General features: G+C 40.1%; 10 protein-coding genes and 2 long non-coding RNA genes across 24 annotated transcripts; 6 read left to right on the top strand and 6 right to left on the bottom strand.

Moving 5' to 3' along the window:
- Positions 1-8,250: 8,250 nt before the first annotated feature.
- On the bottom strand, positions 8,251-9,560 carry LOC109432669 (leucine-rich repeat transmembrane neuronal protein 1-like). The gene is made up of 2 exons (XM_019709039.3): positions 9,413-9,560; positions 8,251-9,336 (listed from the first exon to the last, which is right to left on the bottom strand). Exons 1-2 carry the CDS (start codon positions 9,436-9,438, stop codon positions 8,406-8,408), a joined length of 957 nt encoding a protein of 318 aa, XP_019564584.2. The 5' UTR covers positions 9,439-9,560; the 3' UTR covers positions 8,251-8,405.
- Positions 9,561-18,544: 8,984 nt separating this feature from the next.
- LOC109408767 (GRB10-interacting GYF protein 2) lies at positions 18,545-34,144 on the top strand. 2 transcript variants are annotated; one of them, XM_029874898.2, is made up of 3 exons: positions 18,545-19,312; positions 28,049-29,178; positions 33,621-34,144. In XM_029874898.2, the coding sequence occupies exons 1-2, from the start codon at positions 18,992-18,994 to the stop codon at positions 29,156-29,158; spliced, it is 1,431 nt and encodes a 476-aa protein (XP_029730758.2). In that variant the 5' UTR covers positions 18,545-18,991; the 3' UTR covers positions 29,159-29,178; positions 33,621-34,144. The 2 variants fall into 2 exon arrangements, with proteins under 2 accessions (XP_029730758.2, XP_062711216.1); XM_062855232.1 differs by lacking the exon at positions 33,621-34,144 and having other exon boundaries at positions 28,049-29,298.
- An 11,232-nt stretch (positions 34,145-45,376) lies between these two features.
- LOC109408772 (inner centromere protein) lies at positions 45,377-63,918 on the bottom strand. Its single transcript, XM_029874876.2, has 5 exons — positions 63,505-63,918; positions 62,894-63,349; positions 52,170-53,890; positions 51,802-52,103; positions 45,377-46,262 (listed from the first exon to the last, which is right to left on the bottom strand). The coding sequence occupies exons 1-5, from the start codon at positions 63,583-63,585 to the stop codon at positions 46,069-46,071; spliced, it is 2,754 nt and encodes a 917-aa protein (XP_029730736.2). The 5' UTR covers positions 63,586-63,918; the 3' UTR covers positions 45,377-46,068.
- Positions 63,919-74,278: 10,360 nt separating this feature from the next.
- LOC109408773 (activated Cdc42 kinase Ack) lies at positions 74,279-151,434 on the top strand. Its single transcript, XM_062855231.1, has 7 exons — positions 74,279-75,054; positions 122,741-123,868; positions 123,939-124,112; positions 133,904-134,061; positions 134,121-134,539; positions 134,623-136,217; positions 150,134-151,434. Exons 2-7 carry the CDS (start codon positions 122,763-122,765, stop codon positions 150,225-150,227), a joined length of 3,546 nt encoding a protein of 1,181 aa, XP_062711215.1. The 5' UTR covers positions 74,279-75,054; positions 122,741-122,762; the 3' UTR covers positions 150,228-151,434.
- A 19,619-nt stretch (positions 151,435-171,053) lies between these two features.
- LOC109432710 (uncharacterized) lies at positions 171,054-327,993 on the top strand. 5 transcript variants are annotated; one of them, XM_062855228.1, is made up of 6 exons: positions 171,054-171,316; positions 172,278-172,391; positions 172,459-172,665; positions 247,650-248,153; positions 257,681-258,018; positions 327,034-327,993. In XM_062855228.1, exons 4-6 carry the CDS (start codon positions 247,906-247,908, stop codon positions 327,627-327,629), a joined length of 1,182 nt encoding a protein of 393 aa, XP_062711212.1. In that variant the 5' UTR covers positions 171,054-171,316; positions 172,278-172,391; positions 172,459-172,665; positions 247,650-247,905; the 3' UTR covers positions 327,630-327,993. The 5 variants fall into 5 exon arrangements, with proteins under 5 accessions (XP_062711212.1, XP_062711214.1, XP_029730740.2 ...); XM_062855230.1 differs by lacking the exon at positions 172,278-172,391 and having other exon boundaries at positions 172,483-172,665; XM_029874880.2 differs by lacking the exon at positions 172,278-172,391 and having other exon boundaries at positions 172,453-172,665.
- A 1,260-nt stretch (positions 327,994-329,253) lies between these two features.
- LOC134290897 (uncharacterized protein K02A2.6-like) lies at positions 329,254-329,832 on the bottom strand. The gene has a single exon (XM_062858122.1). It carries the CDS (start codon positions 329,830-329,832, stop codon positions 329,254-329,256), a length of 579 nt encoding a protein of 192 aa, XP_062714106.1.
- A 12,519-nt stretch (positions 329,833-342,351) lies between these two features.
- LOC109408808 (uncharacterized) lies at positions 342,352-343,645 on the bottom strand. The gene is made up of 2 exons (XM_029876280.2): positions 343,477-343,645; positions 342,352-343,418 (listed from the first exon to the last, which is right to left on the bottom strand). Exons 1-2 carry the CDS (start codon positions 343,549-343,551, stop codon positions 342,462-342,464), a joined length of 1,032 nt encoding a protein of 343 aa, XP_029732140.1. The 5' UTR covers positions 343,552-343,645; the 3' UTR covers positions 342,352-342,461.
- A 4,812-nt stretch (positions 343,646-348,457) lies between these two features.
- LOC115267710 (uncharacterized) lies at positions 348,458-356,021 on the bottom strand. The gene is made up of 4 exons (XR_003897944.2): positions 355,965-356,021; positions 355,228-355,397; positions 353,925-355,167; positions 348,458-353,398 (listed from the first exon to the last, which is right to left on the bottom strand). It is a non-coding gene; the product is annotated as an uncharacterized LOC115267710 (long non-coding RNA).
- A 354-nt stretch (positions 356,022-356,375) lies between these two features.
- LOC134291691 (uncharacterized) lies at positions 356,376-357,063 on the top strand. Its single transcript, XR_009999234.1, has 2 exons — positions 356,376-356,545; positions 356,606-357,063. It is a non-coding gene; the product is annotated as an uncharacterized LOC134291691 (long non-coding RNA).
- Positions 357,064-358,164: 1,101 nt separating this feature from the next.
- Positions 358,165-469,741, top strand: LOC109408777 (beclin-1-like protein B). Of its 8 annotated transcripts, none has more exons than XM_029874867.2 (6): positions 358,165-359,186; positions 448,622-450,087; positions 458,452-458,742; positions 459,083-459,394; positions 467,825-467,872; positions 467,956-469,741. In XM_029874867.2, exons 2-6 carry the CDS (start codon positions 448,737-448,739, stop codon positions 467,982-467,984), a joined length of 2,031 nt encoding a protein of 676 aa, XP_029730727.2. In that variant the 5' UTR covers positions 358,165-359,186; positions 448,622-448,736; the 3' UTR covers positions 467,985-469,741. The 8 variants fall into 8 exon arrangements, 4 of the variants coding, with proteins under 4 accessions (XP_029730727.2, XP_029730726.2, XP_029730728.2 ...); XM_029874866.2 differs by having other exon boundaries at positions 467,822-467,872; XR_009998527.1 differs by having other exon boundaries at positions 358,168-359,186; positions 459,083-460,391.
- LOC134290896 (uncharacterized) lies at positions 425,707-426,813 on the bottom strand. Its single transcript, XM_062858120.1, has one exon. The coding sequence runs from the start codon at positions 426,811-426,813 to the stop codon at positions 425,707-425,709; it is 1,107 nt and encodes a 368-aa protein (XP_062714104.1).
- LOC134290895 (uncharacterized) lies at positions 427,023-428,036 on the top strand. Its single transcript, XM_062858119.1, has one exon. It carries the CDS (start codon positions 427,023-427,025, stop codon positions 428,034-428,036), a length of 1,014 nt encoding a protein of 337 aa, XP_062714103.1.
- Positions 469,742-470,560: the final 819 nt, after the last annotated feature.

The raw sequence follows: 470,560 nt of genomic DNA, 5'->3' as shown, positions 1-470,560 counted from the left end.
CTTTGTCTGCGATCTTGGGCGATGTTTTTCACGTTTGCTCAAATGTTTAGGATTCCGTGATCTTCCTCTACTTGGCTGCCACCATTATAATTTTATCTGTCAGCAAATTTCCTTTCCGGTTACTGCATATGACGGGTGCTGGTGAAATGTTGTGTAGCCCACCATTGAAGGTTGCATAAAACCTGCGCATAATATTCCAATCCATGCTTTCCTGAGTTTCAGAAATAACACTTCTCGTGCTGCCGTTTCTTGTCGCGAAGAATTCGGATAACTCTCGAGATCCATTTTAGTCGGGTTGTTATCCGACATCCTGATGACGTGACCCGCCCACTGTAGCCTCCCGATTTTCGCGGCATGGACGATAGTTGGTTCTCTCAGCAGCTGATGCAGCTCGTGGTTCATTCGCCTTCTCCAAGTCCCATCTTCCATCTGCACTCCGCCGTAGATGGTACGCAGCACCTTCCGTTCGAAAACTCCAAGGGCGCGTTGGTCCTCTGCACGTAGATCCCATGGTTCGTGCCCATAGAGGACTACCTGTATAATCAGCGTTTTGTAGACAGTTCGATCGTGGAGCTCTGCGGAGTCCAAAGTAAGCTCGATTTCCTGACACAATGCGCCTCTGAATTTCTCTGCAGGTGGCGTTGTCGGCGGACACCAGTGAGCCCAAGTACACGAATTCTTCATCCGCCTCGATTTCATCACCGTCGATATTCGAATTTCATCACCGGGAATCCGTATTTGTGCATAATCTGCCATAGCTGTTCTCGATCGATTGTATCATACGCCGATTTGAAATCGATGAACAAGTGATGTGTGGGCACGTTGTATTCGCGGCATTTCTGCAACACCTGGCGGATGGCGAACATCTGGTCCGTTGTAGCGCGTTCACCCATAAATCCAGCCTGATATTGCCCCACGAACTCTCTTGCAATCGGTGATAGACGGCGGCATAAAATTTGAGAGAGTATCTTGTAGGCAGCGCTCAGTAGTGTGATCGCGCGGTAGTTCCCGCAATCCAACTTGTCGCCCTTTTTGTAGATGGGACACACGATACCTTCCATCCATTCCTCCGGTAATGCTTCCTCCTCCCAAACCTTGTAAATGACCCAGTGTAGTACTCTCACCTGTGCTTCTCCACCGTGTTTTAGTAACTCGCTTGGTAGTTGATCTGCTCCGGCGGCTTTGTTGTTACTGAAAGGTATCAATGTAACATATTACATTGTTGTCCATTATTTCATGGATAAGCTTCCAACAACTTTTGGCTGGTTCCATTGGTCTCTTCTATTTTCTCGTCTTACTTTTGAAGGTACTGCACCGTTACTTTGATTCGAAAGTCGTATGTCGCTTTTCGGTCGATAAACAGGGGATGCGGAGTGATCTGGTATTCACGGCATTTCTGGTGGATTTGCCGTACGGTGAACATCTTCAACCGGCCGTCTATGGAGCCGGCTTGATAACTTCTTACGAACTCATTTGTCTTACGTGACAGACAACGGAAGATGATCTGGGATAGCACTTTGTAGGTGGCATTCATAATGATGATATCTCGGAAGTTCTCACATTCCAAATGGTTGCCTTTCTTGTGATGGGACGGATTACCTTTTTCTTCCACCCTTCCGGTAGCTGTTCGATTTTCCAGATCCTGTCTATCAACCAGTGCAGACAGGTGGTCAATTTTTCTGGGCCTATCTTAATGAGTTCAGCTGCGATAGCTGGTTTTGAGCTGGCGAACGACATCCTTGACTTCCCTCAGCGGTTCATTTCCGTTCTCTGTTGCATTGGCGTAATCGTTCCCTCCGTTTGTCGTCGTATCCCGTGCCTACGTTCTCCACGACATTCAGGTGCTCATCGAAGTGCTGCTTCCACCTTTCAAATACCTCACTTCCGACCTTCAAGAGACCTCCGTCCTTATCCCTGCATATTTCGGCTTGAGGCACGAAGCCGTTGTGGGATGCGTTGAGCTTCTGGTAGAACATCCGTGTTTCTTGGGAACGGCACAGCAGTTCCATTTCTTCGCACTCCGCTTCTTCCATGCGGCGCTTCTCCCGAAAGAGGCGGGTCTGCTGTTTCCGCTTCTGTTTGTAACATTCCACGTTCTGTCGGGTGTCTTGCTGCAGCATTACCGCCCGCGCTGTGTTCTTCTCCTCCAAAACCGTTCTGCATTCTTCGTCGAACCATTGGTTTCGTCGATTCCTTTCTACGTACCCAATGGTGCTCTCGGCTGCATCGTTGATGGCTGCTTTCACTGTACTCCATCCAGCAGTCCTCTAGAGGGGCCTCATCGAGTTCGCCATCGTCTGGCAACGCGGCTTCGAGATTCTGTGCGTATGCTGATGCGACATCCGGTTGTTTCAGTCGCTCTAGGTTGTACCATTGCGGTCACCGGTACCGGACATTGTTGATGACGGAAAGTTTTGGGCACAGTTTGACCATCACTAGATAGTAGTGGTCGAATTGATGTGCACATTGATTATACTGAAGTTGAAGAATCGGCCCTTGATCCTCAATCTGCTCATTCTTTCATCGATCCGCCACTAACCGATCACGCGGCTCTGCATATGGCCTATCACGATGAAAGCTGTTCCCAGCTCGCATGTGCTACCACAGTTCTGGTAGATAACACTAGTTTACAGCATTTTTGAACTCGGTAAGCTGATGATCTTTTTTGGTGTATAATCATGCCCTGACTTCGAAAACGAGAAGGAAAAAAATTACAATAGAGCGGAAATTTTTTAGACTTTCCATACAAGGTTGATGATATGAAATCGATTTTTGTTCTATTTTTAAGCAAAGTCGCTCACTTCACACATCTCATTCTCCGCAATCAATGCTCCGATTTAGCTGATTTTTTTTACTGTAACTAGCCTACATATGATATGTCAAATAAACGGCGAGAAAAATTTTTTAAATTGTTATTTTTTTCCTGAAAAATAAATGCATTTCTTCATATATTTTTGGAAATTTTGCTAAAATTTAAGGAGATCGTCCCCAAAACTCGCTAATGTCTTAAATTCCATCAGTCTGACGCAAAACCTGCATTCAGATGATCGAATGGAATTATATTCAGCTCCTAATTTATGGAAAAAGATTTCAAATTGGTTGAACAAAACGCAAGATATTTGAATTTTAGGTAATTTCATATTTTAAAAAGTTGTAAAGCTCAATATTGGGCTAAAACTCAAAAATTGTTCTACTTAAAATTTTTTGAAGCACGGTTTCGAAATCAGCACTAAATTTTGCTTCAAAAACTTTGGTCGTTGACAGAAGTTCACGACTTTCGTTTTATTTTGTAAACTAGTGTAATTCTGGAGCTCGATTTGAAAAGGTCGTATGTGCTTTTGTCGATTAAAAACTCGATCAGTTGGATTCGCTTACTATAGCAAAAACCGTTGAAATTGAACAAAGTTGATACATACAGCAGAATCATCACAAGACAAGCTTTCCGTTCCATCATTAAAAGTTTCCAAAATATCTTCCCTATTGCTACAATAACTAAAATAAACTGATCAAATTTTATATCGACAAATGTACATACGACCTATTCAAATCGAGCTCCAGAATTATTATAGAGCTTAGGCACTTCTCAGCAAAAATTGCAGGAAATTTTCACCTACCCCGGGCAGTCGGAATGACAAAGGGGATCAGGCTCTGTGTATCTCATCAGCCGGTTTGCTTATATCCTAATGAGTCTGCTACGGATGTCAGTTGTGATGATTCAGGAATCGCCTAACAATACTACAGGTTCCAAGAATCACCGCTTTCAGGATGCTGTTCAGGTCCTTCTTCAATTCCAGCTCGTCTAGGGACCTTAGGAGAGATTTAGGGACAACTCCTGTTGCCGGAAGGCCAACCGGGACAATACGGACGTCCTTCAGGTGCCACATCTGCTTCCCATCCTCCGCAAGGTCGTGGTTCTTGGTTATCTTGTCGGAGAACGTTGATTGGACATTATGATCTAACGGTACAGCAATGTCGATGAGGGTTACCCGCTTCATCCTTTTGTCGTAAACCACAATGTCGGGCCGGTTGACACGAATGAGGACGTCCGTAATGATCTCGCGATCCCAGTACAGCTTTATGCAACTATTTTCCAGAATTTTAGGGCCTGGATATTAGTGACGCCTCTTCCTCCTACTACGCGTCCTCCTGGACTCTCTCGATGGACGACTTTGGATAGCGCATACGGTGCTTGGTGAACGCCACTCGTACTGCTCATTCTAACGCCTCCAGATCAGTCTTTCAGTCTTGATCCACTTTACCACCCCAAAGCTGTAGGTCAACAGGGGTACAGTAAACGTGTTGATAGCCTTCACCTTGTTGCCGATTGACAGAAAGCTCATCAGAACACAGTTGACACGATGCAAGAACTTGTCCTGCAGTTCTTTATTGATCGCTGTGTGACGAATACCTCTAAGTTGCAGGAAGCCGAGGTATTTGTACGCTTTGCCTTCAACCATATTCCGCATCTCCTCCTGCTCGTTGACGCGGAAACAGCTGGCGTCCACTGCTTGACCCTAGGTACTGTAGCTGACTATCACCAGAAGCTGGACGAGCGGATAAGTGAAATCAACAAGAGCGATAATCTCAACCAGGGCGCAAAATTTTCGAGCAGACGAGTTGAAGTTCACCGTGCGACAATTTTCATTCACTTGCCTGCATATTCATATTCAGCTGCTCGATACTCGTTTGTCAACTGAATGAAAGTCAATGAATATTTGTAAACATCTTACAAAGTGTTAAATTGCTGATAAAATATTAACGTTTCGATTACATCTAACGATGCTTTACACAGATCTTTTCCCATTTGATTGTTGTGAAGTGTTTTTGGAAGCAATCGTAGCCATAAACGCAGGTTATTATGACGATGTTTCTCGACCGGCTTCATATTCAATGACTACGAATTGACTGACTGTGTGAAGAGGGAGAGCGAAAATGAATTTGTTTGTTTTGAATATGCAGTGCAGAATCATTCAAATTCGTGCTGTTTTCAGTCAATGACTATGAACATTTTGCACCCTGATCTCAACACTCTGTGGGAGTGTATCCACGGAGCGATAAGTACGGCAGCGCGGGAGGTGATAGGCACTGCTCAAAGCCGACCTATGAACTGGTGGTTCAACGAGAAGTATCAGAGGGTAACGGATGAGGAGAATGTCGCCAGAAGCCGGATGCTGGTGGCTGGGACCCGGCAGAGCCGGGATCGATACAGGGAAGCGAGGGCAGTCGAAAGACGAATCCACCGCAGAAAAAAAAATACCATGAGGAAAATGTAAATGCTCTGGCGCAAGAAAGTATGGAGCAGAATCATGTGCGGAGGTTTTACGAAACTGTCAATAGCGTGCGGAGAAAAACAGTGCCTTCTCCCGTCATGTGCAACGACCGTGAAGGAAACTTGCTAACAAACAAAACAATGGTGCCTGCCAGGTGGAGAAAGCACTTCGAGGAATTGTTGAACAGTGGAAATGGAAGAGCGACAGACAGAATTCGAATCGACGACGACGGACAAGCTGTGGAACCTCCAACGCTAGACGAGGTTCAGCCATTAGAGGGCTGGAGAAAAATAATGCTGCTGGGAAGGACGAACTCCCGGTCGAGCTTCTCAAGCATGGTAGTGAGCAGCTGTATCACATCTTACTAATCTAATCTATCTAATCTAATACAAACGCAGCCAGTACGAGAAAGCATCCTGGAAAGTAATCGGGTTAGATCATGCCCGATTACTTTTCTTGTCAATATTGAGGCTTGCAGCATATCAAAGATATGACACAAGCGTCAAAGCGGCCAGGCCTACTGCGTTGTATTTGCCGCAAAGATGATTCTTTGAAGTACCTCGAGTTTTGAATGATTGTTCTTTCGTCGAAGTAATTCTTGAATCTACAGGGGAGGAAGGATGCGTGGACATACCGTACCAAACGCTCCAGATTGTATATGGTCAATATGGTTGAAATATATGTAAATGTGTCATATTGGGTGATATATAATGTAAATTGGAAAGGTCTCACCCATTTATTGAGTAGCTTTGTAGTACGACGTTGATCCTACAATTCGTTGATTCAGGAATCCGCTGCGACACTGCTATCACTATAGAAACATTCAAACAGTAACTACAACTCACACAATTTGTCATCGCCAGACCATATGCCGGGTGTGCGTACACTTTCAAACTTAACTTATCTGAACACAAAATTTTCTCTATTCAAAACACGCGAACATTTCATCTAATTCACATTATGAACGACACCAATAGGAAAACAAATTGTGCAGCATCACCGCAGGTGGAAACTGATTTTCATCAACAGAAACTGTTTCAGCTCGAGATCCACGATATACAAGCGCCTCAGAAGATATGCTGTGAAGAAGTTGTGTTTCTCTGCGTTTGGCTGAGCAGCTGTATCACATCTTACACCATATTATATTGAATATATGGCAAGAGGAAGAACTACCTGCTAGTTGGTTGGGTGGTCTCATTTGCCCTATATCCCTTTCGTGACGAACCAACACAATTGTGCTGATGAGCGGTAACAGTTTTGCATATTTTTTCATCTGTTTAGACTTTGTTTTATATGATGTAAATTGTTCCACTAATTCAGCCATTACTTATACTTGTATGTGTGAAATATACTTTTGTTTACGTTGCCTGTAAAATTTACCACAATAAGGTAAACAAAAAGTGTGCAAAAACGGTAAAACATGAAAAAGTTTTATCTGTCGCATATAATTTATTTCCGATTTATCTACGTAGTCAACGCTAGAAATCAAAAGATAAAGAGTAGTTCTTTCAAATGAGTAAAAATAATAATTACTTTTTTGGGAAATCTGGGAGTTCTGGAGAGCCAAAGTTGAGCAATTTGTGTGGAGATTTCACTTTTTTGCGCCCCGTCACGAAAGGGATATACAAAAAAGGGCATCGAATAACACTTCTCAATTCAGCGTACAAAATTTTGTCCGGAATTCTGTTTAACGAGTTGAGGCCGATTGAGAAGTCCTTTGTCAGCGCGTTTTCGTGAGAACCGATCAACAACGGATCAGGTGTTAACCCTACGGCAGATTCTCGATAAATTTCAGGAGTGCAATTTGCAGACCCATCATTTGTGTATTGATTTCAAGGGGGCGTACGATTCAGTGAAGAGAAACGAGTTATGGCAGATTATGATCGAACATGGTTTTCCGGCGAAGCTGATTAGACTGATTTGTGCGACGCTTGACGGTTCGAAATCAAGTGTACGGGTTGCGAATGAAATTTCGTCATCGTTCGTAACCTTAGATGGGCTGAAGTAGGGCGGTGCTCTTTCAAACTTACTGTTCAACATCGCGCAGAAAGGAACGATAAGGAGAGCTGGTGTGCAAAGGAGCGGAATCATTATCAAGAGGTTGCATATTCACCTGGGCTTCGCGGATGATATCGACATCATCGGGATCGACCGTCGGCCCGTGGAAGAGGCGCTCATACCTTTTAAAAGGGAGACTGCGAGGATTGGACTAACGATTAACACTATAAAGATCAAGTACATGATTGCTGGTAGTCAACGTCGGTACGGCCGTGGTAGTGGTGACGAAGTAATGCTAGGTGGTGAAAAGTTTGACGTTGTGGGCGAATTTGTTCATCTTGGTACTCTAGTAGCGTGCGATAGTGATGTTACCCGCGAGGTGAAAAGACGGATTGCAGCTACGAATCGGGCCTATTTCGGTCTGCGAAACCTGCTGAAGTCCCGTAGACTGCAAAGACAAAACTCGCGTTGTACAAGACTCTGATACTTCCGGTCGCTTTATACGGCCATGAATCGTGGACGTTGAGAAAAGCTGATCGGAGAGCCTTTGGCGTCTTCAAACGTAAAGTGCTGCAAACAATACTCGGCGGTAAACTGGAGGACGGCATCTGGCGGCGTCGCATGACCGACGAATTGTACCAAGTATATAAAAAGAGATGAATATAGTGAAGCGAATAAAACGCGGCAGGCTGCGGTGGGTTGGGCACGTAGCTCGTATGCCGGAGGAACGACAAGCTAAATCCATATTCAGCAGAGAACCAGGAAGGAGCCGTCGGCTTCGTGGTAGGCCCCGCACATGGTGATTTTTTGCAGTTGAGGAAGACCTAAGGGCTGTAAACGTTCAGGGTGACTGGAAGCGATTGGCCTAGGACCGAGACCAGTGAAGGCGAATGCTTCATTCGGCGTAGACTCACTGCTACGAGTTGTAGCCCATCAAGTATCAAGTAAGTAAGTACTTTGAATAATAAAACACACATTATTACATTAATAAAAAAAACATCAACAATACATTGTTGCGTTTATTAAACTTATGCTACAATAATTTGACGCCAAAAAATGAACACTTTCACAATTTTAAGACCTAAAACCGTTCTGGTCACGCCCTACTACTATTCAGAAGCCCCATTCACACGCTACTCAAATCAGCTGCATCTCCCTCAAGTACTCCAAATACCCGACGTCCGTTTCGTTCCCATAGCAGCAATTTTCGCGCCACTCGACATCCTCGTCGCACTCGACCTGCCGTTCGCTGAACCCGTACCCCCTGAAGTGGAAGCACGCGTGCAAAAACTCCTCCAACCACTTGCAGTTCCACTTGTTACGCTCGGCCTTGATGGCGCACAGCTTGTCAAACTGATTGCTATTGTAATGGGCCATGTACTTGAGTTGATTCGAGGAAAGGTCGAACGTCGTCAGCTCCGGCATGTGCCAAAAGCTGAGGTCGATCGCGGTCAGCTGGTTGTCGTTCAGCTGGAGACACCGCAGGGAGGGAAGTCTCATCGGGAAGTTCACGTAGATGCGGGCTATGTTGTTACCGGAGAGGTTGAGTTCTTCGAGCTTGTTCAGACCGTCGAATTGGTCCATGACGAGGAATTCCAGTCCGGAGTCCACCAATCCTATGTGTTCTAGGTCACGTAGTTGATTCAGATTTGGAGGGAGTTCCTTCATGGTGATGTTGCGGACCTCCAGCCAAATTAGTCGGTACTTTTTCTGCTCGGGGTCGATGAAAATCTGCTTCGTCTGGCTGTCGGTGATCGTCAGCATGGTCAGCGAAGGCCTCAGATACACCCACGGGACGAACCCTCCGATGATCTCCAACATCTTGGCGTCGGTCATCAGCTGGAACAGCTGCGGAGACACCGTGTAGATATTGCTGTCCTCCAACAGGATGTACTGCTGCCGAGCGAAGTTGGCACTCTCGATCGTAGTTCCGTCATCGATCTCCAGGTTCCGTATGCAGCAATCGAAGTGGTATCGATTCTGGCGACATGGCAGCTCCCAACAGGTTATGTTCTTGGCGAGCGTTGTCCGATGATACGACATAGTCGCGAGCACCACGAGACACAAGCTTCAAGTTTACAAACAGTTTCATTAGAGGGGATAATCTATTCGCGACAATCAAGTCCGCAGTGGGTACTACTCACGAGATCCAGCAGCTATTACGGTCCATCTTCGAGCGACGACGGCAGATTTACGACTGAGCCGAGAGGATCATTGCCTCTAGCCTTGAAAATCTAGACGACGAAGGCGACGACGACCGCGCATAATACCGAAACTGATGGATGACCGACCGCGGACAGTGCAGTGCGCCAGTAGGCTCGTATGCATTAAGTAACACAATTAGATCACAAAGGAGTGCATAAATTCTAGCACTGTGAGGTGTGTAATTCGGCTGATGTAGACTCAGTATGCGCTTCGTTTACACGGTTTGGGAAACGTATTTGGACCACATGCTATCACAAAACCGAAGTAGGCAAAATTGCTGTTGAGCAATTGTGGACAATTTTGTGCGTTTGCCGATCGTTGTGCAGAGGATAGATGTACGTAGGTCAGTCTGGTTCAAAGGACTGGGTGATCAAAACTGATTCACTGTCAAGGGAAAATCAATCAACAGGCGACTTCGTAGTTCGGGTCAATTTAGCGTACCTGAACTTGAACTTACAAAGAATGGCGAGTGACGTCATTCTTGATTTAAGAATACAATATCATCAGTAAATACGTCAAACCTAGTATATTAGCTTAGAAGCAAGCAACAATTTTGAGAAGGAGCACCTACTACGTGGGTACATTAGTTGGGAATCTTCGAACAAAGAGATGTACGTGCGGGCCAATATAAGAGAAGTAAGTGCTGAACACGCAGATATTCAGCAAGATCATGCTGAAGATGTTGGTTGGGTTAAGCATTTTTTTTGTAATCGAAACTACCTTATTTCATGATATCCTCGTATCTGCCATATGATATACCAAAAATGATCATTTGACTAAGAAAGATCCTAGTTATCTTATATTTGTCCAGCGTCCTGTTTATAGGACAGTATTATTGAGGTGAATATTATGAGATTCTCACAATATTTCAGCATTTTGTCCGAAAAGGGGCAGCAAAACGGAGAGTCTATAAAGAGAACGTCCAACACAGCTCTGGTCCTCACAAGTTCCAACCACTTGCTTCCACGGGTCAAGCGATGACAAAGGCCGCCAGCTAAGAGTTGTGTGCTTAGCTGGTAGTGCAGCCTGGGCACTGTTGTCCTTCTGACTTCAGCTAGATTGAGGAGGTACGATTCGAGCGTCTGTTCATCAAGTAGGTGCGGCTCAAACAGCGTCTGTTCTGGCATCCAGCGGGTTACTATGAAATGCTCCTGCACCGGAAGCTTTACCTAAGGTGACAGCCGCACCACGGTAGATAGTAGACCTTAGGCCAACAACCTACTGTTCTCGAAACCCAAAAACCATTACAGAAACCGAAAATTAAAGATTACGAACTGATTCAACGACTATTAGCGCGAAATAACGGACGAGAATTGGAACTTGGATTGTAATAACCCTAGCCCAGCACGGTAAACTGGCATAACTAGCCAATAAGGCATGCCGTATGAAGCCTGAGATCCTAGGACTTAGCAAAGTCCGTTGGCCGAACTTTGGAGAACACAGACTGGATCGGATCAAATTCTGCTATACTCTGGTCTACGAGGCGAACACTATTCTTGTCACCGTGGAGTTGGTTTGGTGCTCACGCCCACGCTGCACTCATTAGGTGGGAATGAGAGATTAATTGTAGCCAGATTCAGAACACGGGTTCGAAACCTTACCATGATCCAATGTTACGCGCCAACCGATGCTGCCGAATTGCAAGACAAAGAGAAATTTTACAGTCAACTGAATGCTGTCGTGGACAAGCTTCCGGAAGGTGATATCAAGATCCTCATGGGCGATTTCAACGCGAAGGTTGGTTCCGACAACTCGGACTATGAGCACGTCATGGGACGCCATGGTCTCGGAGAAATGAGCGCAAACGGAGAGCTGTTTGCAGAGTTTTGTGGCAACAATGACATGGTGATTGGGGGATCGCTGTTTCCTCATCGACCAGTGCACAAATCGACCACACCTGCATCAGCCGAAAATGGAGACGGAGCCTTCTTGATGTGCGAAACAAACGCAGTGCCGACATTACGTCCGATCATCATCTCCTAATCGGCGAGATCCGACTGCGCATTGCTAGGATCCATCGACAGGAGGATAAACTCGGGCGCCGGTTCAACACACGCCGACTAGAAGACGCTACGGTGAAAAGGACCTTCGTCAAGGAGCTGGAGAACCGTGCTACGGATGCTCCGGAAGGTAGAAGCGTAGAAGATCAATTGAGCGCCATCAAGAACGCCTTCATAAATTGGGTGAGCTACGCACAAAAACTAACATAAAGAATGTGTGGGTAAATTCCAGAAGGAATCACTAGAGAAATAATTGAATAAATTTGTGAAGGAATTCCAGATGGAATTTCTGGAACAATAATCCCTAATAAAATCCTCGAATAATTCCTTGTAAAAGAATCCCAGGACAAACTCTGAGAGAATTCCATGTAGGGTTGTCCGTGAGAGATTCCCCGTAGAAATTTCCGCGAGGAATTCCCATAGAAATAGCTAGAGGAGTTGTCAAAGGAATCCTTCGAGTGAATCAGAGAAGTCCCTATTTGGCCTGAATTTCACTTGCATAACTCACCAAAATGGGTCTCCAGTTAGCCTAGTGGTTAAGGCTATGGATCGCCAATCCGGAGACGGCGGGTTCGATTCCCGTTCCGGTCGGGAAAAGTTCCTCGACTCCCTGGGCATAGTGTATCATTGTACTTGCCTCACAATATACAAATTCATGCAATGGCAGGCAAAGAAAGCCCTTCAATTAATAACTGTGGAAGTGCTAAAAGCATACTAAGTTGAAGCGAAGCAGGCCAAGTTCCAGTCAGAACGTCGAGCCATAAAGAAGAAGAAACTCACCAAAATCTTGCAAGTGAAGTCACGTTGTACACTATCACAACGTGGTGGTGAAATTCGAAACCCGGTAGTGCACGTAGTCCTGAACAATTTTGCCTTCCTATCAGACTTGAAGTTCGTGCAATATTTCAAATAAGAAGGTATATATCAAATTCGTACCGGAAGTAACTATGTACACTAGCGCCACGTGGTGGTGACGTTCGTCGTTCGGAAGTGGAAGAACTCGTTGTCCTGAACAAATTTGTCAAAAATCGTACCTTCTTTTCTGGTTTCAATTTCGTGCTATATTTCAAGAAAGTCATAACAAAAGTAAATTTGTACACTACCCAAGTAACCATGGAGCTGTATATGGAACATTAAATTCACTTTATAGTGTATTATATAGCATGCAGTATAAAGTAGTTTTGTCGTATAGGCACCATTAAAGTAGGTTTAAAGTCGAAAGTGGCGCTACTATTGTTGATATAAAGCATGCTTTACTGTAGACTTTGCTAAAGTATATAAAAGGCTTGTGCCATATATAAGCTGTTAATCAACTATAGCTAAGGTTCCCAAACTTTTTGCCACCGCGGCGCCTTATGAAATTTTCAAAATTTTCGCGGCGCACCAACAACTTTTTACAAAGAATTTCAATAATTCTAACACCTTCAGTTCAAAATTTCAAATATAAATCGTGAAAAAGTCTTCAATGTCATGCTTTTTTACAATTAAAAAAAAAGAAAAGTTGCTTAAAGATTCGCAGAACTTAACACTAATTTTAAATTTCTGAAGGATTGCATTGCAAAACTTTTAAATTTTTTAAATAAAGTACGTATATTACCAAAATTAAGGGAACATAGATATGAAAATGAATTGTTCAGAAGTTGTCAGAACGGCTGACAGTGACTGTGAGGGGTCATGTTTTTGTATTCGGAACTCAAAAAACTCAATTCAACTCAACAACTTAAAAAGGTAGTTTCAGAATCATGCATGAAATCGACACATAAATTGTCGCAGATTTTTTTACGATAAGGAGCTAAACCAGTCTATAGGAGAAATTTTCAATCATAGAGACAAACTATGTTATGATAGTGATGTAAGTAAAAATGTCGTCCCGAAACGTTTGAGACAGCACGAAGATTGACAGTAATTATAGATGACAGTATTATGGAAAAAACTTCAAAACAGTTTCTTGAAATATCTACTTTTAATTACAAGCTGTTAATAAAATCAAAAACTAAGCCGAATCATAAAAAGTTCAACAATTTGAGAGTCTTACGAAAATTTTCAGAATTCCGGGAACATAAAAATTTTGTAAAAATCTAAATGATTCATGAGGATATTATAAATTCCGGAAAACATTCGTAGACTTTGGAATATTTACTACTTAATTGGAAATTTAGAAGAGGGAAAACCCCTTTGAATGACTTTCTTTTGAAGTCTTCCACAAAAAAAGCCAAAACATTGGTTTCGAATACAAAAAAGGGTTTGAGATGACACTAGTTTTACAAAACAATACAAAAACAGCTAAAAATATATTCTGCCTTCAATAATAAGAGTTCGTTCTTTGTGTTTTGGCCTAAGAGCCTGCGGCGCACCTGAGAGATGTTCACGGCGCACCAGGGCGCCGCGGCGCACAGTTTGGGAAGCACTACCCACCCAAATCCATCCCATTCAAAAACAAATGATTACGGAACCGATTGATTCTGTTCTTGATGTTTTCATGCGTGCTCAATTCTAACAAAAAAAAAAAAACAATAATAAAGGGTGAGTCGGTAATTATTGTGCCATTTTCAAACTAACGTAACTTTTTTCATACTTCACCAAAATCAACCAAATTTTGCACAGTTTCTCTTTATAGTCTATTGTTTGCATAGAATGAATTTAGCAGTTATCAGTGAGATTTCGGTCGATATAGAATAAATTTAGTTAACAGTTCTCAAAAAGATGAGACCTGCTAAAATCTAAAATTATGATATCGCGCCTTGGAACAATTAATGATTATACATTATCGGATCATCTTAATGTTCTTTAATAGGTTTCAGGAACGGTTGTCAGTGAAACATAAGCTTGGAGCTGGGTGAAAATCAGGCACGATGCGCATAAACAAACCAGAGAGCTTTAATTATTTGTTTCAAGTGGAGCCTTAATGGGCGTTAATTGAAAATGTCTTGAATTTCACTAAAACGCATCCTAAATTTGAACCTATACTAAAAAGTTGAAATACATACATATACTAAACTACTATAAACATTTGGTTTCATTTCGTCAACTGTAGACAATTTGCGAATCAGTTGAAGGTAGGGTGGCACAATAATTAACGACTCACCCTTTAAGGAACAATACAAACCGCGCTCCAATCTTTTATTTTGGGTAAAATGAAATCGGGAGCGTACTTAATAAGGAAACCAATACCCCATATATTTTTTGTTCCCTCAATACCTGGTTTGCTTCATGTCCCAATCTGAAACCGAAAAACCATACAACATAAATTTTCATACAGCAATTTCTGAGCATAATCATCTGAGTGTGACGCAGCAATCCATGAAATCTTGGGTTTGGTTTTGTGTTATTTTGAATGGTTCTGTTTTTTTGAAGTATTTTCTGAGCTATTTTCCGATTTGTTTTCGAACGGATGGTTTTTCTATTTACAACGATGCAAGCTTTAGTAAATGCATATATGAAGTAATAAATGCTTGCATTTTTTGATGTCATAAAGCTTTTAACATGGTAATGCAATGAAGCATCAAACAACGGCCCTATAGAACTATATCGATCTGTCAAAAATCCATAATGCTTCAATGCATTCATAATGTAGATTAATCGCTTCATTACTTAACAGATGTGGAATAAAAGTTATCTTGCATTAGCTAACCTATTATACGACTGAATTAAGGTAATGATATAATGCTTATGGTTACTTGGGTAGCGCCTGGTGGTGGTGAAATTCGAAACTATGCTCTTCATGACCTAGTGTACTCGTAGTCCTGAGCAACTTTGCCGAAGATCGTACCTTCCCGCCTGGTTGAAATCTCGTGCTACATCCCACCAAAGTCGTAACAGAAGTCACTATGTAAACTAGTGTCACGTGGTGGTGAAATACGGACCTATGCTCTTCATGACTGGGAAGTAGTCGTAGTCCCGAGCAACTTTGCCAAAGATCATACCTTCCTGTCTGGCTTTAATCTCGTGCAATAGCCCACCAAAGTCGTACCGGAAGTCACTATGTGCAATTTCGTGATAGATATCACCAAAGTCGTACTGGAATTAAATATTACACTAGCGCCATGTGGTGGTGAAATATGGAACTATGTTCTTCATTACCAGGAAATACACATAATCCTGAACAAATTTGCCCAAGATCGTACCTTCATATCTGGATTCAATCTTATTTTATATCTCACCAAAGTCGTACCGGAAGTCACTATGTACACTAGCGCCACGTGGTGGTGAAATTCGGAACAATGTTCTTCATGAACTAGAAGTACTCGTAACCCTGAACAACTTTACCTTTCTATCTGGCTTCAATCTCGTGCTATTTCCCACCAAAGTCGTACCGGAAGCCACTATGTACACTAGCGCCACGTGGTGGCCAAATTCGGAACTATGGAATCTATCACCAGGAAGTGGTTGTTGTTCTGAACAACTTTGCCGAAGACAGATGTTGCTATCTGGTCGAGGTTCCGAGAGAACACGCTACAAAGCAGCATAGTTCCACGTTTGTTTGCCTGTCGGTACTTTACGTTAGAAAAACCCTGTTCCTGTTAAATAAAAAGAAAATCGGGTTAAGTACGGTTCCTTTGAATTCCACTAAGAATTTGCATCCTTTGACAGATACGTATTTCGACCTCAACTGTAAGGTCGTCTTCAGAGTCAAGTACAAGACACTGAAGACGACCTTACTGTTGTGATGGGTGGAGTTTCAACTTCTTTCAAGCAAACCGAAAGCCAAATGTTGGTGGGAGTAAGCTTTAAGCTAAAACAAGTTTAATAATTAATTTTCTGAAGAAAAGAGGAAGAAGAACTTACATTTTTAGCTGAACCTTAGATGTCGAGATCGTATCACGACTTATCGGCCAATCGCAGTTGATTTCTGTTTTTAAATAAACATTATTTAGGCTGTTTAACTATTCATCAATTTTGAGTACTTACGGGTTGTTTTAGGTGTACTTGTATGTTTAGATGTTTAAGTTCTAACAGGGGCTGGGTTCTAGTTTCCCTATAGTTTAGAGTAAGTAGGTATAACAATCTAATTCATTATTCGTAATTGCATGTGTTTACCTGACGATTGAATAGTTAACTAATTTGAATTCACTTATGGATTACTAGAACAACTTTAGCTTATAGGTATTTTGAACTTAATAATGTATGTTTTAATGCTTAGAATGGAATTAGTTTTAGAAATACGATCAACAATCTTCAATCTTGCAAATCATCGTTCCCTTTCGGTGACGTCTATTCGCATCTCATTGCAAGTCATCAGTGACAGCAGAACACCGATCGCGACCACTATTGACCGGTCAAAATGACTAGGCCACAGTTGAGCTGCAACGGGGGGGCTCGTCGTGACACTTACAGTTGAGGTCGAAATACGTATCTGTCAAAGGATGCGAATTCTTAGTGGAATAGGGTCCTAAAATTAAAGACGAAATCTCGCTTATATTGAATAATACGATCAAGCATGGCATTCTAATCGGAATTGTAGGGTATATGTACCATTCCTTGGCCTAATTTGCAAGCCGTCTTGACAATTTTGACCGTAACTCATGAATTAATAGCACTAGAAATAATATGTTGACCCTATTACATACTCTAGGCAATGCATGTTTCGCCAATTGGAAGTAAACTAACGTAAATATTCAAGAATTTACTTATTTAAGTTGAAAAGATTCGATGCGATGGTATGCAACGTTGGTCTATGGTACACAAATTGGCCTATTAGTGGATACAACGTTGGCCTATTGATTTCCATGCACTAGAACCACTAATTATCTCATTTTTTCAATATTTCTGCTGAAGTATTATCTCTGTTTGACCACCAATCTTACTTTTAAATTGCATTTTGGAGCCAAATTTTCAAAAAACTATAAATAAATCACTTAAACTAAAGTTCTTTCTAAATTTAGTAACGAAAACATCGCAACCCCATTATTGTGTTATATTTTTACAGTCACCGTACACAAAATCTTTCTTCCTGTTCGTTCTTTCTGGTTCTTACGCAAACAATGTTGTTAACGTCACTTTACTGATGGGCCAAGATTTGGGTACATAGTGAAAAAAATGTCCCCAATATTCGGCCCACATTAAAATTGTAAAATAGTTATTATTCGTTGAAAACAAATATACAAGTTCAAAATAGCGTCTTTGACCGTCGCATCAAATGTTCAGTTATTGAAAAGTCAATTCGAAATGTTCCAGAATCATGCCATTTATGATCATGTGTATAGGCTACCCACTAAGCCGAAGAATCATGGCGTCTGCAAAAGCTAAACAAAGTGACATATTTATTCAATTTTAATGTTCCAAAGTGCTAAAATTGTAACGAAATGTTACAGTTGTTTGGCGCATAGCTTTTCCGATATCCAGTTATGCGTATTTGTTTGAGTTTTTGGTTTACGTTGAGATAGGCCGAACGAGGGGACTATGCCAACGAAGCATCCCGATACCCTACTTTACTCGAACTTGAAAAACAAAGGAATAATGAGAAAATTCGAAATAAGTAAAATGGTCAATAGTTCTACTTTGACATTTGAGGTCAACCTTGTGTGACTGAGCTCGACATTTTTCGCACTGGGATTTCAAAAATGTTCCTATCTGACATACACGATGAAAAAAAATCACTCAAAGTATGTGTTATAAGCTAGGGACGAGACAAAAGGCCAACAAAATAAAAATTTTATATTTTCAACTACGGTTTATAAAAACGTCAAAAAATGAGTAAATATGTACTCTTGAACCATATATTGTGGTTTAAAACAAGAATCCCGATAGGACTTTAGGAGCCTATTGTCCCATTTGCTTCATTCATCTAATGCAAGCCGTACGAGACAAATTTCCAGAGAATCAGAGATATCTGAGGTCCTCTATAATATTATGTAGTTAAGGCCTTCAGATCAACACTCGTCGTAAACTCCTCTAGTGTTTGAGTAGCAATTTGGTGATCTTCTTGAAGTCATGGAGCATCGTCAAAGTTGTCATTCTCAGTATCATGTGGGAATTTTCAGAAATATTCGGGGCATTTGTAAAAATGTCCGTTTACTGAAATTCGCTTTAAAAAAAAACAACAACTGAAAGGTATTCCGGAACTCCGGAATAAAAAGTTTTTCGTCTAATGTTTTAACCCTTTATTGCCCACCATAGAATAACAGTACAACCAGCTCTGGTTCCGCTAGTCACCGCCACCTTCGGAATCGGCGCTAATCCGTCTACCTGTCCGCTCTCAACGCGCTGGCCATTTCGGATGGTTCCCATCAGCCTACCATCCAATATATCTGACAGTTGCATACCAGAAGAAGAAAGAAAAACTTGTTATGCAGTCGCGGTGCATAAGTTTGGAATGTCAACATAATGGTGTTGTAGGCTGGTTGCATTAGCGTTTTCGTGTGATTTTGTAACAATCTGCTACGTGTGCCGTAATAGGCATCAGGGTTCTGTGAGTGCGTAGCGCGTTCGCGAAAAAATCGAGTTACAATCGCGAGAGGTTGCGAAAAGGTTCGAGTGTGGTATTCTAGAGTGGTTTGGTGGAGTAAATGTGGTACAACGATGCCGGGAGGAATCGAAATCCTGCCAAGTGCCTCGCAGAATGTTCCTTTGAATCTGAACGCTCATCGCCATCAGCAGCAACAACAGCAGCAGCAGCAACACCACTATCGAGGAGTGAATGGCGTTGGCAATGATGCTGCTACTTGTGATGATGACGATGAAGTGGGTGGTATTGGATCGATCATTCCCGATCGGACGGGGAAGCACAGCTTCTGTCGACTGTGTCTGACCCATGCGGACGCGCTAAACCCGTTGTTCCCTCCGGATGCTGCCCCGGACAGGGCTTTGCTGGCGCAGATATTGGACTGTGTTGAGGTGCAGGTGAGTAAGCGGGAGAAGGGTGCCTTGTCGATTCTATAACATAACATTCCTTTACAATATGTTCTTCTGCATCAGGAAACCATTTCCCGATTTGCGAAACCTTATTTCAAACATCCAGAACCTATCATAATACCTAAGTAAAAAAAAAATTAAATATAAAAAAAAATATGTTCATAAACTTTTTTAATTGTGATTGAATTTATTAATCATACGTAACCCATCTTGTTTAAATTATTTTGATATTTTTTTTCGGGAATTAAGATTTTCGATAATCTAAATTATATATCAAGAAACCTCAATTGAATAATATTTTAGGAAACCCTAATTAATCCATCTGGCAGTGTTAGTGCCTTTCACGTGTCTTGGAAAAAAACTATTCCAACGAAACTCAAGAGACATGTTGTTGATGAATATCGAACTTTTTGAACGTATAAATAAAAAATATATTTCCTAGTAGGTACCGTAATGCGGGGTAACATTGATCTAAATTTTCGAATTTTCTTGATTAATTCCTTTGTTTAGGCAACTGTTACATGTTTTATATTTTTAAAACAAGTACTGAGCATCTGAGTATGATGTGTTAAGCTGCGTGAAAAAGTATTGTGAAACTTTAAAACATGTTTAAATAGGATACATAATCTATTTTTTTTATTTTGCTGGAGTGTAGAATTAGCATAAGTTAAAAATACACAGAAATAAAAATAAAAAATAAAAATGATTTTGCTGATTTACATTAACATTGATCACTTAAGCTAACAAGTATCGTTTGTGTTGAAAATACCCTTGCTTACTAAATTTGGTGGCCCTGATTTCAAATATGTTGTCGAAATTCTTACAAAATGTGTACTTTGAGTTTTTTAGTATTTAAATTCTCTAAACCGCCAATAACGCTTAAAGGTAGGCAATGGCTTAAGGAATTGAAAGCCTACTTTTAATAAATCGTATATTTCGACAATGATTTTTCTTAAGGGCCTAACTGACTTGATCGATTTCTCTTCGTCGACTCTCTCTTTCGCTAATAACTTGATCAAAACAAACAAAATCATTTTTCTTTTTGTTTCTAGAGCAAGATGTAGTCGTCATCTTCGCATTTCAACCAAAAAATCTTTGGAAAACTTAATACACTTTCCGTAATATCACAAAGAGAGGATCGATGAAGAGAAATCGAAAATGTCAGTTAGGCCCTAATGAAGAATCAGTGTCGATTTTATTGAAAAAAGCGCTTTCATACAAGTTTTGTTTTTGAAATGCAGCTCTGGGATAACATATTGATCTCCCAGTCAACCATTGATCGTATAAGATGTTGAATAAGATGTTAAAGTGGAGGCGATATGCGTACACTTTACATGCGCCTAAATGGAGGCATGCACGCATATGACCTCCACATTATCATGTCATGCAACATCCTATACGATTACTGGTTGTCTGGGCTTGTTCAGTGATTTTGAACTTGATATTGTATCTAGTAATTATGCCACAAGCATGAATGTTTGAAAATGTATCTCATAGCGTTACGAAACACAGTTAAGGAAAAATCGAATTATTTATATGATTATTAAACTCAATTTCCATGAACTTGATGTCATTTAGTAGTTCATTGTTTACAGATTACAAGAAACTTTTCGTTAGCACAAACTCCTTTCTGTATGTGTATGTACTTTTGATTATTTATTCATTTGTTTCGTATGGTTCATCACCATGGATGTCGACTTTCTTTTGTTTTTGTTAATGTTCGAGATAACAACTTGAAAATCATCTCCTTCGCTTTAATTTCCTCACTTTAATTTTATTATTGTACAGTCTGACAGGTAACAGAGTATAATTTTTGTGTTATTATCAATTACGAATCTGTTTGTGTAAATCTCTTATACCCTTCTTTCGAGTATTTAATCAACATGCATTATGAAGTTCGGTACTTCAAGTGCCGACCCAAATTCTCGAACATATTCATACTTTTCAATCAAATTTCACCTCTTTTATTGTACAATCTGCTACTATAAGCTGCTGGCTAAAGTATTTTGTTTTACAACATGTTTCAGTATTTTTTTTCTTAGTTTGTGCGGTCCATCACTGTTGATGTCGGCACTGAATTTTGTCTAAACATATCGATTCCACGGTATTAAAAGCAAGTAGGGGTAGGCGGGGCATAATGAGCAGGTGGGGCATAATGAGCACCTTGTATTTTCACTGTAAATCTTCAAATTAACAAAACAAACTGCTTGGTTGTAGCCTTATTATCTAAAATCCAATGAGTTGATGACAAAACATTAGTCAAAAAATCCGTTTACCTTGAAAAATTTAACAAAATGCGTAAAGTGGTCATGTACTGGGAAAATATTATAAGAATCAGGTGACCTAAAATAAGGTTTTTGGTATCGAAATCACATTTTAGTGGGCAGCTATAGATTTTCTTGATATTCCCTAGGCCAATGAAATGTATTTGTAACACTTTTCAACTATTTGTATCATTATTTTGTTGAAAAAATGTGCTTCAAAGAGTTGGTAGTCAGGTGGGGCAACTAGTGAAAAAATAATGAAAATTGTAAACATCTTCAACAAACAAATTTTAATTTTGGTTTTCTCTGTTTTGATGCATATAGTAAGGTTTTGTCTGTAACTTTCAATTTTTTAGCTTTAAAATTTCAGTATCTGTATATTATCACCGTTTAAAAATTCCTCAATAGAAGATCATTTGAACCCCACAGTTCCCTACAAATTAAACCCCGTAATCCCTTCAAATTCTCATCGATTGTTGCCGATATGCTTTATCATTGACAAGAATAGTCAATTAGCATTTGATTGTGTACAAAACTGATATTGATCATCCTGCCCCACCTAGGGTGCTCATTATGCCCCACCCCCAAAACGCAACTCGCGATTTTATACGTTTTTAAAAACATAAAATTCTACAACATTTATAACTTTATTCGGAATTTCAACGATTAGCTTTTGTCAGTTAAGGTTCAAATGAGGATTGAACGTTAAAATTACACATTGGTTGCACTTAATTTACTGGATTTGGTGGCAAAATGCTTAAGCTGCTCATTATGCCCCGCCTACCCCTAATATTGTCTATTGGTTCACCATCACCAGTCTTCCTATTCCAAGCCTAACTTTATAAAACACCGCATGTAACAATTTCATTGATTGGAGAAAATCGCTTCCAAAAATTTTAATTTATGAAAAAAATCGTAATTAGTTTTTTCGTTTAGCTTTTGGTCTAATGATTGTATCATATAAAATTCAATTGAGAAATTAGGCATTGATTTCTTTAGCATTTTCATTTAAGGAAGGGAAAATGATAGATAGGGTATTTTCAGTATTGTATTGTACATACGGTATATGTGGAAACTGCGTAAGATAAATTTTGTTTTCTGTTGCTTATGAAATTAGTAAATTAGTCATCCACTGGTGATACTTATTCACAAAGATAAACCTTTAGAAATTCTAGACGCTGTCCACAAGTTACGGAACACTGTAGAGAGAAGAGGAGTACTCTCGGGGAGTATTCCCGAACCTAATAATCGTATACAAAATAATGTGGAATGTTCACACAAAACTAGCGTTGCAGAGGGTGGGGTCTAATATTGTCATTACGAACTCGTCACCATAATCTAGATCCGGAGGTCTTGGTTGATGTGCATAAAGGTTGAATGATGATCTTTCTGCTTGATGACCATATACAGCATTAAAGAAGGACTTGAAGCTTCGCATTTGGTAATGCTAAGATTTGTGTTGAAACCGGCATCAGCGCTGTGCTGCCAACACTTCAAATGAAGTTTCATCCATAATACACTGCTCCATTTACCGTTATTATAAAATAAAATATACCATCAAAACCTGGAACGCCACTCTGTTTATTTATCTATCCTACACCTCTGGACAAATTTTTAAAATCATCGTTGGACGAAATTTTGACTTACGCCCTTTTAAAGGGCGTAACCTCTAAAAAATCGGGTTTTCTATAGAATAACACCACATTTCAAAACAGAATCATGAATTAAAGGCATCAATAACAAAAAATATCATGAATAATACTGAAATTTGGTAGCATGCATCCAGCATCCATATAAATATCGGTGAAGTGCATTTTGTATCATAATTGGTCATTACGCCAATATACGGTTGGTGTTCTTAGGGCCTGTAGAAAGCAAACATTACATCGGTGTAACGAATTCAATTCAAAGTATATTGTATTGTGATTCCATATGTCTATAGTTGTTCATATTTCTCTCAGTCAAGGCGATAGTATTCGATTCGAATGCATATCAGCACTAACATTTCAAAAGGACGTAATTGATCTTCAAAACACTATCATCTCCCACAGCGCTGTAGATCGACACCAACAACCACTATTGAAAATAATTGCATTCTCTCCGTCCAGTAGTGGTTGTACATTGCGTCGCAGCGATAAAGGTTGGGTTTCTGCAAGCAGTTTCGCCTTTTTGAAATGTTAGCATCAAATCGGTGCTGGGTTCAGCATTTCAGAAGGGCGTAACTGCTTTTGATGCGGCACCTTCTTCTATGGATGTAGATTGTATGTCATCTCTCTAATGTAATCGATAGCATTCTTTTCGTTTAGAAGTGCCACGCCACATCTTTGAAAAAGGTGTTGTTCTGGAAAGCAGTTACGTCATTTTGAGATGCTGAGGCTGACAAGACAAAACGTGAAATGAATAAAAAATCGCAAAAATGTTCAAAATCACTAATAGATCGTCGCCAGTACATCATATCGTGTTCTCGTGTCTTTTACAATAAGTGCGGAAAATAGCTAGGTACGGATTGACCGTGCAGAAGATGCCGAAACGTTTCAATGTAACCGCGCATATCCATTTACATTTTTGCACAACTTTGCGCGATAATTTATCTTGCACTGTATAACAGGTCGCAAAAAGTAAAATTATAATGGACAAAAGATCTTACCTACATATGTCAAAAATGAGAGAATTTTCATGCAGCATATTATGTTTGATTATTTGAAGCCTGTTTCGAGTTTTCGTCTTTTGGTTTTCTATCCTTTTAACTTAAGCCGTTTGGCACACAGACATATTTCTTTTTGTTTAATTCGTGGTTGCCCATATATGCGTGGCCGGCGCCGGTATTGTACCGTTAAATAGAGTCTCTGAAGCGTGCACAGTGAGAATTTTGACCACTCCCATTCAATTATTCAGTTGATTCATTGTGCAACTTTCATTGGTTCGGGTCAATCACGGAGTAGCAACCATAGATATGTGCAGTCAGTCTAAGCTAAGCTAAGCTAATTCGTGGTTGCCCATATATGTATGACTATTGCTTTTGAAGCAGATTTGCTGTATGGAGGGTGTACGTTCTTAATATATCGGTGCTAACATTTTAAAAAGGCGAAACTGCTTGCCGAAACCAAACGTTTATTTCTCCGATGCTACGTACAATCACTACTGGACAGAGAGAATGCAATTCTTTCCGATAGTGGTTATTGGTGTCCTGGGAAAGATGAGATACGATCTACAGCTATGGGAGAAGATATTGTTTAGAAGATCAGTTACGTCCTTTTTTTTTTTTTGGTTTTATTAACGACCTTTTAACCCTAGGGTCATTCAGGTCGGCGAGATTAATTTTGCAATTCAAAAGCTACAATTTTTTGTTCCAATCTTTTGTTTCTTCTATCGAATCGAGTTATCCATCCATCTTTGTCTCCAGGGTCGGGTTCTGGTTCAGTGTCTGTATTCAATTGAACGGTGCTTACGGTCTCCATATCACTATCCGTTTCTTCACTCACGCATTGTTCTTCAGGCTGCTTTGTTGGGATAATTTTATCTGTCTGCTTGCGATCGGGTTTTTTCCTTGGTGGTGATTTTGCTTTGGCTTCGTTGGCTTGGTTGGTGTTATCGGCATCAGCAGTCCGTTTCGATGCCTGCTGAAGTTGTTTCATTTGAGATGATTTCTGCAATGGTGCGCTTGGTTGTGTCATCGGGGATGCGGATGATGTTTTAGTTGAACCTTCTTTGGCAGCTTCCTTCTTGGCATTTGAGCATGTTTTTCCCGGATGTATGTTCTGCATACAGTGGCGACACGATTTTAATTGATTTTTGTAAGAAACTAAAGTTTCTTCGCCGTGCACTGTGACGTAGGATTTAATGTGACTTCGTAGTGTCATCCTCGCTACTCGGACGCCACTAGAAACTCCTTTGTAAGGGAATGATGGTCCCCAAACCAGTCCTTCACGGAATGTACATCTCCGTACTGCCGTAAATATGCAGCAAGCTCGTTGTTGGAAATACTCTCCGAAAGATCATGAATTTTCACTTCAATACTATCGTCGTCTAAGGCAAGGCGCACAGTATACTTAACACCTTTCACTTCTATTTGGTGCTTTTCGTTGTGGTGGTCAACAACGGTTTCTGCAACTTGTTGGCTGACGCACTTCACATACACGCAGTTTTGGGCATGGCTCATCTGAAGCCTTTTAACATCACTTAATTGTAAACCGACAACTTTGTGAAGAAAGGAATGAATTTCTTCAAACGAAGGACGAACCGGGAAGTTAGTGAAATCCACTTTAAAAGTGCTTCCACGCAAGCCGATAACCGCCATGGGCGGCAAACAATGTAGTTATCCCAACAATGAAGAAGGAAGTTCAATACGTCCGAACTGAACCGATGCCTAAGCAGAACTGTTACGTCCTTTTGAAATGTTGGTGCTGATGCATTCAAATACTATCGCCTTGACTGAGAGTAATATGAACATCTATAGACGTATGGAATTACAATACAATATACTTTTAATTGAATTTATTACACCGATGTAATATTTGCTTTCTACAGGCCCTAAGAACACCTACCGTATATTAACGTAATGACCAATTTTGATACAAATTGCAATCCACCGATATTTATATGGATGCATACTACCAAATTTCAGTATTATTCATGATAATTTTTTGTTATTGATGCCTTTAATTCATGATTCTGTTATGAAATGTGGTGTTATTCTATAGAAAACTCGATTTTTTAGAGGTTAGGCATTTGAAAGGGCGTAACTCACGTATGGTCACGTTTTTTTGGAGGTGGCGAAGGAGAATTACCGAAAAACTTTGTAGAGGAACTTTTGGAAAAATCTTGAAAGAATCTTTGGATTTTTTTTTAATATCTGAAGAAATTCCTGGATGAATTCCAGGAGGAATTTCTAGAGGATTCTCAGCAAGATCGCTTAATGAATCCCTGTTAGATTTTTTTAGAGCCATCCATCCCAATAGGAATTCCCGGAGGAATACCAAGAAAGAGTCTGTGAGCTATGGAATCCCAGCAAGTATTTCAGCAGGAATTCTTTCAAATTGAGGTAGTCCTGGCACACATTTATTTTGAGTTGACACACTCGAACTGCAAAAATTGAGCTGTTTCGCTGGTTTAGCTGTTCACTATCTGATAATAATAAAAAGAGCGCATGACAAGGTAGATGAATGAGTTTTTCAGTTTCTTTGTGTAAATAGGAGAATTTCTGTAGGAGGCCCTGTAGGAATTCTTAGGGGAATCCCAGAAAAGCTTCCGGAGAAATACTAGCTTGAATACCTGGAGGAATCCCCTGAGAAATATTTTTTGGAAGAAATTCTGGAGTAATTTCCGAATATCTCTGTGAGAATTTCCGGAGACATTCCTGAGCAAACCCCTGAAGAATTTCACCATGAGGAAATCCATGGTGTAATTTATGAAGTAATTCCTGGTGGAATTACTGGGGGAAAAATAGGGTGGAATTCCTGGAAGTAAGAATCGCCTGAGGAGTCCTAGAAGAAATTCATGAAGAAACCCCACCTGGAATTTTTGGAGAAATTTTTTTGAAGAAATTCCTTGGATCAGCAACACTCAGAAAAACCACAGTAGAAACTCCTAGAGTAAGTTTTGCATTTCAAGTCTGACCAATTGACATCAGTCATACCAATAGACAGCGTTTGATGTAACAAAGGTTACGTTTTTTTTTATTCCTTATTAACCTTCCTAATGCATCATGTTGAAAACAGCTCGCTGACGTAGATCACGGTTTGGGTAAAAAATGAGTGCATTGACTAGGAGGGTTAAAGAGATTTTTAACTCAGGCTAGTCAATCTCGGGACCCAGGCTTTACTTCCATTCCGAAGGAAGAATTCATATTTGTGAGTATGTCGGAAATGATATTCGATCTCAGGCCTTCATCGTAAAAGTAACGTGCTTTAACCATCCACGCAAAGGTTACAAAAGCAACAAAGATCAATAATCTTGCTGTATTTTTTCAACCCTCCGAAGATGTTAGGATTTCTGCACCACAATGGCGTAGTGTACGTTCAGCGTGCCTGTCTGGATCATATTGACCCCAACATCTTACTAGCACATAACATAAGTGGAACTCTGGCTCAAAAAGTTGATGTCTTTCCGAGCTCGTACGCTGGTATACAGGTCATCAAAATGTCAAATGCATTATAACATTATTGCTATACTATTTTTAATAGACTTCAGGGGTCTGCCCTAACGTTCATTTTCTTTCCATGGTCCCATCTTAAGGGCTATGTAGGTGTTTTGTATAACAACAACACTTGTTTGTATGACGTAGTATATAAAGAAGGGTCTAATAATTATGATCTTTAGGGTGATCTTAAAAAAAATTATTATAATGGACCTAATAGACATTAAGATAAATCTATTCTGAGAAGTATTTCTTCATCTTATTTCACCATGTATTTCACTGATAAATATAATCAGAATTCTTTGAAATTTTCTACTCACACAGATAACCCTTCCGGATGACATCAAAGCGCTGATTTGCAACGATTGCGTCCACCAGATCTATGCCTTCGCCAACTTCAAGGAGCTTTGCAAGAGCAACGACCAGCTGCTCAAGAGCCAAACATTCACCCGGGAGGATTCGGATGACAATGAAGGCAGTGCCAGCGTTAGCCGCTCGGGAGTGACCTCCCCGATGGGAACCACCGTCAATTCGGAAGATGCTTCCTCTACTCCGGATGCCAGCTTGTTCGAGAAATTGTACGAACAGGGAGTGGAAGTGGAAGCCATTGGGCAGCCGGGTGGAATGCTACGGTGCCAGGACTTTGCTTCGCTGAATCCGGAAGATCGGGAAGCCGAACGGAAAGCCAAGAATGCTGCCCGAATGCGCCGTTGGAGAATGCGTCAGCGGGAAAAGCAGGAAAAGCAGTTGGTTCCGGAGCCGGAACCGGAACCAGAGCAACCCGAACCAATCGTTAAGGATGAACAGAAGGAGTTCCTCGAGCTGAAACAACAGGAGGAAGCCCTCCGGATGCAGCAGATCCAGGAGATGTTCGCCATCTTGGCCCAACAGCAGCTGCGTCAGGTCGAAGCGGAAATCAGAAGACTTAAAAGTGGCGCCCAACAGTCGCCAATTCCTCAGATTCCTCTGGAATCGCTAATCAAATCGGAACCTCAGCCGGACGAAGGACAACCCAGCCGACAAACCTCACCTACCTCGGATCAGCAAATGGCCTCGCTGCGTAGATCTCGAGCGGAATATATGCGCAAATGGCGCGCCAAGCGATCCCAATCTCAACAGCAGCAGAACCAGCAAAATCAACAAACGTCGGCCCTGCTCGGGTTGGTTGGACGTCCTCCAAGTGTTGTATCGGCAGCAGCTACAGGCGAACCGGAAAAGCTGGCCATTCAGCGGCACAACCGTGCCGAGTACATGCGCCGCTGGCGACGCGAACGCCTCAAGCAGGAACTCAGCCCGGAGGAGTTCGAAGACTGGTGCTCCAAGAGCGAGCAGCGTCGTCGCTTCCGGGAGTGGCAAACGGTGCGGGAGAGTGCTTCCTCCGCTGGAGATGAAACGATGGACTACGCCGAGCTGGAATCGGGGATTCGTAGTTGACCGATGAGTGTTCGATGCTGGTAAGAAAGGTGTAGGGACGGGTGGTTGAAACGGGTGGAGAATTCTGTCACACAGTATGTGGATGGATCAATGCACGTGTTCACTCGTTTGAAGTATGAGCGGTGCCGTATTATCCATGGACTTATCCACCGATGAACAGAATTCATCGCCGTCCGAGAATTTTGACACTAGAGCGGGGCCATTCCCAATCAGAATCGTTAAATTCTGATTGGAACGGCCCCGCTCTAGTGTCAAAATTCTCGGACCGCGATGAATTCGGTTCATCGGTGGATAAGTCCATAGGCTAGATTCTAGCCTGGAGGAAGTGGATGAATGATAAAGTGATGAACTTTTCGTTGAGAAGGAATAGACGAGTGCACCGATGAACTGAATTCATCGCGGTCCGAGAATTTTGACGCTACAGCGGGGTCGTTCCCAATCAGAATTGTTCAATTCTGATTGGAAATCTTTCACTTCTGATTGGAAGCGACCCCGCTCTAGTTTCAAAATTCTCGGACCGCGATGAATTCAGTTCATCGGTGCACTCGTCTATAGATTTCCCATATAAAATCTACTTTTCCTTAACGATAAGTTCATCTTCATTTACCGTGTGCGCACCTAACTTTGCGCAGGTCCAAACTTTGCGCATTCTTGTAAAATAATAAAAAAAATAACTAAATGTCAACATTTTCACCAGTTTAATCATTGCACTAGCATTGTGTAAACATAAACATTATTTGACGAAAATTATATTACCATAAAATCTTTGTTTATGTTGAATAATAAACAAAAAATACACAAAAACGTCAAAATTAGCCTCGCTTTAACACGGCTGCCAAGAAGTAACTCTACTAAAAATCAACATTTTCCTCGATAAAACTGTGCAACGATGATTAATTTTGCAGTTAATTGACAAAAAAGGTGATATTCTAGTAATATCAATCACAGTTCGTAATATTTTTTTCAATTTAACTAGTAAATAGTGGTGCGCAATGTTTGGAACCAATATTTGCACTGTGTTCCTAATTTTTGCGCACTTTCAGTAAATGCATGATGAACGTGAATACATGACTTATGAACCATTTAAATATTTATTATGTAACAATTGTATTGACAATTTCAGGCCTGCCTCCACCATGTAGCAAATTTTGTATGGAAATTAGTAGAAAATTGTATGAACCGTAGCACTACGGCAGGCACTCTTGGTCTGTCTACAATGTTACGTGATTTGCGAACAGTCCTTCATTTGACTTTTCCGGCGGTCAATGTTAGGGACGATTCAAATATGACGTCCACCATTTTTTTGAATTTTAGAGCCCCCTCCTCCCCCGGGTTACCCCGTCACGCTTCATAGTACCTATACCTAATACATGGCATATTTCACTTTTTCAGACAACTCCAACCCCACCCCCCTCCCACCAAAGATGAACGTCATATTTAAATGATCCCTTATTGTTCCTATCCGTAACGATCACTCCATTTATCAGGAAGCTTTTACCTTTTATCTCTACCCACTGGAAAACCCCTCATGAATTTTGGATTGTTCACAGGGTAGGTGCCTAGTACGAACCGCAGACGAATTCAAGAACTGCCGGAGGCCTCCGTCGCCCCTGCTCGTAGGACAAAGTATTTCGACAAAGATCAGTTAAGAGCACACTACCTGAATAACTTTAGTTCAATGGGGAAACATTAAATAATAGTATTTTTGATGACTTTTTCAAGCAATCCATAGCATGCGCAAAGTTAGGCACACCATGCGCAAAGTTAGGAACAATCGAAGATTTTGTGCGCAAAGTTAGGAACAAGGCAATGAAATAGTTTTTCTATTTTAAGTATTTTTTGGTTCATATTATGATTTTTTAAATATTGCAGACTCAAAGAAGGATCATTAGTCTATCGTATGAGCATGTTGTTCATGATATTATTTGTTTATTTGTATTGTTTATAACGATTAGAAATTTGATTTTTCTTAACTGCGCAAAGTTTGGTGCAGGTATTTTGGGTGAACCATTTCCTCTGGCCTATAGACGAGTGCACCAAAGAACATTGAGTTCACTGAGCCTGAACATTTTTGACAGCACAGCGGGGTTTGAGCGGGGTCGACTCTCAACAACTTCTACTCAGAGATGCATCACCAAAAAGCGCTGATATTTTTTTTCTTTGATTCCTTACATGAATTTTCATTTAAAGTGATGCATATGCATATAGGTAATGCACTAGCCCATATTTTTTCAACTTCATCGCGAAAACTAGATGCAATAAATTAAACAAATTTTCAGCTGGGTAGAAGTTGTTGAGAGTCGACCCCGCTGTGGTGTCAAAATTCGCTGCCCGAGTGAACTTTCAGCGGGCGGTGCACTCGTCTATGGACTTATCCACCGATGAACCGAATCAACTCGGTCACCAGACGACCCCGCTCTAGTGTCTAAATGCGCGGACCGAGTGAATTTGATTCATCGGTGGATAAGTCCATAGGCTGGAGGAACATGATCAATGTGGATGAACTTTTCTTTGAGAAAAAGTGGAGTTCCATTGTAAAACCTACTTGTTCTTGACAGTTGGTTCATCCACATTAATTTATGGTGAACTACTTCTGGCCTATGATCGAGTGGTACGATGAATGAAGTAAACAGAAAGCTTGCGGTGTACTCAGAGCCTCTATAAACAGAAAAGTTTATTTGACGCTTGATGCATCCTTGGTGAACCACTTTCCCTGGCTTATAAACGAGTGCACCGTGAGTGCCTAGTTCACTTGTCCTTATCGATATTGATGCGAGATACACGTTTATGAAATACTCTACATTTGTAAATTTAAATCTATTTTTTTGCTTGGTTCTCTCAACAAATATGTTCCACTTTCAATTTAATTTATCAAGAAAACAGAGAAAGTAAAAAAAAGTGCATTGTACCATTAATAAGTTGAGAGTGTACACATTTTTTCAGAAAAGTTAACTCAAAATTCATCGCTGCACTCGTCTATGGAGATGAGTTCATTATCGGTAAACATGGTGCCGCTCAAACGTCAAATAAGTGAATGATCATTGGTAATTGCAACTCAATCGATTTATCATTAAACATGGGAAATTTCAAGGGATATGAGTTATTGCATTGGGTAAAAATTACACTCAACGACGAACAACACTGGCGATGCACTAATATGAATATGCTGAAATAGACTTCCGTTCAGCCAATCAAACTAGAACGAATCTAGAAGAACAAGATCACTGAGAGTAAATGATCATGAACTATCGATTTAACAAAATTAACATAGACGAGTGTTCCGATGAACTGAATTCATCGCGGTCCGAGAATCTTGACACTAGAGCGGGGCCGCTTCCAATCAGAAGTGAACGATTTCCAATCAGAATTAAACAATTCTGATTCGGAATGGCCCCGCTTTAGGACCGCGATGAATTCAGTTCATCGGTGCACTCGTCTATTGCCCGCAACGGTAAGTTCATCCATATGGACTTATTCACCGATGAACCGAATTCATCGCGGTCCAAGAATTTTGACACTAGAGCGGGGCCATTCCATGGGCCATTCCCTATCAGAATCGTTAAATTCTGATTGGAAATCGTTCACTTCGGATTGGAAACGGCCCTGCTCTAGTGTCAAAATTCTCGGACCACGATGAATTCGGTTCATCGCTGGATAAGATCATACCCCATGGTTCATCTATTCATTCATTTATTGATTTTTATCTCAATAGACGAGTGCACTGATGAACTGAATTCATCGCGGTCCGAGAATTTTGACACTAGAGCGGGGCCATTCCCAATCAGAATTGTTCAATTCTGATTGGAAATCGTTCACTTCTGATTGGAAGCGGTCCCGCTCTAGTGTCAACATTCAACACTAGAGCGGGGTCGTTTCCAATCAGAAGTGAAAGATTTCCAATCAGAATTGAACAATTCTGATTGGGAACGACCCCACTGTAGTGTCAAAATTCTCGGACCGCGATGAATTCAGTTCATCGATGCACTCGTCTATAGTCTACCTGTCTATAGACGAGTGCACCGATGAACGGAACTCATCGCGGTCCGAGAATTTTGTCACTAGAGCGAGGCCATTCCCAATCAGAATTGTTCAGCTCTGATTGGAAATCGTTCACTTCTGATTGGAAGCGGCCCCGCTCTAGTGTCAAAATTCTCGGACCGCGATAAATTCAGTTCATCGGTGCACTCGTTTATAGGTTAGAGAAGCTGGATGAATGTAGATGAACTTACAGTTCAGAAAAAAGGATATCCCATGTTTCATTCATTTTAGATGAATTAGACATTCAGATTCGGTAGCCATTCAATTAATAGTTGTTAGTTCCTTACACTTTAAGCAACATTCAAGCTGCTTCAGGTGCTAACACTGAACTTGATTCATGAACAATTCGCACACATCTCACCATATGTTCCCGTTTTGCATGATACATCGATTAAGTTGCAATTATTCGTCAATACTGTTACAGATTGGTAGGTCTACAGTAGATGTCCCGTATGTATCAACGCCCCTCACAATTCTTCGAAAAGTAAAGTTTGATAAAGTGAACGAAACGTTCAGCAATCTAAATGGTGGAAGGAACTCTCTCTCTCTCCCCTCTGATTATATTTTACTGGCCAAGACGCGCACAGAAAAGCACACATTACACAGTATTTCGTTTTAGTATTATGTATTCTCTACGAGTTCTCGCAAAGCTGATCTTGAACATACAAAATGTATACCTATATACTTATCATATACAGGACTTTTTTTACCATACACTGTGACTGTAGTAAGCATAATGTACGTTAAATATACGTAAAAGAAACTTGAGATTAGGTTTGGTTCGATGACATTATTCACACGCCATTTTTCCATTACACAAGAAACACTCTCTACTAAGGCAGTATTTGCAATGATTTATAAGGATAGTGACAAGGATTTACATGATATACTCAGTTCAGGAGCGGATGAATGGATATGCAAAATCTTAGATTGTAGGAAACAACCAGTATGATAGGGTCTGGGACCATTTGGGCAGGAGCACCTATTTTGGGCACTTGCTGCTATAACTCAATCAATTTTCAACCGATTGACTTGATTTTTGAGACACGGTCAGCTAGGCACAGTATCTAGCCATGTACAAAAATTCAAGTCAATCGATTTGAAATTGACTGAGTTGTAGCAGCAAGTGCCCAAAATAGGTGCTCCTGCCCAAATGGTCCCAGACCCTACGTAGCGTAGTTCTAATACTCCAGTGACTCACTAGCATGAAGCGATGTCGACCGCAATACAACTACCTATTGATCACATATTCATTCACTACCTACCTACCCGTTTTGGTAGCTATTATAGTAGGACACATACTACATACTAGGATTAAGATAGAAGAAAAAAAAAACTACTACAGCAAACAGAAGAACAGATACCTACTGCTTACCTCGTGGAAACACTAACAATAAAAATGCAACAATAAAGAGCAATAAATAAAACTGGGGAAAAGTTTTCTTGGTCCGAAAGTTATTCGGGAGCAGTTGTTTTTCTTCTTTATTGATCTTGTTTCTCGCCGGTTTGAGAAGTTTCAGAACATCCTCTACTATTTGTCATACTCTAGGATCACTAATATGATACCCATTATTCGTGTATCCTTTCATCATTTTGCTTCCCAAAACGACCGATATTTTTAAGACTGAAACTACTAACGACAGATTGATTCAAGCTTCAATCTTGTTATACCTTCAGTCCTCCTCAAGCTGCAACGATTGCAGTCCCATCTTCTTTCGGAAGCAAAGCAATTCAGTTTAGCCCTTTACAAATGTATCGTCAACATCCTTCCTTATCTTCTGCATGTAGAGCAGATCTTGGCAGGTTTCGGACAAGGCTACGTATTACGTCGGGCAGCCCAGAAAATTGGTTCACCTGAAGGTGCCATTGTTTGCCATAGATTGTTTGCTATGATGACAAATATTTGGCCAAACAAGCCCAACAAATGACCAAAACAACATGAATCATGCTAACTGATAAACATTTTAGTCCGTCTAATGGACTTTTGTGTTGAAGACGTTGAAATCCGGAGTTCGCTTGATGATCTTCGTCTCAGTCAGCGTCAACGTGTGTTTTCAGTAGTCCGATCTTCCCATTTGGCCTCCGTCCAGTCAGCCTGGTTTGGATTAGGTACTCACTCACCATACGGCTCAGAATAGACGTGTCGATTCTTTTATCGGGTCGCGTGTTTATATACCGTAACATAGGTACAGCAAAGCAAAGGTTCATCTGCATTTGTTGTAATTTGTGGTACAGCATTCGCTCGATAACGGACTGCTGTTTAACTGGACTGCTTTATAACTGGGCGTTCAATAACTGGGCCAAAGTCCAGTTAAAAAAGAGTTCAAGCCTAAATTTACCAAACACCGTATCGTATCTTACAAAATCTACGAGCGGAGAAAATCAAAGGGGAAGTTCGCTGTTTCCAACTCATACATTGAGCATTTCCGAAACGTGAAAAATCCGGGTAATTTTCCACAAAATACCACACGACTTTTCGGGCGCGTATGAAGTTGATCACTAATATTAACTTCTCTTCCCGATCAGCCTAGATAGCTGTGTAGTGTCGGTAGCGGTTGGTTCAACTGGCTAAGAATAGCACTGCGAACCGCCTGTTCCAGTGTTAGGAGTCCACTAATCAGGTGACCCCTAATTCAAGGTGTTATGCGGCTTTATGCTTACTGTGCCTAGGAATGAATGGTTAGGGGAGGGGGGAGGAGTCTTATAAAAACCTAATCGCAAACGGAGCCTGTGGAATACCAGGGCACCCTCCACAGTATTTTGCCCTTACTGCGCTAACCGGAGTAATAGCGCGGTGGACCTTGTGTTTCTCCGAGACAATCAGCTGCCCTTCTTCAATCTCATACTTGAGGCTCAATAACAGCGGGATTATTAAGATGTTATTATTTACTTTAAATTTTCAACTATATGATTTCGCTTTATGCGTTTGACACAGTGTATTCTGTGCAACCTCGTCTTTGGCGCATTCAAACCGATACCGATCTGGCTTTATTGTTGCTGTTCTTCTTTCTGCTGTGATCTGTGCTCTTAACAAGTTTAATCTTGCCTAGTTTGGGTAGTAGCTACGGTTAGGATCAATCTTCAGCACAAAAGAACAGCAACGACCAATCTTTGCAGACTTATGCAAAATGGTACAGTCCAAGTGGCCTTGGTACAAGAACCTTACTTTCGTAAGGGGAATTTCTATCTAGAAAACCTTGTGAATCCGGTGTTTGCTACTTCCAGAAAGGTGAAATGGCAAACTCACGTGTCATGCCTCGAGCCGTGTGCTTGTCAACAACGCAATAGTTACCACACTTATCTCTTAACTAACCACCAGCGATGTATGTGCTATCACAATTGATGTATCTGTTGGAAATCTCAACAGGAAATACGTCTATTGTTCGGTTTATTTACCGCATGATAAACCATCCCCTACGGATGCTTTCAAACAAGTCATCGCATACTGTACTTCAAAAGGCCTTCCGCTAATTGTTGGCAGTGATGCTAATGCTCACCATATCATCTGGGGCAGCTCAGACATTAACTTGAGAGGTTCCAGTTTGAAGGAGTACTTAAGTAGTACAGATCTTGCATTACTTAACATAGGCAACCGCCCAACCTTCATGGCAGGCTTGACAGAAACTCCCTCGCGAGAAAATGAGGAAGCGATTTCGACGATTTTCTGAGGAGTGAAAATAAAACTCAGAAATCACAACGCAAATCCTCAACAGCAGCGAGCGCGAGCTTGCCGCGCGGCGAGGAGTTCGTCCAACACTCATAATTGCTTGTTGTGTGTCTCACGTCCACTCACACTCAAAAAGCTCTCGCGAGTTCCACTCCCATACAAAGAAAGACTCTCGAGGTGAAAATCGCACTCAAAAACCCGAAATAATCATCGGCTTTTTTTTAGTTCCACTCTTCCTCGCTTAGTTTTTATTGCCTCTCTGTTTGGGGTTCGTTCGCTCCCTCGCGACGAGGCAAAAACAAAACACCGCTCTCGAGCATGTTGCAAAACTCTTTTGATTTCGGGGAGGATTATCAAGCCTGCTTCATGGTATCTGCTAGAGAGGAAGTGTTAGACATAACCCTTTGCTCAAGTAGAATTAGTTACGAGCTGACCAATTGGCATGTGTCAGATGAAGAATCTTAATCTGATCATCGCTACTTCTTCTTTGAACATTTAAATGTTACTTCGCAAACAAACTGGGATCTCTTTACCGATTTGGTTGCAGCCAAATTTCATGGATACTCACACTCACCATCCATTGACACTCCAAGTGATTTAGATGATGCCGTTGATACTACAACGATCTTCATCATGGAAGCTTTTGAAGAAGCATGCCCTCTACGGTCTGTGAGAATCACAAGAGGAATCCCTTGGATGAACTCTGATCTGGCGAAACTCAGGAAACAATGTAGAAAGAGTTGGAACAGACGACGTTCGGCTGGTTCGGAGGCTTTCAGGTCGGCTCGCAAGGCCTACAGGAAAGCTTTCCGGTCTGCTGAACGATCCGGCTGGAAAACCCTTTGTACAAATGTTTCCAGTTTGAGTGAAGTCAGTCGAAATCTAAGGATTTCCGAGTGAACGAACTTCGTTTGCCAAATGGCGATCTGACTTCCTCTGATGAGGAAGTTCTGGAATGCTTATTCAGCACACACTTCCCTGGATGTGTGGATATTACATCTTCGGATGAACCTGATGTCTTTTCTTGTGGTTACGATTCCCTGGCTTCGGCTCGAAGTATTGTAACTATAGAATCGATTGAGTGGGCACTTAATAGCTTTGCTCCTTTCAAATCTCCAGAGGCAGATGGCATTTATTCTATTTTGCTTCAGAAGGGATTTGATCATTTCAAACGTTTTGAAAAAATACTTGTTTGCAGTTTTGCTTCAGGGTATATTCCCAAATCCTGGCGGGATATTACTGTGAAGTTTATTCCGAAACTGGGTCGAGCGTCGTATGAAGAAGCAAAGAGCTTCAGACCTATCAGTTTGACCTCTTTTCTTCTGAAATGCGTAGAACACTTTGTGGATCATCACATCCGTGATGTTCATCTGGCCAACGTGCCTCTTCATGTGAACCAACATGCTTACCAATCTGGTAAGTCCACTGTGACTCTTTTACACAAGGTTGTTTACGATATCGTGAAAGCATTCGCTCAAAAGCAATCTTGTTTGGGTGTTTTCTTAGATATCGAGGGTGCCTTTGACAATGTGCCTTTCGATGCCATATTGGAAGCCGCACGGAGTCATGGTATATCTCCAATGATTTCCAATTGGATTCACCAAATGCTCAAAAACCGACATCTCTTCTCGACATTGCGTCTTGCAGGGATTAGGAAATTGAGTGTTTGTGGATGCCCCCAAGGGGGAGTCTTGTAACCGCTTTTGTGGAATCTCGTAGCAGATACGCTATTGAGGGAACTTAATAAAAGCGATTTTCCTACTTATGGTTCTGCCGACGACTATTTAGCATTGTGAGTTGATATGTGTATCACCACCCTTTCGACCTGATGCAAAGCGCCCTTCAGGTAGTTGAGGGTTGGTGTCACCAATATGGCCTTTCGGTTAATCCGAGTAAAACATCTATTGTGCTTTTTACGGAAAGGCGAAACCGTAATGGCGTTCGACCTTTGCGTCTCTTTGATTCTGAAATCGATGTGACTGAACAGGTAAAGTACGTTGGAGTCATTCTTGATTCCAAGCTTTCCTGGACACCTCATATTGAGTTCAGAATCAAGTAAGCTTGTATGGCCTTCGGGCAATGCCGGCGAACCTTTGATACTGTTGTAGCTTAGTTGCGCACCCCTGGCGCATTCGTAAACGAAAGGTTGCCGATCAACAGAGCCGAATGGCTCGAAAGCAAATCGTGAATAAAATAGACTTCAGTCTACTCAGAACTACCAAACCTACATATCGCTTTTCTTTCCTACCACAATAATCATACCGTTTGCTAATATTCCACTTCGACATTAACATTGGCTGGACTTGTTCCGCTTAGCCCACATCAATACATAAAAGTGTCGACGAGGAAAATCTTGTCAATTTGCGTGCAAATTAAATAACAGTCGGTTTAAACAATTATTTTTCAGGAAACAGCGGCTAGAGTTACCTTTGCGATAAACAAGTTTCCCGGCGGCGGGTAAGAATATTTGGCTACCTCTTTCACAGACTCGCAATCAGGAAACCCGCAAGTAAAAACAACAGGATTATTCATTGTTCGCACCGTAAAACGCAAAACAATAAGAGAAAACGACTAAATTAGTTTTCAGTGCCACTAACCGAGTGGGTCAAACGGGAAGCCGTTGGTTGCAGAAGGCGCATAGAAAATCGCTTTACAATTGATCGTGTCTCTACAGAGCTATAGCTCTGTAGGCCATTTTGAATGTGATCTTTGCTCTATTGTGTGACCTTATTAATATTTTTTCTTTCATTTCATTAGATGCGCAAACGGGTCGAAGTAGTACGCCCTGATATAAGGAAATTCTCATACAGCGGTGTTCGACGGACTCGGATTTGCCGACAGACAGTGAAGAAAGGTTTCCCCTTAGCCCACTTTCTTTGCCGGAACGGCGTCAAAGCTACTTTTGGATAAGTGTCCGAATAGTGGGGTAAGTCTGTTCTTGGTTTTAGTACAGTATACGGAAACAGTGACATAGTGAATTTGCTTTTATTAAATTTTGTTTTGCTCGTGTATATGTTCCATTTATATTTCTCACTTTAAACCTTTGATAGAGCATTTGCAGAAATTTATAGATATTTCAATTAAAATAACATATGAGACTGGTCTAGTGATTAAGATTCAGTGATTCCTTTTTAGTGCTACATAATTTGAGCCCTATTGTTTTGTGCGGAGCATTGTTTTACTTGTTTTGTAAGATATTTTTGCGTGTATATGGTAGGAAAAGAACATCTACGATTATATCAAAAACAATGGTGGTTTCGGCTGAAATTCAATCGTTAGACATAGTTTGCAAGCGTAAGATCTGTAACATTTTGACGAAAGTTTTTATTTTAGGCTTGAACATGCATCCGGGGTTAGCGGTGTTTAAAAGTTTCAAGAAAATTACAATTTTATACTATATTATTGTGGATATTTCTGAAAGAAGTCGTGGGAAAAGGTCTTTAAGAAAGGAAAAAGTGACGTTGAATAGTCTAAAAACAGTAATCACATCTAGAGAGATGGAGCGGTCAAACACCGTAAATGCACATTTCAAAGCGAAAAGACAAGATGAATTCATCGAGTTTACATTAAAAAATGGAAGTTCAGGGGTAGCATATTTGCAGCAGAAACAAACTGTACGCTATATAAACTATGAGAAAATTTTCAGTTATAAAGAGCAAGTAAAAATGATGTATAAGGGGCAATGGCTCGCTTGCTCAAATTTCTGGTGTTGTTATTGTGAAGTCAAGGGACACTTGAAGATAAAAATGTATATGCTGGCAAATATTTTGACGATAATTTTATTTGATTCATATAAGGGTGACCAGTTGAATGACATGCAAGTGGTGTGGCTGTTTGATCCAACAAGGTTTAGGCATCGTGATATCCAAAAGTCTTTGTTTGCTACAGAATGTACGTCATTTGCTAATTCCAAATATTGCTATTATTACTACGTATCACAATCGGCTATTGTCGGCAAGGAAAAAGTTGTGTGTGAACAATCAGTAGCAGTACTAAACAAAAAACAAGTATTGTCAATATCTAACATATATTTGTACAAATCGGACAAGCAACTGTTTGTTGTAAAAAATAGTCAAATTTTAACACAATGTGAAATAATGGTTTTGGCTAAAGTAAAAGACAATAGAGTTTTGATGAAACTTTTAGCTCTCATGTGGGAAGCAAGATATGTGTCTTTTGTTTGGATTTTATTTAAAGGTTTTTATTTGAATTGGACAACAACATCGTTAGTTTACTCAAAAAGGTATGAAATGATCAAGATATTCATGGTGGGTTTGTCTGGTGCTGTTTCTTCGCAGCCAAGCATATCTTTTGCGAATACTACCCATGTACTCAAAGGAGCATTTAACGTGAGACAGAAATTATTTGTGAAATCGCTAAACATTAATTTTAATGAATCCAAACTTTTCCAGAAAGAAACTTCAAAAATCATTAATGTGATTAAATTGAGCGCTATGCATAAGATATATGGGACACGAATTGTGGTTTACTTGATCAAATTTGAGAATTTGTTCTCTAGTCAGGATAGATGCGTCAGTGCATTAAAAACAGACAATTGTCTGGGAATAAAAATCAGTGATTTTGCTGAAAGACCAGCTAACACAGAGTTTAAAAATAAGTTATATGGACAGATTTTAGTTGAAGACATTGAACACTTTATTATTAGGATCGTTTTAGATATATTTACTATATTGAATTTGAAACCTAATTCTACTGCCGAATGGAGGGTCAGTTATGTGAGAAATTTCACATATTTTGTCCAAGGACAAATCATAAATTGCACATCACAGGATATATTGTCGAAGGCCAATCAGAGTAATTACTGCATAGTATCGTGTTTTGTTCCACAACCAAAATGTATAGAAGCAATTTTCCTAAGCAAACAAATTTATGATGAGAGAGTGTGCTCGCAAACTATGGGCCGGTTTGATAAACGGTTTAATGTTACTGAAATGATATGGTTCTCTTATTCTGTTTTACAGATATTCTCAGAAGTCGTGAGTTCTGTATTGTATATCAGAATCCGGGAAGACACGATTCCAAGGCGAAGGCCGAAAGGTGCGATCACGATGACGAAGCAACACAGCAATGAAGGAAGTTCGAAATGACGTACACCGCCATTGGAGGATGGCTACAAATGAGAGGCTAGCCAAAGAAAGTGCAAAGCGGACTCCGAAGGAAAACACAAGGCGGAATCGTGCGTGGAAGTTTATGCGATCATTCGACTTCAAATGTGAACCTACTGGTTCTTGTTCATACAAAGCAATCCCTAGCAGTATTTTATATCACTTTCGTACTACGTAATTTACTCAAATGTAATTTCGAATTTTATGTTATGTTGTTGAGCTCCAATTTCATTCGAAATGAGATGTTGATAGTATTATTTGTTAAGTGTACGTTTGTACCAGTATCCTTGTAAAAGGGGAAGGATTGTTGTAGCTTAGTTGCGCACCCCTGGCGCATTCGTAAACGAAAGGTTGCCGATCAACAGAGCCGAATGGCTCGAAAGCAAATCGTGAATAAAATAGACTTCAGTCTACTCAGAACTACCAAACCTACATATCGCTTTTCTTTCCTACCACAATAATCATACCGTTTGCTAATATTCCACTTCGACATTAACATTGGCTGGACTTGTTCCGCTTAGCCCACATCAATACATAAAAGATACAACTTGGGGTCTTAAACCTAAGTACCTATATCAAATGGTTTTACACAACTGTTGTTCAGCCAATATTGGCCTATGGATGTCTTGTGTGGTGGCAAAAGGGCGAAATGAGAACGATCCAATCAAAGTTAGGCCATCTCCAAAGGGTGTGCTTAATGGCGATGTCTGGAGCGTTCTCTTCAACTCCCACGGCAGCGCTCGAAGTTCTCTTTGACGTTGATCCACTACACATTCATCTCAAACAAGAAGCACTTACTGTCTACGGGTAATCGTTCTACTATAGGAAACTCCTGTGAACCGCACATCAACACACACCTCGAGCTCGACAGGACATTTTCCACGAAATTTCCTTCCCGGGAAGAGTGGACTTGGACTGGAAAGAAGTATTTCAGACGGCATCGTATGTTACACTGATGTCTCCCTTCTCGAAGGTCGAGCAGGTGCTGGTGTTTATTCTCGTGAGCTAAGGCTGTATCAGTCTTACTCACTTGGTAGACACTGCACCGTTTTTCAGGCCGAAATCTTTGCTCTTATGTGCGGAGTGCAATCAGCACTTCAGCAGCACGTAATGGGCAAAGTAGCCAGGCTGCTATTAAAGCACTTGCTTCGGCCAACTCTAGATCGAAGATAGTTATCGCTTGTCGAACTCAAATCGAGGAGCTGAATTCAGCAAACGCTGTTCACCTTGTATGGGTGCCTGGCCATTCTTCCATCGCTAGAAATGAATTGGCTGATGAGTTAGCTCGCACTGGAGCATCACATGACTTCATTGGCCCTGAGCCTGCTATTCCGATATCGAAGTGTTGGGTAAAGGCTTTACCGTAAAGCTTCAGATTGACACCTGGACTGCCACTCAGCACAGACAATACTGAAATAGTTTGGAGTCATGTCGTCAAACCAAATTGTATTGTACTGAGACTGAGCCATCTCCAAGGGTGGCGAAGTATCTTACAAATCTGTCAAAGCAGAATTGCAGCATTCTGGTCAAAGCATTGACTGGCCACTGCCGACTCAACTATCACATGGCGAATATTCAGCAAGCTGATTAATTTGTATGTGATAGCTGTGAATCCGATTATGGAACTTTGTATCATTTGATATGTAACTGTCCAGTTTTTGCGCAACTGCGTTTCCGAATATTCGGTAAACACTTATTAAGTGAAACTGAATCTTCAGGATATTCTGTTGTTCTTAACCCGCTGTGGTAAAAGGCTCTCTTTCGCTTTATGCGTTATTACAGTGCCCTTTTCAGGGCGCTGTTTGAACCCATTGTGGTACGCTTATGCGTTAGTACCCTCTTCCAGGGTATTTTTTCCTATTTCCCTACCTGTCCTTATCCACATCCTTATCATTATTTCCGTCCTTTTCCCTCAGGTAGATGATGAAATAGGCTATTATTTTGGCGATGGCACAAATGTCCCAAATGAAGGATAACGTGCCTCTGGAGCCGGCCTTCTGATACCGGATACCAAAATTAAATTTTACCTTTATAATAGGAACAGTGTGCCTAATGTTGATGCAAGCGATTTATTATCGATCAAAACAGAGAGAAACGATAGTTTTCATATTTTTTCCAAGCAATTCTGGATGGAAAACTAGGGACTAACGTTTTGAACTCTGCATTAGGCGGTACGATTATTTGTAATTATTAATCTTCACTTTTGCCGCGTTTACCATATTGAGTTAATCTTGAAGGATGTGTTCTTTCATGAAAACAAAATCTTATTTGTTTAAATTATTTACAAAAAAAAAATCAAATTTTATTATTTCTAATACTTGATACGTTTCAATTTGCTTAAAATAGTGATTATCATGATATTAATTATTATTCGATGTTTAGTAAGAAACATATTTAACAAAAGAGCGTCGCAATAAGTAAAAGCATCATTGTTCTTCTATAACTTCGGATCAATTGGGATAAAATCTTTGCACGACACAAGTCAGTTCGTGTCCGTTTCTGACATGCTCGGTAGCATCAGCCTATAACTACGGGGTTAGTAATCGATCATAGATGCGCATAGCGCTAGGTGCTCCTAACCCATTTCGAACACCTAGCCGAAACATTTCAAGTTTTCAACTTACTTTCGAAAGAGTTGTTTTCGATTCATTGGGGGAACAATTGCGCGTAAACATCATGCTCAATAGATTATATTCAACAACGTTCATCGGTTGTGGCTGGACTCGATTGGGAACCCCTGGATTCCAATTCCGATAGCGCCCACAAAAATAACACAAAAAACATAAAATCGTTCGAACACTTACCCACTTATGCTGAGCACTTGATTGAGAGCAAATCCTCTGATCCTCATAAAACACTTAACGACGATGACGGCGACAAATTACAATTCGAGGGATGGTTGTTGTTGTTGCTGTTGGTTAGGTAGGTTATGCGTTAGTACCCTCTTCCAGGGTATTTTTTCCTATTTCCCTACCTGTCCTTATCCACATCCTTATCATTATTTCCGTCCTTTTCCCTCAGGTAGATGATGAAATAGGCTATTATTTTGGCGATGGCACAAATGTCCCAAATGAAGGATAACGTGCCTCTGGAGCCGGCCTTCTGATACCGGATACCAAAATTAAATTTTACCTTTATAATAGGAACAGTGTGCCTAATGTTGATGCAAGCGATTTATTATCGATCAAAACAGAGAGAAACGATAGTTTTCATATTTTTTCCAAGCAATTCTGGATGGAAAACTAGGGACTAACGTTTTGAACTCTGCATTAGGCGGTACGATTATTTGTAATTATTAATCTTCACTTTTGCCGCGTTTACCATATTGAGTTAATCTTGAAGGATGTGTTCTTTCATGAAAACAAAATCTTATTTGTTTAAATTATTTACAAAAAAAAAATCAAATTTTATTATTTCTAATACTTGATACGTTTCAATTTGCTTAAAATAGTGATTATCATGATATTAATTATTATTCGATGTTTAGTAAGAAACATATTTAACAAAAGAGCGTCGCAATAAGTAAAAGCATCATTGTTCTTCTATAACTTCGGATCAATTGGGATAAAATCTTTGCACGACACAAGTCAGTTCGTGTCCGTTTCTGACATGCTCGGTAGCATCAGCCTATAACTACGGGGTTAGTAATCGATCATAGATGCGCATAGCGCTAGGTGCTCCTAACCCATTTCGAACACCTAGCCGAAACATTTCAAGTTTTCAACTTACTTTCGAAAGAGTTGTTTTCGATTCATTGGGGGAACAATTGCGCGTAAACATCATGCTCAATAGATTATATTCAACAACGTTCATCGGTTGTGGCTGGACTCGATTGGGAACCCCTGGATTCCAATTCCGATAGCGCCCACAAAAATAACACAAAAAACATAAAATCGTTCGAACACTTACCCACTTATGCTGAGCACTTGATTGAGAGCAAATCCTCTGATCCTCATAAAACACTTAACGACGATGACGGCGACAAATTACAATTCGAGGGATGGTTGTTGTTGTTGCTGTTGGTTAGGTAGGTTAGTAGCTAGATCTTAAACTAGAATGCGCGAATACCGCAAACACCCTCAATACTTGGGCATCTGGGAGTACCGCGGTGGTGTCCGCCAGACGGCACTCGAATTCCGTTTCAGCTTTCGGGCGTCGATCGAGGGGAAGATCTCCCGTAGGTCCGCCGTCATCGGTGCCACCGAGAAGAACTGATCGATCACCTTCAGTTTGATTTCGCGCTGCGTCCGGATCGTCGGGTTGCGTTCTTCTTCTGTTAGGTGGGGGGAAAGAATAGTGAACAAAAAACATTTAAAACATGTAAATGTGAAGGTAACAAATAACAGAGGTTCAAGATATATTTTTCATAATAAATAGACTTCGGTATGATTTTGTAAGAGAAGGATGAACTAAACTAGTACCTACTCGATTCTGGAAGTAACTTCCGAGAATCTTGTACAGGTACCCTGGTATCCCAACAGGGAATTCCACTCATCTTACACTAGAGCGCCATCTAGGTTGTCTTTGTAACCGACAGAATAGCGTCTACGAACGACATCCCTTTCCGGAAGCTGAACTGGTTGCTCGAGAGGCCATTTACTCCCTCGGCGTGCCCCAACAGGCTGTTGAGGATGATGTTTTCGAGCACCTTCCCCGCCGTGCCGATCAAGCATATTCGTCTATATGCCGACGGGTCTCCGGGTGGTTTCCCTGCCATTGGCAATAATGCCAAGCTGTGCCGCTTCCAAACCTCTGGGAAAACTGTCTCGCATAGCAGATCTGAACATCCCAAGTGCCTCTGCAAAAGACCAGGTTCTAAACTTCGTCCGATCGATCTTACCTATGCTATGGGACTTTGCTATCCCGGAAGTTCCTCATCGGTGACGCTTTCCTCATCGCCAGCCTCAGACCCCAGCGGTCCTACGAAAGGAGGCCAATGACTGAGATCATGACACGGAAAAAGCGCCTCGATGATCCCCTCCATCATCTCTTGGGACTACTCTGTTAGCCATTACACCTCTGGTCTTGGCCATCAAGATCCTGTAAGCATCACCACACGGATTCGCATTAGTATTCTGACAGAGACCTGCCAGGCCTGTGTGCTTGCCTCCCTATCTCAGTCTTCAATGCGACTTTGGCAACACCACCCAACACTTATTTCGCTTATGCTCGCAGTATCCGGCTCCTAGTCCGTAGCCAGGCGTAGCGCACGTTCGCGATAACTTAATCCCACCAATATGCCGGTGACCTATCATTCCTTGTGTGGATTTGCCTAGGCATGGTGTAATCGCATGCATGCATAGAGCCGATCTTATGATACCTGATGTTAAGGGGGAACGCCTCCTTAAATACCTTATCGCTGAAGTATGTTCCGCCTACAAGGGCTTGGCCTTGGCGTGGCTGTCGTTCTCCATCCTACGTCACGCCCGATGCTCGCCAAGTCACGCTTCATCCAATCCGCCCATCGTGCTCTCTGCGCTCCACGCCTTCTTGTGCCAAACGAATCAGTTGCAAACATTAGCTTTGCAGGGTTGTTGTCCGGCATTCTTGCAACATGCCCTGCCCACCGTATCCTTCCAGCTTTGATCACCTTATGGATGCTGGGTTCGCCGTAAAGTGCAGTGAGCTCGTGATTTATCCTTCTCCGCCACACATCGTTCTCCTGCACACCGCCGAAGATCGTCCTTAGCACGCGTCGCTCGAAAACTCCGAGTGCTTGCAGGTCCTCCTTGACCATTGTCCATGTCTCGTGTCCGTAGAAGACCATCGATCTTATTAATGTTTTGTACATAGTGTATTTGGTGCGTGGGTGAATCTTTTTAGACCACAGCTTCTTCCGGAGCCCGTACTAGGCCCGACTCCCGCTGATGATGCGCCTTCGAATTTCACGACTCACGTTGTTGTCAGCTGTCAATAAAGATTCGAGGTGGATGAATTCCTCCACCACCTCGAAAGTATCCCCGTCTGTCGTAACATTGCTACCCAGACGGATCCGGTCGTGTTAGGTTCCACCTACCAGCATGTACTTTGTTTTAGAGGCATTGAACACCAGTCTGACCTTTTGCTGCTTTGTGTTTCAGGCGGATGTACAGTTCTGCCTCCGTTCCAAATGTTCTGGCGATAATGACCATGTCGTCCGCAAAACATATAAGTTGACCGGATATTGTGAAAATCGTTTCCCGGCTATTGAGCCAGGCTCGTCGCATCACACCTTCCAGAGCGATGATGAAGAGTAGACATGAGAATCCATCACCTTGTCGCAGTTCCCGACGAGATTCGAATGAACAGAATAGTTCACCCGGAACCCTTACGCAGTTTTGCATACTGTCCATCGTTGCTTTAAGCAGTCTAGTCAGCTTCCCAGGAAAGCCGTTTTTGTCCATGATTGTCCAATCTCCATAGCTCTGCGCGGTCGATACTGTTGTACGTCGCTCTGAATTCGATGAACAGGTTATGCGTTGGGACCTGGTATTCACGGCATTTCTGGAGGATTTGCCGTACGGCAAAGATCTGGTCAGTTGTCGACCGGCCGTCAATGAAGCCCGCTCGATAACTTCACACGAACTCATTCGTTTTAGGTGACAGACGACGGAAGATGATCTGGGATAGCACTTTGTAGGCAGCATTCAAAATAGTGATCGCCCTGAAGTTCTCACATTCCAAATGGTCGCCTTTCTTGTGAATAGGGCAGATTACCCCTTCCTTCCGCTCCTCCGGTAGCTGTTCGGTTTCCCAGATCCTGACTATCAGCCGTTGCAGACAGGTGGCCAACTTTTCTGGCCCCTTCTTGATGAGTGCAGCTGCGATACCATCCTTACCAGCTACTTCGTTGGTTTTGAGCTGGTGAATGGCATCCTTAACTTCCATCAGCGAGGGAGTTGGTTCATTTCCGTCCTCCGCTGCCCTGGCGTCGCCGTTTTCTCCGTTGCCGTGGTCTCCCGTGCCTACGTTCTCCACGCCATTCAGGTGCTCATTGAAATGCTGCTTCCACCTTACGATCACCTCACGTCCGTCCGTCAAGAGGCCTCCGTCCTTATCCCTGCACATTTCGGCTCGCGGCACGAAACCGTTGCGGGATGCGTTGAGCTTCTGGTAGAACTTCCGTGTTTCTTGGAAACGGCACAGCAGTTCCATTTCTTCGCACTCCGCTTCTTCCAGGTGGCGCTTTTTCTCCCAAAAATAGCTGGTATGCTGTTTCCGCTTCGGTTTGTAACGTTCCACATTCTGTCGAGTTCCTTGCTGCAGCATTGCCGACCGTGCTGCTTTCTTCTCCTCCAAAACCGTACTGCACTCTTCGTCGAACCATGTGTTCCGTTGATTCCGTTCCACGTACCCGATGGTGCTCTCGGCTGCCGTCATTGAGGATCTGACCCCACTGGTTTGTGAAACGGCTCTTCATTCCACGGCTCAGACGTTGAAGTTATCCGCTACTACCACAGGCCTTCGCCCTGTCAGCACGGTCGTCATACAGTTCAGCATCTGCGTAAACTGCTCGATCGAGCACCGCGGAGGCGCGTCACAGCTGCAGACCCCGTTTACTTTGGCAACCACGAACCCTTCGTCCATATCGCCACCGTTTTTGCGGACCCATCCGCGACCTGATGGGTACTCGGTAGGGGTCCGCTATGATGGCGTTGCCCGGCCCCTACTTCGCAACTGTCTGACACAGCAGGTGCTGGGATGCGCCACAGTGGTTCAGGTTTAGCTGCGTTACCTTCACTGTGTCTTTCCAGTTGTAGCGCTTCTGAAGGCCGTACTCTTTAGGCCCCCCGGATGTTCCAGACAAATCAAACAAATCAAAATTCGTGCAGCCTTGTGCCTTATGGCCTTCACCTCCACAGCTTGTTCATGTCAGGGCCGATACAGTCCCATGACTTGTGTCCTGGTTCCAAACATTTAAAGCAAGCCTCCGGTGGCTCGTGTAGTCAGTTGGCATAGGGAATCTTCCCTATTTTAACGGACTTGCAAGGATGGGAACACTCGCTTTCAAAGAGTTACACTCACTTGCTATTTTCTCAGCTCAGAAGCGTGCAATCAAGAAACGATGTATAGACGACTTTTGCCTTGTGATTTGGTCTAAAAGTTTTCCGAATAGAATAAGAATCGCACACGCATACCAAAGTCGTGAGGGAGCTGCGAAAGCAACACTCCACAAGGTGAATGTAAATTACAGTCACATCGTGGAGAGTCACTTTCACAGCTCTGTCAAGACTTTGGTATGCGTGTGCAACCGCTACTCTATTCGGCAAGCTTTCACACCAAATCACAAGGCAAAAGTCGTTCATACATCATTTCTTGATTGCACGTTTCAGAGCTGAGAAAATAGCAAGTGTGTAAATCCTTGCAAGTGAGTATTCCCATCCTTGCGGACTTGTTAGTGTTCGCCTCACCTCAATGCCTTCGCCAAGGACCTCTTACGCCAGACTTCTGTAGACGGCGCTCTTGCATTCCTGGTCACGTTTGAGCTCGAGGATCATTTCATTGGCGTCGCTCCCCATCGCCTTCAAGACTTTCCGAATACTTGGACTGTTCAATCTTGACGACGAACGCGATGCCCTTCTCACGCTTGGCACCTGCCCTCCTACGTTTCCTAGGCCTGATATCTCTAGGCTTCTGCATCTCTTGCAGTTTCTTCTCTTTCTTTTCCTGCTCTACTTTGATTCAGGGAGCGTCTTCCCCTTGACCCTCTCCGCCCTAACTTGTGGTTTCTGAAGACCAATCAGTGGTCGCAATCACCCATTCCATTATATTCGGGACGGGCCGGCCGTTTCAAACCCACTCTTCTCGTCTTTCCGGAACGCCTGCCTGGAGTCCGTCTTGTCTTGCGGGTTCCGCCTGGTATCTCCTCACCTGACGGCTGCCTCACACGCTTCTGCGAATGCCTGTCAAAAGTAATCGCTTCCGCTGCACTTTTAGGGCTACCCGAGAAAGTAAAGCTTTACATCTGGATAGACTTTGGAATTTTCAACTTCACGGGTTCTGCCCGTAGTTCATTTGTTTCGAGTTCTCGAAGCTTGACCGCCATCATTGACTTTCGAAGTCCCAGCAGGGCCAACTTGAGGTCCTTGCTGATGTTGGACTTAGAGGAGGCAAAGTCAATGATGGAGTAACCTCCATCCATCGCAGAAAGCCCATCTCTATTTTTGTTGATGGCTTTCCTCAACCACGCTCCATCCATGACAACACCCAACTAGTCAACCGGGTAGGAAATGAGGTTGGCAAAACTGACACTACGTGTGCAGCTACCTCATGCCGTCTCCGATCTTATCATAGGAGACCTCGTGCACCTTCTTCTTCTTCTTCTTCTTCTTCTTGTCGTAACGTCCTCACTGGGACAAAGCCTGCTTCTCAGCTTAGTGTTCAATGAGCACTTCCACAGTTTTTAACTGAGAGCTTCCTCTGCCAATGACCATTTTGCATGTGTATATCGTGTGGCAGGCACGAAGATACTCTATGCCCAAGGAAGTCAAGGAAATTTCCTTTACGAAAAGATCCTGGACCGACCGGGAATCGAACCCGTCACCCTCAGCATGGTCATGCTGAATACCCGTGCGTTTACCGCCTCGGCTATATGGGCCCTCGTGCACCTACTTCTTGCGAAGGGGTTAACTTCTCCACTACCGCCAATTCCACTGTTTCTAGTTTTTTGATTATTGTTATTGGTCATTGAATCCCACGAGCTTCACAAGAACAATGAGCATTTCGTTTATGCCTTATATCCCACTACTACTTCTCACATAGACCGAACTTATGTCAACTGACCCAAATCCAGGATAAAATTTAAAAACAGTAGAACTCAAAAGGATACTTACTGGAACACCACACCGGCAGCGGCGGGCGTTTGGATTTCTTGCTTGCACTAGTGCTTTCGTCGTCGGTCGAATCGTCCGTCAGGATCATATCGAACGTGAAGAGATTCTTCTCCTGCGCTGCCACCGTAGTGCCGTTCGGTTTCAGCTTCTTCAACTGCAACTGTTGCTGTTGAAGGATTTGCGCCTGCTGGAGTTTCTGCTGCTGTTGCATCTTCTGCTGGTACATCTGCTTGTGCAGTTTGATTTCGTAGTTCTCCTTGGCCTGGTTGATTTTGAACAGCTCGGCCTGCTCCCGTTCGGACCTGCGGGATTTAGAGAGTGGAAGTCGTAACAAAAATGATGTAACTCAAGAACTTTTCAGAACTCACCTTTGCTGCTGTTCCAACTTGGCCAGTTCCTCTCGCTTCTGCTCCGCCAGCATCCTCTGGTTGAGCTCCTCCAGATGTCGCCGCTTCTCGAACTCCTCCATCTTCTTGGCCTTCTTGACCAAATCCGCTCGCAGTTTGTCCTCCTTCTCCTGCACCAGTTTCCGGTGCTTCTCCTCCTTTTCCTTCATCAACCGTTCGGCATTTTCGCGTTTTTCCTTCTCGATCTGCTCTCGTTGCTGTTGAGCTAGCCGTTGCTTCTCCTCACGTTTCTTCTTCTTCTCGTCCAGGGCCAGAGATGTGGTGGACGATGCCGAGGACAGGGTTCCCCGTTCGATGCTGGGTTCACGCGAGAGGCTTTGCGATTTAGGGAGATTCGCCGAGGCGAGGGTTGGTTTCTTCTGGAGGTGAGCAAGTTTGGAAGCCGACGAGGAGATGCCCTTGGAGAGTGGAAGTGTACTTTGGGCGGTTGGGGTGGTCTGGGTGGAGGGTGCTTTCGCCGAAGCTGGGTACCTCTGGGAGGCCAGAGGCGTGGTGGATGTTTTCGACGGGAATCGAGGCGGTTGTGATGGAGTCGTGTTTTTGCCGGCAGCAGCAGTACGGGAATGGAATGGAGAACCAACAGCGGCCTTTTCAAATGCTTCGATTCGAGTTTTGATCGGGGACTGTAGGGAGAATAGTTCGTTGTGTTTCTTGGAGGATTTGGATGAAGTAGTTTGGGGCTTTTTGGCTACGGCTGGTTTCTTGGCCTTCGGTGGGGGCTTTTCCGGACTTTCCTCGACGTGGGAATTGTCTTCGGTCATTATGCTAGCATTGATAAGGGCCCGATGCTGTTCCTCGGTGGACTTCGGTTTGTCCATAACGAAAGTGCTATTGCCAGGTCCCGGAAGCTGGAACGTGCCATTTGCGGCATTTTCCGGTGATTTTACGACATTAAATGTTCCGTTAGCCGGAGAGGGAACGACAAATGTTCCGTTCGACGTCGGGACGGAGAACGTTCCATTCGATGCCGGAACGGAGAACGTCCCATTCGAATCCATGGCGAAAGTTTGATTCTTCTCCCCATCGGCAATCATTGGCATCCGACCCAAGGCCACAGCCACCGGACGCATGACGGCGTCTCCATCCAGAGCGTCTTCATAGACAGACTTCTCCGACTGGGTGGGACTATTTGCTGCCATCGTTTTCTGACTACCCTCACTGGACAGCTTTTCCGTTTTGATGTGAACCTTCTTCGGTTCCGGTGCGGAGCTTGTTTTCTTCTTCCGATTGCGACTGGAGCTTTTGGTGGAAGTGGTCGAAAGTGTCGAATCTGCCGACGAAATCGCCGAACTGGACGAAGTTTCATCAGCGTCTTTCTCCTTCTTAATGTTAATCGGAAGTACATTCGAGGAGCTCTTGACCTTGGACTTATCCGCCTTCTTCGCACGAGTCGATTTCGTCTTGGGGGCTGGCGGCGGAGGCATCATCGGAGGTGGCATCTTGCCGGCATCCTCATCATCCGATAGGACTTCCACTTTCGGAATCGGTTTCGGTATGAGAATGATGGACATTTCCGCCGAAGCCGGAGGTTCTTCACTTTCCTTTTCCTTCTCGTTGGTGCTACCGAAACCTTCATCGTTGGATTTTCGCTTCTCCGCGTCTTTGTCCTTTTCCTTCTCCTTCTCGTGTATCACGTTAATCGCGTTGGCATCGTTCTCGCCATCCGTTTCCATGGGCTCCACCTGGAACATGGATAAGGGAAATGTATTTAATGTGTTTTAAATTTGTAATTTCGTTTCATTTTCATATTTGTCTGCCATCCAGTTTCCAGTATTTTGGGACAAATTTGTCAGAACTAGATACGATACCTCATTTCTCAAAGATTACTTAATAATATTATCAGTTTAATCAATAGTTTTATTATAAAATTAGAGATCCGATTAATCAGGATTTTTGCCAGTAATGACCTCCAGATTTAATTTGCGATTTGAACGTGAAGAGTAACTTCATACGTTTATGTGAGTCCTGTTGCTGTTAAGTAGTTATGTTCATAATTCTAGATTGAGTTTAAATAAGGGCGAAAGTAACATGAGAGAGTTCTCTTCATCGACTCTCTCTTCTGCAAATTAAAGTGACAAGATGCAAATTCAATCGAACTTTTTTACACTTAGACGCTAGATTGTATCGCAACCTAGTGATTTATGACCAAAAAGCTCAACCATACTTGCATCTTGTCACTTTACTTTGAAGAAGAGAGAGTCGATGAAGAGGACTCTCTCATGTTACTTTCGCCCTTATTTAAACTCAATCTAGAATTGGAGTTATTGCTGGTTAGGGGCCGTTCATAAACCACGTAGAGGGGGGGGTCTGGCCAAAGCCTACGCTCCAAACAAATTAAAAAAAAAGTGTGTATGGACAAAAGTCTACGAGGGCGAGGGGGGGGGGTTCTGAGTTGGTCTACGTGGTTTATGAACAGCCCCTTAGCGTATTCGTATGTTTATTGTTCTTGTTTTTATTCTGCTATTCTGCTATTCTGCTATTATCAACGCATCCCCTGGCTTTCGCCCATCTGCGTTGTCTTTTCACTAGGCAATACGTCTACCAATTGATGTTTATGGGCTTGCCGGACCAAGTCATGTAGCTAAGCCAAACACCCCACCTACAACTGTTGGGTAGGCACCATTGTCCCGCCCACTGGTCTTTTACAGCTAGTTGTAGGTGCATGTGTGCGTGTAAGTATTGGTGTATGTGTGTTAGTGTTAGTGTATTGTAGGCGCCAACTCGTTCTAATCCACTCTGATTGCTAACACCCATTTGAACCACTACCCTTAAATCTGGCAATCTATGAAATAGAATGAGTTAAGCGCCTGTACATAACAGTCAGTTAATCAAACAAGGAATATTAGTATTAAAGCGAAGATACAATGAAGCAATGCCCCGAACCTCGAGAGCACAAACCCCAAGAACCAAATGACAGGCTGCGCGAACAGTCGATCGACTAGCCACCACCAGTGAATAACCAATCGAGCAAACCCTCCAGCACAAACCACCACCAGCTCTCCCGACCTGCGCCCAACAAATTCGAGGCACAGCCCAGCCATAGCTTCACCTTAAAACCAAAATGTAGATTGCAGAGCACAATACTTCCCAAGTAACCACGCAACTCGGGTCGCAAATCACGCACACCACGTCACAAATAAGACAAACACTACCCCGCCCGTACAATCGAAACCGATCTAGGGTAGAGAAGGGTCTCTTTCCACTCCAACCCGGACTCAACTGCACCCACAGGGTAGTGCACCCCACACACACTGCACTCATGCATCCATTACGACCCGAGCCGCACGGTCACCTGGGTTGCTTCTATCTGCATGACCTCCCCCAACCCGTAACGCAGAGTTTAAATCCATCTCTTGCATTACAAAGCAGTCCCTCTTCCCAAAGTTTGTGCGTGGTATAAATGAGATTATAAAGCTGAAGAAATCGCCACCAACACAACCGCCAACAATGAGCACTCAATGGTGTCGGCAGAATCAATGACGACCCCCTCAATGCTGAAGCCGTACGCACTGCACGTACGAAGTACATACAGACCTACCTGCACCGCCTAAACAAACCACCTAGGCCAAACACAAGCGAAAAGCGGCGCCACCACTGTTGAACCACGACTAGAGGGTCTTATTTCCCGGACCGAAAAAAATCCCGGGATTCGGGATTTTTATTTTTCAAATCCCGGGATTTCCCGGGATCCCGGGAAAAAATCAAATTTTTCCAAAAACCAAAAAAAGTATGGCAAAAAATTCTAAAACAATTTTTTGATAACAAAAACGTTCACTTCACCAATGTTCTTTGAAAAATGTTGTAAAATATCCTACAAAAATACTTTTCATAAATTTATAACTGAATACTTTCTGCTTACCATTGCTATTTTGATCCAAAAGTTTGGAAAAAATTAAAACTTTCTTATATACCTCCTTTTAAAATTTCTAGATTGGTTTATGATCAGACTTTTGAGGACCCTTTTCTTAAGGAATTCCATCGAAAATAACTTCACGACATCGCCAAAAAATATTCAAGAGTTTACAAAATAAAGTTGATTGAGATTTTCAGCCCTCGGCTCGCAAAATAAAGTCCTGTAGATGATCCGTTAGATATCCTTCACCAATTTTCTGCCTCCAAAAAGTCCCACCAAAATATATTTGGTCAACTTTTCGTCATAATCCTGTAGAAAATGCGTCAAGTAATTCTTCATATCATACAAACACCAATACATTATCCTTAATTGATTTCTCTAGAAACATCTTGAAAAATGTTTGTTGTACTTCAGGACTCTTGTATCATCTAGCATCAGATTTTCTGAAGAAATCCGGCCAATAATACCTTGTAGTGGAATTTTCCACATCTTTTTCTGCATCGCAAATTTATTATTTCCCACGAGAAATAATGAATTATGCTTAGCTTAACGACAACGTGCCGACTTTTGGTTACCTGGCCGGCCGATGTCATCTAGCACCCCATGCGCGGTTCAAATTGACCACGCAGCATTAATTCGTGTGAACATGCTTTATTCTTTCCTCAGGTAATGTGTAACTTTTCTAACTAATAAAAATCATTCATTCAATGTCCAACAAGCAAAGTGTATACATCGTGTCCTGATGACAGACCCGTGCGCCTTCTCCATTAATGTTCGCGAAGTACAGTACAACCTGTGCTATGGAAGTACTATTTGAATATATTCCGCATCCAAACATTTCTCAGCAAATGCTGCTAATAAAAATTTTACAAGAAATATGGCCATACATTCTAGGAATATTACCAGACCTAAACCTAAAAATAGACTAAATAAATCCTCAGAATCCACCTTTTGATATTCTACCGAAAACTGCTTAGAAAAATATGGCCTTTGGACCTGAAATAAAATGTGTTAAATCGAATGCAAAAATGGAAATATTGATGAAAAGATTTAGAGTGAGCAGTCACCAGATTCTTTTTTTTTTTGCACGGTTTTTTTTTTGCTATAACTCAGTCGATTTTGAACCAATTGACTTGATTTTTCGTACAATGATAGTACTAATGATGCCTACATGTGTGCATAATCTTACGGTAATCAATTTAAAATTGACTGACATATAGCAGAAATCGTATTCGTGCAAAAAAGAATCTGATGTCTTGCCATTTTCAAATTTTCGGGAAATCCCGGGAATTTCAGAAAAATATCCCGGGATTCGGGATTTTTTAGATCCCGGGATTTCCCGGGATTATTGTCCCGGGATATCCCGGGCAAGACCCTCTAACCACGACTATACCAGGTATAATCGCAATTAAGCAATCGTAGATCCATTCCCCGCTCCTACTCAGCCCTAACGATCCATAGCAATGCTTGTCAATATATGCACCCCACACACGCAACCCCCACAACCCAACAGTATGGTCACTTGAGTATCCCTGGGATTTTGATTACATGATGGTCAGGGATCACAGCCATCAAAACGTTCCACACTTTACCAGGGCTTGCGACCTGTAACCATGATGATTTCCGCTATGGGAAACCATGATGGCTAGCGGTGTTATGTTTATTGTTCTTGTTTTTATTAAAATGATAAATTTTCATCCACACAAACCGGCCCAAGCTTTGTTGTATTCATGTAAGTGTTGATTTTTCATATATATTTTTACGAAACTTCAGTTTCAGTTACATGTGTTGTGCACATGTTGCACATACGGATGTAACGCCTCTGAACTGAGACGTACAGTAGTTATCCCCACAGCTTTTGGCAATTTCACGCTATTTGATAAGGATGCTCAATTTTCATACTGGTAGTGTCCTGTTGTATCCAATGAAACTGTTCGAGCCCAGCGGTGTGGGTCGAAAAGCAGCGGACTGTATGAACAACTTGTTTTGTGGGGGGAAACACAGCGGAACACTTCGCGACGGGAGGATCACTCTCGCGGAAGGGGATTTGGCAAGGGCCAACTTTTCTTGGGTTCTAGGGAACTGAACACGGAACGGCTACGCGTACAATGCTATTTATTTCTCTCTTCACTTCTACATAATTTGTATTATTAATGATTTCACTACTGCGACTGCTGTGCGTCCGATCGGTAGGTCGGTAGAAAACTTTCTGATGCAACCGTTGTGGCTGCTGTTGGTTGGAGTCGCATGAAAAAAAAGGGAAGCGACATACGTTCGCTGGTGTCGATCACGCTGGCAGACGCGTGGCGCTCGCTGATTGGTTGTAGGGTTTTTGATGGGGTTTGCTTGCAGTGTTTCTTGCTTCCGTCAAGAGACGGAACAGAAACTTTGGGATCTTTGGCATCTTCCTAATCAAAGGACCGAACTATTTCGTTAATACAGGGTACGGGGCCTTTCAGACAACTTTCTGTTATAACTGAGTGAATTTTATACCAATTGACCCTTTCTTTTGTACACAGTGAAATTAATACAGTATCAAGCCCTGTGCTGAAGTTCAAGTCTATTGGGATAACATTAACTGTGATACATACAGTGATAGACATTCGTATAGCCGAGGCCAAACAATTTTCAAAAAAGTGTCAGGAAACTCATACAAAAGATTTTATGATAAAACTTTTTAATCGTAGTGATAGTATATCTAGTACCTACTGTTTTGAAAAAATGTGATACATCACACTTACATATACACTGAAACAAAACCGAGGGTAAAAATCCTTCAAATGTCATTTTTTGCCTAGGCATTCGTTTAGCCGAATTGAACAATTTTTAGGATTCCATAATAAAAAAAAACTAACAAATTTCGAAAAATATCCAACAAAACCATTTTGTATGTTGACCTGCATTATAGATCAGCTTGTGAATCATGAATTTGATAGTTTTCGGAAGTGTTGCCATAATAATTTAACATGCATTTTTTTTTATCTGTATTAACAAGATTTTTTGCCCTAGGCTAGTTCATCTCGGGACCCACGCTTTACTTCCCTTCCGAAGAAAGAACTCACATTTTGTGAGTTTGTCGGGAGTGGGATTTGATCCCAGGTCTTCGGCGTGATAGTCAAGTGTTCTAACCATCACACCAGGTCCGCTCCACACATGCATCTTATATAAATATGTCATTATATTGTAAATGTTTCCAAATTTAGATTTGATGTAGTTATTTTTATCGCAAGTGTTTAAAGTGTTTGAAAGTTTCATGACGAGTACAGGTTGAAAATTTACGAAAAACAATGTTTCTAACCGAAAAAAAAATAACGCAAACCATCAAAAAATCATGTATTTAAGTATTGTTTTAATGAAATATGATGGTTTCTCTTGCATAAACCACAGCGTTTACTACTATTGCGTCTTCTAATAGCTCCCAATATCTTCTAGACTGTATTCTGGCTGAAATAACATACATTGGACGGCTCACATTTTGAGAAATGGCACCAAAAGTATTCAAATTTCTACCATGAACTACTTGCTTAATAATTTAGACGTTCTTTTCAAATAAATCATGTTAAGACTGAATGTGGTTCAAAACTCAGACTCATTTATAATACATTTCTTCAGATTGAATGAAATAAGCCAATTATTTGACCATATATTGCATTTTTGTATGCTCATAACTGCCCCCATTCGCATAACAGTCCCATCTTTGCTGGGTTTCCTATTCATATGGGACTGTTATGCGAGTGGGGGCAGATAAGCTTTTAAATAAACAGGGTACAAAAATTCTGACACTTCTTGCAGTTCTTTCACTTATCAGTCTTCTAACTCATTTGGTAATGCTAGTATCAAACAGGTATACTCCACAGCCATTAGGGCACGTCTTTATTTCAACGCAGAACTATTTTTTTTTAGCTTTTATCAATCCCATTTTAAGGTTTAACCAACCAAAAACCAGTATACTTAATTTGTTCATGACACTTTATGCAATAATTTCAATTCAATTTCAATTTAATTTATTTTTCCAGACTTCAACGGTACTACATCTAATATTTACATTTACATTTCAGAGATTTGGTTTAACTTTCAACTGAGAACAATTCAAATTCATCATAGGAGACATCAATACATACAACATAAAAGTACTAGCTATGTAAAGCTTTTTTAGGGAAAAGAGTAAAAAAAACCCTAGAATTCAGAATGTCTTAAAGCTAATATCACAGATGTTGAGGGATGAGTGCTCCGATGAGCGGATTTGCTGACATATCACAGGAAGTCCTGAAGGATCTGGTGGCCTGCTTGATGCTTGTTTCGATGGTGTCGACACCAGCCAGCTTGTGGAGATCGTCGGTCGGGTACCTGGGGTTCAGGTTGTGAACCATCTTACGCAGCTTGTTCTGTTTTACTTGCAGCCTTTTGCGGTGAGATTTGGCGCAGTTGCCCCAAACTGCCGATGCATAGGTGAACATTGGCTGGATGATGCACTTGACCACCAGTAGCTTGTTTTTAACGTGCAGCTTCGACCGTCGATTCAGCAGGGAGTACAGCGCTTTGGTAGACCGATCAACCTTTCCGGCGACGTAGTTCACGTGTTTGTCAAACTTCAGCTTCTTGTCAAACAGCACTCCAAGATACTTGACTTCATCGTCCCATGTAGTTGGCTGACCATTGACCGTGATCGACCTGCGGGGAAGGTGTCGAGCGGCACGCCTCCTCGTGAAGAAATTCGACTGAGTTTTCCCTGCATTCAGTTTGATTCGCCACTTCCGCTGGAATTCCCCGAGGTTGTTCATTGCCGCTTGGAGGTGAGTAACGACGATTTGCGGATCTTTGTCCGACACCAGGAAAGCCGTGTCATCCGCAAAGAATGCGTACAATACTCCGTCTATCATCAGTACGTCGGAAGTGAGGACGTTGTAGAGAATCGGACTCAGGACTGATCCTTGGGGCACGCCAAAGGGGATGTTTTGGATGCTGGAATTTTCACCATTCACGGCAACCGTAAAAGTCCGATTTGAAAGGAACGATTGTACAATCTTGACCAGGTAGAGTTGAAGATTCGAGCGGAAGAGCTTGTATACGATGGCGTCTTGCCAGACGGAGTCGTAGGCTTTTTCCACGTCGAGAAGAACCATGCCAGTCGATTTGCCCGTTCGAAATCCGTGTTTCACCTTTTGCGTGATGCGAGCAAGTTGGTGCACCGTTGAGTGTCCCGCTTTGAAGCCGAACTGCTCCGCTGGAACGACTTCTTCCGTCTCCAGGTGACGGTTTAAACGTGCGAGGATTACCCTTTCCAGGACTTTACTTAGGCTGCTTAGGAGACTTATCGGTCGGTAGTTACCTGGATTGGTGATATCCTTGTTCGCCTTCGGGATGGCAATCACGTTGGCGTATTTCCATCCGGTCGGAAAGTAAGCTAGGGCCAGGCATGCGTTGAATATTTTGGTCAAAACGACCAACCCTTTTCTTGGTAGGTGCTTGAGGCAGGTGTTCCGGATTCCATCCTGTCCGGGAGATTTGCGATTTTTCAGCGTGCGGATGATTGATTTGACCTCTTTCGGTTTTACCAGGGCAGTAATAGGAACGGGAGGGCTTGCAGCACGAATTTGGCCGATCGCAGTGTCCACCGCCGCCGAAGTTTCCGGATCGCCTGGCTCTTCGTTGTTATGAGCCGCAGCAAATGATGCTGCGAATGCTTCGGCTTTCTGTGATGAACTCACTACGAGATTACCGTTGACGTTCAGCGGGGGGCTATACTTGACCGTGTTTCGGAGGCTGCGCGTTAGCTTCCAAAATTTGTTGCTGCCATTGTCCAGATTCTTCACCATCGAACCAAAGTTCCTGTATCGGTGCTCTGCGCTTTTAGTGCTGATAACGTTGTTCAGGTGGTGTACAACCGCACCAATCAGCGGGTCCCGTCTACGAATATACTGCCTGCGCCGAACATTCCTCAAACGAATTAGCAGCTTCAGTTCGGCGGGGATTTCCTTCTTTTTGGGAAGGATCCTACGCGTAGGGACAGCAACCTCCTCAGCCGCCTTGACGATCGTGGTGATTATGCCGATTGCATTGTCGATTTTCTCTGGCTGGTCCAGATCGTTGATCCAATCTGCCGTGAGGTCGACTTCCAGATCGACTTTTCGAGCGAATGTGTTCCAGTTTGCTTTGTCGAAGCAGCGAATGGTCTTTCCCGCCGGGGCTACTGGAAACTCAGCGTCGATTATGAAGGTTACTGGCAGATGGTCTGACGAAAGTTCGGCATGTGTTATCGGCCTCGACATCTGCACCAGGTTGTTGGAGATCACCAGGTCCAGGGTAGAAGGCCTCCCTCGCCCAGTAGGGATGCGGGTGGGAGTCTCCGGAGCGTGGATATAGAAATCCGTGGACTCATACTCCTGGTGCAGGATTCGTCCTTGAATGACATTGAGCAACGAATAAAGCCGCATTCGGCTACTCAGCGCTTTTCCGCGTTACCAGGGGAAAGTGATGACATTGAAAATATAAAACATCCGATTGGAAAAATATTTTACTACATTAATTCTATCTGGTTTTGCATAGTCTTTTGGCATAATCTGGCATAATAGTCGTTTGGCAAAATGACCGTTTGAATAAGTGAAATGGCCATCATCATCGTCATTTTCATGTATGATAGAGCGAGCGAAAACCCGAGGAGCCAAAGCCGTAGCCCGCCAGCGCTATTCGGCTCTCGAGAATGAAGCGAAACGCTCATGTAGACGAGACAAAAGAGCGTGGGCTCTTTGGTGGATAAAAACCTCTCATAACGAAAAGAACAAACCTGCCGAAAATACTCTTTGTAACCCTATAATTGCATGTAACAGCTCACCTGTTGTTCATTCCTCAGTTCCTCCGAAATCCGTTCCTTCTTGATGGTGATGCTTGGCTGTCTCAACTTCCCCATCAAGCTTGGTTCCTTCAAATTCTGCGTAGCCTTGACTCGGGCAGCCCTGGCTGGACGCCTTTCGTTTTCCTCCTGATGAGATTTGGAAGAATGCTCCTCTACTACCGATTGGACGGACGGTACCAAAGACGCCGGCGCAACAGCGGCCATTTCATCTGCCAGGGATCGTACCTTTTCCCGTCCCTTTGCCACCTGGGTGCTGTTCTTCCTGTGGCTTGCCCTCGAAGTATGCAACGAACTGCTGGTCGAATTGGCCGTTTCATCCGCGGGTTCTCCTCCTTCGTCCATGGATTCCAACCGTTTTGGACGCTTCTTGCTTTGGATCGGCGTCCCATTGCTGATGGATTGCGTGACATGCTCATCTAATTTTTTCGTGCTTTTCTGCAATGAAACCACACAAAAATCCAATCAAACAAGATGCAACAAGCGCAGCGGGACCAAACTTCCGACCAGATGTCCTTGCGGTAAAATTCCAATTGGAATTCACCGAAATGCAAGGGGCAGAGCCCTAACACACCTTTTCACACTTCACTCACCTGGAATTCTTCTTCCAAACGCGATTCTGCCGCAAAAGTTTGCAGAATTATTTCGTTGAATTTGTGCAATAAATCATCCATTCTGTGATCAACGTCGTTGCAGTTCCGCGATAAAACACAAAGATCCACCAAGCTCACACAATCCCCACAGATCGCAGAAAAAGCGTTAAACCATAACAGCGCAGCAAGCAACAACAATGACGCGGTAAACAACACTTTTCCAGGGGCAAATGGCACTACTTTTAACGTTTCTCACTTCCGCCGCATTCACTTCACCTTTTAAACACAAATTAAAACGTTTCTCACTGAATTTAAAGCGACGAAACCGGATTTTTTCGCGAAACTTTCAACTCAAACGATGGTAGCCGGAGCAAATTTTTCCAACGGTGAAAGAAAGCGCCGAGGCGAAAACTGCGGGCGAAGTTGCTGCACCATCGAACAGGGGAGTGGGCAGTCGCGCGCTGGTCCACTGAACTGAATTTCGCCCGGACGGTTTGATTTTTTTGCAGCCCGGTGGAAAAAGTATGCAAAACTCGCGCGGATCATTTCATGATGTCCAATCTCACCTACTCACCGAAACTAATCACAGACAAACACAGACACTCTTGTCGTTTTCGTTTTTGCGGCGGTCCTACCACAAACGAAGATATATAAGGCGCCGTCCACAAATGGAGCACGTTCGGTGTAGTACTAGATTTGTAGTAATGAGCTGAATTTTTGTATGGTGAGAAGGTCAATTCTCCGTTTCTGCAATGAAATGGTGCAAAAAGCGTGGGTATTATGATTCCTTGCCTAAATTGATGCTATTTGAGCAAAACTTTGGATAACTATGTTGTTTATGTTGCAAGAAATGGAGAAAACAACAACACTGTTGCCTAAAATTTTGCTCAATCTACATCAAATTAGGCAAGGAATCATAATACCCACGCTTTTTGCATCATTTCATTGCAGAAACGGAGAATTGACCTTCTCACCATACAAAAATTCAGCTCATTACTACAAATCTAGTACTTCACCTATCTGTCCTATTACGTAACGCTCTAGGGGGAGGGAGGGAGTACGGCCGAGCATTACGGCTCATACAAAAATTTTAGAGGTTTCATACAAAAAAGCGTTACGGAGGGGGGAAGGGGGTGGGGTCGAAAAATGTCGATTTTAGCGTTACGTAATAAATGGATGCTGCCTAAATTATATAAATCTGGAGCTCGATTTGAATAGGTTGTATGTGCTTTTGTCGATTAAAAATTCGATCGGTTGGATTCGCTTATTATAGCGAAAACCGTTGAAATTGAGCAAAGTTGATACATACAGCAGAATCCTCACAAAACAGGCTTTCTGTTCCATCATTAAAAGTTTGCAAAATATCTGCCATATTGCTACAATGACTAAAATAAACTGATCGAATTTTATATCGACAAAAGCACATACGACCTATTCAAATCGAGTTCCAGAAATATATAATATTCGTATATAATATTGATTTTATGAATTCCTAGACTCTAGTGCAGTTTTGTTTTAAGGGCTGTTTGCAGTTCAGAAGGAATTTCTCGGCCTATCTTGATGCATGGGAAATTCCTTGCCTGAATCGCCCAAGAAACTGTTTTTCTTCCATAGCAGTACGCAGTTGCGAAGAAATGTCAATTCAAATGGCAGTCACCGTAGAAAGTTTCTGCCAGGAATCGCTCAAGAAGTTTCTTGAGCGATTCCTTTTGAACTCGAAACTGCGCTTTAGCGATAGATACAATTTGCCTCGCAATTTGCACACTCACTAATATTAGTAGGCGTATGCATCTAAATACTTGACATTCTACCAAATCAAGTGAGACAAGCTCACAGACGACCTATACCGAATCTAGCTTTTTTGACGTAGGACTACGTCTCTGTTTTCTATACCCGGTGTCATTTCAAAATTTATGAACCCAAGAGCGTTACGTTTGAGTGAAAGATTTTAAACGCTCACTGTATCTTTCCCACTGAACGAAATGATAAACAAATCACGTTATTCGAGAGATGAAACTCCCGCGTTCAATTTGTAATATTCGGTGAACCTAAAAATCATTGATAAATAGTTGAAAAGTTGTTTTAAAGTCAGACATTGAAATCGCTGAAATCTATAAATATGGGTAGCGGACAAATTTTCTCGTTCAGTCTACCAACGCTCTCTGATTGGTGCACATCGTGCGGTGGAGCTACGACGCAGGAAGGAATGCGATCATGCGAGAGGTGATTGTCAGTTCCATTTCGACCACCGTCGAGGAGAGAGCAGTTCGCAGTTCGTTGATTTCGTTGGAACAACCAACAAAGGTGAATGTCACCTCCAGCTGAGCAGCGGCACATCAACCCAGCGACGACGCTCGACTATCGATAGCACCAGAAATCGCATCCAGGGCAACAAGCAGCGGGCCAGTTTTCGACGGCATCCAGCATTCAGCGCGGAGAATACCGCGCGTGGCATGGTGAATTCATTTCATTTCCTTCCTAAAATCGTCCATTATTCAAACGGTTCTTTTCAGGACCATCGAAAATGATTCCTAGAGAGTTAATTAGATAAATTTCCTCCAATGAAAGTGAAAGCAAATAGTGATAAATTGAATGCTTGGTGGTTGTTCAGCTACGGTGAAGCCGGTCATAAATCTCAGCTACGGCAGCAAGCGGCGGGCCTATTCGCGACGGCGTCTAGCATTCAGCGCAGATAAATCCCACAAGCATTGCGTGGCGGAGTGAAATAATGCAAATTATTTGCCCATCATACGTCCCGGTCCTTTTCAGGATTTTCGAAACTATTTCCATAAGAGTTATGATTCGGATAATTTTCCTCCATCGATCGAGAAAAGTGTGGTGCAACCAAAAAGTGAAAGATTGAATGCTTCATGGCTCAGCAACAGTTACGAAGCCGGTCACTAATGATTCCACCTGGAATTTAGCAACGCATTTTCCTATTAAGACCATTTTGAGTGAAACATTGTTTAATTCTAACATTTTTCGAATTAATATTTTGGTAACTTCATCCGTTCAAAGAAAATTTACTCATTTCTGGGTTGATTAATCGTTTGGTGCGTCTGAGTGCGTGCAGGCGGGGCATGCAAACGAAATAAACTGGAAGCCAGCCAAATGGGAGGAGCTTCATCGGCTAATCTAGGGGTATAAAAGCTTTGTCCTCTGTTTTCTTTCGTCAGTTTCGTTGGATCAATCAAGGAGGATGGAGGTTAATGTCACTTCCACAGCTGGCAGCTGCACATCAACTGCGTCGAATCTCGGCTGTTAGTACCAGGAATCTCATCCACTGAGCACAGCAGCAAGCGGCAGACCAGTTTTCGGAGGCACCTAGCATTGAGCGCGGAGAAAACCAACACGCATTGCGTGGCATGGTGAATTCATCAAAATTGTCCATTATTCCAACGGTCCTTTTCAGGACCACAGAAAGTCTTTCCAAAAGAGTTAAGAATAATTATACCTCCATCGATCGAGAACAGTGTTGTAACCGAAAAGTGGAAGACAGCTCCGTTTGTCAGCAAGAGTGAAATCGACTACTAATTTTATCCACGGCAGTAAGCAGCAGGTCAGTTTTCGGTGGCCCAGCATTAAGCGCGGAGAAAACCAACACGCATTGCTTGGCATGGTGAATTCATAACCAAACGATCCTTATCAGGACCACCGAAAATGATAACTCATGAGCGGATAATTTTCATCAATCGATCGAGAAACCAAATAGTAAAGATGTAGTGGAACCAAATAGTACAGATTGAATACTCGTGCCTAAGCAACAGTGAAGCCGGTTACTAAATCTTATCCACGGTAGCAAGCGATGGGGCAATTTTCGACGGTATCCGGCATTCAGAGCGGAGAAATCCAACACACATTGCGTGAAATGGTGAAATAATGTAGTTTTCTTTCTTAAATCGTCCAGATTCCTTAAACAGGATTCATTCCATCGGTCAGGAAAACCGTGATGCAACCAAAAAGTGAAAGAATGAATGCTTGGTGCTCTTTTCGATGAAAATTTACTCGTTTCTGGGTTGATTAATCGTTTGAAGCGTCTGGGTGCATGTAGGCGGGGCATGCAAACGAAATAAACTGGAAGCCAGCCAAATGGGAGGAGCTTCATCTGCTAATCTACAGGTATAAAAGCTGTGCCCTCTGTTTTCTTACGTCATTTTCGTTGGATCAATCAAGGAGGGTGGAGGTGGATGAAAATTTTCTCATTTCTTGGTTGATTAATCGTTTGAAGCGTCTGGAGCATGCGGGGCGGGTCATGCAAACGGAATAAACTGCAATGCAGCCAAATGGGAGGAGCTTCATCTGCTAATCTAGGGGTATAAAAGCAGTGTTCTCTGTTTTCTTTCGTCATTTTCGTTGGATCAGTCAAGGAGGTTGGAGGTGGATGTCACCTCCAGCAAGGCAGCAGCACAACAATCCAGCGACTACTCTCGGCTATCGTGCTGATGAAGGCGCCTGGAATCGCATCCGTGGCAGCGGAGCAGTGGGCAAATTTTCGACGGCGTCCAGTATTCTCCGCACTCATCAGGGAAAACCAACACGCATTGCGTGGCATGGTGAATGCATCAAAATCGTCCATTATTCAAACCGGTCCTTTTCAGGACCATCGAAAATGATTCCTCAAGAGTTAATTGGATAATTCCCACATCGATCGAGATGTAGTGCAACCAAAAAGCAAAAGACAGAGCATCGTTGCCAGCAATAGTGAAACTGGTCATTATTCTAATCCACGGCAGCAAGCGGCGGTCCAGTTTTCGGTGGCGTTTATCATTCAGCACGGAGAAAACCAACACGCATTGCGTGACATGGTGAATTCATGCCATTCGTTTCTAAAGTCGTCAATTAATCAAACGGGCTTGTTCAGGACCACTGTAAATTATTTCTTAAGAGTTTGTGAATCAGCTAATTTAATTCCATTGAACGAGAAAAGTGTGGTGCAATTAAAAAGTGAAAGATTGAATACTTGGTGGCCCAGCAATAATGATGTAGCCGGTCACTAATGGCCTAATGGTTCCACCCAGAATTTAACAACGCATTATTCTATCCGGACTAAAATTAGGTTTAAACATTTTTGGAATTAAACTGATCGAAATTATCCAATATTTTGGTTACTCTATCCGTTCAATGGCAATTTTATCATTTCTCGGTTGATTAGTTGATGGATGCATCTGGAGCATTCGGGGCGGGTCATGCAAATGAAATAACCTGGAAAGCCAGCCAAATGGGAGGAGCCTAATCTGCTAATCAAGGGGAATAAAAGCAGTGACCTCTGTTTTCTTCCGTCATTTTCATTGGTTCAGTCACACAAATGGAGTGGATGTCACCTCCGCAGCTGCGCACCTATCCTGCGACGACTCTCGGCTATTTAGCTGATAGAACCAGGAATCTCATTCACGGCAGTAAGCGGTGACCGTTTTCAATGGCTTCCAGCATTCAGTGTGGATAATTTCCAACTATCTTGCCGAAATCTTCTGTTATTTAAAAGTTTTTTTGAGGATCAGTGAAAAGTATTCAAATTATTGCCAAATCTAGAATATTTCACGAAATTCCAATCAAAATTATCTAAAATTTCGTTAACAGCAATTGAGTTGTGTCAAATAGACATGGCTACGGTGGCGCTATCTGTTCATTTCATAGCGGCAATTTTAGTTATTTTAATGATTGTTGCGATCGCAATATGATGTTTGGGAAGCTATGGCTTAACGCCTTTCTATATTATAATCATTTTATCCTTTCGACGAAAATTCTTTCAAACAACGGTTGAACATTTATCTTCAAAATGAAATAATGCTCAACCCTCAAGTGATGGCCGCGCGAGTCACGGAAGGTTAAACTAATTAATATCTTATGAATGCGTTCAGTGAAATGGATCACATAACAACTTTAATCAACACATCACTCCGCCGATTTGAATTTTGCCAGCATACATTGTATAGGCCTTCACGCAAAAACGCCTTCGCTCAAAAATGTGTTCGGCCTGCACATTTTTAGTAAACATCCATGCCGCACATGACTGTGTTGGAGACACACATTTTTTTAAAATTGCTCGTACGCTCACATGAGCATGTATTTTGCAATAATTTCGACATGGCAACCTCACTGGGTTTATAAACCACCTTCAAATACCGAAAAATATTGATATTTTGCAAAAATGTGAGCGTATGAGCAATTTAAAAAAATGTGTGTTTCCAACACAGTCCCTGTGCGGCATGGGCGTTACTCAAAAATGAGAGCTTTTGTTTTAGAGAGTTTTTTTTTTGATAGGTCCGTTATGCATTTATTTACGAAGGTCGGACAACAATGAACCGAAAAATCAGCTGATTTAAGACTTCAAATCGTCCCCTTAATGCTAGAACTAGGTAACTGGTTTTGCGAAATCGCAAGAAATTTGTTTATATCTGAAATACCACAATAAACACAAGTTTGTCAATTGAAAATCCGAAAACACATATTAATTCAACATTTTAGACCAACAAAGAGTTTGTTTTATACCAGGATGAGTTTTACCAGCCATTTTTATCCGCACTTTCCAAAACGAGTTACCTAGCTCTAGCATTAAGGGCGCGAAATGAAAGGGCACATTTAAATATATAAAAGTCGGAACCTCATTCCCGCCTTTGTCCTACGTCAACATTGCGGTTATGTCTCAGACATTACCCACCCCTAGTTTTTCGGACAGATTTCGTGTAAGGAATAGTTATTTTCCCAGGTGATATGCGCTGACAGTTCGTTCCAGACCGGGTTGTGCGATGCAGTAATGAATAGTGTACGTCCCTGGGAGGGAGAAACCGACACGAAAAATGTGTGTGTCAAAGCAAGCCGAGATTTCGCTGTCAAGAGCTGTCAAAGTGAGCCCAAATTCAAAACAACGCGTTGCAACGGAAAGTGAAAAAAGAGCGTAACTGGAATTGATATTTTTTTCGCAATGAAAAATGCCAGTTCAAATCAGTTTTCTTCACATAAAAACATAAGAGAAACACAACAATTTGCATGCTGAGCAATTAAATGCAGTTTTTACGCTTCTTTCGAAGTGTTCAAAAAAAATTAAAAATGAATTTTAGTGAAACATTCACATCAAGTTCAGCCTCTATTCAAGGTTTGTCCGGAAAAGCGAAAGTTACACACCAAACGAAAACTAACGATATGCATGAAACCTGCCTTGATTGACAAACTGCAATTTTCTTGAAGTTTGATGAAGTTTTGTTTTGTATTGCGTGTGTAATATCTAGAACACCCAGGTGTACCTGTCTTATGTTTTTTTGGCCTCCGGTCGCAATCGGGTGGATCCAGTAGGGGACCTGGTAGGTCGTGATTGGGATGAGGAGTCGTTCAGCTCCTAGGGATATTAGGAACACGTCAGGGAGGAGACTGGGAATTTGGGTGGGCAGTCTGGTAGAGTTGGGAAGACCTGTATGTGTGGGACTGGGCGAGTATCTAAGAGTGTCTTGGAGAATGGTTTTACCCGTGTTGTCCTTCCAATTTCTACGAGCCACCTTATGAACCTGGAGTTCCTGTTTCATCTATAACTTGTCGAGTCAAGTACAAGACACTGAAGACGACCTTACAGTTGAGGTCGAAATACGTATCTGTCAAAGGATGCAAATTCTTAGTGGAATTGAAAGGAACAGTACTTAACGCGATTTTCTTTTTATTTACCTTCTTTTTTCCCATATGGATAGGCTTGCAGTAGGTTGCGTGAGATAAAATTTGGAGAACTCAATGTCGCAACATCAAGCATTGTTTTCGTTTCGTAAAATGGCTCATACTCGAGACACTTCTCGCGTTACATTTGAAAAAGGGCCTATCCCTAAAATGTAAACATTTCGATTTTTAAACCTTTCCATAGCACCCCCCAACAGTAACATACTGTGCAAACATCACCCGCCTAACCGTTAATCTTATCAGAATAAACCCCACCTTCAAAACGGCCGATCATTGTTTTTTTTTCCAATCATTCATAAGCCCGTGCTCCAAATGGGCCAGTAACGGTAAAATTTTGTTTTCATTTGTTGGTCCTCTCCGAGGGGGTCGACAGTAATCAATTTGCTTCAGTTACCATGCGATAAGCCGTAATTTTATTTGATTTTCTGAAATATTCACAATTGGCTTCTTTAGCGGTGTTGAGATAATTCCATATTCAGAATCTGCATGCAAAACTGAGCCGAAATCCAAATTTTCATGAATTTTGGTGCCCGGGAACCTATTTAAAAATGAGTTTGAAGTTTGTATGGGAGCGATTTGTCGAATCACCCCTCGTCGCATTTTGTACTGGGCGGAGCTGTCAAGCAGTTGGCCAGCTGTCAAAAGGTGATTTCGAAAAATCTCTTCGAAAGCAATTTTAGGTACCAAAATGAAGTTCTAAAGATCTGAAAAAAATCATGGTGGTTCAGAAAAAGGTGATCTTTCGTATAAAATCAAAAAATCAATACATTTTTCTTAATTTAAAAACCCAATTGTTTTCATTATTTTGAACATCGGTTCGATTTTTTCGGATTTTTCTCATTTTCTGCCATTTTCCAAGTTAAAATCGATTTTATGCTATTTATTTTCAACAAAATGGTAAAAATTGAAAATATCTGAAAAAATCGAATAAAATGAAAAAAAATCGTTCGAAAATCGGCGAAAATTGGCGCTGAAAACGGCTAACATCTCTCAAAATGTTACGACGTCGCGACGCCACTTCGAAAATTATGACAGCTCTTCCAGGTAAACAATCAGCTGCGTCGACCGAGGCGTCGACCATCAGCTGGTCGCTCAGCGGCAGGAATTGCTGGAATTAGCGAATGCAACAACGGATCACTTCAGAAATATGGGAAATGCATGTTATTGAGAAGATTTATTAGCTACATAATGGCATACTGAGGATTAAAATAATGCGTAGACTATGTAAACAACAGCCACATCCGTGATCAGCTGTTGTTTATAAACAAGCTCCATCCGGAAGAACAGGGAGAACAAAACAAAATCGAGAAAATTTGACATTTTTGTTCAGGGATGTGCGTCGATTTTGTTCGATTTTATGTGGATAAGCCAACATTATAATCGATTTTATCGGATATTTCGGATATGGTTGATTTTGATCGATTTTCTGTTAATTTCTTCAGTTTTGTTGAAATTATGAAAAAAAATGTGATTCCTTGTAGGTTTTGGCAAAAAATCTACGATATCGGGAAGAGTCGTCCCCCTCGGTCCTCTCGTTTAAAGGGCCGACAACCAAAAATTTTCCGAACGGCTCTCGGCCTGAGCGCCGAGAGAGAGAATTCCCTCTGTCAAAAAAATAGAGTTAATAAACTATAGAGGAAGAATGTCGCTGGCGTCGCTGCCGAAACATCTCTTGCTGGCGGAGATAGGCCGGGCTATAAGTGTCAAAGCGAAAAAGTATGCAGTTTGACAGATAGATACCCGACATGTTTGCGAGCGAGAACAAAGGGAACAGCAGCGACATTCGTCCTCTATAGTTTATTAACTCTATTGTCAAAAACGGCCAAGCCTTGACACGATGTCAACAACGGACTCACTCGGGGGACCAATCCACGCTAAGAAAATTTTAGAAAGACTCACAATAAGGCCTACACTGAGTGGAATTTTTCAAATTAGCTTAACATGTTAATCTATAATTTTTCATACTTTTTTGATAATTTTTGATTCAATCTTGATTATTGATGCACAGATACATTCAATCTTGTGTTATTAGAACGGAAAGCACGTTGAAAAATTCTCAAACTGTTAAATACGAATAGGAAATGTGATGGAAAATGTTTGCATCGATTTTTCTCAATGTTTACGTTCTAGGGATAGGCCCTTTTCAAATGTAACGCGAGACTTAAGTCCAAGGGGTCATTCAAAAATGACGTCCATAGTTTAGGGGGGAGGGGGGTCTGAGAAAGTGTGACACTCCATGTATGGGCCTTTTCATTTGACGTCTTAAATCAGCTGATTGTTCGGGCGTTTGACAGTTCTTCTATGAAGATGACACGTTATTGTTAGCAGCTGTTGTTCAAGCTTTGTAAACAAATGCATGCACAGATCTGTCACATGAAAAGGCCTATAAGGTATACGAAAAAGCGTGACAGAGGGGGGAGGGGGGGTCTAAAATTCCCGAAAAATGATGGACGTCATATTTGAATCGCCCCCAATCCAAATCTTGCACGAGAAATTATTTTGCCACGACCAACTTTTTTCCACTGGACCGCGTTTGGGCGAAATCAAACTGTCATCATCAATCATCATAATCACAGCTGTTTCGTTTTTTGCTCGCGGGAAACACACGCACACAGCCATAACGCCGAGCACCGTCCATCCATCTCTGTCCCACCCACGCAATTTAATCGACGATTCCATTCATTCCTTCGCACAATGTGATTGATCGCCGTACCCGATGTCAATTATTCACAGGTCCGGGTGAACGCGATGTCAATTATTCACAGGTCCGGGTGAACGTATATGTTTGCCTGTATTTGTCGATAAAAATATGTAAACAAACCGATCAGCTGATCGCGACGTCACGTTCGCTAGAAAATTTGTTTGCAGCTTCTGGAACGTGACGTCACCTTCGGCAACTTCGTGCGATTTCGGCTTGCCGAAGTTGACATGACACGACTACTACTTCAAAATTATCATATCACAAACACCACTTTGCCCGATGGGCCTAACCTGGTGAAATTTAGAACATTGCGCCGTACCGCTCGAGTTCGCGGTGTATGTGTGGGTTTGTACCCGTTTCATTCAAAAACAAAACTGTTTTTCGCGTGTTTGTCTGACGGCACAAAACAACGGAAAAAGACGATCGAGTGTCTAGTCGGACAGTCAGTCGGTTGTATTCGTGATTCTACTCCGTACGGGTCAGACGTGTGTTTATTTCGTTCTCTCCGCGCCGTGAGTTTTGACTGCTGTGTGAAAAAGTGTTTTGGTTGAGTCTGGTACTAGCTACAGCTCTGAAGTTTTTTGACTGCGAAAAGATGACAATCACCGCAAAACGCGAATAGCGGGTTCCAAACAGCGACGTGATTGATATTGAGTGCAGTGCGTGGGTGGATTTAGCGAAAAATAATTTTATCGCTTCCTCCGGAAACGAATAGTGAAGCCATTTTTTGAGTCCCAGTGGCACGTCTCGTTTCTACATTGCATTGCATCCGGGAGTGGTGGAAAAGCCCTTGAGAAGTCGATTCTTGTGTGTTCTTCGTGTGCTACAAGCTATAGCTAGTGAATGAAATTAGCTTCGCTATATGAAAGTTGATGTGCAGTGAATTATAATAACCAACTCAAGGCGCTCTCCTGTGGAAGAAATTGAGTGAGCAAGGGAAGAAGCAAATTGCTCCTAAAAATGCTAATAATATGGAAGTGAAGTAGAAACCAAAAGGGGAAGCTGCAAAAGTCCGGTTTTCATTCGATTCTTTGCCGTTCCGCAGTAGGCTGCTGAGGGCGGCGGCGCTATCGATCATAATAAATCGCAGCAAGCCACCGCAGAGCGTATCATCAAGGTGCTACCTATACCAGAGCCTACTATACTGTACCAGCGAACCCAAAAGGATCCCTTCCAGGAGGAATAAAAAGGTAACATCTGCGCCTACTTTGCCACACATCATCATCGTTTCCTCCGTTCATCACATCGTCATCTTAATTTTGCATTCGCGTCTTTTGATATGTTTTTCCCTTGTTTTGCGATACTTCGGATGCGTTGGGACACAAAATTGATCACAACTTTTTGCACCTGTCCCCATAAAGTTGTTTTCCTTGTGCGTCTCTCTTTGATTCAATATTTGCATGTGGCTTCTTCCTTGATATTATTCGATCTTCTCACTGTTGCTCGATGTATGGGTGGGAGTTCTGGTTTGTTGGGTTTTGTCAATTCAAATTTCAATTCGTTGGTGCTTTATTTGCTTATCCTACTTAGGTGATATTGAAAGCAGTTCATAATCCATAACTTTAGCACGAAGTTGGTCTGCCTCGGATCGACAATGGTAAACAAAATCGTTCAAGCCTAACTAGGTCAAAGATGTTTACAAACGATTGAATTCTGATCGTGAAAGCCTCTTCCTGATGAACTCTGACTCTTCTAGAGTATGGATTCACGTTTTATTAAGAAGGGTTATTTATTTCAGAAATTGTAATATGAACACTATTTAACAAAAAAAAATCAGTTATTGATAATTTCTATTTCCAGCGTGTTACAATTCAGTGTGCGTTACCTTATTCAAATTTTTAATATTGTTCAAATTGTTGAATGATTCTTCCACTTAGTTAACTCTGGAACAGAACGAACGTCATACGTTGCATGTTGATGTGCTTCTGAGTTAGATATTCTCAACGGTGTGACGCTGATGTAGATATAATTTATACTGAGGTTTATGTGATAGATATTTAGGAATTGCTGCTGGGATTGTTCCAGATAAGTCTCTCTAAAATTTCCTCTAGGATCTCGCAGTTTTTTTTTACAATTTTTCTTGGAATTTCTTCAAGAATTTCTACTAAAACACCTTCAGGAATTCGTGGGGGTATTTCTTCAGAAATTTATGGTCGTGTTCCGCGAGAAATTCCTCCGGGAATTTCACCAGCCATTATATGTCGGGGATTTTGAAAAGAACCCTTTTAAATATTTCGACACTGATTTTTCATTTGGGTCTAACTGACATTTTCGAGTTCTCTTCATCGATCCTCTCTTTGTGTTATCACAGAATGTGTATTGAGATTTCCAAAGATTTTTTGGTTGAAATGCGAAAAAGACAACTACATGTTGCTATAGAAACAAAAAGAGTAATGATTTTGTTTGTTTTGATCAAGTTGTTAGCGAAAGAGAGAGTCGACGAAGAGAATTTGATCAAGTCAGTTAGGCCCTTATGAAAAATCATTGTCGATTTCTCTAAGAATTTTGCCAGGCATTCTTCCTGTGGTACTTCTAGAAGTTATTCTTGGGATTCCTTCAAAAACTCTTGCTGAGATTCCTCCAGAAATTCTTGCTGGTATTCCAGCAGGAATTTCTACAGCAACTCCTCTATCTATCCAGGATTTTTTGTTGGAATTTCTCCAATAATTCCTCCAAGACCCATGGCTTGATTCCTTTAGAAATTCTATCGGGACTTCATCCATGGATTTCTACTGGCATCCCTCTAAGGATTTCTTTAAAAAAAATATGGATGCTTTCAGTAATATCTCCACAAATTAGTCAAAACAATGTATCCAGAAATCCCTCAGAGGATTTCTTCACGACTCCTATATAGATTTCCCTGTTAGGCTTCTTCTATGGATTTCCTTGGTGTTCCTCTTGACAATCAATTTTCTCTTATTATTTTTATACGAATATCTTTTGGTATTACCTCAGCAATTTCTTTTGTTATTTCTCCCGGAATTCCTAGCATAGCATAGCATAGCATAGCATAGCATGAATACTTGCACAAATCTTGGATGGAGTTGCAAAGTTGAATATTTCCATTGACATTGCTGATGTCGCTACTATCTACAATGTCATAGATTCACTCAGCTCCACACACCTGGCCAAGTCCTTGCAAGCATTTATAAATCCCTTCATCAACTTAGAAAGAGCCCAGAACTGAAGCATCTTCCAATAGATGAAAGGATGTTGAAAATAGCGAATTTTCAACTTATATGCAGTTATAAAGTAAATATACTGAAGTAGAATTATTTATAAATAAATAATATTGGAAAGATCTCACCAATTGTTGTGGGGTTTTTGTGTGGTTCAATGCCGAACATCTAATTGTCTTGATTAATGTTCTTCTCTGTAAAGAACAACACAATACTCAGCAAAGAACAACACAATACTCTTTGTTATTTCTCCCGGAATTCCTGCAGAGATATTATTCTAGTTTTTTTGCTGATTATTCTCACGGAAATTATGCTAGAATTCTTAACTCATTTCAACTGGGCTTCCTCCATGAATTACTCCAGATATTCCCTCAGATTTATGCTGCTGGATGTCCGGGAGACGCAAATGAAAGTCAACAATTTTATCTCGAGAGTGCTGAAATTCGTATAATTTAATGAGTTTGTTCCTATATATCATTTTGGTACCCAAACGTTTACCAAACGTATCCTTTGAACTTAAGCCTTCCACTAATAACACCCCACTTTCCATAACACCTAGGCCTGCAAGGACGTAGAGGTCTTTATATATCTTTCTTAGGTGTCCAACTAACCTTTCTTTCCCATTCCTCAGCTTTCGCAAGGACGTGGCCAGCAGGACAGCTTTCACTCTTTGGAGGATTGCGTCAATCTTGTCTTAGAGCGAAGACTACTTTATCAAGAAGATATGGAACTATGTTACTTTCCCATACTAACGGCAAGCTTCACCGACTGCACCGCCGTCTGTTGAGCTAAGGTGGTACCTTTGTATAAAAGTGTAAGTGTGTATTGGTGCGAGTCTGGAGATTTACACACACTATCATGAATAGTGCCACCTTCACCCGTGGTGGCGCTGCTAACAGCGACTCTTGATTTTCAGCAGTGCTGCAAGTCTTCTTGATAAGGTGGTCTTCGCTTAGAGTCAGAAGTCAGTGGTTAGCTTCAAATCTCTGTGTTTTGGTAACGGGTAGGAAGGAGTCAATTCTCATAACAGCGTTCTCAGACTGTATCACCTACGAATTTATGCGAATTGATTAATGCTGATTGTGCTATTTATTGATAGAATGTAGTCACAAACTCTAATAGGTAATGATTAGTCTATTCTAATTTATACTAAGGCAGTATCACTGGTGTACGCATCTGCTGTCTATCGATGACTGTAATCCACCCACTTCTGTTAGTCTCTTCCACTTCCCGGTTGCATTATCACAGCAGATGAACATGACTACCACACTAATCAAAATGCTACCAGGGTCTGGCATAATCGAACTCTCACTGTACATAATGTTTAATAGCCATCACGTTGTAATAAGCATATCTTTACAAAAGCATAACTAACTCATGCTGAAAGAAAACGTAAAAGAATTCCTGGACGAAACCTCCTAGAAATATTCGGGAGAGTCTTTGGAATAATACCTCGAGATATCCCTGTAGAAACTCACATAGAGAAATTATAAGATTAAATCCTGGAAACATTTTTTAAGAAATCGTTCGAGGAATTCCCGGGGCTCGCAGAAATCCTTGGAGGAAGTTATACGTGTATCTTGAGAGAAATTTATGTAGAAATCACAACAGGAATTGCTTGAGAAATCGCAAGAGGAATTCCTAGGAAAACTCCTGGTAGAAATTTATGGAGGAATTTTCGGAGGAAACCTTGACAAATCCTTAGAGGAACCAAAGGGGGAGTTTTTGGAATGTTCGTTCTTGGGGTCGTATCTTCGACGAAATGGCAGAAACCATTTTTGGATATCTTGAAAGAAATGCTGGAAAGAATCTAGCAGGAATTTTTGAAGTAATTCCTATAAGTATTTCTGGAATAATCACAGGTGGAATTTCAATAGAAATCCTAGCAGGATTTGCTTGTGAATTCCTGGTCATTATTCTTGGTGAAATTCCAGTAGAAATTCCTAGAGCAATCTCTGATGAAATGCCTCAAAGAATCCCAAGATAAATTTCGGGAGCTATCATTGGAATATACCTGCAGCAATTCCTTGAGGAATACCCTGGGAGTTAAAGGAATCCATGGAACTATTCCTGTAGATAGTAATCTTTAGAAAAATCTCAAAGGAATCTCAGGAAGAACCTCACAAAGACTCCAAAGAGATACCCCAAAGAGGTATCCCTGAACAAATCCCAAGAAGTTCCTGGAGTCTCGTGAGAAATTATTGATCATAAACTAGAATTGCTTGAGGAATTCCAGCTGGCATTGAGCAATCCTAAAGAGAATCTCTGGAGGCATCTCTTCAAAGAATACATTGTATTGGGATGAAAGGTTGGATGGGTTCAAAGTTAGAATATCCGACATATTTACATCACTTACTTTGCGTCGAGGACTCTATACTGAAGAAGTCTATAAACCATTGACGAAATATCTGTCAGGTATCTGGTATCATGAAGGAACTCCTAGAAGGTTTTCAGAAGGAACTCCCCGGCACCAAATTTTGATTTGTTCATCCAGAAAAACTAATTGCTGGAACGTGATCAGTTTGCCGAAAATTCAGTAATAATAGCTGAAGTGTCAGCAAAATGAGAAATTGCTGAACATCAGCAAAAGAGTTGTCAAACGCTTAGCATTTCCCCCCAGACACTTTCTTTGACACATTTTGCGCGCTCCTGACCGAGGCACTGCACAAGCCGGAGGTTGAGAGAATCACATGAAAAAGTTTTGATTTTCGTCATAATTTCGACTAAAATGGATTGCACTTCATCGAATTTACTTACATCTGATCAAGTTCAAAAGAACATTTTTGTTTCGGTTGAAGAGAAAAAAACTAAACATTAGGGTCGGATTCGAGCTCGGACAAAATTGCTGAACGATCAGCATAACAAGCAGTCAAAATGCATTACTTAAAATCCAGCAAGAAATATTTTACCGGATGGATTACTGGTTTTACAGCATGGCAAAAACCAGCAAAAGTTTGCTAATTTCCAGCGAAATAAAAATGGTGTGCAGAAAGAACTCCTGTTATATTTCCGAACTGAACTGTAAGAAAGCTTCAACAAAGAACTTTTTAGAGGATTTTTAGAAGGAACTCCTAGAGAATTCCGAGGAGAAAATCCTGGATAAATTCAATGAACTCCTGGAGATTTCCAGAAAGAACCCCTGGCGAATTTCCAGAATTTTTAGAAGATTCTAAAAAGGAACCTGTCTAGAATGTACTTCTGGAGGATTCCCCGAAGGAATAGAAGGGTACTCAGTAGGAAAAGCTGGAAAATTTTTAAAGACAATTCTGAAGAGAATCATGTAGAAGCTCTTGGAGAAATCCAAGAATTATTTTATGTATGAATCCCAGAAGGTACTCCTGCTGCAATCCTAGAAAAAAGTCCTCCAGAAATTCCAGAAGAAACTCTTGCAGGAATCTTAAGAGAGAATCCTTAAAATGTCAGATGTACCTGGGCATTTGTTGACCTTGCAGTGAACTCCTGATGGAATCCTAGAAAATATTTTTGAAGGCATTCCAGGGAGAACTTCTAACTGAATCTCAAAAGGAACTTCTTTTTAAAAGGATCTTCGAAAAAAAAAAACTAGGATGAATTTATTTCGAAATTACAATTCCTTGTGAAACTCCTGCTAAACGAAACCTTGGAATTGAAAAAGGGACATCTGGTTGATTTTAAGGTCAGACTTGTTAGAATCCCAAAATGACCGCCAAAATGGCCGACTTTGGCACCTACTCGCAATTTTGAGCGCACAGATCTTTTCGTAAACAAAACCAGCGCACCTGATCTTCTTATTTGGGGCTCATTACAAGAAAGCAAAGGCAAAATTAAAAAATGCATTGTTATTTGAAGCTTGCTTGTTGAGATTTGTCTTGGTACTATATTGTAATTCTACACTAGGAACTTCAAAGCGTCGCACAGTGTTTTATTTTGCCGATTTCGTGCGCTTTTTTAATAACGTTTCAACCGATGATTTTTGCGATATAGTTTCTTCGGAGAAGTTTCTACATTAGACAAGACGCTTCTTTTGACATAAAGAGTTGAATGATCAATTCACCTATAAGTGAGATGAAAAAAATATTTTTTCGAAAAATGCAGATAGACGTTTGATGTCTTCGGCAAATTTGTGCAAAATGCAATTTTAAACAACTTTGTCAAAGACGCCATAATGCTGAATCTCATACTTTACGAGATATATTGCGTTGTATGTGCATGACCCCTAGAAATCATATATTTCATCATAACTTTTTAACGGGATTTTTTAGATTTTTTGCGTCTTCTACAAAGTTGTTTGGAATGTAAAAATACATGTTTTTGCCAAACATTGAAAAACGTTAGTTTTTAAAATTACGAAGTTATTTACTAAATACTGATTTTTATGTGGTAACTTTGAACTCGTGTTACTTTTTTCGGCGCAAAATGGCGCAGAGAACCGTACTAGGACCCTAAAGGGCCAAAAATGTGTTTAGATTTGCGATATCTCTACTCGTTTCTGAGTTATTGACAAAAAAACGAAAAATCAGCATTTTTGAACATTTTGTTAGATCCCGAAGGAAACCTACCTTATTTTGTTCAATAACTCAAAAACGAGTAGAGATATCGCAATTCTAAGCACTAAAATCATCGGTTTTAGTAGAATAGCGTATTTTTTCGTCGAAAAAATTTTCGTGTTTTTTTAGCCCCATACCTTTTTTGACAACTTTAGGCCCTTTGAGGGACCACTTAGCCTTGAGATACGGACTTCAAATTTTGACACGATCATTTTTTAGCTGAAACGAACATTTTCCATTAACGAACATATAACATTTCCAATTTTTGCAAAATAAGGGACGGCCCACACTGGAGTAACAGGGTTCAATTTATGACCAAAAAGTTTTAACACGTTTTTAGAGTGTATTATGTATGTACTAGCGATAAAATTGTGAATTTAGATATTGAGGAAGCATTTTGGATTATAAATAGCCATATTAATCCACTTAAAGGCTAGAAATGATTTCTTATAATCTCTCCAAGGACAACGTTTGTTTATCACCCCCAAAAATCGCTTAAAGCGTCGAACATTTTTATTTGACAACAGAGAACTGAAAAATAATTATATTGCCATGAAAAATATTGTTTGGAAACAAGGGCTCCGTGGCCGTGCGGTTAGCGGCGTCAGTCGTCTAGGCGTTTCGTAAGCCTCGGAATGCGGGTTCGATTCCCGCTCCAGTCGGGGGAAACTTTTCGTCAAACGGAAAATTCTCCATTGGGCCACTGGGTGTTATGTGTGTTGTCCGTTGTCTCGTGTATGTGTAATGTTCAGTCTGTACAGCCTCTGGCTGAAGACGGTGTAGTGTCTTTTTTTCATAGAAATTCTCCTAGAAGTGTGAGAGAAATTCAATTCTTTTATAAGTGTAGATAACTTGTTTATGTCTTCAGCAAAGTTGTAAGGAGTGTCATAATTGGGAAACTTGCTGAACAATTGTTCTATCTTCACAATTTTTGGGAATATGGGTCGTTATTTTTGAACAGCTTCTTAAACTCAGTTTGAATGTTGTATCTTCTTCTGGATATTTTGGAAATCACATTTTCATTTTGGGGTAACTTTTATAGTGCCCTGGAAAACACATCAAAACTCAAAAATTAATCATGGATTGAAATTTTAGGAGTTTGAACATGATGATAGAAGCCGTGTGGAATATATCAGTTTGAATATTTCTATTAAAACATGGCATTTTAACACAACTTTATACATAAAAGTAGGTTCGTGGAGTACTGAGTGAAAAACTCAATGAGTTTAGCTATAAAGAATAATATTTATCTGAAAATATTTTCTTAACGGTGCATCAACATATGATTACATGCTACAAATAGTGAGCTCTTTATTTGAGTTGTTTTTGATTTTTTTATAACAAGTTTTGAACACACCAGTTCTAGTACATTAGATTACTACTGCATTGCATACATTTAGGCGTTTATCGGTGTATGGAGATTTCTGCCCAAATTTACTAAATTAATTCCATTTGACACATTTTGTTAAGAGATAGAAGACCAGATTTGTATTCTGCTACGATCTATCTACCGAGAATAAGTGGCCATTCATTGGAAAAGTAGTCGAAACGAAGTTGCTTTCGAAATAAAACCTAAATTGTTACTAAAAACTAGTAAAAAGGGTGTAAATTTAAAAATGTTTTATTTTTTCGTCTGGTACTTTCTGGTACCCGTTCTCTTGCGATTCACAAAGGATATGCCTTATATTTCATTGTAATTTTATCCAGATCGCAGAATGCTGCAGAATCTGAAAACTTTTTGAATGCTGAAAATGGTTCAAAATTGACAAAAAACATGATTTTGAAAACTCTTCTGTAAGAGAGCAAAATAAATGAAACCAGGTGAAGTTTTTTGTTTAAATGATACACCCTTATCAGGAGAACTGTGTTACATACTCAGTTATTTTTTCAAACTGTCAATATTTCGATAATTGAAGTTCTTCCGATGAGTTATGATGCAAATGAAAAAAAAAACAGTAGAGAAAATAGCCAAATTTCGGTATTTATTCTTAAAAAAATATGCATCCCAAAAGATTTTATTGATTGCCACATGATGAAGCATTACTTCATTTATCTTTAAAAAATATTAGACTCTGGAAAACCCTGGAAAAAAAATTTCGGCCAGGAATTTGGCCCATTTACGCCTGTGTGCGGCCTAGTGGGCATTCTTGATATTATTATTCTTTGATTATTTCCTATCCGGTCCGACAAATTACAGTGCCTGCTAAAAAGTTTCAAACTATTGTATGTATATAACCATTTTTTTCATCTGCAGATTTCTTGCGAAATCATTATTTACCTGGGACAGTTTAAATATTTAATGAAATAATAATGTCGTTATTATCCAACGGACAAACATTCTACAGTAGTGGAAATGTATATCATTAGTGCAACATAATTGAAAATGGCATTCCAAAACTTCCTGACGGTGCTGTTACAAGGAGCCACCATGTTGAATGCCTGAAAATTTGTTCCAAATTCTCTCAAAAACCAGAGAGATGATCAAAACCTCCCTTGTTGTTTTCAACTCTGATGAAAAGCGAATAAACTATTGAAGGGTGAATGTGTTCATTTCACCATAAATTTTAAATGGCATAAGAAATTAGGTCATAGTGACCAAACATCGAGATCGTAAATTACAAATGAGGGGCCCAGGATCAAAGAGGTGTAAGTGACCATTTTGTCGATTTTGAGCTGAGCATATCATAAAATTCTTCAGATTTCAAGCTTTCAGGACCTTTTGTTAGATTGTTTCTACGATGATTGGAAAAATTACAATAAATCCGAGAAAATTGAATTGATTTTGAAACTCCATACATTTTGTATGGGAAGAAAAATTGGTCAAAAACTTTAAACCTCATTTACTCGAAAGTGGGTTTTTGTCACTTACAACCCTTTGCTTCTAACTTCCTCAAATGAAATGTAAGGCTCTAATATTATTTTCTGCCATTTCCAAAAGCACACAAAAAGACTCACATTTATTTGCACATGGTTCCTCTGATAAATCATGATTTTTCTGTTGACAATAGCTAAGTATTGACAATGTTACAGAGAACATATCAGGCCAAACATGTCTAAAGGTCCAATCGGCAGAAGAGAGGCTCTCTTTGGTTTCTCTCTCTTTCGGTAATATCTCAGCTGTTTATTTGTATTATGATTGTCTCCTTGCATTGAACGATGGTCAAAACAATCGTCTTTTGATTTGTACTGCAAAAATAGTTGAAAAGTGTACCATTACATTGCAATAATTGAAAGAGAAAATAAACAAAGAGAGCCTCTCAAATGCAGATAGGACCTATTGAAATGTTTGGCCTGATATATTCGATACGTAATATTATGTTATAAGAATGTATCTTTAGTAACATCAAAGATGTTTCATAAGCCGCCATTTTTTGCGCTTTTTCGGTGATATAAACGTACAAAAATATGTTTTCCATATTCGATTCAAAACATCAATGTTTGTTTGAAGTATGTATTATATACACTAGTGTGACAAGTTGTGTTACTTGGGTACCTTATCTAGTTCATAGATGTCTAGAGATGAGTGTAACATTTTATTTTTTAGAAAAATATTGGTTTTACCTTAGCTGAAATCGAAGCTGCTAAACAATCGATTGCCACTAGGGCTTTCCATAGATTTTCTGTTTTATTATTTTTGTGAAGTCTTGGTAGGGTACACCGGAAAAGACTCATATAGGAATCCGTGAACAATCTTCTGGATGAATTTCAAAAGAAACTAGTGAAACAATTTCCGATGGAACTCCCAAGGTATACTTGTATCTCCGGAGAACCTTTAGGAGGGGTTACAAAAAGAACTTCTGTGAAAACCCAAAATGAAATTTCGTCTTCTTCTTCTTGGGGCCATCCATGAAGTACGTCACGGTCCTAGGGAAGGGAGGCAGCGGGGTTTGTGATAGTGTGACAAGCAATGTATTTAATGCAGGAAAAATCCGTACCAATGGGGGAGGGGGGTCGAAAACTTTCAATTTTATTTTGACGTACCTAACGGGTGCTCCCTTGGCGTAACATCCTATCTGGGACTAAGCATGCTTCTCAGCTCCAGTATTCACATTTACTTCTTGATCGAGTTCTTGATCGCCCTTTTGGTACTTTTTCGACGGAATCAGAACAGCAAAACTCTTTCGGTGTTTCCGTAATCGATTTCTGTCTACTGTCAGAATAGTGTGGAAAGGGTAAACAGATCATTTTTGCTGAACGAGTCAGGTGTTCAGCTGTTCTATTTTCGTCCAAAAATTACCAAACTCGGTATTCAAAATCAAAACTAAGTGTGAACTAACTATGAACACTTCGACAGTTATTAATTGAGAGCTTCTGTCAATGATCATTTTGTATGTATACTGTGTATCGTGTGGCAGGCACAAATATACTCTTTAGAACTATAGACTCTATGCTCAAGAAAGTCAAAGAAATTTGCATTGCGAAAAAATACCTGTACCGGCCGGTTATCTTGCACCCGCGCGTTTATCGATTCAGTTATTTACACTACCATGCATATTCACAACCCTTCCGTTAACATGAACTTGATTTTGGTAAGCTGAATTAAACCACGATACTGGCGTAAGTGAAAAGTGGACAAATCGCAGTGGATATTGCGAAAAGTTTACTCGTCCTCTCGGTGAGACTCGACTTCATGACTCCTACTCACTAGACAGGTGCGTTACCACTAGGGTAGAAGCTTCAGTTTTGGCCAGTCCGGAGTTTTGGTCATAGTGCGGTATTGAGCCTGTTGCGATCTAAATCGGCGTAAATTTATTTTTTACTAGTAGATCCCAATACAATATGATGATTACAGCTGTGAAAACCACACATTTTGATTAAACACTGGAAGAAAAAAATATATTTCCTTAAAAAATCTGCTCCCATATATCTATTTTGGCCAGGGTGCTTCTAATTTGGCCACTCCCATAAGAAATACACGTAATTGGCCAAAATAGAAACCAAACTTAAGAATATGGCCAAAACTGCGGCAGAGCTTCTATTTTGGCCAGTGCCACTTTTAATACAAAAATCAAGTATTGGCATGATTTCTGCATTTTTCCTTCAAAATATAGATTGAAACCTTTCTTTTGACGCTTTGGTTGTTTTCATAGGATTATTGGTTATTTTTATAAAAATGATTTCCCTTAGACTGGCCAAAACCGGTGCCCGCACCCTACACCACGAGGAGACTCGAAGATTTAGTGATTAACCTGAATTCAAATTCAACTCGAAATTCTGAAGTTTTCTTTTCCACAGACCGCACCATTTCATCGCAGAAACGGAGAATTCATCATCTCACCATACAAACATCCAGCTCACTACTTGCAATCAAGTACTTCACCGATTGCTTCCTATTGACAAATTGAGAGATGAAATTTGTGAAAACATACGCGTTATTGTGGAATTCGAACCCACGACTTCGTATTCACCAGACCGGCGCTTTTACCATTTAAGCCACAGAACATGTTACAATTCTGTGGAATGGAAAGCCAAACTGACTCCGAAGCCACACCGTGAACACTGCTTTTTCACAAACCCATCTCTCTCAAGGTAGAATGCATATTTTCTAACCTTTTGTTCCTAAATCCCTATTATGTAGTTCGCATCTGTACACATATCTTCAATATTATCTATTTATATAGAACTTTTTCAAATACTTCAAACAGTAATTTCCGACCTACATGCCAAATGCGCAACGGATGCCCTCAACGTTAAACAATTCATCGCAGCTGGTATCCAACAACACGTCGTTAAATCAGTGTTATCTAATTATCACCAATCGTTAACGCCACACCTACCCTCGGCGGAGCAGTAATAATTCTTGTCTGTTCGTTGTAAAACACCAGTCCTGTGCGCGTGTTCAGTATATGTAGCTATGTGCCTACATACCGGTGGAAAGCATTTCTCTAACCTGCAGTTGCCTTGTGTCTCGCTCCAGCGATTGATGTTCTCCCCAATCCAACCAACACCCATCAGACATTGAAACAGACGTCATTTGCAAACATTTTTGCCTGTTTATGTTTATACCTCTAGGTATTGGATCTGTTTGGCAGCTCCACTGACTGATCGCAAGTAAGGGGTATACGTTCAACCAATTCCAGACGAAATGATCCAGATTTGCAGCTTGGCGGACAAGCAGATGTAAAAATAAAAGTGAAATTCCCCGTTCGTTGTTGCTGGCGATCATCGATGCATCGAGACGGGAAGCTGTCCATTAGCATGGAATTGCAAAAATTCTCTAGGAGTTCGACTCGGGTGTTTTACTCAGTTAAAAGCGAAACCTCGTTAGTAGCAACTTTGCGTTGAAAAGTGGTCAAGTTGTTCCTTGACTCTTTACTCTTTGTGCCACCAATTGCTGTTTGAGAGCAACACAGATTTAGTTGGAATGTGTAGGTGAAGCCACAAATATGTTGTTTTTCAGTTGTTCATTGCCAACTATTCGCAACATCTTCCAACCTCTCTGTGCATGATTTAGCTCAGATTGTAGTAATTGAAGGCAAATAAATTAATTCAAGTTCCTTCATTGTTTCATAATGAGGTGTCTAGAGGGGGTGGATCACGATACGGTGCGAATGCTTATGCTTCGTTGAGCTTTCTTAGAAACGTTGGAAAATCATAAAGTAGACGGTTTGCGTATTGAATTATCAACCACAAGTCACTCAAATGCGAATGATTCACGTCCGCAGTCGCTATGCCGCTATGCTATTGTTGTGTATAGGTGACGTCAATTCCGAAGCGATTAACATCCCATTCATGGAAACGATTGCGTTTTCTGAAGGTTTTCGATGGCGAATCCCCGACAAACGATTCTTCGACGATAACGATTTATTTGTATGCGCCTTGAACGATACCAAGGCGTAGGATCTACAAATGTTGGACTTTTTAATGTTTCGCCTTTGGGAACAGAAATTTCAACTAAACACCGGTTTCTACAATTGCATTGCAAAATTGTGTCGCCAAATGGCACCTGCAAGTATTCGAAGCAGATAGGTGTCTACAACTAATCACTGCACGTGGCTTAAAATCAGAGTGATGTCAACTTCAATTGTCACGTCTCAGTACCCATACCGCAGAAGCTGTAGAAGCAACCAGTTTTTTTTTACTGCATTCAATGGCTTGGGGCTGTGTAGATAGGCAAAGTAGTGGACGTTAGTTTGACAATAATTGCGCTCATATACTATGAACTTGATTGTTTTTCTAAAATTTGCCGTGTTTCCAAGTGAATCTCTCAATATTGCAGATATCTCTGGCTACGCTGGAGAGACTAAAAAAACTTGGAATAATCATCACAGACAAAATTACTGAACTTGTTTTGCCGTAACATAGCCTCGTCCTTACGTGTTCCATATTTGGAGCTAAAAAGGATAAGTTGTGGCATGTAATCATGTCGTTCTTCTTCTTTATGACTCTACGTCCCCACTGGGACTTGGCCTACCTCGATTCAACTAAGTGTTCCTTGTTATTAATTGAAGGGCTTTCTTTGCCTGCCATTGCATGAATTTGTATATTGTGAGGCAAGTACAATGATACATTATGTCCAGGGAGTCGAGAAAATTTTCCCGACCGGAACGGGAATCGAACCCGCCGTCTCCGGATTGGCGATCCATAGCCTTAACCACTAGTCTCCAGTTAGCCTAGTGTCCCAGTCATACCGTATGTACTCCGAATCATGACGAAAACGAACAAAATCATGAATAAGGCATGAAACTAGTATGTACAATTTCGGTTAGTAGAAAATGAGTCATGATATCATGCCACAAGTACTCTTGAACGTTAAAAATTACCTTGTTCATAAAAATTACCTTGTTCATGAAACTAGTACAGGAGGAGTTGATTTTGTCAGCTTCTGATAGCATTTCGGGCTGAAAAATCGGGACAATCATCTCTTTACTCACAACAAAAAAAGTTCTGAGCTCGTCAAACATAATAGCATCGAGGGTGTCGGAGAGTGGAGGGGGAGAAAGTGGGAATATTTTACTTCCTGGGATGACATCCCTTTCAGCCTGTAGTATTTTAATAGTCTACAGAAGACAGTAGACGTCAGCAGAAGCGGGTCCGAATAGCGCAGCTTAAATCGTAGCTGTCAACGAATAATAATGAAGAAACATATGATCGACAAGTATGTTTAAACTCATACTCCTGGAACTGGCCCCGTTTCCTCTATCTTTTCGCTTTGATTTCCAAAAAGTTCTAAACTGAAAACCCTCTGCTGCGTGTCCATAACACATATTTACGCCATTAACGGAAAAGCATGGTTGTCACATCAGCAAGCATAATTCCTAGAGGTATCCCTGGAAAAATCTTTGGATGAATCTTTGTGGAAGAATGCCTAGAGGAACCTATAAAAATAAATACACATTACAGAGAAATCCTTGATGAAATTTTTGGGAGGAATTCTATGAGAAAACACCCGATGAACTACAGGTCGAAACCGTACAGGAATTCTTGAAGAATACGGAATTTCTGTAAAAACTAGCAGAGTTCGCGGATGAACCTTTTGAGTAATTTTTGAATGAATCCCAATAGCTATTTCCAAAAAAAAAAAAAACCCATGGGATTTCCTTGAAATCCTTGGAGTAATTCCTAGAAGAATCATTGGATGAATTCCTAATGAATTCCTAGAGAAATGCACGAAAGTACTCCTGAAAAAAATATGGGGGAATACATGGAGCAATTCCTGAAGGAATCACAGCAGAAATGCCTTGAAAAGTTCTAGCATGCATTCCAGGAGAGTTCTCAGCATTAGTTTCTAGAAGAATCTACAGGAATATCGAAAAACAAAATGACTTGAAAAATTCCTGAAACAAGACCAAGATATGTTCCTAAGAGAATCCTTAGGGAAATTTCTAGTAAATTTCATGAACAAATCCGCGGAATAATTTTTGGAGAAATCCCTAAAGATTTCTATGAATATAACTCTAGAGGAATTCCTGTAGATTTTTTTTGAGAAAAGTCTGCAGGAGAACCATCAAAATCTTTTGGAGTAATTCCATCAGAAGTTCCCGAAGGAATGCCAACCAAAATTCTTGATGTACCAGAGGATAAATGTGTGGCAAATTATTAGGGAAATATCTGAATGGATTCTTATAGAACTCAGCGGAAGGATTCCTAGAGGAAGTCCCGAGGAATTCCTGGAGGAACATCAGCAGAAATACCTGGACGAATATGAGGGTCGAATCGTAGCAAATGCAAGGAAAAACCCTTAGGAAAGCTATCTCCGGAAGATTTCCTGGAGGACACCAACAGAAATCCTTGAATGAATCCCAGCAGAAATTCCTGGCGGAAGATTATCTGGAGGAATCCTACCACGAACTCCTGTAGGGTTTCCAATAGCATTTCTTAGAAGAATCCCAAGATAAATTTGTGGTGGAAACTCTTAAGAAAAAACCTGGAGAATGCCCTGAATGAAATTGTAGAGAAATCCGTGTATGAATCCTGGCAGCAAATCCTAAAGCAAACTCAGCATAAATTCCAAGAGTAATCCGAGCAAGTATTCATGTAGACATCGCTGGAAAAAAGAAGCAAAATTTGCATTTTTCCATATTGGGAAGAAATTTAGTTTAAGTGATTTCTACACCAGCACAGTATGTTTGGAAAAGTCTTACCTATAATCACATCTACATGCAACGTTTGACGTTTGACTATGTTCTAGAACTAACTAAGAAGAAGAGCCTTCCAGCAATTTGAAACGATATTGGTTTAAAAGGTTGCTTAGGGTTAGGCGTTGAAAGAGCAAGAACGTGTTAGTTTGCAAAAATAACTGACCACTTTCAAAAGTTACGCGAGTTTTGATCGTTACGTGATCTGTCATCAAATGACATCAACTGATTTAATATTGATTATAAAACGGCAATGCTTTTATTTTCCTTAATCAAATCAGGCTCACAAAATTAGGCCAAATAGCTGACAAAATCGGGTCACCACTGTTTTTGTTTTTTTTTAATACCCGGCGAAAAGTGGAAAGTTGAGTCATAATATCATGACGCATGTACTACAGAATCATGACGAAGGTTTTTGAAATCATAAGCCTTATTATTGAAATTTGGGCTTATCCTTCATGTAACCGCTCCTAACAGCTCGTGAATTTTTATTTGTACGGCGAAACTTCAATTCGGCTGATGCTTTAAAGGAAAATATATCGGAAAATTAGAATCGAGTTTAGAAATCCTATTTTGTTGAGCTGAAGATACAACGCATCAAGCTCACAGTGCGCGAGTTGACTGTAGGATTGATTAAAGATTTATTGTGGAGCGTCCTGGTGGAAGATCAAATGGATTCCGAAAACTCTGACTCGTCATGATGTTGCCGATGGATTGTTGGGGATCAGGATTGACGTGCAGCAGTTGCAGCATCTTTTTGACGATCATCAGACAAACCGGTGAGATCTTTCTGATTTTTTGATTTAATTTAAGTTACACACTTGAAAGTGTAATACATTTTTTTTGTCAACACGTGATGAAAACGCCTCTCTAGTTGTACACAGATATAGCGTGTTGTTGCTGAGCGACCACAAAACAGCCGTTGTGTTGTTTTTTTGTTATTTTTTAAACTTTACCATATAGTTAATCAGGTAAATAATTAAACCATGCCGATTTCTCGTACGCTTTTTCGCCAAGGAAAGCACACCATTAAACCCTATCCAATTTCCAACTCCAGATATCTATGAAGTGAGCCAAGTTCTTGGACATATTCTGAGTAGATGTCTAATCAACATTTCCTCCCCATCTCCGCTGATCGTAAGGACCTCAGGTGTCGAGGGTTCGTTAAATGAAAGGTTTGTCAAGTCCCAGGCAACTTTTCTGGCGCATTAAACGTCTCTATCGACAGCCACCCCAGGATGTGTACGGTCGGCTATGCTATGCTATTATCATTCATGTAACCGCTCCTAACATTATTTTTTTATGATTTTCACTCCAGTCACTCAATGTTGAATAGTGGTTGAAATTAGGCGCCGGCATGGTAGATGAAGCAAAACAAATCTTTTCTTGGATTTTTCAATTTTGCAAACACACATCTTCTGGCTGCAAAAGTTGCTCAACTGGGTTCTTCCTTCACTCTACGATTTTGAACATTTAACATTACAAACAAATTGTAATAATTTGTTTAGAGTTATATGATTTTATGACGCTGCTTTATGGTTTTATGACTCAGTGGCATGGTTCCATGACTCAGAGTCATGATGTTTGATATTCGAAAGGCAAGAATAGGTACGTCGTAATGCCTTCGACAACCATGACTGTTTTTTTACAAAATATGTTAGAAATAGTCATGATATTCGTCGTTATCGTCATGATTCGTACACGCCAAAACCACTCAAATCAGCTCCTGCGTCCACAAAATCGTGAAATTCGCAAAAAAATGTACCTGTACGGCAATCTAGCTAGGTTTACTAGTGACCTTGACAAACAAAAAATATAGACATTTCTCATCTAGAAGGGTTTACGAGCTGTTTTTTTGAATGTGTAATTGTTACACATTTTTTGGTGTGGTCTGGTCTGGGATCTGACCGGAATTGATGAAGTCTATCTGAACACTGGAAATCTTGTATGAATGTGTAAGTTACGTCAGGCTCTCATTCCTTGTGTTATTTTAAGAAACTGATTGAGTATTATTTTAAGGCTGCGTCATTTCACTAAGCTTTGTTGAGCTTTGTTCGGTGAAAACGAGAAATGAACCCAGTACCCAACTGCCCAAGTGCCCATCATAGCCCATCACACAGTACCCTAGGCACTAGACAGTACGGCTACAACAGCTACCGGAAGAACGAGTGACTGAACCTCATCAGCTCTTCAGCTCTTAACTGAAGGCTCGACTAATATCTTGCTGTTTCCTGAAGCGAAGTGGAATTATTTTATGGCACCATCTTACGACCATAGTGCTTGCCGAAAAACTGTTGTAGTTTAAAATACAGGAGTGCATTAGTGGCATGTTCATATTGTTCCGGACCTATTTTAGGTTATTTAAATAGGGCACTTGCTGACTTTGTTTAGTGTGCCCAATAGACGCTTTTGATTTTGCTGTGAAGCGTTTCGTAACGTGATTCTCATTACAAAGCGTTACAAGCAAAATCAAATTGTCTGTTGGGCACACTAAACAAAGACAGCAAGTACTTTTTTAGGATACACGTTCCATCCCTAAAAAAACAAGGACTGAGGAGTGACATTTATCTTAGCTACGTCACTCTCACTCTCGTATTTTGCTCTTCATAAAACTAAGCGATTGGTACTAGATTTCTGCACTTAATTGTTTATTCTAGAATCAACTTTAAAATTGATATCCACAGCAATACTCAGTAACGCAGCGCAGTTGGTCTTGTTATTTTGATGCTTGTAATGCATCTCCGGTGTATTACAAGCAATAACAATAGAATAATAGATGTAGTATGAACGATCAATGAATGCTACACAGTGTAGACTAGACTAGAAACATCCTTCAGTTCTTTTTGGTGTTTTTGTTTGATGACTGGACTCATAGATAATTTGACGCTTCATATTCTCTAAACTAAACTATAACTAGATAACTCGATGTTTTGTTGTCAAATGAACAACATGCATGAATAAAAAACAAGCAAAACAACATACAATAAGTCAATTTCTCGATTTTACTTAAGTAGGTTGACGAAGCCAAGAGGAAAAAAATGTTTTAAATGCTTTGAAATCCATGCACACAACATAAACACGTATTTCATGAATAAATTGAAATTGCGAAAAGAAATGCACGTGCTCTGGTTGGAATCGAACCCACGACTCCTAATTCCCAAGACGAGTTCTTCTTTCCTCTCAGCTACGATAACACTTGACCATCAATACGTATCAATAAAGGCTGCCACTGCAACGCATTTGTGAACAACATTATTTTGAAGGTATTCAACATTTTTTAAAGAGCAGGTTTATTTCCAATGAGCATTACAATAAGCAACAGTTTTAGCCAAAAGATACACTTTGTAGTGCTGAGAAAAGTATAAAATCATTCCGTTTCAATTTCCTATGCTAAGGGACGTCTCAATTCAATTTAAATCCTACGAAATCTAAATTTACATTCACAACCAACCGATAAACCTAATCCAAAGAGGCATACCTTTCATCCATCCATTAGATCAGAGAACCCATAAATTTTGTTTACCGAAATGGCATTCCGATGAATGTGCGTCACAATGCATACCGAGTCACGTTTTACATCGTCAGTGGCATTAAACTAAATTTCCGTTTTCGATGCGTTCTCGGTTTCTTGGAAACCAAAGAATTGTTTGCTGTTTGTTTCGAAATTCAAACCGAATTCTTCCGAAACAGGAAACTTCGTTCGGTGCGCGCCGGTTGTCGTCGTACGGCACAGTACCAATGCTGCAGTAGGTAGAAGCTGTAAATTTATGCACCAGCAGAGATGCAACCGCATCAGCTGCACAGTAAACCAGTAGCCTGAGCATAGAATTAAAATTAAATTAAGTAATCGCCAGCCAGCGTGAGCTAAACATAGTCCCCGACTCTGTGTACCTATGGAGGTGAGGTGGTGCTACAAAAGGTACGAACGACCGCCAAGGTAGACTTGGACGCATTAATTCTCATTCGCTGCATGTACCCCTGTACGCAGTCGTCCGAGTTGGGGTTTCACATTTAGTCCTCTAATACCACTGCATCGACCAGCAAGACCAGACAGGGTGCTAGTCCATTGCCGGTGTAAACATCAAACGATTGTGGTGGGGAGATCTGCACGCGACCAAAGCCAAGAGTGAGCGTACGCGTACCATTCGCCACCGTAGTCACTTCTATGTATGACAATAATAGGTGCACGTGACAATTTTATACGAGTTTATCAATATACAGTCTCGAGCTCGACAGCACCACCGTCGTCATTCATCGATGCTTGTTGGACCAGTTTTTGCGTTGTCTCCGTCGTCGCCTTTAAAACAGTCAACCCGAGAAAGGATTGTCGTCGGTTTCATCATCATCTTTCGTTCAACTGGATGACTCTGTGCGTCACCAGTTATGATAAGTGGAGTAAATTATGCTTTATTTTTCACGTTCATAAGTTAATGGGAGTGTCGAGTCGATGCTTGATTCCTCTTGTGTCTTGGTAACAGTATAAAAAGAGGATGTTCAAGTATTTAAAGTTTGGAAATTTGGGCATTATATTTGATAGGGATTTCATCTACCGTCAAGGCGTCATTCACCGTGTGCCTTCGAATATTTTTTCATTATTTCCATATTACGATTGAATGATATGACAATTTCCCTTCAATTTCACCAATACAACACTAATGTATTGATACCATGTCAAAATGCTCATTAGAAACATTTAAAAGTATCATTTTGACACTAAGTGTGTTTACATGAAGCGGGTTTCTGCTCGTTCACTGCATTCATAGTGAAAAAACGAAAACTGCGCTAAGGTGATTTAAGCGATAAACTAAATGTAGTAACGTTTTTATTCCACTAAGAAGCAATTAAATTTACATATTAGGTATGTATTTTGCATAACCGAAGTAAGTTTAACAAGAAAGTACGATTACTCGTACTTTTTGATTGAAACAAAAAGGCACGGTAAATGGATACCCTAAAAATCAATGGTCTCCATTCACCGTGCCCCATATTGTCCCATATATCTAGAAAAAAAATTGAAAATTTGAACTTTCGTTTTTCTTTTTTGCTAGGTTTCTAGCTGCACTCTGAATAGAGTTGAAACCTCTACACTAGACCCGAAGATAGGAAAGAGTACGTAATCTTTCAGAAGCAGTTTGCCAGCCGTACGCGGAAAATGATATCCATTAAGACACTGTTGCAACTGACTCAGAAAGCTACGGTAGAAGATTGGAAAGTTTTCAATTGGTCAGTCAGTCAAGATTTGCCTATGTAGTGTTATGGTCACACGGTTTGTGTTTGTCTTCTTGTTTGATTTTGTGGTATGGTTCAATATGTTTTACTTCTCGTTAAATCAGTTATCGTATGCTTGTTTTTTTCATCGAATCAATCGAACCCTGTATGTTAAAATATAGTCGATCCTGTTTCAAATTGTTTCCTTTGTTTCGCTAATCGTTTTCTACTTCTCTGTGTTCATCTCTTGTGTCCTTAAATTGTCCAAAACCCACAGAAACATGTAACTGGACTTCTGTTGGTGTCATAATACCATCTAAGAGATAAACAAAAATACGCCAAGTTGGTCAGTTGATTGCAATAAAATTTTAAAATAATAGAGATTTCATGTCAACTTTCATCCCGCTACAAATACTATGAAAAATATTCAAATTCGTTCAATTGTCCTATCGGTCCTACCTAGGGGCTGTTCATAAACCACGTAGACCAAATGTTGGTCATCTCAGACCCCCCCCCCCTCCCCCCTCGTAGACTTTCGTCCATACAAAAATTTTGAAATTTGTATGGAGCGTAGACTTTGACCAGACCCCCCCCCCCTCCCCCCAAAAAGTCTACGTGGTTTATGAATGGTCCCCTAGATAAACCATGTCATTTTCTCAAGCGTAGCCTAGAAATGTCAACCTGGTCATACATAAGTAACGTTGTTCAGTTAATAAAAAGCAGTCAGTTTTTGTCCAAAATGTCACGTCGAACGCATTGACGTCAACAATGCGTTTAAGTGTTCGCACGTTAGCTTCGAATCTATCAGCACAATTAAGTGCTGCAAATCTCCTTCCCACTATTGATTCTTCGGTCGATTTTAATTGCTTTATTTAAAGGAAATATGACCAACTAACATTGTAAAAATTCGAAAAAGCGACTATGACATTAATAAATTACTGATCAAAATCAACCGAGAAACGTGGGAAACAGAGCCCAAACAACATTTTGAAGTCAGTTGGCTGTAAAAGGTTCCAAAACCTGTCACAAATCCTATAATAGTTTTATTAGGATTTGTAACGATCATCAAAACCTTCTCAAATCCAACCGACTTGAAACTATTGCTTGGGAATAGACTGTACTGAGCCCCGGCGGTTCCTCCGTGTTTATCGAGCATGTCTGATGCATATGATCAGCTATACTCCATCTGCAGCAGCCGGTAAGTGATGAACCGTTGGAGGCGCATTAAAGTGTTAAAAGGGTGATATGTTTCACTAAAGAACACTACATTACAATAATCAAAATGCAACTCCTTCACTTTAATACCGTCACCCCCTGCGAACTTGGCCAGGGTTAAAATTTTAACTTTCGTTTTTATAATAAAATCTTGCTAGTTATTACTTGAAATGAATATAAACAAAGAAAACTCCCTTGGCTGGGTTGTTTTGATCATTTTTAAACAAAATAGAATAAAATTTCTCACACACGGTGAATGGGTCCCTACTACCACGGTGAATGGTGACCTACCACGGAATCAGGCGACCTTACCACCCTCTACTAAATGTACTATATCACCAAATTTTGTGAAAATTTTTCTACTTCTGTGGAAATAGCTTTGATTTTAACCTATAATGAAGGCAATTAAAAGCGGCACCAACAATGTTTATAAGACTGGTGTCAAATGACAGCCCTTATTTGCCCCGAATCCTCTTAGATCCACGGTGAATGGTACCTTGACGGTAATTCCCGTCTATGTAAGCATTTACTAATAATGGTCGATTTTATCCTTGGTATCAATTACTAGTTCATAAATTAGCTTCCATATCATGTAAAAAATATTGTGAAAGAACTATAATTTCCTTAAAATAATAAGAATGTATATCCCTTAAATTCTGTTTCCGTCAAGTCCGCGTCTATTTCGGGCACAACGCTATTGGGCCAAAGGTATCGTTATTGAGCAGAAAGGAAGTGTGGTCTACAATGTTCTTCTACAAGACGAAAAACTGGCTTTGATCCTGGCTGGACTGTTAGCGATATTTGCTTCTTCGTACAAAGTCCCAGACTCTCATCGAAAACGTTGCTGTACTTGGCTTTCAAACGATCCACCAGGCCCTCAGCTTTTGGATGATGCTTCATTGATACTTGGTTGCACACTGCGTTGAAAGGTACATCCCAAAGTCCGAACAGTTCAATCCATTCAGCTCCAAACAAATTGAGATCCTCTGCCTTGGACACGAAACATCTTCCTTGCTTGGACACTTCATTCAAGGTGATTGAGCACGACAACTCCAGAGTGAGACCCATGTCATCGCCGGAAGCATTCACAACGTTGATTGACGGTTGTTTTCCGGCTGGACTACTGCTTGTAGACTGCTTGTGAAATCACACTGATGTCCGCTGCGCTATCAAGCTGCATTCTGACGGCGTGTCCATTGAGTTCGGCTGTGGTGAACTTCCGGTTGGCCGTAACACTCACCTGATTGATGGAATAGATTCCTTGTGCCTTCGCTGACTGATTCTTAAAACCACGATTCTTCTTCTTCGGCTTTTATTGGAAACAGGTACAGTATCCTTTCTTATGTCCGACTTTCTTGCATGACTTGCACTGATGTTGGATGTAATTGCAATTCTTCGAATAATGCATTTCTCCACAACGCCAGCAAGGAGTGTTCGGAACATCTGACGGTTTCTGCTGCTGTTGTTGACCAGACGTCTTGATTTTCGTAGGATTCCTGATGGCGCAAACACTGGATTTGTTACCTGACTTCTCGATCATTGCAGTATCCTTCTTGAGATTCAGGAGCCGCTGGCAATCCTCAGCCAATAAGTGTAGTGTCATCGGGGTTGCCGGATTGGTACTCTCGATCTTGGACAGCAAGGAAGTCCGAACATCCGCATCTTTGCTTGAATTCAGGCCGCACACGAAAAGTAGACACTTGAACTGGTCGTTGGTGATTTCCGGTAGCTTGAACTCTTCACACTTCTCGTTCACGATTCCAGCGTACGTGAAGAAACCTTCTGATGAATTTTTCTGTAGCTGTAAGCACTGGTACCGCAGGTTGAACAATGATGTGTTTCTACCGAAAATCGACTTCAAGGTGGTGATGGTGTCTTCGAATGAAACTTCTTTCGGTTTCTTCGGTAGTATGTAGTTCACGTATTTCTTGTGAGCTACGGTGCTTAGGTTTCGGAGCAAGAGTCGAATTTTGGCCGGTCCATCCAATTTTCGAGCGTCCTCTTCAAACAGGTCTTTGTACTTTGCAAACCAAGCTTCAAATGTAACTCCCGCTTCTGGATCGTAGTGGAATTCACTGATGCTGCTTGATAGAGACTCGATCAGGAACTCCGTCTGATTCTGCCAACGTGGGTCCTCCGGATGCTGCTGGTTGGACTGCAGATTACCGTCGGCTCCGCCAACTGATGGACCTGCTACGGATCTTGAAGCGGAAAGTTCTTGAAGAATTCTTCCTTGGTTCTCCAGAATCCTTAGAAGGCTTGCTTTGAACTCGGGACTCATTCTGCTACCGATACTTTGCGTGACTTCGTTAAAAATCTCGTCGCCAAAAACTATTGTGTAGTGGAAGTAAAACTCAACTTGATAGTTTGGTGGTTCAAATTAGAATAGGGCACTGCACTGTTTTGATTTTGTATGGGATTTTGACGTTTCATAGCCTTGTTGTTTACAAAATTTCTGAAAGAGTGAAAGAGAAGGAGATAATTTCATGCACTGCCCTATAGAGTTTATTTGTAAGTGTCAACTTAAGGCTAAAAATCATGGCTTGCTTGTACTGCTCCAACAATTCCCGACACACCTTTTACGTGAAATTTTTGATTTGACCGTAGATGTGTATTCAAAAAATCGATCATATTCTTCGCAATCCAAATCAAATCATGTGTTCAAAGCACAATTGAGCAAAAAGCTTTAAAATGGAGATGGATGTAGCTTTAGAACAACATACATACATTTGAATTTTGATCGAGATTTGAATTTATTTGTTTCTTGATGATTGTAAAAATCTCATTATTTCTCAATTTACTGCTAATACCATACAAATGTTTAAAGTTAATCACAACTAATACTACATGCTATTCGCAATAGTGTCACACGATTTATGTGTACCAGAAACGACCATCACCAGCGAGTAACTTGAGACAGCTCGAGTGCGTGCGACACATTTCGTTCGACGAGATTGGATTGGAGCCCGGAAGATCGTCGCCATAAATTGATGCAGCTTAGACCTATACTTGTCACGTAATCAGGGTGGATGACTGGCACCATATCTCTCATATCGTATAGTTGTCTTCTTTTGTAATGATATGAACTGGGACGAGTCCATGAGATACTGTCGTTTTTGCATTTGCAGTCCTTGTACCTACATAGGAAATAGGGCCAATTCGGAAAACATAACCTACAAACCGAATAATGTTCCAGATTCAATTGATTTCGCTCCATTTTTTCGTACAATTCGTAAACATTGGTTTATGCTTTATGGTATAATACAGACATACAAAGTTGCATTGATTTCCATTTCGTAGTTTTTTTTTACGCTCGCCACATTGTCGACACAGGTTTACCGGTGCACCTACCCCCCTCAATTTACCGCCAATAAATCGTCTCTAACAGCTTGATTGCATTCCACCAATTGCATAATACGCGAGTGTTGCAGTTTTTCTGGGTCTTCGGTTGAACCCATCCCAAAATGCCGTTGCACTATTTAGTATCGACTCCTGCTGCTGCTGCTACTGCGCTACTGTGGCATCGAATGGATCAATTTCCTCCAAAGCCCCAAACAATGCCGACCGACGATGATCAAACCGATTTCGCAGAGATAATCTGCGCTCCACACCACGATCGTCCATCGTCGATAGTAATGCAGCGCGGAGTTTAGGATGTTTCTCTACAAATCGTTCGCGATTGTCCGCTGATGATAGATGGTGAAAATAAATCAATCACCGCGTGAAGCGGGAAATGTTAACGTAAACTATGCCACCCCGGTCGGTCGAGGAACGGGAAAATGAGATCATTCCTCGGTGCTCGTGCTGGGCATTGTAGGGTTAGTTGCAGCAGTTTCTGATGCAATGTTTGAAATATCTCACTGGGCGCTAGATATACTAGAAGTTACCGCTTCAATATTTACACACGTGACGATCTGGCGCTCCATATGAAGCAGTTACAACAGAAGTAGCAGCAGAACCACATGGATGCTTCCACATTCTGTTGTTATTGGATAATTGCACGGAAAGTGGAGAAGGCATTGAGTTAGCTGCACAGGTGATGTTCTATACACGGTTCGGTTGCCTTGATAAACAATTGTGTATCAAACAAATTATCCTTACATTACAGTGAGTTTCCTTTGACCTTTTCTTTTGAATCATCCTAAAATTATAACCTTGTGAAATAACTAGCCACACCTTCAACTAGCCAGTTCATCTTCGATATCCTGAAAAACAACGTTTACTGCCCTGCTATTTTGGACAGGCTTCGCATCAATTCTCCGGTAAGGACAACCAGAAGATACATTTATTTCCGGCTGGCCGGGCATCGCACTTAATATGGCCAGAATAATCCTTTAGATTTGTGTTGTCAAGGTTTGTTCGATTTTAATGTGTGCAAGAATGTGTTTGGAATAAGCATTAGCTTTAGATAATAGTCTGTACGATTTTTTAAGTCGAAGACGATAAATTACTAAAGTATCCTATGACGCTCGCCTTGTACTAGGCGCTGTCCATAAACTACGTAGACTAATTTTTGGTTGTCTCAGAACCAAACCCCCCTCGTAGACTATTGTTCATACAAAATTTTCGAACCTAGCTGCAACGATGATGCAAAGTTCCATTTATAATGTACAGCTTACCCGGGTTCACCTGTAGCAGCAACGAATGCATAAGACTATACTACTACTACAACCAGAGGAAACAAAAAACAACCGCTGGCTGTTATTGAAGGGAATCACTGTTGCGTATCGTGGAGCTATACCTACTGATGGAGATGGCGAATTTGTTCCATTATAAAGTTATGACCGGACAAGGACGTTTGGGTAAAGCGTTCGTTGTGCTGTAAGGAGGAAATTCCTTCCAGCGGTTTGCTGTCAATTATGTTAGTGGAAGGGAGAAGGTGACATTTCTTAGATATTTTAAATGGAATGCAGTGACTTTATGGTACAATATGGACAGCCACAAGTGGAGACTGAAGATAATTTCGCTAAAGTTCTAATAACTCAGTTTTCACTAAATATCAAGCATCATGATGATACTACCATTTATTGTTGTAGCAAAGCAGCTGCTGCCTGTAGTATCAAAATTTCCCTTTTACAAAATTTTAGTTTAAAATAGGGTATGTGTACCATCCTTGGCCTAATTTGCAAGCCGCCTTGACAATGTCTAGTCTAGTTTAGTCTACACATACACAGCCATTCATTGAAAGAATCCTGGAAAATGATAGAACCGACTACTTCTACCATTTTTCTTGTCATTATCAATACTTGCAAGGCATCGGAGATGTATTACAAGTATGTATTGAAGCGGCCAGGCCTACTACTGTGCAGCGTTATTGAATACAATTAAACAGAACTATGGAACGGCGACATCTTGTCAGCCGCTCCGTATCGTATGTGTAATAAATGTGAAGCAAAAACGTTGGGAGTGACGTTGCTAAGAAAGTTGATGTCACTCCTTTGGGGCTCCTCTTCTTCCTGGGATGGGACAAAGGTATTTATGGTATTAACCCCTTATGTCCTGGCTCGAAAGCCTAGTTTTAAGCGCCATTGCTCGCTTTCTGAAACGAGAAGAAAATATAACGATCCCTTTCCCGACTGGATTAAATACCCTGTATTATTAACCGACAAACTACTTAGAACCATAACTGCGAGTCTATTATGGAATCGGAAAGGTTTCTACAATTTTATCTGAAATTTAGACAGTGTTTTTTTTTTTTAATATTTGGTAGGAATTCTCATATAGAGACAGCTACACCTAAATGGTATGGTAAGGTATAGGTGCGTTGATCGTTTAGAAAATTCGCCTTTTACTGTACAATATTCTATTTTATGAATGAAAATTCTTCAGTAAGTGTCGTATCAACATGCAGGGTACAATATCAACATCAAAAATATTGTGGTTTCATCAAGCAAGCCGCCATGAGAATGTTCTTCATAATTCATAATTCATTTTGGTGAATGAATTTTCTCACTTATTTATCCATTTTTCTGTCACTGAAAATTTTCACTGAGAAACATAACTGGGCCATAGCGACCGATTAAACTTCCAACTACAGTGACGATTCGTTCGTTGAGAGCTCGTTAGATGGGCTGTCTCGGTGGTTGAATGTTCACTGGTTGGGGCAAAACCCAACTAAAAAGCACTGTCAATATCAAAATAGACGTCAAAACGAGTCGCATCACAGCTCCTGTATACAGAACGTTTGCGCAAGTATGTGAGCGTTCCGTGACGTATTTCTCGTCACTTGCGTGTGTCTAGAGCATTTTGATCAGTTGTCAGTTGCCCCAACGAACGAACACGATTCGCTAATCGGGGCGCAGTCGTGACCCAACCAGCGAATCCGGACTGTATTACAAAACTTGTGTACGCCCGAGCAGAAGGGAATAACAACAGCATAAGGAGCTGTGTTATGTGGGCAAAATAACTGAATAATAAAATCGATGATTTTTAAGTTATTACCATAACATATTGTGTTATAAATTTGTATGTCATAGGCAAAATAACAAATTCCATAACAAATAAAATGTTCCTGGAAAACCATTTCAATAACTTGTTTTGTTAGTTTCAATAACAACTTAGTAACAGTGAATTCGGAAAATATTTCAATAACAAATTTTGATATTAATACGTTATTGATAATAATCCGAGAGCAGAATTTGCTATGATATCAAACTTGTTACTAAATAAGTTATAATACTTATCATATAAAATTATTCGCTTTGTCTCACAAACCCGCCAATAACATGAGGTGCATCACTCTGACGTTAGAAATATTTTCGAATGATCGAAAAATATTATATTCAGCTTTTAATTCATTCTAAGAGATTTGAAGTCGCAAGATAATCGAACTTTAGTAATTTCTATATTATCAAATACGACGAGCTCACGATTTCCACCTGTAATTTATACTGTTATACTTTAATTGTTTTTGGAGCACGTGTGACCTTTGTTTTTTTTTTCTGCATAGAAACTGAACAATTTTTAGAATGCTCAACAGTTTTGCAGAAAATTTTTAAGATATTGGAAATATTGTTCAGATTATTACAATTTTCTGGAAAGGTTGTATTAATTCCTCCGATTTTTCCCTGCATTCAAGAATTATGTCGAATATTCTTCCTGGATTCTACAAGAATTGCTGCCAAAATTTTGCTATAATTTCTCCTGAACTTCCTCTAATAATTCCTACAGGACTTTCACCAGAAATTTTTGCAATATGTTTTTCTGAAATTCCTCTGTTTATTTCTCCAAGGATTCCGTCAAAAACTCCTTTTATGTTTTTCAAATGACTTTGTCATAATTTTTTTCCAAAAATCATAAACTTTTCCATAAATGACTCCAAAAATCTTCCAGAAATTTCTCCGAGAGTTCTTTGACGGAATCTTCCATGGATTTTCAAAGACTCCTCTAGAAATTCCTCCAGAATCCTGCATAGAATCCCTTCAAGGGTTTCTTCAGAATTTCCTGTGATCATTAGTCCTGAAGTTCATCTTAAGATTTCTCTGAAAATTTCTTTGAGCATTTCATCATGAGTTTTTCCGAAGTATTTTACAGGAGTTTTTCAAAAGATTCTGCCAAGAATCCTAATAATTACTCAGAAGAATTAACTTCGGAATTTCTAAGAAAATTGCGCCAGTAGTTATTTCGAAGACTTCGCCAGGGATTTATCGAAAGGTTCCTCCAGAACTTTCAAGTGCTTATCCGAAAATTATTTAAGGAATTCTTAAAAGCAGTCGTTCAGGAATTTCCTTTTTGACTGAATATAAAAATGGAACAACACAAAGGGACTGGTCATAATTGTCGAATTGTTGCTGTGATTTCAAAACTTGTTACTGTTGTGCTATTGCTGATAAGTTGATCAATAGTACAACAATAACTAAACTTGTACTTCAACAAAACATGTTATTTAAATGTAATTAAGTTAATGTATATCAATAGCTTGATTATAACAAAATGAGGTTGTCCAACAAAATTTGTTATGGAAAAGCTATGCCTTGATAATTTAATAATAACAAAACAAGATATGAAAACAGGTTAGTGACCGTTCATAAACCACGTAGACTTTTTGGGGGGAGAGGGGGTCTGACCAAAGTCTACGCTCCATACAAATTTTAAAATTTTTGTATGGACAAAAGTCTTCGAGGGGGGAGGGGTGGTCTGAGATGGCCTACGTGGTTTATGAACAGCCCCTTATGGGATTTCGTAGTTATTAATTCTCCTCTGCTCGGGCGGTGATTAATTGAAAAACTAGCTATCTGCTCCATTTGTTCATCAACTCGAATTGTACATCTGTTACCAAAAATTGAACATTTTACGATGTGTAAGAAAATACTCATGACAGAGAATTGAATGAAAAACGAGAAGCAATCAGCTAACAATGAGTGCGGCGAAATATGAATAAAAAAATGAGAATGTCAATCTTCACTTTGGGTCTTCGATTTTTTTACAAACTGGCTGGAAGGAAATAAGCTTTGTTGGTAAACTAATAATGAATATCAAGGTTGCATCACAAAAAGCGGGAAAATGTCCTTAACACTTTTCCATTACTAAAAATCCCTACCGCTCAGATAACCAATGAGCAGTTGAAATGCGCCTTTACAGCAGGTCATTATATGAAAATTTGCCGTATATACGCCTTTAGTGCTGCTTAAAAGCAGGTTTTGGCTCAATATACGGCTGATTAAATGCATATCCCTCAGACTATCGAAAATAAAAACGATATGTTAAGAATTCCATATTTCTTCTACCGACGCCTTTTCTATCTCTTTTCCATTTCTCTTTTCTTCACTCTGCGCTTCAAAATGATGTAATTTAAATACCTATGCAATTTCGGATGTGCTGTACAGTGTTTTATTTGCTGTACTTGAAATGCTATAGATTATTTCAAAAATTATAGATACACATTGTTTATTGAATAAAATGAACTGTTCTAATAATTTCTACCAATTTCTTTTAGAATGCAGCATATTAAGTTTCAAACTTTTGTATTTCTTTTCAATTGTCATGATGATTTTTTGAAGAACAGTCGAGTTCTCTAGCATTTAATTCCATTCTCCAATTTTTAATCATATTCACTTTCTTAAGAAGTTGTCTATGAATTGCCTTCATCAAAATCTGGGAAACATTGATACAGGCATTTCCACAACATTTTTTCTGAGATCAAATTTCAAGCCTAACTTTACCAAACACCGTATGTAACATATGTAAACAAGAAAGAGATTTTCACATTTCGTTAAAGACTACTTGTATCACACACCTTTAGAAGTGATTTGGAAAACATACCCGGGTTTTTCACATTACTGAAATGCTGAATGTATGAGTTGCTATGGGACCAGCGAACTCCTCCTTCGATTTTCTCCGTTCGTGGATTTTGTTAGATAAGGTGTTTGATAAAGTTAGGCTTGATCTCTTTTTTTATGGTTTCATACGAATCATAAGAAGTACCCCACAAGTTCTTAGCTTTTTTTTAAACATTTTTTTTTTCAGCTCGTTCGATGCTTCAGATAGCAAAGCTTGTCATACCATTGGTGTTGTTGAGAAATTTGAAACAAAAATGTTTGCAATGAGAAGGCCCGTAATGATGGTTCTTCATCAAATGTTCCAGTAAAAATTACTTTTATCAATCGAAAAATATCTTTCTTATCGATACAGTAACCTTCATTGTGCTTGGAAATCAAATATTTTACATGTAACATTTTTTTCCACTATGCTACATGTTTTGACCGTTTTGTGCAACTTCAAATTTTAATCATCTTGTTTACAGGCCCTACTTTTCAACTTTTAAAAGAGACATCAGCAAAGTTTTTATTACACAGCGTAACAAAAACTAACTTTTTGTCTGTCTCAAGAGCAAACTTATGTGTCTCCGAAGGATTTTGGGCCACTGAATCCGAATCCGGGCTCAGATTTGCTCTAACACGTCACAATTTTGAGCTATACCTTAATTTATAGGGCTAAATATTCGATTTTGGGCTTTTTTGACTGCAAGCTATTATGCATGGAAATATTTTTTTTAAGCAACCAAAAGGTTAATTGGTCTATTAACATCTAAATTAACAACTTATGCAAAATATTTCATTTTACCAAATCGAATTTGATTGTTTTAAGCGATTTATGTTAGGTACGGTATTTCCCATACAAGTCACCCTCCAAAAGTTGCATGCAAGTTTTCATACTAACATAAAATACTTAAATCTATCATATTTGATTAGGTAAAACGAAATATTTTGCATGAGTCGTTAATTTAGATGTTAATTGACCAATTAACCTTTTGATTGCTTAAAAATATATTTCCTTGCTTAATGGTTTGCAGTAAAAAAGGCCAAAATCGCATATTTTGCCCTATAAATTGAGGTATATCTCAAAATTGTGACGTGTTAGAGCAAATCTTAGCCCGGATTCGGATTCAGCGGCCCAAAATCCTTCGGGGACACATAAGTTTGCTCTTGAGACAAAAACATGTTGCGCTGTGTATTTGCTTCGTTAGAAAGTTTTCTATAAGAGCTAGAACAAACTTTTTTGGATATTTTTGGATTCAAATGGCAGTCAATCGTTAACGTATTTATAATTTCTGAAACAGTCACATTTTTAATAGCAGTTCAGTTGCTAATTTAGGACAGTTCAGCAGTTGATCTGCTATGATTGAGCAGTCAATAGGTGGAATGTAGATATAATGCTGAAATACGGCCTGTTCAAATGCTTTTTGGTTACCTGGGTATTGTATCAAGTAAAGCACATGATTCATTTGTTGAACACTGGCATTACCTAAACTGTTTACATAACTGCCAGATTTTGTTCCCTTTCAGGGGCGTTCTAGCTACAGGGGTATTCCAGATGGTCTCATGGGATTTCAAGGGCGATCCATGTGTGATTCAGTCCAGTGTGTTTCAGCGATGTTCCAGGGTGTTCTAGGAAGTTTAATGGGCATTCCAGGGATGATTCAAAAGTTTCAGGAGCGTTTCGAAAACCAGGGGTGAATTTCCGAGGGAAGTTCCAGGAGTTTTTAAGGGATTGCAGGTGTATTCCAGAAGATTACAGGAGCGTTCCAGAGGTTTTCAAGGGGTATCAGGGGCGTTCCGCATGGGCTGCAGGAGGTTTCAGGATCGTTCCAGATGTGTTTCAGGATATTTCAAGAGCGTTCCAGGGATTTCAGGAGTATTGAAGGGATATTCTAGGGGCGTTTCAGGGGTGTTCCAAGTGTTTTCAAGGGGTTTCAGGGGCGTTACAGGGTTGCTGGCGTTACAGAGGTTTTCATTAAATGCAAGTGGCATTTCATGAGGTTTTAGGAGCGTTCAGGGGTTTCAGGTACGATACAGAAGTTTTGAAAGATCGTTCGGAATGATCCGAGGAGATTTGGGAGTACTCAAGAGGTTTCAGGGATGTTCCAAGGGGTTTTCAAGCCTCAGGAGTGTTCTTTGGGGATTCTGGAGAGTTCCTGGGGTATGGCTGGGTGTTACAGAAGTTTTCAAGGCGTTTCAGCGGTTTCCCAGGGCCGTTCAGAGGTATTTAAGGGGTTTAAAAAGTGTTTCGAGGAGTATCAGGGGCGTTCCAGGAAATTTCAGAAGCGTTCTAGGGGATTCTAGGGTGTTTCCTTTCAGATTAACGACCCTTTCGGCCTACTGGCCTATCGGCATTCGGCCTACTGGCCTATCGGCATTCGGCCTTACACTCCCGAATGTGTTTAACATTTAATTTCTCTTAGAAAATAAAATTTAAGGGGATTCGAGTTCTAGTATAAGGAATGATTGATTTCGATGAATCACATCACCGCACATGTGTGCGCACCGAATGCAAATACATACGCTGATAATCGGGCTCTGTTTCAGGTGGCACCGATGTGGATTAGCTAAGGTGCGGCGAAAGGAAATTAGTCGTAACTAGTCTTATGGGAGTGACGTCATGTTCCATATTTGTAAACATGACGTCACTTCCACAAGAACGCCGTAGGAATGAAACAGCCGACTAGTTTCCTATTGCCGCATCTATGGGTAAATCCACATCGAGGTGGCACATAACGCTAAGGAGAAAATTCAAGAATGGCACATCACATCAGTTGAATATTCCGATGCACATTGCTGTTTGTTCACGTACAAACTTTGTTTCTGGAGTTCCAAATGAACATCCTCTTCTGGCTTTGGTATTTCCAAAACATTACCTTTACGGCTAGCAGGGTGGCCACAGACTCGGGAAATTCGGGAAATGCGGGAAAAAGTCGGGAATTGTAATTCATCGGGAAATATGCGGGAATAAGTCGGGAATTTTGTTTATGATCGGGAATTTTTAAAATGATGTGTGACACATCCAGAATTTAAACTCAAACCTAGATTTAGCACTTGACTCACTTCAAATCTAAATTCTGACACAGTTTCAAAAGCCTCACGCAGTTATTTCAACATCCAAATGATGCTGATAAGCATTGGTTTCTGAATTACGAGTTATTTCTTGTTTGATAGAGATGTTTTCAATATCCGGATGGTCGAGTCAACGATTATATCTTAAACTAGCTGTCCCGGCAAACTTTGTCTTGCCGTCTTGTGGTGGTTTGACAACTGTTGAGCTCAAAATAGCACCGCACTCTAGATTGGTTTCATTTCGACCATGTTGATTTTCTTCCCCGCTCATAAAAAAATCAGTAGTTTTTCAATTTCCCTACTTTTTAGCTGATTTCCGTAACTTTTTCTACTTATAAACACAGCCACCATGAATACGAATCAAACCATGCAAGAGTCATCCTGATCGGTTCAGCCGTTCGTGAGTTTTGTTGCCTCAAAGGGACTTCAAACTCATTTTTATATATATAGATTTAGGCACAAACATATTTAAAATCACAAGTTTCTTAAAATGAAGTTTTGAACGACTAAACAAGCCCTAATCTAAAAACGTGAAAATTTGATAGTGAAATTTTGAATGATTTTATAACAAACGCCAACATTTTCTTTAAAAAAAAGTTTGTTACTTGGTGCAAATTTCCTGAATGGAGGAGAACGTGCCTCTGAAGCAGACCTACTGATACATCGCTAATCATAGCTTAATTATAAAGTTAACCAGAAATCATAAAAACCATTAGCAAAAAAACTATTATTTTCACTAGAAGAGTATCAATTCCGTTGGAAATTCTTCCAATGATTTTCCATAGAATTACTCTCAAAGCTATTTGTCGAGAAATCCAGTTCGAGTATACTTAATCGAGGAATCCCCTAGTTTGCGGAGTTTCGACTGTCTATTGCCAGAAAACTGAGGAAATTTATTTTAGCTGAAACCCCCTGGAATTCTGTTGGTAATCAGAGAATTCTTGTCGGTGAGATTTTGTATGTTGACGAACTTTGGAAGGATTTTCTGACTGAGACCAAGGAGAAATTAGTGACATAATTTAGAGATTCTATCCAGCTTGTTTATGTAGTAGTTCCTTGTATTTTTTTTACTTATTCGTTTATTTGGAAGGCTCGGGCGCCATATGGACATAACTGAGCCGAAATCTTTCGTTTTTACATTTTACAATTTATTACTGCCTTAATACTATGTTAGTTTGGGAAGCCGAAGTACTCGCGGCTGTTTCGAGGTTAAGGATTGAAAGGAAAAAAAATAAAAATAAAAATAAAAGATTGGGAAGGAGGGATTTATGGGTTTAAAACTAAATATAGTTCCTTGTAGTAGTTAGGTTTTTGCCGAAATATCTGGCTGAGCTTTGGGACAAATTTCAATTAATGTTTTCATTGAAACTTTTTGAAATAATTCCTTAATTCGCTAGCGAAGGACTATATCTAGAAATTTCAGAATGAGTTCATAGAAAAGCTCTCTGCAATCATCAAAGCCATCATACTAGAGCGGCAGATTAATAATTCAGTCGTCTCGGAAGAATTTCTGGTGGATTTTTTTTTATGGAATTATGAATTGGTGAAGAAATATGGTGATGAACTCTTGGAGTGTTTTTTGTGTAACGATTTGTAGAATTACTGGATAAATTTATAAATAAGTACCTAGAATCCTTGCAATTACTGACTTTGAAACGGAAGAAAAATTGCAAGTTGAAAACCAGAAGACAGGATTATCTAGATTGTTGTTATTGAATCTTTCAATGTATGGCCCCCTGAAGGAATACCTGGTGTAACCAATGGAAAACATTCCTTAGGACAGACATATAAAAACTGTAGACGGAGATGAACCAGCCCCTGGCTGAAAATCTCGATAATAAAGATAATAATAATAATAAAAACTGTAGAGGAGTTTTTAACCTTCATTCCAAATGCGCATCTGAAGAATTGCTTTATGTCCTTCTTGGGGTTGGTGTTTGCTGACGAAACATTTCCCTGAAATTTTGAATGGCTTTTGACACCTCTTATACTGAGATAATGTTGAGCCCATTTCTTATAGGTATATCTGATGATTTTTTTTAGTAATCCTGGGTTAATCCAACGGTTAATTCCTGGGTAATTCCAATATTACTTAAAACCGGCTGTACTAAAATTAGACACATTTATTTTTCTTTAAAGACTCTACGCATCAGTTTGTATCAAAAAATATTCACGAGTAACAAAATGGGTTCTCCAAAAATGGGACTATGTAGTTAGAAATTAAGCCAAAAATCTAAAAAGAGCCTTACAAATTGCGGCAGAAATATCAAAATGTTGTTCTTCGGGGTTTGAGAATTTCTCTACAAATTCAGCTACAAATTATTAATGAATAGAAAACCTTTTATGAAAATCCCCAGATATTTTCAAATTTTTTGAGAAAAAAATCTGCTAAGAAATTGGTTGCTGTCATAGAACAGAATTTACCTGTTCTGTGAATAGATTGTATCTGAGAACAGAACAGATAAAATATCTGAGTTCTGCATTTTTTTTATCTAAATGTATCTTCAAAAGCCAGTTTCTTTAGATATTCTCCAAGAGTTTTGATATAAATCGCCAGCGAGTACTTGTAGCCCTTTATATATATGACATATAAAACTGTGCTGTGTAATCTAATGGATATCGGATAATTTTGAATCTGGTGGTTTTTATATGAACCTGTTAATAAAACGGAATTTAATTTTCTTAATAAAATTTGATAATCAAATTATTGAATATATTTCCTTCCATGGTATGTGAGAAAATATCACAGATATCACAGCGTAACAAAAATTAACTATTGGTCTGTCTCAAGAGCAAACTTATGTGTCTCTGACAGATTTTGGGCCGCTGAATCTGAATCCGGGCTCAGATTTGCTCCAACACGTCACAATTTTGAGCTATACCTCAATTTATAGGGCAAAATATGCGATTTTGGGCTTTTTTGACTGCAAGTTATTAAGCATGGAAATATTTTTTTCAAGCAATCAAAAGGTTAATTGGCCAATTAACATCTAAATTAACGACTCATGCAAAATATTTCGTTTTATCAAATTGAATTTGAAAATTTTAAGCGATATATGTTAGATACGATATTTCCCATACAAGTCACCCTCCAAAAGTTGCATGCAAGTTTTCATACTAACATAAAATGCTTAAATCTGTAAAATTTGATTAGGTAAAACGAAATATTTTGCATGAGTCGTTAATTTAGATGTTAATTGACCAATTAACCTTTTGATTGCTTAAAAAAATATTTCCATGCTTAATGGCTTGCAGTCAAAAAAGCCCGAAATCGCATATTTTGCCCTATAAATTGAGGTATAGCTCAAAATTGTGACGTGTTTGAGCAAATCTGAGCCCGGATTCGGATTCAGCGGCCCAAAATCCTTCGGAGACACATAAGTTTGCTCTTGAGACAAAAAAATGTTGCGCTGTGTATTTATTTCAATGATTTTGCAATAAACTTCTTCCGGGAAATTTGTTAGGAAATTCTTCGAAGTATTTCACCAGAATACACTCCAATAATTCTATAGGAATTATAACAGAATTACGTTAATAATGCCTTCCTTCACATCTTCAGAATTCCTGGGATAGCGAAAAAAAAACTCCTATTAAGATTTCGTTACAAAGCATCCAGAATAAGAAGCAAATTGCAAGCATGTTTTACATGACACTTTCTTTCGATATTAATGTTTCCAAAATATTGTAAAATTGTCACAGTATTACAATTACACTGTAAATATTTCAGTAAGTTTTATAGATCCACTTAAAAGTTTGGATTCTTGGATGTTTTACATGCTCCACAGGTACATAAAGAAAAGTTGGGAAAATTTAAAATCAATGCGGGAAAAAGTCGGGAAAAATGCGGGAATTTCAATTTTGATTTTGTGTGGCCACCCTGCCTTTGCGGCTAGGCTGTTCACTGAACGTAGAGAAGTTTATGTTAATAAAAAGCTCCAAAGCACGTGCTCGTCAAAATAGCACGCCATTTACTCATTTATCTGATCACCTCAACACTGCTTCTGGTCCGAAAACCGGTAACAATTAATTGGGTGTTTGGGGATGGTTATCAGGAAAAAGTACACGCGAAGCGGTGAAAAATTCGAACGGTCGATTAATATTCATGAAAGAAAATATAAACACCAAAAATGCGTTACACTGCTGCAGCACTGGAAATGAAGATGTCGACCAACGATGACGCGCAATGGGGCCTGAAAGTATAGACTAATTAAAAAACGTATGAAGGAATACCGTCGAAGAGCAATCAAAAACCAAGGTGAAAATAGCGACGAAAATCGTTTGAAATGTCATCATTTCAATCGCTCAAATCTAGAGATCACAAATTCCGAAATTAATGGTGGGAATTAAAATCATTACGCTCATCGGAACCGCTTACCGGTCCATATTATTGTTCCAATAATTTCCGACAGTTATGCGCATATGCTAATTATAACGAGGCAATGAACGTCCGCGCAGTCGGAACAGGTCGGAACCAAAAACAGCCAGCGGTATGTAACTGCATTCGTTGGGGTGCTTCTTCTATTTATTAGGTAGCGAATGATCATCAATGCGTGAAGATCGCGAAAGTGAAAGGACCATGCGTGACCTATCGTGCAGCCAGCGGTCTGGTTTGAGCTGAGTTATTGGGCAGTTCAGGAAGCACAAAAAATCATCACGCGATGTTTTTAGAGTCAATTTCCTCATTTGATGCATGGAATTTGATGTTCGGAAGTAATTTTACTCGATTTAATGTCTGCATGTACTAGTCGAATAAACAATTGGATAATCAATGAAATTAGGATTTAATTTTACGGCAATCTTGTCTTCCAATTTGTATGAACTATTTATTTCGACAGGATTCATAGAGATCTTGAACTATACGATACGATACGATGAATGCATGAAACATAATATTTAATTGAATCAACCAACACTTATCACCACACATTAGACGCCCTTGACCTTATCGCGTTTACTTTCTTCCGATCGTTCTTCGTCAGTTCTTTCACATTACGATCTTTCATTCACACTGTGTGGTTTCATATCTTGTACATAGGCATCTCCAGTACGCGATATTTGAATACTCTGCTTTATGGAAGGCGGTTTGATTTTAAGTCGCATTAATAGTTATTTATGTAACGAGTTGCAAAAAGTTGAAAAGAAGTTTTGCAACGAGTTCCATACAAAATTTTATGCAATGATTTTTTTCATAATGCAACCGATTTGAGTTGCATAATGTTCATAATGCAACTCAAATGAGTTGCATTATGAACATTATACAACTTTTTTTCATTATGAAACTCATTTGAGTTGCATAATGAACCAGTTCGGAAAAATTGGCCATTATGATATCAAAATGAGTTATATAAAATATAAATTATGATACTGAATTGCATAAAAAAAAACAGCACTAAGGGGATTCACTGAACAGATTAAATATCTGCGCAATCCATATATGTAATGTTTATCTGATTATTGAAATATTTAATTAATGAAATTGCGAATGAAATAATTAGGGGATTCACTAAACAGCGTAAACTGAATAAACGTTGCAATCACCAAGGCAATCTTTGATTATTTCATTCCCAATTTCATGAAAAATTTCAGTAATCAGTTAATGATGGCTTACGCAGTGATTTAATATGTTTAGTGAACAACCCTAATCAAAGATTGCCTTGATGATCGCAACGTTTAATCAGGATGATATTTAATCAGCCGTTCACGTTGTTCAGTAAATCCCCTACTATCTCATAACCCAGACAACCAGTAATCGTATAAGATGTTGCATAAGATGATAAAGTGGACACCATTTAGGCGCATATAAAATGTACGCATATCGTCCCCACTTTAACATCTTATTCAACATTTTTTACGATCATTGGTTGACTGGGAAACTTTATACTATGATTGAAATTTACTTCTTGATATGCGCCAATTCCCGTCATATCAGGTGGAAAATAGCCAAAACTCAAAAAGATTTTCCAATTATTATTATTTTTATTATTACTTTATTATAGTGATGTTGCGGGCACTGGCAGCACTGCCATGAATGCCCCTCGATCGGACACGTCTACCCGCGGAACCGAGAAGTTCGTCTAATCTGACGTCTACCGTCAGAACTATGATTATCATCTTGTCATTGTACAATTGAGTCTAAATATCAAAAAGTGAAGACACGTTTGTAACACGCTAGAATCTAAAATCATTATTACTTGTTGGAATCGATTATCTCTAGAAATTATTTGGTACCTTAACGTAAGTGGAATAAATGAATTGTAACGTGAACATTGTTGAATAAATATGCTCTTTCCGCAGCTTGAAAAGTCCAAAAAACGGCTTTTACGAGGCGGATCCGGATCATCCTTCTTCGATCCAACAAGTGATTTTCAGCCCTAGGCTGGTTCATCTTTTTATAAAGATTTTCCAAGTTCTCTTTACCTTTGATTCATTAGATGGAAGCAAAAAGATGTAGACTCAATAACCAGCCCCTATAGGGTGCCTGTATCAATTCTGGCACTACCTAAGGAAAACTATTTGTACAAAAAATAACGAGAAGACCAACGATCGTCATCAATATGTTGAAAGATAGCTTTGTTTCCATACTTTACAGGAAAAATATAGAAATGGAGCCAAACTACTTTTAGTATTTATTACAGCGTGTGCCAATGATAGGAACCATGATCTGGTACATGGTTACATTTTTTAACTTCGATTCCTTTTCGCACTATTTGCGTGTAAATTGGTACACTATGGCGAAAAAGGGTGCAAAAAAGCAAAAATTTTAAGGAAAATAATTTATTTCTATCATAATTAGAGCCAGATGTGGAGTTTAAATGAGTGCAACCATCTTTTGTGAACGTGATCTGTTGTTCACAATTTTTTTCTTGATGATTTACATCGTTCAAGGGTGAAAATCAACTATGGCGAATAATTGGTACTATAGCCATAATTAGAACACTTTTCCTAGTACTGGAAATCGAAATATTTCACGTTTCATTTTCAATTAACTTATGACTTCACTTTTTTTTCTCGTTTTGCGTATGACGAAGGCAATCACACCAAAGTAGCTGCTAGCCGAATTGTTCTTCATCACCGTTCAAATGTCACTTCACCAGATTCACTTATATTGCACTGACCTGAAATTCATACCTCATAAAAACTCTTTGACACTTCAAAATTGGATTTCATTACTGCAGAAGGTAGCAAAAGCTGCTCAATTATTGAAATAGATTGCCTTTTTCCGTCGGTAATTTGTAAACAAACAGTTGTCTTTATCCCAGGAAATATGCACGCAAATGTGTGCGTGGATTTTCTGCATACAAAACATTTTTTCCGAAAGTAGCTTCAGAAATAATACCAGAAGATCTCAAAGAAAAGTTTTGAAAATTCAACCTAGTTTGTTGTCTTTATTATTATTAGCTTTATTAGGGAGATTTTCAGCCCGAGGCTGGTTCATCTCCAGTTGTCTTTACAATAATTTCAGTTGATAACTATTCAAAAAAGCGTTGAACAAGTACTGTACTCTCTCAATTTCTCCGACAGTATACCTAACTAAATTTATGTTCGGAAATTCCGCAATAAATGTATAACTTCGCTGTGAATATCGTCATTTTTTTTTTGAAAATTTCATGCCATCACAGTTCTAATTCTTCAAGATTTTTTTTGCGTCTCAAGTTTATTTTCTTATTGTTACTATCTGGTCATAATAAATAATAGACTTATTCAGCTTTTAAACTAAATTTGACTGAATTGTCAAGGACGGTGATAAGAAATGTAACTTGTCTATTGCATTGTACAAGTTACTACATACATTTGCGAAAAAAAAACGGATTACGGTAAAATTTTACTAAAATTTCAACAGCTGAACGTGCGGTGAAAGCTCAGTGTTTTAAAATCTAGCGTACGTGCTATGAATTGCAAGAATATGCATCTATCAAAAGTACTGGAGTGTTCGATACTATTTAACAAATATGTGGTGATCCGTTTTTGTCAGTTTCTTATCCGATTTTGTAGCCGTTTTTTTACTAAGAAAAATAAATCTGTGTTTCACTCAGCATTGTCATCTTATAATGAATATTAATTCAGTTTATTTTAACAAGATATATAAATTACAAACATGGATAGATGTACCCAAATATATGACGTGGAGGTAATCACTTCCGTATCTGAATCCAGTTCCAACACGGAAAACGTGCAAAATTAGCTTCTTTTCTATCCAGTGATGCCTCTAAAGTTTCCTTCAGGAGTAGAAGATTTCTTCATGAATCTGGAAGGCTTCATGAAGGCTGAGATTTATGCTGTAGATTTCTTGCGGAGATAGTTTCAGGAATTGCCGTTGATTTCGCCTTTCTTCTTCCAGGGAGATTTCACCATAAATACCTCTTAAGATTCCTCTCAGAATTCCTAATGGAAACCCTTCAGGATTTCGTGATGGGATTACTCCTTACATTCTTGCTGCGATTTCTCCGCGAATTTCTGCTAGAATTCTTCCACGAATATCCGCTGGTGTTCCTCTCATGAACTTCCTGGGACATCCGCCAGGAAGTCTTCCGGGAATTTCTTAAAGAATCTTTCCGATATTTCCCTAACAAAATTCCAGGCATTTCTCCAATGATTCCACCAGAAGTTTTTCTTGGGATTGCTACCTGAACTAATGCTAGAGATCCTCTAGAAATTTTTGCTGGTATTCCTGCAGATCTTTTGTCAGAAATTTCATAGGAACCTCCAGGGATGTATCCAGAAGTTTCTTCAATAAATTTTCCTAAGTATTTTTCTAGATGTTATCCTAGGGATTCTTTTATTTTTTTTGTTTTCCAGAAATTGCCTTTAGTTATTTCTCCAGAAATTACACGAACAATGCATCCAGATATTCCTTGTCAGAATCACGAAATTCTGGTAGGTGGATTAGCCAATAGAAACGATTGACCCACGATAACCCACGCTAGTGTGCACTAAATATTAATAAAAGCAAGCCAGCAGCGTGGCTCGATCTCTTTTCCCTGCTAGTGTTGTGTACAGGCAAGGTTATTAAGGCGAAACTAGAAGCATTTTCTCATTTTTTCAGTTTTTGCTTTTTTTTAAATAACGGAGCAATATTTGCAAAAACGGTTTTCGTACACATGTAGAGAATGGATCAAAGTATCTTCTGAATTTTTTTGGTGTTGAAAAAGTTTTCCATTTTTTCTAAAACCATTTTTTTGTGAAATTTCGTTCAAAAATGGTTTCTGCAAAAAAGAAAAACCATTTTCCACTACGAAAAAAAAATCAGAAGATACCTTGATCCATCCTCTACATGTGCACGAAACCGATTTTGAAAATATTGCTTCGTTATTTAATAAAAAATCAAAAACCAAAAAGTGAGGAAATGCTTCCAGTTTCGCCTTAATCAATGGACACTTTTGTATCGGAAGTTTGTTCTTTTTTAAAAAGTGATCTTCTGCAAAGAATCCCCTGACTCAGATTATTCCAAGATTCCCTCTTGGTATTCTCACAAAATATCTTTTGGTATTGCTTCAGCAATTTCTCTTGTGATCTCCCGGAATCCCTGATGAGATTTTTCTAGATATTGTTGCTGTGGAATTCATGCTAGAATTTCTCAAGTCATGCATGTTGGGATTCCTTAACTCTTTTCAGGAATTTCTCCGTGGATTTCTCCAGGAATTTCACCTGGAAAAGTGATTTCTTCAAAGATTCCAATGGGAAATGATTCTCCAAGGACTTATTCCAAGGAAATATCCATTAATTCTTGTTGAGATATTTTTCACGGGATTTATCCGAGAACTCCTCTGGAGGTTTCTACAGATATTACTTACGGGATTCTTCCAGGAATTTTTGTAGAGGATTATTTCTCCAGGATTTCTTCCAGAGATTCCTACAACAATTTCACCAAGGATTTTTCGAGTGATTGCTTTTGGGGTTTTAGAGGTTTCTCTGGGAATTCTTAGAAAGGGATTCCTGCAAAGATTTTCCATGGATTTCTTAGGAATAGTGGACTGTTGTGATAAGCGTGCTTTTTCCGATGTCGGCGTAATCGCTCCCTGTATTAAGTGTTTGCCAAGGATACGTGGTAGGGCATGCATTTGGCTTCAAACACGTTAGCAATTGAAGCGAAAACTGTTGCTGTGAATTCTCCTGAAATTCATCCTTGAATTTATCAAGCCATTGCTGATGGGATTCCTCCTGGAACTGCTCCAGATATCTCCCAGTAGTTTTTTCAGGGAGTTCTCCGCGAATTTCTCTAAGAATTTCATCTGGAATTCTAACAGCGATTCCTTTAGAGATTTAAATAGGAATTCTTCTTGGAATGCCTCTAGGGATTGCTTCGGAAATTGCCATAGGATTCAAATATTACTCAAGGTGTTTATCCGGGCGGTTTCTACAAAGATTACTTATGGGATTCCTTCAGGAATTCCTGAAGGGTTTCGTCCTATGATTTCTCGGGTTATTTTTCCAGAAGTTCCTCCAGACATTTTGACCAAGGATTTTTTCCAGTGATTCCTCTTGGAGTTTTTACGGGGTTTCTGTTGAAATTCTTCTACAGAGATTCCTGCAAAGATTTTTTCCGGTATTGTTTGTACTGTTGTGATAAGCATGTTTTCCGTCACTTCTGTAACAGGGCAGGGCAGCGAATGTTTTTGGCTTATAACACGTTGGAATTTGGCGGAATAGCAGTGGCAATGGAGCCTATTTGGGTAGTATGAGTTATACATATCATATTGTACATACTGATTTATTTTAGACCGAAGTCGATATGTGAAATCAATTATCCCCAACAAACGTTCGCCGAAGTAAAAACGTCGGCATTCTAATTAAAGCGTCGCCGACACAGGCAATTCTTATGCGTTGGCGAACCCCAAATTAGAATGCCGACGCCGAACTTCACCGAAGTTTTGACTTCCGAAGTTTCCAATTTTCTCTCGCATGATCAATACTTATCGATCAGATGTTGGTTCATTTTTATTAGTTTCGCTAATTGGTTCCGCTTCTTCTGTCTTCTATACTAGAAGTTCTTCTGTCTTCTACTGTCTTTTGTAGATGATGATGATGATGATGATTTTGTTCTACCATCTATTGTAGCAAGGCAGCTGCCTATAGCTGGAATGGAATAATCTGAAAAGCGATTTGATCAAAATTGTGCTGTTGTTAGTGATCAGTCATTCTCCTGTATGAAGGGCCAAAAAGGGTTGTGCGGACCCGCAAGCAGTAACACTAGCGCGAACCCCGCGCCAGGGAAAAAGAATCTCCTTCCAAAAGAAAGTTCTCACGAACAACTGCAAAATCAAGCCCTCGATTGACAGAATACTCCCAATACATGGCGTCGAAGAGCCCGCCCTCAATCCACGAATTGTTAACAACAAGAAGGAGGCAGTCCCATGCTCCTGTCCAATTCGTTTCAATCGGGTGCCCTGATGGTCCCTCCCTTTCCCAATATATGATATATATGATATGTTGTTTGTATGTGTGATTGTTTATTATATGATAGAGCATTCTTACCTTTTTGTTATCTGAAAACTTAACCCTCTAATACCCAATCCCGCCTTTAGACGGGGTATAGTTTGAGCATTTTTGTAATTTTTGTTTCGTGGAAAATCAACTTTTTTATATTTTTGGCTGATATTTAGGACTGTTCTGTATATCTCAAAATGGTTTTTTGTGTATTTTAAAGCGTATTTACATTTTTTTAAAACCATTGAAAAATTGATGTTTCAATCACCTTTTGGAAGTAATTGTTTATTTTGTATTGAATCGCTACAATGAACATATTTTAAATTTTTCCCAAATCATTCAATCCTTGTTTAATAGTTTAAGGGAATCGAATACACTCTAAAATCATTTTCCTTAAAATTACATTACATTAAAATTACACGGAAAATTAAATTATCTGTGAAAAAAATTTAAAATAATATTTCAACAATAATCATAAAATCTCAAAATGTTTTCATCTCTAAATATCCGTTCCCCAAATTGGCTTCCAGGAAAAATATAAAAGTGTGGGGATGTTCAAAAATAAAAATTAGAAAAATCAAAAACTGAAATTCATGAAATCGAGAGTTAAAAAGAATTGTCTAAAACATGTTTAAATCGATTTTAGATGACGAAAAATGATATTTAGATCAAAATCAAAAATTTGGGTATTAGAGGGTTAAATGTTATGATTACACAGCGCAACATTTTTTTGTCTTAAGAGCAAACTGATGTGTCTCTGGCAGATTTTGGGCCGCTGAATCCGAATCCGGGCTCAGATTTGCTCCAGCACGTCACAATTTTGAGCTATACCCCAATTTATAGGGCAAAATATGCGTTTTTGGGCTATCAAATTTGATTTGGTAAAACGAAATATTTCGCATGAGTCGTTAATTTAGAGGTTAATTGACCAATTTACCTTTTGATTGCTTAAAAAAAAATATTTCCATTCTTAATGGCTTGCAGTCAAAAAAGCCCAAAATCGCATATTTTACCCTATAAATTGGGGTATAGCTAAAAATTGTGACGTGCTGGAGCAAATCTGAGCCCGGATTCGGATTCAGCGGCCCAAGGTCTGTCAGAGACACATAAGTTTGCTCTTGAGACAGACCAAAAGCTAATTTTTGTTACGCTGTGTTATAAATATTTGGTTACTTTTGGTTATGAACGACCCTTTACGATACCACACCAGCCCTTGTCTCTTTTACTTAGGTCTAAACATATAAGAAAAAAGTCAAAATTTTGGTAGTTTCCGAACGGTCTCCTTCCCCTCTTTGGTACCCCTTTGAACGTCTCAGCACCGAACCATCATGTCACACTCTTCCTTTATCGCACTTCATTTCCGTTGTCGACGACCATGAACCCATTTCTTACCATATCACATTCTCTTCTTACAGAGATAACCACCCAAACGCCCGAAAATGTCCGACCCGGACACCCTCTGGCTAGAGGAACTGCTGGTGGACGTTCAGTTGGAGCAGTTCCTCCCCCGGTTACGAGATGACCTGCAGATCACACGGTTGGCACACTTCGATTACGTCCACGTGGATGATCTGGAGAAGATCGGCTTGGGGAAGCCGGGCATCCGGCGATTAATGGAAGCGGTGAAGAAAAAGAAAGCACAACAATGGCGACGGAATATTCTTTCGAAGTTAATCGGGGGTGGGAAACAGCAGCCACAGAAAAAGGTGGCCACGGCGAGGGAGGCGGAGGAACCATCGGCTCTGGCGTTGACTTGCTTGATACACGAGAAGGATGTGACCATGTCGATCAAGTTGGGCGATGGGTCGTTTGGGGTGGTGCGACGAGGCGAGTGGAATGCTCCCGGTGGACAGATTGTTCCGGTGGCAGTGAAGATCTTGAAAGCCGACACCCTGGCGCAACCTGGGGTGATAGAGGATTTCTTCAAGGAAGTTCAAGCGATGCACACGCTGAACCATCCGAACCTGGTGAGGTTGCACGGTGTGGTTCTGTCTCAGCCGATGATGATGGTCACGGAACTGGCCGCCAACGGCTCCCTGTTGGATACACTGCGGAAGCAGTGTAAAAACACATCGCTGACGACCATTTGGAACTGGTCCGTCCAGGTCGCCACCGGAATGGCGTACTTGGAGAGTAAACGGTTCTTGCACAGGGATTTGGCCTGTCGGAATGTTCTACTGGCTTCCGGAAATAAGATAAAAATCGGAGATTTCGGTTTGATGCGAGCGCTGCCCCAGCAAGAGGATTGCTACGTGATGACCGAGCATAAGAAAGTTCCTTTTCCGTGGTGCGCTCCGGAGTCGCTGCGATATCGACAGTTCAGCCATGCGTCCGATACGTGGATGTTCGCGGTGACATTGTGGGAGATGTTCACCTTCGGTGAGGATCCATGGGTGGGGCTGAATGGATCGCAGATTCTGCGGAAGATTGATCGAGAAGGTGAACGGTTGCACCATCCGGATGCGTGCCCTCCGGATGTGTACCAGTTGATGCTGCAGTGTTGGGATAAGACGCCGGCGGAGCGACCTACGTTCGCTGCGATAAAGTAAGTTTTTTTTTTGGTAACCTTATAACTAATTGTTTGAGAATTCATTTAAAAATTCGTTATGTTTTAGGGAATTCCTCTCCGCAACACCTCCACCGATATACCGGGCGGTGATGAACTACAAGGCTGATAGTCGACTAACGGTGGAGCAAGGCGATTGCATATGCGTAATCGATGATCGGCCAGAGTTGCAGTTCGTGAAAGGACAAAATCAGCGCACATTCGAAATTGGGATTTTTCCGCGGTAAGTCCTAGGATTTCTTGTTCTTCTGTATGGCTTTACGTTCCCAATGAAACTTGGCCTTCCTCTCTTCAACTTAGTGTTCTTTGGGCACTTCTACAGTTATAAACTGAAGGGCTTTCTTTGGCTGCCATTGCATGAATTTGTATATTGTGAGGCAAGCACAATGACACACTATGCTCATGGAGACCAGGATTTTTTCCCGACCAAACGGGAATCGAACCCGCCGTCTACGGATAGGCGATAATATAAAATCAATGATCGGATGATGAGTCTGGAAGTTATATTATAGATTGGGCATATGAGATATTCAACCAAATGGTAGGCAATTATTCATCCTCCCAAATTGCAACAATAATTGGATTGGTTGATGAAACTGTTCGCTTTCGTGCCTAATAAGTTCTACAGGGTTCACCCTGGTCACGATCACGGGGTTTGACGGCAATAAAGTGAAAGTGTTGCATTTTGATTTTATAATTTAATGTTTTTTTTTGTGAAACGTATCACTTTTGTAACACTCTATTGTTGTACCTCCAACAACGGGTTCATCGCGAACTGGCTCTAGGCAAATGGAGTATTACTGATTATATGTTTCAGCATATTAATCAGAAATGCTCGATAAACTGAACCACCGGGGATTAGTAGATTCTATACCCAAAGAACAGTTTTTGGACGATTGGATTTGGGAAGGTTTTGCGGATCGTCATAAATCCTAATAAAATCATTACAGGTTTCTAACAGATTTAGGACCTTTTTAAACCCCGTAAATCTGGATTTGTTGATTGATATTTCTTTCCCATACTCAGGGCCGGATTTACAAATGTGGGGGCCCGGGGCCACAGTGTTGTGGGGGGCCTCTATATAGAGGGTATTTTTTTTTCATTGTAGAAAAATCCAGAAAATATGGAAAATTCTTCCAAAAATTAGGGTTGTTATTGAAGAAAATAGGCCGATACAAATATTGAGTGGTGCGCTAAAAATGATACACCGCGCGGCCTTTTTTATGTTTTTAAACACGCATTTGCACGAAATTCCACGCGGCAAATTCTTCTGGAAAGGAACGGCCGCACTTGAGGAAACGCCGCAATGTTATCTTTCATAAGAATTAAGTAAACGGAATGTAAAAAAAACGCGGCTGTTCCTTTCCTCGGGAATTTGCCGCGTGTACTTTTGGGCAAATGCGCTAATATTTATTTCACTTTTTGTTTGACTGGTCGAGGGGGGTGATAAAAATAATAAAGTATTTAATTTGAACAATATTGAAAACTCATCGGATTTGTTAAAGAATTTTTGGCAGGACCCGATATTTTGATAAATATTTTTTCTAACTGCCCCCTCAAAATGCAAAATACTGCCAACTATTTTCGAAGGAAAGGCGGACAATAAGTCAAAATGAAATTTGTATCCGCCTTAATCTAGCTTAATAAGCATAACTAGAAAAAAGGCATCCACTATAAACTAAGCATAACAGAGATCCAGATATGAAAATTTAGTCTAAAGACGATTGTAAAAGAAATGTTATCAAGTAAAAAACGCTTTATCCAAGAGTGTTCATAGTATTAGATTCCATTGATCAAGTCGAAATTCATGAGAAAGTCCTTTAAGAAATTTAAAAATAGATTTTATAGGAGACATTTTCGATAAATTTCGGATAAAAAATTATAGCGCTATCTCTGGGGACGTTATTGCAAAACCTCCAAATAGAATTTCTTGCGGAATCATTGATGAAATCTATAGAGTTGCAGACAGATTACCAGGTTTCTTATTTGGGGAACTTAAGCATAAACATTCCTAACGCGACTTCGGGAGGAGTTTCTGGTAAACGCGCAGAATAATTGTTAAACTTCAAGAGGCAAAAAATCGATAGTGGTATTTTAGCGGAAATTCTACAAAAAGCTGCTGAAGAAATTTCATCGGAAATCCATAATAAGTTCGTGATGGAATTTCTGTTTTACTTTGAATAGGATCTTTCAATAATATCTACTGCAATTTTCATATGGAACCTATGGATTTGTTAAGAATTCACCTTTTTTTTTTTTTTTTTCCTCCCCTGTTGGGGAAATTAAGCCACTGCGTCCAATAGGCTGAACTTTTGTGGCATGTCCCGTTTTGATATTCGCATCTAGCCAGCTAATTACCATGTGTCAAGTAATCAGCTACTGCCACGACGCGTCGTCTCCCAGTCAGGTGCAATGGAATTGATAAACTCCAAGACCTTCCCAGGTTTTGAAGACCAGATCTCACTGGGTTGCAAGCAACCACTATTTAGAAATCTTTGCCTGCGCGTGTATAAAGCACCACAACTGCAAAGCAGATGTTCCGAGGTTTCACGTTCCATATTACAGAAACGACAGATATCACTCTGAATTTGGCCTATATTTTTCAAGTGATACCTGCTCGGGCAGTGTCCAGTTACTAGGCCAGTGTATGTACATAGAGCTCTCTTGTTGAGCTCTAAGAGCTTTTTGGTTTTATAAGCATTTGGTGTTATAAATCGTTTTGACTGATTGCAATTTTTGACATCCATCCAATTGGATATCACCCTCTGCTCAGCCCAGCGTTTCAGATCCATTTCAATTGTACAGTTTGATATACCACAGAATGGTTCTGGGCCAGCAAACTGTAAATTGGAACCACTTTTAGCAAGCTCGTCTGCCAATTAATTCCCTTCAATGCCACAGTGACCTGGAACCCAGTATAAGTTTACTGAATTCCCTTGGCACAGCCTGCGCAGTGAAAGAATGCATTCCCAGACAAGCTTTGAAGTACATTTGTAAGCGCACAATGCTTTTAGTGCAGCTTGACTATCTGAGAAAATACAAATATTTGCATATCTGTATTTTCTCTCAAGGCAGATATTTGTGCATTTCAAAATAGCAAGAATCTCTGCTTGAAACACCGTAGGATAGTGTCCCATCGCCACTGAAATTTTTATTCCAGGGCCGTAGATTCCTGCTCCCGTTTTTATTCCAACTTTTGAGCCATCTGTATAGAATTTGATTGATCCTTGACGAACAGTGGGACCTCCGACTTCCCAATCTGCACGAGTTGTTTCGTGCAACTTGTAAGGAACATCATGGTTCTCCACAGGTTTCATCCAGTCTTTAATCATTTTCATTACTGGCCTATTTTGGAAATATTGTGAAATGCTCAGGTGACCTACAAGATCACCTGGCATAAACTTTTCAACTCGTTCAAGTCTCAGCAATTCCTTTTCTGCTTCTAATTGCACGTACTCGTGCAAGGGTAGCAGATTGAGAATCGCATCTAAAGCTTTTGATGGTGTGCTTCGCATCGCTCCTGTAACAGCAATGGACGCAAGACGTTGAATTTTCGCAAGCTTTGATTGCGTGGTAGCCTCTTTTGTTTTTGGCCACCAGACAAACGAAGCATACGTGACTTTTGGGCGGATTATGGCAGTATAAATCCACATTATCATTTTTGGTTTCAAGCCCCACTTCCTGCCAATAGTTTTGGAGCATAACCAGAACGCACTTGTTGCCTTACCGATCACGGACTCAATTTGAGCATTCCAGTTCAGTTTAGCATCCAGTATCAAACCTAAGTATTTGACTCGATCACTAGGATGAATTTGTATCCCTCCAAGCCGAAAAGCTTTTAGGTTGATCTTCCTTCTCCTAGTGAAAGGGACAATTACGACTTTTGACGGGTTGATGCTAAGGCCCTCCTTAATACACCATGAATGTGTATAGTTTAGGGCCCTTTGCATTCTCTCCGAAACAGTTTCGTCATACTTTCCTCTCACTATTATGACTATATCGTCTGCAAAGCCCACAACTTCGAAATTCACCTTAAATTACACATTCAATTAATCCGACCTAAAATTCTTGCTTGTTCCTTCAAAAAAAATATTTAAACAATTCTGGGGTTCGATTTGAACAAGCGAAATCAAACTCTACAATTCTAAAAACTTTTCTTAATTCTGATAGAAACACTTGCAAATCTTCTAAGAACTATGTAGGAAATTTATAAAAATAACGCCAATAATTTTCGACAGAAATAAACACGAATTTTCAGCAGAAACTTTTCGACTCTCTATTCCATAACATTTAAAATTTCATCCAGAATTCAGGTGAAGATTCCCTCATGTATTTTCGTTAACATAACTTGTGCAATTCACAAGAGTGATCAATTAAAACCTTAAATATCTTAACAACTTTCTGGAAAAGTTTGAAATTTTATCAAAAGGCAGATATCTGCTTCTTTCTATTTTGAAGCACAATATTTCACATACATCTTGAGAGTAGAAGTGCATTTTTTATATTTTTTTTCGATTCCCATTTGAAGTAACATTTTGTGGGGGCCCCTGAAATGTGGGGGCCCGGGGCCATGGCCCCCCTGGCCCCCCCTTAAATCCGGCCCTGCCCATACTGCTCGGTTGTTTTTAACAAACTATTTAAATTTCATTCGAATTATATGCAATAATTAATATGTAACATTTTTTGTATACTAATTGCAACTACATAGTAAATATTTGATTTAATGCGTGATAACATGTTTGCTTTTAAACGTGTAATATGCAACAATTTGTAAATGAATAATGATTATTAATAATGTTTCTCATGATGATTCTTAATAATGTTATCTTCCATTGAAAATTAACGTTGTAAAATCAACCGAGTGTGGGAAAGAGGGTTGCAGCACTTCATTGTGCTTGTAGTTTCAAAGCTAACGCGTGATCAAGACGCATTGTTGACGTTAATGCGTCTCGACTCGACATGTAGACATAAACTGACGACTTCTTTGACTAGCAGGATAACGTGATTTATGAACGACGCAGATATTTTTACGTTTTTAAATGTTGGTATTTTATGAATAGTGAGAAAATATGACATGTTTTCTACAGGTAGGACTGAACATTTAAGGAGAAACTTCAGAGATTACAAACATGACTGCCACAATGGCCGACTTGGTCCCCTACTTACGTTTTCAAGAGCACGAATCTTGAAAATTCGTAAACAATTGCTCGCGATTTGGAAAAGCTGCCTCTTTTTGCAAGTGAGCAAAGCCAGGATAAACAAGTGCGGCTTAATTCGACGCTTCGTTCGCCAGATTTGTGCCTCTAAAGTTTGTATGCAAAATTTCAATGGGATTTCTTGATGTTTCACCCCAAACGATTTGGCGGTATATTCATTGGCTTGGCTAGGTTTTTTTTTCTGGAGGGGGCCTGATTTGAGGTGACTTTTAAGCGGCATGGGCACCCGATATGTTAATATGCAAATCGTCATTGCCGTTTTGAGGAATCAAAATAACTGTTTTAGATTTGTTTCTAGTTTCGTAAACTATATGAGTACCTATGAACAATTTCTCCAGGATTTTTTCCATAGCTTGCTGCAGTGATTCCATCATGAATTCCTCCAGAGATTCCTTCAAAAATTCATCTAGGGATTCCACCAGACGTTTTCTCGGGGATTTGTCTTGGGATATCTTTGGAGGTTCCTCCAGTGATTGTTCAAGTGCTGTTTTCGAGGTTTCTCCAGACTATTTCTTAAGAGATTTCTCCAAGGATTTCTCCATATCAGCAAGAGATTGCTCCAATAATTTGGAAATTATTCGAAGTATTTCTGCAGGAACGTCTTGCAGAAATTCTCTCAGAAAATTTTACTAAAGATTATTCAAAAAATAATCCAGGAATTTCTTAAAAAATGTTGTACCAAAAATCTTTTTGAAGTCCATCCAAGTATTCCTTCACACAGGTTCAACCGGGAATTCTTTCTGTGCTTCTTTCAGGAACAACTTCCAGGATTATTTTAAAAATGCTACCAGGGACTCTTCTTGGAATTCTTTCAGGAATTCATCCTGGAATTCTTTCAGAAATTCCTCCAGAAATTGATCCAATACTTCCTCCAGGAACTGTTAAAAGATTCTCTTAGGAATTCTTCTTGGAATTGCTTCCTAGATTCCTCCTGGGGTTTTTTTTGGGATTCCTTCAGGGTTTCCTCAGGAATTTCTGCGATTTCTTCAGTACTTCCTCCTAAGATTTCTTCAGAAACTTCTCATTCAGAAATTCCATCAGAAATTGATCATTAGATTTCTTCAGGAATTATTTCTGGGATTTCTCCAAGATTTCCTCAAGGGATTACTCCAGAAATTCCACCAGGAATTCTTCCAGGATTCCTCTGGGAATTCTTGCATGGATTCCTATAGAAAATCCTACAGGGATGCGCTCGGGAGTTCTTCTAGGAATTCCTTTAGGGTTTCTTCCAGAGATTCCCACAGGTATTGCTCTAGAGATACCTCAAGGAATTCCTCTAGAGACACCTCCAGGGATTTCTCCTGAAAGTGCTCTAGTGGTTCTTCAAGAAAATCCTCCAGGAATTCCTCCAGAGACTTCTCTAGGGCATTCCTCCAGGGATTTCTTCTGAAATTTATGCAGGGAATTCCTCAGGATTCTCAACGAATTTCTCTAGACATTCCTCCAGGATTTTTTTCAGAAACTCCTCATTCTGAAATTCCATTAGAAATTGATCCTTAGATTTCTTCAGGAATTATTTCTGGGATTTCTCCAAGATTTCCTCAAGGGATTACTCCAGAAATTCCACCAGGAATTCTTCCAGGATTCCTCTGGGAATTCTCGCATGAATTCCTCTAGAAAATCCTACAGGGATTCGTTCGGGAGTTCTTCTAGGAATTCCTCTAGGATTTCTTCCAGAGATTGCTACAGGTATTGCTCTGGAGATACATCAAGGAATTCCTCTAGAGGTTCCTCCAGGGATTCCTCTTTGAAAGTGCTCTAGTGGTTCTTCAAGGAAATCCTCCAGGGACTTTTCTAGGGATTCCTCCAGGGATTCCTCATGAAATTTATGCAAGGATTCCCCCACAAATTTCTCAAGATTCTCAACGAATTTCTCCAGGGGTTCCACCAGGCATTCCTCCAGAAATTCTTTTAGGGATTGTTCTAGAAATTCCCCCAGGAAATCCTCTAGGAATACCTCCAGGCATTCCTGCAGGAGTTCCTTCAGGGATTTCTATAGAAACTCCTCCATGCATTCCTCCAGGATTTCATTCCTTGGCTCCTCCAACAATACCTTTAAGAATTCCACCAGGAATTACCCCAGGAATTCCTTCAGAAATTCCTCCAGGAATTGATCCAGAAATTCCTCCAAGAATTCCTTCAAAAATTACTACGGCAATTTCTCCAGAAATTTCTGCAGGAAATACAGTAAGAATTCCTTCAGAAATTTCCCCAGGAATTTATCCAGGTATTATTCTTGGTGCTCTTCCAGGTATTCCTCCACGATATCATCCAGGCATTTCTCCGGGTTTCCAGGATTTCATTCCTTGGCTCCTCCAACAATACCTTTAAGAATTCCACCAGGAATTACCCCAGGAATTCCTTCAGAAATTCCTCCAGGAATTGATCCAGAAATTCCTCCAAGAATTCCTTCAAAAATTACTACGGCAATTTCTCCGGAAATTTCTTCGGAAATTCCTACAGCAGTTCCTCCAGGAATTTCTCCAGGAAATCCTTCATGGATTCCTTTACAAATTCTTTCAGAATTTTTTTCCAGGGATGCCTCCGGGAATTCTTTCAGGGTTTCCTCCAGGAATTTATCAAAGAGTTTCTCCTCCAGAGATTCCCGGAATTCCTCTAGAGATTCTCCCAGGAATTCATACAGTGATTCCTCCAGGAGTTCTCCCAGGGATAGTTCCACGGAATTTCTCCAAAAATTTCTCTAGGGATTTCTCCAGGAGCTCCTCCAGAGATTCCGCCAGGAATTTGTCCAGAAGTCCGGCCATTCCTCTTGAGGTTACTCCAGAAATTGCTTCAGGGATTCCTTCAGGAATTCCCCAAGGGATTTTCCAGAAAGTTCAATAAGGATTCCTTCAGGAATTTCTCAACAGGTTTCTTCAGAAATTTCTACAGGGATTCCTCCCAGACTTCCTTCAAGGAATCATCCAGGGATTCCTTAAGGATTTCTTCCAAGGTTTGCTCTAGGAATTCATCTAGGAATTTCTCCAGGAAGTCCTCCAAGAGTTTCTTCTGGAATTTCTCCAGAGATTCTTCCTGAGTTTCCTTCAGGTACTCCTGCAAGAATTCCTCCACGGATTCATCTAGGAATTCCTCCTGAGATTTCTCTAGGAATTCACCTAGGAATTGCTCCGAGTATTCTACCAGAGATCCCTTCAAAAATTCCTCTAGAGATTCCACCAGGAATTGATTTAGGATTTTTTCCAAAGATGCCTCCAAGAAAGCTTCCACTTATTCCTTCAGAAATTTCTCCACGGATTCCTTCAAGAATTCCTCTAGCGATTCCTCCAAAAGTTCCTCCAGGATTTCCTCCAGTGATTCCTCTAGAAGCTTCAAAGATTGTTCTAGAAATTCCTCGAGGCGTCAAGAAACTCCTCCAAGGATTCTTCCTGAAGTTTGTCTAGGAATTCCTCAGGGATTCCTCAAGCGACTTCTTCAGAAATTTCTCCAGGGATTGCTTTCCATAATTGCTCTAAGCATTCCTCCAGGGATGCATGCAGGGATTTCTCCATGTATACTTTCAGAAATTCCTCCAGCGATTCCTACAGGGTTTACTCCAAGCATATCTGCAGGGAAATTGATAGTTATTGGAGACTATTCTTAACTTGTCACATTTTACAAGATCTTTTTAATAAATGGACTGTTATTTTGTTTGGAAATATAATATGTACAAAACACAATTTTCACACTTTCTACCGTAACCTTCCGGGTCAGTTTGCAATAGTGTCTTGGATGCCACCCCATCCGTGTACGTCTGGCAAACTGCTTCAGAAGGATTATGTCCTGTCCTATCCAAGGCCTAGTTTAGATGTTTCAGACAGCGCTATTCGGCGACCGGCTATAACCTTTACAAATTTAGCTGCCACCATTCTTTTGTCTGTCAGCAAATTTCCTTCCCGGTCATTGCACATGGTGGGCACTAGCGCAGTCTTGTGCCGCGAACCATTGACAGTTGCATAAAACTTCCGCATATCGTTCCTGTCCATACTATACTCTGCTTCAGCAATCACACTCTTTTCCTGTTGCCGTTTTTTTACTACGGTGGATTCGTTTCTCCTTTGCTCTTGAACCCTGTACCATTCAAACATACTTAATATTCCATTCGTTCTGTGAATTCTGACTTATTTCACAGGAAATTCACGGTTCAGTACTCATCAGTTGTGGGTGAAGTGATCTATTACTGTCTTAGTCCGTTATTTACTCCTCCTGGAGAGACGTTGTTCATGGATCCATACAAATCAATATGTATGAGTTCTAAATTTCTGGAGGTGTTCTTAAGGAAATCTTTGGAAAAAATGACGGATGTATTCTTGAAGCAATCCATAGAGAAATTCCTGAAGATATCTCTTGAAATATTTTCGAAGGGATGTGTTACTGAAGAAATTGGGGACTACGAAGGTTGATGAGCCGGGAAACACTCTTTCTTCCTACGGGGTTTCTTATGGGAGTATGAGTGAAAAAAAAGCAAAAAATCTTCCCTCCTTCACTTTCCCACAGAAAACCGCAAACAAAATCATCACCTTCGTAGTCCCCAATGTGCTGAGGTATTTCCAACATGCCAGAGATCGTCGGCTTCGGAGTCTTCGAAGGTCTTTTTCCTGGTTAAATTTTCCAGAAATATCGCTCCTAGGGTAACTTTCAGGAGTGCTCCGTCACGGTGGCATTTTTATGTGGACAAATAAGTTTTCCACAGTAAATCCTACGTGAAGTTTTGGAAGCTTCCTCTAAAAGTCGACTTGAGTGAGAGTTTAATGTTTGTTTAATCTATTTTCCATATTATTTTTTGTTATTATTATTCCAGTAATGTTGCAATCGATTCTTCGAAGCATCGTGGAGCATCTGGTACAATCAGTCGCCCGCTGCACGACTCTTTCCGGCACACGGCCCATGGAGCTGCCTTTGGAGCTTGCTGGGGTAATCCCAGCACACTGGAAATGAACGGAGATGTTAAGTTGCGAGGTAATCCTATTTAATTTCATACAAAGTTTCTGATAACTGAGATTATTTTTTATTACCAGCAAGTAAAAATAACACCCTGAATACCGACCGTCGCGGCAAGTGCATCTCCGAACAGTTCGCCAAAGAACGCAAAAGCAACGCTCAGAAACAGTTTTCCTACAACAAACTGGTCAACGAAAACCATCAAAAACTAAACCGACAGCAGCAACAGCAACAACAGTTGGTCAAAGACAGCAAAAATCGACCTCTTCGGCCGCCTCAACCACACAACCTGCCTCAGGGATCGTCATCTGCGGAAGGAATTCTGATCGATCTATCGTCGCCGGGTGAAGATGCGGGAAGTGTTGCAAGTCTACCGGTCACCACGACCGGTGCCGTCAGTCGACAGTTCACCAGCATTTTAGATGAACCCATAGATGTTCCGACGGAGGGTGATCAACAGCAGCATCAGCAACAGGAGCTGCCCGAACAGAATCCGGTAAGCAATTTTTTTTCATATTTGTTCCTGAAGTGAAGTTACAAGTTTTGAGTTATCATTTTCTCTCGACTATTTCTCCACAGTCCCTGCAATATCCGGCGGTGGCTCAAGTGCAAGAAGAATTGCAGATCCAACCAGTTCGGTTGCAACCTCCGCCGTATCAGATGCCTCCAAAATATACCAATACGATGTCGTTCAACGACGAGGTCAGTCTCGAACCGGATCCTTTCGATACGAGACCTTTCACCATGGAAAGTCAGGTTGCTTCAAATGCAACGTCCGACTACGAGAGCGGCCCATCAAGTGGTGTGAGTTCTAGGGAGTTGATGGCTTCAATTAAGAGGCAGCAAACATTGGATGTTGCGGAACCAAGCATGCCGACGACTTCCGTAGCCGTTTATGGTAACGTGAATAGAGGAGCCATTTCGAAAATTGACTCAAACTATGGAAAAGTCACTGATTTTAGTGAGCTTTCCAGTTCCTTGATGGCAAGTATGAATTCTTCGGCGCTAAACACTTCCGGCAGTAGTTCTTACGGAAGTGCTCAGGGATTGAACGACTCGATGGACGTCAACCTGAGTGGACTCACGTTGGATACGTCCGATACGAGTGTACTGAATTTGACCCCGAAAAAGCTCGACAAGACATTCCTGGCGGAACTGGAGAAGGACATCTACAAGAACGATACCAACAGCAGCGTGAACCATTCCCAGGCGTATGTTGCCAAATCAAATACCAAGGACGGTTCTGTCAATCAACTTTCTAGTCTTATGAGTTCGCTGTCCAAGTATGAAAGTAGTGCAGCGATCTACGCAAACGGTGGCCAGGTTATGGGTGCAGGCGCCAGCAAAAACTTGAACGCAAACTTGCATCAAATTTATGCGAACAACTCTGCAGTCGCGGCGTCTGAAAGCTTCCAGCGAAAGAACTATGAAAGCACACAAAGCATGCTCTCGCCGAAGAAGCAGAATAACGCGCAATCAACGGACACCAGCAACGTGGTAACTCAAATGTGGATGGAGCGTAACGCGGCCACCTCGCTCAGCAGCAACGAACTGACCTATGGAAACGTCCCCAATCAGACATCCCAAAAATCACACAATTATGTGGCCGTTTCCAACCGGCCACTCTCTCGTATCCAGAACGATACCCGGTTGTACGGGTCCAGTCCCAATGTCAATTCCATCAACCTTATTGCTCAACAGCTACAACAGCAATCTGCCACAGGTCCTCAACCGGCCGTTCCCTTGCAGAACATCTATAACAGTGTCTACAATGGAAACGACGTCTATTCCACCATAGGGAGCGACATATACGACACGGTCGCTGCCACCCCTGCATCGTACTACGAACGAATCCCTTCGCAGTCCCAGCAACCGCAACAACTCTACAACATCGTCAACAACAGTCAATTACAACAACAACAACCTGTGATCTATGACGAGGTATCGAACGACGACCTGCTGAGGCCGATCCGGGCTGCACCGGCGGCGCCACTTTCCGCCCAGCAGATCCAGCGGCGGCTGGATCGGTTGGCTCAACAGGAGCAACAGGTGGCTGCCTTGATGGCCGAGCTCGGTGAGGAAGCGAACGAAGAAGAGGCTAGGGATTCGCTGGCGGCGGTGAACTGGGATCACACGCTGGCGGTGCGGCACTTCAAAATCGAGCGGTTGTGTCGGTAAGTGATTGTTTTATGCTTGGTTTTATGTGTTTATTCATAACGTTGCTGTAATTTAGTCGGGGTTAGATGTATTTCTAAGATTCGCTCAGGAATTTACTAGGAAATACATCTAGAATTTCTTACGGGTATAAATATTTGTTACATTAATAAGACAAAATAATTGTGTAATGTGTAATGGTTACTTTTGGTGTAGTATGGAGAGGGTTCTGTCGACTTGAATGAACGGGCATTCAGGGATGTGCCGAGCTTCTGAACCTGAAAAATATATACTATCGTTTCTTGCAGCAACGCCGTTAAACAAATTAGACAACGTTTCATTTAGATCATGAATACACTTGTGCACACGGTTTAAGCAACTATGGCTTAGTTTCGTGAAAAGCTTATCCAGATTAAAGAATGGTAGGCTTCTTACCCTGACCAGAACCCAATTGAGAATTTGTAGGGTAGATTATAAGAGCAGTGTGGAAATTAAATATGCCGTACGGGTGTTTTCTAAATCTAAACCGTGTAGTTGTTGAACGTGGAATAAAATCCATTAAAAGTTAATTGAAAGTGTCCTGAATAGGCTGTTTGAGCTTATTAAGAACAAAAGCGAAGACTACTTCATCAAGAAGACATGCGATTCTGTTATTTTCCCATACTAACGGCAAGCGTCACCGAACCGAAGTGACGGCGAGCGTCACTTTTGTGTAAAAGTGTAAGAGTGTGTTGGTTTGAGTATGAAAATTTACACACACTATCATTAATAGTGCCACCTTCATCCGGGGTGGCGCTACTAGCAGTGACTCCCGATTTTCAGCAGTGCTGCAAGTCTTCTTGATAACGTGGTCTTCGACAAAAGAGAGATTACTTATTATTGATATGTTGAATGTTTTGATGATGATGATGATGGTCCCGCCACATACCCCTACAAAGGTTTGAGCTAGACGATATATCTTTAAGATAATTATTAATTATAAACAATGTAATCAGATTTGCAAACTTAATACGGTCTGATTATTTTCACAGATATAAACAACTTAATAATTTGTCACACTATACAGCAAAAACATAAATTTTAAAATACTGATGCTCTCAACTACAGATGTTTGCAAGCATTACTAGTGATCATGAAAAATCAGAAAATCAAAAATATTGCGAGGATTGATAACGTTCGCGCGATGTCAAAACAGTCGGCAATATTCTCATTCTCAAGAAATTCCCGACATTCAACTAGACAACTCACTACTACTCTACAGAATCCTTCAACAGTACAAATATTCCATATGATAAATAAATACAAAAAAGTCATTTATACCTGTCACCGCGCGCGAGACTCAAACTTTTGTAGACTACACAAAAAATAGAATAAATTACGTCAATACAATAAAATTCCATCATCATCATCGAGGCGAACATCATAGTTTATTGGTGCCTCAATAAATATTAAAAGGTTATACAAAATTGTTCACACAAAAATATCCGTTTGCAGGAACTTCGTCAAGATACAAATTTAGTCAAGTATTGAAAATTTGACAGGGTAGCTGTTCAAAAGGCAGCTTTGACGTGTGAAATACATAGTCTCTTGAACCGTGATAATGTTGGTGCTAGTTTTATGTGTGTAGGCATCGAATTGAAGACATTAATACCTTTATAAAATAGGGAATTTTGTGAAGCACCGTTTAAAAAATGTGGTGTTCTTACATCATCCGCGTTTCTAGTATTATACCTATGAATGTCACTTCCTCTTTCAATTCGATCACACAAATATCGAGGCAGCAAACCATTAACTATCTTGAAAATGAACACCAAAGTTAAAAACACAATTCTTTGCTTCACTGATAGCCACTGTAGGGCATCCAATAAGAAAGAGGAGGATGTGAATCTATTGCATCTCAAAATCAAACGCATTATTTTATTTTGCAATCGCTGCAATCTCGATATTTGTGTTCCATTGGCTAAAAACAAAATGGAAGAGCAGAAGTCTATGTGGGGAGAGATGATTGATTTATACAAATGTATCTTACTAGCTATAGTTAAATCGTTTTTGAGTCGGCAAAGAATTCCATACTTCTTGGCTATTTTCTTGATGACATTGTCAATATGAGAGTCAAATTTTAATCTATCATCAATAATCACGCCAAGATATTTAATCTCCCGAACGCGTTCAAGTGTCTCATCATCAATTTTAACTGAGACGTTCTCATTTACTCGGATACGCGAAATTACCATGAATTTAGTTTTATCTATGTTCAACTTCAACTGTTTGTATTTTAACCATCTACTCAGAGAACGCAAATCTTGATTCGAATGGGATATGGCTTCGCCTAAACTTTTAGCTGCAATGAATAGCACAGTATCATCTGCAAAAAGGTTTATATCACAATATCAGGGCTGTTACAGGTGGCGCGGGTTTTGCGTTTTTCGCGGTTTTTGCGTTTCGCGCGGATTTGGCGCGTTTTTGCTAATTTCGGCGCGGTTTTTGCGGAAATGATTTTTTAATGCACTTACATGAAATATTGAGACATTGAGCTCAACACAATTAGAAAAAATAAAGAACATTTTCAAATTGGAGTTAGGTATGAATTTTGTGATTGAGTAAAAATAATGTTAGTAGTCGCTAGCTTGGAGTGGTAGATAGTTTAATTTCTGAAAACAGAGAAGTTCCTCTTCTGAATTTCGTAGTTAACCTCTTGAAGTCATTTCTGTCCCGGACATCAATTCGGCTAAATTTTTCTATAATTTTTTTTTAGACGAAACTTATTTAGGAATGTCCGAGGTTCGAAAAACACTGAATTATGGCAAGATTTCTGCAAAAATTCATAGAGTTTCTTGGTGATTCTGAAATCTGTTTTTTTTTATGGAATTTTCAAAAATACGTCACTGGAAACTTTGGATAAAAATTTGATTGAATTCTGTAGTTGAATTAGTAGAATCTCGTAAAGAAAATGATTGATTTTGCAGACAGTGTTACTTGCAGAACTTCTGTCGAATCGATTTTTATTAAAAACTTTGGTAGAATTATCCCAAAAATATGTAAACTTCTATTGTCAGGGTAAAATTTATCTTTGATTTCCAATCGGAGCATTCGTTAAGAGGGGAGTAGCGAGCACAGTTAATAAAGGGTTTCCTGGTAGAATTTTTGGAGGATATTTTTTACTTGAAAACTTGAAGCTTTGGAATCCTATGGAGGACATTCTTGCTGAAATCTTTACTGAATTTCCAATGCTGTGGTGTGGCCAGAAACTCCTATCTTAAGTTTCTAATAAATTATTTATTATTATTACTTCTCTACATACCTTTTGCTCAAAAGCAAGAACATTTGCCTTACATTTTTTATGTAATGTTTCCTATTTAATAAATATCTCCCTTAAATTTTATTCCTATTGGTATTGGTGATTTATTTAATCAATAGATTATATTAGAATCAATTACTCAATTTGTATCTACACAAAAAAAAACCGAAAACTTTCTTGCAGTTCCCTCGAACGATCTTTTGCGACGTACTACAGATTTTATTGCAGGATTTCTACCATAATGTTGGTTATAATTATTTCAAAAGATTCGTCAAGAGTGCTCCTTTTTGGAACTGTTTCAGGAAATTACATTCTCGTAAAAAAGCAGTCTCTCTGATTGACCAGAAATCAAAGAAATAGTTCTTCCAAAACTTTTTAATTCCGATTTAAAAAACTTACCTGTTTGCAACATTTTTAAACTCTTGGTTGATATGGAAGAACATTAGAATTGATCTTCATCTGGAGTGCAACAAAAGCCATACAATCACACAAAGTTGAAAAATTCAGGCTTCTTATGAGTTTGAGTCATCAAAATCATATATTTTTGTATTGGCGCGGATTTGATGACCTCGGCGCGGATTTTAAATGGCTTGGCGCGGATTTTGCGGTTTCCAAATCGACACTTTTGTAACAGCCCTGCAATATCGCAAGACTCGTTTCATGTCATTAATGTACATAATAAATAAAATGGGCCCTAATACACTTCCCTGTGGAACACCAAGATTATTGTTCACGGGACTCGAAACAGAATCGTTAAATGCAGTCCTTTGGGTTCTGTCACACAGATAGCTTTCAAACCATTTATATGCAGAACCCGAAATTCCAAATCGCCTGATTTTTTGTAACAATAAGGGCCGAGAAATTGTTTCAAAGGCGCGTTTCAGATCCAAAAATACAGCAACAATCGTATCTTTTCGCTCTATGCTTTCTTTCCATTTTGCTAATACCAAATTCAATGCGGTTTCACAGGAATGACCTTCCCGATATCCCGATTGCTCTGGTATTAGCAAGTTATTACTATTTAAATACGTTAATAGCTGGCCTTTAACTACAAGTTCTAAAATTTTATCTAATGTGTGCAACATATTGATAGGACGAAACTCTTCGGATTTAATCGTCCCAGCAACTTTTTGAATAGGAATCACTAAAGATTCCTTCCAAACCTGTGGCACGTGCCCAGTTTGCAGTGATTCGTTTATCAGGTCCAGCAGGTTGTGGCCGATGACATCAAAGCAATCTTGTATTACCTTTGCATTTACATTATCTACGCCAGCAGTTTTTCCCATAGAAAAGCAAGTATTCCTAAGTTCTTCAATCGTTATTGGGTGAAAACATTCAAATCTACAATTATTGTTTATCGGCTGTTTTATTTCATCAGGTTCATCAACTAACTCAATGGATTGGTTAATTGCTGAAACACTATTGATGAAATACTCATTAAATTTACATGCTATTATTTGTTCATTATCTTCTAATGTGCCGTTAAAAGTTATAGACCGCGGTTTACAATTACTAGGTTTAAGCAAAGATTTTAAAATTTTCCATAACTCTTTGCTGTTGTTTTGATGCTGATCAATTTTCCTCTGTATATATTCGCAACGCTGTCGTCGCTTGAATTAACTAGAATGAATTCGTGCTTGGATCTATTGTTATGAAACAGGGGAATTTATATGAGATTATTTATCAGATTCAGAGAACACATGTAATATCGAATTATTATTTTTCTCATGTCTACTCTAAAAAATGAATTAAACAGGAGAACAATATGATTCGAATTCATTCTACATATCTGAGTATCCAGAAATATTGTTTGAATCTATAGTTATGAAACATAGTGTAGTTTCCAAGCAAATATCGTTTAGTATCGGTTCCCAACTGTTGAAAGGAAATTTTTTTAAATATGCTAAACCTAACCGAAAATCGTGTGATCAATTTCGACCCGAAGATCAATTTGACCCCGGTTTACGGTACACGCTTTGCCAAGTGTGCAAACTTTTCCGCACGCATCAACCAACATCAAAGCAAACGCTTGACATTATCGATGTTTTGTCAATGTTGCGACCGTTGTTGGTTTGCTGGGTTATGCGTGCGGGTAAATTTGCACACTTGGTAAAGCGTGTACTGAAGGACTGAAGGCTTCCCGAGTAGAAGTAAAAATCAGAACAATATCATTATTTGATATTCCTCAGTGAAGTACTCAAGATCATAATTAGCTATGGGGCTGTCCATTAATTACGTAAGGGTTTATGGGGGGAGGGGGGTTTGTGAAATCTTACGCGCCATACAAAAATTTTTGGGTTGTCATACAAAAAATCTTACAAGGGGGGGAGGGGGTGTCGAAAAATCGTAAAAAATCCCTTACGTAATTAATGGACAGCCCCTATTGGTTTGTTTAACATGAGAGATAAAAGATCAAAAATTAGTATGGGGAAGAACATAATAATATCTCATTTTGATGCTATAAGATCAGACCAAAATCTGGGGAGATCTAGGCTGTAGCACATCTAACCAATATGTATCACAATATGATCTGACAGATGGATTAGAGTAAAAAAAAAAAGAAAAATGGCCGCGACCAGAATCGAACTTATGACCTTGTGGTTTATGAGCAGTGACATTACCACTGCACTACGACTCATATCTGAAAATAGGAGGTAACAAGAGCATCAATTTCTACGTTTTCCAAGATGTTTGCGGTTAATGGTAGTTGCGTTGGTTTGGTCGCGCCATGTTGTAGATGAGTGTGTGAAAGAACTAATTATGATCTTGAATTGTAGTTTTCAGATCTTACACTCAGCGAAAAAAACTAGCGAAATTCATCGAAATACCTTATGAAAATTTGCTATAACTAATTCTTATGTCATCCATAAGAATACCTTATGAAAATTGATCGTGTTTGCTATGACAAATTTCATAAGATAGACTTATGGAAAAAACAAAAAAATCTTAAAATGATGCAGACTGGATTCGATCCATGAACGTCGGGATCACCAAGCCCGTGTTTTATCCGCACGGCTACCGACGCTTGAGAATACCATGTTGCTAAACATGAATAAAAGCCAAGCTGTGAGACGATTTTACGTCATAGAGTGAAAGATGAAATTCATCCGAATCATTATGAATGATTTAAAGGCCGTTTCATAAGTTGGGCCTTATGGAAATCTTAAGGTTATTTGGCTGAGTACAATTTTCAGATGTTATAGATGAATGTGCCAAAGAACTGATTTTGATCTTGAGAAGTAATTTTCAGATCTTTCGATTTCTGGATGTTGCAGATGTTAATGTAAAGAGCTAATTTTGATCTTGAGCAGTATTTTTAAGATTTCTCAATGATAAATGTTCTATTGCAGAATATCAATGCAGTTTACACCCAAAATTTGCAAACTGACGTGATGGTATGGAAAAAAAATGATTTAAGGCTCAATTAGGAATTGCATATTTTCCTAAACTAAGAGAGCACTTTTCTCTAGATGATTCCACATTTTATGCTCTTTCTCTGAATTGTTAACAAAGCTAGTGATCCAAACTTTAAAAACGATATGCGTAGAAACATGTTTAGTTTATTTTGCGCCTAAAACCAGGACGAATTTCCACCAATAGGACGCAATAAGTGAAGTACTAGAATGTAGTAATGAGCTGAATTTTTGTATGGTGAGAAGGTACATTCTCAATCTCTGCAACGAAATGACGCAAAAAGCCTGGCTCCTGCCTGATTCCTTGCCTAACCTAATGGTGTTTGAGCAAAACTTCAACTGTGTTATTGTTTTCTCCATTTCTTACAACAAAGTTTTCCAAAGTTTTATTCCAACAGCACCAAATAAGGCAAGGAATCATAATACCCACGCCCCCTGCATAATTTCGTTGCAGAAACGGAGAATTTACCTTATGGACTTATCCACCGATGAACCGAATTCATCGTGGTCCGAGAATTTTGACACTAGAGCGGGGCCGTTCCAATCAGAATTTAACAATTCTGATTGGGAATGGCCCCGCTCTAGTGTCAAATTCTCTGACCGCGATGAATTCGGTTCATCGGTGGATAAGTCCATAGCCATAAAAAAACAGCTAAAAATCTAGTATGTACTTCACTGAGCACGTTTGTGAACTGTCGCCCAGAAAAGCTTTGGAAACATTTAGAAGATCGTAGTCGTCACGACTGTCGTCTGTTCGTATACCCGAGGCAGAATCGCTATATATAGTTTACTATAGTTACTATAGTTATGTACCCATAACATATCATGAAACACAGGCTAAGCAAAAGCAAAGCAAAACAAAGCAAAGCAAAGATAACCGTACACATCGTAGTTGCTACTCCGTGATTGACCAGAACAATCGAAGTTGCACAGAGAGCCAATGAATGTGAAAGCTTGGGACTAGCTAACCATTCTCAATGTGCACAATTCGAGAGTTCAGCTATTTAAAGTCAATAACGGCGCTGGCCACGTCCTTACGGTCATCAGGAAAGGGAAGGAATGTTAGTTCGACAACCGTTGCTACTAGAAACCGTGGAATCCACAGCATCCCCACAGTTGTCACGGGAAGGAATGGTGGTTAGTAGGGTAGGGTAAGGTGTGGATCTAGGAGCCACCTCTGTTAGGTGATATGATCCACTAGTTATATGGAAATACACGTCGCGGTCTTCATCACGATTATGATTTATTTGATCACGATGACCACTGATCCCGGATTTCGTGCTCGCGTTTCCATCGCCCTACCGTGGAAACCGACTGATCTACGATTATTGTAGCGCGATTCTGAACCCGGATTTTTCACTCGCACTTCCATCGCCCTACCGAGAAAACCGACTCAGTGCAATTCGAAAGAACAGCCTATTCAAAAAAGAATGGAGAGTCTATGTTAAAAAAGTAAGCAGTTACAATGTCGATAATTTCCTGAAAAGTATAACTCGAAAGAGCAGCCTATGCAAAAGAAGGGAAAATTGTTGATGAACATATAAGCAGTTGTAATGCCAACAATTCTTATAACGACTCAAACATTTTTTTAACGAAGAAGGAAACGTAACACTCTGATAATTGCCATCGTACATCGATTGAACGGTTTATTTGAGGGTTGACCAACTGCCAATCCGCGGCGCTCGCATCGTTTTTGTTCGAGTTTGACACTACTGCCACCTAGTCGATGGTTGGCCAAATTCAGTCCTTTTAGAATTAAGCGAACCTGTTTCCGAGACTAAAATTTGAATCGAAAAAGTCGAAGGGTTACGTCTGTTTGTCTGTGGTGACATTGTTTTCCTTTCGGCATTCAAAAACCAAACACTGTTCCTTTTTTCAACAAGCTTTTTTTTTAGAATTTAGGAAATTGGTACAATTATTGGAATTATAACTGCTTTCATTTTCAACATAGATTTTTCCTTCTTTGCTGCATAGGCTATTCTTTCGAATTGCAATTTTCAGGAAATTATCGGCATCACAATTGCTTACTTTTTCAACATAGATTTTCCCTTCTTTTCAACATAAGCTGTTCTTTCGAGTTACAATGTTTAGGTAATTATCGGCACCACAAGCACAGATGTTTAGAAATTTGAAAAAATATATAATAAATATAACAGCAATTTACACCGGTGGTTGTAATAATGCCCATAATTTCCTGAAAAGTGCAATTCGAAAGAACAGCCTATGTAGAAAAGAAGGGAGAATCTATGTTGAAAATGTAAGCAGTTATAATTTCAAAAATTTTACTAATTGCCTTAATTCTAAGAAAAATATTGTTTAAAAAGAAGGAACATTGTTGGGTTTTTGAATGCCAAAAGGAAAACAATGATACTTTTTTCCTTCTTCATTAAAAATATTTAGAAATGTTGGCATTAAAACTGCTTATATGTTCACTTTTTCTATTCCATAGTATTGGAATAATGATATAAGCCCTTCTCATACCGCATGAATGAAGGGCCTTTGAAGCGAATAATTAGGAACAGCCGTTGGGATGGACTCCTCCAACCATTTGCGTAGAAAAACGTGGTCAGTTGAGTCTTTCCGAGTAACTCAAAGTTTTCGACAGAAAAATCTTTTTTAATATAAACCGACCATAGACTGGTCCATTAGCATCTTGTACACTGAACAACATCAGAAGAAAATGCGTTTTCTCTGTAAATTTTGCACGTCACTTTTAAAACTTTATTCATCGTGAAACAAGTGCTGCACAATTTTCACAAATCTGTCAAAAACAAAACATTTTATAGCAACGCAACTGGAATGATGACAGTTTGTGAACTTTCAAGATAGGTTTAAAGATCAACATGCAACTGTGTACAATGGTAATTAAACGTTTGAACCATTGTAGAATATTTTTATGGATATACCGTATAAGAAATAGATGTGTAATAACACTATAATGTTAAAATCCTTGCCTATAACATATCATTATGATCAACATTGTACTGTTTGTGTATCGAATTAAACTTTTTAGCCGAGTATATTAAGCTTTTCTGGGGAATGGTACATTCTGGGGAATGGATTTCTGGGGAATGGAATTCTGGGGATTGGTTTTCTGGGGAATGTTATAGAATCGAAAAAACATATCTTTGTATTTATTTTTAACTAGCTGTCCCCGGCAAACTTTGTGTTGCCTACTGCGTTTTAACATTTCAAGTAAAGTCTCTCCGTTCAAAACGTGTGTAAAATCGATTTTTAAAAATTCTTCATTTCTCATTCGCACACAGTGCCCTAGAGGAAGATTAATCTGTTAATTAGGTTAAGCGATTAAGAATTAAGCGTCAGAAGGATAGGTAGAAATTCACTTTTATTTATAGAGATTACGATATTCATCTTCTGAGTATTTTATGGTTCTACCTCAGAGAAACAGACGTCACACTCTGGTCGCGCTCCATCGACCACATCTTTAACGGTTGATTCAAATATTTGGTAGTTGGTCAATTAGCCACTTGCAGCGTTCACATCGTTTTTGCTCCTGTTTGACGTTTGCTCACTACCGACATCTAGTGGTTGCTCGGTCAAACAGAACACGATTAGCATTGGGCGGTTCCGTTTTCGTGACGATGTATTCAACTGTTATTTGTACTACGTGTTACGTCTGTTTATCTGTGGTTCCACCCACGCGTATACCGTTTCGGGTATATGGCAACGATGCGTGGTGTCAATAGGTTTTAATGGAGAGTCTACCATCTCAATAGCAAACATCTATTTACCTGAACTGAACCTCAATCAACTTCTGTTTTTTGTTTGTTTTGTTGTTCGAAAGGTTTACCCTCTTTGATTGCTTACACATCGAAAAATGAGGCTAAAATATCAATCGCATCCAGGCGAATTTACATAAACTCTTCAAACCATGTGAAACGATGCGAGTCTTATGAGCATCCATCGCAGATACATACATGATTGGTTGTTGCTTTTTTAATGTTCAATCGTTAGAGAAAAAAAATCAAAATCGAAGTATGATTAGACGTTATTAGTGAACCGAATGACATCGATCATAAAAAAATCCAACGGCGAACAATGCTGTGCAATTAATCAAAAGTGATCGTTGTGGTTCATTTTGACCGCTGCCGCTCGTTTCACTGGGGCATATACTGCTGAACACAGATGATCGCATAATCGTAACAGATACAGGTACAAGTGGGTAGTAAACAACCGAAACAAAAACTCTAATTTGTCGTTTTTATTTAGTCGTTTTATGAACTTTGTTCGACAGCGACAAATGATATGTCAAAAATTAATGAATGGGTAGAATTTCAATCGATACCTAAGCCGGTACAGTCACGGGTTCTGTATCGTTGAACCTCTTTTCCGTTTTTGTTCGACTGATTGAGCAAACAAGTTTATGTGATACGGTGTAATAAAGACCCACAAAGCTTAAAAGAAACAATAAATTGTACTGTCTAGGAACTTGAGCCATGAGTTCCCGGTGGAAGTTCACCATTAGAAATAGATTTGAGCAGGTAATGTAATAATAATTGCAGGAGGTCCACTCTTGGGTAAGGGTCTACTATGGGCTAAAATACCATATAGAAATGTAAAAAAAAAACTCGGAAGTACCTTCATGAATGTTTGTGCATCGTTTGCAAAATATTGATAGTTTCCTTTATTCTATTCAGGCTTTTTATAAATTCAAATTCCTTTTTTAATGGTTAATAAAAGCTGCGAAATTGATTAAAATTTCTCGGATTATGCTGGTTGTGTATGGCTTCCCATTACCAAACGAACGAAAGTTCCAATCAGTTAGTTGAAACTGAAAGCCCTCAGGCTTCTCTCCTCCAGTCCTATCGGAAAGTACCAGGCCCTCCGTAATAATGAACTCATCAGAAACTAAATCACCGAATCTAATCGCATGGCAATGCGCTCGCTAGCTATTGTCGAGGAGTTTTACTTTCAAAGTTACCGCTTCAATGATCCAAGTCATCCAGTAGCGTGATCCGGAGTACACGCGAGGGAAACATATCAATCGTCCATGGCGGGCATTATAGTCACACAATTCATTAAGTAGCTGCATAATAATGCAGCAGCGGCAGTATCAGCCTGCGTTGAACCAACCAATCTGAACCGAACGGTGACGGATCATCGCTTTTCAGTTGGTCGCGTGTTGTACTTACTAAGTATAATTAATGGCCGACTCCTCCGGGTTTCCCGTTGAACCAACGATGATTGATACCTTACTTTTGACTATTTCTGGACTTTTCGAACATCATAGTTTACCAAATGGATGTATACTAAAATCTTTTTTACGTACCGTGTAAAAACCGTGCTAATTCGCGAAACCGTGTAAAAAAAACTTAGGGAAATCTGAAAATATTTGAAATGTCCTCACCTTCAGATATCCGAGGATTGTTTTAGAGAGTTAACAAGAACAGAGAGGGGGGGGGGGGTAGTAGTAAGGGTTGAATCTAGAGGCTAGTGGGGAAAAAGACAATGGGGTTATGGGGAGCAGAGTGCATACTGTTCCCAAAGAAGATCGCAGAGGATATTTTGAGGTGAAGGACTGTATAGACGGACGAAGCGAAGGATCAAGGAACCTGTCAACACCCCACAGGTTCATGGAGCAAGGTGGTGTAGAGAGAGATGTTCCAGAACACCCAAGAACTTTCACGAGTAATGGCTTTAATATCTACGAGGTTAATCGATTGATTGTTGTTGCATTACTGATACGGTGCAACATCCTAACATCCTACAGGTGTATGGAGCATTGTTCTGTAAATAAATAATTTTAAAACATGACCTCCAATTTGGATCTCCAACAACTTCCGCGAGTAAAGGCCTGAAGATCTACAAACATAGCCAACGGTTTCTTGCTTCATTACCGATGCGTTGTAACATCCCAGAGGTCCATTGAGCTTTGTACTGAAGAGTTTTAATTTCCAAAGGTCTAGTCTTCCATGAACTACCGCGAGTTAAGGCCTTGATATCTGCAAGCGTACTCAATGGATTGTTCTTACATGACTGTTACGATGCAACATGCTAAAGATCGATGGAGCATGGTTTTGTAGAGAACTACTTTCCAAAGATGATCTAGGTCCTCCATGAACGGCCTTGAGTAAAGGCCTGAAGATCTACATGCGTAATCAATGTTTTTTTGTTGCATTACCGATACGTTGTAACATCCTACTGGTCCATGAAATATTTTTCTGGGAAGAACTTACTTCCATAGATGATCTAGGAAATAGAAATACACTAGAACTCCAATGGCGCTGTAGTCACTTTTCCAATTTAATTAAATCAATAACTTTTATTGCAACAATTGATTGTTTTGAGGTGTCCAGCTTAAAGAGCATCATTTGTTTTGGTAAACAAAATTTATTTTACACTTCTAGTACCGCTACTGACGCTGTAAGGGCGTGGCAAACACGAACAGTCGCGACATTGGACTTCTGTGGCTAGTTATTCTAATATCTAGGACCTCCAAAAACTTCCACGTCCTCCAAGAACTTCCACGAGTAAAGAACTGAACATCTACAAGCGTTATCAATGAATTGTTGCCAAATAACTGATACAGAGTAGCGCCCTACAGGTCCATAGAGCATAGTTCTGTAGAGAAATAATTTCCAAAGATGATCTAGGACCTCCAAGAACTTCCACAAGTAAAGGCCTTGAGATCTACAAACGTAATCAATGGATTGTTGTTACATTTCTAAAACTTCGTAACATCCTACAGGTCCATGAACCATTTTTCTATAAGGAACTAATTTCCATAGATGTTCTAGGTCTTCCAAGAACTTCCACGAGTAAATACCTGAAGATTTACAGGCGTTATCAATGGATTGTTACCACATTGTAGTGTTCTACAGGTCCAGAGAGCATTGCTCTGTAGAGCAATAATTTCCAAAAATGATCTAGGACCTCCAAGAACTTCCACAAGTAAAGGCCTTGAGATCTATAGTATAGTCATTCCATAATTGAACCGTTGTTATTCCGTTAATCTAACAAAAGTACGTGTTGCCTTAGGATAAATTAAAAAAAAAATTATGCAAATCATTAACACAATTTTAGTAGAATTTTAGGGTTGCTCAAGAAACTTGAAGTTTGTTTGGAAATCTTTCTATTTTTATCTAATCCAATAGATTATTTTTATCCAATAGAATAATTTTTGAAAAAAATAAAATAGAATAAAGCACTGTTATTGCTAGTATTGATAAAAAATTATTTCTTTTTTCACATTTTCCATTTGCAGGCTTGGCGTGGCCAACCGAACTAAGTGCGAGGAGGCACTGCTGAAAACGGGCTGGAGTGTGCAGCTGGCCGCATCGATACTGCTGGAGACTTAATCGCTTCCGCCTGCCTGTCTGCCAGTCACACGGTGTTTTATGGCGCGTCGTGCTTTCGATGTATGTAGCTTCTTTTTATAGGTAAGAATCATCTTTAAGTTTTACACAACGAACACTGAAACCGTCGTCGTCGTCGGTGGGAAACCACTGGCGGCGGCCCATCGACCCAATCCGTTGAGTATTACAATCCAGCACTGTTTACTACTTGGCAAATGTATAGATATTTATATTGACATAGTATTCCAAGGATTTGAATAATCTGTTATCACTGTACAAATAATCGTAATCTCCAGATCGTGAAGCAATCTTCCGAATGAATAGTTCTATAGTTTTCGATAAGTTCATTGCACGATATTAATAAAAGATTGATATCGTTAATTGCTCCAGTGAAACCCTGAAACAGGAATCTCCATTAAAATGAACTCAAAACAATTCTCAAGCTCTCTCTCACACCCTTCTCATCAACTTATGCATACTTCAGTAAGAATGCACATAATAACGACTTATTAATTGAAATGCTAACCGACACCCGCCACTTCTTTTGAAGAGGCGCATTCAGGTATTTATAACCCTCAAAACAAACGATCAGGCAGAGCAAACGAACTCACTTTTCTCATCAATCATCATTGTCCGTCTGTGGTGGGAATGAGCTGCTCAAAACGCAGAAGAAAAAAAGATATGAAGTATCAGGCACCCTCAAAAGGGAGATAACGATTTGGAAGAGCTTTTAATCTTTATTGACCGCGATTTAAAACAAAATTAGCTAGGTCTGCTGCATATGGTTTCCAATGCGTTCGTTGTTGGCAATGAAGGAAATTGTTGTTGATTCCAGTTACGGTGGTGCAAACCAAATTAGAACAGTTAGAACCAGGAAAGGTTTTTAATTGAAGACCGCTACACACACAAAGTATGCCTCTACCTAATAGTAGTCCACTTAAAACGTTTAAAAGTCCACTTGTTGTATTGAATGGGAACAAGCTGAGCGGTAGCTTCCCATCATCGTATCGCAAGTATCATTCATTGAATAGAACGATCATCGGATCAGATGTATGCCAAAATGAAGTGATCAAAATCTCCTTGAAACATGATTGATTAGCGGAATGAGAACTAAAGAAAAAAGCCGGTTGACCGGAAATAGTCTATTTACATGTTACGAAGTAAATGCTCCGAAATACATAGCAAAAATACAAGAATATTTTATAACTGATACCAGGTTTGATACGTCTTGGTTGAGCATAAACAGTATCCGAATTCCTTGCTTTGATTTTATTGTATTTTTTTACTTCCATCATATACGGGATGAATGACCCATAAAAAGTTACATCCTCGAAAATAAACTAGCAACTCCTATCATATCACAGAGTGCAAAATAACTTTTTTCAGATGTGAAGAATTCACTATTAAAATAGGGGCGTGCTATTTTGCGTGAATCCACAAAAACTAATTTTATATTCGTATACTTTATATTAGGGGAATTCACTAAATAGCGTAAACCACTGCGTAAATTTTATCCTGCGTAAACTTTGCTAAACCACCAAGGCAAAGTTTAATTATTTCATTCGCAACTTCATGAAACATTTCCATTAGCATTAAGTAAGTCTCTCAAAATTCTAGATGCTAGTCCTAGACCGCTTTTATGAGTATTGCATCCTTGCCGTCCTTCATTAAAGCACAGAGATTTGGGGCTAATCTCTGACTCTTAGACAAGATTGATGCAATCCCCCAACGGTCGTGTGCTGTCCTGGTCACGTCTTTACGACAGCTGAGAGATGGGAAAGGAAGATTAGTTGGAAACCTAAGAAGCGTATAGACACCTCAACCACCTCTCAGGCCTAGGTGGCATGGGAATTTAGGTGTTGCTTGTGGAAGGGTAAAATTTGGCAATAAGAAACTACAGGATTACCTTTTTTTTGGAAAATTTGCAAAACTCTTGAAGAAAGTCTTAGTTGAGTATACGTCTGAATTTTCGTGTTCTTGGTCTTTTTGATAATTTCATACAGGGTGTCTACTACCTGTAAAAAAACCTGGAATTATCAGGAAATTTAATTTACCCTGGAAAACAAACCTAGAATTATCAGGGAATTTTTGAAAGTAAGGAATTTTATTGAAACTAGTTTGAGTTTGATCAATACAAAGTTCTTACAAATTCTATACAAATTTTGGAGAAATATATAGAGTCATTGCTTGCATTTCTGGAATAAGTTTCTTCAGAACTCATGGAGTTAGTTTTAATAGTTCTTCGAAGAGAGTTGGCAGCCAACCTTTCGGAAGAAAATTTCTAATAATTCCTTGATGGCTTTATTTTGAAATTAAGCTGAAACGCTTCAGGACTATTTTGAATACTGGTAGATCTTGGAAAGTTACAGGACTCCCTGAACAATTGAAGAAATCCCGGGAGGAATGTCAAAAAATGAGGAACCTTGGCAGGAAATCTGGCATGAATATCTAAAAGAATCCCGCAATATTTTCAAGATTCACAGAAATCATTGAAAGCGTACAAGTTGGAATTCCTGGAGCAATCCTAGCAGGAACCTCTAAAGGCATCCTTTAAGAAATCTCAGAAGGGATCTTCGAAGGAACTCCAGCAGTAATCCCTAAGGAATGCTTACTAGAACACTTGGAAGAAACCTTTCAAGATTTTCCAAAACAATCCCGGTAAAAATTCCTGAAGGAATGCCGGGAGGATTTACTAAAGGAATTCTGAAAGGTATGTTTGGAAGAATTCTGAAAGGAATCTCAGCTTAAAGCTTGGTAGCAATCCCTGAAATAAACACAGAAGAAATCCCGGAAGGAATTGCTGTGTAAATCCCGAGAGAAATGCCTGAAAAACTCCCGTGATGCCAGCAAGGATCCCGGCTCGTACAAAGAATTCCATTAGGATTCTCTGAATTAATTTCAGCAGAACACTTTGAAAGTAGACTAAGATGAATCTGTGAAGTAATTCCAGCAGAAATTCATGAAGGAATGCTGGCTAAAATTTCCGAAAGAATCCTTTTAGGATTTTCTGAATCAATTCTGGCAGAAATCTCTGAAGTTTTTCCTGAAGGAATACCGTAACGAATACCTGATAAAATCTTTAGAGGGATCATGACAGGAATGCCGTCTGGAAGCTGAGCAGGAATTCCTGTAAGAACCATAGAAGATGTTACTATAATCTACGATTGCCTGATAAAAAAAAATATCGGCAGAAATCTATATTTTTTCATATTTTTTTTTGGGAGGAATCCCTTAAGGAATCACAACAGGAATCCTGGAAGGAATTTTTAAAGGAATTCCAGCACGAATCCCTGAAGGAATGCGGAAAAGATTTACTAAATGAATCCTTTCAGGATTTTCTTAAGCAACCTCTGCAAAAATCCCTGAAGAGAACTCCGGGCTACTGCGGGCCAATCCGTACAGCAATTCCGGAAGCAATATCTGAAGGAATCTTTGGAGGAAATCTGGGAAGATTCACGAAAGGAATTCCTGAAGATATCCCAGAAAGAATTACTGAAGGTATCTCGAAAAAAAAACCTCGTCTCATCTAATCTCATCTCAATTCTTCACCCTACACTCTAGCCTCTACTTTACGGTCTTCTCTGCCCTCTTTTCCAACCCTCTATCCTACGCTCTTTCATAACCTTCAATCCTACCATCTGCCCTACCCTTTACCTTACACAGCTAGTCGCGTTCGGTAATAATTACCGAAATTTCAACTGCTGAGCGTTCGGTAATGGTTTTTTACCGAAATTCTGTAAACATTACCAAATTTCGTTAAAATGTTATCGTTTATCTGTCAGATTTTAACGAAGTTCGGTAAACGTCACCGAATTTTTCCGGTAAAAAACTTAACGGTTGAGATTTCGGTAAAATATTACCGAAGTCGGTGATTTTATCTAAGTGTGTATCCTCTACCATAACCACTGCCTTATCCTTTACTGTACCGTAATCCGGGGTAACATTGATCAGAATTTTCGATCTTTTTTGAATAATTCACTTGTTAAAGCAAACGTTACATGTTTTATATTTTTAAAACAAGTACTGGCCCTCTGAGTATGTGTTAAGCTAATTGAAAAAGTATTGTAAAACTTTAAAACATGTTTAAATAGACTTTTCAATCCAATTTTTTATTTGGTTGATTTGGGGTAACATTGATCATGTCAGTGATCAATGTTCGTTTGTGTTGAAAATACCCTTATTAACTAAATTTGGGGTCGCTAATTTCGAATATGTTGTCCAAATTTTAACAAGTTATGTACTTTTTGAGTTATTTTAGGATTAAAATCCTCCTAATCGCGAATAACGCCTAAAAGTAGGCAAAGGCTTTAGGAATTGATAGCTTACTTTTAAAAAAATCGTATATTTCATTGAAAAAGCGTATTTTTGTAAAAGTTTCGTTTATTAAATCCAACTCTAGGATGTCATATTGAAGTAATACAGTGATTTCGAAACTCATATTGTATCTTGTATTCACGCCAAGCATGAATGTTTGACAATGTATCTGATTGAGTTACAAAACACAGTTATGGAAAAATCGAACTATTCCAATGTTTATGAAATTCAATTTTTATGAATTACATGTCATTTAATAGGTAAATGATGGCAGATAACGATATATCATTCGTGAGTAGAAACTGATTCAATGTAAAATGCTTGTTTGAACATTTCATGAGGTCGGTCAAGTCGATCAATGTTACCCCGCTGATCAATGATACCCCGTTTTACGGTACCCTCTACTCTATACCTTCACCATACTCTCTATATTGTGCTTAATCGTACCGCCGTCTACCCTACCCTCTATTCTAACCTTTTACTCCACCCCCTCTACTCTATCCATCATCCAAACCCTCTACCCGACCGTCTGCTCCACCGTTTACCCTATCCGCTACCCTACCATCTACTCCGACCCTCTATCTCACCCTCCTTTTACTGATCAAGCCCGATCGATTCTGTTGCTACCATCTTGAATATGGTCCGATTTCTTGGATTTCAAAATGGCGTCGGATATTCAATTTTTAGTTCTACTCATGAAGTGCGATCAATAGATACCCATATTGCATGGTATCATAGCTCAAACTACCATTCCGTGGCCGCCATCTAGAATATATGGTTCGCCATCTTGGATTTCTAAATGACGTTAAATATCGATTTTTGACTTTACTCATAAAGTCCAGTTTATTTTTATTTTTTTTTTAAATTAATACTTTATTTAAGGCTCATGCGCCATTAGGCATAACGGAGCCGAGTTCACTTTTGTTGGTTCACTAAATATACATATTTTTACTTAAATTACTACTTTATTTTAAAAAATTTCGGGGAACCGTAAAACTTGCGGTTTAGTCGAGGTTAGGGAGAACAAATCTTTTTTTGGGAGAGGATGGGATATGAGGGTTTATTCGTTGATCTTCAGCAGCGCATTGTGGTGTATGAAATCCAGTTGATAGATACCCATATTGTATGGGGCTTTAGGACATTTCCCCGAATTCCATTACCCCGAATTCCATTACCCCGAATGATCCATTACCCCAAATGACCCATTTCCCCGAATGGCCCAATATGCGAATTATTTATCCACAAGTCTACCTCGGGACCCGCCATGGGTAGTTATCGGTACACCAAGTGTTTCACCACATTTTCAACAAAAATGTTCCTTCTCTGAGCATATGTAGTTCTTTCTGACCTTACTACCAAAGAACTTTCATTCAAGGACATTCTAACTACTATGTGGTCATCTATCTATATATAAAACTGAGTTTGAAGTCCCTTTGAGGCAACAAAAGTCACGAACGGCTGAACTAATCAGCATGACTCTTGCACGGTTCGATTCGTATTCGTGGTGGCTGTGTTTATATGTAATAAAAAGTTACGAAAATCAACTAAAAAGTAGAACAACTGTGAAAGTAATGATTTTTCATGAATCGAGAAGAAATTCAACAGGATCGAAATGAAACCAATCTAGAGTGCTGTGCTAAAATGACCTCCACAGTTATCAAACCACTTCAACCTGGCAAGACAAAGTTTGCCGGGACAGCTAGTCACATATATATCCTTCTTTCAAACATAGGCTATTCTTTTTAATCATTAATTTAAGCAATTTGTTGGCGTCGCAACTGTTATTATTTTTATCAGAGACTAGCTGTCCCGGCAAACTCTGTCTTGCCAATCTTGTGGATGTTTGACAGCTTTTGAGCTAATTCAAGCACCGCACTCTAGATTGGTTTCAATTCGATCGTGCTGATTTCCTTCCCAGATCATAAAAAATCCGCATTTTGTCTACTTCTTACATTTTTGGTTCATTTTCCTAACTTTTTTTACATATAAACACAGCCACCACGAATACGAACCGAACCGTGCAAGAGTCATGCTGATCGGTTCATCCGTTCTTGAGTTTTGTTGCCTCAAAGGAACTTCAAACTCATTTTTATATATATATAGATTTTTCCTTCTTTTAATCATCGGCTGTTCTTTCAAGTTATACTGTTATATGGAAAAGTGACATGATCACATTAGTTTATTTCTTTCGTCCATATGATCCGAAACTAATTATTCAGTAGAGATTTTTTCCTTCTTTTTGTTATTGCCTGTTCTTTTAAACATACTGGTAAGTGGTAAGAGATCTGCTCAAAGGGACTCAGGAGCTTCATATGCTTGGGTATTCTCACCGCAAAAAATAGACAGAATAAAATTTTATCGACCGAACTAGTTCGTTCCGGGATGAACATAATGATTTTCCTTCGTATTGGAAAATACGAAATTTATAATTCAGAAAAACAATATTCGGGGTAATGGGTCATTCGGGGTAATGGAATTCGGGGAAATGGGTCATTCGGGGTAATGGAATTCGGGGTAGTGTCATTCGGGGTAATGGAATTCGGAGTCATTGTATGGTATCATAGCTCAAACTACCATTCCATAGCCGCCATCTTGGATATGGTCCGCCATCTTGGATTTCAAAATACAGCCAGTTGAAAATTCCAAAAACCGCGAAAAAAAGTCACATCATTTCTCGACGAATCAAGCAAAAATAAGATGATGAAATGTTTTTTGTGTGGAGTTTTCATTTACGTGACCGCGTAAAAAAAGACCTGACTGTAGCGTTAAATATCGATTTTGACTTCTACTAATCAAGCCCTAACGATAGACACCCATATTGCATGGTATTATAGCTCAAACTACAACTTCATGGCCGCCATCTTGCCCAGCCAACACATATGATGTTGGATAGGATGCTAAAGTGGAGGCGATATACGCGGTTAAATGGGAACAGGTACGCATATGGCCTCCAGTTTAGCATCCTATTCAACATCATAAGATTTTGTGTTGACTGGGTGGATTTCTAAATGGAGTCGGATATTCATTTTTGAATTCTACTCATGAAGCCCGATCGATACTTAGATATCCATATTGCATAGTATCCGAAGCAGCATTGCCGTTAAATAGCAAACATTCTAGAGTTTTGACCACCATCTTGGAACCTAAGCCGCCATCTTGAATTCCAGTACCCCTACTACCACCTCCACATCCTAAGGAAAGTGTATGTTAAATTTGATTGAAATTTCTTGACGCATTCCATAGTTATGCCGGAACATACACTACATACACACATACATACATAGTCGGACAAAACAATAAGACCACCGGTCCTAATTCATACAAAACAATAAGACCACCGGTCCTATTTCATGCAAAATGACCAAGTTTGACGATATGGTACTCCGTTTTTAGCAAACCGATTTGGATGAAATTCTGACAGCCGACATGTAATTACGGAAATTTTGACATGTATTGAATGGATTGAGTTCTGTTCACTATTTCCAAAGTTACAGATATACGATGCGACAAAACTCTAACACCAGATTTTTATGATCATTATTTGTGGTCAGTTCAATAAAAATGCCCCCAAGTTTGAATGGCATCCTTAATTTTGGTACCTGTTTATCAATCATCAAGTATCAGATACTCTCATATATCCTTGCGTAATGGCAATCTGAAGTGGTCCTATTATTTTGTCGTTTCGTATATCTGTAACAGAACTCAACCATTTAAATACAAATCAAAATTCACGTAAATCCATGGCGACTTTCAAATTTACAGCCAAATCGGTTCACTATATAGCATCACATCGTTTAACTGGGCCATCCCGATTAGAAAAATCTATCAAGTTTATAACACATTGTGTTATGATGTTATACACATTTTACATAAATAGTATTCTAAAATTGTGCATAATTCTGGAGATATTCACATCAAAAGGACTGTCCTATTTATAGGACGCTAAGCGGATATGTGTTAATTTCAAAGCAAAATAAAAGGTTCGTCGCTTGAAAGGTGATTGAAATCGTTCGATACTTGCACGATCACTAGAGTAAAAACTTCATTGGCTTATAGGCGAGCTGCCGTCCGTCGTTGTCATTCAAATCGATGCGATCTTCTTCTTCTTCTTTGTGGATCTACGTTCCCACTGGAATTTGGTCTGCCTTATCTTCAACTTGGTGTTCTTTGAGCACTTCCACCGTTTAATAATTGGGCTTTCTTTACCTGCAATCGCATGAATTAATTTGTATACAGTGAGGCAAGGGAATCGAACTCGACGTCTCCGGATTGGTGATCCACCATTATGGCCAGGAATTTAGTCCATTTACGCCTATGTGCGATATGACAGTGAAAAATTCCTACACAGCTTCATTTTTGGCACATCCTAATGGGCCTTTTGTCCAAACTAGAACACACGAAACATGACACCTTGTTAATTATGAGTGATTGTTCCAAACTTCTGGTTTCTTGCGGTTGACCAACTTCATTCTACTATGAAATTCTAATGAAGAAGGAACTACGACCAGTCAGTCAGCCAGTGGATAGCCTTGAAATTCCATTCAAGTACACTGTCTCGATTCGATGGGCTGCACACCATCATGTGTTTGCTGCTAGATAGAACCTAGTTTGAAAACACGATAACAAGACGCTTCACTGGTTCTAGAGAAGGGGCGTTAGGTCAATGGAACTGAGTTGGAGCTGGAATTGATGAGTAGCAGTTCGGGGTAACCAAACTGATTTGGAGAAGATAAGACTGGTTGATTGTTTTATGTGGCTTCACGGAAGGAGAATAATAAACTATTGTTTTATGAAGTTTTCTGCTTAAGACATGTTTTTTGTAGGTCTCAAATTCATACTCTAGTTTATTTTGTTCGTTTCAAAACATGGCTTCTAAATTTTAAAATTAGATGAACTCGTTCAATTGGTCTTGGCATTATTCACAAAAAAACATGAGTTCTTGAACGGAACACTGACAAACGCATCCGCATATCAATTAACGCGAATACGTATCCTTGTATGCCTTTAAAAGCTTTCAAAGCTTTAACGGTACCCGTCGCAATTACATCATGCTTGAAGATCTTCCATTTACACCTTTTCAACGCAGCAGAGTAGCTGAACTTTTAGGCTCAAATTGCGGCCACTGATGGTGTCTGTACATCAATTTGTGAAGGGGCAGGTACATCCTACTTGAAATGGTGCAAAAAGTCCAGCAGAGCGCGCGAAACCGAAACCGGAGTTAGCAATTAAATTAACAACGATGCAGTCGCGATCGCGAACAAATGTTGCGCCGCGCGCGCTTCTTGGCGAGCTGTGCGGTGGGCCAAGTCCAGGGGCGGTTGAACAGCACAGTTCACCAACAACAACGCCCGCCCATTGCATTGAGGGTGCGGTGGTGCGGGTTTGCGACTGATGATAATACCTTCTTCGGATAGGTGCGCGCTCGCGTTTGATCTTTTTTTTTTCGGGCGGTTCGGTTGTTTTGTTTAGCTTGCCGCGCGCCGGTTTTGACCTAAACTCTGTGTACAAGCACGCATACTTGCCTTGCACTTTCCCACCTCGGCTTCTCTAGGTAAGGCTACATTACTATTACAGGGCTGATAGCGAGTCGCGGATTGTGATATATTACTGAAAATACACTCAGTAATGACAGGTTTTGTAGTCTTATGGTCTAATGGCTACCGCTTCTGATTCGTATGGAGCTGAGCGGTGCAGACTCAACTGTTTTGACTCCGCGCCGGTCCAGCATCTTTTCGTAATGTAAATTTGCTGACATCGTTTGGGCATAGAACATCTTTGAGCCTGCCACATGCCACAAAAATGGTCTATTGACCGGGAAAACTCTCAGGTAATGTTTGTGGAAGTGTTCGAAGGTCTCTAAGCAAAGAATTTGCCTGTGCTTGGACATTTCGTTTTTTTTTTCGTGTCACATTTCTACCGTTAGGATGACTAAAGTAAATCATTTTATTAAGATTCGTTTCCGCTACCAGCCCTGTCAGCCTAGGTATCGTATCTTCATGGTTAAGTATAGTGATGAATGGGTACGATCGCCATTAGTTACAGTCCAGTTCTCTGTTGCAATTGAACTTGAACGCGGCTTTTGCTTGGGTGTGTGCAAGTTTCGATTTGTAAATTGACTTTTGATTGCATTGTCGAAGCTATTTTTTTGTTGTTGATAAGAAATATAATACAAAACTCAATGAACAAATCAATTTATCGGTTAACAATCTCACAACAAAGGATATTTCTTTGAACGTTATATCAAAATAAATGTAGACTCTTTACTTGAAACTAATTCATCAAGAGCATTTTCCGACAGCTAGCTTTTCCGACACGCGGCGGCCTGTCGCTCGTCAGCAGCAGTGTCGATAGCCGTGAAATGTGAAATATCATTACGACGACGCTGCACCGCTTGATGGAGAAAGGCAATGATAAATAAGTTGTGAACGATCCATTCGGCAACGGCGCTGCGCTGTATGCTCGAAGATGTTCCTCTTCGTTGGTCTTTACTCATGCACGCACATATTTATTACGAAGCTCTCTTCAATTTGAAGTTATTTTTGGATGGTTTTTCATTTAGCTTTGCTCGCGCTCTCTGTTATGCACATTTTGACTTTGTTACATCTACTGTTTGTGCGCGCTTTAAAGTTTATTTGTTGCCAACTTTTCAACAAGGCTGGTTTGTTTTGAAGAGTATAACGTACCTCTGCTTCGAAGAGAGTTTGCGCCATCGGCAAATATGACTCTGTTGCGTTTTGGATTTGGAGGCTGTATGGTATACGGTGAATTTAAGGTGCAAAACGGTTTCGTTAGTTTCTTCTTCTTGGCGTATTATTCTTCGAACAGAATAGTGCCTGCTTCTTCTTAAGCCTTCAGGACGCGCGCCGTTGTAAAAAGTACAATACTATCAAAAAACCTCGCTTATCGTACGAAGATACAGCATGTTACCTAATTAAATTGAATTTAGATTTTCAAAAAATAACTTACGAGGTTACCCTGATAGATAATTAGAAAAAAAAATCATTAAAACTCTAAAAAAAAACTAATTTTTCGTAATTTTTTTTTCAATTTCTGATTTTTTTCAGTGGTTTTGTATTTGTTTACGGACCCCTAAACATTCTTTGAAGGTATAACAAATAAATATATATTTAAATAGTATATTTGGTAGGGTGGTAGTATGGATCTCACAAAAAACTCGGCGGAAACTAACCTAGGTACCTCTTCTTCTGAGTATTCTGAGAAAAGTAAAATTATTAAATAAAGAGCACTCTTCAGCTGTAGTTGTATGAATTTGAATTTGGTTGTGCAAGCATAACCTATACCGTAGAATTCGAAAATTTCTTATTCGAAAAAATATTCAGTAAAACGAATCAGCTCTTATCAGATAGGCGATTCAAGCTTTCAACCGTTTCATCGAAAATATGCTGGAAAAATTCTGAAAAAAAAACCCTAATTAATCCACCTAGCGGTGATGGCGCCTTCCTCGTGCTTTCGAAAACACATTTCAACAAAACTCAAGTGACATGTAGATGAATATCGCACTTTCATACGTTAAACAAAAATCCATTACATGGCACCAGAAATCATATCGTTTATGTAGCTGTGATGTTTGCTCCTATAAGTCTTAAGGACATATATGAGCGAATCTTAAGATGACCGTCACAGTGGCTGCCCTGCAAATACCGAAAGCACGGATCTCGTCATCTAAACAACAAACAGAGCTGAAAAAGCATTGAGTAGCCTTGCTCACTCGTGATAAACATTGAGTATCATTTTCGTTTTCGGGCGTTTTGTGGATGACGAGATCGGAACTCTCAAAAATGCGAGTCAAAAATGCACCTGGACGCTCTCCCATTTCACCATAACAAAAAGCCGCTATCTTGAACTTTGAGCCGCAATTTTGGATCTTGATCTATTCTGGTCTTTATTTTTAGACTTAACATTTCTTCCCCATATCAGATATACCCATATTGCATGGTTTTAGAGCCCAGAACTCCATTGAACAGCCACCATCTGGTCACTATTTTTTGGAGTCCACAACTCGTCCCTATATCAAATAAACCCATATGACACGGATTTAGAGCTTAAAACGCCATTAAACAGCCACCATCTTGAATTTGGAGCCATCATCTTGGTGTTTGGGCCAACATTTTGCATATTGCGGTCGCCATTTTTGACTCAGGACATCTTCCCTATACCAAATATACCCATATTAGATACAGTTAGGGTCTAAAACTGCTTTAAACAGCCACCGTCTTGAACTTGGAGCCGCCATTTTGGATTTTAGATCGCCCTCTTGAAAATTGTGGTCGCCATTTTTGGACTCTGAATATCTTCGTTATACCTAATATACCTATTTTTCATAGTTTTAGGGCCTAAAACTCCATTAAACAGCCTCCATCTTGATTTAAAGCCGTCATTTTGAATTTTAGACTGCTATCTTGGATATTCAGGTTGCTATTTTTCGACTCCGGACATTTTCCCCATACAAAATAAAACCCTTCTTGCATGGTTTTAGGGCCTAAAACAACGTTATACAGCCGCCATCTTGAATTTGGAGCCGCCATTTTGTATTTTAGACCGCTATCTTGGATATACAGGTTGCCATTTTTGGACTCCGGACACCTTCCCCATACAAATTATAACCATATTGCATGGTTTTAGAGTTAAAAACTCCACTTTACAACCACCATCTTGAATTTGAAGCTACCATCTTGGATAATCAGGTCACCATTTTTGGACTCCGGACATCATGCCCATAAAAAATATACTCTTATTGCATGGTTCTAGGCCAAAAACTCGACTAAACAACCGCCATCTTGATTTTGGAGCCGCCATCTTGGATTTTAGACCGCTATAACAAATGTACCCATATTGCATGGTTTTAGGGTCTAAAACTCCTTTAAACCAAGGATGTTTTCACTTAGTTCAAAACCCGATCAGTAACCACTCTTTCCCCACTCAATCAAGGGAAAGAGGTCTGGCATCACCTTTCTGTTTGAAAACCGGTACAGCAACTCAAGCTGTGAATGAATACTGAGTGATCTTGAACTGCTGTCGTTTTAACGAGTGGTCATCATCGCATGTATTTGTTATGGACTGATAGAGTCGTGTATGCCAATCGGTAATTCATTATCGTTTTCCGATCCGATTGCGTCCTTCATGTTTTGTGTCTTGATCGAATCAATTTCTATCACAGTCTGATAATTTTCGGAAGCATAGTGTTCAGCCATTTATCGACCGATTTTCAAAATTAATATCACTTAAAATACACTCTGTAGCTCATAATTGATCATGAAAACGCTGATTTTCAAACATTTTGTTCACAAGATATTAGCTTTGGTTTGCTCAAGTTTTGACACGGAACTACGAATATGCTGATTTTTTCTTATACGAGGAACAACATGTATTATTTTTAGCACCCCTTAGTATTGCAAAAAGTTATCTTATCCATTTGATCAGTAACCAACAAATTTTTTCACTCATGTTTGCTGCTAGTCATCTTTGAATGATTTCAGTCAACCAGAGCATCCAGGCTATTCCTCGTCATTTGAAAGAATTGTTTTTACGTGACTAGCTGAGCAAAGCGCACCAAAATTCCGCATGACTAAATAAATATCGTATGTCGGGTCAAAGTCAGGTCGAAAACGGATGGGTCAATGTTGGGTTAAGAGGCCAACATAAAAACAGGTCAACGACACGTTTATTTCGGGTTTGACGTCATCAATGATGAACAAAGCGTTTAACCTACAACGCCACCACTTATGCTTGGTAGCTGGGGCACACTTGAATGATATGTGCCGGTCATCAGACGTCAGAGAGCCTTCTTGACTGATGCTGGGGTTGGTGTAAATTTAATGATCGGATGCCAGTCAATTATACCGATTGTAAATAATGAAAAAGTGTTATAATTTATGATTTGATATTTGGCTTCTAGGGACACTCGGGATTCAGGTGGATTCAAGTGAAAATTCTGGTGTGCATCTGAGTGGACTTATACGAACATATAGTGGCATTTTTGGAACCCCTCCTTTCTTTATTTAATCAAACATCCCCACGACTTTTGAAATATAATTCAAAATACAACTGGTTAGAGTTCCACCAATGCGAAAATAGAGTGCTTCGAATGCAATTGGAAACGTGAAAAATGCCTTCGGTTGCTGCCTAATTGCTACATCAACAAGAACTTTTGGGTCGTATTGATTCGATCAAAATGAACGCACTCAGCAATCTTTTGCGAAAATTATCGCAAAGTGATTGAGCGCCGCAATGTTTACAACCGACTTCGATCAATGCGTGAGAGAATAGACGAGTGCACCGATGAACTGAATTCATCGCGGTCCGAGAATTTTGACACTACAGCGGGGTCGTTCCCAATCAGAATTGTTCAATTCTGATTGGAAATCTTTCACTTCTGATTGGAAGCGACCCCGCTCTAGTGTCAAAATTCTCGGACCGCGATGAATTCAGTTCATCGGTGCACTCGTCTATCATGGCCTTGCTGCCGGACTGTTCGTTCAGTTGGTGCGGCTGAATGAACTTATCCATTAAACGTGCAAATGTGTTCATTTCCCCAGTGGCAGTGTGTGTAGGCTGTACCAACACATCGATTGGAACGGTTGTTTCAAACAGAGAAAAATAATCAGGTTCTCTCACTGATTCTCTCGGAACTCAACAATACTGCTTTAAACAGCCTCCATCTTGAATTTGAAGCCACCATCCTGAATTTTAGAACGCCATCTGGAATGTTCAGGTCGCCATTTTTGGACACCGGACATCCACCCCATACAAAATATACCCTTATTGCATGGTTTAGGGCCTAAAACTCCGTTATACAGCCGCCATCTTGAATTTGGAGCTACCATCTTGAATTTTAGGCCACCATCTTGGATACTCAGATCGCCGAGTGTTTAGTATTGTGTTGTTCTTGGCTGTGCATGCATCACTCCTGTAGAGGTGAGTATGGCAGCATAATCGATCGCGTTCGCTATTGTCTCGAGTGAAAATCAAAACAATAGATGCGCGGGTGTTTAGTGTTCAGTATTGTGTGGTTCTTTGCTGAGTATTGTGTTGTTCTTTACAGAGAAGAACATTAATCAAGACAATTAGATGATTGGCAATGAACCACAAAAACCCCACAACAATTGGTGAGATCTTTCCAATATTATTTATTTATAAATACTTCTATTTCAGTATATTTACTTTATAACTGCATATACACTCCCGTTCAAAAGTTTGGGGTCACCCCCTCAAAAACATGTAATTTTTTTAGGCCCATATCTCCGCTAATTTGCGTCCGATTTCAAAACCCTAGGTTTCATTCAAAAGATAATAAGTCAAAGAAACTTTGAACATGATTTAAAAGAAATTTTTTCAATAAAAATTGTATGTAAACTCAACCCAAAGTTGCCAAATTTTCTAAAAAATGAATATAAACTTACGGCAGTGTCGCTGGAAGTTGGTCGACCAAATTTTAAGATGAGAGCGGTAATATGACCCATTTTCTATTAGCTTTCAACTGCTTTTTACAGAACTTAGCTTAAAAATCTAGAAAAAAAGTTATTAAGTAAATTAATCCTTGATGTCATCGACCAAAAGTTTGGGGTCACCCCTCAATATGATGTATCGGCCAAAAGTTTGGGGTCATTTCCGTAAAACATGGAAAAGTGATTTGGTGATATCTTCGTCATCTATAGTTCAATTTAAATTATTTTTGGCTCATTTCAAAGATAATTAACTAAATTTTCATTTGATGTCTTCAACTTAACGTATTTAACGATTTTTGTATATAAAAATGTTATGTAAAGTTAGCACATTTTACCATGCTTCAAAAAATGAGGCAACTTTACGTTAAGTTTTAGTATGTAAATTTCAACAAATATGTTTGGTTCAATGTCTATGCAGTAAATATCATTCATTTTGTTTCAAATAAGCCAAGAAGAATTAAAATTGAATGAAAGATGACAAAGATATCAACAAATCACTTTTCCATGTTTTACGAAAGTGGCCCCAAACTTTTGGCCGATACAGCATTTTGAGGGGTGACCCCAAACTTTTGGTCGATGACATCAAAGATTAATTTACTTAATAACTTTTTTTCTAGATTTTTTAGCTAAGTTCTGTAAAAAGCAGTTGAAAGCTAATAGAAAATGGGTCACATTACCGCTCTCATCTTAAAATTTGGTCGACCCAACTTCCAGCGACACTGCCGTAAGTTTATATTCATTTTTTAGAAAATTTGGCAACTTTGGGTTAAGTTTACATACAATTTTTTTTTGAAAAAGTTTCTTTTAAATCATGTTCAAAGTTTCTTTGACTTATTATCTTTTGAATAAAACCTAGGGTTTTGAAATCGGACGCAAACTAGCGGAGATATGGGCCTAAAAAAATGACATGTTTTTGAGGGGGTGACCCCAAACTTTTGAACGGGAGTGTAAGTTGAAAAATCGCTATTTTCAACATCCTTTTATCTATTGGAAGATGCTTCAGTTCTGGGCTCTTTCTAAGTTGATGAAGGGATTTATAAATGCTTGCAAGGACTTGGCCAGGTGTGTGGAGCTGAGTGAATCTATGACATTGTAGATAGTAGCGACATCAGCAATGTCAATGGAAATATTCAACTTTGCAACTCCATCCAAGATTTGTGCAAGTATTCATGCTATGCTATGCTATGCTATGCTACCATCTTGGATACTCAGATCGCCATTTATGGTCTCCAGACATCTTCCCCATACAAAATATACCCATATTGAATGTTTTTAGGGCCTAAAACATCATTAAACAGCCGCCATCTTGAATTTTAGGCCACCATCTTGGATACTCAGATTGCCATTCATGGACTCCAGACATCTTCCCCATACAAAATATACCCATGTTACATGGTTTTAGTGCCTAAAACACCATTAAACAGTCGCCATCTTGAATTGGAGGAGCCATCTTGGATTTTAGACCGCCATCTTGAATTTGGAGCTACCATTTTGGATTTTAGACCGCCATCTTGAATTTTGGACGTAGAATTTTCGGTCTCTTGTGTTAATATTCGCACAAAATTTGTCAACCATGCTCAAAGTTACAAAAATCGCCGCAGTTTGATGTGTCGCATGATGGGGCTCGGTCGGGGACTTCAGTTTTATATGTGGCCAGTTCTACCGGTGCTGGTCCGGATAACTCAAATGGCCATAACTCCGGAACGCCTTGACCGATCCGGACCATTTCTAATAGCAAACAATGCGATAAAATTCCGGTTCGATTCGAGCTATAATCCGGCCAATGGGAAGTGCCTTAAAAGTGAGTGACCTTTTTGTACACAGGCATACATACACACATACAGACATCATCTCAATTCGTCGAACTGAGTTGATTGGTATATGGGACTTGACCCTCCGAGCCTTCTATCGAAAATTCGTTTTTTGAGTGAATATATAGCCTTTCAGTACACTTTGGTGTACGAGAAAGGCGAAACCCTCAAGAATATCGAAGGATATCTTCCAAGAATGGCAATCTTCCTAGGGATATAACATGAGTATGTAAAGGAATGTGTTAATGGACCTCGTGAGAATAGAACCAAACCGTTAAGGTAAGCGATCTTCAAAGTGTTGCAGAAAGAAATTATTAACAGAAATCAACATTGATTTTGCAAAATATTTATGAGAGTTCTTAAGACAAATACGGCAAAAATTTACAAAAAAAAATGTACAAACTGTTTGAAAATTTTTAATCTGCCCAACTGACATTTATTGTGAATGTAAACGTCAACCAAGCGTCCTCAATACGGTTTGATGCTGAGTTACTGTGTTGTACATATGGACGGAAGCTTCTATGCAAGCCCTATACCAATGAATCTGGCGAACTTAATCCACATGTATATGCTGTGCGAGCAGCTTCTATGCCACCTAGTCATAGCTCTTTTCTCGGCTCCTATATAACCACTAACTGAATAACATCTTGAGAAGGCGCTTTTTCAGCCTTTTCGCAGTTGTTAAATAATAGTTATACGGCATCCCCAAATTAAACGATTAAATATAATTAGGTTATGGATATCGTGACGCAATACATGTGGAACTGGAATTATCACTTTTCAAATTGAATAATTAAAGTACTTGCCGCTACTTGGAATTGAACGTCCGATCTCCATATCCACTGGTCCCGATGATGTCCTCGCTGCCACACTGCTATATATAAATAGCATATTAAATATAGGGTGTCCCAGAAAGTATGGGCACAACTTTGTATAGCGAAAATACAATCATTTTCCTAACAAACAACAATTTGTATATTTTTGTATTATTATTCAGAGCATTTTGATTGATAACTGTGAAGAGTTTATACATTAAAAATGGTTTCTATATGCAGAATGATTAAAATGGAAAAACATCTCTTAAAACTTCTGCACAAACTCCTTTTTTACGGTTTTGCCAAATATCTAAATTCGAAACATTTTTTTCAAATTCTTTTCACATGATACATTCAAAAACATGTTTCCTCAGATGGTTGATTGAAATTTTTTATAAAAATATGTTTTGACTGTGCGTACGGATAAATCATAATTTTGAGAAAACTGAAAAATTCGCCTTTTCTATTTCTGGATTAGACATGCCCACAGACATTCGAGTTTTAAAACATGTTTTGTCGAGAATAAAAACAATTCAATCTACACTTTATAAAGCTGGAGCATTTATTGAACTTATAGTGAAATTAAAATGTAATTTTCTGCATGTTTTGATACATATTCAGAAGCTTGTTCTCAACTATTAGAAAAACGGGTTTTCAAAAATATCAATTTTGGTGTTTCAATTCATTTTTCAGGTTCAAAAGTATATGTTTTCAATTCGAACTTAGGGTTGTATAATAGATACGCATGTTGAAATACACGTATATATTTTTTTAAATTTTTATCGAGCTTAATTTCATGCGTAGAAAACAATTGATTAAGCGATGTTATTGAAAAATATAGCAATTTGTGCAGAAGCTTTAAAAGGTCTTTCAGGAAATGTTCTACCGTATTCAAACGAAGTGTGAAATGCAAATTTTAATGATTGGCATTTGATGTTGACATATTAAGGCAGGATATGTGTGAAAATAAAGTTTGTTTATGCATCCATTCCCAAATGGCAGAGCGGCAAAGTTGTGCCCATACTTTCTGGGACACCCTATAGCCCGTTTGGTTTTACTCCAGACAAGGCTTCATAATTGTGCCACAAGAAACCTTACCCAACTTCATCTTGCTGCAAAAGCTTGTGAAACGTCAATCGCAATAATGTTTACATTGAACAAGCTGTGTGGTTGTGCCCGCTTAAAATTTGTTTTGACAATAATGTTTATATCCGACAAAGCCGTGTTGGTAAACTAACAGTTTCTTTATTACAGCTTCTAGCCGTAATGAAATCGCATAACGGCCTTTAAAGCGCTGCTGGTTTGGGCATTTGTCAATATAACGAATTGTACTGTATAGTAGCAGCTGTTTTGTTAGTGGGGACTCCTATTCGATGTGTTCAAGTTTTCACATCTTCCGGGAAATCTCCCGGAGTTGGAATACGGTGGAGTAAAGGCAGCCCCAGTGACAAGCAATGAATTTCTGAAAACCGAGTTTGGTAGCTGTATGATGCTTGTTTTGCAGTCGTGTATTAGCTTACGATTTATATTTGACTAGCTTTCCTTTTATTCAGCGTTGACTGCTTTTACTCGATGGTTACACAACAGAAAGCAAATGACTGAAGCTTATAGCGCTGAAAATGTTAGTTGGGATGCCTCCATAAAAACACAGTTTTGAGAACTTTAACAATAATTTTAAGGCCTTCTGTGTATTAACTGTATATTAACTTGCAATACATGTTTACCTGCCATTTTGTACGGAAATCGGATCTAGTTTTGTGTTTTTTCTTAAAGTTTCAGGTAAATTAAGAAAAAGGGATCAAGTCTCCCCAGTCTCCTCTAAGCTCTGTGTAATCAATGCTTTGCGTTTTGCTGCCTCAGCTCTTTTCTTCGACAGCAGACATCAGCGCTTTATAAGAACTCGATTAGGGACAAACGTCTTCAAATCCCGCATCAAAACTGCATGAGAACTTAAAACTCACAAATCTCAAAATGCAATTGCTTAAGCTTCAAACATCAGTGCATTTTATTATTCTGTTCTTGCTCACTTGTAAAAAGCTTAAAATAAGAAGATCAAATGCGCTGGTTTTGTTTACGAAGAGATTTGTGCCCTCGAAATCGTGAGTAGGTGCCAAAGTCGGCCATTGTGGCGGCCATCTTGCGATTCTAACAAGTCTGTCCTTAGATGTCTGTTGTAAGTACCTTACTCAAAGCAAACTGATAGCCAACTTACAGCATATGCCGATAGCACGTGCATTGTGTGACTGCTGAAGATCCTAGTCGTAGTCACTCACCCGGACCATCACGTCACAGCTACAAACCGCGAGCCATTAGTCGTACGTTTTACACAAACTAACTTGACTCGACTCATCTTAGCTCAGCTGACTGGCTGAGCGCGCCATGCCGCCCCGTGAGTCCACATAGGCTCGGCAGCTTGTTTTGGTTTGGCGTCCGTGGCGGCGGACTTACAGCACACACCGAGCTGAGCTGGGGCAGCCGAGCCGAAGCGGATTATCGCCAGCTGCTGGTCTGGCAGTTCGCGTTCAACACTCACACGGTGGAGACGGTGAATCGTTGTTGCTTGTGTTGTTTGTTTGTTACCTACTGTGCCCGTTCGGCCTAAGGCAGGCTAAACAAGTTACACATAGGTCTATTCCGAGTCGACGGCACGTTTCGCGGGTGGAAATCCTCCTCGCTTGGTGGAAAACGTGGGTGAATCGATCGGATGTGGTCAAACGCGCGCTTTCCCTACTGAACTGGCGGTTTTGTGGTGAGAGTAACATTTCAAAAGGTCGTGCGTTGTTTTCGCTATGGTTGTGTAACGGATAAAAGGTCAAAAAACAAAACGTCGGAAGTTCGAAGGGTCGAAGTATCAAAGGCCGAAAATCAATCATTGTAATTCTCGTTTTTGTTCTTGTTTTGAGTTTCCTATTTGTTGCATTCATCTTTTTTCCTCGCTGTTATAGATTTGTTACGTGTTAGTGAATTGAATTGTGGATTGAAAACTATCAAACTTGTTCTGATAACAGCAGTTAAAGTTTTCTCAGTATCACAGCAGACTACCATAAACAAAGGCGAATCAACCAAATTCACCGGATCACACACACGACCTTCTGAATTGTTAGACCTCTCACATGGCCACCACCCACTACCGCTCGACACGCGGAGATCGCCGATAGTTCTCTCTCATCAAACCAATTCGAGACGAAACGGTGGTGATTGGGAGAGCGTGAAAAGCAGTTTTCCTAAAGCTTCAGCTTTTCTCCATCATTTTGCTGCTCGGTTACTTTTACGCCCGCGTGGATGTGTGATTGCACAGCTTTGAGTGTTGTTTTCATTTGCTTTTGCTTGGATTGTTGGCGCGTTTTCTGGTCCGAAACGCATGGGGAATGTGCCTCAAACTCGAGTTGTTTATAGTTGCCCATATCTTTTAAACATGGAGTACCTTTGTACGAGAAAGAGTGCGTTGAATTGAAACAACTGTGTGCCTGCCGCCGCCGGTGATCAGAGGAACAAGTGCGAATAGTGAAAATTTCGTGGTGGTCAACCAGCAGCGTTGTGAAATCACCGTTTTGGGGGCTTATAATTTCCTAGTAGCACCGAGTAGAGCAACCGAAAACAGCAATTCCAATGTGGGCATATGCTAATCGTTTTGAAATTCATGAATAGGGTTTCAGTCGGTTCGAAAAGTAGAAATCGAAAGTGAGGGAAATTTCCCAGAAAATTTTTCGCACGAAGACAAGTTTGCGAAAACGGTCAAATTTCGCATCCAGTTTGCTGCTAGTGAGTTAGTGAGTTGTGCATGTGAATCAACTACACGGTGTGATTTTGTCATTCGTTTTAGTTTCAGTTTGCGTTTTTTTTTGCAAAGCAGAAAATTGATCAGACCGCCGATCAACGAGAGAGTGAGAGAAGAAAAACCGCTGATTGACATCTGAATAGAAGCAGAGAAAACAAGCGAACGAAATTGGTGATTGAGTTAGGTGAACATCTAATTTGCAAAAACAAGGGATTACGACAGCTTGCAGTGAGATTCGAACGAGTACAGTTTCCAAAGGTATGTAACAAAAAAATCGATGCATTATGTTCAACTTATTACTCAGAAAGTTATAACTTTGCGTAAGCGAGATCATAATCTCAAACATTTTTCGACGATATACCATTTACTAGATGTAAACTACTTGCTCTAGTTTTTTTTCTCAGCTCTGATTTTTAGTTTTAACATACCTATTTCCCATATGAATTTCGATTCAATACTTGCAACATTATTGAGATATTTCATATTACGGTCATGTCTCATAAAATACATTGTCATCTAGTTTTTTGGTGATCCTTCAAGTGCTGGAAAAAATCTAAGAAGTAAAAAGATTTTTGAGCAAGGCAATATGATCGCAAGCATTTTTCGCTTTGCTCTAGGAATGAGCTACCTTGGGGCTCCATCGAAGTTATCTCAAGAGTTATAAAAGGAGATGGCGGCGCATGGTATTTAATAAGTTGATGGCCAGTGCACCATCGGGCATAGTATTCTAAGGGCTACCGTTTCTGAAAACATGACGTTATAGAGAAAAGTGGGGTAAGATGCCATTTTTCAAACTTTCATCTTTTTCAATGATAAATAGCCTCATTTGTTAGGCTTTCAAAGTGGTAACAGCAACTAGACTATATTTGCTCGATACTTCAGCAAAAATATTCACTAAACTAATGCATTTTCATCAATTTTTTGCGATTTAAAAAAAATCTCTCGTAAAACGGAAGTGGTGCAAAAAGGCTATCTGCCGTGGGGTAAGATGCCACTTCATGAAAACGTTCAACAATTACGTACATCATTTTTCGGGCATTTCCGACTCCCTTTCGCCCTCTGTCCCGCTTTCTTCGTATACTCTATTTATGGAGGGTCACCCCCCCCTCCCCGCTAAAAGATGGTCGTCATATTTGAATGACCCCTAACATGGATAGCGTAGAGACCAACAACCATGCGCCTCCATGTGTGCCTCAATCTCCTTGGAAACACATGGCTGGTAATAAAATCACCAGAAAACCATAATTTCAAGCACGATTAACCGGAAGTTGCCAATTTTCATTGGAAAATCCAAAGATTTTCCGTAGGTTTGGCGGCTTAGCTTCTAGAAGAATGTTTAATGCAAACATATCGCCATGACACCATTCACCTATACTGCCGTGAAGCGCAAGTCAGTCCAATATGTAAAAAGTAGGCATTGAGAAAATGGACCGTGAAGTTTTTTTGTATTTGTGAATTTTAACTTAATGCTAATTCTTCACAGAACCGTGAAGTTTTCAAATTCAATAGATATGAAAACTTAAAAAAAAAAAAAATGCCGTGACTTGAAAACTTCTGCGATAATTGTGAAACTTTCACAAATTGTTTCAAACGTATACAATCTGACTTGGTCTTGTTATTCGATTCTACTAAACAAATTATATATTTTTATTTACGTAGCTAAATTGAAAAAAAAAATCAGGGTCGCCTAATTTTCCGGAAAACTCAGGTGGAAACAAAAATTTTCCACAGACACCACCTACTTTAAAAAATCATAACTCAAGAACGAAGCATCGTAGACACTGTTTTTTTTGTGAAATCATAAGTAAATTTTCTCAGCTTTTTAAAAAAAAATGCAAAATAAAAATTGTTCACAAAATTTTCCACTGTTGAGGAAAATCGGTTGGAAAACTATCTTCAAAGTCCGAAAAAAATCTCAAAACAAAGGAAAGGAAATTTTATAAGCTATATTCTGTAAAATTTACAAGATGTGGTTTTTCCGTTCCTGAGTTATGACCAATTATGTGGAAATTGTCCAGATGTGCTATATGAGCAGTTTTCTTTGAAAAATCATAACTTAAGAACGAAGCATCGTAAACACAAAGTTTTTTTTTGTGAATTGGTAATCAAATTTTCTCAGCAACCAAAAAAAAAATACAAAATGAAAATTGTTTTCCACAAAATTTTACACTAATGTTACACATGATCAAAAATTCAAGTCAATTGAATTGAAATTGACTGATTTATGGAACGTGCCCAAAATAGGTGCCCCTGCCCAAATGGTCCCAGACCCTATAATTGATCGGACAAACGCAGATTTTTGTACAGAATGACCAAGTTTGACATGCTGTAGCTATGGTTTGCTTTGATGGATTGAGCTCAATTTTTGACATGGAACTACCAATATGCTGGTATCAGGTATTAGAAGGCCGGCTCCAGAGGCACGTTATCCTCCATTTGGGACATTTGTGCCATCGCCAAAATAATAGCCTATTTCATCATCTACCTGAGGGAAAAGGAAGGAAATAAGGATAAGGATGTGGATAAGGACAGGTAGGGAAATAGGAAAAGTACCCTGGAAGAGGGTACTAACGCATAAGCATACTACAATGGGTTCAAACAGCGCCCTGAAAAGGGCACTGTAATAACGAATAAAGCGAAAGAGAGCCTATAGCTCTTTACCACAGCGGGTTAAGAACAACAGAACATCCTGAATATTCAGGTCTCTGAAGTCGGTTTCACTTAATAAGTGTTTACCGAATACTCGGAAACGCAGTTGCGCAAAAACTGGACAGTTACATATCAAATGATACGAAGTTCCATAATCGGATTCACAGCTATCACATGCAAATGAATCAGCTTGCTGAATGTTCGCCATGTGATAGCTGAGTCGGCAGTGGTCAGTCAATGCTTTGACCAGTCAATGCTTTGATACTTCGCCACCCTTGGAGATGGCTCAGTACAATACAATTTGGTTTGACGACATGACTCCAAGCTATTTTAGTATTGTTTGTGCTGAGTGGCAGCCCAGGTGTGAATCTGAAGCTTTACCCAACACTTCGATATCGGAATAGCTGGCTCAGGACCTATGAAGTCATGTGATGCTCCAGTGCGAGCTAATTCATCAGCCAATTCATTTCCAGCGATGGAAGAATGGCCAGGCACCCATACATGGTGAACAGCATTTGCTGAATTCAGCTCCTCGATTTGAGTTCGACAAGCGTTAACTAACTTCGACCTGGAGTTGGCCAAAGCATGTGCTTTAATAATATTCTGGCTATCTGAACAGAAGTATATAACTTTGCCCATTACGTGCTGCTTAAGTGCTGATTGCACTCCGCGCATAAGAGCAAAGATTTCGGCCTGAAAAACGATGCGGTGCATACCAAGTGAGTAGGACAGATACAGCCTTAGCTCACGAGAATAAACACCAGCACCTGCTCGACCTTCGAGAAGGGAGCCTTCAGTGTAACATACGATGCCGTCTGAAATACACTAGACGTTCGATAAGTGCAACATGTTTACGTTTCACTTACCGAATGAAATTCGATAACTGCATCAACTGACAGTCGTCACATAACTGTCAGGTGCTACAGAATGCAACCAATGTACATATGAAAAACATCGCATTGCAACAAAAGTGCATACGAAAAACATCGCATCGCTGTTGACATTTCATTTTGGCGGATAGCGGTGCGATAACTGCAAAATTGTTGCACTTAGCGGACTTGCAGTTAAAAAGCATTTGCACCGAGCGAACGTCTACTGTAGTTCTTTCCAGATATCCAGATGTCCACCCTTCCCGGGAAGGGAATTTCGTGAAAAATGTCCTATATGGGAAATTACAAGCAATTGTATGATCACTTGGAGCAAGGACTATTTTGTCCCAATTCACCAAAAGTGGAAACAACGAGATGTGTATTGATGTGCGGTTCACAGGAGTTTCCTCTATTAGGCCGAGTACCCGTAGACGGTAAGTGCAAGAGAGTACTTCTTGTTTGAGATAAATGTGTAGTGGAGCGAAGTCAAAGAGAACTTCGAGCGCTCCAGACATCGCCATTAAGCACATCCTTTGTAGATGGCCTAACTTTGATTGGACCGTTCTCATTTCGCCCTTTTGCCACAACACAAGACATCCATAGGCCAATATTGGCCGAACAACAGTTGTGTAGATCCATTTGATATACTTGGGTTTAAGACCCCAAGTTGTACCAAAGGTTCGCCGGCATTGCCCGAAGGCCATTCAAGCTTTCTTGATTCTGAACTCAATGTAAGGTGTCCAGGAAAGCTTGGAATCAAGAATGACTCCAGCGTACTTTACCTGTTCAGTCACATCGATTTCAGAATCAAAGAGACGCAAAGGTCGAACGCCATTACGGTTTCGCCTTTCCGTAAAAAGATCAATAGATGTTTTACTCGGATTAACCAAAAGCCCATATTGGCGACACCAACCCTCAATTACCTGAAGGGCGCCTTGTATCAGGTCGAAAAGGGTGGTGGGTGATACACATACCAACTAACAATGCTAGGTAGTCGTCTGCAAAACCATAAGTGGGAAAACCGCTATTATTGAGTTGCCTCAATAGCGTATCTGCTACGAGATTCCACAAAAGCGGTGACAAGACTCCCCTTTGGGGCATCCACAAACACTCAATTTCCTAATCCCTGCTAGACGAAATGTCGAGAAGAGATATCGGTTTTTGAGCATTTGATGAATCCAATTGGAAATCATTGGAGATATACCATGACTCCGTGCGGCTTCCAATATGGCATCGAAAGGCACATTGTCAAAGGCGCCTTCGATATCTAATAAAACACCCAAACAAGATTGCTTTTGAGCGAATGCCTTCTCGATATCGTAAACAACCTTGTGTAAAAGATTCACAGTGGACTTACCAGATTGGTAGGCATGTTGGCTCACATGAAGAGGCACGTTGGCCAGATGAACATCACGGATGTGATGATCCACAATGCGTTCTAAGCATTTCAGAAGAGAAGAGGTCAAACTGATAGGTCTGAAGCTCTTTGCTTCTTCATACGACGCACGACCCACTTTCGGAATAAACTTTACAGTAATATCCCGCCAGGATTTGGGAATATATCCTGTAGCAAAACTGCAAACAAGTAGTTGTTTTAAAACATGTTTGAAATGATCAAATCCTTTCTGAAGCAAAATAGGATAAATCCCATCTGCCCCAGGAGATTTGAAAGGAGCAAAGCTATTAAGTGCCCACTCAATCGATTCTATAGTTACAATACTCCGAGCCGAAGCCAGGGAATCTTAACTACAAGAAAAGACATCAGGTTCATCCGAAGATGTAATATCCACACATCCAGGGAAGTGTGTGCTGAATAAGCATTCCAGAACTTCCTCATTAGAGGAAGTCAGATCGCCATTTGGCAAACGAAGTTCGTTCACTCGGAAATCCTTAGATTTTGCAAGGATTTTGTTCAACCAACTGGCTTCACTCAAACAGGAAACATTTGTACAAAGGTTTTTCCAACCGGATCGTTCAGCAGACCGGAGAGCTTTGTTGTAGGCTTTGCGAGCCGACCTGAAAGCCTCCTAGCCAGCAGAACGTCGTCTGTTCCAACTCTTTCTACCACCAAGGGGTTCCTCTTGTGATCTTCACAGACCAGAGAGCGCATGCTTCTTCAAAAGCTTCCATGATGCAGGTCGTTGTAGTATCAACGGCATCATCTAAATCACTTGGAGGAGTGTCAATGGATGGTGAGTATCCATGAAATTTGGCCGCAACCAAATCAGTAAAAAGATCCCAGTTTGTTGACCGGGGATTCCTGAAACGCAATGTTTGCGAAGTAACATTTAAATGTTCAAAAAAGATCTAGCGATGGTCAGATAAAGCTTCTTCATCTGACACATGCCAATTATTGGTCAGCTCGTGACTAATTCTACTAGAGCAAGAGCAGATACCATGAAGGTTGGGCGGTTGCCTATGTTAAGTAATCCAAGATCTGTACTACTTAAGTATTCCATCAAACTGAACCCTCTCAAATTGATGTCTGAGCTGCCCCAGATTATATGAAGAGCATTAGCATTACTGCCAACAATTAGCAGAAGGCCTTTTGAAGTGCAGTATGCAATGACTTGCTTGAAAGCATCCGTAGGGGATGGTTCATCATGCGGTAAATAAACAGAACAATAGACGTATTTCCTGTTGAGGTTTCCAACAGATACATCAATTGTGACAGCACATACATCTCTGGTGGTTAATTCAGAGACGAGTGTACGATTGCGTTGTTGACAAGCACACTGGCTCGAGGCATGACACGCGAGTTTGCCATTTCATTTTTACTGAAAGTAGCAAACACCGGGTTAACAAGGTTTCATAGATAGAAATTTCCATTACGAAAGTAAGATTTTTGGACTAAGACCACTTGGGCTGTACCATTTTGCATAAGTCTGCAAAGATTGATCGTTGCTGTTCTTTTATGCTGAAGATTGATCTAGAGCTATCCTAACCGTAGTCACTACCCAAACTAGGCAAGATTGAACTCTCTACAATCACAGCACAACAAAGAACAGCAACAATAAAACCAGATCGGTAACGATTGGAGAACGCCAAAAACGAGAATAAACAGAATACATTGTGTAAATCACATAATGTGAAACCATATAGGCGAAAATGTAAACTAATTAATAACATCTTCATAATCTCACCCATATTTAACCTCAAGTTTGAAACTAAAGAAGGGCAGCTGATTGTCTCGGAGAAACACAAGGTCCACTGCGCTAAGTATTGCTCCGGTTAGCGCAGTGAGGGCAAAACACTGTGAAGGGCCCCCTGGTAATGATATGCGCTCCTTCTTCCATGTCCATGTATTGAAGACCAAAATGACTGGAAAGTTCAGGCGACGAATCCAAACTGTTTTTTTTTTCTTTTATGAGGGAAACTTTCAGCCTGATGGCTAGTTTCTACTTCGTACGTACTGTGCAAAAATATAGGACAAGTAATGATCAAGTAATGATTCCACTTCAAAATTACTTGAGAGGTTCGCAGATGGCAAGTAAGGAAAATAGTGTAACGCCAGTAACGCTTCCCATGCAAATCAAATGAAGCTGTCACTTTTCCGTGCGGAAAAATAGTCCGTGCTATTATTCTGTAAGGAAAAGTGACATTTCTCCCCATATGGATCAGTTGTGAAAATTACGTGCGGAAAAAGGATAAATTTTACTTGAGCGCTCTCCTTGGGAACAGGAAACCTAGCTTGAGGTTGGTTCGCCCCCAGGACCCAAACTATTGAAAATTAAAAAAATGGAAATATGTAAAAGCGACACCTGATGAGTAACAAAGTTACTATCGGAACTTCGATCAAGTTGAAATAATTTACATCCCGAACAAAAATGTCGACAAAAACCAGCCTCAGTACATAGGACTGCTAATCGCGTTCGGTAATTTTTACCGAAATCTCAATCGCTGAGCGTTCGGTAATGGATTTATAACGAAATTCTGTAAAAAATACCAAATCTCGGTAAAATTATATCGTTTATCTGTCAAAGTCTAACGAATTTCAATAAAAGTTGCTCCCTTTATCGATTTTTTCCTGTAAAACAAACTTAACGGTTGAGATTTCGGAAAAACATTACCGAAGTCGGTGATATTTTCTAACTGTGAGAGGTTGTTTACCCATTACATAAGAAGAGCATTGCGTGGAGATTTATTTCCAAGTGGTTAATGGCACATTTCCTCATAGATTCTCGAAGCAGATTCCATTGAAACTTTTTTTTTTGTTGACTTCAGAATTTTGTTTTGCTTATTCACAGTATGTGGTGTACTTAACCATTATGATCTCATCTTCAATTTGCTTTGGATGCGTTCTGCAAAATGAATACTAATATGCACTTACGCACCTCATTAATCTAATTAGTATACACGCACAATTGAATAAAAAATGAAAAATGAATAAAAAACAGCAAAACGCATTCATGCCCTGCGAAAAATCTACATATTTCCCATACACAACACCACCGAGATTGATCAGTGCGTTATTATACGATGTTTTACATGCGCATTGGATGGCGTCAGTGGCGGCACTCTTTACCTTACACCCAGCTGTCAGTTTTAATCACTGACTGACTGACTGACTGTGAGCACAAGAGTGTGGAATCTTCCATTCCATCTCGATCGACAACCTCTGATGACTGAATTTGGAGTTGTGTCGTGATCGAGCATCACCACAGCACAGCCGCCATCGTCGCTGATAATAAAACATCTCGCCAAATGTTTATCTATCTCTCATAACTTGCAAGCACTAATGGTTGACTGCGCGATGTGGAACTCCATGACGGGTGGGTCGTACTTGTATGAACGCGCCTTTGCTGCGAAGTTCGCAGAAACGGGAAGCATCAGGTTTTGAAGACAGTAATCAGAGAAATGGAAACTCGAATGACGGTACAAAATTTTCCGCTGGATCAATTCACCTAGAAGGGGAGTTGCGTCGTGTTTTTGTTAAATTTGAAATAACACCAAACACTACATATTATCTTCTACCTTCTATCTTCTATCGTCTCTCTTCTATCTTCTATCTTCTATCTTCTATCTTCTATCTTCTATCTTCTATCTTCTATCTTCTATCTTCTATCTTCTATCTTCTATCTTCTATCTTCTATCTTCTATCTTCTATCTTCTATCTTCTATCTTCTATCTTCTATCTTCTATCTTCTATCTTCTATCTTCTATCTTCTATCTTCTATCTTCTATCTTCTATCTTCTATCTTCTATCTTCTATCTTCTATCTTCTATCTTCTATCTTTTATCTTTTATCTTCTGTCTTCTGTTATCGTTTTATCTTCTTTCGTTCTATTTTCTCTTTACTTTATTCAAGTCGTTATTTTCTATCATTTATCTTTTATGAGAAAAAACCTTCGATCTTCTTTCTAAAAGAGTGTTTTATCAGAGATATCTAGTCTCATTTTTAAAGCAGTTAACGGCAACCTTTCCCTTTAAGAAAAGTCAGAACACATACACAATCTATCACCAAACAGCATTTTCATCATATGAGCGTAGCAAACCCATCGAAACACAGTCCTCACGTCAGCTCTTATACGGACAAACCACTAGACAACTTGTCTATGTCCGACGACGACTCGAAAAAATAACTGACCACTGCACTGACTGTGAGCACTACTGAAGGCGGAGAAATTTTCAAGTTTATGGGCTTGACTTGCTTGCACTTCATTATTGACCGACCGATGATATTGGAATGGAGTGAGCGTCGTGTTGCAAGTGTGCTGTAAAATCCAAACCATGGTGTTCATGTTGACTTGCGTGTACCTACTTGTGTTGTCAGGTTGCAGTTTTCAAATGTGTAATTCTTCGATGGAAATATATTAATCATTGATACATCTATGAATGACATCCAGTTGATGACCGCCAAGATCAGTTAAATCCTATTAAATAGTGATCGCTGTTTAATGGTCCAGCTTATAACATTGTCCGTCCCCTAAAGCCTCTCAACTTAGTAGTAATTATACGCAGACCGCCCCTCGAAAAAATCCCATGGTTTTTCGGAGCCTGCCTGAGGCCGAATAAAAGAAACTTGTTATTAGTCCGCATCAACAGCGTTTCTGTTGTTCATCTCCTAATCTTTAAGCGCGAATAACAGTGGCCACTTGGTTGACCCCAGCAACGGTGTCCTTGCCGTGGAAGTGAAACGACGACGACGACTGCTGCCTGACAAGCAACGACGAATCAATCTTCAATTGGCTTAAAACGATGAGAGGCCACCACGGGTCTCAATCTCGACGCTTTTTTGCATGCCGGTTCAGCCTATTACCCTTGGTGGTTTGATCCACAGCAAATGGGCTTATTCATCAATTTTGAAATGAATTGCAAATAAAATGCAAGTGTTGGTGGTTTGTTGAGCATCTCTTCCGTTAAAGTTTAGATAATCCATTTTCTATTTGCTATCTCTATTTTCTACATTTTTATCTTCCTTATTTCCTTCTTTTTTTTCTATCCTTTTTTGACCCTCTTCTGTTTTCTGACTTATTTCTTACTCCTTTTTAATCTCCTCATTTCTATCTTCTATCTTTTTGCTTCGTTTTTCAATCTTCTTTCTTACATTTTAAATCTTCTTTCTTCTATCTTTTATTATCTTCTATCTTCTATCTTCTATCTTCTATTTTCTATCTTCTATCTTCTATCTTCTATCTTCTATCTTCTATCTTCTATCTTCTATCTTTTATCTTCTACCTTCTATCTTCTATCTTCTATCTTCTATCTTCTATCTTTTATCTTCTACCTTCTATCTTCTATCTTCTATCTTCTATCTTCAATCTTCAATCTTCTAGCTTCTAGCTTCTAGCTTCTAGCTTCTAGCTTCTAGCTTCTAGCTTCTAGCTTCTAGCTTCTAGCTTCTAGCTTCTAGCTTCTAGCTTCTAGCTTCTAGCTTCTAGCTTCTATCTTCTATCTTCTTTCTGCTATCTTCTATCTTCTATTTTTTTCTTTCTCGTATACCAAAGTGTACTGAATTTGATAGAAGGCTCGGAGGGTCAAGTCACATATACAGTTTGACGAATCCACAAGGTCACTCACTTTTTAGGCACTTCCCATTGGACGATTTTGGCGGATTATTTGGCCGAATCGAGCCGAAATTTTGTCCCAGTGTTTGCTATTGAAAATGGTTCGGATCGGTGCAGGCGTTCCGTAGTTATGGTCATTTCAGTGAACCGGACCAGCATCGACGAAAGTGGGCAAATGTGAAACTATGCACAAAACCCTATCGTGCGACATAAGCTGCTAGTACACAGGGTCAAATATTTGTCCGAAAAGAAACCAATGCTCAAACATCTTGTTTGACTCGATCAAATTTTCATTAGTGTCAAACTGATGTTGTTTCTTGAGTTCTTTCCTTGTCAAATATTTGTCCCTGTGTACTACTGGCCATATCAACTCACGTCAAATTGAGTAATCTTGCTCATAGTTGACGAATTCTGTTCATAGTCCAAACATGGTGACCATGAAATTCAAGATGGCGGTCTAAAATCCAAGATGGTGGATAAAAATTCAAGATGGTGGCTGTTTTGTGGAGTTTTGAGTACTAAAACCACAGACAAACAGACGTAACACTTGCGAAATTTCCATCGACCACGCTTTTAACGATCATTTTAAATTTTTATAGTTGTTGCTTTCACAACCAGAGGCGCGCGCATCGTTTTTCTATGCGTTTGACGTTTCACACTAGCGCCTTCTGTTGACGATATTGCACAACACAGTGATTCGTGCAACTTTTCCACCAGGTGATGGTAGTGTGAACTGGGCGATGGATTTCCATGAAAATCGTTCAAGGTGTTACGTCTGTTTGTCTGTGCTAAAACTATGAAATATGAATATATTTGGACAGATGCTCGGAGTTTAAACATGATGACCAGAAAATCCAAGATGGTGGTCTCAAATTCAAAATGGCGAACAAAAGTTCAAGATGGTTGGTGGTTGTTTAATGGAGTCTTGAATTCTAAAACTATACAATTGGGGGCTATTATGTATGGGAAAGACTTTCAGAGTTGACCCGTAAACACCCGGGACGATCTACTTTTGGCAGAAATGCAATATCTTCTTTGTTTTTAAACATTTCACTATGGAATTTTTGTATAGTCAAGGGGAATAGTTGTGCTAAGAAATGCATGGTACCTCCCCCCCTTTGCACCCTCCCCCCCCTTTGCTGGTAGCCGAAAATACGTGGCTTTTTTGTATTTTTTTTATAAATTCCACATGTTTTCACTCAAACTTCATCTCTTTGCTAATCATCAATAGTTTTCCCTGATCCTTGACATGCAATGTATTACTACCCATCATAGTCTGTTGAAGTTTTGATCCCAGAGCTATTCTAAGACCTCCGAAGTACTCCGAAGTTTGCGTCACAAATCCAACATTCTATACCAAATTTTATACACGATGAATCATCATAGAACATAGTCTACGGTACTCAGAAAGCCTCAAAACGCTCCTAGAATATTCATGGTACATAAATTGGGTGATCTAGGTCATCCAAACTACTCTGGAATTCATTTTTTAAGATCTACAACATCTACCATCATTTGTGTTCACTCTGCTCATGAAATTTTGTCATGTTGATGTCAATTAGACCTCGCAATGCTACGAGCAACTCGATATTGTGGTAGTTGGACATTCCGTGAAATACAAATGGCCTCCAAAACACTTTGGGTTACGATATCTACATACTGTATCATGCTTTAATTGTAAAAAAAATATTCGTAAGATGTAGTCTATACTGCTGATGCACCCTCAGTGCACAACTATATTGCTACATTGGTACATTCATGTGATATTCCAGGCTTTCCAAACTATTTTGGAATTAGGACCTTCAAGGTCTACAGGCTCTACTCTTGTTTCTGCTCCCTCTATCGGCATAATTCTTTAACGATTGTGTCTGTTGCACCACATAATATTTCGAGTATCTCTATGTGTTGCTATTTGGGTGTCCACTGGTATTCAAATAGATCCAATATATTTTGTAGTATGGATCGCAATATCTGTAAATCTTATGATATTCTTATTGTAGCGAATGTTCGCCGAATATAATCTTCACTACTCTTAGAGCCTCGGAGGACAATTCTGATAACTTAGCAACATTCACTTGTTGATCTAGTTTAGGTCATCCTAATTATTCTGGAATTAAGACCTTCAAGCTCCACAAGCTGTACTGCATTTCTTTACTTTATCGGTGTAGCTTCTCCAAAAAGTTCTTCAGGAATGCTTCCAAGACTTTCGCCAAGAATGCCTCAAATTTTTTTTCCAGGTATTCCTCCAAGTATTCCTGGAAGAATTCTTTCAGGAATTTTTCAAGAAATTTCTCGAAAATTCCTCCAAGAGTTCCTACCAGAAATTCCTACAAGATTCCCTCAAGTAATCAAGAATCCCACCAGGAATTTCTTCAAGAATTTCTCCGAATTTCTCTCTAAAAATCTGCAAAGAATTCCTCAAAGAATCCCTTTAGGTATTCTTCCAACAATTTCTCAAAGAATTTCTCATAGACCTCGGCAAAGAAATTCTCCAAACATTCCTCCACGAGTTTCTTCAGGAATTCCTCAAAGAATTTCTGCAGTAATCCGTAGGTAATCGTCCAGAAATTCTTCCAAAATAACTCCCGAGATTCATCCGAGATTACTTTCAGGCATTTCTCCAGAAATTCCACCAGGAATTCGTGAAGAAATTTTTCAAGGAATTCCAACAGAAATTACGTCAGGAAATCTTCCAGGAATTCCTCCATGGATTTTCTAGGAAATTTCAAGAATTCCTCCAGAAATTCCTTCATGAATACCTCCAGGAAACCTTTAGTAATTCCACTATAAAATACTCCTGAGATTACTCTAAGAATTTGTACGAGAATTTCTGCAGAGATATCCTCAGAAATTCCTCCAGAAGTTCTCAAGGAATTACGGCAAAATTCGTCCCAAAACTACTCAAGGAACTCCATCAAGAATTACTCCAGGAATTCTGCCAGGAATTTCTTGATAATTTTTCCAGGAATTCCACCAGGAAGTTCTTCAGGAATTCCTCTTATATTATCTTCAGGAATTCCCCCCAAGAATTCCTCCAGGAATTCCACCAATAATTCCTCGAGAAATTTCTCCAAGAATTCATCCAGGAATTGCTCCAAGACATCTTCCTAGAATTCTTCCAAGAATTCTTCCAAGAATTCTTCCAGGAATTCCTCCAAAAAAAAACTCTACAGGACCTTCCCCAAGAATTTCGCAAGGGTCCCTCTATAACTTCTGCCAAGTATCCCTTCTGGAATTTCTCCACAAATACCTCAAAGATTTTTTTTCAAGAAATTCCTTCCAGGTTTCATCTAAAAAATCTACCACCAATTTATTCATGTATATCCAAGATTCTTCAGGAAACCTTCAGAAATTCCTCAAGAAAATACTCCTGGGACAACTTCAGGCAGTCGAGCCGGGGCCCGTGGCGTAGTGGCTACACGTTTGCTTCATAAGCAAATGGTCATGGGTTCAATCCCAGCCCCGGCACTTTTGTCAGTTGCTCTTTCCCCCTGAGAGCAGCTGACACTGACCTTCTTCTGAGCCCATGGCTCAAATGAACCCGGATACTTGGACATCGGCGAACGGCAACCCCAATCGGACTGGAAACAGGAACAACCAACAGCCACACATCAACATCCTCGAGCTCATCATTCTACCATGATAGGGTAGAAAGTGAAAGCAGCGCAACGGCCACCAGTTCGATGTAGTACAATTAGAGATAGAATACATTTGGGCGCTGTACAAAGTGTATGTTCCAATTGGAATCGCTCACGCAGTGCCCTAGTGGACAATAGAGCTGTAAATTAGGTTAAGTGATTGAAGAATAAAAAAACTTCAGGCATTCCTCAGAGGAACTGCTTCGAGACTTTTCCAGAAATTTCTCCAAAAATTCCTCCAGGAACTTTTCCAAGAATTTCTTCAGTTATTCCTAAAAACTTCTGCTAAGAATTTCTCCAAGAATCCGTCCAGGAATACAATATGGATTTCTTAGTAGTTGGGGAAGATATTCGGTGTCTAAAAATGAAGATCAGAAAATCCTAAATGACATGAGTATTGTAGAAAGGATATTTTAAGGCACGAAAAAAGCATCATTACCGCTAGGTGAAACAATTCGGTTTTTTTTTTAATTTTTTTTCTACCATTTATTCTTTATATTGCGCACTTTCTTTCTATACCTTAATCCTTGTTTCTTCTTTGTCTTTCTTTTATCTCCTTTTTGTTCTATTTTCTACTTTAAAGGTTCTTTTGTTTCCTATCTTAAATCAGTTTACTTATATCTTCTATCTTGCAAGTTTTATTTTCCAGCTAGGATTATGAGATTTGTACAAATATCTCACATAGTTGTGTACAAAAAAATCCACTCTATCTTTATGGCAACATCTATATCGTGAAAGTTACAGCAACTTACCCCTTCATCTGGCGTGCCACAAACTCGTCCCCCTGCCAGACAGAGATCACCTGAAGCTTAACGTTTTTCTTGTTACGAAACACTTCGCCTCGCACAAGGTGAGATGATGCGCGTTGTTGCATGATGCCGTATTTTTCTCCTCTCTGACTAGGTGGTACGGTCTGTCGGTGGTACCGCACCAAACATTCATCCGAACATAAACATCCGTGGGTACAGCCCGTTAGAGCTAGAGGTGTCACGTGGCAGCCAGCAGCTTGAAAACGGGAAAGCAACGCATCCCGAAGGTTGGTTAGACGGCATGGTAGACGCTGGCAGATTCCGTAATAAAAATTAATTTCGTTTAATCATAAAAATCGAATGGGAATGGATGCGGAGATGTGCTAGTCGAACTTTCCATTTTATATGACACGGCGGCGGCACCAAGCTGGAAGAGACTGACCACAGCTGCTTTTGACGCGGAAGTTGTTGTCTAGTTTAGCCAATTGAAATGGTTATTATTTTTAAGCTTTAAGGAACGAGCCTTTGCGTATAAGTGTACACACCGTACCATAGTTTTATGATGATGGTAGGCGAAAACGAAAACACACCGAGCTCAAGTTTGAAGAGGCAAGTCCTCTCCTCAGCCAGCTGAGCGCGTTGGAGTTCAATTGCAGGAAATTGAACGAACGCACAAATCAAGCCGGTGGTGGCGGTGTTTTCAGGTAAATTTTGAATGAATTTTGAACAGCTTGATTGTTCAATTATTGCACTCATCACCGGCGAAGGACTTATCCGAGTCCAAGTTTGACGAAAAATTTGCAGAAAGTGGATGGTTGAGCTAGAAGTAAAATGCCTACGCTGCTGAATTGAATAACCATAGCGTTGCGAGTGATGGATTTAGATCTTTCGTAAACCAGATTGAGCTAGAAACACAGTATAATACACTATTAAGAAAAAATAATGAAGCACTACAAATGCATATTAGAAATATAACATATTATAGTGGAACACTACAAATGCGCAATAAAATACGACATTACATTTGGACATATACAACAAACAACATAAATTTTACCCTAGAGAATAACAATTTCCGATTCCAGGATGACGAGGTTTAATAAATATTAAGGGTATTCACTAAACAGATTAAATAACTGCGTAAGCCATGATTATCTGATTATTGAAATGTTTCATGAAATTATGGAACAAATAATCAAAGATTGCCTTGGTGATTGCGATGTTTAATCAGTTTACGCTGTTTAGTGAATCCCCTAAATCAGTGATCCTCAAGCCTATTTTTTCAACTGCCTGTATCCTAATATCAGAATTGATTTGTCAAATATGCAATCTGTTATCCTTGATTATTCCGAGTGTAGAACAATCTCCATAAGAAAGACTGAGAAGAATTTATCGGCAACAGAGAAAACAAGAGATCTCGTGCGGCCCGCGGGCCGCACTTTGGTGACCACGGCCCTAAATGATCGTTGGTCCATCAGTTAATCCTGTATTAGCATTTTCTATGGCTAGTTGCCTTGTGAGTTGCTTTCATTGCTTGTATCAAGGAATTTATTATTCTAAGGGGCATCCTGATACCCATATTTGATAGTTGATTTTTGCCAGAAAGAACGTGAAAGTAGGTCATAGAAATAAGACTGCTGTGCTGAGATCTCATAATGCTCTAAGACACCAGAGTGCTATAAATGTGTATTAAACTACACACTCAGTTTTATTTGCCGACCTCGGCTGTGCGAATTTCGGTTTCTGAATTTCAACCGAGACTCAGCTAATAAGGTGGTACGTTGCCTAGCAACAAGGCGTGCTATACTGATTCTTGGCATTTATAATCTGAGATCTCATTAAAACATTTAGCTGACTACTCGGCTGCGCAAATCTCGGCATTCTAAATTAAGTGTGTAGAGGAGATGATTACAGATTAAAATGGGACATGTGACACAAAAACAAAACTTGTAATAACACTTTAATTAAAAAAATAACTTTTGCGTCTCATAATATTGCAGATAGAAAACTATATACGTAGGAAGATAGGAAGAAAGAATTATAGAATGAAATGATGGTAGAGTGATAGTATATTATTAGAAAAAAAAAACGAAGACAGGAACACAGCAAGATAGTTCGGTAGAATGCACTATGGGGGATTCCCATACAAGCAGGCGGACAAAAATATTTTCGTCATATTTTCGAGGATTTATTAGTATTCTGTAGTTGGGTCGACTAAAATATATTGTTTATGAACATTTTTAAACATCACGACCAAGTTTTGAAAAGGGCGTATTTTCAATATGGTCAAATAACTGATAATATATAAAAAGTTTGAATTTGTTTTATTTTTTAAATTTTTATTTTGTTTTTTTTGTGCTTATAATGATCAACACTATTGTGTAGTTACTTTCAAAAATGAATTCCAAGGGAATTTTCTTAGAATGTTTGAGAATCGTCGTTTAATCTCAAGGGGTGCGCCCGGTCTCGTGCGTAAAAAACGCTGAATCTCCCAAGACCGCAATTTACCGCAGCATTTCGCATACAAAATCATTAGAGTAGACCTAAAGCTTGACCATAAACTGATTTTGAGGCTGGGAATGTTTGGGAAAAAAAGATGCCGATTGAGGGGCCCAGAATAAAAGGGGTGTAAGTGACCATTTTGTCGATTTTGAGCTGAGCATATCATAAAATTCTTCAGATTTCAAGCTTTCAGGAACTTATTCAAGATTGTTTCTACGATGATTGAAAAAATTACAATAAATCAGAGAAAATTGGGTTGATTTTGAAGCTCCACACATTTTGTATGGGATGAAAAATTGGTCAAAAACTTTAAACCTCATTTACTCGAAAGTGGGTTTTTGTCACTTACACCCCTTTGCTTCTAACCCCCTCGATTATCAAAATTTGAATCTCATGCCTTTTTCAACTTCTTCTTCTTTTTGTACCTTTTTTCATACAATGGTTCAATTATTTTACAAAACCACGTGTTTGTTGGAAAGCTTGCTTCATTATCTTACCAATGATGTATTGAAACCAATAGATAATGATGATAATAATTAGAAAATATCGATTTGAAATTATGTGTTGTTTTTTTTGCGAAAATTACATTTTTTAGCTTTACTCAACTTTGATACTCAATATCTTTGTAACTACATCAGCTAGAAACTTGAAATTCTAGATTTCTCTTAGTTTATATGCTTATTATCGATAGAAAATTTCAGAACAAGCATTAGTGGAAGTCACTTTTCTGATTTTTGTCCGCCTGATATCCTATAGTGGAATGCTAGTATGCCGAATGTTAGTATAAACCCATACATCACAAGAAGCGATAACAGATAGGAAAACGGGAATACAGAAAGCAGGAAGATAGGATGATAGAATGCCAGGGAGATAGGATTTTTTTTATCTGTATTAACGAGATTTTTAACCCTAGGCTAGTTCATCTCGGGACCCACGCTTTACTTCCCTTCCGAAGAACCCAAATTTTGTGAGTATGTCGGGAGTGGGATTCGATCCCAGGTCCTCGGGAGATAGAGAGGTTCCCGACTAGAATATTCTAACAAAAATATAACATAATCATCACAAACCATGTTTAACGTCATTGGTGTTTGAAAATATCATAACTCAATTGTATCATATTATGTTATAAATGTTGTTCAATAACTCATTGTGAATATTTTAGTTCTGATTCTTTGACATTCAGAACATCATTTTAAACAATTGTATCAAAATATGATAGAAACTAGTTTTTTTCTTTTCTTTTTATTTGTATTAACGAGATTTTTAGCCCTAGGCTAGTTCATCTCGGGATCTACGCTTTATTTCCTTCCGAAGAGCTTCCGAAGAGTGGGATTCGATCCCAGGTCCTCGGCGTGATAGTCAAGTGTTCTAACCCTCACACCAGGTCCGCTCCACTAGAAACTAGTTTTCTTGAAGCTAATATTTATATCATATTGTGTTATAACTTTGTTCTGATTTTAACAAAATAGGTTATTATTTTGATTAGACCGGTGTACTTTTTGTTACAGTTTTAGTAATTTTAACATCATCCAAGTTTATAACAAAATAAGTTATAGAAAAATTTCATATCATCATAACACAATGTGTTATAAACTTGATATATTTTTCTAGTCGGGTTTCAATATACAAAGACAGAAAGATAAGATGAAAAGAAAAAAAAATAGAAATAGTAAAATAAGACATTAGGTAAATAGATGGATGCATAGCTATGAGAATAGAGAAGCTGAAAGACTGGAAGATAGAAATACAAGAGGATAGAATCTTGTTTTCATTCTTCCAATCTCTCTATCTTCATATCTTCGGGTTTATCTTTCTTTAGAAAACTAGAAGGAAAGAAAAAAATATAGATAAGGGGCATGCACAAATTACGTCACGCTTTTAGGGGTTGGGGGGTTTTGCATAACGTGACGACCCATACAAAAAAAAAATAAGGTCTAATACAAAAATTGTGACAGTTTTCTGAGTCTGTACCGTGAATCGTACTTACACTTTTCACTCCTGAGTGCATTGAGTTCAAATATTGGACGACATTTTTTTTATTTCGGCTGTATCAGATTAAACAAATCGTTTACCTGGAAAATTAAACTATAAATTCTTACATGACTTCAAACAAGTTTCGCTTTAAGTCCTCTAATGGTTCCTGCTTTTCACAGTGAAACAAAGATTCTCTACATTCTCTGTTTGATTCAAACACACAAGCCTTTCCTTAGGCATCTGACAAACCCAGGGGATATGGGCGAATGCATGTAAACGTTAACAAATTCTTTTCTTGAGAACGTAAACCCCTTTATTTACTATTTCATAGGAGTCTCCTTATCCCTTCTTTTCTATCTGGAATTAGGTGTAACCCGTACCGGCCTGAGAAATCCCTGGAGTAATTACTAAGGACTGTTCATTAAAGAAAGTGGACACCTGTTTTTCAATAGAAAATATTTATTTTCGAACAAATTCATAAGTTTATTTTTTATAAGTGACAATCAACATATATGTGACCGAATTCACTTGAGTTTGAACATTTACTTCGCATTTCTGAAGAATGCTTGGACTTTCCTCTTGATACCTCCCAATAGATTCTGCACAACTTTCTCCGTAACCTTTTGGTGTGCCGTAGACCAAATTTTCTTGAAGCAATTAAGGTGAATATATAACGAAGCCACACTTCAAATTTTCAAAAGCACAAATCTGAAGAACCGAGGGTTGATTTGCGCTGAAAAGTTGATCGATTGGTCACCACCAGCGGGTCACCAATCGATCAACCTTTCAGCGCAATCCGTCTTTTGGTTCCTCAGATTTGTGCTCTTAAAAATTCGAGGTGTGGCTTCGTTATATATTCACCTTAACAGAGCTGGCTTCTCTTTCATCTTTCTTGAGTTCTCGCTTAATTATTGTTCAGTATCTTTCGACAGGACGCAGTTCAGGGAAGTTTGGTGGATTTTGCCATTTTCAGACAAAATCGACTTTTTCCTTCTTGAGCATCTCTAGTGTAGAAGAAGCATAATAAGCGGATGCCAGATTCGGCCAAAACAATGGAGGATCCGTATGTTTTCGGTAGACGGGTAGAAGTCGTTTTTTGACGCATTCCTTTCTGATATTTTCACCGTTGATTGTTCCCATTGCGAAATACGATGAACTCTTTAAGCCGGATAAACAATTGGCTTGCCACAACAAAAACTTTTTCCCAATTTTTTCAGTTCTGTGGTTCCCTACATTATCCAGCACTTCTGTCCCCTGCTCAGCGTTGAAAAATTGCGGTCCCGGAAGTGTACTAGTATGCCAATTCTCGAAACGACATGGAACACCATTTGTGCAGAATTAATCTTCTAGTCGCTAAGCTAATCCAACATATCGTTCGAAATTTCTCACTTTTTTCCGTTTTCTTTGAGTGTGTTGCCAAAGTGAACAATGTTTTTACACACTGAGCAAAAGTTCACAATTTTTTGTTTAGTTTTAACTCTAAACTATTGGTAAACAGATGTCCACTTTCTTTAATGAACAGTCCTTAGATGTATTGCAAGAGGAATTCCTAAAAGAATCCTTGAAATATTCCAGCAGACCTCCTCGATGCTGTTTTGAATCATCCCAGTTACTTTGCACGGGACTAAAGGTTTGATCGATACCTTCGTCTTTCTGGATGAAGGATTCGATCTGGCATTTTTGGAAATCGAGTTGGTTGCTTCGCACGTGGAGAAAGGTACTAGGTTCCCACTATGCCTTCGGTGAACTGGGAACACATCGCGCGAGGAAAATGAATCTCTGCAGGTCTCGATCGAGATCCATGGGATGGGCCAGGGTAAGCGGCTTGAGTTCCTGGACTGCCCTGTCAAAGTTTCGAGGTGGATAAAGCGGTAAAGAAGCACGACCACCTGAAGGGAATTCCGCTCACAAGCTTTCGGCAATTACAAGCCTGGTCATTCCGCTGAAGGTGCGGCGAGAGTGACGGTACATCGCCAGTGGCAGTAAAGACTAGACTTGGATGGTGCGTCTACGTTAGCAAGTACGTATTTATTTGTTAGAAGTAAGGCACTGTGACTTCTGCTCAACAAAAACCAGCGCCGCAGTGACTCTTCTGTGACAGGTGTGTTACTTGGTTACGTACATTAGAGTGTAGCAGAACAAATTCCATCAAAAATTCGTTTTAAAGTTTTTTGGATAACAAGTTAGATGATTACACACATGTTTCCTCTAATTTCATTGGCATACGTTGTTCGTAGAAATTGCAGCAGACAAGTATTTCTTTCTGTTCGTGAAAAAAGTGTTATTTTTAATGAAGTTTTTTAGTGTAGTTATGATTTTTTTTCAAGATCAAAAATAGTCGAAAACACAAAATTGATTTGATGCACCTATTAACTGTAGCCGACAACTATTAAACATTAAACCTCTTAATTTTAATGGATTTGGCTGAAAATTTGACCTGTTACTTCTTTTGGATGCCCGTTAAAATATGGAGGTGAACTTGAGAATCAGAGAACATATTTGAAAAAGTGGACAGGCCTAGTGCATTGCACGTACCTTCAATAGGTCTGTTATGCACACCAAACACAGCCAGCGAGTGTCCCATTAACATAAACCTTCCACGAAACTATGTTTCCGTCTCATAATGAGAGAATTAAAATGTTCATATCCCAGGGATATGAAATTCCTAATTTAAGCCCCATTCACCGGAACGCCCTAACATTTTGCATAATTTTGCCCGTCATTGATCCGTTCGTTGTTTGCTGGCTAACACCCCTTTTTATTCAATCAATTTCCTTTTCATTAACCATACCTACCTCCGATAGTGGACATCATTATCTTATAGATAGAAGAGGTATTGTTTCACTTTCCAACCCGGCCAAACGAAGCGCACGATACTTGGATCATAAATTCCAAACAACATTGGAAACACTAGCACCATTCATTCGTGCAATATGCAAGACAACTAGAGACTAGTTGTTACAAGGGTGGCGAGGCAGCGGCAGATGATCAACCATAACAATCACTTTCGTTTGAAATGGAAACCCATCAGATGGGAGTGTGAGCCGATGAATTCCTCCCATCCACAACACATGAGAGGGAAATGTTTGGACTTTTTCGTGTTTTTCATTGAACGAACAGAAGCGAAAAAAACACGTTATGATCGCATGCCCTACAGTTGACTGTGGAGAAAGTATTGTATTCTTCGGCTCATAAAGCGCCAGACAAAAATACGTGGGTCTATTGTTTTCCAAGGCAAACCACCGAAAAACGAGTCGTTGATGAATGAAACGGTTGATTTACTTTAGTTCAACTGCATAATCATGGGAAAGTACATCACCCGTACGAATACCGGCGACGATGCAGTGAAAACAAAGGTATAAAACAAACGACTATTTGCCGATTAATTTAGCGCCCCTGTTATTATGCAATGGTAACGGTAATGGATCTCCTCGGTATACCGTTGTTGTTGCTTCGTTTGGAGTGACTGCACCGTGAAAAGTAAACTTTAATTAATTTTGGTGGTGTATTATGCAAGAAAAAGGGTGCAGTTAGTGCTTTTGCTGGAAAGATAATTTATTAACGTTTACCAAGACTGATAATCATAGTTCAGTTGGGCTTTGCGTGATTTTGGGCCTTCAACTAAACGAAAGGGCTTAAAAGCTTTACTTGATAAGTTTAATTAGATAATAGATAGGTAACAAGATAAAAAAAATGCAAAACTGGTCGGCGTTAAGTCAGAGAGACCATGTGTCCTTTTCTTAATTTCGAGAAAAACAACTTCAAAGTTCACAACTCGGGTTTTCTTCGAAGTTGTTTTCCCATAAATCGTGACTACTTTTCATCAATTCAAGCCTAACTTTGCCAAACAAACACCGTATCTAATAAAATCAACGAACAGAGAAAATTGAAGGGGAGGTTCGTTGTTCCCATAGCAACTCATACATTGATCATTTCAGAAACGTGAAAAATCCGGGTATTTTTAACAAATCATGATACAAGCAGTCCTTAACGAAATTCAGCGCCTCATGTAAAAATCTCTTTTTTGTTAACATATGTTACATACGGTGTTTGGTAAAGTTAGGCTTGAATTATTTGCCAAGCAATAACAAAAAATCTTAATTTTATGCTTAATACCGAGCGACTTTCAAGAAACTGATTACATATGGTCCACTCTGTCTGGAACAATTTCGAAAACAAAAATCCAATTACATTATACACTTAAGTTATGGTTGATACATAACTGTTTACAATAGTTAGAATTTTACAGATTTTTTCAAGGATTTTTCATTGTACAAATTCTATTCAGACAAACGCTGAAAGAATCTGAAGAATAACCTTTTGTACAAATTGTTTTTTTTGTGTGGCGTTCAACCATATTTTCAATAATACTAAACGATTTCCCAATTTCTTCAGGCTGTGCTAAACTTGACTATATTGTGGAGATTTGATAGAAGAACCGAAATGAAAAGGCTAACTTTACTTAGAAATAGAGCATCCTGAACATTTAAAACTAATTTCCGATACACTACAATAATGTCAATGCGCAATGTTAGTAAGATATACTGAAATTTCAGGTCCTGAAGAAGGTCCACTCTCCGGACCGGATCGTCGTCAAAGATTAAAATCATCAGTTCAAATCCCTCCAAAAATTCCTCCAGGTATCCTTCTCTGGATTCCTCCTAGAATCTCTCCAGAAATTTCTCCTGGAATTTGTTTAGGAATACGTCCAGGAATTCCTTCAAAAAATCTCCCTGCAGCAACTAGAGGACTTTCTGCTGGAATTATGTCAGCTATTCTTCCACGAATTCCACAAGGAATTTCTTCATATATTCGACAAATAATTTTACCAGGAATTCCTCCAGGAAATCCATTGAAAATTTCCGTTGGTTTTACAACAGAAGTTTTTACAGGAATTTGTCTAGCTACTCTTCGAGGATTGAATTCAGTTTTTTTTTTCTGCAAAAGTCCTCCACAAATTCTATTAATTAATTCTCCAATAATTCCATCATATATATACATATTCCACAGTAGTTCCACCAGATTTTTTTCCCATAGATTTCCTGGTAAAATATCTGAAAATTTCTCAAAAAATCCCTCCATAAATTCGTCCAGACATTCTTCCATGGATTTCCCCAGGAATTTGTTCAGGAATTCCTCCTGGAATTTCTCAGAGGATTCTTCGTGGAACTGCTCCAGGAGTTCTATCACTAATTCCTGCAGAAGACTGTCCAAGGATTTCTCTAGGAGCTCTTTCCGGAGTTCTCATAAAAGCTTCAAAATTTTCCCAGGAGAAGCTTTTTTTAAAGTATTTTTTCGAGATTTTCCAAAACAAGTCCTCTAATAAATTTTACAGTGAATTTTACCAGGTATTTATCCATGAATTACTCCAGTAAAGCCTCTGCAAATTTCTCCAGGAATTATTTTACTTCCAAACTTAAAAAAAAAATCAAGAATGTTTTCAAGATGTTTTCCCGAAAATGTTTCACGGAATTCTTTCATAAATTCGAAAAGGAATTTCATTCAGAAGTCTACCAGGAAATGCACCATGAATTCCTCGCTCCAAAAACATTTCCAAGTTTCTTTCCACGACTTTATCCAGAAATCTTTCCAGTGAATCATCCAAGAATTACCTCAGATCTTCCTGGAGTTCCTTAAGAAATTCTCCCAGGAGTTACACAAGAAATAACTTCAAAAATGTCTGCAGGGAAGGTCCTTCAGGGATTCTCTCAGAAAATCTGTCAAAAATTCTACAAGCAATTTCTCCAAAAATTTCACAAGGAATTTAATCAGGAATTCCAATACGCATTTTACCAGGATACCTCCAGAAAATGATCCGGGAATTATTCCATGATCTCCTTCAGAGTATCCCTCCAGACATTCCTTCATAAATCCATCCAGAAAAACTTCAAGGAATCTCTACAGAAACCTCTCCTTGAATTTCTCCCGGAACCTCTTTAGGAATTCCTCCAAAGATTCCTCCCAGCATTCCACCTGTAACTATTCAAGACATTGACAAAACATAAGGCATTGGACCATTTGGGCAGGGGGACCTATTTTGGGAACTTGCTGCTATAACTCAGTCAATTTTTAACCAATTGACTTCAATTCTTGTATATGGGTAGATACTGTAGGTACCTCGCCGTGTGCTCAATTGGTTAAAAATTTACTGCGTTATAGGGGAAAGTGCCCAAAATAGGTCCCACTACCCTACTCCAGGAATTTCCCTAGGATTTCCGTTAGGAACTTATTTAGTAATTATTCCAGGAATTAATCCACGTAGTATTCCAGGGATTACGTCATGAATTATCTCAAAAATTCTTCCAAAATTCTGAGCATGAGCATGAGCATAGATGACCGCACAATTTGTAGTTGCTACCCCAGAAACTCTTCCAAAATTCTTCCAAAATTCTGCACAGAAAATCATTTAGATATTATTTTTCAATCCTTTAACACGAATTATTTCAAGGAACTCCTTCATCACTCATTCGTAGCCATTGAATATGAAGCCGATCGAGAAAAATAATTACCTACGTTTATTACGATTCCTTCCAAAAACACTCCACAACAATCAAATGGGAAAAGATCCGTGTAAAGCACCGTTAAATGTTATCGAAACGTTGATATTTTACAGCAATTGAACACTTTTTAAGATGTTTACAAATATTCATTGACTTTTATTCAGTTGACAAACGAGTATCGAGCACAGCTGAATATGAATATGCAGGCAAGTGAATGAAAATTGCCGCACGGTGAACTTCAGCTCATCTGCTCGAAAATTTTGCGCCCTGCTTCCAGGAATTTCTTCAGTTATCGATCCACGAATTCCTCCAATGTTTTGTTCGTTTCCGCGTTTATCATTGATTTGTCTGGTTCAACACCAAAATATTTGGCGGTGCTACGCCATCAAGGAGAGAACAAAATAGTTACTTCAAGAAGTGATTCTGCCGGGTGGATTAGGGTGGGTAGGATATCAAAAGTTGAACCAAAATGCGGCTTTCCGAAGTAGCGCAAATTTTGAGTGATTTTTTCTCCCACATGGAAATAATTTAATACGGCAAAGTCTTATGTACATGAAAGCCACAGGTATGAGCTTTCTGTTAAGTGGTAAAAAGTTTGTATTTGCACCGAATTTCATTGAAAAATTCGATTATTCGTCAACAATCTTAATTTGAACCATCGTAATCATAATAACCAATTTTAATCTTAATTGGAACTACTGGCGGCAGCAGCTCGAGCATCCCCCACAACAGCAAATTTCGTGCTGAACAATAGAAAAACACATGGATCTGCTAATTCCCATAACTATTTTCCATTAGGCAGTGGAATTTCAACTAATACTGTACTAAACTCTTCAGGAATTTGGAAACTAAATTCAGAATTTTTCATCCCCCAAGAGTAAACAAAACAACCACTAGCGCAGTCTGCTGGCCAACACTGGAAGCTCACCCCCGTTTACTAGTTCAAATTTAGATTACAAATGGTTCAACTTAAGATAACATACTCCAAGTAAGAATTACTTAAATTTGATAATTTTATGACAAATAATGCGGAATATTATTCGGTTGGTCGATTCTACGATAAATAAGCTTCCATTTGACGTGTTCACATATTGCGTGTGATACAATGCATGAGCTGTACGAGTGCACCGAAAATATGCTTTCTCTGGGGAGAAATGGGTGAAATCACAGTGATTTTTCAATTGCATGTTTCCATGACAAAAACGCTTTTCCAATGCTTTCAAAGTTCATGTTATCAGGTTATATTACGGAAAGCTGTTTAACATTTTTTTCGGGACAATATTTGCCTAAAAAGTACGTCGTTTTAATGAATTTCGAAATGGTTCAAATTAAGATGACAATTTGACTAGTTCAAAGTTTGATTTCTTACCCTATGCGAAGAGTTAGAACAATCAATGAGTTTCTCTCTCCATTTATGCGGCAGTGGTGTAAAGTGATTTTTTTCTTTCTTTGCAATTTAGCTGGTGCTACGTTTTGATACCAAGCTACTATTTTTTCCGCGAATGAAGGTGGCCCTGCTCCGTGTATTACCTTGCGGTGTACACTTTCGCAATTTGTGTTAGTTTTCTCTGATCCTGTGGACTGAATAATACTGCCATTATGAAAGTGCATGTGCATAGGCATAGGGACCTTCAAATGGCCTGGTCGCTTTAATGCTTGTAATGCATCTCTGATGTACTGCAACCATAAATAATTGCAAGAAAAATGATAGGAGTAGTCGATCCTATCATTTTCCAGAATTCTTTCAATGAATGGCTCTGCATGTGTAGACTAGACTAGTATAGCTTCACGAATTCCTCCAATAATTATTGCCGGAATGCTAGTTATTTCAAGAACCACCCTGGAATTTCTCACGAAAATACATCTGGATATCGCAAGAAGTTTTTCCTTGAAATCCCTCGGAAATTCTCCTAGGAGCCACTCAACGTTTTTTTTCTAGGAATTTCTACATGAATTTTTATAAGGAAGTTTGTCAGAAAATTTTAGTTATTCCTCTCGGATTCCTACATCGATTCTCCTAAGAGTTCCTTCAGAAATTCACCATGACTTACTCACGGAATTTCTACATGTTTTTCTTCCAAGAATTTTTTATGGAATTTTATTAGTTATTACGGCAGAAGCTATTCTATGAATTCCTCGGGAACTTCTCTAAAGGGGATCGTTAAAGGATAAGATGGGGTACAATACCATTTATCAAACTATCGTCATTTTCAATGATAAACAGGCTCATTTGCAAGGCATTCAAAGTGCAACTAAGCAACTAAACAACATTTTCTTGATAGTGGAAAAATTCACGACTTCAATGCATTTTCATCGATTGTTAAAAGTTGTTTTGTGAAACTGAAGTTGTGCAAAAAGGCCATCTGCCATGGGGTTAACTACCCCTTAACATGGACTGATAGCATAGGCAATAACAACTAGGCGCCTCCATGTGGTTCTCCTCAATCTCCTTGGAAACAAATGGAAGTCTATGATGTAGTTCCAAAAAAAATATTCATTGTAAGTCCTCAATATCTGATAATTTTCTCGAGTTCTATTTCAGCACAACTTCTACTCTATCGTTATATTCTGATTCGTATAGATACAATACAGCTCTGAACAAGTGAGAGAGATTATAACCATTCAAAAATAATAGAAAAAGGGCTAAAATGAATCTGTGAATATCAGCAGAAATCCATGAAAGAATGCTGGATAAAATTTCTGAAAGAATCCATTCAGGATTTTCTAAAGCAATTCTGGCAGAAATCTCTGAAGTTATTCCTGAAGGAATCCCGTAAAGAATACCTGATGGAATCCTTAGAGAGATCATGACAGGAATGCTGGCCAGAAGCTAAGCAGGTATTCCTGCAAGAACCATAGAAAATGTCTCTATGATCTAGGATGGCTTGAAAAAAATCTCGGAAGAAATCTATGTTTTTTCATTTTTTATCGGAAGGAATGCCTTAAAGAATCACAGCAGGAATCCTGGAAGGAATCTCTGAAGGAATTCCAGCACAAATCCCTGAAGAAATGTAGAACAGAATAACTAAAAGAATCCTTTCCGGAATTTCCAAAGCTACCCCTGCAAAAATCCATGAAGAGAACTCTGGAGCAATCCGTACAGCAATCTTGGAAGCAATATCTAAAGGAATCCTGGGAATAAACCTGGGAAGATTCTCGAAAGGAATGCCTGAAGAAATCATGGAAAGAATTCCCGGAGGTATCTCAAAAAAAAAAAACCCTGCTCATCTAATCTCATCTCAATTCTTCACCCTACTCTAGCCTATACCTTACTCTCTTACTCTCTTCTTTGCCCTCTATTCCAACCCTCTATCCTACGCTCTATCATAACCTTCAACCCTACCATCTGCCGTACCCTCTACCCTATCCTCTATCCTATCCTCTACCATAACCACTGCCCCATCCTTTACCGAACCCTCTAGTCTATATTGTGCTTAATCGTACCGTCTACCATACTCTCTACCCTAACCTTTTTCCTACCCTCTACTCTACTCTCTATCCTACCCTCTTCTCTACCGTCTCCCCTATCCTCTACTCTATCCTTCACCCAAATCCTCTACCGGACCGTCTGCTCCACCCTACCCGCTACCCTACCATCTACCATGACCCTCTACCCATTTTTCATAAAGCCCCATCGATAGATACCCTACCCATATTGCATGGTATCATAGCTCAAACTACCATTCCGTGGCCGCCATCTTGGATTTCAAAATGTCGTCGGATATTGATTGTTGAGTTCTAAGTACTTATGAAGCCCGATCGATAGATACCCATGTTGCATAGTACCCGAAGCAGCATATATTCTGGAGTTTTGACCGCCATCTTGAAACCTAAGCCGCCATCTTAAATTCCAATACCTCTACTACCACCTCCACATCCTAAGGAATGGTATACCAAGTTTGATTGAAATTTCTTGACGCATTCCAGAGTTATGCCTATGTTTCGGCATACATATGTACGTACATACATGTAAAGATACAAATAGACAAACATATAAACATACAAGCATATAAACATATAATCATACATACATCGACTTTTGTATGTAAATGTAAATTATGTAAATTATTAACCATTGCAGGGAAATATTTTTTTCCCATTGGAAATAAGGCTCATAGATAGTGGCAATATATATTCTTTGCAGCATCGTTTACGCCACCTAGTGAACCAGTAACAAACTCTATTGTCCACCATGAGCAATGTATGGATGTGGAGAACATCTTCTCTGAAGAAAGTATTCTAAAATTTTGCATAGTTCTGGAGATATTCACATCAAAAGGACTGTCCTATTTAAAGGACGCTGGGCGGCAAGCACGAAAAACCGGAAGTTGCCAATTTTAATTGAGAAATCAGAAGAATTGGGATTGCCTTCCTGGCTTCTAAAAGGACCTATAGTGATGATCCAATCACATTCAGGACTTCACTCATTCATGTGTGGGACATTTTACCCCACCTGTGTACTTTGGACCATGTTCCTAAGGACCAATAATTTTATTATTACGCATAGGTGCAGGACCGTATTGGTAGTTGAAAACCCACACACTCACAAGCATTTTCATGCGGGCCCTTCTTTGTTACAAATTCAAAACCTCTCAATTTACAACGAATGTGGGACCTTTAAAATCTTCCATCTATTAAACCGATCCATTCCAATCCATTTCCCACGAAAACTGGCCCATCAAATTGGCCCAATTTCTTTGTATTTCCCCACACCGGGCTTGCCATCCCCAATGCGGAACTGATGGAAGTGCGAAAATTGCACACCAAAGAGCAGATACCCCCATGCAAAATCACTCATTTATCAAATTTAAAATACCATTCATCAATCACTTCACCTCTCGCGGTCTTCCGGTTGCTCCGTGTTCCACACACACACACTCACGGCGGTTGTTATGAGTCCGAGCGAAGCCTCGACGAGATAATTTCCAATCATGCAATGCATAATCGCGCGGTTTTTCTCCCTTTCGTTTGGTGCGTGTGCCACACTTTTTTTTTTGCGCGAACGCGCACACTCTATCCGGTCCGCCGCCATCCACTCAAACCATAAATATATTACCGCATAGCTCAGCGCCGCAGCAACAGCGGTGTGTCCACCAATCTCCTTGGTGCGATCTATGATGATCGGGTGCGTGTTTTCTCAGCAGCAGTCAGTGGGTTCGTTGCATCGAAATGACACACCAACCGAAATGATGTGGATGTTGGACTCTCCCATGTGGTCACACAACAACATTTTCGGTGCAACGAGCTTGGTACGGTATGGTCCCCAAGCGTAGAAGCCGGTTTCCGGGTTTGGACAGTTCGTGGCCATTGGCGATCTGGTAGCGTAAATTGACTTCCTCCCATTCAATGGACGAAGCTTGCAGCGAAATGGAGATTTGAAACTGGTATCTTGGTTGAATCCCAGTAAAGGGCTTTTTTTTAGTATCGTACAAATTGGACCGAAAGGTCTCAAATTTTCATGAAACTTTTTCCACAGGCAGGGCTCATAGATATATGAACAAAAAAAAAAAAAAATCAGGTTCACCTATTTTCCCGGAAAACTCAGGTGGAAATTTTTTGTTTTCCCCTGATACTACTTTGAAAAAAACATAACTCAAGAACGAAGCATCGTAGAAACAAAGTTTTTTATAGGAAATAAAAGCAAATTTTCTCAGAAATTCAAAAAAAAGGAAATTGTAAACTGGACAAAGTTTTCCACAAAATTTTCCACAGTCGAGAAAATACGTAAAGAAAAGCCGGAAAAACTATGCCCGAACTCGTGGAAAATTTTCAAAAAAATATTTTTGAGAAGGGTATTTTTTTTTGGATTTTATTAACGACATTTTACACCGAGGTGCATTCATGTCGAGAGAAGGGTATTTTATAAGCTTTAATCGCTGAAATTGGAATGCGTTTTTTTTTCATTTTTGAGTTATCGCCAATTTTGTTGAAAAATGTCCAAATGTGCCATATAAGCCTTTTTTTGAAAAATTATAACTCAAGAACGATTCTCAGGAATAAAAAAAAAAAGTGGAAAAAGGTTTCCACAAAATTTTCCACCGTTGAAAAAATTCATAAAGAAAAGTCGGAAAAACTATGCCCAAATTCATGGAAAATCTTGAAAAAATATTTCTCAAATATATTAGCCTATGTTATACAGTAATTTTTCACAAAATTGGTCATAACTCAGGAACGAAAAAAAAGTGCATTCCAAAAATTTCAGCGATCAAAGCTTAACCCTCTAATACCCAAATTTTTTATTTTGATCTAAATATCATTTTTAGTCATCTAAAATCGATTTAAACATGTTTTGGAAGATGATTCTTTTCAATTCTCGATTTCGTGAATTTCAGTTTTTGATTTTTCTAATTTTTATTTTTGAACATCCCACACTTTTATATTTTTCCTGGAAGCCAATTTGGGGAAAGGATTTTTTGAGATGAAAACATTTTGAGATTTTATGATTACACTAGTTTACAGCATTTTTGAACTCGGTAAGCTGATGATCATTTTTGGTGTAGAATCATGCCCTGAGTTCAAAAACGCGAGAGAAAAAAAATAACAGTAGAGCGGAAACTTTTTCGACTTTCCATACAAGGTTGATGATTTGAAATCGATTTTTGTTCTATTTTTAAGCAACGTCGCTCACTTCAAACATCTCATTCTCCGTAATCAATGCTCCGATTGAGCTGAAATTTTTACTGTAACTCGCCTACATATGATATGTCAAATAAACGTCGGGAAAGAATTTTTAAGTTGGTTTTATCTTATTGAAAAAAAATACGATTCTCTAAAAATTTTTGGAAATTTTGCTAAAATTTAAGAAGATCGTCCCTAAAACTCGCCAATATCTTGAATTTCATCAATCTGACGCAAAACATGTATTCAGATGATCGAATGGTATTGTATTCAGCTTTGATTTAAGATTTAAAATTGGTTGAACAAAACGCAATATATTTGGATTTTGGTAAATTACATATTTTAAAAAGTTGCAAAACTCGATATTGAGCCAAAACTCGAAAACTGTTCTACTTAAAATTTTTTGAAGGTCTGTTTCGAAATCAGCACTAAATTGTGCTTCAAAAATTTTGGTCGTTGACAGAAGTTAACGACTTTCGTTTTATTTTGTAAACTTGTGTTTATTGTTGAAAAATTATTATATAAATTTTTTTTCACAGAAAATTTTATTTTCCGTGTAATTTTAAGGAAAATAATTTTAGAGTATATTCGATTCCCTTAAACTATTGAACAAGGATAGAATGATTTGAGAAAAATTTAAAATATGTTAATTCTAGCGATTCAATACAAAATAAACAAAAGGTGACTAAAACATCAATTTTTCAATGATTTTTAAAAAATGTAAATACGCTTTAAAGTACACCAAAAACCATTTTGAGATATACAGAACAATCCTGAAATATAAAAAAAAAAAAATTTCCACGAAACAAAAATTACAAAAATGCTCAAACTATACCCCGTCTAAAGGCGGGATTGGGTATTAGAGGGTGTTAAAGAACATTTAGTTAGTTTATTTTATAGTATATAGATTTTCCAAACTCTCTTGTAGTTCAATTACCGCTCTTGAATTTTATTCTTTTTGTGAGAAATTATGACGAGATGAATTCCCTGTAAGGATCTCACTCTCTTTTGCTAATTGTTCACGATCTAACCGGATACTAGATTAATATGGCAGTACAGATCTCGATGTCATTCGAACCACACGCGTCGCGAACACGTGATCGTTGTAGTGTAAATTGATCGTTGCTAATAAAGTTATTCAGTTTAATTTTCGACTCCGCGAGTGTTTTTCTGGAACAGATCCGGAAGAAACCAGAAACCCAGTTTCGTCAGCGCTACCTTTTCCCCTCATCGGCCGCAGTAAGTTCCCCAACATTGTTTGGTGCCGAAACCCGGGAATTTCGGCTGCGGATTATCGACTTTGGAGGTTAGCGTGGGTTTCACCTGCCAGTCATCCCACTATTCGAGTGGAATCGTCGCACTTCGGGGCTTTGGACGCCCATTAGGACTCTTCGTCGGACTTCCAGGCAGTTCCAGAACAACGGACACTTTCCGGACGATATTGGACGCACATCGTTTGGTCACGGTCGAACACGTGGTCGTAGGTCAGCCAAGTGAGCACAGGGAAGTACTACTCCAACGAGCAGGTGAGTGACTAGCCTTTATAAATACACACTCTCACACTGCCTTGAAGCAACACCAAGAACAATGGCGACTTCGGACTACGAGGATCCGGTTGCTCCGGCAACGCCTAACACAAAAGAGTGCAAACGTTTGATTATTCGTCGCAATAGCATTCTCGGCTCTGCGAAGCTCATCGGAGCGTTTAACGAAAAGTATAATCCTGCTACTGATTATGCTCAAATTAAATTTCGTCTTGCAAAGCTTGATACTCTCTGGACCGAATTTAACGAGGTTCAAGCTGAAATTGAATTGGAGTATGGGCTAACTGAAGAGCTTTCGGATGGAAAAGCGACGTTTGAAGATATGTACTATCGGTTGAAGGGATCACTGGACAGCAAACTAATCTTGAATAACACACCTTCCACATCCGCTGGTCATATCCCACCCCCTGTTGCTCCACCTACCCAGGCACTTGGTGTCCGCCTTCCTGAGCTCAAAATTCCTGAGTTCAAGGGAGATTTTGACGAGTGGATGAATTTTCATGATTTGTTCAACACACTCATCCACTCGAACCACCAACTTTCCGAGATTCAAAAGTTTCAGTATTTGAAGGCAGTACTGAAGGGAGATGCGCTACTTCTCGTGCAGTCTCTGGCGGTGACCGCTACCAACTATGATATTGCGTGGGACCTATTAAAGAAAAGGTTCGACAACAAGAACTTTTTGATCAAACAGCATTTCTCCGCTCTACTGTCCATGGCTCCAGTGAGAAAGGAATCGTCGTCGGCACTTTCAGATCTCGCAGATGTCTTCGAGAAGCACATTGGTGTGCTTGACAAATTGGAAGGACCAGATGATCATTGGAATTCCTTTCTGGTCGAGTTTCTCAGTAGCAAGCTTGATTCCGCATCACAAAAGGAATGGGAAAATCAATTACCCGACAACCAGCGACCAACATACAAGGATTTGGTTGCGTTCATCCACAGGCGTTCCCGTGTTCTCCAATCTTTGAGGCTCTCCCAGTCTTCGCACACCACCAGCAAACCAGAACCACGATCCCCTAGAATTCATGTGTCATCTCACTCGGCTCTCACCACTGAGAGCTCCAAAGCTTGCATTGCGTGCCACAAAGGTTCTCACTTTCTCTCGTCGTGTGACGAGTTTCTGAAGCTTTCACCGAAGCAGCGCTTCAATGTGGCCTAAAAGTACGGGTTGTGCCTGAATTGCCTGCGGTCCTCGCATTTAGTCAAGGACTGTCCATCTGGGAACTGTAGAACGTGCAACAAGCGCCATCACACTTTGTTGCATATCAATGCTTCCACCACGTTGGCTGTTCTGGTTGACAGTCAGTCCAATCCACCCCCGCAACCCCAACATGCTTCACAATCGGCCCCGGTCGTCGAGTCGTCTTTGTCGGTTCGAGCGTGCACTGCCGATCAGTCGCGCGTAGTCTCTCGGGAAATGAGACCCGGTTCGTCGCCGTCGGGAGGCCAAACCAAATCGTTCGCTTCTCCGCCGTCGGTTACATCGTCAGGCTCCGCTCATGGGTCTTCGCCGGTGACGAGCTGCTCAGCAGTCACCCCCTCGTCCACATTCGCTAAACGGATGAACTCTACGATCTTCATGCTCACAGCCTACGTGAGGGTTCGTGACATTGATGGAAACTACTCGTTAGCTCGCGCTCTTTTGGATTCAGCATCCGAGCGAAACTTTGTGACCGAAAATCTCGCTCAACGATTGCGTCTCAAGCGAGAAAAATCAGACGTCGATGTGTACGGAATTGGCAACAGCGTACAGCATGTCTCTCAATCGGTTTCGGTCAACCTGTCTTCTCGAGTAGGTTCCTTTAGCGCTAGCATCGACTTCCTAGTGCTTCCCAGCTTGACCCGAATCTTGCCCTCCACAAACGTGGACATTTCGAACTGGATAGTACCTCGAAACCTCCCATTAGCAGATCCCAAATTTAACGTCCCCCACGGTATCGACATGATTATTGGCATTCAATGGTTCTTCACTCTACTGTTAGATGATCAAATCTCTTTGGGTCCCCAGCTCCCTATACTACGCAAAACAGTATTTGGATACGCTGTAGCTGGTGATCATGCGACCACCGAGCCAATCAAAACAGTCGTGTATAATGCAGCGCTCACGATCGACAAGCTGACTGCCGCAGTGCAAAGATTCTGGGAGGTAGAAAGTTTTGAGGAAGGGAAAGCATTGTCGCTGGAGGAACAGTATTGCGAAGACCATTTTCGAAGCACCCACTCAAGAGCCCCTGACGGTCGGTACGTTGTTCGATTGCCGATTCGCGAAGAAATGTTGTCGGAACTCGGAGAGTCGTTACCAGTCGCTCATCGAAGGTTCCAAGCAATGGAGAGGAAATTTCTCACCAACACAAGGCTACATAGTGACTACACTCAGTTCATGGAAGAGTATGAGTCGCTCGGACACATGGAAGTGGTCGAACCCGATCTATCCACTCCACACTTCTTCCTCCCGCACCATGCGATCATTCGACCGGACAGCACGACGACCAAAACTCGTGTCGTTTTTGATGGGTCGTGTCGGTCTGCAAACAACCTCTCGCTCAACGATATTTGCTACGTAGGTCCAACGGTCCAACCACCCCTTCTCGCAACGAGTATGAATTTTCGCATGACCAAGTACGTCATCACCGCCGACGCCGAAAAAATGTACAGGCAGATTTGGGTAGGGTCATGTGGGGTAAAATGCCATTTTTCGAACTTTCATCGTTTCCAATGATAATTAGCCTCATTTGTTAGGCTTTCAAAGTGGTAACAGCAACTAGACAATATTTGCTCGATACTTCAGCAAAAATATTCACTAAAATATTGCATTTTCATCAATTTTTAGCGGTTTCAAAAACTGATTCGTAAAACGGAAGTGGTGCAAAACGACCATCTGCCATGGGGTAAGATGCCACTTCATGAAAACATTCAAAAATTACGTCCATCAGTTTTCAGGCATTTCTGACTCCTTTTCCCCCCTCTGTCACGCTTTTTTCATATACTCAATAAATGGAGTGTTACCCCCCTCCCCGCAAAACAATGATCGTAATATTTGAATGACCCCTAACATGGAAAGCGCAGACATCAACAACCATGCGTCTCCATGCGTGCCTCAATCTCGTTGGAAACACTTGGCTGGTAATAAAATCACCAGAAAACCTTAATTGCAAGCACGAAGAACCGGAAGTTGCCTATTTTCATTGGGAAATCAAAAGATTTTTCGTGGGTTTGATGGCCTAGCTTCTAGAAGAATGTTCGATGCAAACATATCTTGACACCATTCACCAATAGTAATGATCAAGTCCCATTCAGGAATGATTTTATGAGTTGGGCCATTTTACCCCATCTTGGCATTTTGGGCTTTGTTCCCCTACACGACTCCGATCGTGCTCTGCAGCAAATTGTGTGGAGAAAGTATCAGAGCCAAGAGCTGAGAGCCTACCAACTTAACACTGTGACCTACGGTACAGCATGTGCGCCGTTTCTCGCAACTCGCGTTTTGAACCAACTTGCTGATGATGAGAAGGAGAAGTTCCCGTTGGCAGTTAGACTGGTGAAGCGTTCATTCTATGTCGACGATTGCTTGGCTGGAGATGACAACAAGCACCGCATGATGGATAGTTGTGACCAGCTGATAGGATTACTCGCATCTGGCGGCTTCGTTTTAAGAAAATGGAGCTCCAACGATCCCGAAATTCTCTCTCGTATCCCCGAAAATCTCAGGGATAATCATGACGACCTAGAAATTGACAAATCGTGCTCGGTCAAAACACTAGGTCTGCTCTGGCACCCTCAAATTGATTGCTTCGGATGGAAATCGTTTAGGAAGGAAATTGAGACTTTGTCCGCCCTAAAAGTTCCAAGAAGAGTTTTGATTGATAATTTTGTCCACGTCGAGTTGCATTGTTTTGCGGATGCATCCGACAAAGCTTATGGATGCTGTCTTTATGTGAAATCTATTGATAGATTTGGGAAATCGGCTTGCAATCTCCTCATCTCGAAGTCCAGAGTATCCCCCCTAACACGACAATCAACACCTCGTCTCGAATTGTGTGCAGCTGTGATGGCAGCACAGTTGGCTGATAGCGTGAAAAAATCAATCGACCTTTCCTGTTCCACCACATTCTGGTCAGACTCAAGCATAGTGCTTCATTGGATCGCATCATCGTCATCGTCTTGGAAAGTGTACGTCTCCAATCGCATCGCTGAAATTCATCGGCTCACTCGTGGGAGTGAATGGCGCCATGTGCCGTCAGAAGCGAACCCAGCAGATCGCGTCTCGCGTGGAGTACCAGCCTCTCTCGTCGTCAACGATCAGATTTGGTGGCATGGGCCACCGTTCTTAGCAGTTGAGAGGAACCGTTGGCCAGAGAATATCATCGAGCTTTCTCCACTCCACCTTCGTGCCAGAGAGGAAGAAGTTCGGCAAACCGTTTCGTTGGTTACAACCTCGCTGCCCATGGCAATCTCCCTCATCAAAAAACTAGGGGTGGGTAATGTCTGAGACATAACCGCATTGTTGACGTAGGACAAAGGCTGGAATGAGGTTCCGACTTTTATATATTGAAATGGGCCCTTTAATTTGAAGTCTTAAATCAGCTGATTTTTCGTGTCATTGTTGTCCGACCTTCGTAAATAAATGCATAACGAATTTATCACATAACGTCGGTTTCCTGCAATAGGGGCACAACTCAAAATATGTCATTTTTGAGATTTTGATGGCAAATGATGAAAAACTATGTAAAATTTCATCTCACAAAGACCCGTTCCAAAATTCGATGAGAAACGCGAGATTTGGGCATTTTCACCAATTTTCCGCAGTAAGGGCACAACTCAAAATCAGTCAATTTTTTCAATAGTCGTTGAAAAATAGTTGTCAAAAATTCATGAAACAGATAGTCCTTCAGCCCCTTTCAATGATACAACAATCAAAATTTGTTTACATTTGTCAAATGATGAGAGAAATAAGTGAATTTGCAGGAGGTGCTTCATGATTGCCAATTTTTAAACGCTTATTCTGAAAATTCACATTTTTTGAGTTGTGCCCCTATTGGAGGAAACCGACGATAAAAGGCCTACACAATGTATGCTGGCAAAATTCAAATCGGCGGAGTGATGTGGTTATTAAAGTTGTTACCTATGTGATCCATTTCACTGAACGCATTCATAAGATGTTAATTAGTTAAACCTTCCGTAACTCGCGCGGTTGGCCATCACTTGAGGGTTGAGTATTATTTTATTTTGAAGATAAATGTTCAACCGTTGTTTGAAAGAATTTTCGTCGAAAGGAAAGAATGATTATAATATTGAAAGGCGTTAAGCCATAGCTTCCCAAACATCATATTGCGATCGCAACAATCATTAAAATAACTAAAATTGCCGCTATGAAATGAACAGATGGAGCCACCGTAGCCATGTGTATTTGACACAACTCAATTGCTGTTAACGAAATTTTAGATAATTTTGATTGCAGTTTCATGAAATATTCTAGATTCAACAATACGTTGTATAGTTACGCGAACAACAATTAGAGGCCGGCTATACTGTTGCTAAGTTTTCAGTCTGTCGCTTTTAATTATCCGATTCATAACTCTGGAGGAATAATTTTCACTGGTCCTGAAAAGAACCTTTTAAATAACAGGAGATTTCGGCAAGACAATTGAAAATTATCCGCACTGAATGCTGGAAGCCATCGAAAACTGCCATCGCTTACTGCCGTGGATGAGAGATTCTTGGTTCTTCTTCTTCTTCTTCTTCTTCTTGACGTAACGTCCTCACTGGGACAAAGCCTGCTTCTCAGCTTAGTGTTCTATGAGCACTTCCAAAGTAATTAACTGAGAGCTTCCTCTGCCAATGACCATTTTGCATGTGCATATCGTGTGGCAGGCACGAAGATACTCTATGCCCAAGGAAGTCAAGGAAATTTCCTTTACGAAAAGATCCTGAACCGACCGGGAATCGAACCCGTTACCCTCAGCATGGTCATGCTGAATACCCGTGCGTTTACCGCCTCGGCTATATGGGCCTTGTTCCATATAGCCTGAGATTCCTGGTTCCAGATTCTAGAGATTCCTGGTTCTATCAGCTAAATAGCCGAGAGTCATCGCAGGATTGGTGCGCAGCTGCGGAGGTGACATCCATTCCCTTTGATTGATTCAACGAAAATGACGGAAGAAAACAGAGGTCACTGCTTTTATTCCCCTTGATTAGTAGATTAGGCTCCTCCCATTTGGCTGGCTTTCCAGTTTATTTCGTTTGCATGACCCGCCCCGAATGCTCCAGACGCATCAAGCAACTAACCAACCGAGAAATGAGCAAACCACCAGCGGGTAACCAAACGATCTACTTTTAAGCGCAAACCGATATTCGGTTCTTCAGATTTGTGCTCTAGAAAATTCTAGGTGTGGCTTCGTCATATATTCACCTTCGAACATTTTCGAAAAATGTTTAAACTTAATTTTAATTAAACAATGTTTCACGCAAAATAGTTCGGATAGAATAATGCGTTGTTAAATTCCGGGTGGAACCATTAGGCCATTAGTGACCGGTTTCATCATTATTGCTGGGCCACCAAGTATTCAATCTTTCACTTCTCAATTGCACCACACTTTTCTCGTTCGATGGAATGAAATTAGCTGATTCACAGACTCTTAAGGAATAATTAACGGTGGTCCTGAACAAGACCGTTTGATTAATTGACGATTTTAGGAACGAAATGGCATGAATTCACCATGTCACGCAATGCGTGTTGGTTTTCTCCGTGCTGAATGATAAACGCCACCGAAAACTGGACCGCCGTGGATTACAATAATGACCAGTTTCACTATTGCTGGCAACGATGCTCTGTCTTTTGCTTTTTGGTTGCACTACATCTCGATCGATGTTGGAAATTATCCAATTAACTCTTGAGGAATCATTTTCGATGGTCCTGAAAAGGACCGGTTTGAATAATGGACGATTTTGATGCATTCAAAATGCCATGCAATGCGTGTTGGTTTTCGCTGCGGAGTGCGGAGAATGCTGGACGCCGTCGAAAATTGGCCCACCGCCGCTGCCATGGATGCGATTCCAAGTGCTATCATCAGCACGATATCCGAGAGTAGTCGATGGGTTGTTGTGCTGCTGCCTTGCTGGAGGTGACATCCACCTCCAACCTCCTTGACTGATCCAACGAAAATGACGAAAGAAAACAGAGAACACTGCTTTTATACCCCTAGATTGGCAGATGAAGCTCCTCCCATTCGGCTGGCTTTTCAGTTAATTTCGTTTGCATGACCCGCCCCTTATGCTCCAGACGCATCAAACGATTAATCAACCGAGAAATGAGAAAATTTCCATTGAACGGATAATGTAACCAAAATATTAGATGATTTAGATCATTTTAATTTGGAAAATGTTAGAATTGAAACATTTTTCACGCAAAATGGTCCGGATATGATAATGCGTTGCCAAAGTCCGGGTGGAACAATTAGACGTCATAATTGTTGCTGGCTGAGTCACCAAGCATTCAAAATCATTCACTTTTCGGTTGTACTACACTTTTCCCGTTCGTTGGAATGGAATTATCCGATTCACAGCTCTTGAAAAATCATTTTCGATGGTCCTTAAATTAGGAGGAAAATTAAATGAATTCACTATGCCACTATGCGTGTTTGTTTTCTCCGCACTAAATGCTGAACGCCACCGAAAACTGGCCCGCCGCTTGCTGCCGTGCATGCGATTAATGACCGGTTTTGCTTTTGCTGAGAAACGCCGCTCTGTCCTTGCTTTGCACTAGGTTCACCTTTCTCGATCGAGGGTGGAAATTCATCCAATTAACTCTTGAGAAATCTTTTTCGATGGTCCTGAAAAGAACCGTTTGAATAATGTACGATTTTGATGAATTTACAATGCCACGCAATTCGTGTTGGTTTTCTCCGCGCTCAACGCTAGACGCAATCGAAAACTGGCCCGCCGCTTGCTGTTGTGAATGAGATTCCTGGTGCTATCAGTACGATAGCCAAGTGTCGTCGCTGAGTCGATGTGCCGCTGCCCAGCTCGAGGTGTCACCTCGACGGTGGTCGAAATGGAACTGACGATCAGCTCTCGCATGATCGCATTCCTTCCTGCATCGTAGTTGCCCCCACGATGCGCACCAATCAGAGAGCGTTGGTATACTGAACGAGAAAATTTGTCCGCTACCCATATTTATAGATTTCAGCGATTTCAATGTCTAACTTTAAAACAACTTTTCAACTATTTATCAATGATTTTTAGGTTCACCGAATATTACAAATTGAACGCGGGAGTTTCATCTCTCGGATAACGGGATTTGTTTATCATTTCGTTCAGTGGGAAAGGTACTGTGAGCGTTTAAAATCTTTCACTCAAACGTAACGCTCTTGGTTTCATAAATTTTGAAATGACACCGGGTATAGAAAACAGAGACGTAGTCCTACGTCAAAACATTCGACGTTGGCTCCTCTCACCCACACTTTCGCATGGATACGGCGGTTCGTATCAAACTCTCGCTTGACCACTCCAAATCGTGTCGTAGGTCCACTCACCACGAAAGAAGTGGATGACTCGCTAAGATGGCTGATCAGACAAGTTCAGGAAGAATGTTTCTCTGCTGAAATTCGTTTTCTGCAACAGAACCCTGGTCCAGTCAGGAAGAATTTTAGTTTCAAATCCCCTTTGAAAAAGTTGAACCCATTTTTGGATTCTGAGGGCCTGCTGAGAGTCCATGGCCGCTTAGAATTGTTAGAAGCACCTTTCGATACCCGATACCCGATCATACTTCCCGCAAAACACCATCTAACCAACTTGATCGTCACAAAAACCCACATCGACACCTTGCATTCGGGACCACAGCAACTTCTGTCTACACTCCAACAGAGGTTCTGGGTCATCCGAGGAAGAGATGCTGCAAAACGTGTAGTGAACAAGTGCATGGTCTGCTTCCATTGTAGGCCGAAGCCAATCGAACAACTAATGGGCCCTCTACCAGCAGCGAGGGTAACTCCGTCGCGCGCGTTCGTGAAGTCCGGCGTGGACTATTGCGGTCCGTTTTTCGTTCGGCCACCGAATCGTCGCGGAAACTCGGTAAAAATATTCGTCGCGATATTCGTCTGTATGGCCTCCAAGGCAGTCCATATCGAAATGGTCTATAGCCTGTCGTCGGATTCGTTCGTGAGTGCGCTCAAACGATTCCTCTCTCGTCGCGGTCGCGTGTCCGACGTGTATTGTGATAATGCTCGTACTTTCGTTGGAGCAAATCGTCAGCTCCAAGAGCACAAGCAGCAGTTCGATGCTATCCACCGCTCTACCGGATTAGCAGAAAGCTGCACCGAAGCAGGGATCAACTTCCACTTCAACCCAGCGCGTTCTCCCCACTTTGGAGGGTTGTGGGAGGCCGCCGTCAAGATCTTCAAATATCATCTCTATCGCATCATGAAGACTACGCTCCTGACCATCGAAGAGTTCCAAACTCTAATTACTCAAATCGAGGGCATCATGAACTCACGGCCTCTCACACCCTTATTATCCGATCCTGCTGATGTGGTGGCTTTAACACCGGGCCACTTTTTAGTGGGAGAGCCGTTACACTCTCTCCCTGAACCCGATTTGAGTGACATTCCCGTTAATCGCCTCAACTCTTTCCAGCATATGCAACAGAAGGTACAACATTTCTGGCGGGTGTGGTCTCGTGACTACATCGGGCAGCTCCAAAGTCGTCAACGTTGGCCGTTGGTCCAACCCGACATCCAGGTTGGAACAATGGTACTGCTCAAGAAGGAAGCGGCTCCGCCAATGAAGTGGCCCCTTGGTCGGATCGAAGCCGTGTTCCCCGGCAATGACGGCCACGTTCGAGTCGTTCAGGTCCGAACGGCTACTGTATGCTATCGGCGGGCCATCACTGAAGTTTGTCCTCTGCCCATTGAGAGCGGCACCGAGGCGAACGAAGTACCAGACGCTCCATCTTCACCGAGTGCACCACCTGCCACCACCCCCTACGGATGAAGCACCATGCGGCTCCATTAGCATAATTAGTGTATAGTTTGAAAGTGCCTTTCAACGGGGCCCGACATGTTAAAGAACATTTAGTTAGTTTATTTTATAGTATATAGATTTTCCAAACTCTCTTGTAGTTCAACTACCGCTCTTGAATTTTATTCTTTTTGTGAGAAATTATGACGAGATGAGTTCCCTGTAAGGATCTCACTCTCTTTTGCTAATTGTTCACGATCTAACCGGATACTAGATTAATATGGCAGTACAGATCTCGATGTCATTCGAACCACACGCGTCGCGAACACGTGATCGTTGTAGTGTAAATTGATCGTTGCTAATAAAGTTATTCAGTCTAATTTCGACTTCGCGAGTGTTTTCTGGACAGAACGGAAGAAACAAAGAAACCCAGTTTCATAAACGCTACCTTTTCCCCTCATCGGCCGCAGTAAGTTCCCCGACAGAGGGTTAAGAAATAACCTTCTCAAAAAATTTTTTTTTTGAAAATTTTCCGTGATTTTGGGCATAGTTTTCCGGCTTTTCTTTACGAATTTTATCAACGGTGGAGAATTTTCTGGAAAAATTTTTCCACTTCATATTTTTGTGGATTTCTGAGAAAATTTGCTTTCATTTTCATTAAATAACTTTGTTTCTACGATGCTTCGTTTTTGAGTTATGATTTAAAAAAAAAAAGGCTTATATGACACATTTGGACATTTTAAAACAAAATTGACCATAACTCAAAAACTAAAAAATAAGTACATTCCAAAAATTTCAGCGATTACAGCTTATGAAATAAGCTTTTTTTTTGGGAAATTTTCCACGAGTTCGGGCATAGTTTTTCCGGATTTTATTTACGATTTTTCTCAACTGTGGAATATTTTGTGGAATACTTTGTCCAGTTCATTTTTTTTTTTGGATTTCTGAGAAAATTTTCTTTTATTTTCTAAAATAAACTTTGTTTCTACGATGCTTTGTTCTTGAGTTATGATTTTTCGAAGTAGTATCAGGGGAAAACAAAAAAATCCTCCTGAGTGTTCCGGGAAAATAGGCGACCCTGAATATTTTTCATTTTTTTTTGTTCATATATCTATGAGCCCTGCCTGTGGAAAAAGTTTCATGAAAATCTGAGACCCTGCGGCCCAAACCCGTACGGTAATAAAAAAAATCTCGAGAAGTATCCCTAACCTTTTTTTATGGTATTAGCTACACATAATATACTATTCATGGTAAAAAATGGCTATTTTGGCGATCGCAATCAAAAGATACACAATATTTTCTGTGTCCCAATTTTGTAAGGACATTGTGAATAAATGTTAAAGCGTTCGATTTTCTCTTTGTATTTTATGTTTTGCTCTCATTATAATTGCTCTCAGCTCTCATGTTTTTCATAGGGCTGTTAGTTGGTAAACTACCAGCTATAGAGAATAAATTACGGTTCACAATAAGGCACTTTCGGTGAAGTATCAGATTTGAAATAATGAGCTGAATTGTTCCAACAGCATTAAATTAGGCAAATAATCATGATAGACACGTTTTTTGCGTAATTTCATTGCAGAAACGAAAAATTGTTTACTCCATTGCTAGCAACTCAAACAGTTACTCAAAGTTTTGCATCAAATTAGGCAAGGAATCATAATACCCACGCTTTTTAACCATTTCATTGCAGAAATGGAGAATTGACCTTCTCACCATACAAAAATTTAGCTCACTACTTCAATTGCAGTACTTTACCGATTGTGTCCTATTGAGCCTTAATTTATTTTTATTTTCCATAATATCGCTTCATGCTTAATGCTAATGCTGATTTTCCATAATATCGCTTCTATTCATTTGGAGATGAACCAGCCTCGGGCTGAAAATCTTCCTAATAAAGCTAATAATAATAATAATAATAATAATAATAATAATAATAATAATAATAATAATAATAATAATAATATCGCTTCATGTTGCAATTTTTGGGTGGAAACTGTATTCATATTCTGCAAGGGAACATTTATCATTGGGAAATTTGATAAATACTGCTTAAGATAAAAATTATCTTTTCACATTTTCATTTGCAACATCCAGAAATCGAAAGATCTGGAAATTACTCCTCAAGATCAAAATCAGTTCTTTCACACACTCATCTACAACATGGCGCGACCAAACCAACACAACTAACATGAGTCGCAAACACTTTGGAAAACATAAAACTAGATGCTCTTGTTAGCTTCTATTTTTACTTTAACCCATCTGTCAGATCATTTTTTGATATTGGTTTGATGTTCTACAGCCCAGATCTCCCCAAATATTAGTTTGATCTTATAATATTTAAATGAGATATTATTATGCTCTTCCCCATACTAATTTTTGATCTTTTACCTCTTATGTCAAACAAACCAATAGCTAATTATGATCTTGAGTACTTCACAGAGTCATATCTAATAAGGATATTGTTTTCATTTTTTCTTCTACTCGGGTAATTGCGGCTCTGGACCCATTGTGCATTGTGCGCATGCAAATGCACCTCAAAGCTTGTCTGGGAATGAGTCCTTTCACTGCGAAGGTTGTCTTGTGCCAAGGGAAAAGTGTGACACCACGTGCATTAAGTATAGGCTAAAATCGTCTAAAAATCCCGAAAAACAATGTACGTCATAAGTGAATCTTCCCATATCCGTAAAAGTAAGCTCCAATAAATTCAATAATGACTATAGCAAACTGTCTCTCTCTCTCTTCTTGGCGTAACGTCCTCACTGGGACAAAGCCTGCTTCTCAGCTTAGTGTTCTATGAGCACTTCCACAGTTATTAACTGAGAGCTTCCTCTGCCAATGACCATTTTGCATGCGTATATCGTGAGGCAGGCACGAAGGTACTCTATGCCCAAGGAAGTCAAGGAAATTTCTGCTATCTGCAAACTGTGCTATCCGTCAATGGAGAAGGTGAGGAATGTTAGTTAGACAGCCGTTTTACCGGAAACTAAGAAACCCTTTGCGTTTCCAGAATTGTTTATGAAAGAATTTTTATTTGTGGAATACGGATCTATGAGTTACCTTTGGTGATGCATCACAAAAGGAGAATAAAATAAAATTAACGAACCCACATAAGATAACATGCGTCATCATGTTTATGCTTCCGTTAGATGCTATTTTTCCGACTGGTAAATCCGAATGACACCTCATAGTAAAGAACACTCCCAGAATCTTCACACGCGATTATTTTATATTAAGAAACCATAGATTAGTCATCCGTTGTTGGAATACCTTACCTTTCATCAACTGAATCATCATTGGATTGTCACGGTAGCTTCTCCGTCATTTACCGCCGCCTCCGCCAGTGTTCAATTCTCGATTAGTTGTTCCGAAAAAGTATCCAAGCACTTGACTTTGAAACGGCTTCAAACTACATATGTACATAGGTACCTTCCAATGCGCACAACCCCTCTGCCTCACCTTTGCCATGCAGCAAGCAAACCAAGAAGAACCAAACAATCGATCGCTTGGCCTACCTACAGGGAATATTAATTGGTCGATCAATGAAAACAGCGTGTATTTATTACACGCAGCGAGGGGTTTAGGTGCAAAGCAAATGGGCGGACGCCCGCCCTCAGGCCATAACCGATTACGATATTGATGCGCGCGCACCTACATTATGGCCCGGTCGTCGTCGCTTCGGTAGCGAGGTGCATCCCAAATTGCACAATCGTGCAATCATTACTGCTGCATTCGTCGTGGATCGCTCGGTAAGGTGTCGGGCGGGTGGGCATAAATCTGTAACTTTTTTGTACCAGCACACCTCCTACAACGAATGTTTAGGCTTTGTTTGTTCAATGTGGCGTATCTAAACGCTGAACTGCAAGGCTGCAAGGCAAGGTGTTCGCACTTTGTGAGGGTCGTTTACCATCATGGTGATAGCAATCGAATCGCTTCCAACTCCAAGTAAGGTTTGCCGGGGAGATGGTCCGCTGGAGGTGGTGACCGTCAATATTGTGTTTGAAGGTAACTGGACGACCTACGCGGGGCTGAAGGTGTGTTCAGTAACTTGTTAACGGAACTTTTTCGATTTTGGTTGCAACCGAAGCGTTGTTTTACATCTGTAGAGTAGTTGAGAGAGGTCATAGCACACACAATATGTACATATGTTTTTTTTAAACACTGCACTGCATTGAAGGTCAAAAATAAAGAAAGTAACTAAATCTCAGCATTTGAGCCATTTTTCCAGTTGACATATTGTATACTATCAATTCCAATGCTAGCTTCAATATCAACAAACTTTCCATTTTTTAATAAGATCTAACTGAACAGTACATCAAATTCTCGCCATGATGCACCAAGCAGCAATCCAACAACAAATCTCAACGTTTTGTCGATTATGATTGACGAATTAATGGCGACAAGAACAAGACAAATGCAAGAAAAGCGAATCAAATACACCGGCTTCTAAGGCATTTGATGTCAGGGTCTTCACAACCGGTGAGGTCTCTTCTCAGCCACTCTTAATCGATGATGGGTTTGTGGAGGTTATCGCATTTTGCGTTTACTCGATTGTATAGTGCCAGATGATTGGGAACGTGAAGAGTTGCTTCTTCTGAACAGCGAATAGGAGGGTAGTCCATTCAAACGGCAGGGTCAAACAAAATATGTAGTAGCTTTGTAGTCAGTGGGCAGGTGTCACTTTTTGTTCATTGTATGCCTTCAGTTTCGATAGGTTTTTTCTTTATCTTTATCATAATCTCTAACTTCTTCAACAATTCAAATAAGTGTAACTTTTAATTCCGCCTTAATTGCTTATCCTTTCACAGATACGCGTATTTCGACTACCACTTGTAATCTTCCTCAGTGTCAGTTATCCACTTCAACAATGTTTTATTTATTATTTTCTGTATTATTCATCTCGAGATCCACGCTTTACTTCCCTTCCGATGGAAGAACTCACATTTTTGTAAGTTTGTCGGGAGTAAGATTCGATCCCAGGTCCTCGGCGTGATAGTCACGTGCTTTAATCATCATACCAGGTCCGTGTATTACTTTTTGAAAATGCAAATAGAAGTAAAAATTGTTATAATAACTTTGTTCTAGTCACTGTTTTTTTTACTACGTTAGGAGTTCCAATCATTTCAAGATTCATAGCCTTCTCCATGATTAAGCGACAGTTTTTCTTCAATAATCTCGCCGGAGTCAGGATTGTGGAATGTCACGGAAATGTCATGGAAAAAAATGTCATGACATTTTCCAGTTCTACCATTTTCAGTGCAAATTTTTATTTTTGTCCGTGGACCAAAACCTTTAATATTGCTATATGGTAAAATAACGACATCGTCAATTCACTTTTTTACTAGGGGCAAAGAAATGGGCAAATAACGAAATGACATTTTTGTGACATTTTACAACCCTGGCCGGAATATCACCAACCTGAAACACAAAACCTGGCTCCATAAATTTGCCAATATACTAAGAATCTTAAGAAATTAAAATTCTTGATTTCGGAATTTATCCTTGGGATTTTCAAGTGTCACTTTATCTGTCTGTTATCTGTTTATTTTTACCGATCCTCGGTAAAGCTTACCCAGGTAACCACTAAGCATTTGAAAAAGCCGTGTATCAGCCCGTATTATGCATTTAAACTGCTTGCTGCCCTACATAAGCAGTTCGAATGCATAACTGCCTTGAGTTAGCATAAGCTGTGCTGCTCAAAAGCTTTTGGCTGTTAATTGGCATTTCAACTGCTTGAAGTGTTTTCACTTGGGAGCAGTCAGAATGTTTTTCAACTGCTCTTTAAATGCTAGGAGCAAAAAGGTTGGGAGATATGTTACGCATTTGGCAACACATACTGTCTCTCTTTTACAGAGCCTATGCTTCTGTTTACAAGTTTGTGCATCTTATTTGTTTCTTCATTTTCCCTTACTCATCCAAAAGCACCAAAGAAAACATTACTGCAGCTGGTTTGGATTGGGAACTTGTCCACCAAAAAATCACCAATTATTTATCATTTCGTCGGAAAATGTGTGCCGAATAGGTGGATGCTTTGGTGGATCATAGGATTGTTTGAAAGAGGAAAGAAAGAATCATATTCCACAGATATTTAAAAGAAGGGATCATAATACTCTACCACAATTAAATATCTCAATGAAAACAAGTGTTGGATGTTGCATCTGAAGCTGTTATCGAATCATTCTTTATATTGGCGATTAAATCAACGCACGCCACCGGAACAGCTTTAGCATTGTGGATCAAGAGCAACAGAATCAGAAGCAGATATGATTCATCATTCTCTGGATCGTAAGTTCAAATCTACATCACTACAAAAATCAGCAAAAAGTATCATCTAGAACTGGCTGGAACATGGAAGGACGATGAAGCAGAGAAGCAGGCTGAGAGAACGAGAAGCAGACGTCAATCTATTTTTGTTTTTCTTTTTTTTTGCTTGACGAGGCGTTACGCTTCTTTGACATTTCGTCACGACGTTCCTGAAGGGATAGCACTAAGACAGCCCGTTATTTTGCCAAAACCTGCTGTGAAGTAGCACTATAGGCGCATATACGGCTAATTAGCATTAAACGCCTTGTCGTAAAGGCTACTATAATGCCGAAGGAATGCTATTTTAAATGCTTACTGGTTACTTGGGTAGTTTAGACAAAATTCTGGAATATTTTGATAATCTGAACTTTCATACGAATAAGAACTGCTGAAAAGTAATATCAATAAAATAGAAGAAAAATAATTGTGCATGAAAAATGATCGGTGTACAGGGTTAAACCCTGTGTGTCAATGAAGGTGTCCTAACTCAAAAAAGCTAAAAGGAAGCAAAAAAAAAAATCATGGCTCGATAATCCGCGGTGAACATGCTTTTGGAATTCTTGGATAATCGAGTCCGATCTGTACCCCAAAGTTGCCTGGGGTCCAAATGGACTCCAGAGGTAACCATTAGAGGCTTAAACCGATTATAGATGAGATAAGAGTATTAAGTTTTCAATTCGAAGCACTGTTTTGTAGGCATGCATAAATGTTAACACGTTTTGTTTGATGCAGATCTTACTGAAAAGTGTTAAATGAATTTCTCGCCTTGATGCAGTGTCGAGTGCAGCAATATGACAATAAATCCAAACGATTTTACGATGATGATTGACGAATTGATGACGACAAGAACAAGATAACGGCAAGAAAAAAAAAAGAGAATCGAATACACAGGCATTTGATGTCAAGGTCTTCTTCGCCGGTGAGGTCTCAGCCACTTAATCAATGATGGGTTCGTGGAGGTTATCGCAATTTGCGCATATTTACTCGATTGAAGTATAGTGACAGCGAAAGAGGGTAGACCATTCAGATGTCAGGGTCAAATAAAATAGCAGATCTGTAGTCCGCGAGCAGGTGTCGTTTTCGAGTAGTAGCATACCATCAACATCATTCTACTTTATCATAGTCTTCTATTTTTTACCTTTTAACGACCATCGCTCCTTTGTTTTCCGAAGGAGCCTTTAGATATAGTTTATATTGTAACGTTTTCTGAAAAGATAAAGAGGTTTTGTGCCTCACTCAAAGGGGCTTTTCCCTCTTTCAAAATTTTTAGTTAAAGAATAAATAATAATAATAATACCCAAGTAACCAGTAAGCATTTAAAATAGCATTCCTTCAGCATTATAGTAGCCTTTACGACAAGGCGTTTAATGCTAATTAGCCGTATATGCGCCTATAGTGCTACCTCACAGCAGATTTTGGCAAAATAACGGGCTGTCTTAGTGCTATCCCTTCAGGAACGTCGTGACGAAATCTCAAAGAAGCGTAACGCCTCGTCGAGCAAAAAAAAAACAAAAATAGATTGACGTCTGCTTCTCGTTCTCTCAGCCTGCTTCCCTGCTACATCGTCCTTCCATATTTCAGCAGGTGCTAGGTTGTGCTTTTTTGCTGATTTTTGTAGTGATGTAGGTTTGAACTTACGATCCGGAGATCTATGAATCATTCTGATTCTGTTGCTCCTGATCCACGATGCTAAAGCTGTTCCGGTGGCGTGCGTTGATTTAATCGCCAATATAAAGAATGATTCGATAACTGCTTCAGATTCAACATCCAAAACTTGTTTTCATTTAGATATTTCGTTGTGGTAGAGCATTACGATCCCTTCTTTTAAATATCTGTGGAATATGATTCTTTCTTCCCTCTTTCAAACAATCCTATGATCCACCAAAGCATCCACCTATCCGGCACACATTTTCCGAAGAAATGATAAATAATTGGTGATTTTTTGGTGGACAAGTTCCCAATCCAATCCAGCTGCAGTCATGTTTTCTTTGGTGCTTTTGGATGAGTAGGGGATAATGAATGAAGAAACAAATAAGATGTACAAATTTGTAAACAGAAGCTTTTGAGCAGCACAGCTTATGCTAACTCAAGGCAGCTATGCATTCGAACTGCTTATGTAGGGCAGCAAGCAGTTTAAATGCATAATACGGGCTGATACACGGCTTATTCAAATGCTTAGTGGTTACCTGGGATAACCACCCGAGTAGAAGTAAAAATCAGAACAATATCATCATTTGATATCCCTCAGTGAAGTACTCAAGATCATAATTAGCTATTGGTTTGTTTGACATAAGAGATAAAATATCAAAAATTAGTATGGGGAAGAACATAATAATATCTCATTTTGATGTTATAAGATCAGACTAATATCTGGGGAGATCTGGGCTGTAGCACATCTAACCAATATCATAAAATGATCTGACAGATGGATTAGAGTAAAAAAAAGAAAAATGGCCGCGACCAGAATCGAACTTATGACCTTGTGATTTATGAGCAGTGACATTACCACTGCACTACGACTCATATCTGAAAATAGAAGGTAACAAGAGCATGAAGTTCTACGTTTTCCAAGGTGTTTGCGAGTCATGGTAGTTGTGTTGGTTTGGTCCAGCCATGTTGTAGATGAGTGTGTGAAAGAACTAATTATGATCTTGAATAGTAGTTTTCAGATCTTACAATTTTCGGATGTTATAGATGAATGTGCCAATGAACTGATTTTGATCTTGAGCAGTAATTTTCAGATCTTTCGAATTCTGGATGTTGCAGATGGAAATGTGAAGAGCTAATTTTGATCTTGAGCAGTATTTTTCAGATTCCTTAATGATAAATGTTCTACCGTCTACCCTCGTTGGTTTGACCGCATGTAATCTGAACACTTTTTAGTTTGACCCCCTCTAATCTGCACATCATTCAAACTAAAAATGGTTCAAACGTCATTCTGCTAATGGAACGGTGTGAAACGGAACGCAGAACCAAAACAAAACATCAAATCAGGTTGCCAGTAGTGAATTTTTCGATGCTAACAGAGTTGCTAGACGTTCAAATTGAAAATGAACCTCGTTGGTTTGCATGAGGTGTCGTTCAAACCAACGGGGGTAGACGGTATTGCAGATTATTAATACAGTTTCCACCCAAAATTTGTAAACTGACGTGATGGTATGGAAAATAAAAATGAATTAAGGCTATTTTGCATATTTTCCTAAACTAAGAGAGCACTTTTCTCTAGATGATTTCACATATCATGCTCTTTCTCGGAATTGTTAACAAAGCTGGCGATCCAAACTTTAAAAACGACATGCGTAGAAACATGTTTGGTTTATTTTGCGCCTAAAACAGGACGAACTTTCACCAATAGGACGCAATCAGTGAAGTACTAGATTGTAGTAATGAGCTGAATTTTTGTATGGTGAGAAGGTAAATCTAGTATGTACTTCACTGAACGTGCTCTATTGCGAACTGTCGCCCAGAAAAGCTTTGGAAACATTTAGAAGATCGTAGTTGTCTGTTCGTATACCCCATGCAGAATCGCTAAGCAATTCGTTGGTTGAAACTCAAAAAGCTTGTCGTCTGTAGCGGTATGTTTTGTTGAATCTAGTATTAAACGATCCGTTTTTCGAAATGGACGTATTTCACTTAGCGGGGGCAGCCAATTAAACACCCCATAATAAATTCAAAAGTTTCCATAAATAATACGAAAATTGCCAATAAATAAATAGGGGTGGAAGCAATAATAAACTATAAAAGTTCCATAAACAAATCAAAAAGCGCATAAATAAATCAAAACTTCCCATAAATAATTGATTTTCGAGCAATAAAAAATGTCAGAATTTCCACAAATAAATCAACAATTGCAATAAAAAACTACATTTTTTCCAACAAAAAATTTCGAACATACTACATCACAGAACTATTATGCTAGAAAGACTGAAACTATGTGTGCAATTTAACAGACAATCGCTTGCTGTCCGAACTCGCTAACGCTCGTCGGACTTTAAAAAGGGAGAAAATCTCTGTTTGCATTCTACCGGGCAAATTCTTGGATGTGTGGATTGCCTAGATCCGAATCGACGCAGTTACGGCGCGTCGGATTTCAGAAACTTCGACGGCCTTCTGCCGCCTCAGTTCCTCAATCCTCTATGCGGCTTCGCCGCATGGCTCGGCCGAAACTTTTACTTTACACATTGTTTCGTATATATTGCTAAATTTTCAATTGCTTTTTTGATGTTTTTCAATTGGGAATTTTTGAATTATTTATGGAAAATTCAGATTTATTTATGGAAAATTTAAACTTCTCTGGTGGAAAAAATGTAGTTATTTATTGAAATTTTTGAATTATTTGTGGAAATTCCGACATTTTTTATTGCTCGAAAATCAATTATTTATGGGAAATTTTGATTTATTTATGCACTTTTTGATTTGTTTATGGAAATTTTATAGTTTATTATTGCTCCCACCCTTACTTCTTTATTGGCAACTTCTGATTTTGGTATGGAAAATGATGAATTTTCTATGAGTCGTTTATATTTTAGCCCTTAGCGGGCCGATAAAGTTCCCAAATTGTCCGGTGATTCATTTATTGGATTCGTACCACAAATGCAAGCTCGACATCGAGATCCAGCTCATGTTGTCATCGGACTCAATTGGAAAGCCTCTGCTGGTTTACTCACAGTGAAATAAAATAATTAAGAAATTAAGAAATAATTAAGAAATGTATCAGATTAAATCAGTATATATTTGTATGCCTTTTTTAAAGAAAAGCAAATATCTATTATAAGCAGAGTAATCGGCACACACTCTGTTTTTTTTTTGTTCAATTGCCGCATCCATAAACCCGCTTATTGAAAATGAAGGCCACTTCTACTTCCTTTTTGTCCCATTGCTCGTTTGTAAAATTTGTGGTGTGCATAAGGGAACATCTATATATTGTGTAACGCTAAATTCGATATTTTTGAACTCGGTGGTTGGTTCATTAGGAACTGGCGGAATCCATAATGTGCTTTTGTATGATAACTCCAACTTTTTTGTGTGGGTCGTAACGCTAGGCTGTATTCCCTATTCCCCTGGAGCGTTACGGAATTTATTGAACCCCTATCTCCTGAAGCGTTACGTTATTTGGGGACGGAGCATAATGAAAGTTGAAAACTTAAAATAGTTTTTATGCGCAATGTTGGGAAATTTCGACATTTATACAGCAGGTTGCACTAGGCTTTCTAAAAATCAAATTAAGTACTAATTTTGAAATCATATCACGATGAGATATTGAGTAGAAATTTGGCAACTTTTTGAATATCTCATCAATATCATATTAAGATATGACATCAAAATTTGATCGTTTCAAGATATGATTGTGATATTCACGTCTACCCGGGCATCGCTCCTTTTTACGCTCTGCCTGAATTAGAGGCGAACAATGTGAGGTGCTCAAAATGTCACTGATTTATTTTGCCAATATCAAAAGTTATACACACTTATTTTAGAGTCATTTGTTCGGCTATTCTACTTTCGATCGTAGTGTGCTGCGCCCGAGTACGGACGCAAAAATTTCGCCCGCGTGTTTTTCTCGCGTTATCTGTCAATTCCCTGAATTTCTTAAATTGTAATTTTTGTGATCTGGAAGATTTTTATTACGTGTATATATCAATTTTGTTTAATGGTAGAAATTTATTAAAGTGATATTCGGAAGTGTAGATTTCATAGCATGGTTTGTGGAAAAAAAGATGAGAAAATAGGTACCGGAAAAGTGAGGAAATCTGTGAAGAAGAGAAAAGCTGCGTGTTTGTGTGGCCAGAGAAAGAACTGAACCGGGCGATCGAGCTCGAGTTACAGTGAGAGGTACCGATGCCAGAACGCAATGCGACGTGGGATTCCGAAAACCGGTGAGAGAGTTCTATTTGGAAACCATTCGTAAATGACGCAGCACTAGAGTGGGAATCTTTGATAGTGTGTCGGGGTCATGTGGGTCATATATCGAAATGGGAAAATATGCTGAGATGGGGGAGGGGTGTCTAGAACTGCCCAAACAATGCAATGGTACGTCATTTACGGATGCTCCCGTGGGTACATTTATGGTTGATATCATATCATCCGTGTCCGAGGCATATTTATCCCAACTATGAGTTTCGAGCGCACAATTACGGTTATGTTTTGAGGTAGATGTTATACCTTGTAATGTAATTTGGTCTCCCGATATGCATTTCTACAGCGCTGATGCGACGGCGGAACAGGTGCTTGATTTTTATCAAGGTAGACCTGTGAATAGCGCCCATTACGAATTTCCTGGTTCTTCAGGATGATCTTGATGGTCTAGGAAACAGCAGTGTGATAAAATGCAAAGACGACGCCAATCATTCTTTCAATATGCCATTTCAGCTATGGTGAATAGTTGGGTGATGCTTGAGGCGGGAAGAGGGGGCGATTGTGCAGTATTGAAGGTGATGAGAGACGCTTAATCTCGTACTAATCACTGGTTGGACGTTTCCAAATGCTGTAAAACTACGATTAAAATCAATTTAAAAAAATATTGCTTAATTTTTCATAGAAGTTTGCCAAAAATTGATGTGCTTTCTCCGATTCTGTCGCTCCTGCAGTTTGCACAAGTTTCTCGTGGTCATATTTGACCTCGTCCATCGACTTTCGTAGTCGCAACAGAGCCATTTTAAGGTTTGCTTCGTGCTGGACTTCGTGTTGTTGCAATTGTGGTTTGTTGTGATAATAGCCACATCCAACCCAGGATGAGGATTCTTTTCTGACATTAATTTCTGAAAATCATCATACGACTTTCTAAAATTATCATTTTCAATTTATCTGCCATTTGTATTTGTAGCAATTTACCTACTTTAGTGTTTATTTTTCTGTACATCCGGGGAAGGGAACATTATATTTTTTTCTCGTTTCAGAGAGCGAGTAATGGCGCTTTAGCCTAGGCTATAAAGCCAGGACATATGGAGAAATGCCTGTGTCCCATCCCAGGAGAATAGATGCCAACGGAGTGTGCATTAACCTTCTTAGCAGCACCACTCCCAACGATTTTATATTCAAACACTACCCCTACCATGCCCCTAAAACGAAACGGTTGGTACGGTTGTCCCCGTTTCTTCCTTCATTCAATTCAAAAAAGTTTGTCAATCATGTTATTCATAAGTGGATAACCTGATTGCCTTAAATTTTTGAATTATCTTCCAACCCATTAGTCTGCACAGTGGGCCTGGCCGTTTTAATATCTGTATCACATCATCTCTGATATGCTGCAAATATTAATGCTGACAAGAAAATATCGGAAGAAATTTTGGTATTTCCAGGATGCTTTTCAATACTGGCTGTGCAAGCACTAGAATAGAATAGAGAATAGAATTTGTTCGGCTATTCTACTAGTTCGGATTACCACAATTGGGTTTTTTAATTAAGAAAAAGTCAATGATTTTTTTATTTTTAAACGAAAGAGCACCTTTTTCTGAGCCGCTATGATTTTTTTCAGATTTTTAGAACTTTATTTTGGTATCTAAAATAAATTTCAAAGAGATTTTTTTAAATCACTATTTGACAGCTGGGCAACTGCTTGACAGCTCCGCTCAGTACAAAATGCGACGAGGAGTGATTCGACAAATCGCTCCCATACAAATTTCAAATTGATTTTTAAACAGGTTTCCGGGCACCAAAATTGATGAAAATTTGGATTTCGGCTCAGTTTGGCATGCAGATTCAGAATATGGAATTATCTCAACACCACTAAAGAAGCCAATTCAGCACAGACAGACGGAGTTCGAGGATTGTTGAGTTGGATCGGATGCAGCTCGGTGGTCGCACCTGGACGAAGAGGTTGGCGACAGGAGCAGTGATCTGAAAGACAAGATGATGGTGGAGCTCATAGATGGACCTGGTCGGAGCTTGAAACTGGTGTAGAGCTGGTGCAAGCGTTGGAGTTGGGCCACTTGCCAAGCGTTGGAGTGAGGAGGAGCTTCGAGCCAGGAGGAGGTGATCGTGGTTTCGAATGTTGCGACGCTAAGGAGGAGTGTTGGAAGTTAGGTAGCGCTGAACGCTCGGGTAGCGTCGAACCTTCAGTTACGAGTTTGGAGTGTTGGAGCGAGGTAGATGTGTTGGCGTAGGTATGTTGTTATTAAAGAAGATAGTCAAATTGTATATACCTGGAATGAATAAAGAGTGTGACGGTTGCTGATTGAGGTATCAGTCGGCAGCCGTCTAGTTTGATGGAAGATGTCTTATTGCGTTCTATTTTCATTATAATTTAGAAACAGGCATCGACGGAGCTAGCCTCGCTATGGCCTGTGTGGCCATGGTGGACTAGCTTCAACAGTTTCATGACACATATATAGTCAATCAAATCACATTCAGGAATGATTTCATGGGTTGGGCCATTTTACCCCCTGCCATTTTGGACTTTGTTCTCCTACAGGCATCAAATGAGTCTATACGTGACCTTACGCGAGCAGAGGAGAATAGCAAACTAATAACAACGAAATGTGGCTTCGTGGTCGTGCGGCTAAGGTCACCAAGCCTATAGTCGCATCGTGCTAATTCCTGCCGCAGCTGTCAGGAAAAGTTTTCGGCTGTGCCACTGGGCGTTGCATGCTAGTCCGTTGTCTAGTGTCGTGCTTCCTTCAAAGAGCAAATAGCTCACTGGAAGCATTAAACGTGTTCGTGTTTTTTTTTTAAATCACATAACCTGTTTTTATATCTTGTTTTGTTATTATTAAATTAGGCATATCATTTCCATAACCTATTTGGTTGGACAATCTCATTTTGTTATAATCAAGCTATTGATATACATTCATTAAATTACATTTAAATAACATGTTTTGTTATGTTTGTATTATTGATCAACTTATCAACAATAGCATGACAGTAACAGGTTTTGAAATCTATGCAACAATTCGACAATTATGACCTGTCCCTTTGATTTGTTCGATTTTTGTATTCAGTTAAGAAGAAAATTTCTGAACGCATCCTTGGAAGAATTCCTCTAATAGTATTCGGAAAACACTTTAAAATTATGGAAGAACCCTTCGATAAATCCCTAGAGAAGTCTTAAAAGAACTCCAGCCGCAACTTTCTTAGAGATTCCAAAAGTAAATCTTCTGAGAAATTATTGGAGTTCTTGGAGTTTTTTTTTTTGAAAAAGCTCCTGGTGAAGTCCTCAAAGAATTTTCCAAAGAAATCTTACAATGAACTTCGTGACAAATTATCACAGGAAATTCTGAAGAAATCCTTGAAGGTATTCTATGCAGAATTCTGGAGCAATTTCTAGACAACTCTTTGAAAATCTGTGAAAGATTCCGTAGAAGAACTCTCGAAGAAATCTCTGGAAGATTTTTTGGATCTATTTATGGAAAAGTTTATGACGAAATCTGTCGAGGAATTTCTTGTAGAATTAAAGGACAAATTTCTGAAAAAAAATCTCAGAGAAATCGCTTGATAAACACAGAAGGAATCGTAATCCTTAGATAAATCGATGGAGGAATTTTAGGAAAAATATTGCAGAAATTGACGGTGAAAGTTCTGGAGAAATACTAGCAATTTTTTTGGAGGAATCTTTGTAGAATGGAAGTCGTATTATTTGAAAATATAAAAATTACTAGAGTGCAATTATCTTGCGTTGTAGTGAACCAAGTTCAAATTTCTTAGAATGACTTTAAGGTCCCATTAGACATGATATATGTTTGGCCAAATAAGCCCAACAAATGACCAACACAACATGACTCATAGCAACCTTGGATGAATGTCGAGCTTCAATGACAAATATTTGGCATTAGAACAAACAGTCTAATAGCACCTTTAAAAACTGAATTTGATATCAAATAACAAATTTTGCTCTCCAATTATTATCAATAACATACTAATATCAAAACTTGTTGTTGAAATATTTTCCAAATTCGCTGTTATTTTATTGAAAGTAACTAAAATGGTTTTCCAGGAACATTTTTTTGTTATGATATGTGTTATTTTGCCGCTTATGACAGACAAGTTTCTAACATAATATGTTGTGTTAATAACTTAAAAATAATCGGTTCTATTATTCAGTTATTTTGCCCAAATAACACAGCTTCTTATGCTGTTGTTATTCCCGTCTGCTCGGGTAACCGCATATTCGCACGCCACTCCGCCAGGATACCTACGACCAATAATGGACAGAACATTTGCCAAGTGCCAAATGGCATGACTTCAGGACTCAGTTTAGCAACAAAGAAGATACCTATATCTAGGTACTACCCAGACCAGACAGCACCTCATAAAAAATTCTACTCGCTTCGCTGGCCTGACTTCACCGAGTTCAACCGCACACACTTGGCATCGATACATCGGTAATGAGGATCGTCCATCAGCACCATAGCTGCGCTGCGAAAGTAAACCTACCCCCTTCTTGTCGAGGGGTTTTTTTTATTGGATTCGCTTTCGGTCGTTTTTATTTTCATGATGGTGGATACTATATAATTTGATGAACGCACGCTCAATTGACTTTCCAAGAAGTCGCTGAACTAGAATGCGCTTCCAATGCTTCATGAATTATGAAACTGAATTGATACGAAGACGTGTGGAATGTTGCAGTGCTTGTGAATGTGACATGTGATTGATTCCATAACCTGGCTGATTCACGTGGATGATTTTTATACGACGTTGTTACGTGCGATCCGGCACGAGGTAAATATAGAGCACGAACCATACTGATTATATCGTAAAATTTCTGGGTGTATAGTATAGTATCGTTTGATTCACATGTCAGGCCGTATGAATGCGCAAAGTTTAATTAGACTGTCTTGGGAATGGGTGATAATTCTTGATCTTTTTCCTTCTCAGACGTTTCCTTTGGGACAAAGCCTGTTCTTCAGCTTAGTGTTCTATAAGGACTTCCACAGTTATTCGTTTCTATATCGTTTCTTAGGCGGGGATGAACCAGCCTCGGGCTGAAAATCCTCATAATAAAGAGCTAATAATAATAATAATAAGTTTCTTAGGCACGAACATTCTCTATGCCCAAGAAAAATTTTCATTTAGAAAAGATCCTAGACTATCCGAGCAGGAACGAATAACTGACTAATAATTGCAGCATACTTAAGTCAGGTCAGGTATCATACCAAGACAAGGTATTGGTCGGTTACCCAGGTATTGGAAATAACCTATTTTGGTATTTTGTAAGTATTGATAAAATACCTCAACGAATTATTAGTTTGGTGTTGAGGACTGCTTGAAATATTATTCAATTATGGAAAAATCACTATTTGTATCGCCAATTATTATTTAGGTATTGCCATACCTGATGTCAACATTCACGTGATATGCACAGAATACACACCAGTTATTATTTTAGGTATTTTACCTCTTATGCAGGGCTTCCTAATGCCTCATTCAGGTTGAAGGTGTTCGGTTTTCCATACCTGAGTTTGGTATTTTTCAGTTATTTTCTCCTGCTCGGGTAGTCGGCCAGGGAATCTAAACCTGTCACCTTTAACGAGGTCTTGCTGAATATCCGTCTCTATGGCCTCTTGACTATGTATTTACATTTGGCACTATTATTAGGACAATAAAACCAGGTTAACCCTAGTAGAGTAGAATGTTGGGGTCAATATGACCCAGACTGGCACACTGGTTGTGTATTACGCCATCGTGGTGCGGAAATCCTAACATCTTAGGAGGGTTGAAGTATAAAAGTTGACCAATGGGCTTTTGTAAACCCATAAACTAATCATTGAATCATTTAAGATGTGTACCTAAGGTAAGCCAATGAAGTTCGTTGCCTTGCCTCACTTTTCACTAACCCGTGCCCCATCTAACTAAAAACCTGCTCGCGGTGGTCCAACCTCCATTGCCACTGCCGACGACGACGACGTGACGATTGCACGTTTTTCCTCCCATTTCCCACAGAGTTACGAAACCACGGCGTCGTCGGCGATCGGATCGAGAGGCTCTTTTTTTCATCGTATTTTGCTCGTCTTTGAGTGACCAAACAACGGAACGTGCCTCTTACATGGCGTCGCGTCGTCGAAGCCACCTCACCGCGAAGCGAACACCGGATTCAACGGCGTTGTGTTTCCTCTCTGTTGGTGTCCGATCTGATCGCACTCTGCTGTGGGTACCGTACAATTGGGTGAAACTGATCTACGTGTTTTATAATTTTATTCAATTAGTTGGCTGACATAACTTCTGAGTCATTGTCAGTATGATTCAAGTATTATCAACATCAGATTTGCAGTGCATTTTTTGTGCCATACCCGACTAGAAAATCATATCTAGTTTATATCATATTGTGTTATGATGTTAGAATATTTTTCTATAACTCATTATGTTATAAACTAGATGAAGGATGATGTTAAAATAGCTTAAATTGTAACTAAGAATAACACTGATCTAAACAAGTTTATAACCTATTTTGTTATAATCATATCAAAATTATAACAAAATTTGATACAATTTTGTAATATTATTATTCGAATGCCGAACACTCGAAACTGAATTATAATACTATGAGTTATCAAACAACATTTATAACATAATGTGATATAAATGAGTTATAGTATTTTGCAAACACCAAGGATATTGAACATGATTACATCACAATGGGTTTTAAATATCATGTTTTTTTAGGATTATGTTATATATTTGTTTCAATTTTCTAGTCGGGTACTGAACTCTAGGAGGATGGCTTTCCAGTCTTGACAAAAATAAAAATACTGCTATTTTATCTTGTCCGACGTTTCGGCCCGTTTGGGACCTTCTTCTGGGACTCGAATTTCGCAGATTTTTCGTCTAGTGTGGCTCTGTGGAACGTATAAATGTCGGTTGGGAGTTTTTCCACTCCAAAACGGACGGTTTCGTCGGTGTAAATCTAACCGTGGAAAAGCTCTTGTTTCAGCTGAGCTGGAATTTAATACCCGGCACTTTATCTAGCACCATTGCTTGCTCACAACTATAAATGCACATGCTCACAAGCGCCACCTATGTGTCTATTGTTACAATTTTGCTGAAGACAACTTATTTCGATATAGCCGGGATCAAATCCTTTAATACTTATATGCTCACCAGCGCCACCTATGTGTAAAGTTCTGAATTAAACGGTCCATCATCAGTGAGTACTTGACCTACACAAGAACTTTGCCGAAGACACTGATCTTCTAACAAGTGAGGATCATGAGATATAGAAGATCAAATTTGATGTTGCCTGTATACTGTTAATCAAATTTGACAGATAATTCTATTTTAGAAAATTTCCTACACTGAAAAAATAAATCATATATCCAATGGAAAATTTTCATTAGTTTGGCTATATAACTGTTATTGGATTTTCCGATGAAAATTTCTTCTGAAATATCACATGAAATCAATATGGTCTATGGAATACATTAGGAAATCACATAACTTCTATTGGAAAATCACATAACTTCGCAAAATCTATGTGATATTCCCATAAAATTCAATGGACACGCGTATGAAAACAGTCCATGTGAAAATCAGATGAAAACAATGTGAAAACTTTTTTCAGTGTAAGACTGTTCGTTGTTATGGTTTCGAATTATTGGCCAAGTGTCATTTGACCGAAAGGGCCATTTAACCGAACGCCGTTTGGCCGAAAAATGAATGATGTACTGAATGGTCATGCCACTGTATTCCATATCAGTATAACTCGAAAGAACAGCCTATGATTTAAAAAAGGAGAAATTTTTGATAAAATATTGGCAGTTTTAGCGCCAACTAATATTTGAATGGTAAAACTAGAGAGGAAAGACTAGGATTCAAAGAAGCAAATATTTCTGATGATCATAAATGACATTCGACCAAGCGGCTTTCGGCCAAATGGGTGGAAACCAGTTATTGTAATTACCGATATACCTATGTTTCCTCATAAAAACTGATTTTATTGACGAAATATTCCTAAATTATCTAAGAAAAACGTTTCAAAATGTAACTTGTCAAAACCTGGAAAAACTCGAAATATCAGGGAACTTAATTTAACTTGAAAAAATTGGAATTATCAAAGAAATTATGAAATCAATCACGATGTTTTTTGAGTTTTTTTTTATTGAAATTGTAATTGGGAAAAGACGAATTGATTTGAACTAGCACAACATGGATTTTATGAAGTAAGTTTTGTGGTATTTAAAAAGACACTGTTTGAAGCAGTACTGTTTGAATGTTATATATTGCCCATTACTGGTATTTAGCAGGTTTGCTAGTTTGTCTGAAAACATACTTGAAAAACTTGAAGATGGCACAGAATGTTGCTGATTGACAAATTGAGATATGCATTTGTAAAATAAAAAAGCGTTCTGGTGGGATTCGAACCTACGACTCCGTATTCGCTTGACTGTCGCACTCCGCATACCTTAGTCACCACTATAAACAATTCGCTCTCACTTGTTATTACCCCGCACAACCCGAATAGAGGAAAATAGCTCATTAATAGCATATTTAGAAAAAGTTTTGAACGTTAGGGAACGAGCAAGGAACCAAAAAAGAACCTTCTAGAATGTTCTGGAACATAAAAATCCATAAAATTTCCAGAAACCTCCTGAAAGATACTGAACGTTACAAGAGTAAAACAATCATCTGAGATATTCTGGATATCACACTTCCTCAAATATCGAAAACTTTCTGTGCGTTACTGAACGTTTCAATCAGAGAAAGGAGAAGAATTATTTGGAATGTTCTGTACACTTTTCATTCTTAATTTCAAGAACTTTCTGGAAGTCAATGAAAGTCCAAGAAAGAAGTAAAGGGCCTTCTAAAATGTTCTGGAACACCCAAATTCATTCAATTTCGAGACCGTTGTAGAGATTACTGAATGTTTCAGAATGAAGAATTATAATCTACGAAAATGTTCTAGTTAATCAAAATTCTTAGAACTTTCGAGAAATTACTAGACAAAAACAAGACAAAGACCTTCTGCAAACTTAAAAAAGTGTCTGAGAGTTTGTCAACGTTCCAGAAAGAATGAAAAATACCTTTTAAGAAGGTTCTAGAACAACCAAATTCATAAAATGTTTGAGAAATTTCTGGAAGCTACTGAGCATTCCCAATGAAAACAGAAATAATCTTTAGAATATTCTGGAACATTAAACTTTCCAGGTACTTTCCAGAAGTTACTGAATGTTTCAGAAAGAATAAGAAAACTAACCTTCTGGAATTTTCTGGAACAAATTTTTAAATGCCGATTATGTTCGGGGAATTTGTCAACGTTCAAGAAAAAAACATGTCAAATGGACCTTCTGAAAAGTTCTGGAAAATCAGAATTCATTAAATTTTGAGAACTTTCTGGAGATTACTAAACGTTCAAGAGAGAAGCATTCTGGAGAGAGATTCTGGAATGTTCTCGAAAACAGTTTCATTGAAGAAGTATAACTGGAAATTTAAAAACATTTTTTGTAGCTAACGTGGCTAGCCACGTCGGGTCAGCTAGTTTAGGAATACTTACAATGATTCCTTTAGGAAATTGCCCAGAAATATCTTCAAATATTCTTTTTTTTTAGGAATTTTATCAAGCATTTCTTCAGGAAAACCTCTTTGGATTCCTTCATGGAGACTTAAGGAATCCTTCAGTTGAACCTTAACGAAGTTCTCCAAAGATTCTTTTAGAAATTTCTCCAAAAAGGAATCCTACAGAAGCTCCTCATGGAAAATATCTTTGATGAACTTGGGAATTTGGTTGCTTGGAGGCATACCTTGGGAGGGGGTGATTTTCTAAAAGAATTTTGGAGCAATTCCAGAAGAAATTCTTGTAGAAATTTTTGCAGTAATTTTTGGAGGAATTTGTGAAGGAATCCTTGAGGAACCTTCTAGATAAATTCTGAGATGTATTCGAAAAGAATCATTTGGTTGACGTGATGACATTCTTGAGGGATTACAACAACAACAAAAACTTTATGAAACCTAGGATAACACGTGAGAAGAACTAAGGAGCGTTTAAGTATACAAACATGTTTTGGTTGCGGTAGGTCTCATCTCGTAACGTGTGTTTTTTTTTTTTTTCAAATCGGTGTGCGATCGGAACAAGTTTGTTTGCAAGAAGCATCTAGCTAGGCTTTTTCACACTAGGACTGTAGGACCCCTTGAGGAAATTTGTGCACAAATCCTTTGAGGATGAATGTTTTGATCCATGTAGGATTATTTGTAGAAAAACTTCAAGAAAGCCCTGTAAAAATTGTGAAAGAGGACTTGAAAACATCGCCTAAGGAATCTTTAAACGTTTTTCTTTAGCAACTATTGGAAGAATTTCTAAAGAAATTCTTGCCGGTATACATAAACAAATGCTAATCGATTCTTGACATCTTTAAGAAACACTGCATGAAATTCTGGGGAATACTACTGAAGACATTCCTTCAGAAACGCTTGAAGGAGTTCTCAAAACAATCGCTGGAGCCACTTTCAAAGGAAATCTTGGAGGAATTTGTGAAGAAGTCCTTGAAGTAATTCCAAGATAAATCGTTAAAGATATTCAAAAAAGAGTCGTTGGAGTTCCACTTGGAACTAATGCCTTATGAAATCGTTTGAAAATTTTCTTAGAAGTTTCGGGAAGGAAATCCGTACGAAATTGGTGTTATAGTTTAAAAATTTTTTTGAAGGTATCAATAGAAACATTCCAGATGGAAATCTTGGAGGAATACCTGCAGAATTCAGTAGAATTTCTTGGAGGAATTTTTGTGAGAATGCTTGAAAGAATTATTGTTTTACATGATTTTCTGAAGCCTTTATTAAAATAATTCCTTGAAAGGCATGTTGGAGGAATTTCACAAGCATTTCTAGCAAAAACACTCAAAGGCCCTCCGGATAAATTCATATAACATTTCATGGAGGAATTTGTGTATGAATCTTCGAAAAAATCATACAGAAGTAATTATAGAACTACATAAAAATATTCTTGCACGGAGAATTTCTTGTACAAAACTATTCGTAAAATACCTGGGGAAATCACGGGAATACTTGTAGAACTGCTTGATAAATTCATTTAAAGAAAATCTAAGAGAATATTTAAATAAAATCTATACGAATCTTTGGAGAAAGGCATTTTTGAAGGAATTCCTTCAGGAATTTAATTAAAAACCTTGGCAAAATCCCAAAAGTAATCCTCGGTGGAATCTAAGGAGAAATTTATCAATTAATTAAGCAAGGAATACTTTAACCGATTGATGAAACCTTCGCAGAAGTTTCTGACAAGAATCTTGAAGAGATTCTGAAAGAATCATTGAATAGTTTTCCGGAGACCTTCTGGAAGAAATTCTTAAGATATCTTTGGAAAAATTCTTGAAGAAATATGTGAGAAATGAGCCTAAGTTAAAATTCACGAATAAAAAAACATCTTGTATGAATTCTTGAAGCGATTCCTGAAGAATTTCCGACGGATATCCTTCATGAAAAATCTTAGCCTTGTATTAATCACTTAAAGGATTCCTGAAGCAAGAGGCAGAACAGTCTTACAAGGAATTCCTGAAGGAATCCTCGGAGAAACTTTGGAAGAAAATATTTGTTTTTTTTTTAAGATAGGGTATCTCAGATCTTCAGAACAGATCATCTGATCCCTCACTATTTGAGCATACACGCTGCCATTGTCATCCTACTCGAAACCATGGAATGGAGCGTTTTTTGTTTTGTTTCTTGTTTCTGATTACGGGTCATTTGGTCGAACGCAGTTTGGCCGAAAGCCGTGAAAGTACAGTCTATGCTTCCAAGAAGAAAACATCGTTGATAAAATATTGGCAGTTTCAACTCCAACTTTTCCCTGAGTGGCAAAACTAGTAAGAATAGCCTATGATTAAAAAAAGGTAATATTTCTGATGATCATATTGGTCATTAGAATGTCAAAAACTTCCTCTGGATGCTTTTGGTCAAAATTCGGCCAAATGGATCATTCGGCCAGATGACATGCGGCCAAATAATCGGACACACTTATTCTTGTATTTTCGTTTGAAGTCAGCACGAATGATAAAAAATTGCAAAATCAATCGGTGCTCACGGTGTGTTTATAGAGCAACTTTAAAACAAAAAAATAAGTAAGTCTGAAATTTTGCCTAGTGATACTTTGGGCCATTCCCTTCAAATTGCTGGGTTGGTGGAAAACATCCATCGAGGGGTCTAGAACAAAATTTTTTTTGATGGTTTTTCATGCAAAAACTGTTAACTGTCGCATATTGTAAATTCTTGCATTTCTTACGAAAAGTCGCAACTTTTTTGTCTTTGAAGATAGAACCATTAAATTTTCAGGCGGTTTGAAGTAGTATGCGTAGTAGCGCCATCATAATGACTCAAGGTGCATAGAATTAAATATTTTCATGTATTATTATCTAAAAAATATATAGATATTTTGTTGGACTTTTGCTACTAAGCGTAGTATTTTAGAATGCGTTTGATAGTTTTGCTATTATTTGAAAACCATTCAACATATTTCAATGAAATTTTCACACAGTCATCTACTCATACTACTTCAAACCGCCTGAAAATTTAATGGTTCTATCTTCAAAGACAAAAAAGTTGCGACTATTTGTAGGAGATGCAAAAATTTACAATATACGATTTTAACAGTTTCAGCATGAAAAACCTTCAAAAAAAATTTTTTGTTCTAAACCCCCCGATGGATGTTTTCTTCCGACCCAGCAAACTGATGGGAATGGCCCAAAGTATCATTGGGCAAAATTTCAGATTTACTTATTTTTGCCTTTCTCGTACACCAAGGTGTACCGAAAGGCTATATGTTTACTCCAAAAACGAAAATTTGATAGAGCCTCCGGAGGGGTCAAGTCTTATATACCAATCGACTCAGCTCGACGAATTGAGGTGATGTCTGTGTGTGTGTATGTGTGTGTGTGTGTATGTGTGTGTGTATGTGTGTGTGTATGTGTGTGTACAAAAAAACTCACATCACTTTTTGGCAGTAAACCTCAACCGATTTTATTGACCGACGGTTCATTCGACGCGGAATCTGGTCCCATTGTTTCCTATTGAAAATGGTTCAGATCGGTCCAGCCGTTCCGGAGTTATGGCCATTTAGGTGTTCCGGACCGGTACCCCAGGAAGGGCCAGATATGAAAACGCTACAATCCCATCCATGCGGCACATCAAACTACGGCATTTTCAATAACTTGATGAATGGTAGGCAGAAAAATAGTCCCAGACCATATCTGAACCGGTAGTGTCCCGGAACCGGTTCCGGGTGTCCCGCCGGAAGTGACCAAACATAAAAGTGAACTAAACTCATGCTTGCGACATATCAAACCGCGGCTTTTTCGATAACGTGATGAACAGTAAGCAGAAAAACATTCTCAGACCATATCGGAACCGGTAGTGTTCCGGAACCGGTTGCAAATATCCCGCCGGAGGTGGCCAAGTATTAAAGTTAACCAAACCCATGCATGCGACATATCAAATAGTGTCTTTTTTGATATCCTGATGAACAGTAAGCAGGATAATATTCTCAGACCATATCTGAACCGGTTGTGTCCCGGAACCGGTTCCGGGTGTCCCGTTGGAAGTGGTCAAATATAAAATTGAAATAAAACCATGCATGTGACATATCAAACCACAGCTTTTTCGATAACCTGATGAACAGTAAGCAGGAAAGCATTCTCAGACCATATCGGAACCGGTTCCAGATGTTCCGCCGGAGGTGGCATAGTATAAAAGTTAATTAAACCCATGCAAGGGACATATCAAATCATGGTTTTTTTTGATATCCTGATGAACAGTAAGCAGGAAAATATTTTCAGAACATATCTGAATCGGTTGTGATCCAGAACCGGTTCCGGGTGTCCCGCCGGAAATGGCCAAATATAAAAGGGAACCAAACCCATGCAAGCGACACATTAAATCGCGGATTTTAAGGTATTTTTAATAACCGAAAAACAAAGTTTCCGGCCATATTGGGGACAACCGGTAGTGTTCCGCAACCGATTATGGTTGCCCCATCGGAAGTGGTCAAATGTAAAGGAGAACCAAACCCATAAATTCGACACATTTAATGACTTTTTAGGTGAGCTGATGAACGGTTAACAAAAAAATCATAGACCATACTTTGGAAAACCAATAGTGTGCCGAAACCGGTTCCAGGTGCCCCGACGGAAGTGGTCAAATGTAGAAAAAAAAAACCAAGCTCATTCACGCAGCACACTAAATAACGGCTTCTTCGATAACGCGAAGAACGGTCAGCAAGAAAATAGTCTCAGGTCAGTAGTGTTCCGGAACCAGATTCGAGTGCCTCGCCGGAACTGGCGAAATGCACGAATGAACCAAACCCATACATGCATTACATCAATTTGCGACTTTTTAGGAGAACTGATTAATAATTTGCATGAAACTAGTCTAAGACCACCTCAGGGACAATCGGTAAGTGGTAAAATAAGAACCGAAAGTTGTAAATGTGAAATTGAATCAAACCCTTGCGTGTCGTACCATAAAACCACGCTAATTCGACAATGATTGCTGTCAAATTACCTGTGTGAACTTTCAATTCGATAAACTAACTCTATTTTAGTTTTGTTTAGATTGTATGATTTGTTTTTGAACACAAATCTTACAGATATTGTGGTGGTACGAATTGATAGCTTGTACATTTTACGATTGTTGGCTTCCGAGGTTCACTGCGGTTGATCACCAAACGGATCAGGTTTCGGAATGCACCAAATTAGAACTTTCGGAAGTAGCAGCTGCACGAGGAGCCGCTGTGGGTGTAAGTAACATCACAATATCGTATCATTCGTATTTACAGTGTACAGTGTATTACACTGAGACATTTGATCATTTTTTTAATTCAACAAATTTCGAATGAGCGGGGTAAAAGTTAAAAAGTGTCTTATTAAAGAGTGATGAATACGCGGGGTTTGACAGTACATCAAATAGCAGCTTTTTTGATAACTTATTCTTCTTCTTCTTTATAGCTCGACGTTCGCATTGGAACTTGGCCTGCCTCTCTTCTACTTAGTGTTCTTTAGAGCACTTCCACAGTTAATAATTGAAGGGTTTTCTTTGCCCGCCATTGCATGAATTTGTATATTGTGAGGCAAGTTCAATGATACACTATGCTCAGGAAGTCGAGAAAATGTTCCCGACCGGAACGGGAATCAAACCCGCCGTTTCCGGATTGGCGATTCATAGCCTTAACCACTAGGCCAACTGGAGACCCTTTTTTGATAACACGATGATCGATTCGTAAGAACATAGCCTCAGACCATATTTTAGACAACCGGTAGTGTCCCGAAACTAGTTCTGGGTGTCCCACTGGAAGTGGTCAAATGTAAAAGGGATTTGTACCCATGCACAAGATAAATCAAATCGTGGTTTTTTTAGGTAACCTGATGTACGTTAGCAATGATATTGCCTCAGACTATATTTGGGAGACCCGGTGGTGCTCCGGAACCTGTTCCGGAAAGTAACCAAATGTACCATGCGACACATCACATCATGGCTTTTTTTAATAACCTGAGGAACGGTTAACTAGAAAATAGGCTCATACCACATTAGAGACTACTGGTAGGGTTGCACAACCAGCGTTTGATGCTTCGCTGGAACTACGAAAGTAAATAAAATCAATTCAAGCGATAAATATGTGTAAGAGAACAAAATCTTGACATATTAAACCCACATACAAACAGATGTCTCACTATACTCACTACGTTCTTGTTTTTAACGGTCAATAAAATATAACCTAGAATGTGCAGAAAAAACTTTATCGAAGACCGCAAAGTGATCTGTGAATGTGTAAAAGTTATATCTCTGCTTTTACGCTGAACACAACGTCGGAGTATGTGCCATCAATATTGATAATTGATAAAATGCTTGCTTTTCTTAAAAAATATCAGGATTCAGGAACACTTTGACTAACGTCGACGGAAAGATCGTGAGAACATATACGACGAGAAAGGCACTATCACCTCTAGGTGGATTAATTTGGGTTTTTTATTATAAAGTTGTTCTACACAACACACTGTGTGCTGCAATCGTTTTGTATTCGAACATGATTAATTTGAAGGTTTCTAAGGGCACGGTGAGCCTACCAGGAATCCTCAGAGAAATTTCCGATTTTTGGAGGAATTTCTAGAGGAATCATTAATAAATCCTGGAGAAGTCTTAACTGAGTTGCTTGATGGAAACTTAGAATGATTTTAATTGTTTTATGGCTCTATTTGCACCAATACTTGGAAATCTGTATAATGTTTGTTATGTCAACGAACTGCAGAAAATATGGACGATCTGATTGACGTCATGCCTTGACTTCCGAGAACCGTAGATTGACTACAATGAGAATTGTTTGCACGTGGAAAATAACGATTAGCTCCAGAAACCAATAATACACCGAGCAGAAGTAAGTAAATTCCTTGAATAGATTCCTGAGTACCCGGGATGGCTTGGTTCAAGTCAGCCCTTGAGTTTCATTGAGCTGTAGATAAACTCTAATCACATGTTTTACATATGTGGAACCTCTGTCTCTCAATACTATTCCTAGAAACATTTGATGATTTAATGCGAAACTGGAAGCATTTTCTCATTTTTTCGGTTTTTGTTTTTTTTTATTAAATAACGAAGTAATATTTTCAAAATCGGTTTTCGTACACATGTAGAGTATGGATCAGGGTATCTTCTGAATTTTTTTGATGTGGAAAATATTTCCCATTTTTGTAGAAACCATTTTTTTGTGAAATTTTGTTCAAAAATGGTTTCTGCAAAAACGGAAAATATTTTCCACTACAAAAAAATCAGAAGATACCTTGATCCATACTCTACATGTGCACGAAAACCGATTTTGAAAATATTGCTTCGTTATTTAATAAAAAATCAAAAAACAAAAAGTGAGGAAATGCTTCCAGTTTCGCCTTAAGCAAAGTCATGCCCTGAATTCAAAGACCCATAGATGGACAACAATGACAATTATTTGCACGCGGAAAACAACGGTTAGCTCCAGAAATCAATACTACATCAAACAGGAGCAAGTAAATTTCTCGACTAGATTGCTGAGTACCCGGGATGACCTGGTTGAAGTCAGACCTTGAATTCATGAAACTGTTGATAAACAGTAATCACATATTTTATGTATATGAAACCTCTGTGCACTACATAAACTCATATTTTGTCAAGTGTCACTTCTCACAACTATGAACTATGAACTCAAGGCCTTACTTCAACCAGGTCATCCCGGGTACTCAGGAATCTATTTGAGGAATGTACTTACTCATTTTCGATGTATTATTGGTTTCTGGAGCTAACCGTTGTTTTCCGCGTTCAGATAACTTTCATTGTAGTCAATCTACGGTTCTGTGAAGTCAAGGCATGACTTCAATCAGATCGTCCGAATTTTCTGCAGTTCGTTGCCTTGCCCTAACAAACATTATACAGTTTTTCAAGTATTGGTGCAAATAAGACCGATGAAAACAATTGAAAATCATCCATTATGTTCATTTCGAGTGATCATGTTTTATAAGAACGGACTGAGACAATCCATCGAGAGATTCAGAAAATATAAAAAGTAGTATGTTCCATGTGTGACATGTTCTGAAGATGTCTCCGATGACCTATGGGCTCAATGAGGGAATCAACTCACGTGCTTAATGTGTTTGAAGACAACAAACGTAAATGTAGACTTGGATGGTTCAGAAATGTCCAATATCCCAAGAACTGGAAGAAGATCTATCGAAGAATCTCAAAATTGAACCTATAGCAGCTTTAACTATCATTAGGCAACGGAATATGTAAACTTCCATTGAAACACTTCGTTAAGAAGAAAGTTATGGTGCTGTAAATCGTAGGGTCTGGGACCATTTCGGCAGGAGCACCTATTTTGGGCGCTTGCTGCTATAACTCAGTCAATTTTGAACCGATTGACTTGATTTTTGAGACACAACGCACAGTATCTAGCCAAGTACAAAACCTCAAGTCAATCGGTTTGAAAATGACTGAGTTATAGCAGCTAGTGCCCAAAATAGGTGCTCCTGCCCAAATGGTCACAGACCCCTGGCCTTATTTTTACCCGACTTGACCCAGTGACTCATCAGCCTTACTCCGTCCAGAGGTCCAAGAAAATGTTGAGCTCGTATATTTCCAAAAATAGAGTGTTGTGCGAGTTTGTATTCAAAATGTGGTCAAATTCTGTTGATAAATGGTCTGTTGGCGATTTTCTGAACTTTCATTTCATAGCTGGGGACAAATGGGTTAAAAGGAACTTCTGTAGGAATCGTTGGAGGAATTCTTTTCAATGGATTCTTTGAGATTTTCCTGGAGAAATACTGGGATGAATCTCTTAGTAAAACCTTTGAGAAACTTCTTGAATTTTTCGAAGAAATGGTGAAAAGAAAGAAAATAATTTTTGAAGGAATTCTTGGAGGAATTTTTGATTCCTTGTTAAAAACTCTTAAGAAATCCTCAAAAGAACGCCACGATGAGTGATAAATGCTTGGGGGACTGCCAAGATAAATCCATGCGAAAATCTCTGAAAGAAAAATACCAAAATACACATAAAGATTTTCCTAAAAAACTTTCCATAAGAAATTGGAATAAGAATTTCAAGGTATATAATAAACCAACTTCTAGTTTGTAATCTACGAATTACTCTATTATCATGTAACGCAACACACGCATCTGTATTTTAAATTCAATCATAGTCACTGTATATCAAGAATGTTTTGTAATTCAATCGGAGTTGAAAAAAAAAATTACTGGGTAAAGTGGTCAAACTCACTCTCAATTACAGCAACCGTCTTATCTATAATGGAATCACGTAAACCAAAAAAAAATAACAAAAACATCTTGGAAGCGCCTCTAAATTGGAACGATGTCGAAGGGTTGTGATTTGCGCGATCAGATCTTGGAGTTTATAATCACATCGTAGGGGATTATTGTTACACTCATTGTTTCCGTTCGAAAATTAAGTCCGGTTGTAATGCACTAGGAGTGTCAAATGATTTAAACTGCCGTTTTTTACGTTTCTAACTATTTAATTTTCTTTTCTTTTTCAGCTGAATTACCTCTTTGAAGTTCATGAACATTTCAAAATACACAAAGTGCTGAGGCACGTCAGCTTGAAAAAGCAAACAGTGCGCAATAATGCAAACATTCCAAACTAGCAAGCAAACGAAATAAAAAAATCGTTTGAGTGTAAGCTTCAAACCTGTCCTGTCCACCTAGTGGGAGCTGAAATCAAAACAAAAAACTGTTCGCTAAATCAAACAAGCGACGAACCCGTTAAACTAGGAAGTCCCCCAGCCGCACACGATGCCCGCCTATGCCGGATTCGATAGCTTTGCGTCTTCGCGCAGGACCGCCGAATCGATCTACTACTCGGCGAAGGAGTTCGACTCGGCCGACGAGTCGGACTGCATGCGGCCGCCGATGATGCACCACCCGATGCACTCGATTTCGCGCCGGCCAAGCCTGATGGAATCGCTCGGGCCGGCCGATGCCATCTTCAGCCGGCGGTACGTCGATCCGTGGGACATGGAGAACTACGTGTACATTCGGAAGTGAGTATTTTTTGTTTGTTTTCTTGATTGCAATTTGGCATTGAACTTCACATGTTAGAAAGCCTCCTTCTGTAAGAAATTCATTCAAAAAATCGGTTCGTAATTATTTAAGGATAAACTTATTTACCTGTAAATTGTAATTAATCTATTGAGTTCTTTATGTTTTTTTTTAAATTCTACAACCACTCAACCTAATTAACAGCTCTTCTGTCCACTAGGGCACTGTGTGAGCAATTTCAATTGGCAGCTATACTTACACTTACTGTTCAGCGCTTAAATGTATTCTATTCTAATTCTACTATATGGAACTGGTTGCCTTTGCGCTGCTGTCAATTTTCTACCCTGTCCATGGTAGAATGATAAACACGAGGATGTTGATGTGTGACTCTTGTTCCTTTTCAGGTCCGATTGGGGGTCCATTATGAGTTGCCTGATATCTGCTGATATCCAAGTTTCCGGGTCCGTTAGAGCATATGCGCTCTTTGGGGGAAGATCAACCGACGAAAAATTGCAAGTGCTGGGATCGAACCCAGTGTGTGGATTTTTATCGCGAACCACTGAATGGTCCATGCTCAGCAAGTGATACATTCGCGAATGTAACATTTCATGAACCAACATGCTCGGGAACGCTCCCCGAAACAGTGTTGCGACTACTCACATGCGAAAAGTTATACTCACTTGCTTCTATCTCAGTCCAGAAGTATGTTATCAAAAAATGATGTTTGAAGGGCTTTTAGATTGTAGTTTAATCTAAAAGTTTACCGAATAAAGTAAAGCTCGCAGACGCATACCAAAACCGTGAGAGAGCTGTGAGCACAAGGTGAGTAAAAATTACACGAATTTTACTCACCTCGTACTCACAGCTCTCTCACAATTTTGGTATGCGTCTGCGACCTTTACTTTATTCGGCAAACTTTTAGATTAAACTACAATCTAAAAGCCCTTCAAACATCATTTTTTGATAGCATGCTTCTGGACTGAGATAGAAGCAAGTATTACTCTTACAAGTGAGTATTCCCAACACTGCCCCGAAATGCTGTTCATTCTCTTGCCCGGTTCGATACGAGAGCGCAGTCAAGAGAGAAAATGCTCGATGACGCTAATGAAAGCGATGCATTCGGTAAGAATATTTTATTGCCATAATTCTTTTTTTTTTATTGTGACTACACAACCTGCAACGTCATGAATACAGTTAAATTAAATAGTATTTCACGTTTTTAAAGCGAAAACGCATTAAATACTGATGAAAATAACGATTATTCACAGTTGCCCCAAGCCAACGATGAGCGATCATTGGTAAGTGTTACACGTGTTACACTTAGCGATGCCCGCTCATCGCCGCAGCTTGTTTATATCGGAGTATCCTCTTTGTGTTCCTTCGTGAACCATGCGACTCGACGAGAGAACTTACACCGCTTGGTAATTGAAACAGAACCAACAGAAAGGAAGAAAAACTGCCGAGTGGTTCACTGATCACTTTTTCGTCCAAACACTGATCGAACCCATGGCCATCCACTTATGAAGTGAACGTGTAGCCACTATGCCACGGGCCCCGGCTATTCTTCAAATTTAATCTCACCAAACCTACTCCAAGCCTAACCATATACGGGAGAACAAAATTTGTTTACAAAGCTCTAACAAATTCTTCAAACGAGGAATTTAAACACAAATCACTGCCACATAGGCATTTGGTTATGCGCCGAGGTTCGTGGCGTAGTGGCTACACGTTTGCTTCATAAGCAGATGGTCATGGGTTCGATCCCAGACCCGGCCAGGGATTGGCGGCATGCACCGTGCGGTGCGAAAAAAGCGTGTGTTTCACACAATCGCAAGTGCTCGTCTCCCGTTTAGCCGAGAGACAAGAGACGTATGAGTGAGAGCTTTCGTAATTGTGCGAGAGACAATCGCAGCACTAGCTCTACGGCGCAGGGAGTAATGCGCGGTGCTTGGGACTGTGCTTGTCTCCAAACAGAAAAAAATCAATTAATAAATTAATTGAAGAGTTTGTGCTACCGGCAAAGTTGTTAAGCTTGTCAAGGGCTGACAAGTGATGGGTCGTTTGATTCGAAATTTTTCCAATCATGCGTACTATCAAGCCAAGTGCAAATCACGGAGACAAGCACCGAGAGAGTGCATACGACAGAGCGTGAGAGACAGGAGAGCTCCAGCGCGCGGCAAAGTAAGCGAGCAACACACAACCGATTGCGCGTACTCGTCTCCTTCTAGTTTGTTGTGCTGTCTCGTAGCAGAGTGTGCGGCACGCAAAGAGTTTTGAGTCGCACCCTATCCCTGGACCCGGCACTTTCGTCAGTTGCTCTTTCCCCGTGAGAGCAGCTGACACTGACCCTCTTCTGAGTCCATGGCTCAAATTGAACCCAGATACTTGGACATCGGCAAACGGCAACACATAAAGAACCCCTAATCGGACTGGAAACAGGAACAACCAACAGCTACACATCAACATCCGCGAGCTCATCATTCTACTACAGGGGATACTCAAAATAACTGGGACAGGTAAAATTTTCACTTTTCAAAAAATGTTCAACTCGCTGTAACTTTTGGAAAAGGGCATCAAATATTCTCAAATTTTTACTGTAAGCTCATCAACTAGGTGTGTATCAGTGGTCAGAATTTGGAAAAGATCGGGCTATTCTACACGAAGTTATGAAGGTTCTAGAAAAAGGTATAATTATTCGATAGCCAACTTTGAGCTGTTATATCTCCGGATTCAATGAACTGAATGCAATGAAATTTTGACCATTTATGACTTATATAATGAGCTTTTAAAAACATTTGACTAAACTTAAAATTCTTTACACGAAAGAAAATTATAACGATTAGATTATTTTTCTAATATAACACCAATTTATCCAAAACTTCGTCATCGTTTCAAAATTCGAGATAGTAATTATAGTTCATTTGAATTCCCTCTAATTGACTTGAATATATTAATGTTTCAAAGGAAAGCAACCAAATAGCCGGCATTAAATTGAAAAAGTAATGGGATGCATATGAAAAAAAAAGATAAATTTACTAAAAAAACATAGGATAAATGAAATCGCTATAACTTTTTTTCTTATTAATAATTTCAATTTAAGTTAACTGTTTTTCAAAGTTCATTATATTAGTCATAAATGATCAAAATTTCATTGCATTCGGTTCATTGAATCCGGAGATATAACAGCTCAAAGTTGGCTATCAGATAATTATAACTTTTTCTAGAATCTTTATAACTTTGTGTAGAATAGCCCGATCTTTTCCAAAATTGAACCACTGATACACACCTAGTTGATGAGCTTACAGTAAAAATTTGAGAATATTTGATGCCCTTTTCGAAAAGTTACAGCGAGTTGAACATTTTTTGAAAAGTGAAAATTTTACCTGTCCCAGTTAATTTGAGTATCCCCTGTATGTAGGGTAGAAAGTGAAAGCAGCGCAACGGCCCCCAGTTCGATGTAGTACAATTAGAAATAGAATACATTCAGGTGCTGTACAAAGTGTATGTACAGCTTCCAATTGGAGTCGCTCACGCAAGGCCCTAGTAGACAATAGAGCTGTAAATTAGGTTAAGTGATTGAAGAATAAAAAAATAGGCATTTGGATTGGTCAATTACTTATAGTCCTTCACCACAGATAAACAGGTGCCACACTCTGCTCGCTTCCCATTGATCACATTTATAACGCTTGATTCAAATATTCGGTAGGTGGTCGATTGTTATAAGTGTTTCGTCTGTTTATCTGTGCCTTCACTATCTCCTTACACTTCCTTACGCAAAGTTTCAGAATCGTATAGTAATCGTATAGTAAAGAGAAGCTTCTCCTTAAAAATCCTTTAAGAATTTGAAGGACTCTCTAGAGACATATAAGAGTCGCCTATTTTCTCGGAAAGCTCAGGTGCATTTTTTTTTTGTTTTCCCCTGATACTACTTACTTTGAAAAGTCATAACTCAAGAACGAAGCATCATAGAAACAAAGTTTTTTTTTGAGAAATGAAAGCATTTTCTCAGAGATCTAAAAAAATATGAACTGGACAAAGTTTTCCACAAAATTGTCCACAGTTGAGAAAATTCGTAAAGAAAAGCCGGAAAAACTATACCCTAACACGTGGAAAATTTTCAAAAAAATATTTCTGAGGAGGTTATTTTTTAAGCTTTACTCGCAGACAGTTTTGAAATTCACTTAATTTTTCGTTTTTGAGTTATGGCCAATTTTGTTTAAAAATGTCCAAATGTGTCATATAAGCTTTTTTTTGAAAAATCATAACTCAAGAATGAAGCATCGTAGAAACAAAGTTGTTTGATAAAAATGAAAGAAATTTTCTCAGGAATCCAGAAAATATGAAGTGGAAAAAGTTTTCCACAAAATTTCCCCCGTTGAGAAAATTCATAAAGAAAAGCCGGAAAAACTATGTCCGAATTCGCGGAAAACTTTAAAAAAAATATTTTTGAGAAGGTAATTTCATAGGCTTTGATTGCTGAAATTTTTGGAATGCATTTTTTTTCGTTCCTGAGTTATTTGTAAAAAATGACCATATAATATAGGCTTACAAAAAAAAAAAGAAAAAAAAATGCATTGCAAAAATTCAGCGATCAAAGCTTATGAAATCACTTTCTCAAACATATTTTTTTGAAAATTTTCCACGAATTCGGGGATAGTTCATCCAGCTTTTATTTATGAATTTTCTCAACGGTGGAAAATTTTGTGGAAAACCTTTTCCACATCATATTTTTTTTGGATTCCTGAGAAAATTGGCTTTCATTTTCATGAAAAAACTCTGTTTCAACGATGCTTCGTTCTTGAGTTATGATTTAAAAAAAAAAGGTTTAAATGGCGCATTTGGACATTTTTATATAAAATTGGACATAACTCAAAAATGAAAAAAAAAACCGCATTCCAAAAATGTTAGCGAATAAAGCTTATGAAATAATCTTCTCAAAAAGATTTTTTTGAATATTTTCCATGAGTTCGGGCATAGTTTTTCCAGATTTTCTTTACGAATTTTCTCAACTGTAGTAAATTTTGTGAAAAACTTTGTCCAATTCATATTTTTTTTTATTTCTGAGAAAATATGCTTTCATTTTCATTAAACTACTTTGCTTCTACGATACTTAGATTTCTTCAAGATAACTTTTAGAGACTTATTCTCCGGGAATTTTGCTTGGGATATCTTTAGAGGTTCCTCCAGCGATTGTTCCAATGCTTTTTTAATCATTCGTTTCAAAATCTCTCCTGGGGTTTTATAAAAAACTCCTCATGAGATTCCGGAATTTCTCCTGGGAATTCTTCAGGAATTCCTTCAGTTATCCCTCCAAAGCTTCCTTCAGGAGTTCTTCCAGGGACGATAATTTCATATGGGATTCTTTCAGGAACAGCTCCAGGATCATTCTACAAATTCCTCCAGACACTCTTCTTGGAATTCCTCCTGGATTTTTTTCAGTAACTCCTACAGAGTTCATCCAGGAATTTCTCCAAGAATTGTTTAGATTTCCCCTGAGAAATTCCTCTTGGGATCGTTTCCCGGATTCCTGGATATCTTCCGGAATTCCTCCAAGGATACCTTCAGGAATTGCTACAGGGATTCCTCCAGAAGTTCGTCCACGTACTCTTCTTGGGATTTCTTCATGATTTTTTCAATAACTCCATATGCGAATTCTTAAACTTCTGTTGGTTTTTTTTTTCATGAATTCCTCCTGCGATTGCTTCAGGAATTCTTTCTGGGGTTTCTCCAAGGATTGCTCCAGGGGTTCCTTCAGGAAATCGTCCTGGGATTCCTCCGAGAATTCCTGCAAAATTTTGAAACATATTTAAATCAGGCTTGGAAAGCGTCAGCGTCAACACGGGTCGTCACGCGAATTTTACAGAAATGCCTCTCTCAATGTCATCGAATCGGGAGGCAATGACCAAGAGAGGCTAACAATATTCGCTCATTTTTCGGTCATGACGGAGCGTGACATGGTTGAAAACAAGGCAATTACTTCAACATTCATGGATTTTGTCATTGTTTAAATCCTTCATAGCATGAATGTACATCCTCTCTATCTGTTAAATACAACGACTAGCCTAAATTTGCTTGGACCAGGTGAAAATTTTAATTTCAAAACAATATGAAAGTTTCCGTCATGACGCTTGATCATTGCAAAATGACATGACGAAGTGCGTGAATGCTCGTTTTGTCTTGTGACGATGAAAGGGCCTACTTGTTCATCGTCATGGGAAGCTCACGACCAATAACAGCGCTGATTTAAATATTATTTAAAAAAAGATTGAAAACACAACCTCATTATTATGTTTTTTTTAAATTATAATATAAGGAATATAAGAAAATATGGAAAAATATGTATATGTATAAAATGTACTAGCCTACGTCGGTTGAAGAAATATATAAATAAATATAAAATAATGGAAAAAAGAAGGTATTCCTCCAGAGATTCCTCGGGAAATTAGTACAGGAATTCCTCCAGGGATTCCACAAGAAAATCCTGGTGAGATTCCTCTAAGAATTCCTTTAGAGCTACCTACAGGCACTTCTCCAAGAATTTCTCTTGGAATTCCTCCAGGGTTTCGTCCAGCAATTCTTCTGGAGATTGTAATTGCTCTACTGATTCTTCAAGGGATTCCTCCAAGAATTCCTACAGTTATCCCTAAATGCAGAGAGTCCTACTGGGATTCCTCCTAGAATTTCTCTATGAATTCTTCCAGCACTTCTTCCTGGCATTCGTTCAGGAATTTCTCAAGGGATTCCGCTTGGAATTCCTCTAGTGGATCCTCCTGGAAGTCCTTCAGGCATTCCACCAGGTATTCCACCAAGTATTCCACCAGGTATTCCACCAGGAATTCTTCCAGGAGTTCCTCAAGGGGTTCCTGCAGGAATTCATCCACGCATTCCTCCAGGAATTCCTACAATCATTCTACCAGGAATTCATCCTTGAGTTCATGCAGCGATTCCTTCAAGAACTACTCCAAGAATACCTTCAGGAATTACTCTAGAAATTCCTCCAAGAATTGCTCCAGGTATCTCCAGGAATTCCTCCAGAAATTCTTTCAGGAATTCCTACAAAAATTCTTCCAGGAATTCCTCCAGAAATTCCTCAAGGAATCCCTTCAGCAATACTTCCAAGAATTCCTCCAGAAATTCATTCAGTAATTTCTCTAGAAATTGCTTCTGAAATTCCACCACGGATTCCTTCACGAATATCCTTTAGGGATGCCTCCAGGAATTCTTCCAGAAATTCTTCCAGTAATTTCTCCAGGAATCTCTCTAAGAATTCGTCCAAGATTTCCAAAAAATTCTCCGAGGATTTCTCCCTGAATTCCTCTAGAGATATCTGCAGTAGAACATTCAGGGATTTGTCTAGAAATTCTGCCTGAGATTCATCCAGTAATTTCTCCAGGAATTCCTCTTGGAATTTCACCACGGACTTCTTCAGTAGTTCCTCCAGGGATTCATCAAATAATTCAATGAGGAGATCCTCTAGGACTTTCCTCCAGGAATTAATCCAGGGACTCTTCAGGACCGACTCCAAGAATTCCTCCAGGAATTACCCTACATACTTAATTTTAAATGCCGAATCTCGGTTTAGTAATGCCGAGATTTGCACAGCCGAGAAGTCAGCAAGCTATCTTCATGAGATCTCAGCTAATAATTGCCACCAACCAATTTGTTAGCTAAGTCTCGGTTAAAATTGAGAAACCGAGATTTGCACAGCCGAGCTCGGGAAATAAAACTGAGTGTGTAGAAATTCCTCCAAAAATTTATCCAGGAATTTCTCCAGGAATTGTTCCAGGTATTTTTCCAGTAATTCCTCCAGAAATTTCTCCATGAAATCCTCCAGGGATTCTTTTAGAAACTCCCCCAGACATTACTTTAGCAACTCCTTCCGGTATTCCTCCAGGAATTCTTCTCAGAGTTCTTCTAGGAATTCCTGTGGGATTTCTTCCTGAGATTTCACCAGGAATTTCTCAAGGGAGTCTTACAGGAATTCTTCCATGTATTTCTTCTGAAAATTCTTCAGGGATTTCTCCCATAATCCCTCTAGGGATTTCTGCAGGAATGCTTCCAGAGATTCTTCCAAGAATTTATCAAGGGATTCCGCTAGGAACTCTACCACGGATTTAATCAGAATACACTCCAGGGATTCATCGAAGAGTTCCTCTAGGGATCTCCTGAAATCCAAAGATTCCTCTAGGAATTACTTCAGGCATTCTTCCAGGCATTCCTTAAAGGACTCCTTTAGGCTTTCCTTCAGAAATTCGTTCAGAAATGCTTACATTAGCTCCTTAAAGATTTTCTACATGAATTCATCCAAGAATTCCTCCAGACCTTTCTCCAGGAACTTCTCCAGGCATTCTTTCGGGAATTCTTCAAGAGATTCCTCCATTTCTTCAGATGTTTCTCCAGGGATTCATTCCAGAATTTCTCTAGGGATTTCTGCAGGAGTACATCCAGGGATTTCTCTAGGAATTCTTCCAAAGATTCCTCCAATAATTTCCCAGGAATTCCTCCACGGATTTCTTCAGAAATTACTCTTGGAATTCATCTTAGAATTCCTTTAGGGATTCTTCCACGAATTCCCCCGGGAATTCCTCCTGATTTTCTCCTGGAATTCCTCCTAGAATTCCTCTTGGAATCCAGAGATTGCTCTAGGAATTTCTCCAGGCATTACTTCTGGAACTCCTCAAGGAACTCATCCTGAATTGCTTCCAGGAGCTCCTTCAATAACTTCTTCTGGAGATCCATCAAGATTATCTCCAGAATTTTGCAGAGATTCATCCACGAATTCTTCCAAAGAATCCTCAAATAATTTTTCAGGGACTTCTCCAAGGATTCCTTCAAGAATTCCTCCAAGTATTCCTCAAAAAATTCCTGCATGTTTTCCTCCAGGAATTCCTTAAGGTATTCCTACAGAAATTTATAAAAGTATTTCTTCAGATTTTTTTTTCCAAAAAATCCTCCCAAAATTTCTCTAGGGATTTCTCTGCCAGTTCGTCCAGGGATTCTTCCAGGAATTCTTCATGGATTCCGTCAGGGATTCCGCCTGGAATCCCACTACGGATTCCTTCAAAAATTCCTCCAGGGTTTCATCCAAGAATTATGGAAATCCCATAAATTACATGGAGGAATGCCTGGGACAGCAAGTTGTTTAGGTTTTGCAAGTTTTGCAAGTTGCTGGAAGAATATTGAATATGAAGGGACCTACTACCTATCATCCGTGCACGGTCCCCGGCCAATTAGTACGCAAATTTAATCAATTCTACCACCATCTCCTCTACCGAGGCGTCCTTGACTCTTGCATCTCGTTGTCGTGTCGGTTCGGTACCGTGTTACTTCACAGCTCGTACGCTTTAATAAGCCTATTACTTGTATTTAAATGAGACGATAAAATATGTAACAACATCAACACGTGCGCCGATAGCTGCGGCAATGCGGCTTGCATTCCTTTCCTCATTCCTAGCTTACGTAACTTTAGTAGCAATGCTGAATTCCTTCGCAATTTAAACTAGCAACGATTTATTCTTCCAAATTGCAGACAAGTGCTGGACCCCACCTCGGAATCGGAGGTGCCTCCGTCGCCAGCCGGGGAGCCCATCCAGTCCAAGTTCTACTACGTCCCGGGCGATATGGAAAGCTGCCGTGAGTGCAGTGCCGAGATAGTGAGCCCCGCTGCCAAAGCGGATCTACTCGATGATGAAGAGGACGATCTCCTCGGGGACGACGACGACGACGACGGCATCGAGGATGACGATCTGGAAGTGGACGAACTGGACGTGGTCGATGACGATGGGTTCTACACCGAGCGGTACGACACGGTCATGGAGGAGGACAGCATCGGGGGAGACGATGAGCATGTCTACAGCACTTATACCGGTAAGTGAGGGAGAACCTTAGTTTTTTTAGTTATCATATTAATTTCTTTTCGTCAGTGGTTTTGGGAGAGGTTCAGACAGTGGCGTAGCTAGGAATTTGAGGGCCCGTTGCGGAATCAAATTTGTGGGCCCCCATGAAAATCACAGATGTAATATTGTACAATGATAAATCTATACATTTGACTCTCGAATGATCGCGCTGTTGTATTTTATACAAAAAGTTGAAAAAATCTCGACTTTTGTACTGAGTATCAGCATGATGCTGGCAGTAGTGATCATCTGACTGACGGAAGATAAAAAAATATTTTCTGTATTCCTTTATGAATTTCTTCGGGGATTTCTGCAAAAATATATGTATACATCCCGAAGTTTTATCAATGGGCTTAATTTTTTTTTTCTAAGAATAATGTCAAATCTATTTTTACAATTTATTCAAAAATTGTACCAAATAATCCTTTAAAATTAGGTATAGATTTTTTTACCGTTTTTTTTCAAAAAAAAAATCTTTCTTGAAGAATAAGTTGTCTTCAAGAATCTTTGAAGTTGTTAATGCATGGATGGATAAGTATTTCTCTAAGCACTCCTTCGGGAATTCTTACAGTGTTATCTCCGAGGATGTTTTCAAAAGTACTTCAGAGTACTTTAAAAGATTCATGCACAGCCTTCATCGAGTGTTCCTCGAAACATTTGTTCAGGAAGTCCGCCACGGACTCAATCAATAATATCTCTGAGGATTCATCTAGAAGATCATCCATAGAATTTTCAAAAAAAAAAAATACTACAAAAATTCTCCAATGTTTTTTTTTTTGTAGCCAGATATTCGTCCAAGAAATAACATCGAAATTCCGCCAGAGGAAAAAAGTCCTTCTAAAATTTCATGCTCACATCTAACAAAAACACAAATACACAAATAAGAAACAAAACAAAAAGCGCTTCATTCCATTTTTTTTTTTTTGAGTAGGATGTAATTTGGAGCGTATGTGAGTATGAGCATGAGCAGTAGTAGGATGAAATTTGGAGCTTATGTGCTTAAATAGTAAAGGAACAGATACCCTATCTTATCAAATTAAACCATTTCTTCAGAAGCTTCTCCAAGGATCTTTCCTAAGACTGTTTTGCCACTTTCTTCAGGAATTCTGTAAGAATGCCTAGAGGCTTCAATTAAGTGATTATTGCAAGGCTAAGATTTTACAGAGAATATCTATCGGGAATTCTTCAGGAATCTCTTAAAGAATTCTTACGGGGATTTTTCCAAAGATTTCATAAAAATTTCTTTAAAAAAATCTCTTTAAATTATCAATAGATTCTTTCAGAATTCCTTAAAGGATCTTGTTAGAAACTCTTGCAAAGGTTTCGACAATCGGATAAAGCACTCCTTGTTTAATTTATTTAATAATTTCTCTAAGATTCTACCGAGGATTACTTTTGGGATTTTTCCAGGGATCGCTTTAGGAATTCTTCCAAGGTTTTATTCAAAATTCTTAAGCAATTCCTTTAAAGAGGCCTTTAGATATTCCTCCAAACTTTCTTCAGGAACTTTTCCAAAGATTTCTTTAGTAGTTCATCCAATAATTTCTCTCGCGATTTCTCCAAAGATTCGTTCAGAATTTATTAATGTTTTCTTTTAGAATATCCTAAATTGATTTCATTCTTTCATTGTTAACCTTTCAGGACGCGTGCCTGTTTGAACCTAAAACAAAACCGCGCTCGTGCTCTATACGACGAGCGAGGTTTTTTTTTGGCCGTTCTATACGTTTTACAACGGTGCGCGTTCTGAAGGATTAAACTGATTTCCCCAGGTATTTTACAAATAATTTTGTTCAAGAAGTCTTTCGGGAATTATTTCATACTAGGAATTCTTTATGTATTCATATAATTACTCCTGCAAGATTTTTTCGAAGATTCTTACTCAAATTCCTGCAAGAACTTCTATAGAAATGCCTTCACAGGATGCTTTGAGTTTTTTCGCTAGAAATGCTTCAGAAATTCCTCTAATAAGCCATTCGAGTATTCAGGAACTTCTACTTAAGAAATTTAAAATAAATATTAGATTTTTTTCAAGAATTCTCACAGAAAATCCTCCAGAATTTTGAAATTTCATAAATCATTTTTAGGTATTAATCTGTTTTTTTTATTGTTTGTGAACTTCTTTGATAAGCACCACATTTTCCGGAACTTTTGAGATTTTCTTCGGCCGTTCCGTTGTAAATTCTTGAAATTTTTTAATTCACAAGAGTGTATGTCATAGAATAATAACAGACAGAATTTCGTTAGGAATTATCAAAACAAATTTCCAGAGGAATTACCAAAGGAATTTTCTCAGGAATTGCCAGAGAAGTTTAAAAAAAAGTCCAAGTAAATTTACAAACGAATTTACTAAGAAATTTTCAAAGTACATTTCAAATGAATTTCTAAAGGAATATTGAAATAACTACAAAAGTAATTGTCAGATATATTAGCAAAAGGACTGCCGGTAAAACTGTCAATGAAATTGCTGAAATCCCGAAGAAGTTGCCTGATAAATTTCCAAAGCAATTGCTCAAATAGTAACGATTTTCAAAAAAAAAAAAAAAATAACTTAAATATTATTTTTTTATTGCCGATAAATTTCCAAAAGAGCTACCGAAGCAAAATAGTTTAAAATAATGCCCAAGAAAACCCTAAAAAGAATCTTATAGGAATTTTCGAATCAAATCCAATAAAAAATACTAAAATCATTTCCAAAGAATTTCTCGTAAAAAGCTCCGCAAAAGGTAATTTGAAAGGTTTTGTCTGGTAACTCACAGGGAATTCGTCAAATGAATCGCCATATGAGTTAATCGATCAATTTCCATAGGTATTGGCAAAAAAGTTTCCAGAAGAGTGTTGAAGTTATTTCCAAAGTAATTACCAGAGGATTTTTCAAACGAATTTAAACAAAGAACAAAACAGCGAAAAGTTGCGAACGAAATTTCTAAGGAAATTTCCGTAGAAATAAAGAAGTTCGTAAATTCATGCCGAAAATTGATTAAATTCTGAAGCATTTACGAGAATTTACTAATGAAGTTTCCAAAAGAATTGCCTAACAATTTCTCAAAAGAATTGTCGTAGAAATTTTCAAAGAGGCTTCTATCGGAGATCTTAAAAAAGTAGAAAATTTTTACCGAAGGGATAGCGAACTTAATTTTCGACACAATCGCTGAGACAGTTTCTTAAAGAATTGCCAAAGAAATTTTCTAAAAATAATGCAGAATGAAATCAGAAAAAAATGCTTAAGGAATGCCCAAATGAAATGAAGGAATGCCCAAAGGAATTTCCGAAGATAATTTTCAAAGTAATTGCTGAAGGGATTCAGATATTTCGTACCGAATTGCTGCACGGATTTCTAAAGAAATTACTGAAAAAGATCGAAAAGAAATACTTCAGATTTTCTAATAAAAAACTTTAAAAATTCTTTCAAGAATTCAAACAAAAATTCTTCCAAGAAATTCTACCGGGATTCTTTTAATGAATTCTTCAGGTATTCTTCCAAGGTTTCCATCAGGAATAGTTCTATTGATACCTTTACATTACCCGTCATAAGTATAGACTCACAAAAAGTATTGCAACAAGATTGCATCACCCTGACTCACCTCGATATCTCTTAAACCAGAACACCTACGAAAATGTCGCCCTCAGAAAAGTTGTTGCTTTTGGGCTTCTGAATAACTTTGGTGAAGACGGAATCTTTGTTAGTCCTTAGGTTTTGGAGATATCGAAGTGAGTCAATGTGATGCAATATTGTTGCAATGTACTTAAGACGTCTAGTGTAAATATTTCTAACTAAACACTAAAAAGTTTCTTATGATTTCATCAAGCATTTGTTCCAAGTGAGGAACTCCAAGAACTCTTTCTTAGCAATCTTTTATGATTTATCAGGAATTACTTCAAGCACATCTTTACACATTCCTCCAAGATTTCCTTCAAAAGTTGCTACAGCAATTGCTTCGGGAACTTTTCCTGCGTTTCTGAAGGAACTTCTTCAGTAATAGGTATTCCGAAAGAATTCCATAAAGAGTTCCTTAAATATTTCCACACCCGATTCCTTTGGGGCTACCCCACATAATCACTTCTGGATTTTTCTCAGATATTTCTTCAAGAATCCCTTTTGCAATGCCTTAAACGGTTTTTCTTTAAGTCCTTTCAAGGAATTTTTACGAATTTGTTCAAGCATTTCTTTAGTTATACCTTGTTACCAGTTTCATTTTTCTGTTGCATGTTCAATTTTAACTTGTGAATATTCTCACAATTTGTGCTTTTATAGGGTTCATCCATAACTCAGGAGGAAATTAGCCCTAGCAACCAAAGCGGTTGCATACTTCCAGGTCATTTCTGGCGATAAATGACTGCAAGACAGGCAAACGGTTCCTAACACGGACATCAAAATGCAGCCGTCTTGCATTAAAACTCGATTCGGCATGGCCAAGTAGGACTAGTTTTCCTAGACAAAATTAAGCTATGAACACAGAACAAAGACTGTTAACAAGAATGCAATCAGGCATACAAAACACAAGCTCCAGGATGACTGATGGACCTAGAACAAATATGAAACCTCGTCATCCTGTGATCGTAAATTGTTCCCATTAGGGCAGAAGGCCAAATTGTATGTTTAGTGTTATATCAAATTTATGTTTTATGTGTGTCAATTTGTGAAGTCGTGCATTATTGTACATTTGTAGTGTTCTGTTTTATTTTTCGCGGCTGGGCGCCAAGTGAAAAATAAAATGGAGCATTTGTAGGGTTCTATGTTATTTCACGTAACAACCTGCAGGGATTTCTTCAGAAATTCTTTTGGGAAATTGCCGTAGGGAATCATCGAAAGATTCCTTAGGCGATTTTTTCATGTCATTTTTCACAATTCGTACAAGAATACTTCAAAAATGTCCAGTGAAGATTAAATCTTTTTCTCCAAGGTTTTTTTCAAGCTACGTTATAAAGATTCGTTCAGGGATTTCGCAAAGCTTTCCTTCAGATAACCCTACAAGAATGAACACATTCATCCCTAAACGATTCCTGTAGAAATTCTCTCAGGGGGGCCTGAAAAAAATCCTCGAAGGAAATATATATAGGAATTCTTTTCAAGTTTTGCTTTTTGATTTACGAGAGAAGAAATTCTTTGAGGTTTCCACCACAATTTTCTTTGAGAAATAAGCTAGGCATTTCATCATTAGTTGTTCCAAAAGCCCCTTTGCTTTCAAAACTTCTTCCGGAATCCTTTACGTAAATTCTCAAAGCACTCCTAGTACTACTTCCTGGTACTGTAGTAATCCTTCAGGAATCTCATAAAAGATACCTCCAAAATCAACCCAATGATTCTTTCCGAATTCATCCTGGAATTCATCTGGATGATTTTTCGAAGATTTTTTTAGAAATTCCTCTAAAAATTCCTGCAAGAATTCCTCCAAAATTCCTTTAGAAAATCTCCTAAGGATCCATTCAGGTATGGCTCCAAGCATGATCTCCGAAATTCATGAAAGATATTTTTCATGTGGAACTCCTGCAAGATTCCTTCTTAAAGATATCTCTAAAGGAATCCTTGGCTTCATCATCTGAATCTTCCTGAACGAATGCTCGAAGAAATTCCTAAAAAAAATCCTTGACGGAATTCCTGAAGGATTTCTTGAAAAGTTCCTGAAGAATGCTTTGAGGAGTTCCTGAAGGGATCATTGTAAGTATTCCTACGTCAATGCTTAGAAGAACTCCCGAAGCAATTCCAGAAAAAAATTCTGAAGTTAATCTTGGAGAATTTTTTGTAAAGACCGCCCCAGAAAGTATGGACGCAGAGAGAAAATACTGGCATTCAAATTTAATTGATAACTAGTTCTTTTTGAAAACTGCATCCTGTTGATCAACCTATTCTCTCAGCATTGTGCAGCGGTTTGTACGATTCACCAGTTTGTTTCAAAATACATAAACTGTCAACGGAACACCGTCAAAAAATTGTGCACAAATGATGTTATAGAGCTTAAAACGCCACTTAGGAAATGAGCAAAATATGGAGGAAGTAAGTGAGAAAACCATGTAAGCAGCAAACAGGAAGCACGGTGGGAAAAACACGTTTGAGCATAAGCCAAAAATTGGGTCAAAAATATAGGTCCTGCCCAAGTAACATTTTTTAGTCAAATAGACTAGAAGAGGTTTTTAAAACCATCATAAAACCAAAATAAATGATATAAGGTTTTATGACGGTTTTAAAAACCTCTACAAGACTAATTGGTCATCAAAGTGTTGGATGCTAACCCTCGTTTTGATAGCCGTATAAGGAAGGTATTTGAGCGCAAGAAAAATCCGTCTAACTTACACAGAGCGGGTTATGACCAAAAAAAAAAAATACCATTTCAATTTCCAATGTTCATCGTGGCAAAAAAACGTTTGATTGTTCGATCCTATAGTAAGAAGAGACAGCCAAAACGTAGCCCGAAACAAGAACCATCGATAAGGCCCAGACATATGAAGACACAGTGCGTCTAAACTTTCTGGGGCAATCTTTAGAAGTCTTTGAAGTAACTGCTAGATAAATCACAAAAAAGTCCTCGAAGCCAAGGTAAGTATTTACCTTGCCCGAAGGAATTCCCGCAGAAACACTTCAAGGAATACTTGGAAAGAAATACTGGGTGAAATAGTTAGGATACGTTGATTGCACTTATTTTTTTATACGAGAGCAAAATTAATCGGCATACTATTGTTGTTACGGTTTTGACGTGACATGTGTTCAGACCCAAGTAACAATTCCATTGCTGATTGGTTTTGTTTGATTTTTATTAGGGTTTTATTATAGCAAAAAGTAAAACTCACAGTTTTAAGACTACTTTTATGAAAACCATCGATAAAATGTTTTATAGTATACTTCAAGATATCCATAAAGTCACATTTTAAGAGTTAACAAAGCTCTCCGATATGTAAACCTACTGGCATTCATTATTACCACAATAAAACTGTTGAAACTTTCAACAGATGGCGATGCGTTCGATTAGAAACGACATCTGTTGGTGGAAAAGCAGAAACAACGACACTGATAGGTTTATTGTGGTCATCATAAAAGTAAACTTGCTTTCGTTTTATTTTCGCTAATTACGGTCGTCGCCATATTCAAGATTTAGCTGGCGTTAATTAAAAATAATTAATTTTGCTCAAATAAGCAATGAATTGATAGTTTTTCGTCATTTGCATAACATGCTCACATAAATAAACTTTCTCAGCTGTGTTTTCTTGTGATTCGAGATAGTTTTAGTAAATTCGAAGCGCATTAATTTTATGTTTCTGCAACCCCAATATTCACGGTAAAATTGAATGCGCATAAGCCTTATTGTGTTGAATAACTACTTAGATGTTATTTTGAAATGGTTGCTTTCTACTTACAAATGATGTATCCTCCTGAACTTTTACGTGCCATTGAAGAAGCTTCTCTGCATCTTGAGCTGTCATAGTTTTTGTTGAAAAAACACCAACAATCATCATAGGTAACCTATTTTCGAGAATGGAAAAATTTTCAACTAGGTTTTAAAACAGTTTTAATGCTATTCTTAATGTGGTTTGCAAAACCTCTCCGAGAGTGGTCCACTTAGCAGGAAGATGCTCTTAAAGAGGTTATCAAGAGGTTTTGATGTATAAATCAGTTTTATTGCAAGTTTTGTGAAATTGGTCATGAAGATCTATTATAGAACCTCTGCCAAGGGCTGAAAGTCTCTTTGATAAAGACAAATCAAATCTTATAGAGCCGAACAAAACTTAAAATGTTACTTGGGGATACTAATTTTCGTAGATGAGGCCCCTGAATTTCAGCTGCTACCTTAAGCTTAGTCAACAGCTATGTTTGTTCCTGTGGTTAGGATATCAGGGACGTTTTCATAACGCTCATGAATATTACTTCCATCTCGGTACAAAATTTCGTACAATTCAGTTTTGATATCTAGCACATTTTTACTTGTATTTTGAGGCCCCTGTAGGTACAAAGAGTAATCATTAAACTAAGCTAACTAAACTACTTCAATAAAATGTGTACATTTACAATTTTTAATAAAAAGACTTCAAATTAGTCATCTGTGTGCCCCTGTCCAAAAACTCTTGATAATCACGGAGGGGTCCTTACATACCTATCAGCAGATCTGCAAGTACTAAACTTATACTTATAGGAAACTTTCGCTATTCAAAGAACTTTATTCAAACTAGTGTTAGAAACCTTATCTGATATGGAGGCTCCCTTAATTCGGGGGCCCGATGTGGACCGCACCCTCCGCATCTCTTGCTACGCCACTGGGTTCAGAGTACCATTCGAGAATTTATCCCTTTTTGGGAATCGTATATGTTTATTATATTTCTTTTCGAACATTGAAGTTTGAACTACGCTATTTTTAAACTTGTGTAAAATCCCTAAAACAATTACGTATACCGTCATATCTTTCTACGGAAGCTGAATGCCGAAGTGCTCGTACGTGAGCTAAGGCATTCATAACGTTTTGGAACGGCTATCCACGTTATCTACTGGTGGTGCAAATTACTTCCTACATTTTTTGCACCACCAAAGACGTTTTGCTCTATTAAGTGCACCAGCAAAGCACCACAAAAACAAAAGATCGACCCGCTTCGGTAAAGCACCAAGCCCAATTTGCATACCAAGGTACCTCACCTAGTTGGTTTGTATGTAAAATAGCAATCGTCGTTGTTTTTTGTCGGTTTATGCCCGTTTTTTATCGGACGCGGAGAGACAGGGAAACCGCGATCATGGGACCGTGCGCGTCGCAAAACAGACGGACGGCCACCAAGTGGAAAAATGTTACAAATAACTGTTTTCAGTAACACTTTTCTTCGATTGCCGGCTGCCGCAACTTGGGGCACAAAACCAAAACTGGATCTACTGGCATAGACGACGACGACGACGACGACGGGTCTGCCCGACATGCAAGAGTCACACAAACTTCCCAGCAATCAGGTCTTTCGATTCGTTCCATTGCATTGCATTGCCAGCGTGGTGGTAGCGATAATGAACGCAACGACGCGTGTGAGGCAAGGATGTGATTTGTTTTAAATTGCTTTGGCGACTCAACCTGGTATACCAACCGGTAGCAGTATGGCAAAAATGGAAATTGTTACATAACTAGATGGTAAGAGCATATAATCCCTTGATTGGATCTCTGCACGTAATTTTTTACATTGACCTATTTCCCACAATAAATAAGACCTAATTTGAAATCCACTTTTCACGTACTCAACTCCATCATCTGCCCGCACCATTTGGTCTACTAGAATTTGATCCAGCAGACATTGATCGTTATTCCATTCATCTAGTAAATTTCTCCAGTGAACCTCAGCAACATATGGGTTCATAGTCGAGTGTTTTCTTGTACGCCAACATCCGTCGCTTATTGGCGGGTAATTGAAGGTGCAATTACCGCAATTACTGCCGCTGTTGCTGCGTTTAATGCGCCAAACGCGTACCGCCACCGGCCGGCGCCCTAGTAGAAATGAACGAAAGAAAAACAGTAAAATGTATGGTTTATGAGCAATGGCATTAATTTGGTTAACAAAGTTTATTTGTTTTTTTACTTATTCGTTTATTTGGAAGGCTCGGGCGCCACATGGGCATAACTGAGCCGAAATCTTTTGTTGATTTTACATTTTACAATTTATTACTGCCTTAATACTATGATAGTTTGGGATGCCGAAGTACTCGCGGCTGTTTCGAGGTTTAGGATTGAAAAAAAAAATAAAATAAAATTCTGAAGGAAGGATTTATGGGTTTAAAACTAAATTATTTGCTAACTTATACTAAAAACATTGATGGGACAAATTGTCCATATCTGTAACGGAACCAAAAAGAAAGGACTTATCGGTATCGGTAGACAACGACAAGAAGAGGACAAACGGAAGGGGGCGACGACAGACAGGGTCGAACAACAAAACCAAAAGGCGGACAACGAAAACAAGGAACGTTTTACATCAAACTCTGACATCAACACGTTTAAAAAACTGGTAAATCAGATTCATGTATTCCAAATCATGTCCTGCCAAAACTTCTTTAATGGGTTTCTGCTGTTTTCCTCGGACCCGGAGAATTTCATGAAGCTCAGATCTGACCTCACGATACTCATTACATCCCCACACGACATGTTCGATATCCTGGTAAGCCACGCCACAGACACATAGATTGCTTTCTGAGAGCCCAATACGGAAGGTATGTGCGTTCAAGAAATAGTGGTTGGACATATGCCGACACATTACACGAATGAAATCGTGGCTTAAATCCAACCCTTTGAACCAGAGCTTCTTCGACACCTGTGGAATGATGGAGTGCAACCATCTACCCATCTCTCCATTTGTGTTGCCAGCTGATCAAGGTCTCCTGACGGGCAAATGCAAAAAAATCGTCGAGGGCGATTTGACGCTCGTAAATATCGCCTTCGCTAGCGCCCACCTTAGCCAGAGAGTCCGCCTTCACATTGCCCGGAATCGAGCTATGTGAAGGGACCCATGCTATGGTGATGGTGTATGAGCGTTTAGACAAAGCACTCAAGACCTGGCGTATTCCATTCAGGAAGTACGCTGAGTGCTTCATCAGTTTAATTGATCGAACAGCCTCCAGAGAGCTAAGACTGTCGGTAAAAATGAAGTAGTGCTCAGGTGGAAGAGTGCTAATGTACTCTAAGGTGTAGTATATAGCCGCTAGCTTAGCAACATATACCGAACAGGGCTTTTGAAGCATGAAGGCGGCGCTATGAAAATCGTTGTAGACACCACAACAAGTCGAATCATTTGATTTTGAACCATCTGTGAAGAACTGTCTGTCCCTGCTAATATGCCCGAACTTACTTGCAAAGATTTGCGGAATACACATAGAACGAAAAGATTCTGGTATTCCATGGACCTCGTCTCATATCAAAATCCACAGAGGAACTGTCGAGGTCTGAGAAGTTGTCACGATTGGTGTTAACCGAAGATGGGCTTACCTCCAGCGTCATGTACCAGTAGTACACACTCATAAAACGAGTTTGAGGGTTCTGTTCGAGCAGCTTTTCGAAATTTTCTATGACCATTGGATTTACAACCTCGCATCGGATGAGGAACCAGAACGACAACTCCGTAAAGCGGTCTGTCAGAGGCTGTACACCAGCAAGTACCTCTAAACTCATTGTGTGAGCCGAGTTCATGAAGCCTAACGCGATCCTAAGGCAACGGTACTGTACCCGTTGAAGCTTCAGCAAGTGTGTTTTCGCTGCGGATTGAAAACAAAAACTACCGTATTCTAACATCGACAGAATGGTTGTTTGGTACAGTCTGATCAGATCTTCCGGATGCGCTGCCCACCATGTTCCGGCAATAGTTCGCATAAAGTTGATTTCTGGCATTTCTGTATCAGATACACAATGTGCTTCCCCCAGGTGCATTTGGAGTCGAACCAGACGCCGAGATATTGAGAAGACATGCTATGAGTGATTGTCTTACCCATCAGATGGAGCGGAAACTTTGCCGGTTTGTGTTTTTTAGAAAAGACAACCATCTCAGTTTTCTCCGGAGAGAATTCGATACCCAGCTTGAGAGCCCAAGTAGACAAATTGTCCAAAGTATCCTGTAGTGGTCCTTGCAGATCGACTGCTATTGATCCCGTTACAGAAACAACACAGTCATCCGCAAGCTGTATTAACGTGCAATTTTCCATGAGTCAATCATCTATGTCTCTGACATAAAAATTGTAAAGAAGGGGGCTTAGACATGAACCCTGGGGGAGTTTCATGATTCTAATTCGTGAAACTGTCAAGTCACCATGAGCAAAACTCATCTGCTTCTCAAACAGCAAATTGTACAAAAAGTTGTTCAAAATTGGTGAAAGGCTACTTTCGTGGAGTTTGTCGGAAAGAACATCGACACAAAGCCCCCTTAATATCCAAAAACACTGAGCCCATTTGCTGTTTTTGAGCAAAGGCAAGCTCAATTTCTGAAGTAAGCAACGCAAGACAGTCGTTCGTCCCTTTGCCTCTGCGGAAACCAAATTATGTATCTGACAACATGTTATTCAATTCTACCCATTTGTCCAGTCGAAAGAGAACCATCTTCTCCAACAACTTCCGTAGGCAAGACAACATCGCGATTGGACGGTACGGGTTATGATCCGACGCGGGTTTCCCGGGTTTTTGAATAGCTATCACTCCTACTTGCCTCCAATTATCCGGAATGATGTTGTTATCCAGGAACTGATTGAACAAGTTCAAAAAGCGCTTCTTAGCGACGTCGGGGAGGTTTTTAAGCAAGTTGAACTTAATTCGATCCATTCCTGGAGCGAAATTGTTACATAAAAGAAGATCAAGTGAGAATTCAACCATCGAAAACGGCCTATCCATGTCGTCTCTATCCTCGGAAATGTCACGAATTATTCGCTCCACGGGTACGGAATCTGGACAAACTTTGCGAACTTGAGAATCCACCGAGGAGAGCTTTCTCGATCCTCGTTAACCGACAACGCGTTACGCATTCTCCTCCCGACGCTCCAAAGAGTTCTCATCGATGTCTCGCGCGACAAACTCTCGACGAACCGACGCCAATAACCGCTCTTCTTCGCCTTGACCAAGTTTTTAAACTTGCTTTCAAGGGAAGCGTACCGCTTAAAGTGTTCGATCGAACCACGTTTCCGAAATACCTACTTTGAAAGCCGCGGATTTCTCGCGATAGATTTCTGTACACTCGCTATCCCACCACGGATGGGGGGGTTTCCTGCGAGACGACGGACCTGGCACTGGTCGACGTTGTGCCTGAAGCGCGCTACTGATGATCAGCTCGGACAGAAACTGATACTCTTCCTGCGGTGGAAGGACTTCTACCGATTGCTCACCGTCGATGATTGCTTCCGCGTACTTCCCCCATTCAATGTGTTTCGTGAGGTCGTAGGAAATGACGATAGATGGAGGTTGACGTGAACCATTGGAAATAGAAACAACGATCGGAAGGTGATCACTACCATAGGAATCCTGGATAACCCTCCATGTGCACTCCAGCGATAATGAGCTCGAACAGATTGAGAGGTCTAATGGGCTGTCTCTGGGACTGCCATCTTTAGCTGGAGGCGCCACTCGTGTAACTTCTCCGGTGTTCAAAATTGTCATGTTGAAGTCGTCGCAGAGGTCATATATCAAAGTTGGCTGTCATCGTACAGTTCCCCCCAGCCTGTACCATGGGAGTTGCAATCTCCCATGAGCAGCCGTGGCTCAGGCATAACCGAGCAGATGTGGGCGAGATATCGCAGTTCTCGGTGGAAAATATATGGATGCAACCTGAGGGTTTGACCTCGGATAGTCACCTCACAAGCGACGGCTTCGATGCCTGTCATCGGATGAAAATCGACTCTGTAAAATGCGTGCTACTTCTTAATCCCTAGAAGCACCCCTCCGTACGAGTCGGAACGATCAAAACGAATAATGTTGAAATCGGAAAAAGGTTGCGCCGAGCCTTCTCCAAATCGTCATACGCTTATCGTTTTCCACTCATCTGCCAAAATGTCGTTTGTGTCTGTTGGTGTTAGTGAGTCATCATTTGTTTTGAATATCATCGAAAAAAAATCGTCAGTTAAGTTTACATCGGGTGTCAGCCATGTTTCGGATAACACAAAAACATCGCATTGTAAATTGCTAAGTAAAAATTTAAAACGTCTAATTTACGTACAATACTACGACAGTTCCAGTGTAGAACAGCAATCATATTATCGACCTCGGTGGTTGAATTAACCATCGAAAGATACGATTGCCAACTGCTTCAAAAGAGGGCCACACAAGGAAGAAGTCCTTTGACAATGTTCTTCACTGAGTCGGAAGCATTAAAGAAGTTAAGGACGATGTCTACGATGCTAGAAAGCGTAAACATCGGAGCACCAAGGGGTTGTTCCTGGTTCTCCGAATGCTGTCCCTCTGCCTGAGAAGTAGAAAAAATTGGAACATCTGGGAATTTTTATGTTCCCGAGAGCGAAGGAAAGTCTCGTTCAGCTTGAATTTTGAATCCATGAGAACGTTTGTTGCCTTTATTAACACTCCTAGAATTGGTCACGGTGGGTTGGGGGTCACTGCAGATTCCGAGGTTTTTTGGTGGGTCTCTGGAGCCTCATTCGTTTCCTCGTTTCACCCTTAACAACAAAGGGAACCCCGTCTTTGACCTCAGAGTCAGAGCCCTGTTCATCGAGAGACAAAGACGAGTAGATGTTGTGCGATTCAACGACCGGAGCAGCTTTTCTCAGCATTTCGGCGTAGCTTCGCCTTGAACGCTGCTGCAACGATCGATTTTGATGTTGTTTTTGCTGTATGTACTTCGGGCAAACATTGAGATCATGTGGACGGTCGCTGCCACAATAAACACACTTGGGCGACGTTTTACACGCACCGTCCACATGTCTCTCCCCGCATGTTGCACAGCGAGGTTTATTGCTGCTTGCAATTGATGCAATTCATTACCTTCGGTACATACAGCCTCACAGGTAGCCAAAGTTTGCCAATCGCCAGCAGATCTGGTAATGCTGATCCGGAGAAGGTCACACAAAATTCATCAGATACACGCAAAAAAAATCCGTTCCGATATACGTGAACTCCCAATCACGGCAACGAGAACAAACGGGAACTATGCATAGCAACGATAACAACAATAAGAAATGTACACCGTGAACTAGATGTCACGGTATCGAGAACGCCCATATTGACAGCTGGAACTAGTTCCAGTTCACGGTGTATATTTGCTTGTTCTGATATTCGCGATTGTTTGTTCACGTTTATCAGAACGGTTTTCTGAGCGTGTAGTGTGTAAACCTTTTTCTCGCCTTCCTGGGAGACCGAATGCAGTTGCCGGCATTCCAGTATCTGGACAGGAGGTAGAGCAGGGTTATGGAAACGATCACAGCCTTGCATGATCGTTTCGCAGGTCAAAGATCCTTCGGCGGCCTTCTCCGAAATCTCGATCTGGTGGCTTGGAAGGTACACGTGATACTCAAGTGTAAATAACTCACAGGCCACAATCTCATTAGCCTGTTTTCAGTCGCCTACTGTCACCCGAAGCTAAGCTGTACCGACCATGTCAATGGAGACAACGGAAGAGTACAGTCCGGATTCACTGGTTGGGTCACGACTGCGCCCCGATTAGTGAATCGTGTTCGTTCGTTGGGGAAACTGACAACTGATGAAAATGCTCAAGACACACGCAAGTGACGAGAAATACGTCACGAAACACTCACATACTTGCGCAAACGTTCTGTATGCAAGACCTGCGATGTGACGGCGATCAGACGTCAAACTCGTTTTGACATCGATTTTGACATTGACAGTGCTTTTTAGTTGGATTTTGCCCCAACCAGTGAACATTCAACCATCGAGACAGCCCATCTAACAAGCCTCCAACGAACGAATCGGCACTGTACCGCTTAGTCAGATCCGGGATCCGGTGTTCATTGCAGAAACGTCAGATTGAGGGGTGCTAAAGGGGTTCACATTTTGCTGGATCGGTACACCCGAAGCCATCAGCAAGGCTTCATTGATGGGATAAGACGTACCCCCACCATCATCATCATCACCCATTGCGGCAGGTAACCACCGCCGCGGAGCACACACTCAAAAACAACAACGATCACGAAGATCAAAAATGAATCGAACACTAACACCAAATATCAATGGGAAAGCGAAAAAACTACTAGGGTAAATCGCCAATTGTTGCACGGCTAAAAATTCGCCAATTATTGCACACCCCATCAGAAAAGCATGGAGTGTGCAACAATAGGTGAGTTTTTAGCCGTGCAACAATTGACAAATTACCCTAATATACTTGATAAAAACTAATCAAAGGAGATGGTAAAGGGGGGTTAAAACACGAAGGGAACTTTATTAATCGAAAGAGGAGGATTTTATCTTTCTATTTGTGCTAGTGAATTGCTCGAGAGGGATGTGATACGCTCCACAGCTTTGTGAGAAGGCATTGGTTGTAAATGCAGTTACGCCCTTTTGAAATGTTGGTGCCGAAATGTCGGACCACGTGGATGGCTATACGCATGAAAACTGCACTTTTCGACGGGTAATGGCTCTGCCAATGCACTTGCTGCACTTGCATCTTGTAAAACCCACTGGGCTTAGAAAAAAAAAACGAGGAGAATCCCGGACGCGTGAAACTGTCGACTGTCTCGCGCGGTAGCTCAACAACGAATGGAAGTTTATTTGTGACTTAAGATTTTTTCTTCTTTTAGTGGTAAACTTTTTTCGCTTAACAAATTTAGATAAAAGTCAGGAAGCTTGAAACACCCGTTAAGCCCCTGAAACCCCTGCAATTCTTCTGAAACCCTTCCAGACGCTGTCCCCCTTTGAACTTCTTTCAACACCCTAAAACAATCGAACTAAGGCACAATTGAATTTCACAAAAAAGTTCGCAGGCCGTAAAGTATTTTAGAATTAATTTTGATCAAATATTAATAGAGTTTCAGGATTACACTTCGACACAAAAGTCGTCCTTTATATTCTGCATCTCAATTATTTCGTTACCAGGGAGGAATACCGCTCAGGATTCTAAAAGAAAGCCTCTCAGAATTCAGATAAATCTAAGATTTTGCGCAAATCCATCTCAAAATTCTGTGAAACCCCCCTCTATGGATTCTGCAAAAGTGTCTAAGGATTACGCGAAATTCCCTCTCAGATTTTCTGGTGGAATATATTTCGGTATTCTGTGAAAATATCTCGAAGAATTCTTGAGCAACCCCTCCCAAAGTTATGGTAGAATTCTTCTCACGATTTAGGAAGAATCCTTTTCAGGACTGTAGGGAAATCCATCTGCAGATTCTGACAGACCCCTGCTCATGATCCTGAAGGAGTTCTAAAGAAGTATCTTTGAGGAAGCTGGAAGCATCCCTTTCAGCAATATTAAGGAATATCTCCCAGAAATCCTTCTCAGGATTCAGTGGTAACCCCTTTTATTATTTTGTTGGAATTCATCTCAGAATTTTGCGGAAATCCTTCTCAAGATGTTAGATAAATTTATCTCATAATTCTGTGACAATTACTCTTATGTCTAGAAGAATCAGTCTTAATATTCTGAAATCATTAACTTTCGCCCCAACACATAAGTATTTTTTCTCACCTTTCTTTTGGAGTGGGCAAAGAAAGAGAAATTTTCATCTTATAATGTTTTTCTCAAAAACGGTTTGTTGGATTGAAATGTTGTCGAAGATGTTGCAGGTTATTTTTAATATAAGTATTTATTGAGAAAAAATACACTGAAAGAAATATACATCACGTTTCTACGTTAGATGTCATATAATTTCAATTTTCGAAAAACCTTCCGCATAGATTTTTTTTAATGTTACTGTCAAGTAGCCTAGGATGATCAAATGATTCTAACTATTTTTTCTTGACTTTTTCATCAGTTTCCGGAACAAACACGTTTTAATACTTTTGATACCAGAACTTGATTCCACAATCTATATAAATAAAAATGGAATGGGTATGTCACGAATAGGCTCGGGAACGGGACAACGGATCTACACCATTCTTTCAGTGTTGGATTCGTGCAGGGCTCCGACGTGTTCGTACGAAAAAATAATTTGGAAAACCGACTGGAAACGCACCGTAAACGAGACAGTTTGAAATTCCATTTTGCGAGGCATTTTTCTACAGAGATAGCATGTCAAAAAACACAGTAGGCAGGCAGAACGACGTTTGCCGGGACAGCTAGTTAGAAAAAAAGTTGAAATAACAAAAATAATATTCAAATGTGGGTGTCAGAAATATATTACAGGTCGGACTCGATTATCCGGAGTCGGGTTCTGGCGCATCCCAAAATAATACAGGGGATAGACAAAATGATCGGGACAGGCAAAGTTTTCCCTTCTCAAAAATTTTCAAATAGCTGTAACTTTTCGAAAAGAGCATCACATATTTTCAAATTTTTACAGTAAGTTGATCAACTAGTTGTGTATCAATGGAAAAAATTTGGAATAGAACGGACTATTATGCATGAAGTTATAAAGATTCTAGAAAAAGGTATAATTATCTGATAGTCAACTTTGAGCTGTTATATCTTCGGATTCAGTGAACCGAATGCAATGAAATTTTGACCATAAGCTTTAAAAAGCTTTTGACCTAACTTTAAATTCTTAACACGGAAGAAAACTATAACGATTACATTATTTTTTTTAATAAAACGCCAAATTTTCTTAAATTTCAACATCGTTTCAAATTCAAGATGCTAATTGTAGTTTATTTAAATTCCCTCCAATTGTCTTCAATACAGATATGTTTTGAAAGAAAGTAACAACATAGGCGGCAATTCAATGAAAAAGTAATGGGATGCATATTAAAAATAGACCAATTTTCTAAAAAGTCATAAAATAATGAAATCGCTATAACTTTTTCTCTGGTTAATAATTTCAAGTTGAGTCAAACGTTATATAAGTCATAAATGGACAAAATTTCATTGCATTCGGTTCCATGAATCCGGAGATATAACAGCTCAAAGTTGGCTATCGGATAATTCTACCTTTTTCATATGCTTATAACTTCATGCAGAATAGTCCGATATTTTCCAAATTTTGTTCACTGATACACAACTAGTTGATCAACTCACAGTGAAAATTTGAGAATATTTGATGCAATTTTCGAAAAATTACAGCTAATTGGACATTTTTTGAAAAGTGGGAATTTTGCCGTTCCCGATCATTTTGTCTATCCTCTTTATTTCCATGTTGTAAGAAGCTGAAATTTTGATTGATCACTCTTCAAAGTTGCTTGATTAAATGTCAAAATATCAGCTTGATAGAGCATCCTAGTATTTTTCGATTTTTTTTTTTTTGTTATTCATATAAGTGCTGGTCACCCTGGCGAACCACTTAAGCAGTGGTTGGTATTTTTTGGCACTATTCCGCTATTACTAAGACAATTTTATACGTATTTACTTGAATTTTTGCACACGGCTAAAAATTTACTTAGTTAAGCTCGTAATATCTCAGAATTCACTTAATTACAGTGGAAGTGCCCAAAATAGAAGCACTGCAGAGATGATTCCATTTCCCCTATCTTCGTGGTTACCCAAGTAACAATTTAAATTCCTTTTAGATTTGTTTATTTTTTATGGAAGCTTTATCATAGCATGAAGAATTCATGAAACATTTATAGTTGTTTTTATCAAGAGAAAATAATCTCCGTTCGTATGCGGTTTTTAAGTTTTCTTCAAGTTAATTTTGAAAACTCCGCATAAAACAACTTGATTCCCTAAGGCATTTGATCTTATTATGGGTTTTAAGACGTATTTGAAGTTATTTTCAACACATAACATCAACAAACTTTATTAAAAGTTTATGCTTCGTTTATTCAAGTACAATTCATCTGAGTTATTCTCCTTTAAAAACTTCTTAAAGCTTTCAATTCTTGAGCTAGAGCCACTAGTCTGGAACAAGAACTAAGCGGAGTAATAAAATCTTATTAATTCAAATAATAAATTATGCAATAAATTGGCTTTTTTATGCAAATATAAACACTCAAACATTTTTGCTCACTGTTAATTTTGCCGTTTTGGTGCTCAAAAGTAATTATATCGACGAAATATTCATTTTATAGCCAATCAAAAAGGCGAGTAGCTTGCTGAGGTCGACCAACCATCAGCCAGTTACTCACACAGGCCACAGCAGCTTGAATCGAAACTAAAATGGGTACTTACTGTGACTCTTCTCGTGCGTATGCTAAATAGTGTAATATGTACTAGTAAGTTTTAGAAATGCACTTATTAAATAGACGAAATTATAATAGAATTGGCAGTTCCTGAAGCAAAATGTACAGAAACAACTTTCTAGCTCCAAAAAGGCAAACAAACAATTGTCAAAGGCTGTTACTCTTGAATAAAACGAATAAGTTTCATTTAAGACGAACAAATCTGCCTTAAGATCATCACTAGTAAAAACAATCTTCAATAAATGCTGTAGATTTCATGCAAGGTGACTTGGTTCCATCATTGTTTTAAGGTGGTTTGGATTAAAGGTAATAACAATTGATGGCGGCTGCATGAGTTTTGTTCGCCTGGAACGGCAGCCATGTTTAGAAAGAATTGAAAAAGTGGCGTAGCCTTTTGTTTTTACAGGAAATTTATGTCTTCGTATATTAATGAATGATATTATTTTTGAGGCGCTTTGTTATTTTCGTATGTTTTGGGTGGCATATCAACGACAAAGTGGGTATGGCACGGAAAATTTTGATTCCCTGTCATCAATGATCTGTCAGGCAATTTTGATGCATTAGCCATTTCAATTTGATGAAAATTAATTCGCAGTTCAATTAACATTTCATCCATGAAACACAACTAGTTCGCATCTGCATAATGCTGAGGTAAAAGATTTCATTTATCATGCACTATTAGCATTTTTGAGAAAGACAGCTAAAAGATCAACATGCTTCAAGCTATTCTTGTTAAAGTTTTATGAAGTTCTTATAACCAATCATCAGTGTTAGTACATAAATACAACTAGTTTCAAAGCAGTCTTCAAAACCAGTCTTGAAGATCTCCTGAAGAGTGGGCCAGATTAGTCTTTTGGATAGTTTATACCTATTTTATCTCGAATTTGCAGAACAAAGAGCTTTATAGCTAAGTTTTATTATTCAATCTTAGAAATTACTTCAGGATTGCCACAAAAGTATAATTGTTACTTGGGTACCAAACAAACAAATTCAAATAATATCAATCAACAAGGCAAGCTCTCGGTTGAAAACAATGCAGGTTCTGTTTCAAAGGGCCATAATATCAAATGATATTAGTGTCAGGTTTTTTTACGCGAGGGACACGTACCGCGTAAGAAAACTCAGTTCAAAATTCGAAAAACCGCGTAAAAAAAGTCTCACCATTTCTCGACGAATCATGCAAAAATAAGACGATGATATTATTTTTGTATGGAGTTTTTATTTACGCGGCCGCGTAAATGAAAACCGCGTAAAAAAAGACCTGACTGTACTAATATCTATCGAAAACAAAATTTAAACAATCCACCTAAACTCTTTCCCACTCGGGCATCGTTCAGAGCCACCGCCAATCACCGTCACATCAATGGCAAGAGAGCAGCCCATTCGTCTTCGCGAGTCGAGCTATTGCACTGCATAGAGCGGCAATTTTGCACACACGGTCGTTAAAGAGCTTCGCTAGATCGACATACCGTAAAACGGGGTATCTTTGATAATGCGGGTAATTTTGATAGTGCGGCAGGCATTGTGTAATATATCTTTTAACTATGATTCCTTCAACCAGTTAAGAAAAAGGCAAACGTAAATCAATTCTATACATATGAAAGTTCATCTTAGACGTATTTTCAACAAAAGCTAGTTTATATTCAACTTTTTGGACAAAAATTAAAAATTGTTGATATTTTTGTCATTTATCAACCCCTTCAAACAATCTGCTATATGACTTCGTTGGAACTATTTTTTGAATGAATGGACTTTTATTCTCGATAGATTCATCATAGTAGATTCCAAATCTGGCCTTGAATCTCTTAACGAAGTGTGTTTTAACAAAATGGAAGCAATTTTGTAAATTGGGATATTAATCTCCATACATTGATAAACGCCTAAAAGTATGCAATGCCCTTGTAATTTCATGTAGATAAATATGTGTTGTTCAAAATTTGTTAATAAAACATTCAAAAACTATCCAAAAAAGAAAACTAACCATGAATAGCATGTAATCATATATTGATGTACCGTTAAGCATTTATTATTACAAAGATAATGATTTTTGATAGGTAAATTTGTTCTGTTTTGCACTCAATACTCCACAAACTCATTTTTATGTGTAGAATTTAGTAAAAAAAATATGTTTTGATATGAAAATTCTATCTAATATATTCTACAAGCCTCCTCTCATCATGTTCATACTCCTAAGATTTCAATCTGTGATTATTTTTTTGAGATTTGATGTGTTTTTAACGAATTATCAAAGTTACCCCAAAATGAAAATCTGATTTTCGGTTATAAGAAAAACTAAAAGTTATCCAAAATATTTCAGATTATCGAATCTTTCAATTGCAATTGATAACTGCTACCTCAGTACACTGGAACCTCTTTTTATGCACATGGCTGGGACTGCATAAATTAAAAATGTGCATAAATTAAAAAAGGCATAAAAAGAGGGAAATTTATGCATAAATTAAGTTTGGGCTTTAATTAGAAAATCTAGTTTGCGAGAACAGATCTTGCTCCTGGGCAGATGAGGTGGGACTAAAGGACTAAGGGGTTGTTTCGGGGGGTTTGAGGAGCCTTACAAGGGTGTTCTGTCAAGATTTTTTGGTGTTTTCATGGGATTACGAAGAATTCTGGGGTATTTCAATAGTATTAAATGGGTTTCAGGGGCGTTCCAAGGGGCTTTAGGAGCAATTCAAGGGATCTCAGGAGACTTTAAAGGGTGCATGAGGTTTGAGGGGCGATTTAAGGTATTTCAGAGTCTACTCTGAAACTTCCTGAAATGCCTCAAAAATCCCCCTTGAACCCCCCGGCGACCCATGTAACGCACCTGAGAGGCTTCGAAACCCCAGAGAACTTCTCCGTAACGCTACCGTAACGCCTCTGAATCCCCCGAAATGCTCTGAAACGTCTTGAAATGCCTCCAAAATCCCTTTAAATCCCCTCGGACCCCATGTAACGCACCTGAGAGGCTCCAAACCCCACGAAAACTCCTCGTAACGCTTAAGTAACGCCTCTGCATCCCGTCGAAAATGCTCTGAAACGTCTTAAAATGCCTCCGAAATCCCACTTAAACCCCCTCGGACCCCATGTAACGCACATGAGAGGTTCCGAACATCCTGAAAACTGCTCCGTAAATCTTCCGTAACGCCTCTAAATCACGCCAAAAATGGTCTAAAACATTTTGTAATGCCTCCAAAATCCCCCTTAAACCCCCTCGGACCCCATGTAACGAACCTGAGAAGCTCTGAACACCTCGAAAACTCCTCCGTAACGCATAAGTAACGCCTCTGCATCCCGCCGAAAATGCTCTGAAACGTCTTGAAATGCCTCCAAAATCCCCCTTAAACCCCCTCCGACCCCATGTAACGCACCTGAGAGGCTCCGAACCCCACGAAAACTTCTCGTAACGCTTAAGTAACGCCTCTGCATTCCGCCGAAAATGCTCTGAAACGTCTTGAAATACCTCCAAAATCCCCCTTAAACCCACTCGGACACCATGTAACGCACCTGAGAGGCTCCGAACACCCTGAAAACTCCTCTGTAACGCTTCCGTAACGCCTCTGAATCACGCCGAAAATGCTCTGAAACATTTTGAAATGCCTCCGAAATCCCCCTTAAACCCCCTCGGATCCCATGTAACGCACCTGAGAGTCTCCGAACACCCCGAAAACTCCTCCGTACCGCTTCCGTAACGCCTCTGAATCACGCCGAAAATGATCTGGAACATCTTGAAATGTCTAAAAAAAATCCTCCTAAACCAAAACCCCTTAAAACGCCTCCATAACGGCTTTAAAACCAGCCTAAAATGCTCTGAGACTCCTGAAATGACTCCGAAATCCCCTTAAGACCCACTCGGAGCCCATGTAACGCACATGAGACCTTCGGACACACCCAAAAACGAACCTGTAACCTTCCTTTGCTCTTATCTATAAACACCCTCCGGTCGCCGTTGCAATAGTTCCTGTCGTTATTAAATATTCTTATGCACAATATTGGTTCTGAGTAGCTCTCCCTCTTTTTATGCAGGGCATAAAAAAAGGTGCATAAATTAGAAGTGCATAAAAAAAACATGCATAAAAAGAGGTTTTAGTGTACTTGTTTTAAAAACATAAAACTCGGGGAAATACTGTAACATGTAAAAATATTGAGAAAATTCGCTGAAAAACTATCAAAGTTACCCCATTTTACGGTAAGTTTTTTATGCGACTCTTCATCACTAAGTCTTGCTTGCGCGCATCGCATATTTACGTACGCACGCGACGGAGTTGCTGAACTAGCTGACTACAACGGCTATTTAGTTGGTAGGTGCATGGCAATGTTGTTCTTGTAAAATAGGTCACAAAGCGGTATCACCTAAAGCGGGCATGGTGGCAGGCAGGTGACTTCCAGCTACATAGCTACTTGACCGGGGATGAGGGATGACTGGCTGATTGCAATTTTACATAAAACTCGTAAAACCGTGTTTCACTTTCATGATGGTATTAGCGGAACCTGGGCGATCAAAGCTCAAATTGACCGAAGAAGGATTTGCACAAGAAAGTTTTGACTGTAATAATAAGGTGACTGTTCCATTTGTCCAGCTAGGTGCTCTAAATTGTATTTCTTCGCACTCAAAACGAAGGAATGGAACGTTGATTGTTTCTTATTTTTGTATTTTTGTTAGATGTGAGCAGGAGATGATAACAAAAAGAACGAAATTCAATCGGTGCCTTAATCGCTTTGTTTTCATATGATATGATCAATAATGGCTCCGTGACCGTGTTTTTAAATAAACCTTTCTTTCTAGGAGGAGGTAAAGTTTGAAATTCTGAATTTTCTATGATTTCCTCAACAGCTTGCAACATCCTGTAGTAGGGTCAAACCAATTGAACCTATAATCATTATCAATTCACAAACAAGCATAAAACAGACTAGTCTTTGCGTCAAAACACGTGTCCATTATTTTGCTAACGGAGTCAATTCTACCGCAAAGCACCGCTTTTGCCCATTGAAGCATCGCATCGCTGCGCTATAAACTGCTGCGAACCTCTGCTTCGCCTGAATGGGCAACAAATCTAAAAATCATCACATGCCACTTCTTTATGTCGTGTCATACTTTACCACCAATTGGGTCGATCAATAGGTACCTAGGTAGGTACAGAGAGAACAGTTTGCGGTTGAACTTGTGAAAGAGCTCGTTAACCATCGACTTGTACGGAGTAAGATATTGAATAAATCGATGATCCGCTATAGTGTAAACAACAATTTGATGCCAATCGCGATGACGGCGGTTGGCAGCCGGCGGCGATCGGTCCAACTCCAAGAATGTTACCTAGTACCTACGAAGATCCGAAGGAAGTGATGCAGTCAGAGTGGACGGATGGACGAATGGGCGGACGGGGCGAAGAAATTAACCATGCTCTGGTATTTATTAATAATTATACCGCATTTAGTTCACTACTGGACTGCGAACTGCGACATTATAAGTGCGAAAACGTAAATAAAAGTGCGCGATTGCATCAAATCAGGTTGATGTCTTCGGCGCACTATTTCTTCAATCTATGGAGAACAAGTGCACTGAAGACACCGAGTTGATTTGATGCAATCGCGCACTTTTATTAGCGTTTTCGCACTCGTGAAAACTAGTGCGATAGTCCAGTGGTGAACTAAATGCGCTATACCTGGTATGGTCGCGTGTACTGTATTTGCTTGTTCAGTTTTTATGCTGCGATACTCATCAATGAAGTGTTTCCCAAATATAATGGGACGGGACCAATGACATTTTCGCACTGTCATCAAATAAATTATTTACAGGGGTAGACAAAATGATCAGGACAGGCAAAATTTTCACTTTTCAAAATGTGCTCAACTAGCTGTAAGTTTTCGAAAAGTGCATCAAATAGGGTATCGCGTCACTTGGGCGATGGCTTAGATACTATATCTATCTCATCACATTCCGAAAGTTGTGTCAATTGGTTCAAATTTGACTGAGTTATAGTGGGAAACAGACGAATATAGAAGCCACCGCCCAAGTGGCGCGATTCCCTATTCTCAAATTTTTACTTTAAGGTGAAATAGTTGTCTATCAATGGTCCAAATTTGGGAAAGATCGTGCTATTTTACTTGAAGTTAGAAATTTTCTAGGAACAGGCAAAATTATTCGAAAGCCAATTTTGGTCGTTTATATCTCCGGAATCAATGAACCGAATGCAATGAAATTTTGAGTGCTTATGACTTCCCTAGGGTCTTCAGATAGCCTAGTGGATAAGGCTATGGATCGCGAATCCGGAGACGGCGGGTTCGATTCCTGCTTCGGTCGGGAATATCTTCTCTACTCCTTGGGCATAGTGTATCATTGTACTTGCCTCACAAATACAAATTCATGCAATGGCAGGCAAAGAAAGCCCTTCAATAAATAACTGTAGAAGTGCTCAAAGAAGACTACGTTGAAACGAGGCAGGCCAAGTCCCTGTGGGGACGTAGAGAAAAAATCAGACGAAATTCCTTGTTCAACGTCATATCCTAAATTTGAATCCAATGAGAAGCTGGTACCGTAAACCGGGGTCAAATTGATCACTTTTAAACAACTTTTGCTGATAACGTGAGACCAATTCAAATATCGTCCAAATTATTTCTGAAAAATTAGTACTGGGTGGACCTCTTTTAAACTACTGGACACAATTTTGGTTCAACAATTTTCTACATAAAGTTAAATGACTTGAAACCCAAAAAAAAGAAAATTTGGCATGGGTGAAATTGATCAGCATACAATTAAACATCAATTAAAATTTTAAATTGCCTTTTCCACTTAATTTCTTCTCAAAACTCTTACAACTTGTAAATTTGGCTGTTAAAAGGCTGAATTATTTTTTAAAATTGTCAAATTAATTTTTAAAATTGTCACAAATGTAGGCAACTTCCTATGAAATAAGCGACGAGTTCAGCCACATTTAATTACTTTTTCAACCAAATCTAACACATTGAAAAACCTTAAAAAAGTAATGTAAGACTAACTTTTTCTAAGAACTGAAAAGTCCACACTCATTGTCCCGTAACGTGGGTAGTAGGGTGGCCCACACTTATATGAAAAACGAAAATTTCGAAAAATGCCAAGTCGTACCTCCTAAATCAGTTGTTTTGGACTCGCAGAAGCTACGTTCAAAATTTGAGCAAAATCGGTTGAGCCTAAGGGGGCGCTCAAAACGCTTGAAGTTTGTATGGGAAAACTTGGCCAAATGTATGCAGAAATTTAAGGTTTTCGAATTTTGTCGCTAGGTGGCGCTGGTAGCGTTCAATAAATAAACCCTTTTGTTTTAATGTAGGTGACTATATGCCATAGAACTTTGTCGAAGACCGCGAAGTGATCCGACGCTTGTAAAAAAAGTTATACCCTAGGCAATATGAAGCAAAGTATTAAGATTTCATTATTGATATTATTCCTTTACATGTATTGAAAAAAAAAACAACAATAAAGTTTATCCTCACTTTACCTATGGTATAACTTTTTTCACAGACGTTGGATCACTTTGCGGTCTTCGACAAAGTTGTTGGGCATATAGTCACCTATAATAATACAAAAGGGTTTGATTATTGAACGCTTACAGCGCCACCTAGCGGCAAAATTCGAAAATTTAAAATTCCTGCATACATTTGACCAAGTTTTCCCATACAAACTTCAAATGTTCGCTTGCCGTGCGTGTGCCGATATTTCGGTTTTTCTGCTGAAATTTTCGACCCACATCATCGAATTCATGAGCATTTGGATGAATTAAGACTCTTGCCATCCTCAGAGTTGAGTTTCAGTTGTAAAACAATGCGAAAATCACGATGTGAATAGAACTAGACAAATATTCCTACCGTTTTTGTTGTGAACAAACTCGGGAGCGATTTTGTCATTATCTGCTAACGAAAAAACAAAGCGTTGTTGCCGTGCCTTCTTTGTTCCCTATTTTTCGCTTGCGGTGCCATATTTTGCGTACACTGACCACAACTGTACCGCCCTAAGCAAAATTTTAACATGGATTGAATTGAAAATAATAAAATCCATCCTTAATCTACGGGAAAATAACGAAATATTGCCACTTTGATGTTGTTATGAGCATTTTATTCGTTTTTTTCTGAAAGAACATTGTGTTCCTAAAGTTGTGGTATTTGTTCCTATTGTTGCGGTATCTCATTGAAATCATATGGGATACCACAACATTAGGAATACTACCGCAACAATAGGAACAAAGCAGCAAACACATTAGGGAAAATATTTTTTTAAAATAGGTTTTTGGGCAAATCTTAAGCAAAAAAATGGTGCAATCTCATAATTTAACCGTTATGTGTCCGACAAAATTTTATGGGCGCTGGGTACCCGGGTACCCTGTCGGCCACATAAGGGTTAAACACCATACATCTATTAAAAATACCAGTGTCCGACAAAATTTTTATGGGCGCTGGGTACCCGGGTACCCTGTCGGCCACGTAAAGGTTAAACACCATACATCTATTAAAAATACCATTTGGTAACATTTCAGTCGAAAAAGTGCTCAATTGCCAATACCGCTACATTAGGTACTACCACAACGATGGGAACAATTACCCTAGATGTAACGTGTGCCCTTAACCTTCCGTAACTCGCGCGGTTGACTACCTACGTCAGCACCACGCTAATGCTGAGTACAAAAAGCGAGTTTTTTTCTACGTGTTGTACAAAATACAACAGCGCGATCGTTCGAGGGTTAATCAAAAAACTCTAAAATGGGAAACCTGATTGAGACCGGCCCACTATTTACACCTTGTCTTCAAAAATGTTTAAGGAACTGATTTTCTGAAAGTACTCACTAAAAAGTATGGAAAATGCATTTGGTTACTCAAATTTATGGAACCCTCGTTAGTTAGAGCCACAACAATTTTTGCAGACCCCTCGATTTTGGTCAAATGGTGGCTCAAAATCTAACTATGTACACAAAATTCTGAAACAAGAAAAAAGGTGTAACTCAAACAGCTTTTCTTGAGTTTATTTTCATCATAAGAACCACAAATGTCTATCTACTGGCAAGATATGTGATATGGATTTTTTATTATCCTACAAATTGGTACCAAGGTTCTTAGAATTCAACGAATTTTTTTTCACAGGTAGGGTTCATATATATGAACAAAACAAAATTTAAAAAATCAGGGTCGCCTAATTTTCCGGAAAACTTCAGTGGAAAACCAACATTTTCCACAGACACAACCTACTTTGATAAATCATAACTCAAGAACGAAGCATTGGCAGAGAAAGCTCTCGGTTGAAAATACTATGTTACGGCGGCAGGCAAATTGGGGTTTCGGACACTGGGCTTTCAGCAGGCTCAACATCGGTCTTCGGTTGAGTACAGCTTTAAACTGTAAATATATTTCATTGGGATGCATAGGTGAGATAAGGTATCCCAAGTAACATTTTAAGTTTTGTTCGGCTCTACAAGAGATCTTCATGGCCAATTTTATAAAACTTGCAATAAAACTGAATCATACATCAAAACCTCTTGATAACCTCTTTAAGAGCATCTTCCGGCTAAGTGGACCACTCTCGGAGAGGTTTTACAAACCGCATTAAGAGTAGCAATAAACCCGTTTTAAAACCTAGTTGAAATATTTCCCATTCTCGATTGTTGTTGTTTTTTTTTCAACAAAAACTATGACAGCTCAAGATGCAGAGAAGCTTCTTCGATGGCACGTAAAGTTCAGGAGGATACATTATTCGTAAGTAGAAAGCGATTATTTCAAAGTAGCAATTTAGTAGTTATTGTGCTGGTAGGCTTATGCGCAATCGAATTTACCGTGAATATTGGGGTTGCAGAATCATAAAATTAATGCGCTTCGAAAATAGTGGATATTATCATCTTGGAATAAAATAAATCAATTTGTGAATTTAGTAAAACTATCCCGAGTCACAAGAAAACTCAGCAGAGAGAGTTTATTTATGTGAGCATGTTATGAAAATTGTGGCAAACTACCCATTCATTGCTAATTTATGCAAAATTAACTATTTTTCATTCACGTAAGTTAACTCTTCAATATGGCGACGACCATAATCAGCGAAAATAAAACGAAAGCAAGTTTACTTTTATGATGACCGCAATAAATCTAGCAGTGTCGTAGTTTCTGCTTTTCCACCAACAGATGTCGTTACTAATCGAACGGATCGCCAACTGTTGAGTGTTTTAACAGTTTTATTGCGGTAATAATGATTGCCAGAAGGTTTACATATAGGAAAGTTTTGTTTACTCTTAAAATCTGTCTTTATGGGTATCTTCAAGTATACTATAAAACATTTTATTAATGGTTTGCATAAAAGCAGTCATAAAACTGTGAGTTTTAATTATTGCTGTAATAAAACATTAATAAAAATCAAACAAAACCAATCAGCGATGGAATTGTTACTTGGGTATAAATATATATAAACTGAAAATTTTCACTATCAGTGCTTTCACTGCATAAATTTCCAATTGCTTCCTAACCACACACAGCATTTAGTTATTTTTGTAATCGAATGTATGTTTAGATAAGTTATGGATTTTAAATAGTTACTTTCCAGAATAATTAAATTGCAGTTGGCATCGTAATCCAGATAGTACCCACATTTCAGTTAGGTGCTGTAAGCCAGTTAAATTTATATAAGTAAATAGAGTAAGAACCAATTCAACTATTTCACTATGTATCTGTTACCTGTTTAGATATAGTTTGAGCAAATTACTATCTTTAAGACGCACTTATTAACTAAAATTCATTAAGGTTAAACATCAATAAATCCCATTCCAATTTTACATACAAACTTTAGAAGCACAAAGCTGACGAACGAAGCATAGATTCAAGCCACACTTGTTTATCCTGGCTTTGCTCACTTTCCAAAAAGACAGCTTTTACAAATCAAGCGCATTTATTTACAAATTTTTAATATTGGTGCTCTTGGAAACGTGAAAAGGGGTGTAAGTCGGCCATTGTGGCATCCACATTTGTATCCTCTGATGTTTCTCCTTACCCGAGCAGGAGAAAATAGCTGAAGAATACCAAACTCTGGTATGGAAAACCCAATACCTACAACCTGAATGAGGTATTAAGAAGCCCTGCATAAGAGGTAAAATACCTAAAATAATAACTGGTGTATATTCTGCGCATAACACGTGAATAATCACATCAGGTATTGCAATACCTAAATAATAATGGGCGATTTTTCCATACGAATAGTGATTTCTCCATAATTGCAGAATACCTCAAGCAGTCCTCAACACCAAACCAATAGCTCGTTGAAGTATTTTATCAATACCTACAACATACCAAAATAAGTTATTTCCAATACCTGGATAACCGATCAATAACTCGTTTTGGTATGATACCTGACTTTGGTATGCTGCAGTTATGTGTCAGTTATTTGTTCCTGCTCGGGTAAGGATGCACGGATTTGTTAGTCACTTGCTGTCATAATGCTTTCGTTCTTCTTTTCTCTTATACACAATTCGACCATGTCAGTTGCAGTTAAATTTGACTGTCATCAGAGTGAATACAGTGTGCCCAGCGGCAACACACTATTTTGAGAAGCAGGCTTAGTCCCCGCATACTTTTTTCTCTTACCATTCATAGAAAACAAAATTTCGTTTAAGAAACAAACGAAAGTACATAACAGGCGTCCATAAACGTCGTAGCATTTCAGGGAGAGGCGGAGTCTCTGATTATGCTACGAGCCATGTATTAGGTATAGTAAAATAGGCTACGTGTGGGGTGGGGAAGGGGGTGTCAACAATTGGCAAAAAAAAATACTACGTTATCTATCGATGGCCCCAAAAAGGAAAGCAAGTGGGCCGCGGACTGGAAAAGTTTTAGAACGCGTACTGTTATAGAGAATAAAAGTGCTACGAGTGCTAGGCTGGCTGGCTAGGGTCTCCAATGTTTACACCACGCTGCATTCTCCTTCTTCGTTTTGGCGTAACGTCACAACTGCCAAAAAGCATTCTTTTAAGCTTAGTATTCTATTATTGTGGATTTACCAGCTACTTGTATTCCAATTGTCAGTAGGGCCTCCAAAGTAGCCGTTTTATAAAAAGTGGGACCTAATAGCCGAGGCGGTAAACGCACGGGCATTCAGCATGACCATGCTGAGGGTGACGGGTTCGATTCCCGGTCGGTCCAGGATCTTTTCGTAAAGGAAATTTCCTTGACTTCCTTGGGCATAGAGTATCTTCGTGCCTGCCACACGATATACGCATGCAAAATGGTCATTGGCAGAGGAAGCTCTCAGTTAAAAACTGTGGAAGTGCTCATAGAACACTAAGCTGAGAAGCAGGCTTTGTCCCAATGAGGACGTTACGCCAAGAAGAGAGAGAGAGAGAGAGAGGACCTAAAAATGAGTTTTAACATTAATAGTAAAGCTAAGTTTTTAATTCTTAAGTTAAGTAAGTCTCTAACCGATCGTGAAACGAACCCAGACTTCCTCAATATGGTCTTGCTGAAAACCCGCATCGGCTACCTAAGTATATGGGTTATGATCACATTGTAGATTCATAAAAAGGGTGATAGCGTGGAAATTGTCTTCCTGAATTGGGTAATTTCATAAAATTAACAAGCTCTGTAAATGCGATGCACTGATAAGATCTTTTGGTCTCAACCAGCCGTTGAGGGCTCATATAACCAAAATGATAATTAAGCCATTAATTGCATTAATTGAGCAACCGCATGACAAGATGGGTATCAACCCAAAGCCTCTGTGCGGGCCAGAGGAGGATGTGGTGCGTAGTGCATGTACCAACCTACACAGTTAGTGCGATGGGGGCAAATGGAAAGTCACTTCGCGTGGTAACGATCTTATCATCGCGTGAGCAAGTCGCTGGGATGCACTAAATACTAAAGCGACAACCAGTTTGGGGAAAAAAATCTGGCTCGCAACACCCGTGAGATTACTCTCACCAGATTCCGGCTGGGTAGCTGCTTTACAGCTAGGTATGTGCTGGCTTCGCCTCCTATATGGATGGGCAAGCGCCATGCCATCCATCCACGCTATCTGGTTTGTTTTGGTTCTCTTTTGGCCCACTGAAAACATGTCTCGGAAAGTGGCGGACGAGGCACGGGTACTGTTTGCCAGCACAGCCAAGCGGTCACCTCAAACCGAGCAGAAACCGATTCAACAAGTGCCAGTTAAATGAGAGCGAGTCTCTTCGGACAGAGGCGTCGGAAGGGAACTTAGATGAAGATGAAATGTGTTCTTACAGTGACGTTGCAATTAGGACAAATTCTACTTCTTAACCTCAAGTTTCATGAGCACTTCAGACTTTTTAGTGCCAATTAATCATCTAGTAACATTGAATTCATTCATTTCATTTATTTAGTTAACATCAAATTCATGATAATACTGAATCAACAATTTGCCATCATAATACTCGATTTGCAGCTGCAGCTCTCCAACGTCGGTCACGCACAACACTCGCCAGATCACGCTCCACCTGGTCCGCCCATCGTGCTCTCTGCGCTCCACGCCTTCTTGTACCAACCAGATGGTTAGCAAACACCAACTTTGCAGGGTTGTTGTCCGGCATTCTTGCAACATGCCCTGCTCACCGTATCCTTCCGGCTTTGGCCACTTTCTGGATGCTGGGTTCACCGTAAAGTGCAGCGAGCTCGTCGTTCATCCTTCTCCGCCACACACCGTTCTCCTGCACGCCGCCGAAGATCGTCCTTAGCACCCGTCGCTCGATAACTCCGAGTACTTGCAGCACCGACGAACCGACGTGACAGCTAGAACAAACAAATTCAAATTTGTTGTCCTCGACGCCATGATGAAAAATAGCCGAACACTACCGCCACCTCTATAACGGTTCGCGTTGATTTGATAGCTTGACCCCAAACCCCCGTGTGTTCATATAGGAAAAGGTTCGCGTCTGCACTGATTTGACAGAAGCGTTCGCTCGCTTCGCTGGTCGACCGTTAAATTTAGGGGGGACACTTTTGAAACACCACTGTCACGTCGGTTCGTCGGTGCTTGCAGGTCCTCCTCGAGCATCGTCCATGTCTCATGTCCGTAGAGAACCACCGGTCTTATTAACGTCTTGTACATGGTATATTTGGTGCGTGGGTGAATCTTTTTTGACCGCAGTTTTTTTCTGGAGCCCATAGTAGGCACGACTTCCACTGATGATGCGCCTTCGTATTTCACGGCTCACGTTATTGTCAGCCGTTAGCAAGGAACCGAGGTAGACGAATTCTTCTACCACCCCGAAAGTATCACCGTCTATCGTAACATTGCTGCCAAGGCTTGTCCTGTCTCGCTCAGTCCCACCTACCAGCATGTACTTTGTCTTAGCCGCATTCACCACCAGTCCGACCTTTGCTGCTTCACGTTTCAGGCGGGTGTACAGTTCTGCCACCGTTCCAAATGTTCTAGCAAAAATATCCATGTCATCCGCAAAACAGACAAATTGGCTGTTGAGCCCGGCTCGTCGCATAACACCTTCCAGGGCGATGTTGAATAGTAGGCAGGAAAGTCCATCACCTTGTCGTAGTCTGCGTCGAGATTCGAATGAACTGGATAGTTCGCCCGAAATCCTCACGCTGTTCTGCACACCGTCCATCGTTGCTCTTATCAGTCTAGTCAGCTTCCCGGGAAAGCTGTTCTCGTCCATAATTTTCCATAGCTCTGTGCGGTCGATACTGTCGTATGCCGCTTTGAAGTCGATGAACAGGTGGTGCGTTGGGACCTGGTATTCACGGAATTTCTGGAGGATTTGCCGTACGGTGAAGATCTGGTCCGTTGTCGACCGGCCGTCGATGAAACCGGCTTGGTAATTTCCCACGAACTCATTTACTTTAGGTGAGAGACGACGGATGATGATCTGAGATAGCACTTTGTAGGCGGCATTCAAAATGGTGATCGCTCGAAAGCTCTCACACATTAACTTATCGCCTTTCTTGTGGATGGGACAGATTATCTTTCCTTCCACTCCTCCGGTAGCTGTTCGGTTTCCCAGATCTTGACTACTAACTGGTGCAGACAGGTGGCCAACTTTTCCGGGCCCATCTTGATGAGTTCTGCTGCGATACCGTCCTTACCAGCTGCTTTGTTGTTCTTGAGCTGGTGGATGGCATCCTTAACTACCCTCAGCGTGGGAGTTGGTTCGTTCCCGTCCTCCGCTGCACTGGCGTCGTCGTTTCCTCCGTTGCCGTGGGCTCCCGTGCCTACGTTCTCCACGCCGTTCAGGTGCTGATCGAAGTGCTGTTCCCACCTTTAGATCACCTCACGTTTGTCCGTCAGGAGGCTCCCGTCCTTATCCCTGCAAATTTCGGCTTGCGGCACGTAGCCTTTGCGGGATGCGTTGAGCTTCTGGTAGAACTTACGTGTTTCCTGTGAACGGCACAACAGTTCCATTTCCACGCACTCCGCTTCTTCCAGGCAGCGCCTTTTCTCCCGGAAGAGACGGGTCTGCTGCTTCCACTTTTGTCTGTATCTCTCCACATTCTGGCGGGTTCCATGCTGAAGCATTACCGCCCGCGCTGCTTCCTTCTCCTCCAGAACCGCTCTGCACTCCTCGTCAAACCAATCGTTTTGTCGACTCCGTTCTACGTACCCGATAGTGCTCTCGGCTGCGTTGTTGATGGCTGTTTTGACTGTACTCCAGCAGTCCTCTAGAGGGGCCACATCGAGCACACCCTCGTCCGGCAACCATTGGCGGAGCCAGCTTTTTCTTTTTTCTTACTCACTCTCCTAAACATATACGAGAAAGAGCGGGATGAAAGAGGAGGCAAGCTGCCCCCTCCTCTATCTCTCTCTTTCTCGTGCATGTTTAGGAGAGTGAGTAAGAGAGAAGAAAATGCTGGCTCCGCCAATGCCGGCAACGCTGCCTCGAGATTCGGCGCGTATGCGGTTGCTTCAGTCGCCCTAGATCGTACGGGGCGGCCGCCGGTACTGTACATTGTTAATAACGGAGAGTTTTGGGTGCAGTTTAACCATCACCAGGTAGTGATCAGAGTCGATATTAGCGCCACGATAGGTCCTGACGTCGATAATGTCGGAGAAGTGCCGTCCATCAATCAGAACGGGGTCAATTTGCGATTCCATTTGTTGTGGTGATCTCCAGGTGTAACGATACTGGAGGCTGTGCTCGAAGAAGGTGCTACGAATGGCCATGTTCTTGGAGGCGGCGATATCGATGAGGCTTAGGCCATTTTCGTTTGTCAGCTGGTGGCCGCTGAACTTTCCAATCGTCGATCTGAATTCGTCCTCCTACCTACCTAGATCCCCTATGATGATCTTGACGTCGTGGCTTGGGTAGCGGTCGTACTCGCATTCGAGCTATGCGTAAAATGCGTCCTTGTCATCATCAGTACTTCCGGAGTGTGGGCAGTGCACGTTTATTATGCTGAAGTTGAAGAGTCGGCCCTTGATCCTCAACCTGCACATTCTTCCGTCGATCGGTCACCAACCGATCACGCGCCTCTGCGTATCACCCATCACGATGAAAGCTGCTCTCAGGTCGCGTGTGTTGCCGCAGCTCTGGTAGATGGCATGATCACCTTCAGATGTTCGCACCATGGATCCTGACCAACACACCTCCTGCAGCGCTACGATGCCGAACCCGTGGTCCTTCAGTAGATCGGCGAGTATGCGTGTGCTCCCAATGAAGTTGAGAGATCGGCAGTTTCACGTACCGAGTTTCCAATCGCTAGTCCTTTTTGTTCGCTGGGGTCGTTGCCGTTGGTCTCGGTTCGTATTATTCTGTTGCTGATTTTCCGTTACAATGTTTTTTTTACGGCTGGCTCGTAGGGTCTGACACCAACACCCTACTTTCCGGAGAACCATAGTGCACAATTGAGCTTAGAGTCCTTCCCTGGCACTCGGACGTAGATGAGCCGCCCCTAACATGGGGGTCAGACGCTGTTGTGAGCCGCTCCTCCTGGAGAACAGACGCTCAGGTTTGCGGAAGCAAACCCCCCCCCCCTTCCCTGTCAGCCTACGAGCAAAGTTCCCTCCGGGGTTGGTTACCCTATCTTCCCTAAGGTTGCTCGTAGTTTCCGGCCGGTACCACGCCGAGGTAGGGATAGGAGTTTCTGGGCAGAGGCATATAGATCACAATGGGATCTGTATTGCGCAGCATACCCAGCCTTTACCGTGCCTTTGAGGCTACATAAACACTGTATCGAGCAAACTTGCTCAAAATTGAAAGATCTTCAACTTTTCCGAAGAATGTATCACGAAACATGGACCCTACGTGCAGAGGACCAACGCGCCCTTGGAGTTTTTGAACGGAAGGTGTTGCGTACCATCTACGGTGGAGTGCAGATGGAAGACGGGACTTGGAGAAGGCGAATGAACTACGAGCAGCATCAGCTGCTGAGAGAACCAACCATCGCCCACACCGCGAAAATCGGGAGGCTACGGTGGACGCGTCACGTCATCAGGATGTCGGATAGCAACCCGACTAAAATGGTTCTCAATAGTCATCCGACCCGTGCAAGAAGACGTGGTGCGTAGTAGAGATGGTCGGGTTTCGGGTTTTCAAACCCGAAACCCGACCCGAACCCGAACCCGACGGGTACGGGTCGGGTTCGGGCTTGGAAATTTGAAAAAAGCTCGGGTACGGGTCGGGTCCGGGTTTAAACAATTTCAAAATTCTCGGGTACGGGTCGGGTCGGGTTTGAATAATGTCGGGTTCAAGTCGGGTTTGATACCAATGTAGATAAATCAGTATTCAGAAAAATGTTTTATTTGTTGTATCCGATACATTTATTGATTATTATTTAACTCGGGTTTCGGTCGGGTTTATTGGCAATTTTTTTTTCGGGTTCGGGTCGGGTTCGGGTTTGATCGACGAAAATTTTTCGGGTTCGGGTCGGGTCCGGGTTTGACGGAACAAAAAATTCTCGGGTACGGGTCGGGTCCGGGTTTTGAAATTGAAAATTGTTCGGGTACGGGTCGGGTTCGGGTCTGTAAAATCTGAAACCCGACCATCTCTAGTGCGTAGCGAGCTAGGTGGGTCGACCAAGTGGAGGACAATCTGCGGACCCTACACAGATTGCGAAACTGGAGACAAACAGCCACGAAGCGAGTGGAATGTTGAATTTGAGCCATCATATTGAATTTTAGACTGCCATCTTGGATATTCTGGTCACCATTTTTGGAGTCTAGACTTTTTTCTCTTCTTCTTCCCCATACCAAAAATACCCATATTGCATGGTTGAATAGCCTAAAAAGTCCATTAAACAACCGCCATCTTGAATTTGGAGCCGCCATCTTGGATTTTAGACCGTCATCGTGGATATTGTGGTCGCCATTTTTGTACTCCGGAAATCTTCTTAATACCAAATATACCCATATTGCATGGTTTAGAGCCTAACACTCTATTAAGCAGCCGCCATCTTGAATATTCGGCTGCCATCTTGAATTTTGGGCCAATATCGTGGAATTTCAAGTCTCCAGTGTTGATTTTTGCACAAAAATCGTCAATCATGCTAAAGGTAACCAAAATCGCCGCAGTTTGATGTGTTGCATGATAGGGCTTAGTTCAGTGTTGTATACGGCCAATCATACCAATCCGGACCATTTTCAATAGCAAACAATGCAGTGAAATTCCGGTTCGATTGAAGCTATAATCCGGAAAATGGGAATTGCCCTAAAAGTGAGTGAACTTTTTTGCATTCAGGGCCTTCAAATGATTTTTTAGACAAATATGGCCTTCTACAAGATTGTTTCTAATAATAAAAAGGATGGCCTGTCAAGGAAAGTGGAAACCAAACTTTTTTTTTATTTGCAACAATAACTATATACATTATTATGCCCGGTGGCACCAACCACACCAGCAAACTTCGTAAATTAGATGCCAAACGAACAGCAACCAATTTCAAAGGATGATTGCGTGAGCTTTTTATACAAAAACCAACTTACCGACACTTCGGTTAATAGCAAGCGACTACGGTATCGGTTACGGGTTTGAATTAAAGATTGCTAATTAGTTCAACTTACAAACATTTTAATCATTACTTCTTAAAGTTAAAAATTTATAAAGCATAATTATCAAAATATGTGACAATTTTGACAATGAAAGTAGAATTCGATACCCCCAATCGGTTCCGGCAGGAGGCAACCCTTTTTCACCGGTCGTTTGAGCTTCCCAGCAGCTGTCCGCAGAGTAACTACGCGAACTAGACCATCTGCTCCGGGGTGGGTTAGCTCGATTCGGCTTAGCTTCCAGGAAATAGGCAGTAGATTATATCGTCGCATATCACCACCCTCTTGCCAACTTCAATGTTAACCGATGGCCGCCGACGTTTCTTCCGTCCGTGGAGCTGGCTCAGATACTCCTGACTCGTTTACCAAAAATTCGGATCTTCCGTTGCACTATATCTAACTGGATTGGGCGATTGATAGGACATCAACCTCCGGGCATGCTTGCACTGAAAAAATGTGCAGGTGAGAGCGGTTAGAGATTGCCAGGATTCTCTGAGAGGTTGGTGATGGGTCTGGACTTGAGACATCTTCCAATGTGGACCAACAGCGTAGTCATGTCTTCGATTGACACGGGGTTATCTCCAATGAAGTGGAATTCGGTGTGTTTGAGTGTGGGACTGCGTTGATGAACCTCCCGGTGCATCATCATGCAGAAAAGATCAGGCTAACCTAGAGAATGCATGCGATCGAGAGATTAGTGGAATTAACGTCGACATTGGACTCCGGAACTAGATCCCAGAGTTTTTAATTATAAATAATCAATCAAGTAATAAATAATGTTATTAGGCAGGCTTATTCTGCGCAACGTGTGTGGTGAGACGGACGGTTTCGTCTCACATGACGTGAGACAACTAATGCAAATCAAATGGGGCAAGTCGACTTTTGTTACCTCATTCGACTCGTCTCACCTCACACGCCGCGTAGAATAAGTCTGAGGGGCTATTCATAAACTACGTAAAATTTTTGGCGGGAGAGGGTTTTGTTTGGAAGCATCAGTAACAACGCTAGACAACCTGTCGAGCTTTCTTTCCTTGTGCTCAAAATGTGTGTCATATTGATTAATGCACCAAGAGAAAAGAAAAAGGAGTTTTGACATCCAAGCGGTGTGCCGTTTACATCATTGACCAATCGGCGTCGACGATCTTATCGACGGCACACCGCTCGGATGTCGAAATTGTTTCTACTTTTTCCTCCTTTGTGCATCGACCAATAGCGCTTAACAACAACAATAGTCCGGCGTGCAGTAGTCGTTTATGGTAGCATGTCACCAAAAAGCGAGTAAAAAATTACCCATTGGGTAGACCAATTGAATGTTCAAAGTTCTCAGGTTCTGCAGAGTGGACTAATTGACCACCGAACCGCAAGAATCCCCCATGCGGTTTGTAGCGGTGGATTTCCCGGACACTGGTTTCGAATGCACCGCTTCTTCTCTAAAATACCTCCAGAACCATTCTCCAGAAGCAGACCTGACCTAAAATGATAAGATTGTTGTATTGAATTGAAAAATAATTCAAGAATCGACTAGAAACCGCCAGCATGATTGATGTTTGTTGATGAAAACGGGGTTTGTTGTTCCATGAAATGTCAGAATATAAAGCAAGGACGAATTGATCCATTTAAGCACCAACAGTGTTGGCAGAAAAAATGATTTTCAGTAGCTTCACGGAGGTATCAAACTTTGAACATTAATAACTTTTTTAAGAATCACTCTAGTACCTTACTCTTTTTGGCAAAGTTTATCAGCATCCCCTTGACTATACTTTAACACCGTTGGTTACACAGTTCAAGACAAAGTTGGGCCTCTCAGGAGAAAAATGCTAAAAAGTAGGTTTTCCTATGTAAAACTCCATACAAATTTCAAATGCAATGCGGAATGCGGGGACGCAACCAATCGCGCCCAAATTTTGCACAGCTGTTTGGGACCATAACAGGCGTCGAAAAAACTTTGTTCCGAAAAAATGACCATGTTGACCCGGTCTAATGTACGCACATGGCCTCCACTTCAGCATCATATTCAACATCATACAGACTGTTCCGATTTTATCACGCCCATTTTCAAAAATGCTTTTAAATATTCTACTAAATCTTTACGCATATTCAATATTTTTAACGTTGCAGAACACGTCTTCAACATTCATCTTGAAGAAGAGGGGAAACACTTGCTATTTTAGAGCAAGTTAACAGCAAATTAATGAAAAATGGAGGAGGAGGACTGACGCGCGGAGGGCGTGATAAAATCGGAACATTACTGTATAAGACTTTGTGTTAACTGGGTTGGCTAAGAGTGTCTGGATTCGATTTATGTTCGGTCCAGGAAATTTAAAAATGAAAATGTCTTTTTTATGAATGTTTGATATATTTCTTATAGCTTATTTTCCCAAAATTAATACATGGCTCGTTACACTATCGATGAATAACCTTATTACATGGAGTAATTCTCGCAATACATGAAACAATCTTGGAGTGATCCCCAAAAGAAACTTAAGATAGTCACAGAGAGAATGCCTGATGGATCCCCAAGAAAAAAAATAAGAAGGAATTCCGAAAAGTTTCCTGGAGAAAATATCTCAGAAGGGTTCTGTAAAAGAATCTCGGGAGAAATCTTGAAATGCCCCTTTCCGGAAAATGGCTAAAAGAATTCCTGAAATAATGCAAATGAAATCTCTGAAGGAATCCTTAAATGAATCTCGGGGGAAATACCTGGTAGAATGCCAGAAGAACTCAATCAAGGAATCTCCGGAGAAATATACTGTGTAAGGTGGCTCACACTTATACGAAAATTTTTGAAAAATGCCAAGTCTTACCTTCTGAATCGGTTGTTTTGGACTCCCAGAAGCTACGTTCAAAATGTGAACAAAATCGATTAAGGTTAAGGGGGTGCTCAACAGCTTATACTTGAGGCTTACATATACTGCTTTGTTTGAGGATTTATATTCACTACAAAAAATATGAAAAATCTGTTTATGTTCAGTGCATTATTTGGAAATTTACCATATTTTGATCAATAAAAGTGCCGAGTGCTTCCAATTTCTTACAACTTCCTTAATATAATTTTTTATACAGGACCTGCTTAACTATATATGCAGAGTAGGTCCTATGCATTTTTCGTTCAATTAATGCACTTTTATTAGTAAAAAACGTTTGTCAGATTATATGGGCAAAATATCGTAAATTTAGAAACATCGTCAACTACATACCTAAGCAGATTTATCATATTTTTGTAGTGAAAAAATTAACCCTAACAAGATTGCGTATTGAATTTTCATGTGTCAGTGTTCCTCAAAAAAGTTTGAAAATATTTCATCCAATATTCTTTGAGATATAGAGTATAGAAATTTTGTTTAATAAACCATCAACATCAGCTTTTAGTAAAGCTCTATAACTTTCAGAAAACTTATTCAATCTCGCTCTAAATTTCACCACTGGAGCTTCAATATGTGGTTTATGAATGGTCAAAATTTCAGCGTTTTTTATTGACGTAGTTATGAACATTTGAATGAAAAATTATTTTGTCGAAAAAATTGCTGTACGGACAATAGGACATATTCGGTGAAGTACTAGAATTGAAGTAATGAGCTGAATTTTTGTATGATGAGAAGGTCGATTCTCCGTTTCTGCAATGAAATGGATTAAAAATCGTGGGTATTATAATTCCTTGCTTAATTTGATGATGTTTGAACAAAACTTTGGGTAACCCTGTTGTTGTTTTCTTAATTTCTTGCAACGTAAACAACACAGTTACCCAAAGTTTTGCTCAAACATCATTAGGCAAGGAATCATAATAGCCCACCATTTTATTGCAGAAAAGAGAATCAACCTTCTCACCATACAAAACCGATTGTGCCCTATTGTTTGATACACTGTACATAAGTTACCCGATTTTGTCAGCCCCTTTTCAAAACATATTTTTTGCTTCCCTCGAAAACCTAAGCAACTTTTCAGACTTTTTATTCCTCTATATTCTGCATCTCAGCTGTAGTTTGATGATAAGCATGAATGAATTGATTAAAATTTGACCGTAAGATAACGAGAGCAAAAAGTTTGTCGCAAAATGGGGCTGACAAAATCGGGTCCTTACTGTATAATTAATTAAGGAGACGCTGATCTCTTTTCATCACTACTTTTCTTTAAAAAAAGCTTCAATGCATATGATTGAAAAAAAAATAAAAACCTTACCAAAGAAACCTCCATCATTTTTTTGCCAAAAAAAATGTTCAAAAAGCCAAATTTGAAAACTTTGAATCCGAGGTGAAGTTGATCAATCACTGACATATTGTTTTAAGATTGAAAAATCATGGAGCACACTCAATTCAATGATAATGAATTGAGTTTATTTTTTTTACAACTGATGTATTTTGTATATACAGGGGGTGGCCAAAATGTTTGCGATAGGCAAATATGCTCTAATATATCTTATTAAAGATATCTTGAGAACAAAAGTAGAAACACTTTGATTATCAAAACTAAAATATTATGACAATGATGTAATACAAAATACATTTTTTGTAATTACGTTGTGAAAAGTAGAACATTTCAGTTGGCTGAAGTATGCTGAAATGGCCTACTTTTCACTCCTGATGCAAGTGTGCCGAAAAGTACTACTTTTCGGCACTCTTAAGAGTGCTGAAAAGTAGCACTTTTCGGCACTTTTGCTCGTACGCACTTTTTACTTACCATCATGCCTTCCGTAGATTCAGCCTCTGCCTCTACATCTACTAAGCAGCTCGAATCCGAATCAGAGCAATTTCAATTCGGATTCGAACTACAAAACAAGTGTAGAGGCAGCTGCTGAATCTGCTTTTGCTTTTACCTGCACAATAGAAATACACTAGAACTCCGATGGCGCTGTAGTCACTTTTCCTAATTAATTCCATTAATAACTTAAAATGTAACAATTGATTGTTTATAAGTGTCCATCTTGTAGAGAATCTTTTGTTTTGGTAAAAAAAATTATTTGACACTTCTAGGACCGCTACTGACGCTGTAAGGGCGTGGCAAACTAGATGTTAGTCACAAGAACAGTCGCGACATTGGACTTCTGTGGCTAGTTATTCTAATACCTGCACACAACTGTTTGACAACGGGAGCTCGATTATTGGTGACGCCTACTACACCATAGCCTACCTGATCAAACAAAAACTACGCCGACAAACATGAGCGCGCGCACGTGGCTTACCGATAGGGTAAGCTACCGCGTTTGTGAAGCTAGAAAAGATCGCACTAAATGAGTATTTTCGTAATTACAAAAAACTTTGCATGCAACTCGTTGCAAAACTCGATTTTTTTCAGCACTCGTCGTATTTATCCAACTCGGCAAGCCTCGTTGGATAAATGTACGACTCGTGCTGAAAAAATCATCATTTTGCAACTTGTTGCATAAATAACTATTTCAAGAAAGAATCAAAAAGTGTTAATCCATCATAACTTTTTTCTACGTTCAAAAAGTACCTATGTCTTAAAGAACTTTACAAGCATTATTATATTGTTGATTAAACTTTCAAAATTTCAATCAATTTGGTTCACTGGTTCCCGAAATATGACAGTTCAAAAAATAGTGTTTTACGAGAGCGGTTCTAGCTTTGCGAAAGATTAACCAATCGAGCTCGAATTTGTACCAATGATGCACATATAATAGGTTGACAAACAGTCAAAATTTGATAATTTTTGATGCATTTTATGAAAATTTACAGCATGTTGTGTTGAACTTTTTTTGTGAGAGGAAAACACGTTGCCTATCCCAAAACATTTTGGCCACTCCTTGTAAATAGTAATGTTCAGTAAGTGACAGAATGATCCCTTTAAACGCCTAAAACAATTTCTTTGATAATCGTTTGTCTTTTGCAACTATGTAGTATGCGTTTCAAAGCTCACATTTTTTTTTTTACTGAAAGCTTAGTTCAATTCTGGAGCTCGATTTGAATAGGTCGTATGTGCTTTTGTCGATTAAAAATTCGATCAGTTGGATTCGCTTATTATAGCGACAACCGTTGTAATTTAGCAAAGTTTATACATACAGCAAAATCCTCACAAAACAGGCTTTCTGTTCCATTATTAAAAGTTTGCAAAATATCTGCCACATTGCTACAATGACTAAAATAAACTGATCGAATTTTATATCGACAAAAGCACATACGACCTATTCAAATCGAGCTCCAGAATTAGTCTATTACGAATGAATATAAAGATTTTTGGGGATATCTGGTGCACAACCGTTAACTTTTCTAGAACTTCTTCCCCTCTCCAAATTGTCCACGTGGTATGTGGACGACCGCTTAGATGTTATTTCCAATCTCTTTGCCCATTAAAAATCGCCAACGGTTTATATAACTCACATTTCCAATGAAGGGCTAATGAACTCGAACTCAATTATAACAGTTGTTTCAAGCGACAACTTTGAAATCTAGCTTCTCTAATATGGAGTAATTGGAGCTCCTCTCTTCATTTCCAATGTCCAATATATTACTCATTCATTTCCTTCAGAAAGGGTTGCGACGTGCCTAATGATCCCCTTAATTATTTCGGCACGGTCCAACGCCTCTGTCCGGAATAGCATCGAAGGTGAAAAAAGAGGTGCAAAAGTACGAGCTGAACACTGTGCAACCGGTGCAACCACATGAACGCAACCCCCAAAGCCAAAGACACATTTTTCTCCAACACTGCACTGGCTGACTGCATCATCCGCAGCTCCAGCTCAGCTAGAAAACCATGAACGAGCAGCCACGCGTCGCATCGTCGCAATCTACCTTGCCTACCTATAGAGATCTACTTTTCGAAACCAGAAGAAGCAACCCGAGACGTCGACGAGATCACTTTCCGCTGCTAAGCGCTCTAGCAAGAGCAGTCTTCTCGTCGTCGTCGTCGCCGCCGCGGTTGAATCTGGTGCAGGGGCAACCAGCCAGCAGCACCAATCAATGAATGCGGCAGTAGTCTGCCGTTGATCTCGCGCGAGTGAGCATCGGAAAAACGCGCGCCTCCCCAGCTGAACTTCGAACCTTCTTTCTGTTGGGTATTCTCGTAAGGTTGAAGAAAACCGCGGTTGGATTCTGTGCGGGGTGGGATTCTTCCTCGGTGACAGTCCAAGAACAATAGCGAAGTTGTTCAAGTAGAGTGACAAGTGCAGCGAGGTGCGGAGGTCTCTCACGTGTGCACCTGACCATAGGCCTGCGTGGTGCAACAAGTGTCTACGGCTCTGCCGCGAAGAAGCAATTAGTGATTTGTAGTTCAAGTGTATTTTGATGAATGGGTTGTTAATTGCGGGGCCATAAATTCAGTGCAAACAGTGCAGTACCGTTTTGTACCTTCGGTGGCTTTGACTTCAGACCAGCCCATTGTTTCGGAGAAAAAACAAGCAATTAGTGCGACTAGCGACTACTTGGGCTCGTCAGGTCATTGCCATTGACGAATTGCCGCATCGCCGAGGAACGGTGCACACGTGAGCTCTCACCCTCTACTGCACCTCCCCCGCCGCCCCACAACCTGCTGCGGTGCAAGTGAAGTGCAATAAATAAAACAAACTTCCCAGAATTGTTCGGTGCGGATGCTGGGCTGGGGCTCGGAAGAAACCCATTCATCTCTGTTAAAAACAAGCATTCCTTCGTTCGTTGCTGGCTGATCCATCCTCCTCCATTCCCTTTCCATTGCATTGCATTGTGCCTACTCCTCCTCCAATCTGGCCGTTGTGCTCTGGTTGATGTTACCGAATCACCTTCACACCACTCACTCGAGCGCCGCAGAAAGAAAGAAAATCAAAACAATCAAAACCGCCCGAAAAATTAATCGAGACCAAGCGCACCGACGCAACTTGCCGCGCGGTGAAGCCTTGAAGGGCGTCAACAACAAGCAGCAACCAATCGAACGAAAGTGGTGCGGAGCAATGATGCTGCAAAGGAGATCAGTGCAACATTTTGGATTCGGCTCGAGATGTGAGTATAGAGGTAGCTGCCTGCCGCAGCCTATACGGCAATAGTAGGATTTGGGGTGGATCGAATTGTTCCAAAACAGAAGCGTCTCGATCGATACCTTCTCATCTATGACACGATTAGTTTGGGGCAGGGGTTCTCAAGTTGATCATCTATAAGATTTTTTTTCCCGATCAGCCTAGATTAGCCGTGTAGTGTCGGTAGCGGTTGGTTCAACTGGCTAAGAATAGTTCTACGGACCTCCTATTCCAGTGGTAGAAGTCCACTAGTCAAGCGTCCCCTAATTCATGATGTTATGCGGCCTTGCCCGGGCAGAAAAGAATAACAAAACAATTGCAAGTTTTATCATTCAAAAGGAATTACTGAATGGTAAAATTTGTCATGGGTTTGTTTGAAATAAGTGACAAAAGGGCAAAAATAATAACTGACATTGTTCTATAAAATAACTTAAGAATATCAAATTTTGACATTACAATGGCAAACCAAGAACAAAAAAATTGAAGGTTGAGAATTGCAAAATATACCATTATTGAGTTGTTGGAAACAGAACAATATCAAATTTAGTTATTCGCCTGTCACAGAAAAAAATATCAAAAGTTACCATTATAATAATCAAAATTCAAATTTTGTCTTTATGTTGTTCTTAATAAGAGCCAAAACTGCGATGGTTCATCAAACTCGTAAGAGGTCAACAATATCTCATCAATTGCAAAATTTGTTATGATAGCAAAATAAGACATTCAGTAGTTATTCTTCCAAATTTGATAAATGACAAGCGAATGGCATATTTTGATATGATATCATATTATGCTATTGACATGTTGTTTCAAGCTCTTCGTGAAGAACTCATGAATGACAAAATAAGTTATGACAATAAAATTTGTTATTCTTTTGTTTTTGGTTTGCCATTCACCTCTACCCGGGTGTGCTTACTGTGCCTAGGAATGAATGGTTAGGGTTAGGGGGAAGGAACCTTATAAAAAAAACCCAATCCCAGAAGGAGGCAGTGGAGTACCAGGGCATCCTCCACAGTATTTTGCCCTTACTGCGCTAAACGGAGTAATATCGCAGAGGACTTTGTGTTTCTCTGAGACAATCAGCTGCCCTTTTTTAGTCCCAAACTTGAGGCTTAATAAGGGAGGAATTATGAAGATGTCATTGATTAGTTTAAATTTCCACCTATATGGTTTCGCATTATGCGATTTACACAGTGCCAAGTAACACACTTGACACAGAAGAGTCACGGCAGCGTAGATTGTTATTGCACAGAAGTCACTGTGACCTCATTCTAACAAATGAACGCTTACTTTCTAGAAGTAAGTCATATTAACACCTGCGCGACCAAAATGTATTCTGTGTATCATCACCTTTGGCGTATTCCAATCGATACCGATGTGGTTTTATAGTTTCTGTTTTTCACGCAGACAAATAAATTGTAAACACAATTAAATACTAGTTTCAATTTAGCACTGATTTCGATACCGTGCTTCAAAAATTTTTAAGTAGAGTAGTTTTTGAATTTCAGCTTAATATTGAGTTTTTCAACTTTTAAAAATATGGGATATACTAAAATTCAAATATCTTGCGTTTTGTTCAACCAATTTCAAATCTTTTTCCATAAATTAAAAGCTGAATACAATACCATTCGATCATCTGAATGCAAGTTTTGCGTCAGATTCATGAAATTTAAGATGTCGGCGAGTTTTAGGGACGATCTCCTTAAATTTTCGCTAAATTTTCAAAAATATATGAAGAAATATTTTTTTTCAATAAGAAAAAATCAATCTAAAAATTCTTTTTTAACGTTTATTCGACATATCATATGTAGGCGAGTTACAATTAAAAAATTCAGCTCAATCGAAGCATTGATTACAGAGAATCAGATGTGTGAAGTGAGCGACGTTGCTTAAAAATAGAACAAAAATCGATTTCAAATCATAAACCTTGTATGGAAAGTCGCAACAATTTCCGCTCTACTGTATTTTTTTCCTTCGCGTTTTCGAACTCAGGGCATGATTCCACACCAAAAATAATCATCAGCTTACCGAGTTCAAAAATGCTGTAAACTAGTGTAATACAAATATTTTCATTTGCCGAAATTTTTGACAGTTTGTTAGAACAAACAGAGATTTGGTAGTTTCAACATAAAATAACAGATTGTTTTAAACGACTGCTCTTTTGCCACTAACAAAGCCGGGAAGTGATTGTGTTGCTGACGACAGCTCCTGCAGCAGCTCGGAAATCTATTTTTAAACACTCGACAAGCGGATGGAAGCGAGAATGAATAAAAAACCCTAATTAATCCACCTGGCGGTGATGGTGCCTTTCTCGTGCTTTAAAATATCCTTTCAACAAAACTCGGGCGACATGTTGATGACATTGACATAAATACAAAATGAAAACAGCTTGCTAAATCTACTCAATATGGATACATTTTATATTAGCATAACATCTAATATTCAGAAAATATAAGACAACGATCCAAAACTCAAACCAAACAAGGTCATGAAGCCGCAAAATTTTGAAACGTCATTTCAGATTTTGCGGTCATCATTTTATGACTCCGGATATCTACCCCAACTAAACTAACCGCAATCTTGAACATTGAGACACCATCTTGGATGCTCTGGTATTCATTTTTGGACTTTCCACCTAAAATTACATAAAATAGTCGCCGTATTGAATTTTGGCATGTCGTTTATGATTTTCTGGTTACCAGTTTTGGACGAAGACCGACATTCTTCCCCATTCAAACTATAGTCATATTGCAGACCTTGTGAAACAGCGCACAGCTTGGGCTTTCTGATTACAAATTTTGAATTTTGGACATATTTTCATACAAAATATGCCCATAATGCAAGAATTAAAAATCCTATAAAATAGGCACTAACTTGACTGGTGGACTCCGAACATATTTCCCATACCAAATACACTTTTAGAGCTCAAAATTCCTTAAAACAGCCACCATCTTCTGTTGACGCGATCAAATTCTTATTTTTCCATTCAACGTTGACCCATCCTGCTATAAATTTACACCTTAGGAATCTGAAATGGTACGATTTGATGAGATCGCTTTAGTTTTGTCTATATTTTGTTCTCATATATGAGAACTTAGACCTATTCGTCACTGTTGTTCATACCTAATGTTTATCAGGCCATTAAACAAACCTACGATTTAATTTTTCACTTGAACGTTGGTTCTGCTACATAACAGCTAGTCTCTAATGTGATCTAAGGCTATTTTCTTGCTAACCGTTCATTAGATTATCAAAAAATCTGCGATCTGATGTGTTGCACGGTGTCAAAATTTTGATTATTATCGAACATTCATGTACCTCGAATTTTTCTTCGAAAATGATTAGTATTTGGGCTATATATTCATAATCGGAAAACTAGAAAATATTTCATCGGCGAAAAGTTTTCCATACATTTTGTATGGGACGTTTATTGGGCTAAAATAGTAATTATTGATTTTTAGTATGGAAAATTGACAAAAACTCAGCTAACTCAAATTTTCCCCGATAGAATATTTTCAAATTTTGCATTTATACATTACAGCTGAAATTCTAATATTCTATAAAGAAAAATCCGAGGTACATGAAAGTTCGATAATAATCAAAATTTTGACACCGTGTGTCGTATGTATGGGTTTGATTCATTTTTATAGTTGGTAATTTCCGGTGAGATAGCCGGATCTAATTCCATGAGTCATGGACCATGACACTACCGGTTGTCCCAATTATGGTCTGAGAATATTTTATTGCTATTTATTCACCTTTACCTAATCACCGCGATTTGATATATCGCATGAATGGGTTTGCTTCACTTTTACTTCTAACCACTTTCGAAACCATTATACATTATTGTCTTGTTAACTGCTCATCGGTTAACCAAAAACGCTGCAAATTGAAGGTGTCACATGCAGGGTTTGACAATTTCGACGGGACTCTTGGCACCAATTCCGGAACACTAACAGTTGTCTACCTAGAACCGGGTCCAGAACACTACCGGTTCAGATATGGTCTGAGATAGGCTGACCGGATTTGTCCCGTTTAAATACGGGACACATTTCGGAAACTCAACAAAAAGAAAATCAATGTCCAAAAACAGAACTGCATGTTGTTAATAATGCTATTTCAGCTAGAAAGAACGAATAATTGAGCCAAAAACGTTAACAGTTAGGCGTTACTGTGCACCAATGACGAGTGTTTGAAAATTTGGTTGTCCCGTTAAACGGACGGATGGTCAGCCTATCTGAGATGATTTTTCTGCTCATTATCCATCAGGTCATCGAAAATGCCGTGGTTCGATGTGCCGCGTGCATGGGTTTGGTTCAATTGTATATTTGGCCACTTCCAGGGGGACGCCTAGAACCGATTTCGGAACACTACCAGTTCAGATATGATCTGAGACTATTTTCCTGCTTACCGCTCATCAGGTTATCGAAAATGCCGTGGTTCCGGAACACTACCGGTTCAGATATGGTCTGAGACGATTTTCCTGCTCATTATCAATCAGGTCATCGAAAATGCAGTGGATTGATGTGCCGCATGCATGGGTTTGGTTCAATTGTATATTTGGCCACTTCCAGCGGGACGCCTAGAACCGGTTCCGGAACACTACCGGTTCAGATATGGTCTGAGATGATTTTCCTGCTCATTATCAATCAGGTCATCGAAAATGCCGTGGTTTGATGTGCCGCATGCATGGTTTTGGTTCAATTGTATATTTGGCCACTTCCAGCGGGACGACTAGAACCGGTTCGGGAACACTACCGGTTCAGATATGGTCTGAGACTATTTTCCTCCTTACCGCTCATCACGTTATCGAAAATGCCGTGGTTTGATGTGTCTCATGCATGGGTTTGGTTCACTTTGATATTTGCCACTTCCGGCGGGACACCCGGAAACCGGTTCCGGCACCCTACCGGTTCATATATGGTCTTAGACTATTTTTCTGCTTACCGCTCATCAGGTTATCGAAAATGCCGTGGTTTGATGTGTCGCATGCATAGGTTTGATGCATTTTCATATCTGGTCCCTTCCTGGGGTACCGTTCCGGAACACCTAAATGGCCATATCTCCGGAACGGCTGAACCGATCCGAACCATTTTCAATAGGAAACAATGGGACCAGATTCCGCGTCGAATGAACCGTCGGTCATTGAAATCGGATGAGGTTTACTGCCAAAAAGTGATGTGAGTTTTTTTGTACACACACATACAGACACACACACACACACGCACACACATACACACACACATACACACACAGACATCACCTCAATTCGTCGAGCTGGGTCGATTGGTATATGTGATTTGACCCTCCGGGCCTTCTATCAAAAAGTCATTTTTGGAGTGAACATATAGCCTTTCCAGTACACTTAGTGTACGAGAAAGGCAAAAATGCAAAAAATCGAAACCGACCAACTTTTTGTGGATGCAATCTTGAGTACCTGCGCGTTATCCGTCACGGCCAAAACTGCACTTGGAAGTTGGAGTGATGGATTTGCTACACTTTCTTCGTTGTGGTGATGTTGGGGTAAGAATTTTAAAGATGTGTGAGTGCTTCCGGGTCATGTTTATGGTCCCTATTTTGTTGAAACAAATGAAGATTTTAACGTTATATGGAATGATGGGAATTTGTTGTTTTGATCGATAAACTCTAAGAACAAAGAAATATAACTTAAGAATAAGTTAATGCTCAGTTCTAAAACCAACCATGCGTTTTATTGTTTAAAAAAAGCCTCAATTTTCTGCGTGATTTTTTTGTGCTGTGAAGAATAGCAACGATCAATCTTTGCAGGCTTATGCAAAATGGCACAGCTCAAGTGGCTTTAGTCCAAGAACCTTACCTTCGTAAGGGGAATTTCTTTCTAGGAAACCTTGTGAACCCAGTGTTTGCTATTTTCAGCCAAAATAAAACGGCAAATTCGCATGTCATGCCTCGAGCATGTGTGTATGTCACCAACGCAATTGTTGCTGCACTCATCTCTGAACTAACCACCAGATATGTGTGTGCTATTATAATTGATGTATCTGAACAGGAAATAGGTACGTCTATTTTTTGGTTTATTTACCACATAATGAACCACTCCCTACCGATGCTTTCAAACAAATCATCCCATACTGCACTTCTAAAGGCTTTCCGCTCAATTGTTGGCGGTGATGCTAATGCTCACCATATCATCTGGGGCAGTTCAGAAATTAGTTTGAGAGGCTTCAGATCTTCACTGCCGTGATTCTGCAAAGTGGCGTAAGCGCCATTCTAAATTTCGACGTCTTTTGATAATATATTTTGATACATATCTGATGAAATAAAAACACTTTTGTATTTTCTCTATATTATGACGCAAGATCTAGTCAAACCCAAGCAGCACACATGTCACAAAGGAGAGCGCAGGTTTTTGGTTGGACACAAGTCATTTTAGAATTATTGTGCCTTTGGGCTAGAATAACTTGAAAATGACTCGTATCCCACCAGAAACCTGCGCTGTCGACACTCCTTTGTGACATGTGTGCTGCTTGGGTAATATAGCATCTGTGGAAGAAAACTTACGTCACTTTGCAGAATTACGGTAATTCAGATCTTGGACTACTTAACATAGGTAATCGTCCAACTTTCAAAGTATTGGCCAGAGAAGAAGTGTTAGTCTGAACGCTTTGCTCTGTCAGAATTAGTCATGAATCAACCAAATGACATGTGTCAGATGAAGGAACTTCTCATTTCTGATTTTTGAGCATTTGAATGTTATTTCGCAAACATTTTGACAATTTCCGATCAACCAATTGGGATCTCTTTAGTGATTTGGATGCGTTTTTTTTCTGTGTAGGGTCTTGTACCATTTGGGCAGGTGTACCTATTTTGGGCACTTGCGGCTTTAACTAAGTCTATTTCAAGCCGATTGATTTGAATTTTTGTATAGAGTTAGATACTGTACGTGCCCAACTCTATACAAAAATTCAAATCAATCGGTTCGAAATTGACTTAGTTATAGCGGCAAGTGCCCAAAATAGGTGCACCTGCCCAAATGGTACAAGACCCTATTTCAACTTATGCTAATTCTATACTTATTTGGATGCGGCCTAATTCCATGGATCCACCATTCATTGATACTCAAGTGATTTAGTTGATGGCGTTGATATCACAACGTTCTGCATCAATGAAGCTTTTGAAGAACCTTGTCCGTTGCGGTCTGTGCAGGCTCTTGGTGAAACTCAGATCTGACCAAGCTCAGACAACAATGTAGGAAGAGTTGAAACAGACATCGTTCAACTTCAAGAAAACTCTCCGATCTGCTGAACGATTCGGCTGGAACCACTTTCCTACAAATGTTTCTGTACAGAGCAACAGACGTAACACTTAGAACGAATTTCATTAAAAACGTCGTCACAAAAACGTTATCGCCCAATGCTATATGTACTATGTTTGGCCGAGCCATCGCTAGGTGGCGGTAGTGAGCAAACGTCAAACAGGAGCAAAAACGATGTCAGCGCCGCGAGTATACTGCAGTCAATCGACCACCTACCGAATATAACCAACCAACCGTTGGAAAGGTGATCGATGGGAAGCGAGCATAGTGTGACGTCTGTTTCTCGGTGGTTTCTGTTTCACTATAAATTCTGCAGATATTTGCAAAACAATTCCTCCTGGCATTTCTCTAAAAAATCCTACTATGATACCTTCCGGAATTCTTCTAGGGATTTCTCTACATATTTCAATTGGGATTTCTTCAAGAATTATTGCTGGGATTATTCAAGGCAATCTTCCTGGGATTCTTCCAGAAGTTTCCCCGGGTGTTTCCTCCATGAACTCTTCATTTCATCCAGATATCCAACCAGAAATTCCCCATGGGGTTTCTCCAGAAACTCCTCTTGGCCTTTCTCCAGCATTTCTAGTTGAGATATCTCAAACAATTACTATTGCAACAAACTACTCAAATCCAGAAGAGTGCTTTAATGGAAATGGTATGATTAAGTAGGCACTTTTTGTATCAGTTTAGGTTATAATCTAAAAGAAGCATGTCGCAAATAAACAAACTAATTCTTTCTTTTTACATAACATTATAACTCACATTTGCACTGATTGTGGAAGTTAACAGCATTGGAAATTAATTTAGAATAACCAATTCATCTCTTCCGGACCATTCCGGCTACATTTCGCGTCTCCTATCTATCATCAAAAGCCTTTCTCTCTAGGCTTCGTCCGCTTGTCCGAATAGCCTCTTTGGACATATAAAGAGGCAGTGTTGCCAGCGGCAATAGTTGTTCTTCCTGCAGTTCCTCCTAGGATCCCTCTAGAAAATCTCACTCTAGGGATTTTTTCTGGAATTCTTTCAGGAGCTTCTGCTGAGATTATTTAAGGTAATCATTCTGGAGTTCTTCCGGAAGGTTCTTTTAGTAATCATTTCGATTCCTCCAGAACCTTATCAATGAATTTCTGGTAAAATTCCTCTGAAAACTTCTCCTGCAGTTTTCCCCGAAATTGCTTTCCATAGAAACTGGAAATTCAGACAAAAGTTGCACAGAAAATGAAAAAAAACATGATTTCGGAGTTTTCCTCAGAATTTTCCATGAGTTTCTTTGAGAGTGTCTAAAGGAGTTCTACCGGATTTCCTTTGAGAATTCCTTTAAAAACTTGTCGACGGATTTCTTCACGAGACTTTTTCAGGAATTTATTCAAGAATTCCTTCAGAAGGTCTATTACACATTATTTGGTGTTTCCTCGACTACTCGTTCAGGAGCTCTTTCGGAAATCGCTTCAGAATTCTCTTAAGAGTTTTCTTATTCTTCCGGGAATTATCGCAGGAGATCATCCGGTGATTTTTTTTTTTTAGAAGTTCTATTGGAATTCTAAAGGAGTTCCTTTTCGGAAGTAACTTTGACTTTTGAAAGTCAAAACAGTTTTATTCTCCTCCTAACCCCTTCACCCACCGATCGGTGGCGCCAACCGATTGCGATCCCCACGAAACGTCAAAATTCGAATCGGTTGGTTGTGCCAGCCGCCGCCATTACCGCTCGCGGATAAGTGGATACAATTAATTTGTTTGGAAATTTTCGCCGGATTTTTTTTTTTCTTCTGAAGAACTAATCCGGGAATCCCTTCAAAAGAATATACGGGAATTCCTTCAGGAATTCTTTCAAGAGATACTTCGACAATTCTCTTGGAGTTCTTCTGGTAAATTTTTCAGGACTTTCTTCGGCAATTCCTGCAGGAGCACTTCTGTGAATTTCTTAAAGAGTTCCTCCGGATTTTCTTGTAGGAATTTCTCTGGAATTCCACATGTCTCTCGAAAGTACCTCCGAATTATTTTAACCCTAGTAGAATGTTGGGGTCAATATGACCCAGATAGGCACACTGAACATGCACTACGCCATCGTGGTGCGAAAAACCGAACATCTTAGGAGAGTTAATGGAGTTCTTTCGGCGTTTTTAGAGCATTTCTTGGTGAATTTCTCCGGGGTTTCCTCCAGGAGTTTCACCAAGAACTTCTCCAGGTTTTTTTTTCGGGGATTCATGAAGGAGTTTCTCTGGAAATCCCTTCGAAAGTTCCTGCCGGAATTTCTTCAGGAGTTCTTAGGGAATTCTTTCAATAGTTCATCCGAGCATTCCTTCAAAAGGTACTCTTGAAATATCTTCAAAATTTCCTTCGAACAAATTCCCACTTTTATTACCTTCTAATTAATTAGGTAGAATTTCAACACAATAAAACCAATCAATGAGCTCAACAATTGTCAATCGTCAAATTAAGCCCACACTGAACACTACAGATTGTCGTCAATCTAAGCGATTTATTGAACCAGATGCATCTAAAACATTAAGGTTAATGAACCTGAACAAACATGATTTAAGCATTTATACTGGACTAGTAACAGGCCACTGCCCTTGCAAATATTACCTAAATATAATTGGGAAATTACAAGATAACAAATGTCGTTTCTGTAAATTTGAGAGCGAAAGCTCTGAACACTTATTGTGTGAGTGTGCTGCACTTTATCAAAAGCGCCGCGGTTACCTTGATAAAGGCTTGATGGAGCCTTGGGAAATCTGGGCCTCTCATCCCAAGCAGGTATTGGATTTCATACGAAATGCAGTACCTGATTGGGAAACACGCCAATAGCTGTGAGGATGATCATTTCTCCATAGTGATGAGTCTTTTCAGTATGGCAAAAGTAAAGAGGATGACACCACAATAGATCAAATTAATGGTCGCAGTGGTACTATGTCCCCAACAGGAAAAAAAAAGCCCACACTGCCGTTATTTGAAATGATAATGCAACATTTACGAGAACAGCTACAAAGGAAATGCAAAATCAGTTATATATGCTGATCGAGAAATCTCGACACTATTTTATTTCGAATTTCTTTTGAAATAATTTCTGAATTTCATTCTACACGAAACGCTGAAATCTTCTTCAGAGATTATATTGGAGATATTTTCAGGAAGTCATCTGAAGTTTCATCATGAATTTCTGGAACACTTCTAGAGTGGTCCTGAGATGAACTAGCCTAGGGCTAAAAATCCCATTAATACAGACAAAAAAAATAACAGACATGTAATGAAAAGGCAGGCCAAACACAAATGGTTAGGCAACTATCTACACGGGAGACGATAGACACTAGTGAGTAGTTATATGTTTAATGTTAAATGTTATATGTAAAGTGTTAAATAAATACATGTTTTAGCGACCCTTGAGAAAGGCCAAAACCCTTCGGCCGAAACGTCGGGAGAGTAGAAAACAATTCGTTCTCGACTTAAAGACTGAGAAAGCTACTCAAAACATCGACCAAACTTAGAGTCGAAACCCTCTTGAAACTAAAAAAAATCTTCAAAATAATATTGGGGAAACTATCACACAACTAAACCATAAACTATCTTCAGGAATTCTCGACATATCCGGAAACAAATATTACCTCGATGGGGAAATACCCAAGGAAAAGAACTAGTTGAATAGCAGTTTCCTAAGCTAAAGTTTGCTTAAGAGTTGTTTGTTTATGTCTGCTTTCAAAACATTGTCATGTATTCAAATTTTAAAAAGTGATTTGCATTAAAAAAACAGTTACGCCCTTTTGAAATGTTGGTGCCAGTAACTGCATACCCGTCACTAGATGAACTTTAAAGCATGCCAGCCAGCAATCATCATTAGCAGACCTGGTGTGATGATTAGAACACAAGACTCTCACGCCGAGCACCTGGGATCGAATCCCACTCCCGACAAATTCACAAAATGTGAGTTCTTCCTTCGGAAGGGAAGTAAACTGTGGGTCCCGATATGAACTAGCCTATGGCTAACAATCTTGTTAATACAGATAATAATAATAGTAAATCATTAGATCCATATTTATTTTTCTAGCGAGTCTTGGTCAAGTATATGAAAAATATTTGAAAGATTTCATTGCTTAACGCTTGACTTAAAATGTATGGGATTGTTTTTTTTTATTTCTGTCCATTGTTGTACTAGCGAAAATTATAAACTAAGCTATATTTTCTCCAATGCCTACTGGTATGCGGTCATGGATGTCATTATGTGAATTTCTATTATTACTCCCAGAGGTTGTGTAAAGGGTTAAATTGCTCAAAAATGGTTGAAAATAATGAAATTTGATTCTGCGTAATATCTGTACTGAAAAGTGATTATAAGGAAGAATAACTATAAAACGCAAAAATGTTTTGCCTTTGACATGGCTGGCTCACGCGCCTATCATTGGGAACCTCTGCCCCCCCAGTGACAACGTTTTATTTAGCCGAAAAACTTGCGGGTGTACTGGGCCGCATCGGACCACCAGAACGAACATTGGAACCGAGTCGCGGAACGATTATCGCCGCCTCTTTAACTGACTGTGAGAGGCCAACCATGCACTGACTGCAGCGCATAGGCATTAGGTCGGATTGCGTTCAATCTGTAACGGTCGATTTGCTGGGGTTCGATTCGGTTTCGTGCTTTTCTCAAGGCGATGTGTAACATCAACATCACATCGGTCTCTGTCTCTGTATCTCTCTCGAAAAACTCTCTTCTCTGCCATTGATGAATGTGCCAATATTTTTGGAGATTGGCGGTTTCTAGAAAACTTTCTGGTGGTGTTGTTGCATGGCACTGTTGAGGCAATTTGAGGTTCGCAATGGCTGTCTGTTTGTGTGTGCTTGTGTTTCCTGTTGGCGGGCGGTTGGGAAATCCATAATTGGTCACCTAAAGACCCAATAATGAAATTTATGCAATGGCTATTTATTGCCACTTAAAAACTGAATTGGCATAACCTGTCACCATCTGTTTTTCATTAAGTAATTGTTGTTGAAACATGTTATTCCGAGCTGGGTATTGTAAATTGGGTCAGCATTTGACCAAGAAATAGTCTTCTTTCCTTTCTCCTTTACATCCTCATTGTGACATGGCCACTTCCATAATTATTACCTGAGAGCTTTCTTTGCCAAATAAGTAATTATGCATTCGTATAAATACCGTATGGTGTGAATAAAGACATTTCCATTGCGAAATTATGCTGGGCCGATCGGGAATCGAAACTAGACACCCTCAACATGTTCCTACTGAGTAGCAGTGCGTTTCCCACCGTGATTCTTTTGCCAAATACTAAAATCTATCCAATTAATTGCATCCAACTCAATCACAGTTCCGTATTCGGATTCATTCAGTACACCGAAGAAAATCCGGTTATTTGAAGCACTTATACCTATTCTGCGACACCAAAATAACCCAGTGATTCGTGTAATGTCATCTCCACTTGATGATAAATCGATCCTATACTGACTATCGTTGACGAAGCACACACATGAGCCAAGGACGACTTCTTAATTAGCAATAGCCAACATTGGATCGCCTTCTGTGGAGGCGTTGAACTCTTCAGACACTATTAGCGGCAAACGTTCGTAGGAATGCATGCAGGCGTACGGTTGACTCTTCCAATTCTAGCGATCCATTTCAATGTCACTGACTGGTCGCACTTGGCGGCATTAGCTCCAAAATTCGAATAAGGGTCCATATAATCGAAGCGGTAAATGTACAGGCTTTCAGCATGACCATGCTGATGGTGACGGATTCAATTCCCTGTCGGTTCAATATCCTATCCTAATGAAAACATTCTTGTTATCCATGGACATAAAGTTGACACTGATTTTTAATTTCGACACTGATTCTTCATTGATCCTCTCTTTGTGTTATAACAGAATATGTATTGAGTTTTCCCAATTTTTTTTTTGATTGGAATGCGAAGGACAGGAGATGACTACATCTCGCTATAGAAACAAAAAGAATAATGCTTGTGTTCGTTTTGATCAAGTTATTAGCGAAAGAGAGAGTCGACGAAGAGAAATCGATCAAGTCAGTTAGGCCCTTATGAAAAATCATTGTCGAACTATCATCCTCGCCACACGATATACCAATACAAAAAAACATAGAACATTCCTGAACTTTCCAAGCTGATCGATCGAAGGTTTATTCATCAAACTTTATCGAAGTGTATTCCACGAAGATGTGATAATTACGGCTTACATAGCCATAGCCATAGACAAACAGACGGAACACCTCGAATATTTTTCGATTCAAATCATAGTCACGGAAACATATTCGCCCAATGCTAAAAGGACTGAGTTTGGCCAACCACCAACTAGGTGGCGGTAGTGGGCAAACATCAAACTCGAACAAAACCATATGAGCGCAACGGGTGGTCAGTTAGCCAACTATTATTTTTTTTAAACCGTTAAATCGGTGTACGATGGGAATTATCAGAGTGTTATGTCAGTTTGTCTGTGGCCAAAGCTATAAAGGCGTGGGTATTCAGCATGATCATGCTGAGGGTGACAAGTTCGATTTCCGATCAGTCTATGAGCTTTTAATGAAGGTAAATTTCTTATATGTACAGGGGATGGCCAAAATGTTTGGGATAGGCAACTTTTTTCTCCCGCAAAAAAAAATCAACGTGCTGTAACTTTTCATTGAGTGCATCAAAAAATCTCAAATTTTGACTGTTTGTCAACCTATTATATGTGCATCATTGGTACAAGTTTGGGCTCGATTGAATATTTTTTCGCGAAGTTAGAACCGTTCGGGCAAAACACTGTTATTTGGACAACTAATTTTTGAACTGTCATATCTCGGAAACCAGTGAACCGAATTGAATGAATTTTTTAACGTTTATCAACAATATATTGATATTTAATACGACGTTATAAAATGTAATATTTTCTCACGGCGAATTAAGTTATACCGGATTGAATTTTTTACCCATATAGAGGAAAATAAGTCAAATTTACAATACCACACAAAAATTACTAAATGTGTTCTTCCTTCAATCCAAATAGGCTCTAATATATCTGATTAGAGATAACTTGAGAACAGAAGTGGAATATCTTTAGATATCAACACTAAAATTTATTGACATTGATGTAAAAAAATTACATTTTTTCGAGAAGAATCCAAAAAGTGTCAATCCATGATAACTTTTTTCAACGTTTAAAAAGTACCTATGTTTTAATAGTTTCTGAAGCATTTACATATTGTTAGTGTACGTTCAAAATTTCATTCAATTCGGTTCACTGGTTTTCGAGATATGACACCTCAAAAATGAGTTGTTTGGAAAATAGTGTTTTACCCGAACGGTTCTAACTTTGCGAAATATTAATCAATCGAGCCCAAATTTGTACCAATGATGCACACATAATAGGTTGACAAACAGTCAAAATTTGAGGTTTTTTGATGCGTTATAGCTTGTTGAACTTTTTTATGAGAGAAAAAAATGTTGCCTATCCCAAACATTTTGGCCATCCTCTGTATGTTTATGTTAACGTAAAAGCCTATCAAAGTTACATGATTTACAATATTTTATCAACATTGTGCCCAAATAGTGATGACAGTATAAATAAACATTGGTTCTAGAATGAAATGGATGACCATTTACCAAGCTACTTTGATCTATCCAACAAAGTCGAGTTGAATTTGCTTGAAGTGTGTCGTTTTTCATATGAAAATCTGTTTATACTCAATATAATTTTATGTGTTGATTTTTTCGCAATACTTTGTTCTGGGCACTTGTATCTCTTGTTTGTATCTCATCGATTTTCAAAGTTACAACTGCTTTTCCAGGAAAAATATCTTTTTTTTTTGTTTATATTTATGTGTATTTTAACTTATAGCTAATTCTACACTATAGGAAAAATATCGTATTTTCAAAATTCAATAAAAATCTTTAAACACAAAAGGTACCTGCAGTTTTTTCACCATAAATAGAACAGAGTACGATCTTTCCAATGCAACCGAGAGATTGAAAATCCATTTGCTCCATTTTGAGATATGACTTTTTGAAAAAAAAGTGATTTTTCGGAGAAAAATGCCAATATTTTTTGAACTATGCGTTGTTGATAGTTCTAAAAGTGCTCAGAACACAGTATTCACGAGAAACGAACGAATTAAAAGTTATTTCAGAAAAACTGAAAATCATGGATCACCCTAACATGAATCTTTTAAACAAATATAAGTTAGGATTCATAAGAGATAAAATAATGGTTTCTTCGGCAAACTTGCTCCAAATAAGTTCTTTTACAACCTTGTAGAACATTTTGTAAACGTACATAAAACTATTAAAAAGCAGATGTTTGGATCAGCGAAACTAGAGGGATCACCCTAATTTCACTATAATGTGAAAAAAGGTCGAAAAATAAGAGGAAACTTTCTAAAAAGACACAATGTATCTAAAACTTATAATTTAGGCACAAACATTTTTGTCTTCGTAAATACGGCTCTGGACCCATTGTGCAATGGGGACGTTGCGTCAATTAGAAAAAAAAAGATAAGAAGATGTAAAAGTTTACTGCACAAGATGTTGGGATTGATTGACAATTTCCAGTAATTGTTAGAGCAACAATTCTTGAAAAAGTGGTTACAGGTAGATAATTTCCAGCCCAAAACACGTAACAATGCCATTTTTGACTCAATATTTTTCAATTTGAATGAGATTTTATTGATGTACTGGATGTCGTGAATCATTTACATTTGTATTAACACATAACCATTTTTCCTTACCTATCTTTTGAAAAGCACGCAAGGAAAAAACCTATTTTTTTCTTCGAAAGATATAACTTGGAAACGGTTTGTTCGATTGAAATGATGGCTTCGAAGATATGAGGATATTTGAAGGACTTTTAGAAAGAAAAAAACACACTGAGAGTAATAATCATTGATGGCGCGGCCGACACTTGAAAAAGATTTCCAAAGTGCTCGAACCAGCGTTTCAACTGGTCAGCCGGGTCGGTCAGTAACTGCAGTCGGATCTTGCCGATTAGGAGATGATGGTCGGATGCAATGTCGGCGCTACGTTTGTTCCCCACATCAAGAAGGCTCCATCTCCATTTTCGGCTGATGCAGATGTGGTCGATTTGATTTTCCGTGATGTCATCACGGGAAACCCATGTCACTTTGTGCACTGGTCGATGAGCAAAGAGCGATCCCCCAATCACCATGTCATTGTTGCCACAACACTCTGCAAACAGTTCTCCGTTTTCGCTCACTTCTGCGAGATCATGGCATCCCATGACGTGCTCATAGTCCGAGTTGTCGGAACCAACCTTCGCGTTAAAGTCGCTCATGAGGACCTTGATATCATCTTTCGGAATCATGTTCACGACAGCATTCAGTTGACGGTTGGCGCGTAACATTGGACCATGGTAAGGTTTCGAACCCGTGTTCTGATTCTGGCTACAATTAGGGGAGACTGGGTAGACTCGATCCTTTCTTCTTAATTTAACTGTAACTTTAAGGAAAACACAAAACTAGATCCGTTTTCAACAGAGGGCCTTTAAATTATTGTTAAAGTTTTCAAAACTGTGTTTTAATGGAATTATGTCTTATGATGTATTCTTCAAAAATGAGTGACACTTGATCCCCCTTTGAACACGTGGTTTATTTAAAGAGAAGATAACTCCAGAGGCTTCCTATTCGTTTTCTTTTCAAGTTTCCTTGAATTTTCGATGCATATGGTGTATTTTAAATTGTAAGATTTCCTTAAATTTTAAGGGATATGCCGTATTTTTAAAACGGGGAGACTTGATCCCCCTTTTCATTGTCTGTACTAAAATAATAATTATCTGACACATTTTATCGTTGAATATACTAGAGCTCCAAGTAAATAGAGGCTTACAAATAGACTTTTATTTTTCACATACTATGTGTGAATATTCCTCGAGGGATCAAGTCACCTCATGTCACAGTTGTGTTTATTAATCTGCATAAATACGTTTGGTACTATTTTATTTAAACTATTTGCTGTGAAATTTTTCACGATTAGGTTCAATTTTCACAAAGTTAATAAGATTTTTCGGAATCGCTTAAAAGATTTCTGAAGGACTGAAAACAAACCATCAGCCGTTAAAAAAATAATGCAATGCACAATTGAAATCACTTGTAGCCAAAACATAGTCGTTTATCCAGGAGAAGTTTTGGAAAAATTATACTAGGAGAAAATTGTTTTTGATTCCGAGAAAATATGGGGGGAACAAGTCTTTCCAGGGATCAAGTCTCCTTAGTCTCCCCTATCCTTTCATTAATAGGAGTCCTTGACTAATAAGGTTGCAAAACTTTCTTACGTACAACATAACATTTAATTTTGGTAAGTTCAAAACTTCCCGGTGTTCTCTGAATTCGTTCAAATTTTCTTCAAACTGAATGAGAAACACTAGTAGGATCGACGAACAAGTTGTTTCATAACTGTCCCCCTCCTCAAATTTAACGGTCCACCAGCGAGGCGAGCCAGGGTGGCCACTCGGGAAAAATCTGGAAATTCGCTTAGATCATCAACCTCCCCTGGTATTGAAAGTCCAGGATAATCATTACTAATGCATCTTTATGAAAATTAATGTAATTTTTCTAATATGTACATGATCTATAGTTTTTTAATCTTACGGAGCTCGAAATTTAATCAAAAAATTAAAACTTTTTTAAAGATTGTTTGGGGATCTTGAATGATTTTTTTTAGATGTGTATTGTAACTTCAAATAATAAAAATTGCTTGTTCAATCATATTCCATATAATGAATATCCTTCCTAATACATCACGTTGGAAACGGCTCAGTAACAGTGCACGGTTTGGGTAAAAAAATGACCCCAATTCACTATTTTCGGCTACGCAGTCATAAAATGAACAAATATTTACCCCTTGAAGAAGACACGAACTCCGTGTCGAAACGTCGGACAAATAAAGGACGTCGTTTGTTCTTTTTATGATTGCGCAGCCAAAAATAGTGAATTTTACCAATCAAGACGATTTACAGAGTTTTTAAATAGGGTATTGGTTCCCTTATTAAGCATATGGCTTCCATTTTCATCCTACGAAAAACAAAGGATTGAAATGATGTTCATTGTGTTTCTTATTTTTGTATTTTTTGTTGGAAGTGAGCACCCATGAAAACAAAAAGAATGGAATCAATCGGTGCCGTTATCGCTTGTATTCGAATAGGATGAATATGGGAGTGTGAGATTACTAATGGCACACATACCCTACATGCATTTTTTTCAAGATTTTCCGGAGTGATTTAGTTGGTAATTTTAACAATATTTTACTTCTTAGATTGCTTCCAGGGAGACCCTCTTAGTATTTCATCAGTATTCCGTCAAGCATTTTAACAATGCACATAATTAAAAAATGCTTTTACGAATGTGTTAGAGATAAAAATTAAAAATGGTGAGATTCCATGCAAAAATTGTGCTATATTGTGTCATGGGATTTAAAAAGGTCGTTTTTTTTTGCGTGACATAATTTGTGTATCAACACCCCATATCCTTTCGTAACGAACCAGCACAATTGTGCTATTGAGCGATAACAGCTTTGCATATTGTTTCATATGTTTAGTCTTTGTTTGTTTGTGTGTAAACAAACTTTTGTTTACGTTGCTTGTGAGATTTGCCATCACAAGTCAAACAATAAGTGGACAAAAATCGTAAAACATGAAAAAATTTTATCCGTCGCATATTTCTGAGTTCCAATTTATCTAGGTAGTCAAAGCTAGAAATAGAAAGACAAACAGTAGTTCTTTTTGTTGGAAAATCTAAGAGTTCCGGAGAGCCAAAGTTGAGCCATTTGCATGCAGATTTCACTTGTTTACGCTCCGTCCCAAAATGGATATAACATATTCAACATTAAGGTGGCCCACGCAAATAAAAATTTCGAAAAATGCCAAATCTTACCTCCTAAATCAGTTGTTTTGGACTTCTAGAAGCTACGTTCAAAATTTGAGCAAAATCAATTAAGCCTAAGGGGGCGTTTGAAGTTTGTATGGGAAAACTTGGCCAAATGTGTGCAGAAATTTTAAGTTTTCGAATTTTGCCGCTAGGTGGCGCTGTAAGCATTCAATAATCAAACCTTTTGGTATTATTGTAGGTGACTATATGCCAAACTACTTTGTCGCAGACCGCAAAGTTATCCAACGCCTGTGAAAAAAGTTATACCCTAGGTAAAGTGAGGATAAACTTTATTGTTGTTGTTCAAATACATGTAAAGGAATAATATCAATAATGAAATCTCAATATTTCACTTTGCCTAGGGTATAACTTTTTTCACAGCCGTCGGATCATTTTGCGGTCTTCGACAAAGTTCTGGCATATAGTCACCTACAATAATACAAATGGACGCTTACAGCGCCACCTAGCCGCAAAATTCGAAAATTTAAAATTTCTGCATTTGGCCTAGTTTTCCCATACAAACTTCAAGCGTTTTGAGCGCCCCCTTAGGCTCAACCGATTTTGCTCAAATTTTGAACGTAGCTTCTGGGAGTCCAAAACAACTGATTTAGAAGGTAAGACTTGACATTTTTCAGGGGGAGCGACACTAGTTTTGCCAAGCCAAAAAACCTCAAAAAAAACTGAAAAAAGCCTAAAAAAGTCGCTAAAATTCGCAAAAATTGTTGCACGGCTAAAAATTCGCCAATTGTTGCACACATTATAAGAATAACATGGAGTGTGACACAACGCTCAAGTAGGTATGCAAATGCGTCATGACGTGCACGAAGTTCTAGCATAGAAGCCACAAAGGATTTGATGACGCATCCAAGCTTTTAGATGTTATTTTCCATAAAAACGCCTCCTTTCCAACCAAGTATAATAGAGAGCCATGTTCCATGAAATCTGAATTTTTGCCCAAGGAAATTGAGCCCTAGGCGACCAGACCGGTTTATTTGCATGATATATCGAGAGGAAAGAGCATAAGCCGAATGGGAATCTGCACGGGCGTTCTCGAGCAGTGAAATGCTGTGACACGCGCAAGAACAATATCACGTTCACATAATTGAATAAAATATTGATATTTCCTATCGAGAGAGCTGATTTTTCTGAGTATGGGGCCGTGCACAAATTACGTCGCGCTTTTAGGGGAAGGGGGGGGGGGTTTAAGTTTAGCAGAACGTGACGACCCATACAAAAAATAATGAGCTCCCAGACAAAAAGTATGACTTAGGGGGGAGGGGGGTCGAAAAAGGTCGATTTTTGCGTAACATAATTCTTTTGATGCGGTTAAATAAACGAAACAGTTTTATTCGATAAAATGACAGTTCGCCCGGAGCAAAAAAAACATATAAACTTTAAGGACAAACGTCTTGAAATCTCGCTTCAAAAGTGCATCAGAACTTCAAACGCACAAATCTCAAGAAGCAAGCCTCAAACATCAGTGCATTTGATTATTCTGTTCTACAGTCTGTTAATAACACAGTCCCGCAAAGAGTGAAACCAAATCTACCTATCGAACTGTCAAATCGGCTACCTATCGAGCACGCCAGGAAAATTATGAAAACAAAGTCTGGCGAAGAAGAAGAACAACAATCAAAAGTAGCCGTCTTTGCGTGTCTTTATATATACAGTCTCTATTCTGTTCTTGCTCACTTGTTCTTCTTCTTTCTGGCTCTACGTCCCCACTGGGACTTGGCCTGCCTTGCTTCAACTTAGTGTTCTTTTGAGCATTTCCACAGTTATTAATTGAAGGGCTTCCTTTGCCTGCCATTGCATGAATTTGTATATTGTGAGGCAAGTACAATGATACTTTATGCCCAGGGAGTCGAGAAAAATTTCCCGACCGGAACGGGAATCGAACCCACCGTCTCCGGATTGGCGATCCATAGCCTTAACCACTAGGCTAACTGGAGACTGCTCACTTGTAGTTAGCTTAAAATAAAAAGATCAGGTGGTTATGTATACGAAGAGATTTGTGCGCTCGAAATCGCGAGTAGGTGCCAAAGTCGGCCATTGTGGTGGCCATTTTGGGATTCTAACAAGCCTGTCCTTAAATGCATTTTAAAAACAGTTCCCGAGCCCCAAAAATGATATTTTTTTTTTATTTTGACTTACTTTGAAAAATCAATACCCAAGAACTCAGGCAAGAAAAAATACAAAAATGCTCAAACTATACCCCGTTTTAAGGCAGGGTTGGGTATTAGAGGGTTAAAAAAATCTTCAACATGAACATTAACATGAACATAGATGACCGCATAATTCGTAGTTGCTACTCCGTGATTGACCAGAGCAATCGAAATTGCACAAGGAATCAATGAATAGGGCTTGAGACTAGCTTACTATTCTCAATGTACACAGTTCGAGAGCTCTCAACTTTAATAAGGTCAATAACGTCGCCGGCCACGTCCTTACGGTCATCGAGGATGGAAGGGAATGTTAGTAAGACAAACGTTGTTAAAAAGACCGCGAATCGCTGCATCTCCACGTTTGTCTCAGGAAGGAATTTTTTGTTAGTAGGGTAAGGTACATTGTCAGTCCGGGAGTCACCTATGGTTGGTGATATGATTTGACAATGGATCAATATACACAAACCGCCGTTAACAACCGACCACTTTTCGACGCAAAAACTAGCCAAAAAGAAAATTCTATCGCGCGTCTCCACTCCACTAGGGAGCAGAAACCTTTAGTCTATTCCACACAGAAATATACTGAACGCGACTCACTTGTCGGCGCCCGTATTTTTTTTTCGACCGGCGAGCCCGAACTAACATTTTTCGCTATTTTATGTAAATGCAAAAAATTAAAGAAAATATTTATTATCAACTAAAAGTGTATTGGGAACTAGCGCCGACGGGAAGCGAAAAATTCAGAACCGATTCGAGACACGACGCGTCCACCGCACACTGAATTCCGAAAAAGTGGCCTGTACACTTTGCCTCTAAAAACTCATTATTAGAGGGTATTAGAGGGTTAAAAAAATCTTTTCTAAGAATTCATCAGGCAAATGTTAATTAAAGTTTGACCAAATACAAATCATTTCATGATTTTCAAACAGACAGATGTTTGCTCATCACTTACCCAAGTAACAGGACTAGCTGAATAGTAGTTTCTTAAGCTAAAGTTTGCTTAAGAGTGATTTGTTCCACTCTTATACAGCAAAAATGTTTGTGGGGTAGATCTTTATTGTAGGATATTTGAACCTGTTTACGAATAGCCTTATGATAACGGCATTAATAGTAATACTTTTTCCGCTTTTCCTTTTTAGACCTGGAAACATCATCAACCGAACATCATAGCTCGTGCGACAGTTCCATGTCCGCTCTGCGGCTGCACACCCCAGGCTTCGGCAAAAGTGCTACCAACCGGCGCCCAATCGTCCTACCAAAGCCCCTACCCCAGCTTGAATTCCCAGGTCCCCCGTCCTACGATTATTATGAACCCAGCTGCTGCTACCTGGCAGCTCTACCCCCTCCAATCCCTCCCCATCACAGCCACCCTGCTATCCCACTCCTGGAACAGCCAAGTCTTGCGGCGGGCAGCGGAAACTACTACTCGTTGAACGACTGCCTGGAATGCGTCCGCCAAGAGGTCGAACATGTGCCCCTGTACGCCGCCAGCCGCACCAGTCCGATGCGTCGACGCTCCCGCAGCGCCAGCGTCATCTCCGTGAGCATGGTCAGACGACCGAGCCAGATTGGCATCCCGGCTGCGGTGGTAGATCCCTCCACCGCCGTGTCGATCGCAGCTACCAACGCTAATGTATGTTACACACCGCAACATTTCAGTCTTAGCAAGAAGGGCCTATTGCAGATCGACTACTCCTGCAACTGGGACAACCTGGACCGGTACATTGCGAAATGAACGCGGCATGCCAGAGCGCTTTCCCCTTCTTTGATTGCTTCATCACATCACATCTTCTCCCCGTCGAAAGAAAGAAAAATGCTCAATTTATTTACTAGCCAAATAAATACTGAGATAATCATGCTTCACACCCCCAAAACCCAAGTTTCCCATCCCAAAACCCACTTTTTGTTTTCTCTAGATTAAGAAAGAGTGTATTTATAGAACAAGTTGTATTGTGCTGATTAATAAGAATTGTTACAGAAGAGGTACTATGTGTAAATAATATGCGAACAGGAGCCCCCTAAAAGGTTAAGCAAATGCAATATGAGTTGTTCACTGGAAGAATATTTAATTACATGAATAAAGAAACGTAAAACCAAAATATTTAAACATTTTCTACTGAAAGAAACAAGCAAGTTATTGGTATCGAAACAACTGCATTAAAAGGTTTCAAAAATTCAACAGTCGACTGAATCCATACGATATATGAAAAAAACTAGCTGCTAGTTGGTTAAAATACAAAAAAAAAAAACAAACTATATACCTAGATGAGTTCTCGATATATTAAACATAAACATAAACATTAGCCTGGTACACGGTTTATATGGGAAAATATAAAAAATGGAAAAACTCAAACTCCTGTATACTTTTTGAGTACCATTTTGGTCCCATAACAACTATGCAAAATTTCAGGTCGATCGAAGGAACTATATTTTAGCGCCCGCCATTCTTAGTTTTTCATACGATTTACTATGGGGAATATTTACTTCTTCAAAGAAAAATCGCTTGAGGTCACCCATTGATCTTTAAAAATAAGTCGTTGAATGATTTCTGTAGATAACTTCAAGAGAAATCAGACCTCCGAAGACCGCAAAGCGATGCGACATTTGTGGAAAAAGTTATTAAGCCGTTCCCGGTCGATAAAATGACGAGATTTTATTATTTATTGTTATTCCTTACGTGTTAAACAGCGTTGGCATGCCATTCGAATTTCAGTCAATAACTTTTTCCACATACCTTAGGTCGCTTTGCGGTCTTCAGAGGGTTTGTTCTTCGTAAAATTTCCAACAGAAATCATTCATCGATATATTTTTAGGGGTTAAAGGGCAACCTGTGGCGATTTTTCTTTGAAAAAGTGGTTTTCCCCATAGTAAATCGTATGAAAACTAAAAACGGCTGGCGCTAAAATATAGTTTCTTCGATCGAGCAGAAATTTTGCACAGTTGATATGAGGCCAAAATGGAACTCAAAAAGTGTACAGGAGTAAAATGCCTTTTTGTGTCCCACGCTAATAAACATATCAAATCAAAATCACAATGTAATCCTGATGTAGAATTCATCAGGGAACGTCTGAATCTAATGTTCCTGATTCTGATATAGTACATCGTTGAACATGAGCACAACATTCAGTGAGAACGGGATTGGAATGACTTGACAAGGCTTTTTGATTAGAACGTTTATTAACTTCAAGTGCATAACAAGGAATGAACCATTTCCATTTGTTGGCCGACTTTTATAGGCCACCGACCAAGCTGGTTGCTAAGGTTGCTATGTACTGATGTTGTATTGTTAGAGTAAATAATGAGTTGCTGTGATCTAACGATTAATTGATGAGTTGCTGTGATCTAACATCTCCCCCCTTTTAAGCCATCCAATAGGATTGGAATCTTGATGGTAGCCGAATCAGTCGTCGATCTATCTCAGGTATGGAAGCCAAAACTGGTGGTGCTGGAGCTTCATCTTCAGACTCCTCCGAATAAAATAATTCGTCAGATTCCTGAGGGTTACCGTTCGGAATGGAGACATGTGGGTCGATTTCTTCAGCATTTACATCCTGCCTTAGAGGTTCATTGTTGGAGAGTCCGAATCCATCGAAAAACACAGAAAGAGGTGTTGGTCCTTGGGCTGTTGAGCTCTCAGATACACGTGTCTTCAATTGATTTGCATGTGAACGGATGAGACGTTGACGTTTTTCCAAATACATGTTGTAGTTGACTTGACCAATCCGTTCGATGATTGTTGCTTTTTCCCAGTTCCATGAATTGTTTTGATGAACTTGTGCGAAAACCGTTTCACCTGGTTCAAACTGCCGTTTAACCGCTCCATGCTTCTTGTTGAAAGCCGCATTTTGCTTTTCAGGTTTTCCACTGGAATCCGCTGGAACTTGAACCGGAGGTTTCAACAACGAATTGACGGTTCGTATTGGCCTTTGGAACATCATTTCAGCAGGGGGTTTTCCATTCAGATCACTTGACTTCGCTTGAGAGTATCCACAAACCGCTCTGCCAAGCCATTAGATTGAGGGTGGTATGGTGCTGTCCGAATGTGATTAATGCTGTAGTTTTCACAGATCTTTTGAAATTCATAACTGATAAACTGTGTCCCGTTATCCGAAACGATGGTTTCCGAAACGACGAATATTGAAAACGTCTGGTTCAGAAGCTTGATCGTCGTTTTTGATGTTGTTCATCGCGTTGTGTAGACATCTGGCCATTTTGTATACGGATCGACTATCACCAGGAAGTATAGACCATCTACAGGACCTGCGTAGTCTCTATATGAATACTTGACCATGGTTTGGCAGGAACAGGCCATGATTCCAGCATTGTCTTCGTTGGGCATTTTCCAGCAGTAGAACGGAGTGTGCACCGCTTGACGAAGTCCTCAATGTCCTTATCGATACCGGGCCAGTAGATGAAACTTCGAGCGATTGATTTCATTCTGACTATTCCTGGATGTCCACGATGAAATTGTTTCAAAATTTGATGTCGAAACTTGCCTGGAACTACTACTCTGTCGTGGAACATTATGCAGTCGTTGATCAGACTAAGTGATTCACGCCTCTCGTAGTAAGGAACAACATCTGGATCAGGAATTGCAGCTGGACTGTTTGGCCATCCTTCTTGAATGTACTTCAAAATCAGCTGTAGTGTTTTACTAGACTTGGTAGCTTTCTGTAGAGCAGCAAACGATATTGGTAGGTACCTTGCTTACAGTGTCTGACAGGATGCTTGACATGTCCTCTTCAAGAGTAACTGCAGCTACCACGTATTCTTCTTCTGGTCGAGTACTGCGGTCGATGAGTCTGGAAAGCATGTCCGCACAGCCAAGTCGTTTGTTGGCACATGTTCGGTCTTGAAATCATAGTTCAGGAGTATCAGTGCCCATCGTTGTAGCCGGTTTGCAGTGTGTAGAGGAATTCCTTTCTTGGATCCGAATATCGACAGTAGAGGCTTGTGATCCGTCTGCAGCGTGAAACTTCGTCCAAATAAATATTTGTGAAATTTCGTAACAGCATACACTAGAGCGAGTCCCTCCTTTTCCGGTTGACCGTAACTTGTTTCCGCTGGTGTAAGTGATCTGGAAGCATGTTGTATTGCTTTCAAACTGCCGTTTGGAAACTTGTGGAATATAACCGCCCCGATTCCTGTGATGGATGCATCTGCTTCAACAATTATTGGTAGTTTGTGGTCATAGTGAGTCAACAGCAGGTTGGACTGTAGAATCCTCTTGAATTCATCGAAAGATTGCTGGCATTCCGAGTTCCACTCCCATTTGACTCCTCGTTTTAAAAGCTTGTCCATTGGATGCCGTAGGTTGTGCATGTTTCGAACGAATCTTCCGTGGAAATTCACCGCTCCAAGGAAAGGTCGAAGTTCCGAAACGTTCGATGGTGGTGGAATTGATGCGATGGTCTTCAACTTCTCAGGATCTGGACGTATTTCTTGAGGGTCATCAATGTGTCCAAGATATCCAATTTCGGTTTGGTAGAATCTGCATTTTTCCAGCTTGACGTGAAAACCATATTCTTGCAAACGGCTGAGCAGCCTGTTGAGAGATTCTGCATGGGATTTCCAGTCCTTTCCGAAAACGATCAGGTCACGCTATGTCCAAAGGGAAGTATTATAAAAAGTGAATGTACGTCAAATTTTATTCGCTAGAACCATATTTTTGGACCTCTAGATTCAGAATATGTGTGATTTAAAATATTCCATCTTGGGTTTTTTCCCATACATTTTTATATGGGATGAAATTAACCTTAAAATGACTTTTTTCGCCATTTGTATGGCAAAATAGATAAAAAATCAAAAAAATCTAAAAACCCAAGATGAAATATTTTAAACCGCACAGATTCTGAAACTAGAGGTCCAAACCTACGATCCTATGGAATAACCACAGACAAACAGACGTAACACTTCGAACATTTTTCGAATCAAATCATAGTCACGGAAACATGTTCGCCCAATGCTAAAAGGACTGAGTTTGGCCGACCATCAACTAGGTGGCGGTAGTGGGCAAACGTCAAACTCGAGCAAAAACGATGCGAGCGCCACGGGTGGTCAGTTGGCCATCTATCAAATTTTCAAATAGACCGTTAAATCGGTGTACGATGCAAAATATCAGAGTGTTACGTCTGTTTGTCTGTGGAATAACATTTGAGGTACATTCGATTTTCATAATACTTCCCTTTGGACATAGCGTGCAGGTCGTCGATGAACGAACGTATTCCGGGGATATCTAGCTAGACAATTATATATCCCTACACCCCCACCATAAACAAAACCAAGTTACCGTTCGGTAACAAAGTGCTCAAAATAGGTGCTCCTATTCAAATGATCCCAGACCCTAGTTATTCGTCACCTATACTTATGACACACATGTGATACAAGAACCACTGTACAATTGCGCTTGAAATGAGTGCCATACTGAAAATTCTCTCAGTTCAAGTCAGTCTTGTTGAAATTTTCTTGACACTGCGTACCGTTGTACAGGAATCACACTCGTATCACATGTCTGTCTGGGGTACTACTCGACTTCTCCTTCACTCCTCCTCGACGAGATGACTCCGGCCAATTCACGAAACATCGAAAGCTTGGTGTTCAACAGAGGTTTAATCATCATATCCGCAATCATATGTTCGGTTGCCAAATACTGCGGTTCAATGACGCCATCTTGTTTGAGTTGCCGGATGAAATGGTACTTAGTTTCAATATGTTTTGATCGTCTGTTGATGCTGCAGGAACTTAGTTGCTTTATGCAGCTCTGATTATCCTCGTTCACTTTCACTGGGAATGTGGTTTTGATTCCGAGATCGTCAATTATACGAAGTATTCAATGCAGTTCCTTGCAGCATTCAGCCATAGCTACATATTCCGCTTCAGTACTGCTTAGGATAACATTGTCCTGTTTCTTGGCGTTCCTTTAAATCATTCTTCCTGCGTAGTGAAAAAGAAATCCAGATGTTGACTTTCGATCGTGGGCATCGCCGGCCCAGTCAGCATCCACAAAAACTTCGAGCTCAGACGAATCCTGTGCTAGAATCAGCTCATGATTGATGGTCTATTTTAAGTACCTAAGAACCCTTTTTGCTTTAACCCAGTCAGCTTGAGAGGGATTACTGGTCTTGCGTCCTAGGATGGATACAGCAACCGATATGTCTGATCTTGTGTTAACAGATACATATAGCAATCCACCAATCAGACTTGCATGTAGCTGCCGGCATACTAGAATCCTTATTACTGAACATATTATGTTCCATTATTGTAATCAGGGTTGCCATTATGCCAGATTTATCTGGCACTGCCAGATTTTCAGGAGACAAAAAGACAAAAAGAGAAACCAGCGATTTTGCCAGATTTTTATTTTCGAGACAGATATTGATCAATGAAATTTCCCCCTTGATGTTTTGAAAATTTATCTTATCGACCTAGGGAAACACAAAATTAGGCGTCTTTCATCATGATCATTGTGCCAAAAACTCGAGCAGATGCGCTGATGTTTACCGTGCTTATTTTGTCGTTAACTTTCTTGCACATTCAAGGTCGAGTTGAATAAGGCTCAATGAATATTTGTATAATTATAATATACATTTGAAGATGTGTTACTCAGCTTTTGTACTATTGTAGTGTTTTTGGTGGAAATTATAGCTATAATCGTAGCTGAGTGAAACGGAGAATCGACTATGTCATTTTTGTTTTTAATATTCAATGCAGTAATATTAAAGCTAGCACTACCGTTTCTCAATAACTGTGAACATTTTACACCCTGAACACAATACTAACACTATGAACATTTATTTATGTAAACTATTATTTTTGTTTAGAGGGCATCCATTTAGTACGTCACGCTAAATTTTACAATTCTAGACCCCTCCCCCCTCCCCCTTCGCACGGGGTTTTCCTATACTGAATACATTGCTTGTCACACTTCCGAGAACCCCCCCCCCCCCTCCCCCGTATAAGCGTGACGTACTTTATGGATGCCCCCTTATCATATTACACATGAAATTGTTTTTGGCAACATCTCATTTTGTCACTAAATGTTTTCGAGAATATCTAATAAAAAATATTATTGAAAAACAACATTAGGGGTACTCACTAAACAGAATAAATTGCTGCGTAAGTCATGATTTTCTGCTTATTTGAAATGTTTGTTTTTGCGAATGAAATAATCAAAGATTGTCTTGGTGATCGCGACGTTTAATCAGTTTACGCTGTTAAGTGAATCCCCCTATTGTTTTATAATTCAAATTATGGATTTAGTAGAAAGGTTATCAAAGTTTTAGATTTCCAAAGTTACGAGTAGCGCCAGATTTTGCCAGATTTTTTATTACTGATTTGCCAGATAAGTTCGAAAAAATAGTGGCAACCCTGATTGTAATGGTATTGCTGTTAAAACCCGGGTTCTAAACTTCTTACTGGGAAGAATTTAGCAGTAAAACAAGGGTGATGCTAGGTTTCCGATGCATTGCCAATTATCAGTGCTCTTATTTTGTTTTCTATAAGAAAGAAATTTCTAAGAAAACAAAACTGTATCAATACAGTATCAATACTGTACCGATACTTTATTGCCCTTCAATGGCAATTGAGTAATGCGACATGCACTAGGATACGGGTAATGTCACACATGTCATGTCACACGGGTAATGTCACAATAGATCTAAAAACTGGTCGCAGTGACAGACCCGAGCAGGAATAAAAAAAATCAGACTTGCGAACTAATGATTATTAGGTAACGCTTCAGTATTCTCCTCCTTCGGCTGTATGTATCCGGGATCATTGGAGTATTTTCGAGGGTTTGGAATCTTGCAATCCAAAACGTGACAGCAGGTTCGTTGGTCCAGTTTACTCGAATTCCAAGAAAATGCCTGATGTTTCCTAAAGACGTTACCTTGAAATGGTTGTTTAGGTTCATAACGATGCCTCCGAATTGCAGGCACCAACCAAGTCGTCAACGTATACGGCAATGTACGACATCGTCCCGTCATTATTGCGTTTCGAATACAGGCACGAATCGCATTGGCGTAGCTAGCTTTTTCTTTTGTCTTACTCACTCTCCTAAACAAACGCGAGAAAGAGAGGGATGCAGAGGGGCACAGGCCTTCTCTTTCTTGTGTTTGTTTAGGAGAGTGAGCGAGAAAAAAGAAAAAGCTAGCTACGCCAATGACGAATCGTTTCCGGAGGGTTTGAATCCAAGTCTCTGGAGAACTCAGGGGGATGACGAGAGGCCAAAATCATCTACCCAGCATTCGATTCAACATGGCGTCCAATGTTTTTGTTTTGATTGCTTAATTCATGAAAAAAATGCGCTGGAAACATCGACACTGCTTTGCTGCTACATATAATATCGTGCAAAGTGATAAACAAAAAGAAATAATCATGAAAAACAACAAGTTCTTTCGAAATGTGAAATTTCCGAAATAAGCACTAGCAACACACGAGCCACACACCCGAAAATCAGGAACAAGTTAGGGTAAACCGACCAGAAAGTGGGTACCAAAACGCGCCGTACCAAAAACGATGATGGGTGAAGCGGCGATGTACCGAGTTTGACAGCTGTGTCACCCCACTGGGAGAACTGCATTGAGCTTCTTGTTCCAGATGTGCACTGCTAGCTTCAATCCGTAAATCCCTTTTTGGAGAAGACATACTAGACATACATAGAGAAGACATACTAGCTCCAAAATCACAGCCAGTCGACCAGTTCCCCATTTAGGTAGGAGGTCTTCACGTCTATGAGCTTGATGAGCATCTTCCGTTGGTGAGCCACATACAATAAAGCTTTGAACGTCACTTGTTTGACGACGGTGGCGTACACTTCATCTTAATCTGTTGCATATGTCTGTATGAACCCTTGCGCTACCAAACGCGCCTTGTAGCGAACAACGTTTCCTTTTTCGTCTTCCTTCCGTTTAAAGATCCATTTACACACAATGATCTTTCGTCCGGCCGGGAGGGGTACCACTTTCCACGTGCCATTTTCTTTGCGGGTTTGTAACTCCTCCTTGATTGCCGCTTTCCACAGGTCTTTCTCTGAACTTTCCATAGCTTCCTTGATCACGCGTAGTTCGGGAACGTTTGATTTCACCATTTCGATGGCCTCACGATATCGAACCGGCGGGAGTCCTTTAGTGCATCTCTCAGATCGTCTAACAGTCACAGGTGTATCTGGATCTTCATTCCAGAAAATTATCCTCTTCTTCCGAAGACAGCGACATCCCTTCTTCATCGTATACTTCAACGTTTGGTTCATTAGCTACTTCACGGTGCATCTCCAGCTTCCAATCGTACTCCACTAATTCAGTTGGTCTTGAATTCTTCATTAACAGTTTGCTTTCGTTAAGAAAACGGACATCCCTGCTGTGGTAAATCTTGTTGGTTGTCAAATCTACCAAACGATACGCCTTTTGGGAATCCGACAATCCGACGTATGTGAGCTCCATTCCCTTCGGTTCTATTCTAGCTTGGTCTGCTCAGGAACGTGAACGAACGCGCTGCAGCCGAAGATATTTATGCATGTGCTTCTAATCTGGCTTGCTCGTATACCATGCAAGATACCAGGCTTCATAGGGGGTCTTCTCGGTAGCACGGGTTGGGTAACATATTCTGAACGTAGTTGGCTGTGTTCACCGCTTCTGCCCAGCACTTGTAGTCCATGGATGCATCGATAAGCATACAGCGCGCTATTTTCACAAGGCTTCGGTTCTTCCGTTCCGCAATCCCGTTCTGGTGGGGGCTGTATGCGGCTGTGAAATGGGCTGTGATTCCTTTTTGACGGTAAAATCTTCTTGTACCGACCGAGAATACCCTCTTCAAATGAGTGTAATCAGTTTCGTACCTTTTAATTCCGCCCTATGTTGCTTATCCTTTGACAGATACGCGTATTTCGATTACCACTTGTAATCTTCCTCAGTGTCAGTAATCCACTGGATGAATAACTGACACTGAGGAAGATTACAAGTGGTAGCCGAAATACGCGTATCTGTCGAAGGATAAGCAACATAGGACGGAATTAAAAGGAACGAAACTGATTACACTCATTCGAAGGTAAAATCCTTCCAATCGTCTGGATCTTCTCCGTTGTCTGCGCGAATGAGCAGGTCGCTTTCCAAATCGGGTCTCCGCCATATGGACAAATTCTTCAATCTTATCCGTAACCTCAGACTTTTTCTCCAGAAAATATACGACACAGAAATGGATGAAGTCATCAATAATGGTCATAAAGTAGCGGGCTCCACCTGGAGTAACGATATTCATTGGCCCGCATACATCCGTATGGATCATCTCAAGCATCCTCGACGATTGTGCTCCAGTTTGCTTGGGGAAAGGTAGACGGGTCATTATAACTTCCATACAGCATTCACAGTCGTGGCACATCCCGTACCATCTTCTGAATCGCTTCTTCATCACGGTGCCCAAGTACTCGATGCCAATGACGATGTAAATACAGTTTTCAGTATGCTTCATGACAGCAGCGATAACCGGATTATGCTGCTTCGTTTCAAGGTGATACAGTCCTGACTTCCTCACAGCAACAACAGCAACTCGCCCATTCTTAAATATTTTGCATTCTTCTCCAGTGAACGTGACTTCAGCTCCTTTTTCGGTTAGTTTTCCAACGGACACTTGGTTCGTATCCAAATTCGGGACGTGTAAAACTTCATTGAGGGTGACTTCTTTCTCTTCGTCGTTAACTGCACAACAAATTGTTCCGGAACCTCCTGGTAGTCCTGGTTGTTGGTCGTAGTGCTTGAAAAAACTCCTGTCCGCACACATGTGGGTGATTGCTCCGGAATCGACGACCCAGACAGCATTCGAATGGCGCTTGTTCCGTACCGCAAAGCAAAAAGATTTCTCCTCTTCCACTGCTGCAGCCTTCGCCTTTGGCTTGAATTTCCGGCGGGATTTCTCCATCTTCTTACCGGACAATCCCTCTTGATGTGACCCGGTCTTCCACCGAAATGGCAAATAATCGTCTTCTTAGTTGATTCGACTCGTAGAATTGACTGAGCGGCTCTCGAGTGCAGTCGTCAACGAATCATAGGCTTCCGGTAGGCTTCTCTGAACCATGGCGACCATCAACTGCGAATCGATCTTCCAGTCGAGTCAAGTACAAGACACTGAAGACGACCTTACAGTTGAGATCGAAATATGTATCTGTCAAAGGATGCAAATTCTTAGTGAAATTCAAAGGAACAGTACTTAACACGATTTTCTTTTTACTTCTGGCCAGCGTTTGATAGGCGCGAGAAAAGACCTTCCATCTCCTGAAGATGTTGCTCCATGTAGTTTATGGACAGCGTCTAAAGAATTCATCCACACTTTCCCCCGGAATATCTCCAGAAGTTCCTTGGGAATTCATCCAGGAGATCCATGGGAAACCCTCAAGGAGTTTCTCGGAAATTTCTCCAGGAATTCCTCGGGAATTTCTCCAGCAGTTCCTTGGAAATTCCTCCAAAAACTCCTCGGAAAATGTTGTAAGAGTTTCTTGGGAATTTTTCCGCTAGTTGATCGAGAATCCTTGCAGAAATCCATAGAATTCCTCATAGAGTTTCACAGGAATTCCTCAAGGAGCTTCTCGGAAATTTCTGCAAGAGTACCCGCAGAAAGTCCTCGGAAATTGCTCCTGGCATTTATACCAGGAGTTCCCTAGAAAACCGTCCAGAAGTTCCCTGGAAATGCTTCCAGGAGTTGTCCGGGAATTTCTGCAGAAGTTCCTTGGGAAGTTATCCAGAAGTTCTTCTATAGAATTTTTCCAGGTATTTTTTCAGAAGTTCCTCCGGGAGTTCCTCGGAAATTCCTGCTGGAGCTCCATTGGAATTCCTCAAGAAATTTCTTCGAGAGGTTTTTGGGATTTTTTCCAGGAGTTCCTTGGCATTTTTTTTCAGTAGTTCCTTGGGAATTCCTCCAGGACTCCACGAGTTCCTAGGAGATTACTTCAGAAGTTCCCCACGAATTTCTGCAGAAGTAGCTTGGGAATTTCTTCGAGAATTCTTCCAGCAGCTCTACCAGAAGTTCCTCGGAAATTCTTCCACGAAATTCCTCCATAACTTCGAGAATTCCTTCAGGAGTTACTCAACAATTTTCTAGGAGATCCCGGTAGTTTTTTTGTAGGACTTCACAGGAAATTCATTCAGGATTTCCATGGGTAATTCTACAGGAGTTTTCCGGGAAATTATCAAGGAGTTTCTCAGGAGTTCTTTCAAGAGTTCCATGTGAATTCTTCAAGGTGTTCCTCAGAAATTTCTTCATGAATTCCTCGGGAATATCTCAAAAAGTTCCACGAGAATTCCTTCAGGAGTTTCTCGGAAATTTCCCCAAGAGCTCCTCGGGAATTCCTAGGAGTTTCGCGGGCAAACCTTCAGGAATTCTTCTGAAATTCCTCGGAAAGATCTCCAGAACTTCCTCGGGAATCTCCCCAGGAGTTCCTCGGCAGTGTTCCCAGGAGATCCCTGGCAACTCCTAGGAACGTCTGGAAGTTCCTAGAAAATTGTTTCATAATTTGCTCCGGAATTCCTTTTCAAGATTTCCCTAGGAACTTCACTGAGAATTTCTCAAGGAGTTCCTCGGGCGTTTCTTCAGGAGTTCCCCTGGACTACTAGAAGATGCTTGGGAAGTTCTTCACGAGTAACTTAGGAAATCCTGCAGAAGTTCTACATGAATTTATACAGAAGCTCCTCGGGAATATCTCCAGGAGTTCCTAAAACAATAACTTCCTGGAGGAGTTCTCGGAGAACTCTTAAGGGAATTCCCTGGGAACTCCTGGAAAAAATCCCGGGTAACTACTACAGGAATTCTCGGGCATCTCTTGGATGAGTTCCTGGAGGAATTCGCGTGGAACTCCTGGAAGAATTTCCTGGGAACTCCAGAAGGAATTCCTGGGGAACTCCTTGGGAATTACAGGAGGAATTTCCGGGAAACTTTTTCGGAAATTCCTGGAGAACTCCTGGACGTATTCTCGGAGAATTTATGGAGGAATCTCTGGGGAACTCATGAAGTAATTCTCGGAGAACTCCTGGAGAAAAACCTGGGGAGCTCGTGAAGGAATACTCAGGACATTCCTGGAGAAATTCTCGAGGAACTCCTGAAGGAATTCCCGGGAACTCTTAAGGATTTTTAGTGAGAAGCTTGTGCAAATATTTTTGCTCGGGAGTACCTCAGGAGTACTTCCAGAAGGTCCACGGGAATTACTCCAGGAGCTTCTCGGGATTTCCTCCAGAAGTTCCTCGGTAATTTCTTCATGAGTTCCACGGCATTTATATCAGGAGTTCCCTGGAAAACCGTCCAGAAGTTCCCAGGAAATGCTTCCAGGAGTTGTTCGGGAATTTCTGCAGAAGTTTTCTTGGGAAACTTTTTCTATAGAATTCTTCCAGGTGTTTTTTTTTCAGAAGTTCTTTCTGGAGTTCCTCGGAAATTCCTGCTGGAGCTCCATTGGAATTCCTCAAGGAGTTTCTTCGAGAGGTCTTCTGGATTTTTTCCAGGAGTTCCTTGGCAATTTCTTTTTTCAGAAGTTTCTTGGGAATTCCTCCAGGACTTCCTCGAATATTTTTCCACGAGTTGGCAGGAAATTACTTCGGGAGTTCCCTGCGAATTTCTGCAGAAGTAGCTTGGGAATTTCTTCAGGAGTTGTCCGAGAATTCTTCCAGCAGTTCTACCAGAAGTTCCTCGGAAATTCTTCCACGAAATTTCTCCGAATTCCTTCAGGAGTTGTAAGGCAATTTTTCTAAGAGATCCCGGTAGTTTTTTGGGACTTCACAGGAGTTTCCCGGAAAATTATCAAGGAGTTTCCCATGAGTTCCTACAAGAGTTGCATGTGAATTTTTCAAGGTGTTCCTCAGAAATTTATCCAGGAGTTCCTCGGGAATACCTCAAGAAGTTCCACGAGAACTCCTTCTGGAGTTCCTCCGAAATTTCCCCAAAAGCTCCTCGGGAATTCCTCTAGAAGTTTTACGGGAAAACCTTTGGGAATTAATCTGAAATTTCTCGGAAAGGTCTCCGGGACTTCCTCGGGAATCTCTTAAGGAATTCTGGCAACTTTTCCAGAAGTTCCTAGGAAATTGTTTCATAATTTTCTCCGGAATTCCTCTTCATGATTTCCCTAGGAAGTTTTCTGGGAATTTCTTAAGGAGTTCCTCAGGCGTTTCTTCAGACGTTCCCCTGGGCTACTAGAAAATGCTTGGGAAGATCTACAAGAGTTACTTGGGAAATCCTGCAGAAGTTTTACATGAATTTATTCAGAAGCTCCTTGGGAATATCTCCGGAGTTTTGCCGGGGAACTACTGGAGGTTTTCTCGGAGAAATTTGGTGGAATTTTGGGAAACTCTGGGGAACTACTACAGGAATTCCCGGAGAACTCTTGGATGAGTTCCTGGAGGAATTCGAGTGGAACTCCTGGAAGAATTTCCTAGGAACATCAACAGGAATTCCTGGGGAACTCCTGGAGGAATTCCTTGGGAATTACAGGAGGAATTTCCGTGATTTTTTCGGAATTTCCTGGGGAACTCCTACACGTATTCTCGGACATTTTATGGAAGAATCCCTGGGGAACTCATGAAGTAATTCTCGGAGAGCTCCTGGAGAAATCCTTGGGGAACTCCTGAAGGAATTTTCAGGACATTTCTGTGAAAGTTCTCGGGAAACTCCTGGAGGAATTTCCATGGAACTCTGGAGGATTTTTTTTAGTGAGAAACTTGTGCAAATGTTTTTGAGGAACTGCTGGATGAGTTTCCGGGCAATATTACTAGATAATATTTTGGGGAAATTTCAAACTCCTAAAACGAATTTCGTGGAAGGTCTATAGAGAATTTTAGGATCATTTATGAAGGAATTACCGTAGAGGAATTCCCTGGAAAATCCTGGAGGGGCTTTGCCAAAAATACATGAAAAATTCTTGGGGAATTTCTAGAAATATCCCGTTTAATTCTTAGAAGTATTCGGTATTCCTGAAGAAACCTTGGAGGAATTGCCAGGGGCTCCTAGGAACTCCTAGAGGAATTCTCGTGGAAGTGCTGAAGGACTTCCCGGGGTACTTCTGGAAAAAAATCTGGGAGAACACTGGAAGGAAACCCATTAAGTGCTTCTGGAAGAATCTCAAAAGGCAGTGTTGTAAAAATTTCTAAAGAAACGGATCTCCTGAAGTAGCTACTGGAAGAATTTCAGAAGCATAGCAAAAAAAAAACAGGAGCAATCCCAGAAGAAACTATTTAAGGAATTCCACAAGGAACTCCAGTAGGAATTGTCAATTTTATTATTATTCACATCATTCTTACAGCATCGTTGCTATCAGTTGAAGAAATGTCAAAACTACTTACGGAAAAAAGAGCAATTTTACTTGAGCATCTACTTGGGAACAGGAAACTTAGCATAAGTTGGAAAATTTGTAACGTTACACCAAGAAGAAAGCAAAATTTCCGCATAAAGATATAAGGTATTATGGATACCCTTCCTCTACCAGCTTGACTACGTTTTGTAAAATTTCAAAGAATTATTAATATTATTTTTCTTAAAATATATGAAAAAGTCAAGATAGTCCATTCTAAAATTGTAGCCGATGTAATATTAACAGTACCTGTTAGTATTGAGAAAATAGCTTCCTCTTCTTGCGTGGATTGGCCACGTGTCCACCCAACCCTGGGTGTTGTGGGCTTCCTTGCGCTCTCCCTCGACCACCACCGCTACTGGAACTCACCTCTATAACCTCCGCAGTTCCACGGTCATTGCCTTTCATCTGCAAAGGCACCTGAATGTTGCCGCCACTGCTGTTTTTCTTACCATCCTCCGTAGTCTTAGTCACAGTCATTTTCCCGCCAAATGTCTGACTAGATCCGGCTGTAGGTTGAAGTGGCACAGTTTCCACAACCTCCGCATACCGTTGACTTCCTCCATTGCCAATGGGGGCCATCCGGCGGCCACCCATCCCAAGCATGTACCCAGTCGAATGGTTCTGCAGGTGATCCAACTCATCCCGTAGCTCCATTTCCCGCCTTTGCAGCGCCATGTTTTCCTCCCTCAGTTTGTGCTTCTGGTCGGCCAGCGATTGGATCATCTTTTCGTACTGTGCCACCAACGCACTGCAGCGTTCTTCATTGTCCGCTCTGATCCGGTCGATGCGCGACTGCAGCTGGTCGTACTTGATCGAAGCCTCCGAGGCGGCCAGCTCCTTATCGATGATCAGTTCCGATATTTGCTTCGAATACTGAGCGGCTTCCTGCGCGTGTTCTTGCTTGAGCAGGGATTTCTGCTTCTCGAGCGCGTCCGCATGTTCGGCATCCAAGCAACCGATTTGCTTCTTTAGCCGTTCATTCTCATCCGTCAAATTGCGGATGGTTTGCTCGTACTCGGTAATGTCCTTCCGGTTGCTGACCACTTTGATGACGTTGCTTAAACTTTTCGACAGCCGGTGCCACTCGGTGGGACTGCCACGATGCTCGTTCGATTCCAGCCGCTGGCGGGCGGACTGCAGCTGATCTCTGTTGACTTTGGCCTCCAGCTGGGAACTGCGAAGATCCTTTCGGGTTTTCACCAGGTTCTGTAAAAATGTCAACAGATTTTAGTATCAACAGTAAAAAGTAGAACACAGCTCAAACCTGAAAAACGTTTTGCGTGTCCTTTAGAACGGTGGCCAAATCAATGTCCAGATCAGGGGCGCCTGGTACGGACATTTCTGGTGTGATTACTACCGTGACATTTGAAGTGAGAAACTTTCATGAGAGAACTGAACACGTGGCGTATCCAGTCTTCCTCGCGCAAACCTTGCGTATATCAAACTACCACGCTGCGACCTACGCTGTTTGAGTGCACCGCCTTTCAAATCGTAAACAAACTACTCGCACGCGTCTCTCTCTCACAGTTTGCTAGAAAAGGCGTCGCACCGTGGGCAAAATATGGAGAGAAAAGGGTGAAATTGCTTCCTGGGTCAGCAAACGGTCATCCATTTTTTAAACTTTTTTTTTTACATTTTCAATTGTTTAGAATTTTACCAAATAACAGGATTGCATCGGGTGAGAAAAACTGCAGTTGACTTGAGTTGCCCAACGAAGAATTAAATGCCTGGATTCCTCCAGGCGTAATTTTTCACACTTCTCCGGGAATTGTTTATTCTTCTGGCATTTCTTCAGGAATTCCTTTCTGGATTCCTCAAGGAATTCATCCCAAAATGTTCTCCTGGAATTCCTTCCTGTATTCCTCCAGTTGTTTACTTCTAGAATTCCAACAGGAATTCCTCACGGGATGCTTTCAGGAATTCATTCCGAGATTCCACCCTGAATTCCTCCTGGAAATCCTCATGGAATTCCTCCCGGGATTTCTCCAGGAATTTCTTCCAGGATTCCTTCGGATTCCTTTAGGAATTCCTTCGATTCATTCAGAAATTCCTCCGATTCCTTCAGGGATTCCTCCAGGAATTCCTCTCGAGATTACTCCAGGTTCATCCGATTCTTTCAGCGATTCCTTCGATTCCTTTAGGAATTCTTCCCGGGATTCCTCCAGAAATTCCTCCCGGGATTCCTCTAGGAATTCCTCCCGGGATTGCTCTACGAATTCCTCCCGGGATTCCTCTAGGAATTCCTCCGGGGAGTCCTCCAGGAATTCCTCCTTTGTGTTATATAGCTAAACCGGGAAAATATGTTTCATTTTAGGACCCTATTAAAAATCTGAACCCACTAATGGAAAGCTGAAGCTTTCCAAAACACTAAAAAAGTTGAAAAATGACCGCATCATTGAGAAACAGTCAAAAACGAAAACGAACCTTCGATTTGCCCGAAAGTCGGATGCTGTTGCAGATTAAACCATGTTTTCTCCTGCATTATTTTGAAATAAATAAATATTTAAATATTTATCGATCAAAGATCTATCCAGGCGAGATGGACCAACGATTCTGGCGTTCGATTTGAATAGGTTGAATCTACATAGGAATCACAGCAAACTTAGGACCTATTCAAATCGAAAGCCTTTGTGTTAACGTAGTAGCAATTGCCCCTGGGTTGCCAGCATAACAACCATCATTGTTATTTTTTCGTAACAGATTATTCCACTGTAACACCTATGGTAACACTCCAACCAGTACAGACGTATTAAATAAAGCTTGTCGTTATTTCACAAGTGTCCGTGTCCTTACTCGAAGCCAAGTCCCTCAACAGGTTATGGGCCCAGCAGAAGGATCTTGCCTGCGCAATTCCAAAGTTTCGTGGAGACACTGGAGGTTACGAGAACTGAAGCTACCGAGTCAGGCTATTTTTATAAGCGGCTGGAGTCTCGGAGGTGCTGACAGAAGATGTTCCGGATCAAGTAACCGAGAGGACCAAATTCCTGGAGAAGGACCGCAAGGGAAAAGCGCTGTTGGTAAGCTGCCTGGCGGACGGCTGCCTAGAGGTCGTTCGGGAGAAATCAACGACGAAACTGATGTGGGAAGGTTTGGAGGCAACGTATGCGAAGAAGTCGATTACCAACCAGACCCTCATCCGGAAGCAGCTGGCGCGGCTGCGCATGAAGAGTGGAACCAAGATGAGAAGCCACTTCATCGAGTTCGAAGGGTTGGTAAGAAAGCTGAAAACGGCAGGTGCGAACTTGGTCGAAGCAGATTTGGTGTCGCAGCTGTTTTTAACGTTACCGGACTCATACGACCCGCTTGTGACAGCCTTGGAGAATATGAGTGAGGAAGAGTTAACCGTGGATCTCGTCAAGCAAGGGCTGTTGGCAGAAGAGTTGAAGCGTGCGGACCGTGTGGAAACTGAGCATTCGGACTTTGAAGAGGAAGTACCTGCAGCATTCACAGGACACCAGGAGAAGCAGCAAAAGTTTACCGGAAAATGTCACGGCTGCGGTAGAAAAGGGCATCTCAAAAGGGATTGCAGCTGGCAGAATCATTCCGAAGCTTGGTCTCAGGAGAGGAAATCTGTGAGTTTCATGGTAGATAGCGCATCAAGGCTATATGAAACTGAAGATGATTGCCAAAACGCCACCTATGCAGGAGAACCCGAAAGTGATGATGAAGATTGGTTTCGCAAAGGTGATAGAGGAGACATCGCTAGTGCTGATGACCACAAACGAGCAGATGCTTGTGCAAGGAGACCGGACAATCCTAGAAACACAAGGAGCCCGGAAGATCAGGTGCAGTATAGGCAAAGCTGGCAGGAAGGCAGTACACTAGGGAAGATACTCGGATACTTCTCTGGCTACAGATCAAACTATGGACATTTGTTTCGGCTGAACGGACCCAAGCCGACATGAGCTATGCTGTCATTTAGGGGTGGCCGATTGAGGGGGGGTGTTAACGTAGTAGCAATTGGGTTTTTTAATTTTGAAAAATGTATAGATTTTTTGATTTCATACGAAAGAGCATTTTTTTCTAAGCCACTGATTTTTCTTAGATTTTTAGAACTTATGTTGGTACCTAAAATCAATTTCGAAGAGAATTTTTTAAATCACCTTTTGACAGTAGGACCAACAATCAATACGAAACTAACGAATTTTTTGTGACGCCAGTCGTTCCCCCATTAAATTCGCCCAATACTGGTGATTCTAACGCCGCGCTTTAAATGTCAGTTTGCTCCGCCCATTTTCCTCAAATCAACGCTGGTCTGCCAATCTAGTAACCATGACAGCGGGGAAAAACGATTGTTTATTTACAAAGAAAAAACCCAACGTTAATCTTCTTCCGTTTTCAGAGACTCATGAAGGTCGATCCCGAGACACTGCCACCCACCGGAAGCTCTCGTAGGGGCAGAGATGGCATAGATACACTGATAAACAGCTCTGCGTACACATCTTCAATAAAATGTGCGCTGCTCTGTTTTGCTACGAATGTGGACCAGCAACAAACACACATCGCTCAGCCGTAAAACTTTGCGTGAGTGTGCGTATGTGTAAGTTGCCACACGAGCTGCGCGAGCAGTCGCAGAGCTCAAACTTCTTCTGCGTGAGCTTCGCTTATTTCTAGGAATGTGCTACACATCTGCGCTGTCTGAGCTGCAAGTTGTAGGCTCTCGGCAGTACAGAGTAGCGCAGCGCTGCGATGTGAGCTGTGTGTTGGACTGTACTTTCTCTTGCTTTCCTGCGCTCACCGTCCTGCGCGATGCGACAACGATGCCGAGCGCGTACAGTCGGACCATGCAGAAGATAATTCTTTACACGCACTCTTTCTCATCATGCAGGCTGTGAGTAATGTGTATTTTTTTATCTTCTCACTTAGCGCTCTGAGGAGCATGCCATCTCTGCGTAGGGGGCACATATAATCCGAGAGGAAATTCCCCTTGCTCCTAAAGGACTAAACCACGGACCACGTAGGTCGAACCACTATCGGTGTGATTTGTGGTACCCAAGATGGTACCAAGCTGGAAAGCATCCGACAGTAATCATATGAAAGTTCTGCCGTGGACAAATTGGTTGGCGATGGATCCGGAACGTCCTACAAGGGCTCACTCCCATGTTATAATTAGCGAAGTAAAATAATCGAGCACATTATGAAAATGTATTGGGGTTGTTAAAATTAAAAATCAAACCCAAGTCATCGCCGAGAAATTTTTATGAACGAAAGGAACGAAATCTTTGTAGGTATGAGTACTCGCACAACTTGGGTTCGTTCAATTATTACCTAACCGCTTTTGTATGGATTTTTTTTTTAAATTTTGTATGAAGCGTAACGGTCGATTAATCAGAATGTTGGTATGGTATTACCAAACGTAATACTAAAGTTAGTACCATACACTAATTTAGTAGTTCCACACTACTTTCTAGTGATCGTTATGATCCGAATTCCGATTGCGATGATTCTACCCGAAGTTCCACATCCTTACTGTTTCCATGTATTTATCGTTGACGTCAGCAATTCAGCAAATTTTTAATTTGGTAATTCGAAAAGGTTCCGAAAAAATGTCGAAAGATGAATTCTCTTCCCCGGCACGTAGGAATAAATAAACAAGAATTTTCGTCGTTGTCATGGCTTCGATGAAAATGGGAGGAGCAACATTAGAAGCGTCGCGTTGAGAAAGCAGTATTGCGCGATTTTTCTGGGGGAAAAGCTGGCGTCACAAATTGAACTGAGTTTGTTCCTGACATTTATATCTTACTATTAAGTCTATGGTGTTCCCATTTTCATCGAAGCCATGACAACGACGAAAATTCTTGTTTATTTATTCCTACTTGCCGGGGAAGAGAATTCATCTTTCGACATTTTTTCGGAACCTTTTCGAATTACCAAATTAAAAATTTGCTGATTTGCTGACGTCTACGATAAATACATGGAAACAGTAAGGATGTGGAACTTCGGGTAGAATCATCGCAATCGGAATTCGGATCATAACGATCACTAGAAAGTAGTGTGGAACTACTAAATTAGTGTATGGTACTAACTTTAGTATTACGTTTGGTAATACCATACCAACATTCTGATTAATCGACCGTTACGCTTCATACAAAATTTAAAAAAAAAATCCATACAAAAGCGGTTAGGTAATAATTGAACGAACCCAAGTTGTGCGAGTACTCATACCTACAAAGATTTCGTTCCTTTCGTTCATAAAAATTTCTCGGCGATGACTTGGGTTTGATTTTTAATTTTAACAACCCTGTAGTGTATTAACACGAACCGTCCCGACTTTCTGGCATGTTACGTCATACTAAATTATACAACACCAATACTGGTAAAGATACCAGATGTTCCTACCTTATATAGAAGACCTTGATTGATACATTGACAGGTAGCGAAAGGTAGAGAGAGAGGAGATTAGTCAGTGACAGACGGGCGCGGAGGTGAATACTACAACTGGCGAACGAGGATGGATTCTAAACAGCACGGTGGGTTGTTGTTGTTTTTCTTCTTAATGAACAGTTTCTGGATCAAGTGGAGGAACGGCCAGGTAAGGAATCCATTTGCATGATTTGGATTTGACCAAGAATGGACGGTTTTCGGTAGCCGGTGGAGAAATGTTTATTTTGATGCTCGTGATTTGCACGATGAGCGGAAGTTACCCAGTAAAGTGTTTATTTTTACTCATTGTGTGACTTGCATGCAAGGAAGGGAAGATTGCATGCATTTGAATGAAAAGGGAGAAGTGGTCAAGTGTGCGCAACGGTACCTTTTGAGCGTCTTATTGCTGCGCATCTTTTGATTATATCGGAGTTGCGAGAATCGTAAGGATTCTCCGCCTGTAGAAAATCAGGAGGATTTTCTCGGATTGCGAAGATCGGAAGGATCTTCCAGTAGCGAGAATCGTAAGGATTCTCCGTGTTCAGAAAATCAGGAGGATTTTCTCGGATTGCGAAGATCGGAAGGATCTTCCAGTAGCGAGAATCGTAAGGATTCTCCGTGTTCAGAAAATCAGGAGGATTTTCTCGGATTGCGAAGATCGGAAGGATCTTCCAGTAGCGAGAGTCGTAAGGATTCTCCGTGTTCAGAAAATCAGGAGGATTTTCTTGGGTCGCGAAGATCGGAAAGATCTTCCAGTTGCGAGAATCGTAAGGATTCTCCGTGTTCAGAAAATCAGGAGGATTTTCTTGGGTTTCGAAGATCATAAGAATCTTCCAGTGGCGAGAATCGTAAGGATTCTTCGTGTTTAGAATACCAGGAGGATTTTCTTGGGTTTCGAAGATCAAAAGGATCTTCCAGTTGTGAGAATTATTTAGATTCTCCGTGTTCAGAAAATCTGGAGGATTTTCTTGGGTTACGAAGTTTGAAAGGATCTTTCAGTTGCAAGAATTGTGAGGATTCTTCGTGTTCACAAAATCAGGAGGATTTTCTTAAGTTGCGCAGATCGGAAGGGTCTTCCTGTTGCGAGAATCACAAGGATTCTCTGAATTCAGGAAATCTGGAAGATACCCGGGTAGTGAAAATCGGAAGGATCTTCCAATCGCATGTATCCTAGCGATTCTACGTGTTAAGAAAATCAGGAGGATTTTCTTGTGTTGCGAAAATCGAATGGATCTTTCAGTGGCGAGTGTTTCGGGGATCCTCAGTGTTTCAAGGTTGCTAAGATATAAAGGACCTTCCATTTGTGAGAAACTTGATGAGCCTCCTCGTTAAGAATCTTGAAATATCTTAAGTTTGCGAAGACCGGAAGGATTTTCCAGTGACGAAAATCTTAAGGATTCACCATGTTACGGAGGGCGGAAGGATCTTCTGCAAGAATCGCGAGGATTCAGTAAGTGTAAAGAATTTGCCATGGGCATGTAGAAGCGTAAGCTTATAAGCTTATAAGCTACGTAAATACAAGGAACGTCATTGGGTGGCAAAGATACAGGATACTCAAAAACGGATTCTTAAGATTTCATCCCACGTTTCGGTCACTATATAACCAACAGTCAAAATTCGAAAAAAAAAAAATAAAAAGAAGAATGTTCCAGTTAAGATAATCGTGGTGATACTGGAGGATCCATACAGTCGATGTGGTAAACGCTGGAGTATTTAACTACACTGAGAGTGCCTGGGGTTTATTGCAGAATATTCAAGTAACTTTTAATATGGAATTTTACTTGACATTCTTGAACGTAAAGTGTATCCATCACACAATAATGTGGCATGTTACACGATGGGAGAATGCAAAAAAAAATGTGATTTGGCGAAGAGAGGTCTCTGAGAATATATTATCGTCGCAGCACTAAATCGAAGTCGTGACTCGCGCGACATGTGAAGTTATAGATGCGAAGTAAATTTGAACAAATGGTTAGCATTGCGCATCATTCAGCTAGGTAAGAGCTACTACATGCACTCATCCGAATCGAGTAGTGACACATTAAAGTGAGTAAAAACTCAATTTTCGCTCCCCAGTTCACTTTGGATTTCAAGCAACAGCATAATAGTCGCAATGTTCATGTTACACTGAACTGAGAAACTAGTTTGGTCCCATTAGGACCATCACGCCATTAAGAAAACGAATCGAAGTAAGGATTCACTGCATTTTTGGGAATTAGCAAGGAGTTGTACGTTTGTGATTAATTTATATTTACGAAAATACTAATTGTTCGTGTTTACGAAAATACTAAGTATTCGTGTTACTGAAGCTGAAAAAAGCTGCCCAATTCGAGAAAAGATAGAGGCAATGAACGATAGTGCTAAGATTGGATCGTTGATGAGTCTAAGGGAAGTGGATTATGAGATGACGGCCTGCACATGATGTCTGTGTAGCTTTGCAACATGGAGTAGCTAATAATCATGTGGTGAGAATTCGGTTGAATTGCTGAACGGTGATTCATATGCATAGCTGATTTGAAAAGGATGAAATAAAAGAAAATATCCAGAAGAATGGAGTCAGTTGAGTTGTGTGAAATAGTGAGAGATGAAGATGAACAGGATGGATCAGTGTCCCAACTGATATGGAGAGTTGAGAGTTGAGAATCGTGACGGTCAACATACCTTATTGTCATACATGCTCGCCTCATTCGTTTTGTCAAATTGGAGACTGCAGGTTACATTCCCGTTCCGGTCGAAAAAAAAAGATTTCCGGCTTCATTGTGCTTACAACACAATATACAATTTCACGCAATGGCAGGTGGGAGGAGGCACTTCAATTAATAACTCTGATAGTGCACAAAGAGAACGGGGTTGAAGAAAGACAGGTCGGGTTCTAGTGAGAGTCAGGATTTCAAAAGAAGCAAAAGCATCAACTAATGAATTGATTCATTTAGTTCTGAGTGAAAATGTCGAGAATCACAGAATACACTTTTGGTTGTCCTACTGTTGTGTTTTGTACTACTCAATAAAAAAAAAATCAAAGTATTAAACGCAGCTCTAACGTGTTGCTGCTGACCGCATAACAACCGAAAGGTTGAGTGAGTGTATTATAGGTATGTGACCCACAGAGGTGAATTATACTTTGAAAACTTTACGGCCTATTTAACTAATTCACAAACTAATCATAAGTTAAACGAAAAATCAGCATGGATTTGAATATCTGATGCTGTGGTTGCGTTGATTCTGGTCACATTCTTGATAATTTCAGTAACTATCGACTGGAATAATCTTTCTTGGGAAACGCTGTTCTCGTTTTCCCGTACACTGGAGACAAGCTTCAATATAGCATCCGATTACTAATTTAGAAAGTTTGAATTCAAAGAGTGTTTCAATGAATTATTTGGAGGCCGTCACTGTGAGATTGATTATAAGGTGTCAATCCTAAGTATGGAAGTACTTGTGAAGCGCAATTCTGATCATGTTTTGCCGGCAAGCGCTGTAACGAATAACCGGAAAAAATAACTGTTATATTCTTCAGATAAAGAAAAGCAAGGCAACATGTTTAATATGTTTGAAATATAAATGAATTTCAACATATATCTACTTTAGACAAGACGAAATTCCCTTTTTCCGAATGAACAGCTGATCCACATGTATGTAAACTGCGAGATGTTTCGATGATAGAGATAGAGTTAATTTGGCGTAAGCGTATGTGGATTGAGCTCGTTACAATAGTATTGATGTCTCCGATGTTAAAAATAATAATTACACGGAGCAATGAAACTCGATAAATGTAAAAAAAAACGGATTCATGTAGTTGCAACGTAACATGAACTAATGTTTTGAATTGGAATGGCTTAGCTGTTTAGGCTAAGTTTGGTTATATCACACGTTACATTTAGAGGAAGAGAAGGAATTTGAAGTGGTATGAAGAATATAGTTACTGCATAGATAGCTACAGACGTCTCTAAACAAAAAAAAAAAACTAAAATAAAAAAGTAAGGGAGATTATGGCAGAATCAACGTACAGTAGACGTAAAATAACTGTAACATGTTTACGTTGTTTAATGATCGAGATAATGAGGAGGATAGGTTGGACTTGTTGTTAAACGAATCACATGCTTCTTGGATGATCGTATACGTTAGATTATTCAGATTTTAACTGCTCTGAAGTGATTTAAGAATATGTAATCAATCATATGGGACTCGAAATAATTGCAACTTTTCTTCGGTATAAATGAGTTACTCTAACATGTTGTACGGCGCTTTTGGCCTAGATTTATGTATTAATATTCGGCTATAGTAACGAGCACTTTATTTATTGTCGAGGGGGGATTGTAGTGTATTAACACGAACCGTCCCGACTTTCTGGCATGTTACGTCATACTAAATTATACAACACCAATACTGGTAAAGATACCAGATGTTCCTACCTTATATAGAAGACCTTGATTGATACATTGACAGGTAGCGAAAGGTAGAGAGAGAGGAGATTAGTCAGTGACAGACGGGCGCGGAGGTGAATACTACAAACCCCAATACATTTTCATAATGTGCTCGATTATTTTACTTCGCTAATTATAACATGGGAGTGAGCCCTTGTAGGACGTTCCGGATCCATCGCCAACCAATTTGTCCACGGCAGAACTTTCATATGATTACTGTCGGATGCTTTCCAGCATGGTACCATCTTGGGTACCACAAATCACACCGATAGTGGTTCAACCTACGTGGTCCGTGGTTTAGTCCTTTAGGAGCAAGGGGAATTTCCTCTCGGATTATATGTGCCCCCTACGAGAGCTTCCTGTGGGTGGCAGTGTCTCGGGATCGACCTTCATGAGTCTCTGAAAACCAGGGGACCCGCAAGCGGCAAGGTAGGCCTACTGCTCATCTTTTGCGAGTGTGTTAGTGTGACTGGTAACGCGACCAGAAGCCTGGTCGAATCCTGCTTGGAAATCGGTTTATTTTGCCGATGGGGATGGCCCGCGAAATCGCATTGTGTTGTTTGGGAAGGCCCGCTCGATGCATGTTAGGTAGGCGTAGTTTGTTCGAGTTTGACGTGCCTGCACCCTCCCTGCTGAAAACGGAAGAAGATTAACGTTGGGTTTTTTCTTTGTAAATAAACAATCGTTTTTTCTCGCTGTCATGGTTACTAGATTGGCAGACCAGCGTTGATTTGATGAAAATGGGCGGAGCAAACTGACATTTAAAGCGCGGCGTTAGAATCACCAGTATTGGGCGAATTTACTGGGGGAACGACTGGCGTCACAAAAAATTCGTTAGTTTCGTATTGATTGTTGGTAACACTCCAGCCAGTACAGGAGTATTAAATAAAGCTTGTCGTTATTTCACAAGTGTCCGTTTCCTTACTCGAAGCCAAGTCCCTCAACACTTTGGAACTCTTTGGAATGGTCTTCAGCCAGTCGAACACACACAAATCAGGCCAAACATGTCTAAAGGTCCTATCTGCAGAAGAGAGGCTCTCTTTGGTTTCCCTCTCTTTCGTTAATATCTCAGCTGTTCATTTGAATTATGATTATCTCCTTGCATAGAATGATGGTCAAATCAATCGTCTTTTGATTTGTACTGCAAAAGTAGTTGAAAAATTTACCATTACATTGCAATAATTGAAAGAAAAAGTGAATAAAGAGAGCCTCTCTTGGAGCCTCTCAAATGCAGATAGGACCTATTGAAATGTTCGGCCTGAAATCCAAAGAAAAAAAAAGATCACGGAGAAAAATATTTGGTAAATGCAAACAAAAGTTAGCAAGATCCAACCTAATTTCAATGTTGATTTTTGCACAAACAAAATCTTAGTTTCTTTCAACTGGTGGCGTTGGTTAAAGCTAACTAAGTTATTATGTAACTGTTTTGAGGGTCCAGTAGCTTAAGTCAACCAAATTTTGTTAAAACTTACCATTATTTTGGTTGTTGTGTTTTGACAGCTCTCGAAACAAACTAGAACATTTGCTATTTCAACCAAATTGTTTAGTTTCAATCTAGCAAAAATCAGTTACAGACAAACAAACACTGTAGTTCAAATTTAACAAAAAGTTTGTTGAAATTATTTTGTATGATCACGCTCCCCCAACGTTCCCTCTTCTTCTTATTCTTTTTTTAATAAAAAAAATAATGTAAAAATGAAACAATGAATATTCGTGCCAATCTTTCGTTTATTCTTAGGAAAACGTTATTATTTATCCTATTTGGCTTACATTTCGTGTACCGAGACATCACTCAATTCCAATTACATTTTTTGGTTCCTAATTCCATTCACACCATGCAAAACTAATGGCGTGAATGGAATTATGAACCGAAAAAAGTGGATGGAATTAAGTGATGTCACGGTACCACAAATCAATCCACTTCTGTAACTTCCGTCAGGGCTAGGATTGTGGTGGTCCTAGAGACCGAAACGAACAAGGAGCTGGAATAACGCAGTAGCGGATTGTTGACGGTGACGGCGGTAGCCATTTAGTGTCCGGATCAGGTGGATTCCCGAAACCATGATCTCCGCCCCAAGAAAAGCGTCGAATTTCACAAATTGCGCCTGAGTACGCAAAAGCCGGGTGGAACACTATTCGGTAATTGGATGCGCCTTCCTTGTCATAATCTGGAAAAAGTTCAAAACTAATTAAGATAAAAAAAATCATGAATTAATAATGAATCTTACCCGTACGCTGATGATTTTTCTGAGGCGCCTCCGGATGATACAGCTGTCCTGAAATGGTCGCAAGCGCTCGACCAGCTCGCCAATCGAACTTCCAATCTTGCTCCCATGTACACGATAACTCACTCGATGACAACAATGAAACAGCAAAGAATCCGACCGACGCGACGCAGCTAACGGTGGTGTGAACAAACTAATATTTTAGTTCGCTTCGAACCTTTTCTTAGCTTGGATTTCACCCAACTAAATTATTAGGTAATTTTTGTTGCCTTTATTAGTTTAATCCAACCTAAGATCTAGGTTGTATTTGTCAACCATGAGCTATTTTCATCAACCTAACATTTGGTAAAAATAAACATGCCACCGATTGATTGAAATTGTAGTCATGGTTTGTATCTAAGCATGTTTCACTTTGGAAGAAACAAATCCTGTAGGAAAAAATACTTGGAAAAATCATTTGTTTCGATCGCGATCACAACATGGAAACAAATAATTATTTACCTTGGAACAACCAAATCCAGACTTTGAACGTCAACCAAAATTTTGGTTGCTTCAAACTAGTTTGATTTTTCTCCGTGTCCAAAGTGAAACATGCTTAGATACAAACCATGACTACAATTTCAATCAATCGGTGGCATGTTTATTTTTACCAAATGTTAGGTTGATGAAAATAGCTCATGGTTGACAAATACAACCTAGATCTTAGGTTGGATTAAACTAATAAAGGCAACAAAAATTACCTAATAATTTAGTTGGGTGAAATCCAAGCTAAGAAAAGGTTCGAAGCGAACTAAAATATTAGTTTGTTCACACCACCGTTAGCTGCGTCGCGTCTAGGGTTACCATCCGTCCTGATTTAGCAGGACACGTCCTGATTTGGGGCTGTTCATAAACCACGTAGACCAAAATTTAACAATCTCAGACCCCCCCCTCCCCCCTCGTAGACTTTTGTCCATACAAAAATTTTGAAATTTGTATGGAGCGTAGACTTTGTCCAGACCCCCCCCTCCCCCCAAAAAGTCTACGTGGTTTATGAACGGCCCCTTTTGAACTTATTTTGGTGAAAATTTCTTAACAAATCCGATGAGTTTTACGCATTTTTGGGAAAATACATGAAATGTCCTGATTTTCAATGCTGTGCAGATGGGAGCCCTAGTCGCGTCGGTCGGATTCTTTGCTGTTTCATTGTTGTCATCGAGTGAGTTATCGTGTACATGGGAGCAAGATTGGAAGTTCGATTGGCGAGCTGGTCGAGCGCTTGCGACCATTTCAGGACAGCTGTATCATCCGGAGGCGCCTCAGAAAAATCATCAGCGTACGGGTAAGATTCATTATTAATTCATGATTTTTTTTATCTTAATTAGTTTTGAACTTTTTCCAGATTATGACAAGGAAGGCGCATCCAATTACCGAATAGTGTTCCACCCGGCTTTTGCGTACTCAGGCGCAATTTGTGAAATTCGACGCTTTTCTTGGGGCGGAGATCATGGTTTCGGGAATCCACCTGATCCGGACACTAAATGGCTACCGCCGTCACCGTCAACAATCCGCTACTGCGTTATTCCAGCTCCTTGTTCGTTTCGGTCTCTAGGACCACCACAATCCTAGCCCTGACGGAAGTTACAGAAGTGGATTGATTTGTGGTACCGTGACATCACTTAATTCCATCCACTTTTTTCGGTTCATAATTCCATTCACGCCATTAGTTTTGCATGGTGTGAATGGAATTAGGAACCAAAAAATGTAATTGGAATTGAGTGATGTCTCGGTACACGAAATGTAAGCCAAATAGGATAAATAATAACGTTTTCCTAAGAATAAAAGAAAGATTGGCACGAATATTCATTGTTTCATTTTTACATTATTTTTTTTATTAAAAAAAGAATAAGAAGAAGAGGGAACGTTGGGGGAGCGTGATCATACAAAATAATTTCAACAAACTTTTTGTTAAATTTGAACTACAGTGTTTGTTTGTCTGTAACTGATTTTTGCTAGATTGAAACTAAACAATTTGGTTGAAATAGCAAATGTTCTAGTTTGTTTCGAGAGCTGTCAAAACACAACAACCAAAATAATGGTAAGTTTTAACAAAATTTGGTTGACTTAAGCTACTGGACCCTCAAAACAGTTACATAATAACTTAGTTAGCTTTAACCAACGCCACCAGTTGAAAGAAACTAAGATTTTGTTTGTGCAAAAATCAACATTGAAATTAGGTTGGATCTTGCTAAATTTTGTTTGCATTTACCAAATATTTTTCTCCGTGGAAGAAACAAATCCTGTAGGAAAAAATACTTGGAAAAATCATTTGTTTCGATCGCGATCACAACATGGAAACAAATAATTATTTACCTTGGAACAACCAAATCCAGACTTTGAACGTCAACCAAAATTTTGGTTGCTTCAAACTAGTTTGATTTTTCTCCGTGTATCAATCAACCCTCAGGTTTTATTCGGAAGTTCTGGCAACATTGAAAAGAATCAGCCATCAGTTCCTTCCTACTTCTATGAACCTTGTCGTCATTCCCATTTTAGTACATTAGGGCTGAGGCTCATTAGGGTTGTTCAAACGATCTTTTCCACGCCCAATATCAGGTTTTTATATTTCCGGATATTCTACCTATTCCTACCTATTCTACGCTTGGCTTGCCTTTTAAAATAAATAGTATGCCATTTATGTTGAAACTTGATAGGTAGAACAAAAGTCTTATCTTGCTTAATATGTAAATCATTTGGGTCTAAATAAACTTCAGAGAATAATTACTGTCAAAATTTGAAAAGGTCAACCTTTTTCGTGCGCTGTGTGACTTTATTTTACCGTGCCGATATTTAGTACACACTCACATGACAGTTTCCACCGCCCACCTCAACCACCCACGCTGCGTGGGCGTTTGCTGCGTGGGCCACGCACGACCGAGAAAATCAAAACAAAAAACTTTCCCGACGAATCCGATCCGGCGATCTTCGCCTGCAAGCGTGACAAGGACAAACTTCCCTTCCTTCGTCAGTGTGTCTACCTGTTGGCGGCCACCCGAAAAGGAAAAACCACGACTACCACTACAACACTGTGCTTTTGATCTAAACGCAGATTTTCCACCGTACGCGCGTCGCGATTCGCGACCGACGGACGAGACGATCTGTCAGTTCGCAGTCAGTAGTTCATTCCGTCAGTCAGCTCCGTCGGCTGCTCGCGGAATTCGCGAAAAAGTGCAGTGTTCTCTCACTTTGGATCAGTTTCTTTTGTTTGTGGGCTGATCGTGGTGCTGCGGTCTCTTTAGTGGAAAATCCAAAGGCTTCTTCCGGTGGCGATCGCCCGCAAGGTTACGGAATAATCGACCTTCGCTGCGTTGAGTGCTCCTCTTTTTTTGCTTTATTCTCCGTGCGAGTGCGTTTTCGCAAAATCCGAGACGTCCTTCACGCGCGCGCGAGTGTGTGGGGGTTTCTCTGCGCCCCAGCATTGTCGGAAGATCGCGCGGCGGATTCCGATAGGTGCGGTGTTGCGCGGCGGTGGAGTTTTTTCCTCCTATCTCGGTTTGATTCTGTGACGCAGGAAATCGGGGATTGGTGCGAGCCAGTGATTGATAATATCGTTCAAGAAGATTAGTGTTGGTCTGCCGCGGCTGTTGCTCGTATCGTACGGTAGGTACGGTACAACACCATCGGAGAATTTACCATTGTTGTTGCATTTGGTGCTGTGCGGATTTGGGAATCAAGCAAGAAAAAAAAATAAGCCATCATTATCTCTCTTGAAGGAGGAGAAACAGAAAAAAAAGTGCGATTGTGTGTGCGACGGCGCTGGCTGCTGAAGTTTTTGGGTGGCTGTGCGCGAGAGCTGTGCCGTTCAACACACACGCAAGCAGGTGAAAAACAACATCCAGTGCTGGCAGTTTCTACGGAAGTTCCGGTGCGTTTCGATTGAAGGGAGATTTAATAAACAAAATTAAACGCATTCGTTAGCTAAGGTGAGTCTAAACAGATTATCGTACAAAAAAAGTTATTTTATAATTGAAAAATTTGAAGATGGGAAAACTACAAAATTAGCGGAGTTTCTTCTGAGAAATTCTTCCTGGAATTCCTTCAAAAGTTTTTCTGGAATGTCGTCAGGAGTACCTTATGGCATTTTTCCAGGGAATCTTTTTGCGAACTGCCCCAAGTATTTGTCCAGGAATTCTTCTGGGATTCCTGTGGGATTTTTTTTTCTGGAATATCAACAGAAATTCTTTTTGATGTTCCTTCAGCAGTACCCTTTTGAACTTCGATCTTGGATTCCCCTAGAACTTTTGCTTTAGAATTTCTCGAGGATTTTTTATTGTATTTCCTCCAAGAGTTCAAGGGCTGCTTGCGGGATTCCTCCAGAAATTGCTTCTGGAAAACTCCAATAGTTTCTTATGTGAATCCTCCCGGACTTCCTTATGGGAATGCTCCAAGGGTTTCTTCTGGGAGTCCACCAGGAGCCCTTTCTGGGTATTCTCCAAGAGTACCTTTTATAATATTCTGGACAATAGTCTTCAGAAAATCCCCTAAAAGATGCTTCTGGGAAACTCTCTTGGTGTTCTTTCTGAAATATTCCTAGGTAATATTTCAGTGAATCCTCCAACATTTTGGAAACCTTCAGGATTTTTTTTTATTGGAATCCATCAAATGTTTATTCTGGGAATTTTGCAGGTGTTCCTCCTTGGTATCCTTCAAAAGTGAGAATATGAGAGTCTTGAAACTCTTTCGGAAATCAAATAAAAACAAATCTCACAAGAAAATCATAAAGGAAATCTTGATGAGAATTCTCATAGAAACAGCTGAAGGAATTTAAGAAAAAAATGTGGGTGAATTCCATAATATTGCAAAAGAAACAAGTAGATTCATACAAAAGTATCTAATGAAATCCCAGAGACATTCACCAGAAGGTACCCATTGGAGGAATTCCAAGAAATTACGTTCTGATGACCCGTACAAATATGAAACAACTATAGACACATTCCATGCTCTTCTACACCACGGTTTTTGATCTTCGTTGAACAATATTTCAGTATTCCAGCAGTCGATTTGGATTCTTTTTGATGCAATGAAAAAGATCTGAAGATAATTACTTCTATTATTCGAATAGTACTTAAAACTTTGAAAAATGTTTCGAGAAAGTAGCAAATTTCTTGGCGTTAAGTCAAAATTTGTCATATTTTGCGATGGTGTCCCGTTACGCTCTATTTCTTGATATTTCTTAATGAGAAACTGCCGTAGAAAGTATAACTACCGTTTGGTTTGACAGTGTAGAAAAGGAATGAACAAAATTTATTTTCTATGTAACATACAGACTACTGTGATTATCTTCCGGTTCGGACGCCTACTTCGCAACACTCCTCCTCAAACGAATCCGGTTTTACTCCTAGGCCGCTACGTAACTTCTCCAGACGTACACGTTGTAACGGCTTCGTAAGTCGTAAGTATATCTGCCAGCATTTCCTTTGTTGGACAGTATTGCAGGTTGATTATATTTTTCGTTTGTAAGTCCCGAACGAAGAAGCCTATCTTGTTTCGATATGCTTCGATCTTCTTTCTATGCGCTCGCTCTCGACCATCTTAATACAACTTTGATTATCTTCATTTACCTTGATCGGATATTGAAGTTTTTCTCCCATTTCTTCTATGAGGTTCTTGATCCATATGAGCTCTTGACAACCCTCAGCCAGGGCGACGAACTCTGCTTCAGTGGAACTCAACGAAACGCAGGTCTGCTTTCTTTACCCCAGGATATTATTCCACCGCCGAAGTGCACAAGGTAACCAGAATTCGATTTTCTGTCCACGTTTGTAGTCGTTTGTAGTTTGTAGTCGTTTGTTGATCGTAGGTATATCAAAACTCGTTTCGCCTCTGTCCAGTCTTGTTGTGTGGGGCAGCTTGATTTCTGGGCCAAAATCGAAACACTCACCGAAACGTCAGGTCTGGTATGGACGGCTATGTACAGGAGACCACCTATCAAGCTCAAGTACTGATGGTTGTTCTCCAGTTTATTCTCCTCCTTCTGCTGTAGGTAGCCGACCTTCAGGGGAATCTTCGATGGTTTAGATTTCTCCAGCTTCAGCACGTACGCCTCTTGATTCAGTTTGGAACCGTTCTCAGTTCTCTCGACCTCGATACCCAAGAAATGACGCAAATCTCCCAGGTCTTTGACGACGAAATTCTTCTCCAATGCCGAAAATATTCCCTTGATTTCTTGTTCGGATGTCGTAGCAATGACCATATCATCCACATAAATCAGAATATACTCGGTTACTCCATTTCGGCTTCGCAGGTACATACACGGATCCGCTTTAGATGGACAAAACCCAATCGTCTTGAACACCGAGTCGACCTTCTGATTCCAGACACATGCAGACTGTTTTAATCCATATAGGCTCCTCCTTAAACGGCATACCCTGCCTGCGTCCTCAACAACGTATCCTTCCGGCTGTCGCATATAAATTTCTTCATCGAGTTCGCCATTCAAGTAAGCTGTTTTGACGTCTACGTGCTTGACTATCAGGTTCCGTTGGCTAGCCACCGCGAGTAACGCTCGAAATGTGACTTGTTTCGCTACGGGGGCAAATACATCATCATAGTCCGTGTCAAATTTCTGCGTGAAACCTTGTGCCACGATGCGTGCCTTGTGACAAACGTAATTGGCTTTTTCATCCGTTTTCGTCTTGATTAACCATTTACAGCCGATTGCCTTCTTGCCAGCGGGAAGTTCCACGATATCCCACGTACCATTCTCCATCAACGCTCGGTACTCTTCATCCATAGCTGTCTTCCATTTGCTCGAATCTTGACTTCGCAGCGCCTCAGTCGGTGTACGTGGATCGGTTGACTCTTTTGACTTCACACTCACCTTCAGTCCCTGGCGAATAACACTACTCTCAGACACAGGACTCACTTCAGCTGCATTGGAATTACTACTGGATGACAACTGCTGTTTTGATGGACCAGTTAGATGTGGAAAACCTTTCCTTGGTAAAACGAATTGCTCGAACTTGCTCGGTAGCACACGTTCTCTCGTACTAGGTCGTGGCAATTGCTGCTCGGGAGGACTTGTTTGTTGACGGGATGAATTCGCCGTGATTGTCATATCACATGATGTACTGCGATACATCAGAACCATCTTCCGGATTGGAATCATCAACTTCATCCGGCTCCACGTTTTCATCGTTGTTAGGTGCAACTTCTATCACAATTGGTCCAACATCCTCGACGACAACAGGTTCTGGAATTACCAAATCGAAATCCAGGCTAACGAACGTACGCACCTTTGTTTGCTGGTACATCTGGATCTGCACTGTTTGGTCTTTTAAACACACTGGTTCTTGAATTAGGACATCACGGCTTTTGAATATCCTTCTTGTTGTTGGATCATCCACCAGTATATAGCTTCATGTGATTTCGCATCCCACTTCTTCCTTAGCTGCTTCGGCACGTGTGCCATCACTTTCGATCCGAAAGTACGCACATGGGAAAGATCTGTTTTGCGGCCACTCCAAGCTTCTTCCGGTGTTTGATTGTGCCCCTTGGTTGGTGAACGGTTTACAAGGTTTGTCGCAGCTGCCACCTCTTCAGCCCAAAACTCCTTTGGTAACTTCGCCTCGAACAGTAGACACCGGGCTCGTTCAACGGTTGTCCGGTTTACCCGCTCCGCCAATCCGTTTTGTTCCGGGATGTAATCCGTAGACGTTTGGTGTCAAATTCCAAGTTCCTTCAACCGATCCTCGAATGCTTTGTTGACAAACTCCTTACCGTTGTCCGTCCTTAGGATTTTCAATTTTCGTCCAGTTTGACGCTCCGCCATGCTATGGAACTGAGAACGCACGCAAGATTTCCTCTCCAGACTTCGACGCCAGGAAACAGATGAAAATTCTCCGTGTCTTGTCGTCCGTGAACGAAACGTAATATCTGCTACCGCCGAGTGATGTCAATTCCATAGGGCCGCAAACGTCCGAATGCACCACATCCAGGATATCAGTGGCACGGCTTCCTTGCTTGGGAAAAGAAAAACGATGTTGCTTATCCATAGCGCAGATGACACAGCTATCAGTTCCTGATTCGGTAAACTTGATTCCACTTGCCAGGCCGTACTTCAGTTGCGTTAAGCTGCTCACTTTTAGGTACCCCACCCTTCGATGCCAGGTGTTGAGATCACTCGAGTAACGCGCCAACGACGATGCCGCAGCTTTTCCGTTTTCAGCAAACCAGAACAAACCTCTGGCCTTGTCGTGAACTCCGGTTGCTATGACGTTTCTTGCAGGATCGATGACCTCCACGCCATCACGATGGAACAGTACCTTGTGATCTCTCATAACGATTTGGCTAACGGAGAGTAAATTGTTTGACCTACCAGGGATATACTTGACGTTGTTGACTTCAATCGGAGGACTATCCGGGCAACATTTAGCTTCCAGCTTCACGACGCCTTCCGCTACGATGTCCATCACAGCCTGATCAGCTGCAATTACTGCACCGCTTGCCTTTTTCGCATTCAACAACAGCTCACGATTCTTCGCAAAATGTTCAGACGCTCCAGAATCGAATACCCATCGGTCATTGTCTCCGCCTTGATTGGTTGCCAGTACCGTACAGAACGCTGAGCTTTTCTTCATCGAACATTGTCTTGCTATGTGCCCGAATTTGCGGCAAATCTTGCACTTCGGTCCTTTCCCTTCCTTCTGCGGCTCCGCATACTTCGCTTCAGTTTTCGTACCTTGCTTCTGCTTGCCCGGGAAAATCTTCCTTCCAACAAACGCTGACTTCTCATAGTTAGAACTAATTTCTTAAAAAAGCTTGGTTTTGATGCTGTCACCAGTAATTTTCATTCCGGAATTCTCGATCGCCATTATCATCGGTCGGTATTGATCGGGGAGTCCAGCCAGGAGAAGTGTTCCGACCCATTCTTCAGATACTTCAAATCCGACGCCTCTAAATTGGTGAGCTGTTGACACGATCTGGGTCACATACGTTTCCATACAATCACAATGTGCGAGGTTCGTCGTTATCAGCTTCCTCAGGAGTCCGACTCGCCGTGTAAACCCGTTGTCCTCAAACGCCGCTTCCAGCTTCGCTCAGACTTCCCTAGCAGACTTGGCCTCCTTCACATGAACGTAAATGTCCATTGATCGAGTCCAACAAGAGGATGATCTTCGCTCGAGCCCGACGATCTTTCGCTGCATCAACTGGTGGATAGGCTCCGTCGGCATCTGGAGTAGGTTGCACAACGTCCCACAATTCTTCAAGCTCCAAAAAAGTTTTGACCGCAAATCTCCAAGTCGTCCAATAATCGCGACCAGTGAATCGTTCAATTGATGGAAGGTTTGATAAATGTTGCACCGGTTGCGTGATTCGTGCGGGTTGCACATATTGCAGAACGTCTCTTTCTCCTCGATATGACATCTTGATAGAGCTTCGGAATACTTTTCAATCGATCTTCAATAACTAAGGCCCATAACCTAATGGGAAACTGCCGTAGAAAGTATAACTACCGTTTGACAGGGATGGGAACACTCACTTGTGAAGAGTTCCACTCACTTGTTATTTTCTCAGCTCAGAAGCGTGAAACCAAAAAACAATGTATGGACGACTTTTGCCTTGTAGTATTATCTAAAAGTTTGCCGAAATGAGTAGGGGTCGAACACGCATACCGAAGTCGTAACAGAGCTGTGAAAGCGATCCTCCACGAGGTGAGTGTAATTTACATTCACCTTGTGGAGAGTTGCCTTCGCAGCTCTGTCACGACCTTGGTATGCGTGTTCGACCCCTACTCCATTCGGCAAACTTTTAGATAAAATCACAAGCCAAAAGTCGTCCATACATTGTTTTTTGATTGCACGCTTCTGAGCTGAGAAAATAGCAAGTGAGTGTAACTCTTTGCAAGTGAGTGTTCCCATCCTTGCCGTTTGGTTTGACAGTGTAGAAAGGAATGAACAAAATTTATTATCTATGTTACATACAGACTACTGTGATTATCTTCCGGTTCCAATTTTCATTTACAAAGCATGAAATGAATCTCTTTAATCAAATCTGATCGTTTGATATACTGATTGACATGTATTTAACAACATAAGCATTTTTGGAAGCAAAAGTTTGATTCTCGCGCAAAACGTAACGCGTGTCTATAAACGAGAGGAAGCGATAATAACTACTCGAAAAGAATATAAAAAGAACTGTCAGATTACACGTGATTGTTTATTATATGATAGAACATTCTTACCTTTTTGTTTTCTGAAAACTTAAATATTATGATTTTATTTGGTTAGCATTTATTCATGCATAAAATTTACCTGAATCCTCCTGAAATAAAATGTTAGTTGATTAGCAGTGAAAATTCTAATTTAACACATACAGTATGTCACAGGCAAAAAGGAGTTTATTAGCAGCCCACCTTTATTGGTTTCCCTTCTAGTGTAGCTCGTTCTGTTGTCATTTTGACACATTGCATTGCACAATTTTCCTTGCATACTAGGCGAAATTCTCCTCCCGCAGTGTTCCCAAGAAGGAAAGTAAAATATATAGTAAAATACTATAGATTCAAAATTAAATTTTATTGAACAAGATTTTTTCTGTAAGTTTTATGTATCATGTGCCTTCGGCAAGCTACAGGGGATAGACAAAATGATCGGGACAGGCAAAATTTTCACTTTTCAAAAAATGTTCAACTAGCTGTAACTTTTCGAAAAGTGATCAACTAGTTGTGTATCAGTGGTCAAATAGATCGGGTTATTCTGCACAAAGTTATAAAGATTCTTGAAAAAGGTATAATTATTTGATAGTCAACTTTGAGCTGTTATATCTTCGGATTCAATAAACCGAATACAATAAAATATTGACAATTTATGATTTTTATAATGAGCTCTGAAAAACGTTTGACTTAACATGCCGAATAGCCCGATCTTATCCAAATTTTGACCACTGATACACACCTAGTTGATCTATTTACAGTGAAAATTTGAGAATATTTGATGCTTTTTGTAAAGTTACAGCTAGCTGAACATTTTTTGGGAAGTAAAATTTTTGCCTGTGCCGATCATTTTGTCTATCCCCTGTATAATATACAGTGTATATGAATCAATATCAGCTTAATTCTTGAGACATCATAGAAAAATGGTCCAATCTGTAAAAGAGAGGCACTCTTTGTTCCGATTCTCTTTCAATTAAATATTACGATGTCACAGTGGACATTTTGACAATTTGTGATGGGTAGATCGGAAAAGAATTGTTTAATCTACCATCCGACGCAAGAAGTTAATCAAAATTTATAAATACAAGCACGTTATAATCGAAAGAGAGGAGACTTAAAGAGAGCCTGTCATCTGCACTTAGGGCCTATTTATTGTAATGTTCGGCCTGAAATACTACAGCCTGTGCAAATGAAAGATTAGATTTCCCATAGTAATTTCCATACAAATTTTAAATGGCGTGTGCTCGCTCAGATAAATTTGATCCGAATAATTTTATTTTATTTTTTTTATTTTTACATTATTTTATTTTTTTATTTTTACATACAACAGTACACCATACTTAGATCTTGGAATGTATATCACTGCCTGATTACTTTAGACACGAAAATATGTAGCAAGATCTAAATTTGGTGTGGTAGGTCATACACCGCAACGCACCGTTATAAGGCGATCTACCCTACGTATGCACCAGAGAAGAGAATTGTCAGACAAAAGAGGCACAACCCAAGCAACAAAGAAGACGCAACGATTACTCTTTATCCCAACTGGTAACAAATAATGACATGATTTCGAAAATTTTTGTTGGAGACAAAACGGAAGTTGAATTTGTTGCGTACTTTTTAACTCGTGAATAATCGACTAACCCAAAATGGAAACTGCTTGATGGTAGATCTTCAACAGCGTTGCAGTGTTTACCGACTGGAAGTTACCGCTCGAAAGTCGCAATACAAGGCTTAAACATCTCTAAACTCGTGGTGTACAATTTTGTTCAAGTTGGGACAGTGTGGAGCGGACCTGGTGTGATGGTTAGAACACTTGACTATATCACGCCGAGGACCTGGGATCGAATCCCACTCCCGACAAACTCACTAAATGTGAGTTATTCCTTCGGAAGGGAAGTAAAGCGTGGGTCCCGAGATGAACTAGCCTAGGGCTAAAAATCTCGTTAATACAGATAAAAAAAAAAGTTGGGACAAACTTATGTCGCAAAGGGTGGATAGTCGCAACAAATGCGACATTGTCATTATTGACAATGATTTTATTGCCCTTTTGCGGCTATACCAGTCGACTAGTATGTCTGAAATAGACGTAAAAACTTGAAGTATTTTTAGGCAAAGTACGTTTAATTGGCAAATTGAGTCGTGGGTTCGAATCCCACCAAAACAAGTGGTAATTTTTTCACAAATTTATCTCTCAATTTGCCAATTAAACGTACTTCGCCTAAAGATACTTCAAGTTTTTACGTCTATGGTCATTATTGCTGCGCGATGGTTGAATATTGATTCAGTGGTATTATATGCACCACTAGTAGGGCACCAACCACAGGCAACAAACAAGAAAACATGATAAGCTATCGTATCGTAACCGGAGTCACTCGATCGTACGACAACGGCGATGATCACCCGAATTGGCCACGCTTCACTATTGCACACGAAAAAGAAATCCTGCTTATCACATAAGTAAATATACGTGACGGTGACATTACGTTTCGCGTTAAAAAGGTACTCTCCATACATACTATGGAGAAATGCGTCGGAGTTGGGGGACGAAAGAGCCTTAGGTAAAAAGCTGCTCCCCCGTGTCATTGTCGTCGACAGCGTCGTCGTCGTCATCATCGTCATCGTCGCCTCCGTCCCCCCATATAGAACAAGAAGGAGAAAAGTTTAATTTTATCCGATGATGGAATAGCCGCTTGCTTGCGCGCGCGAGTCCAAGAGCGCTGTTGTTGCTGCTGCGAGTAGCAAACTGCGAGGGAGTAGAGAATACCGACCGACGGTCGTTGTCGCGTTTGCGAAAATCGGTTTCAAGAAAAACATACCTAGGTACCTACCTACGTGAGATGTGTGTGGTTCGCCGCACTCGCGCCGACAATAGCGTAGTAATTGAGTATTCTTTGCTACTATTTCTCAAAAGTCGTTCAACGTTTAATATATCTTCAGTTGACCGATAGTGGAATTGTTGGGGACGGTTCGGAAGGTTCACTCCTTGCGTACGCTTCTGATTTCCCATACTTCGAAGTCCACTGAGAGTGGTGTTGTTTTGTTTCTTGAAGGAAACAACAACAGTGGTGTGTGCAGGAATGGGTATCATTTGCACTCGCGTTATTATTTCGAACGACACTATCCACCAACGCAACCGCGAAACTGAATGCGGTGTCCAGGAAAAGAACTATAAAAAGCATAGGACAATTTAGCGCAAAGCTCTTTGCAGCATACGAGGGACAGTGCAAGTATGTATCCCCTGAAGAAGGCCGAGTCCAATGGCGGAAACGTCTAAATTGAACAAGTAGCACTTGTCTTGCTTTAACGTTAGACTGAAAAGCTACCCGAAAACAGTTTTCCCAAGCTTTCTTTCAAAATGGCCACAGTACGTATTCCTGTGAAGTTTCTCCCAGCATTTTCCAGAAGTTTTTCATGGGTTTCATGTATTATCTCATCCCGAAATTTCTTCTAGAAGTTTTGGTGGAACCGCTCCTAGGATCCCTCGCGGGAGTTGCTCATGCAATTTCTTCAAGAAATTATCGAGAGTTTGGTGAAGATTATCCTAAGAAATTATCGTTTTTCCTGGGATATTTCTTAAAGATTCTCGCGCGTGTTCTCTTGAACTTCCACTTGGGATTTCATGCGGAGTTGCTCTCGGAATTTATCATAGAAGATTCCTTCCAGTGTTACTCCCGTAATGTCTCTCAGTGTTTTCAGAGTTTATTCTGTTTATCCGAGGCCCAATCAGAGATCCTTTTGGCTAAGATTTATTGTCAATATTTCTCTCGGAGTTTCACCATTTTTTTCCGTGGTTTTCCCAGGTTATTCCTCGTAGTTGTTTTCGAGACTTGCTATGATCGTCCTGAGATTTATCAGAGATTTTTCAGGGTTACTGCAGTGTTCTTCCCAGAATTCATTCCAAATATTGTCCCGGGGTTCTTTTGAGTTTCCCTTTTGGGGTTTCTCTAATCAATACTTCGGGTGTCTTGTCCGGATTTTCCACGAGTTTTTCTTGGTACGCATTGGAACCTCTTTTGTTGCCATAGACTGGGGATCTAGAAATTGAAAATGTGCATACATTTGAAGTGCAACCTCAAAAAATCCTTTTTTCAATTTTGCATACAATCTTAAGAGGCATACATTGGACGAACGAAGCATCGATTGCGGATGATAACTCTGGCTTTGCTCACTTGTGGAAAGAGGCAGATAATCCTAACTTTAGATAGTAGAGTGAACATAGATACGCGGACATCACTGAGCAAAATGTTTCAAGCGTGTGAATAGTAGTTTTCAAGAATGCGATTTTTGAATATAGCGTCATGCGCTACATGTTGTTGGAATCGTGACGTCATGCTTTTTGACAGTTCGTTTGGATACAACTGGTTTGGGTTAAACTGCTTAGATCTATGTTTACTCTGCGGTCTATGATCCTAACCAAGAACATTTGTTTACGAATTGTCAAGATTAGTGCTTTCAAAAACGTGAGTTTGAGATTTGTATTATAGGGTTTGAAGCTCTTTCAGGAAGTTTAATAGGCGTTTCAGAGCGATTTAGGATCACCCAGGTCGTTCCTGAAACCTTCTAAAACGCTGAAACACCACTGAAACCCTCTTAAACTTTATGGGACCTCCTAAAAACTCCTGATACTACTTGTAACTTGAAACGCTCCAGCAAACCCTCTTGAAATCCCCTAAAGCCCCCTAAGGCGTCCCGTGAATTCCCTTTGAGCCTCATGAACTCCGTTGCGATTCCCTCAGATACTCTCTCTAGGACTCTAACCCCCCGAAACACTCCTGAAACCCCCAGAAAGCCTTTGGGTTCCTCTTGATAACTCCCTAAACCATCCAGAGACTACCTTAAAGCCCCTGAGACTCCCTGAAAACTCTAGGGAGCTCCCTATGACGTCCCAGAGATCCCCTGAATGTCCCTTAGTCCCCTTTGAGATTCCCTGAGATCCCTAAAGACACATTTGAGACCCCCGAGACTCTGAAACCCCCTAAAATCCCCCTGAACACCTCAGAAACCCCCTGAAATGCCTGGAATCACCCCTGAAAAAGAGATCCCTTTTGAATCGCCCTGAGATCTCTTGAAACGCCTCTGACTGCTTCTGAGAATCCATAAAACGCCCCTGAAAACCCCATAAAACCATCTGCGACCCTTGAAGCTTCATGAGACTAGCTCTGATATCCTCTAAACTCGTCTGAAAGTTTCATGGAACCCCCCAAAACCCTTTTAAAAGTCTCTGACACCCTCGGAAATCTTCCAGAATCCCATGAAATCCCATCCTCTATTACTCCATATTAGAATCCGCTAAAACTCTAGAAACTTTTAAGATAAATTTTCAAAAGAACTGTGGGAGAAATCTGATTAAAAACTCAAAGATAAACCCGTAAAAGAAGTGCGACAGAAGTGTCGTGAGACCGCTGGAGAAACTGTTGGAAAGTTTTCTCGGAAAAACACAAAGAGTAATCTCCAATGGAATTTGTTTTAGAATTTTGTTAGGGTTTCCGGGAGAAATCCCCCGAGATACTCTGGAAGATATCCCGGTGCAGAAACCGCGATAAAATCCTGCAGAAATTCTAGAAAGAACTCTGGTAGCTATGTCGCGAACAATTCTCCGAAATTCCGGAAAGAACGCCGAAAAATCCCGGAAAGAACTCTGGAAGTAAAGGGCGAACACGATGAAATTGCCACACAGAAAATATTGTATAACTTTTGATTGCGTTCGTCAAAATAGCTAATTTTTTGACCATGAATAGTATATTATGTGTAGCTAATACCATAAAATTTTTATTAAAATCGGTTGAGTATTGGCGCATATATTGTCGATATCATAAAATGAGATTTTAGAAAATTTGTACACCCATTTCAAAAAATTACTTAGGCTATAACTTTTTAGTTACCTCATCAAAACGTTTGAAAATTTCACTCGATATTCTTAACATAGTATCAATAGGACAGATTGGTGAAGTACTAGATTTGTAGTAATGAGCTGAATTTTAGTATGGTGAGAAGGCCAATTCTCCGTTTCTGCAATGAAATGGTTCAAAAAGCGTGGGTATTATGATTTCTTGCCTAATTTAATGCTGTTTGAGCAAAACTTTGAGTAACCGTGTTGTTGTTTTCTCCATTTCTTGCAACATAAACAACAAAGTTATCCAAAGTTTTGCTCATACAGCATTAAATTAGACAAAGAATCACAATACCCACGCTTTTTGAACCATTTCTTTGCAGAAACAGAGAATGGACCTTCTCACCATACAAAAATTCAGCTCATTACTTCAATTCTAGTACTACACCGAACGTGCCCCATTAAGTGGTAAAAATTTGATCGAAATCGGTTCAGTACTTTTTCCAGTAAATATCCAAAGCTCAAATCGCTACAAGGTAAATTTTAGGTACTTTTTGACACATTTTAGTTCCGCGTGCACTATTTTGACTGTAAAACTGGTAACACTGTCCCGATTTTTATTAAACTTTGACAGTGTAAAATTGTTGTGTTATACTGTTTACAGTGAAAATTTCAGCCATTTTTGTTGAGCAGTTTGAATTTCACTATACCAAAAACCACATCTGCTTATTGTGAAATAATGCGACATATATGGCTATAACTTTTTAACGGCATGATCAAATTGAATGAAATTTTGACAAACTACTTCTACATACATACTTTACGTACACTGTGGTGCATAATTGATCGGACAAACGCCGATTTTTATACAAAATGGCCAAGTTTGAGATGCTGTAACTATGGTTTGCTTTGGTGGATTGAGCTCAATTTTTGACACGGAACTACGAATATGCTGAATTTTGTGTATACCAAGTATAAAATGTTTTCGTTCACAGGTCTGAGCGTCCCGGATAAAAACTAACCATAGGGTGTATGGTGAAAACCATTCCTGCACCATACAGTGTACCAGCTACAATAAAGTGTATTGTAATGAAATGGTTCGCTATACTATAAATTTACATTGGATTTTTATGTAACAATATATTATACTGTTTTTCTTACGTTCCGTGAATTTTTTATTATTTCTGGTGTTCGATTTGAATAGGTCGTATGTTTGCTGTGATTCCTATGCAGATTCGACCTATTCAAATCGAACACCAGATTTATTCAGTTTAAGATTTTTTCCGTGCTTTGTTTTGTTGATGTTTGTGACTTTTTTGATGCAAAGGAAAGGAAAGAGAAAAAAGTGAATAAGTTGAAACATCAATTTAACCTTTTGGAATCGATTTTTTTCGCCGCTGTCGACGCAACCTCGCTGGTGTCGAACCTCTTTTTCTATGCTCGGTTTCATCGCCGGGGTCATATATGACCCCTCCGGCTCCAAAGGGTTAATGCCAATAACATGTTTAAATCAGTGGAAAACCAGATGTCCTACACGAAAAGAAATTTAATTATGTTTTTCATTAGGAATGTCTTTTATCATTTATTACGGCGCGCCTTATAATGTTTATAACATTTGATGATAATGTTCATAAATTATCATTTTCACATATATAACATTTTCTGATTACATGTATAAGTTTTGTTTTATGGCGCGAAAGTATAAGTTGAAACTTATACATTCTAAAACGTTTTACATATTTTGAAATACTTTTCGACCGCGTGTCTCGCCTTGTGTCTCGCCAATGGCGGTTTTCGGTCTTCAGTAGAAAGTTGGAGCCTGCAAATATCGGTGAATCAACAGGTAAATTGAATACGTTCACATTAAATCAAACACATCTTAATTTTAGTTCTTTTGTGGTTACAGGGAGCGTACCGCACGGCTTAATATGAATATTACATCAAGCACCCAGGCGAGGCGCCAGGATCCTTCCAGGAATGGCGTTTTCGTTGATGCTCTGCTTTCTTCGATATTGCTAGTGCTAAAGTGCAACAGGTTTGTAAAATACAAGTGGAGAAATTGAGTTAATATAACATCAGACAGCTAATATCAACCAATTTTATGTTTCAGACGTTTTTCAATACATGTGTTACTCGGCAAGAACCTGGGAAAAGAACCGTATACAGTTTACTACTAGCCCCGGCAGGTAGTTCGAACTAATCCGAAATGTGTATCATCGGAAAGGATCTGGATTAACTTTCTTTATACGTTTGTGGATGTAAATGAATACATAAGCTTTGGTCATGATAGTTTGTGTTATTATTAATCAATTTCATAATCAAAATTTTATTTCAAATCAGGGGGAATAACCAAAACCAATAAATATTTATTGTATTAGATTTGACTTATATCTAGTATAATGTTGTGAGATGATAATAATTAGGGAAACCACATGTAAACCCAAGCAACACACATGGTTACAAAACAGTGACGGCAGCGTATGTAAGGGTTGCGTGGTAAGTCACAGTGAGTTTCTGTGCAACCCTTACATACGCTGCCGTCACTGTTTTGCAACCATGTGTGTTGCTAGGGAAGTATTAGTCAAACTTATCCACTTATCCGCGAGCGGTAATGGCGGCGGCGGGCACAAATAACCGATTCGAATTGTGACGTTTCTTGGGGATCGCAATCGGTTGGCGCCACCAAACGGTGGGTGAAGGGATGAGGAGGAGAATGAAACTGTTTTGACTTTCCCCCACGAAACGTCAAAATCCGAACCGGTTGCATATGCCCGCCGCCGCCATTACCGCTCGTGGATAAGTGGATACCTTCAATAACGTCTTTATAATAGATTTCAAAAGGGTATCCCAACTAACAATCGCAAGCCGCAAACCAGCATGCATGCTGAATTGTTGCTTTATAATAGTAATGATTGCTGAACTAAAATTATGCTGTACACATAACTGTACAAATGTTTTTTCAATTGAAAAAGTAGCCAATGTTCAACCTTTCGTATCGGTAACAACAATTATAAATTTAAACACTTTTCAAGCGTTTAATAATATTTTTGTTCGACTTGCAGTTATTTCTTTACAAAATAGTTTAACAAGACCTTTTTCTGCTTCTTGTCAAGTACATGCAAAAATTAGAACATGTATCTGTACAATGTGTTTTTCACAAGTCAAATAAGCGCTTTCGTTTCATCATACTTCGACTCAGTGTACAGGATGAAAAACACGTGTTTTTTACTGAACATCAGCTGAATTAACGTGTTCTTCAGTTGTTAACCATAAACAGAACATTATTCACCACTGCTGAATAGGAGTCAAAGTGTAATCATTATACAACCACGGGAAGTTTATGTTTTGATTTGAGCGCGTCAATTCATCATCTCTAGGATGGCGCAGATAGGAAGGCAAGCGGCTGGCAATCGATGGGTCTCGAGTTCGAATCTTGATTTAGGTAAATGTATTTGTAGTTATTATTTCAAAATAGTTGTTCACAACATAAAGTGTCAATCATAAACTCTCGTAGAAATTGAAAAATTTTGGATTTTATTTTTTTTAAATCATTTTTGCAGTAGCTGAATAACAGCTTTACTATCAGTTTGTAAAATGTTTTAAACAACAAACAGTTCAGTTGGTACACAACACTATGCTTTATTGTTTCTCCAAATTTGTGTGAACAAAACCCGAACAAAGGTTGTGCCTGAAAATTATCCAAATGTTATTCAGCACCATGCTGAATTAATTCGTCGTAAAGGTGCTTGTAAAAAGAGTAATTGTTAGTTGGGATGTCATACGGTTTATAAGTTAAACGAAATGGCAAAAATATATAACATTTTCTTATACATTTAATAATGATTTTTCTTTACGTGTTGAGATTTACGAGTAAATGAGTGTGATCCGAAGTTATAACTGTTTATGTATTCTGAGCATAACAGTATTTTTTACGGCAGTGAAAACTATCGTACTTCTAATTTCTGGGTCTGAAAATCGTTCAGGCGAAGTGGATAGCAAATCTAACCTAGACTATCCTACAATTCTAACCTCAACTCCTCACTTGCACAAGCCGGATCTCATTTTTCACGGAAATGGTGGAACAAAATGCAAAACTAATGTACGTGCGACCGAGGGAATTGAAAGTTCTACCATTCCCACTTAAAAAAATTGTCGGATGTGGGTTGTAGGAAAAATAAAATAATTCCCCCAACAGATTATGTTGATAGGTATGTAAAAAAAGGTAAAAATCATTAGTTCGGTAGTTGCGTTACCGAAACAAAGATGGGTAACAGTATGTTTTGTTTTGCCCTTGAAAGCCAATACTGCCCCACAGGAAAATAACGAGCCAACATCTCTGGTTCCCACTTCCAGCCGCCTCGTTGAACACAATAGCGGCGGCTTGGCGGCTTGGTTCCCCATGATAGCGCAACAACATAATTCCAGGAGCAAAAATCAAAAGCAGCGAAACTTTTTTTCACAAACATTTTTTTTTACCTTTTAAAATCGTTAGTTTAAGCGAAATATGATTTTTAATTTCGCAATTATTTATTTAAAAATGAAGTCGTAATAGTATCAGCTCGTCTTCGTTACGGGAATAAAGTTTCCTTAAAATTTAGAATTGTTATTGACATGATGCAGCCACAGTCAATAACCGATCCTGAATTTTGATGCTGACCTCAAAAACATGGCCGCGTGACAGGAGGCTGGTTCAACACTATTCTTTCTGTATTTGCATTTAGGGGAGTTTTCTCCTCTTCTCTCATGTGAACTTGCCTTCGACCACAATCGAATCAAATGCGGTTGACAAACTTTATCTTTGACGTAGAGCCATCTTTAACATATGGACTGGACTGAACACTGAAATGACTTTTAATATAGGTTCGTCTGCGGGTTCGATTTTTAACCTAACTTATATTTGAATCGAACTTGACAGTTATCTCATGAGTTGTTATGTATTTCAAACTTTAGTCAAACCGGTGCCTTAATGTTGCAATAACGGTCAAGCACGCTGCAATGATACTTATGTACCTCGTCACCCACTTCATGCAACTACATTAGTGGTCTAATAACACTTAGCGCGCTCGGCATAGTTCCATCATGCCGCTCAAAGTGTTGCCACAAATAATGCTAAGTTTGCAAAACCCGGTTATCTGGCTGGTGGGGCATGGGAGCCTAAGCTTCAACTGTTAATGCAATCAGAGACTACTCAGACTTAGACGTGGGCGATCCTATATATGAAGGGTTATCCAAAACGCTCTGGAGAATTCGCAAAGCGCATTCTAATAAATCTAATAAGCCTAAGATGCCATTAACAGGAGGAAAATGGCAAGATAATATAACAATATATGGTTTATGTAATGTAAAACAATTCAACATAACACAAGAGAACCATTCCAAAACCATTTGATTAAATGTATAACCAGTAGTGAAATTACAATTAAAAACAAATTCTCTACGGTACATTTTATTGTTTGAAACCATTCATGTACCATACAATGTACGGTATATTTAAACCCACGTATCAGTATTTTGAACAATTCATTAACAATAAAATGTATGGTTTTGCAAAAACATATATATGGAGAAAAATATTTTTTTATATTGTTACGATACTTAACAACCTGTATAATATATTGTAAAAATCTTATTTACAATTCACGGTATGGTGTCCTACATTACATCTTATTGTTTTTGTATTTTTATTTTTACAGTGGTGTCTATTGTAAAAATATGGTTCTAAATAGTACTGTTACAATATAACGTTCGGTTTTTCTACTGTATTTTTTATTCGGGGTGGCAAGGCGTTGAAAATATTGCAAAAGTGATCGGACAGCGGCACGCGTGTAAATCAAAGGGGTACACGCCAGAGTTTACTATTAGTATCCAGCGAAACAGCCAGGTTGATTACGGTACGACCCGTTTTCATACGATTTGTTTTCTCGTAATTCCCTTATTTCCTCAGAATTTTTATTGGATTCTCATTTTTACTACATCACAAGTAGCCATTAATCAGCTTAGGCCCGTAACTAGCGAAAGCAAGCTAAACTCACTCTGTATAAGACGCTGATTCTTCCGGTAGTGCTTCAAGTTTCCGAGTGGTCGACGTTAACCCTGGAGCCGAAGGGGTCATATATGACCCCAACATAAAAACGGCTGTAAAAATTCACACATTTTATAAAACAGAACACTGTCTTCGGTAAACTTGTTGCAAATTGAGTCCTCTATTAAGGAAAATTGGATTTTTTTTTGTATTTGAGGCGTAATTGACAACCTAGAACATCCTGAACACGATGAAGTTTGGAGAAACGAACTAATTCACATACCAGTTCTAAAAGCTGAATTCGGATATGGGTAACGTTCATATGTATTTTTTAAATTCTTCGTCAAAAATATCAAAAAGTGTTTTATATTCTGGGATGTTCTAGGTGCTCCAAACTGTCCAATAATGAAGTCCTTCAAATCTACAAGGGTAACTTATATCCATATCTGTTATACTGAGTAACGTTGCATAATCAATCACGGTTACTGGATCAATCTGAACTGAAGTCTATTAGATAGTATTATAAAACTTAACCCTCGAGCAGTCGCTTCTTCGGCCACCCTCAGCGACATGCGCATTCGCTGTGTACACCAAGCGAGCTTTTTTCATGGTACGTGTACTCAGTACACGACGCAACCGCTCCTGGACCATCCTAAATTTCACTAAATATAATTATAAACCTTTGGGCATTTAGGGACGTCCAAACTGTCCAGCAGTTTAGCTCTTAACAGTAACAGTAGTTATTCTCATAATGAACTGTAATATGTAATATGTAATCCCCCTGGCATTTTGTGAGTCATTCCAAGATACTTTTGAGATATTCCAGATCTACCAAACTACTCCGGAGACTATAGCTTAAGGTCTACACTTGTGATAATAGCTTTTGGCACTGCTTTAAGTAATGTTACATAATCAACTATATTTACCAAAGTAGTTTGAGACACAATAAGCGTTGTTATACATTTTTGGGATATTGCTTATCCAGAGAAATCTTCCAACCTGGCGGAGTGAAGAAGACAAAGAAGACCTGTTCCGTAAACGTCAAACTGCTGCACACTTCAAAAAGTATGCACACAACCTTGAAACAAAAATAAATAGTTGAAAATCTAAATTATGGCGTACAGTTGCATACTAAAGTGCTAAAACTACACCTAATATAGTTTAGAAATAAGTTACATGTTGTGGCAGCAATTGCGATTACATAAACCATAAATGAAACAATTTTCATTATATTTGAATTTTATGCCAACCAAGTGAGTGAGAGCTTTTTAGCGTGAACCGAGCACTTTTGACGTTTGCGGAACGACTGCGGCGGTCGAAACCACCGCAACCCCGTTGGATTTTTACTATTTTACCGCAATATTATGCGTCATCCTTACTGTTATGCAGCTTTGTTGATAAAAACAACCACTGTAACATGAGGTGATTTCGTTTCAGATAGTAACGTTGAACAGCCAAATAGGATCCATGACCTCTTAACTCTCAAGGAAGGGTCACTCCATGATAATTTTGTGATAATTTGGGTCATCCAATCTTTCATAGAGTACACAACTTTTTATCTACACTTGCATTGCTTGCAATGCTAGAAAGCCACACTGAATAATGATACATAATGACCCATATTGACTAATATTCATCAAAGACCAGTACACGGAGACAAATTTCGTTCGTTTGGAACAAAAATATTCATGTTTATTCGGTAAACTAATAAAATGTTTAAAACTAAAATTTTAATTTTTAAAACTAACTCAATTACAAATTTATCTTGACAATACCCATTGAGGAGCCCCCCGTTCTGCCGTCGAGAACATAAATAAAACTCTCAAGTTCCAACTGCAACATCAAACAAGATTTCCTCCAGCAAAAAAGGCAAGGTTCACCGGAAGTCTTCACGAAATCCCGTTGGTTTCGGGAGCGTATGTTATCTAATAGATGTATACATGATATTGGCATTGAAAGTACAACACGGGAGGTGTTTTTTTTCCAGTGAAGGAAATGACTTTATAAGTTTAATGGGAAAACAAATATTTACGTAGAGCCGACCTGTCACAGAAAAACAAAACTATTTACATTTATTTCTAACATAATCTGTCAGAAGATGCATTTTTGTTTCAAACATGGCTTGCATTTGCTTCAAATGTGACGTTCGATTTGCTCCAAACAGATTTATTTTTGTAACCTGAACAATTATTTGAATTTTCCTCAAATATTTTTGATTTTAACATAGATTTTTCTGCGTGTAGGCATTGTACTGCACCTTTGAAATATTTAGGGTTGTTAAAACTTCTATGAAACTTATTTTTTTTAATCTGCATGACTACAACCATTGCGAAGAATTGTTGATTAAGTTTTATTATAATTGTAATTGACGCTAAATAAATTAAATAAATACAACCATTACGGTTGGTAATGCTGTGTAAATCAAAATAGCAAAAAAGATGCTATTACGGCTGTAGGGTGCGATCATTCGTTTGCAAAGATTTACATTCACTTGCTATTATCTCAGTCCAGAAGCATGCTATCGAAAAACAATGTATGGATAAATTTAACCTTGTAGCTTTATCTGAAAGTTTGCCGAATAACATTGGGGTCGCAAATGTATACTTAAATATTTGCAAATGAATGGTCGCATCCCTGGTAGACTCCATGTTATATATTGCAGGACAGTGTGTACGATTCCAAATATCCCGAAGCATTTGTCATAGTCTCTGACTATATTCTGTGAGCTCCAGTGAGTTGAATAGATTCCCAAGTAACATTTAAGGTTTTGTTCGGCTCTATAAGAAGCTTTCATGACCAATTTTATAAAACTTGCAATTAAATTGATTCATACATCAAAAGCTCTTGATAACCTCTTTAAGAGCATCATCTGGCTAAGTGGACCGTATTAAGAGTAGCAATAATACTGTTATAAAACCTAGTTGAAAAATGTTCCACAGTGGAAAAGAGGTTATGATGAGTATTGTTGTTTTTTTTTTTCAACAAAATCTATGACAGCTCAAGATGCAGAAAAGATTCTTCAATGGCACGCAAAGTTCAGGAGGAGATATTATTCGCAAATAGAAAGCGACCATTTCAAAGTAATAATTTAGTAGTTATTGTGTTGCTAGGCTTATGCCCATTCGATTTTACCGTGAATATTGAGTTTGCAGAAGAAAATTAATGCGCTTCGAAAATGGTGAATATTATCATCTTGGAATGGAATAAATCAATTTGTTATTTAGTAAAACTATCTCGAATTACAAGAAAACTTAGCTGCGAGAGTGTATTTGTGTGAGCATGCTACGGAAATGACGACAAACTTTCAATTCATTGCTAATTTGAGCAAAATTAAATATTGTTCATTCGCGTTATCTAATTGTTCAATATGGCACGACCATAATTAACGAAAATAAAACGAAAGCAATTTTACTTTTATGTTGACCACAATAAACCTAGCAGTGTCATAGTTTCTGCTTTTCCACCAACATATGTCGTTACTAATCGAACGGATCGCCATCTGTTGAGAGTTTGAACAGTTTTATTGTGGTAATAATGAATGTCAGAAGGATTACATATCGGAGAGTTTTGTTTACTCTTAAAATCTGGCTCCATGGATATTGTCAAGTACACTATAAAACATTTGATCAATGGTTTTCATGAGAAAGTAGTCATAAAACTGTGAGTTTTAATTATTACAGCAATAAAACCCTAATAAAAATCAAACAAACCCAATCAGCAATGGAATTGTTACTTGGGTTATGCAACATAACTCTGTATAGTCATAACAGAAAAATTAATTGCTGTAGATGATAGATTTTAAACACGCAGAAAAATAAATTGAAAACACAATTAAATTCTAGTTCGAATCAACCGATTTTTCAGTTTACTATAGCGACAAACTGATTTCCAGTTTAAGCTGAACCTGTTCTATTGTTTGATAATACAAATATTTTCATTTGTCGAAATTTTTGACAGTTTGTTAAAACAAACAGAGATATGGTATTTTCAACATGAAATAATGGATTGATTCAAACGACAGCACTTTTGCCACTAACAAACCCGGAATGTGATTGTGTTGGTGACGGCAGCAGCTGCGGCAGCTCGGAAATCTATTTTTAGACCATCGGTAAGCGAATGGGGAGGAGAACGACTAAAAAAAGACAAAAAAGGCGAAACCGATCAACTTTTTGTGGATGCTGTCGTGAGTACCTGCGAGTTATCCATCACGGCCAAAGCTGCATTTGGAAGTTGGCGTGATGGATTTGCTGCACCTTCTTCGTTGTGGCGATGTTGGGGTAAGCATTTTATAGATGTGTGAGTGTTTTAGGACCATGTTTATGGTTTTTATTTTGTTGAAACAAATAAAAATTTTGACATTATATGAAATGATGCTAATCGGTTGTTTCTATCGATAAACTCTAAATGAAAACAATTAATAAATAACTTTGGAATGCGTAAATTGCCAGTTTGAAAATCAACCATGCATTTTATTGTTTTAAACAAGCGCCATTTTTCTGCGTGAACATCATAAAAGTCTGGTCTGAATGATCCTAGCTGATCTGTTGATGTCCATTGAACATTGAGAAGATTTTAGATTACATATCGTAGCTTTGTGTATTGAAAAAAGTTACCTGTACACCTGTAGACTTTACGATCTAAACTAAATAACGGTTTGGATGTTCTAGGATATGCTAACAGATCTGATACTGTCTATAGAACTTTCAGAACACTTACTGGACATGGATACAAAACGTAGCTTTGTATAATGAAAGGAATTTCTGTTACACCCGTAGACTTTCGGATCTAAACTCAAGAACAGTTTGCATGACCTTGGATATCCCGACTGATCTGATACTGTCTACTATTGAACTTTCAGAATACTTACTGGACATGATATATTACAAATCGTAGCTTTGTATAATGAAAGAAGTTACTGTCACATCCGTAGACTTTGGGATCTAAACTCAAGAACAGTTTGGATAACCTAGGATATCCCGACCGATGTTATACTGTCTATTGAAATTTCAGAAGATTTACTGGATATGATAGATTACAAATAGTAGCTTTGTATTTGTATAATGAAAGATGTTACCGTCACACTTTGAGACTTAAGGATCTAAACTCAAGAACAGTTTGGATGACCTAAGATATCTCGATTGATCTGATACTGTCTATTGAACTTTCAAAAGACTTACTGGACATGATAGATTACAAATCGTAGCTTTGTATAAAGGATTGGATGATCTAGGATATATCGACTGACCTGATACTGTCTATTGAAAATTCAGAAGATTTACTGGACATGATAGATTACAAATAGTAGCTTCGTATAATGAAAGATGTTACCGTCACACTTGCAGACTTTAGGATCTAAATTCAAGAACAGTTTGGATGACCTAGGATATCTCGACTGATCTGATACTGTCTATTGAACTTTCATAAGACTTACTGGACATGATAGAATACAAATCGAAGCTTAGTATAATGAAAGAAGTTACTATTACCTCCGTAGACTTTAGGATCTAAACTCAAGAACAGTTTGGATGACCTAGGATATTCTGACTGATATGGTACTGTCTATTAAACTTTCAGGAGGTTTATTGGACATGATAGATTACAAATCGAAGCTTAGTATAATGAAAGAAGTTACTATTACCCCCGTAGACTTGAGGATTTAAACTCAAGAACAGTTTGGATGGCCTAGGATATCCAGAAAAATATTCTGCATCATATTTTACCCTTGTTAAAGGGTGATACGGTCAAAATTTGGTCACACAATTTGTTTCATAACTTGAAACTGCGTACACCAAAACAGCTGAATTTTGGACCAGTAATGGTACTTTATATGTAGCTTATACCATAAAATTATTGATAACAATCGAAGCAGTATTGGTAGTTCTATAATCAAAATTGTGCTTTACTGACCTTAAATTTCCGAAAATTTGCTATGGAGCGCCTTTGTACAAAATTTTAAAAAGGTAGGTCGATGGTTTTATCTATATATCAACCATTACTTAATTGATTTTGATGAAAATTTTATGGTATAAGCTACATATAATGTAGCATTACTGGTCCAAAAATCAGCTGTTTTGGTGTACGCAGTCTAAAGTTATGAAAAAAATTGTTTGACCAAATTTTGACCGTATCACCCTTTATGATGTTGAGTGAAAAAAAAAAACCTACAATAACGCTTGGAAAAAATCGGTGTCAAAGGCGTCATTTAGAAAAGCTTTCGAAGTTTTTGAGTGCCAACTGCTGCGGACAATTTCTAAGTTCTACATCATACGCCTTCAAATTCGTGCATACACGCCTCTGAGCAGCAATAATTGGCCACCAAAAGGTAATCCACCTACGACGTCACTCCCGCACGAAGCTCTGGCCGCCAAGGCGTGTTGTGTTGTGGAACGCTGTGATGTGTTCTACTCGAATAGGACGGTCGCGACGCTCGGTCGGTCGGTCGTTCGTTGCCATAATCTAGTCAGTCAGTCTTTACCGCGGTCGTCGTCGTTCGTTTCGTTCTGCAGTTGTGTCGTTAAATACCTACCGTCGATGACGCTAGTGAGACAGAGAACCAGCGCAAAAAGTGTGCCGCCGCCCGCTGGGATTTTTCTTATCACTTATTTTGTGCGCTGCTCTCACACCAATGCCTGGTTTAGACAGTGCAAGTGACTTGATTCAAGTTAATGGAAAATGCCCAATTGAATGCGAATTGAACGTGTAAACACCACCATTCATCTCACATGAGCAACTCACTTGACTTGAACGAAAGTTGAACATGTTGAACTTTTTCATTCAAGTCAAACGAAATCGTCTCACTTGCCCCGTCTAAACCCAAAGTATCTAAATACCAAGGTAAGAGATTCCCGCTAATATTCACGGATTAGTGAGAAAAGGAAAAAAGCAAAAAATAGTTATGAAGTTTGCGCTGATTTGTATGGGCGCATCACTATTTAGCAAACTTTCTTAAGAAATTAAGAACTCTCATCATAGAAGCAATTATTTAATTGCATCTTACTGGATTAAAAGTGACTTCCATGCAATAAAATAGGAAATATCGCCATTTGAAAATCGGTAACATTTTTTTTTTAATTGATTCTAAACATATTTTTTCAGCATTTAGAAACATCCAAACTACTAAAACTTTACAAACTTTGCTGAAATAATGACATTTTAGTGTAAAAACACCAACTTTTCATAACTAACGCAGATGTGTTGGTGAGTCTCATTTTTGACATTTGCGGGAATCTCTTACCTTGGGTATTTAGATACGTTGGTCTAAACCCGCGATTCATGTGAGCTGAATTCAAGTCATCTGTCAGTGAGATGAATTCAATTCAGTTTGCTTACGCTTCGCACGAGTTGAACAATGTAAACACTTGCTTCAACTGAGATGCATTCAAGAGCATTCAAGTGAACACTCAAGTCATTTGCTCAGTCTAAACACATCATTCCATTGGATTGAACATCTTTGAGAAGCTAGCAAGTGAAATGTTCGTTTCAGTTGAACAATGTAAACCAGGCACAACACACTTTGGGTGTTCGTTCGGTCAAACCGGTCTCGGTAGTTGTTGGTTGTTGTACGCCCAAAGCAGATCGGCGTAAACTGATTTGGAGTTTACACGATACGATTATTTTGTTGCAGTTTCCGTTCTCAAATCCAATCTGAGAGGATTATACGTGGTGATCGCGGTGAAGGATAAAACTCAGATCTATAAAGTAATCGGCGCGGGAAGTTTTAGTGATGGTTAGATCGATCTCTTGAAGAGAGTTTCTTGAAACATTCGTGTAATCGGAAGACGTGTAACGTAGCAAGTAATACATCAACATCTACGCGAAAATCGTCAGAAACAAATCGGTGTTCCCTCGGCACACTCGCGTTACTTGCCCTTTGTCTGAAGAATGCGAATTCCCCTAGCGTTGCGCGTTGGTGTGTAAGTAAAGTTTGGCATCGTAGCGTCCGGCGGCGATATAAAAGTCTGTAAAGTGCGTGCTATCGATATTATTGCCCGCGGGTGTCGATTGACAGATAACTGTCGGGAATTCGAGTGTGGCGAAAAACAAACGAGAGTGGTTGCGGTACAAGCTACAGCGCTGATCATTACGGGAGGAATTTTGAAAGCGTGTAATGCTGTGCTTTGTTGAATGGTAGAATTTAAAGAAATACGAAGATTCGTGTCGTGCTGAAGGGGACGTTGATCTGCCGGGCTGATAACAAATTTCGAGGTATGTGCGTAAAAATGCGCATTAGCAACATCCGTTGCGACAGATTTTTATAGTACCTAAATGCCGTGTGAGGCCCATAAGACAGCTCCAGATTCTGAACACTTGGCAATTTCAAAATAGAATTTCCTCATCTGATGAAATATATTCACATTTGAGGAGATTGCAAGTCATTTTGTGCCTTCATTCCCACATTTAGTTTATTGTCAAATATACTGAACAGTCGTATCCAGAGAGCTTGGAACTACTGTTTTTAGGGGTTATAGTGAGATTCACTTAAGGTTGAAGAAAACGTCATTGATAATCATCTCACCATCGACATTTCGAAAGCAGTTTTCTCGATCAAAACATTTGTAATGAAAATGTGATCACTCTAATTCAGACGGAGAATACAATACTTATCTTACCGATTAGACTAAGGCCTGCGTATCCTCTGCTGCACGTAGGAGTCGTCTCCATTCTACTCGGTCCATGGCTGTGCGTCTCCAGTTCCGCACTCTGCGAAGGGTACACGAGTCGTCCTCCTCTTGGTCGACCCACCTATGTAGCTCGCGGCGCACCACGTCTTCTTGTACCGGTCGGATGACTCTCGAGAACCATTTTAGTCGGGTTGCTATCCGACATCCTGATGACGTGACCCGTCCACCGTAGCCTCCCAATTTTCGCGGTGTGGACGATGGTTGGTTCTCTCAGCAGCTGATGCAGCTCGTGGTTCATTCGCCTTCTCCAAGTCCCGTCTTCCATCTGCACTCCGCCGTAGATGGTACGCAACACCTTCCGTTCGAAAACTCCAAGGGCGCGTTGGTCCTCTGCACGTAGGGTCCATGTTTCGTGCCCATAGAGGACGACCGGTCTAATCAGCGTTTTGTAGATAGTTAACTTCGTGTTACGGCGAACTTTATTCGATCGTAGAGTCCAAAGTAAGCACGATTTCCTGCCGCAATGCGCCTCTGAATATGTCTGCTGGTGTCGTTGTCGGCGGTCACCAGTGAGCCCAAGTACACGAATTCTTCAACCGTCTGAAATTTACGAGCAATAATATCAATATCATCAGCGAAACCAAGCAGCTGAACGGACTTCGTGAAAATCGTTCCACTCGTGTTTATCCCCGCTCTCCTAGTTACACCCTCTAAAGCAATGTTGAACAGCAAGCACGAAAGACCATCACCTTGTCGTAACCCTCTGCGAGATTCGAAGGGACTCAAGAGTGATACTCGAACTACGCACATCACTCGATCCATCGTCGCCTTGATCAACCGTGTCAGTTTTTCCGGGAATCCGTATTCGTGCATAATCTGCCATAGCTGTTCTCGATCGATTGTATCATACGCCGATTTGAAAACGATGAACAAGTGATGTGTGGGTACGTTGTATTCGCGGCATTTCTGCAACACCTGGCGGATGGCGAACATCTGGTCGGTTGTAGCGCATGGGTGAATCCAACTTGATATTGCCCCACGAACTCTCTAACAATCGGTGATAGACGGTGGCATCAAATTTGAGAGAGTACCTTGTAGGCAGCGCTCAGTAGTGTGATCGCGCGATAGTTCCCGCTATCCAACTTATCGCCCTTTTTGTAGATGGGACACAGAATACCTTCCATCCACTCCTCCGGTAATACTTCTGTTTCGGATAGGTGTCACAGATTCGCATGACTTGTTCAGCAGCAAATGCAGTGTTTACATAATTTCAACTTACATTACGTGTCCTTCTTGTGCAAACCCGAAGCGATGTACGTCGATCTACGAATGATTATTGAACCGTCTAGTTGAGATTTACAAGTTTAGATTGTATAATTTAGGTTTCAATTTAATTTAATGCCTGACTTACAACTATGTTGTATTTTGCGAACAACTCATATCACTTCCTCAACTCCTATGATCGTTATCTAGTAGTATCTATAACAAATTCCAATTAGCCAGTAGTTTTAATTTTAGAATATTCAATTTACCTAATAACTCATACAAATTGATGCCCAAATAAATGCTAAATAGCTCAAAACTGTTCTCAATTTGAGGATAATACTACGCAATCGTTGTTTATGCCTATCAGCGTACACGATCACAGTTCTTGACCCGTCCTGCGTTCCCCAAAGTCAATCTTCATCCCCTTCCTAGTCCTCTTCAGTTGTCTGCATCGGGCTACGTCAAACTCATGTCATTCGCAGTGACAGGTACGGGTGATACGGAACTCCCATGGCTTGACTGCCCTGTTGTTCCTTGGTAATGACCCAAGTGTTTCCACCAGCACTTCTCCACCGTATTTTAGAAGCTCGCTTGGTAGTTGATCTGCTCCTGCAGCTTTGTTGTTTTTCAACCGGCTAACCTCCTCCTCAATCTCTTGAAAGTTAGAGCTGGAAATCTTTCGTCCTGCGAACGTCCTCCTAGATCTTATACCACGCCACTTTTAATGCTTCCGCCACCTCTCGACTTCTTCACGCTCGCTCGTGAGAATGTTCCCGTGATTGTCTCGGTACATGTCGGTTTGTGGTACAAAGCCTCTGCGCGAGCGGTTTAGCTTCTCGTACAACTCTAGATGAACATTTGAAAAGGGCCTATCTGCTTTTTGTAAACAAGCATGTTTCTGTCTCTGTAGGGCCCATCTGCATCCACCCACGCACATCAACATCCTTAACAGATAGCTTGAAGAACAGTTTTTCTGATAAGGGTGTTGATGTGCGTGGGTGGATGCAAATGGGCCCTACAGAGACAAAAATATGTTTGTTTACGCAAAGCAGATAGGCCCTTTTCAAATGTTCGTCTAGAACTTCCGTGTGTCCTTAGCGCGGTACAGATCATCCATCGCTTCGCAATCTCGTTCTTCCTGCTGGCGCTTCTTTCTGCGGAAGATTGAGTTCTGCCTGTTCCTTATTCGCTCTTGTACGGTGTTGCAGCATTCTCACCCATGCTGCATTCTTCTCGTTTTTCAAATGTTCACATTCGCCGTCGTACCAGTCGTTTCTGTGATTCGCAAACACCGCGATCCGAAAACTAGATTTTGATCCATCCAGCGTTGCGCGTATCAGCCTAATTAGTTTCGCCGGAAAACCATGTTCTGACATTATCTGCCAAAGTTCATTTATTTTCACTGAATCGTACGCTGCTTTAAAATCAATAAACAGATTGTGAGTCTGCAAGTTATATTCCCGAAATTTATCTAGGATCATCTTCAGTTAAGTTGCTGGCTTTTCAGTCTTCTGGGAGAATCAAAACAACTATATGTTTTCTTGATCCGACGTTTCGGTCCTTATTGGACCTTTTTCAAGGACCGAAACGTCGGATCAAGAAAACATATAGTTGTTTTGATTCTCTCAGAAGACTGAAAAGCCAGCAACTTAACTGAAGACATCCAACATACAGTCGATCACCTAAGAAACATTCTAGGATCATCCGCAGGATAAATATTTGATCCGTTTGCCGATTATATCGAGTCGTATTTTCTCATATGTTATTCGTAATGGGGATTTTTACGGGTGGCTTATTGGGCCTATGCTAATACTCCTGTCTCGTCACAGGGCCATCGTGCCAGTTCTGTTTAACGTCTCAACCAACACTGAGACAACCACGCTAATGGGACTACCACCTTTGATTCAGCTAGGCCTGATGAAGTATTTCTTACTCAGCCGCTGGATGCCAGAACAGACGCTGTTTGAGCCGCACTTCATTGGTGAACAGACGCTCGGGTCGTACCTCCTTAATCTAGCTCTGCCGTAAATAGCAAGTCAGTCCCATCTGCATTTTGGGCAAAATTGAGTAAATGGCAGTTTTCAACCTTTCGTCGGATGATCTTTCAGCTGCGTGAATAAAAATATATAGTTTGTTCAGTAAAATCGAAAAACAACCCGAATAAAAAATACAGTAGAAAAACCGAACGTTGTATTGTAACAGTACTATTTAGAACCATATTGTTACAATAGACACCACTTTAAAAATACAAAATACAAAAACAATAAGATGTAATGTAGACACCATAAAGTGAATTGTAAATAAGATTTTTACAATATACTATACAGGTTGTTAAGTATCGTTACAATACAAAAAAATATTTTTCTCCATATATATATTTTTGCAAAACCATACATTTTATTGTAAATGAATTGTTCGAAATACTGATACGTGGGCTTAAATATACCGTACATTGTATGGTACATGTATAGTTTCAAACAATAAAATGTACCGTAAACATATTGTTTTAATTGTAATTTCACTACTGGCTATACATTTAATTAAATGGTTTAGGAATCGTTCTCTTTTGTTATGTTGTATTGTTTTACATTACATAAACCATATAATGTTATATTATCTCGTCATGTTCCTTCGTTAATGGCAGTTCTAGCTAAACTAACCTAAACTCGTCTAAGTCTGAGTAGTCTTGATTAACAGTTGAAGCTTAGGCTCCCATGTCCCACCAGCTAGATAACTGGGTTTTGCAAACTAAGCATTATTTGTGGCAACACTTTGAGCGGCATGATGGAACTATGCCGAGCGCGCTAAGTGTTATTAGACCACTACTGTAGTTGTATGAAGTGGGTGATGAGGTACATAAGTATCATTACAGGGTGCTTAACCGTTATTGTAATATTGAGGCTCCAGTTTGACTGAACTTTGAAATATGAACATAACAACTCATGAGAAAACTGTCAAGTTTGATTCGACTATAAGTTAGGCTAAAAAGCGAAGACGAACGCAAATCAGAAGTCGTTTCAGTGTCCAGTCCAGTCCATATGTTAAAAATGGCTCTACGTCAAAGATAAATCGCATTTAATTCGGTTGTGGTACAAAGCAAGTTCACATGAGAGAAGGGGAGAAAACTCCCCTAAATGCAAATACAGAAAGAATAGTGTTGAACTCATCCACTGATTTACGGTAATCTGACCTGCGTCTTTCCGGGTTGACCTACATTCGTATTCCTCTCATCGCACTCTACATACCTAGCCCGTCATATCTCTTGGATCTGCAGTCCTTAGGACACCTAGTTTACCACTTATTTAAACATTTTGTTGACTTTAAATAGATGCAACAAAAAAGGCACGAACATCAACAAAACAAAGCACGGAAAAATGTAAAACTGAATAAATAATTAAAAATGCACGGAAAAAAATTGCTTCGGAATAGTGAATAGTTCAAACGTAAGAAAAACAGTATAATATATTGTTACATAAAGACCGGATGTAAATGTATAGTAGCTACAATGTGCACAGCTTTTAGCGAACCATTCCATTACAACACACTATATTGTAGCTGGTACAGTGTATGGTACAGGAATGGTTTTCACCAAATACCCTATGGTTAGTTTTTATCCGGGAACACCAAGTCAGATTGTCCCATAATGAAAAGTAATCGCAATTTAGTCCCATTATTAACTTGTGTACCCTGCAGTACACCGAACATTGTTTTATTTAGTTTTATGTTTTTCACAATAACGTTTTCATATTTGAAACAATTTGTGAAAGTTTTATGATCATCACAGAAGTTTTCAAATCATGACGATTTTTTAAAGTTTCACATAGATGTCGAATTTGAAAACTTGAGAGTCCATTTTCTCCATGCCTATACTTTTTACATATGGGACTGACTTGCGATTCACAGCAGAGCTTAAGTCAGAAGGACAACAGTGCATAGGCTGCACTACCAGCTAAGCACACAACTTTTAGCTGGCGGTCTTTCGATTGACTCGTGGTAACATGAGATAGGAACTTGTGAGAATCAGAACTATGTTGAACGCTTCTTGTCGTCTCACCGTTTTGCAGCCCATTTTGACATAGGGTATTTGAAAACAAGCGATTACAGTACCGATTCATTCCGTTCTTTTTGTTTTTATGGGTGCTCACTTCTAACAAAAAAATACAAAAATAAGAAACAAAACAAACAACGGATCAATCCTTTGTTTTTGGGAGCCACAGGCTTAATAAGGGAATCAATACCCTACTAGTCCTGACGAATTATTAACGAGATATAAGATGTTTGTTTTCTGTGTATTTCAAACCAAATACATTAGATTAGGTATAGGTTATTATGCTCGCATTAATTTTTATTCTTTATCTTCCACAGGTATGAAAAAATATTGGTTGTCAAGGTTGTTCAGATCAGGTAAAAGCAATAATGGGCATCGCAGTGTATCGATTACAGATCTACAGTTACGAGAGTCACATGTTAATACTTGAAAAAACCTTTAAGGTTCTTACGCCATTTCTAATTCCATATCCTTGGCTCAAACTCGATGTTTTTTGTTACCTTTCTTACTCACTACTAAAAAGTACAAAAAGAAGAAGTGCTGCATTCCTCTGTTTCGGAAGAACATTAGGCAAGACATATTGGAATATTTGGTCATCTAATACGACGTAGTGCAGCTGCTGATTCATATCCAAGCAATGATTATTCTTCTGAAGGCCTATTTTGATTATCGCATTAAATTCTTTGGTTAGTTAATTAAGTTGCTGCGTTGGTTATTTGTATGGCATTTTTCTTGAAACTTTTTTGGAAAAAAATAAGGGTGAACTGAATACTGAAAGTTACTCGGTATCTGCTTACTTCTTTGACAAAGTAAATAGTATTACTATTTATAGTCATTATCGTCGACACCCGATAGCAAAGCTGGAATAGAACTGGCCTTGACCAAGAAATGATTTTTCTACACGGACTGACTTGTGACATTACCATAACAAGATTTGCATTACGTGACCGAAGGGATGTGTGCCCTTCAATTTACGCTCCGGTTATTCCGCACTCTACTCGACTGGATGAATCACGTCTTACTGCACCCCTATCCCTATAGAAAACCACGTTCAGACCCCTTCGGAATGTTGCGAGGGACATGCTATTCCTTCCTATTGCTATTGCTACCAGGCAGAGGCACATGTGATGAAATTTTTGTCACATGAGTCCCGTTCGAAAACGGGTATGATGCATCAAACGAAACCTGGAAAGTGACGACCCGCTCGCTTGTTGTTGGCAGTTCGCCCTATATGTATTTCCCTTATTATTTACAGTTCTGGTTGCATAGTCTCGTGCCTCCGTTTCGTCGTCGTAAACGTAATGGGTTCGGGCCAAGAAGAAACGAGGAAAATCCTTTCGGGTTGAATCACTTTACTACCACCTTCCGCTTTGGTCTTTGCAATTATGCAATGTTATAATTGAGAATTTGGATCACTGCGGTGCTGCGGTAGGGCGGTGGTTCCAAGAGGTGTGCAAGGTGTGTTGAGTGTGAGTCTAATATTGGCTACAGGTTGATTGATTCATCTTGATTGGATCCGTTTGATGATGCTGCACATCCAAGTTAATTTTGTGTGACACTCTCTCTTCTATCGTGCTGTAAGTGAGAGAGAAGATCTACATTACTATTTTCAAGATTATTTTCTAACTGCCCTATATTATTACATACTATTTTGTTTATTATATGGAATACTTGTAATGTTGACTGATTAATTAATTTTGATTTGTGGAAAACGAGATTTTTTAGTATTTTTGTCGTGCAGTTATGATACACAAATGAAGAAGAGCATGCCATTACCGAAAATTAGATAACTCTTGCGGAAGTAAATCTCTTTCGAAAATCGATAACGACACCAGACACCAGACAATAATGCTGCGAACCCCGCTAGATAACACTCGTATCGAACAGGTTTCAAATTCAAACCCGTCTGTCTGCGAGGAAAGTATCCCCCCATCCATTCAGCTTCGGGAGGCATGTAAATTTGGCTAACGCGATAAGATAAACACGGCGTATCGCCATTAATACCAGCTGAGGACATCGCCGCAAAAATAACGTGAACTGTCTTCGTCGTTTCGTTCGGCTCAGATGATGTTGGCCACAAACTTGCTGCTCCGACGCAAACCATTTTACACCGTCGTCGCCGGTTGTCGTACCCCTGTGACACCTATCTGTCACACCTCGCCAGCAGAATTATCTTATTTATTTATATTTTTGTTAAATTTGGACCATTCCCTTGCGTCGATCCCGTACTTCCGTTTGCAGTTTTCTCCGTCCACCTCTGTCGGACAGCTCAGGTGTGCTGTGTGGTTTGATCATTCCGCAAGAAAAACGATTCGTTTGCGTGAGATCTGTAGCAGAAAATGTTTCCAACTGATATTGCTGCATGGGGAATCTTTCGGAATTAAACGGCACAACACTAGAGAAAGAATGATAGCTGATTTACGTTGAAAACTTGAGGAGGCGTCCGTTTGCTAGGGATGGATGCCCGACTAGGAAAGCGTATGAAAACATGTATCAAACATATCTTTTTTATTTCTTTTTTAGCTATAAGTAAAATGTAGCTTAAGGATAAACAACTTGAAATCCCGCTTCAACAGTGCATCAGAACTTCAAATGCACAAATCTCAAGAAGTTAGCTTCAAACAACAAAGCGTTTAATTATTCTTGCTCACTTGTAATTAGCTTAAAATAAGAAGCTCAGGTGTGCTGGTTTTGTTTACGAAGAGATTTGTGCCCTCGAAATCGTGAGTAGGTGCCAAAGCCGCGGCCGCGGCCATTGTGGCGGCCATTTTGGGATTCTAACAAGTCTGTCCTTAAAACCGACAACCAATTTACACGTATAGTGATGTTTGTAAATGTGTTATGTGTACTTTTATCCGTCAAAGTTACTTTACATAGGTATCAGGTACCAGTAGGTCGGCTCCAGAGGCACGCTATTCTCCATTTGGGAAATTTGTGCCATCGTCATGAATGTACTTGAATCATCATTTACCTGAGGGAGAGGGAAGGGAGCAATAAAAGATGGGATTGGAAAAAGGAAAGTAAGGGAACAAGATCGACATAATCGCATAAGCGTACCACAATGAGTTCAAACAGCGCCCTGAAAAGGTTGAAACAGGGTGTCTACTACCTGGAAAAGTCTGGAAAATCGGGAATCTTCAGTAAATTTTATTTAACAGGGAAAAACCTGGAATACCCAGTGAAAATCGTGAGTATTCCGGGAAATTTTGCACCGATAAAATAACTAAAAATTGAGTCATTAGTGTATAGATGGATATCGTCAACAGAAGTTCCAGAAGCTCTGTCAGTTCTTTCTGGAATTTCTTCAGAAAAATCTCTTGAATTCCTACTAGAGTTTTGCAAGATTCTTTCTTTTCCTTTTTTTCTGATTTTACATGCCATTTGTGTTGGTATTCCTTTTTAAATTCCTTCCGGGGATTCTTCCGGATTTCGAGCAGCATTTTTTTCCCAAGATTCGAACATTTCTTTCCGGGATTCTTCCTTAGCAATCTTCAAGGATTCTGGGATTCTGGTCAGTTTTTTTCTGGATTTTTTTTATTGGGATCATACAGAATTTCTTCTAGATGTTTTCCCAGTATTGTTGCCAGAGTTCCCGTGGGATTCTACCAGGATTTATCCCGAGATCTCCACAAGAGTTTATCTCAGGATATATTGCAGATGTTGTCGCGGAATTTCTGCTAGAGTCTCTCTTGAAGATTTTCCGCGATTCCTTTCAGTGTTCTTCTTGGGACCCCAGCAGGAGATCTCCCCGGGATTTCTTCCATCGGTGCTACCAGGAATTATTCCTGAGAATTCTACCAAAGCTCCTTCTGTTGATCCTGGGAGGAGATTTTTAGAATTTATCCTGGATTTTCTACTATGATTTTTTGGAGAGTCTTCTGGGATATTTGCAGGGCTACTGCTGGTATTTGTCATGGAGTTCTTCACACGTTTTTTTAAATATTTTGAAGGCTTTTTTTATCTTGTAGTTGATTACCTAATTTCTTGCAGTGAGTTTTTTTACAGATTCCCTCAGGATTATTCGCAGAGCTCTTTCCAGAATCTCTATCAAGAATTTTTCTGGATGTTCCTTTTCGGAATTTCCTTCACTAATTGCCCCAGAGTTCTTGTAGGATTTTTTCAGAGTTTTTCTCGGAATGTCTCCTGGGATAACTTACAAGATTTCCCGGTCAAATTTTGCAAAAAAAAAACTCCTTAAAGACTTGTTGGAGAAATCTCAAAAGAAATCCTGAGAGAACCTGGGACATCTCGGAAAAAAAGTTCTTGGAGTAATCCCTGGAGAAATATCAAGTATATTCAAAGAGGGAACTTTGAAAACCTCTAAGAGAAATCCCGGGAGAAACTACGTCCGAAATCCCGCTGAAAGCTGAACGAAATGTCTGAAAAATGTCTCTGAAAGAAATCCCTGGAAGAACTTCTGCAAAAATCCCGAGAGAAACTGTTGGAAAACTATCCCGAAACCACTGACAGAAATTCCAGGAAGAACTTTGGAAAAAATGGGAAGACCTCCGGGAGGAATCCAGTTCGAAACTCTGGAAGAAAGCCTAGCAGAGACTTCGTGAAACCCCTCGGAAAACCTGAAATCGTGAAAAATCTCGAAAAGCGCTATTTATGGAAGCAAATGTGTAAAAATTTCTGGACATACATGGGAAAACTGGAGAAAACCAGGAAAGAAAACCCTTTGATAATTTCAAGGAAAAAATCTGCGGGAATTTAAAGGAGGAATTCCGGAAGGATTTGAAATCATAATCATCGAAATCTCAACATTACTACACCACCAGCACATAAAACAAACATCCAAGTTTATATTTAAAATTGTGTATGGAATTTAACGGCCATATGGTCTGTGGAATAACTTATTGAACTCCTGAATGTTTTTTCCTGATTTAGGTGAAATGTCAAACCAATTTCTTGCAATAGGCCTTTTCAGTTGACAGGTTCGTGTTAGCCACTACTGTTTACAACTGCCGAACAAAGACGAAAACGCTAAACTGTCATTTTCATAGGAGAACTGTCAAAGGCCCCCAAAATCGGCTGATTTCAAATTCTTCTGATTAGGCCTATTAACCCGAAAGAGTGCAATGATTGCCCTTTACTGGCATTTTACCAGATTTGCTGGTATGTCTGAATCATACTGGAAAAACTTGCAATGCGAAGGCACGAAATGTTGCTAATTGACAAATTGAGAGATGAAATTTGGGAAAAAAAAAATCTCGTTCTGGTGGAATTCGAACCCACGACTCGCTAGACCGGCGCTAGGTAATGATTCTGCAGAATAGAAAGCCAAACTGACTCCGAAGCCACACCGTGAACACTCCTTTTTCACAAACTCATCTCTCTTTCGGCTTAGATGCCAATCCATAACCCACTCGCGTTTGTGCCCACTAACTATAAGTGAGAGCGAATTGTTTTTATGAAGCAGAGACTTACTCTCGCAATCCGCATACCTAGCCACCAAGCAGTTTGTTTAGCTGGTGTCTAATTAGTATGCTTCGAGAGCTCGGCACGATCGCACGGTTTAACGACAACTCCGCCGATGGACGCAAGCAAAGGTACAATGTTACATATTGCCCTTTTCTGACATTAAACCAGATCTGCTGGTATGTTCAAAACATACTTGATAAACATGTAATTAGAAGGTACGAAATGTTGCTAATTGACAAATTGAAAGATGAAATTTGTGAAAAAAAATCACGTTCTGGTGGGATTCGAACTCACGACTTCGTATTCGTCAGACTGGCGCGTTAATCAATTAAGCCACCAGAACGCGATATTTTTCACAAATTTGATCTCTCAATTTGTCAATTACCAACATTTCGTGCCTTCTAATTACAAACTTTTCCAGTAACCCAAAAGAATTCTGAGAAAATCTGGAAAGTTCTTGAAAGAATTCGGCGAAATCCCTTGGATAATAAATCTTGTGCATTTTGACTTAATTTTTGAGGATATTTTTGTATTTTTTTTTTTTGAGAAATATAGACATTGTGTAGTGGGGCATCGTCAAAGAAAACTTCGAGCGCTGCCGGGGAAGTTGAAGAGAACGCTCCAGACATCGCGATTAAGCACATCCTTTAGAGATGGCCTAATTTTGATTGGATCGTTCTCTCTTTGTCCTTTTCCTTCACACAAGACGTCCATATACCAATATTGGCCGAAAAACAGATGTGTAAATCCATTCGATATACTTGGGCTTTAGATCCCAAAGGTTCTCCAGCATTACTCGAAGGCCATGCAAGCTTTCTTGATTCTAAACTCAATGTAAGGTGTCCAGGAATGCTTGGAATCAAGATTTCAGAATCAAAGAGACGTAAAGATCAAACTCCATTACGGTTTCGCCTTTCCATGAAAAGAACAATAGATGGTCATATTGGCGACACCACCCCTCAACTACCTGAAGAGAACTTTGCATCAGATCGAAAATGGTGCTGATGCACATACCGACTAACAATGTTAGGTACTCGTCGGCAAAACCATAAGTAGAAAACCCACTTTTATTGAGTTACCTCAATAGCGTATCTGCTACGAGATTCCACAAAAGTGGTGATAAGACTCCCTTTTGGAGGCATCCACAAACACTGGATTTCCTAATCGCTGCTATACGCAATGACGAGAAGAGATGTCGGTTTTCGAGCATTTGGTGAATCCAATTGGAAATCATTGGAGATTTATCATGACCCCGTGCGCCCAAGTAACAATCCTAATTCTATTTGGTTTTATTTGTTTTTATGATAGTTTTATCGGAACATTGCATATTCTAGTTGACCTTATCGGAGTTTCAGCTGAGCACAACTATTCTTCATCAATATGTGGTTTTAAAAACACCTCCAAGAATACTTGAGGTTCAGTTCATAAAACCATAAACACAACAAGAACTGTTGAACTTATTTTCAGTTTTATAAGGTTCTTGTAGTTATCTTCAATCATCCGTTCTTGATCAAGAGCAACTGTTCTCGCATAAGAACAGTTTGGTACATGGAAAATACAAGAAAAAACTCAAGCATCAGATTTTGATTCTCATCGTTCCATTATTGCTGCCAATCAACAACACAACCCAACCGCGACGCGGTGCAGTGCCAAGTTCCTCCGGTTGCGGCATCCGAAATGAGGTTGGTTTGGTCATCCAGGACGTCGATTCCCTTATAATCGGGAGTCAAATAATCGACCTGCAAAATCACTTACCTGTTGGAAATGCTGACCGGAGGAATAAGGCGCTGCACCACATCAAGGCCGGTTCCCGATAAATGTCTGCCTGGCTTGGAACGATACCGGGCTGTTGTGAACCTAGCAATTGGATCACAGCAACCCATAGTTTTAAAGTAGAGTTAAGAAGTTTTCTTTTACTTGTCATTCCCAATAAAACCTTCGATCAAGCAACACGTTATTCTTTCAAACCAAGTCCTACTACACTTCTAACGGTTTACGGATCTCAAGAGGTTATGGGCGATAAGCATAAGGAAGCGGCCATCCATGGAATCCCTCAGTTCGCGGGAAATGGATACGATACCTGGAAATTCAGAGTCCAGGTGTACCTTGAAGCTTCTGGTGTGTGGGACGCGGTAGAAAAGGATGCTCCGGTGGAAGCGGCTGCGGCGACCAAGTTCCAAGAAATGGATCGTAAGGCCAAGTCGTTGCTGGTAAGCTTGATTGCGGATGAATACCTCGGATGTGTTCGGGAAAAGAAGACCTCGAAGGATATGTGGAGAGCCCTCGAAGAAACTTTCGCCAGGAAGTCGGCAGGAAGGCAGACCGTCATTAGGAAGCAGATTGCGCGCCTCCGTCTGCAGGAAGGCTCATCGCTTCGTGGACATCTGCTGCAGTTCGAGGACCTGATCCGGCAGCTTCGTGTGGCTGGCTCCAAGCTTGAGGAGAGTGATGTCTGTTCAGCACTGAGTCTCACCCTACCCGAATCGTTTGACCCGTTGATGACGGCGTTGGAGAATCTCCCGGAGGATGAGCTGACGTACGAACTGATGAAGACTCGGCTACTCAGTGAAGAATCCAAAAGGATGGACAGGATGCACAGTTTTGAAGAAAAACCGGCGGCGTTCATTGGAAAGAAGAAGCAGACGAAGGAAAAATTCATCGGAAAGTGTCACGCCTGCGGAAAGAAGGGCCACATGAAGCGCGACTGCAGGATGAACAAAGGTGATGTAAATCTGGCTTCCGGTTCCAAGTCGGTGGTGTTCATGGCGGACAGTGGTTCAGCTCAGCAAGAGAGCGACAGGAGCCTGGAATTTCTGCTGGATTCGTGTGCTAGCGAGCATCTAGTAAACTCGAAGAAACACTTTTCATCGCTGAAGGAGCTGGAACACAAGGTAATTATTAACGTGGCAAAGCATGGAGAATCTCTGGTCGCGAAGAAATCAGGCGTGATCAAGGGATTGAGTAACCGTGGAGTGATCATGGAAGCAAGAGATGTCCTGTTCGTGCCGTCCCTTCGAGAGAACCTGTTGTCCGTTAAGAAGCTGACAAACGCTGGCGTTGAAGTCCTGTTCAATGGAAAGATTGCAACCCTGAGGAAAGATGGCGTGGTTATTGCGACGGCGCACCTCCGTGGAAACCTATACGTTCTGAAGCTCGAAGTTCATCAGGTGAGTGCTAACATGGCAAATGTTGAAGACATCAAGCTGTGGCACCGCCGCCTCGGCCATTTAAGTGAAGGAAGCATGACGGCGCTAGTTCGAGAAGATCTTGCAGCTGGTGTGAAGTTCAAGCCACAGAAACTGGATTTTTGCGAAGTTTGTGTCCTCGGTAAGCATTGCAGAGATCCTTTCAACGGCTCGCGGAAAAGAGCAACAAGGCCACTTCAACGGATTCATTCGGACGTATGCGGACCAATCGAACCGATGTGCTGGGATGGTAGCCGTTATTTTGTGTCATTCATCGACGATTATACCCACTTCGCCGCTGTATACCTGATCAAGAAAAAGTCTGAAGTTTTCGCGAAATTCCAAGAGTTTGAAGCGATGGCCACAGCGGCACACGGTGCGGCAATCTCGAAGCTAACGGTTGATCAGGGGAGCGAATATTGTTCTGGAAGTCAACGCAAATTCTATGCAGCCAAAGGAATACAGATCGAGCAAACGGTTGCCTATTCTCCGCAACAAAACGGAGTAGCGGAGCGGTTTAATCGGACTTTGGTGGAGAAGGTACGTACAATGCTAATCGATTCCAAGGTTCCGAAGTCACTCTGGGGAGAAGCAGTTTTGACGGGCGTGTACATCATGAATCGGAGTCCGACTGCAGCGCTGCCCCGGAATTTGACGCCTGCTGAATCGTGGTATAAGGAGAAACCCTCACTGGAGAAGTTGCGAATTTTCGGTTGTCAAGCCTTCGCGTGGATTCCCGGTCAATGTAGGAAAAAGCTGGATCCTAAGAGTCAGGAGCTGTTGATGGTCGGATACGCGCCGAATGGATACAGACTATGGAACAAATCTACCAGACGAATCGTTATTGCTCGGGATGTCAAATTCAACGAGAAGTACTTCCCGTATGCTGAAGATTGTGAAGAATCTGGATTGGAGCAACTGATAGTACCGATGACATACGAGCAAGAGGGGGAAGAAGTCCAGGCTGATGTTCAAGCAGTCCAACCGGATGTCCAGACTGAGGCGTACGAACTTACTGATGATGAAGACCTGGGTGTAGTTGAGGAGGACTCCGCGCTCCCTTCGCATTCAGATCGTGATGTAAGTTCCGGCCGGTTTGGCGAACCATCACCGAGGCGCAGCGAACGGAGCGCAAACTTCCGGGTAAGTTCCTCAACTTTCTTACCGGATTCAGTGCCACTGTTGTAGATCTGCATTCCCTCTCAGATGTTCCTCAAACGTATGACGAAATTGCATCCCATGACGATCGTGACCAATGGTACCAGGCTGTGCGTGATGAACTCGACTCCATGGCATCGAATGGTGTATGGAAACTTGTACCCTGCCCTTCTGGTGTGAAGCCTCTGAAAACTAAATGGGTGTTCCGGCTGAAGGAAGATGAGACCGGCGAACGTGTTCGATACAAGGCTCGACTGGTAGTCAAGGGGTTCCTGCAGCGGCCTGGAGTAGATTTTGATGAAACCTTTGCTCCTGTGGCTCGGCTGGCTACTGTGCGGACTGTGTTGGCTGTCAGTGTTCACCATGGATATCACGTTCACCAGATGGACGTTAAAACAGCGTTTTTATATGGAAACCTGGATGAGGACCTGTACATGGAAGTGCCGAAAGGAGTAAAAGCCAAAGGAGGACTGGTGTGCAAGCTTCAAAAATCGCTTTACGGATTGAAACAAGCTCCGCGCTGCTGGAACAACCGGTTCAATGAAGTATTGCTGAAGCTGGGGTTCGTCCGTTCCAAGAGGGATTACTGTTTGTACACGCTGCCAAGGAAAGGTGACGAGATCTATCTGGTGCTATACGTGGATGATGTGCTGATTGTCGGCCGAAACTTATCCAGTATTCAGAAACTCAAGAGGACCCTTTCAAGCGAATTCAAAATGACGGATTGTGGAGAGACTAGATTTTTTCTCGGAATTCGAATCGATTATGACAGAAACGCAGGAACAATGAAGTTGTCACAAGAAGCCGCAGCTTTAAAGATCCTGGACAAATTCAGCTTGAGTACCTGCAATCCAACATATACCCCGATGGAGAAGGGGCTCCAATTGACAAGAGATGGAATTAGAACAAGTCATCCGTATCGAGAACTTCTTGGCAGTATCATGTACCAGATGTTATGCGTAAGACCGGATCTGTGCTTTCCTATCAGTTACATGGGACGGTTCCAGCAAAACCCGACTGAAAGCCACTGGACATCGTTGAAGCGGATTACCCGATACCTCAAAGGAACAACCACGATGGGACTGACCTTCAAAAGGACTGAATCCAGTACACCGCTGGTGGGGTATGTGGATGCTGACTGGGCAACAGATGTTGAAGACCGGAAGTCGGTGACTGGATACTTGTTCAAGGTCCATGGATGCCCTGTTTCCTGGGCTAGTAGAAAGCAAGCCACTGTATCCACATCTTCAAGCGAAGCAGAATATGTTGCACTGAGCGCAGCGGTATCAGAAGGAATTTGGCTTGCCGGCATATTAGAGGACATGAAATGCAAGGATCCAAACGAGAGCACTATCCTGTATGAAGACAACAGAGGGTGTATCGGACTCGCCAAGAATCCAGAATCCAAACGAGTCAAACATATTGACATTAAACACCACTTCGTCAGAGATCATGTAGCGGCCGGAAGAATCAAGATCGAACCAATATCAACGAACGACCAACAAGCTGACATTTTCACAAAGGCGTTAGATTCGGCTCGATTTCAATACCTCCGGACGATGATCGGTGTCTCCAATTGAGAGGGGGTGTTGTGAACCTAGCAATTGGATCACAGCAACCCATAGTTTTAAAGTAGAGTTAAGAAGTTTTCTTTTACTTGTCATTCCCAATAAAACCTTCGATCAAGCAACACGTTATTCTTTCAAACCAAGTCCTACTACACTTCTAACGGTTTACGGATCTCAAGACGGGCTGATGATTAAATTTTTCGCACGAAGTTCATAAAATCCTCCGCGGTGCGATAATTTATTGTATGTTTACAATTTGGCGTACATGATTTATGACGTTCTCGGCGGAGTTTGCATGAACCTACATCAAGAACGTTATAAACCTGAGTACTCTTGAGTAATACTTCTTATCCTTGCATAAGATGAAATAAATTTAAGACGTTCTTGATGGAGGCTGCATTGAGAACGTTATAAATCCTAGTATTCTTGAGTTATGCTTTTAGCTCTGGCATGAGTTGAAAGAAATTTAAGACGATCTTATGGTGATGTTGATTAAAACCATCGATGATGAACCGACCACCGGCCTAGATTTCAATGGAAGCCATGTTGAGAAAACTCATGCAAGGTTGCAACCATTCATTTGCAAAGATTTACATTCATTTGCTATTATCTCAGTTCAGAAGCATGCTATCGACAAACAATGTATGGATGAATTTAACCTTGTAGTTTTATCTGAAAGTTTGCCGAATAACATTGGGGTCGCACACGCATTCCAAAGGCGTGAGCGAGCTGTGAAGGCAACTTTCCACAGCGTGAATGAAATTTACATTCACCGCGTGGAGAGTTGCCTTCACAGCTCGCTCACGACTTCGGTATACGTTTGCGACCCCAATCTTATTCGGCAAACTTTCAGATAAAACTACAAGGTTAAATTCATCCATACATTGTTTTTCGATAGCATGCTTCTGAACTGAGATAATAGCAAATGAATGTAAATCTTTGCAAATGAATGGTTGCAACCTTGAACTCATGAGCAAAGATCGCATGACCAGGAATAATATTTTTAAATATTTTATTAGTGCGTTATAATGGAAGCGCATTGCAATTTTTGGAAGCATCTTGCAACATATATACGATGAATTTTGCTTGGCATTGGGCATCCTTGCTACATCCCGGAAATATTTCCAATTTGTGTAATAAATTAATCCCGATAACAATAATGTGTCATTTTCATTGTGTTTTTAATTTCAATTTAATTCACCAAACTTTTCTGTCGACATAAAAGCTGCATCAGCAACAACATTGACAAATTTATTGTCGTTTTATCGTGCACTTGAAGAATTCTACAAGGAGAGAGCAATTCGCCTTGAGGACAACTTGGGAAGTACAACAAACTTTAAGAGAAATTTAAAAACAACTCTCCAAGAGCATCTTAGGATGGGCCTCTTTGATCTTATGGCGGGTTTATGGTTGAGTTGATGTCGTGTTGTAGAGCAATTTGGTTTATTCATGGTTTTAAAGAACAGGTGTTGAAGAATACTTCAAAAGCATTATAAAATTAATTTTGTTACTTGGGCGGCTTCCAATATGGCATCGAAAGGCACGTTGCCAAAGGCACCCTCGATATCTGAGAAAACACCCAAGCATATACCCTGTAGCAAAACGGCAAACAAGTAGTTTTTTTTTTCAAAACATTTTTGAAATAATCAAATTCCTTCTGAAGCAAAATAGGATAAATCCCATCTGCTCCAGGAGATTTGAAAGGAGCAAAGCTATTTAGTGCCCCCCTCTATGGATTCTACAGTTTTGATACTTCCTGCCAAAGCTAGAGAATCATAACTACAAGAAAAGACATTACATCCAAAGATGTAATATCCACACATCCGGGGACGTGTGTACTGAATAAGAATTTCAGAACAGGAAGAGGAAGTGAAATCGCCATTTGGCAAACAAGGTTCCTTAGATTTCGACTGACTTCACTTGAATTGGAAACATTTGTACATAGGTTTTTCCAGCCGGAAGACCGAAGAGCATTCTTGTGGGCCTTGCGAGGTGTCTCGAAAGTCTCCAAATCAGCTGAACGTCGTCTGTTCCAACTCTTTCTATATTGTTTCCTGAGCTTGACCAGATCCGAGTTCCAGCAAGGGATTTCTCTTGCAGTCATCACAGACCGCAGAGGGCAAGCTTCTTCAAAAGCTTCCATGATGAAGGCCGTTGCAGTATCCACGGCATCATCTAAACCACTTGGAGTGTTAATGGATGGTGAGTATCCATGAAATTTGGCTGCAATCAAATTAGTAAAGAGATCCCAGTTGGTTGACTACCATTCAAGTCACATTCAAGTGTTCACAAAAGATGTGAAGGTTGAGCGGATGCCTTAACATAACCAATCCAAGATCTGTATGACTTATTTCAGCTGCCCCAGATGATATTGTGAGCATTTGCATCACTGCCAACAATCAGCGGAAGGCCTTTTGAAGTGCAGTATGCTATGACTTGCTTGAAAGCATCCGCAGGGGATGGTTCATCATGCGGTAAATAAAGCGAACAATAAACGTATTTCCTGTTGAGGTTTCCAACAGATACATCGATTGTGATAGTACATACATCTCTATTGGTGAGTTCAGAGATGAGTATAGCAACGATTGCATTGTTGACAAACACACATGCTCGAGGCACGACACACGAGTTTGCCATATCATGTTTAATGAAAGTAGCAAACACCGGGTTCACAAGGTTTCCTAGATAGAAATTCCCCTTACAATAGTAAGGTTCTTTGACGAAGGCCACATGGGATGTACCATTTAGCAGAAGTCTGCAAAGATTTATCGTTGCTGTTCTTTTATGCTGAAAATTCAGCTGAGCTATCCTAACCGTAGTCACTATACCCAAACAATGTAAGATTAAACTCTTTACACAGCACAACAAAGAAAAGCAGCAATAAATCCAGATCGGTTTCGATTGGAAAACGCCAATGGCGAAAATACACAGAATACACTGTGTAAATCGCATAATGCGAAAGCATATAGGTGAAGCCTGAAGTGCTTCTCGCAAGCCTTATAGATATGCTTGACAATAAACTTGACCAGGATGAAGTACCTGTTTACTGGCAGAGACATAGGCAAGCACCAAGTGGGACATTTGTAACAGGTTGAATAAAACCTGGAAACCATAAATTATCGTGGAAACTGGAGGAATATTGCCCAAGAATGACAAATGATCAAGGTCAATTCTTTGCTAAAAATGCCCTTAATTGAAATTTTGTTTCCTCTCCTAGTCGGAACATTACCTGCCATCAATTTTGCCATCCAACAGAAAACAACGATCTTCCAATGTAGCAAACGGTGTGTAGGTGTACCGATGATTACGCCACGGACGACGACGGTATTTCGGCATTACATACATACACACTGACACCACACCTATACACAAAAAATCGGGAAAAACTGCAAAATTTTCGCAACCCCCATCGAGCTAGCGAGCAGATGAACCTCACATTCTTGCCGTACACACAAACGTAAACAAACTCGCACCGCGCACGGCGGCGGAAAGGGCCGCCAATCCGTCCGTCGTCACGAAAGTGAAACGGGCATTCGTGGTTAAGTCACATACAGATACAGGGATCTGAATTGGAAACCAGAACGGATGTGTTTGGTGGTAGGTAGAAGCACTTGCTTTGCACACGAAGATCTTGTGGGGAGGGCTGGGTACTTGGTCACATGAGAGACTATTGAAATTTTACGAACATTTCTCCTTTTAAGCTAGAAATCGTTCATTTTATAAGCTGCATAAACACCCGGAAATAATGAATTAAATAGGCTTGGATCACATCAGTAACTCTAGTTGACTCGCAGATTTTCACCTTGCCCTAGCTTAGTAACATCTCTATTTTCTATCTGTATTAACGAGATTTTTAGCCCTAGGCTAGTTCATCTCGGGAGCTTAGTAACATTTTTTTTCTTCCCGAGGTAATTGTGGAGATGCAGAGCATTACTTGATCTTTAGTAACAACGGTTTTCTTATGTTGTTATACCCCACAGGTTCATTTTAGAGCATCCTCCCCTACTAATCAAACTGGTGTGCGATTTTGTGTGGGTGAGGAAACGCTTTGAGTCTGTTTGTTTTTCTATTATCAGTCGATTCGGTACCACTGCGCGCGAGTGCCGTCCGTCATTCGGTGGTGGCAGCTGGTGGTAGTGTGTAAACAAAGAGGCACCGAGAGGAAGTCGTCCGTCGTATACGCTTAGTGGCTCCGTACGTACCTACCAGTAGTTTTAAGCGACAGTTTAAGTATAGTGCATGTGTTATTTCCAGTGCTGCCAGTTTCAGGTTTGAATTTTAATATCTCCCTTTCATATTACTGCATATCTTTCTATCTACTTTATTTATTCGCTGCAAATACAACTCATGCATATTATTATTATAGCTTTATTATAGAGACTTTTAGCCCGGGGCTGGTTCGTCTCTCAACTCATGTATATTCATGTGTTCGCTAGAACCGGAAACGGATTGAAAAGCCGCTTTCCTTCCTTCGAACTTCTATATGCAACCAAGCGAACTGTGCCGCATCACCTTCATAGTAATCAACATACAATCTATCACCTGATGACTGGCATCCATGCACCAATGGGTGAACTCTTTGCCAAAAATAATCACATTAAACACTATATGTAAACATCCTTTATCCATGGAACGCATCACCAACCAGAGGTGACTCCATGATCTCCTATCCTTCCCCTCTAACACACTATCCGTACTGGTTGTGGAGACGTAGTGTGCAAGTATCACATTCTAACCTTTCTTTCCTTTTCCTAACTGACTGTAAGGGCTTCGCCGGCGCCTTTTTTGATCAAAAAATGTATGAGCTGCTTAAATTTGAGAATACACGGAGTGTCTCAGTACTTAGTCATTTTTTATCTCAGTACAATTGATACAGATCAGATCGATGTACATTCATTGATGAGCTCGTCTCATGTCACTTCATTGTTTTTCAATTAAAACATAAAAAGATTTTAAATTTAAACAATACGTGTTTACTATGACATTTGTTGATTCGTGGAGTCTGCCGAAAGTGGAACTGGAGTGAAACAAATACTGTTGCTCGACTCTGCGAAGAGATAAATAAGTAAATAAATGTCACCTACATCTTTCTTTCATTATCTATTCAGGCTGTTCTAGAAATCTTTTTGAAATTCCTCTTTGATTTCTTCATTGTTTCCTCTTGGAAGTCCATTGGAGAGGATCCTTCCAGGATTTCTTCAGAGATATTTTCCAGCACTCCTTATTACGTTAATAATACGGAACCCTACAAATGCTCTATTCTATTTTTCGCCTAGCTCCCAGTCATGAAAAAATACAACAGAGCATTACAAATGTGCAATAAAACAACATAATAAATGGATTACATACAACTCAAAATAGATACAACACTTAACAAAATAAATTTGCCCTGCTACCCTAATGAGTAACAATTTCCGATCGCAGGATGACGAGGTTTCATTTGTTTTAGGTCCATCAGTCATTCTGGAGTTTGTTTTTTTTTTGTATGACAATTCGCCTTTTAGTTAATCCTACTTAAGCCCCTAATTTGTGAGCTCATATAAGCCGTCTTTATTTTGGTGTCACTAATAGGGAACGGATTGCTTCACTTCTAGTTGGTTATTGCCCAAAATGTCCTGAAAATAGGCAGTAAAATTGTGGCTACATTTCACGAACCTATATTATTCCGGAGCACTACAAATGCTCAAATGACGAACAGGAATACATCTATTAGAACATATAAAACATGATATTTTCGTACATTTCTCTTCTGTATAACATAAACTCAAATAAACAACTTCCGTACCTTCCATCAGGAATGCTTCCCCGGGATTCGGTCATTGATTCATCCCGAAATTTCTTCAATGATTTCTCCTGTGATTCCTTTAAAGATTTCTCCCAGGATTCCTCGCAGGCTCTTTCACGGACTATTTCTGAGGTTCTATCAGAAATTCTTCTAGAATTCTTCCTAGGGTTTCTCCCGGGATTGCTTCAGAAATTTCTTTCAGATTCCTTTAGGGATTCCCTCATTGGTTGTCCAAGGGATTCTTTCAGAACTTTCTTATGGTTTTCCCTCAAGGGTTGCACCAGGAAATTTCACGAAGAATCTTGCTTGACTTCCTTTAGAGATTTCCCCTGGGATTTCTTTCGTGATTTCCCCTCAAATTCTTCCGGATTTTTTTCCCAAGATTATTTCAGCGAATTTCACCGTGAATCCTCTCGGAATTCCTTCAAGGGTCCTACCCGGATATTTTTCAGGGATTTGTCCAGTGATTTTTGCAGGGATTCCTCCAGGATTCTGTCAAGCATTCCTCCAGTAATTCTTTCTGGAATTCCGTTGGGAATTCCTTCCGGGATTCGTTCATTGATTCCTCTTAGGATCCCTCTTGAGGATTTCTGCAGGGAATTCTTCCGGGATTTGATCATAGATGTTTTCCAGATTCCATCAAAGATTATTCCCGGGATTTCTTCAATGATTCCTCCCGGGTTTACTTCTAGATTTTTTTCACGCATGTATTATTCCCGAAAGTACATCAGAGATTCCTCCATACTTCGTTCGTGGGTTTCCGGGATTCCTCTAGATTTCTCCCTAAATTCTTTGCGGGTTCTTTCATGGATATTTTCTAAGATTCTATCAGATGTTCCTCTAGAAATCTTCCTAGGCTTTCTCCCGGGATTCCTTCATGGATTTTTTCCTGAGATTTTTTTAGGGATTCCCGAATTGATTTCCCAAGGAATTCCTTTATAGTTTTCTTCTGGTTTTCCCTCAAGGTTTGCACCAGGAATTATCAGGAAGAAGCTTCCTTGCTTCGGAGATTTCTCATGAAATTCTTCAATGTATTCCTTCTGGTTTTTTTTTCCAAGATTTTTTTTAGCAAATTTCGCCAAGAATCCTCTCAGGATTCCTTTAAGAATCATACCCAGATATTTAAGGATTTCTCCTGAATTTTTTGGAATTTCTGGAATTCTGTTAGAAATTCCATCCGGGATTCCTCCATTGATTCCTCTCGGGATTCCTTCAGGAATTTCTGCAGGGATTTCTGCTGGAATTTAATCAGCCGGATATTTTCCAGATTTCATCAAAGACTATTCCCGGGATTTGTTCAAGGATTTTCTTCATTTCTTCAGAGACTTCTTCCGCGATTTTTCAGGAACTCCTTCAGAGATTCCACCTGAGATTTATTCAGGGATTCCTTCAGACATTTCTTCGGGGATTCCTCCAAAGATTTCTTCCAGGATGCGTACACGAATTCCGGTTGAGAATCCTTCAGAAAGTTCTTCAATGACTCCTTCAGGAATTTCTGTAAGATAGTTTGTGAAATCTCTTCCTGGATTCTTCCAAGGATTCCTCCAGGACATTCAAAGGGACTCCTTTTGAGATTCGTTCAACAATCTTTCAGGGATTTCCGGTGGGATTGCTTCAGAGATTTCTTCAGAATTATTCCTGGGATTTCTCCCGGGATTCCTTCAGGGATTTATTTCGAGTTTTCTTCCAGGACTCCTTCAAAACTCCTCCCAGATTCCTTGATTGAGTTCTACCGAGATTCCGTCATTGATTCTTCCCGGGTTTACTTAAGGGATTTCTCCCGAGATGTTTTCAGGGATATTTTCAAGGATTTCCTCTAGAATTCCTTTATGAATTTCTTCCGGGATCCCATCATTGATTTCTCGCAGGGTTATTTCCAGCATTCTTTCAAGGGGTTTATTTGGAGATTTCTTCAAGGATTTCATCTCGATTCTTTTAGTAATTTTCCTCCAGGAATTTCTCCTGGGATTCCTTCTGGAATTCCCCCTGGGATTTCTCCTGGAATTCCCCCTGGGATTCCTCCAGGAATTCCCCCTGGGATTCCTCCTGGAATTCCACTTGGGATTCCTACTGGAATTCCCCCTGGGATTCCTACTGGAATTCCTCCTGGGATTCCTCCTGGAATTCCCCCTGGGATTCCTCCTGGAATTCCCCCTGGGATTCCTCCTGGAATTCCCCCTGGGATTCCTCCTGGAATTCCCCCTGGGATTCCTCCTGGAATTCCCCCTGGGATTCCTCCTGGAATTCCCCCTGGGATTCCTCCAGGAATTCCCTCTGGGATTCCTCCAGAAATTACCCCTCTGGGATTCCTTCAGGAATTCCCCCTCTGGCATTCCTCCAGGAATTCCCCCTCTGGGATTCCTCCAGGAATTCCCCCTCTGGGATTCCTCCAGGAATTCCCCCTCTGGGATTCCTCCAGGAATTCCCCCTCTGGGATTCCTCCAGGAATTCCCCCTCTGGGATTCCTCCAGGAATTCCCCCTCTGGGATTCCTCCAGGAATTGCTCCTCTGGGATTCCTCCAGGAATTCCCCCTCTGGGATTCCTCCAGGAATTCCCCCTCTGGGATTCCTCCAGGAATTCCCCCTCTGGGATTCCTCCAGGAATTCCCCCTCTGGGATTCCTCCAGGAATTCCCCCTCTGGGATTCCTCCAGGAATTCCCCCTCTGGGATTCCTCCAGGAATTCCCCCTCTGGGATTCCTCCAGGAATTCCCCCAGGGATTCCTCCAGGAATTCCCCCAGGGATTCCTTCAGGAATTCCCCCAGGGATTCCTCCAGGAATTCCCCCAGAATTCCTCCAGGAATTCCCCCAGGATTCCTCCAGGAATTCCCCCTGGGATTCCTCCAGGAATTCCCCCTGGGATTCCTCCAGGAATTCCCCCTGGGGTTCCTCCAGGAATTCCCCCTGGGATTCCTCCAGGGATTCCTCCAGGAATTCCCCCTGGGATTTCTCCATGGATTTTTTCAGAGATTTGTGATAGTATTCTTCCTGGTACATCTTGCGATATTCCTCGTAGGTTTTTCTCTGGAACGGTCACAAAGTTTCCAACATTAGAACTTCATTTGTTCATGAATGCTTTACCCTTACTTTTCATAACAATGTAACAGTTGTCAGAAGGTTATAAAGTTGTTGATAATTAACTCGAATTTAAGTTGTAGCCCACCATGTATCCAAGTAAATCTAGTAACTAACTAAATTTCCCGAGCTGTTCCCGAAATTTGCTTCTCGTTCCACCCCACATCGTAACTTCCCAATGATTATGTTTCAGTTTCTGATTATTTCTCAGAATCGAGACAGCTTAGACAGCTCTCAAGTTCAAATCAGAACAGATTTCTCGCATTTATTAAATGTTTGTCATTAGCGGTATTATTTATGAAATTTGCTTCAGTCACACATAGTAGTGCTCTTCGTCTCGTCGTCGTCTCCTTCAACTGACGCACGTTATTGCGAAAACGTGTGTCTTTCACATTTATGATATGTATCGCCTCGCCACCGCCACAGATAAACTAGACCATGGGCAGTAGGTCAGCCAGCAGAAGAGCAGAGTCACTGACTGTGGTGTGGTGGCAAAGGAAGGTTTTGCGGTTTCCCACTTTTCCGAACCAATTTGGTACTAACGTATGTGACAGCGAGACTACACCTGTGAGCCATTTTTATCATCTGTGTTTTTCAATGACTCTGCTTGTTTGTTGTTTGTCTGCTGCTGCTGTGGCGCGGTGGCGGGCGACCACTACGGTAGCGACAAAGCCGCGACAACCATCCTCTAATCCAATTAAGTAGCGAGCCAAGCTAACAGATACCAGCCAGCGGCTGAAACCAAACTTTGCCCTTCCCGTCACTAGTGTACTGCTGATGCGGTACCTAGTAAGTGCGATGGTGCAATCAACCGGTACGAACTGGTCAAGAAGATGCAAAATTCCTCCACCACACCTAGCCGGAGCTATAGCAAACGGCACACACGTGCTGCTAATGATGTGTGCCGATTTTCGCCCCGAGCCCGACTCCCCAAAGTAGACTAGTCTTCTTGTGTGCGTTCATTCACAGGAAATCGAGCGTTCCTGATTTAGTACCGGGTGGGTGCGCGCCCTCTCGGAAATACAAAGTTGCATCCGTATGGTTCGTTTGGTTGACTGTGCCTAAATGAGAGGTGAGAAAGGTATTCTGCTTTCGAAACTATGATTTTCGTAAAATTCGAGTGTATATTCTGTAGCTGTGATTCGACACGTATGCGAAGAGTATATTTGTACTGGCGGTGGTTCAATCACTATTCGTTCCGTAGTGTGGGAGTTATTTTTGCAACAACGACAAAATGATTGTTTAGATAAGAACAATCGTGTCAAAATTTGAATGTATCTCAAGGCTAATTGAACCCTCAAGGAGCATAACATTCTCAAAAATTGTATGGGAGGACAAAAAATACCCTATTCATATAACCATACCAATGAATTCTTATCTATAATTTGGCGATTTCTGGAATCAGACCGTGACTTGGATGACCTTGTCGAATTGTTCTTCAGTGAAGGTCGTTGAATTATTAAGCTGCGTGACCAGTGTCTGCGTCCTCCATTGAAACCACCCTGGAAACCGATATCTTCGCGAATTGAAGATTTTATTTTCATTTCTTTTTATTCAACTTACTGCTTTGAAGAAGGTAAGCACATCAGAAATATAGGTGTAATCTTTCTTCACAACTGAAACGCTGCTTCGTGTTCGCTAGTAAGAAGTACACTAGCTACAACAGCCTTTCGTATGCTGAAACTTCATGAAACGTTGCTGAAACTTTATGTAGTCCAAACTCAAGGAAGATGGCCTACCGACTGTAAAGTACTATGGGGAATGGTGCTTTTTTGATAAAGATTCTGCTGTTAAATGCAATCTTGTTGAACAATACATCAAGGCTGCCTTCTCGACTGATGATGTTACGCCTGCACTAGTCGCTGCGGCAATCCGTGACACTCGATTGGACGTAATCGATTTCGGTATACCCGGCGCTCGAACACTTCCTCCGTTTTGTCACCACACCATGTACTCCTCGAGCATAGCCCAAGTATCGTGCCCGAAGACAACCACCGGTCTTATCAGCGTCTTGTAGGTATGTATATGTTGCATCTGGTGCGGGGTGTATCTTTTTCGACCGCAGGTTTTTTTTTGAGCCCATAAAGGCTCGACTTTTACTGATGATGCTTCGTATTTCACGGCTACCGTTGTTGTCTGCACACTTATTTTTTTTTGCTGAATCTCGGCAATTTGGCTTGCTTTTTACATTAGAATAACTAGCCACAGAAGTCCAATGTCGCGACTGTTCGTGTGACTAACATCTAGTTTGCCACGCCCTTACAGCGTCACTAGCGGTACTAGAAGTGTCAAATAAATTTTGTTTACCAAAACAAAAGATTCTCTACAAGATGGACGCTTCAAACAATCAATTAATAAAATTAATATCATCAATAAAATCGAATAGGAAAAGTGACTACAGCGCCATTGAAGTTCTAGTGTATTTCTATTCTTTTTACCGAGATTGGCACCGCCGAGCGCTCAGCAAACTCGTTTTCCAACAGGATCTCAGCAATCGTGTTGTTTGTTTGCTGAGTTTCAGAAAATGTTTTGCCGAAATTCAGCTAACAAGCGTTATTTTTTACCGAGATTCAGTATAAATATTTACTGAGACACGGCGGTGCCGGCGTTTGCCGAGCTCATCTTTTAGTGTGTGCCATTCATGAGGATCCGAGGTAGACGAAGTGGCCCCGTTTATCGTAACACTTCTACCTAGGTTTGCCATGTTGGCCTACCGTGGGAGTGGAAGTTCAACGTGGGCGTTAGCTCGTATTTAGGTACTCCCTGCTTTACTGACGTAGTCATTTCTTCTGCTACCTTGGTCCTCCATGTCTGCGCTCTCCACCTTTGGATCACCTCACGTCCGTTCGTCAAGAGGATTTCGTCCTTATCCATGCATTCGGCATGAAGCCATTACAAGTGGTAGTCGAAATACGCGTATCTCTCAAAGGATAAGCAATTAGGGCGGAATTAAAAGGTACGAAACTGATTACACTCATTCGAAGAGGGTAGTCTGCTTAGAGAGGGTTCGAAAAGTCGGTACAATACCATTGCGGCATGTTTTGAGCTTCTGATAGAACTTCCGCGTTTCTTGAGTACGACACAGTTCCATTTCTTCGCACTCCGCTTCTTCCAAGCGGCGTTTTTTACGAAAGAAACGAGTCTACTGTTTTTGTTGCAGCATGCGATGCGCGCGGGCGGCACCATTTCGGGTTAGCTGTCACGTTTTCGATCGATTTCCCGTATTCGACCGACCAAATAGTGAAACGGACGATAGTGTTACGCCATCCGAAAAAAAAACCCTAATTAATCCACCTAGCGGTGACGGCGCCTTTCTCGTGCCTTCGAAACCCTATTTCGACAAAACTCAAGTAACATGTTGATGAATATCGCACTTTCATACGATTAACAAAAATCCATTTCATGACAACAGAAATTATATCGTTTATCTGGCTTTTGATGTTTGATCCTTAAATTCTTGAAAAAGTCGCAATCTTGAACTGTCAGCCGCCATTTTGGATTCAAGTTCGCCATCTTGGATATTTTAGACTCCAGACTACATCCCCATACAAGATATACCCATATTGAAGGGTTGAACTCCTCAAACAGCTGCCTTTTTCAATATTCCGGGCGCCATTTTCAACATATCAAATAGGGTGGGGCGGGGCAAGATGGGTCAGTGCCATTTTCGGGCGCATTACTCATGTTTTGATTATGTTAATAATTTTGTTAGATGACCAGCATGAATATACAAAAGTTTGGAGCATTGATTGAAAAAATATTCACTCTCATTGGAAATAAAAAGTAAAATGGTTCTTGGCCATTTTTCTTATGCGATACATTCCATATAATCTCCATATAAACGGCCGCGGGGCAAGATGGGTCACCTTCAATTTTGAACGTATTTTTGGAGCATTCAAAAGTTGTTTATTTTTTATTACAAGACTATCTCATAAATGACTTCAATCAAGAGGAATGAACGCTCAAAATTATAACATAAAATTATGATAATTTGTTAGTGAAAACATCGATTTTCAAGTCGTCTTAGGACCACTCAAATCGTAAAGTTTTTTATATTCCGAATAAATTTATAAAATGTTTACTAGTAGCTCTTGTTTACTCAGTATGGATATGGAGCATATATGAATGTGGAACAAATCTTATATTTTGACGTTTTTCGTTGAGAAAATGTGAATTACTTAAAAGGTGACCCATCTTGCCCCGCCTTTTTTTCACGGCGCAAAATCGATCACTTTTTAAAACTGCTTCTTTAACATCATATTTTGTATTTAATGAACTTTTTATCGACTTTTAGCATAGCTAACTAGTGTATTAAAGAGTAGCGGACGAATACAAACCAATACGATTTGTATTTACAAAGTTATGATGATCGATCCTTAGGTGACCCATCTTGCCCCGCCCCACCCTACATGATTTTAGAGCTTAAACTTCCATTAAACAGCCAGATGCTACAAAAATCGCAGCAGTTTGATGTGTCGCATCATCAGCTTGGTTCAGTTCTATATAAGTACGACCAGTTCTACCCGTGCTGGTCCGGTTCGCTGAAATAGCCATAACTTCGGAACGCCTCGACCGACTCGAAGCATTTTCAATAGCAAACAATGCGGTAAAATTCCGGTTCGATTCGAGCTATAATCCGAAAAATCGACCAATGGGAAGTACCTTAAAGTGAGTTAACTAATTTTGCGCACAGACATACATACGTACACACAAACAGACATCATCTCAATTCGTCGAACTGAGTTGATTGGTATATGTGACTTGTCCCTCCGAGCCTTCTATCGGAAATCCATTTTTTGAGTGAACATATACAGGGGATACTCAAAATAACTTGGACAGGTAAAATTTTCACTTTTCAAAAAATGTTCAACTAGCTGTAACTTTTCGAAAAGGACATCAAATATCCTCAAATGTTTACTGTAAGTTCATCAACTAGTTGTGTATCAGTGGTCAATCTTTGGTACAAATTCTTTGTACTTAATAGTATACATTATACAGAGCAATAACTTTTTAATGATATCTGTTAGTAATGGGTGGAAGCCAGGGTACTCGTGGCAGCTCGAGGTTAGAAGGTCACATTTTGAGAGATGGACAGGGTAAGGATTGGGCCAAAGCTTTCACTGCTGCTCATCCGGGGGCAGGGGGGCAGCGAAAGCCATTATCTCCGTTTTTTTTATCTATATTAACGAGATTTTTAGCCTTTGGCTAGTTCATCTCGGGACCCACGCTTTACTTCCCTTCCGAAGGAAGAACTCACATTTTGCGAGTTTGTCGGGAGTGGGATCCGATCCCAGGTCCTCGGCGTGATAGTCAAGTGTTCTAACCATCACACCAGGTCCGCTCCACACGTCCAAAATTGTTTGTGCTGTGTAAATTGATGCATTACACAATTTCTTACTGATTTATTTGCTATCTCCGCGTTGTCGTGTAATTTCGAACGATTGCACGCTAAAATTTTGATAACCCTTTGCTAGTTTTACACGTTTTACTTAAGTAATAACTTATGGTAATGACTAATTCGCAAATGTCGTGCACATCCCAGATCTGTCAGAGTGCCCAAAAGTGTCAATTTCCCAAACATGTCAAATTCATGTGGACTACGGCTCATCTATTCGTGGTTGACGTCCGCGCTGCCCCGCTGTCCGGGGGTGAATCGCATCTTGCTAGCGTTCGGTGCCTTGTGGTGTTGGTACCAACTTGTTGTGGGACATGGTCTTCCGGATGGCCAGGAACAGCTTGGTAACACAAAGAGGATAAAACAGAGAAAAAAAACTGGAGAAAAAAACACAAGCGAATTAAACTTTTATACCAGCAGAGCGAAGAAAGTCGAAAATACATCCCATATATGTCACATCGCGGGTCCCCAACACATCTCTCACAAGAACAAAGGGTTGTCTACCTCGGGCCTCAAGGGTATTCAAAAGTAGTGCTCTGGAGGCGTCATTATCCGGGCATTGTCAAACTACGTGGTCGATGTGATAACCGGAACCGCACTTGGTACAAAGATTGTCGAGCGCAAGATTTATTCTATACAAATGTGCGCCTAGCGAGTAATGGTTGGACATAAGTCTTGACATCACGCGTATGAAGTCTCGACCTACACCCAAACCGTAATGCCACGCTCGCAAAGAAACATTAGGAATAATAGAATGTAACCACCGTCCCAGTTGGCCATCTCGCCAATCATTTTGCCAACTTTGAAGAGAAGTCTTGCGAACAAAATGGAAAAAATCATCATGTGAAACTCTTCTATCATAGATTCGTGTGCGCCCACCTTTGGGTTCGCCTTCTCATTGCCATAAATTGAGCAATGTGAGGGGACCCATACAAAGGTAATCTTGTATGATCTTTCGACCAGTGCACCCATCTGCTCCCTTATTTTTGTAAGAAAGTAAGATGGATGCTTTACAGGTTTCATCGACCGGAGTGCCTCAATCGAACTAAGGCTATCCGAGAAGATGAAGAAATGGTCTACGGGCATGTTGGGACTAGTGGATCCATTTATGCGAGACGCATCAGTGGAGAATCTTTTGAAGGAATTGACATTTTGCTACTTTTCGTTGAAAACGCGTGGAATAGACAGTGTTGGTAAACTCACACTCAAAGCGCACTCATGAGCCGCTCCTGCGTGAGCAAACTCGCGCGCGATTCTGAATCATTTTCTCACGCGCGTGATTTTCACGCAAAATCTCGCTCTCACCAGTCAAGCGCCGAAATCTCGTTCGCTTGTAAAACGAATCAAAATTAATTTAAACGGCTATCAATGTTGTTGTATGCTAGATTTGCTTTTGTTCTGTCATACAACAATAAGAACACCAAGAAATAAAGCAATGAGTAAAATCACGAGTCAACTCATGCATGATTTTTTCGGCGGTGAGTTTGGCGAGTCAAGAATCGCGCGAGAAACAACTCAACCATGAGATTTGAGAATTTGAGTTTTTACCAACACTGGGAATAGATATACACCGAAGTTGATTTGATATTCCCTGAACAGCTTGTTTCATGGACAGATCGTATTTAACAACTTGGTAGGCTTATGTCAGACGACATGTAGAACGAGATAGATTCTCATGAATTTTGACTGAGTGTGCAGGCTGAGCATTTTTTCGAAGTTTTCAATAACAAGTTTCACTCCACATTTTATAAGTACCCAAGCAGAGGAAAAAAGCTCAATAATAGCATATTTTGATATGGAGAACAAAAAGTGATATTTGTTTGTTTGAGATAAGAGGTGAAGGTACTGAAAATAATATCTCAATTTTACTCCTGGAATATCATCATCATAGCACATTTAGCTCTTGGTAAGATCTAACCAATAGCAGTGAGCTATTTGATTTTTCTTCAAATATCATATTTTGCTATTGGTTAGATGGTTCAAGAACAAATTTTTGCTATTATTTTCAGTACTTTTACCTCCTATCTCAAACAAACCAATATCACAATTTGATCGTCAGTACTTGAACTCTGCCCGGGTAACCTTAGTGAGAGCTCCCAGAAGCGGTTCTGGAGAGGTTTCACCCCAGCCAGGACCTCTAGGCTCGCATTATGCGTTGAGTGCATACAGCCGAGGACAATACACAAACAACGGTACTGAATTCGTTCCAACTTTATTAGGTGGCAGTTTGCTGCTGAGAGGAAACAGAAAGAGCCATACTCGAGAACAGAGAAAATAGTCGTTTGTAAAGTTTTATAAGGTCTTCCGGGTGAGCACCCTACCATGTTGCGGTAATTGTACGTAGAAAATTGATCCTTTGCTGACATTTTTGCACCAAATACTTAGTTTGGGTACCCCAAGTGCCTTTCGAATCAAACCAGACCCCAAGGTATTTCGAAGCTAAAGACTGGTCGATTTCTGTTCCCAAAAGACTAAGTTTCAATTGGGCTGGATTTCTAGAAAAAAACAACCAATTGAGTTTTTTGCGGAGCAAACTCGATCCCCAAACCTATTGCCCAACCGGACAGATTATTTAGAGAATTTTGCAATGGTCTTTGCAAGATTTCTGCATGTGGGCCTTTTAGAGAAACCACAGCATCATCTGCAAGTTGTCTTAGCGTGCATTATTCTTCCAAGCAATTACACTAGTTTACAAAATAAAACGAAAGTCGTGAACTTCTGTCAACGACCAAAATTTTTGAAGCACAATTTAGTACTGATTTCGAAACCTTGCGTCAAAAATTTTTAAGTAGAGCACTTTTTGAGTTTTAGCTCAATATCGAGTTTTACAACTTTTAAAAATATGGAATTTACTAAAATTTTAATATTTTGCGTTTTGTTCAACAAATTTCAAATCTTTTTCCATTAATTAAAAGCTGAATACAAGACCATTCGATCATTTGAATGCAGGTTTTTCGTCAGATTGATAAAATTCTAAATATTTTGTCGAGTTTTAGGGACGATCTCCCTCAATTTTAGCCAAATTTCCAAAAATATATGAAGAAATGTATTTTTTTCAATAAGAAAAAAACAATCTAAAAATTCTTTCTCAACGTTTATTTGACATATCATATGTAGACGAGTTACAATAAAAAATTCAGCTTAATCGGAGTATTGATTACGGAGAATGAGATGCGTGAAGTGATCGACTTTGCTTAAAAATAGAACAAAAATCGATTTCAAATCATCAACCTTGTATGGAAAGTCGAAAAAAATTCCGCTCTACTGTAATTTTTTTCCTTCGCGTTTTCGAACTCAGGGCATGATTCTACACCAAAAATGATCATCACCTTACCGAGTTCAAAAATGCTGTAAACTAGTGTTATCAATGTCTTTCACGTAAAAATTATAAAGCAAGGGACTTAAACATGAGCCTTGGGGTAGGCCCATGTAGCTAACTCTGGAAGTTGTCAGTTGTCCGAGATTGAAACTCATATGTTTTTCTGACAACAAATCATACAAGAAATTATTTAAAATTCCTGGAGGTCCACTATTGTGCAGTTTTTCTGACAATATGCCTATGGAAACTGAGTCAAAGGCGCCCTTAATAACCAAGAAAACTGAAGCCAATTGCTCCTTTTCCGCAAAGGCCAGTTGAATATCTGATGAAAGCAACGCTAGACAATCGTTTGTTCCTTTACCTTTGCGAAACCCGAATTGTGTATTTGAAGGCAAGTTATTCGATTCGACCCAATGATCGAGTCGTGAGAGGATCATTTTTCCAACAATTTCTTTAAACATGATAACATAGCAATTGGGCGGTATGAATTATGATCAGACGCTGGTTTACCAGGCTTCTGAATAGCTATTACTTTGGCCTGTCTTCATTCATGCGGAACGATGTTGTTCTCCATGAATGAATTGAACAGGTCTAGTAATCGTCTTTTTGTGATATCTGGGAGATTCTTCAGAAGATTGAACTTTATCATATCGCGTCTCGGAGCTGAATTGTTTGATGAAAGAAGAGCCATAGAGAACTCCAGCATGGAGAATGGTCTGTCCAGAGAACCGTCTCTTGAGGGTGTTTCCCAAGAAGGCGGTCTAACTGGAACGGAGTCTGGGCAGACCTTTTTTGCGAAGTTAAATATCCAACGGTTGGAGTATTCGTCACTCTCATTAGAAGATGAGCGGTTTCGCATGTTGCGAGTTACTCTCCAAAGCGTTGTCATCAAAGTTTCTCTTGAGAGACCCTCTATGAAATGCCGCCAATAACTACGCACTACGCCTCTTCGCTTTTTGCAGGCTCTTCAGCTGTCTTTCGAACTTTGCGTACTCTTGATAAAGATCTGAAGTACCATGCCTACGAAAAGTTTTGAAAGCATCAGATATTTTAAGATACAACTGGGTGCAACCATCATCCCAGCCTAGTGTGGCTGGTCTTCTTTTGAAGGTTGCACTTGGAACACGTCTTTTTTTTTGTGATTCTAATGCACTCTTGTAAATCAGTTCAGACAGGAATCGATACTTATCCAAAGATGGGAGGGGATTGAATGATTCAACTCCAAAGGCTGCCGGTGCTGCAAATGTTTGCCAATCAATATTCCTAGTGAGGTCAAAAGGAACCTGAATTGGCTCGTCTGACCTTTCACTATTATTTTTGATGGTGGTTATAATGGGCAAGTGATCACTGCCATGAGGATCTTCGATCACCTTCCACGAGCAAACGAATGATAGTGAACTTGATCCCAGTGATAGGTCAAGACGACTTTCTTTGTCGTCGAATGCAATACGTGTCACTTCACCTGTATTCAAAACGTTCAAGGTGAAATCGTCGCACAAATCATAGAAAATAGCCGCATGGCATTTTGTTCACCCGTTGACTAATAGATGACAAAGAAATTTATGTTTCAATTATCTATGCTTAAGGTAATGCGGGAGGTCGTGTTATTTTTGATACCTTCCCTCTTTTTCAACAATTCGCCTCGCCATGTTTGAGATGGAAATTTTCGCATTAAAATTTACCGGGGAGATGATTCCAAGATGCCGTAAAGTTTGCCTACGTTGTTTATGAACGGCCTTTCATTACTGCGGGTAACGGGTTCCGGTACGATTCCCGGTCAGTCCAAGAACTTTTCGTGATGGAAATTTCCTCGACTTCCTTGGGCATAGCGTGTCACACGATATAAATACACATGTAAAGTGGTCATTGAGAAGCCGTCTTTGGCTAAATTCGCACTTTACTCCAAGATGAAGAAGAAGATGGTGCCTCAAAACGATTACGATCGAGCTTATGAAATTATTACTGATGTCATTTAATTATTATTCATGACAAGCATCAGATGCCCTGCTAAAAAAGTTAACAGCACCGGTTATGTTTGAAAGTTTAAATGGAAACAAAAATAATGATTGATGAGTCCAGCAACTAGTTGGTTCCATTGTAGTTTGACTACCCCCCCATAAATAATCACGAGCCGTAAACAAAAACAAATGATGTCATGTGATTCAGTGATGCATGTAATAATGCTTTAAAGATTGTGCATATGAGTTGAACGCAGAACACTAGATTTTAATCTCGGGGCAAGTCCAAGGGGTTAACATTATATTTATAAAACATGGCAAACGACAACCCTCCGTAATGTAGATGTTTTTTTATTTAACTTAAATTATCATAATCCAATGAAGCCAACAAATGAAGTTACAGTCGTCTATATACTACATTCAATTACATTGTTGATGGAGCCTAAGATATGCTGTACCACCACCACCGATCGACCACATTCCATCTACGTATCAAAGAACAGGTGGGTTGTTCACTAGACCGGCCCAAATATAAAAATGTCGGAAAATTCTACGGGGCACCCTCTAGAATCGTGCCTTTGGATGAGAAGAACAATCTGTGAAAGATTCAGCTCAATCGGTTGAAAAATGAGCTGGCGCAAATGAGTTGAAGGTTTGTATGGGATGATCAGTCCAAATATATGGGAAATTGGATGACCTCCAGTCTCTCATACAGCACGCCGGTTTGGCGAGTTTGATTGGGCTCAGAATTGAAAGAATAACAATTGATACCCTAATGAACAACTTTGTAGAAGACCATATCATGATAAAATTTGATTTTGTTGCGGTTTTAGCCAAAGAAACCAGGATGAGGACATCTTCCCCCGTTAACTCTCGGTTGTTATATGCAGCACGTGTTGGTCGGCCATAGCTTGCGCGCTGCATCATAGGCAGCTATGTAATTCTACATTGTCTCGATACTTACCCACATGCGTGAGCAATGGAAATGAAGGACAACATAGCCGCCTATGATGTAGTGAGCAGGTTTCGAACGGCAAACACGTGCTGCATGTAACAACTGAGAGTAAACGGGGGAAGATGTCCTAATCCCGGTTTCGTTGGCTAAAACCGCAACTAAATTAAGTTTTATCATGATATGGTGTTCTACAAAGTTGTTCATTAGGGTATCAACTGCCATTCTTTCAATTCTGAGTCAAATCGAACTCGCCAAACCGGCGTGCAGTATGAGAGACTGGAGGTCATCCAATTTCCCATATATTTGGACTGAACATCCCATACAAACCTTCAACTCATTTGCGCCAGCTCATTTTTTAACCGATTGAGCTGAATCTTTCACAGATTGTTCTTCTCATCCAAAGGCACGATTCTAGAGGGTGCCCCGTGAATTTTGAGAACTTTTTTTTCGCTTCATACAAATGTGGGCCGGTCTATTGTTCACCCACGACTACCCCAACGCCTACCATCGTCGCCTTTAGTTTCGTCAACTATACTGGTTCAGAAAGAATACATCTAGATAGCTACACAATCAACCCCTACATATAATGAAGCGCTTTCCCTTTGAACACTTCAGACGAGCGGACTCGCCGCAACTCATGAATGAAGATCATCGTTCCTGGTCCCTCATATGCCGCATACACATACAAACTAGAACGCCTCAACCATGTAGGTACGACGCAACCTCTCCGTCCCGATGAACCCCGCCGACCATCTGACTGGCGACGACGTCTTGAACGTCGCGCGTAGTACTTCCATCTGTCAATCAGGCCCCAGAGTCGTTGTCGCCGTCGTCGTCGCCATCATTTTTGGCGGAATATAGTTTGTTTATACATCGCGGGAAGATATAAATAAAGCAAAAGAGGCCGAAAGAAAATGAAAACGGAAAATACTTTTAGAAATAACAACCACAATATCAACAACAGCCCCAAGCATTAGGAGATTTATATTGTGCGCCAATTGCCTGCCCACCTTCTGAATCTCCGCCGGCAGTTTCTTCGGTGTGTTCGAAGGTGGTGGGTGGGATCATCCTTATTTTTCTGAATGGCTTTCAAGAAGCCAGAAGGAACGATCCCGATCAACAGTGTGTGGCGTTAGCGGGACAAAAATGCCGAACTTTCGTTGTATGACGTAAATCGGACGAATTTTTAATTGAGTTTTCCATAAATGAGCCTTGGGATTAAAAATATTTCTCGGCTTTGCGCCTGTCTTCTTTATTTAGAAATTCCACAAATTCGCGGCAAAAACATTGCCACTTCGGGCGCGATGATCATGATGGATGATGATGGTGCTGATGATGATACTGAGGCGACGCGACGACAAAGATCACGGTGTGCGGTGGTGGTGGCATCTCGGGAAAACGACGACAGTGCAGATCGACGAGGTGGAAAGGGGAAAAACCTTTGGGTGGGTGGATTTTCCTTCTTTCGTCGTAAGGTGTCGCATTTGGAGATATATGTATATGAAGTCGTTGTTGAGGGGGAAGCATGGGTGAACCCCGCGAGGATTGCAGAGGGGATTTATTTTTAGGGGACCAAATTTGTGAGAAATGCGATTTTCCGCGGTAGAAAAATAAACCAGTGACTTTGAATGGAACTTATACGATGTGCTGCAAAAACATTATATTTAAAAATGAATCAAGATGTCTTTCCTGAAAAAAAAAAAACTTGGAATACCGGGAATTACCAGTAAATTTACCTTCACCTGTAAATTCTTTGGGAGTTCTAGTGTCGACAAATCGTCCGCAGACAAACAGTCTCACTCTACTCATCGTTCCATTTATAAACGGATAGTTTGAACATCCTATAGTTTGCAAATCGCGCCCTCAAGGCGCTCGCATCGTTTTGCTGGTCTCATTTTTTGTTTTCTTACTACCGCCATCTAGTTAGCGATTTGCGAAATACAACATGATTAGCATTAGACGATTTAGTTTTCGTGATGAGATTTTAATCACTATTTATTCCAAGTGACGCGTATGTTTTTTTACGATCATGCAATCTGAAAATACAACAGATGACTCTGTTTTGGAATAGTATTAAAATCGAAGTTTCTTGGCAAGGTAAGCATTGCAAACAAAACAAATTATGCTACCCACAATACGTGTGTATGTATGTATGTATGTAGGTAGCCACCATCCTAGCTTGAGTCTTGCTCTGCATGCAGTTCCACTCAACAGTAAAGATCAATTTCATTACCACACTGACTTCAACATACCGCTGTATGAAGGGCCAAAAGGGGGTGTGGCGGACCCGTAAGTAGAGACACTTACGCGAAATCCGCGGGTTTCAGAGAATCTCCTTCCAACAGTATGATCCAACAGGGTGAATATTACTTGTCAAGCTTTCTACGGGATGCTGATCGGGATTGATCTCCGTGGAATTTTACTAATTTATGTGGGTTGGCTCTTTTCGGTGACATAAGAAAAAAGCAGCATAATTCGCGTTACGCGTTTCGGCTTATTACTCTTCAGCCCTCTTCAGACGCCTAAAACATTTATTGAAACATTACAATTTTCTTAATTAAGTTAACACATACAAAACGTTTATACAATACACTTACAACATGCTGAATGTGACCATCAGCTCGGTCTGTCACAGATAAACTAAATCAAATTTTCCCAGACCTCCCAATAAATCTTACACCCTATTCGACACCCATTCTGTTCGGTTCGTTTTCGACGTCATTCGTTCTCTCTCTCGTTCGAGCTCGGGTTTCTCCACGTAGTCGGGCCAATAGTCCATTGTACGTCGTGTTGAAATTCCCGCACTCTCGCTGGAGATTTACCGTCTGCTGTTCGCCTAGCTTTTTAATATGGAACACCTCCGCGATCATCCTGGTATCTGGGTGTTCGATTCGTTCCAAAATCGTTGTGCTATCGAAATCGAACACATGCCCTTCCTCGATCGTGTGTACTGCAAGGCCAGATTTGGGGACTCTCTTTTTACTGTCGTTCTTGTGTTCCGCAATTCGTACCTCCAGCATTCGTTTAGTTTGCCCGATGTACACCTTCCCGTCTTCGGCTCCACACGGTATGGAGTACACCACATTCGTCTGCTTGCCTGGTGGTATCGGATCCTTCATCTTACTGAACACTAACTTTTTTATTTTGTTTTGCGGTCGGGAAGCCAGGATCACGTTGTGTTTTTGCAGGATTTTTCTCAGCTTCTCGTTCAGACATGGTATGTAGGGGGCGGATGCATATTTTTGGGGTTGGTCTGACGTCGTTCTTTCTTCCATTGTGTTGTAGTGTTTGTGAACTCGTTTTTTCCTCACTCTGTTTACAAACCAGGTCGGATAGTTGTTTTTCCGCAGAATCCTTGTGGCTTGATCGAGTGCTTCCTGACGTTTTTCTCCGCAGGTCAGCTTGATCGCTCGATCAATTAGGGCTATCGCGGTATTTTCCTTGTGTTGGAATGGACTTTTCGAGTTAAAGTCCAGGTACCTGCCATCCGTTTGTTTGGGGAGCCATGCCGTTGTTATTTTGTCAGCCTCCCGTTCGAGCATCATATCCAGGAATTTTATTTTCCCATCCTTCTCGTACTCCACTGTAAATTGCAGTCTTTCGTGGAAGCTGTTGAATGTATCCACGATCGTTTCGATGTGCTCTCTCCTGGCTACACACAAACAGTCGTCGACGTACCTTCTATACACCTTCATGTGTATTTGTTTTGTCTCCAGATTGCTTATGCTCTCCTGTTCCAGCTTTTCCATTACGACATTGGCGATGACCGGTGATAGTGGCGATCCCATTGGAACTCCGAACGTTTGTGCGTATACCGTCCCTCGGTACACGAAAAAGGTTGACTCCAGAACTACCTTTACTGCTTCGATGAAGCTTTCCTTGTCTATGTTCGTGTGTTGTTCGATTTCGGTCCACCTTTCCTCCAGACATCGTAGCGCGTAGTCGACTGGCACGTTTGTGTAAAGAGATACGACGTCTGGAGACAAAACAAATACACATGAAGGTGTATAGAAGGTACGTCGACGACTGTTTGTGTGTAGCCAGGAGAGAGCACATCGAAACGATCGTGGATACATTCAACAGCTTCCACGAAAGACTGCAATTTACAGTGGAGTACGAGAAGGATGGGAAAATTAAATTCCTGGATATGATGCTCGAACGGGAGGCTGACAAAATAACAACGGCATGGCTCCCCAAACAAACGGATGGCAGGTACCTGGACTTTAACTCGAAAAGTCCATTCCAACACAAGGAAAATACCGCGATAGCCCTAATTGATCGAGCGATCAAGCTGTCCTGCGGAGAAAAACGTCAGGAAGCACTCGATCAAGCCACAAGGATTCTGCGGAAAAACAACTATCCGACCTGGTTTGTAAACAGAGTGAGGAAAAAACGAGTTCACAAACACTACAACACAATGGAAGAAAGAACGACGTCAGACCAACCCCAAAAATATGCATCCGCCCCCTACATACCATGTCTGAACGAGAAGCTGAGAAAAATCCTGCAAAAACACAACGTGATCCTGGCTTCCCGACCGCAAAACAAAATAAAAAAGTTAGTGTTCAGTAAGATGAAGGATCCGATACCACCAGGCAAGCAGACGAATGTGGTGTACTCCATACCGTGTGGAGCCGAAGACGGGAAGGTGTACATCGGGCAAACTAAACGAATGCTGGAGGTACGAATTGCGGAACACAAGAACGACAGTAAAAAGAGAGTCCCCAAATCTGGCCTTGCAGTACACACGATCGAGGAAGGGCATGTGTTCGATTTCGATAGCACAACGATTTTGGAACGAATCGAACACCCAGATACCAGGATGATCGCGGAGGTGTTCCATATTAAAAAGCTAGGCGAACAGCAGACGGTAAATCTCCAGCGAGAGTGCGGGAATTTCAACACGACGTACAATGGACTATTGGCCCGACTACGTGGAGAAACCCGAGCTCGAACGAGAGAGAGAACGAATGACGTCGAAAACGAACCGAACAGAATGGGTGTCGAATAGGGTGTAAGATTTATTGGGAGGTCTGGGAAAATTTGATTTAGTTTATCTGTGACAGACCGAGCTGATGGTCACATTCAGCATGTTGTAAGTGTATTGTATAAACGTTTTGTATGTGTTAACTTAATTAAGAAAATTGTAATGTTTCAATAAATGTTTTAGGCGTCTGAAGAGGGCTGAAGAGTAGTAAGCCGAAACGCGTAACGCGAATTATGCTGCTTTTTTCTTATGTCACCGAAAAGAGCCAACCCACATAAATTAGTTTTCTACGGGATGGTTTGTCACAAGAAGGGCGCGTCAAATCCATTGCAACTGTTGGGATAGAAGAACCCATCTACAAGGATGTTATAGTTACTTCTCACCACACACCGGCTGGCAATCCACTCCGTCGTACAGTTTCAACTTCAATGATGCCCTGATGCACCCTCCAAATCATTCTTTCTTTGGCAAAGTTGTGGCCCCTATTCCACTTTACAATTCGTTGTTTGACACCAAACTTCTAACTCGTATCGTTTTCTTGCAATTTCGATTTAAATGTGCCGCACAGTGCGCAAAAAAGTGCTTACCTTGACAGTTGCAAATGTATGACCTGAAATGCGATGACTCTTTTTTTGTATAGTAGTAAAATCGAAGTTTCAAGGTAAGGTAAGGTAAGCATTGCAAACAAAACAAATTATGCTACCCACAATTCGTGTGTGACGATAAAACCCCAAATTTATCTACCTCGTTGCGATGGGGAATACATTTCAACTAAATTCAACTAATACTTCAATAAATACCAAACGTGCTTTTATTCGTTTTAATAGATTCCATGCTAATGTGTCCCATTTACGATTTTCAATATCCAATTTATCTTTAACATATTATGATGATGTTGATGTTTTTTCTTTCATGAACTTGCAGTGAAAGTTTCAGAATGTAACCGAGAGTACCAGAGACGAAAAATTGAATACAAACGATGGTATCGTCTCGCCACCAAGCTGTCAGCGCCGGAAACTAAATGCTATAAAGGTTTTTGTCCACACATTTAGCTGCTGGCGCCAATTGGAAGCATTCAATGAAAAGTAAACCGATTTTACCCTATAGATTGCTTGCGCATGATAATATTTAATAAGCAGTTTACGCTTTTTAGTGAATCCCCCAGCTATTTCTTTTGATATATTGTTTTTTCTTTCATCACGCTCTCACTGTGCATCATCGATCCAATAACACTGGCATAACCTAAACGGTTAACATGACTGCTAGACCTTTTTTCAATTTCAATTGTGCAGGATCGTTTCAGGAGTGTTCCAGGGGGTTTGAAGGGGTCCTAAGGGCGGGCCCATGGGGCCTCAAGGGATTTCATGAGCGTATTCATGCGATTCCAAGGGGTTTTAGAGGCGTTCCAGAGGTGCTCCAAGGGGCTTTATGGAGCTTCGGGGGGTTTTATGGGCGTTTCAAGGGTGTTCCAAGGGGTTTTATGAAAGTTCCAGGGATCTTCAGGGAGTTTTATGAGTGTTTCAGAGGTTTCATGGGCGTTTCATGTGGTTTCAGGGAGTTTTACAGGCCGGTTGAAAAACAGCAAATCCGCTGGAGCTGATCAACTACCAAGCGAATTTCTAAAATACGGTGAAAAGGCACTGGTGAGAGCACTACTGGGTCATTACCAAAATTTGGGAGGAGGAAGTATTACAGGAGGAATGGATGGCAGGTATCGTGTATCCTATCTACAAAAAGGACGACAAGTTGGATTGCGGGAACTATCGCGCGATCATACTTCTGAGCGCTGTCCACAAGATACTCTCTCAAATTGCCACCGTCTATCATCGATTGCAAGCGAGTTCGCGGGACAAAATCAGGCTGGATTCATTGGTGAACGCGCCACAATGGACCATATGTTCGCCATCCGCCAGGTGTTGCAGCAATGCCGCGAATACAACGTGCCCACACACTACTTTTTCGTCGATTCCAAATCGGCGTATGATACAATTGATCGAGAACAGCTATGGCAGATTATGCACGAATACGGATTCCCGAATAAACTAATGATAATGATCAAGGCGACGATGGATCGAGTGATGTGCGTAGTTCGAGTATCAGTGACACTCTCGAACCTCTTCGAATCTCGCAGAGGGTTACGGAAAGGTGATGGCCTTTCGTGCTTGCTGTTCAACATAATTTTAGGGTGCAATAAGAAGAGCGGGGATAAACACGAGTTCAACGATTTTCACGAAATCCGTACAGCTGATCGGTTTCGCTGATGATATTGATATTATTGCTCGTAAATTTGAGACGATGGCGGAAGCGTACATCCGACTAAAGAGTGAAGTCAAGCGAATCGGATTAGTCATTAATGTGTCGAAGACAAAGAACATGATGACAAAGGGCTCCAGGGAAGAATCACCGCGCCCGCCACCCCGAATCGACGGTGATGAAATCGAGGCGGTTGAAGAATTCATGTACTTGGGCTCACTGATGACCGCCGACAACGACACCAGCAGAGAAATTCAGAGGTGCATTGTGGCAGGAAATCGTTCTTACTTTGGACTCCGCAGAACTCTACGATCGAATAAAGTTCGCCGTAACACGAAGGTAACTATCTACAAAACGCTGATTAGACCGGTCGTCCTCTATCAACCCCTCCGTAACTTGACAGATGAGCTCAGTTTCGCGTACCTACTTGCAAATCGCAGATGTCGCTACTGTTCGTAAACAACGGGTCCATCCTTCACTGACGCAACAATTTTTGTCCATGCGAAAACATCTTTTTGTATCGTGGTGAGTGGAAGCCAACAAGAGGCTAGCGTTTCGTATCAAAAGGACGTATTCAACAGAAGCGCAAAAACTAATGTTCATTAAATTGAAATTATTTTGATTTTTCTTTTTTATTTGTTGTAAGAATTGTAATAAAAGCACATGTTTAAACGGTCTTCCATATTAATTGGTGACTGCGCATGCTAGGCCAAACTCGAAAAAAACATCAACAAATGATTATTTTTAACTTTCATTTTGGCTTTGCCACCAGATATGTAGCTGTAAAATATTAGCATAAGTAACCTTATTTATTACTAACTGGTGCTTGATAACCGCACTAGAAGAAAACATGAGTTTCTTATCAATTTATGAATGCCGACTGTTTTGCCTTTACCCGATTTATATAGATATAATTTTCGCTTTTAGTAAACAAAATTCATCATGCCGCACTTAATTTGTATTTATCTTCCACAAAAAAGCGGAAACAACAAATTAAGGTTTCTGTTTAATGTTTTAATATTTTTTATGCAATTCAGTATCATAATTTCTATTTTATACTACTCATTTCAGTATCATAATGACCTACTTTTCCGTACCGGTTCATTATGCAACTGAAATGAGTTGCATAATGAGAAATAGTTGCATAATGTTCATTATGCAACTCATTTGAGTTGCATAATGAACATTATGCAACTCAAATGAGTTGTATAATGAAAAAATCATTGCATAAAATTTTGTATGGAACTCGTTGCAAAACTCGATTTTTTCAGCACTCTTCGTATTTATCCAACTCGGCAAGCCTCGTTGGATAAATGTACAACTCGTGCTGAAAAAATCAACTTTTTGCAACTCGTTACATAAATAACTATTGTGCGGTTTGTTATTGTCGGTTTTCGTCCTTTTCAAAAGTAGCGCTTGCCGCTTTGAATCTGACAGTACCACCCGGACCAAAATTTTTAGGTACGCTGACGTTGTTCGGCAGCTGTCAAGTAGCTCCCGGGTTGTCCTCTATGGACACGAAACATGGACCCTACGTGCAGAGGACCAACACGCCCTTGGAGTTTTCGAACGGAAGGTGTTGCGTACCATCTACGGCGGAGTGCAGATGGAAGACGGGACTTGGAGAAGGCGAATGAACCACGAACTGCATCAGCTGCAACTGAGAGAACCAACCATCGTCCACACCGCTAAAATCGGGAGGCTACGGTGGGCGGGTCACTTCATCAGGATTTCGGAAAGCAACCCCACTAAAATGGTTCTCGAGAGTCATCCGACCAGTACAAAAAAAGTGGTGCGCAGCGAGCTAGGTGGTTCGATCAAGTGGAGGACGATTTGCGGACCCTTCGTAGAGTGCGGAACTGGAGACTCACAGCCATGGACCGAGTAGACTGGAGACGACTCCTACATACAGCAGAAGACACTCAGGCCTTAGTCTGACCGGTAAGGTAAGTAATGGGTTTCAGAGGCGTTTCAGGGGGTTTCAGGACATCCCACAGGCCGTTTCAGGAGGCTTCAGAGGTTTTTTAGAGCGTTCCAGAGGTTTTGTGGTCCAGTGATTTCAGGTTATTTCAGGAGGTTCAGGTGCGTTCCAGCAAATATCATAAATTAAAAATCTTAAAAATCTTTGGTTCCAGGGCCGTTGCTAGAGTCTCTAGAAGTTTCAGATCCATTCCGGATGTGATCCATGGGGTTTTATTAGCGTTCCTTGAGCGTTCAGTGAGGTTTAAGGCTCAATTGAGAATGGCAAATGTTCCAGAGCTAAAAAGGCACTTATTTTTCCCAAAATGATCCACAAATCGAAGAAAATAAGAATGTCCGATTGATAATTTAGTCAATTATGACAATAGGACACGCTGGTTTTGTTCGCTTTTTCGTCATTCTGGAGAAAAGTGCATTTTCAATTTTGAATAGTATGTGATTTTCATTTGAGCCTTAATCAGTGTTCCATGAAATTTTAGGGGGGTTTTAGAAGCGTTCCAGGGGTTTCAGGGACATTCCAGAGGGCGTTCATGGAGTCGAAGAGGTTTTCAAGGGAGTTTCAGTAGCGTTACAGGGGTCCAGGGAATGAATTCCAGGAAGTGTTTAGGCTTTACGTTGGGTTTATGGGTGTTCCGTGGTGTTTCAGGAGGTTAAAGAGGATTCCACGGGCGTTTCAGGGGCTTCAGGGTTTTCAGGGGATGTCAGAGGCATTCCAATCTGTTTTATATGAAAGGCAGACTATGGTATAAAGAGAGATGACAGATTTCTTCTGTCCTTTCTCTTTCTATAAAAAAAATGTATTGGCAAAATTAGACAAGATGTTTCGAATGCTTTATAGTTAAACGTTTACTGATATAGCGTTGAATTATTTATGCTGTAAATGTGTTGTATATGAATTCACTGATATTTGATTATATTGTATACAAAAGTCTGTGGGTAAAATTAAGGATTCTATTACCTACGTGGTTTTATCTCACATTAATATTCTTCAAGAATACTTCAGTTGGATGGTCTCTGGATCTTTTCATAAAAATCAATATTTCTGCAATTCAGCCACTCATCCTCACATCCTAATTCAAATGCTAAAACAAACTTCTGGTCAAATTTTCAGCTAAATTGGTGAAGATTTCAAGGTGCCTAAAGTCAGAATTTCTTTTTTGGTTTAAAAATTAAAAAAATCAAACTTTAAAATTCTCCTGAAGGCTAAAAGCCACAAAAAATATCGTGTCAACCACTGAATGAAAGATTATTCTGTTCCTTTCAATTTTTCCGAATATTATGTAGTAATTGGAGATTGCTTTGATAATATTTATTCAATTTTCAGTCATGCAAGTACCCTATGGTCTCTTATAGGGTATGTTGGAGATGGAAACAAATTATAGTGGAAATAACGATTAGTAGGTTCACAGGTAAACATCTTCATCAGTGATACTAAACATGTTTCGTTTACTGCTTTCTGGTGACTGAATTCAGCCTTTTCTCTAATACAAAGCTCTTATTTCCAATACGGAGAGGACCTCCATACATTGTTTTTCGATTCAATGCTTGTACAGCATTGTAGTGAATATAATTTTATGTAAGTGAATAGCCTCATTAAAAAAAATAAACTAAAAAAAGAGACAATTTTTTTCCATTTCCATTTTCCATTTCATTTGTTTATCAAATTCAAGATAAAACTGAATCAACAATATTTATGCATAACACACGGTTCGTGGCTGCCGTGCTCCATCCTCGGTCACGCCCGAGGCTCGCCCAGTCACGCTCCACCTGATCCGCCCATCGTCCTCTTTGCGTTCCACGCCTTCTTGTGCCAACCGGATCTGTCGTGAACACCAACTTTGCAGGGTTGTTGTCCGGCATTCTTGCAACATGCCCTGCCCATCGTATCCTTCCGGCTTTCACCACCTTCTGGATGCTGGATACGCCGCAAAGTTCTACGAGCTCGTGGTTCATCCTTTTCCGCTACACAACATTCTCCTGCACACCGCTGAAGATCATCCTTAGCACGCCTCGCTAGTGTCCGTACAGGACCACCGGTCTTATCAGCGTCTTGTACATGGTGCACTTGCTGTGTGGGTGAATCTTTCTAGACTGCAGCTTCTTCTGGAGCTCAAAGTAGGCACGAGTTCCACTGATGATGCGCCTTCGTATTTCACGACGTTGTTGTCAGCCGTCAGTAAGGATCCGAATTCCTCCATCACCTCTAAGGTATTCCTGCCTATCGTCACATTTCACATTACTACCTAGACGTGCCCGGTTGTGTTCTGTTCCGCCTGCCAGCATGTACTCTGTTTTAGACGCATTTACCAATAGTCCGACCTTTGCTGCTTCGCGTTTTAGGCGGGTGCACAGTTCTGCCACCGTTACAAATGTTCTGGCGATAATATCCATTCCATCGTAAAGTACGCAAATTAACCGGATTTTGTGAAAATCGTACCCCAGCTGTTCAGCCCGGCTCGTCACATTACACCTTCCAGAGCGATATTGAAGAGTAGGCATGAGAGTCCGTCACCTTGTCGCAGACCCGGCGAGATTCGAATGATCTGGATAGTTTACCCCAAACTCTTACGCAGTTTTGCACACCGTCCATCGTTGCTTTAATCAGTCTAGTCAGCTTCTCAGGAAAGCCGTTTCCGTCCATGATTTTGTATAGCTCTTTGCGATCGATAATGTTGTATGCCGCTTTAAAGTCGATGCGTAGGGACCTGGTATTTACGGTAATTCTGGAGGATGTGCCGTACGGTGATAATCTGGTCCGTTGTCGACCGACCGTCGATGAAGCCGGCTTGATAACTTCTCACGAACTGATTCGTTTTAGGTGACAGATAACGAAAGATGATCTGGGATAGCTCTTTTTAGGCATAATTCAAAATGGTGATCGCTCTGAAGTTCTCACATTTCAAATGGTCGCTTTTCTTGTGAATGGGCCAGACTACCCCTTTTTTCCACTCCTCCGGTAGCTGTTCGGTTTCCCAGATCCTGACTATCAACCGGTGCAGACAGGTGGCCAACTTTTTTGGGCCCATCTTGATGTATTCAACTGCGATACCATCCTTGCCAGCTGCTTTGTTGGTTTTGAGCTGGTGAATGGCATCCTTTACTTCACTCAGCGTAGGAGTTGACTCATTTCCGTCCTCTGCTGCGTTGGAGTAGTCGTTCCCTCCGTTGTCATGTTCTCCCGTGCCTACGTCCTCCACGCCATTCAGGTGCCCGTCGGAGTACTACTCAAACCTTTCGATCACCTCACCTCCGTTCTTATCATTGCGTATTTCAGCTTAAGTAGATTGTCTGTTATTCGTTTTGGAAGAATTCGACTTACTTTTTTATTTTAAATTTGCTTTCATATCCCATATCAAGCTAACAGTGCGAAATGGAGACGCATGGTTCACGACCGGGTCACCGCGCTTATACACCTTCTAAATATTTATTTTGATACACACTCCGCCACCTCAAGTCCAATTTAATCACAATAGCCCCGTTTAAAAATATCCATTACACTTATAGCTAACCGTTCGCAAAACGTCCAAAAATATCCGTTGAAATCATAAATTATAGAATCAACAAAGCTCCACAAAACAAACGTGAAAAACGACACACGTGAAGATCCCTGTCACGGCTACGGCGGCGCACAGTGGGATCATTCTGAAAAAAGACGATCAAAACCTCTAAGAGCCGTTAGATGACATTTTAGCATATAGGTGTCTTTGGAAGATGTGTTCAGAAATATCGTCTCTATTTTTATGCATATTCACTGTATGGTAAAACTGTAGGGTGAACCCGAGCAAAAAAATATTTTTTCAAAATATTTTTTAGAGGGTAGATGTCTTCAGCAAAGTTGTAGAACAAGTAATTTCAAGTATCTTTGCTGAATTTAATTTGGACTTCATTTTTTGGGAGAAAATATGAAAGTTTAAAAAACAACCTCAAAATCAGTTTTTTGAACTTTTCCATGATTATATCGTAAAATTTCAAAGTGATATGTTCTACAAGTTTGTAGGTACTACTGGAATACACTATCTTGCCGAAGACACCAACTCTGTAAAATTGAAAATTGCTCCAGTAAAACGATTTTTTTGAAAATTTTTCACTATTTTCACTATTGAATATTTTTTGAATAGGCACTTTTTGGCAGCCGTGCTATTAAAATTTCAATGCTTTATCATGTCCATAATAGACCAAAAGTGACTTTACAATCGGGTCTGATAAGGCACTTTGATTTCTGATGCTATTTCAATAGGCATTTTTCAATGAAAATATTCACAAATTTCATACAAATCAATTAATACAAACTGAAAACTCACGAAAACTTTTCGACATTAATATTTGTTAATCCAAAAAGTATTCTTGTTGAAATAGTCTACATTTCTAACACTGTGGTTGACTTTACATTGAATAAGTTTTTAACTCCAATTAAAAACTGTGTTTTTTATCTAATTTTTTATTGTAATTCCCAATGCATTTGTTTATGTTACATGCATTAATCAATCAACTGAAATGAAACATTGTTACATCACATTGAAATAGCCAGTATCTGTTAGAGATATTCTAGGTTGTAAATCTTACGTTATGATGAAAATTCTTCACAGATATTTTATTGAAATTGGTTATGCTGTTTGATACTCTTTAAAATTTATTTTTTCCAGTTTTCAAGAACTGCGTCCGTTAGGTCGATTCCTGTCCATGATTTTCGAAATTCCTTCGTCGTAGACATATTACCTTGGTTCATCCCTTGACAAATCCGCATCAAGATCACGGCTCGATTATGGATACTTTTCCGGAGGAGCCTTTAGTTTTAAGTTTATATTATAACGATTTTTTGAAAAGATAAAAAGGTTTTGTGCCTTTTTGAAAAAGATTTCGTAGATGAGGAAATCACTCAAAGGAAGAGGCTTTTGCCTCTTTCAAAATTTGTAGTTCAAAATAAATGACACTAACAGTTGAAATAGTCTACATTTTTTAACTTGTTTTTTTTTTTTATTCAGAAGTACTACTTGTATGAGCTAAAAATAATATCGAAAGGTTGTATGAGATTTGTGAATATTTTCTTTGAAAATTACTACTAAAATAGCTTCAGATATCAAAGTGCCTTATCAGACCCGATTGTTAAGTCAATTTTGGTCTATCCTGGACATAATGAACCATAGAAATTTTGATAGCACGGCTGCCAAAAAGTGCCTATTCAAAAAATATTCAATAGTGAAAATAGTGAAAATTTTTCAAAAAAATCGGTTTACTGGAGCAATTTTCAATTTTACAGAGTTGGTGTCTTCGGCAAGATAGTGTATTCCAGTAGTACCTACAAACTTGTAGAACATATCACTTTGAAATTTTACGATACAATCATGGAGAAGTTCAAAAAACTGATTTTGAGGTTGTTTTTTAAACTTTCATATTTTCTCCCAAACAATGAAGTCCAAACTATATGGTGTCTTCAGCAAAGGTCCTTGAAATTACTTGTTCTACAACTTTGCTGAAGACATCTACCCTCTAAAAAAATATTTTTTAAAAATATTTTTTTGCTCGGGTTCACCCTACAGTTTTACCACACAGTGAATATGCATAAAAATAGAGACGATATTTCTGAACACATCTTCCAAAGACACCTGTATGCTAAAATGTCATCTAACGGCTCTTAGAGGTTTTGATCGTCTTTTTTCAGAATGATCCCACTGTGCGGCGGCGGCAATCGACGATGGCCTCGAGGAGAGAGTTTGAAGAAAAGCCGGTCTGATCCGATCAGTGCGCGGCAATAAACCACACCAGCAGAGATCACAATTCCACCTCCTGTCTTTAGTACTGAGCTCAGCGTCGTCAGCACAGGTGGGTGGCCGGCCGGTAGATCCTGGTGCGGCGGCGTACGTTTGACTTCACAATTGATTTACACACTTCTCCCTGACTGCCAACCGGCATCACCATCAGCACCGACCGGCGTGATGTGAGATTTGAAATTTGCACGAAATTTCCTTTGATGATTGGATACAAAATATCCTACATGGTACGTGCGCTAGAGAAATATGTCACCCGAAAGCGTGTGCTAGTTGTAAAGGGTAATGAAATATTTCGAACAAGTTACCCTAACATGTACCATAACGTGTAGTATTTTTGAGAATAGATGAGGATTGATCTTGAAGGATAAACATAATTTCAATTTTAGAAATACGAGTCACTAAGAAATGAGTTTGAACATTTGGGATGAGAACCATAACTTTTGATAACAACATCTCCAAGCTTTTTAAATACTTCCAACATTCGCGTATATCGTTCATCGTAACACACACCCTTAACATTCATAGAATTTACGACGAGCGTTGTTTACATCCTTTCTTCCCCCGCTCGATCCGCTTCCAACGGTCACTCCTAGAGGCGAAGAATTTCAAAATCAAGCCACTCTCTCGGGATGCTGCATGTTCTACATATGTCGTTTATTATTGCGTTCCCCAGAATTCACCGTATTCGCATACTTTCGTCTTTAATTAGCTTATAAATAAATGCGATTTAATGGATATTATTACAACTTTTTTGCTCGTACGATATCCGAGTTTCGAATTCCAAGAGGAATTTCGAAGTGTCGTCGCTTTTTTTCTCACTCGATAATCGCAGCTGCTAGGAAGACCCCCAATCGATGGTGGTGTTTCCCGCCAGGAATTCCCAGAATGGCTTTTATTAGGCAAGCGATATCTCTGGATTGCAACAAAGCCGACATGCTGTTCATTGCATTGCATACTTAGACTATAGCGATGAATTCGGATGGAAAACAATCAGTCTACATTGTTTCCTGAGCTCAGTCAAAGCAGAGTTCCACCAAAGGATTCCCCTTAACCCTCTAATACCCAAATTTTTTATTTTGATCTAAATATCATTTTTCGTCATCTAAAATCGATTTAAACATGTTTTGGACGATGATTCTTTTCAATTCTCGATTTTGTAAATTTCAGTTTTTGATTTTTCTAATTTTTATTTTTGAACATCCCCACTCTTTTATATATTTCCTGGAAGCCAATTAGGGGTACGGATTTTTTGAGATGAAAACATTTTGAGGTTTTATGATTATTGTTGAAACATTATTATTTTAAATTTTTTTCACAGAAAATTTTATTTTCCGTGTAATTTTATGGAAAATAATTTTAGAGTGTATTCGATTCCCTTAAACTATTAAACAAAGATAGTATGATTTGGGAAAAATTTAAAATATGTTAATTGTAGCGATTCAATACAAAATAAACAATGACTTCTAAAAGGTGACTTAAACATCATTTTTTCAATGATTTAAAAAAAATGTAAATACGCTTTAAAATACACCAAAAACCATTTTGAGATATACAGAACAGTCCTAAATATTTGCCAAAAATATAAAAAAAATGATTTTCCACGACACAAAAATTACAAAAATGCTCAAACTATACCCCGTCTAAAGGCGGGATTGGGTATTAGAGGGTTAATTATGGTTTTCACAAACCGCTGAGGGTAAGCTTCTACAAAAGCTTCTATATTAATAACTAGTAATTCAACACATAACCTCTTAATGACCTACATATGTGTGACGATCGTGTAAGAGCTTATGAACATGTTATTGATTTCAAAAATGGCAGACATGAAATAGCTGCCAGCTAAAATAAAACATTTTGCAACAGCCCGCCAATGTTAAATACTTTGAAAGGGAACCAAAACTAGTCATAATTTCAGTAACTAGTTGGTTTCATTGTAACTTGAACTATCACCTTATTGATAAACACAGTCTACAATACAAAAACAAATGATATCAGCTGAATAGCTCAGTGATGCTATAATATAATAATGTTTTGAAGATTGTGCATATGTTTGGGTTAAGTTCAGAACACCAGATTTTAATCACAGTTCCAATCTAGTGACGAGTATTCGTGCATGCTTAGTCGATGACGACCGGTAATGCTGTATAGATGATTTATAGTTTTTCACGAATTTCCCGCAGGAGTTCCTCCTGGGATTTGTTCCGAAGCTTCTTCAATTAATTTCTGAAATTTCCGTGAGCTTTCTTCTAGAGTTTCTTCCAGGATTTCTACAGAAGTTTCAACCGGAATATTTCATAAAGGTCCTTGCAAGTTCGAAGCTTCATTAAATGAATTTTAAGATTTCTCCTGGAGTATCCACCGATTCCCTCGGATGTCTCTCAGAGTTTTTTCTGGACTTTCTTCTAAGATTTTCTTCAAATTGCCTTATGGGATTTCTTCTGGAGATATTTCTGATCTTGCTGCTCCTGGAGTGCTTTCCGTGTTTTCTTACGAAGCTTTTTCTAGGATTTCCTCCTGCAATCCCTCCTAGATTTTCTCTAGAAATTCCTACTATGATACCTCCCGGATTTTTTCTAGGGATTTCTATTGGCATTTCTTCAGGAATTCTTGGTGGGATTATTCAAAACAATCTTTCGGGATTCTTCCACAAGTTTCTCTGGTGATTCTTCTAGAAGTCTTTTCAGAGACTTCAACCAGGGATTCCTCGAAAAATTATTCATGATCATGGGATTCCTCCAGGAACTCTTTTTTGGCCTACCTCCAGAAATTTCAGTTGCGATTCTCCAAGCAAGGCCTCCTTGGACTCCTCCAGTAATTCTAACTGGTGTACCTTCTTGCAATCTTCTAAAAATTCCTCTTGGGATTTCTCCAGAATTTCTCTACCGATTCTTCTAGTAATTCAAATAAATGCCGATGACGAGGAAACCAGGACGTATTGGACAGACAGTTTATTTGAAGCAGTCTAATAGTGCTGTGCCTGAACATTGCCCAATCGCATCCTTTAGAGTACCCTTCCACAAACAACACCTACAACAACACTCATATTTCCTTGACACCTAGGTCTGTGAGATCGTAGAACTTTCTACATCTTTCTTAGGTGTCCGTCTTTTTCATATTCCTCAGCAGTCACAAGGACGAGACCGGGACAACTCTCGACTGTTGGAGGATTGCGTCAGTCTTGCCGAGAAGTCAGAGATAAGTCTCCAATCTTTGTGTTTGGTATCCAACGGGAAGGAGGCAATCCTCATAACTGTGGTCTAGGGCTGTACTACCTACGAAGTTTGTGCGACTTGCTTAATGCTTATGTTCACCTTTTCAGTGGTAATCAGGTAAATAATTAAACCATGACAATTTCTCATACGCTTTTTCGCCAAGGAAAGCACCCCATTAAACCCTATCCAATTTCCAACTCCAGATATCTATGAAGTGGGCCAAGTTCTTGGAAATATTCTAAGTAGATATCTAATCAACATTTCCTCCCCATCCCCGCTGATCGTAAGGACCTGGCCAGGTGTCGAGAGTTCGTTAAATGAAAGGTTTGTCAAGTGCCAGGCAACTTTTCTGGCGCATTAAACGTCTCTATCGACAGCCACCCCAGGATCGGCTATGCTATGCTAATTCCTCTACCGATTCTTCTGGTTATTTCTGTAGCAATTCCTTCTGGTATACATTCAATTCAATGTGATAACTATAAATTCTAAACATGCTATCTCCTGAAATTCTCTTATAGAAATTCCTCTAGAGATTTATATTAAGATTCTTTTAACTGGCTTTCGTGAAGGAAGGTCTAGAAGAGTTCCAGGAGTAGTTTTGTGAGTAATTTCTAGAGTAATTCATGGATAAAATCTCTGGAGTAATTCAGCGATGAGTCTTGAGAAACATCCCTGGAAGAATCACTAAAGTCATTTCTGGAAGTATAATAAACTTCCCGGAAGAATGCTAGGAGAAATCCCTTGACGGGTTCCTGCAGGTATCACAGTAAGAATTCCTTAAGGAATGCTAGGAGGTATTTCTGGAAGAATCACAGCAGGAATCGCTTGTTGTTTTCCAGCTGGAGTTCGTGGATGAAGATCAAAAGTTCCTGGAGAATGTGGAGCGGACCGTGTGTGATGGTTAGAACACTTGACTATCACGCCGAGGACCTGGGATCAAATCCCACTCATTCGGAAGGGAAGTAAAGCGTGGGTCCCGAGATGAACTAGCCTAGGGCTAAAAATCTCGTTATACAGATAAAAAAAAGTTCCTGGAGAAATCTCTTCAGAATTTTTTAGGGAAATCCCAAAATACAATTTCCAAAAAAAAACTTCTGGAAGAATCCTTGGAAGATTGCCTTGAATAATCCCAGCAAGAGTTTTCGAAGGAATACCAGGAGAATTCCGGGAGGCATGACAGCAAAAATTTCTGGAAGAATCCTCAGAGGAATTGCTGAAAGTACCACATCAGGAATTGTTTCAGAATTCTAATTGAAGGAATGCCAAGAGGAGTTCTTGGAAGAATCCCATGAGAATGTTCTAGGGATTATCCTTGGATAAAATCTCTTGGATAAACATTCCTGGAGGAATCACCAGAGAAACTTCTGGAAGAATCTCAGGAAAAAATCTCTGGAGAAATTCTTCGAAGCGTTTGAAATCGTCACGCGTAGGAAAACTGCAAACGCCCGCCACCACGGCTTGCTGCGATCTCCAGCTTTCCAAGAAGGAAGATCCTGACCTAGGATCTGACTATGTGCGACAATTGGCGTGTCATTATGTTACTGTGTATTATTGTCAAAGTTCTGTGCAAAGTTATCCTAAGTCGGGTACAGAAGAAGATAGACTAGACTCTCTGGCGTTAGCTCTGTATCGTCCTGTAACAGGTCAACGAATTTCAAAAATCCCTCTGTTTGGTATTTATTGACTACGAAAAAGCTTCCGATCGTCTGAATCAACTTGGGAAACACATTTGGATTTCATTATTGATATTATTCCTTTACATGTCCTGGAAAAACAACAATAATGTTTCGCCTCACTTTACTTAGGGTTTCACATTTCAACAGGCGTCGGATCACTTTGCGATCTTTGATAAAGTTGTTTGTCATATAGCCATATATAAGAATAGTAAAGGTTTTAATTATCGAAAGCTTACAGTGCCATCTAGCAACAAACATCGAAAACATAAGATTTCTGTATACATTTGGCAAAGTTTTTCCATACAAATTTAAAGCCCATTGAGCGCCCCTTAAACTTAATAGACTTCGATCAAATTTTGAACGTAGATTCTTCTTCTTCTTTATGGCTCTACGTTCCTACTGGAATTTGGCCTGCCTCTCTTCAACTTAGTGTTCGTTTGTGCAATTCCACAGTTATTAATTAAAGGGCCTGCCATTGTTGGAATTTTTCCCGACCGGAACGGGAATCAAATCCGCCGTCTCCGGATTGGCGATCCATAGCCTTAACCACTAGGCTAACTACTGGAGACCCAGAACGTAGCTTCTGGTAATCCAAAACAACTGATTCAGGAAGTAAGACTTTGTATTTTTTAAATTTATTTTTTTCCATATGAGTGTGGGGTACCCCAATATAACCATTTCTGGTGATCTCTGCACTTGGCATTTCTGCCACTTAGGAAGCGTCCATAAATTACGTCACGCACAAATTCCCCATTTTCAACCCCCTCCCCCCTATGTTACACTTTTTGTATTAGACCTCTGGAATTTTTGTATGGGTTGTCACACTTTACGGAACCCGCCCTCTCCCCTGACGTATATTATGGACGTTCCCTTACAAGATAGATTTGCAATTAAAAACTAAAACTAATACCATCATGGGTGACCCATGCCCCATGTTGCTTCAAGAGATCCTACATCAATAAGGCAAAAGCAGCAGATATTTCTCAATTTTATCGTAATGAATAAATAAAACAATTACAATTACAATTTCTGAACATGAAAAATATAGTAATACAAGAACAACTCTGATAAATCGGTGCCAAACCAACAATGCACATTGGGCAAAATCAAGCCCAAAGGTGGAAAAAAATAATAACTTTCTTAATACAAGACCATATGTAATCATCAATGGCTTATTCAAAAGCAAATTTTCTCAAGAATTGGTCGGTGGATGATTTATGTACGGGCAACTTCTCTGAAGTGAGTTATAGAGCCCGTTTTACCCCAGTTCCCCCTAAAATTTGTGAATTTCTGTTATTTTACGGCACTTGTTATGATTTTAATGATTATTTCGCTGGGATACCATCGCCCTACTCCCATTGAGTAACGTTACATACAAAAAGTTTTTAAAATGTTGGAATTTTAGGGTGTTGTGGGGTCAATTAGGCAATGGTATATTTTCAAGGTAGAAATTCATTTTTTATTTTTATTTATGATTTTTTACGTGACAATAACTAAATAAATGATCGAATACACATGGTTTATTCCTAAAGAAACCATTTTTGGCGAGTTTGATTTGAAATTATTGGTTATATTTAAGTTTTCCCGCATACAAATATGAGTAGTTCCCATTCTTATACCACCGATTCCAAACATTTTCTAAACGATGAGCCATTGTTTATATACTCCAAAAATATAATAAATGATGTTCGCGCATAGCCCCATAGACGGGAGGTGACGGCAGCATATAGTTTTAGAGCTTAGTTTACCCAAACTCACCTATAAACTTATTTTTTATTGTTTTTAAATTAAAACAACTTTAACTTGAAACTTCTATCAGACATGTCCAAACACTGCACTGCACGAGGAGTCGATGCTCAAACACACCACCGTGGGTGCCAAGCCACCACCTAGCTCTTCGTGTTTCAGAATGAACACGCACCGTGTCTGGCTCAACACCGGTGTCGGTGGCGGTGCTCAGGCACTGGGCACGGTGTTTGACGCTTCGGGTAACACGGAGCCCGAGTGTTTCCGATTATGCAAAACACTCGTGCGAGTTCAAGCGCTCGGTGCCGTTCATTCTCCAGCACCAGTTGCAAATGCTGCTGGTCGACGACGATAGTGAAGTACTTGGCGGCTCCTTTTGTGTCTTTCTCGTCCCTTCTGAATCAGTGGCTCTGATGCAGACAAGCTACCACGCACTGTGGCCGAGCTCACTGCTTTGGTGTTTCATACAATCGGAAACACTCGGCCTCCGTGCCCAACCAAAACTGAAACACGGGGCCGTAACTGAGGCTCGAGTTATAACACCGACACGAGTGTTTCGCCAGTCGCACTGCGTGTTCATCAGTAGAAGCTGAACGAAGGTGGTGATATGAACACACACGGTGGTGTGTTTACGGGCAAACACGCCACCGGTGCGGCACGGTTTGGTGTTTTGCCCATGTCTGCTTCTATGCATGATATGATTTAATATTGATGAAGAGCTAACCATTAATATCTCTGCATCCTATGAAATTTGGATATTAACCTTCCAGAACGCGCGCCATCAAGAAACTGAAACTGCACCGCGCTCGCCCTGTATACGAAGAGCGAGGTTTTTTGGTAGTGTTGTACTTTTTACAACAGCGCGCGCGCTGGAGGGTTATGGGCAAAATGGGGTTAAATGAGAAAAAAAAACATTCAAAAAGCTTGAATGACCATATAAGTTGACAAATAGCTTGTTTGGCAGATAATTTCTATACGAATGATACTTGTACTTACGACATTGCTTCAGCGGGGTGTAAAGCCTGTTTCACCCCAATTTCCCTAAAAGTATAATCAAATTGCTCCATGGCAGTTAATATAATATATCATTCATATGATAACATTCTGATTCCAATGAGTATACATGAAAGATGTTATAAATATGACGTTTGGGGGATAATGGGGCAAAATATGCTGCTGCTTATTTCTCGGAATTTTGGTATTGAAGATGAAGAAATTTATAATCAATACGTGATACGTGAAATCTACATATATAAAAATGTAGTGCCATACGTGGGACCGCGCATAACTTGCGAACGGAAGGTCCGATTTTGGTCGTTTTAGTTTTGTTCTGTTAGTTTTCACCCTAGGAAGGTTTATGAGGCAAAAAACATGTTAAAATTGAGAGTTTTTGAAAATCGATCTTCCATGCATTTTGACCGGGGATTTGGTATTGTCTAAAAACTTGAAACGTCAAAAAACGCAGTAGGCAAGACAAAGTTTGCCGAGTACAGCTATAATATTTAAAATCCATGTCGCACACTTCCATTATTCACCATTCCAAGCATTTCATGATGAAGAGCTGTAGCGTGAATTTGAGAATATCCAAACTGCTGCTTGCCGATAGACTTTATGGGGGTTGTAGTAACACATTGTAGTAAAAAAGTCTCCAAAATGCATTCGTTATATTTTTGTTAACGAAATAGCAACTTAAACATCAAATAGGTATTTATTTTGTTTTGCTATATGCTAATAATATGACAGTCTTATTCCACTTAGCCAAGTACACTACCCGTCATAAGTATAAGACGCTGTCTTCATCAATGTTATTCAGAAGCCCAAAAGCAACAACTTTTCTGAAAGCGGCATTTTTGTAGGTGTTCTGGTTTTGAAGATATCAAGGTGAGTTAGGGTGATTCAATATTATTGCAATACTGTTTGTAAGTCTCTACTTATGACGGATAGTGTATGTCTTTTAGTAATAGATACTAAATTTCCTAAGCACATCTCTTTGCACATCTGATCATAATCGAAGTCACCTTCATCTGGCGTTGCGTTCATTGAAGCAGAATCTTCCCGTTTGTGGCGGTAGTACAATTTCATCGTTTTTATAAAGACATACCTACTGCCATTATATTTGCTGAATTTTGCTCTGGGGCTGATTTCCTTGCCAGATGTTCTCGAACAAACTTATGTCGTATATGCAGTCTTTCGCCTGCTTGTTCGCCAGCGAAGATCAGATATGGTCAATGCAAAAGAAAAGTTTAGTAATTAATCAAGTTCAATTGCACAAAAACCAAAACTCTTCAGGTTAGATATAAATTCCTCAAGATGTTGCTATTGACTTGATTTTTTGTATTCGGCTAGATACTTTGCTGTACGTACTGTGCAAAATCTGACACCCTGTCCAAAAAGTCTTGCACCCTACATTACATACACGCTAAAACTGCTCAGCACTAAAATGTGTAAGACCTACTCATAAGTGCATAATTTCCAGACCACACAAAAATGTGTGACAGTTACACATTCTCAAAAAACAGCTCGTACACTCGTCTAGCTGTGAAATCTTGATTTTTTTTTGTTTTCCAAGGCCACTAGTAATCCTAGCTAGATTGCTGTACAAAAATTTTTGCGAATTTAACGATTTTGCGGACACTGGAGCTGATTTTGTAAATGTGCAAGGGTTACACATTTTTGGTGTAGTCTGGAAATTATGCACTTTAGTGCTGAGCGGCGTTAGCGTGTACTCAATTCTTTCTTTGCACGGGTTGTTTTTCGACATAACTCAATCAATTTAAATCAATCCACATTAAAATTGACGGTCAGTACTATCCGCATACGAAAAATCAAGTCGATATGTTGATACACACATCAATTCTGAGGAAATGCTGTCGTTCATTTGACATTATGTCAAGGGAATTTCAATAATGCCAAACCCCGGACCGACAAAAAATCGAACCCAACACTCTCAGCATGGTTTTGCTGAATACTGCTATATGTGCTGAATGGCTATATGTGTTCTACCTGTGCATCGATCAGTCATTAATGAACTCGTATGGATAATATCTTTCAAACAAGTTATTTGTCAACTTATATGGTCATTCAAGCTTTTTGATTGTTTTTTTTTCATTTAACCCTAAATTTCCAAATTTCATAGGATGCAGAGATATTACTGGTTAGCTCTTCATCAATATTAACTCATATCATGCATAGAAGTTTCAAGTTAAAGTTGTTTTAATTTAAATACAATAAAAAATAAGTTTATAGGGCAGTTTGGGTAAACTAAGCTGTAAAACTATATGCTGCCGTCACCTCCCGTCTATGGGGCTATGCGCAAACAACATTTAGGATATTTTTGGAGTATATAAGCAATGGCTCATCGTTTGGAAATTTTTGGAATCGGTGGTATAAGGATGGGAACTACTTATATTTGTATGCGGGAAAACTTGTATATAACCAATAATTTCAAATCAAACTCGCCAAAAATGGTTTCTTTAGGAATAAACCATGTGTATTCGATCATTTTTTTTAGTTATTGTCACCTAAAAAATCATAAATAAAAATAAAAAAATGAATTTCTACCTTGAAAATATACCATTGCCTAATTGACCCCACATCACCCTAAAATTCCAACATTTTAAAAACTTTTTGTATGTAACGTTACTCAATGGGAGTAGGGCGATGGTATCCCAGCGAAATAATCATTAAAATCATAACAAGTGCCGTAAAATAACAGAAATTCACAAATTTTAGGGGGAACTGGGGTAAAACGGGCTCTATAACTCGCTTCAGAGAAGTTGCCCGTACATGAATCATCCACCAACCAATTCTTGAGAAAATTTGCTTTCGAATAAGCCATTGATGATCACATATGGTCTTGTATTAAGAAAGTTATTAATTTTTTCCACCTTTGGGCTTGATTTTGTTCAATGTGCAATGTTTTATGCGTTTCAATAAACGTTCGTTAATTTAGCATTTTTTTTCTCTTTTTACAGGAATAAAAAATCATTACTGTGCTGAATATTGAACATTAAATCTCCAAACCGAGCCCTGCCCAACACGGGCATCAAACCCCACACCCGGTGCTGAGCCATCCGAGGATGGCCGATTATGGCGACTAATCCTCCCAAGAAGCCGCCAGAAAATGACACCTACTATACCACCGGGTTTCCGGATTCCAACTTTTCCGGTCCGACGACGCCGTCGACGACGACCAGCCTGCTGAAGAAACGGCGGTCGACCTGTTCCTGCTCGAACATATCCATTATGCAACTGTTTCACGAGATGAAGCAAAAGTTTCCTACGGTGCCGGACCATGTCGTGTCGGACCTGGTGACGGCCAACTGCCACAACCGACCGGGGTGCATCGAGAGCTTGGAGAAGGCGGTGTTGGGGAGTCCGGTAACGGGGCAGGCCTATCCGTCGCAATCGATACACAGTACCAGTTTGAAGCGGCGCATCAACGAGCGGAAGATGAGCAAGCTGGAGAGCAGTCTGAGCGGCGGCAGCAGTGGGAGCAGCAGCCGCGAGAGCAGCGTTGATAAGTCGCCCAAGTGTGCGGGGGATGCCGGTACCGGGAACTTCAACAACAACAACAACCGAATACCGAATAATACAACGACGAGTAGTACTGGTGATCATCTATCACGTGACAGTGGTAGTGTAAATAATTCTGCTGATAACCACCCGACGACGATGATGACGCCGGCGTTTGATAGCAACAACAATCGTGTTGCGCCGAGTCGACCCACTACATTGCCATTCAGTGGGCCTCGGCCAACGCGAGTGGCACCATTACCTCCCATCAGTAGTGCTTCCCAGCAGTCGGCAAATTCGGCGGAGATTGGCGAAACTATCAACGTGCAGCTGAACGTGACCGTTTCGCCGGTGGCCAGCAGAAGTCCCCTAGGGCAAAGGCATACATCCACCCTGCAGCTGCAACCGGAAGCACCCTACTCCCGAGAGTTGGCTCAGGCTTCCAGTAGATTTAATACCCCCGGACCGCTGCCTCCGGGAGCCAACAGTCGAAGTTCGACGTCGGTCAATCTTACCCTGAGGCAACCGAGCGAAGGCCCGCAGTCACCGATCCACATCCACGCTAGTCCCCTCAAGTATACGGCCAAGGGCTTCAACGCCCAGTCTGGCATCCAGAGCAAGCTGGAAATTACGTTTCAGGACGGTTTCGGGTCGATCAGTGCCATGCGAACGCACGTTCCCGGGTTCGATCCTCCTCCCATCGTCGGCAGCAACCATAGTAGTAGTAGTAACAGTAGCAATAGTACCAGTATACCACAGCGCGGACAGTTGCAGGAGAACCCATACCGAGATCATTATCAGCACCAGCAGCAACAACAGATGGTGGCGGGAGTGACGGTGAACGCCGGAGCCCAAATGGCAGCGGCACAACACAACGAGAGCGATGGACTTACCAAAGAGCAGCTTCGTCAGAACTACCTGACAGGTAAGTGTTAGTTTTGAATGGTGTCTTTTTTTGGGGCGAAATTGGGTATTTGCGTTGAGGCGTTTCAGCTGGTTGGTCGGCGAATATAAAACTGTTCTTTGTGTGGTCTTATCAGTGACGACGACCTGCTGTCGCTGGAATCGATTCGTTCTGCTAGGGTGCACCATGATGAGGTTTTCGTCTTCTAGAGCTGCCTATTTCATCATATTGGTTCTTTCGAAGTTTTTGCATAGCGGCTGAAGCATGCGGTAGCAATCCGCACGGCGTAAATACTATGCATTAGCTAACTGATCGAGAAGCGTATCGGTTTTAGTTCCTCACAAAGGCTATTCAGTGTCCGTTGGTGATCCGCCGATAACAAACATGCAATAGGTATACTGCCGTGAATCGCATATCAGTCCCATCTTTACTGGGTTTCCTATGCAAATGGGACAGATATGCGATTCACGGCAGTATAGCTTCTGTATGTTTATTAAGCTGCAGAATTTAAATATATATTGCCAAAAAGTTACATGGGACAGTTATGTTTCCACCGGCAGTGATACCCTTGCACAATTTTGCACAACGTCCATAGTAGTTTTATCAGTCTGATAAGCTTCCCAGGAAAGCCATTCAAGTTTATGTTTGTTGCAAATATTGCTCTGAGCGGTCAAGTCAATAGTATCGTACGCTAACCGTAAGTTGAGGAACAGGTTCTGCGTTGGGGCTTGGTATTTTGGCCATTTCGGAAAATTTTGCATATGGTACAAAATTAGTACAGTTACAGTACCAAATAGCCGTCGGCGCAGCCGGCTTGATGATTTCTCACAAGCTCTTTCGCTTCCTATACTTACTTGTATATGGTCGGCGTTAAGTCAGAGTGGACTACGCGATTTTTTCGGCAGGTAAAGATAAGCGCAGGAATTCGATAACTCTGAACTTTTCAACGTTTCTTCGATGCAGATGGGTCATTACATAAAAGAACTACTGATTTCCAGAAAATAATGCTCTTGATTTGATATCCCAAGTGCGTGCAAGACATTTTCCCGAAATCATTGAAAAACAGATGGTTCGGTCTGACTGAACGCCGACCATATATGCTTCGTTCCGTTGAATCTACGTCGAATGAAAAATACTTCTCCAGTTCGGATCTGGTCCTGGGACAATCGCTTCGAGTTTTGTTAAGTTTTCAGGTAGGTGTTGATAGTTGTTGAGTACCCAACAAGTTGAAAAGTCTCGAAGTATTCCCTCCTCCTGGCAGCTTACATAGGCTATCTTTCGGCAAGCTACCTTCACGGTCATTATAATTTGCACATATCATATTGTTCCGAACTGTTTTACGCCTCAGTAATTTAGGAGAGGGAGGGGTCGTAGAGTGTTTTTAAATAAAATTGATCGGTGGCTCTCAGAAGAGTTTTATCTATTTCCTTCTTTTTTTTCTCACGGCTGTTTTAGTATTCCTTCTGAAATTTCTCCTGAAGTTTCATATGAATTTTTATCGGCTTTTCTCCTGGAGTTTTTCACGTGGGTTCCTTAGATGTTTTTCCTGAGGTTATCCGAGAAGATATCCAGAGACAAACTGGAACATTTCTGAAAAAAATCTGAGAGTAATTCCGAGTCGAATTATTAAGGAAATTCCAAAAGGAACTCTGAAACCTTCGAATAGAAATCCCAGGATGAAGTACAGGTGAAATTCCACAAGATTACTTTACCTTGCTACCTTGTTGGCCACATAGTAACTTTACTCCAACACCGAGCATAAAGTAGAGCAACATCTTCGTGGGTCTTGGGCGATGTCCCAGTGACTCGCTATTCTTTCTTCCGACATTTGCACTACGTGCCCAGCCCACTATAGCCTGTCGTATTTTTTACGTTTCACAATACTCGCACTTACTACAACTCGTGATTCATGCGTCTGCGCCACACTCCATTTTTTTCTTTCCCACCGGGAGTTGTCCGCAGTACTTTGCGCACAAAAACTCCGAAAGTTTTTCGGTTTACCTCCTTTAACGTCCACGCTTCGTGAACGTAGAGTGCAACCGGAAGAATCTGCGACAGAAACGACGGATATCACTCTGAATATGGCCAATATTTCTCAAGTGATACCTGCTCGGGCAGTGTCCAGTTACTAGGCCAGTGTATGTACATAGAGCACTCTTGTTGAGCTCTAAGAGCTTTTTGGTTTTGTTAGCATTTGGTGTTATAAATCGTTTTGACTGATTGCAATTTTTGACATCCATCCAATTGGTTATCACCCTCTGCTCAACCCAGCCTTTCAGGTCAATTTTAATTGTACAATTTGATATACCGCAGAATGGTTCTGGGCCAGCAAAACTGTAAATTGGAATCACTTCTAGCAAACTCGTCTGCCATTTCAATGCCACAGTGACCTGGAACCCAATATAAGTTTACTTGGCACAACCTGCGCAGTGAAAGAATGTACTCCCAGACAAGCTTAGAAGTGCATTTGTAAGTGCACAACACTTTTAGTGCAGCTTGACTATCTGAGAAAATACAAATATTTGTATATCTGTATTTTCTGTCAAGGCAGATATTTGTGCATTTCAAAATAGCAAGAATCTCTGCTTGAAACACCGCAGGATAGTGTCCCATCGCCACTGAAATTTGTATTCCAGGGCCGTAGATTCCTGTTCCCGTGTTTTTTTTTTCAACCTTTGAGCCATCTGTAAAGAGTTTAATTGATCCTTGACGAACAGTGGGACCTCCGACTTCCAAATCTGCGCGAGTAGTTTCGTGCAACTTGTAGGGCACATCATGGTTCTCCACAGGTTTCATCCAGTCTCTAATCATTTTCATAACTGGCCTATTTTGGAAGTACTGTGAAATGCTCAGGTGACCTACAAGATCACCTGGCATAAACTTTTCAACTCGTTCAAGTCTCAGCAATTCCTTTTCTGCTTTTAATTGCACGTACTCGTGCAAAGGTAGCAGATTGAGAATCGCATCTAGAGCTTTTAATGGAGTGCTGCGCATCGCTCCTAGACGTTGAATTTTCGCAAGCTTTGATTACGTGCTAGCCTTTTTTGTTTTGACGAAGCATACGCCAATTTTAGGCGGATTGGCAGTATAAGTCCACATAATAATTTTTGGTTTCAAGCCCCACTTTCTGCCAATAGTTTTGGAGCATAACCAAAATGCACTTGTTGGCTTACCGATCACGGACTCAATTTGAGCATTCCAGTTCAGTTTAGCATCCAGAATCAAACCTAAGTATTCGACGCGATCACTAGGACGAATTTCTATCCCCCCAAGCCGAAAGGCTCTTGGGTTGATCTTCCTTCTCCTAGCGAATATGACATCTACGACTTTTGACGGGTTGATGCTAAGGAGGCCCTCCTTACTACACCATGAATGTGTATAGTTTAAGGCCCTTTGCATTCTTCCCGAAACAGTTTCGTCATACAGACAACGTGACAGACAACTATTATGACTATGTCGTCTGCAAAGCCCACAACTTCGAAACCTTTTTTCTTCAAGCTTCTTAGAAGATCGTCTACAACTAAGGACCACATTAGTGGTGAGAGCATTCCTCCTTGAGGGCAACCCTTCGTTGCCCTTACTGTTATGGAAGAACTTCCCAGCTCAGAGGTGATTTCTCTTTTTGCAAGCACAGTATAAATCCAATGAATGATACATTGGTCGAAGTTTTTATTCTCCGTGGCATGCTTCATAGATGAATAGGAGGCATTATCAAAAGCTCCTTCTATGTCTAAGAAAACACATAGAGCTATTTCTTTTGCTGAAAACATTTTTCCACCTTTGTTACTAGCGAATGAAGTGCCGTAACCGTTGACTTACCAGATTGATAAGCAAACCGGCAGTCACATAGGGGATGCTCTTTTATGTAAGAAGAATTGATAAAATCCTTCAAAACCTTTTCCATAGTCTTCAACAAAACTGAAGAACGAAATTGGCCTATATGCTTCCGGATGTGCCTTGTCTCGCTTCCCCTGTTTTGGTTTAAATTTAACTGTTACAAGTCTCCATTTTGATGGAACGCAATTCAAGCTTAAACTAGTCTTGAAAATCTCAAATAGTGATGCAACCAACACCGCTTCTCCTTTTTCAATCAGTGCAGGAAATATCTCATCAACTCCTGCAGCTTTAAAAGGCTGAAAAGATCTAATTGCATTTACCACTCTGGCCTTCGCGAAGATTTCATCAGCCAAATCTGAGGCAGGTGTTTACTGTACTATTTGACTCAGTTGAGGTTATACTAGGACATCCTTCACCTTCCGGAGATATAGTATCATTGGAATCCACACTAAGAACCGAACCTGGAAAATGGGTTTCCATCATTAAATCCAAAGTTTCACGAAAAGTTTTGGTAAAAGATCCATAGCCACGCTTCAGGTTTCCCAATTAATTTGCGTGATCTTTTGCAAGCGTTTTTTGTAGTCTTGTAACTACAGGAGTACTGCTTATGTTTTCACATGTCAAGATTTTCTTTTAGATTTTCGTATTTCGTTGTTGTATTCAGTAAGGGCTTTCCTGTACTGAGTCCAATCTCCCGTTTGCTTCGCTCTATTGAACATTTTACGAGAAAATTTTCTAAGGCCATCCAGTTTAAAGTGCCACCATGGTACGTCTCTAGTAGAAGACGATTGTATGGTGGGACAACTGCTGTTAAAGGAATTGACGATACTTTCATTTACCCTTTGAGAAATGATTCTAACTATTGGGTTGAATCAATAGTTTTTCCCATTGTAAATGAATGCGAATTCAACAATTCTACATATTGATACCAGTTTGTCTTCCTGGGATTTCTAAATGCGGTTCTAGATTAATCTCCACCGTTCCAATCGAAGATTATGTGTTTTATGATCAGCTGGAGAAATCTCATCTGGCACGTGCCAGTTTGTGATCTAGTCAAATATTGCAGCATTGCACAGATCCAATACCTCTTGTCTGATTACATTTGAAAAAGTAGGTTTATCACCATTATTGCAAATGTCTATATTGTTGGAAGACAGATACTCTAATAGTGACTCACCTCGACTGTTAATATCCATACTACCCCAAACCGTGTGATGCGCGTTGGCGTCACATCCAATTATGAGCGATTTGTTGTTTTCTTTACAGAATTGAACAAATGATGCGATCTCAGGAGGAGATACCTCAGAAACATCACCAGGGAAGTAAGCTGAAGCCACAGCGATCTTTGTTTTATCACTAGTAGTTGGTACCTCACCTCTAACATGACCGCAACAATGTGATAAACTCTGTAATCTGATATTATTTTAACGTTTTACGTACTAGGACAGCGGTTCTGGGAGAATCTTGTTGCTCATCATAAAATAGTTTACTATTTTGTGTAAGAACTCCAAGAATCTTTCGTTTATTGGACCATGACTTTTGAATAAGCGTCACTTCCAGTCCTTCTTTTCAAACCTTCGACTCAACACAGCTGAAGCACATTTTGCGTGATAAAGGTTTACCTGTACAATCTTGATTCCTGTCATAAAAATATGCATTTACCCACTTTTGTTAAGGCTCGGATTTGAGACTTAAGAAAAGTAGCCGATTATCCCGGAGACAAATAAGGTCCACTGCGTCTTTGCTCCGTTTAACACAGTAAGGGCAAAATACTGTGAAGGGTGCCCTGGTACTCCACAAGCACCGTTAGCCGCTAGGTTTTTATTAGACCCCTCTAACCATTCATTTTTAGGCATGGTACGCATTAAGCCGCTTGAATCAGGGGTCGCCTGATTGGTGGACTTTTACCACCGGATCAGGCAATCCGTAGTGATATTCTTAGCCAGTTGAAGGAACTGCTACCGCCACTACACGGCTATCTAGGCTTGTCGGGAATAGAAATTGATAGTGATGATCAAACTGGTTACTTAATCCACAAAAGGCCGTATTTGCAGCTGCCATGCAATACGCCGTTACACTTCACGAGAAACGTTCTTGTCTCATGTCACAAATGTTCCAAGATAAACAAATTCTTCAACAACTTCAAGCGCATCCACATCAATCATTACATCAACACTAACACCATTAGGTCTGCCTCTGTTTGTACCTGCTAGCTAGTACATGTACTTGGTCTTGGTAGAGTTCGTCAAGCTTATCCTCGCTGTCTCTCTCATTCTTCGGAGAAGAATAAGCTTTCTGCACCGCCCTACGATCGATGCCGATAAGATCAATATCATCCGCAAAGCCGAGGAGCATGTGCAATAGCACGCAACTCCTAGCTGGCGTTCATTGTCATCGATGGACATCATAAGTGAGAAACTTCTTTAGACCAGAGTTGTTTTCCAGGTTGCTGACTCCGTTGCATGTACCCAACGATGTTCAATTTTGATTCGCCAAGAGTTGCTTGGCATGTGATTCTCTAAACAACACTGCTATGCCATTCTGCGCTTACGCAAAGGTGTTTCAGTCCCTTTAGGGTTGTATCTAGGCAGTCGTTGGTACCGTACGTCCTTTATAACGGATAATTTTGAGCGCAATTTGACCATAATCAAGTATGGTTAGTACCACGACAGGTCCTGATGTCGATAATATCTTAAAAGTTCCGAATCGCAATTTTCTGTATAATCTAATCTAATCTAATCTAATCCTGCACATACGCAGCCAGTACAAGAAAGCATCCTGGAAAATAATTGGGTTAGATTACGCCCGATTATTTTTCTTGTCAATATTGATGCTTGCAGCATATCGAGGATATGACACAAGCGTCAAAGCGGCCAGGCCTACTGCGTAGTGTTTACCGCGAAGATGATTCTTCGAAATGATTCGATTTCCTTAAGCATTTGTTTAAAATCGGATCACTTCTCGAATCTACAGGGGAGGAAGGATGCGTGGACATACCGTACCAAACGCTCCGAGATTTGATCAGTTACATGGTTGTATAAATAGAGGTATGTAATAATTAAATATTAAATAGAAGCATGAAACGTTCTCACCATATTAAGTTTGTTCATCCGTGGACCCATTGATTGAGAAATGATATTTCTGACGTCCATCTTGTGGCCTGATCAGTGAATCAAAATTCAACCATCGCGCAACAATAATGACAATGTCGCAACCTGTATTTGTTGCGACAAAACAACCCATGCGACATAAGTTTGTCCCAACTTGAAAATAATATGATTAACATCGCACACCACGAGTTTAGAGATTTCTAAGCCTTGCATTGCGATTTTCGAACGGTAACTTCGAGTCGGTAAACACTGCAACTCTGGTGAAGCTCTATCATCAAACAGTTTCGACTTTGGCTTAGTAATAATTGATTATTCACGAGTTGAAAAGTAAGCAACAAATTCAGCTTCCGATTTGTCTGCAACAAAAAATTTCGAGATCATGTCATTATCTGTCACCAGAAGGGATAAAGAGTAATCGTCGCACCTTCTTTGTTGCTTGTTTTGTGCCTCTTTTGTCTGACAATTCTCTTCACTGGGCCTGATGTTGACAACCGAATTCATTTGTGACGTCTTCGTTTCTATGGCGACGTGTTGGCGTCGTAGTGCTCACCAAAGACGAGCGAGTCGGCGTCGGTGGTGTAGTGGTAAGCGTGGTTGCCTCTCACCCCAGTCGGTCGGGGTTCAATTCCCGTCGACGCCGATGGGATTTTCTGAGACATAAAATCCGTGATCACGTCTTCCCTCGGATAGGAAGTAAAGCCGTAGGTCCCGGCCCATGTGTTGATGGGTTCGATATGTAGGGTCCTCAGGTGTGGTGGCTGTCTCCCTGGGGCGTCGGAATTTAAGGCTTAGCTCCTAGACCCAGCCGACGTAAAACACAACTGGCGCCGAACGGTGCTAGTTGGCCAGAAAAAAGAAGAAGAAGAAGAAGACGAGCGATGTTAACCCAGCACTGAATTACACTATTCTGGTAACAAAACGCGCAACCTTTGTTACAATAAAATTTATTGATATGCGAATCTTTCACATAAATCTAACTTTATTTTTCTCATAACCGGCGGCGGTAGGCAGAGCACCGACGTAAAATTAGACTCATGATTGGCATGATTGGAGAGAAGAGTTCACATCATAACGAAACTACGGCACTTCCGCGTGGGACTTCACAGGGATTCACTTTTTACTCGGGTGGTGAAGTACCGCACAGATCGCGGGACGAATCGCGGAAGAAACTTTTCAATAAAACACTTCCTTGCTTGCAAAGAAAGACATCTGACAAAACGATGCACTTTCTTCCAGATTCTTAATCTGATTTCTTTTTGTGGAGTTCATAACCACAAGCGATCAGTTTCGGTTGGCGCAGCGACAGCCGAATTTATAGTTAAAAAAAAACACTAAACGGGAACGTGAAAAAAATTGACAAGCGAAATTGAAACGCGTCCGTTCACCTCGCAATTTTCTGTATAATAACCAAAAACTCTTCTGTTTCGATTCCTTCCAGAGGTGGCCATTACACATCAGATAGATCAGAAAAACCGACTGAGTATAGAGGTAGAACGCTATCGACAGCAGTTGCGATCGATAAGACGCGAGATCGATGTACTGCAACGGCCACTTACGCCGCAAGCTGCCGAAGATCTGCACCACGAGGTTCAATTTCTACGCCAGGAAGCGGACCTAATGCAAAAGGAGGTCGATTCGGCTGAACTGACGACGGCGGCGGCGGCGATGGCAACGGGGAACCCGCACCACTCATCCATAGCGGATGGCCTGCATGCGCTCAGTATCGAAGGTTTGTTGATTGCTGAGAGCGTTAATGAAAATTCCTTAGATAGTTATGTCTAATAATCATTCACCAAACGTATGGAGGTCAGTTCATGCAATATGGCTGATCTACCAAAGTACTAATGTGCTAACCAAATCCCTTATAAGTCTATTACTTTATCAATATGTAACAGATATTCAAGGACTTCCTAATTCCTTCCTAACAGGTTATCATATCTACCAGATAAATTATAACTTGAACTATCCCTTTCTTGTACCTAGTTCAGGTCTCAGGTTCAGGTCATTAACGCCCTATATATACTACCTCACAGGTCAAGTTGTAACAACAATTTTTTTTTTCATTCCAGGATCTCCAATCCTACCTGCCGGTTCGATTGCAAATCGTCCGCCACGTCCTCCGCGGCCACCTCCTCCGAGGATGCCACCCGGTTTGCACCAGCAGCTACCTTCGACACCGGCAAACGATGCCCCTCCGCCGTACCCGCTCGAGGGCCGATCGCTGTCAGCTCCTGCTGGCACTGCTGTGAACCATCCTCCTGGCGGCGGCGGTGGCGGCGGAGACCTCAGCACCGGAGAGCAATGGACTTGCAGCCTTTGTACATTCCAGAACCACGAACTCATGACCACATGCGAAGTGTGTTCGTTACCCAAAGTGTCCGGTAGACTATCGTCCCAGAATTCCGTGCCTGCGGCTGCTTCCTCACACCCCACACCTGCCACAGCGTCATCGCCCGCATCGGTGGCGGCGACGGCGACGCGCCCTTCCGCAATAACTGCCATGGCATCCGCTTCGGCACCGCTGGTGGCAGCTTCGGCCCCGGTTGCGGCCACCGTTTTGCTACAGTCTCCCTCCGCTTCCTCTCCGTCCTCCTCGACTGCTCCGTCATCGGTGGCCTCCACGCCGATAGCTTCGCAACCGCCGATTCAGAATGCTTCCTATCAAAAATCATCCATCGAGTGTTGATACCTCCTCTACTAGATGCTTGGTCGAGTGGCCGGAAGTTGGAGGAGCGAAGCGTAGGGAAACTTACCCCTAACCCCCGTACTGACGCTGTGTTTGTTGTTGTTCTTCCGGCGCACCGTTGGATAACCAGGCAGAAGAAAGTGTGTCGAAGTGTGAAAGAATTAATCGCGTTCTTCTCAGAACAAGCTTTGTTTGGTTGAAGCCGCTGAATCTAATAACGCTCGATAGAAGACTCGAGGAAGCAGTGAACAGACCCCGCGCCTAGCTCCCAGTTATGATGGGAAGGATGCTCAGTGTGTGCCTTGCTGGCGTTATAGAAACTAGATGTAGGACAGCCGTTTGTATCGCTTTTATAAGACTTTTAACTAACACATCAGGCCGTACTAAGATATACGCAATCATTTTAAAACTGTGTTTGAGAGTGATTAAGTGTGGACGAGACTATTCCTCACATATTATAGTGCATGAATTTTAAATGTAACACAAATTGTGATAGATTCGAGTGCTGTTGCTGTATGTGCCTAACGATTTGGGGAATATGTGTACCTTACAACGAAACTTATGTATTAGGAATGATTAGTTTTTTGCAATAGAAACTAAGCGTAAATTTTAAATACAATTGAAGACGTAGCGTCGATAAAAGAGCATTTGGAGATGCTTCACTTCAGCAATCAGGCGGGTGTTTCAAAATGGTACGTAATTGTAAGAAAAATCTCTATAACCATAAAACTATACTGTTACCTCAAACCCTAAATACTATTTTGGTTGTTTACATGTGATAAATCTACCTCCTTCCATGATTCCCGAGAAATGTTTACTAATCACCTACTTAGCGCTAAGCAGTGCACAGGTTCGACGAGATTTATGTATTAGTCCTTGGTAGGTTCATTTTTTGTCATCATCAAAGTCACTTCAGAACTTTTGTCGCTATCGGCTTCTGAAAGATACGGGCGTATCTACAATGATCGATTTCTTTTCATCGATTCTATCTTCGGTCGATAACATGGCAGGTAAATCATTTACAGTTATTTTGTTGTTCTAAATGGTAGCCCTAGTCGTTCTGCATCGAAAAATATCAAGAAATCATCCAACAGTGATCGTATTTCTCGGGAAATCGATGAAGAGAAGTCGATGAGTAGGTACGCCTGTATCACAGCGAAACAGACGTCACACTCTACTTACTATCCATCGACTACCATTTGAACGGTTGATTCAAATATTCGGTAGTTGGTCGATTTACCATTGGCGGCGCTCGCATCGTTTCTCCTCCTGTTTGACGTTTACTTACTACCGCCATATGGACTCATCTACCGATGAACTGAATTCACTCTGTCCGAGAATTTCGACACTAGAGCGGGGTCGTTTGTAATCACAATTGAAACCACACAAACATAGACAAAGAAAGTTTTATGTAGACGGTAAAGGTAGTACGCGAGTCAACCTTCTTCGTATACCAAGGTACAGACGTACGGAGTTCCGATGGGATCGCCACTATCCCCATGGTGATGGAGAAACTAGAACACTAGAACAGGAGTGCATAAATAACCTGGAGACGAAACAAATACGAATGAGGGTTTACATACGGTATGTAGATGATTGCATGTGTATCGCGAGGAGTGAACACATATAAACGATCGTAGACACCTTCAACAACTTCCACGATCGTCTACAGTTTACAGTAGCACATGGAGTGGGTGGGAAAATAAAACTCTTGGACATGGGTAATTCTCGCTGAGACCGGCCCACTAAAACTCGATTCAAAGTAAATTCGGACGCACGGTTCAATACACCACTGCGCCCCTGGTGGTAGGAACAAAAAACTTTTGACAGCATATGTTTACGTTTCATTGACGAAGAAATTGGTGAAAAGTTTTCCTCGATTGATCGACGCATCTCGAAATTACGGATCATGGAACTCGAGAAAAGAAAATTGATTGTGCACAAACACCTAGAGAATCCTTCGTGGTCTGCCTCAAAAATAGCGAAAGTGTTAAAATTCCCAAAATAAACGGTGTGTCTTGTGATCAAACGTTACAAGGATAATCTGAGCGTGGATAGAGCACAGCGCATCTATCATAAAAGTGGCACTAGGGACAAAGAGCTGAGGAGGAAGGTGTTGAGGTGCGTGAAAGGTAACCCATGTATCTCCATACGTGATTTGGCAAAGAAATGCAATTCCAACTTTTCAAACGTGCGTAACATCCTTTCAAGAGAAGGATATAAGTCTTTTTATGCCAGTAAACATCCGAATCGCTCCCTGAAACAAAATTTAGTGGCCAAAAAGCGAGCACGATTACTATACGAACGAGTTTTAACGAAATTTGATGGCTGCATTTTAATGGATGACGAGACATACGTCAAAATGGATTATAAACAAATCCCCGGTCGAAAATTTTACCTGGCAACTGGTCGTGGGGACATTCCAGGTATAAATTTGTTTTTGCTGACAAGTTTGCTCGGAAACTTATGATTTGGCAAGGTATCTGCAGTTGTGGCCTTAAAACCAAGGTTTTCATCACATCTACCATTATGAATTCGAAGGTTTACATTGAAGAGTGTCTGAAAAAGCGGATTCTACCCTTCATTCGACAACACAAGACCAACGTTATGTTTTGGCCGGATCTAGCCAGCTGCCACTACTCTAAGAAGGTACTAGAATGGTATGCTGCAAACAATGTTAATTTCGTCTCCAAAGAGATTAATCCTGCGAATTGCCCTGAGTTCAGACCGATCGAACAATATTGCGCAATTGTCAAGCGAAAACTTCGGGGATGCGGTAAAGAAGTGTCAAATGCACAACAAATGCGTTTAAAGTGGAATAAGTTCGCCGATACAGTGTCGCCAGCTACTGTGCAGACCATGATGGCATCGATCACAAGTAAAGTGCGACAGTTCGTTCGAAGTGGTGAAATGTAATAACTTTTTATGTATCGTTTGAAAGCTAAATAAATACCCTTTTGTTTGACGTTTTGACAAACCGTGTATGTTGTTTAATTCTTGAGTTATGATCATTAAATTGCAATTGCATCAACATGTCTAAAGGGTTTAACTCGTTTTGTAAACAAACATTGTTTCTGTCGGTGTAGGGCTCATCTCGATCCACCCACGCATCTGGGGGCCGGTATCAGAAAGAGCGAAGATTGATCTTTCTGATAACGGTCCCCAAATGCGTTGGTGGATCGAGACAGACCCTACAGCGACAGAAACAATGTTTGTTTACAAAACGAGTTAGACCCTTTAGACATGTTAATGCAGATTTGAATGCGTCCAAATTTACTTTGAATCGGGCTTTATTTACACTTTGTCTTCAAAAATGTTTAAGGTGCCGATTTTCTGAAAGTCCTCGCTAAAAAAGTAAGTAAAATGCATTTGGTTATTCAAATTGATGAACCACACTAGCGAAGTTGGATTTTTCTCCAAATCCGTGCGTCGGATCTAACTTCGGAAGTGGTGTGCTGTACAGTAAACCTGGTCCGCTATACAGCGCACTACTTCCGAAGTTAGGTCCGACGCACGGATTTGGAGAAAAATCCAACGTTGCTAGTCGAAAGTTCCGGCACAGACAAACAGACGTAACACTCTGGTAATTCCCATCGTACACCGATTTATCGATCTTTTTATAAATATGATAGTAGGCCAACTGTCCACCCGTGGCGCTCCCATCGTTTTTGTTCGAGTTTGACGTTTGCTCACTACCGCCACCTAGTTGATGGTCGGCCAAACTTAGTCATTTTAGCATTGGGCGAATATGTTTCCGTGACTATGATTTGAATCGAAAAATGTTCGAAGTGTTACGTCTGTTTGTCTGTGGTTCCGGGTTTCAACTGCACGGAGAATATTTTGTGTATTTTCAGAATAATCCTGCATTCCCTGAGAGGAACAACTGGAGAATTCCTCGTAAGGAATGTTTGGGAGGTTTCTCCGAAGAAATTTCGGAAGAAATCTGTGGCATAAACTGCAGGAAGATTTCACGGAAGAAGCAGTAGTGGCAGAAATGGCCAGTAAATTCTTGGATGGAACGATTCCCGGGAGATAATGTTGGAATTGCTAGAGAATTCCTCAGAAGGATACCCCGGTATGGAATGCTGGACAATTCCCCAGGAGCATGTATTTGTTTATTGGAGGTGGATAACACTGCCAGAGGATTTTTGGATGATCTTCAGGAACTTCCACAGAGGATTATTCCAGCAACTCCCATCGTGAAATCCTTCCAGAAACACCCACCGGGGATTCCTCCAGGAGTTTCCGCTGGGGATTTTTCCAAGAACTATCGCTGGGGAGTCCTCCAGCAGTTTTTATTCGGAAATACACCAGGAGTTCCCACCGAGGATTCCTCCAGAACTTCCCTATGGGGATTCCTCCAGGAGTTCCCGCTGCAGATTCCTCCAGGAGTTATTGCTGAAGATTGTTCCAGAAGATCCCACCGGGAATTTATCAAGCAGTTTCCATCGGGGACTCAGAAATAAACAACCGGGAATTTTCACAAAGAGGATTCCTCCAACACTTCCACCGCGAAATACAGAAACTACCACTCGCTGGGGAGTTTCCTCCTGGAAATTCACCAATAGTTCCCAACAAGAATTCCTCTAGAAGTTCCCTCTGATGATTCCTTCAAGAGTTCCCGTCCCGGGATTCTTCTAGAAGTCACTGCTGCGGATTCTTTCAGGAGTTCTCGCTGAGGATTCCTGCAGGTGTTCTGGCTTGGGATTCCTCTCTCAGGAGTTCCCTGTTGGAGTTCCTCCAGGCTTTCCCGCTGGGGAGATCGTTCCAGGAATGCACCTGGTATCTCTTTTGGGAGGAATTCATCTGGAGTTCCGTCAGAGAACCCATCAGGATTTCCTTTCGAGAATACACCAGGAGTTTTTTTTCGGAAATCCATCAGGATATTTTTTCTATTTTTTTTTCAGGGCCCATAACCTGTTGGAAGCTATAGTATACCATGGCCACGCAGGCCATAGCGAGGTTAGCCTCGTCGATGACTGTTTCTTAATTACAAACAATGAAAAAAGAACGCAACACACCTTCCATCAAATCAGTCGGCAGCCGTTTAGTTGGATGGAAGATGTCTTGTGTTGTGGAGCTAGCCTCGCTATGGCCTTCATGGCTATGATGAACTAGCATCCAACATAGGGAGTTTCTTCCAGGAATCTAGCATTCTTCAGGAATTCCTCGAGGAACTCTTCGAGAATTATTCCAGAAGTTGTTTGAAAATTTCTTCAAGAATTCTTTGGGAAATTTCTTCTGGAGTTCTAAGGGAATTTCCGAAGAAACTCCTGGAGGAGTACCGTAAGAACTCCTCGGGAAATTCCGTACATATTCTGGAAGAATTCCATAAAAAACTCCTGAAAGTTTTCCCGAAGAAAGTTGAAAGTTCCTCCTGGAGTTCTTCCCGAAGTTCCTCCAGGGATTTCAGCAGTTTCCTTGTGAATTCGTCGAGGAATATCTCCGGGAATCCTTCCAAGAGTTGCTCCAAGAATTCTTCCAGGAGTTTTTCCGGAGATTTCTGCAGGAGTTCCTTTGGGATTTTTTCCAGGAGTTCCTATGAAAATTAATCCTCAAATACCTCCAGAGTTAAGGATCTCCGATAATTCTTCAGGAGTTCCCAGAGAATATTTCCAGGAGTTCCTTCGGAGATTTCTGCAGGAGTTTCTTTGAGAATTCTTTCCGAAGTTCCTCCAAGAATTCCATCGGTTCCTTCTTCCAAGAATTTTTACAGTAGATCCTCTGGAATATCTTTCATGAGTTTCTCCAGGCATTCTCGAGGAGTTCCTCCGGGAATTCCTCCGGGAATTTTTTCAGGGACTTCTCCGTAATTTTTTTCAAGATTTCCTCCAAGAGTTCTTACAGTAGAAATCTTCCACGAGTTTATCCAGGTATTCTCAAGGAGTTCCTCCGGGAATTTATCCAAGAGTTTCTCCGGGAATTCTTTCAGTGGTTTCTCCAAGAATTCGCCCAGAAGTTCTTCCTAAGATTTCTGCAGGAATTCTTCCAGGAGTTCCTCCGGTAATTTTTCAGGAGATATTCCCAAAGGAGTTTCTTCGAGAATTATTCCAGGAATATCTCAGGAAATTCTTTCAGGAGTTCTTCTGGGAATTCTTCTAGAAGTTCCTCCAGGAATTCTTATATTTTTATAATTCTTTCTGGAGAGTCCGAGGATTTGATTCTTTGATTTTTTTCTCTAGACATCCTCCTACACTCAGGAAAATTGCCTCATACTTAATGGCAAATATCCATGTGCCAAACCACATCCAAAGTATATGCAACCAATACCCGATTACGCACGCAAATTAGCACATGAATAGTATGTGCTCTAAATTGTATGAGTCGCTGCTGTATGGTGCCTCATCAAAAGTATGAGTCGCACTAATGGAAAACATTTGTGTACCCCCATTGCAAAAATCCATGTCCCGGACACATAGAAGGAATGAAGATTTTTTTCCCAGTGTAAAGGTTTTTTCCGGAAATTCTTTCAGTAGTTCCTCCGAGAATACCAGCAAGAGTTTCATCGAGAATTCTTCCAAGAATTTCTCCAAGAAGGAATTTTTCCAGGAGTTACTCCTGAGATTTCTGCAGGAGTTTCTTTGAGAATTCTTCCAGGAGTTCTTTAGCAATCCTTTCTTTCGGGAATTGCTCCAGGACCTGCTCCAGCACCCCTCCAGGAATTTCTTCGACAATTCCTCTAGGAGTTCCTCCGAGAATACCCCCAGGAGTTCCTCCAGTAATTCCTCCGTGAATTCCTCTAGCTGTTCCTTTAGACAGGAGTTCCTTAGGGAATTCTCCGGAAATTCTTCAAAGATTTCTTCCGGGAGTTTTTTCAGGAATTCTTCAAGAGTTCGTCTAACAAATCTCCAGGAGTTCTTCCAAAAAATCTTACTAAAGATCCTACAGGTATTCTTCTACGAGTTTCTCCAGGAGTTGCTCCGGGAATTGTTCCTGGAGTTTTTCCGGGAATTCTTTCAAGGGTTTCTCCAGAATTTCTTCCGGAGATTTCAGTAAGAGTTCCTCCAAGAATTCTTCCAGGAAATTCTCCAGGAGTTTTTTCAGTTATTCTTCCACCATTTGACCAAAATCGAGGGGTCTGCAAAAGTTGTTGTGGCTCTAACTAACGGGGGGTCCATCAATATGAGTAACCAAATGCATTTTTCTTACTTTTTTTAGCGAGGACTTTCACCCCTACTCACGTTTTCAAGAGCACAAATCTTAAAAATTCGCAAACAAATGCGCTCGATTTGGAAAAGCTGCCTCTTTTTGCAAGTGAGCAAAGCCAGGATAATCAAGTGCGGCTTGGTTCGATGCTTCGTTCGTCAGATTTGTGCCTCTAAAGTTAATATGCAAAATTGCAATGGAATTTCTTGATGTTTCACCATAAGCATTTTTGTAGACAAGGTGTAAATAGTGGGCCGGTCTCAGCGAGAATTACCCAACTGTGATGTGTTCAAGTGTTACGTATGTTTCTCTGTGTCTATATGATACAAAACGCGACAGTTACAGGCAGAACGAATTTTACGTGAAAGTTGTTAGCAATTTTTTGGAGAAAATTTTGGAGTGAAAAAACGCAGCGCGGGCAGTAATGCTGCAGCAAGAAACCCGGCATAACGTAGAACGTTACAAACAGAAGTGGAAATAGCAGACTCGTCTCTTTCGAGAGAAGAAAACGTCGCCTGGAATAAGCGGAGTTTGAGGAAATTAAAATAGCTGAATGCTGCATACACCAACGTGCAAAATATCATATTCATACAACATCGAAGCTGTCATAATCTCGTAGAACTGAAAAAGTTTTCAAAATTAGCCGTTTCCGTCGAAACTTCTTATTTTTCCGTTGCAAAACAAGCAACTTTAAGAGATAAAAACATTGTTTTTATTAATTAAATCAGTGGATTACATTAATCGCGTTACTTTACTTCTATGATTATAATAAATGTTTCATTAACCACCGCCTTTATCCTATCGTGTTTCTCTTACGAAATGAGTTTGATTGATTCCTTCCTAACCGATTAATCCAAACGTGTTGCATAATGCGTCGCTCTGCAAACATTCCATTCTTCACCCATTTTAGCAATCAGCTGCCAAAGGTTTAGCAATTTTCACCTCTGTAATTATTCCATTTCGTTCATACTTTCAGTAGTAACCTCAGGGCAGGACATCCACATCTACCTATCGCCTGGCCAGAATAGTAAGTTCCGAGCCTGCGTGCGAGGTCTGCAAGAATATACCCCTATACTGATCGGTTGAATCTGTTGTTTTTTTCCGTTTCAGAAATTGTTCACTCTTGGATTATGTCCTAGTAAGCGCCCAGTAGTGTCTCTCGAAGCCATCCCAATCGGCGGTTATTCAGCTAGTACCAAAGTACATTGTATGGAAGGAGCAGAACGAATACTTGGACTGAAGATTATGCGTCGATCGATGCGCAAAATGTTCCAGGAGATCTCTAGCGTTGGATCTAACCTTTATAATACAGCTTTTCTCTCGTAAAATACTTCCTACTTGCTCTTCTTTTATATATTTTGGATGTTTTTCTTGAAAAATTTGCATTCAAATATTATCACAGAGAAACATACGTCACACTCCGCCCGTATCGTTTTTAACCTTCTTAACGGTTAATGCAAATTTTCGGTAGTTGTTCAATTGACCACTCGCGGCGCTGACATCGTTTTTGCTTATGTTTGAAGTTTGTTCACTACCGCCTCCTAGTGATGACCCGGCCAAATATAGTACGTTAAGCATTGGGCGATTTCGTTTTCGTGACGATGATTTTAATGAAATTTGTTCCAAGTGTTACGTCTGTTTCTTTGTGGTATTATCGTTTCAATCGCTTGCACGAAAATGATGCATCTATTGTAATTTTTTTTTCTGGATAGGATTCATAAGCACTATTTAATATTTGCATTATACATTTTTTTTAGTTCCCAATATCTTTCTTTGATAGACTTTGTGATAGTATTCCCAATGGTTAAAAAATACATCAGACATACCTAAATCTATAATCAGCGCTGCTAAATGTCATGAATTTCTCGTGGTTTTGACAATTGAATGTTTTTATGAGCATCAGCATGCTTCCACAGACAAACAGACGTAACACTCTTCAAAACGGCTTGGCACATGCATTTAACGATCAATTCAAATTTCATTTGATTTGCGCGATCGTTCCACTAGATGCGCTAGTGTTCGATCGCTTTGACGTTTGCCAAGTGTACACGTTGCTGAATGATGCAAACGAAAATTACAAGCATTTTGTGTAGTAGTGTGCGTGTCAGCAAAACGTCAAATCGAAATCCATCATGGCCGACAGTGTCGCGCGCGGTTCTACCAACAGGTGGCAGTGTGCTCATGAAAATGACACCGGGCAAAAGTTTTTGATGAATTTCCTCTAAGAGTTACGTCTGTTTGTCTGTGATGCTTCTTTTTTATATTTGACATTATACAAAACATTTCATAAAATGACCGTTGAAAAAAATGAGGTTAGGATCGAGGCATGGCCCATAAAGGTTAGATTTGACGGGAGTAAAAATCCGTTGTGACAAACATTTAGTTACCGCAGCGCTTTTACGCTCGTAAAACAGCAGTGTTAGTTACCTACTCCGAATGAAAGATGAAAACGGCACGTGCGCAAGTTGAAGTGGTTAGAAAACTAATTTATTCTGTATATAGACTTGTTTAACTGCAAATCACAACGAAATTTAACTGATTACAAGTTGAGTTTGAAAATCTTTTGATATTCCGGAAGTTCATTCAAAGCAACATATATCAGGTTGACAAGGAAAATTGGTCACTGTTTCCCAGGGCAAGAGAAGATACATATAACTCGAATCGACGTAGTGTGTCAACTAAAAGAAATAGAATAATTCAATTACCTAATGTGAAAAGCCATTTTGGTCTTCTCCTGCCCTGGTACACTGATCATCATGCTACGGAACACAAGTGTAGACGAATCTGCTTCAAATGGAATTTTAGTTCATTATGTTTTTCTTTTCTGTTGAAGAGTCTGTTAAACTTAACTATAAACCAAATGAATGAATATATTATCAGAAAGCTTCCTTCAAAAGTGGGTGTATGGTTTTAGATATTCTAAAGCAATCCGAACTATTCCTACTTTCATCTAAATACTAACAGTACATATACCTACCTAGAATTCCTGGATGAATTCGTGGAGGAATGCCTGACAGAATCCCTAGAGCAATTTTGAGAGAATTTTCTGAAGAAATCTCTTGAGGAATTCCTAGAGGAATTTTCTTTGGAGGAATCTCTGGGAAAATCCTGGACCAATTCCTGGTGGAATCCCAGGAGAGATTCTTGGAGCAGAGCCTAGAGGAATTCTCCGAGGAAATTCTGGATCAATTGGATCAATTTTTGGAGGGATCTTTGGAAGAATCCTTGGAGGAATTCCTCGATAAATTCTTGGAGGTATTCCTTGTGACATTCCTGGTGAAATTCTTGAGAAATATCTGTAGGAATTCCTGGAAGAAACGCCTGGAGTAATTTCTGAAGAATGCTGGGAGTGATTTCTGGAGGAATGCTTTCACGAATTTCTGGAGGATTTCTAAGAGTAATCTCTGAACGAGAAATTCGCGGAGGAATCCCTGGTCGAATTTCTAGTGGAATCCCTGGAAGAATTTCTGAAGGAACTTCTGGAGGAGTTTTTGGAGAAATTCCAGGAGGAATGGCTTTAGGAATGCCTTAAGGAATTGTTGTAGGAATTCCTGAAACAATTCCTAGAGGAGACTCTGGAGCATTCCCTGAATGATGTCCTAGAGGAATGCCTAAAGGAATTCCTGGAGAATTCCCTAGAGAAATCCCTTGAGAAGTTCCTGGAGGAATATCTGATGGAACCCCAGGATGAATGGCTGAAGGAATACCTGGAGGA

The sequence above is a fragment of the Aedes albopictus genome, chromosome 3 (assembly GCF_035046485.1).
Source record: "Aedes albopictus strain Foshan chromosome 3, AalbF5, whole genome shotgun sequence".
In the NCBI taxonomy this organism is placed as follows: Eukaryota; Metazoa; Arthropoda; class Insecta; order Diptera; family Culicidae; genus Aedes; species Aedes albopictus.
Note: the sequence above shows the minus strand (reverse complement) of the source record. Positions and strands in the feature narration are given on the sequence as shown.

Bases quoted from the DNA above. Each gene is read 5' to 3' on its own strand.
- LOC134290897 (XM_062858122.1), bottom strand. From the start codon at position 329,832: ATGATGTTCCAAAGGCCAATACGAACCGTCAATTCGTTGTTGAAACCT.
- LOC109408777 (XM_062855267.1), top strand. From the start codon at position 448,737: ATGGCGACTAATCCTCCCAAGAAGCCGCCAGAAAATGACACCTACTAT. The intron at 450,088-458,451 runs GTAAGTGTTAGT...GATTCCTTCCAG, and splicing joins TCGTCAGAACTACCTGACAG to AGGTGGCCATTACACATCAG. The intron at 458,743-459,082 runs GTTTGTTGATTG...TTTTCATTCCAG, and splicing joins GCATGCGCTCAGTATCGAAG to GATCTCCAATCCTACCTGCC.
- LOC109408808 (XM_029876280.2), bottom strand. From the start codon at position 343,551: ATGTCCGTACCAGGCGCCCCTGATCTGGACATTGATTTGGCCACCGTT. The intron at 343,419-343,476 runs GTTTGAGCTGTG...ACATTTTTACAG, and splicing joins ACACGCAAAACGTTTTTCAG to AACCTGGTGAAAACCCGAAA.
- LOC109408773 (XM_062855231.1), top strand. From the start codon at position 122,763: ATGTCCGACCCGGACACCCTCTGGCTAGAGGAACTGCTGGTGGACGTT. The intron at 134,540-134,622 runs GTAAGCAATTTT...ATTTCTCCACAG, and splicing joins AGCTGCCCGAACAGAATCCG to TCCCTGCAATATCCGGCGGT. The intron at 136,218-150,133 runs GTAAGTGATTGT...TTCCATTTGCAG, and splicing joins AAAATCGAGCGGTTGTGTCG to GCTTGGCGTGGCCAACCGAA.
- LOC109432710 (XM_062855230.1), top strand. From the start codon at position 247,906: ATGCCCGCCTATGCCGGATTCGATAGCTTTGCGTCTTCGCGCAGGACC. The intron at 248,154-257,680 runs GTGAGTATTTTT...TCCAAATTGCAG, and splicing joins AACTACGTGTACATTCGGAA to ACAAGTGCTGGACCCCACCT. The intron at 258,019-327,033 runs GTAAGTGAGGGA...TTTCCTTTTTAG, and splicing joins TGTCTACAGCACTTATACCG to ACCTGGAAACATCATCAACC.
- LOC109432669 (XM_019709039.3), bottom strand. From the start codon at position 9,438: ATGGACCGTAATAGCTGCTGGATCTC. The intron at 9,337-9,412 runs GTGAGTAGTACC...GTAAACTTGAAG, and splicing joins CGTAATAGCTGCTGGATCTC to CTTGTGTCTCGTGGTGCTCG.
- LOC134290895 (XM_062858119.1), top strand. From the start codon at position 427,023: ATGAAGGTGTATAGAAGGTACGTCGACGACTGTTTGTGTGTAGCCAGG.
- LOC109408772 (XM_029874876.2), bottom strand. From the start codon at position 63,585: ATGGATGATTTATTGCACAAATTCAACGAAATAATTCTGCAAACTTTT. The intron at 63,350-63,504 runs GTGAGTGAAGTG...GTTTCATTGCAG, and splicing joins GTTTGGAAGAAGAATTCCAG to AAAAGCACGAAAAAATTAGA. The intron at 53,891-62,893 runs GTGAGCTGTTAC...TCCATGTTCCAG, and splicing joins AACTGAGGAATGAACAACAG to GTGGAGCCCATGGAAACGGA.
- LOC109408767 (XM_029874898.2), top strand. From the start codon at position 18,992: ATGCCGGGAGGAATCGAAATCCTGCCAAGTGCCTCGCAGAATGTTCCT. The intron at 19,313-28,048 runs GTGAGTAAGCGG...CTACTCACACAG, and splicing joins TGGACTGTGTTGAGGTGCAG to ATAACCCTTCCGGATGACAT.
- LOC134290896 (XM_062858120.1), bottom strand. From the start codon at position 426,813: ATGGGATCGCCACTATCACCGGTCATCGCCAATGTCGTAATGGAAAAG.